The 576,716-nt window shown below is 40.0% G+C and overlaps 2 protein-coding genes, 1 non-coding gene and 1 pseudogene across 3 annotated transcripts; 1 reads left to right on the top strand and 3 right to left on the bottom strand.

Moving 5' to 3' along the window:
- Positions 1–57,552: 57,552 nt before the first annotated feature.
- Positions 57,553–94,480, bottom strand: Ddx1 (DEAD-box helicase 1). The gene is made up of 26 exons (XM_076833157.2): positions 94,389–94,480; positions 91,479–91,530; positions 91,151–91,214; positions 90,207–90,236; positions 89,387–89,483; positions 87,423–87,470; positions 83,313–83,396; positions 83,020–83,103; positions 82,416–82,492; positions 81,780–81,852; positions 79,357–79,433; positions 79,142–79,256; positions 78,273–78,411; positions 73,126–73,186; positions 69,353–69,451; positions 66,526–66,615; positions 65,853–66,041; positions 64,950–65,001; positions 63,239–63,385; positions 61,709–61,800; positions 60,015–60,087; positions 59,829–59,901; positions 59,702–59,744; positions 58,934–59,029; positions 58,517–58,637; positions 57,553–57,886 (listed from the first exon to the last, which is right to left on the bottom strand). Exons 1-26 carry the CDS (start codon positions 94,402–94,404, stop codon positions 57,756–57,758), a joined length of 2,223 nt encoding a protein of 740 aa, XP_076689272.2. The 5' UTR covers positions 94,405–94,480; the 3' UTR covers positions 57,553–57,755.
- Positions 94,481–114,261: 19,781 nt separating this feature from the next.
- Positions 114,262–438,673, top strand: Nbas (NBAS subunit of NRZ tethering complex). Its single transcript, XM_076833054.2, has 52 exons — positions 114,262–114,413; positions 116,562–116,613; positions 117,963–117,999; positions 120,803–120,880; positions 121,195–121,242; positions 124,739–124,782; positions 140,015–140,148; positions 143,032–143,165; positions 144,163–144,261; positions 177,563–177,701; positions 184,322–184,390; positions 190,236–190,364; positions 200,571–200,634; positions 202,713–202,906; positions 203,965–204,222; positions 205,183–205,308; positions 208,230–208,381; positions 209,238–209,378; positions 209,633–209,711; positions 213,467–213,571; positions 213,910–214,046; positions 236,861–236,944; positions 241,962–242,115; positions 246,770–246,955; positions 247,842–248,015; positions 254,644–254,777; positions 260,229–260,291; positions 262,029–262,151; positions 269,592–269,694; positions 273,148–273,377; positions 278,051–278,163; positions 288,431–288,544; positions 296,550–296,663; positions 299,539–299,696; positions 300,348–300,437; positions 320,008–320,175; positions 322,484–322,597; positions 322,912–323,029; positions 334,296–334,372; positions 334,753–334,890; positions 345,256–345,485; positions 349,084–349,194; positions 357,779–358,029; positions 358,882–359,216; positions 388,321–388,539; positions 392,370–392,572; positions 394,979–395,068; positions 403,706–403,901; positions 419,624–419,763; positions 423,785–423,929; positions 430,552–430,680; positions 438,288–438,673. Exons 1-52 carry the CDS (start codon positions 114,297–114,299, stop codon positions 438,549–438,551), a joined length of 7,104 nt encoding a protein of 2,367 aa, XP_076689169.2. The 5' UTR covers positions 114,262–114,296; the 3' UTR covers positions 438,552–438,673.
- Trnag-acc (transfer RNA glycine (anticodon ACC)) lies at positions 183,804–183,871 on the bottom strand. The gene has a single exon. It is a non-coding gene; the product is annotated as a tRNA-Gly (tRNA).
- Positions 293,011–293,108, bottom strand: LOC143380815 (U6 spliceosomal RNA; annotated as a pseudogene).
- Positions 438,674–576,716: the final 138,043 nt, after the last annotated feature.

Below are 576,716 nucleotides of genomic sequence, written 5' to 3'. Positions count from 1 at the left end.
CTGTTAGGGGTCCTGGAAGGCAGTGTTCCCTTTCCTAAAGAAGGAAGTGCATAGTGGGACCCAAGGACTAGCCCTGGAAGCAGAGAAAAAGGCTAGGAAAACTGTCAGGGCCACCTGCGCAGGAAGTCCTGGAGGATGGGAGGAGAAGGAGTTTCGGGAGCGCCTTACAATGGCAAGACAAGACGTTCTGCCTTTTGCTGCAGTGAGGGTGAGATGGGGCCATGGCTGGCCCAGAGGAGGCCTCTCCCAACTCACACTCTCCCCACCCCCAGGAGCGCTATACTGCAGCTGTACCCTGTGACGATCCACGTGGCAGTTGACTCAGGGATGAGAGCTATAAGTAAACTCGATGGATTTCTCTGCTCATCTAGAGTACGTGCTCCAGGTGGCAGAGAGTTGGCCAGAGCTGTTCATGCCTGGTCCTTCCTGAGCACAGAGAAGAGGGCCTGGGGCAAATTACATCCAGAAAGTATCGGTGGAGTGAGAGAATGTCCCCTCAGTACCCACAATAGTGACACACGCCCTGGCCCACCATGGCTGCCAGATGCCCCAAGGCAAAGAATTCTGCTTATACAGGCTGTATTTTCGTCAGGCAAGAAATAGTCCAGCATACCCACATCTGAATGCAGAATTGTCAAGAGAAAAGACCAGTGACTAAGAAATAAAGAGACAAAGCCAGGGGACCCTGGGCTCCCTGGGTTCAGTTTCTGGCACCCCCTCCTGGCACCCCAAGCTTGGGTCCCAGCAGAAGGACATACATCTCAGAAGGGCCACCAGTCCCAACCCTTCATTCTTGGGCTTGCTTTGATTTGAGCCAAAATACTGTTGAGGATCTATTTTTCTTCTCAAAAGAAGAATCAGAATAGTGTGTGAGAGAAGGAGGACAAGCTCATTTAAAATGAAAATACCTGAATAATTGTGAAGTGTCTCAATTAAAGTAACAAAGAGGCAATTGCAATTGATTTCTAGAAAGTCAGAGTTTATTGTTATCATTTTACTTTGAATTTGAGATTGAAAGCCTTCAAGAGGGAAGACTATAGTGACACAGCCTTTAAAGGATGGCTTCGTTTTTAAAGAAACAACTCGATCCTTTGCTCAGATCCTAAGAAATTCAATTAAATATTTGAAAATGTGTGTGTATATTTTTTTTCTTTTAAAAACCCAACCTCACATTGCCAAGAATATCATAGATTTTCAAAGCCAACACCTCAAAGGCCTCAAAGTACAAACTTCCAGCTCATTCTATAGTGCTCCTTGGGCTAAGGAGAATAAGAGCTTTGAATTCGACAGGCAGGATTCAAATCCAGCATCACCAATTGCACGGGGACCTGCCTTAGCCACACCTAACTGCTCTGTGTAAGATGCCATTGACGATCCCCAACTTGGAGTTAAGGAGAGGATTAAGGTATGTGTGCAAAACCCTCAGAAGAGTAATTGGGTGTGTCTCATGGGAAGACAGAACAGGGTAACCACTGTTGATGGCAGAGAGGTGTGCCCAGTGTGCTCAGGAATGACATTCACCTTCACTGGGCTTGGTCTTCTCTCCCATTCCTCGGGAGTGTGGTGTGCCCGTGCTCTCAGCCCTGGGCCTGACCCTTCTGCACACCACATCTGCTTTTCCTAAGTTAACCCGTGTTCAAGTTCCTCATGCAGGACATTTATTGTCCCTCCCCACTCTCTGCTTCTTCCTGCACTCACTGCCACCTGGTCTGAGCTCTCTGTTTCAAGATCCCCACCTGGAAGCCCATCATCCCCACCCAACCCATTCCCCTGTATTAGACCTTCTCCTGTATTCAAGACCTTCATCTCCCAGGTACCCCTGTGGCTCCAGGAAGAAATCCCAGCCCACTGATATGGACTCAGCCTTGATACTCCAACAGCTCACCCAATGGTAGCGTCATTCGATTTTCTGCAGAGGACATATTAGAAATCATAATTTGATGGGGATAGAGGAAAGAGTGTCACTAAAAGACTTGTCTTGAAGCATTGCCCACATTTTTATGATATGTTTACTTGAGGGGTTGGGGGAAAGATGGAGATTATGAAGAAGCTGGATTCCCCACCTGCATCCCTCCCACCATCGTCGACCCCTCTCTGCCCTAACCTCTAGAACCCTAGCCTCACCTCCAGACCCGTAGCCTTACTGTTCATCACTCCCCATCCAGAATGGCAGGAAAGAAAAGAACAATCTTTATCAAGCTGCAAGGAAAGAACGAAATGGTCTGCTTACCCCGCTGGATACTTCTGTGTCTGAGTGTCCAACAACTGTACTGTGCCCCAGTGCTACTGGACCACCTTTCCCAGGATTCTCCTCCCCTGATGCTGTAGCAGCATCTCCTCCACCAGACTCTTCACCTGGCCAGCAGCAGGTGAAGCTGTGTGGTAGTCACCTGCTGGTTACCTTGCCTTGCCCACCTTGGAGGCTGTGAGGGCCAGAGGAGGGACCCACTTCATTTCTTGTCAGTCTCCTGCCATCCCTCTTGGCCTTGCTGAGGGGAAACCCAACACCTTGCCTGGACAATTTTCAGCATCACCAATTACATAAAACACAATTCTTATCTTAAATGCTTGTTCTATATCACTTGCTGGGATCCTCTTACCTTAAAGATAACAGTGTAATGGTGAAGAAGGTGACTTCTGGGCTGGGGCTGGGGCTCAGTGGTAGAACGCTCGCCTAGCATGCATGAGGCACTGGGTTCGATCCTCAGCACCACATAAAAATTTAAAAAATAATAAAGATATGCTCGCCTATAACTAAAAAAAATTTTAAATATCAAAAAAAAAAAAAAAAAAGAAGGTGATTTCTGGAACCACACATCTGAGTTCAAATCCTGACTGCCCCAGGTCACTTGGTAGCTGTTGACCTTTGACCTTACCACTATTTCAGTTTCTCCATCTGTAAAATGGGAATAATATTAATATCTACCTCATAGGTGGTTGTGAGGCATAAATGACTATGAGTGGAACAGAATTTGCCACCTCGAAGGCCATTATTACTACCATCATCTTAGTCTGTCTTTAAAACACTGGTGGCCTGTGGTATGCACAGAGCAGGGGAGGGCACAAAAGTTCAATGACTTACTCAGGGCCACTGGCTGGACTCCATCCCAGGTCAGTTTCCTTCCAAACTACATTAAGCCAACTACACTTCTATTTCTTATCACTGGTCCTTTGGGAAAGTGTCTCTTTGGAAAGCTTCCCAGCCTCTTGTTTCATAAGGACCCTTCATCATTTTAATCAAGAATGGTAATATTCATCAACTTAGGCCTCTTTACACAGACTCCAAGAACTTGCAGAAGTGATAATTTTCCCCTCAACACTGAATCTCTTCCTGAACACAACTTCACTCTGGACTAATTTGGAATTTCAATTAATCGACAAGTATTTATTCAGAATTAGCCTCTGCCCCTCCTTGTGCTAAATGCTGTGAGAGAGACAGACATCTGTGGAACAATGAGAATCCACTGCACTTGAATTTGAAAACAAGCCTGTTCACTCTGCAATCTCCTCTTTGTTTAAAAAAGAAAAAAAAAAGGTGATAAGAAGAGCTATCTCAGTATTAGTTATTGCAATAGATTGGTGATTGGATGGTGTTTTCAAAAAGACCTTTCCGTCCAGGCATAGTGGTGCACACCTATAATTCCAGTGGCTCAGAGGCTGATGTAGGAGGATCGAAAGTTCAAAGCCAGCCTCAGCAACTTAGTGAGGCCCTAAGCAACTCCATGAGATCCTGTCTAAATAAAATACAAAAAAGGGCTGGAGATGTAGCCCAATGGTTAAGTGCCCCTGGATTCAAGACCTAGTACCAGAAAAAAAAAAAAAAAAAGATTTGTTCACGTCCTGATACTCAGATCCTGTGAAAGTGATCTTATTTGACAACAGAGGTTTTATTGAGGTAATTAAATTAAGGCTCTTGAGATGAGTCCATCACCTGGATTATCCAGGCAGTCTCTAAATCCAATAATCGATGTTCTTATAAAAAGACAGAAGAGGAGCCACAGATACAGGAGGAGGAGAAAGCCACGTGAAGACGAGGAACACCCGGGAGAGAGAACATTTTAATTTCAGACTTCTGGCCTCTAGGGCCATGAAAGAATAGACCTCTGTGGTTTAAAGACACCGAGTTTGTGATCATTTGTCGGGGCAGCCGGAGGAAGTGAGTACAGTCATCTAGTGATGGGTAAAAACTGCCCCAAATCCAGCAGCTTGAAGCTAGGTGCGGTTGCCATTTGACTGTCATGCAGAAGGGGAGTCCAGACACAGCACAGCGGGGTCTCTTCCCAGCTTCTCACCAGGCCAAAATCAAGGTCCAGCTGGCTGCAAACTCACCTGGAGCTCAGGGTCCACCGTAAGCTCACAGTGCACTTCCTCAGGGCTGAGACTCCAACAGCCGGGGCTCCACTCAGCTCCTCCAGACTTGCATTCCCTGCCACGGCATCTCCCCCATCCTCAAAGCCAGCAATGGCTCCGCTCCCTCAGGTCAAATCCCTCCCAGACCTCAGATCTCAAGTCCACCCTATTACTGACCTCCAGACCCAAATTTAAAGAGCTCATGGGATAAGTCAGTGCTACCCAGATAACTTCTGTTTTAGTTGGGTTTTGTATTATGGTAACCAAAATATCCAACAAGAACAACTTACAGGAAGAAAAGTTTATTTGGGGCTACAGTATCTCAGTCTCAATCCGTAGATGGCTAAACTCATTGCTCTAGGACCAAGGTGAGGTAGCCCATCATAGGGAAAGGGCCCAGCAGGAGACAGCTGCTCAGCTCATGGCAGGGTCAGGAAGCAGAGAGAGAGGAAGAGGCCTCACAGAGGATGCACCCTTCCCAGGCAGGACCCAGTGATGTACCTCCTTCAGCCACACTCGCCTGCCTACAGTTACCACCCAGGCTGTTCCAACCAGGCTGGACTGATTAGGTTACAGGCCTCACGATCTCCTCACTACACCCCTGAACATTCCTGCCTAACACAGAAGAGTTTGGGGGACCCCTCATATCCAAACCATAACAATCTCCCTTTCAACTGTGCCTTCTGATTTAACCTAAGCATGGGATTAAAATCCATCGTAGTCAGAGTCCCAGGACTCTGCAAGGCACAGACAGGTATTTGGGGCTATTTTAGGACTCTGCCTACCATAGAGAGTTATCAATAGAAAATGTGGGAATGGTTGTGAGATTGTCTTATGAGTAACAATGCTGAACAAATGTAAGAGACTATGATTTTCTCAAAATCCACTCTTATTTTAAATAAGAAGAATTTTAAAATATAGGGCATCCTCCATAAGAGATGTCATAGCCTAGGTAGAATGGGGTGGGGCAGAAATAGTGACCAAAATACAAAGATGGACTAGAATGATAATCAAAGTTAAGACCCAGTCCTGGTCTGACTATACCAACTCAACCCATCCTCGTGACACCCCCTAGACGGTGCTGCCCTAGTGCACTTGGGCTGCTATAACAAAATCCCTTAGACTGGATAAACAACAGAAATTGCTCATGGTCTGGAAGCTAGGAAGTTCAAGATCAAGGACCCGGAAGACTCAGTGTCTGATGAGGGCCCCATTCTGCCTAGATGGAACTTTCTATGTATCCTCACGTGGCAGAAGAGGCAAAAAGTTCTCTCAGGCCTTTTTTATAAGAGCACTAATCCCAAACAAGAGGGCAGATTCCAAAGGACCAAATCACTTGCCAAAGACCCCACCTCTTAATGCCATTATCTTAGGAATTAGGGTTCAGAATATGAATTTTGAAAGGACACTGACATGCGGTTCTTCCCATCCTGTAATAGGAAGACTGAATTCAGGGAAGGACCTAAGGAAATTGCCAAGAGCCGCACTCACCTAGCGAACTGCAGAGCTGAGAGTTAACCAAGCAGTCGAGCTCCAGAGTGTGTGTCAACTCCTAGCTGCACCTGCCTCTGGCAGAGGAAGAGTGAGTGACAGAGAAAACTGGGGGCGTTGGGGTGAGACAGACAAACAGGGACAGGAACTGAGCAGCTGAGGGACACAGGACAAAGTGATGAATGGAAGGTGTATACACACACACACACACACACACTGCGGTCAATCAGCTCTGCTGCCAGATGCACCTTCTGAAACCAACACTGGGTGCAGTCAGCTTCATTTCTGGGTCACAAACACATTCAGGAAGCACAAAACACAATGATCCTGTTGGGAATTGATAGTTATAGCCCCCCAGTGACTACAAACTATAATCCAAACTTCTAAGAACAAGAATTCTGTGGCAGATTGTATTGTTCAAAGTTGATTCTAGCAATACATTCCATCCCACATGTTCCTCTTAAGATGTGACTTTGGAACGTTCGTTCGTACTCTGTGACTGCCTGGCCAATGGAAACTGGCGGCTTCCGGGTGAGTCCTCCGGGTGCTTATTCTTGAAACCCAATCTCCAGTGAGAAAGTCCAGTCTGTCCCATTGAGAGGCCCCTAGAGAGAGGAAGCAACCATCAACCTCAAAATGCCAGCATGGAAGTGAACCCTTTTGAGGTGGATTCTCCTGCCCAGCCAAGCCACCAGTTGATGCCACATGTCACAGAAATCAGCTGACTCTGCTGAGACTGTCCAGAAAAGTAAAATTGGTAACTGTTGTCTTAAGACAAGTTTTGGGGTAGATTGCTATGCAGCAATGGATAACCTCAATAAGTACTTGTACCCAGAGGTCAGTTACTGTCATAAAATTCTAAAATGAATGACATTGGCTTTGGGACCAGGCAGCCTAAAGGACCTCAAAGAGAATGTTAGCAAAAGCCTTGAGGGACTTGAGAAGTCTACCAATGAGAGCATACAGAAAGTGCTGTAGGAGCTTGGAAACTGAGGCAGGCGGATCAAAAGTTCAAAGCCAGCCTCAGCAACAGATTGCAAGACCCTAAACAACTTAGTGAGGCCCTATCTTAAAATAAACTACATTTTTAAAAATGGACAAGGGGATGTGATTCAGTGGTTAAGGGTCTCTGGGTTCAATTCTTGGTATTCCCCCCCCGCCCCCCCAAAAATGTTATGAGAATCTTATAACATCCATGGAATGTTACAGGAATCTCAAAGTAAAGGGAATCTTTGTTTTATAGTGGCAGAAAGTTTGGCAACACTGTAGCCTAAAGTAACACCAAACAGAGGAAGGTACCTAGTAATCTTGATGATCTAGCTTAGAAGATTTCCAGGCACAATATTGAAAGTGCCACCTGACTTTTCTCACTAGCTATGATAAAATGCAAAAGGAGAAATGAGTTCAAGAAACCAGAACTTGCTAGATTGAAATATCAAAGTGTTCTTCATTCCCAAGTCTTCCCAGATGGCAAGCAATTCTCAAATTAAGAAAGAGACTTCAGGGGCTGGGGTTGTGGCTCACAGGTAGAGCGCTCACCTAGCATGCATGAGGCACTGGGTTCGATCCTCAGCACCACATAAAAATAAAATAAAATAAAGATATTGTGTTCACCTATATCTAAAAAATAAATATTTTTAAAAAGGAAGAAAGAGACTTCAGCCTAACATAAAATCTAGAATGGGACTATGAGGCTGACCCTTTGGGTAAGACCCCAGAAATCTAAAGCAGTGTCCGTTAGGACTGCCTGCATTGAGCACTACCCAGATTATCAATTTATGAGCAAAAATCAAGATTCATACTATTTCAGGTAAATAAGTTTGGTTGGTTATGCCACAGTTGATAGCCACCAGATGTGAACTTCAGGATTCTCTATTCTCTATCCAGTTCCTATTGACATGAGGATTTCTCTGATTTTGAAACCTGGGCTCTGACCAGGATCTTACCCAGTGGACAATCTCTGGTTGGCATCTGCAATAGGACAACTTCCATTAATTTTTGGTTTTTCTGAATCCCAGAGCCTGAACATTCCACAGAGAGACATGATCAGGATTGGGTCCCAAAGTTTCAGGAAAGATGCAACATGTGGGGGGCAGAAGGCGGGGCAGGGCAAGTCTAGCTGGGCTGAACTGAGGAGGGGATGCCTCCACCCAGAGGATTCTGCTGGATGTCCTCCACAGTCTCCTTCATCCTCCCTTCTTTCCTTTTTTGAATGTGTTCCAATGATTGATTGTGTGGACCATTTCTGAAGACAGTACTTAAAGTACTCCTCCTTCCCGTGGGATCAAGGAGCATGCCTACTTCTGTGAGATATCTGAGGATTGGTGCCTGCAAGAGCCTTTGCCCTCCTCCCACCTCCCCGTTGACTATGGAACAATCATGGACTGAGGTGCTGCCTCCAGGCTAGGTGCGGGGGAAGATGTGTAAATCAGAGGGCCATCTGTCTGGGCGAGGCAGGTAGGGACAACACAGCCACAGTAGGCTCCGTGGAGTCTCCACTGAAGAACACAGTTGGTCTTGAAAGGCAGAGAAAGGAGCAAGAAGACGTGAGAACACGGGAAAGGCTGCTGCTGCTGGACCCACACTGGAGAGCAGAGCTTCGGGAAGCCGTTGAGCCAGGTGACCTCTTCCTCCCACTGTCCTGCGAGCTGAGATCCCCGCTATAGGAAACTATTGCCCTTTTCCCTAGGCCACGCCTCTGGGCTTTCCTTCCAGCTGTTCTTTATGCCTGCAAACCTTTTCCCCTGGTTGCCTGGCCAACTCTCCTGTGGAATTCTTCTTATGGTAACCTCTAAGATACCATTCATTTTGTGCTTATCTTCTGAGATAGGCTGGATCCCTTCCCCCTGGTTTCATACTTAAGGAAACCAAGGATCAGATAACTTAAGGTCCCAGCCCCAGTGTCTACACTGAGAAATTCAGTATATGCATACTGAGCCATGTACATACAAAGCCCTAATCTAAGCTGAGAAACCCAAACCCATTGATTCTGCCTTCTGAAAAGGACTAATATTAAAATATAGTGTAAGCAGAAACAATTAAGACGTTAAACAAAAATTTCAAAATTTTTTTTGGACCCGAGGGGCTTTAATCGTGTCTGTAATGTTCTACATCTTTTTGAAACAGGAAGCAAATACTCAGATCTGATACATTAAGGTACCAGGCATATATTTCCCTGTTATTATTCTGTGTTCTTTATATAATGTATAAGAATCTTTATCACTTTTTTTGGCTATCAATTTATTTTAATAAATCCTAAGACACAGATGGAACATATTTTATATTCAAATTATTTCATTCAAAGATCACAATATACATAACAAAAGTGGTTTCTTACTTTTATACACTGATAAAATAACTTCAGGAAATGCAAATAAACACATATGTATTTTTTTGCCCCCCTGCCTCCATTCCAACATGCTATTTTCTTTTTCTCATCCTGGTTCACATGGAGACAATTTTTTTTTTTTTCCTGGTACTAGGAATTGAACACATGGGCGCTTAACCACTGAGCCACATCCTCAGTTCCTTTTTATATTTTATTTAGAGACAGGGTCTCACTAAGTTGTTTAGGGCCTCACCAAGTTGCTAAGGCTGGCTTTGAACTCATGATTCCCCTGCCTCAGCCTCCGGAGCCACCAGGACTAGAGGTATGCACCACTTCACCCAGCAAGACAGTATGTTTTATAAGTTCAATCACAGCATATGCTCCAATAATTCTATTGCATACACCTCTGTCATTAACAGTTTTAGTCTGAAGACTAAGGTCTGAATAGACTCCCATTATTATTTTTAATAACTACATTTCAACTTAGTAACCAGTCCTCCTGTTATAACTCATTTCAATCATTTCCAGCTTTTTGCTCTTTCTGGAAACATTTTCATAAATATCTTTATGGGTATAAGTCTTAAAATTTCTCTTAAAACATACATACTTATCAGGCACATGAAGTATATTTAATCACACACTCCTCCAGTTAATATTACACCAATTTTAATGAACAAGTGTATGTTTTACCTAACTCCACCCATATCTAACAGTCTTGTTTGTTTATTATTTAAGTAGGGGTTTCTTCCATCTTTCGTAGACTGATTTTCACTGTGTTGTCATAAAAGATTTTTCAGGAGGCCAATTACCCATGAGAAAATTAATCATCTTAAAACTGAAAGAAATTCAATATTTTGCTATTTCTACCATCTTGAATTCATTGGTTCCCAAAATGAGATGCTGCCACAGCCCATCCTGTGTGATGATGCAGCTGTCCATTTCTTCTTCCTCTTGGTGGGGAGCAGAGCACCAAGGCTGGGTCTGAGGGACAGAGGACAGCAAGCCAGCGGGGAGGCAGCCACAGGCATCGTCCCATCACCACAGTTTAGTCCCTCACTGCTCGGAAAGAATCTGCAGCAACCTTCTGTGGTATCTCAGAGAGAACAAAAATTAAAAGTAAAAATGTCCTTTTAATGGGCAGATATTTTATAAAACATTTCCTTTCTGGTACTAAAGGAATTTCAGGTCCATTATTCCCCTTGTGAGAACTTTTAAAAATGCACAAACTGGCTTTAAATCGTTTCATGATTTCTATGTATCCGACTGCTAATGAACTGAGCCTTGTTTTTAAAAAAGAAATCAAGAAAACTACCCCCTACTCTAAATTTCTCTGACTAAAGCTATTCAAGAAGGAAAGGATAGGAAGTCAGGACTACTGCAAGACTTGGCAAGGACCCTATGGTCTGTCTTGATCTCCTGGCATGGAGATGAGGCTCTTCTGGGAGAATGTGCCTGAGCACCGAGACCACAGGCCTGTGAGCTTGGGGTTCTGATTCAAGTACCCACTTGGGTCCCAGCCTGCTTGTGCTTGAAAGCAAATCATCCCCCTGCTCCGTGCTATAGTTTCTCCATGGTCCAAATGCTGTAAATATTCCTCTGTCTTCTTCCCCCGGGGATTTGAAGCTCAAGGTGACATAGTTAAAAAGTATTTTGTAACCACAAAGAGATGCATGCATCTACAGAATGTTGGTGATGATATCCCCATATTTTACCAAAAAAAAATTACTTGTTAGGTAGAACAAAAATTATTGAAAGAAGAAAATAATATTTTTGAAAAACTATACCCACTGAGAAGAAATTTCAAGAATAAGCCCTTGAGCTACATAGTCTTCCAAACACATTCCAGTTTGGGTACACTAATGCCAAGAGCCCTGGGATCTACGTTTACAGTCATAATTGCTCTTTATAGTGGAGTCCATTTTTGAGAAATAACCAAGTTGATACTTTAAACCACGATATGATAAAACTAATAGGTATCTCTCTTTTCTACTTTTTCCTCTTCCTCCATCATCTTCATTGCCTGAATTTCAGAACCTGGGGTACACTGCCCTAGCCAGGAGAACAAGAAGATGTAGGGAAGTGGTCCAAAGTGGAGCCAGTGCCAGAGAAGGCTATGTGAGACGCCCCACTGCCTGGGGCTGAAGTATCCAATCAGTTCAACAAGCACTTATTGAAGTTCTCCAGGAGATACCCAAGTATGATCAATAAGGACTCTTCCAAGAGCTCACGATCTGGTGGAAGACACAAGAAAAAAAAATAATTACATTAGACTACAATCATAAAGGTCCCTGAGGAAGATGCAGGTGATTCTTGTTGTAGGAAAATGGTATGGAGGATTAGTGGGAAACCACCAAGAGCTGGGCACGGTGGCGCACGCCTATAATCCCAGTGGGAGGTTGAGGCAGGAGGATGGCAAGTTCAAAGTCAATCTCACAAACTTAGCCAGACCTTGAGTAAAAAAGTGAAAAAGGACTGAGGATATGGCTCAGTGGTGAAGCACCTCTGATACCAAAACAAGAAAAGAAAACCACCAAGAAATGGTAAGATTTGAGCTGAACTCTAAACAATTAGGTAGCATTTACCCTCAAAACAAGAGACAGTGCAAGGGACATAGAGGGTATGTCCCAGAAGAGGGAACAGCATGAGCAAAGCCTGGCGCCTGCAGGTACAGGGAACGCTTGATGGGTGTGGAGGTGGGAGTGAAGGGTATGAAGGTCAGGAATGGCTATGCCATGCCACAGTGACAAAGACCAAAAGTCCCCCAAATCTCAGTGGCTCATGATACATAAATTAGGCTGTGACTCTCTGTGTTGTCTTCCTTCCAGGACCCTAGCTGGCTGATGGACAGTCACTGTCTAAAACTGCCTGCCCAATATGCTAGCCTCTACATAAGACTACTCAGCAGACACAGGACTGACCAGTGGTGACCACTGGACAGCACAGATATTAGGAACATTTCCAACACTGCAGAAAGTTCCATTGGCCAGCATGGTCCAGGATAGGGACCTGAACACTGTGGCCTGTGAGCCAAATCCAAACTGCCTCCTTTTTAAAATAAAATTTTATTGAAATGCAATCCTGCTTCTCCAATTGTGTATTACCTACCATTACCTTCCCACTGCCAACAGCAGAGCCGAGACTGACATGGAGATTATGCCGCTCACAAAGCTGAACATCTTTACAGGAAGCATTTGTTAACACCTGGTCTGAACCATAGCTCCAGTTGTATGGAAAGGGAAAAAGAGCTCCAGCCCACACATTGCTGCTGCTCACAATTCACCGGCCAATCCAGTTGTTTGCCCCAGCTGACCACCGGGGAGCCAGGAAGTGCAATATTTACCATTTGTCTAGAAGGAGGGGAAACTGGAAGCATTTGGCATGCTATCCAACCACAGGGGGACGTGGCTGGACATGGCTCGGCATGTTAAATTGGGTCTAGAGGGCCAGAAGTTTGAACTATAATATCCCAAGAGGGATGGGGCACTGTCGGAATTTTGAGATGAGAACACGATCTGTATTGGTCAGGGGGATACTGGGAAATGGACGAGAGTAACCAGTACCGGGTAAAGGGAGCCAGGAGAAAAGTGGAAGAAGGAATCCACAGAGGCCTAATGAGGGCTCCAGCAACTCTCCCCAGGGGTGGCCCATTTCGGAGGAAAGAGGACACTGCTCTAACCTGGTAGCAGCCCACGCCCACTCCCAGCAGCAGAGTAGGAAGGGCTGCGCCCCAGAGTTGTCCTGCACACTTTGGATTCTTACCCCTTACAACACACCAACAAGGGGGCAAAGTTTTGTCCCCACTTTCCACATGAGGATGTTGAGGTGCAGCAGGATAAATAACCTGCCCAAGGTTACACAGTGAGGGGACGAGCGAAAATCCAAAACCAGTGTCTGCTGCTCCAGGGTCCTGAGCCCCCGAGCCAAGTCCACCTACCACCATCCGCGGCAGTCAGCTCTGGTCGGCCCCCCTGAGCCCTCCGTCCAGCCTACTGACTGCAGAGGACGCCCGAATGTAAGGACCGTGTGCACTGCGGCTTTTCACTCTCCAAAACACATTAAGTGATTTTGCCTGGAAATGTTTTACAAGCCCCAATTACGCCTCCTGCATTCCCTCCCTGTACGGCCCGGGTCCCCAGCCAGGACTGTAAAAGAGCCTTTTCTTCCTTCTAAAACTCTTAACTCTCGGCCCCCACGAGGGCTGGTCCTCCCTGAGTCTGGGAACAGCAAGCTCCCGTCCTGGCCCACGGGAGTCTGTAGACCGACCGTCATGTCTCAGTCCTGCCCTCGCCCTTTTCATGAGGCTCTTTAATTAGGTTCAGAAACATGTTTATGACCCTGAGAAGCAGCCCGTGTTATATTAGGCAAGTTCAAAGCTCCATTTCTCCCAATAACTCTCAGAACATTCCAGTAAACTCAGAGGTCTGGCCCTCAGCCAGCTCTGAACAAAATCAGACTGTGGGCAAATATGGCCTCCAGCAGCCCCTGCCCTGGGCAGCTTTGGAATGAGGATGGGATTTGGGCTTGTCCAGACCTGGGGCTCCCTCCAGGGCCCTGCCTGTCCTGGCCAAATGACCTCGGGCACATTGCTTAACAGCACTGAGCCTTATTGGCGTTCTAGTTTTTAGAATAGAGAGTAAGAATGGGAAGGATAATGGCTGTGGAAATGATGAAGACTGAATGATACATAAATATTTGTTCTCCCAGAACTTTGAGAGATAAAGTGGAAAGCACCAGAAGCACCAGTCTAATGTCTAAAATAACTGAGGATGTCCCAACCTCAGTCTTTGAACTCGGAGAAGTTTGGTCAGTCAGTGTGGAATGAAAATTTTCTACCTGATGATATATTTTTCAGTTTCTTTTTGTCCCAATCTTCATAATTAGGGAAATAATAAGGAAAGAGAATATGAAAAAAAAATTCTTATGAGGGAATAGCTCATGATACCTGCAGCTCCACTCAGTCATATTTCCATGAAAAAGGTGTTTGCTGTTGACCACTGTAAGTGAAATTTTAAGAGTGTGTCCAAAAAGCAAGACTGAGTAAATTTTCTGTTTTCTTCTGTGTTTTAATGTTATGGTTTCTTCTTCTCTCCTCCTCCTCCTCCTCCTCGTTCTTCACGTATTTTTCCAATCCTGCTCCTTTGTTTTAGTTTTGGTTTTGGTAAAGATTATCTGATCATTATATCAATGAAATTGCCATTAAAGTAATTGTATATTTTCATTGATTTGGGAAACTCAGAATAAATGAAATTATCTTGTCATCTGGGGTGAGGGAACAATTTGAACTGGAAACGATCAGGGCTCCAGGAATTCTGAGAACTAAGTGATGCATAATGTTGGTGGCCTTTGCTCCTCCCCCTGGGGCCTGATGGGGCCCCGCTGAGGCTGACAGGTGAATGAATGGTAGCGATCCTTCTCCAGGAGGTTGCACTTCTGTTCTCTACCCTGGGAGACGCTGGCCCTCCCCTGCGGGGAGGGTGGCTTTAGTCACAGGGCCTTGCCCCTTCTAGGCTAGAAAGCTCTCCTGTGCCAGGCGCGCAGCAGCGGCACACACACCACAGTGCAGAATACTGTCACAAGACAGTAGATTTCAGACACAGGCTCACAAATCCTCACCTCTCAGAAAGGCGGGTCTGCTGCCTATTCCCATTTTACACATGACGGAGCTGAGAAAGAGCTGGCCCAGGACTTCACAGTGAGAGAGACACAAAACTAAAACTAGAACCCAGACCACCAACTCAAGCCCACGACCACTGGTGACAGCGCCTCACCCTCCTTCTCTAAGGCTTGGGTAAGGCTAAGTAGAACCATCTAGAAGCAGTGTCATGCTCTACCAGAGCAGACCCAAGGTCACATGCTGCTGCCCCCTCAGGTCCCCTGGACTTGTGTCCTCTGTACTTTCCTCAACAAGAGCTCCATTTTCCATTGCACCATGAGCCCCAAACCCTCCCAGAATGGCCAGCCCCTTGCTTTCCTTCCTACTCCCATCTTTGCCCTAGGAGGCTGCAGGTGCTGTGGAAGGGACACTGGAGAGAGAGCCCAGAGACCTAACTCCCTCTCAGCCACTCAAGTGGCATCCTGCACCACCGGAAAGCCTTCCCACTCCCCTGGGCTTCACGTCCCCACATGTTTAAAAGCAGATTCAACCCAGGTATCTCTGAAATCCTGTCTTCTTATCATGCTCAAAATTACCCAGCCAGGCTCCTTGGTCTAAGCCCAGAGGCCTTTCCTACAGCTTCATTACCACCTGCCCTGGAGGGACCCTGACAACTCTGCACACCAGGGAGGTTAGCAGGAGAAAGCCTAGCCTGGGTGCTGGGAGGTCTCTCTACCCATGTTGAAAATCCTGACTCTAAGGAGATTCAGTGATTTAAAACCACAGAGTTGAACTGGAATTCAGACATCATCTCTCCCAGTTAGCAGTCCTGTGGCCCTATGTACACAAATCGCATGTAAAGTGCAGCTACATGGGGTAGGAGTGTGTTGTGAATGTCATGCTTCTCAGCTGACTTAACATAAAATGCCTGCATACAGCTGAGTCTGTTGCTTGGCCCAAGTGGCAGCAGGACTGAAGCAGGGAACTCAGCCTCTCTGGGTCTTGGACAATGAGCAGGATGCACTGGAGAACATTCTGGAGCTTTCCTCTTGAACCTGCTGAGTTTCTGAGGCAAGCCCATGGAGTCTGTATTTCTCTTGGATCTTGGATCTCCTACCTCTTTTGTGTGTGCGTGTGTGTAGCAGCTTTGTTGAGATATGATTCACACACCATTCAATTACAATCCAGTGATCTTTAGTGTATTCAGAGTTGTGCACTCCCCACTATAGTCAATTTGGGGCCATTTTTATCATCCTAAAAAGAATCCCTGTACCTATTAGAAGTCATTCCCATCCTCCGCACCCCCCACCCGGCCCTAGATAAGCACTAACCCACTTTCCACCCCTCTACCTTTGCCTGTTCTGTACATTTCCTATCAAGGACATGGCACTCTATGTGGTCTTTGTGTCTGGCTTCTTTCACTGGGGCCTAATGGGCCAGGGCTCGCCCACGCTGCCTGCCGCAGGTGTCCCTGCCTCTCTGGGCACTTCCTGGCCCTGCTTCCCCAGCCTCACCCTGGCTGCTCTCAGCCTCTGGCCACTGGCTCACCTCTCTATGGGGCTTCTCAGCACCAGCGCACCCCCTCCGAAACGCTCCCCGCAATGAGCAGATGCACTGGGCCGCCTGCACAGGCAGCCAGGGGTGCACAGCCCCCTCCACCTATCACCTCCTGCCCCAGGAAATACATTGCTCAGTCCTTTCCACAATTTGAAAGGTTTTAAGACAAACTGACCCACTGTTGACAGCACTAATTCCTTTCTTCCTCTCCAATGCTCCTGTCTCTTCTCTTTTTTTTTTTTCCTAAAGGAATTTTCTTAGATGTGTGTGGGGTTTTCCTGCCTCCAGCTGTCACTTTGGTATGGGGATTGATGTTAAGTAGCACTTGCTGCCTCCAGCTCCAGTCCCCTGGTTTTATACACAGTGCCTCCTTCACTCTGGGGCGGGGGAGCCATCTTGATGTAAAGGCAGGCACTGAGGTGCCAGGATCCACTCCTCAGTGAGCAGCGGAGCGGGGACTGAGTCTGTGACCACCCGGTGTGGTTCTGAATTTCCTGCAGAGCCTTCAACATGACCCAGCATGCCTCAGATTCTTGCAACAGCCACAACAGCTCAGAGGGGGCCAGCCCAATGTTCTCCCTGACCTCTGCAAAACAAAGACCCCAAGAGGTAGCTTTGCTGGTGTAAATAAGTTCAGAGGGAGCTGTTTCAGAACCTGTTTCCTAACACATCGTAATGAAATAAACCCTTGATACGCTCATTATTTATCTCTGCACACCGTAGCTGGCTCTGAAGCCTTTGGTGGCTCCCCATGGCCTCCCCACTTCCAATTTTCTTCCATGTGACACAAAAGGCCCTTCAAGGTGAAAGGAACCACGTTCCCTGCCATTCCAATCGCTGCCTCCCACTTCTCCAGACCACAAGATGATGTGAAGCTAGTTATCAACTGAGATTCCGCGCATGGGCATCGCTGAAGTGTGAGGTGGGTTGGGAGGGACGCTGGATGGCCTGGCTCCTTAGCCACCAAGCGGAGGAGCGGAGGTTGGATCCTAGCACATCAGAGAGCCTCAGAGGGATTCCAGGTTAGTCAGCAAGTTGGCCAGGTCCACTGGTGAGATCTGAAACCTACGTTGGTACAGAAACCAGTGGAAAGACGCAGAGGAGGCCAACCAGCTGGAGACGCAGAGGTGGGAGGGCTGCTGGGCAATGGAGAGTGAGAAGTGACAGGAGAACCCGGCTGTGAGTGACAGAGGTGGCTCTCACGGACACTGCTCAAACTCCAGGGGACTCAGCCATGGGACGAGAAGTGGGACTTCCCCCAGAGTTCTCAGCAGGGAAATCAAGAGAGACAGGAATGCTGGGAAGGAGGGAGGTGGGCCCCAGAACTGGGCTTGGCAAGTTAAATAGCCCAAGGAGCTGGGAGGAGTCAGAGAGAGAGACTTCTAGGTGAGGGGAGGTTGGATTCCAAGACGGGTGTCCATTGTTACATTACAAATCATCTCAAAATTTTGTGACTCAGATCAGCGATAGTCATTTTCTTTTGCAGTTTCTGGGAGCTGGGACTTTGGGGGAGGTCTTGTACCTCCTTCTGGAGTGATGGTCAGAAGTGAGCTGCACTGTAGCTGTCTGGAGGCTCCAGAGGGGCCCCCTACAGTGTGCAAGCTGGGGCTGGCTATTGGCTGGGAGCCTCAGTTAGTCTCACCTGGGTCTCCACAGGAGCTGCTTGAGCATCCTCACAGCATGGTGGCCAGCCTTCCTCATCCAGAGGAAGAAATGAGCAGAGACTGAGACAAAGCTTCTGTGGCCTAGGCTCAGAGGTCACCTACCGTCACTTCCACCTCTTCTACTGATCAGATGGGGCCATCCCTGGTTTTGCTAGGAGAGGGAACGACCCAGAAACATAAACACCAAGAAGTAAGGCTCATTAGGGGTCGGCTTGGAGGCTAGCTCTCCAGATGCATTTATTAAGCCCTACTATGTCCTAGAAAGGGCCTTACTATGTTCATGGTCTAAAGCCCTGCAATGTTCTGGGAAAGGTGACCATTCTGAACTGATGGTGATTGGTTAAGAAACTATGTCATCCGTTACCTCATGAATCCTTCAATATCTCCAGCACCTAGAGCGGAGTCTGTGCAGAGTGGCAACGCAATGAAAAATGGTGACTATGTGACAATATTGTGAATCAGACTGCAGAGCCCAGGCCCCTCCACCTTCCAGCCCCTCTATTTGTAACGGATGAGACAATTAAGGCCCAGAACTTTTATTCTTTTCTTTCTTTCTTTTCTTTTTTTTTTTTTTTTTTTTGTACTGGGGATTGAACACAAGGGCACTCTATCACTCAACTCTACCCCTAGCCCTTCTTTATTTTGAAACAGGGCCTCACTAGATTGCTTGGGGTCTCAGTATACTGCTGATGCTGACCTCAAACTTGCAGTCCCCCTGCCTCAGTCTCTGGAGTCACTGGGATTACAGGCTTGTGCCACCCGGAACTGTTAAGCAGCTTGCTCGAGGTCGCACAAACTACAAGAGAATGAGCTGGAAGAATTCATGCCCTGGTATTTCTGTCTTCAAGACTAGAGTGATTGCTGCCCCTCCAGGGTTCTCTGAAGTAGATCACCAGGAATGGAGACCAGGGAGAGGCCTGAGCTGTCGGTGTACACCATCTCCAGCTCCCCCACGCTTTTCTTTTCCTAGGTACAACTCTCATCAGACAATTCCTGACTCTCATCCTTCAAGAACTTCCGGTTTCAGAGTCAGAGTCTTCTGTGAGGCCAGGGAGGAACTTTAGGGCTCTAGGGACTGCTCAAGTCCACGCTTTACTTAAGTCCTTCCTTTCCAGGGGGCACTGGAAATCCCCATTTCCTGTCGCATCTCTGGCAAAGTCCCCTGAGGGCCTTCTAGGTCACACTTGCAGCTGCTCCCACATGGCCCCCCAGCCTCCCTCCCATGTCCTTCCTCAGCTCAGCTCCTGGTCAATACGGAAGACCCTTCCTCATGGGGCAGTGAAGAGCAGCACAGGCAAGAGTCAACCACAGGGCTCGAGTGTCCTCTCTGCCACTGAGCTGTCACCTCCACAGATCACCTAACCTCTCCAAGCCTCTCCCAAGAAAATATCAGAATGGCCAACAAGTATGTGAGGGTGCTCGCTATCGGGGAAGTGGATGTCAAAACTACAATTTGATGTCATCTCACCTGCTAGTAGGTTGGATGTTACTAAAAAAAATAACAAATATTGGAGGCATCCAGGTGAGATTAGAACCCGGCACACTGTTGACAGGAATGTAAAATGGTACGTCAGCTATGGAAAACAGGTTCCACCAATATTAGAAATAGAACTACTACATGATCCAGCCACGTAATTGAAATCAGGGTTCCAGGGAGATGTCTACACTTCCACATTCGTCACAGCATTCTTCACAATAGCCAAGGCGTGGAAATAACCCAAATTCCCATCAATGGACTGCTGGATAGCAAAAATGTGCTAAACACATACAATGGACTATTATTCGCCTTAAAAATTTAAAAAATCCCAAAAGATGCAGCAACCTGGATGAACCTAGAAGATATGCCAAGTGAGATAAGCCAGTCACCGAGGAACAAATACTGAATTATTTCACTTATATGAAGCATCTAAAGTAGTCATACTTTAGAAAGAGAGAATACAATAGTGGCTGAGGGTTGGGGACAGGGAAAGTGTGGAATGGGTACAAAGTGTTTTGAATGGGCCCAAAGTTTCAGTTTCATACTGTACACTGTAAAGCTATCTAGAGGGCAAGTCTCGTGCCAAGGGATCTTATCGCAAGAACAAGGAAGGGGACAAGGAACCTTGGGCAAGTTTTGGACATATCACCTTGACTGTGGTGATTGTATCATGGGGGTTCACATCATCCAAACTCATTTGATTGAATACATTAAATATTAAGTTTGTATGTCAATTATACCTCAGTAGAGCTGTTTTCTTTAAATGGACTTATTAGAAGTAAAACACTGCAGCACTCATAATCATGGTCCCTATGAGTAGGGAGGGATCTGTCAGGGCCTGGGTGGGTTTAAAGATGAGAAGCCATAGGTGTCACAGGCCAGCTGTGGGAAGCCAGGTGCTGCTCTCCTCCCTCCCTGTCATTCAGGGTCTAGATCTGCCACGCTCAGCCCAGGGAAGCCAGCAGACCCTGTCTCCTCCAGGCCCTGGAGCTTCTCTGAGCCAAGGACATGCTGTAAGTCTGAACAAGGCTCCCTGAACCACCATATTTCTTTCCTTGAAGGGCTTTGCAGGCTCCAGAGTTGGCATTTGGCAAAGAGTCTTTGTGCCATTTGATTCTCTCAGTGGGCCCTCGTAAGTTCAGGACACCAATGTTTATTGAGTTGAATGGATGAGTGAGTGTGGACACCTTTAACACTAAGACAGTCCAGTGGGCTTGGCCAGGGCCAGTCAGGGCCCAGAGGGCTGTTGGTGGTCTGTAGTGTTGACTGAGGAGAGTCAGCTCCTCAGCTCTGTCTCCCTGCTCCTCCTTGACCCACCCTCCCCTCCCCACCCATCCCTGCCTCCCCTTCACTTCCACCCCCAGCTGTTACCTCCCCCCATCATCTGACCTTAAGAACAAACCTAGCCAGCAGAGCCCAGTCCTCAGGTCCCCAGGTAGATCTGCCACCAGCGACTCCCTGCACTCAGAGGACTGTTAAGAGTTGCTTTTACTTTTTTTAATGAAGCCTCACTTCTGCAAGCTTCTTCTAATGATACTACTCTGACCAAGTGAAAAATTCTTCTCTTTTTTTCTTGGGATGGAATTTGCACCTACCCCCACCAGACTCCAGTAAATGAATGCTGGGCATGCCTGCTTCTCCCAGCGAACCTTGGCTAATCCAAGGACAGTCATTAACTTGTTATTCTAAGTAATCCTCTGCTGAAAGCTAGAAGCCGCCTGTGGTGGAAGACAGCAGACTTTTCCAGCACAAAAATACTGGACTTGCTGGCTCGCATGAAGACAGACAGCTTCCCAGGGGGAGGGGGTGACGCAGAGATTCAGGCAAGGCCCATTCCCTCCCAGACAGCAGGCAAGAGCCATTTCAAATCCAGCAGTCTGAGCTGGCTTTGTGTGCGTCAGCAGCCTGTCACTCACCGACATTTCCATCTCCATTGTCAACACGGGTTCCCCACGTACCAAGTCAGATTAAGAGTGGAAGCAGCCACTACCTTGGGTTTCTGAAACACCCATCTTATCAAACACACTACCTAGGACCCTCGATGCACGCCCAGCACCCAGAGTCTCCAGGACATCTCCTTTGAGGCTTCCCTCCTGTGGCTGCATCCTGCCATTCCCTTCTCCAACCTACTCACCATTCCCAATCCCATTAGGCTCTTCAATACCAAAATGCGTTCACATGGCCTGCTCCCTTGGCCTGTGAGTCCTTCTCTACTCTCTGACAACAAATCCATACCAGATTTCAAAGCAACTCATACACCCCGCCAGGCGTCTCAGCTTCCCAACACCCCCTGTCCCTCCACTGAGCATGTTGGTTTGCGGGCATGAAGCCGAGTGCACACGAGAGCCGAGAACAAGCCCTGTAATGTATTGGACGTGACACCACCTTGTACTTCTAAAGTGACACAGACGGGTCTTAGCACGAGCAGACATTCTGGAAGGACCGGTCACTCTTTTCACTTGACTTTTAACACTTTTGTTCTTGAGAATGTTTCTAAGAACCTATTCTATGCCTCTTTACATTTAACCCATAAACCCCTGATTTTTTTTTTTTTTTTTTCTTTTCAGCGCTGGGCATCAAACCTCAGGTCTCACCCATGCAAAGGCAAGTGCTCTCCCACCCGGCTACACTCTCAAGCCTCCTCACAGATTCTCTTCATCTCCTGAACTTCAAGGGTCCCAACGGGCAGCCTTTGACAGACAAACATGCAAACAGCTGCTGCCTTGGAGGCCTGAGCCTGGGAGCTTCAGCTGTCTGTCCATCCGACCGTGATGATTTCCCTCTTTCAAATGGTTATGATTTCCCCCTTTCAAACATCAGAACAGCTTCCTGGAGGACGGGTGTTCTAGACTAAGGAAGGCTGGAGTCTCTGTGAGCCCTGGCGAAGGGGAAGAAAGCTCACACCAAGACACCAGACTTTTACATCCCAGCTCTCACCTGTGAAGTTCCGCTCCAAAAATATTTCAGAGAGGACTTTGGCAGACGTTTAAGACTTCTGCAAGCAAAGACACGTTCCTTCCAGGCTTGGAATTCTAAGTCTCCAATAATAAACATAGAAACAGGGAGCATTTGTCTCTTACTGCCCACTGCGTGCCCTAGCACCATTCGAGATGATCACATACACATTTTTAATTGAATGATTACAACCTCCCCACAGATTAAGCATTAAACCCCCACTTCACACGGGAAGAACTGGCACTTCCCTTCCTTTGGTGACCCTATAAATAAACAACACACAGGGCCTGGTAAAGGAAATGCTTGAGGTAATGGGAAATCATTTACCTAGAAAAGCACTAAGGTTAGGAGCACTTAGTAGTGGAATTCGTTGTCACCAGCTCAAGCATGACAATGCTCAGCCACCCCTGGCCCAGGAAGTGTAAATGCAGGAATGAATGGGTGGTTTTTCCCACGCCTCCCTTGCCTGCTCCAAGGGCTGAGGCTGCCCAGAGACAGGCTTTGACCTCCTTCTCTCCTCTCTGGGAGAGGTCACAGTATGACTGTACCTACAGGGTATCAGGAGAGGGGCAGGTGGAAGTCAAGCTTGGAAGGTCTAATAGATGATGTCTGAGCCCTAGCCATGTCTTTTGTGAGCTAACACTGCAGAGATCTGTGTGTGCTCTGTTTACCACAGAACCGCTAGCGTCTGGCCCACAGCAGCCACCCCTTGCCTATTTGTCATATAAATGAACAGACACATCCGACCAGAGCACTGCTTATAAGTTAAGCAGTCAGCTAACAAAGTTGGCATTTGAGCTCAGGGTCATCTGTTATGGTTTTTGAGAGGAGCTAACTCTCAGGGATACACAGTTACAGATGATGGAGAGATGCCTGAAGATTAGAGGGTGCGTCTCTCAGCCTTAAGGCAGCCCACAGTCCAGTGGCAAAACCACTACACAAGATGTGTGGAGATTCAGGCCCTGGTCCTGTCACCTCCAGGCCTGGCTGTGTGTAGCTAAGGAAGTCCTTTCTGGTGGTCTCACTTCACTTAGGCAGAATGGATTCTCAATGCCTGCCTACTCCCATACAGAGAGACACATAGGATAAGGTATGCAAAACTGCTTCATTCATGGTAAAGGTGAGTTAAATACCAATGGCTTCCATCCTCCCTGGGTTTCTATTTCCTCGTTTGTACGATGATGGTGCAGAGGGCACTGCCAACCGTTCCATGCCAGGATTTTGGTTTGATCAGCAGGGCTTTCACACTACAGGACCCTGGTGGGCAGGGGTGGGGCTCCATTCACCTCACCACCCTCATTGGAATGGCCAGTGCTCTGCATATGTACAACTAGACACAGCCATTATAGGTTAGGGCGGATCTGGGGGAGGCCATGAACTTAGCACTAAGGTGGGGGTGCTCAGAGAGGAGGTGTAGGTCTCCAGAGAGCAGGGCTGGTGAAGTCTGCTGGGCCCAGCAGATTGCCTGGAAAACAGCTGACAGAGCAGAGGACCAGAGGAAGACCAGCTTCCCTGCATCAGGAAACCACTTCCAGAGCCTGGACAAGCTTCTCCTCCCCAGACTCAGGACTTGGCTTGGTTTCCTTCCCACCCAGGGACCGGGTGGGGGATGTTGAGAAGGAGTGCTCCTTGCCCTGCTTCCTAACTCCTGGCTGCCCGCAGCCCTTACAGTATGCACCCGGGAGCTCCTGCAGTGTCCTCTGGCCTAAGGGCCTAGGGCAGAAGGCCCTGCAAGGTCATGAGACTTCCACCGTAGCCCTCAGTACCAAGCCTGGATGCCAGTGCTCCAGGGTGTGCCTCGGTACTGCCCACAATACAGAGCCATAACCCCTGGACTTAGCTGGAATAGCTGGGAAGGAAATTTCAGCCTTCCTCAAATCAACAAAGCACGTTCACAGTTAGAAATCCCCAGGTTGGCCTTGGGGCAGGATGGCTATATTTGCTCCTGTGTCTCTGGGCTCCTGCCGCCTGCTTTGTGGGAACCTGTGTCCAGAGGTGACTCATCACGCTTTTGGGAAAGCAGCCCGGTGCTTGACCTACCTGTCCTCCAGCTGTGCTTTCTGTCTGCCTGCCTGCTTCCCTGTCACCCCTGTGGGGATTCTACGGTTCCACATCACATCACCTCTGCTTGCCTTGGGTGGCGCCCTGCCACTCTGGCTGGGTCCCCCTTCAGGCGCAAGCCTCAGCTCTGGGCGGGTGCAGGGCGCTGCCCCTCCAGCCTCATGCCCACAGCCCGGGGCTGGCACCACATCAAGGTGGCGTTAAAGAGGCCCTGGAAGCCTCGCATGTGGCCCAGGGTCCGAGCCCTCATTAGGCGGTGGCGCTCTCACACACTCGGCCTTTAATGTGGTGCGACGGGATTTTTCAGGCTGCTTTTCAGAAGGAAAAAGTTAATAACGTGAAAGCTTTATTGCCTCTGCCGTCCCCCCTCTGAGACGTGCCCTTCGGTCGTGCCACGCCGGGGCTAGTTAAGGCCGGGGCCGGGATTTCCTCCTCCCCGGGAACGACGGTAATTACAGCGCGCAGGGCCGGGGCGGCCAAGTGGCAGCGCACGGGGTCGACCTCGGAGGCCGGAGGGAGCTAGGTGTGAGCCGGCGTGGCCGCTCGGCAAAGCAGAACCATATGGGGAATCCATTACCTGCTCTACAAAGGAGGCGGCCGCTAATAAACGTATTTACTGGGTTAAATAAATACGCCGAGGGCTGTTAAAAGCCTGGCCCTGTGACTTCAAGTCACCGACATTTTTCACTTGTCAGAAAGGGGCTTTTGGAAGCTTTCAGGCGGCCTGCCTTCCTGCCCGTGTTTACGCACCCACTGGGCCCCTCTGCGCCTCCCCAGCACCGACAAAGAAAGGGCCTTTGTTCGGCGGCGTGGAGACCTCCAGGTGGGCAGGGGGACACCGCGCGGCGTGTGCGGGCCTCGGCGGGATCCTGCGCAGCGGAGGCCCAGGGAACCCAGCTCTGCACAGCGCGGCGCGGTGCAGGGACCAGCTCCGCTCAGCGCTTCGCAGCCGCGTCGCCAGGACGTCTCCGGAGTGTCGTAGTTGTCATTGCTAGGTCCTTTTATATATATATATATATGTAATATTGTAAAATGCATGTCACACACAAGTTACCAGTTTAACCACTTTAAAGTGCACGATTTGGTGCATCATAATGCTGGGCGTCCATCGCTCTTCTCTGGTTGCAGATTTTCGTTACCCCCCCAGCGAACCCCTGTGCTCACTCTGCGGAGACTCTCTGTTCCTCTCTCCTCCGGCCTCTGGCAACCACTAATCAGACTTCTGTCTCTGGATTTGGCTACCCCAGACATTTCCTATACATGAAATCATAAGATAGGCAATGTCTTCTGTGTTCCACTTCCAACAAGGGTAATGTTTCAAGGGTCAATCATTTCACAGCAGGTATCAGTATTTCATTCTTTGTTAGGGCTAGGTAATATTTCAAAACGTGGATAGACACAATTTGTTACTCCATTCCTCCACTGGTGGACATTTGGGTCCTTTCCATCTTTTGGCTGTTGTGGAAAGTGCTGCCGTGAACATTCTTATACAGGTTTTTGTCTAAACACCTGTTTTCAGTTTGGGGGTGGGTTATGCCTAGGAGTGGAATCGCTAGGTCATACAGTAACTCCATGTTCAACTTATTGAACACCCACCAAACTGTTGGCTATGTCCTTCTGCTCTTGGGAGCAAGTCAAGAAACAGAAACATTTTCTCCTACAATATTATAAGCCTCCAGTGTAGAAGTGCTTCTCTTCCTCTTAGTGACAGATGAGGAAACCGATTTATGGTCATACCAAATACAAGCAGCAGGGATTTGAAACCTGGCCCTTCAGACCATGGAATTCATAGTGTGTACTCTTTCCATCACCCCCAGTGATTTGAGAATGTACAGGAAATGGTGCATTTCTAGGGCCCCCAAGAAGGTCTTGACAAGTTGTTAAATAACTTACCTAACTAATGCCACAGAGCAGGTGAGCATCCCAGGAGGCTCATACAAAAGGACACCCCAGAACACTGAAGACTTCTAGGAGAGGAAACACATGACTTGTCACATCTCATTCACATGGACAATGGTGTGAACATGGGCACTGTGCTGACACGTTTGTTCTTAACCAAACAGGATTATTTTCTCCAAAAGGGGAGGTTGTGACATTAAAATGTGTTTGCCGATTCTAGAATGTGATAGGTTACATTTTCAGACCCTTTCTATGGGAAATGTCTAATGAGAACTGTCACTAAATAAAGCAATAAGTTATCATTTCCCACTCTGCCTTTTTTTTTTCTTTCTTGTGTAGATTTTATTGTTACAACCCAGGTAATTCCTGTCAGCATATTTCATCCTAATTTTTGTTTTCTAATTGAATCCTTTACCTTCTTGTGTATCAGCCACTTCACTGCCCCCTATGCCTGCCTGTGCCTTCAGCTACATTTTTAACCTCCCGATCACCAGTCAGTTCCTGTGATCTGCAGATATGACCAAGATAGAAGAAGGAGCCCAGGTTTTAGCAGCGTAGGTTCTGGCTTGAAACCCAGCTGCAAGGCTAAGTATGTCAGTGGGATTAGGCAACATTCAGGGTCTACCTTAACCTACGTATCCTCACCTGTGATTATAAAGTAAGTCATGCAGGACTGTGATGATCATTTAATTAAATAATGTAGTTTCTAAAATCCCAACACCTACTGCAGTCCTCAGCTTGGGGCAAGTGGTCAACATCCCATGTGCCCCGTTCTCTGGTGGTGTGGGGTGGGGACACAATGAAAAAAAGAACAATACACTTTAAATTAAAATGATTCCAGGAAATGTGGAACATACTTCCCTGTATCTCAACCCTATTGTATGGTCCTACTACAACCCAAGCTGCAGAGAAAGACATTGAAACAACTCGTTGAGGAGATTTGGACAGATTGAGATGCCACAGAATTCAGTGAGCCCCCTCCCATGCTTAGGTCCGTGGGGCTGGGAGAGAAAACCTCCCACAGTCCAGGTCATTTGAGATGGAAACAGCTTTCTGGCTTCTAGCCACACTCTTGTACCCCTCTTGGTGGCATAAAACAAGTGAGTTTTCTGAGAAAAACAGCTCCCTTTAAAACAGAGAAAAGGGGGGAAAGTCGAAAAAGTGTTTTTAGATAATGAGCAGAAGTTTGCCATCAACTTGATGCATGTCAGATTCGCCAAAGATGAGTTATGCGCCGCAAACTCACTTCTTTCAAGTCCTGTTTATGGTTGGTTAAATAAGCAATGGGGTGATCTGTCACCTCAGCTCTCAGCCGGTGAGCGGAGAGAGCAACAAGCCAATCTGATGTGAAATGATTTGGACAGTAAGTAAATAAATCCCACCTCGATAAGCTGGACTCTGCTGCAGCTCTCCCACGGGCCCTAAACATTTTGATTAAGGAATGATGAGGATTTCCCAGGGAGAAGCTAGACTCATCTTCCCTGGAGGTCCCTGAAGATAGAACCACATCCCATTTGTTAGGGATAGTTTAGGTGGAAGAGGGTAAGTGAGTTAAAGGGTGAACCGGATGACCTTTATAGGTCTCTTCCACCAAGGAGGCTGGGGAATGTTATTGAAACAAAAAGTCAGCTTTGAAGCATGACTCGAGTATTGGACTCCCATGGAATTTCTGCTCAGTCAATGCATACATGATTAGAGGGAAACATGGAGGGATGAACGGAAGGAGTCTCAAGGTTGCTTTGCAGTTTTCAAAAACCTCATATATGATATGTCTACCACCCAAAAGGCAGATTACTGGAATAAGACTCTTACAAACACAAAATCACCATATTATTGGATAAGGAGAGTTTCTTCCTGTTTAAATATCTTGTGTTGTTGGTGGAAAAGTTTTAACTTTTCCATGATCCATGAGAGGTGGAAATGTTTTATTTATGCACAGACTTTTCTGGGTTTATTCGCATTTCTACTCACTAACCATTTGAAAACATTGCCCAAGAAGCCACTTCCTTTAAAATGGCCCCAGGTTACCAACGTACTTTATTTAGTGTTTCAAACTATTCCAAACTCTTTTCCATGTATCTCATTCAGAGCTGACAGCATCCCTTGGTACATGGCTATGATCATTTATGATCACTAGCAGACACACTGTCTGAATTTGAATCCTTGCTCTACACTTATCAATCTTATTGCCCTGGACAAGTATTTAACTGCTCTGTGCCTACGTTTCCTCATCTATGCTATGGGAATGATAATGACGTCTAACTCAGAGGGTTGTCCTGAAAAGTAAATGAGTCAAGCTACGTGGGAGGAGGTCTGGTGTTATTCTTGCAGCTCCACACAGATTTCAAAGGCTAATCAGGCAGATAAGGCTGCTCCTCTTTGGCAGATGAAGAGGCCAGAGATTCTTCTCTAAGGCACACAGCAAGGGGGCAGCCATGCTCAGACCAGAGCCAGAGACAATCATCTCCATCCCAGTGCAGGACTTTTCCAGTGTAATGAACACTCCAAACTCACGCTCAACTTCTACTTACTATGGCTTAATACTGAGTGACTAACTGTGGCCTAAGATTATTTATTACTGAAAATTCCAAGAGAATTTTGCGTGAAAATGAGAACTTCCGGTGTTTACAGGTCTGCCGAGGTGGTCCTCACTAGAACAAGACTGTTGCATTATCTACTCTTCCTTCTCTTCCTTTTGTTTGAATTTTGATTTTCTTTTTGCTTTCTTCCTTTCCTTCTTTCTTTCTTACTTTCTTTTCCATTAAAAGGATTTTTCACCAGGTGCAGTGATGCACACCTGTAATCCCAATAGCTGGCGAGGCCTAGGCAGGAGGATCGCAAGTTGGAGGCTAGTCTCAGCAATTTAGTGAGGCCCTAAGCAAGTTGGCCCTAAGAAACTTAATGATACCTTGTCTCAAAATAAAAAATAAAAAGAGTTTGGGACTTAGCTCCGTGATAAAGCACATTTGGGTTCAATTCCCACTACAGAAAAAAAAAAAATAATAATAATAATAATAAAAGGAATTTTTCTTACTTTTCTTTTTTAGAAAAATAACATTTATGTTTTCTTAGATTATAACAGAAACACATTTTATACTGTTGAAAATGTGGGAAATGGGTGAAAAATAAAAGAAGAAATTTTAAGAGATCCAAAACTCCATCACTCAAAGATAATTGTCATTTTGGCATATTTCTTTTGTGTCCCTCCTCTACGCGTGTGATAAACATTTGTATCCTTCTTTTATACAATTTGGATCTTGGTGTGGGGGTGGTTTGTGCAGCACACAGCATGATTTAATTTCTTACCTTTTAAGCAAGCACTCGGAGAGGACATTTTCTGGAACACAGATAAAACAGCAGAGGGCCAGGGGTAAAAGCAAGGGCCACTTGGGTTTGAGTCCTGGCTCTGACGCTTGTTAGCTGTGTGACCTTAAGAGAGTTTACTTAACCTTACTGTGTCTCTGTTTTCTCTTGGTGAGACAGAGACAGTAGCACACACCTGATAGGGTTAACAAGCTCTTAGAATTGAAGAAGTTAATTGTGTAAAACTCCTAGAATGGTGGTTGGCACAACAGTGTTCACTAGAAGTGTGTGTTCCTTAGTGTTGGCCAGTGGCACATGCAGGATTTGCTGCTTTTGTCCAGCCGGTCTTCCCTCGAGCTGCATTTCCTATAGAATTTTGAATTGCAAACAACAGATGCACAAGCCAATTTAAACAAACAAAAACTTAAAAGGACATGGAGTAGGATATCCAGTCTTCCAACAGAAATGAGTCTCAAATAGTAAGAACATTTTAGTAATGACAATAACCATTTCCCAAGTGGCAATATGTGCCAGACACTGGCCGCCTTGAGCACTCGGTCACAATTATTTAATTTGTTCTCAGAAGCCCCTACAAGATAGCTCTGAGGCTCTCCCACACAGAAGAAGACTGGGTCTCAGAGGGGCTAAATGATTTCCTAAAGTCCACTCAACTAAGGAAGAAATGAAACCAAAATTCCAACCCAGGTCTGAACTACTCTTTCTTGGTAGTAGAGTCTTTCCATCGCTCATTGATTCAGTGTCATGACATGCCAGACCAGGGATTTTTTTTTTTTTTCCACTATGCTTAGTTGTAGATGGACACAATCTCCTTATGTATTTATTTATATGTGGTGCTGAGAGCAAACCCCACGCCTCACACGTGCTAGGCAAGTGCCCCACCACTGAGCCCCAGCCCCAGCTCAGACCAGGGAATTTGTGGTGAGCACAGAAGCGTGATCCCTGTCAGCATGCTGCTTATAATGTACTTGAAAAGAAAGATGTTTGTCCATTTGTCACACAAACAAATGTGACATTTCATCTATAAAGAGGGCTCTGAAGGAGAGCTCTGTGGCGCTCTGTAGCATTCTGAGAACCCGAATGGGGGGACTGACCTTGACATGGAGGTCACAGATACACCCTTGAGGAAGTACTGCTTGAGCTGAGATAAGGGTGAGAGCCGTGATTCAGGAAGAGGAAGTAGCAAAGGGTCTATAGGAAAAAGAGGCACAGGGCTGTGGGAGGCAGACAGTTGCCAGGGATGTATGTGCAAGGGGAGGAGAAGAGGAGAGGGCTGGGGAGAGGGGAGGCCAGAGGCAGAAGAGGGAAGCTACGGAAGGATTTGAAGACAGTGATAGAGCCTTGATTTTCTCCTAAGGTTAAAGGAAACTGTTAAAAAATTTGAAAACAGCAGAATGTATCGGTTCACCCCAATAATCCCAGACCCTTGGATTGGGGAGTATGGAGGCTGAGGCAGGAGGTTGCAAGTTTTAGGTCAACACAAGCAACTTAGTGAGATCCTGTCACAAAATAAAATCTAAAAAAAAAAGGGGTTGGGAGGTTGATTGGGGGTGTAGCTCAGAAGCAGAGCCCTTGTCTAGCAAGCACAAGGCCCCGGGTTTGATCATCAGTATCCCTAAATAAATAAACAAGTAAACAAATAGAAATAAAAATTGACAACAGGGAGATGACAAGGTTAGATTTCATTTCAGAGATTACTCTGGCTTCAGTGGGGAGGCTACAATGAGGTGGGAGCAAAAGCAGGTACTTGTTCACCAACAAGGGGCTGCCACAGTGGCCTGGTAGAGAAGGACGAGAGCTTGGACCACCATATTGGTGGATAGGGAGAGAAGTGAACAGACTCAAGAGCACCTTGGGAGGTAAAAACCAGAGCTTACTAATGAGTTGGCTGTGAAAAGAGGAGAGGGAGGGGACAGGACAAATCCAGGACTTTAGATTGTTTTAAACTCAGAAATGGTCGTCCTGGTCACTGATGTGGTGAATACTGGGGGAACACCAGATTTGACAATGGTCATCATTTGAGTTTTGGGACATGTCGGGTTTGGGGTGCTGGAGAGGATGAGATGGCCAGTGCCCAGCACTTGCCTCCTCTTCCACCAACAAGAACCACAATGACTAACAGCTGCATTTTACGGTGAGTAGCACTAGAACCCAGCAAGAGATAAGATCCCTGCGAGGCTGGGACAGCAGCATAGAGAATGGAATAAAATGCAGGAGCGGGCTGGGGATGTGGCTCAAGCGGTAGTGCGCTCGCCTGGCATGCGTGTGGCCCGGGTTCGATCCTCAGCACCACATACAAACAAGGATGTTGTGTCCGCCGATAACTAAAAAATAAATATTAAAAAATTCTTTCTCTCTCTCTCTCCCCCTCTCTCACTCTCTCTTTAAAAAGAAAAAAAAAATGCAGGAGCGACATTAACTCTGCTTCCCCAGCTGAGGGGACTTCCCCAGGAGGGGAAAAGATGAACACGAGAGTCCCCATCGGCCCTGGTAACCCTGCCAACAGGAGAGAGAGAGCGAGAGGCTGGGAGCCCATCAGGGGACTTCCTGGAGTCTGCACATAGCTTTGCTCCAGAGAAGGAACTTGTATTGTCTCCCCTCAACCTCGGTTCGGAGGCTGCTGCAGCGTGGGATACACGTTGGGTGTCATTGACCCCACGCAGCTGGGCCTGAGGTGCCTAGTCAGCCAGAGCCACAGAGTCAGTCCACTCTTCCTCCGTAATCAGCCCCAGCCACCTCCGTGATCATCCTGAAATTCCTGTCCTAATTAACCAAAGGTGCCTCCCTGAGCCAAGTGGGCTGCTGAGTTGGGTCCCAGGCGCTGGTAGGTCCAGGCATGTGTTTTAAACTTTATGCCCCCTGCTGCTGTGGACAGTCCCTAGCCACCTGAGCTGCCATTGGCCCCAAAGGCATGTCACCACTGCTGAGGAATATATCCACCATTCCCCACATTCCCGGCACTACCACGTCCATTGCTAGAGTGGCCATATAGTGGATGCCCCACCCCTCTGCTGTGTGTACCACACCTGAGTCACTAGAATACTGCTCCCTCCAAAGTACCATTGGTGACAGAGGGTGTCTCCAACCCTGCCACCATACACTCTGCTCAAACCCATTTTTGACAGCTGAAGAAGCCTTAGGAGGTTTTACTCTGGTGCCCAGTTAGAGCCAAAGCCAATGTAGCTTACCAACTGCACTGACACCCAGGACAGGTCTTCAACAGAAAGCCATTTTCCACAATAGCCTCCTTCTAGAAGAGGTGGAGACCATTGAGTCACCAGATGTGCAAATCTCAAGGTAAGGTCACAAGAAATATGAAAAAACAAGGTGACATGATGCCTGCCAAGAAACACAATAACTGTGGCACATACCTCAAAGACAAAGACAAAATGCCTGACAAACAATTCAAATGGATGACTATTGGGAAACTCAATGAGATTCAAGATAGTACAGACAATTCAACAAAATTAGGAAAACAAGTCATGATATCAATGAGAAATTCAACAAATAGAGAGAGATCTTTAAAAAGAACCAAACAGAAACCAATAAGTCAAATAAAAAAATACAGTTGAAAGCCCTATGATAGACTAGATCAAGCAGAAGTAAGAATTTCAGAATTTGAAGGCAGGTCTTTTTAAATACCTAGTCATATGAAAAGCAGGAAGGAAAAGGGAAAGGAAAGGAAAGAAAAAGGATGAGAATGAAGACAGCCTTCAAGACATCGGGGACAGCACGAAAACGAACGATCACATTTTTAGAGTGAATGAAGGGAAAGAAAAGGGGAAAGACATAGAAAAACTGTTCAATAAAGTAATAGCTGAAATTTTCCCTGACCTTGGGAAATGCATGGACATCCAGGTACAGGAGGCCTATAGGACCCCAAATAGACATGACCAGAAGAGATCCTCACGATGGCCTAGTAATTGTAAGGGAAATGTACCAAGACCTAGTTAAGGATACCCCAAGTGATTAACCACAATCTTGACATAGTAGGAGCAAATGGCGTGACATATTTAACTCATATTCATTAAGAAAAAACTGCCACCCAAGAACACTACACCCAGAAAAGATATCCATTACATATATCCATTATATACCTTCCAAGGCACACAAAAACTGAGGGAACTCATCATCATCATACCAGACTTACCAAAGAGGCTTATGGAAGTCCTACTTACTTAATGTCTTTTTAAAATGAAAGTATAATATTATATATATATATATATATATATATATATATATATATATATATATATATATAAATATAAAAAAGTGAAAGAAAAATAACCACCATCAGGTAAACAGGTGAAAGTAGAAAGCCCACTAAGAGAGTACATTCCCAAAAAAGAAACAGAAAAAAATCATATCCTAGCAATATAGCAAAACACCAAAACACAAGGATGAACAAGAGAGGAAGAAAAAGGACTTCCAAAACAAACAGAAGTACATCCACAAAATGATAGGAATTTACCCACCTTTGAAGTCAGCAGACTAAATTTCCCAATTAAAAGATATAGAGAGGCTGAATGGATAGGAAAACAAGACCCAAGGATAGGCTGCCTACTAGAAACTCTCTTCACCAGTAAAGACACTGAAAATGCTGAAAGCTTGAGATGTCTTAAAAATACTCCCTTCAAAAAAAAAAGACATTAAATAGGTAGTAAGATATAGAGGTTCAGAGTTCACAAGCAACGTCTGGAATAGAATTGTTTGCATAAGCCTCCATCATCTGCGTATAAACTGTAGTGAACTTTCATCACCCTTTGGGGCTGTCCCACACCTGAACCTCCTCTCGTGTTTGCAAAGCACACCTTTCGTGGTAGAAGCTAAAAGACCTACAACAATTTCAATCTAGAGCCACGTTTCTCAGGACCTCTGTGATCCCATAAGCCTCTGTTTTGGCTTGGCACTGAGTTACTCCCCCTATCATGCAGGGACAAGTCCTTCTTCCATTTTGTAGCTAAGTAAACTGAGGCTCAAGGAGAAGAAAAAGAGAAGCTTTTATGTTGTTGGTTAAGGAGAACAAGCTGTTCTGTGACAAGCCACCCTACTGGCTCTATTGAGCCCTCACTCCTACTCTTGCCACCCACACAGGAGACCAGGAACCTTGCAGAGGTCCAGGACCCTCACTGCCCCTCATAGCCTCTGTTCATGCTTGCCCTCGGCAGGCAGAGCAATTACGTGGTAAATTTGGAATTATCTACCTAGGATGAGAAAGCAGAGTTTATTTTCTGGCTCTGAATAATCAAGATTGTTCATCCCCAAAGCTGTAAATATATTACCCAAAAATAGCAAAGAGTTGAAAGAAAACCAATTCATCAGCAGATTTAAAACAAAGTTCCCTTTTTACCCCATTAACAATAGGATTTCATCTTAATCTACATTTTGCTTCAGTATGAACTTTATTTCATTTTGCTTATCTAGATGAATGTAATAAAATGGACCCAGGTGAGGCACAGTTACTGATAATTGAGGCAAAACAGAAGCAATTTGGCCCTTGAGAGGTTTTGCTTGAATAGTATATCAGCATTGTCCAATAGCACTTTCTGTCTTGTAGAAAATGTTCCTAGGCTATAATTTAGTAGTTCTTAGCAACACGTGGCTATTGAGCCCTTGAAACGTGGCCAGCACAACCAAAGAATAGAATGTTCAGAGTTAATTAATGCAAATATAAGTTTAAATAGCCACAAGTTGTCTAGTAGCTACTGTACTGGACAGGACACAAGACATTTGTGACAGGTGGCCCTCTCTACTGTGACCACATCTTCTTTCCAAACAAGAAGCCCAAAGTTTATCTACACTTCCCCAAGCTAATGATGTGGAGCTTGCTTGGGGGAAGGGGACAGGGGACAGAATTAGCCCTTTCTCTGTGCTGTGGGTGGGTTTATTAATTGTCTACTTGATTGCTTTTGCAAAGGGTCTACCTCTCTGAACCCAGAACTAGGAGCTCTGAATTCGAAGCCATTTATTAGGCTTAAATTTATGTGGTGTGAAATCTGTTAGATCATTTGCTCATCAGTAGGTTGTCTAGAAAAAAGGCCCAGCTACAAAGGGTTTTCAGGTGAGGGTCAGCAGTGTAATCAGAAACAGACCAAGCCTGGCCTCCAGCAAAAGTGTGGGCTTTCAGTGAATTTTGAGTTTGAGAAGTGGACTTTTGAAGGCCTTACCATTGATAACATTTCCTCTCTTACTAAAAAGAAGAAAAGAAAGAAGAAAAGTAATTATTTTTCACTATTGTTCAGCTTAAAAACTGAAAGGTAGAAGCCCCTAGTCGTTCACATTTGAAAATATAGAGTACATGAGATTGCTAGGCTGAATGAGACCATCAAACCTAATAGACAGTTGTTGGGATGCGATGGGAAGGTTTGAATAAAATTTGGACTGAGTCGTGCAATAGAACTGGCCAGCCAACTGCAGCCATCAGAAGCACAGCTGATGTTTACTGCAGTTTACAAGAGAAGGTCATCGGTCTTAGTTTGGACATCACTTCATTCACTGGACAAATCATGGACCATGAAGGCCCTGAGCTGTTTCCAGGGAAACAAAGATGAAGAGGCAGCTGCTGGCCTTGGGGAATCACAGTTCCAGGGGAGCCCTGTGGGAACCTGCAGGTGCCATCCATGGAGAGCCATATTCTTCAAACTCATTTGATGGGTAAGGATCAGAGGAGGTGCATTTCAAAAAGCAGATTTCTAGGTCTTTTTCCCCAAATATTTTGATTTTGTGGGTTTGTGGTAGGGTTTGAGAATCTGTAATTTTATACAGTTTTCTTAGAAGATTCTTATTAAAAGGCAACTTGGGGAACTTTAACGTAATGAACGCATGATCTCTGCACCCAGATTGCCCCAAGGGGTCAGCAAGCCCTGACCCTTATGCACATCACTAAGCCCGGCTTGATCCAGCTCTCAGCTACTCTTGGGAGGCTTCTTGAACTACCTACCTTGCACCCAGATTACTGGAACCCCCCTCCCCTCTCCCCAGCCTCCATCTTCCTTCTGTAATCTGTGTGCAGAGTTGTTGTGTGACTTTCTAAAACATGAAGTTTTCTTGCTTAAAACCACTTGCATGTCACACTTCCTGAGAACCAAGGCCTCCCTGGCCTTTGGTGATGGATCTGGCCCTGCCCTCCCCCCAGCTCATGCCACCAACACACCAGCCCCAGGAGGGCTTTCTAGGTCTTGCCAGATCTGTCCACCTGCTTCTGCCAGAGTGAGCAGAGAGAAGGGGACCTATGACTTGAGATTACGGACAGCAAATGGTCCAGGAGGCGAGTGTAGGGTATGGGGACTGTCCCAGTGGGACACAATCTAGGAAATAAAGGAAATGTGAATCTCCAAGAGTGTAAATGTCAGGCTGCAGAGTTTGGTTGTTTTTGTGGAAATGGGGAAAATATCTGATTAAAAAGAGTTTCCCGGGGAGGAAGGGGGAATAGACAGCCCCAGAGAGTCCTCCTGGTTGTAGTCTGATTATTGTTGCAATGTTGCTTTGTCAGGGATGAGTTGAACCTGAAGCCTTCTACTCATTCATGGGGGACAAAAGGGAATCTCAGAGAGTCAAATGTCCTCCAATGCCCAGGTGCTACCCTTCACCCTGACTCCCACCTTCTTCCAGGTGTCACTGTCCATGGAGAAGGGAGTGGCATGCCTGGGCCTGGCCTGGGGCCACCGTCCGAGGCTCCTGGCCAAGCTGGCAAGACTGACTGAGGCACGTTTTCCTTCTGTCTGATCACTTAATGTGGAGTGTGAAAAGAGTTTGGTGCTGAAAACACAAACACTGTGGACATTCAGTGGAGCTGGAGGATGGACTGTCCTGAGAGAAAGGACAAGTCAAAGCCTCGAGGCCTGGCAAAGCTGCTTAGAGCCCCTGGGCAGCAGAGCAAAGTGACCAGCAGGGGTGTCTGGGGGAGGGGTCACGTGAGAAGCCATGTCACTTAAGCCAGCGCAAGACAGAGGGTAGGCGAGGGAGGCACAGATGGGGCAGCAGTGAGAAGATGAGCCCTCAGGCCTTCCTTGGTGACCGCAGCCAGGGGGCAGCCAGCATCAGCAACCACTACTGCCATAAAACCTCTCAAGTCAAGCCCCTGACCCCCCGTGGCAACTCCATTAATGCTAACCACCTGGCACCTGCCATTTGGTGGCCTGATGCTGGCCAGGCCTCCTCGGGCACCTTTCATGTGACATTCCTCCCTCCCTGACTTGTAAGGTTACTGCCTATGGTGCTGGGAGATGAGAAACAGGCCTCAGGGGTGAGGAGGGGTTGTGGGGATGCCCCAGGTTCCCTGCGGGCAAAACCAGCAGCTCCATTCCCACGGAATTCTGGTTTTCAGAGATTAGGGTGCAATTTCAGGAGGGGTTAGCTTCATAGAGGTCCCCGGGATTGATCTGTACAGTGGCCTCAATCGGAGTCAGAAAAGGTTGCCACATCTGGCTGCCAAATCTGTAGCCACAGGCCTGTCGTCAAAGGATCGGGCAAAAGGCCTCTGCCAGTACCATGCCTTGCAGAGGAACCAGGACCAGCACTGAGGGGCTGTGAGCTGTCAGGGCACTGTCCCCTTTGAGGATGCTCCTCACCTCTGCAGAACCTAGGTACAAAACCATTTGGTCCCCAGTCTCTCCAAATAGGTAGGGGGACTCAAAGTATGAAGCATTACTATCAAAGCTATTGCTACAGGAGAAACAGAATTGTTCAGCGGTTTATAGTAATTATAAGCATAAATCTCATAAAGCCAAATAACCTGTGGAGCGGGCAGAGAGAGGGCTGTGGAAGTCATGCAGAGCCAGGTTCAAGTCCTGCTGCTGGTCAAGATCTCAGCTTCACATGGAGCTCTGTAATTTCTCCAAGGTCTATCTTGCTAAGGGTTATGAAGTTCAAATGAAACAATGGTCATAAAAACATTTTGCAGAGGGGTCGGACTGGGGAGGGAACTAGCGTTTTCTATTGTCAACCACATGAGTTGTTTCACGAATATCTCTTTAACCTTCCCATGACAGCATGAGGCAATTATTTCCATCCCGGTATTACTAATGAAAAAGCTACTAGAGGTAGTTAAATGCCTGTCTCACCTCACACAGCCAGGAAGTAGCCCAAAGTCTTGAATCAGGATTCAGCGTACTCTCACATCATTTCCCAAACAGTGTGCAGTGTTGGATCCTGCAGGGACCCCAGTCTACAGAGGAATCCTAAGTGGGGGAGATGAGCCACAGGGCACCTGGGTTCCCAGGGTTGATGGCAGCACTCCCACAGGGCCCCAGGGAGGGACGGAGGGTGGTACAGGATGTCTGGGAGAACCTCTGAGCTCGCTGCTCATTTGGAACTGTTTTCCTTTGAGGGGTGATTTACCTTTCTCCCTGCTGGCTGTTTGATCTCTGGCCTGAGCACTGAGCGCTGAGTGAGCCCACCCCACTGGGCTCCCATGACCAGTCCATGGCTAGCTCAGCCTGACAGCCTGGACGTTGGGCTGGTTCTGACCTGCAACTGCACCGAGCAAGCACAAGAGGCAGAACTGGGAGGAGGAGGGACGTCCATCAGTGTTATTTCCAGGGAGGCAGGGTGGTGGGGCAGAAAGAATAAGAGCTTCTAGTCAGAGATACCACAGTTCCAATCCCAGGACCATAATTTATCAATTGCAAGACTCTGGGACATTTTGTGTAACTACTTCGAGCCTCCATTTTCTTATTTGCAGTACAGCCTCCCTTGAAAAGATTTTGGGGGCAATAAAGATGGATAATGAGTTTGGAGCCCTTGATTTAGAAAAGGCGTTCTATAAAAGTACCTACAAAGTTTGTTAATTCACCAGGAAAACAGGTCCAGCCACATCACCCCATCCTTAAATACCAACCTCTGCTCAAGTTTGCAGTGTTTCCAGGAAATGGGGTTGCAACCCAGGAATCCCACTGAGAACCATTTGCAGTGGTGAGGACAGAAGGCCAGGGGACTATAGGGACCGCCAAACTGGGAGCCAATAGCTGACTCTCCTTCAAACTCTGCCTCTCATTTGCTGTGCAAATTGACCATCTGAGCCTGACCAAGTGGCAGCAGGAAGGTGGACAGGAAGGGCAGAAGAGGACTGAGATAAAGCTCCACAGACCTCAGGCTGAAGAGAGGCTCCCCATCTGAAGCAGCCCCCCTGGTGAGAGTTCATTATCCCTATTTATTTAACACCTAAGTAAGTGATTAAAGGAACAGAGCTGGCCTGGTGGCGTGTGTCTGTTGTCCCAGCACTGGGAGACTGAGGCAGAAAGATTGCTTGAATCCAGTACTTCAAGGCCATCTAAAAAAAGAAAACTACAGAAGCAGAGACTTCACTGAGAAAAGCCAGAGAGTTGGCAGGGACACCCATGGAAATTGAGTATTTTTTAAAAGGGAAAAAAAGGCAAAGACATTCAGAACTGGCAAAGCAGAAACTACAAACCATACCAACGATCATCAGGCTACAGCACAGGGTGAGACCATGGGAACAGCCTGCCCAGCGGGTGAACAGAAGCCCCCTCACAGGGGGAGGCATCTGCTCCTACCTGCCGCCCCTTGGCTATGTACACTCATCCAGGATGCGACATGCATGAGAGCGTAGGTCGGTCCTGAAGGCAAGGCCCTGCTCATTCCTTCACAGCCCACGTGTGTCCAGACCCGAGTCTGCCCTTTGTTCCCTGGTGAACAGACTTCTGGGCCCAGAAAAGCCCTCCAGCCCTTGCAGGTCGAATGTTCCAGCTTTCTATGCTCAAGCATGAGTGGCTCATGTCTCTGCACCCATCTCCATGTGGTAAGTCCTTGGAGTTGATAAAGTGAAAAACACCCAGCCCCGCCCTCCAGCACTGGTAGGAGACACAAAGATGGTGCTTGGTAAGCGAACAGGTGACAGAATGAATGTGCAACTGAGCTGGCAGAGACAGAGCTCAAACGTGAAGAAAAAAGCTAGGGTGAGAAAGCACGAGGAGAGAGAGAGCATGAGAGCAGTGAACTCACATCCTATGTGATGACCTCAGACTCCAAGGACTGGATGGGAAGAGGAAGGCCACGGGGAGCCAGGACTGGCAGCCCTGATCTTTCTCCCTGCAGGAAGCTGCCAGGTGGAACTCTGCAGTAGAATGTGTCCTGCTACTCAAGGGCCACAAACAGCCAGCATCTCCCAGGGAAGATGAGGAGTTAGCCTAAAATTAAGATGGTCAGAAATTGGAGAGCAGCAGTAGCCAGCATTCTTCAAAAGTTGAAAATAAAACATTGGGGAATGGAATCAGAGCCATGGAGTCCCCGGTGTGCTAGGACCAGCAAGAGAATCTCAAACAGTTGAGTCACAGACTAGGGCTAAAGCCAGTTACTGTCCAAGAGCAGGAGAGCCTAATGGCAGGGAGATGTGGCCAAGCTTCTCCCAAGATTTGACAGCTGACCAAACTTGAAACCGCCCAAGGCTGCATTAGTAGAAGTCAAACATCCAGGTCTGGGAAGGTAGAAACTCTGCTTTGTTCCACAACAGCAGACCCTAGTTCAAGCCTGGGGCTGGTCTTGGGTTCCATCTTTTATCATTTTGAACATATTCAGAACAAAGTGACCAGGAGGATGAAGGCCTTGAAGAAGAGTTGAAGGGATGCCAGCTGTGTAGTTTCCTGGAGAAGCTCAGCAGGAAATATTTCAGAATGAATTCATGGGGTATTGAAAGACTCTTTGGCCTGGAGGAGCAGTGGGAAATGACAGGAATCCATAGCATGAGAACTGTCGCAGCTGTGGGATCACAGCCTTGCACAAGGTGAGCTGCTATCTTTGGAAACCTGCAAGCAGCATGAGTTCACGCGAGCTGGATTGCTGCAGAGGGTGTGCTGTGTGGGACAGACTGGTGTCCCTCTCTTTCTGCCTGCATCTTTGAGAACTCCCATTGGTGAAACCCCTAGGTTCCTACGAGTGATGTGCCTGTCCAAATGCAGAAATATATCAGCCGCCAGAGGCTCCCTTGTGACAATACAGACTGTGCACATTCATTAGACCAAGGTGTGGAGCCTCTGATTCCCACCAGAGGTGATGTCACTGTGGAAACAGGAGCATGGGGGCCCACACCTTTCCAGGTCACTGAGCTGTGCTGCAGCAGGAAAAAGTGTTTCCTGGCCCTGGTCTCCGCTCAAGGGTCCCCCACGGGGTATCCTGTCTCTGTTCTTCCAGGGCATCCTGTGGTGGTCCCTGGGGCCCCTGCAGCCACATGGGGGCTGCCTTGGCAGAGTGCTGGTGTTGGCCATAGAAAGAACAGCCCTGGGTCAGTTGCTGGCCTAGCCAACTATCACCTGGCATGCCGTCAGCACACAATAAGCTTATTTTTAATATTAGTTTTATTGAGATATAGCTCATATACAATAAAATTCATCTGTGTCAAGTGTACAGTTGAGAGGATTTTCCTGAATTCACAGATATGTGTGATCATCACTACTGTCAATTTTAGACAATTTCATCACAATGGTTCCTTTGAGTTTTTTTTTTAAGTTTGTTAGACTTTCATTTCATTCTTAAAACTTATTTTAGCCATTTTTGTGTGTACAATTTAGGGCATTGAGTATATTAACATGTTGTACAGGCATCTCAAGAGCACCATCCACCTCAAGATGGATCTTTTCAAGCAAAAACTCTTTTTTATCTTTCCAAGCAAAAACTCTTTAACCATTAGGTATAATCCCCATTCTCCTTCCTGTTCCTCTCCCCAGAAACTGGTAATCTCTATTCTACTTTCTTTTGGGGAGGGGGCTGGTACCAGGGATTGAACTCGGGGGCACTCAACCACTGAGCCACATTCCCCAGCCCTTTTTTTGTATTTTATTTAGAGACAGGGTGTCTCACTGAGTTGCTTTTGTTGAGGCTGGCTTTGAATTCACAATCCTCCTGCCTCAGCATCCCAAGCTGCTGGGATTACAGGCGTGCACCTCCACACCTGGCTCTATTCTACTTTCTGTGAGTTTGACTACTGTAGGGATCTCAGATAAATAGAGTCAGACAGTATTTGTCCTTTTGTAAATCTGGCTTATTTCACTTAGCACAGTGTCCTCAAGTTTCATCCATGTTTTAACATATGTTAGAATACCCTTCCTCCCATAGTTGAATAGTATTCCATTCTCCTTATAGAGCACAGTTTGTTTATCTGTTCATCTGCTGGTGGATATCTGGGTTGCTTCCACCTTTTGGCTGTTCTGAATAACGCTGTTATGCACACTGGAGTGCCAGCATCTGTTTGAGTCCTGCTTTCAGTGTGTTTAGTTATATACCCAGAAGTGGAATTGCTGGACACATGTAACCTTTAAAAAAGTAGCTACTGAGCAACTAAATGAGTAGATAGACTTTCTCTTATAAAAAGAGTCTAGGGCCAAATGCATGAAGGCCAAAGCCCAGGATGTGGAAATAATGCAAAGAAATTTTCAGTTGTGCCAGACCTCTGGTTTGAAAACTCCTCACCAGCCCCACCCTCCTACCATGACCTGGCTGAGGTCCACAATCCACATTCAAAATAAAGTTCAAAAAGGAGGTGAAGTGTCCTTGCTGACAGTTCAGAGTGTTAAGGGACCACCATTGTTCTTGACAAGGCAGACAAACTTTAGTTTTCCTGGCTCTTGTGACTTTGTGGAGTTCAAACAACTCATGATTTTCAACCTCACATCATGCACCAGTTTCCAGGAGAGAATCATCATTTATTCAACCAAAAATGATGTGTCAACAGCTTACAGTATGCCAGGTCTTCGCTGAAAAGGGTACCCTAGCAAATAACTCAGCTGAATCCAAGCAGGTGAGCCCCAACCACAAGCCAAGAGACTGAGGGGGACCTAGTGGGATGTTGGCAGGTAGCAGTAGTTAGCAAAAGAGCATAATCTCTGCCATCAGAAAAACCAGGGCTCAGATCACAAACTTGCCACTCACCAGCTGTGGTTGCTGGGTAAGTAATCTAGCGTTTTTTGAACCTTATCATCTTCACTAGGGACTTTCCATACCAATACCTTCCAGACCTACAAAGACTTACCCTGAGTGGACAGTCATCTGGAGATGACTCTTTTCTTCTTTAAATCCCCTTGGGATACCTTTTTCCTTCATCATCCTTCAGTCTCCAGTGAGGTTCCAGCTCTAAGGATGGCAGGAGAATGATGAAGGTCTGACCAATCATGCATCAAATCCCTCAGCCAGAATAACTGGTCACCACAGAGCATACGATCCAATGATTCCAGTTGCCATACTATATCCTGGGTCTGTGTACGAGCAGCTGTTTTTGCTGGTCTGAGACTAAGCTTGGGACTGGAACTGTCTTGGATCACGTGCTACCAAACCCAAAATCAACACGAAGAAGAGCGAGACAAGGAATGCAGGAAACCCAGTTCCCAGCCACCAGGTATACCGCTGATTCGGTCCCTTCTGAGGCACTCTAGGTAGGGTTACATGAGCTCGTCTATTTCCTTTTTCCTTAAGCCACATTGAGTTGAAAATTCTGCCACTGTAATCTAAAGGTCCCTAACTGGTGCATATGGATCTAAGTCTTTCATATTCTCTCCATGCCATCTTCATGTATGGGGAATCACTAAGGGTATTTGCAAGGAAATTTTAGTCATGGGTTGTGGCCATATCAACTAGTTCACACTCACTTGCTTAAATAAATCAGTATTCTCATCTCAAAAATATTGACGGCTGCTTACCCTGCAAGGCTCACCAATGTCACCTTATCTGGGAGTCCTCCCTGAACCTCTGGCTGGCCTAACTGGTCCACCAGCTGCTCTGGGTCCTCTGTACTTTTCCACTATCACATTTGTGGCTTGCACTTATACCCTTTTCTGCTGGCCTGTCACCTTCGTGTTAGGAGAAAGAGTGGGTATTATAAAGTATACATGACACCCAGTCCACAGCTTGGCCAATCAGGTTGATGAAGAATAAAATAGGTGACTAATAAATAAGTAAAGTTGGCAAGGAAAGTGCTCCTACATAGCAAAAGATCCCCTCCCATCAAATATTCGGAGTACATGCCACAGAGACTCCCCATTGTCTCCTTAATGTCCAACATTCTACTCTGGCTGAGACACTGAACCTCAGTATTCCAGACTCTTCTAAACCCCACAGAATCTAGCCTCCCTTGCAGAGATGTGGCCCCATATTCTGGTAAATGAGATGCCAATGTAAGTTGTTGCACCAGACTCCTGGGAAGACTCCCGACAGGGAGACAACCAGGTAGGGAGTTCCATCTTGGCCCCTTTTTCCCTCCTTTTTACTGTCCTTGATGCAAATTTGAGAGCTAGAATTTCAGAAGCAAGCTAAGATCATGCAGCATTTTTAAGAAAGAACACATGAGCTTGAGCTACGTATGGCAGAGCAGAAAGCTAGAAAGAACCTGGATTGCCGACGATAGAGGACCAACTTGATTGACTCCATGCTGTCTCCACAGTTTTTTAATATAAAACACACAATAAATTATTTGTGTTTGAGCTACCATTGAGTGCACTGCTATATGTAATTGAACCTAATCCTGACATATATAAACAAATTATTTAACCAATATTCATTGATAATGGTTGTTTCTTTTATGCTAATTAAAATAAAAATTTTAATTCTGTGTCCAACATCTTAAACAGCACACATGGGCCAGAGACTGTGGTAGCATTCATTAGGACACAGAGCCCCTTTACAACAGGTCAAAAAGCAAGTAACTGATTATCCACTTTCTCTAAATATTATCTAATTTTATGGCATGGGAATTAGAGATTGTTAAAGTAGAATCAAAACTCACATTATTTTTAATTCCAGCACCTTCCTGATAATTAAGCTCCTCAGTGGCAGGTGGGAGGGCTCTGAGGGATGAGTGGTTCCTCCTCATCTTCGTGCCATGGAGCCTGAGTGGGTCAAAAGGCCGAGAGAATGAGGAGGCTTTGCTCCTGCACAACAGCCCCTGGCCCTGAAATGAATGGCCGGCTTCTTTAACAGACTGCCCCCCTGCCCAGCTCACATTCCCCATGGTTGGTGAGGCAGAAAATTCACAAGAACAAAGCTCTTGCCCTAAAAAGATCTTCTTTTCAACTTAGGGTCAATTCCACATTTGAGGCTTCCAGAAGAGTCACCTTTAGATTAAGAAGAGGAAAGAAAGAAGCTGTTGCATTCAAGCCAGGGAGAACCACACACGAATGTGCAGAGCCCAAGACGGCAGCACCGCACACACACTCCTCATGGGAAACTCAAAAGTGGCCTCCTGAGAGGCAGGAGATCAGATCCTCTCCTTACCAGCCCGAGTCCTGGGGCAACCTCTAGGGGCCTCTTCTAGATCTTCTGAAAAATGGGCAAAAACTTACACTTGCCTCTCTCACAGAACCTTGTGAGACCAAGCAGGTGGCATTTGTGAAGGCCTGTCTCCTCCCCTGCCCCTGGGACAGGGGCCATGTCACTCCAGTCTACCTGGGATCACCTTCTCCTCCCAGCCTCTCAGGACATATCAAGATGCACTTGGTTTAATTAAAGCAAACATGCTTTACATTTTAACTCCTTATGAAATGTCAGAAAGCCAGACTCCACATGGAGTTCAGACCCTGAACCCTTTTCCTAATCTATCAGTTTAGAGACAAGAGGCCTCTTTAGGATCAGCTGTTCCCACTGAGGGGGCGCCCAGCCCTCCCCAAGAATGGTATCCAGTCTCCAGGTCCAGGATGGGGGACAGGGTGGACAGACACACAGTTTGCACCCAGGGGCCAGGTCAAAGTGATCGAGTTTCTCTGCAGCCAGAAACTCCATCACCCCTGGCTCCGGGGTAATAAACTCAATCTCAGGGCTTGAGCTATAACACGGTTCATTTCTGGGCCAAATCTCTGAAGCTGAAGGGTTTATTTTTAAGGACAAGCAGTTTGCTGTTTTCAGCTTTTCTCATCAGAAATAGTGCGATTCAGCTCGATCTGCATTGGAAGCATAATTTATCATCTCACACAGATGGTTGCTAAGGGTGGGGGGAGGTTTACTTTTCCTTTTAGTTCAGCAAACATTTCCGGAGCCCCCACGTGTGCCAGGCTCAGAGTGAAGCACTGGGATGTGCAGATGAGTGACAAGCTCCTAGTCCTTGAGCACTCAGTCTGGGTGGGCAGACAAAGTCACAACCAGAGTCTGGACATGAAACTGTCTATCCTACTTCGCAATCTTGGCTCTGCCATTTACTATTGAAGTCACCTGGGAAGGTTAACTCATTTCTTTCTAACTAAAGGTTTGCCAGCTTTATTAATCTCAAAACACCCATCTTTGGTTCTGCTGATTTTCTTCTACTTGTATCTATTCTCTGTTAACATCTACTCTAATCTTCCTATTTCCTTCCTTCTGGTTGCTTTGGGTTGTCTCTTTTTCCTCCCAGTTCCTTTAAGGTGGAAAGTTACCTTACTGACATCTTTTTTTCCTCTTTAATATAGTAACTCACAGCTATAAATTTCCCTCTAAGCACTGCTTTACCCACATCTCATAAAATATTCTGTTTCCATTTTGACTCACCTTGAAGTATTTTCTAATTTCCCTTGTCATTTCTTCTTTGACTCATTGGTTGCTCAGTAGTAGACTAATTTCCAAATATTTGTGAACTTTCCCACGCTTTTTCTGTTATTTATTTCTAATTTCACTGGAAATTAGCTGGAAAATATGTTGTACTTCATCAGATTTCAATCCTTTTAAATGTATTGAGTCTTGTTTTATGGATAAATATATGATCTATCCTGGGAATGTTCCATGTAAATTTGAGAAGGATGTTCATTGTGCAATAGTTGGATATTCTACAGATCAATGTTGGGTATAGTCAGTTTATAGTGTTGTTCAAGTCTCCTATTCTCTTTTCGATTTTGACTAGTTGTTTCAATACATTATTGAAAGTGGGGTCTTGAAGTCTACAATTCTTATTATTAATTGTTACCTCACCTCTTTGAGCTTCAGTTTTCTTAGAGGAAAATAATTCTTTTTGTCTTCCAGAAAAGATAAAAATGCAAAGCACCAAGAAACAGTCTGCCACAGGGCAGGTGTTGTTACTGTGTTTCAGAATGAAGTCACAGTGTAAGACAGTGCTGGTGAGGCAGATTCCCTCCCAGAGTAGCCAAGTGGTTCTGGGTTATGCCAAAGTTGCTTCAGTCTGAAAAACACAAACCCTTTTTAAAGAGAAAGTTTATACCTTGAGTCTATCTGCTTCTGCTGCCTAACTTTCAGGAATATGCAGTTAACTTTTTATCTTTTTCCTACCCCAAAACCAAAAATAGCTAACAAATCCCTTCATAGAGGTTTCCTATAACACTTATATCATCCATCTCTCTTTCCTTCCTTCCTTCTTCACTTCCTTTCTTCCAACTCACCCTCTCTAGGCCAGACCCTGCCCCATTTATCAATACTGAAACAAGGCTTGCCCTCAACACTCTACTCACTCCAGACTGACATCCAAGCAGGTAAATAAAACATAGGAATATAAACTCCAAATAAAAAAAGAACAAAGGTTTGGGGGTATGTGGAAGAAGGAGTGACCTGCCTGGTGGGGGGCAGAGAAGAGGAGGTCAAGTTAACAAAAACTGAAAAGAAGCCAGCTTGAGTTTCATAACCCTCCCTGCCCATTCTCTCAGGTGGGAGGGGCCCAGGGGAGGAAAAGGGGGAAAACAAGAGGATGTTACACAAAGTGAGTCATCCAGCTTCAAATAACTGAGAACTGCAAAGGCAGAAAGTTCTTGACTTGGAAGTTTGCCAACTTTAATGCTGCAAAAAATAACCGTGATGAATTCACATATTTCTGGGCAAGTGTCGGTCCCCATACCACTGAAATCTCAGCCGTAGCAAATTGAAGCTTTGGGCCCATATGCTCAAAATCATGCTCAGATTTTGGTCAAGTTTTTCCTGAATAAGCTGCAAGCTATATTTTCCCACTGAAAGTGATTCTGGTCTCCCATTCTGCCCTGGAAGAGACTATGGAATAACACTTCCTTCTCATGGTTAAAAGTCACTAGTACCTTTCTGTTTAGGGTCTCAGTCTCCTCTGAATTTTCCTTGTCGTTAGCTAAGTTGAAAGATTCTCCCCATCATATAAAAAAATAAGACAATTAGTAACATTTGTGGTATGCCCACTGTGCACAGCTAGCCAGGAAGCCCTTCACTTGAGTCCTTTGGATTCACCTGGAAAAGGGGAGGAATTAAAGAATCATGAGACTGTGTTTTTAATTGAAGAACTGCATTATAAAAGAAGACCAAGACAAATGTTCTGTAAGGTTTTCCTGGAGTCACAATAGCTGAGCAAGAAAGCCCATATTGTGGGGCCTGACAGACTCAACATGTGGGATGTGGACTTAACCTCTCCAGGCTAGAATACCTTACCTGCAGATAAGACAGCACTGGCTCTTACAGTGAGACAGAATATAAAATGTCTGGTTTGTGCTAGTGTTCCAAAGCTTAAAGTTCTCATGTCCCACAAAGATAGCACAGAAGTGACTTTGGTCCCTTAGGCCAGGCAGAACCCTAACAAACAAGGGAAGCAGCAGCACAAGAGTGATCAGGAGTTGTGGAGAAGGCCTGGATTCAAATTCTGGCCCCACCACCACTCCCTTGCCATGCGCTCTTTAGCAAATCACTACCCTCCCGGTACTTCCACTTCCTCATCTGTAAAACAAACTTTAAAATGACAGAACTTGCTTCTGGGATTGTAGTGAGGGGTCAGCTAGGACAGGCAACAGAACAAGACCTAATCCTCAATAGGGGGTGACAGATGTTATCAATTATTATTACACATGGAAGGGAGTGAGGAGACCAGGTTTGGTAAGAATTGAGGAATATGGGAAACAAGAATAGGAAGGCTGGGAACACATTTCAGAGGATCTTAAGTGCGCAAGTAGTTTGGATTTAATTAAGGCAATGAAGGCCTGTCACAGGTCCTTGAATGGGGGATGACACAAATTAGTGATAACTCCAAACTGGTAGAAGCTAAATGAGCTCCTGTTGTAGGTTTAAGCTATTCCAGAAGAAGCTGATCTTGAGTAGTGACTCAAGTATCCTGCTTTCACCCTCCAGATAATATTCTTTGAAGAAAAGCAGAAGGCAAAGGACAAAGAGATCATGTCTGGTCATTTTTCCAGTCAGGCATCTCTTAATCTACAACTCCATGAAGTCACTTGCTCAGAAAGGAGATTCTGGAAGACTGTCACTTGGAGTGTCCAATCATTTTGGATTTTCAAGTAAGTAGCCATGAGCTACTATCTGAAGTGACTGGGTCCATTGTTTGGGCGGTCTGTCTAGGCCCACACATCCTGTCCTCACCCCCACCCATGGGCAGGCAAGTTAGTGGGGTGGGGGCATTCCGCAGATCTCCAGCATGCTCTCAAAGGGCAAGCTGTAATTCCTAGGATCAGCTGTACAAGTGACAGGAAGACTGGTGGGTGTCAGTGATTTGTTAACATGATCCTCTACCTCATTTCATTCAAATCTGGTCTTTCAGAGACAGGCAGAATCAAAGGAAATGACTTGAGAAAAAGCATTCCAGATGTTAATGAGCATGGCAATTAGCATAAGTGCAATTTTCACATGTAGGGAGTTCTTTATAGAGAAGTCCCAATGCTGGGCCCAGGAGAAAGCTGGGGTGGTGGTCCAGTAAGTGCTTTGTGACAGGAGAAACCACAGGAGCACGAACCATGTGGGGCCAACTTGTGAAAAAAACCCTAATGTACATTTCTTGGCCTTCAGCATCCAGGAAAAAAAGACCAGAGACTCTGACAAATGTCAAGGGGAATAATTTCTTTGAATCTGTGATTTGTTTAGATAGGGAGAAAAAGAAAAAAAAAAATCAGGTAATCCTTAAGTGACCCCAAGTGGTAAAAATACACTAGGACATGTGGATAGTTCTTTGTGGGTATTCATGGTGTGACAATGGCGCCACCTGGTGCACTCCACTGGGAAATGACAAGCCTCAAATCTGAGAGTTGGTGTGGGCAGGCTCTCCACATTCGTGTTATCTTGCAGTAATGTATTCTCTTGATCCTGGGTTGTGAGCCAATAATAGTGGGAAAACATAAATAATTTATGCATAGAAGCACATGACAGTCTATTACTACAACCAACAGAACTAATATCAATATTTTAAGCGAACAGTATCTAACGATATGGTTACAATTCAAAGTCTCTAAATTGCTAGCCTCTAAAATATCTCAAACTTCCAGCCTATGAAACTGTAAGTTAGAAATTCTCACCCAAATATGTCTTAAGAATTCTCAGGAGTGAGTGCTCACTAAATCTGACTGCCCCCAATCCTGTCATTTTTCTGAACTTTAGACGACGGCTCAAGAAAGCCTTCTTGTCTTGCCAGTAATAACTTCCTGTGGTACCAGGTCCTATCCAGTTTCCACATCCTCTAAGCTATCTCTGTCTAAATGCAGAAAGAATTCAGCCCTTTATACTCAAGTCATCCTAGATACCTGGTGATTAACATTGTTCAGCCAACATTTGCAGGTATCCCTGGCATTAGTGTGGAAAGGGAAAAACTCAATTCATTAACAACATCATTGCTCTGATATTCAACTGACCCTGTCTCTAGAGATGCATCTCCTGGCTGCCTCAAAGTCCTACCCTGGCAGGCAACCACTGATCCTTTAATTCGGATTCAATTTAAGGAAATACATAGCTAAACAACCAGAGCCTTTTCATATGAATAGAATGAACTACTGAGCTGGGGACGAGGTATGAATTAAAATATTGGGTGGAAACTGATTTCCACAGCCTATCACTGACTATCCAAAGCAAAGGCAACGCTCTAAATTTTAAAGTGGCAAGGTCTAAAACAGAAGGAAAAAAATAGGGATTTAAGGTCAAATGGGTTTTAGAAAATTACAGCATCTTTAAAAGACTTGTCTAAATCTCCAAAGTAACTCTTTAGAACTAGAGAATTAAACTCATCTAGCAACAAGTTATTTTAAAATAATAATTTCTCAAAATGATATATATCAAGTGACATTTTTATCTAAGTTTCCCTCTAAAATAAACTCCACTGCATAATGCAAGGGGTCCAGCTTGAGTCTAAAATATATTTAACCTTAAGATGTATCAGCCTGATTTGCACTTCTCTAATTGCTAAGGATGTTAAACATTTTTTCACATATTTGTTGACTCCAGTCAGAAATGGCAGCTATTAAGAATATAAACAACAACAAGTGTTCACAAGGATGTGGGAGAAAAGGCACACTCATACATTGAGGGTGGGACTAAAAATTGATGCAACCAATATGGAAAGCAATATGGAGATTCCTTGGAAAACTGGGAATGGAACCACCATTTGACCCAGCTATCCTACTCCTCAGTTTATACCCAAAGGATTTAAAAACAGTGACACAGCCACATCAATGTTTATAGCAGCACAATTCACAATAGCTAAACTGTGGAACCAACCCAGATGCCCTTCAGGAGATGGATGGATAAAGAAACTGGTATATACACATAATGGAATATTACTCAGCATTAAAACAGAATAAAATCATGGCATCTGCGGGTAAATAGATGCAGTTGGAGAATATTATGCTAAGTGAAGCAAGCTGATCCCCAAAGACCAAAGGCCAAATGTTTTCTCTGATATGTGGATACTGATCCATAATGGGGGTGGGGGAGGCAAGGAGCATGGGAGGAATGGAGGAACTTTAGATAAAGCAAAGGGGAGGAAGGGGAAGGGAGGAAACATGGGGGTAGGAAAGATGGTGGAATGAGATGGACATCAATACCCTAAGTAACTGTATGAAGATTCTACTTTGTGAACAACCAGAGACATGAAAAACTGTGCTCTATATGTGTACTATGAATTGAAATGCATCCTGCTATCATGTATAACAAATTTTTAAATTTTTAAAAAATACACATCAGCCTGGGTATGCAGAGGACACACAATGACCTGAAAAAAGACCGAGAAATGTCTACAAACAGGTTCCATTTAAGGCAGTTGCTCTCAACCCTGGTAGCACATTGGCATCACCTGGGGAACTCAAGGTCTACTTGAGAGCTAAACAGGTAAAGCTGGAGAAGTGCAGACAATGGTATTTTTCTTTCAGGTACCTAAGTGATCCTAATGTGCAGCTGGGGTTAAGAATCACCAACCCAAGGAACAAAAACTGAGGTAAACATCCCTGGTACAAAGCCAGTGGACCAAGAAGAGATAGAACTCTAGTATAGCAAGTCCTCTCAGGTATCCTTTGGAATCCTCTTGGCCCAGTCTTAAAAGACTTCAGTGAGAACAAAAGCTGTAAGAGCCATTTCTCCCAGTGTTTCTCAAACTGTGGTTCACTGTCTCTCTTCTATGTACAATCATCTGAGGAGTTTGTTAAAATGCAGATTTCTAGGTCCCACCTTAGACCTAACAACATCTGCATGTGGTTGAGCTAAAGAGAGGTCAGTAACTATTGTTGGGATCAAATCCAGGCCTCCCTCACTACAAGTTCTTTCAAATTCCCCTCAGTACTTTTGACCAGAAAGAGTAGAATATCTGTCAGAAAAACCAGAGTAATAGATGACTTTAATGAAAGGTAATTATTTAAAGCAATAGAATGGAAAACAACAGCAAAAATTTCCCTCCACTCCTCCCTTTAAAGGAATCCTCTATCAATTACTTTGGAGCAGCAAAATAGTATCCCTCCCTTTCCTTCCTGTTCCACTACATTTTTTCCCTTCTAACAAATATTCCTTTTTCCCCCTAAATACAGTCACTTGGAAAAAATCCCTGGTACTACTTTAGAAACAATCAACAGGCAAAAGACTAGTGGAAGGCAGCCTGCCCCAAATTTTGTTTACATTTACCTGTACATTTCCCACATTTCACATCTCAAACTTCAACGAAGTGCATAGTTCCTTTTTAAGTTCCTTTTTAAGTTAGAATAAGGCAAGGAATATGATTAAATGGTTTTGCCCATTTAGAACTGGCTGGGAACCAACTCTTTTAATCTGGGCAGTTCTGAGTCATTATCACATGCATTTCTACCAAAAAAAAAAAAAAGAAAGAAAGAAATGGGGGAAAAAAAGAAAGATGGCTGCAACCTTGTTTAAAACAAGTCTGGGTTCTGGTTTGTAATGTAATACGATGGAGGGGGTACCCATACTGGAGGGCTGGGGGGAGTCACGTGGTAAGCAGTCCATGTAAGACGTGAGACGACTTCCATCTGACAGCACTAATTCACACACCATATGAATGCAACAAGTTACAATTCAATTTGTAAATTGTACAGAATTCTTCATATATTGTTAGTGTGAATGTCAATCAACACAACCCTTTCAGAAAGGAATTAGTATGGACTCTGAAAAATGTTGCTACCACTCTGACTGTTTAACAATACAATTTCTAGGATTCAAATTTAAAAAACAATCTGTAAGACAGAAGATATTCACTGAAATACTATGTGTAACACAGGAAAAAAGTAAGGAGTGTAAATACTATAAAATATGGATGAGTAGCTCTCTTCATTTTGTTGAATACTTAACATAATGCTGAATAATGCAAATTATTTTCACCATCTTCATAAAGAAACCAAAGCTTAGCTGGCCAACAACCTCACCTTCTGTCATACTGCTAGTGTGGATTAGAGCCAGATTCAAATGCAGGCTGAATATCCTAAAAATCCTTTTCAATTCACTTCAATGCTCATGACCACTAGGAGTGCAATGGGCAAAAAGCACAGCACCATCAATGGATCATGCAGCCATTGCGAGAAATACTTACTTTAAATGAAGATACAAAATTACATATGTAATATGATCTAAACCATATACCAAAACATTTACCCCAAACAGAAACAATCCAAAATGTTAGCAGTAACTACTTTCTCTGGTAGTGAAAATTAAATAAAAAGTAGGAAGGGCCAGGCACAGTGGCGCATGCCTATAATCCAAGCTACTTAAGAAAATGAAGCAGGAGGATCACAAGTTTGAGGCTAGCCTGGGGAACTTGGCAAGACCCCTGTCTCAAAATAAAAAATACACAGAGTTGGGGATGTAGCTCAGCGGTACAGCAACTCTGGTTCAATCCCAAGAATCCACCCCCCACACACACACACAAAATAATAATAATTAATAAAAAGTAGGGAGGGATGGGAATTACTCTAATCTGAAGTTTCCACATTTCTGTTTATAACAGGAAAAGGTATGTTAACTATAAGGTATAGAAAGGTTTTGGCAATGTTAAATCTAAGGCCATTAATTCGAATCCTTTAGAATATGTTTTCTTTTTTTATAGTTTTAGTTGTAGATGGACACAATGACTTTATTTATTTATATGTGGTGCTGAGGATTGAATCCAGAGCCTCACATGTGCTAGGCAAGCACTCTACCACTGAGTTACAACCCCAGCCCCTAGAATCTGTTTTCTTAAAGCAAAATCCCTAAGCTATAAAAGCAGTTGTCTTTCAATTAGTTTTTCTGTGCTCTCTCAAGGAAGGCTGTCTTCATAAGGAGCTCAAAGTGTCTTCCAGATTAGCAATACAGGGAAGAAGTAAATCTAAGTTAGAGCAGAACACATTAGAAATAGCCTTCCCATCATCACAAAAAAAGTCCCTAAACTTAAAGCCACTTTAGTCACTGTGAGAGTATAACTCTAGCAGTCAAAGCCTGAATGAAGAGCAAATGAAAGACTAGGTAGGTGAGCAGAAGGATTGTGCCAAGGTTCCCAAGGCTGTAGGCCATGTTAGCATATGTTGAAGATGGAGTGAGCCTCTGTGTTTCTGCCTAGAGAGGAGACAGACACCAAACTTGTGAGGTCATTTTTTTTTTTTAAGTTGTAGTTGGAAACAATACCTTTATTTTATTTATTTATTTTTATGTGGTGCTGAGGATTGAACCCAGTACCTCGACGTGCTAGGGGAGCGCACTACCGCTGAGCCACAACCCAGCCCCGACTGTGGGTACATTTATTAGTTTTTGCACTGTAGAAGGAACAAAGCTGAAGCTATGAGTTAGAAATAACACCACCTCAAAGTTAACATTAAACATTTTCCAGATTTTGAAGGCCTCTAATGCTCTGTATTAATTGGGGCTGAGGCTAAAGTTCTCTAACAGAGACCTAACATGCAGCAACTCGGATCAGACCAAATTATTGTAAAAGGCAGTCCAAGAGGGTGGGCAGCTCTCTTCCCCAAGGTCAGTCAGGTCCCTTCTGTCTTACTGCTCTCTCATCCCCCAAGTAGGACACTCTTCTAATAGTGGTAATTGGCTGACATCACTTAAGTTCCAGTGTGTAGGAGGAAGGAAAGGGCAGGTTGAGGGATGAGGCCTAGAAGTTGTACACATCACTTCAACTCATATACCATTGATCAGATCCTCAGAAAGGTATTCCCAACTAAAACCCAGGAAATTCCTATATTTAAAGGAAAAAGGGAGACAATCGACATCTCTCAGGCTCAGTGACCACATCTTAACCAGACTTGAACAATTATTTGCATCCTTAGCATCAATGCAGAGACCAGAAAGAATTAACATATGAAGCAGGACTAAGAGTAAAGAGAAGAATTCATGGTGACATGGGTGGAAAGAAAGAAGACAGGGCTCCATACAACCCCTCTTCTGATCTGATTACGTGTGGATTCCCTGTGTGAAAGTTGTACCCTGGGTGTTTCCAGCTGGACGGCAATCTGACAAAGGCAAACTCAACAACCTTCTTCATACCACCAGTTCTCTTAGAGCACTCCTCTCTGGATTGCCCATTCAGACTTGAGAATCATCTTCCAATGGTGGCATATGAAGATAAATGTTGAAACTAGGAAACCCAAATTCTGTTTCCAGTTCCAAAAAACAGACCATATAAATATGCATTTCTCTAAACCCAATTCTTGCACCAATAAAACAAGGAAATGAAAAGGATGATCAGAAAGATTCTTTCAGTTCTGATATTTAAGCAATGTGAACTTCAACCTTTTCTTTGTTGTTGTATGTCTGTTAAAAATCCATTTCTAAAGCAGTGATTAATGAGGTAAGCACTGCAAAGAGCTGTTCGTATATAGCTGTGAGATGTGTTATAGTAGTTCTAAGATATCTCCAAAGAAAGTGGTCCACAGATTAAGCGGTAGAATGGTATTCTCAAATCACTTCTCACAGGCTCTGAGCTCGATTTACCAGGTAATGATTTTCCCAATAGAGCCTTCATCTATTTATATATTGAGTTTCACTCAAGATTTTGCTTGAGTGAAAAAATAATTCAGTACTAAAAGATTCGAAAAACATCATATGAGAAATTACAACAGCCTGTGTTCTTGAGAAAACAGTAAGGCAAGAGTAGTAGCCTCCCCAAAACCCCAAAACCCCTTTATAAACTAAGACTAGGAATATAGCTCAGTGAGAGTGCTTGCCTAGCAGGCTGGGAGCGCAATCCCCAGTGATAATACACACTCAGCACAAAAGAACAATTCAAATGTATGTATTTAAATTTCTTTCCCTATGGCATTTTAGGCAAGAAACAAAGTTTAAGGAAGTAATTCCAAAAAACTGAGATTAATTTTAAGACATAGTAGAGGCTTAGTATATTAGTTTTCTTTTCCGGGGTACATATCATCTGGAAAAAAGGTTCTTAAAAGGAAGGTAATCCTTCAGATACATCTTCACAGACACCGAACTTCTTCTAACCCCCAGGATCCTCCAGGTTTCCAAACTAACTGGGCTGTCCTCCTTCCACCTTGGTATCACCCCATTTTCTTTCACATCACAACTCTCCTCCCGCTGAACTTGCACCCAGACAGCCTTAACCATCTGAAGATCATCTCCATCAGGACCACTCCCAGTGAAAGACCTTATTCTTAGGACATCTGCTAGTAGTTTCATATGATATTTGGCCAAATTCACATAACCATAAACTTAATGCATAAGCCTGCAGCATACTTTAAAAGGGGGGAGGGAATCAATATAACTTTAAAATAAGATGCAAACCTTCATGAAAATATAGTGGTCAAATTTATTGTCATTAGATTGCCATTTTATGAAGAATTCCTAAGACTAATGTTTCTTGACATGCAAGAGTTAGCATTAATAGCTTAAGTTACTATATATACTGCTACTTGGAAGCAGTACAACTGTTTTAGAGTTTTAAGACTACTGACTTAGTATTCAAATCTTATTCAGTGCACATGAAAATCAGAAGGTTCTGAACAGCTGGTTAGGAAGGTAGCCAAGATGCAGGAAAGATGTCTGTGCCTCCTTTTCAAGGGCAGCCAACTCTTGAACGGTAGGTGCCAAAATATCCACATGGCCTTTATAGTTTCCACCTGCATCACACACAGAAATCAGAAAGCAATGTAAACGCATGCTTGAAAGACTTGTTGGCAATACTTTGGCTCAATTCTATTGCTTCTATCACTAAAAATGTATTACTTGGCATGTTAACTCCAGAACATTCAGGTTTTAAAATGTCAAATCAATTATTTTGATATAAATAAAGGATTAGGCCTCACTAACAGCCACCGGATACCCTTGGCCTCCACTCCCTTGGTTTACAAACCACTTGGTTAGCCTGACTCAAGTTTTTAGCTACAAGCTAGTGAAGGGCATTCCATGCAAAGAGAATAGTAAAACTACTTAAGTTAAAGGCATCTGTTTCTTTGTGCAAAATCACATATTATACTGTTGTTTCCTATTAATTCCATAAAAAGTTCAAGTATTTTTATGACATTAACACTGTAAAAGAAATAGCTAGAGCTGCTGTTCCCCATTCACATATAGCCCACACAATAGAAAAATGCTGCAAGACAAGTGTAGACAAAGTGCTAAGGAGGGAATGATTAATATGCTGATAACCTACTCTTAACATAATGAGCTGAAATTATTCTCTTCATAAACTGAAGTTCAAAAAGGGATCACCCACATTAGAAAAGACTTTAGAGTAATTCAAAGCTTACCACCAGCAGCCCTCTTTTGACCATAGGTAACTTTTCCATCAAATTCATCCACTGGAACCTTGATATCCGGCTCAACCTGAGAAATGGTGCAGTTCAGGTGTTCTTCTATCTCAGAGAGAAGCTAAGAAGGAAGAGAAAATTAAAATATTTCCAAATAGAAACTTTACTCTTACAGACTTAAATTTTAACAGCATTAAATAAAACTGGGAAAGCTAAAATGCTTGCTATCAACGGAAATTAGACTTCTGAAGAGATGGGCTCATAATTATGATTTACCAACTACTACCAACACAACCAACCTCTCACTACTCTTCCTCATAACTGACAAATAAAAGCTGAGCTACAGCTTTTCTGGATAAATGTAGTCTATTTTACCAACTTTAGTAAGCTTTCTGTGAGTATCGTCCAAAACCTCACCTGCATCTCATTGTACCAAATGGTACAGCCACCATCTTCCTTGAGTCTCGTATTGTAACACCCTTTTCCACGATTGCTACATACATGGTACCAAACCTACAATAAAGAAAAAAACATGAATATATACAGACATAGAAACATGCTAAATATTTTACTCTAAACCTTTTTTTGAAAATTTTCTTATGGCACTAGAAAAATAGATTGTCTGCCATCCAATTACTAGTGCAATCCATTAATTAAATATACCTGAGTCTTTTGAGAAAAAAATTTTCCTAAATGAATGTAGTTAAATTCTCAGATAAAACAAGGGTGAAAAAATACTAGAGAATGCTGTATCAAGATTATTATCAAAAAAAGGTATATTTTCTCAAAGAAAACAATAAAGCTAATGTACAACTAGTGAATTTGAGCAGGAGATGTACATGGGAGTACCTTATAATTACAACTTTTCTATAAATTTGAAATTATATCAAAACAAAGTTACATAATTTCCCAAAGTGTTCTATGGCACCATGCCAGAGTGTTTACATACTTTTTGGTTAAAATAATTACATTAAGGCTACTAGGGAAAATCATATTTTGCATTTTTCTTATCTAACTCTCATCTTATTATTTGTCTATTCAGTGAATATAAAGATGCCATAAAAAGTTCATTTATATTCCATTTGCAAACTAAATCCATTCTAAATAGAAACCCAAACTGCTTTTATTTCCAACATCTGAAATCACAACTCACACATGAGGATAACAGAGCACTGAAGAGATTACCTTTTCTTTTTCTGTTGCCACCAGGGAAATGGCCAGACCCATCCTGAAAGATTTTTAAAGCGTTTTTTAGACTTTATTCCTAAAGCATAGGCACTTAAAAGGGGGGGCTTGGGGATTATAGCAGTACCTTTCAGCTCTGCCTACTCTGCCAATTCGGTGTACATAGTTTTGCTTTTCATCAGGCAGGGTGACATTTATAACTACAAATAAGAATAATTATTACCAATTGCCATTAATTTTAAAATTTTTCCAAAATATTAAATAACTTTAGATTTCATAAAATTTAAACTGTAGGCATAAAGTTTCTTTTTACCATAAGGAACACCATGGATATCAATTCCTCTAGCAGCTACATCTGTGCAAATCAAGAATCTCACGTCTCCTTTCTAAAGAGAATAGAGAGAAAAAAATAATCTGTAAATAAATACACTAAAAGATAAAAGCAAATACTATCCATTAAATAAGACCTCTACTAACTACATGTTAGGGAATAGAGGTTCAGATACTCGTAACGTACTGGAGCAAGTCTTGCAGTTTTTTGTAAAATGTACATACATAAGATTTGTCTTTACTTCTGTATTATAAATCTAGCTGGGCATGGTGGTACATGCCTATAATCCCAGCAACTGAGGAGGCTGAGGGAGGACAATGGCAAATTTGAGGCCAGACTCAGCAATGTAGTGAGGCCCTAAGCAACTCAGTGAGACCCCATCTCAAAAATAACAGTGCTCCTGGGTTCAGTCCCCAGTACAAAAAACTCAATTGATCCATCCAGAAAGAAGGGGAGGGAAAAGGAAAATACTGAGGAATGATACTAACTAAACAAATTATGGTAATAGCATGTGCATGTTCAAATATGTAACAATGAATCACACTACTATATATAATTATAATGCACCAATAAAAAAATAAAATAAATCCAGACTACTATATATATTATCTTAAAGTTTAACTTTTTGTGATAGGAGATGAAATCCTACAGAGAAGAAAATAGGGAGTGGGCCCCCAGAACTCACCAACAAAATACAAATTATCTGCTGAATGTCACTTATGCCTGGCAAAATCAAGAGATTTAGAGAGGGAAGCCAGGCATGGTGGTGCACACCTTTAATCCCAGCAGCTCAGGAGACTGGGGCAGAAGGATCACAGGTTCAAAGCCAGCTTCAGTAACATAACAAGGCCCTAAGCAACTTAGTGAGAACCCATCTCAAAATAAAAAATAAAAAGGACTGAGGATGTGCCTCAGTGGGTAAGCAATCCCTGGTACCAAAGGAAAACAAAAAGAAGAGATTTAGAGAAGGGAAGAAGAGTGGAGCGTACCGATACTTGGTCTAGCACAATCCCTAGGAGGGACAAGGGTGGCACACATGCTGAAATGAGGCCAGGCAACAGGTTTTAACACCCACGTCTAATCATGCTGGGCATGGAAATAAAACCCAACACTCCTAGGCCCAGTGCTTTCACCTTTTCTCACTACAGGAAAGTAATTACTGTACACAGGGATAACACACTGGTAAATGAAGAATGCTTGTAAGCAGTAATTACTGATTTTTCAATTCTAATGGCTAGAGCCCTGCCACAAGAGCTCTGTTGCCCATTTGCATGCTATAAGCACAACTGAAAACCCTAAACAATACCAAAACAAATATATTTAATTCTATAAAACTATACTGTAATACTTCAACTAATCTACAAATTATGTTCTCTACAAGTATTATTACTAACATTTTTAAAACAGGCTCATCACTTACCCAATGATACTTCTAAACATATCTTCCTGGAAGAATTTAATTAAAACTTTCTTAAATTGAAAATTCTTATTACAGTAGTATTATGCTGGCAGAGAACATGAAATTTATCAGATGTGTGTCAAAGATGACTAATCATCATGATAAAGATACATCAGACAAGAACTGCTTTAATAATATTAACTGGCACTGATTAAATCTAGAATCAGACCCCTCTTAAATATTAAGAAAATATAGATAACCACTAAACATGAATTACCTTAAATCGTTCCAGGTTTTGCTTTCTCTCATGAGGCTTTCTATCACCATGAAGACAAACACATGAGAACTGGTGTCCTTTTTTATCAGGTCCTGGTGAAAAACATACCATTTGACCTTGGAAAATATAGCCTAAGACTATGTTGACAAATCAATAAAATTCAGACTTCGATATTACCATGTAATTCTATGAAAATCTACACCCCAACTTGCCATAAACCACGAATAACACAATTTCTGTCACAGGCAAAATGCCATTAAATTTAAACTCCATGAAGCATTAAAATTGATTTGCTTTTAAGAACATTTTAAGCTACCCTTCCCAATCTGCAGGAGAAATAGACATATCTGTCCGGCTTCTAACCTTTCATCAACTCATCTTTACATTTCTGACACATTTCAATGTAAATTAGACTAAGTACACAGTTCAGTATGGGTACATTAACTACTTTAGTATTCACTTTAGTTTTTTCCTTTTGAGGTAAAACTCACACAAAGAAATATCCAAGTCTTACCTTTAACAGATTCTCAGCAAGATAGAAAATATCAACACCATGCTTCTCATGTTCATTCTCAACCTCTGCTCCCACCCTCCTGTGGGCAACCATTGCTCTAATTTTTCTTTCACAATGGATTCATTTTGACTATTCCCAAATTTCACATAAGTTGATTTATAAATACTCTTATGTAAGAATTCCTTCATTAATCATGATTCTGAAATCCAATCATACTGTGTCTACTAGTACTGCATTCCATTTTAATTGCTTTTAGTGTGTTTTCAGTTTCAGACGATTAAAACTGCTAAAACCATTCTTATACATAGTTTATTAATATGTATTTCCACCTGTCTTGGGTAAATGCTTAGAAGTAAATTGCTAGATCATAAGATAGCAATGTTTAATTTTACAAAAGACTGAAGGACTTTTTCAAATGTGGTTATACCATTAATATTCTCACAAACAATGTAAGAGTACTTCAGTTGCTCCCATTCCTTGCCAAAATTAAGTGTTAAACAGCATACAACCAAGTTTCATCCAATTTAATATTCTATTCTTTTTAGCAAAATATTTTAGTCCACCGATAGAGTTTTTACTCATGTATTTACATTTTTTCCACGATTGATCTTACTCTGTAATTTCTAGTCATCCTTTTTTTCATATTTCTCCTTTTCCTTTCTTAGTCTTGCTTGGAAGGTTTTATGCACATTCACCTTTTCCCAGTTTAGAAGATATACACTTTATTATTTTAGTGATTACACTTCAAATTTTAATAATAATCAGTCACTGTATACTCCTCTTGATACAAGGGCCTTAGGTGATTCAAGTTCCTTATAAAGAAGAGGTACCCATTTGGAAAATTCTCTGATTGTTCTTCCTAGGACTTATTATAGGGAAAAGTCCTGGAAAAACACAGATAAAATGTACCATCACTGTTCTAAGTTCTGTGCATGTGTTCTAGATTGCATGATCGAAACTACTAAGCTATTAAATGAGGAAATAAACACAAGTTATTTCAAGTGAGGAAATATTACCTCCTCCTTGTTGCATAAAATACTGCTCCAAATTATCACAGTCAATTTTGGTTCTACAGAAGATAATTGCTTGATCCATCTTGTGTTCCTTGATTGCTCGGACAGCATACTCCCCCTTCAGGATTTTAATAGCTTCAGACCACATCTCTTGAATATCATCACAACAAAAATATTAGAAGTGAAATAGTAAATCCATCCATTCATTTATTTTTGTTTAATACTTTTAATGATACTTTGTAGGGTACACAAACAGCCCTAATCATACCTTTTATGAGGAAACAAACGTACACCACACACATACACTCACACATTTACAGAAATATATGCTCACACCACAACTTTGTTCCTACCTTCCATGGAGAACTAGTCATAATATGCCCTGCATTAACTTCTCTAAATGCTTCATAAATGTTTATTCAATTATTTTAACCCTTCTTAAAGATGATGAATATGTTTTCTAAACCAACCTTAATAACACGAAGTTCATATTCACTCTTTGTAATAAAAACCATAACATCAAACATAGTTACTAATTTCTTAGATACCATTTTCCAAATTTCTTTTTCAGTGTGAAGTTGTGCTACATAGTTTTTACTCCTCAACTGTCTAATACAAGATTTTAATTAAATGGCCTCACTGGTCATCTCTAATTGTAGTATAAACTTTGCAAAATTTTTACAAGGAAAATACAGGAAAGAGTAAAAATTGGAATTTTATAAAATGTATTCCCAAATAATAGAATGATATCATGCTATATTAGTGGTATCACTGGTCCTCTCAAACAGGCAGGAATAACTGGGCATATATCATGCAAATTTGGAGTTGTACATAAAACTGAGCTCAGAGTAACTCTCTTTAATCACAATTTCAGATAATTCACCTTTACATGTTGCAAATCTAGAAGTGAACTCAAGTTAGAAGTCAATGCAGTCTGATGCCTGGCCATGATCCACTACAGACACTTAATGTCAGGTATGCATGGGTTTGAGATGTTCTTTAAGGTTTCAGTACCATCCATATACCCTGATGTGCTTTCATAAATTTTTGAAATATTATATGAAAAACTAAGTGTCTCAGCTCTGCATCAAGTTGAGATTTAATGTTAGGCTTTTTAGAAACTGATAATATTTAAAGGGTACAGAGTTTCACTTTGGGAATATGGAAAAGTTCTCAAGATGGATGGTGGTGATGGCTGTACAATATAAATGTGCTTAATGTCACTGAACCATGCACCCAAAATAGTTAAAATCGTAAATTTTATATAATGTATACTTTACCATAAAAAATAAATCAATTAATAAATAATCAAAATTAGATCATTCTTCTATCATAGTTGTAGCTAAAGATATCTTTATTACCCAGTATCCCAGATATGATATTTCTTCTGCAACTTCTGGGTCAATATAAAATCTATCTCCAGAGAACTCTGCTGGTTTTCTAAGATGGGTGGGAATCCTATAATCCAAATATGTGTGACTTAGATGCCAGGAGACTAATAGCCACATTCAGTGATTAATATTTCTCTAAGTTGACTAGTATTAGCTTTTTTCCCATTTCTTTATTAATATTGTTGCTTTAATTTTTAAACATCCTGTTCTAATTTTGTAGGTAACCTCACATCCTTCACAAGAATAGACAGGATATCAATTTGATAGCAAACCAATTCATTTTTAAAATCTTTTATCACATTTTATTGATTCTTTCAACTTACCTGGACTGTTAGCACCAGGTCTTGTATTATCTTTTGCATGTACATCATCAGTCTATCAAAAGCAAGGAATAAAAACAGAGATGGGAAATATTTAGAACAGGTTTGTTTTTTTTAAAGGGAGAACTGAACCGTATTTGTCTTTAGATTGTATCTCAGACATACATACATCTCTATACTGTGTAGGCAAAATTATTCTTCAGATTCAGAAAACACTTCATTAACTATAGGTCTAAGCCAATCAATTTTAAATGTAAGAATAAAAATGCAAATGTGTTTTTCAGATTCTTGTGCACTTGTAATAAGTATGTCCTTGTTATATCAAGATAAACACAATAACAGTAGAGAAAATGAAAAGATAGGCACATGAAATTGATTTTTAGGAAATCACACAAGAGGACATAATGAAGGTCCTATTAAAATTTTACAAAAATGGAAGTCATTACATATAACTGATAAAATTAGGTATGTGATCTTTTTTATAAAAATTTTATTAAAGAAGTGGATCACAAAAGTAATTTTTTTAAAAGGAAAGACCAAGGTCTTACCTCTTTTATTTTTTTTATTTTTTAGGTGTAGATGGACACAACACAATGCCTTTATTTTTTATGTGGTGCTTAGGATCGAACCCGGGTCCCGCCCGTGCTATGCGAGCGCTCTACCGCTGAGCCACAATCCCAGCCCACAAAAGTAATTTTATATACAGAGAAATATAAAGGATGACATTTATTACTTTATCATTTATTTAGTGCCTTTTCAAAGGCCTAAGCTTTACACTTAATGTCTTGGACTTCTCTTTTCTTTGGTACAAAATCTGATTGGCTTAAGCAGCACTAAAGAGTCCAAGGCTAACTAATTTATGAGTTGCTTTATTCTATACAAATACTAATATTATAAAGTACTTACTCTAATGTGGTTTTTTCCTAGCCTTTCCCAGAGTCTGTCAGTTTTGGGATTCACTGGGACAACAACATGGTGTACAGTATCTGGAACAGAATCTTCTCCTTTTAAATCAACCCATGTGGGAAAATGCATTATTTTCTCAGAGAGTTTCTTTACATCAAAAGAATGCAAAGTAGCAGAGCAAACAATCACCTAAGAATAAGAAAATACAAATTCCTCAAGGACTTAGAAAAACTAAGTAAGATAAAAAGTTTTTAAAAATCAAGAATCACAGGTTACTATTTATCCTACTCCCCCAAGAGCCTCTCCCTCTCAAATGCTTCTAAAGGGAACAGGATGAGAAAAATAAGAGCAATATTTTCTGAAATAATTTCTAAGGAGGCAACTGTTTTTCAATAGCTAAAGTTATTTCTCCTTAAAACAAGACACAGTACTAATAATCTGGAAAATAAACCCAAAATGCTCTGTAAGGTTTCTTGAACTTGTAATCTTCTGTAACATCTAAGAAATTTCCTCAGCTTTCTAAAAGCAGCTTTTAAGACTGTTACCTTTGTGTATACTATTTAGTCCAATAACAGAAAATGTTTTATAAATAGTTAATCAGAAAATATTAAAACAACATTTAATATTAACAGTTGACTACATGTATTTAAAAACTGTATTAGTCATTTCATACCTGAAGTCTTTTTCCATCTGAGGTAATCTGAGGAATCTGACTGTGCATTCTATTTATAAAATCAGAATAACCTTGAGAAAGAAGTCCATCCTGCAGGACAAGCAAAGAAAAACAAGTTTTAATCCACAGTGAAACCTTTCTTTTCTAAATCAAATTTAAAGGTAATAAAACCATATACATACATATCCCTTTATTTTTCAAGTGATTGTTTTTATTGTCTGCAGTACTGGCAATTGAATCCAGGGGTGCTCTACCACTGAGCTACACCCCCAGCACTATATATTCTGTCACAAGTTCTAAGTTGCTGAGGCTGGCTTCAAATGTGAAGTCCTTCTGCCTTAGCCTCTTGAGTCTCTAGAATGACAGGCATGCATCGTTGTACCTGGCTTATCTTTATTGGATATTTACAGACAATTCAAACATTCAACTTCAAGTTCTTCGTTACTTACACATGAAAATCTACAATAAACAATCCAAAACCATAGTCTAGTGTTTTAGAATGACTACAAGAGTTAATACCTTCTAACACATGTCCTTAAGACTATGACTTTTATATAAAAAATAAAAAAGCCAGGGCTAGGGGTATCACTTAGTGGTAGGAGCACTTGCCTGGCACACTCAGGGCACTGAGTTCAATTTCCAGCACTGCAAAAATAAAAATAAAAAGCAAAGCCCCAGTGTTAGAAAACTAGTTCAATCTATCCTAAAAATAATTTGGAAGAATGCCTCAAAAGCCTCAAATACATTTATGTTCTTCCAGATGGTCCACATTTTGTAACTATGACAAAGAAATAGTTGAAGTAAATAATAAATCTACCTACATAATTAGTAATGAAAGTGGTTTAATAAACCATGAAGTATTTTTTAAAAATATTTATTTTAGTTGTAGGTGTACACAATGACCTTTATCTTATTTTTATGTGGTGCTGAGGATCAAAACCAGAGCCTCATGTGTGCTAGGTGAGCGCTTTACCACAATCTCAGCCCCATGAAGTATTTTCATAATAGATCATTACACAGCCTTCAAATTTTTTTTTACAAATAATGACATGAAGTATGACATGAAATATTCATACAATTAAAAAAATTTTCCCAAATTCCTTAAATTTTGATTTCAACTATTGAAAATAATACAGTCATCACTCAGTATCCACAGGTGTTTGGCTAGGACCCTCATCAGATAACAAAATTCATGGATATGCTAGTCCCTTATATAAAATGGCATAGCATTTGCATAGAACCTATGCAATTCTCCCTGTACTTTAAACATTTCTAGATTACTTACAACAAACGTAATGTAAACGCCATGTACATAGTTATTATACCATACTACTTAGGAACATTGTCAAGAAAAAAGTCTATACCTATTCAGTATTTTCAAATATTTTCCACACAAAATTAGTTGAATTAATGGACACAGGATGTACAGATATGAAACGTCAACTGTATTTTTTTCTAATAGAATATTCTGAATTTTCTTTTTCTACATTATTTTATTGGTACATTACAGTTGTACATAATGATGGAATTATTGTTACTTATCATACATGCACCCAATATAAAAATATAATTGGGCCAATATCGTTCCCCAACACTTCCCCCTTTCCTCCCCACTTCCCACCCCTTGGTCTCTTTCCTCTATTGATCTCCCTTTGATTTTCATGAGATCCACCCCTACCTTCCTTTTTCTTTTACCTCTCTAGCTTCCATATATGAGAGAAAACATACAACCCTTGACTTCCTGAATTTAGTTTATTTCCCTTATCATAATGGTCTCTAGTTCTATCCATTTTCCTGCAAATAACACACTTTCATTCTTCTTTATGTCTGAATAAAACTCCATTGTGTTTATATACTATTTCATTTATGCATTCATCTGTTAATGGACACCTAGGTGGGTTCCATGGTTTGGCTATTATGAATTGTGCTGCTATAAACATGGGTATGCATATTTCACTGTAGTATGTTCACTCTAACTCTTTAGGATAAATACCACGGAGTGGTATAGCTGGGTTGCAAGGTGGTTTCATGACTAGTCTTTTGAGGAGCTTCCATATTGACTTGCATAAGTGGTTATACAAATTTACATTCCCACTTTATTGGTACATTACAGTTGTACATAATGATGGGATTATTGTTACTTATCGTACACACACTCAATATAAAAATATAATTGGGCCAATATCATATAAAAGTGTTCCTTTTTCCCCACAATCTCTCCAGCATTTATTATTGCTTGTATTCTAGATGACTACCATGCTGAATGGTGTGAGATAAAATCTCAGTGTAGTTTTGATTTGCATTTCCCTAACTGCTAATGATGTTGAACATTTTTTCATATATTTGCAAGCCATTTGTATTTCTTCTTTTGAGACGTGTCTATTCTATTTACTAATTGAGTTATTTGATTTCTTGGTGTAAAGGTTTTTGAGTTCTTTACATATTCTAGACATTAATAATCTGTCAGCAAAGTAGCTAGCAAAGATTATCTCCCATTCTGTATCTTTCTCCTCATATAACTATTTGTTTTCTTTGCTGTGTGGAAGCTTTTTAATATGCCATCCTACTTATTAACTCTTGGCATTATTTCCTAAGCTTTAGGCATCCTAACAAGAAAGTTGCCTGTGCCTATATGCTAGAGTGTTGAAGGTATCAACTGTACTTATATCAATATAAAGAGTGGATGAAAATAGGCCAAACTGTTAACAATTAGTATTGTCTCTAGTTAGTGAGCTCATGACTGAATTATATTTTTTCACTTTACATATTTTATCTAAAAAAAGCATAAGCAAAGTTCTTTCGAAAGCATGACTATATTTCAACATACAGCTTCATCCAGGACCAGGAATCTAACTTGAGATAAGTTCAGCTTTCCAGTTGACACCAAATCATCTAGTCTTCCTGGAGTGCCTACAACAATATCAACCTGCAAAATAGCAAAAGAAGCACCTAATGAGAACTGAAAAACTATTAGAATAACTTTAAAATGGCAACCAATAATTGTCTACTTACAACAAAAACATGTATATTGAAGTAGTCACAGTCAATTTATAAAAAAGGAGCTATAGATAACATTGTATAATAAAATTATATTTGGAAATTAACGTGAAGATTTTGTCAACTGATTGTGGACAACCTTAACTATAAAAGCCTGATATATAAAATTTGTATTTTCTAAGCATTAAAAAAATCAGATAAATTAACATATATTCTGAAATGAAACCAGTATTCAAGGGTCTGGGAGAGAGTCCTTACCTAGCATACATAAGGCTCAGGATTCAATCCCTAGTACTACCAAAACCACTACTAAAACAAAACAAAACAAAAAATCAGGAGTCAAGTCCCAGTTCTAACATACTCAGCTATATGACCTTAACTTCTACAGTATCTTTTAGTATCAACTTTCTTATTTTTTTTTAATTTTTTTTTTTTTTTTAGTTGTAGATGAACACACAGTATCTTTATTTATTTTTAGGTGGTGCTGAGGATCAAATCCAGTGCCTCACACATTCGAGGCAGGCACTTTAACACTAAGCCCCAGCCCCAGCCCCTCAATTTTCTTAGTTTTTAGTGGGGCAAATACCATCTGTTTTTGCAAGATGGTTGTGATAATTGAGAAGACACATAAAGCACTCGATGCTTAGTTTGCCAAGTGCTCCATAAACTTGGATATAATTAACAGTAATGGTAATCAGACTGTCCAAGAAAACACTAATAATTACTATTTCTCACTTGTTTAATGAATAGGCACTATACATTTAATGTCTTACAAGTTTCATTTCATGTGACCATTACATAAAATGAATTAATATTAATTTACATTTATTAAATATTAACATTTATTTTTTGCGGCACAGGAGATTGAGCATAGGAATGTCCTACAACTGAGCTACATCATTGGCCTTTTTTATATATTATTTTGAGACAGTTTTGTTATATTATTGAGGCTGGCCTTGAACTTACAATCCTCCTGCCTTAGCCTCCCAGTCACTGGGATTATAGGCATGCATCACTGCACCCAGCTATTATTCCTATTTTTAAATAAGGACACTGAAGTCTAGAATGCTTAAGTCAGACACATTTAGATTTCACAGCTAGTAGGTACCCATGCTGGGATTCAAACCTAAAGTTCAAAATTCAAATGACAGCCAGTTTGAATTTATCATAAAGATTTCCAAACATACACAAAAGAGAATAATACAGGGAACCTCCAGGACAGTACAAAGAATACTCTGCATTCTCCAACACTTGACTTAGAGTCAAATACAAAGGGACAGTGATAAGGATCATGGCTTCAGAGTGAAGCTCTATCTGTGAATTGTTCATTTTGGGACATGTTACTTAATATTTGGTATTAGCCCTCTTTCAGATAGGTAAAAATGGGGAAGAGTACCATCTCAGAGTGCTGTTGTGAGAACTAAATAAGAAAATGTTAGGCACTTAGCACAGTGCCTGGCTCATTTCTAAAAAACAGCCAATAAAGGTTAGTTTTGTTTTTTTTTTTTAATTTTTTTAGTTGTAAACGGACACGATACTTTTATTTTTATGTGGTGCTGAGGATCAAACCCAGTGCCTGTACCTCACACATGCTAAGCAAGCACACTACCACTAAGCTACAACCCCAGCCCCACAGTTAGGTATTTTTAAGTGTGTATGTGGATCTACTTGTGTGAACCAACAAATAAGGTTATCACATAAAATCATTTAATTTACTAGACAACTCAAAACTTATTTATGGATAGACATGAAAAATCATAAATACTTCTATTCTTTTTGATTTTCTCCAACCTAGAATAAAAACAGCTTTCTCCTAACCAAGTTATTCCTCCAGTCCCATTGCTTCGATATCTCACCCCTTGATAAACAGAGCACCATCCTGAAGGGACTTCAGCGATCTAGTATGAGGAACTTATATTCTCATGAAAAATGAAATGGATATTTATGAACCATTATTTCATTTATAATGATAATGAGAAGCCAGTTCAACTTTGAGAATGTTATCTGAAAATGTGAAAATAAAATCTGTTCAATGTATTAAGAACCTACCATGTGCCAAGCATAATGAGAGGTCTGTACCTAGCAATGAACAAAACAGCATTCGGGCACTGTGCGTAACATCTCCTTAGTACAGGACTGAACCATTCAGTTTCCACCCTCCTTGATTTAAGCAGGTAAAGTGGACCAGAAACAGATACAAACAACCACAGGTTTAAAAAAAAATGTCTGAAAGAAATATTTGACTTGTACAATAGCACTAATCACTCCATGTGGCCTCACCTGCACATGGTACACAATATATCAACTTTAAAAGTTACAAACTAAAATAATTCTACTTTGTAACTCCAAAACTGACTTGTACCCCAACATAGGACCCAAAAGAGGGATGGGGAAAAATAATATAGAAAATGTACAATGGAAGAAGAGCAGAAGGAGAACATATCAGATTCCCTAAGAAGTAGAATAAAATCAAATTCTGCCAAGAAAGCCAGGGAATAACTCTGCTTTTACTTTGCTATTGGCTTCAGTTAGTACCTAATTTCGAAATAAGTCTAATTAAAGCAGATCTAAGTCCCTCAAAGTTCTGCAGCTAGAAAATAGGAGATGAGAAATTTAGTTATCTTGTGAAAAAATTAGGTTTGGGTTAAAAGAAATTAAAACTAGGAATAAGCCTATTAAATCTGTATTACAAACCTCTAAAGTAAAATATAACACTAAATAAAAATATATCAAAGCAATACTATTCAGAATAGTACTAATAAGTATAAGAATATGTTTCCTTGCTCTTAATATACCATACCAGGTCAAATCTAAGTCTACTCAGTATCAAATTTAGTTTGACAGGGGCACCAGTGGAATTGGAGGGTAACATACCTGTCATGAAATAGTATCAGATGGTTTAAGTTACATTATTAAATATTTGGAAAGGAAAATTAGTAAGAAAAAAAGTTGTTTCAATATTATATGTGTGTGTATATATAAAATACTAACCTTCATAAAATTGACCAGCAGTTAAGAATTTTCCAAACTTCTTCCATACTACTAGGGATCATCACACAATCTTAGTTTTGTACTTCAAAATGACATGCCTGAGCACAGCCTTCCACATAGATGAACTCATTTCTCTCCTCAATGGAACCACTATAGACTGTCTTAACATTATTTATCCTTCCCAAGGGTCACTGGAAAACCTTCTACTCTTCTCTGCAATCTACCTTATTAGCATTTTTATCTTCAACTCCAGTTCTTTTTCCCCATTATCCCAAAAAAGAGTGACTCTTAATTAATAAGTTAGATGGAAATTGTCAGGTGTTCAAAGGGCAAATTAAAAAAAAAAAAGTATGTGGATTGTGAACGAAGGATTTAGAAGAGACTACTGACTGCTCTGTATACTTCTACCTGCAAGATGTCTTTGAACAAATACACTCTTATGACCTTGTACTAATTCCAACCTCATTTGATTTTTCCTGAAAACAAAAAATTGCCCTATATTGCCAAATGACAACACATAATGCTACTTTTTAAAAATTAGGATGGTTCAAGCTTCTGTAACCTGATTTCTATTGACCTTTTTCTCTCTATACATACATATGCACAACTCACCCCATTATCCAAAACAGAGAGCTGATCCCGTGCTGCAACACCTCCAATTATCAGAAGCTCCCTGAAATAAATATCAAAATGATAATGTAGAAAGAACATTAAAGTCTACTTTACACTGATTTGTACCTGTTTCTTTTTGGTGGGAATAGTCATTAAAAAAAGAATCTACTATAAAGTAAGTACAGATAAGGTCAGAAGCAAAGCACTTCCTTTCTGGTAGCCATACACAATGCTAAGGCACAGTAAAGCAACTGATGAGTATGTGTGAAAGCTCAGAACACAGAAAAACTGGTCCCCATCTCCATATCCTTCTACATTGGAGTGATTCAAGCTTCTCTAACGTGGTTTCTATGACCTTTTTGTATATATACACACATGTGCACTTCTTATATGTGGAAAATGTTTCTGAAAGAAGAGATAAAAACCCATTTTAAAAGCCTGCCGCTAGTAAGGATAACTACAGATCAAGCATGAAGTGAAAGAAGACTAACTTTTATAAAATAGTATTTTGTAGGCTGCAGTTGTAGCTCAGTGGTAAAGCTCTTGCCTAGCAGGTATGAGGCACTGGGTTCAATCCTCAGTACCACATAAAAATAAAAAATACATATATATTCTTTTGTGCTGTTTAAATTTTTCTCATTTCAACAAAAGGGCACATGCAAAAGACTAAATAAACATAAATCCCTCCTTCATACCATACACAAAAATTATCTCAGAATGGATCAGAGATCAAAAGTAGAACCTAAAATTATAAGATTCATAGAAAACACAAGAGCAAATTTTCATGACCTTGGTTTAGACAAACACTATCTTACATATAAACACCAAAACAGTGACAAAAAGAAAATAAATTAGACTTCAGAAAAATTAATAACTTTAAAGGATACTATCAAGAGAGGAAAATGAGGGCTGGGGATGTGGCTCAAGCGGTAGCACGCTCGCCTGGCATGCGTGCGGCCCGGGTTCGATCCTCAGCACCACATACAAACAAAGATGTTGTGTCCGCCAAAAACTGGAAAATAAATATTTTTAAAAAATTCTCTCTGACTATCTCTCTCTCTCTCTCTCTCACCTCTCTCTTTAAAAAAAAAAAAAAAAAAAAAAGAGAGGAAAATGACAACTCACAGAAAGGGAGACAATAGTTGCAAATCATGTATCTAACATACTGAATAAAATACCAAACTATATAAAGAACTCCTACAACAAAACAATATAAAGACAACCCAATTTAAAAATGGACAAGATTTGAAAATATATTTCTCTCAAAATATTCAAATGGGCAATAAACACATGAATAATGTGCAATATTATTAATTATAATGATAGAGCAAGTAAAAACCAAAGGAAGACAACATTTTTGCTCACTAGGATAAATACACTCAAAAACATAGACCCCATATGTTGTTGAAGATGTAGAGAAACTAGAACTCTCATTTATTGCTATTAGAACAAAAGTGGGACAGCCACTTTAGAATGCTGATTCCTAACCAAATGACCTAGCAATTCCACTCCTGACTATATATTCAGGGGAAATGAGAACATTTCCACACAAAAACTTGTGCATGAATGCTTATAGCATAGTAGCCCAAACCCAACAGTCAAGAACGGTCCAAATGCCTACCAACTAACGAATGGATAAACCAAAGTATGGATCTTCCACACCTTTGGAATAGATACTTTGATAGTATTTTCCGCAATAAAATGACGTACTGATACATGCTGCCACAGGGATGACCCCTGAGATATTATACTAAGTGAAAAAAGCCAGCCACAAAAGAACAGACAATTCCATGTATACAAAATGTCTAAAACAGGCAAGTCTACAAAGAGAGAAAACTGCCTTTGTCATTGTCTAGGGATGGGAGAGTTAGGGGAAAATGGGACTGACTGCCAATGGGAACACAGTGTCTCTTGAGGATGATGAAAATGGCCTAAAATTAGTTACAGGGGAGTGATTACAGTCAAGTCTGTGAATACAGTCAAAACTAAAAACAAACTTACATTTTAAAGGGTGAATTATAAATGTGAACTATATCTCAAAATAGCTAGTTAAAAAAAAATTATCATTTAATAAAGAGCAGACAAAATTACTTCCTGAGGCAGCCACGTAAGTTTCTTTTTCTTTACCACTGAATAAAATATCAAAATATATAAAGTCCTACAAATCAACAATATAAAGACAACCCAATTTAAAAATGGACAAGATTTGAACATATATTTCTTCAAAATATACAAATGGCCAATAAGCACATTCTGCACCTAATTTATTTATTTATTTGGTACCAGGGATTAAACCCAGAGGACTTAACCACTGAGCCTCACCTCCAACCGTTTTTTGTGGTTTTTTTTTTTTTTAATTTTCAGACAGGGTCTCACTAAGCTGCTTAGGGCCTAAGTAGCTGAGGTTGGCTACGAACTTGTGATCTTCCTGCCTCAGCCTCTGGAGCCACTGGATTACAGGCATGTGCCACCACACCCAGCTTCATTTGTGATTTTGAGACAGTGCCTTGCTGAGGGCCCCACTAAGATTCTTAGGCTGGCCTCGAACTTGTAATCCTCCTGCCTCAGCCTCCTAAGTTGCTGGTATTATTACAGGGGTGTACTACCATGCCCAGCTAACTATATAACTTTCAATCAGAAATATCTTCTTTTATTAATTTTATTGTTTTGAATACTCATTTTTAAAACACTGGAAAACACTAAGAAAACGAATGCTTCGGCAATGAGTTTTATAATCATATGACTAATTAAAAATTAATCAGCTTTATGTGGGCTAGGGGTATAGCTCAGGGGGACAGTGCTTGCTTAGCACACATGAGGCACTGGGTTCAATCCTCTGCACCACAAAAAACAAATAAAAGTATTGTGTCCATCTACAACTAAAAAGAAATTTTTTTTTTAAATCAGCTTTATGGATGCCCACCTTTATTTTAAACAAGATAGATCACAAAATCTACCATAAAGCAGAACAAGGGCTGGGGTTGTAGCTCAGTGGTAGAGCACTTGACTAGCATATGTGAGGCCCTGGGTTCAATCCTCAGCAGCACATATAAATAAATAAATAAATAAAAGTTAAAAAAAAGCATTGTAAAATAAATAATTTCTAACCCATCTTGCAACATTCGTTAAACACCATCACACCAGAGCCATTATGCTTCCTAAACCCAGCAATGCCCAAAAGCAGACTGGCTACCTAAAAATCACCTGGAAGCACTTTTTTCTTTTTAAAAAAAAAAAAAAAAAAAAAAAAAAAAGCTCTAATTCCTAGTCATTAGAAATTCTGATTCATTACTGCTAGGGGATGGAACCAATAAATTTGTATGTGAGCCCCCAAGTTCCTGTTTTCAACTATTATCCTAAAGCTATCATTTCCTGCCCCACGATACGTAAGTCCTCCTTCATAATCTGATATATTTATCTTATAAACTTCACAGAAGTTAAATACACACATACACAACAATGTATGCTTTTATGAATAGCACTGCAGAGTTGAATATAAAAGGACCACTGCCTTGAGGAGAGCAAAACTGAGGAACAGGAAAGTTTTTTACATTTAAAACAAGGAACATCGACACATGACAGCACATAGGAGGAAAGCGAGGCAGATATTGCCTGTCACACAGGAGCAGGGAGAGAGGACTGGGCTGGGACAATAGGAGGACTTCCTGGAAATATCAGGACCTCTGCTGGGTTTTAAAAGAAGGAAAAGGTTCATTTGTATTGAGTACCAAATGGGTAACCCACAAGTTTATCAACTTCACCAGTGAATTGTTTTTATTCTTCTTCCCTCCCAGCCTTTGTTCACAGGCATAATATCTTATACATAACAACAGCATAAAATCAAGTCAATTGGCATTTTATAGTCTTACAAAAATACTCGCAGGAAGAGGGCTCTTGAGTCTCATACCGAGCAGTCGCCCTGGCCGTGCGTGTGTTCCTCGGGTGGCTTTCCCTCACACACGCTCAAGCATTTACCAAACTCACTTTTTGTTTTCCCTCCACACTACCCCACAGCTCCACACTTAGTTCTCTGAAAGCACAGAGAACTAAGTTGTATCCTTAGTCCCTAGCCTAAGACTTCACACAAAGTAGATATCTGAATATTTCCCAAATGAGTAATAATTCTTAAACCAAAATTAGGAATTATTATTACAGATGTAATTTATCCCAATCAGTTTGCTTAACTCACCAATAAGTACACTATTAAATCCCAGCGGCTCAGGAGGCTGAGCAGGAGGATCTCAAGTTCAAAGCCAGCCCCAGCAATGGCAAGGCACTAAGCTACTCATTGAGACCCTGTCTCTAAATAAAATACAAAATAGGGCTGGGGATGTGGTTCAATGACCAAGTGCCCCTGAGTTCAATATCTGGTAACGCCCTCCACCCATTAAAAAAAAAAAAAAAAAATCCACTATTAAAATGTCAGAACCTTGTGATGTCAAAAAATTCAGTTTCTGGACTTCTGGTTGTACAATCCTGAGAAAGTACTAAAAACTGTTAAATTGTACACTTTTAAATGGTGAATTTTATGGTGTGGATTGTTTCGAGAAAAAATTAATTAAAAGAAAAATTAACAAAAAGCAAGTGTCAAATTAACATAGAGAGTAGTCTACTTATATGCTATGCCTTTCTTAAGATTAACAAAAAGCAAGTGTTAAATTAACATAGAGAGTAGTCTACTTATATGCTATGCCTTTCTTAGGAGTAAAGGGATTGCTACTAAGCGAGAAATTCCACGAGATCACTTAGCTTATGGCCTTCTTCCAATGGCAGAAAGAGCTCTGTGTCTGAATGCCCAACAGAAATGAGTCACCACCATGGGAAAGAAATTCAAAAAAATGCTAGAAACAGAGCAGTAACTTTCCATGCAGATGAAGAGATAAAATTAATCTAACACTGAATGAAATGCTCCCTTTAAAAAAGTTAATTTTCACTCTAACATTGTTTGATTAACCACAAAAAATCAAACCCATTACTTACCAAATGTATGAAGTTTTATATGCAAACATGTTACTGTATGTCAAAGTATACTTATATACTCACATGTATACTATGTATATATACCTCTTTTTATTCTACTTTACTCTTCTTCCAAAACACTTCAAACCTAAAGATAACAGGCAGTTGAGTATAAAAGGAAAATTTACCTTAATTTAGGATTATCAACATATTTCTTAAACTGCTTGACATTATTCAAAGTTTGTTCAGCTAATTCACGAGAGGGTTCAACGATGAGAGCTTTTGGAGCATTGGGGAGAAACTTTGTTTGTGTCACCTGCGCATTACCTTAGGAGAATAAAAAGTATTAGAACACTTTTAAATCATGCCTAAAAATACCATTATTTGTAAAACATGAGGATGAGCATTCCAGCATCAAAATTTTTAATCATAATTATCAAAAAGTATAGGTGAAAGTAAAACAAGATACGATAAGGCTAAAAGTCCTAAAATGAAATAAGGCTTCTTTAAATTAAACCTACTTACAATGATGGTAATTGATGTGTCTGTGAAATGACTTATTTGTTTTGTGATAAACTAGCTAGGGAATGTTCTTAATTTAAATAAATAAAACATATTATAATACAATGGGTAAAAGCATAAGCTTTGAAGCCAGTTTGTTTGGATTTGAATTTAGTTCTACTACTTATTTGCCCTGGCACCTTGGGCAAGTTACTTCAAGTCCCTATTCCTCAGGCTCTTTGTCCGTAAAATGGAAAGACTTCTACATTATAGAGTTGTTGTGAAGATCAAATAGCCCATGTAAAGCACTTAACATTCTACCATGCACAACCCACACATGTTAGCTGTCATTTACCACCATGACTGAGATGCCCTAAATGCCTAAACTGAAACTAGGATTTATGAATTAGGTTTTAAAATTGAATTTTACAGAGTAAATAGAAAAGAAAGAGTAAACAGAAAGAAAGGGATATGTGACTCACTATGAGAAACCCTACTTACTGGAGTTTTCACTAATGCCCCAATCTAGAAAATCTTACCCGCGCAGATGCAATACCTGTGTGCTGTGATTTGACAACGTAACTATCCGGTGCCTTGGAAAGAGCAACAAAACCATCTTTTGGTGGAAACTTAAATTCTTCTTCACCAAAGTTAAATTTTAGTTCAGCATTCTAGCATTGAATAAAGGACAAAATTTTAAAAATTAACCTAATACAAAATAATGACTATCAAGCACATTATAATTATACCAAAATTTTCCTAAATAATTACCTTCAAAACACAAGCAGGAAAGAGGGCTTGGTTTTTCATATGTGGTGGTACTTCAAATGCCAGACCAAGATCTTTCCCTTAAGAAAGAAAATTAAAAAACAAAAAAACAGAAAATGAAACAATGAGAAAAGAACTTCCACATATTCACACCATCAAATCTACAAATGTGTCTGCATTAATGCTTCCCCCCTGGAACCCCTGGATAAATTGTGCTGCCTCAGGCCTACCTCTTCGCTTTTCTCCTTTACTCCTAAACTGTCTCTTCCCTACCCCTACACATCAGACCATTGCCACTAGACATTCCTTAGCATACAAACATACTCCACATTAGAACACAAGCAGATCTCCCTCGAGCCCATTTCCACTTTACTTTATCTTCCTTTTTCCTTCTCTTTTTAGAAGTAAAACTTTCGGGTTTCCATTTTTTTTTTTTTTTTAGTATATTCACTTCCTTTTCTTCCATTTTCTATTGATCTGACTCCCAATCAGCTCAACCACTCCATCACCTATTTTCTTGCTCATCTAAAACAACTGTCAAGAGCATTGATGTGCCCCACTTGCCAAATCCAGCAGTTAATTCTCACTCCTCCTATCTTTCTAGACAAGACCCCTGAGCAGCACTGGACCCAACCCTGACTGCTCCCTCCTCCTTAAAACACTTTCTTCACCTGGACCCTAAGACCCTCATCTCCCTGATTCTGCTCCTCCTGGTTTTCCTCTCCTCACTCTCTGCTGGATTCTCCTTAGTATGCATACTTCTAGCCACAGGAACCCAGGCCTCAGATCTCTTCTGTTCTTTATCTCCCATTCCCTAGGTGATCTCAACCCACTCCTCATCCCCCAGTCTGTTTTCAACACGGAAGCAAGAACACTATTAAACTAAAGAAAGATGATGCCATTCCTATGCCTAAAACCATAGTAAAGTTCTCACTCAAAATAAAAAGCAAAGTTTGTATTATAGCCTCCCTCACTATTCTACCACCTCCTGCAAGCTCAGACACATGGGTCTCCTCATTCTTAGGTCCCTCATGCACACTCCACCTCAAGGTCTTCAGGTCTGCTTCCTCTACCTAAAATGCTCTTATAAGATTATCTGAAGAATGGCAGCTATTATGAATACAAACACCAAGTGTTGGCAAGGATGTGGGGAAAAAGACACACTTGTACATTGCGGGTAGAACTGCAAATTGGTGCAGCCAATATAAAAAGCAGCATGGAGAATCCTTAGAAAACTGGGAATAGAACCACCATTTGACCCAGCTATCCCACTCCTCAGTTTATACCCAAAGGACTTAAATACAGCATACTACAGTGACACAGCCATATCAATGTCTATAGTAGCACAATTCACAATAGCTAAACTGTGAAACCAACCTAGAGGCCCTACAGTAGATAAATGCATAAAGAAAATGTGGTGTGTGTGTATGTGTGTATATATATATATATATACACACATACATACATACACACACACACACACACACACACATACATACACCAATGGAATATTATTCAGCATTAAAAGAGAATAAAATCATGGCATCTGCAGGTAATGGATGGAACTAGAGAGTATAATTCTAAGTGAAGTTAGCCAATCCCCCCCCAAAAAAAAAAATACCAAGCGTTTTCTCTGATTTAAGGTTGCTGATACATAATGTCGTGGTGGTGGAAGGAGGACATGGAGGATTAGATGAACTCTAGATAGGGCAAAGGGGAAAAGGGAAAAGGGAAGGGAGAGGAAGGAAGGGGGGTATGGGGGTAGGAAAGATGGTGGAATGAGATGGACATTGTTACCCTAAGTACGTGTATAAAGACACAAATGCTGTGACTTTTCTTTCTGTACAACCAGAGATATGAAAAAATATGCTCTATGAATTGTAATGCATTCTGCTGTCATATATAACAAATTAAAACCTAAAAAATATGGGAAAAAAAGAATGAAATTATGCATTTTCAAGAAAATGAAAATAAAATTTATCTGCAGAGCCCATCATCCTACTCTGGCTTCTACTTATGTCACATTATCAGCAAAACCTTCTCTGACAATCCTGTAGAAAAGCACACATCTTCAGACTGCTACCATTGTCTACTTCTTTCCCCTATTTTATAGTCTCCCTTGTAGAATTGTTACCACCTAACTTAGCACTTACATCTCTGCTTCTACTCACTAACATGCAAGTTCCACTGACATAACCTTGTCTTTCTACTCCATTTTCTGCAGTTATCTCCAGCCCTTACCAGGGGACCTGACACATAGCACATGTTCAATAAATATTTGTTCAAATTAAAGACAGGGTGGAAGAGACAGAGAATTGAAAAACAGGGTAAGAAGATTAAGGCAAAAACAAAACAAAACAAAAAAAAAAAAAAAACCTCACAATATTGAATTATAACTTTTTGCTAATAAAATCCAGAGAGCTTACCATTTTTGGAGAATTTGACATGTCCTTTATCTATATCTAGGTAACATCCAATGGTGTCATGCATAGTGAATTCCTAGAAACCCAGAAAGTGAAGTGTTGTTAATAGAAAACAATATCTTAAATGACATTAAAAGTTCAAATATAGCTGTATCAAAAGCCTGTTAGTGTTTCAAAATAACCTCTACATGGTAACATAGGTATTAAAAAATGTCTATTAAAGAATTACACACATATAATGGCAGACTCACCTGACAGCCTTTTTAGAATCAACATATTTAGGTTCATTAACATTAAGATCACCCGAACAACTATATTTAGAATCATTGTAACTAAAACTAAGAAATGAGAACAATATAAGAGCCAAAGCCAAAACCAGAATGGGTAAAAAGAGGAAATTATGTAATATATTTTGGAGGGGTTAATAAATGGCATGAAAGAAAAATTATAATTACTATATATTTATCTAGTTTTATAATATATCTTCATTGAAATCCACATCTGAAATTTCTGTGGAAAATACATAGAAAATCCACTTGAGTTTGAGAATCATTTCTATACCCTCAGTTACAAATGATCAAGCATGCAACAAAACTCACTAATGCTATGTTTAAATCAATAACAGCATAGCTTACTTACCTCTCCATAATTATCAAACTGTTTGTTATGGGATTTCTTTCCTGTTCCACCAAAGCCAAATCCAAACTTGTCTGTACCTAGATTTAAAAAGTAGCTTAAGTATGTAGTAAGAGTAAGTAGGAAATTAAAAGCCCTGTTAAAGAAATAATCTTATATCTTCATTTCAACAAACCACAGGAAATTCTTCCCTCAAATTTCTGAATTTGGGGAACAACTGAAGCACTCTTAGCCTGTGGAGACCACTGGACATGACAGACATATGCACCACTCCATCCCACTTCGCTCTGGCCACTAAGAAATTCAGGCACAATTTTACAAGAATGTGGAGCATCTAAGCAGTACTGTGTGGATGTATTCATGCATTTTAACTTCACCCTGACTCCAATCATATTCTTAATCTTACTTCCCCTAATTTTGTACTGTTATATGAATTGTTTAGTTCAAATCTTTCTTGCAACAGAGTGAAGTACACATAAATTCTATTTCTAGGACTTTAAAATATAAACCTTTTATAGTTAAGTCTATTATTTTGTTTTCCCAAAATAACAAAATGTTAACAATCCATGAATAACTCAACCAATTCATTTACTTTAGGGACACTTACCTAGATCTAGGGAGGCCTGCATGGTAGACCACCCAACTCTGCACAACCCCTGGTCATGACAGGAGACTTCATAGTAATGTTTCCCTATAAAGGCAAAAAACTTTTTAGATTTATGTAAATCACATATATGACTCATGTACTACATAACAATAATGTGTATGTACCAAATGAAGAATTCAAAGTCATTTTTTATAATTAAAAATCTCAGATCCTTGATTTAAAGTAACTTTAGGGAAATTCATGCATTGATAGAGTTTCAAAGGGTTATACAAGTAAAAATGCCATTCGCATACCTTTCATTAATCCTTTAGTAGCTCTGCATCCATGCCATTCCTTCACTTCTCTACTTTGACAACAAAGACCATCTGACCCAATTGCTGGATTTGAGAAAAAAAACACAAAAACATCAGTACAAGCTTTATAAATCATGCATTGTGAAATAAATATCTTAACTTTGACTAATAATTCCTTCATTTATTACAATTTTCCAGAAAATTGAGACTTGCTGATTCCTGGGTGATAGCAGGACTTTCCCTAAAACTAACTGCCCTTACTCATCACCCAGATATCCTTGGCTATATTGAGGGCTAGATTCTACACTGTCATCTTTTACAAAGAGGAAAAGATTTCAGAGCAACACATCTAGAAAGGAATTGATAAGCCCTAATCTGACTTGCATCACCAGCAGATGTGTTTAGGCAACCATTCTCTACAGTCCTTTAAAGAAACTGGCACTCAAGCATAATGCAGTAGCCATCCATCATTTCTAGCCCTGATTTTATGCTGACATTAAACCTGAGTGGTCACTATATTAAAAGATAATGGACCCAGAAATCATAGTGGAAAAGTAGGAAATAGCATATAAACATGTATGTTACGCTAAAATATCTATCTAATAAAAGATAAGGCTCTATATTATATACCACAGTTGGTCACTGTGACATCCACATAGTAAGTGTTTACTGAAGTCAAGCAAAAATTTAGTTTTTGTCTATACTAGAAAGAAAATTAGCTTCTACTCTGGTTCTTGTCAGCAACTCATATTCAGTACATTTTTTTCTTTTTCTTTTTTTGTATTAGAGATTGAACCCAGGGAACTTAACCACTCACTGAGCCACAACCCCAAACCTTTTTATTTTTCTTTTTTAAATTTTGAGACAGGGCCTTGCTAAGTTGCTGAGGCTGGCTTTGAACTTGCAATCCTCCTGCCTCAGCCTCCCAGGCTGATGGGATTACAGGCATGCGTCACCATGCCCAGCTGCTGGAGAACAAATTTTTAAGAAACCACTTCATCAAATATCTTACTTCCCTTTTTCAAAAGATTAAATTATTCAAAGTACAAATTCTTACTCATGATATGATAATGAGTTATACAAAACTCTAAACTTTTTAAAATTCTTTTTTTAGTTGTCAATGGACCTTTATTTATTTATTTTTATGTGATGCTGAGACTCATACCCAGTGCCTCATACGTGCTAGGCAAGTGCTCTACCACTGAGCCACAACCCCAGCTCTTAAAATTCTTTATATAACATACAGATACAAAATTTTATATAAATGGTATGTGATAAAAATTAGCAGTTTTTGGTTTTGGGGGTGGGCTGTTTTGGCATGATTCCTCATCATGTCCATCTTACATTTCTTGCATCCTGCTTTTCATGGTCATCAACAGCAGATGAACACTCCCAACTCGAGATTCTGACTCATTCTTTGTAATGGTTGCACAATAGTCCTAATGTTTGATAACTGTTCTCCTAGCAATAGCATTTACTTTGTTGACAGGTTTTCAGTTTTCTTCCCATTACAAATAGTGATTCAACAAACAGCTTTATACGCTTTATACAGTTATGTTTGCATAACAGTACTTTTATTCTAATGAGAATAAAAGAATATATATCTTTAATTTTTGTAGGTAAGGCCATACTACTTTCCAGACACAATAATTCATAGGTTAGTCATCCTTTTGAATTTTATTTCCATTTCTCTATTACCTATACGTCTGATATTTGAATGTTTATTGACCATTTGAATGTTTTGCTTTGCTGTCTATTAATATCTTCTGCAGACTTCTTTTTTAACTTTTTATGGTTTTATTTATGACAGTAGAATGTATTTTGACATATTATACATATGTGAACTATAACTTTCCATTCTTTTGGTTGTATGGGATGTGGAGTTACATTGGTAGTGTATTCATATTATGAACATAGGAAAGTAATGTCAGATTCATTCTACTCTTTCCTATTCCCATTCCATCCATCCCCATTCCATCCCTTTATTCACATTTTCTTTATCCATTCATCTGTTGAAGGGCACCTAAATTGGTTCCATAACTTAGCTATTGTGAATTGAGCTAGTACAAATATTGATGTGGCCGTGTCACTGTGATATGCTGATTATAAGTCCTTTGGGTATAAACCAAGAAGTGGGATAACTGGGTCAAATGATGGTTCCATTCCAAGTTTTCTGAGGAATCACCATATTGCTTTCCAGAGTGGTGATACCAATTTGCAGTCCCACCAGCAATGTATGAGTGTGCCTTTTCCCCCACATCCTTGCCAACATTGTTACTTAAATTCTTGATGATTGCCATTCTGACTGGAGATGAAATCTCAGTGCTTAGTTTTAATTTACATTCCTCTAATTGCTAGAGATGTTGAACATTTTTTCATATATTTGTTGATTGCCTGTATTTCTTCTTCTGTGTCTTTTCAATTCCTTTGCCCACTTATTGATTGGGTTATTTACTGTTTTGGTGTTAAGTTTTTTGAGTTCTTTATATATCCTGCAAATTAATGCTCTACGTACAGGTGTCAAAGATTTTCTCCCATTCTATAGGCTCTCTCTTCACGTTCTTAATTGTTTCTGTAACAGTGAAAAAGCTTTGTAGTTTGATACCATCCCATTTATTGATTCTTGATTTTACTTCTTGCACTTTAGGAGTCTTTTTGAAGAATTCAGTTCCTCATGCGACATGATGGAGATTTGGACTCACTTTTTCTTATAGCGCAGGTCTAATGTGTAGGTTCTTGATCCATTTTGAGTTGAGTATTATGTAGCGTGAGAGATAGGGGTTTAATTTCATTTTACTACACATGGATTTCCAGTTTTCCTGCCACCATTTGTTGAAGAAGCTATCTTTTCTCCAATGTAGTTTATGGCACCTTTGCCTAGTATGAGATACTGTATTTCTGTGGGTTTGTCTCTGTATTTTCTATACTGAAGCACTGGTCTTCATGTCTGTTTTGGTGCCAATATCATGCTGTTTTTCTTACTGTAGCTCTGGTATTGTGATGCCTCCCGTTTCACTTTTCTTGCTGAGGATTGCTTTGGTTATTCTGGGCCTCATTTTTCCAATTAATTTCATAACTGCTTTTTCTATGTCTATGAAGAACATCATTGGAATTTTAATAGAAATTGCATTAAATCTGTAGAGTGCTTTTGGTAGTATGGACATTTTAACAATATTAAATCTGCCTACCCAAGAACATGGGAGATCCTTCCATCTTCTAAAGTCTTCTTCAATTTCCTTCTTGAGTATTCTATAGTTTTCATTGTAGAGGTCTTTCACCTCTTTTGTTAGACAGATTCCCAAATATTTTATTCAATTTCAGACTATTATGAATGGGATAGTTTTCCTAATTTCTCTTTCAGTTGATTCATTACTAATGTACAGGAACATAATTGATTTATGGGTGTTAATTTTATATCCCTCTGCAGATTTTTCTTATTGCTTGTGTCTTTCTTACCAAAATTGATAAAACTTTATCTGCTAGCTACATAATGAACCTTTATTAATTTATAATGATTCCTCATTTTTCATCAACATTCCATGTATTCTTATCTATTACTTGTCTACTATCTTTTTATGATATCTTCTTCACATTAAAAAAAAAAAACTATACAACTACACCTATGTTTTCTTTTATAATTTCTGAGATTCCTATTTGGGTTAATAATGTTTCACCAGTAAATTATGTATGTGATTTTCTACACTTATATATGATTACACACACACACACACACACACACACACACACACACAGAATTTAAATCTTAAATACATATGAAATTTATTTCTAATTCTGATATAAATTGAAGTCAATTTTATCTTGTTCCAGATGGATCATCAATTGTGCCAGCAGGCTTCACTGAATAAATCCTTTTTTCTCACTGAAATGAAACACTATTTTTTCCTTGCATATTAACTGAGATTTATTTCCATTACATTCTGCTGTCTAGTCCTATTTCAGTATTATACTGCTTAATTATAGTAACTGTTTTCCAATATCTGGTAAATTAGATCATTTATTAGACTTTTTCATAATTTTCTTAATAGTCCACATATTTTTCAGAAGAAAGTTTCTGAATTACAGAGGAGCAGGTAAAATCTGTCTACTTACCAAAAGCAGATCCTCTGTCATATGGATTCATTTGCCATTTGTTGAGCACTAAACCAATAACAATAAGAAAAGTTACCCAGAAATGTATGACATTAAAAATACTCTATAAAAAAAAAACAAAGCACATATTTTATATTTTACATGATATCTTAATTCCTCTAGATTCAATATGGTCACACACATTATTTAGAATATATATTTAAAGCTAGAGCTTTTTTGTTGAAAATCAAAACATGTCAAAGATAGTAATCACTGGCTTATCTAGGATTAAATTTTTATTTTCTTACTTGATTCAGTACACTTCTTATTAGGTGACTTTGACCTTTGTCCTCATTCCTACTTAGATGGTTGGTAAAATGAAGTTTAGGTAAATAAGCATACTGACTTCAATCATATTTATCAATAACTGGCCTGTATTTCAGAATCTAATAATTATTCTTCTATTATTATTAAAGGAAAAGCAAGACCTTTATCTTAATTCAATCATATTAAAAAGTTACACATTTTTTGTTTTTTTGTGATTGAAATTTTCCTTTTCTAAAATATTTTAATAGTCTATGAATAAAGAATTATAATAGCTAAGGAGAAGACTATTTTCTAGTCCAACTTTCTGCCCAAGGTAGAAATCCTTTCTAGATCATTTCTGATCAAAAGATATCCATCATGGGGCTAGGGTTGTAGTTTGGTGGTAGAGCGCTTGCCTTGCATGCATGAGGCACTTGGTTTATACTCAGCACCACATAAAATAAAAATAAAGATATTGTGTCCATCAAGAGCTTAAAAAAAAGATTTCCATCATTGGCTTAAATACTTGGAATAATGGAGAACTATCTTTCTGGAGGTTCTCTTCCCCATTGTTGGCTCAATTTAGGTATTGGGAAGTACTTAAGTTAAACAGAAATCATGCAGATTATTTTTAACTGGTCCTGGTCCTACTTTCTAGAATTATTTTCTCTGCAGATCTCCTCCACAAGTTGACAATTACCCTATTTCCTTTTGTACTTCTCCATGTTTCGATATCTTTTTAATTTCTCAGAGGACATGATTTTTTTCAAACCCTCACCATTCTAATTGTCCTGCTTTAGAAGAATTCTCTTTTATAATCATCTCACATAAAAGATGACATACAGTTATGACAAATTCTGAAACTATTTTATAATAAACCAATAGTCTAAATAGTTATACTCATTTTCTATTTCACAATTCAATTATAAATGAATTCTATGAACTATATAACATTGTTATTTTCAAACAAGCAAAAAGAAAATGTGATATGCCCATTCACTCTACTTAAGCTTGCTATTTTGTCACAATCCTATTTTGTAATATGACACAAATGACTTTGAAATATAAGTTTTGTTAAATTATAACAAAACCACAGATTAACTAAAATAAAACAGAATTTAAAAAGTGTTTAACAAAAGCAACATAATGTAAAATAAAAGTAAGATTGTTCATGGCACAGAAAGAATCATAAACTTACTAAAAGAACCAACTGAAATAGAACTGAAAAAAATTGACCATAAAATTTATACTTTACATTTTAACTCTCTGGGTTCCTTCCTTCCAACCTCAAAAAAAAAAAAAAGCACACTTCTTTTCCCACCATCATGGGTTTCTACTCTATATATTATCTGTAAAATCCTTCTTCAATATTTCCTTTGCAGAATGTTGTACCAATTTATCTTTAATATTAGACATAAAAAATTAAAAGGTTAAAAAGAAAAGACATGAAGATAACTAAATGTAATTTCCAAACTTCCAGTGTTCTTATTTTAGAAGGGACAATATTTCACTATGTGGGTTCTAAATGGCACTTAGCATCCCTGTTTTCCAGGGCACAAAATTCTAATATCACACTGCAGGTATTGGTAATAAAAAGGCATACCAAACCTCGAACTTCTAAATGTCAGAATGAGAATTAATGATTTACACAAAAGAAAACATCCATCTATAATAATTACCCGAAGCACCAGTTTTAATTGTTGTTTTTCCTTTTTTCCCTTCTTGTTGGTCTTTCAGAGTTTCATAAACTATCTGTATAACTGGAATACTGAAAGCCTATCAAAGAAACAAAGTTTTTTTTATTAGTGACAGGTATTAATAAGTTAATAATCAATATGAATGACAAAGGTTATACATACACATTGAATATTACATGCATTGGGTTGCTGCTCTAATTTCATTTGCCCAAACCCAAAACACCAGTAAGATAACAGGGAGTTACTGAATGAACAAAACAGAAGGCAGCTGATAACCCAAAACATAAACAGTAAGGCCCTTCAGAACAAACCTAAACTAAAAAGTATCATCTAGTCTGACAAATGGTTTCTCTAGAGGAGGCCAATTGTAGATCATTTCTTTATCACTAAGCCACTGCATTAAAATTCTGAAATGAGTATAAACACTAAACATACCACAATTCTTCTCAAGACAAGCTTAAATCTATATTCTTAAAGCCATACTCTTGTAGACGTTCAGTTTGTTGACAACAAAGACATTGCTCAATGGAAAGCCATCAATTGCTTACAGTTTGAAAATGGTTGTTTGGGGGTTTGTTTAATATTTTTTCAGTTGCTGATGGACCTTTTTTTACTTATTTAACTGAGAATCAAACCCAGTGCATCACACATGCTAGGCAAGCAGTCTACCACTGAGCAGTCTACCTCCCAGCCTTGGAGATGGTTGTTTTAGTAAATATTTCAAAATAACACTATGGTTCAAAGACACTTTAAAATTCAGCTCTTAATTAAAGTGAAATGTTAATTTAAATGTATTACTTACACCAGTTTTTCCACTTCCTGTTTCTGCAGCCTGAATTGGGGGAAAAAATTGATTTACAGTAAAACTGTCAATTACATAGATGAAATTAAAATGAAACCATGTAGAACTCTTTAACACTTAACTAGCTGCCTTTATTTTCACAGTACTTCAAGATTACCCAGACTTCCCCAGACAACTTTAACTATTGCTAATTCAATTCCTTAAGAATCTGTTCTTCCTTTCCTTTCCATTGCCACCAATCCAACTGAAGCCCTCATTGTTCTAATCTGATTATTATGACAATGTCCTAATAGTATCTAGCCCCACAGAGCAATACTACAATCTGTGTCCAAAGCAGGCTTCTCAAAAACCTAATTCTGACAATGTACCACACCTATTTAACACACTTTCCACTTTCAAAAAATGTCCAAATTCTTTAACAAGACACTGGAGCAAAAGTCCAAAAAATCTAACCCACAATATTATTTCCTATTTTACCAAGCTACATCTCCCACTCAGGAATATGTATTTTATGCTCCCATCTACCTGAACTACTCCAGGATCACATCCTCCCTTCTCCTACCTACTGTTTTTCTTGGAGCTTTTCTCTTCAATCTTCCCTTCCTCCAAACAGTCCCTTGTGATCCCTCAAGCCAAAGGATAAACTGACTTCCACCTGAACCCTGTAGTACTATGCATCTCCTAAGTAGGTGTCCCACTCTCTCACATGACATTTACTTCTGCACGTCTTCCTACCCTACTTGGTTTAAACCAAGAAAAATACAAATGTAATATTTTTTTTTCCTTGTGCCCCTACAGCTTCTACTCAATACTTTGATGGCATATGTATCATAAGTGTTGGTAAATAAATAAAATTAATTAATCATTCTTAAGCCTATGGAATTCTTAAATCGGGCTACACAAACAATACAAATACACCCCTTTACAATCATATTTAAACATACCATAAGTACATCACCTCCTCCTAGGATCAATGGGATGGATTCAGCTTGGATATCAGTTGGGAGGCTAAAAGAATCACAAGTGAAGAAATTTAGTTAAAAAAAAAAAGAAAATCACCTACCTAAGCTAACTAAATCATTTTATTGGTAAATGCGACCAATTTTTTCAGCTAGAAATATGCCCAAGTTAAAAAGGAAACATAATTGAAAGAATCACCAGAAAAATCATGTATCACTTTACAACTAGAATAAAAAAAAATTTGATATAGTCACTAAATGTTTAAATGATAAAACACCCTTGTTACCATGCATTTAGATTCTATGTACTTACAGCCAATCCATCTCTTCCACAGCTTGTGCAATCTCAGGCATAACACCCATCTCTGAAAATAAAAAGTAATTTTAAAATCCATACAACTAAACTTATCATAAATCATATTGCTCTTAAGATTCCTTTCACAGAACTGGGTAGACTTTAAAGCATGGCTTATTGATATCAGACCCACTAAGTATAGCAACTGCTGAGAAATGTCCAATGTCCAAGTTTTGGAGACACACTTGAGTTCAAATTCAAGCTTTTAGTTACTAGTAAGTGACCCTGAGCAAAGCCATAATCTGTTTTCTTCACACAAAATGAGGCTTATATGACTTACCTTGTAGGTATGAATACAGGAAGATTAGTGATAATAATGTAATGCATCTGACACATAGTACTCATAGTGCTGTTTACCTCCTAGAAGACTAGTGAAAAATCTGCCAGTCAGGGTTCTAAACCAGCATCTCAGTTGCTTCATTAAGTGATATGGCAGTTAGGTACCTTGCCTATTCCAATACCATTTGAATACCCTCAAGGATCTGAGAAAAATGAACAGCCCACATGTATTGGCAGCCATAATCAAAATTTTGGTTAACTGAAGAGGGAGCTGACAATGGTGGCAATTTCTGGGCAACTGGAAATGATCAGTTCTGATCTTAACTCTGCATATATTTAAATAATTCTACACCAAGGCAAGTCCAAAGTGAATAGATCAAGCTATTCCCAATTAAGTTTTCTCACTTCATCATTTCTTTAGTAAACTTTCTCAAGTTTAAAAGGAGTAGTCAGCTGGATTACTTCAATTTTCCTTCCATATGAGAAGGGATTTTTAAGTCTGAATTTATAAAAAGCACTTTTATTGCTATTATTACAAAAGTATACACTACTATAAAAGTGAATAAAAGTTAAACTTTACCAAGCCCAAGAAATTACAAAATTTAAAAATTTTGTAATTCTTGTCAGTTTGCGAAAAAGCATATAGCTAATCGTAATATATATATATATACATATATATAATCTTTTTTTTCATTTTCAAAAAGAAGGTTGTCATAACTTTAAATCTCCCCAGGAAAATCCAGATAGAGAAGCTAATTAAGCTCTAAAGGGAGGATCTTTCTAAGCATTACCCACTTTAGAATTCAGTTATATTCTCATTCTTAAAATACAAACTGCTTCAAAAAAGGAAGTGATGGTCTTAAATATGCCATATACACAAGCTAAAGCTGCTTGCAAAACAATAATACTGGAAAAAGCAACCACACAGTGCTTTCAGCAAATCCCAGACAATTTCTTGTCCCATTCTGGTCATAGCTCTGCATGTTTTCTTTGAGCACTTTTTAACATTTACAGGAAAAAAAGAATATTCATGTTATTTAATCCTACTTTTGCCTTTATTTCATCATTTCAGTCTCTTCTCCCAGTTCTCTGCCCCAACATTACTGAAATCTGTACATAACTTACAAAGACATGCATTTTATAAACAAAAAACTAGAACTTCTCTACAGATCTTGGCTCCAAAATTGTGTTAGGTAAGAATTAGGAAAAGAAAAACAGCAATCACCCTAAATAGATTTACCCAGGACTCTAATTAGATGTAATTTTGGTGATCTAAATTTCTCATATGACTAGAGATTTGGAATTCCTAATATTCTCACAGGAGAAAACTGAAAATTATACAATATGTGACATCTGATGTCATTTTAATGGGTTAAAACATTAAAAGTAGGCCTAACAATTTATTACTATATAAATTTATCATATTTAGTAAGCTTAAGGCTAATTATAGCTTTATAATACTGTAGTTGCATAAAAGGAGAATGATAAAGAAAGGGAGAAGCCCAGTCCAGTGGGTACAGGCCTGTCTGTAATCCCAACTACTCAGAAGGCCAAGAAAGGAGAATGTCAAATTTAAGGCCAGTCTGGGAAACTAAGCAAGCAGCTCTAAAAAATAAAAAAAATAAGGGGTTGGGGTTGTGGCTCAGCAGTAGAGCACTTGCTTAGCCTGTGCAAGGCCCTGGGTTCGATCCTCAGCACCACATATAAATAAATAAATAAAATAAAGGAATTGTGTCCAACTACAACTAAAAAATAAATCTTTTTTTTAAAATAAAATAAATACAAATAAAAAAGACTGAGTATATGGCTACGAAGTGGGGCACCCCTGGGTTCAATTTCCATTAACCCCCCCACCCCAACTACTGGGTTCAATAAGTCAAATCAAATCCTGTTTGTAATAATGGAGTATCATGGGCGAATAAATCAACAATTAATTTTCAAATTTTACGTTGGGCTAACTTAAACATGAGTGAAAATGCTTTCCCTCTGGCTTCGACATTTAATGTTAATATTGCTACAGTGTCCTTAACAACAAATAGAAGAGCAGGTTTATCCTTGCGTGGATTTTTTTTTTTTTTTTTTTTTAACTTTAAAAGGCCTGGAAACAACTGAATGGAGGCAAGATCGTCACTTGTCCCAATGACCCCTCCCCACGCCCTGTTGCTTCCAGGCCTGGCCAAAACCTGATAGGATGCGGGCAAAACCTGGGTCGCAAAGCGCCAGGGCCACGTCAAAGGGGCAGGAGCCTGGCCATCCGCTAGCAGCTGGCACATCGCCACCGCCTGGTTGCCGCCGCCCCGCGCAGACTGGCAGGAAAGCCGAGGTGACACCGATGGAAGAGAAAGAAGCTTGAGAAGGAGCAGGGGCAGTGCCGTCCCCGGCAGCACCTGGCGAGAAATGCCCTCCCAGAAGCTGGGCCGCGCGGACGGGCCTCTCGGCGGCCGCCACTGACCCCGCAGCGCAGGGCCCCAGGGCTGCAGCGGACTGCGCCCTGCAGTCCGCTGCAGCCCCTAAAGCTCCTCCCCAGCCGCCGCGGGGCCGAGGCGTGCAGCGAGCCGCCCACACCACCCCCAGCTTCCACCAACGCACCGGAGAAGGCCGCCATCTTCGCCTGTCCTCCGTGGCTCGGCTCACTCGTTCCCTCCCTCCCTACTGACACCGCGGGCGCGGCAGCGCGTGCTTCCGGCCCTTGGCCTTCGCGTTCCGAGTCCGGGCAGAGACTCGGCCCCGGGAGAACGGTTCCGACCGAGAAAAAGACACCCGGCTTGCCACTCACAACCCTGAGCCCCAGCGCAGGCCCAGCTCAGCTGGACGGTGCCTTCCCGAAGTAGCCAGGACCGGTCACTAGCCGTCCTGGTGGTTATCAATTCTTTAGAGCAGTCCGCTTGTCATCAGGATCACTTTTCCTCAGTCAAGGAAGCAGATGTTCGAGGATTAGGGTCAAACCATGGACCCGGGCTGATCTAACAGCAAAACTACCCTCCTGGCTGCCTCCCTCGTCCCCCCCCTCCCCCCCACCCCCACCACTACCCCAGTCTTCAGCTCACATCAAGACTAGTGAGTGCCTGGGACACACTAGATATTTGTTACGTATTTTTGACGGAAATAAGTAGAGATTTAGGTCTCCCTCCTTTTCTTTCAAACATGTTTGATGTAGCTTTGATAATTTCAGGCTTGACTTCCAGGCAATTTTGACTCCTTTCTCTTTGCAGAAAGATGGTACAAGTAAACGAATATTAATCCATCCCACCACCCACTCTGCCAGGTAGTAATAGAATCTTTAGATGCACACGCTGAGATTCAGGAAAGTTAGTAACTTGTCTAATACTACAGAGCTACTAAATGGCAACCTGGAATCTGGGCCATGTCTGCTGACTCCAGGGCCCATTCTGTACTCTGTATAGTCTGTCCCAGAGTGTCATGAAGAAAAGTGAAACCCTAAGTCCAGATATGATTAGAAATACAAGTCTGAGAGTCATACCCTCTGGATTTGAATTCTAGCTGTGCCAATTGCTAGCTGTGTAGTCTTGAACAAGTGTGAAATTTCTCTGGGCTTCTGGTTGCTCAACTCTAAAATAGGGATGAGCAATAATAGCATCTATCTCAGGATTGTTAGGAGGATTCAATAAAATATATAAAGCATCTAGAAGAGTGCATAGTACATGAAAACAATATAAAGTATTATCCCTATTATTATTATTTTTTTAAGAATTTACTTGAAGCTCCAAAAGCCAATGACAATACATTCAGGTCTGCAGTTTCACACTTCCAAGAGAGCACCACTCGCATTATATTCTATATTCTTGTTATGTTTTGTATAAATGATACTGAGAATTATACAACTTAGCAATTTCAAAAGGAAATCTGAAATCTGGTGTTTGTGTCTTTAACATTCACCCTAATCATATGAACGTATCGAAGATGCAAATAAATAGAAAAAGTTTCTCTAAAGAAAGTTTTGAAGTGCTGTTGGGCTTTTCCTTTCTCAAGGGAGAAAGCAATTTCCAGGGTCTACTCAGAGGAGCTTTGATCGCAAGAAGTTGAGATCTGAGATGGGAGGAGAGGAAAACACGCATAGAGAGAAAGCTGGCTTTTTTCTCCCAAGGGCTACACAAACCTGTGGGAAATGAACTTGAAGCTTCCCTCAAAGGGAATGTACATAAGAGAGCTGCCTAGAGAAGCTGAGTTGTTCAGCAGACAGACCCTCAAAGGACCCTGTTGTTTCTGTACCATCCAGCTGGAGGGGAGATACTACCTGTGTGAGAGCCACTTGGAGGACACCAGCAGGAGAATCTCCAAGGCAAACACAAAATATGCCCTTTGGGGGAAAGAATCAGCCTTGAATGTGACTGAACCAAGGAGGAGCAGAATCAAATCACACGGCACCAGCCAATGAAGATGGGAACCCCACTCACTAGACTATCTATCCCTCCCCAGGAATCAGAGACAACAGCTGATAGGAGAGGGGAGAGCAGAGAAGACTGACCTCCACTACAACACAGCTCTCAGACTTGGGATAGGCCAAGGTGGGGAGGAAGAAACCTTGGTTAAATTTGTGAATCTAGATCACTATACTGAACTCGAGACTGTAATTGTATTGAAAGCAATCATAGTTTTTCATTAGTTGAGAGTGACTGGAAAAGTTCTAGATGATGCCAGACACTTCATTTAGGTGAGCAGAAAAGGTAACTTACAGAAACTATTTCAATATAATAAATGGTATTTTCTGTTTGGGCCCTATGAAGTTCAGCCCATTTAATATATTGCTATAATAATTATAAATGTGTGTGTGTGTGTGTGTGTGTGTGTGTGTGTGTGTTTTATAGTATCGTCAAGAATGGGAATTGGAATGTAACTGGGATTAACTTCTCTTCTGGAAGGTAGGTAAGGCCAGGTAGAGAAATATCAGGCAATCCCTTCATGAAACCAAAAAATAAAGGTTGTGTGTGCCCCCCCCCACACACACACCAGTAACATGATTAGTGGGGTCTGTGTCCCCAGAGCAGGCTGATTAAATGGGGACCTACTACCACAGATTTCTTTAATCCCTGCCCTGGATCTTGAATACTGTCATGATGGAGTCTTCCATCAATAAGCTCATTCATCTCTGCTGCAGCTCTTGGTTGGTGAGTATCCTGCACCCACCCTCCTTAGAATAGCAGAATCCTCATCCTCCATGTCCAGAGGAGAAGTCACAGTTAGGTGGGAACATGGCTGCTAGAAGGTGGTGCCTAATGGCAGCTGGATAGGAAGAGATTGGACTGACTTTTAAAATTCCTAATTTGGGTTTGTCTCCAACATTTATTTCTTTAACCTCATGATAACCCCACATTTCATGTAATTGCATGTTTTGGATCCCACTGATCATGTTGTAGTGCAATTTTACTATAATAAGTATGCATCAGAGAGACTGTGTTATATATTACAAGTAAGCTGTGATATTCCCCACTGCAGAACAGATGGTTTTGCAAAGACAGCCTTTAAAAAAAAAAAAAAAGACCTTCAGATACCCATGATAGTGCATATAAGATGAGCCTTGTGAAAGATTCTAGATTGGTCACTCAAAAGCAACACACAGCCTACATCTTAGTCTATTTTTACTGCTATCACAGAATACCTGAGACTGGATACTTTATAAAGAACAAAAAAGAAGGTAGGAAGGAGCAAGATGAGGAGAAAACAATCATCTTTTCAGACTTCTTTGTAGTGAAAGACAGCCTTGAAAACTATTTCTTCCTAGAGGGATATAAATGCTGATGCCAGGTTGGTACTTCTAGGAACCCTCTGTACAAATGCAATGAGACATAAAAGTCAAAGCTGCAGGCTACTGTTACTGAAGCAAAATTGATGGAAACTGGCTTCTTAATGAAGATGGCAAACTAAGTGACCAGCCCATGTCTCTCTCTACACAGATCTCTTATGGCTCACCAATGCCTTTCTTAGTTAAGTTTCTTTAAATTTCCTCTTACCTGCAGCCCAACACACTCCTGAGAAGTACAGAAAAGAAATAAGATGAAGCATTCCTCATTACGGATGTTGTATAATGAATCTTTCAGAAAAAAAAATTCAAGTGGTCTATAATAGAGCAGTAAGTAATCTATTATGGCTATAGGGAGGGGACATTTGGCCTGGGTCCTAAAAGTACCATGAAACATGACCCTTGGGCAGGTGTAGTGGAGCATGCCTATAATTCTAGCTACTTGGGATGCTGGGGCAGGAGGACTGTAAGTTTGAGGACAGTCTGGGCAATTTAGGGAGAACCTGTCTCAAAATTAAAAAAAATAAGGAGGATTGGGTATATAACTCAGGGTTAGAATGCCCCTGGGTTTGATCCCCAATACTGAAAAAAAAATCCTTGAATATATAGTCATTTCTTCACAACTAACAATGAAGATGAAATGTGCTTTGTGCAGTGGAGGACATGACCCAGGCCAGGGAACAAAAACCAAAGTAGATTGGTGCTTTATCCCTTCATCAACACCAATTCTGTCCCCATTTCCTAGTCCCAGCTTTTCGGAATGGAAAAAGCTAGCTACCTAGTTCCTAAGGATTTTGCCACCAAGAGGAAAGAAACAGCAAGAGAGAGAAATTGTTTTAATATAAAAGAAGTCGAGTAGAAATACAATATCTTCATTGCATAACTCCCCTCAAGTCATGCTACAAACCCACTGATCTTTTCACAGAAGTAACAGCACTCTTCTCTTTCCTTAAATGCTGTCCATGAAGTTTGTCCCCAGACCCATGAGGTAGGAGAAAAAAGTTCTCAAGAATACTTGCTCTGGATTTTGAATGTGATGGTGCCTCTCATCAATAAGCCCTTTGCCCTCTGCTGTGGCTTTTAGGTGGTAGGTCTCCTGCAGCCACAGTCCTTATAGTGACACACACCAAATCCTCCATGTGCAACCTCCTGCTTACTTCCAGCCTCAGTACCTGCCCTCTCTTCCAAAAACATTACTTTCCAGGATGTCAAACTGCATAGCAATCCTTGCGTACATCAGAGTGCCTTTCGCTGCTTTGCATTTTCTTATGCTATTCTCCTCCCTGGAATAGCTTTCCCTCCAGTTTTGGTAATGTCTTGCTGTGTTACAGCTACCCACAATTTTGTGAATTAATACAACCACCAATTTATTTGCTCAAGACTCTATGGGTCAGCCATTTCGGTGGGATTAGCTGGATGGTTCATCTGTTCCACATGGCGTTCCAGGAGTTATTCACTCAGTTGCGTTCAGCTGGTGTCTCAGCTGGGTTGGAAAATCTGGGAAGACTCACTTCCATGGGTGTGCCCTAGCATTTCCCCAGGGGGCCTTGCTTCCTCTGTGTGGTCAGCCTGGACCTCCTCACAGAGGATCGGTACCAGGGAAGACAGACTTCCTACATGGCAGCTGGGTTCTACCAGGATGTGTTCCAAAAATAAGAAGCAGATGTGCACATCTCTTGTCAGTCTTGAAAGGGAGTACAGTGTCCCTTGTATCAAATTCTCTTGATCACAGAGCCCAAACTCATAGGGAGAAGAAATACACTCTACCTCTCAACACAATCAATGACAAAGAGTTTGCAGCCATTTATTATAAACTCACCTTCTATAACACATTGGGTATATTTACAACATATCACCCATAACACCTATCTCCTTGAAGAACTCCTAATTATCATTTGGATTCGGCTAAATGAGCACCTTACCACAAATCCTGCTATATGAATGTTTATTTCTCCTTTTCCTTAAAATTTGGAATCTTTGCTGTACATATAGCTGCCCAGAATAAAGATTCCCTCCTTCTTGGCCTCCTGGTAGCTAGATATGGCCTGTGTTCTGGCCAGTGGTGTGTGTGTGTGTGCGTGTGTGTGTGTGTGTGTGTGTGTGTGTGTGTGTATGTATATGTATATATATATATATGTAAACAGAAGTGTCAAAAGAGACTTCTGGGGATGTAGCTCAGTGGTAGAGTGCTTGCCTAGCATGTGTGAGGCACTGGGTTCGATTCTCAGCACCATATATAAATAAAATAAAATAAAAGCCTATCAACGACTAAAAATCTATTTAAAAGAGAGAGAGAGAGACTGACTGACTTCCGGGAAATGTCCCTAAGGGAGGTAGTACCTGTGATTTTAGATTTCTTTTTTTTTTTTTTTTTTTTGGTACTGGGGATTTAACCCAGGGGCACTTAACCACTGAGATGTATCCCTCAGTCCTGTTCTATTTTTGATTTGGAGACAGGGCCTCAGTAAGTTGCATAGGGCCTTGCTAAATTGCTGAAGCTGTCTTTGAACTTGCTATCCTCCTGCCTCAGCCTCCTGAGTCGCTAGGATCATAAGTATGTACCACCACACCTGGCATGACTTCAGATTTTTACATGAGATAATAAAGACTCTCTTCCTTTGGGGGTTTCTGAACCATACAGCTAAAGTGAATCCTATTTTAAATACCCCTGCTAGTTATCTGTTTCTATAAAACAAATTGTTCCAAAATCCAGTGACTTTAAAAATAAACATTATCAGTCACAGCTTCTGTGGAACAGAATTCAGGAGCAGTGTGGCTGAGCAGGTCCACTGAGAGACCCTCTTAGAGTGGCAGGCAAAGTTCTGGTGGGGAATGCAACCGTGCAAAGATATGGCTCAGACTGGAGGATCAGCTTTAAAAGGTAGGTCACTCACAAGACTGTGATGAAGTGAGTGGGAAACCTGTTTTCCACATGTCACATGCCACATCTTTGACTACTTCAGTGTTGTCAGGACTCATCTGCTGGCTCCTCGCCCTCACTTCCCCGCCAAAGCAAGGCAACTCCAAAGCAGAATGAGTGACATCTTTTATGGCATGGTACAGCCATCAAAGGCACACACTGTCACTTCTTCAGTCTCTTATTGATCACATAGGCCCATTCAACGAGGGAGGGGACTACACCCATAGCAGTGTGGATACCAGTTGATGAAAATCCTGGGGAACCATCTTGGAGGCAGGCTACCAGAGGCCCCTGCTTCCCTAACAGACCCCAGATTCTGTTCACGTAGCAAGCTGTAATGCAGGAACAAGCACGTTCATAAGCATCCCCTGGGATAAATCTTGCTGCTTCTAGACCAGCCGCTGTCATCACTATACTTGTCGGCTTCGCTTTCCCTGTTTTTCATAATTTCCCTGACTTAGTGTTGTGGACATGGAGAGGCTCCCGTTTAAATATCCTCCTTTCCCGTCTATATTTCCTGCAGCTTCTGAGCAGAGCAACAATCATTGAATTTTATGCTTTTGTCAAAATAAGTTGTCAGAAACGGGTCCAGATCTATTAGAATGCAACAGCCTTCCCGCTGCCCTGGCATTCACCTTATGGTGCAGGGACAGAGGGGGCCTGGCAAAGAGACATAAATCCAGAGATCTATAGCTCTGTATCCCCTGAAGAAGTGGCCATAAAGTCCTTCACTCCAGATATATGGAGGGAGGGTGACAAAGGGCGGCCTGGAGGAGTTTCAGAGGGGCTGTAAAACAGAAAAAAGAGATCTTACTAACTGTCAGTCTCATTATAAGCAAGCCAGGCAGGGACATGATTTATGGTTGGGTGCTGACTGGCCGGCAGGCATGACTGTGGCTCTCTCCCCCATCCCCGCCATCTTGAGTGCTCATCAGCCCCTGTGAGTGACGCTGATGGCTCCCGGGGAAGCGGTCCTGCACTGGGAGTCTGCGCAAGAGAACACCGTGTGGAGGTGGGAGGGTTTGAGAACAGTCTCTGTGCCTGGCACATGTTCTGAATACAGCAGCCCAGAATCTCTGAGGACCCCAGCTTCCTCTCTGTGGTAGAAAGCCACGTGGCCCCAGCTCACAGAGTTCAGGCTTGCTTTCTCTGCTTCCCACCAGTGACCTCATTCACTGTACCTTCTGCCTGTGACACTGATCATAGGGTTTCGTGTTAACAAGGCTTGAGAGTGTTTTACCAGCCGGAACAGGATAACTTGCTATATTTAAAAGGGAGGAGATAATTTTTAAAAAGGTCAAGAATTCTTCAAAATGCCTGGAGACAATAATTCTGGATATATAAACTGATACAGCCTGGTACCAGTGACATTATAATCATAAGGATGGGAATTTGCAAAGGCTGCTTCAAGTACAGCTTTGAACAGTGATGTTCCAGTCACGATAATTGTATTATAAATCACCCCCAAATGTTTCGACTTATGATATCCATTTTTTTTTATCTCACCAATCTGTGGGTGAGGGACCTGGGACAGGATGCAGCCGGAATGGCTTCTCTCTGTTCCACAACGCCCAGGAGCACCTCCACCACAAAATCAAGGCGAGGGGGTAGAATCCGAAGATTCAGTCATTCACAGTTGATGCACGTATCAGTGGGATCCTAGTTGGGGCTGTTTGATGCTGCAGCATCTCATGTGGCCTGGCCCCTTGCACAACATGGTGGTTGTGTCCTAAAGGTCAGCATCCCAAGGGCCTCGTGGTCTTTAATGACCACACTTCAGAACAAGCAGTGTCACTTCCTCCTCATTCTATTAGTTGAGACATTTACAAAGTTCAGCCTACTTTCAAGGATAGACCTCCTGTATTCTAGACATATTCTTTCTTACCTCCATGGTGGAGTAGCAATCCAATTTCCTCCTGCAGGGCGGGGTGGAGGGGGTGAACTAGCCCAGCCAATGTAGTAAGTCCCTTTTCTGACTTTTGGTTCAGAGGCATGAGGATCCCAAAATGACCAGGAGGCAGTCCTAACTTCCCGTTGGATAGAATTGCCGTCATATCTCCTGGGGGAAGTATTCCTCCCTTCTCAGACATCCAGAACGTAAAGTTAAGAGGAAAAAAGTGGTGACTCTGCTAATGGATTTCTAGAGGTGATACAGTGCCACTCCTATCCCTCCCATCCCTTGATTATTTGTCCTGTGAACCATGGTTATGGGAGAAACAGCACCATATATTAAACACTGACACAGAGCATATGGTTGTCTCTGCCGCGTGAGTATGTTCAGTCTGCTAACTTGAAAGCTGCCTCTGCCTGGGGAAGAAGTGGGAACATGGAGACCCAAGAGTGAGCAGGCACTGCGTGTTAGTGCCTGGGATACCTTTGCAGGATCCTTTACTTACGATTCACCTAACAGAACATATTAAGTGCCTCCTGTGTACCCTAGCCTGCAGCAGTGCTGAGGATATACAGACAGGAGTAAGCCATACTTTCTTTGCTTTCAAGATAATCAATGTTTTTCAAGTGAGATAAAATGCACCTGATGGAGGGGGCTGTGTGGAGCCTGGAGCTCCTTCCTCCATTTGCCATCTTCCATCCAAGGCTCCTCCACCTGGATCCTCTTTCAAGCAAAATGGCCTTTTCATGGCAACTCAGAAATCCAAGGGGGAGGAAACTGAAGCTGCTGGGCCTCCTTAAAGCCCGAGCTCAAAAGAGAAACCTTTCACTTAGGAGCCCAGCCAGGTTCCAGGGGAAGAGACGCAGGCTTCACCTGCTGTGCTTCTGGGCTGGAGCACTTGAAGTCCTTTGGTCTACACTCCCTTTTTCGTTACATGATTGCAAACTGACAGAATTCTAAACCTGCCCTCCTAGCACCCCACCCTACCTCTAGTTTTCATATGAGATATCTTGCCTAATACACGCCAAAGCACACAGGATATTTGTGATGTCCCAACTACTCGTTTGAAAGAAATTTCCAGCTCCACATTCAACGGTTTATACCACTGATCCTCAAAGGCAAGCAGGTCCCCATTATTCCAGGGAGTTCCTTCCACCAGATTCCTAGGTCTAGACCACAGGAAGTTTTGTCCCCTGAGTCTGAGGCCAGCTCAGGGATATGCATTTAAGCAAGTCCTCGAGGTGGTTCCGATACAGGAGTCCTCCCTGAACCACCTGTATAGAGCAAGGTTAGTCTAGAATATTGTTGTTTTAGGGCTCACCAATGGGGGCATGTTGATTTTGTGTTGATTTTATTCTTAGATGCCATTTTATTTCCTACCTCTTGGACCCTCAAAGGCAAAGCAGCATACTAATCTGGTAGAGACAGTTTTTTTTTTTTTTTTTCCAGTTGTAGATGGACAGCAGGCCTTTATTTCATTTGTTTATTTTTATGCAGTGCTAAGGATGGAACCCAGTGCCTCACATGTGCTAGGCAAGTGCTCTACCATTGAACCACAGCCCCAGCCCTGGTAGGGACAGATTTTAATCAGTAATCTATAGCATTAGGGAAGAGGGTCCAATGTAAACTGCACTCACCCTGGGTGAGGCGACCTATAGGGCTTGAGTAGAGCCAGAGAAGGAAAAATTATAAAGGTTGGTCAATGTAAACACTGATCAGACCAACTGCTTTCACCAGCTGAAAATCATCAAATTTAGCATTCCATTCTCCCAGGACCGGGTCCTGGCAATTGGATTTCAAAGCAATGACTTTAAGGATTTTCAGATAGAAACTCTGGAATTGTCAGAGAAACATGTACATCTCAAAAGGACAAAGCAAAGATCACAATTGTAAGCTTTTTTTTTTTTTTTGCGGTACTGGGGATTGAACCCAGGTCCTTATGCATGCAAGGCACACACTCTACCAACTGAGCTACATTCCTAGCCCAATAGTAAGCCATTCTTAATAAATGCTCTAAAAACGTGGGTGAAGTATTAGGAAAAAAATGGCATATTCTTCTGGTAGACTCTAGGTTTATCAAGCAGATGTTTGGAGGGTGAAGAGGACCACGTAGTCTGACACTAATCTGACTACTAACAGTTGGTCACAATTGATGTTTAAGTCTTTAAATCAGGAAAAGAATAGAGGTGGATAAAATCATTTGTGCTGAGTCTGTAGTTTTTTTTTTTTTTTTATGTTACTCTTTATTTGTTGCTTTTAGATACACATGACAGTAGGGTGTATTTTGACATATTATATGAAGTGCAACCCATTCCAATTTTGATCCAATTTCTGCAGTTGTACACGATGCGGAGTTATACTGGTCATGTAAATCCTATATGAGCATAGGAAAGTTACGACTTATTCATTCTACTGTCTTTCCTATTCTCATCCCTCTTCCTTCCCTTCATTCCCCTTTGTCTAATCCAATGGATTTCTACTCTTCCCCTTCCAACTCTCCCTTATTTTGGGTTAGTATTCACATATCAGAGAGAACATTTGGCCTTTGGTTTTGGGGGATTGGCCTATTTCACTTAGCATGATATTCTCCAGTTTCAACCATTTACCAGCAAATGCCATAATTTCATTCTTCTTTATGACTGAGTAATATTCCATCGTGTATACATACCACATTTTCTTTATCCATTCATCTATTGAAGGGCACCTAGTTTGGTTCCATAGCTTAGCTATTGTGAATTGAGCTGCCATAAACATTGATGTGGCTGTATTACTGTAGTATGCTGATTTTAAATCCTCTGGGTATAAACCAAGGAATGGGATAGCTAGGTCAAATGGTGGTTCCATTCCATGTTTTCTAAGGAATCTTCATACTGCTTTCCTGATTGGTTGCGCCAATTTGCAGTCCTACCAGCAATGTATGAGTGTGCCTTTTCCCCACATCCTCGCCAATATTTGTTACTTGTATTCTTGATAATTGCCCATTCTGACAGGAGTGAGATGGAATCTTAGTGTAGTTTGAGTCTGTAGTTTTTCTAGGCCAAGACTGAGACAGCCAAGAAGAAGAGCCTGGTGAAGGAGAGAATCTTGACAGAATCATGCTTTATTTTAGGTTCCCAAGTCCTAGTTTTAGTTTGGGAAACTAAGACACGGATAGATTAAATAATTCATGCAAGGCCATAGAACTAGTCCATCACAGAGCTGTGACTCAAACCTAGGTCCTTCTACTCCTTCCGCAGAGGTGGAAGGAACTGGAAGATCATACAGAATGACACTCTATAAATGTACACTGACTGGCTGGGGTTGTGGCTCAGTGGTAGAGAGCCTGCCTTGCACGCGTGAAGCCCTATTCGATCATAAGCACCATAAAGAAATAAGTAAAAATGAAGATATTGTGCCCGTCTACAACTAAATTTTTTTTAAAAAAATGTACACTGACTGTATTTGAGTTTTATTTCACAAGTTCAGTGTAAATCCTAGAGCAATTTTTAGAATATTAACAGATTTGGCTTTATACTACTTTCTTATATCACAATTTAAATTTCAGAGATTTTTGTCTCCCCGTAAATGTCTTTAAAATTTTTTTAAGTTAATTCCTTCAGGACTTAATTAGGTTGCGATGCTTCTTTTAAAAAATAATTTATTATAATAATTTAAACTTAAAACTATAGGAGTTTAACATGAGGTACATATTTTTTTAATAGAAATCTAAAATGGTAAGCATTTCAATAGGAAATAGTTTACTGCATGAAATCCCATGAAGGAGCTAAAACTAGTTTTACTGAGAGATTGAATAATTCTTTCCTTAATTTGTTTTCAATTCTTGGTGTTTAATTTGACTTTCCCACACTGCAGAAGGTGTCTGGTCTGATAATTTAATAACTTCTCCATTTCAGTTAGTACTTTACACAATCAAAGAGCATTATTAATTATTCCTCAGATTCACTGAGTCCTTGCTCTTTTGGCTAATATTTCCACTGTAGTTTTTTATTAGAGGAATCTAAAAAATAAACTAAAGGAAGGAGTTGACCATAACTTCACTACAACAGTAGGAAAAAAATTCAATTCATGAATGGTCTGCTAAGTGAGAGAAATCAGGGCAAAATAAATGATTTTAAAGATCACAGTTGGTCTTTGAAATTAATGAGGATTTATCTATAACAGCATCAATTTAGCCATGAATAAACCATGCAGGCATTACAAATTTATTCAGGACCTACCTTCAAGTTGGGTTTACAGAGATTTCCTGTCCATAAAGAATTATCATCTTTTGATTTTAGAGTTGCCCCTTGAACTTTTGAATGATTGGCATTATCTGTCACCCTCTAGGTACCCCCAAGTCTCTGGATATGACTGAGTCATTGTAATATGAGGCACTGTAATTTCACTGAACTTGCTCTCAGTTGGTGACACGTGACTCTCAGTCATTTATAAAATTCCCTACCAAATATTCTGGGGGAGCCCCAGCGGTGTCTGGTACATGTCAGCAAACAAGTACCAGTTCCTTTTGGACTCTGCCCATTGCTTCTCTTTGGAGCCATTGCTGATGTGCTGTCTGGTCTCAGCTGTCTGCGAGCCACAGAGCTATTTGCAGCAATGTCGAAGGCGGCCTTCCCTGCTTTTTGCTTCCCTCTGATAGGTTCAGAGTGTTTCTTTTCAGGCAATTTGTCAGATAAGACATCCTTATAAGCTCCCACAAACTATCAAGAGTGCTAACTGAAACACAAAAAGAAAACCACAACTTTAAAAATGAATTGATGAGGGGCTGGGGCAGTGGCAGAGCGCTTGCCTAGCATGTGTGAGGCACTGGGTTCAATCCTTAGCACTGCATACAAAAATAAGCAAATAAAATAAAGGTATGCTGTCCAACCACCACTACCAAAAAGTAAAAAATAAATGAATTAATTACATGGCAGCACCTGCCGGTAATTCCAGCTACTTGGAAGGCTGAGGAAGGAGGATCACAAGTTTGAAACCAGCCTCTGGGTTCAATCTCCAGTACCACAGAGGAAGGTGGGGGAGAGGGAGCACAAGAGGGAGGGGGAGGAAGACTGTAAGAAAGCTTTAGGGATATCTAGGGAACCAGATAGCCAGAGCTTTGATTTCAGGGCTGAAAACAGAGGCAGGATAGAATGGGGGAGACTGGGAACAAAGGTTGGGGCTGATAGAGAGGGGAATTGGATAGTTGTTCATGAGAGAAGTTCTACATGAAGTTAGACTCCATGACTACTTAAACACTGCATGAAGAAAGAAACCACCATAAGCCAAAGTAGACAGGAAAGCAATAGAGTCTCAAAGACTTCAGGTACTGGAAATATCAGGTAGTTCAAGTATTTCTAAAGTGTGAGTTAAAACAGAGAGAGTAACAAGATGACATGTATACTTCTTTTTTAAAAACAGAACTTTCAGAAATAAATGTTCATATACCTATACATTTGATATTAAATATGTTATGGAAAGATTAGATACAGACAAAGCTGAAAAGTGAACTGGGGGACTGGAAAAGAGATCTGAAGACATTAAACTGAACATCAAACAGAAAGACAAGGAGATATAGAGTGTGAGGGTGGCCGTGCCTCGTGGAGGAGAGAATAGTCTATCCTTATGTCTAAAGAGAATGGTGGGCAGGCAATACTTGAAGATGCACTGAGTGAAAATTTTCTGTAAGTGATTTTAAAAAAATGAAAAGAGCAGGGGAGAAATTACATTCCAAATTTCCAAAGTTAACTGTTTGTAAATGAACACTCACGTACCCATCACTGAGATTCTGTCATCAATATTTTAGGATATTTTAGTGTATATCTTTCCATTTATTTATTCCTCAGCCTATCCACTAATCCACTTTAATTTTTGGTGCACTTCAAAATATATTACAAATCATCTACCTTTTATTTTAAACAAAATAAAAGAAAAATCTACTCTTACTTTTAGTCCCTAGTTGATGAAATTACCAATGTACTTTTAGCATTGTTAAATTTAGCATATTTTTACTCACTTTTTGCTCTTCTTGCTGATTTTTGTGTCTGTCATTCCCCTGTTTGTTGTTGCATATAATTTGTGAGAGAGGAAGATGAAGGGAAAAATGACCTGTTGGAATATGTAGCAAATTAGAGAAAATGAGCAAGGGCTGGAGATCACTTCTTGGCTAAAACTAGGTGTGAACTTTATGATCTGTATTTTGGCTGCCAAGAGATATTATGGGACTCTTACAATATTTATGGAAGGATTGACTGGAATTCTCCAGGCTTTCTGGAGGAAATAGAATTTTTGAATTACTCTCAATATTATTTTATTATCATGATTAAAATTTATACTCTTCATAAAGATCTTGTGCACCATCCAATCAAGTACAAATGTATGACGTCTGTAACTGGTAGCATTCAAATGCCTCGATTCAATTTTATTATGCAATTTCAAATTTAAAATGGAAGCGACTTCATGTGATAAACTAATCTCTTTAGTCTTTCATAAGTAGAATCATAAAAGGGTTAAATGCTGAATCATTAATGGCTTTTAGCTTAAAGGGCCTTTTAGATGATAGGCGCTAAAAAGCTGAGCTCATATAAAATGAATCTTTCAGTTAATGATAGCTCTGCATGGAAGAATTAACAGGAGAAAAATGAGTCCTTTTGTGAGATATTGTTAAAAATTTTTCTGTCTGATTCTAAGTTAAAAAATATCTATGGCCATCAGCAAAGTGAATTAAGAATTATATTTTAGTTGAGTTGAGGGTACGTTTGATATGTGGTAAGAAAATTGTAAGAAATGGGAAAACTTTTTTATTTTTTTCTTCCTTTCATCAAAAGCGTATGAAAACATCAGATTGCTACTGTTTAAAATGGGTATGTCACTCTCAGTATCTTCTCTATTAATAATTTGAACATTAGACAACCAGTATGACCTTGGTTGGGTCATACTGATTCAGAACCTTGGGTTCCTAATTCATTCTCTCTCTCTCTCTCTCTCTCTCTCTCTATCCATATCTCTATATATATCTATCTATCTGTATACATATCTACATATTTATATATCTACATATCTATATCTATGGTGGATCAGATATAAGTCACGCCCCCAGCAATCCTCCCCAATCACGCCATCTGGGGACCAAGCGTGTAGCACGTGAGCCGCTGGGTTATGGACCAGATCCCAACAATCATAGAGATTGCAGAATACAAATTGAGGATTGTGAGCAGCTGTCTTATTTACCACCTAGAGAAATTGCACAATGAGGGAATGAAACCAACACGTTAAGAGAATTAGAGAAACTTCATTTGACAAAAACACGTCTGAGAGAAGCGACACCTGAGTGTTTCCATCTTCCCGGGCGAGGAATCCTGTTGTAGAAAGGAACAAAGATGAGCCATAAAATAGTACTTGGCATAGTGCTTGGAGCAGAAGCATAAAAGGGTTAAATGCTGAGGTGGCCGTCATGATGCAGTTAGGAAGATGACGACGCCTATCTCAGTGTTTATTTCCTTAAGCACTTTGCAGTTACCGTTCACACTGGCATTTGGGAAAACATAATCTTCCTTTTTAAAGTGACTTACTCCTGATTTAAAATGACTTCAAACCAGAGATGCGTTCTTAGTCCTTAGGGTAGCTATCAACAAAATACCTTAGATTGGGTAACTTACATACAACAGAACTTTACTGATGACAGTTCTTGAGGTGGGAAATCCAAGACCAAAGTACCAAATGGTTTGGTATCCTGCGGGGGCCCTGTTCCTCACAGATGGCACCTTCTCACTGCGTCCTCAAATGGTGGGGGGCAGGAACAAGCTCCCTCAGTCCCTTTGTGTAAGGACACTAGTTGCCTCCCCCAACTGCACTTTTTAATACTACCACACTGCAGATTTTTTTTTCCAACATGTACATTTTAGGGAGACACATTCAACCACAGCAGGACTTTCCACTAAAATAAGAGACTGATTAGATGACCGTCAAGATTGTATAAGTAAATTCTACCTATCACATATTGAGGTTTCCTGATGGAACAGGTTGGTAGTACCCACACGTGTAAGTACTTACTTCCTATTTCAACCCTCTAAGTGCTCCATCTGAATTATTTAATAACCTTTTGCTGCACAATTCTCTGCGATGTGCTACCTTATGAAGAAAGGAGCACAGACCCAAACCTGAAGAACTGTGTTTGAGTTTTGAGCTCTGCTGTGATCATAGACTTCTCTACGCTTCCATTTCTCTGTCTGTGAATGGGGAGGGATCCAAAGTTCAATTCCAAGTTTCTGTCTTTTCCTCTCAGCAGCTCCTGTGAGGAGGAAAGTCCTCTCTGCACACAATGAATACCATACAGATATTGTTATCTGTCAATTTGGAAGTAACACTGTCGTGATCCATATCCTACATACAGATTTGAAGTTAGGCAAATCTGCAAAACCCACTGTAGAAACATAAGAGAGGGATGGTTCTGATGCAGAACTCAAAGGAACATAAGCATAAAAAGTCTTGCACTTGATTCCTCGCCCGGGAAGATGGAGACACTCAGGTGTCGCTTCTCTCAGACGTGTTTTTGTCAAATGAAGTTTCTCTAATTCTCTTAACGTGTTGATTTCATTCCCTCATTGTGTAGGTTCTCTAGGTGGTAAATAAGACAGCTGCTCACAATCCTCAATTTGTATTCTGCAATCTCTATGATCGTTGGAATCTGGTCCATACCCCAGCGGCTCACGTGCTACACGCTTGGTCCCCAGATGGCGTGATTGGGGAGGGGGTGTGACTTACAAGAGTATATCTGGCCCACCACAGGTAGTTCCTTCTCTCTCTTCTTGGCAGCTGACGGCGGAGCTCTTCTTTCTCACACTGGCCTCACACGATTGTGTGTCTTGTTACTAAGCCACAGCCAGGCCACCAAGCAACTAAGGGTTGAGACCTCTGGAACTGCGAGCCCAAGTGCGCTTTTCTTCCTTATAAGTGTTGTTGTTTTTTTTTCCAGGTATTCTGTCTCACCAAGAAAAGATGATACAGTGATCCCCCAAATCAAGGATTCTTTTCCTCTCCTTTTATTATTAAAAGAAACCCCAGGTAAATATTCTAAATTCAGTGCTTGAAATAAGAGGAGTGGAGTCTTTTGTATCAAAGAGGCAGAGTCTGGGGACAGGTGGCCCCGCCAGAAGTCAATGACTTAAGAACTGTTGGAACAGTGTTCCAAATGAAGCAAAAATGTTGGGTAGACAAAAACAATAGCTGTTATTACAAAAGTGAGGGAGGCAAGGAGGATTAGAAGTCTCTCTATCCTTTTAAAATGCTCAATGTCTTATTAAACTAACCACTCTGTCGTTTCAGATTGGCGTGACCATTATCTCTCTGTACCTATGACGGATGCGTTATGCCTGTTCTCCTACCAGCTACTAGCATACTAGTCTAGTCTAGTCTCAAAAGTGTCCTGTTTGAGCAATTAACTACATAGTCACCATAAATAAGACCAGTTAGCAACTTGGCTTCAGATACTCAACCCGTTTTAAGTCAGCCTGTTGCTTTGACTCTTCTGAACTTTAATTACCTGCCTTTTCTTTTCCAATTCCAGGGTCTGATACCGACATTGGGTGCTTTTCTTGTGACCCATACATTCTTATCCCTGTCTCCTTTTGACTGGCCAACTCCTTCTCCCCGTTCCAGGAACTCTTTGGGATTTTTAGTGAAGGCTTAACCACCTGTCCATCTGCTCAGTGCATCTCTGGCACCAGAATGTTCCTTTTGGGAATTTCTACAGCTATATTTGTACACTCTCCAAAGAGTGGTTTTAGCCAGAGAAACTGTTTTCTTTATGACAGAAGCTCTCGGGGTTCAGCTAGGCATGCTCTTCTGTTTCCCCCTCTACTGTACAAATTGTGGCAAATAGGGTGAGGGTGGGAACAGAGAGCCGTAAATATGACGCTAAGAGGAAAAAAATTCGTAATGATGAATTTTCAGTCGTCTCATTCGTGTTCCAACTAAGAAGCATGCGTCCTTTGCCAGTTTGACCAGCTACCTCCTATCTGTTGCTGTGTGATTGGGCGAAAAGAATGGATGATGCAGAAAGCAATCCCAATATCTGTCAGACTAGATAAGGAAGGGTGAGGGGTAAAGGAAACTTCATGCACTGAAGAGGGTGGGGCTGCTGAGGCACTGTAAGACTGTAGCCACCACCCGCTGCCTTTTCCTGGGAATGGTGTTCCTGCTGCCGCCTCCTCTACAGCATGCAATGTGAGATGTGCTCTCTGCAGGTGTGCAGCTTGCTGAGTGAGGAAGGGAGAGGAGATGCTGATGTTTGCAATGAGAGGTTCGATGAAAAGACACAGCTGCTGTGAAAAATACTTGATTTGAAAAGCCTGGTGTGGTGGCATGGGCTTGTAGTCCATTACTGGGAGGGCTAAGGAAGGATTTCTTGACCCCAGCAATTTGAGGTCAGCCTGGGCAACATAGGGAGACCCCGTCTCTTTTTTACTTGGGGAAATTGTTCATTTATTAAAATAACATTTTTCTCCACAGTGCTCTGTGCTGGGCACTGTAATAGATGCTGAGGATATAGCAGGGATGTGTATTGGATGTGTGTATATATGTGTGTGTGTGTGTGTGTGTGTATATATATATATATATATATATATATAAAACAGATTCAATACACATCCCTGCTACATATATATGGAGCACTGTGCCATGGCAGAGCTTCCACTTTAAAGAATGGGGTTAGATAATACATAACCCTAATAAACTGCAGAGCACTTCAGATAATGCCAAGTGTTAAGGAGAAAAAAATAGAGCTGGCAAAGTAGGGGATCTGGACAGGTGGAGTTGGGAAGGGGATTACAAAATTAAAAATGAGCAGTCGGTGTAGACTTCAGAAAGAAGGTGACATTTGAACAAAAACTTGAGGGCAATGAGAGCCAGGCAAATAGCAGATAGTAAACCTCCAACCAGTGGGAGCAGCCTAGGAAGATTGTGTCTGGTGACTCTGAAACGGCAAAGTCGGTGAGCTTGAAGGTAGTGAGGGCAACAGATGAGGTATGAAACTAAGAAAAGCCAGGTAGATGACTTAGGGCTTTGAGGTCATTTTTCTTTGAGAGAAATGGGAGCCATTAGAGGCTTTCTGGTAGTGGATTTTAATTGCATCACTGCCTAATCTATCTTGATAGACTTTATACAATGTAATCCTCAAGAGATCTTGGGAAGTTGTGCTTGTTTTGAATGTGACAGTGCTGATACTTCCTGCACTGCATATTCGTTCAAATTAAAATAGGTTTTGCTTACAGTACAGGCGTTTCTACGTGGAGGTACTTGTTGAGTATACAAACGAGTCTGGTCCTCAGTTTGCTATTAAATCACTGATGGTTTTCACACCCTTTCTCAAGTTTTGTTCAGTCTGTCTGCTCTTTTTTCTTTGCTCATTCCATTTCTCCCTAATTGAAGTGCCTCTCTCAGACCACCTCCGCGGGATTCAAATTTACCTATAAAGACCCAGGGCGACCACCGCCTGCTCCAGGAAGTTCCTGCAAACCCTCTGACCCTCACTACTTTTCTTAAGCTTCTGATGCCTATCTTTAGCTCAACGTTTTGATTCAGGTAATTTTTGTTTTGGCGTTTACCCACTTAAAAACCGTGGGTTCCATCACCAGCAATTCGAAAGTACTTTTTTTCCAGAAGCTTTTTATTTTTTACTTTTTTTTTTTTTTCTTACAGAAGCTTTTCAGTTTTACAGGAAAGATTCAATGGCTTGGCCCTTCTCACGCAGAAATAACGAGGGGATCAGGACCCAAGTCCTACTCCAAACGCAATGGTCATTGTCATACCTAACAGCATTTTCTTTTGGTGGCTAGTTCATTTCACTTTCCTACCTCTTCATCCCGGAGAATTAAAAGCGGCCGCAGCCGGGGAAGCTTGTCCAGCGTGGGACGCCGTAGCGCCACTCCCTCGGCTGCTCAGTCCGGGGCGAACATGGCGGCCCCCGAGTCCGGGTTGGCTTTGAGTCCGGGCACTTCAGAGGGCGAGGAGGAGACGATCCTCTATGACTTGTTGGTCAACACCGAGTGGCCCCCCGAGACAGAAGTACAGGTGAGCCCGGCCCCTGTACAGCGGCGGCGGCCGGTGCAGCGCGGGCGCTTGGCAGGCAGAGCCACGTCGCCCGAGCCACGTAGCGGAGAGGTGCGGGTGGGCGGCGTGTGCGGTCCACCTGGCGCCCGCCGGGGTCTCGGATTCCTCCTGGGCTTGGACTCCGGGTATCTGTGCGGGACGGCGCGCGATGGCCGTGCACCTGATCTCTAGTCGCTGTCACTCTTCTTTTTCAAGAAGGGAGGTCGCGGAGAGGGGCTGGGGGTCCTCCTGTCCGGACTCTCGGGGGTCCCTTCCCGCGGCCTGGCGAGGCCGGATCTGGGCTGCCTTGTCTGCGGCAGGAGAGTTTCCCAGGTCGCTAGAGGCTCTATGTCTGGGGCCCCCGGGGGTCGCGGGATCTCGCCCTTTCCCCCCACGTGGGGTGAATCGCGCTAGTTTTTTTTTTTTTCTTTCAGTAAACAAGCATTTAGTAAAACCGTGTCCGTGTTTTGTATTCCGCGTCCTAGCGAGGAGCTGGGGACGCAGATGATAATACGCTCTCCTGGGACTTGCAGTCTAGAGGGGTGATAACCCGGTGAACTTTCCCCTAAGCTGGTGCTGTATGTTCTGCGTAGCGGTTTTCGTGCCATGCCAAGGCAGTGAGGAGAGCAGAGCAACTGACCTGGTTTGGGAGCCCTGCTAGGAAAGGAGCTCTATGTTGGTTGGTGGCTTATGAACTGGATCCTGGGGTTATCAGTTGTTTCCCAGGCAGGACCTCCCATGCATAGGGTGAAGATCCAGACTCGGGTTTATTCAGCACGTTTTGGGAGGAGGGGGACTGGGGATTGAACACAGGGGTGCTCTACCAAGGAGGTAAATTCTCAATCATTATTTTTATTTTGAAACATTCTTACCAAGTTGCTGAGGCTGTCCTCAAACTTGCAATCCTGCCTCAGCCTGAGTGGCAGGGATCATAGGCTTGTGCTACCGAACCTAACTCAACAGATACTTCAAGGATCTAACTGCCTATCAGTGTTGGAGCTTGCTGCTTCCTCCAAGTCTAACAGGATCATTAAGGAAAATGTAGTTCATATGAACTCGGTTTTACCATGTCTTTTCTGAGTGTTGCCTTATTGTACAGCTCACCTTCCTATAGAGAAAAGCTATACACTTTATAACAGTCTTACTGCAGTTTCTGCTTAATGCATTTTGTAGGGAGGAAAAATTCTGCAGATAGTTTTTCCGGTATGTTTCCATTTGTTCTGAATAACATAAGTACTTCGTAGGTTACACAGCTAGCCTAACAGGTAGGCTACCTTTTGCGTTCTACAGGCTGTTTCTACTCCTTAATACTGATGGTTAATTACGGTAATGTTCAGAATAATTATAAGTTGATTTAGAAAAATAAGCACAGCAGCAACTTGTATTGAAACTTTAGAAGCGCTTTGCTGCCTTTTTTTTTGGATTCTGTTGATGTCAGCAGCTGAACCAGTGGCTCTTAAAGGGCCACTGCATCAGATTGATCTGTCTCTGTGGGGCCAAATTGTGTCTTGAAGATCACCTGTGTTGAGTCAAATGTTTATATATTCTTAAAAAACATTATCTGCACTTAATGTTGTCTTCACATTTTCTTGACAGCCCTTCAGTGCATATTACTCACATATAATACCTGTTTAATGAGCATTCAGTAGTGTTCAGTTTATACTTACAGAATGGAATTCAATATAGCAGTTATGTCTGTTTTGTTAGTAGCATTGCCTTTATGGACATAGAGGAGATATTCAATGAATTTGCCTTAAGGGATGAGTTTACTAATCCATATGATCACTTTTCCTATAAGCAAACCTTATTTTAGGTTTCTGCGGCCCACCCACATCCTGAACCAGCAGCCACATTCTTTGCCCTTGATTTCTCTTGTCTTCAATTTGTGTTTTTATTTGGAAAGTTTGCAGCCTCAGTTCTTGTGCTCTTGTGCAAGATTCAGGTTGACATGTGCTTATTACTGCCAGGCTCACCCTTATTCCAACTGTACCCAGTCCTGATAATACTTTTCTGTCAATCTCTAGGTTTTGAATATTCTTAATTCTGAGCATTAGTTAAGTATAAGTTGACAAGTTGTACAGGTATTACTGTAACACTCTCAAATGTAAGAATTTGTTTTTCAAATTGTAGCCTAGAGGTAACCGAAAGCATGGAGCATCGTTTATCACAAAAGCAATCAGAGGTAAATATAGCTCATTTATTTTCCTATATGTAATAGTTAATTTCCCCCTATTTCATTTACAACTGCTATTTTAGAAAGCTTGGGTGTTTTAAAATGTCTTCTTTAGACTATTGATGTGGAAGATGATGGAAGTGACATACATGTTATGAGTTAATCTTTATGTGCAGATGCATATACATGTATTTCCACACTTATGTCTTTAATGCAGCGTAGGGTGAGGGTGTACCCTAGTTCTAACTATTGCGGATGTATTCTATAAGGAATGAAGAAATCCAACCTGGTGTGAGTCTTGGAGAGACTATGGATGTTGAAGGGGAAAAGGCTGGAAAACTACCTTAAAAATGATTCAGATATAACTGGTCAAAAATACCTGTTCATGCCACCCACTACTGACAGCCTTTACATGTGAGCTAATAAGAGTCTGAAAAAGAATCGAGTGCTATCCTTATTGAGTGGACTGTGAGACTTTCATTAAATAACAGTCCTTTTACCAGAGTAGTGGGGAGGTGCTTTTATTCCTTTGTTTTCAGCTGAGGAAATTTGCTTGTTTTTCTTAATGTGACCATTCTGCCTCCAAAGTCCATTTTTATTTTTGGGAGGTTTGGGCTCCTTATAAGAAGATTCAGTTTCAAAAGTGTTGAATGGTTGAAATTATAATTTTATCTTATACAATAAGCTGTAACATTGAATTTTCATTATCTCATATGCTTTGAAATTTTAGAAAACATGTACAATAGTAAAAATTTATTGTAGAAAATTTAGAAAATACAGGTAATCACAAATTAGAATATTTTTTTCTTTACAACTCAGAGATAATCTTAGCTTCAGACTTTTTTCTATTGATACACACATAGCTGCATACACATTCATACATGTATATACCACACATAGGTATTTTAAAAATCATATAAATCATGTAGTACTGTATTAGAACTTCCCCCGCCCCCCTCCGCCCCGGCTTCCTCATTTTAGTATTTCTTTGTAATAAAGAAAGTGTGAATTGGTGTCTTTGGTTTAATTTTTATACAAATAGTTTACTTGATTTTAAAGGTCAATTTCTATGACTTCTAGTCATGGTTTCATTGAAGCTTCTTAGATTTTATTTCTTACCACTTTTTTTTTGTTAGGTAGTATTTTGAAGTCTTGAATAATACACAAACTTGAATCATATTTGTTCCCATTAAATTCTATTAAAACTGTATATTAGGTTATTTTCATCTTAAGAATTATGTTCTCAATATTTTGTGATGACTCAGACTATAGTACCTTTTAGACTTGTCACCTGTAAACCTAATTTGAAAATGATTATTAAAGGACAACTAACTTATATTTGGCTTTTTTTATTCCAGATCATTTACTATTTTTACGCCAATACATCTGGTACAGGTGAGACTTCAGTTCTTCAGAGAAACAGTATGGACATCAAATACGTACATTATCTGATTTAAATTTTAATAAATAAACTCCAGATTATGACCTTAATGCTGACATTAAGGTGACCAACTTTAAAAAGTATACATTTCTAATATTTTGGCATAAATTGTGAGGATAGACTTGTAATTTTTGTTTCCTTAGTCATTAAGAATCTCATTACTTTTGCTTCATCTGTGTGTCCTCAGCATTATCTTGAACACACGGTGGATGTGTGGCTTGCATATCTTTAAAAAGTTACTGTTAGATCCACTCTCCCGTGTTAATATTCAGTTGCTATATATCAGATTGTTCTTGAGGTTTCAATTCTTGTGTACTCTTTAATTCTTCTGATGTAGTGTTAATTTTTAACTTAAAAAGGAATGAAGTAATCTCAAAGGATGTAATTCTACTTCTAGAAATATGTGGAACTTGTTTATAGAATTACTTATTACAGATTGCCTTTTCCTCATCTTGAAAGCTCCAGAGATAATATACTTGCATAAGAGACCTTTGCTCTTCTCTAGGACTTCCTCCAGGTTTTTTTTTTTTAAGCACTCTATGGATTGGGGTGTGTTCGTGCATGCGAGGGCACATCTATATGTATATATACAAGCAAATTTTTATAGGTTTTTTTTTAATTTGTTTCTTTGAGCATGTGGAGTATGATAGGGTAGAGATGAGGAGGAAGGAATAGTAGGTAAACGGGAGAATATGAAGGTATCCTGAACACCCTGGACAGAGTAGGCAGGAAATGTCTACTCACATTGCTGATTGCATTTTTTGAGGACTCAAAGTTCACTCTGATGCAATCCTTATGTGATTACCTTACCTTTAGATCAGCCATCAGTAGGTATCTGTCTCCTTTTCTCATGGAAAGTCCTTTTCCTTAAACTGGCCAATGTTTGAGTCAGCTTTTTTGCTGCTATGTCTAAAAGATGAGAACAACTAAAGAGGAAAAATTTAATTTGCGGCTCAGTTTCAGAGGTTTTAATCCATAGATAGCAGACTTCATTCTTCAGTGCCCAAGGTAAGGCAGGACATCATGGAGAAAAAATATGGCAGAGGAAAGTGCTCAGGACATGGTACCAGGAAGCAGAGTGACTAAACTGGGCTCACAAAATACATACCCTAAAGATAACCCCCCAGAGACCCATCACCTCCAGCCACACCTTACCTGCCTACAGTTACCAGCCAGTTAATGCAGTTAAGTGGATTAATGTACTGATGAGATTAGATTAAGGTTCTCATAATTTGATAATCTCTCAACTTTCTTGTATTCTTACACATGAGCTTTTGAGGGACACCTCATGTCTAAACCATACCAGCCATGTTGATCATAATATAGGTTGTGAATGCATTATGAAGTTTTTATCATCTTATTTTCAAAAAGATTATATTTTAATTAGTGCTCTTGAGCTTATGATCATTAAACCTGAAGGTTTGGGAGCTAATATTAAAAGTATAGTTTTCTTTAAAAATTTTTTCCATTTAATTTAAAAATATTAAAAATACTGAGAATTCTATACGATATAATAAACATGTTTGATTTGTATCTACATTTGAATTAAAGCAGTTGTTGCTATTCTGCCATATTTCAGATATTCCTTTTGCTCTATACAAGATGTCATATTTCAAGTCCTTACCTCATGTCTTTCCTTTTCCATCCCTCCAAGAGAAAATCATCCTGTGTAGATGGTGTTCATATTCACATTTCATGTATATTTCCTGTCTTTATATTAAAAATGAGCATAAATAACACCAAAAATATATTCTAGTCTAAAAATACGATTTTGTATTTTCTGATTCCCTTGTTTTTCCTGCAATTTTTTTAGTTCAACATTTTAATAACACAACAATCATTTTTCTCTAAAACTTATTGTTTCAGCAGAAATTTTCTATTGTATTGATTTCTTCGGGTATCCCTCATTTGTTTAATTCATTGGTTGTGGATAGTTTCTTCTGTGAATGGTTTTATAGTGAACTTATGCTTGGGGATTTCTGTATCATATGAGTATAGTGAAACTGTAGTCTGATCTTGCACTTAATGTAGACTTGAACTTTTATTAAACTTATTAAAATTTTTTGGTGATCAAGCCCAGGGCTTGCACATGCTAGGCAAGAGCTCTACCACGGAGTTCTAGCCCCAGCTTGGGGCTTTTGGTTTTTGATAGATTTCATACTTGTTTTCCACAGACTAGAGTTCCAGGCAGAAGAGAATCATTAGTTTCTGGGCCCTTATTCTTTCATTGTTGGAACATACACTTGAGCACTGTGCATCTCTCTTCTAACTCCTGTCCTCTCTGATCTAGTTGCTTGTTTCCTATTCTGTATAGCAAATCCTGTTTTGGGTTCTCATCTTTTTCCCTTGACCAGTTCTAGCTTTCAGGTATCTTTTCATTGTTACTACTTGGAAATTTATCTTTCTACAGTGAATTTAACTCTATCTTGGAATTTGTTTTTGTTGAGCCAGAATTTCTGGGTTGTCGCACAGAAAGGATTTGGCATAAACTCACTCACACACTCTGCTCTTTTATTGGTATTCTAGATATATTTTTCCTGGAAAGGGTGAGATCTGTATCTTTGAACACACACCATGTTTTCTGGAAATAGAGAAATATATATGTATAAAAAATATAGTCAAGTTTCAGGTATCAATTAGCAACTTTTGGTTTTGTGTTGATATTCTAATTTTATGTTCTAATGGAAAAAAATTCTAAAAACCTGTGTACTAATTATCTAGATTTGATTTTAAGTAACTGATGTGTTGTGGTTTCAGCCCTGCACCCTTCTTGCTCCCTGATGGACTGGTTCGATTGGTTAATAAACAGATAAACTGGCATTTGGTACTTGCAAGGTAAGATGTGTAAAATTTACGTGTTTTTATATCTGGATTAGCTCTCAAATTTCATTGTTGACATTAGTTTTAGGGTTCTATGCTTTCATTCTTGATTTTTATGATATATAAATTCTTTGTGACCTATGATCAGTATTATTTAAACATTAATTCAAGCTGTATGGAATAATTTTCTCTGCTTTTGTACCTAGGTACTCATTGTAAGGTCAAAAGATGAATAATTATAGGAAAAATAATTAATGATTTAAGTTAAAATAATTCCATCTGTGTTGAAGGCTGTGACAAATATTCATATTTTTTTTCTTTCATGAAAGCAATGGAAAGCTTTTGGCTGCTGTTCAAGATCAGTGTGTAGAGATAAGGTAATTGTTAATATTATTCATATGTAAAATTTTCCTTTGAGTAAAATTTTACTTGTGAAATAAGAGCTAAGATTTTGTCTTTTTAAGTGAGGAATATTCATAAGGACTTTACTATTAAGTCACTTAATTTTGTGAAGTATCGAATGCCAACTTATGAGTGGTGCTTTCTAAGTAGTTTACTCATATTTTGACTTCCCCAGGCCACTCTGTCTCCTGAGTTTTACATTCACAGTAAATGTCTCATTTTCTAGACTCTGGAAATCACCCTTGTTTGACTTACTGCTCTATCGGAGATGCTCAGGAAGGTGTCAGAGTGGGGACAGCTTTGTTCTGCTGGCACAAGCTGTAGATCGAATTTGGGTTTGTGAAAGACCAAGGTTACACATTACTTGACAATGAAAAAGAGTTCTTTAAGTTGGGTTTTCTTGGTATTTTATTTTAAAATATTACATTAATTGTAAAAGAATTACAACTAATTCAGAAAAACTAGTTCTTTGGGAAATTTGCAGCAGCAAATTAAATGTGTGGCAACTCTAAAACTGAGGGTTACTTTTTTTCCTAGGAAAGCCCTAATTCTTTCTTGGTTCTTGGAAAGAAAACAAAACTTTCAAGATGTTTAGGTCTAGATGCTAGTCAGGATTTTCCTGCTGCTTCATTAAGAAAAGTGATATTAATGATCATTCAGTTATCAGTTTTTTCTTTCTTTCATGTATTCAGGCAGAACTGGACTCTTCAAATTTAGGGGGTAGGGATAGAAAACAGAAGATCTGTCCCCACCTGGGCATTGGCTTCAACTGGGAAGGCTTTCTTATCCCTTCTAAAAACCATCAATAGTAATGGACAGTGATGACAGCCATTCAAAAATAAATTCTTTAACTTGATGCGACTTTATGGGCAGGTGTGTGCGAGCGGTGTTTGTACCAGGGATTGAATTCAAGTGTGCTTAGCCATTGAGCTATATCCTCAGCCCTTTGTTTATTTTGAGATGGGGTCTCACAAAGTTGCTGAGGGCCTCGATAAGTTGAGGCTGGCTTTGAACCTGGAATCCTCCTACCTTGGCTTCCCTGCCCAGTAGGATTGCAAGCGTGTGCCACCATGCCTGTGATTCCTTTTTTTGACAGCATCACTAAGCATCAAATCAGCACAGTGTTTGAATTTAAATTGTTCATAGGAATGGGCTAGCACCTCATATTCCATTCGTTGCAAGAATGTGTTTTTTAGAGAAATTTGCTTGCTCATAGTGACTCAAAAATAAGTAGGCCAGACTTATTTCCACTTTTCCATGAAAGGAAAACAATGAAATGATTTTAGGTGTTAGTCTGGGTGTGCATGTGTGTGGTCAAGATAGATAATAAGCTTGGGAAGGGACCATTTGACCAATGATCTCATGGATGAAAAGATAATTTGAAAATGTTTTGTAATGTATATTATGTCTTGAGACTTACATGGTGAAAAGTTAACTCCACTAGGAAGCCTTTGATAATATACCCTTTATTAGTCTCCTCATCCCATATATTGGTTAATCATCTATCCTTTAGGAACCTATGATAACTTTTTTCTATTTTTAATAAGATGCTAATAGTGGGCACAATCAGAAACGCTTTATGCATGTTTACTCATTTAATCTTGGTAGAATCCCCTGTGAGGCTGTAGTTATTGCTATTTTCCCTATTTTCTATAATAAAGTGGGCATGCTATAGTTGAATAACCTCCCCAAGGATTTGCAGTAGGCTTTGTTTCACTGTTTATGCTCTTAGCCACAAACCTATATTACGTTTCACTTATGTCATGCTTAGCCAAGAATGCTTGTATGTTTCTCCATTATTAGACTAGTGCTTTGCACTTCAGTGTGTTCCATTTACCAGGAACTAGGGACAGATGGGATTTGGAGTGTTTAGCTCCAGTTATGTGCTCCTTGCAGGAGACTCCTATGTTTTTCCCAGCTTGTATTTCAATATACATACCTAGGGATTAATAGTTTGGTGAATAAGCACGGGGTGTTTGCAAGTGGAATAGGGGAATTGGGCTGAGAAGGCATTATAGGGCATAGCCACCTATGCCTTGCATTGCTCAGTTGGCATTCATTTACTTTTGTTGACTAAATATAGGAGCATATAGACTGACTCTGCAGTAATTGGAAACTATCATAGAACACAACAGAACACATTAAAATAAAGAATGCTTACAGGAAAAAAGCATATAAATTCTCTCATCCCCAGGATTTGCTTAACTATTTTAGGTGAATAAGTTCTATTAAGGTTTAAAAAAAAAATTATATCTTCCTGTCTTTTCTTCCCCAGCAAAAATAGCAACTGTTAGTGATTATATTAAAGCTAGTAGAAAATACAGTTAAGTAGAAAGAACTACAAATTACCTACTCTATTAGCCAAAATTGTCTATTACTATTTGTTGTATATCCTTTGAACCTTTTCTATTTGTATTTGTTTAGTGGAATAATATTGTATATTTCTGTTTTATAGTGACTCATGAATTGCATCTGCAATCTGTAAACTTAATTTTCATTCTTGATATTAATTTTAAAAGGCTATTAAGAAATAAGTGATATGGAAAGATGTTGACATTTATGTAATTGCATAATATTTTGTGCATGTACATAGTAAAATTTAATCTTCTGGGTGTATTTTTATTTTATAAATTAGACTGCATTAATTTTCTCAACACTTGTATATATCTGTAGTTATTCCCAGAGATAACTTTGTAGAAGTGGAATTGGGTCAGATGCTAAAGATACGAAAGTTTCGAGTGATTTTTAGTAAATTTTCTAGATTTAGCCTTACTTCTGAACATATTTTATAATTATAGTACTCTATTTCAAGATCACAGACTTAAATGTCACTGGTTTAAATATGGTGACTTGTTTGGTCTATTCAATTTATTAAAATAAGACTTTCTTTCATGATCAAAATTTGTAGTACGAAAGAAAGTAGTGATTCTTAACTAGGATCAACCTGTGAAACTTTAAAAGGTATTGTTGGGTCCCATCCTATATATATGCATTCCCCCCGCCCCCCTTGGCTGTACAGATTGAACTTGGGGCCTGGAGTGTGCTGTACACTCTACTACAATCTATACTCCCAGCACTTTTTATTTTGAGTCAGGGTCTCAATTGTTCAGGCTGGTCTCAAATTTGCCATCGTCCTGCCTCATCCTCCTGTGTAGCTGGGATTATAAGTGTGCACCACCTTGCTCAGCCCTGATCTAATGAATCAGAACCTTTGGGAATGGGGGCTAGATTTTTCTATCATATTAAAAGAGCATGCTTAAACTCATTGTGCTATATCATTGTATTTGTGTTTCTGATTTCATAAGAAGGTTGGAAGAAAATACTGTGTCTAATGAAAGTGTTATGCCTCATATGAGACTGTCTCTATGAAAGGAGTGATTCAGTGTTGAATATAGATGTGTATAAGATCTAGTATTTTAGACCTACACAGTAGTATTTAAGGATAAAACTTGATCTTTGCACATTTTACAGATCAGCCAAAGATGACTTTACCTCCATTATTGGGAAATGCCAAGGTAAGAATTTACAAGATATAAAATGAAAATTTTAAATCTACAATTTGTAGATAATTATAACTATTGAAATAATTACAATTTTAATTGTTTATATGTCTTAAATATTTTGCTTTAAGATGTGTTTTAGAAGAATTTGAAATTTAAACTGTCACTAAACTGACTTAAAGTATTTAAGTGTAGCTTTTTATTTTGGATCACTGAAGAAACATGGCAAGAGTTGGTCAGATACAGACTAGTAAAAAGAAAAAAGTCTGACTTAATTTTTGCTGAATGTTTCTAAGAATGATTAACTGAATACAATTTATGTGCATGAAGTGTTTTATTGGGTACTTGACGTATGATTGTCAGCAAGAAGGTATAGTCCTCTGTGAAGCAATCAAGTATTTAACTAGGAACAAATGAATCTAGTAAGGAAATGGTTTACAGTGAGTTTTTAATGGGTGTGAGGTAAGTGAGAAAGTGATTTTTGGAAATCAATTTTAAGAAGTCAGTTCAAGTTAATAAAACCACTTTAGAAAGAGCAGTATGAGATTCCTCAGTTCAAGGAAAGAAACCATCATATTATCAATCTATTCCATTTCTTGGTATTTATCAAAGAATTAAAATCAGTATATTATAGTGATACATACTTTCCAACATTTATAGCCATCCAATTCATAATAACCAAGTTATAATTCATAATACCCAAGTTATGGAACCAGCCTAGGTGCCTGTTGATGGATAAATAAAATGAATAAAATTCCATCTTGTATGTATACAATATTTAACCATAAGAATGAAATTATGGCACTTGCAGGAAAATAGATGGAACGGGAGAACAGATTGCTAAGTGGAAAAAGCCTGACTCAAAGTCCAGGGTTGAATGTTTTCTCACAGGTGGGAGCTAGAGAAAAACAGAAAATAAAAGAGTCGGGGGTTGGGGGGAGGGTAGGTGGAGGAATCTCATGAAAATAGAAGGGAGAGCAGTAGAAGGAAGGAAGAGGGGAGGACACAAGGAAGTACTGGGGAACAAATCTACCAAATTATGCTAAGTCCATGCACGAATATACCAGTGAATCCTGCTTATATATGTAACTATAATGCATTAATTGAAATAGAGGAAGCAGACTAGGAGGAGGGAGAAGGAGGAGATAGGGAAGATACTGGGTAATGACATTGATCAAATTATGTGCATGTACAAATATGGCATAATGAAAATCCTATTATGTATAATTATAATGCATCAGTAAAAGTTTAAAAAATAAAGCCAACTTGCAAACACATGAGAATGAGAGGTCAGCAGAAGATGGAGATAGTGGTTTGGATTTTAGTTTGCAGAAGCAGTGCATGAAAAGGCAGAGAAAACATTACTAGGAAAATAATTGATTAGGTAAATGCATCCTTTACTACGTTTTAGAGGACCTGTGGTCCTTGTCAGATCTAGTGTCAGTTTAATAGTGCCATACCTGTAGGAATTGATAATCAGTCATCTTGTTCATGACAAACATGGTCTTACTGTTTGCCAGGCTATGTAGTATTTTACATGCATTTTCTCATTTACTTGAAAGAAAATAGTACGTATATTTTATGTTAAAACAATATTAGGATACGAAGAGTCTTTGACAGTGGAAGAATGAGGAGGGGGAAACATCAATGGTTTTGGAAGCTATACAGTGGTGCTAATAGAGGATTCCCCTACATGTGGGAATAGTGGTGTTAAGCTGTTGTCAAATGTACCACTGGTAGTGTAGGTCCTGTTTTCTTTTGTCCTTCTCAGCCACCTAGTGTGTTCAGGAAATTAAAGATCAAATATTAAAAAAAACCCCTGAATTCCCATAAACTGAAATTCTATTAGTATGTCAGTTATCATTCTAATGCAATTTCACATATATTGGTGGTTAAAGTAGTGTTTCTATGGAGTTATTTTTATACATAGTGTATGTTGTAACAGTAGCAAATGTAACACTTCCTACATATTTATATAAATGTGTATCTCCTCTCATAATCTGTGTTTTTTCTCCTCTATTCCCTGGATGGTCAGTAGTACCATTATCCTTAGGTTGCCCAAGCCAGAAAACTAGAAATTTTTTTTCTTCCTCCTCTGACACATAGTTCTATGTGCCAGGCACTGTCTTGGCTACTAAATGTGTAAATGGAGATTATGATATAGGTTCCTAGATTTGAGTTTAGTCTATCAGGGAAGAGAGAAGAGGACAAATACTTCATTGACATTGTACTAAGTGCTGCAGTGGAGAATTGGGCTTTACAGAGCCCTGGCATCTGGTGAATTAGTTCTCGTCTCCCATTTCTGCCCTTTATCAGTCCTGGTTCAGGTTCTTAACACCTTACTCGGTTTCTTGCAACACTTGGCTGGTGGGTTTCCTTCTCTGTGCCCTTCTCTTAATTCACACTCTACACTCCTTGACAAGGTGATTTTTTTTTTTTTTTTTTTCCCGCCCCTTCCCCTTGGGGGTTGCTGGGGGAGCAAATCCAGGGCTGTTTGCAAGCTAAGCAGGCCCTCTACCATTGAGCTCTTGGCCTCAAACTGATCATTTTAAAAGCAGGATTCTATCAGTTATTATGTTTGGCTGTACTACCTCCTATATATGTAACTTTGTCAAGTAACTTTACCTCTCTGGTGTGATTTGGAACTTAAATGTCCCCCAAAGTTACATAGTCGAGGTTTGGTCATCAGCCTTTTGGGAGGCGCTATTCCTTGAAGAGGTGGGTTCTAGTGGGAGGGAATTAGATCATTGGGGGTGTGCCTGAGTAGGGGATATTGGGTCCCTGGTCCCTTTATTTCGCTGCTTGGCTTTCATGAGGTGAGCGGCTTGGCTCTATCACCTACATGCTCCCCACTATGATGTTCTGCCTCACAAGAGGCCCAAAGTAACGGGGCCAAGTGACCATGGATGAAACCTCTGAAACCATGACTCTAAATCTTTTCTCATAAATTCTCATTATTTTGTCAGTGATGGAAAGCTGACATATTCTGTGAACCTGTCTTATCTGTAATGTTCACATAATTTTATGGATTGAATTGTGGAGAAAATAAAAGAATATGAAAATTCTCTCAATACGTGATGCATAAGTACTTAGGAGATACTAAACTACTGTTACTATGATTCTACCTAAAATATCAATTGTTTGATTTGGCTGTGGAATACAGTTCATATTTCCTAATTGAGGATGTAAGACCCTTCACAATCGGCCTGTCTTCTGTGAGTCCTCTGCCTTGTGTTCTATGTTGTAGAGTTCGCATGTCAAGTTTTCCATTCCCGTTGTGCTTTTTGTGCAAGGTGGTTCCTTGCACTATATATCGGCCCTGTATACGTTGGGTCAAGCATCAGCTCTTTTGGGAAGCCACCTTCACCATTTATACCTCTTGTTTCTCTGGTACTTGTTTGTGCTGGTATCTCAATTAACTTAGTCTTTAATTGTTGATTTGCTTGTCTGATTCTCAGACTGTTCTTTGAAGTCAGGGCTCCTGTCTTTCTTTTTTTTTTTTTTTTTTTTTTTTGGTACTGGAGGTTGAACTCGGGGCAGTTGATCACTGACCTCCCCAGCTCTATTTTCTGTTTTATTTGGAGACAGGGTCTTACTGAGTTACTTAGTACCTTGCTTTTGCTGAGGTTGGCCTTGAACTTGCAAATCTCCTACCTCAGCCCCTGGATTACAGGTGTGTGTCACTACGCCTGGCGCAGGGCTCCTGTCTTACTCAGGAACTTGGGATTTTTACTGACTAGAGCTGCCTGACAAATAATAGGCACATGAATTTTGACCTTATCCAGTAAGTACTTAGGAACTAGTCAATGACTTTTATTAATGTATGAACACAGTATATGTGCTTAGTTCTTGTTGATGAATTTTTGAAATACATGAGAATATATATTACGTGTTAATTATATGTACTATATACATCTTTATATTGAGTAATTGTCATGATATTCGTGTTTTTTATTAACATATACCAATGTGTATACATACCATGAATGGAACAGTAAGGGTAGTTGAGAAGCTCTGCTTGCATAGTATCCTTTTCAAAATAGCATGAAGAGAGGTAATGTTTATAAAAGTGAATGTTTAAAGAGCTCTAGAATCTCTAGAACTAAAAGAAATTCTAGAGCTCTAGAATCTCCTGAACTTCTACAGTTTCCTGAACTTCTATAGTTTCCTCACCAGTGCTTTTTAAAGTAGACCTTATTTGGCTTACATAATATATATGGTTTGTAAAGTCCCCAAAAGAATAATGTGGGGGAGTTTCAGTTGAATATTTTCCAGTGTGCCCCTTAGCTGGGTGTGAGCCTGGGAACTCTGAGGCAGGTCTCTGAGGAGCATGCTCAGAACGTTGGAAGATCTAGACACACACGGGGTTCCTTTTGAACTTTGGCTTTAGAAACCTCTTGGCCAGTAAGTAAACTGAGAAATTTACAAGTTAACATGAAAATAGAAAGCTTAACTGTTTTTCCATATAAATTATAATACTTGCTAAAAAATTTTTAGAGTACACAGTTAATGTGGCAGTATAGATGAGATAATGCTTTGAGAACTAATGTTTTATTTTGTGGGCTTCCAAATGTATGAAGTTTATGCCCTTAATGCTGCATTAATGGCTTCTTTCCATTTCATATAATGTGAGGTAATGATCATTTGCTTATTATCTGACTCATCTTTATGGGAATAACTCCCATATGCCAAATGATATTTCATGTGCGTGCCTGGAGAAAAGGAGCCAGATTGTTGTTAATGTATTTTTGAAACTACATACTGCAGAGTCTGCAAACTGAAATAGGAGCTATTTGGTTCCACTTTGATATTTTTCAATTATTCTTTTATAAAAGATAAGCCCTTTGAGAGAGGTCTTAAATATGCATTGCAACTGGTTTGGACTGTTTGCCATGCCATTTTAAGTCATTCACTCTTCTCTTTTCATCTTGAACAGTGACTTAAAAATCCATGTGGAATTATTTTTATTAAGCTGCTCTATTTTAATTAAGAGATTTTCCTCATATTTCTGACTTTGAAATGTAGCAAGCCAGAGTTTAACTGTGAGCAGCAGCTAGCCTACTGTAGGACAGTCGATGGCCTGCCAGCCCGCCAGTGGCTGGGGCACTTTGTCTGAGATCCACTGGTTGCCTCAGGCTTCCAGCAGTCTCATCAGTTTGCTGTTGGATGCCATGCAACATGATTTTCTATTTTGCCATGAAAAAGATTGGGAAGCATCTATTTGAAATGCTCATTTTGAAATGAAAAAATTTATTTCAAAAGTGATTTAGGAGCTTCAGATTATATAACTTATTTCCCCTTTTCGTAAATTTTTAGAGATTTTCTTACTGAAAAATACATATTAGTAGAAATTAAGGAGCAAAAGTAACCAAATATCAACATTTTCTGTTTTTGATTTTTCTATAGTATTCATTAATGTTTTGTAATTGGCTTTGTTAATGATAGGTTGCACTTTTTTTTTTGTACTGGGGATTGAACCCAGGTACACTTACCACTGAGCTTTTTAGTTTTCAGTTTTGAAACTGGGACTTAAGTTGCTAAGGCTGGCCTCAGACTTGTGATCCTCCTGCCTCAGCCTCCTGAGTTGCTAGTATTACAAGTGTGTACCACTGTGCCTGGCTTAATACTTTTCCAGACTGAAGTTTAAAGAAGACTTTCTGAAGTATCTTTCCCCCACCCATATTTTCTGCTGCAGTTTCCTAAATGTCGGGACATAGGTCTTCAAACTATTCAGGTAACACAAGAAGATGCCTATGAACGTGATCTCAAGTAGCAAGCAGCTCAGTGTTGTACTTGATTTCACAGGCATGGTGAATCCATCATCAGGCCTTAGGCAGATAATTGTGAAAAGCATAAGTAGCAGATTATTGCATCTCTGTTTGAAGGATATTGGTATGTAAATTGTTTGCTTGTAATGTGCTTTTCTGGTTTGATGTTATAATAGTGCTGGTCCCAAAATACTGGTTGGCAAGTATTCCTGTTTTATTTTCTGAAAGAATTTGTGTAGAATTGGAATTATTTCTTCCTCAAATGTTTGATGGAATTCACCAGAGAAACTTGGAGTTTTCTAATTAGGTTTCAAATTCTTAAAATTGGATATATTAAACTTTTCAGATCTTTAGTTTTTCATGGAATTTCTGTTTTAATTAGCTATACATGACAGTAGAATGCATTTATGCATGTTGGATATACATAGATGGGGTATAATTTATCATCTTTCTGATTGTACATGTTGTAGAATTACACTGGTCATAGTTATATGTATATATGTGTGTGTGTATGTGTGTGTAATGTCTGTTTTGTTTTTTTCATAAACCCTTCTCCACCTAATCTAAGGTAACCATTCTTAGTCCTCCCTTCCCCTATTGTGAATTAGCATCCACATATTAGAGAAAACATTTGGCTTTGGGACTTTTGGGGATTGGCTTATTTTGATTAGCATGATATTCTCCAACTCCATCCATTTTCCTGCAAATACCATAATTTTATTCTCTTTTAATGCTGAGTAATATTTCATTGTGTATACATACTAGTTTCTTTATCCACTCATCTATTGAAGGACATCTAGATTGGTTCCATATTTTAGCTATTGTGAATTGAGCTGCTGTAAACATTGATGAGGCTGCATCGCTATAGTATGCTGATTCTTAAATCCTTTGGGAATAAAATGAGGAGTGGGATAGCTGGGTCAAATGGTGGTTCCATTCAAAGTTTTCTGAGGAATCTCCATACTGCTTTCCAAATTGGTTGCACCAATTTGCAGTCCCACCAGCGATGTAAGAGTGCACCTTTTCCCCCCAGTATTCTTAATGATTGCCATTCTGACTGGAGTGAGAGGAAATCTCAATGTAGTTTTAATTTGCATTTCTCTAATTGCTAGAGATGTTGAACATTTTCTCATTACTTGTATTTCTTCTGTGAAGTCTGTACATTTATTTAGTAAATGTACATTTTAGACTATTGAGTTATTTGTTTTTTGGTGTTAAGTTTTTTGAGTTCTTTATGTACCCTAGATATTAATGCTTTATCTGAGGTATGTTGTAAAGAATTTCTACCAGTCTATGCTGAGGCTCTCTTCACATGGTTGTTCCTTTGCTGAGAAGTTTTTTGTTTTAATCTATTCCACTTACTGATTCTTGATTTTTTTTTTTTTTTTTTATTTCTTACACTTTAGGGGTGGTGTTAAGGAAGTCAGATCCCAGGCCGTTATGAAGATTTTGCCCTACTTTTTCTTCTGTTAGGCTAGTATCTCTGTAGTGCCTAAGTCTTTGATCCATTTTGAGTTTTGTGTGTGCGTATGGTGAGAGGTTTAATTTCATTTGCTCCATATGCATTTCCAGTTTTGCCAGCACCATTTGTTGAATAGGCTATCTTCTGTCTATAATATTCTTAAACTTTTACTATCTATAGCATATTTACTGTTTCTGATTTATAATTTTCTGTTTCGACAGGATGGAGATTTATCAGTGTATTAATATTAAGTAATAAAATTTTATTTCTCTTTGATTTTTATCTTTATTCTGGATTTAATTAGCTCTTATTTTTGTGGATGGAAGATGTCTTTTTTCATAGTAGAGATTGAACCCAGAGGCACCCTACCACTGAGCCATATCCCCAGCCCTTTTCGTTTTGAGACAAGGTCTTGCTAAATTGCTGAGGCTGGCTTTGAACTCCCAATCCTCCTGCTTTAGCCTCCCCAGTTGCTGGGATTATAGGTGTGCTCCATCATGCCTGGCTTGGAAGATGGAAGTTTAGACTAAATATTTTTTTATATTTAGCATTTAAGCATATTCTAATATATGCATCTGTTTCTGTTTGATAATTTCTGTTGTCAGAACATACACAACTTTGACTAATCTGGTATTGTGGTTTATGTCTTCATGAATGTTTATATAGTTTTTTTAAGAGATTTTTTAAAATATTAGTTCTCGGCGGACTCAATCTTTGTATGTGGTGCTGAGGATCGAACCTGGGCCGCACGCATGCCAGGCGAGCGCACTACCACTTGAGCCACATCCCCAGCCCCTGTTTATATATTAAATCTGGTTCTTGGCTATGGTGCAGTTATTGTGTATAGTGTCTTATAAGTTTGAGTTGGGTAATGGTGCTACTCCTTTCTCAATTCCTGAGGAAAGTGTAGAATTCTCTGTGTATAATGGTGTATTTATTTACACTTCAGTTCTGTGTGTATTTCGGAACCCTGATTTTGAGATGTGTGTGCATAGCAGATGGCTTTGTCATCTCTCTTCATCCTCTTAACTTCAGGCAGTGCAAGACTGCCATCACTATCTTACACACATTCACCAACTCTTGTGGGAGATCAGGTTCAAGACTAATTGCTGCTTTTGTTTGGTAACAAAAGCAGAACTTATAACAAATTTGAACAGTACACAAGTAGGAAAGAATGATTCTTTCAATCTGCAATCTTCATAAAAGCTTCCTATAATCCTTTCATATACATGGGCTGGCATTTACTCAGGTATAATGAGACATGGTGTAATGAGACATTGCTCCCCCATTTGCTACATGGGGGACATCTTATGGGGTGGTGACTTCTTAAAGAATTTCAGTCTGTTTCATGTGGACACAGTATTTGAGTATAAGAATGTGGATCACATTCATTTTCCTATTCCACTTCTCAATAGAAATTTAGGATAACAGTCTTCTTCCTCTTTATTTTACCTGTTTTTGTTCATCTCCCATCCTAACAATGCTGGAAAAGCCACTCTGTATGTGGGTATAGAATTTAAAATGTGATAGCTACTGCTGTAATCCTTTTCAAAGTTATACCTATTTATGAATCATGAAAAAGGTATGATTGAGGCCATGTCTTTTATCCATTTTCAACACTATATATTGCCTGTCTTTTAAATATGTGGGGGCGGTGTGTGTGTGTGCAGGGAGAATTAGGTCATATTCTTTTGGATTTAATAGGCTTTTTGTATTTGGTTTGTAGTATCTGTATAGCATGAATGTTATCCCTTTATCCATGTTGCGAATATTTTTGCCCAATTGAAGTCTCTTAAATTTCTTTTCCATAGAGAATTATTCTTTTAAGTGTTTGCCACTTTTTAAGAAAAATAAACTTGAGGGTTTATCATGTTTAGACCTTATTGTAGAATTGTACATTTTTTTCTCGTGTATCTTTTAGTGACTCTATTTTAAACATAAATAATTTAGCATCTGTCTTCCTATTCACATGAATTTGCACTTGCTCCTTTAGTTCCTGACTTAGAAATTAGGATGTATATGAAATTGTTCCTCAAACTCTTCATATTGCAGGTGAGGAGACTGAGGCCCCCATAATCTCCCCAAAGCCATACTCGACTTGTTTCTGGTAACACTGAGACTCAACCCCATTGTTCCCTATTTTTAAAGTTCTTGCCATTGCTTTTGCAGTGTGTACAAGTGAGCACTGGATTGAAATGTACCCCTTTAATCTTTGGGTGCCTATTGTGTACTACCAGAACAAGGCACTGGTGATAAAATTTCTGAACGAAGTTGATGCAGCTTCTCACAATTTTGAATTCCAAATGTTTAATTATTGCGATGAGAGCTGAGGGAAATGAAATCTTTGTAAAGGTGGAGAATAGTGGGGCATAAGAGGTTGCTTAGAGTCGTCAGAAGCTCTCCTAAGGATGTGAGATTTGAAAAAGCAGCCAGTGAAGGGTTCAGGGAAAGGATGCTCTAAGCAGAGAAAATAACATTAAAATAACATTAACAAAACTTGGAGTGGGGAGAGAGCTTGGCAGCTGGGCAGGTTTCAGGTACAGCAGTGGATGAAAATCTGGGCAGGTGTAAACGTTTTGACCTTGAAATGTCAGTTGTCAGGTTGCTGTTGTACTCTCAGACTTTTTGAATACTTCTCGGGTAACTCTGACATTTGTCTTGTAAAAATGTATACTGTTCATTCCTTTCCCAAACCACACAGATAGCTGGAAAAATCCAGCAATAGACTTTATTTTCACATGGTTCTGTAAAATCTTGTAATGAAAACACATCCTTATCTGGGTCAAAACACATGCCGAGTTTTCTGGAGTTACTGTTTATAACTAGAAGTAATAGTACAAACAAATCCCTTTTAGAAGGAACTTGTTTTAGACAGAAACAGAATGTACTACATATGTCTCTTTATCCCATCAAAATGAAATAAGAGGGAAAAATCTGTTCTCAGGTGAGACAATAGTAATAGAAAAATGTTTGCAGCATTTTCTCAGCACATAAATATATTTTAAGGCAAAGTCGTTGTCTTGCTGGTTTTTATGTAGCAGCTGTGCATATGTAGGTTTTTTGAGTTGTTCATCATTTTGTCTGCTTCCACATTTGACTCTTTAGCTATCTGAAGACATGGAACTGTTTTTCATCTTACTCTCATTGTGTTTACATAAACTCAGAACTTTTTTTAGTGTCTTCGTAGGACTGAATAAAGTTAGACTCTCCTGTGTTTAAGGACCTCTCAGATTTTTTAATATACTTTTTACTTATTGACAGTAAAAATGAACTCATTGATACTTGGCATACTTTGCTCATATATACAAAATACATTACTGAAGGCAAGGGGAGTCTGACTTCTACACAGTACCTCTTTCAGGTAGAGAACAGACCCCAGTTGGATAATGCATACTTAGTGTTCTTTAAGGCTAGTTGTGTAAACATAGTACGAGGTGATCAATACTATGAAAGATGTATGTACGGCATATTTGGTGTACTAGACGAGACCAATCAGCTTCAAAGTGTCAAGGAAGGAGGAGGTAACAGGTAAACTAGGCTTAGAAGGATGAGTAAGAATGGAGAGAAACAGGCCAGGTAAAGGCATCCATGTGTATGAAGGGCAGATGTGATATGTGCGGGTGGTGTTAGGGGTGTGAAACAGGACGTGGTATGGGATGAAACTATAAACGTATACGATAGGCCTTTCTGTAAGGGCCTTTCCTGTATAGTGAGGCATTGAGACTTGGTTTTGTTGGGAATGAAAAAGCCATCAGGGATTTTAAAGTAGCAGAAGGATTTGATTTGTTCATTTCTATTTTAAAATGTTCTTTGGGTAGTGGAGGAAGAGAAAAACTGAAGATGGGAAGACCAGTTAGGAAGCTATTTTATAAGAGTTAAAAAAAAAAATGATAAAAACTGACCTGTGATATTAGCAGATAATTACAGAGAAGGCCACAAACTTCTGAAAATTGTTTTTCCCTGTAGTTCCCATTGATCAGCCTCTCCCCATCCCTTCCTTCCCTCTTATCTCCCCAGCTTCTGATGATCTCCCGAAACTTGAAAGTAAAATGGAGGTTAACTTTTTAGATTTCACCTGAGTGAGATCATGCAGTTCTTGTCTCTGCTTGCTGTTTTTCACTTAACATAATCTCCATCCATTTTGTCACAAATGACAGGATTTTTTTTATGGCTGAATAGTTTTTAATGTACACATGCATTATGTTCATTCTTCACTTGTTTCCATTTAGATTGCTTCCATTTGTTGGCTGTTATGAATAATATTGCAATATACATGGAAGTGCGGATGTCTCTATCATACACTGATTTCATTTCCTGTGGACCTGTGGATATGTGTAGGTAGGAATAGGATTGCTGGATCATATGGTAGTTCTACTTTTAATTTACATACCCACCAACAGTGTGCAGAGTTCCCTTTTCTTTACATCATTGTCAGGAGGACACTATTTTGAGAAAAAGGAAAGTGTGTGGGTTTTTTTTTTTTTTAATCAAAGGAGAAGCACAGGGGACTCCTGTCCCAGAGGATGCAATTCTGCCATCAGGGAGAACAGAGGGTTTTTAAAGAAGCTATTCCAAGTCTGCATTCACAGTGTTCTCTGTAGGGGGATTGTGATTCATTGGTTAATTTGGGATAGGGAGAAGGAAAAAAAAAATGCCCATTTTAAGATAAGCCAAGATGGTGGAGCTCAAGGGCTACTATATTCAAAGCATAAAATGAATCATTGTCACAGAACTTGGAATCCTCCTGCCTCAGCCTCTCAAATCACTGGAATCGGAGGCATGTGCCACCTTCCTTGGCTATTTTTTTTCCTTGATTGCTCTGGTTAGGACTCATAGTACTATGTTGAAAAGTAGTGTTTCTAGGCATCCTTGTCTTATTCCACTTATTAGAAAGCTTTCAGCCTTTTACTACTCAGTGTAATGTTAGCTGTTGGCTTATTGTATATGACCTTTATCATATTGAGGCCATAGACCTAACTTGTTAACTGCTTTTATGAAAGGATGTTGAACTTCCTGTGTTTTCCCCCCCGCCCCTCAAAATCCCTTTGGTTATTTGGACCTTTTTTGTTTCCATACAAATTTTAGGATCCTCCCCCCCCCCCCCACTTTGTTTCTTTTGAGGTGATCATATGGTTTTTGTTCTTTGTTCTGTTGAGGTGGTATTGATTTATGTGGGTGGAACTATCCTTGTATCCCTGGGATGAATTCCAATTGATCATGGTTAATGTTTTTAATATGCTGTTGAATTTGGTTTGTTAGCATTTTTGTTGGATTTTTTTCAGCAAGGATACTGGTTTGTTGTTTCCTTTTGTGTACAGGTCTGGTTTTGATATCGGGGTAGTGCAGGCCTTGTAGAATCTGTTTGGAAAAATTTTCTTCAGTTTTTTTTTGGGGGGGCAATAATTTAAAGAGAATTCTTTAAATGTTTGGAACTCAGTGGTGAAGCCATTTATACTGGGCTTTTCTTTGGGAAGCTTTTTATTACTGATTCAGTCTCATTACTTATTAGTCTGTTCACATTTTCTGTTTCTTCATGACTCAATTTTGGGAAGGAATATGTGATGCCTTAATTCCAGGTTTTGTTTGAGTACTCTGTTGGTTTGCTGTCTGTTCATACTAGAGAGCTATCTAGGCACAACTTTGTACCAGTTCTGCAGTTGGTGTTTTGCTGAGCATGAACTGGGGGAATACCTAACAAGGGTACTCCATCACCTCAAGCCTCTGTGGGACTGTGGTAGACCCAGACACCTTATCTACAGCCACTGGGAAATCTCCCAACTCTGGGCAGAATCACTATGGAGAGGCTAGTCCCAGGCCCCTAAGCCACACCTATGGCTACCCAAACTGCCAAGCTGTTTCACACAGAGCCTGTAATCCACCAAGACCAGTCCAGCACTGGGTAGCCCAAGTCCTACACTGCTCGTTGCCTATCACCAGAGTCTTTTTATGGCTCAAGCTGGCTGCAGTTAGCCACAGGTAATCCTGGTTAGGTTAGGCTTATGATATACTGGGGCTATATATCTTCTGTGTCAGAACTGGGGCCCTTCAAAAGCTTTGTTCATGGGCACTGGCCTATTGGTGAGGACTGTTAAGATCTCTCCAGTGTTACGTTTCACCATCCTGGCACTGCATTTCAAGGCCAAGTTCTATGCTGATTGCCTTGTCCTACTGTCAGCGAATGAATGGCATTTTGCTCTACACTATGCTGTCCAAGGTGAGTAGTGATAGTGAAGGTAGTTCTTTGGCTCCAAGTCTAACTCTAAGCTGGCTTGTGCCTGAATCTTGGCCACAAGAATCTGCATGGTCTCAGGGGTGATCTAGGCCCATGCTATGGGTTGGCAGGGATGCAGGCTGAAACATGACCCATCCTACTAGGGTACAAGTCTCTCCTGGTGTTGAGCAGGTTTAGCAGCTCCTCTGCAAGCACTGGCCTTGAGGATAGCTATGGTGCCTGAAGGGGATGGGATGTGGAGATAGTCCCTTGGCTACCAAGGCTGATGCTACTGTTATACCTGAGTTTTACAGCTTCAGGGACTTGGGGGTGTGAGGGATTGGGTGTGCCAGGCACACTCCAAGGCTGGCAGTGATTCAGGCCAAAACTCAAGTCTGTCCCATTGGTGCAGTTCCCTGCCTGATGCCAGTACAGATCTGGAGGTTACACCTGTGAGCCCTGGTTTAGGTATATGGCCTTTGGGGTTTTCCTTGGCTTGGAGTCTCGAGCTCCAAGACTAAAGATCTGTGCTAGTTTTCATGATCTGCTTCCTAGTTGGTAGTCTTTTTTTTTTTTTTTCTGTTGCCCAAGGTTGGAGGAGGGGTAGCGGAGGCAGTTTACTTGCAGCCTGGCTAATGCAGTTCCAGTGGCTCAGTTTGTGGGTATTGACCTGGGGGGTAGAGTCATGGGTCTCTACTTGGCACTGGATTTCAAGTCTAAGGCCTGGACTTAATTCCTGCTTCTTTACCGAGTGGGAAGCATCTCTTTGAATGCTGCTTGGAGTTGGGACTGAGGGTGGTGTTGAGGCTTGTGCCTCTGTTCCTGGCTAGGTAGACACAATTTTATAGATGGAATTTTTTTTTTTCTTTAAAAGAACAGCTTCTTGGAGCCATTCTTTTGTCTGCAGAAATCTGTTTTCTTTGAGTAACTGGCTCAAAATATGCTGAAGAGGTTGGATTTGGGGTGGCCTATTTTTCTCTCCCACAGAAGCAGTCCTAAGGCCCTGGCCAAGAGGCAGCATGCCATAATGAGAAGTGCTCTGTGTGGGCAGGAAGGATGCTGAGGTTCTAGGTTTTTTCTGCCCTTGTCCCGTGGTGGTACCTTGAGTTGCTTGATTATTTTGGAATTCTAACAAGAGGGTGTTTATCCTACCTGTCTCTTCAGCTCTGAGTTTCTAATGAGGGGAAATGGAAGCCAGTGAAACACACAAACTTCAAACAAAACCTGGAGTTTAGAGTTTCATGACCTCTTTTTCCCCTCATTGCTAATATCCTTCCTATTTAAAAATTCAGAGAAAAAAATCCCAGTGTTGGATTATTGGATTACTTTAAGGTGTTGCGTATAAAAATCTTAGTTATATTATTGACTAAAAACTGTTCTGGTGCATTTTCTAAATGTGTGCATCTGTATGGAATTCCTTTTATTTTGTATTTTCTTGGCATCTGTGTTTGATATATTTAAAGGATCTGTTAAGCTTCTCAAATTTTGCTTTTAGAGGGGCCAAACTCATTGTACTAGAATTATTTTCTAGACTTTTGCTCTATTTTATTTGAGGCATATTTCTGAGCCTTTACCAGACACGAGAGTATGTTTAGCATTCATCAGGCCTCTGGTGTCAGAGGTTTTGCTTCTAAAATAAATGGGGCAGAATATTTGATTTACATTTTACTTGAAATGGATTTCTTAACTGTTTTCTATTGAATGAAATTTTAGAGATCCTTAGAAGATAGTTAACATTTTAGTCACTGCAACTATAGTATTCAACTATCATTATGACATTGTTAAAAGCACCTCTTTTCATTCTAGTTCCAAAAGATCCGAAACCCCAGTGGAGACGGGTAGCATGGAGTTATGATTGCACACTGCTGGCCTATGCTGAAAGCACAGGAACTGTGAGGGTATTTGATCTCATGGGAAGTGAACTATTTGTCATTTCCCCGGTATGTATATTCCTTCAACCTCTGACATTAGTTGTCTGTTGCTTTCTATGTATAGGTGACTGAATATATGTATAGGGGAAATACAAGTAAATGTAAGTCAGAAAAACCTATGAACTTGCTTGGCATGGTGGTTCATGCGTTTAATTTTAACAACTTGGGAGGCTGAGGCAGGTGGATTGCAAGTAGTGTCTCAAAAGATTGGAAGAAGAAAAAATGAAAATGGCTGGGATGTAGCTCCGTGATAGTGCCCTTAAGTTAATCCCCAGTACCTCCCTGCCCCCCCCCAAAAAAACCCCCACAAAACTAAGAACTTAAGATACCCCAAAACTTAGAAGTCTATCTATGTGGTATTCCTTATATTTATAAGGCACTATACAGATTAAAAACCACCTGGTAAGTACTAAATAGATTATTAAAAACAAGACTGTTGAGACCTAGGGATGTATGAAATAAAGGTGTTTTTTTGAGCCTCATTACACAGGCTACCCAGAGAAGGAAAAACTAAGTCTTGGAACCAGTTCCTACAACTTCCAGCAACAAGGCTAGATAGGAATTAGAAAATGTCTGCTGAACCTGGAGCTCTGTATTTTCATAAACTTTGGGGAGGGAAAGCACAATTCTTACATTGAACTTCTGTTGCCTCTAGAGGAGAGAGAAGCCTCTAGAGGAGAGAGAACAGTGAAGGAGGGGAAGCTTGGGTCAAGAGGTTAGTCCACAAGGAGAAGTAATAGTTGCTTCTGGATTGGTTGGAGTAACAGTCCAGAAACGGGGCCTGGTGGGCAGCCATGATGGGATTTAAGTCAAGGTTTCAACCTAGAATTGATTTTTGTCCACATCTGTTCATTGACTAACTTCCTTTACCTCTCCAACACCCTTCCATTCTCTGACCCTCCTAATTAATTTCAGGATATCTTAGTTTATTTTTTTATTTTTACTATAAGAGATTTAACCTTGGGGTGCTGTACTCCAGCCCTCTTCTTAGTTTTTGTTTTGAAGATAGCGTCTTACTAAGTTGCTGAGGTTGGCCTTGATCTTTTGATCCTTCTGCTTCATCCTCCTCTGTCACTGGGACTATAGGCATGCATCACAGCATCTGGCTATAATTCTTTTGTTGTGGTGCAGAATGTACCCTAGACTGGAACAATTAGAGTTTGTTACCTTTAATAAGGGATAGAAATTGAAAGAAGTGGATGGGGAAAAAATAATGGTTGGGGGGAGAAATAAACCACATGTATTTATTGGCTACTTTATATTAATGACTAAGTCTATTCTCATTTAATATTCAAAATTACCTTTTGAGTACATTGGGAAGATATTATTCCCATTTTACAGTTTAGAAAACCCAGTCTGGAAGTAAAATGACTTTCTCAGGGCAGCCCAGTTATTAATATCTTTTTTTAGTGACCTAGTGCTTTTCAGTTTATATCCTTCTTCCTCAAATGAAGGTACAGGGCAGGTAGAACAGTGGTTCTAACTCTGGCTAATCAACTGGGAGTTTTATAAGGAAAATAAAAACAAAACCAAAATGCACTACACGATTGCCCAGGCTCTACTGGGCATTTGTATCTAGTTGATCTGTGTAGGAGCTGAGGATTAATATTTGTAAGATTTTCAGCTTACTCTGAGAGGTGGAGCTGAGAACATTATTTTTAAAATCAAAAATAATGAATGGAAAAACTTGGAAAAAGTGCTTTGGCCTCTATTATGGAAATCCTTTGGAAACACATGAAGGAATCTAGATTACTAGTTTCTAGACTAGTCTATTAGGAATATAATACGAGGGGTGTGTGTGTGTGTGTGTGTGTGTGTGTGTGTGTAAACACAAACACACACCCACCCACAAATGTAATTTTTAAAATCTTATAGTAGCTATAATAAACAGGTAAAATTTCTTTGGTTTATTGAGCCATTATATTCAAAATACCATCTCAACATGTAATCATAAATGTGAGATATTTTCTTTCCTCTGTTTTAAATCATTGAAATTTTATGTATATATTCATAGTATCTCAATTAGAACTTGCATGTATCGGGTGTTCAATGAGTGGCTCTAGACCACGAGATACCATTTAGTGTTGGAGAAAAAACTTCCTCTACTCTCAAATCTTAGTAGTTGGGAGACTGTAAATTAAACTGACAAGACAGATTATCAGGAGAAATAATACACAAATGCCTGGACCTTCATAAAAAACTAAATTAAAGGAAGTAGACGTGGGGGCTTATATACTATCTTAATAAAGGTCTAGAAATTGGGAAAGTGCCTAGGAAATGTGAAACTAAATAATCCTCATCTTCCATTAGTTAATGAGGTCCGTTTCTGCGACATGTTTTGGTATGACTTGCAGTCCCTTCCTGGTGTAGAAGCACTTTTCTAAAGAGAAAATTTTGCCTTTTTAGGCAGTAAGGAGATGGCAGAGAACTTTGCTGCATCCCTTGGTTCTCAGTTGCCTTCTCAAAATGATTCTATACCTAAATAGCGTATTTTGTAGTGACATATTCTGATCAGCTCTAAGGGAATAAACTATTATGCATGCTTCCCAAGGTGCTCAGACCTTCATGTATTTAACAGTATAGCCTGGGAAGTAATTGGAGTTGGTTTTGTTTTTAGCCTAGGATACTGCTAGCAGTAGAAATTAACACTTGAAAGCTTATATTTAGAGTTTGGAGTCTGGTGGCTCTTCCTTCCTCCTGACCTTCTCACCCTTCCGCCTTTCTCCCTGTGAATAGAAATTTACTTAACTTGTGTGAACATCTCGGAGGCTGCTGAGGTTGGGAAAATTGGTCTAGATTAGGGTGTCAAAGCCAGTGTCTTGGATATCCTCCAGTTAAGCATGTATTAACTTTTATCTACTATCTCAGTAACTTAATTTCTGTCTTCTACAGGCATCTAGTTTTGTAGGTGATTTGAGCTATGCCATTGCTGGGTTGATATTTTTAGAATACAAAGCAAGTGCACAGTGGTCTGCAGAACTCCTGGTCATCAATTACCGAGGAGAACTTAGAAGTTACCTTGTGAGGTAAAAATGTACTTTGGGAAGTCATATTTGATAAAATGTTTATTTCTCTGGTTTAGTGTCAGATGTATTTTTTCTTTTAGCATGTTATGAAAAATTGCAAATACGATAGTTGAAAGAATGGTGTGTTGAACACACATTTCACATTGGATTCTATACTTAGGATTTTATATACTTGCTATAACACATTTTTGACCATCTGTCCCTCTGTCTCTAGCTATTAATCCTGCAGTGTATTTCAAAATAAGTTAGACATCAGCACTCAAATACTTTAGCATGCATTTCATTAATTAGAATTCCATATTTGCTTATAATTTTCTTTTCAGGTAAAAATGGCATACATTGTAAAGCACAAATCTTGGTTGTACCCACTGGTAAATTATGATAAATGTACATACTTGTGCTGTTCAAATCCTTCTCAAGATACAGGAAATTGCCATCATGCAAGAAAGTTCCCTTGTACCTTTCCCAATGTTACAGGGCTCGGGCCTTATAGTGAGGCAGCACAAAGACCCCCGCTTCAATCCCCCATTACTATGATCAAAGCAAAGATTTCATACATGTCACTGAGAGTAACAGGCATGAGATTACTGAAGAGATAAGAAAAAGGAGACATTCTCAAGAGTGGATCCTCTCAGAACAAAGGGACTGTGTGCCTCTCCAGCATTCCAATTTTACTGGAGATCCCAGAGAAGTTTCCATACAGTCCTGTCCAGGTGTACCTCTTGACTTTTGACGTGAGACTTTCAAGTCCCCACTATCAGGAAAACTCTAGGTCACTTTGGCCCATGCTGACTGGTTCTGATTGGATTCCTTTAAGTTGTAGATGGCCCATTACCTTTTATTTATTGTGGTGCTGAGGATCAAACCCACTGCCTCACATGTGCTAGGCAAGTGCTCTACCACTGAGCTACAACTCCAGCCCCCCGTCTTACAAATTGACATTTAATGATGTCCTTGTGGTTTAATGGTATTTATTTTTTATTTACCTTAAATTTAGTGTGGGAACAAATCAGAGCTACCAAGAAAGTCACAGTTTCAACTTCAGTACCTATTATCCTCATGGAATAAACGCTGCTGTTTACCACCCTGGTCATAGGTAAGCAACCATTTGCTCTGATATTTAGTGGAATATTGGGTGAATATGGAAATCTTGATTCAGTGAGAAATGGTCTATCCTGATCCTTTCTTTGGCTGCTTCATTCCACACTTTTGTGTATAGCTATGCTTAATATCTGTAATATTGTTGTAGTCATCTTCTGATATTTTATGCTCACCTCCCTGGTGAACTGAATTTCTCCAAGCCAGATAGGGCACTGGGAATATTCGTTAAGGAATTTCTTTCCTCTAGCCCTTTGGATTTTTTTTTTTGTAAGATGAGTATTATACCTAATTCTTGGCATTGAGAGAACTATTAAAATACTACATATAAAGTGCTTTCACACAGAAGGGCCGCAGTAGATGTTACTTCTCCTTCCCTTGCAGATTAGTGCTAGGTTGGCTGAATATAGGTTGCATAGTTCCTTCCAATAATTGCAACATATTCTTCAGGGATTCCACTTGTCCATTATTTGCCATCTACATTGAAGTTTACTAGGAACTTTTGGCATTTTCTCCTTCCAGTGATTTTTCCTTTAATTTTGAGAATGAAATTTACATATTTCATAAATTAGCCAAGGTAATTGTTTGATTCTCTAATTTGAAAGAGTGTCAAATTTTGAGTCAGGTGAACCTAACTTGAGTTTTGAATTTTGTGACTAATTTGTTTTTTGGTTAGTCTTTAAACTTTTTGACCCTCAGGATACTTAATTCTTTATCGATTGAACATGTGTGCAAGTTTTGTGTACCATTCAGTCATAGGTATCTTTTCATAATTTTATTTTTCTGCAAAAGAATACATACCCCTACCCCCATACTGAAATGCCGTTTGTGCTCTTCCTTAATGCCATCCTCAGTGTCCCAGAGATAACCACTATCAAATTTCGTGTATATCATCCTCTGCTTCTTTATCACTTATATAAAGTCAAACAGCAAAACTAGGAATAAGTGGAATCACTCAGAAGACATTGTAGGTTTTTCTTTGACTTGCTTTTTGATGTACTTAATCTTGTTCACGTATTTTTTAACTGAGAATATTTTATTTTCTGAATAATATGTAGCATTTATCCATTCTCCCATAGATGAAAATGTTTCCAGGTTTTTTTGATATAAACACAAGTATAGTGCTTAAAAAAAATCACTGTACACTTAGCACCTTCTGTGTAAGTTTCTGTAGGATATAGTATCTAGAAGTGGAATTGCTGACTTGTTGAGAAAGTACATCCTAAACCTATCTAGGTAAAGTTAAGTATTTTCCTTAGAACTTACAACGTTATACAGCCTCATCACCAGTCTGAAAGTTTCTATTTCATTCTCAATGATGATCTTGATGTTGGGAATGATGTCAGACTTCTAAATACTTGTTGATTTGTTAAGGATAAAAGAATCTTATCATGGTTTCAATTTGCATTTCTTTGGTTGCTCTTTGAGGTTGTACAACTTTGTTATTGGCCACTATTGTGATTTATAAAATGATTCATCATTTTTTTGTTAGGTAGTTGATGTTGACATTTTTGTGTGATCTGTATAGTAATTTTGGATCTGTTATATGCATGATCTCGAGATTAACTTTTTTACCATTTTTATTAGATTTACTTTAATATTTGAAATTATGTGCATATATCAAATAGTTTTAAATAGTTCTAAAAACTAACTAAATTGGTGTCCACTTTTAGTGGCATTCTTCTGGTTGCTTTCATGCATCTAAATAAAATGCTTCCATTGTTACTTTTTGATTTACAACTTTGCATTTTTTTCCCCTTGGAAGATGGATACTAAGCTTCTTATTCACTTTACCACATGCATGCACACTAATTCTTTGCTTGGTCTCTAATATTACAATTTGTAGGATGAGTATTATACTTAGATATTTGCAGGTGAGATAAGTTTATATGGCATTCCATGATTGCTTTTCAATGTTATTTTTCAGTAAACATTATTGATGTCTTATTGCTGTCAACTATTCCAGGTGCTTGGGATGTGTGTTCCTTATGAAACTAGCTAGGATAGCAGATAATGATGAACACACAGTATGTGAAAAGCTGATAAGTGCTATGGTAAGAAAATGATCAGAGATGCAGATTGGAAATGTGGACAGTAGGCTTAGGTGACAGTTTTAGGTGGGAGGTCTCTGTTCTCCTTGAAATTTATTTTCCCAAAGGCCTGTGAAAAGTGAGGATAGTTACTTGAATATCTGGGAGAAGAGGGTTTCATGCAGGGGAGGAGCAAATGTATAGGCCCCGAGTTGGGAGTGTGGTCTGCATTTTCTAGGAACAGCAAGGAAGTGAGTTTAGATGAAGCAGATTGGATAGAGTAATAAGTGGAGGTCAGAAGAGTAATGGTCATTGCTGAATCCTGCAGGGCTTTGCAGGCCACTCGGACATGTGTTCTTACTTTTTGCCTATGTTCTCCTTAGTTAATATTCTAGTTGCTCAAGCTTTTAAATGTACATACCACAGATTAACCCCTAAACTCACTCTGGGTGTAAGTCTCCCTTCAGTACATCACAACATTAGTGGTGTGAAATTTCACCTTCTTTTTTTTTTTTTTTTAAAGAGTCCTATTTTATTTTATTTTTTAGAGTGAGAGGAGAGAGAATTTTTAATATTTATTCTTTAGTTATTGGCGGATACAACATCTTTGTTATGTGGTGCTGAGAATCGAACCCGGGCTGCACGCATGCCAGGCGAGCGCGCCACCACTTGAGCCACATCCCCAGCCCAAATTTCACCTTCTTAAATTGGCATCTCAGAATTTTCTGATCTGCTCCCATTTAGATTTCTGCCTGCTGTATAGCGATTGTCTTGGAACTTTACCCTCATCCCAAGAATTTTTTGTTTTGTTTAAAAAAAAAAAAAAAAGATTCAGGAAAGTTTCTTTTTTCTTCCGGTTTATCTCACTATTTTGGTGAATCAACTTCCTATAACACCTCACGAAAAGGCACATGGGAGTATATTTTTTTAAGTCACAGATGCCTGAAAATGGCGTTATTCTATTTGCATGCTTAATTGATAGTTGGGCCAACAGAATTGTAGGATGGAAATGATCTTCCCTTACAATTTGAGAGGTATTGCTGTATTTTTTTTTTCTAGCTTCCAGTATTACTCTTAAATTTTTACATTCTGGAATGAAGCCCATTTTTATTTTTTTCCCTTTTTCTGGAAGGGAATCTTTAGATTTCTTCCCTCCTGTGTTCTGAAATTGGACCATGCTATGAGTTGGACTACGTTTTTAGTATCTACCACTCTGGCCCCTTAGTTTGGGTACTGGTAATCCCTACATTTTGTTAGAAATACCAGATTGCCATGAAGAATCAAACACATGCAAAGCAAACTTTACTTTTGCAGAAGGGTATGTTACTGAAGAGTCTGGCAAGAACCACACTTGGTACTCTGCCTGGGTTGTGGGTTTTTTTTTAAGGGATTTAGTACAAGGCGCACACTGTCAGCCATCCAGAAGTGACTCCTCATGTCACACTGTAGTACGAGAGCTGCTAGCTCTTCTGTAAATCAGAACTATAGTACCACAGGTGTAAGCAGAAAAGATGGTGATCATGGTGCACTTGCTGCCATCAGCACCTACAAAATAAATGGCCCATAGCTAGCCTCCTCATTCTTACAAATCAATGATGGTCATGGAGACTTTGCTGACACAGCACAGGAAAACCAGGCAACCCTCATAATCGCTTAAATGCAGCTGCTCCTCCTTTTCCACTCTCCTTATCCCACATGTGTGCATCTGGTTTGCCAAAACATCTCTCCCAAATCAAAGCTGAGAACCGGAGAAATTTAGTGTTTAGTTTTCTTGCCCTTAGTGGAAAGACCACTAGAAAGAGGATGGGTGTGGAGTGCCAGGTCGTCATATCCTCACACAGCCTACCTTGGAATTTAAGTGACAAACTTCTTCCTTGCTTAAGCTAGCAAAGCATTGACACAGGAGGGTGCAGAATCTATGCTAGAATCCAGATCTTCCAAGCCTCAACTCCATTCCCATACGGTACATACCTGCCAACTTTGGCTTTCTTTCTTTTTTCATCCCCCACGAGTAGCTACACTACTGAACACAAGTGCTCAGAGATGTGACTTTACCAGGGGAGGTGGTGTCATGGCCAAGTCAAAAGAGGTCTTTATTGCAGGCAGATGGATCTTCCTTCATGCTTGGGTTGCAGAGATCTTATCTACAGACTGGGATGCCACACATGTGTCAGACACTGTTTCATGGAGAAGTGTGTCAGATATCAGTTTTGGGCTTGGGGTGTAGCAGGGAAGTAGACTGCTTGCCAGTGTGTGAAGTTCTGGGTTCAATTCCTAATACTCTAAGCTTCAGTTCTATGCTTCTACAAGGGACACTGTCACAGGCCAATTTGTGGAAATTGAGAAATTCAGCTTCATGATATCCATTTCCTCTTGGTACTCAGGTTAGTTTTTCTTAATGCTCTGTCTTTCTACCTGTTTTTATCCTAACTGAGCACTGCATCTTGTTCTGATACGAGTTCTGGGTTACAGTCTATATGACTGGCTAATTTTAAAATTGGGGCTGGTAGAGGGAAGGGCTATAGTTAAAATGGGTGTGATTGACTCTTACATCTCAAAACTAAAGAATATATTCTAAAAATGGACCGCAGGACTTTTCTATTTCTTAAAACCTCCCTCCCCCTGCTTTTCTTTATACCTCTTGGTCTCATTTTATTTTTGTTCTTGTACCCTCTGATATTGCCACCCATCTTAGAGATCTTAACTTTGAATTGGAGATCACCCATAATGAGTTCTCCCTTGTTAGCAGTTTGGATAGCTGCCCCAGTAATACTCAGCATTTGGCAAATTCCTTTCCCACTTAGTGGAAGCTTGTCTTCTTTCCAGGTCTTGATTGAAACCAAGTCACAAGGCAAAGTGATGAATTGTGAACTCCAGAGGAGGAGTCTGAGCAGCAGCTTATAAAAATCATAACAGCCAAAATAAAAAAATCCACCCAAAAAGGTCACCTATGCAAGGTTAGAAAGATTTGTAGTTCCCAGATTCACTAAGAAACTATTGACTTTGACAGAGCTTTTTGTGAAAATTTTCAGGCGCTCCTATATTAAAAAAACAAACAACCTTTTATAATCTAGTTTTGCTTATTTTCTGAAGGACTAACAAATGTACATCTGAAGTAAAAATAAGAGCCATTGTCTTTTTTAAATGTCCATGTATGGCTGTGTTTTGGTTACTTTCCTGCCAGGTGTTTAAGGCTATTTGTCAAAATTGTCCTTTTTCCTACCTACTGTTAGCTGAGATTTGTCAGGGAGTAATCTTGGGAACCTGTGAGAAGCCAATTGGCTCCTTTAGCTTTTCCTCTACTAGTTGTGACATCTGCCGGGATGGGTCAGGGTCTTGCTGAGCACATGTGGCTTCCCTTAGTAAGAGCATCAGGGGCATTTCCCTCTCCAGTGACCCTTCTCTCTGCAGAATTCTGGTTGGCATTCTGTTCTCTAGGGTCCTCATGATCCTGCTGACAGGGAGGTTGGGTGGCTCAGTGGAGTTGCCGGGCCTTTAGAGGGGTCCTGTTGTTCCCTTGATCCTGGCTGACCTTAGAGGGCAAAGGCCAAAATGTTGGCTTTTTCCTTGGCCCTTTTACTTCTAACTTCGGTTTCCAGGTTTGGGCTTTAAACATCTAGGGGGTCAGCTTCACCAGTCTTCAAGTAGGAGTAATGAGTTTTAACTTTTTTTTTTTTTAGAGAATTTCTTTTTAATATTAGTTTTGGTGGACACAACATCTTTCGTTTTTTATGTGGTGCTGAGGATTGAACCCAGTGCCCTGCACATGCCAGGCGAGTGTTACCGCTTGAGCCACATCCCCAGCCCATGTGTTTTAACTTTAATGTCAATTAATTGGGGTCAGTATTCATACTAGAAGTCAGTGTTATATCCTGTCATAGATGAGACTGCTTATTGTCTCAAGTCAGGTTGTTCTATTAGAAGCTGTGCTTCTGCAAATACTAGCAGGCTGCAGTTATAAAGTTTTATAAGGAAATACACAATGAAATTAATAAGAGCAAAACACATTTTCAGCTTGGGTAATAGCTGTGAATCAAGAAACAGTGTGCTACTGAACCAAGAGCACACTCCTCTGCTGAGCTGTCAGCCCTTTGTAGAAACCGCAAGTCTCAAGCCTTGACCATATTTGTTGCTCCCAGACCACAATGATAATTTATTTTTCTTGACAGTAACCTATTTCTTTATGCTCACATATTCTTTGATAGTGTTTTATTATGTTGAAACAAAGTTTACTCTTGGTCAAGTTTTTTTTGGTTTTCTTTAAACCTAGCTATTAATATTTTCCTTCCTCATCATATATATTTATCACCACATAGCCAGCCCCTCACCAGGAGCTTCCTGTGCAGGAGGGGATAAGCCACCAGAGAAAAATGTTCTAAAGTAATTAGTGAAGAAATGAGACAAATTCAGAATTAGTTTCAAGGGAACTCCTGATAGGTTCCTCCAGTCCTGATAGGAGCTGGAACAGAAAAGTTATTAAACGACTTCAATTCTCAAAAATTTTTTTTATTCTACTTAGCTGTACATGTCAGCAGAATGCATTTCAATTCATTGTACAAAAATGCACTGCAACATCTCAATTCTCTGCATGAATGGTGTCTCTACACCATTTACAATCATACATGTACCTAGGGTAACAATGTCCGTTCATCTCATTCCACCAACTTTCCTATCCTTATAACCCCTTCTCATCCTCCCTTTTGACCAATCCAAAGTTCCTCCATTCTTCCGTTACCTAGTATTGTTGTGTTGATTTGCTTCTTGAAATTGAGAAGGATTTGTTTATATATGGGTGCTTCATTTTTTGGGTTACAGATACTTACGATATGTCTTGTTGATGTGTGGTTCTCTTAAGCAGTATAAAATCTTTTTCCAAAGTTTTTTAGTCATAGGTGGACACAATATCTTTGTCTATTGTGTACATGGTGCTAGGGAATGAACCTAGCGCATAGTAGGCAAGCACTCTATCATAGCCACCCAGCCCCCAAAATGTCCTTTCTTTTCTGATGGATTTTGACCTTAAATTCACTTTATCTGATATTGGGATAGAAACCCCTGTTTATGTGGCCCATGTGAGTGATGTTTTTTCCCCATCCTTTCACCTTCAGTGAGTGGATGTCATTTCCTATGAGATGAATCTCTTGAATGCAGCGTATTGTTAGATCATTCTTTTCTTTTTTTTTTTTTTTAATCCAGTGTGTCTTTTGAGTTTAGGGCATTAACATTAAAGGTTATTATTGAGACATTGTTTGTATTTCTGGTCATTACTGCTTATTTTATTTTTTTTTAAACTTGAGTTGGTTTCTCCTTTGATTGGAATTTCCTTTAGCATAGTTCCTGCCTTTGCTGACTTTCATTTCCTCCTAATGGAATATTTTTGCCAAGGATATTCTATAGTGTGGGCTTTCTTGTTGAAAATTCTTTTAATTTTTGTCTTATCATGGAAGGTTATTTTGTCATCAAACCTGAAGCTTAATTTTGCTTGGTATAAGATTCTTGGTTGGCATACATTTTCTTTCAGAGTTGGTAAGTGTTCCAGGATCTCCTAGCTTTGAAGGTCTGGGTTCAAAAGTCTGCTGAGATCTGAATTGGTTTCCCCCTATATGTAATCTTGTCGACTTTTAATCCTATCCTTATTCTGTATGCTAGGCATTCTCATTATAGTATACCTTGCTATGGATCTGTGGTAATTTGTACATTCGGTATCCTGTAGGCCTCTTGTATTTGATTTTTCAATTCCTCTTTTGGGGTGACGGGCAGGTGGCTCTCCATTTTTTTTTTTTTTTTTTTTTTTTTTTCTTTTAAGGAAGAGTTCAAAGGCAGGGACAGGGTTTCAGCAGGTGGAGTTTTTCATGGTGTCTGGTAGTCAACAGGTTGATTGGCATCTTGAAGCCATGCCTATCTCTGGGAGTCTGTGTGGCTAGGTGGCTGCAACAGGTTACCTCATCTCTGGTTCTGTGTGGAACCTGGAATAGATGAATAGAACTAACATGTATCTGTCCATTTTTAACCAGCAAGATTGCCACTGGAAGTTCCCAGGCAGCAGATTTTCCTATTCACTGGTTAAAATGATGGTCTGGTTCATACTGGCCATGGATAGCTGTCGACAGTTCACCCGATGTTTTTTTTTTTTTTTAAAGCCTAGCTATTAATATGTTCCTTTCTCAGTGCATGTAAACTTTTCTGAAATTTTAACCTTCTGTATTAAAATGTGCATGCATTCTGTGAGATGAGTTGTCTGTTATGAAGATTGAGGTAGAATGTCTGTTCTATAACTGGCCTGCTTTCATTTTCTTATTTGCTGTTGTTTACTTGTGTGAAACACATTATGCTAGATGTTGTGCACAATGTAAAGATGAATATCAGTCCTGACCTCAAGTTTTTATTCTTGGATAAAAAATAACATAAAATATGTGCATATTTGTTATATACGTGTAATATATATTGTCTAGTATACCCTATATTTCTTTCACATTCTTAAGTTAGAAAGTAAGGGCCTTAAAACTGCAGATGTGGTGGATTCAGATAAAGGAGAGATTACTTTTGTGAAGGATCAGAGAAGCTTGACTTGTGGCACTTGTATTTGCTTTGGAGGATGGATAGTCTGGACAGGATGGACATCCCAGATGAAGTGATAATAGGAAAAATGGCAAGAGGAAAGAAGTCATATCTGGGGAAATTTGAAGTGGTGTAGCATGGCTGGCAGTGTAGTTGGAGGTGTGTGGGAGAAGGGAGAGGATATGCACTACTTAGATATAGTCAAACTGCAAAATGAAGTGTGGTATCTGTTTATGGTTTGAATATGTTCCCTCTAAAATTCATATGTTGAAACTTACTGGTCAATGTGGTGGTATGCACCTGTATTCTCAGCTATGAGCTTGAAGCAGGAGGATCACAAGTTTAAGACCAGCCTGGGCAACTTAGGAAGGCTCTGTCTCAAAATCGGAAGGGTTGGGGGTATAACTGAGGTGGAACACTTGTCTCTCATGTGTAAGGCCCTGTTCAATCTCCAATATTACTAAAATGGAACAAAAAATGGGGAATTTAGGGAGTAATTATGTCCTATGACTCCTGAGAGTTGACGTAAGGCCCCTATCAGAGGCTTCACGCAGCCCTTGATCCTCTTGTTCTATCCTCTGCCATGTGAAGATATATCAGTCCTCTTCTCTGGAGAATACAGTAACAAGGTGCTATTCTGAAAGTAGACAACAGTCCTTACCAGAAAACCACACTTGCTGGCATGCTGGCGTGTTGGCATGTGTTAGCCTTTCTGGACTCCAGAACTGAGACAGAAAATTTGTTCTTTGTAAATTTCCCAGTCTTGGGTATTTTGTCAAAGCAGTATAAATGGACTTAGACATAACCCATAATTGCAATCTGAATGTCAGACATTGAAGGCAAGGAGTTTGTGTTGTATACGTCTGTAAAATTCGTGGCATCTAGTAAAGGAGCTCTATTTGTATGTTGACTAGTGCTCCCTTGGGGCACCTTAGATAACTTCTCTTTACTGAAGCAGTTACTGTTGTTGTTTAATTCTTATTTTTCTCTTCCCCTTTTATTTTTGTATTTTGTTTTCTGTTTTCTGTATTTCTTTTCCCTTGTCCCATAAAGAGAAGGATGTTGTGTTTTCTGTGGCTGTGAAAAAAAATACCTGAAATAAGTCGCCTTCAAGAATGAAGTTATTTTGGCTCAGTTCCAGAGGTTTATTGTGGTTGATTTCTTCTTGGCCTATGGAGGCACCATACATCATGCTGGATGTGTGTAGTTGAGGAAATTGCCCATTTCATGGTGGCTGGGAAGTGAAGAGAGGAAGGGGCAGGGTTCCCAAACCTCCCCTTAGTGCCTGTACTCAATGACCTAACTTCCTTCCAATAGAGTTCCTCTCTTGAAGCTTCCACCACCTTCCATTAGTGCCACAGGCTGATGACCAAGCCTGTTCCATATTCTTTGAGGGACGTTTAAGATCCAGATCTTACTGGCTATTTTAATGTATTTGTCATGTGCTGTTTTTCTTTAGTTTATTTCAGTGTCTTCTCCACTACATTGACTTATTGTCAAAGTGAATGAGTATTAGTCTTTCTAGTATTTTTTTCAGGAAGGCAATTACAGGTTTGTAGTTATTAGAGTACTTATTACATGATAATTCTAAGTCAGATTATATTTATTACTGTAAGACTCACACTTTTTGGACCAGGATCTAAGCAATTGAGGGTATTTTTTTTTGGGGGGGGTGGGTAGTCTATTTACATAAAATTTTTAGAAAATTAAATATATTCTCAAACCAAGGAGGAGATTGCTTATTCTGCAATCATATATAACTTTTGATGGCAGTCAGCTTGCAGATGGATGACCACATTGTTACTGAATGAAAATAGCTATAAAGCAAGGAATATGTATAAATGTCGGCTTGTAGGTGATAAACATCTTTTTTTTTAAATATTTTTTTACTGGTTGTTCAAAACATTACAAAGCTCATGGCATATCATCTTCCATACATTTGATTCAAATGGGTTATCAGCTCCCATTTTTACCCCAAATACAAGTTGCAGAATCACATCGGTTACACATCCACATTTTTACATAATACCATATTAATGACTGTTGTATTCTGCTACCTTTCCTATCCCCTGCTACCCCCCTCCCCTTCCCTCTCCTCTTCCCTCTCTACCCCATCTGCTGTGGTTTAATTCTCTCCCTTTTTTTCCCCTTTCCCCTCACAAACTCTTATATGTAGTTTTATGTAACAATGAGGGTCTCCTTCCATTTCCATACAGTTTCCCTTCTCTCTCCCTCTCTCCCACCCCACTCGTCTCTGTTAAATGTTAATCTTTTCCTCATGCTCTTCTTCCCTGTTCTGATCTTGGTTGCTCTTTATATCAAAGGAGACATTTGGCATTTGTTTTTTAAGGATTGGCTAGCTTCACTTAGCATTATCTGCTCTAATGCCATCCATTTCCCTGCAAAATCCATGATTTTGTCATTTTTTAGTGCTGCGTAATACTCCATTGTGTATAGATGCCACAGTTTTTTAATCCATTCATCTATTGAAGGGCATCTAGGTTGATTCCAAAGTCTAGCTATTGTGAATTGTGCTGCTATGATCATTGAAGTGGCAGTATCCCTATAGTATGCTCTTTTGAGGTCCTCAGGGAATAGACCGAGAAGGGCAATAGCTGGATCAAATGGTGGTTCCATTCCCAGCTTTCCTAGGTATCTCCATACTGCTTTCCATATTGGCCGCACCATTTTGCAGTCCCACCAGCAATGTACAAGTGTACCCTTTTCCCCACATCCTCGCCAGCACTTGTTGCTGTTTGACTTCCTAATGGCTGCCAATCTTACTGGAGTGAGATGGTATCTTAGGGTGGTTTTGATTTGCATTTCTCTGACTGCTAGAGATGGTGAGCATTTTTTCATATACTTATTGATTGACTGTATGTCTTCCTCTGAGAAGTGTCTGTTCAGGTCTTTGGCCCATTTGTTGATAGGGTTGTTTGTTATCTTATTTAATTTTTTAAGTTCTTTGTATATTCTGGATATTAGGGCTCTATCTGAAGTGTGAGGAGTAAAAATTTGTTCCCAGGATGTAGGTTCCCTGTTTACCTCTCTTATTGTTTCTCTTGCTGAGGAAAAAACTTTAGTTTCAGTAAGTCCCATTTGTTTATTCTTGTATTTAATTCTTGGGCTATGGGCGTCCTATTAAGGAATTTGGAGCCCGACCCGGTGATAAACATCTTGCTAGATTGTTTATATTTTCCATTATGTGGTCCTTTTTAAATGAACGGTGAAATATTCATCACATTTTTATTTCCAGTTTCTCTAGTATAAAGTTAACACGTGATATTTATCTACAAGGAGTTTATAAATGAGAAATATATCAGCCAGAGTGGAATTGGAATAAATTGGTAATATACAAATTCAGGGTTTTATGAAATTCATCGTTTTTCTTGCTGCGAGCATTGTTGAGGAAAAATTGAGTTGGGAAATTGGGTAATATGAAACAAAAATTAATTGAAGTATGGGATAAGCTTTGGGTATACTGACTGCTACCTGTATGTTCTGACTGAGGCTGAATGAATGTATCTTATGTCCTTAGGCATTTGGAGTATCTTATGCTCCAGTCCTGTTCTGTTCTCCACCCACTCGAACATTTTGAAACCATCTTTTCTCTTTCTCTGACGGTACTGGGGATCAAACCCAAGGGTGCTCTATCTCTGAGCTATATTGGTACCTCCTCTTACTTGTCATTTTGAGACAGGTTTTTGTCAAGTTGGCCATGCTGGCCATAAACTTGCCGTCCCCTTGCCTCAGTCTTCCATGTGGCTGGGATTTTAGGCATGTGCTGCCATGCCCAGTTTGAGACTATAGGCGTAAATCACCTTGCCTCAGTTTCCTGAGGAGTTGGTATTATTAGGTGTACCTTGCCACACCACACTCCTTTCTTGTTCTCATTGCTCTTTTTGAGATTATACTTGGATTCTGGCTGAGAAATCTCTTGCCTCCTTCACATTTTAGTACATGGTGGGTACTGTGCTTACTGCAGGAGATTCATAGATTGCCCATGCTTTCCAAGAGTTGGAGACTTTTATGGTCATGTATTCACAAAAAAGGACAGTTAACTCAAGTTTAAATAGACATTAAGTATAGATTTTTAAAGTATACTTAGTCTTCAATAGCATGTAACTTTTTAAAAAAAATTTGTGCCTAATGTTGCAGATTTTTATAAGCAAAGCCTTAATTTTTTTAAGCTTTGAATCTTCAACAGTTCTTCAATAACTACAGTTACTCTTTGAAGGTAACTAGGCCCTAATTTACATTTCAATAGTCAAAAGATAGCTCCTCCCAGAAAGTAGGCATATTCTTTTTTTAGAAGCCATTCATGACTCTTTGATACCAAATTTGTGTACAATTCGATGATTTTTATTGTATAGATTTGTGTAATATTATAATCAGTTTTGTCTGTTATCCATAAATACCTTTCATGTCTGAAGTTTGTGGATGTATGTCATGTCAACGAAGCTGTATTTGTCCCTTTTTCATAACTAAAACAAAATACCTGAAGCAGGCTTACTTCATAAAGAGAAGCTTATTCAGGCTTACAGTTCTGAAATCCAGCTTCTGAACATCATCTGTTCTTCTGGGCCGGCTCCTGAGGCAATGCAGAGTATCACATGGCAAGAGACAGGAAGCTTGCTTTTGAGTGTGTCCATCTGGTCTCTATCCCTCGTATAAAGCCATGAGGGTTCAATCATGAAGGCTTCACCATATGACCTAAACTAATCACTTCCCAAAGGTTTCACCTCTTAATATCATGTTTGGATTAAGTTTCTATTATCTTAATACCTCATAGTGGGCATCAAATTTTAACACATGGAGCCATGTCCAGACCACAGCATTGTTATAAATTAAATGTGTAAATCAAAGAAAAAGCTCTTTATGCTTCTATTGAATACTTTTATTTTTGTTAGACTGTATGAAAACATGAGTATATTTTCTTTGTGTAACTACCATGAATGACTAATTCATGTCAAGGTTGTACAAACGGAGAGTCCAAGCATTTCAATGACTTAATTTCTGTTCTACCAAGTATTGTTTTAGGCCAAACACAGATTCTGTAGGAAAAACTTGAAATAAAATTTACAGGGAATTAGAGGTTAGGGTGTCAGTTTGCCTTAAAGTACATTAGTCACACGGGTGAACTTCACTATTGAAGAGTGGTTAGTAATTACTTCTAAGCACACACTTATTAAGACTACTACTTTGCTTGAAAGGCTCAGGAGGTGGAGCAGGACATAGTCTTCAGAAGGCTGTTTAGGGAAGACTGGAAGATGTCTAAGTGGTTGCATGCTGAGTGTTGAAGGTCTGTCATTTACACATAGTGATTTAATATCATGTAGGTTTTCTCGTAAACAAAACCGTACACATTTAAAATGCAAGCTTTCTAATGTCTTTACTCTTGGGATAAAGTAGGTATTTGAAATAAATAGTTTAGCAGGGAGTCAAAAATACTTATTGTATGAAAGAGCTCTCATGTGACATCATGGTAACTTCAGTGACATAGAATGGAAACAATTTTGGAGTAGAATGGGTACCTACCTGGCAGTAGTCTTCAGAGTCATACTTGTCCTTAATACATCATCCTTACCCAGAGAAATGTGGGTTGGTCTTACACATGCTTAAATTTATTTTGTGGGGGAAGATAGTGTTGAGGATTCCCATCTTTGAAGATTTTCCCAAGTGCAGTTTCCTTCTATGAACTATAAGTTCCATCTAGACTTATGAGATTTTTGCACACTACTCAGTAGACATTCATAGCAGTTCTACTATGAAATTTTTGTTTTTAAAGTCAAATGTGTTCGAGACTCAAAATAGTGATATATGAAAATATTCCATATTGATAGAGGAACAATTGAGTATAAGTTACATTAGAACATTTTTCATAAATTCTAGCTAGATAAGATTAATAATTATATGAAGGATTGTCTTTGGAAAAGTCTTAGCCTTAATCACTGACTCTCATGCAGAGAGGGAGTGCATTTCACCATTGATAACGTAGACACTGCTGCCATTGGAGAGGTGAATGTGCAGCGTTGTATTTGGGAACTACGAATATCAGTAATTGAGTTGACCTTAAGAGTTTTTCATTTTGTGTCTGTTTCTTGTCCAACATGAGAAAGTCCTTCCTATAAGCTCAGATTGGTTATTTGAAGAGGAATGAGGAGATAACTTGTCCATAGAACTACATTGTCTTGGTAGGAATGAAAATCTTCAGATTTGATTTCAGGTCCTTGCTAATCTCTACAGTCTGACTTTTGATGACAGGGGCACTGGGTTCTCCAGAGGGAGGGAAGTGGACTATCTCCTGTGGTCTATTTTTATTCTTTATATGCTGGCTGACCATTCCAGAATATGCTAAAGGTCAGTAGACATGTAAGACTCAGAAGAATCTTGGTTCTTAGCAATTTTTAGCTGAATGTTTGCTAAATAGAACACAACTTTTTTTTCTTGATGGGGAATAAAAGAATTGTGATGGAGTGTTTTGATCATTTTCATTAGTTTGATCCTTTTTTGGCTAACATTTAAAAATATTAACTTGGAAATCACTTTGACACCTTGACTCCTATTCTGGGAGATTCCTTCATAGGATGGGCTAGTTCTTGTCATAGCCACATTTAAGTAAGCTTTTTGAAGACTATAAATTCTTAAAATCTGTTCAGGTGAATCTTTTTGGTTAACTTAAGATCAAATTCACTACATATCAAGGTTTTTTCTCAGATTTTTTGTTTTTGCTTTTTGTACTCTAAGAACTACTTCACAATCTCTGCAAAGATTTCTGGAAATGTAATCTGAAGAAATTAGCTTGGCTGGATTGAATTTCTTATGCTATGAATGATGCTGTCTACTGTGGTTTACATTGAATGGAAAGACGAAAGAAGACTATTGAGTAACCTTTATCTTATTTATCAGTTATCAATCTTAAAAAAAAAAAAAAATCAAGTGGGGAAAAAAAATTGTATGTGGAATAGAATGTGCCCTGGATTAAGAGACAGGGTCTTGAATTCTTTCTTGGTTGTATTGATAATTGTGGAACTGTTAAACCACAACACAAAAGACCACCAATTAAATTTAAATCAAATTAAAGCAAGCTTGTAACTCCGACCAGCTGGGATGTCCCTCTTCCGAAATCCGTGTAATAGAGGACGGTACTCCAGCTATCTAGGAGCGCAGTGTTATAACACAAAAATTTGCAAAAAAGTAGGTTGTCTTGAACTTAGATAACAGGATTTTGACATGCATAATACAAGGGCAGGTAGTAGGTTAATGGTCTAAATGGTTCAGCACTTAGGGAATAAATTTAGATTCCCAGCATCAGAAATTTTGAGGAGCCACTAAGGTTTCAGAGGGTGGTTATCGGGTCAGGGAAAACCAGGCATAGGTGAGTTCAGGGCATGGGTAGGCATTCCAAGCAATTTTAGAAATCGCAGTAGTTTATGGTAAAATAGAAATTAACTTTCATGACTTTGAGATGGCTCCCAATCTTAAAATAGAATTGGGCTGGGTTCATCAGAACCACAGTTACTCTTTCTTGGTATTGCACTGAGGACTGAGAAAAGGTGATGTTTTTGGCAAGCTTTGCAAGCACCAAGCATGTCCAGAGGAGGCTACAAGGTAGCATTTAACAGGAAAATCATGGTGGGAATTTGGTAGTAGGCATAGTAGGAGGAGCCATGGTCAGGGGTACCTACCTGGCCCACAGTAGTTAGTAGGCTTCAACAGAAAGTGGGCTTTGTTTCAGAGACGAGACTTAATTTTCCTGGGGGCATGACTTAAAAAAATTAAACTGATAATATTGGCTGAAAAGTGGGGTTTAGTTTTAGAAACTGGATAGTCATGCAAACCTTTAATCCTGGTTTAAATAAGTAGACTGTATAGAGGTGGTGAACAGGGTTTTGTAGTGGAGTTGTTTAAATGTATCCCAGGGTTTTAGATGAAATTAAGTCTTCTGATGATTGTTGGCATTAGCTATGGGTTGAGGGAAGGTGCTAGGCAAGGACTCCCAAGAAATTTAACGCATTCCTTAGTGCTTTCATTGACATTCTGTTTGTTAGGTCAGTGGTTCTTAACAGGGAATGGACAGCAGAATCACCTATTGATAAATTCGAAAAGAAAGCATAACTGGTCTCATTCCCAAAGGCTCAGTCCTAGAATTTTTTTTTTTTTTTTGTTAAAAGGCTCTCTAGGTGGGCTGGGGATGTGGCTCAAGTGGTAGCGCGCTCGCCTGGCATGCGTGCAGTCCGGGTTCGATCCTCAGCACCACTTACAAAGATGTTGTGTCTGCCGAAAACTAAAATATTAAATTCTTTATTTAAAAAAAAAAAAATGCTTTCTAGGTGATTCTTACTGCAGAAGGTCTGCCTTTGAAAGGCCTGTATGTGGCATTTCGCACTCCTGTCAGTTTGGAATCCCCATCCCTACCTTAGCAGCCAAGAAATCCCTCCATTTGAACTTCAAATTGTTCCATCAAATAGAAACATTATCCCGCTTAATGTTTCCCAAGGTGTGACAGGCATACACATGGTGGCTTTAGTATACTATGATAAATCTTAAATTTTCCTTTGTTTTGAAGAAAACTATTAGAGTAGTGCTTTGGTAAAACTAAATTGAAGTTTGATTTTTTTTTTTTTTAAATGAAGACAGGAAAAAATATTAACAGCTTTTGTATGTCAAATCATTTGAAAGGGTATGCTAGTGTCTGTAGTTTTGGTTATGTTTCTTGCCTTTTTACCTAATTATCCTTCTTTAGTATTCATTGCTAGTATATAGAAATATAACTGTATATATTGATCTTTAATCTCCCTCTACCTTGATGAACTTAGTAATTCTAGTGGAATCCTTCAGTCATAATTTTTTATGTTATAGGAACTTACTCAACTTATGCTTTTTAAACCACCTAAATGCACACATTTCTCACATTTGAATCCCAGAAGTCACTCCTGGGCTGTAGAGCTACAAAACACATGTTTACTTAGCATCTTTCTTGAATGGCTCATAAGTACCTCACCCTCATTACAATCGATCTTCATTTTTTTCTTCAGACCTGCTTTTCCTGTGTTTCCAAATCTCAATGTATTTACATGAAGCCCAAACCTGAGGTTTACTTTAGATAACTCTTAGCTTGTTCTTAACTTCTTTTAGCCTTGTTGATTTTTTTTTTTTCTCAAATCTGTTTCCTCAAATAGTGATAAAACATCAAAATCTCATACTGTCCCAGAAGGCTTTTCTAAGAGAAAAGTTTATAGCACCAAGTTCCTACATGAAAAATAGATACCAAATCTAATGTTACATCTCAAGTCTGTAGAGAAAGAACAAATACCAATATGAGTAGAAGATAGGAAATCAGAAATTGCACTGCTTTTTTTTAATACTCAAAGGACCAATAAAACAAAGAGCTGGTTCTTTGAAAAAGTAAATAAGATCGATTAAATCCTTAAGCAAACAGATCCAAATCGGCAAAATTAGAGATGGAAAAGATCACCAGATACACTACTAAAATCCAGAATCATTAGAAACAAGTTTGAAAAATTATACTCCAGTAAGCTACAAAATTTCAAAGATATTGATAGATTTCTGATATGACCTACTCAAATTGAACTATGAGGATATAGAAAACTTTACACTATCAAGTAATGAAATTGAAGCAGCAATTAAGTCTTGGAGCAAAGAAGTCTAGGACCAGATGGATTCTCAGCTGAGTTCTACCAGATCTTTAAAGAACTTCAAATTATTCCATCAAATAGAAAAGAAAGGAACTTTGCCAAATCATTCTGTGGAGCCAGTAGTAGTCTGATAACAGAACCAAAAAGACGTATCAAAGAAAATTTCAGAGCAATATCCCTGATCAGATGCAAAAATTCTTAATGTGTTTTTAGATGTTTATGAATATTTTAAGGACCAGGTGTGGTGACACATGCTTGTAATCCCAGTGTCTCCAGAGTCTGAGGCAGGAAGATTGCAAGTTCAAAGCCAGCCTTAGCAACTTAGTCCTTAAGCAACTTAGCAAGACCTGGCCAGTCTTCCCCCCCCCCAAAAAAAAAAAAAAAAAAAAACTGGAGATGGTAGCCTAGTGCCTTGTTTCCAGGTGCTTTCCTATGTCATCTCTTCTTCCATAATGTTCTGCCTCGCCTCGAGTCCCAAGCAGCAGAATTGGGTGTCTATGGAGTGAGAACTCTGAAACTTTGAACCCCTAAATACACTCGTCCTCTAAAACTGTTCTTGTCAGGCCTTTGCTCACAGCAATGAAAAAGCTGACTAGAACACACTGGAATGTCAATTTTAGGAGAGCAGGAACTTTATCTTATTTATGGCTCTGTTCTCTGTATACAGAAGAGGACCTGCTCAAACATTTTTTAGTCAATGAAAGTCTGACTTTGGACGAATTAAAATCTAAGAGCTTGGGGGAGAAACTTGAAGTTATAAAACAGATTTGTTCGAACTTTTCTTGGCTTAAATTAGTCTTAACCCACAACATTATAAACTTCATGAGGGCAGGGAAATGGTGGCTCTCTTATAGCATTATATTACCTTCTCGTGTTGGCACAGTACCTTGCAAAACTTAAACACTCCTTAACTTCAAGAAATCAATTATACATTGATCTAAGATTTTAACTGAAAATCGGAGCCTTTATTGTTCACCAGATGCTTATATGTGCTAAATCTCAGTCATCACAGTTCTGCGACATGGTATCACAACTGCTGTTGTGTTTGGAGAAACTGAAATTCCCAATGGCTTATGAAACTATGATGGTGTATTAGGGGGTAAACTCATGTCGTTGATTCCATGCCTAGGGAGCCTTTCTCTGAAAAGAGACACCTGTAGACTGTTAGCCCAGTCTGTTTCTAAGAATAAATTTTGCATTTTTTAGTCACTTGAAAAACAACACATATTTTATGACACATGAAAATTATACGAAATTCAAATCTCGGTACCCTTAAAGTTTTATAGGAACATAGCCACATTTTAAATGCTGTATGTTTTTATTTATACCATAAACGAATAGTTTTTAAAGAGGTGGGGTGGCCCACAAAGCTTGAAATATTTATGACCCATTTTTGAGAACTCATTTGCTGATCGCAAGTCTATGCCATCTCAGAATAAGTGATTTAGCTCTGCTTAGGTGGTGCAAAGAAAGGAGTAATGAGCTTTCATTTTTTTCCATACTTTTTGATTCTAAATTCTAAATTTTAAGAAATTGTTAGCCAGTCACTACTCATTTTAAGTGTACTGAATGCTCAATTATCAAGTTGCTAGGAAAATATTTTGTTTATTGAACTAAGGAGTCCAAAAAAAATTCCCTTTTTTTTAATAATTACTCATTTAATCAGCTTTCTATGATCATCTATAAGCACATATTGATTAAATAGTTAAATGCTTCATAATTTGACTCCTTAATGAAATGTCTTCTACAGCTCATAATATATTCAAGAGTACTATGAAGCAGCAGATCTCAAAGCATGGTGCTTGAAGATCACTGGGGATGCTATAGAAATTCAGAGGCTTTGATTCCACCCTCTGCTTACCCTGAATCAGGCTCTAGAGGAGTGGCCCAGAGGTTTATGTTAAGCCTGGTGATTCCAGAATGGCTACTTAAAGGGTCAGGGTTTTATTTTCTTATTCTTTAATAAATGTAAGTAGAATTTTAAAATGTCAAACTGGCTGGACTTTATGTAGTAAAGAATGCTTAGGATATATACTAAAATGAATTAGGAATATTTGCTTTTCCAAAAGAGAATGGCTTCTAGCTCTGAGATACTAGATAACATTTGAGCTCTTACTTTGACCAATCTGGTGTTTAAGCTTTTTTCTTTCCTTTGTGGTGGTGGGGATCTAACCCAGGGTCTCACACATGCCAGGCGAGTGCTGTATCACTGAGCCATAAACCAACCCCAAAATTTGGGGACCTGGAGTATGTTTTCCTTTCATTTTTTTTTCCCTATTGTATGACCTAAGCATGCTGGTCATTGGATAGAATATACAGAAATTATTTTGAACTTACTTCCTTGGTTTGAAGGAGTTTTAAGCCACTAGATGGCAGATTCTTTAAAGAGTTATTAAGTTGAAAAGTCTTAATAAATTATTCCTAACTTTTCTTGGAGTCAATTTTTAGTGTAACTTTCATTCCATTACTGTAACATGCTTACAGACTTGCATCCTGTCTGTACTTTTCTCAGCTTTGACCACCTATGTGTTACTGTCTCCTGTTCTTCTCTAGTCTCTTATTCTGGATCATTTAATTCAATTTTGTGTGCGTGCGTGCTTGTTCTCCATCAGGTTATTCTTGTTCCCTGATACCTATGTTTCTGCTTTGAGTTTTGGATTTGTAGAGTATCAGCACTAAAACGGATTTCATCTATCATTTGGTTCAGTTCCTTCATTTCTTGGATGGGAAATGTGAAGCCTAGAGAGGTTAAGCCAAGGACAAGGATTGTCTTATCTTTGTGTAGCTATATTTCTTTTCACATAGTGCCCAGATAAATGCTACTTGAGTGGAACATCAGTAATAAATGTTTTAAAGGATACAAAGATGAACTGGACACAGTCCCTCCCTCAAAATGGCTCCAAGTTTAGAGATGAGGATAAGTAGCTGTTATATCAAAAAAGACAGAACATAAATGCCCAGAAAATGAGCAAGATGTATGTGTTGCAAAGGACCTATCTGAACTTTCTGTTCTGTTCTCGCTGCTGCTTCATATAGACATAAATTAAAACAACTGCTAGAGAATCAAATTCTCTACACTAAAGTACATGATATGTGGGAATTAACAAAAGTGTTTCTTATACTCTCCGAACACACCATTTATTGCCTCAGCTCTTGTTCCTGTTCATGTTCTCTTGGCTTAGTGTTTCTTACTTCACCCTTTGTCTGGGAAATTGTTTAATGAGTGAACCCTTCACTAGTGCTTCCCAGTGAAGCCTTTCTTGACTTCTTCCGTGCAGTTAATATGCCTTGCAGGCTGTTTTTGTACATACTACAGAGGTTGCTGCAGAGGTCCTATGCAGCTGTGGTCAGTGGTTCCTAGTTAGTTCACCTATAATGAGCCAGGCTCATGTTCATTCCCGTGTGTGAGTATATGTCAAAGACTCTGCCACCTGAGCAGCATGCCACTTGAAACTGGTGAACTATGGAAGATGAGAGTTACATTGAAAACTGATTCCAAGGAGAATTAGAAATGATCTATTAGAGTATTTCTTCAATTTCTTCATGGCTTTGTACATAGTTGGTGTATAGTAACTACTAAGGGAGGGAAAGAAGTGTTTCAAGATTATAGTTAATTTTTTTTTCAAAGATATTGTAACTTGTTACCCCTCATTTCTAGACTTACAATATTTCTTGCTGTTTTCCACAGAATGTGAGGTTGAAGATTTTAGGGAAAGATAATTACTTTTTTTCCTGTTTTGTTTGTTTTCCGTAAATAGTTTTGTTACTTCCTACATATCATGTACTTTAGTATAGAGAATTTAATTGATACTCTAGAAATTGTTTTGTCTACATGATGATTAAGAATAGAAATAATTATACGAGCATGGTGGTGTATACTTATAATCCCAGCAACTCGGGAGGCTGAGGCAGGAGGATTGCAAGTTTAAACCAGCCTCAGTTACTTAGTGAGGCCCCATGTAATTTAGTAGGATGCTAACTCAAAATAAAAATAAGGGCTGGAGATATCACTTAGTGGTTAAGTGACCCTGGGTTCAATACCCTGTTATGCACCCCCCTCAAATTGCCTCAATCAATGTGATTCTGAAATTTAGCACTTTAATATTCAGTATAGTTCAAAATGTAATATATATTCTGGTGGAAGAACTTAATGCAGTAGCAAATAATATTCACAATATGAATTGCTTTCTTACTGTGTTTCTGCACTTAATTTCTACCGAAATCTATCACTTATTTCAGTAGTAAGCCAGAAAATGCTTAAGGTTTAACCATTAATGTATAAACAACCTCCAATGTCACAGCAAAATATATGCTAATTTCCTTTTTTTAGTATTTGACTAGACTTGTGGGTTGATACAGTGTTAAAGCCTACTTATTAAATTTTTGTCTTCTGGACATCATTAACTTCAGAAGTTTATGTACCTAATGTGAGACACAGCATTTCTAATTCTTTTGTGAAATTAAAAAAAATATACCTAAGTACCTACTACATAAAATTTACAAATCTTTTTTTACCTCAGATGTGTGTGCATCTAGGTGGATTCACACATGAAGATCTATAAATGAGAGATAACAGTACAATTTTCTGCTCCATTCCTTTGTCTTGGTCTTCTCTACAGGTAGCTATGATGATTTTGATGTGTGACCTTTCAATTAGTTACATTTGCCATCTTTACACTGTAAATGCAATCTAGTTGAGTTCATAAACACTGTTATTGTTCTAAACATCTTCATTCTCAATGCAAACTCATTAGTAGTATATTAAGAGTTGCATTATCTATCCCTAAACATTCTACAGGATAGTTGGTGTAGCTCTTTGTTAAGTTAATCTGTATTATTGTCCTTTGGATTTCTCCTTATTCTACGTTTTTCTTTTGAACTGATGGAAGATTTTATAAATTCTCCCTACTAACATGCTACTTCATATGTTATGGATAATTTCTCCTGAATATGACTTGTTACTTGTTATAGATTGAAGTCACAGCATTGAAAGGCTGATTAAAAGAGATCGCCATCTTTTCTCTCGCCAGGTTAATACGGTTAATTTTTAATACAGTCAGTTTCGAGGAGAATGTCTTAATAATGCAAGGGCAGGAAAATTTTTCTAGGTCAAGGTGCACAAAGGCTAGCTCAGCAAGGGAAAGACTGATCAGTGGGGACTGAGTTGACATTCTCTCAGGCGAATCTTGTTTGCCTAATTTCATTAAATTGGTTTGTTCAGTTCTGTAAAATATTCGGATAGGATTTTCTTTGAAACTGCTTGAGATTTCCATTAAGAGGAACTGTCAGCCTGAAGGTATCGACTGTCCAAAGGAGAAGGTGTTCTCTTGTGTCTTCACTCATGTTCTCATACATCTCTCACAAGCACTTTCTTGATGCTCTTACGGCATTCTTGGCTAAACATTTTCTGGTGCCCTCTTTAATGATGTGACTCTCGCCTCCTACCCCCGTTGCTGTGCTCCTTTCCTTTCCACCTCATGTGCTGAAACCTGGCGAGAGAAAAGATGGGGGTCTCTTCTAATCAGCCTTTCAATGCTGTGACCGAAATACCTGACAAGAACAACTTAGAAGAAGGCAAGTTTATTTGGGGCTCATAGTTCCAGAGGCCGCAGTTCAGATGGCCAACTCCATTGTTCTTGGCCCCAGATGAGGCAGCACATCATGGGGGAGGGGCCTAGCAAAGGAAAGCTACTCTGCTCATGGCAGGATCAGGAAATAGATGGGGGTAAAGGGCCATAGGGAAGATGCAGCCTTCCAGGCACAAACTCAGTGACTCACCTCTAGCCAGGTCCCCCTGTCCACAGTTAACACCTAGCCTTTTCAAACTGAGATGGACTGATTAGGTTATAGTTCTAATCCAGTCACATTCCTGCATTGAAACAGGCACTTTCGGGAGGGGGGAGGAACACTTCATATCCAAACCAAACCATGACAGTCTCTATAGTACCTTCACTCTGTGCTGCTGAAGGAGAAAGTTGGAGACTCAACTTTTGAGTCGCTTGTAAAACATCTATTGAGTATATTATGTTGGGCCCGAGACGCCTGTCTTCTCATTTCCATTGTCTGACTTGATGTAAATTGCATAGTTTTACCGATGGAACTTAATTCTTCACTGGTCACTGCGTTGTTGCCCTGGAAGCCTCTTATAAACACTGCGAACACGTTGGAGAACGTTTATTTGCTTGGCCAAGCATCACGGCTAGCCTGCTTTTATTAATCATTTGTAAGTTAGCTTTAGCCAACATTGTGAGTCTTGAAAACAAATGGATTAAATTGATGCCTTGAATTGAGGTTGATCTTCCATGGCATGTATAACTGAAGAAAATCCTTCAATAGACTGAAATGGGCTTATCACCTACCAATTGTCATCTATGCCACTTAATTCCATGCTTCCCCTGGCTCTTCTATCTTTGCCCTCTTAGTGAGCTTTGGAATGCAGAGCGTGTGTATTGCTCATCGCTCTCTTTTAGCTGCATTGCACACAATAGTTACTAGTTACTTGTTCTGTGGGTATGTGGAGTCATTTCAATGTCCTTCCCTTGAAACATGTGAACAGGCAAGCCTGCTTGCATATGTGCACATGTGCATTCTTCTAATGCATGTGGAATGCTGAACTGCTTGTGTCCCAAAGCTCCCCTCTCAGTGGGGAACAACACATGATTAGGGTTATCATTCTGCTTGCTTTTCTACTTATTCTTCAGTCTGGTATGGAGGAAAGGGTTTTGGATGTGAGTTGTCCCCCAAAAGGTCACGTGAGACAATGTAAGATAATTCAGAGGAAAAATGATTGGGTTGTGAGAATCTTAACCTAGTCGGTACATTTATCCCGTGATGGGGATTAACTGAGGGGTAACTGAAGTGGTAGAGTGTGGGTGGAGGAGGTGGGAACTAGGGCATAGTCTCTTTGTGTATATTTGTATGTGGGTGGAGTTTCTCTGCTTCTTGGTCACCATGATGTGAGCTGCTGCCCTCTGCCACACACTCTACCAAGATGTTCAGTCTCATCTTGAACCCGGAGAAAGGGAGCCAGCTTTTAATGGACTAAGACCTCTGAAACTATTGAGTCCTCAAACGTTTCTGCCCCTATACTTGTTCTGGTCAGATCCTGTAGTCATAGCAGTGAAAAAGGTGACTAAAATAAAAATAGTGGTGGCGAGGATGTGGGGAAAAGAGCACACTTGTACATTGCTGGTGGGACTGCAAATTGGTGCGCCCAATTTGGAAAGCAGTATGGAGATTCCTGGGAAAGCTGGGAATGGAACCACCAGTTTGATCCAGCTATCACACTTCTCGGACTATTCCCTGAGGACCTTAAAAGAGCGTACTATAGGGATACTGCCACATCAATGATCATAGCAGCACAATTCACAATAGCTAGACTGTGGAACCAACCTAGATGCCCTTCAATAGATGAATGGATTAAAAAAATGGCATTTATACACAATGGAGTATTAGTCTGCATTAAAAAATGACAAAATCATGGAATTCGCAGGGAAATGTATGGCATTAGAGCAGATTATGCTAAGTGAAGCTAGCCAGTCATTAAAAAACAAATGCCAAATGTCTTCTTTGATATAAAGAGAGCAACTAAGAACAGAGCAGGGAGGAAGAGCATGAGGAAAAGATTAACATTAAACAGAGACGAGTGGTGAGAGGGAAAGGGAGAGAGAAGGGAAATTGCATGGAAATGGAAGGAGAACCTCATTGTTACACAAAATTACATAAGAGGTTGTGAGGGGAAAGGGGGGTGGGAACAAGGGAGAGAATTGAACAACAGCAGATGGGGTAGAGAGGGAAGATGGGAGGGGAGGGGGGATAGTAGGAGATAGGAAAGGTAGCAGAATTGAACAGTCACTAATATGGCATTATATAAAAATATGGACGTGTAACTGATGTGATTCTGCAACTTGTATTTGGGGTAAAAATGGGAGTTCGTAACCCACTTGAATCAAATGTATGAAAGATGATATGTCATGAGCTTTAATGCCTTGAACAACCAATAAAAAAACAAAAATAGTGGGAAGCAGGTACTGAATCTCTTCTGTTCTCAGTGAGCTTATCTGTAGTAGCCAATTTAACCTATGCAGTCATTTGTCAAAATTCATGGAGAGGAAGTATCCTCCAGGACCAAGACCAGGAGATATGGGATCTGAATTTTTACCCCTCTAACTCCTTCAGTAGTCAGTCAATAAGAGTTTCATATTGTTATAAATACATAATTTCTATTATGTTAATTGTATTGAATACATTAAAATATTCAACATAGTATACATATTTTTAATATATGTTGCAATTGATCAGAGGGTACTTATTTTAGTTATCAAAGAAATGTTTTGTTATGGCCTTTTGGGGGGATTTGTTGAGTATTCTTAGTGGTGGGTTTTTTTTTTTTGGTACCAGGGATTGAACTTGGGGCACTGAACTGCATCCCCAGTCCTATTTTATAGACAGGGTCTCACTGCGTTGCTTAGTGCCTTGCCATTGCTGAGGCTGGCTTTGAATTTGCGATCCTCCTGTCTTGGCCTCCTGAGCCGCTGGGATTATAGGTGTGTGCCACCATGCCCATCCCTTAGTGTAATTTTTATTATAAGTTACTGGTTTTTAACGCTGTTTTATAAATCATATTTTTTCCTTTGAAAATACTATGATTAAATTGGAACTACAAATATTCAGTTACCCGTTTTCTATTCAGAGTTCATCCTAGTAACTAGACTTCTGGGAAAAATTTCTTTATGGAAAATTTGAAGCACATACAAATATAGAGTAGGATTCTTGTAGAGCTCTAGACTTACCATTGAATTTTCAGCAGCTCATGGCCTGTCTCATTTCATCTTCATCCCAGATATCCCTTCACCTGAACTATTTTGAAGTAAATCCTGGACAACATGTTTTATTTGTAAACACTTCAGTATTTCTACAAAATAAGGACTCTACCGAATGATACCATTACTATATTCGGAGAAAAATAATTGCCTACATCTTCAGATACCAGCCTGTGCTTGCCGAGATGACTGATCTTTCTGTTTTCCCTCTCTTCTGCTTTCTTGCTGTATGAGTTCTTAAGAAACCACATCATTGATTTTTGTATGTTTCTAACTTATAGATTTGTTGTGTCTTTTTAGTGTTTACGATATTTTTCTTCATCTGTTTTGTCTAAATTGGTAGTTAGGTTAGAGGGATAGTATAACTTTATCTGTACTACATAAAATTAGGGAAATAACTGTTGTAGCAGTCATCTATTTGAACAGAATGAGTGCTATGGCCAAGTAATACTTGCACTATTAGCTTGACTTTGGACCAAAATCTTTTGTCCTTGGCAACAGGTTAATTGTTTTTGTGCTAAGGATTTGCCTAGATTAGAAACAACCTAAACAGGTTGTTTCAAGCTGTCATCTCATAATTTGCTATTTTCCATTTGCTGGGGTAAAGTTGTAAGAGGTCTATATAATAAAACAATAGGAAAAAAGCTATAAGTGAAGGCTCAAGTTGTGTTTCTGTGATTAAAGTTCATTTAAATGACTTCATGGATTTTGAGTTTTGCAAAGCTTTCTGGTTAAACTCAACAGGATTTTATGTAGCTTAAAAATTTTTAGACTTAAAAGTACATGTTAGAGATTAGGTTTTTTTAATTAGAAATTAAATGATCAAGTGTGAGAAGAGCTGTTGGACTGAGTCTGATAGATCTTCTGTGTTTTGGGACTGGGAATGAAACAAGGTATATTTTAGTTTTCTGTGGCTGCTGTAATAAGTTATCAAAAACATCGTGTTTTTCTAATGTTTTGAACATAAAGGGATGCTGTACTTTGTCGAATGCTTTTTCTGCAAATATCGAGATCATCATATGGTTCTTTAAGTTTATTGATGTGGTGAATAACATTTATTGATTTCCGTATATTGGACCATCCTTGCATCCCAGGGATGAATCCTACTTGATCATGGTGCACAATTTCTTTGATGTGCCTTTGATTCCGATTCGCCAGAATTTTACTGAGGATTTTTGCATCTAGATTCATCAGAGATATTGGTCTGTAGTTTTCTTTCTTTGAGGTGTCTTTGTCTGGTTTCGGAATCAGGGTGATGTTGGCCTCATAGAATGAATTTGGAAGAGCTCCCTCTTTTTCTATTTCCTGAAATAACTTGAAAAGTATTGGTATTAATTGTTCTTTAAAGGTTTTGTAAAACTCCGCTGTATACCCATCTGGTCCTGGGCTATTCTTGGTTGATAGTCTTTTGATTGCTTCTTCTATTTCATCCATTGATATTGGTCTGTTCAAATTGTGTGTATCCTCCTGACTCAGTCTGGGCAAATCATATGACTTAAGAAATTTATCGATGTCTTCACTATCTTCTGTTTTATTGGAAATAGTGTTTCAAAATAATTTCTAATTGTCTTTATTTCTGTAGCATCTGTTGTGATATTGCCTTTTTCATCCCGTATGTTAGTAATTTGATTTCTCTCTTCTTCTCTTCGTTAGCATGGCTAAGGGTCTGTCAATCTTGTTTATTTTTTTGAAGAACCAACTTTTAGTTTTGTTAATTTTTTCAATAGTTTCTTTTGTTTCAATTTCGTTGATTTCCGCTCTGATTTTAATTATTTCTTGCCTTCTGCTACATTTGCTGTTTTGCTCTTCCTTTTCTAGGGCTTTGAGATGAAGTGTGAGCTCATTTGTTTTTTTCTTTTTGAGGAATGACCTCCAGGCGATGAATTTCCCTCTTAAAGCTGCTTTCATTGTGTCCCATAGATTTCGATATGTTGTGTCTGTATTTTCATTTATCTCTAAGAATTTTTTGATTTCCTCCTTTGTCTTCTGTAACCCATTGATCATTCAGTAACACATTGTTCATTTTTCCATGTGATGTAGGATTTTTCCTTCTTTTATCATTGATTTCCAGTTTCATTCCATTATGATCAGATAAAATGCATGGTATTATCTCCACCCCTTTATATTTACTGAGGGTTGCCCTATGGCATAATATATGGTCTATTTTTGAGAAGGATCCATGTGCTGCTGAGAAAAAAGTATATCCACTTGATGATGGTTGATATATTCTATATATCAGTTAAGTCTAGGTTATGGATTGTGATATTAAGTTTTATAGTTTCTTTATTCAACTTTTGTTTGGAGGATCTGTCCAATGGTGAGAGAGGTGTGTTGAAGTCACCCATAATTATTGTGTTGTGGTCTATTTGATTCTTGAACTTGAGGAGAATTTGTTTTATGAATGTTGCAGCACCATTGTTTGCATAAATATTGATAATTGTTACATCTTGTTGGTGAATGGTTCCTTTTAACAGTATATAATGTCCTTCATTATCCCTTTTGATTAACTTAGTCTTGAAGTCAATTTTATTCGATATGAGGATGGCCATCCCTGCTTGCTTACGAGGACCGTGTGCGTGGTATATTTTTTCCCAACCTTTCACCTTCAGCCTGTGTATGTCTTTTCCAATCAGATGTGTCTCCTGGAGGCAGCATATTGTTGGATTTGTTTTTTTTAATCCATGTTACCAGCCTATGTCGCTTTATTGGAGAGTTTAAGCCATTAACGTTTAGAGTTACTATTGATATATGGTTTGTACTTCCAGCCATGTTTGATTATTTACCTTTTTTTTTTAAATTTAGTTTGTTTCTCCATGATTAGCTTTTCCCCTGCCCTCTGTCTTTACCGAGGCACTCCCCACTGATGGTTATGGTTATTGTTTTTCATTTCTTCCTCTTGTAGTGTTTTGCCCAAGATGCTTTGCAATGCTGGTTTTCTGGCTGCAAATTCTTTTAACTTTTGTTTATCATGAAAGATTTTTATTTTGTTGTTGTACCTGAAGCTTAATTTTGCTGGATACAGAATTCTTGGTTGGCATCCATTGTCTTTCAGTGTTTCAAATACGTTGTTCCAGGATCTTCTTGCTTTCAGCATCTGTGATGAAAAATCCGTTGTTAACCTTATTGGTTTACCCCTGAATGTAATCTGCCTCCTTTCTCTTGTAGCTTTTAATATTTTCTTCTGTATATTGGATATCTTCATAACAATGTGTCTTGGCGTTGGTCTACTGTGATTTTGTGTGCTCGGTGTCCTGTATGCATCTACCATTTGTATATCCATTTCCTTTTTTATTTCTGGAAAGTTTTCTGTAATTATTTCATTCAGCAGGTTACTCATTCCCTTGGTTTGAATCTCTATACCTTCCTCTATCCCAATGACTTGTAAGTTTGGTTTTTTAAATGTTATCCCGTATCTCTTGGATGTTTTTCTCGTGATTTTTTTACCAGCCTTTCTGAGTTGGCTAGACTGTTTTCAAGATGATATATTTTGTCTTCATTATCTGATGTTCTGGCTTCTACTTGTTCCACTCTGTTAGTGATACTCTCATTTGAGTTTTTAATTTGGTTTATAGTTTCCTTCATGTCTAGAATTATTGTTTGATTTTTTTTTTATTATCTCTATCTCCTGGTAAAGATGCTTAACTTCTTTTATCTGTTTATGTAATTCATTTTCAATGTGTTCTTTCACTGTTTGAATTTGTTGTCTCGTATCCTCTTTAAGGTTCCATTGCATCTGTCTAAGGTATTTCTTGAGTTCTTTATATGACCATTTTTCTGATGACTCTAGGTCCTCCTGAATACTTAGGGTGTCCTTCATTGTTTGTACTCCTTTTCTTCCTTGCTTTTTCATGCTGCTCTTGTTACTTCTTGTTCTGTTTGACTGCTGAGTTACTGTTTACTCTTAAAAATTTGTTTGATGCTTCGGAGGAAAGATATTAGAAGGGAAGGGAAGTAGTCACTAAAGAGAATGAGAGTGAGCAGGTAGAATTCAAGGAAGGGGGAATAAGAAAACTGAAAAGAAAAGACAAAAGAAAAAAAAAGAAAATAAAAAAATGAATTAAAATTAAAAATAATAAAATAAAAAAATTAAAATAAAATTTAGAAAATGAAAATGAAAAGAAAAAAACCCAAATTTAAAAAAAAATTGATAAATGCAGTCTTAGAGTTTGATTAACTTCTCTTCCAGTAGGTGGAGCTGTGCCCACTGGGCTAAGCTTCTCCTCTCAGTAGGTGGGAACCAATCACTGTGCAGCAGCTCTTCCTCCCAGACTGAGCGGGTCTCCAATCCTGAGTGCCTAGGACCTTCTCTTGCGTTTCCTCAAGCCAGGCCCCGCTCACCTGTGATGCTCACCACAATACTGGCTACAGCCAGATCTGCTGCTCCTGGGATCCCCGTTTTCATGAATGCCTCAGCACACTTTCCCTGTCTGCCATTCCCTCAGACCCTAAGTTTGTAGAGCTTGGGGCTGAGAACCCCCAGCGAATTTTGCTTGCCCTCCGGTAGCCACGCCCCTGGTAGCTGGTGCAAGAGACCTCAGTTGTCAGCACTGGTGGGAGCGGTAGCTGGGAGTTCCGCGCCACTCCTGATTCCCTCAGTCTGACTATTGCGCTCATGGGAGAGCTGGGAGGGGCCCTTAAGGATTCCCCACTGTGTGGAGAGGGATGGCTAGGAGATTACACACCTGTCGCCACTCGTTTCAATGAAGTTGTCTCCTCCACCGCGTTTTGGTGACATCAGTTCTCTGCCATGGTGGTATCCCATGCAAATGGTGACAGTTCATTTCCTTGGCTGGGTGACTAATGCAACGGGTGGGTCCTGAGTGTCTCTCCCACGCCCCGTTTCAATCCTGTGGCCACTGCCTATGAAGGCTCGGTTGGCTTTTACCTCTGTCAATTAAGAAGGGCCGACCAGTTGTTTTGGCGGGGTCGTTAGTGCTGAGTCATGGCAGTTTGTCTGCAAGAAGCGGGTGAACAGGAGCTTGAACGCAGCCGATCGGGCTCGGTGTGTGTTCTGAGAGGCCCAGACTGTTCTCCCCAGATCCACGTCAGCTCAGCATTGCCTAGTGATCCTGAGCAAACAGCCTTTAGACAGTTTACGACTCCCTATGCCTGCGCAGCTGAAGAGGTCAGAGACTTGATCTCTCTGCGCCCGTCGCCATGTTGGATCCTTTGTCATTTCTTTTGGATGTGCTGAAGTTGTGCCCTCAGTGCATCACATATGTTGCTGTCATTTAATACATGTATCTATATGAAGCCACACAACTGTTAATGCTTGCCTCTGGCGAGGTGTGATGGAAGTTTATAAAATATTTACACATGCAGATATGAAGGTAAAGCTGGGATCAGGTGGAGTGCTGCTCTCTGATGGAGTAGCATACTTAAATAGTTATGCCATCAGGGCTGGGGGTATAGCTCAGTTGGCAGAGTGCTTGCCTTGCCTTGCGTGCACAAGGTCCTGGGTTCAATCCCCAGTGCAACAATAACAAAAAATTACACCAGCAATCTTTATTTACATGTCTCATTATCAGGTTCAAGACAATGCAAGCATTATTCTTTGTACTCATGAAACTTAAAGAACTAGAAGCAGCTATGCAGCTTTTCCGCAGTTTCAATGTACAATGTTCTTTGTGCAGTACTCAAGGAGGTCCATTGTTTAAAGTTACTATTAAGTGGGCAGGAGTATCAGAACTGGTGAAACATTGTGGTTGTCTTGCATGCGAATTCCTTTGTCCCTGGGAGCTGTGTGCATAAGATCAAGGCCTAAGCTGATAACTTTTACAGGGAGACTCCTCTGGCAGTTGGTTACTATAGCAGCTAGGCATCCTGTTGCCCGAGTACTGGGAACATTCCCAGGTAGTAGGCATGCCACAGCCATGAGGTCTCATTGTAGACTCCCAATCTCAGTTACTGCTCTGCCACTCTGTCATCACTCTATAAATGCTTACTGTTAGGACACAGGCAGTTTCTCCAATATGCCGTTGCCAGCCTTAAGACAGTTTTTCCCTTCATTTCTCAGGTACCATCTGATTTCAGGTGCTTGAATGTATAGGCTTTCCTTCTCAAGTGAAAGGGACATTCCAATTGTTTTTCTTTTCATTGTTTTATCTGAAATTTTCTAAACTTAATATATAATAATTTAGTTTCCTTTGCAGAAACTTTTTTGTACTTGGTATTTTTCTGTTATTTTGTTCATACTTGCAGTTCATCAATTCTATTTGTCTCATGTTTAGACTTCTTCTGGTTGGTGGATGTGAGACTGCGGACATGGGCCCAACAACAGCAGCTGGCTGTGGCCTTTCTGCATGGAGAGTTCTTTCAGGATCACCTTATTACAAGCAGGTCACTAATGGTGGAGATAGGGTTACTACGGTAAGCATTAGTTACAACCTTTTACTTTTCTAATTGTTCTTACACAAATAAACCCTTCTTATGATTTAATGGAATAAATATGTCTTAAATGAGGAAGGTTAATTAGTGATAATTCAATTTCAGTTCTTTTAGATATCAAGTTGAACAGAGTATATTGAATTTTTTCTGGTTTTATTTAGTAATATTTTCAGATATTAGAAAAATAACCTAAGAGTAGTCTCATTACTTGTATTTGCCTTTTTAGACATTAAAAATTATCAAGCACCTTTTATGTTATGGCAACTATGTAAAATGCTTTTGCATGTATTAGCTTACCTAAGTAACCCTTTGAAGGTTTGTTCATGAGGAAATTGTAGTTAAGTTGCCCTGGGCTACCTAGCTAGCAAGTGGTAAAATCAGAATAGAAACTTCAGAAGTTCACCAGTCCATTTTCTTAACTGCCACGCTGTGCTTCCTTTCAATATTGTTCCTTTTTCTATGAACTATTTGTTATTTATAATTAATTGGGCTTCTGTTTTGCGTCAGACACCCTTTGGGTTAGTTAGCTTTCTGTTGCTACAACAAAATACTGAGAGAAACAACTTATAGGGAGGAAAAACTTATTTTGGCTCAGTTTCAGAGGTTTACACGATGGTGGCTTGTCCCTGTTAGGGCAGTAAGTCATGATTGGAACACATGGTGAAGAGGCTACTCACCTCATGGCCCATGGAGAAGTGAGAGGAGAGGCCAGTGTCCCAATAGCCCCTTCAAGCATACACCCCCCAGACTTCCTTTCACTGGGTCCTACCTCCAAAAGGTTCCACTGCAATTAAGTAGCACCATCAGCTGGGGACCAAACCTTTAGTGGTCCTTTGGAAGACATTCAAGTTCTAGATGACAGTACTCTCATAGGCTATAGTACTAATAGGCTAGGCTGTATTCTGATGATTTAGACAATCCTGTCAAGAAGCAGACCTTGGAAGATGGAACGAACTACCTTACTCTTGGATAGGCGAACTAATATTATCAAAATGACCATACTACCAAAAGCACTATATAGATTGAATGCAATTCCAATTAAAATCCTAATGACATTCCTCATAGAAAAACAGAAAAAGCAGTCATGAAATTCATCTGGAAAAATAAAGACCCAGAATAGCTAAAGGAATCCTTAGCAAGAAGAGTGAAGCAGGTGACATCACTATACCAGATCTTAAACTATTCTACGGAGCAATAGTAATAAAAACAGCATGGTAGTGGCATAAAAACAGACTGGTAGAACAATTATACTGAATAGAGGACACAGAGACTAACCCACAAAATTATAACTATCTTATATTAGGCAAAGGCACCAAAAACATGCATTGGAGAGAAGATAGCCTCTTCAACAAATGGTGCTGGGAAAACTGGAAATGAAATTAAACCCCCTCTCGCCATGCACAAAACTCAAAATGGATCAATGAAGGACCTAGGAATAAAATCGGCAACTGCATCTAATAGAAAAAAAAGTAGGCCTTAATCTCCATGTGGAAGTAGGCCCCAACTTCCTTAAGACTCCTTTAGTGCAAGAATTAAAATCAAGATTCAATAAATGGGATGGATTCAAACTAAAAAGTTTCTCCTTAGCAAAAGAAACAATCTGTGAGGTAAATAGTCTACATCTTGGGAATAAATTTTAACCCCTCACACACTAGATACAGCACTAATCTTTAGGGTATATAAAGAACTCAAAAAGCTAAACACTAATAAAACAAGCCAGTCAATAAATGGGCCAAGGATCTGAACAGACACTTCTCAGAAGATGATATATATTCAACAAATAGATGAAAAAATGTTCATAATTACTAGCAACTAGAGAAATGCAAATCAAAACTTTACTAAGATTTCATGTCACTCTAGTCAGAATGGCAGCTATTATGTAGACGAGTGTTGGCGATAGTGTGGGGGAGGAAAGGTAAACTCGTACGCTGCTGGTGGGACTGCAAATTTGTGCAGCCAATATGAAAAGCAGTATGGACATTGCTTGGAAAATTGAGAATGGAACCACCATTTGACCCAGCTATTCTGCTCCTCAGTCTATACCCAAAGGACTTAAAAACAGCATGCTACAGTGACACAGCCACATCAATGTTTATAGCGGCACAATTCATAATACCTAAACTGTGGAACCAACCTAGAGGCCCTTCAGTAGATGAATAGATTAAAAAAAAGTGGCATTTATATACAATAGAATATTACTCAGCAATAAGAGAATAAAATCATGGCATTTGCATAATGTTAAGTGGAATTAGCCAATTCCAAAAAACTAAATGCCACATGTTTTCTCTGATACAAAGAGGGTGATTCATAGTGGGGCAGGGATGGGGGAGCACGGGAGGAATAGACGAACCCTAGATAGGTTTGTCTAGAGGTTATTGTTATAGCTCCTTTTGTCAGGGGAGAGGGGTGGGAAGGGAAGGGAAGGGACGGGGTTAGAAATGATGGTGGAATTAGACGGACATCATTATCCAAAGTACACGTATGAAGATTCAAATGGTGTGAATATACTTTGTATATAACCAGAGATATGAAAAATTGTGCTGTATATGAATAACATGAATTGTAATACATTCTATTGTCATACATAAATAATGAAAAGCAAACGAAAAATCCTAAAATTTCTGTGGCCTACCACGTGAAAATTTATTTCTTACTTGTGGCAAAGCCTGATGTTGATACTGTGGTTCTTCTGGACAACTTGTTCTAATGGGTGAAGAAAGGATTCTTGGAAGATAACCCCTTTTCTAGCTATAAAGGGATACCAGTAAGTACTTTCCTTTGTGTTCAGAAGGGCAAGAAGAACTAGGTGTATGGGAGAGTACTGATTGTGTTTACCTTCTTGAATACCCACCCTGTACTACTACGTATCTTGGGTATTTCTGTAGGCTGTATGAAAGCATTTACCATATTATTTGTTACATAGTGGGCAATTAGCTCTTTTTCAGATGAGGGAAGAAACTGAGAAATTTAAGGATGGCACAATATAAGTGAATGTGTTAGGCTGTTTGTTTCAATGGTGAGTGTATTGTTGTTTATCTTAAAATGTTATTGACTTTAATCTTACAAAACAATGACTTGGTATTGAAAAGTATTTTCGAAAAGAAATATTAGCAATTATATACTCTTTGATTAGTAACATTGTTTTAGCATTTGGTATATACTGAAATGTATGACTGGGATTTAATCCAACGAAGTTGTAATTGTTTTTTTAATTCATTGAACACAGAGTGTTGTTACACATGCTAGGCAAATGGTCTACCACTCAGCTACAAGTGTACCCTTTTAAATTTTTATTTTGAGGCACAATCTTGCTAAATTACTGAGGGTCTTATAAATGGTGAGACTGACCTTGAACTTTGGATTCTCCTGCCTCAGCCTCCTGAGTTATTGTGATTACGGGTGTGAAACGCCACATGTCACTAACCTTAATTTTTTTTTCAAAAAGTGATTATGACTTATGGGTTTATATGGCATCAGACCTTGAATCAGTTTAGATTTGGAGATCAACTTATTTTGTACTAGGCTTTGTGCTTTGACTTCCATTTATTAACCATCTACCTATTCTACCCATTTATGCTGTCTGCTGAACCCGGGGAGCAGAGCAGTGATAAGGAGCTGAAGACTCATGAGAGTCTAAGCACTGAAGATGGAAGAGGGGATAGGCCAGGTCTTGTGGCCCTGTTTAGCACTTCCCTCCCATATGAAATTATGTACACATCTAATTTATACTGATTATCCTATCAAATAAAAGTGAGGTAGGAGTCACTTATACATACTTCATACATAATTTCTTGTTTGTAGCTTATTGTGTTTATTTCTCTGAATTAACTCATATCCATCTAGTTTTGTATGTAAGATTTGTATAAGGGCAGATCTTGGAAAGAGGTTGAGGGATTTTTCCTCTCAAATCTGCCTAAAGCAAGTATGATGTTTTAAGCTTATTTTCCAGAGGTTCAATCAAAACATAATCTTTAGGAAAGTGTGTATAGAGAGGGAGATAATACACAGATGTGACAAAATGTATATAATTGGTCAACCCAGATGAAAGGGATACTGGTGCTTCATTGTACAATGCTGTAGCTATGAAATTTGACAAAATACAGGGGGGAAAAAGGTAAGTGTGGAGGATGCTAGGAGAGGTAAAGCAGGCGAAGTGTGAGTGTTTTCGTACAGCATAGTCAAGTGTACATTCCAGGAAAGGAGATGTCATTGAGTTCTGTTGCATGTTAGGAAACCATTTTTCTCCTGACTTGGAGTTGTGCTATCCCTGTGCTCCTTGCTGATGTATTAGAAGCTGCTCTGCTGTATATAGTCACTGCTCATCTCTGGCCTGAGGCTTTTGTATTGAAGTCTTAAAAGAAAATAGCTTTTGCACTGACAAAATAAGTTAGGAAAAATATTGAATCGCAAATTGAATGCCCTTCTGTATGATTAACTTCTTGAAATGTTGCAAGTGTATTTTAATTAGTGGCTTTAAAATGTGTCTTGCAGCTAAACTTAAAATGTTCTCCACAGGTGTCACCTACTTCTGAAAAACTTGAGGTTATTGTTATAGCTCCTTTTGTCAGGAGATGGGTATTGTTCTCATTGAACTGCCTGTTAATCTGTAAAGTTGCTGTTGTGCTGGGGTATATATTGATTGAAACATGCTGCGGGGCATGTATTCTAGGCTGCTAGGTTGTAAGAGAAACTATGAAAAATTCAACATATGCATTGACTAGTTTCCAAACTAACGTTAGTGTCACATATGTGAGATAGTTTTACTTACCTATCACTACTCCAAGTGTTAGGAATATAAAGATATTAGTATAACTGTCCACAAATAAGTACAATAAGCTATAAAAGATACCAGGTCAGATTTTAATAACTAGGACCAAGGAAAAGTGCAGGCTCTAAAGTCAGAGGCTGATATTGAATTCCTGCTCATCCCTTGCCATTTCAGGCTTTGGCCAGGATCCACAAGAGAAATGTATGTGAAAGTACTTGATAAACTCAGATGCTCTACAAGGTCAAATATTATTGCCTATTTTTTTAAGTTAAAAATCTCGAAGATAAATATATAAAAATTAAGACTTTTTGGATGATGCTGCTGCTTTTTCAATATACGTTGTTATAGTGGAAAGAATACAGGCTTTTTGGAATCTTTTTTACCAAAAAAAAAAAAAAAATCCTATTTTTCTGAAAAAATAGAAGCCTAAGAAGAGGTCTTCCATGAGATTTTACCATCTGCCTGGGGCCGTTCCATGAGATTTTACCATCTGCCTGGGGCTGTCATGGCAGGTGCTGTCCTTGCTCTAAGGCCAAGCCTTCCCTTTGTCCTCTAGATCTGCCTAGATAATTGAAGAATGTTCTCCTACACTAAGATTTTGCTGTCTCCTAGACTTACCAACTTATAAGATGCTTTTGTTCCTCCTGTAAGGCCCCCCTTGCCCTCCAGCCTCCGTCCCTTTTCTTTTCCTTAAAGTGTTCACATTTTGGCTCTGCTGGCTTCCAACTCTGTCCTTTCCATTTTCTCTCCAGTTCACTTAGATGGGAATTTAGCTCCATCTTTTAATTTAAAATATTGTTATTGATGTTATCAGTATTCTCCAATGTCTTGTCAGTTTTATTGGTATTCTTAAATTCCTAATAGTTGCTTATATAGAAAATCGGTAAGCTTATTCTATTTTCCTTTCCCTTTACTTTCTGCTGTTTTATTTGGATTATTTCTTCTTTGTCACAGTATATTCTATTTACACATACTTTGGACTCTCATTTCCACTTTAGTCTTAGATATGCATTTATGCATTTTAAAATGCTTGAAGTTAGTTTTTTCATTGAAGTTTTCCCAGTCATCTTTTGATTGAAGTTAGTCTAATTTATGCATAGACCTACAAAAGAATTGCTAGGTCACATGATAATTTTCTCTTTAACTTTGAGAAATATCAGACTATAGTACCTTGTGTTCCCACTAGTGATATATAATTGTTCCAAATTGTTGACATGCTCAATAACACTTATTTTTCAGCTTTTAAATTAGTTGTCTTTCTTGCTTTCGTAAGTATATTTCTTAAATCTAAACACAAATTAATCTTGTGGGTTTTTTTTTTGTGCTGGGGATTGAACCCAGGGCCTTATGCTTGGTAGGCAAACACTCTACCAACTGAGCTATATCTCCAGCCTCTTATATTGTTATTTTAAATATTGATTTCTAAATGATGAATTTTTCTCCAGTATTTTAAGAGTGTAGAATGAGTTTCTTAATGAATAAAATGTGTTGGAAAAATTTTGAAATTTTCTGTAGTGGTGCTAGGATAACCGGTAATCTGGGACAGCCTCAGTTAAGAGCTTGTGGTAGATTCTAATATTTATAAATTGTATTAGACTGTTTAAACCATTGGATGTTGGATATATTTTGTAAGATTTTACCAGTTGGTAGTTCCCCCGCCCCTTGAACTGAAAAGAATCTCACCAAGATTCTTGACACCTGTTGGGGATTTTCTTAACAATTTGTTTAAAAAACAAACAAAAAAAACTCGATTTGCTATACATTTGTTTTTATGAGTTTGTACAGTGACAAAATTTTCATTAATTTTTTTGTATGATGTGCATTTATTTTGTAGGTACCAAAGACATTAGGATTATTAAGGATGTTAAGTGTCAAGTTTTACAGTCGCCAGGGACAAGAACAGGTAATGCAAATTTGTTTAACCTTGTGCTTCTCATTTTCACCAGAGTACCCGTAAAGTTAAAAGTTGAGTGAACTTTGAATATTATAGATTCATCCGGGTGTATTCATAATTTTACTCTATGCAGATATATGCACTTAGTAAAAACTTAGGGTTATTAGTATGTCTCAATCTTAACTGGAAAAAAAACTTCAAAGAGAAATACAGAGAATGAGCCTAGTTTTCTTGGGTTCTGAAGACAGCCTAAAGAATTCTCCTAGAAGCATACATATATCTATGAATTTGTTTTTTCCCCCACCCCACTGGCAACACTACCTCATTTTATTATAGAATCAGGAAGAGACACCCCCACCCACCGCAGAGTTTGGACACTGATGCCATGGAGCATTTTACAAAAATAAAACCTTAATATACATATTGACTCACAAATACGTATGCAAGTCTGTGTCCCATTCTGCAAACTGCTATGTAAAATTTGAGAATGGTACCACTATTTCCATTGACTTTTGAATATATAGAGACATGAGTGACAGCATAAAATTCATTTGTATTTTGATTTTAAAACATTGTCTAAATTTGTAATATAAACATTTTCTTCAAATCTTTAAAATTAAAGATTCAAGGGAAACAAGATACTTCTAATTTCTGCTCATCAGAGAACAATAACTCTTGCAAAAAAAAAGCTGTGAAATTTAATGTAATAGATGTCCCTTAAGTGAATTGGTGATGCTACTGAATACAGATCTAACATCTTCTAATTATAATTTTTTTTATTATTAGTTGTTCAAATCGTAGCTCTTGACATATTTCATACATTTGATTCAAGTGGGTTATGAACTACCATTCCCCCCCCAATACAGATTGCATAATCACATGGGTTACACATCCACGTTTTTACATACTGCCATACTAGTGTCTGTTGTATTCTGCCTTTTCTATCCTCTATTATCCCCCTCCCCTCCCCTCCCATCTTCTCTCTCTACCCCATCTATTGTAATTCATTTCTCTCCCTTGTTTTTTTCCCCTTTCCCCTCTATTAGTCTTATGTAATTTTCTATAATGGACAAGGGTCTCCTTCCATTTCCATAGGATTTCCCTTCTCCCCCCTTTTCCCTCCCACCTCTCATCCCTGTTTAATGTTATGCTAAGTGAAGCTAGCCAATCCCTAAAAAAAACAAATGCCAAATGTCTCCTTTGATATAAGGAGAGCAACTAAGAGCAGAGCAGGGAGGAAGAGCATGAGAAGAAGATTAATATCTATTAATTTCTTAAAAAAAATCTTGTGGATTTTTAAAAATTCCTTTTCACAATAGATCATTTTTTTGGCTTCTTATAAAACTAAAAAAAAATATCCTCAAGTTTGAGATTACTGTTCCAAGAGATGAGAAGGAGCCACGTTGATGTAGGATTTCCGGTATCATTTATTTTACTGATTTGTTACTTGGAGAAGCATGGGTCCATGACAATTGAGTCGGACAGTTTCATTCTGAATATTAGTAGTATATATCGGAATTGCCTCCAGGGGATCTGGTTATATTTACTCTTGGTGTGACTCTCAAAAGAATCTTGACCTACATGGGAGAATCAAATAGCCTGATTTTTCTACTTCTTCAATTTATTTACTGAGCCAAGGGGAGAAATGTAATAAGCATTCTGTTTCAGCGTTTGTATTTTATATATTTTAAATTTTAGGTTCTAATTATTTCTCTGCCATTGACTTAAGCTAAATCGTGTAGCCTGGATAGATTTGTCATTCTGTCTGTAGTGATGAGCAAAAGCTCTCACTGTTCTTTGTGTCTAGAAAGTCACTTTTTTTCTTAGTCCTTTGCATATTTGAACTGTTTTCTAGTTAACATTCACTTATTTTGTGAGGACTTTTAATGTAATGAAGCTAATCTGGTACCCCATAATAAAATCCAGATTGTCTTCGATAATTTTTGGGATTTAAAAAAATTTATATGTATATTTAATTCTAATCAGTTATACAGGACAGCAGAATCCTTTAAAACATTATACTCAAATGGAGCAGAATTTTTCACTTTGTACATGAAGTAGACTCACACCATTTTGTAGTCATACATGTACCTGGGGTAGCTGTATCTATCTCATTCCACCATCTTTACTACCCCCATGCCCTGTATTTTTAATTATTTCATGAAGTTGTCTTTATTTTGTAGACAAAGAAACATAGGCAAGGCTAAATGACTTGGCTTTTGCCTTGAAGTTCATTTTTTCTAATTTACGGTGTTGCCTCTATTGGTCTTTTTATTACCATGAAAAGGAGCATTACTTTGCCTTTCTCCCTGGATCCTTTTCTCATTGTTTCTAGTATTATATAAATAATAACTTTATTTTTAATAAAATTAAATTTTTCATTTAAAAAATCTGTTGACTGTAATTAAGCAAGAATGTGGAATTTCAGTATTCATTTATTTCATCAGTCAGCAAGCACTTCCTCAGAGCTAGAGAATAGAAGGATGCACAAAAGGCCCCTCCTCAAGGAGCCCTTATGTGTAGTGAGAGACAGACTCAGACGAGGACAAGACCTGCCCTCACAAAGCATACAGTGCTATTGAAGAGCAGAAGGAGCATTCAACTCTGGAGGTGACACTTGTTCTAATGGTGAAGGGAGGAATAGTTCTCAGGCAGGAAGGGGAAGGCTTTGTAAAAGAAGTAGAGTTTGGGATACTCACTGGAACGCATCGGTTTGTTGGTATAGTGAATCCATAGGCACTTGTGTCTTGTTTTCCATGTTTATTTTATTTGGACTGATAGGTTTACTAATGTTTAGAACATGAGTTATTTGGGGGCTTGATATTCACGAAGCTCTTCTCTCTATCCTGTCTGGTATGTCATTCAAACTGTTTATTTATTGCCTTGGCATACCATTAGGCAGGAGTAAGTCTGTTCAATCTGTAAATGACCATCTTCCTTTGATCTCATTCAACTCCTTTGAACTCCAGCTTATGTAGTCTCAACCTGTGCTATTGGTTATTCGCTTGTGATAGAACTCGACTTTTTGGATTCTCTGTGATGGAACAAAAGGAAAGCAAACTATTAATTTCCTTGTATTTTCATCCTCACTTATGAATATACTGTACTGGCATCCTTAACTGAACTTTAAGACTTTTCAAATTTAACATTTTAAACCCAGTACTTCCCAGTAAACATCTGAATATTATGTATCTTATTTTGTACCTACAAGTTTCTAGCCTAGAAATACTTACAGCTCATATTTTTAGTGCAGCAATTTTAGAGCTTTTGAGGGCTCATAGTTAATTCTTAAGGTATTCTCTATCATGAACTCTTTCTGACCAGCATTTTCCACACAACCTCACAGGAAGCTGGCATTACTGGCATCATGATGTCTTTTTTATTGGTGAAGAAATTGAAGCTTTAAGACAAATGGCCTACTAAGTTCACTTAGGTAGATAGTAGCAGGGATGGGTTTGGTCTTAGGTCTGCTTGTGATCAGTGCTTTTTTTTTTTTAGTTGTAGATGGACACAATGCCTTTATTTTACTTTAATGTTCTGTTGAGGATCAAGCCCAGTGCCTTACACTTGCTAGGCAAGAGCTCTATTACTGAGCTACAACCCCAGCCCACAATCAGTGCTTTTTCTATAACCTCTCTGACTATTGTCTAAATATTTAATAGGGTAATTGAAGAAATAGAAACCAAGATTTATTGTTCTTAAAAGTAACCAAGACTATATATTACTTTTTTCGGGGGAAGGGACCCTAGGGATTAACCCAGATATGCTTAATCACTGAACCACATCCCCAGCCCTTTCTTAAAAAAAAAAATATTTTAATTAGGTATTCCCCAGCCCTTCTTCAAAACTTACTTTTAATTTTGAGATAGGGTCTCCGTAAGTTGATTAGGGCCTCATTTAACTGTTGGGCTGACTTTGAACTTGTGATCCTCCTGCCTCAGCTTGTGGGATTACAGGCGTGCGCCACCATGCCTGGCTATATATTTTTATTTCACGAAGAATGATCTATTTTACTACTCAAGTTTGGTAGTTATGTTTCTCTTCTACAATGTCGTCTTCTTGAGTATTAATGTATTTTTAAAAGGGATTTACTTTCCTATGCAGTAACTACATTGTAAATATTTAGTTCATTTTTCTACTTCTTAGCAAAACCAAGAAGTAAATAGAAAATTGCACAATATCAGAGGTCTCAGTCTCTCTCTCTCTCTCTCTCTCTCTCTCTCAAGGCATTAAGGGCAGTGGTTGTCATGTTAACAATAAATGATGGTGGCAGCTGTTGATCTATTTTTTGTATATCCATAATTATAGAACTAGTAGCTTTCAGGTTCTTTTAAATTGTGATTTAATGTACACAAAACTCATATGCCTTTAAATAATCAATGTCTGACTGGCATATAATCTTTTAAAGGATTTACTAATAATCAGATTATTTATATTATTTTATAGAAGATATTGGCTTAGACAATTGTTCTAAAGACTTTTGTCTTTCATACGTTTACATTTTCTTTTCATACTTTGACAGTGTGTTTTTTTCTGAGTTGTTAACCAGGCTTTTCAAATGATTTTTCTTTTAATTTTAAGGATATATTAAAAAAATTATTTTAATGAGACTTTAAAATCAGTTGGCTAAAATGTGTACTAAACTCAGTGGGCTTGAATTTGTTCACTGACTTCCCCGAGTATACAACAGTACTTGGCATGCAATATTTATTCTTGAATATGTAATATTTAATATGTAATTCTAGGATGTTAGCAGAGCTATAGTTATAAAATAACCTTTTATTGACTTGAGATTTCTTTAAAAATAGGTAGTAATTCAGAATGTTTGGAGTGTTTAACTAGAATTCAGTACTTTCATTTTAATATGGCATGTGTACCAAAAGGCATAGAAAACAGATCACTCCTTTTTAATTATTCCATGTAGATGATGGGCAGTTGAAGAGAGTGAAGCAGTTTAAATTCATTTTAGTACAGAGATTGGATATTTGACATTAAAAAAATCCCCTCTTAGAAAGGACAGCTAAATTTTAATACAATATTTGAGAGAAGGTATAGTTTCCTACTCTAAATATTACTGCCAGTCGTAGAAAGCTTTAATTAGTGTTTTAATTAAGAAAAAAATCAAATGGACATTTGAGCTAGTGGTATAATGTCAGGAAGCTAGAGGAAATTTCATTAAGCAAACATGTGGTTTAATGCCTTTTTTGGGAACAGCTTTATATTATTCACATACACTACAGTTAACTCATTTCAAGGATACAATTAGCTGATTTTTAATGTGTGCACAGAACTTTGTAACCATCTTTTTTTTTTTTTTTAAGAGTGAGAAGTTTTTGATATTTATTTTTTAGTTATCGGCGGACACAACATCTTTGTTTGTATGTGGTGCTGAGGATCGAACCCAGGCCGCACGCATGCCAGTCGAGCGCGCTACCACTTGAGCCACATCCCCAGCCCTGTAACCATCTTAATTAGTTTTATTCATTTTATAATTTTTATTACCCTGAAAATGACCCTCTATCCCTTAACCATCACTCCCATATGTGGGTCTGCATTTTAAGGAATTTATAATCTACTGAAAACCTGTAAGTTTTTGATAACTCATGATAATTTTTGGCTGAAGAAATATTTATAGGATATTTGCATATTTGGGTTTAGGGTTTTGTGTTGATTTTGCTGCTATAAAATAGACAAAAACTTGTTAAGTTCAGGGGATTGGCCGGAGCACAAGCATATGAAGTGGGTAGAACTCCCAGGACTAACAATCATTTATAACATGGCACCCCTGATGACTGTCAATGATTTGTTTGTGCCTGTTGACAAGTCCTTTGCTCTGACCTTATGACTTGTACAGGATGGAATCTTCAAGATGAGCCTTTCACCACAAGGAAGCCTCCTTGCAGCCACTCATTTCTCAGGGAAACTGAGCATCTGGGCCATCCCGTCTCTGAAGCAACAAGGAATGTGGCATCAAAATGAGCAGGTATGTTTCTTATGGGCAAGTACCATTATAGTACTTCAATTTGTTCAATTTTCTTTTTTATAGCACCCACATTAGTTTATCATTCCAAAACTGTCCTGTTTTTTAGTTAAATTATACTATCAGTTGATGTCAATAGAGTAGGACAAATTAATAATAGACAGCAGAAAGAAAAAATGTCCCTTGTATTTCCCTGAGACTATAAACTGAGCAGCACCTCTTCATTTAAAACAGATACAATAAGACAGAATGGTAGACTTGTGGAATCTAAATTAATTGAAGGTGAAGGGAAGCTAGGAGGGAGGAAAATCCTCCCTAAATCTGTGTATAAGGAAAAAAAATAGTTTTTTTTCCTCTTTTTTTTGTACCAGGTATTGAACCTTGGTGCTTAAACACTGAGCCACATCCCCAGCCCTTTTTACTTTTTAAGAGAAAGGGTATTGCTTAGGGCCTCTCTGATTTACTGAGGCTGGCTTTGAACTTGAGATTCTCCTGCCTCAGCCTTCTGGGTTGCTTAGAATAGATGTGCATACCACCGTGCCCAGCTGCATGCACTGATTTTAATGTGTGGTTCAATACACTCTGTATACCAGGTGTTGTCTATTAGTTGAACTGTTCTCCCCCACCACCCTTCACATTCTGAAAATACAGAATGAAAATGTTAAGATTTCAGCAAAAGTCAGTATGGTCAAGGATTTGGAAGGTAAAATTCGTAAAGGGTTACAAGTCTTTATACATATTGCTAATTTTAATCATACGCTTTGAGACTTGAAAGGAGTTCCCTTCTCTTAACTCAGAGATGAGTTGCCCTAACATAGACAAAGATGGAACATTTTCATTTTTATTGTCCTGAAATGACCAGTTTTAAGGATTAGATGGGTTTTGTTTTTTAGTAACGGGTTGAATTAGCACTTATAAATAATTTAAGTTCATAAGGGGAAGGTAGAGTTAGATCATAAACTTGAACTTGGTTTAAAACCCCGTGGTTTTAAAACATGCTTATAGCCATACATTGTGATCGAGGAGGCTTAAAGAAAAATCTTTCCTCAACTATCTGTAGTATGATATAAATCTCTTTCACTCTCTGGTTACTTTACATTTTATCATTTTAAGAATTCTTCTCTCATCTTGAATTTCCCACCATTTGCCCATGGACAGATCCATCTTTGGATAGTTTTATGATTCTAAAATTAGAGCATATTTCTTGAATGATCTGAATGGATCAATGTCAGAATTACTAATAATTTTTTTTTCAGAATAACAGAAAAAGAGGCTCTACATTTTTCTACTGTATTCTCAGATTAAAATTAAAAAAAAAATTTTAGTTGTATATGGACACAATATCTTTATTTTATGTGGTGCTGAGGATTGAACCCAGGGCCTTGCATGTGCTGGGTGAGTGCCCTACTGCTGAGCCACAACCCCAGCCCCCAACTTTTTTTCTTGTACACAGAGGATTTTTTTCCCCTCCTAGCTTCCCTTCACCTTCAATTAATTTAGATTCCACACTCCTACTGTTCTGTCTTACTGGATCTGTTTTAGATGAAGAGGTGCTGCTCAGCCTACGGTCTCGATAGCGAAATATAAGGCACATTCATTCTTTCTGCTTTGAAACTATAGCTGTTACCTTATTTCTTCCCTGTGGAGTGATCACCTGTCATACCTGCTTAACATCTTTAGCAAGATATGTCAGGCAGCAGAGCTTTCACCAGACTGTTGAACTGTCTGGAGATGGGATTATAGCTTAATTTGTATGACATATATTTCATGTTGTACTTCCTGAGGCTTGATATATGGAGTCTGTTTTCCATCTTTATTCAGAAAAAAAGACATTATTTAGGTAATTGACCCAAAAATATTGTGTATATTTCATGGTTTTCAATGTGTGGTGATAGAGTATAGAGTATTCAGCTTCCTTGGGAGGATCCTAATGTTCTTTTGATATTTGGGAAAGTTTTATTCTTGGGCAACATGTTTTTAAATGGTGAAAACCTTTGAATAATAAAGATGTTTTCCCCTCTGGGCTTTGTTTTCCTAAGTTATTTTCACTTACTTAATAAAAATATCGATCAGTTTCTGAAGCATTCTTAATATTTCATCTTCTGAATATCCTAGAACGTCATGTATACAGTATAAGAACTATTCATTGCATAATTGATTAGTGTGCTCTTTTGTTTACTGAGATTCTGGGGCCCCTTTATTGCCTGCAAAGAAAAATTGCATCTCATTGTGGTACTTATTGGCATACATTCAACTTTTTGACTTAGGCTTTTTTTGTCATTAATTGCCAATCAGTGTCATTATGATTCATTGCTTTTTAATGTTATTCGTTAGATTTTTATAGTGACTATGAAAGAAACTTAAAACATAGCTTAAAAACCTTGAAACTTGGGAAGGAATAAATGTAATTTTCCCCATGGTTTTAAAACATGCATTCAGATAAGTTACGGGAAACAAAAGGAGGGGATTTCAGAAATAGAAGAGGAGGTACACGGTAAGAGATGAGTTCAGGGTATGTTTGACTTCATCCTTGCGTCAGCGAGAATCTTTGTATAGAAATATGCTGAGCTTTTAGAAGGGGAACGCAGTAGGAAGTGCCATGGTTTGATTACTGAGCACATACCTTCTGTGCTTTTGATTCAGTTGCTCCCTGAACAGTGCTCACATAGAATATTTTTAAGTTGATCTGTCAGGAGGGATGCAACTTGATTCTCAAGCTAGTTGCGTCACTTATTAAAACTTAACAAATCGTTAGTGTTATTTGTCAGTTCTGATTTGGTTGATGTAGATTTTTTTTCCCTTAATGTCTGCATAAACTGGAAAAAGTAGCTTTTTTGGGGGGGGGGGTTGTCTCAGAACTAGAAACTGACTTGGTTGCCATTCTGCAGGCTATGATGCCCTTTGGGTAGGGAGCTTAGCTAGCTTAGCTAGTCTTGCTGGGATCGCCATCCCTGCTGTGCAGCATCACAGGCCAGGGGTGCCAAGCCTTCCCTTTTCAAGCAGCTGCTCAGCCTTGACAAAGGCTATCTGGATAGAACAGACCTGCCTCTGAGATCCCAGCCAGTTTTAGCCTCAACAGAAATTTAGGTCTAGAGTTGGGGATTGGGAAGGCATTTATTTATATTTATTTCTCTTAAATCCTGTGACTGGTAAAAATGCAAACTCCTCTGTTGACTTGTCATCCCTTCTAGTCTGATCGTCAAGTGCTGTACTCTTGGACCCTCCTCTCCCTGTCTGCTGCTTTTGTCTCAGCGTTTCCACTGTTTGATCATAGTTTTCTTTATTCCATCATTATCTCTGAGGTTTCATCCTCTTCACAGACACACTGGTTTCTTTGAGTACGTTTATCTCAGACCTTTATAGGTTGAAAGGATGAAGGTGCACATATGATTTTTTTTTTCTTTTGCAAAATTTACTCTGATAACATCATCTGTTACCTAATGAGCATTTGCTTTGTTCTGTTACGTAGCAAGCTAAGATTTGATTTCAACTTTCTGACTCTGTTCATGTGGGAAAATATATTGAAAAAGTGAGAGAAAAACTGAAGCCAGTGAATGCCAGCATGTCCAACACACATTTTTATCCCCACAGTATTAGGCGTGTCCTTACAGTTCAGGAACACTCTAGTATTTGAAAGATGAGATTTCTTTTTAATAGATTAAGAAAGCAGGAATTGTTTGATTCATTTTGGCATTGATTCTTATTTAATCTTTAAAAACAGATAAATCGTTTTTCTCAGTGAATATAATGCAGACCTTTTTTCAGCCCTCTTATATGTGCTCAGCTCTTAAGAAGTTAGTGTGTACCAGGTATTAGAATTAATAATTGAGAAAGTTTCTCACTGGCAAACACTTAGCTTTATAATAGATACGTAGAGACTTGTGACATAGTGGGGCCTGGGTTGGAGGTGGTCACTATTTTCCAGCAAGAGGAGTTTGTATAACTACTGAGTCTTCCACTTGTGTTCTAGGAAAATAAGTAATTGTTTTCTTTTTTTAAACTATTTTTTTAGTTGTAGGTAGACACAGTACCTTTATTTTCATGTAGTGCTGAGGATTGAACCCAGTGCCTCATGCATGCTAAGTGAGCGCTCTCTACTTTTTTGCTACAAGCCCAGGTCGGTAATTGTTTTCAATTGGGACTTCACTGTATGTGTGAATGAAATCTAGTGTGTTAAGTGTAATTTATAAATACTTTGTTTCTGTAGTCTTAATAACATAATTGTGAAATAAAAGTTGAACTGTTCAGCTGGACATAGTGGTGCACGCCCGTGATCCCAGCAGGTTGGGAGGCTGAGGCAGGAGGATCATGAGGTCGAAGCCAGTCTCGGCAACGGCGAGGCACTAAGCAACTCAGTAAGACCCTATCTCAGCTAGGGACGTAGCTCACTTGGTGTAGAATACCTGCCTTGCATACACAAGGCTCTGGGTTCAATCCCCAGCACTGTCCTGCCAAAACAAAAACATCCAGAATAAGGCTAGGGATGCAGCTGAGTGGTTGAGTGCCCCAGAGTTCAATCCCTGGTACCAAATTAAAAAGTTAAATTGTTCACTGAATTTCTACTAAGTTCTAGTGTAGGAAGTACACTAACCTTAAGGTATGCATAGTCTTGCAAGGGAAATTATAAATACAAGGTAAAATAACATGTTAATATCATGAAAATGTAAGCTTGGAGGGGAAAAAACCCCCAGAATTCACTGGTAGTGCTGGGAGAAAAATTCTTGGAAATTTTAGTAAGGCTTAGCTATTTACAGAGTAATTTTCATATTTTTGTTTATCTCATAGCATTCCTACTCATAAAAAGATGTTTTTATACCCATTTTAATAGATGGGAATGGTGCTAAAAGAGTAGCCTAAAATCACTATTAGAATCAAGATTCCATTTTGATTCAGGTTTCTGACTTCACTTCTTCCTTCCAGTGCATACTTAAACTAATTTTATCCCTTTTTAATGTTTTTATTCGTGCATTTTAGTTAAAATAGTGGGATTAATTTTGACATAATCATACATGCATGGAATACAATTCTGTTTCAGTCCCCAATACTCTATCCCCACCACTGGCCTTTCTTTTTATTTATTGCTTTAACTGGTGATTTAAGTTTTTGTTTAAGTTTTTTACGCTTAGATAAAATACTGATCTCCCCTCCTCCACCCATGGGCATATGAGTTAAAGGGAACACCAGGGAGAGTTATCACTTTGCAATATATATGAGCAACATCCTCTGCAGTCATGTGGTTTATTATGCAGAGGACTTAGACATGTGCAAGTGTAGAGTAATAAGTGAGAACTGTAATATTGTGGTTTACCAAATGTGTAGTGTCTCCTTTAAAGAGAAATGCAGGCTTTGAAAACTGACATAGCTGGAGTTTTCTCATTCCTCTTGCCATAATCAGGTGAGCTTGCATCAGCCAGGTTGAGCAGAGCTTTGCTTCTTTTAATGACTGCTCTAGGAAATCAGTGGTCAGATTATAAACTAATTAGTTTATAATAGATTATCTGATAATATAAATATAGTCAGCTTATAATTTTAGCTCAAATGTTGCCTCAGAAGAAACTAATGTGACTGCTGCCCTGTGCTACCCTTAGCCTCTTTTCCAAAATTCTGTATTCAGCTCATTTGGGGCTTTCTTCATGCAATTTGCCGCTTTATTAGTTTTTATAATAATCTTTGTGTGATTGAGTATTTTCTCTGTAAAACCTAATGATTAAAGATAGTTATGGAAGTGCCTATTCTGATTTACTTCTATTCAGTTTTGAGTTGATAAATGCTTCAGCTTTCATTGTCAATATGAAAATCCATCTGGCTAGAAATCTGTGAGTGTTAAATTTTGTTCACGTCTGGAATAGAATAAAATGGCTTAAATGATTTTCATTTCAAACATTTCCCGTATGTTATATTTATATCTTTGCATCTCATTTTTGGCCTTAATTTTCCTCTAATGTTTTATTTACTTGCCTGTTTGTATTTCTGTAGGTCTAGAAATGGGAATAGACAAATATATTTCCCATTTTATTTCTTTAAGCATAGTAGGTGTTAAACTAATTTTGTTAAAGTGGATGAGTCGATGAAGGATCAATGGGAAGATGACAGTTTATGTGATTCTTGATAGAATCCACAGCTATTTTCACAACTTTGCTAAACTATGAGCTCTTTGAGAATGGCCATTAAGTATTTCATGAAATGTATTTCATCCACAGAATTTTTTAGGCAAAGCATATTAAATACTAATAAATGTGGAATGAAAAATTCATTTGAAATGTTCCTTTCAGGAGTCTGATGGAAGGTAGAGACATTATTATATTTAGATTCCACTTGTAAAAATAAATCAATCTTTAGATGTGGAAAAAAAAGCATTGCTTTAGTCCTAGTAGCCTTTCTATATAAAACCTCTATCCACGTTCTTAGGACCTTCCCCTAGGCTACTGCTGCATTAAGTGATGGCAGCACGATTGTTTGTAGATATGCAGTAGCAAGAATATATTGGGGCAGAAGGGTGATTCCTTTCTTCACTATATGAATGTCACAACAGACAGGGTCATTTAATAATAAATGATTTTTTTCCTGATATCTAGAATTTGGAAAGACAGCTTTTACTTTTTGTTCTTAACCAGGCATTATAGGTAGAGATTCAGAAGGGTTGGAGTTGGTAAAACAGTTTTTATTTGTCACTGCTGACTTTTGTCAGTAGCAATTCCAGGATTTCATCTGTAGACCTTGTCAGCTGACCTACATTGGGCAACAGAAACTGAGGGAGTTGAATAAAGGTTATAGCTGAAACTCGGGTTATAGCTGAAACTCCTATAACAAAAAGTCAAGAGGTTCCTGAGTACAAAGCCGGCCATGTGCAACTAAGGGGGAGACCCTGTCTGTAAATATTTAAAAAAAAAAAAAAAAAAAAAAAAAGGCTGGGATGTGGCTCAGTGGTCAAGTGCCCTGGGGTTCAATCCCCCCACCCCAAGCACATTGATTTAATCAAAGTTTCACAGGGTCTTAGAGCCTTCAGAAACGAAGACCCAAGTGGTCTGTTATTAGTGCATTTTATTTATGTAATAGTGACATATTCATAAATGCTCATAACATAGTTTGCTCCATTTTAGTTCCCAGTATATTGTGTTTAGGTTTGACAAAGGATGGATAAGGGAGGGGCAGTATACACAGGTTATTTTGGTAATCAAAAGGCTCTGGAGGCATTAACATTTCATTCTCCCAGAGGTGGTCTCCAACTTTCTGGACCCAAACTGGCCTCCATTTTTGTGATCTGACCCAATTATCTACACTGACTGCCTATCTGTAATTTTTGCTTCATTCCCCCATCCAATTTTAGGGACACCTTACTATAAGGAAAAAGGGCAATGAAACACTCTTGCTGCTTCAAGCTGAGAGGGGGTGATGTAGGGTCAGGCAAACAGTTTGGAGTCCCCTTTTAGAAACTGGGTTGGTGGAGGGGTCCGTGGTAAAATTCTAGTTCCAAAAGAACAGGTTGTAAAGTCATCTGGGGGTGGGTCCTTCTGAGATAGGAACAAAAAGATATGAGATCAATATAGAATAAATGTTGCATCTGGAACATGTTAGTGAATATCATGCAGATGATAAAAATCAATAATCTCTCACTAGGAGGTGCAAGATCTGAGAAGTTGTCCCCATAACAAAGCTGGGGGAGGATAAGGTTATTTGGAAATGTAAATCTTTAACATAGCCGGAGTTGTTGGGAAAGTAAATACAACACTGAATTTTTAATATCAGATTTCCCATAAGATGTAGTTAAGCTACTTAATATTATCTGATTTTTGTAAAATGTTTTTATTGGTATGACCTCCTGTGTTTAGTAGAGATCCCTTTATTTCTGTTACTTAGGGCTAGATAATCATATTAGCAAACACTGATTAAGTCTACTTGTGTAGGAGGTTAGGAAGATCTCAGGCCTTAAACTGACTAAAAACTTCTGACCCTGGCAGTTTCTCTTGATAGTGATCAGGCACTCCTGCCTAAGAATCTTCTCTTCTGTAGTCTCCAATCTTATTTTTTGTGGGGTTAACACAAGTGTACATCTTAAGTTACATTATAAGAGCTATTTTTTTTTCTTTTGAATGCCAAGGATGGATTGTGCTTCGGTTATAACTGTTCTGCAAGATATTGAAGATCAAGCTGGTCATATTGACCTTGTTCCCATCTGTTAAGGGTCAACTGAGTTTCCTCAGTTGCTCTCTAAGGGCTTCCGGGGCCTTCTGTACTGATGCTTAGTGACTGGCGAGTTGCTTTTAGAGGTCATGGATACTTTCTCAAGTCTTGAATTTCTCATGGAAGTCCATTAGGTGCTTCTCTACCTCGAAGAGACACTTGGCAGAGATCTAGAGATGAACTTCTGCTTCATCTGCCAGACTCCTCTTCAAGTGGGGCCATGCTTCTCCCAGAGAGCCTTCCTGTTGTACAGCCAAGGAGCTCTGAGAGACTTAGCCAAGCTCTTTGCATATTCTTCTTCAATCTTCATCCTCTGTTGGACAAATTCAGACATTTCTTTCTACATTTGTTTGCCTTTCAGTTGCTTTTGGAGCATCAGTTCGAACCCAGCCATGGTGCCATTGCTTTGTGGTATTTTTCTTCTCAGCCCAGAAGTAGTCACAATGGCTCCTCTCCGTTGGCTTTAGCAGTTGCTGTTCAGGCATTGTCTGGGTGAGGGAATATAACGCAACTTATCTTCTCTGTGCGGTCAACTGTATTTTCAAGATTATATATTTAGTCTTCATTGCCTGACGTCTATCTTCTGGGTGGTCTCATTTGTTGGAGATGCTTTCCATTGAATTTTTAATTTAGTTTATTGATTCCTTCATTTCAAGGATTTCTTTTCAGGATCTCTTTATTGAAGTGATCTTTTGCTACCTGTATTTGCTATTATATCATCCTTTAAGTTGCAGAACAGTTTTACCAAGTACATTCTGAATTCCTTTTCTGACATTTCTTCTACTGTACTGTCAATGGATTCTATTATTGGAGCATCTTGGTTTGTTTGGAGAGCTTTATACCCTTGTTTTTTTGTTGTTTGTGTCTCTTCCCATTTATCTGTGTGCATCTGAGGCAGTACAGTTTCTACCCTGTAGACTTATAGTGTCCCTGAAGGTTTCTAGTATCTTGCCTTTGAGAGGGAGACCAATATTAACAGCACAGATCTGGGTTTCAGTTTCCATAGGCTCCACCACACTGCAGTCCCAAGATGACTCCTGGATCACAAACAATTGATAAACTCCCAATATTTTAATTTTGATGGACACAATAATTGTACATACTTATAGGGTACCGTGTGATACCTTGATACATGTGTGTAATAGATAATGATCAAATTGGGGCAATTGTGATATCCATCTCAAGGACCTTGAACATTTATCATTTCTTTATGTTGGGAATCTCCAAACTTTTTTTTGTTGTTCTTATAGTTGTAAACTATAGTAGACCTATTGGCAACTGTTTTCTAAGATTTAAGATTTCCAATAAACTGATTTTTTTTTTAACTAGTCTTTTCCATGCTGTTATAACTTTGGAGATGAAGTAAGGAACATTGAGCCAATAGTGTATTTGACTTAATGATGTTTTAGAGATTGACATGCCATTATATTCCCAAAGATGAGCTTAATACCATGTTGCCTTGATTTTAGAATATGAATGGATTAACTTTGAAGACTGCATGATTTTGTTCTTTTACTTAGTAAATTTTTAGTCACAAAAAGTTAGAATTAGTGGACAACATGGAAGTTGTCCAGTCAGGTCTTTGTGCTCTGAAGACCAAGACCTGGAGAGGTTGCTCAGTTTATATGGGGCTGAATTTGACCACCCAGGCTAATGTGGAGTTACAACAACATTGCTGTCTTCCTCCTGTTATATAGGGTGGGTGGGTATGTGTGTGGAGTGAATTCTTACTGTATTTTGCTTTCATTTGTGTTAATTGTACATTTGTTAACTTACTGTTCTTATGTATTCTATTTCATTTATAAAACTGAGTCACAATACCTGCCTGTGCCCACGTGAACTCTAAGAAAAATTGCTTTTCCAGACTACTGAGTGGAGGAAGATTTCAGTTAATTGTAACCAAGATCATAGAAAAGCATCATCTCTGTATTTGGTTATTTAAAATTTAATTCCATAACTGTTGATGATTTGCTCACAGTTTTCTTACATAGTTGACTGAAGAAGTCATGTGTATATTTTCATATTTAGCCAGGCTATGATGACGTTAATCCTAACTGGAGGCTCTTTACTGAGAAGAGAAAAAAAATAAAAGGTGAGTTGTAAGAAATGATTGTTAACACCTGAAGAGATAGCTCTTATTACATAAGGTATTCTTTAGATGGTAAAGTCTCTAGGTACTTTTGCTTCACCGCAGAAGAAACACCAGAAGTTCACAGCATTAGAACCAGGCAGTAGACTCAGTGCTCTGTTTGAGCCTCCCTAACGGCTGAGGCAGAGCCCAATGTCTGTGGCACAGGTCTCCTGCCAGAGCCAGCCCTGAAATGGCACACAGGTCAATGCTCAGAAGCACACATCTTTTCGCACACCTCTGGAAAAGACAGCTGTAGGAGGTCTACAACTGGTAAGCTGAAGAGTAATCTTTGTGGGTGGGAGGTCATTAGGATTAGGCTGGCAGGATTTTCTTCTTAATTTTTTGATATATCTCCAATTTTAAAATGTATTTTCAAAATGAGTGCATATTATTTTTATAAATAGGGAATAAATCAAGATGTATTTTTAAAGAAAAGTGCTGATTGTTACTTACTTGGTAAAAACAAACAAAAAAAATTGTTACCTTGAGTTTTTTTAATTTTTGGCTAAGGAATATATATATATTTTTTCTTGTGGTGCTGGGAATCAAATCCAGGACTAGACGCACATGAAACAAGTGCTCCACCACATGGCTTCCCCCACACCACCCCAGGATAATTTTTCTTTCTCAAACATCTCCAAATTTTTAAGTGTCCCTTACAGAATCGGTAATAGACACACCTTTTGAATCTACATTATTATAATATGTTTTTTCCCCACATTTAAAAAGCATTGCAAATATTGATTAATATTGTGTCAGCAATCCAGGCTTTGAATGATGTGTTTTGTTAAATCATCTAAAACACTCATTCAGAAATATTTGAGAAAAAATAATTTGTGAAAGTATAAGTTAGAATGTGATTTAAATGACCCACCCCTTCCTTCCTTCCTTCCTTTCTTGGAAAGAAGCCCCAGAAACATATTTTCTTTAAATTCTTTGTATGAATTGCCTTAGGCTTTAATTGGAAGAAAATAGTGTTAGGATTTTTTAAAATTAAAATGAGTTATTTTCATAGTGCTAAACTTCAGTTTAAAAATCTTTCTCCTTAGTTTGTTTTTAAATTTATGGCTTGTTACAGGTATTACCTTTAAACCATATCATATCTTTTGTGGGACAGCTAAGGTTAAAATAAAAAGCACAATGAATCTGATAAATATCACATTTCTTTTGACTGCCTCCGTTGGGTGGAAATTCTTCATTGGCTTTGAATGCTTTTTCCTTGATTAGTTAAATGTTTAAGAGGAAATCAGCAGTGGAAGCTATTGTATATCTGTCATAGTTTTAGAGGGCATACTTCTGTTCTTGTTATGAAAGTGGTAGACATGCATTTTCTAAAACCTTTTACAATCTTGGTATACAAGATTGTAATATATGCATTTTGTATTTATTTGCAAGATATATACAAGATTGTAATATATGCATTTTGTATTAATCTTGGTATACAAGATTGTAATATATGCGTTTTGTATTTATCTGCCTTTTAATTTATGTTGAAAATGGTGATGTATCTCTTTCCTGAGTATATGCTTAGGTTTTTTTATTTTAATAATATTGGTGATTGAATCCAAGAGTGCTGTCACTGAGCAGTATCTCCAGACACACACAAATTTATAAGTTTAAAAAAAAATTTTCTTATTTTGAGAAAGTTGTGCTAAGTTTCCCAGTCAGCCGTGAACTTGTAATCCTCTTGACTCAACCTCCTGAGTAGCTGCGATTACAAGTGCATTTAGGGGCCTGTCTATATTTTTTTGGTGAAGGATTTTAATTGACTTACCTCTATATCCCTAGAGCTTTGGACTTTGACTAATTGTTCGCACTTAGATATTTGTTAAATGAATTACTATACCACTGTCTACCTCCTACCTGAGTAAAAGTTTAATGACTTGATTATTTTTTCTCATTATTTAAGATACCTTTAGAGTCCACATAATATAGGTAGGTTTGAATTTAAAGTTATTATAGTAAATACATTGTACTTAAAAAACAAAACAAAACCACATTCACAGATTTATTTGCATTCATTTTCTTCTTCCTGTTAGATAAAGAGTCCTTTTACCCACTGATAGATGTCAGTTGGTGGGCCGATAGTGCAGTGATTTTGGCTCGATGCTCTGGTGCTCTAACTGTGTCTTCAGTGAAAACCTTAAAGAATTTACTGGGCAAGTCTTGTGAATGGTTTGAGCCATCACCTCAAGTCACTGCTGCCCATGATGGGGGATTTTTAAGTTTGGAGGTAAGACTTTCCTCTTTAAGAGTAAACGTGCATTTCACCAAAAATCTAAATATTGAGCTTAATTTTTGTTGTCCCATGATCTAATCTTGTATTTAAAAACAAAATCTGAGTAGCCTCAGATATAAGATACAATATTGAAGTTCAGTTAATAAAAAGAAATTGCATCATGATAGAAAACTTGTGGTCATTATGCCTTCTTCAAAGCCTTTCTTCACTGAAATGACAAATTTTTTTCTACATTAGTTATCTTAGAATGGGATAAACTATCATTTAGGTATTTAACTTGTTTCTTTGAAATGTGTTAACTTAAAATTTTTGGTTCTTTTAGTAAAACAAAACAAAACAAAAAAACAACCTTGTTTACCATGACAAAAGACTTGAAAATAGAGGATAGCTTTTGAGAGTTACATTTTGGTCATATAAAATTGTTATTTCAAGTCTTTTTACAGGAACAGTCTTCAGTGGCTATCATTTTAGTTCAGACTGGCAAATGTTTTTTGTTCCCAAGTTTGTTACTGAGTTTAAAGATGTTCTTTAAAGAGAATAGCTTAATATAAGCCAGCTCTGTTAAGCCTGAAATGAAGGTTATCTTTAATAACCAGGCTTTCAGATAGGGAACTTTGTTAAGCTGTTAGACTTTTTAAAAGGGGCAGGGAGAGAGCTTATTTTTGATAAAGCAAATAGATACCTTAATGTTCATTCTCTAAATAGATGTAAAATATTGTCATCTATTTTGTCCATAGCAAGTACAGGAATATCAAAAGTAAAAGCAATTCATTCTCAAGTTCTTTCTCTAAAATAATTAGGCATATATTTATAAGACTGTATTATGATCTGTCACTAAAATAGCCCTTGGTTTTGGAGATTTGGATCTGATAATGTCCATGTATGTTTCTTCAGAAATTGATGTATATGCTTGTTGTTGGAGTCCTTTGGGTTCCATTTTGAATCATAATAATGAATCAAGCCAGAGTAAAGTTGAAAATTTTGTTTTTCATTAATTCTGAAAGGTTGTTTAGTTCCTCAGTATTAATTTCATACTTTATTTTTCAATTCAGTGTGAGATTAAACTTGCCCCCAAACGATCTCGTTTGGAGATGAGGGCTGGAGAAGATGATGAGGGGGGAGAGGATTCTGACTCTGATCATGAAACATCGGCCAAGGCTCGCTACTTTGGGTACATAAAACAGGGTCTTTACTTGGTGACTGAAATGGAGCGATTTGCACCTCCGCGGAAACGCCCACGGACCATTACCAAGAACTACCGTCTTGTCAGTTTGCGCTCTACAACTCCAGAGGAGCTTTATCAGAGAAAGGTGAGAATATCCTTTTTCTACCAAAGGATGAAGGAATCAAACTCCACCCCCCCCCCCCGCCCCAGGAAAAAAAGGAAACTTTTCAATAAAGGAAGAAATTTAAAGATGGGGGTGTTAGATCATTGACAGTTTAGAATTATCAGTTTTATCTTATTTTTGGGTGCTGGGGATTGAACCCATGGGCACTTTACCACTGAGCCGTTTTTATATTGTATTTACAGACAGGGTCTCATGGAGTTGCTTAGTGCCTTCCTTAGTTGCTGAGGCTGGCTTTGAATTCTCAATCCTCCTGCCTTGGCCTCCCAAACCACTGGTGTTATAGGCATGCACCACTGAGCTCAGTGCCTTTTCATTTTGAGACAGGTCCTCATTAAGTTGCTGAGGCTAGCCTCAAATTTGTGATCTACTGCCTCAGCCTCTGGAGTTTATGGGATTACAAATGTGCTTCTAGCTCTCCCCTTATCCCCATTTTAGTGGGATAGAAGATGATGGTACAGAGGATGGTTAACAAATAGTCACTAGTGAACCAGCCAACTACTTGGTTTTTGGCTTACAAGCTAAAGAGATTGAGGGAAACAAGGCAGACCACTTCCCAGCCAGGGATTTTGATGGGAAGCCCACGTGACAGACCCTGCATACACACCTTGGAGTTATTTGTGCCATTTGTCAGTGCTGTGGCTGTATCCCTGGAGCAGGAATTGGGCTTTAGTATTCTGGTTCTGGTTTTGCCATTGTTTGATTCTATAAGCAAGTGCTCTTGATCATCTTTGTTAAAGTGTTGTAAGAATACTAAATTTATCTTGTCTAAATGTCAGTGAGCTTCCGGTGGCACAGTGCACAAAATGGCATGCCATGCTGTATTAGATCAATACGTTATTCTCATCCATTCTCTAATCATAGTGACCTGTGGATAGTTCTGCACTATTAATGTTCCCACCATTTCTCTTTCTTTGCTAAAAGATTGAAAGTGAAGAGTATGAGGAAGCCTTGTCTCTGGCTCACACCTACGGCCTGGATACTGATCTCGTGTATCAGAGGCAGTGGAGGAAGTCAGCAGTCAACATTGCTTCAATTCAGAATTATTTGGTATGTTAAAATATTTTGGTAATGTGGTAAATTCATGTTCATGGAATATTCTTCTGGTTATAGGTTTTATTTTAGGGTACTTTATGTTGCTGACTTTTCTATAGGTGATGAAGTGGAAAAATTCTCTCATCAGGATCTGTTGCCTCTGTAACTGAATTGTGATGGTAAAGATCTTTGAACAAAGACCTGATCTTTTCTTCACTGCATCAGCTACCTTTCTTCACTCACGTTAGTCAGGGTCTACTCAGGAACCACAGCAGAAGTTTCAATTAGGAGAATTTTTGTAGTCAACAGAGATTAACTGTAAAGGAGTGAAGAGAATTCCATGGAATACCCTTGGGCTGAAGGAACATGCCCATGGAGGGAATGCGCTTGGAAGAAAGGCCTCTTCCCCTAGGCTGGGATTTGGATACTGTTAGACAAGGATTGGTTGCAGCACACTGGATGGAAAAGTTCTCTGGGTTGTGTCGGGCTAGGGCTGCTCTCCAGTGACCCTGGTTGGCAGTTAGACCGCCAGCTTCGATATCCATCTCTATTTCCAGGGTGCCAGTGAGCTAAGGTTGTTTCAGAAAATTCCTGATACTAGAAGCCTCCTGCTTAGGATGCTCCCCTGCAGCTGCACACAGCTTGAAGTTGGTAGATAAAGAGGAGGCCTTAACCTGGGACTGGCCAGGAAAACTCCTACTCCTGTAAGGTGGGCTCAGTCTGGGAATCTTTCTGTTCCGCTTCCTGGGAGATTCACTGGGAAAAAATTGGTTCATGGGAGTGCCACTGATACTCGGTGGACAGTTGTAATGGCGGGAGGAAAGGTAGAGAAGGAGGTATCACTCTATTCCCCACCTCATCTCAGGCCTTGCTGACTGCCAAGAACCAGAACATAAGTTCTTGAAACTAGAGTTTTTCCTTTATTGTGGCCCTTTAGTACTCCTGTTGACAAAGCTTAATATACCGTGTCAAGCAGCAAATGAAAAATGCTATCACTGCACCTGCTTGAAGGGGAAGTTTTGAGTTGAGAGATAATAAATAGGTAACTGACATACCAAACTTACTAAATATTCCTCTTTTTACTTATATCCCACAACTATCTTTCCTTCTATAGGTTTCTCACATTAAAATTGTTATGTAGCCACAGTTAGCCTTAGCATGGGTTGCTGTAACACAAGTACCATAGACGTGGGTGGTTTAAAACAAAATTCATTTCTCAGTTCTGGAGGTTGAAAGTTCACGGGGAAAGTGATAGTTTAGTTCTTGGTGAGGCCCTTCTCTGATTTGTTGATGAATTCCTTCTTGCTATGTCCCTACATGGCCGAGAGCACATGAGAGAGGAAGCAAGCTCATGCCTAGTCTCTTACGTGGGCATCAATTATATTATGAGGGCCCTACTCTTATTGACCTAGTTACCCCTGAACGACCTTTGTAAATAATCACAGGGGGATTACTGATCCATATAGTCATATGTTCAGTATCTGAATTTGGAGTAATACATTCAACTCATAGCAAGCCTATATGTTTTGCTATGAGTTGAATGTATTACTCAAAATTCAGGAAGTAGTTGAAATCCTGACATTCTGATCTGACATTTAGATAGGAAAACCTCTTTGCCCTTAGGAAGACCCTAGGAAATGTTGGGCAAATTTAATGGTGATTGTTTTCCTTAGAAGTTTATTGTACTTTGAGTTATTAAAAATAAAAATATGATCTGAAAATGTTGGGAGGTGTTGATGCTTCAACCAAACAGGATCGTTAACTGTTAATACAAGTAATATCTCAGACAAGGGAGCATGAGAGCTGATGGAAAAATGAAGACAAAGTTGCTTACCATTTGCTTTAGCAAATTAGGACACCAAGTCTACCTTATCTTTTTTATGCCTTAGTCCAAGTGGACTCATGAATGCATGTACACCTACTTGCTTTCTTTTTGAAACATCATAAAGAACAGTTTGGGTCACTATAAAGGAGCTAAGATGATAAGAGACAACAGAAGTAAATTTTTAATTGGGGATGTATTTAATTTTAAATAGACAGTTAAGAGTAGAAATAATATACTGGTGACCATGGGGAGGTGCCCAAGTGTGGCTGTGGCTGTTGAGCTGATTGTCTTCCCAGAGACGAACCTTTTGCTTAAGTATACATGAGATCGAACTGTAGAAGCTTGGAGAAGGTAGTGATCATGGTACGTTCAGCAGGAGTAGAAGAAAGGCCTTGTATAGTAAAGATATTTTGTACAGGAATTTGGGAGTCTCAAAAGAGAAAGGCATTTGTAAGAGGACAAATGGTATTGGTATGAGCAACTTGGAACAAGCATGAGGACAGTGACCCAATCTAATTCACTGTCGTATCCTCATGTCCCATTCAGTAACCATTTCATGGGTAAATGAATTCACTCCGTTTGTTGGAGATGCTATTTGAGGTAGTGAACATGAAGAAATACAGGTGAAAAGATGTGTTGATTTGGGAGGATGTTGAAACCTTGTGGTGACTCAGGCTCTTCTCTTTAGGTAGTGAAAAACTGTTGTGGATTTTTAACTGTGGGGATTGCAGAGGCAGATGGTGTAAAAGAGGACTGGAGTAGGAGGGGAATGGTGTAGGAAACCCTGCTAGGAGCAGAGAACTCCTATAGTGTCCCAGATGTTGTATTTTGGTGGCTTAGACTGATGTGTAGGCTGCAGATATGAAAATAGAGCTTTTTGTCTCTTTGAGGCTCATTAGACGCAAAAGCAGTTGGAATCACATGCTCTTTATCCAGTTGGAATCAACATTAGAGAATGAACAGTTTGAGTTTCTTGAGCAGCTAGCTACCTATGGACCAGTTGTTAAATAATTATACCACTTCACATCGAGCTTTATAATTCTAGAAGGCAGTTGTCAGGTGCTATAAGATGCCATGCATTCTTTATCCTTGTTTTGTGTTTTCTACCTAGAGTAAAATAAAGAAGCGATCCTGGGTTCTCCATGAGTGTTTGGAGCGAGTGCCTGATAATGTGGATGCTGCAAAAGAACTGCTTCAGTATGGATTGAAAGGCACAGATCTGGAGGCTCTGCTAGCAATAGGGAAAGGAGCAGATAATGGCAGGTTGGTTACAGTAAAATCTGAATTCAAAACAAAGGTGACTTGGTGAAAACTTCTAAGCTGAGACACTGGGCCAGGTAAACTTGAAATTCTTCTATATCCAGGCAGTTGTCTTTGATCAATGCTTTCTTACATTAGGTCATGGCTAATGTTCCTATGTTAAGTGTTAGCATGTAATGGCTTGATTTGAGGAAATAGCCATTCTAGAAACATTTATTGAATGCTGGCCCTTGCTAGGCTGGGGCTTTTGGCACAAACCTAAGTTGGCTTCCTTGTCAGTTGAACAATCTTGGGAGTCTTAACTTCTCTTTCCTAACCTGTAGGATGATACCTCCTTTACAGAACTACTTTCACTGGTTAAATTATATATCTTGTGAAAGCACTTCTTGAACTTTGAAGCATCGTTCAAATGTCAATAATAATAGTAATAAAGTTACTTGACAGGGGTCATTGCTCATCAGACACTTGGGACTTCTTTCGAGATATAAATGATGATATATCTGAAGAGGGAATAATTTAAATGATACCATTTGTTAATCATTTTAAGATCATAAATGGAAGTGAGTCAATTTATAAACTCTAGGCAGCATTTTCTACATGGGCTGTTTTTCATTAGGTGAATATAATACTACATGTTTTCCTAAACAGTTTTCATTTTCTTGAACTTAGCATTTCTGTGCATATTAATCATTATTTTTCTATTTTATGGATATGAGTGGATCACCTGCATTACAATGGCAAAAATTAAAAAATTGTTTTTCTGTGGAAGTTAATAATTCAGCTAAAATAGTAAAAAATAGCTTTTAAGTTAAAAAAAAAACTGAAAAAGGATTCAAAATTTTTTTTTTTTATCTTGCAGATTTACATTACCTGGTGAAGTAGACATTGACAGTATCTCCTATGAGGATCTTTCACCACTGGATGAACAGCCTGCCAAGAATAAAAAGGAAAAAGAGCTCAAGAAGAGACGAGAACTACTTAAATTAGTGAACTTCTCAAAGTAATGATTCATTACTATTCATTCGGTAACCTCTGTAAAATAACTAATGATTTCAGTATATATTTTTTTACTTGTGATAATTATTTCAACAACTTAAATGTGTCTAATATTGTTTTACCCTTGTGCTTTATTTAGTACACTGTTCCAAGAGCTTTGGGTTCAGTGGAATATTATTCATTTTTGTTCTATTTTAACTCCTAGAGAAATGTACTTCTATGTAAATATAAATGGCCTAATATAGTTATTCAATACAGGTTGACGCTGGAACAAAAAGAACTTTGCCGTTGTAGACTGAAATTATTAACTTACCTGGATCGACTTGTAACATATGAGGTAAGGAATAATTTCAGTCCAATTATGTGAATTTGATCTGCCACTGATATTCTTGTCTTAAAACTGTTTATATGGGAAAAATTAATTTCTTACAGAAGCAAATTCTCTCATAACTTGTTTTGGTAAAAATTCAAGATTATGAAAGGCCAGAAGTTATTTTGTTAGGGAATATGAAAGGTATAGCCATTTCAGTGCATCTAAGTCTTGTAGATTTACAGTTCTTTTTTTATATTTTATATTTCTTATTTTATGTTAATGACACTTAGCTGTTCTCAGTACCAATTTTCAGTTTTTACTGAGTTTAAATAATTTTAAGATCAGTATTATGATTTGTTGGGTCGAATTTAGTTGGTTGATCCAAGTTATTAAAAATAGTATGTTTCGTATTCAAGTCTTCAGAGATGTAAGTACAGATGGCCCCATGTTGGGGATTTCAGTAGTACCCTGAACTATTAGAACAATTCAGAAACTCTTAAAGGTAAAAGTGGAAATTGGCCACATTTCAGTAAAAAGATAGTTTACATTGCTTTATTAAATGACCTTTATAGCTGAAGTTATTCAGGTTTTAAACTATTTCCAACTATCGAAGTTTGGCTTCACATGGAAGTTATTTCCTTAGTCTGTGACTTGCCTCCCTACTGTGTAGGCATATCGGTCATGACACTGACACAGTAGTAGGTGCTCAGTAAGTGTCATGTCTGCTAATATGGTGCCCATCCCAAGAATAACGGAAGCCTTTTTGTACTTGTGACTGTGTATAAATGAACCCAGAAGCACTTGATTCCCCCACCTTGCTAGTATAGTTAAAATGCTTTTAAACAGGACACTTAAGAGGGCTAATTTCATGGATATTACAAAACATTGGTAATGAGTATACCACTTAATGCAAACAAGTTATGAAGAATTCCTGAAAATTTTATATTTAAATACAATTAGTTTTACTGTCAGATGGTCATACTGCCCTAATTGTTTTACAACGTTTGAGTTCTGGAATATTTTGAGGTAATGTATTATAAGCACATTCCATACTATAGAAATCCAAGCATGTAAACTAAGGCTAAGTATATAAATATCTTTAAAAAATATGTAAAATGTTTAGCTGCATACTGTAGTGCATGCATACTTGTAATACAAGTGACTCAGTAGGCTGAGGCAGGGGGATCATAAGTTCCAAAGCCAGACTTAGCAAGTTGGAAAGATTCTGTTAGGAGGAAAAAAAAAAATGCCAGGGGTGTGACTCAGTGGGTAAGTCCCTGGGTTCAATCCCGGGTTATCCCCTTACTCCCCCCAAAAAGTTCAGAGCTTGACTATCCAGTTAATTTTCTTTCATCATCATCATCATCATCATCATCATCATCATCATCACCATTTGTGGTGCTTGGGATTGAACCCTGAGCTTCACATCTGCCAGGCAAGTGCTCTACCGTTCAGCTACACTCCCAGGCCTCTTTTGTTACTCTTTGGTTTTTGAATGGCTATTTCCCATGTGACAGTCCATTTAAAGTATTTAAGTCCCTGGTGTTTTTTTTTTTTTTTTTTTTTTTTTTTTTTTAAAAACCTAAGCTTTTGAAATGTAGATGACTTGGAATGAATTAAAATCTTCAGGTATAATGATTAACCTGTTAGTATAAGAGATAGGCTTTGCATTTTCATCATAGGACATGCTTTTTAAAAATGATATATGGATAAAAAAAATTCATCTAAATTTTACCTGTGTGCTTACTGTATGCCAGATATTGTGCTGTTTCTGGAGGTGGAGAGATGAATAAAGAATAGTTTTCTTATAGGCATTAAGTGATGATAAAGTTATGAAGAATTGATGAGGAAGCACACTAGGAAGACCCAGTGGGCAAGAAGACATCAAGAAATACCAGCACGTTTATTAAGGACTGTCAGCTGTTATCTCATGTACTTATTCAAGATTGTTTGTCAACAGTTTTTTGAGGCAGTTTCTACTATCCTCTGAATTTTATAGAAGCTTAGAGAAGGTTATCAGTTTGTCCAAATAACTAGGAAGCAAGAACTTTTCTGTTGAGCAGGCTATGCTAATAATCAGTGTTAGATAAAGGCATGTTGGCATGGAAGAAGATGACATGCTCTTGAGAACATTTGATGGTCAGCGTAGGATGTGGAGATTGGGGTGGCACAGAACAAAGGTGGGAAATATGGTTAGAATTGTTGACTTATTCTATTTAAGGAATCAAATTGAATTTTTCTTAGAGGTTCAGTGGGGAAGTGGAGTCTGGATGTGGGCAGCTCTTTCAAGAAGTGTTATTGAGAAAAAGACTGGGCCAGAGAAAATGGTGAAGGTGGTGGTGGCTAGGTATGTGTAAGGGTCGTTTTTTTTTTTTAATTCTTTTTTGAGGGAGAATTTTTAAATTATTTTTTAGTTTTTAGCGGACACAACATCTTTGTATGTGGTGCTGAGGATCGAACCCGGGCCTCACGCATGCCAGGCGAGCGCGCTACCGCTTGAGCTACATCCCCAGCCCCAATAAGGGTCGTTTTTGTAGTAGAAGGAAGAAGTAGTATTGGTTGCATGCTAATGGGAATGCACAGTGGAAGAGTGAAAGGGAATTTATTGAGTGGAAGAAAAAGGAATACTTAGTTAATAGTGGAAGAGAATGGGATTCTGAGCATCAGTGGAGTTTGGAGACTGTTTTAGGTATGAAAATAAATTTCTTTCTGCTGTAGTGGAAGGAAGGAAAATTCTATTGGTATAGATGCAGGCAGATTTGCAGCTTTGGTGGGTTGGAAAATTAGGGACCACCCATCTAATAGTCAATTAAGAAAAGCAAGGTTGTTAGCTGAGAGTAGGGGGCTGGGGAATAGAATGTCACAGTCGAGAGGATCAGAAAATGTGAAAAAGTTCTTAACAGTAGGAAACTTCTTAGGGAAATGTAGCAACGTTGAAGAACACTGAGTATCTATTTGAGTTTAGTCGTGTTGAGTTTTATTAGTTTTCTTTTTAGCTTTTTATTACAAACTACTTCAAACATGTCAGTAAACAGTACTATGAACTCTGATGTATTCATTCTCAGTTTCAGCTGTTTGCCAATCTTGTCTTTTATTTTCCACCTTTACACTCCTGCCTTTTCTTTCACTTTAAAGCAAATCACAGAAATTCTATCATTTTATCTGTACTTCAGTATGAATATCTAAATCATTAGGTCTTAAAAAAAAACCACAAGGCTGCTGTTACTTCTGACAAAATTAGTAGCAATTCTCATATATCTACTTCATATTCAATGTTCCTAGGTACCTCATAAATGTTTTTAAAAAATAAAGATGTTTTGTGAACAGTTGATTCACTTCTGTGCTGGATTTCAAACTACATGGAGGGAAGGGAAAGTACATCGTTCAGTGAGTTACCAGTGCCTATCACAGTACCACTAGCATATAGTAGACACTCTGAGCCTATTCATTCTGCATTTACAATTTACAATCTGCATGTAACATAGGTCACTCTTAAGAACTTTAGATTGATTTAATTATTATGTAGATGGGTGATGGGTGCTTATAATGTACAGACTGTATAACTCGCTTATTCTTAGCAGGTAGTTGGTTTTGGTTGTCCTACTGTAATTAAATTTTCACTATTTCACTTCTGGATTTGAAAAAATTACTGCATTTACAAATATGGCCGTTTTCAAAACAAAGACGAGGATACAGATATAGCACTTTATTTAACAGTTGACAGTTAAATTAATTAGTTCAGGCCTTATTTATTTAATTAGATGATTGTTTCCCTTCAGGAAATCCTGGGAGTGCCTCATGCGTCTGGACAGAGATATGATGCTGAGTTCTTTAAGAAGTTCAGAAGCCAAAATATTGTTCTCTCAGCAAGAACTTATGCTCGGGTAATTTTTTTTTTTTGGTAAATAATTGTGGCTATTAACACTCTGTAAATATTGAAGCTGTGCAGTTAATGTTGATGTGTGCATATACCATTACATTTTCTGTTCTGTTGTAATATGAATGAAGAGAACATAGCTACATTTAAAAAAATTTTCTTCAGAAATTTAAAAATCATTTTTGTACCATTAAATTGAGAAACATGATACAAGTTAGGGAAAATTCAGCAGTATTTCAAAGAACTTTCAGAATTGCATAAAAAAAATTTTTGAATGTCATAGAAAATCACTGCTTTATTTCTAAGATTCTCATGTTAGAAACTCACCTCTTTCCTTTTATACAGGAAAGCAATGTCCAAGCATTAGAAATTCTATTTACTTATCATGGCTCTGACCTTCTTCCTCATCGCCTTGCAATTCTCTCCAACTTTCCAGAAACAACTTCTCCACATGAATACTCTGTTTTGCTGCCTGAAGCTTGGTATGTGACTCTATAAACCGAATTTTACCTTCTCTCTAAATAACAATTTTTTGTTTCATGCTGAAGACCTTGAATTAAAAAAAAAAAAATGTAATCTATTTAAACCTTTTTTTCTGGTGATAAAAGTAAGTTCAACTTATTTTTAAATCTTGAAAGTATAACAGGACCACTTGAACTCAATACAAAATTTTAAAAGTCATGGTTTACTGCCATGTTCACAATATGTACTGTTTAAAAACAATTTTAGGATAACAATATCAATTTGAAATAGTTGTCTATTTTAGAAACTGAACCTGTAGTTCTAACAGTATTAGGGACCCAGGACTATCTGTATCCTGCTTTGCTCAACAACCTTGTCTCCGTTTGAAATTCCCAGAGACAAGGACAAATATGAAATACCATGTTACTACCAGACTAATGTTCCGTATTACAATTCAAGTCAGTTTATTTGATAATCGGATTTTGGCATGTGACAGACTGTAAGCCTATGTAGATATTACATTCTAATATTATCACCTCATGTTCTTCTGGAGGCCAGCATCTTGAGATTGAAGTGAGTAGTGTACAGTTTAGTGATGTTAGCTCCCGGTCAAATGGCACAAGGGACAAGAGGTGTTCAGAGCATACCTTGCTAGGTCAGTTCTGAATAGAGGTAGAAGGCAAATGGAGAGTAACAGGACATGTCCATTTGTGAGGTCTTTAACGTGTAGTCAGCTGGCTCACTAAATCAAATGCATGATTTATCTTTTCTGATTTTGAATTTATTTATCTTTAAAATGAGTCAACAGTTCTTGTCTGGCTTACTCTAGCATTCTTTTTAGTAATAGATGAATTGATACATACGAAATTTGCTTGTAAACTATAACACTCTGAAGGATTTTGATAGTTCTCATTGAAATCATTGTTATTAACTCTAGCTACTGGAAACTTACAATATTAAGGGATGTTGCATAAGTTGGGGATCATCTGGCTTCCCTTGCTCCCTTCATCAAATATAATATTTTTAGGCTTGGGTGTTGATCGGCATATGCAGAGTCATTTGGCACATCTTACTTATACCTGTTCTCGAGATAATTTTGTTTTTCCTGAGATTTATAGAGGCTTGGAACCATGTTAAAATCAACATAGGTATATCCTAGATTTTAATCTGTGCTTTAAAAGTTGTAGGTCACCAGGCTCTAAGAATGTTTAAAATTACTTATTTGCATTTTTCTTATTACTAAAAGGCAAATCTTTGTTCAGGTAAAAGTGAAGAAAAACATTGAGATACTTTGATAATTTTCAACTTTTAAATATGTATAGTGAATTGTAAATGTATTTTCTAAATGTGTTTATAAGTTAGAATGTAATTCTGTTCTCTACCTCTGCAAAATAAATTTGATTGGAGATGACTTATTTTTGCTGTAAATTTTTAGGAAAAAGGGCTACTATTCCTTAATGTTGTTTTAAAAGGTAATGTTGATGTGTGCATATACCATTACATTTTCTTTTTAGATGTAATGCACTTAATGTTACTGTTTTCTAGTGATTGCTTAAACTTATGATTTTAACCTGAAAGTTGGCTTGCAGAATAATTGCACAATGTCCAGTGCTGTATTACCTTTGAATGCCTTGGGGGTCCTTTATGTTAACTGGAGGACTAATTTAAATTACAATAAAGACTTCAGTTATATTTCAGCAGAGGGTAACTGGAAGATTAAGGTCCCCCCCTCTCCCCAACCCATACTGGGGATTGAAACCAGCGGTACTATACCATTGAGATACATCCCCAGCCTTTTTTCTCCCCACATTTTTAATGGGTATATTATAGTTGTCCATAATGATGGGATTTGTTGTTACATATTTGTATTTGCGCGCAATATAATATGTGGCCAGTATCACTCCCTGGTCTTGCCCCGTTCCTCCCTGCTTCCCATGCCCTGGTATTAAAGCTATTTTGCATCATTATTTTGGGATACGAGATTTAAAAAAAACTTCGAAGAGACTGATTGTATATAAGTTCTTGAGTTATATTTGTTTTTAACTACTGAGAAACATACAGATTGTTTTGGTTAATTTTTGTTTCTCCAGAAAGTCTTTCACAGTGTTAAGTGGCAAAGAACAATAGGTTTAATGGTAATATGTCTACTCTATTACAATTTAACTTACTAAATGCAAAACCATGCTTAGACTTCAGGCATAACTGCTTCTGTGTGATTTTTTTATAAATTATTCTTTTCCCTATATCCTTCTAATTCTTCATAGTACAAAAATTTTTACTTGGTTTTTCATTTTCTGTCCTTCTCCCTTTGGTTCCCCTTATAATGAACATCAACCTAATTCTAAAGACAGAGACCATCCTTCCTAATTTCTGGATACCCAGGGGCATGGGATGGTTCTTGGGTAGCAAGTACTTCACAGTGTTTACTGATGGGACAGGTAGGTCCTTGTGCCATTTAAGAAAGAGGCTAAAGGGTGTGCTGCGGATAATATGCCTGCTAACGTGGGAGAAGTCTTAACATAAGAGGTACTTATCGAGGTTCTACTGACCTGAAGGTGCAATTTCTGTTTAATCCACTGCCAAGTTCTTTTCTCCATTTAGAATCTTGCCCTAAGGGACATAAAGATCAATAATATATGTCTAGAGATTTTTTTTTGAGGATTCTTCTTTGGATACTTGTTATTCATTTTCTGAGTCATTTACAACTGTGAGGTCTGATGAACATAATGTTTGACACATTGGCACACAAATACTTTTCTACACATAACCACTCGCCATTTGCTGAGTACCTCACGTGGGCCTAGCACTGTGGGAGGGATTTCAAAATGAGTAAAACTGTTTCTAATCAGCATGAGTTATCAGGGATACTTTATAAATCAGTAGAAATTTCTTATCCACTGCCTTGAATGGCCGTTGAACTTTCTGTGTATACGCCCTGATTTTCTTGTGGAAGTCTGCATTACTCAGTGGTACCACTTAGGCTTCATCCCACTTTTTTTCCCTTCATTCCCTCCATTTACACTTTGCAATTATAATGTGGAATTGATTTGAAGTAAGTCATTACACTTTTAAGTGTATACCTGCCCAAATTCAGAGTGGCTATCAGGAAGATTGTGCACAGCCCCAGCTCTCTCCACTCCCACCACTCTGGTCTCTTGCTGCTTCCTAAATATGCCACATTTGCTTCTGCCAAGGGGTTTTTGATTTGGTATGACCTTCTCCCATATCCTCATGTCACTGGATCTCTTACTACATTCACCTCTCAAGGCCACCTCTTCAAAAAGGCCTTCACTGTTTTCTCTCAGCTTTCACTTCACCATCACATTTTCCCCATATTTTCTCTTCATATCATTTACACCTAACATGTTGTAGGGTTGTCTTTTCTACTTTATATGATTTTCCTTGGCTTTCTTTTGCTTAAAATTTTACCCTCACTTTAAATCCTTCTCTTTGATATCTTTTTGTTTTCTAACATACATTACTAATTTGGTTTGTTTTGCTTATTGTCTGTTTTCCTTTCTATAATGTCTCCTTCAGTAGGATAAGCATTTTTTTGTTCCCTAGTACTCTCAGAACAGCACCTGAAACTTTGCAGTTGTACAGTAAATAGTTGTGAATGAATGAATATAAAATCCATGAACATCTTTAGTCTCAGTGCCTGGTATGAAGTAATAACTCAGTAGGTTTTGAATGAATGAGTCACTTAAGACAAATTCAGTACACAGAATGGTAGATAGAATTCAAATTTTAGAGTTCAAGCTATATAAAAAATTTGGAAACCAGTAGTGGGTTATGTCAGCAATTGACCTGTTGTTCTGTTTGGAGATTCCATTGGCAAAACATGTACTTTGACATCTAACCAAAGTTTGATCAATTTTGATCTAAACTGTGTCGATACGATGGCTGGGAGATTTCTATGGTATGTGTTATTCTGTGTATTATAATGTCACTTTTTGTTTCTTGTGTATTTGACATTGAAATGTGACCAACTTTTGTAAAACCTTGAATAACATTTTTCATCATTAGTGAAAAGGTACCAATTCTTAATCATTGTTATAAAATGTTTACACTTTATATTTTAGTTTGCCCCTTTAAAGTAAAAAAGGTGATATTTCTTATTTTTTGTTAGTGCCCTCGATCATGGTAATAAAGATTATAAAAAGTGGAAAATCATAATTTTTTTTTGTGCTGATTGCACATTTCAGGTTAGGTTTTTGGTAGGCCCAAATCTTCATGTCAGATTAGGAGTCTTGTTAAGGAAGTTGGGGGCTTAAAGTGCAAGAAATAAAATCAATAAATGTGATTGAGTCAAACTGAAAAGCTTCTCGGCAAAGGAGATAATTATTGAGGTGAAGAGAGAGCCTAAAGTATGGGAGCAAATTTTTATCACAAGTGCATCAGAATGTTAATCTCCAGGATATATGAAGAACTCAATAAACCTAATACAAAAAAATAATAAATGGGCTAAGGAACTGAACAGACACTTCTCAGAAGATACACAAACGATCAACAAATATGTGGAAAAAGTGTTTAACATCTTCAGTGATTGGAGAAATGCAAATCAAAATTACACTAAGATTTCATCTCACACCAGTCAGAGTGGCCGTTAACAAGAACACAAGCAATAATAAGTATTGGAGAGGATGTGGGGAAAAGGTACATTGCTGGTGGGAATTGCAGATGGCTGCAACCACTTTGGAAAGTAGTGTGGAGATTCCTTAGAAAACTTGGAATGGAACCACCATTTGATTCAGCTACCCCACTCCTTGGTCTATTCCTAAAGAACTTAAAATTGGCATACTCTAGTGACATAGCCATATCAATGTTTATAGCTTTTTAGTTTATAGTTTTTTTTTTCATTTTAGCCTTCTTTTTGAGTGAAATCTTTCCAGTATGATGAATACAGTGGTTTTTTTTTTTTTTTTTTTTTTTTTAAATTGTATTTGTTTGTGGAAATAATGTAGCATAGTGGTAAGGGCACCTACTACCTGCCTAGAGTCATGATTTGGGGTTAGTTTCTCAACTGTACCACTGTCTTTTCATTGTAACATGGGTATGATTATAGCTCTTACTCCAGTGTTGTAAGAATGATTAAAGAATTAATACCAAGCACTGTTTGCAGTGGTTTATATAAAGTAAATGGTATTGAATTGTTAGCAGTTATTATAACACAGAATTTTGTACTAAAGTTTGGTCTCATATACTTATATAGTTTGTATATTTATTGTTTTAGACTTTTTATTGGAATGATTTTACATTTACAAAAGTTACTTTCATTCTATCTTTCCACTCCCCATATCCCCTCCCTTCCCCTCCTGTCACTTCCCTCTACCTAATCTAAGGTAACGCTATTCTTCCCTAGTACCCCCTCCTTATTGTGAATTAGCATCCACATACTAGAGGAAATATTTGGCCTTTGGTTTTGTTGGATTGTCTTATTCTCCAACTCCCAACCATTTACTGTATGTACATGACTGCATGACCAATGTGATTCTGCAACAATATACACTCAGAAAAATAAGAAATTATATCCCATCTATATATATCAGAGTACATAAATGCATTTTACTGTCATGTATAACTAATTAAAACAAATAAAACAATATATAAAACACATTGTTGTGGGAAAAATGGTACTCTTCACCTAGTTTCCCATTCCTTTAGTCATAACACATTGGTCAAATATAGACTACCACATATGGTCAGTTCTGCAATAATGTGGTGCATGCATTTCTAAATATTGCACTGTGTGGAATCATTCAGTAAAAACTACACGGAATATTAAGGAAATGGGGCTAGTGGCACTTTGTTAGCTTCTTAACTTTGTCCTAGTGCACAAAAATGTTAACATAGTTTTTACACACTTAATAGTTAAGAAATAAATGTGCAAATATGGACCTTTACCTTGAAAAACATGTGAAGGGCATCTTATTGTGGAAGTAGGTATCAGAAGAGTTGTGCTTTGTGAGTTGGAAAGTGGGAGCCAGGAGGGCGACAGAAATCTGATGGAAAGTTTTAACACAAGATGTGGATGGGATCACTTCACTGAGCTAGCTGGTGGATGTGGGGGAGTCTGATCTGGCTTGCTTTAGCTGGGTCCAGTGTTCATGGGATGCTTCCTGGGGATGCAGTTGTGCATGTGTAAACGTGAAATCTGTTACACTTAAGTTACCTAATGTATCAGTTTGTGGGAGCAAATTTCCATTTTAAAAACAGAAGAGATGAACTCACCAAAGGTTTATTGGAATTCACCAGTATTTTTTTTAGACTAATGTCTTTTTCTGTTTGAAAATGCACTCCAAGATACTACAACATTGTATATAGACTTTATTTTTTTTAAATTTTTTAATATTTATTTTTTAGTTGTAGTTGGACACAGCACCTTTATTTCACTTGGTTTATTTTTTTATGTGGTGCTGAGGATGGAACCCAGGGTCTCACACGTGCGAGGCAAGTGCTCTACCGCTGAGCCACAACCTCGGCCCGTAGACTTCATTTATTTTTAATGTGTGGAAATAAACTCTGTTGATCTATGTATGTTGATAGTACAATTCTTTGGTTCTTAGATATTTACTAGATAAGAATTATTACTCACTATGATATATTCCTGGATTATCTCCAGAACCAATAGGAAAAGACTGAATTGTATTTTGTGTATTTGGGATTATTGCAGAATTTATAGTGCAAGTGACAAACTTAAATGGAAATAGAATAGAGTTAAGAATAATTATATTCTTAACATCATCCCCAAAAACGTACTCTCGGAACTTTGCAATGTATTTGCTTATAAATAAACTTGTTAGATTATTTGGTGATTGAAAGATGAAAAATATGCTGTAACATCTAGATGGACTATAACTCAGTGAATTGTGAGTGTATTTTAGAAGTTTCCATTTTCCTTTATGAGTTATCTGTGGAGTCAGCACTAATTATTTTCTGTGCTTTAGTTCCATGGTAACTTATAAGATCATCAAAGCTAAAAATAGTGACAGTGTGAAAATTCTGTCAGCACTGGCTTAGGTCACATAGGATGCCATCCTAAGCTCATGTCGGAGTATACTAGTCCAGATATTCAGAAGCTGCTCTTTTCCTGGAACATAAAAACCACTTTTTCAGAACAACCTTGCAAAAACAGTATGGTACATTGCATGATAAGCCAGTTCCCTTTCACCTGCAGAACTAGGCCCTCATTGTGCTGTGCTGACTTGAACTGCATTTGTCTCTGGCATTTTCTTGTTAATCATAAATCATTCTTGCTTTGCTTGGGCCTTTGCCCCTTTTGCGCATTCTGTCCCACGTAATGCAACAGAAAATTCAGGGCCCCTGGGAAGTATCATTGGGTGTGAAGTTTTGCATAATTTTGTCCTTACTGATAGTTACTGTCACTCACCCAAAACTAAAACTTCTGGAGATCAGTATGGAGAATATTTTGTCTATACAGGTTGTCATATCTTGTGGCAGTTTTTTTTTGTAATGAGATGTGTATCTCCTAATAAAGTGCTGTGGATATAGTGCATGACTGTAATAATGGTTGATAATTATATTGTTGATTGACAAGGGTACAGATGTTTCCAATTCACTGGTTGAGATTGAGTTAGTACAGAGGATTTCCAAAAATTAAATACAAATCTCTTTATTCATGGTTTTATGTAGCCTAGTCCTGTTCATCAATACTTATTCCTTGAAAACTTTAAAAGCAATTTTTGAGTATTCTCACCCTAATTTTGTTTTTGAAATGAGGTATCACCTCAATTATAGGCTGAATAATGAAATAATTATAGAAGGATTAGACTATTGTATTCACTTCTTACTTTTTGGTTGTCAGTCTCAAGGGAAACATAAGAATTTCTCTTATAAAATTTAAGTCAAATTTGTTACCTAATAAAAATTTAATTCCCATTTGTATAGTTTGTTTTTGAGTTGCTATGATCAAAGAATAATGTGGCTTTGTATTTTGTTTTGGAGGTGATCATCGATAGAGTACACAGACCACTTTTTACAAAATGGCGTGTATCAGTTTTGGAATCCAAAAAAGGGAAAGACCTGCTTTATAGTCAACCTTCAGAACCAGGGACTGGGGCTAGTGGTTTGGGTAGTTGGTTTTCACAACTCCTGGCATGGTGACACTTTAGATTTTGACTAAATTAATTCTGTCTTATCAATTTAAAGGAAAAATGGACTTAGTTTCTGTCTCCTTTATCAGAAATTACACTAATCTATTAGAAAGTAATTTTTCTGGGGCTTGAAAGTGTGTTGATATTATTAAGTGTCTGGAACTCTGATGAAGGCCAAAGAAACGAAGGTATATTGATTAATTTGTTTTTCCCTTTTAGTCAAACATTTCAGGATTGAGTATAGAACATTTGCCTCTTTAGTTTACAGCCTCATTTCGTCTTTCACATGTAGCTCTTACAGCATATCCTGAAATATGCAGTAAAGGGATTATTTTGCTGTTGGGGCAAAACATTTGAAAGGCATTAGTAAAATATGTTCTGAAATGTAGAGTTATTTTAATACTTACCACATTCTGTTTAGTATGGATATAGTGCTTGTCAATGTTTTTTCTAACTTAATTTGTTTTTGAAGTTGTACATGGACATAATCTTTATTTTTATGTGGTGCTGAGGATCAAATCCAGTGCCATCCATATGTGAGGCAATTGCTCTACCCCTGAGCTACAGCCCCTGCCCTAGCCCTATCAAGTGTTTTTAATGTAGTTTAGTACAGTTTGAAGTTACTGCTTTCATTCAAAAAGTTATGAGGAGGCACTTCCCCGCAACTTTGGCCTCCCCCCCCCCCCCCGCCCCATTGATGTATTTCCTTTAAATCAGGCTGTTACCAGATGCAGCAATACTGAGTGATACAAATGATACTCTTCATGGAAATAAGATCTTCCTTTTATTCAGTTTTCTTCTAAACTTAAGTATCTTGACCAATAATTTTAGAACATATAACCTTTAAGTAAGCAACAACATATTCTGAATGGCTGAATTGCTGCAGCAACATAGTCCCCATAATTCTTTTTGATCAGTCTTTGCCATTAAAGATTTCATTAATATGTAATTACTTGTCTGTAACAGCAAGTATCTTTATCAGACTATGTTTAATTAACATACAAATAACCCTGGGAGACACTTTTTCCAATTTTTGATATTCGCAAGCTTGTTTAAGGATTGTAATAAGAAAAATGGTATTAAAAATTAAATTGCTGTTGTGTAGAAAAATATATGCAATATTTTAAGAAATGTTTTAACTCCATTTGTTCCCCTTTCATTTGATCCCAAAAGTTTGGATAATGTACATAAAACTATTAAAACACCCAGGGCATACATAAATATTGGAATTACTTGACATGTGTAGACATATATTTGAGGAGAATTGATAGTATGGTATCCTGGAACGAGCACTGGCTTGTAGTTAGAAATGTGGGCATGTGATTCGGTTCTGAGAGTTGCTGGCCACATACTTCCGTGAAATCTTTTTTATGATTCAAGTGTGATGTTCAATAAATATCAATGGTAGTTAAAATAGAGGATATTGTTAGGGCAGTAGCCGCAATATTTCTTTTGTAGATATTGATGGGAATATCATTTTATAGATTCCTTTTAGTTTTAGGTGTATTAAATAGGCTTGCAAAAAGATGGAATAAAAAGAACTGAAAAATGGGGAATGACTATGGTTTGAATGATGGTGCCATGTCCCAAATGCACATTGAAATGCAATCTCCAGTACAACAGCATGAGATGTGGCCTTTGGGAAGTGATTCAGTTGAGGGCTCTGCCCTCACGGATGGGATTTGTGCCCTGCTAGAAACTCGAGATTGAAGACAGTACCTTCTTGCCTTTCCTTCCCTTCCATAATATGAGGATGAAGTGTTTCTCCCTCTAGAGGACACAGCAGTAAGGGGCATCTTAAATGGAGACTGGCCCTTTCACGAGACACCAAGCCCACCTGCTTCTTAGACTTCTCAGAATCCAGAACTCTAAAAATAAATCTGTTGTTTGTAAATTACCCATTGCAAATATTGTCTTAGCAACTCTTAATAGATGAATTATTTCTTCCTGATGTCTTTGAGGGTTTGATTTTTTTTTTTTTTTTTTTAAATCTGGGTCAGTGCCCCTTTGCTGGCAAGAGATCTGACATTCCAGATTACTGATAAAACTATAGAATAAAGCCTTATTTTAAATAGTCAAGTGTTTTTTTTTTAAGTTTAACTTTCATTGAACTACAGATACAGGAAAATGTACAACTTGACACATCTTCACACAGTGAAGACAATTAAATGGTATTACCAGCATCCCTCTGTTTTCTGCTTTTGGTCACCTCATCCTAGAGAACTGCTATTCCATAACAATGTTAGTTTTCTCTGTTAAACACTAAAGTGGTTTTTGAAGACTGTTATACCTAAACTCTGAAAGCAAAGTCTACTCTTAAAGACCACTTTCAAATAATAGTACTTATAAAGTAAGACATTCCTAAAGGACTTAGCTTTCCTTCTGGCTTTTGAACTACTTATTGTCTGATGTGTGTGATGAATGCCACTATAAATTTTATTTTTGTTTTAATGATTAATTTTAAATTAAAAATGTATTTTATATTTACACATTTACCATTTCCAGTGCTCTTCATTTCCCTCCATTGCCTTGTGAAGTTCATGTTTTTCTGGTATTTCTTTCTGCATGAAAGGTTTTCTTTAACTTTGCTACAGGGCTGATCTGGTGAGCAATCATCTTTGTTTTTATGTCTGAAGAAGTCTGTATTTTGTCTGTTTTGAAAGATATGTTAAGTATAGACTAATATGCTGCCAATTTTAATATTAGTGCGTTGTAGTCATAAATAGTTGATTTTGACATATTTCATAAATGCACATACCACAGTTTGCTCCATTGAATCCCCATTACTTTGTCTTTGCTAGTTTTATTCTTTCAGAGCATCAGAAGGGTCACCCCATTGTCTCCTGGATCACATTGCTTTTGATGAAAGATCTGTTACTTTTATTCTCTCTCGTCTTATTTTATTTGTGTACTTCTAAGATTTTACTTATAATTGGTTTTGAGCCATTTTATTATGCTGTCTCTTAGTGTTGCTTTCTGCATGTTCTAATTTTTGGTTATGGAGTTCCTTGAATTTCTGGGGTTATACATTTCACCAAATTTAGGAAACTTATTTATACTATTTATTTTTTCCCTTCCCTCTCTTCTGTTTCCAATAATACATACCATCCCGCCTCCTCCAGACCCTAATTGTATGTGTGTTGGCTGCTTGATCTTATGTCACAGCTCAATTGTCCCAGTCATTCTTACCCTGTGTTTTATTTTGGGTAGTTTCTACATTAGTCTTTCTTTCAGTGTCTGCTGTTGATGGCTGTTTATAGCTGTTTGTGTATTTAATCTTAATATATTTTTCATTTCTGATGTTTTTGATTCCTGGTAGATCTGGATATATTTATTTTCTATGCTACTGCTTATGTCATTCATGGTGTTTCTTGATTTGTTTCAAAAAACAAATTTTCTTATGGTAATGGGCCATTATTTTGTCTGTCTTTGCATTCCTGGCAATTTTTTCAAAATAAATTAGGATAAATATATATTTATTATATATGAGAGCAAAATGCATTACAGTTAATATTACACATTTAGAGCACAATTTTTCATACCTCTGGTTGTATACCAAGTATTTTCATACCGTTCATGTCTTCATACATGTACTTAGGGTAATGATGTCCATCTCATTCAACTGTCTTTTCTATCCCCCTCCCACCCCTTTGCTCTTTCTAGAGTTTATTCCTCCCACGCTCCCCCTCCGAATTCCACTATGAATCGGTCTCCTTCTACCAGAGAAAACATTTGGCATTTGTTTTTGGGATTGGCTAACTTCACTTAGCATTATATTCTCCAACTCCATTCATTTACCTGCAAATGCTATGATTTTATTCTCTTTTTGGTGAGTAATATTCCATTGTATGTATACCACATTTTCTTTATCCATTTATCAATTGAAGGGCATCTAGGTTGGTTCCACAGTTTAGCTGTTGTGAATTGTGCTGCTATAATATTGATGTGGCTCTGTCCCTGTAGTATGCCGTTTTTAAGTCCTTTGGGTACAGGCGGTGGAATAGGATAGCTGGGTTCAAAAGGTGGTTAAATTCCCAGTTTTCCGAGGAATCTCAATGCTACTTTCCATATTGGCTGCACCAATTTGCAGTCCTACCAGCAATGTATGAGTGTGCCTTTCTCCCCACATCCTCACCAACGCTTACTGTTGTTTGTCTTCATAATAGCTGCCATTCTGACTGGAGTAGGTTTGATTTGCATTTCTCTAATTGCTAGCAAAGATGAACATTTTTTCATATATTTGTTGATTGATTGTATATCATCTTCTGGGAAATGTCTGTTCAGGTCCTTGGCCCATTTATTGATTGGACTATTTTTTTGGTGCTTAGCTTTTTGAGTTCTTTATATACCCTAGAGATTAGTACTCTGATGTGCAAATGGTAAAAATTTGTTCCCAAGCTGTGGTCTCTCTACTTAACCTCAGTGATTGTTTCTTTTGCTGAGGAGAAGCTTTTTAGTTTGTACATTCCTGGCAATTTTTGATTCATTGGCTGACATCGTGAATTTAATATGACTGGGGTGGGTGATACATGTGTATTGAGGCTTTCTTCTGGGGTACAGCTAAGTTGCTTGGACATGATCCTTTTGAGGCTTGCTTTTTAGGTTTGCTGTGTGGGAACAGAATAGCCTTCAGTCAAGGCTGAGGTGATGCTCCTCTACATACTGATACCCTGTAAATTATTATTTTTCCATTCTGACTGGTGGGAACTCAGGCTATTTCTGACTTTGTGTGAAAGCTACAGTTCCTTCTGTTCCTTTTGCTTGGTTCTTTACATATTCACAGGTGTGGGCTGATCAGAGCTTTTGAGTACATGACTTGCTCACAGACTTTGGAGGATCTTCAGAGTTTGCTTTCATAGTGCAGAATCTTTCTTCTATGCCCTGTTATCTATGGATTATTAGCTGCTTTGGCTTGCTGAGTTTCAAACCCTGTCTCCTCAACTCAGAAGGATTGCCTGGCTCTGTATGGATCTGCTCCCTGCTTTTTGTCCTGTGGTCTGTGGCCTCTGTTTGGGTGGTGATCTGGAGTTGGAGTATTGTAGAACTCACTTTCCCTTAGTTGTCATTACCCTGCACTGCCTGGTGTGTTGGTGTTTGATGTATTTGGGGTGGGTGTGTGTGTGTGTGTGTGTGTTTTTTCCAAGAGGTTTATTGGTGTTCTGTTGCTTCATGCTCTATTTTGGCTTAAAACAGAAGTTCTGTTTTAGTGTTTTAATTTAGCTTTTCTGAGCTGATATTTCTTTTGTTCATCTGTTTCCTTTAGCTTTGTTTTATCTAAAGGGTGAGTCTCTATCCCTGTTATGGAGCATACTTTATCCTTTTCCATAATGTGTTGACTGATGTAATCAAACTAGAAGTTTCACCAGCCACTTTTCTCTGTGTGCCTAAGTTTCACTTCTCTGTGCGCTCTGAATTTGGAACAGGTTAATGCTTTTCCTTAGTCTGAAAAATCTGCATTTCTACGCAGGTGAAAGAAGATCTTTTCTTGTGGATTACCTGGCACTTGTTTTTATTCCAGGGTCAATTTGCATACCACTTCGTGTACTGTTTCACTGATTTTGTGTTCTGGCAGTTGTAACATTCAGTCTATTTTGATACACAGAATTTTCTGTTGCTACTAACAACAAACTGGCAAAACTGCAGTGTATTGAGTAGAGATGTGCTGTTTTTGAATTGCCACCATCACAGGTTGTCAGCCACACGCATCTTGGAGGGTATACAGTATGTGTGAACTCTCATGGATCTTAATGGATGGGTTCTCAAAGAGATAAGCATACATATCTTTAGTTCTTTTTTGTACCTTTGTATTTCATTCTGCCTCTAAAAGTATTTTTCTTTGAACACTAATACCACTTTGTCTCCTACACTAACTTACATAGTAGTATTTATTTTCCTATTTTTGTTCCTTAAGTATAAGATCTGCATTTCTGTTAAACGTTTAACAGTTTAAAGGTGTGATGAGCAAATAAATGTTGTGTAATTTAAATTTACATAATACTATGAGTTCTATTTACTACTACTTTTTTTTTTTTTTGCTCCCATCTGTCTCCAGTCTCTGTGAACTTCATCAACAATAGGGATATGTTGGAAGTACTTGTACTGAAAGTACCTAGACCACTGTCTTTCTAGCCACGTTTGTGGGAATGACACCAAAACCTCACCCTCATTTCCTGGACCTTAATTTTTTCAAGGTGGCAGTCTACAGTACAGTTTGACTAAGACTCTGATAATTCATTAGTGAGGCTGTAAACGAACTCGTACAGCAACATCTCAGAGAAAACAAACTGTCTACTCTGCTTATTAACAGCTTAGGACATTCCATGTCTCAGTGCTCGTGTATGCTCATATACAGACCTTTCAGAGTACTGGGTTGTTGCTGATGGCCCGAGTGTAAGATAAGGGAGTCAATTCTAGAAATCTTAAATTTTAAATTAGAAAAGTTTGAAAAAACCTTAAATAGATTAACTCTTTAGCTGCAAGGAAAGCATATTGATCATGAACTATCAATAATCCTATGGCTTAGGGGCATTTTTTTTTTTTATTCTTCCATCTAGTCTTCAGTCTGTTCATTCTTTTGTTAAATATTTATAGTGAGGTTTTAATGAATGGTGGGTATTGCATCAAGGATACAAACAAAGCTTTGAAGGATCTTATAGTCTAGTAAAGGAGCAAGACACATAAATAATTATAATACAGTGTGATGACAGCATCCAAGAAACACATACAAGGTTAATAACATGAAAGGAAGTCTGGTAAGCATGTCCAGAACATTAGAAGTTTCGGATTTTTTTCTTCTAATGAACAGTATGTTTGATTGGCACAGTGAAAATGAATATTATGATAATGTATATCATGAGTCATATTACCTTTATATCCATTTAAATAGTGTTACAATGTTGTCATTATGTGCTTCTATTTTTGAGTATTTTGTATCCATGTTATTTTCTGTTGCCATTGTTTTCTGAAGTATCTATTTTTTATCATTGGAGAACTCTTTAAAAGTTAGAAGAGTGCAATGATTATTTTCTTAAGGAAACTAAGTTGGTTGAATCACTAAGGATCTCCTATGTCTTATATGTTGAGTATAAAGTACCCTTATTATACAAATAAAATAGCAGTGAGATAAATATTTTTGAAAGTGCTATATGTAATCCAGTGGTTTTAGCTATGTAGTGGTCTCTGTAAACTGACATTTATATGGACTGGTAAATTTGTGCAGCTTGATTTTAATTTTATCTTTCTAGTTCTTTTGAGACCACCTATTGTAGAATTAAGAGTATATCAGTAGATCTATTCCTACTGATCATTCTTGTAATCATTCAATAATGGTAATTTTTGAACTTATGTGGGTTACATATCTACAAATCTATAATTCTAGTATGTATCTTATGGAGTATTTGTAGTTGAGGTATTAAGTCTCAACCACAAATTAAACATTTATATAGACTAACATTTCATCGTTAATAAAACTACACACTTATTTGTATAAACCATGTAATAACTAATCACTAAATGTATAAATTAAACTTACATATAAGTTAAAATTGTCATTCACATATTATTACTATGTCTATAATATTACCAGGATTTGCGATGGTTGCAAACAGGTATTTACCAGAAAGCATATTTACTTTCAGTGGGGAGACAAAAATATAGGCTAGGAAATTGATGAAATAATAGTTAAGAACTCCAGGAAAATGGAGAATACCACCTTTGAATTATAAAACTACAAAAGAGTAAAATGCCACATAAGTTGTCCAGATGAAAGGAGTAAGAATGTAGAAAAAGAAAGTAATCTGAATGGTTGTAGAATCATCTGTAGGAAGCTGGAATTCTGTGGATGGCTTGAAAGAAAGATGGAATTAAAAGAAAAGGTGGAATACAGATAGGTAGGATGTCAGGATGATTCAGGATAGACTCTGGGATAGATTTCCTAGGCTCAAATTCTATCTGCATCTTATTAGCTGTGTGACTTTGGACAAGTAGTTTGGTGTTTCTGTGCCTACATTTACTGTAAAGAAAGATAATATTGTGTCTCAAGGCTTCTGAGTTTATACCTATAATTAATGATTTATATTTGTGTTCATTGTCATAAGTGCTATATAAATATTAGGCTGGACAAAGTTGGATAGCTTCATAGTGTGTAAAATGCTTATTCAGCATAGGTCTTAGAGGTGAGAATATGCATATATTTTAATAGGTTACAGTAAACACAGTCTTCCTATAACTTGTGGTCTGCATAGCTGTAATTCCATTTTTTGGTTATATGAATGAAAAGGATATAAAAATATTCTTCTCTAATCCTTTTGTTCAAATTCCATTAGCCATACAAACCCACATAGGGTCATGGTTAATGTACACTGATACAGTTCATGAATATTTTGGTACATTGCAGTAGTTCTGTAGTTGATAAATTTTAGATGTAATTTTTTTTTTTTTTTTTGGTCCTGGAAGTTTTTTTTTTTTCCCCTCAATAATCTTAAATAAGGGGCCTCACTATTATTCTCTCCATTGGTTCTGTGTTGGTCTGAGTAACAGGATAGGAAATGAAATTTACTGATCTCTTACATCCCTCCCTACTGGAAAATTGCCTCCCTGTATGACGATGGTCTTCATCAATCCTTAGTTGACTCTTAGATCTCAGATCTTTGAAAGGAACATAATCACATATAATGTGTATTCTCCCTCATTGAATGAAATAATAAATACCATAAATTAAAGTTGTAATTCAACACTTTTAAGTTAAGCCCCTGTTTTCCATTGGTTAAATATTACAAATGAGTGTCATTACAAAAATAAAACACACGTTTATGAATGTCTTACATGCCTTACACTAGATGCTAAATATAAGCATGAGTACATTGTTTGGGAGACTTTTCTTTGGTCATTGTAGCTTATTTATGTTTTTTGGTAGCTTATTGCTAAAGTGAAAGGCTGCTGAATGGGGTTTGAGTACATCTTTTTTTTTTTTTCCTCTAATAGTTTTGCTTATAATAAGCATGGGCATCCTTTTATATTTTGAGGACTTTCTGTGTCTCTTGTTCAAAATTAGAGTCATTGCTCTAAGATGAAGGTGGGAGTAATGGTGGATGGGGCCAGTTTTCATTTTAGTGACTTCTCATATGTTGTCCCTTGTTGTATTGACGTTAATCATCTTTTATAAAAAAAAAAATCTGTCAGTTATTTTACTGACTTTTTCTGGGAGATTCTGTGGCCACTACTCCCTGGAGTTTGTGCCTTTTCCTTAAACTTTAATGCTTTTTAAAACTAGTTCTGTCTCTCTCTCTCCGTGTGTGTGTGTGTGTGTGTGTGTGTGTGTTGCTGGGGATTGAACCCAGGGCCTTGTGTATGCTAGGCAAGTACTCTGCCAACTGAGCTATATCTCCTGCCCCCATACTTCAATCATGGTTAAAAACTTGTTTTTAAACTTGTTTTTGAGCATTTAGGAGGGAGACAATATCTTTTGGAAATTGCCATTTCTACCTCATAAATCAACTTATATTTTCTAATTACTGATAATATATTGGTGTCATTTTACTCAGGATTGGATCAGAGTTTATTGTAATTTTTAGATATTTGTGAAAATCACCATCTTTTGAAATTATTAATGTGTTATTTATCATAAAGTACATCTTGAGATGTTAACAGTCATGTGTGTCTTACTTGCTACTTATGAAAAGATACTTCTTTGTTGACATTGAATATTTAGTGTATGCTAAGTGGTATTTTAAGGTTTTTATATGTACTAATGTAACCTTTCCTATCCTGTTACTACTGCTATTTTAGTAGGAAATTAAGGCACAGGCTGGTTAAATAATTTCATCAAGCCATGCAGGGTAGAACCACAGTTCTGACATCAGGATTACATTATTAAGAGCATACTCTTAATTATTATGAATTAGAATCTGAGGAAATATTTGCTTTTGTCTTGTTTTTATTGGGGCAGATACTTTTATAGTATTTACTACATAGATGAGGCAGCTGTGTCCCAGAGATTAAGTTGGTAATGGGAAGCAGATTATCAAAATTATAGAGCATTGCTCCCCTCCTTCTCTCAATAATTGCTACTTCTGCTGTTTTGTAAGTTAATAAGTAATGAAACTGAACCTCATTGATGTAGAAGAACACCATGAAGGATGTCATTGGGCAGCTTTCTTCCATCTTGGCACTAGGGTAGATCAGCAGCTCTTTGGTTTTTCCATCGAGTTTCAGATTCGTTCAACTTGTCCAGCAACGGCAACTGTAGTGCAGTTACACACATAGGCCCAAATTATTGTTACTTTTTGTGTGCTGAATTTACCGGAACATTTTATTCTTTGTTAAATAATAGAAATATAACTCGATCTTAAAACTAATGTATAAAAGGTGGCAATTGTCTACTTAGTCTTTTGTTTCCAAAGCATAGGACAGAGCTTCTGGGAAGTTTATTTTTTGATAAATTTTCCTTCAAATAACATTTAGTGTGAGAAATCATTGGGAGGGTATTGTTGAATGTAACAGAACTTGTTACATTTCTCAGATAAATGTTACCTTCAAATGAAACCAACAGTTATTTTCAGAATAGAACAATGAGCAGCATTTCTAATATGAAGAATTCTAAAATTAAACAAAAGTAGCTATTGTAAAAAGATAATTTCAGTTTACTATGTAATTCTTTTTTGGGGGGGTGGGTGGGCATGATATAATTAAATTTTGGCACTAAGTAGAAAATAGAAGATTGAGATGAAACGAAGTATATGTATATGAAGTTTTGGGTGTTCTGGGAACTTTGGATTCATACTGTATGTTTTGCAAATAACCAAACTTTCTGTAGTTCTGTGAGAGTTGCAGTATGATTTCTAGGTTTATTTGGATTGGAATTGTCTAGTAATTGACTTATGTGATTTATATTTTAGGTCTGAACAGAATTAGTGAAAAGGTTTACTCTGAATTAAGCATTCTATCATTCTGTATGAAAGTATAACTAAAATTTGGGTATTTTTGCATATGCAATGTTAGAACCAATTATTTTGAAGTATGAAGAATGTTGAGTTTCAGAGAAATGTATATTAGTTTTTTTAGTTGTAGATGGACATAAGACTTATACTTTATTTTTATGTGCTGCCGAGGATTGAACCCACTGCCTCTTATGTGCTATGCAAGCACTCTACAACTGAGAGCCTGAAATGTATATTCTTAAGTTTCTTTTTTTAAAATTGAAGTACAATGAGGTATCCATCAGTATGGGCTTTACGTCTGTAATTTTGTAATCTAATATCTGAAACTGGATGTACTTCAAAATGTAAAATTTTTTGGATGCTTACCTGATAATTCTTGTGTTAAAAAAAAAAAAAAAAAAAATTTAAAATCTGCAGAACTTAGTGATCAAATACTTCAGTCTCAAGTGTTTTGGATAAGGGATACTCAACCTATAGAGCTTGCCCTTCCATCAGTTTGATAATGTCTTAGGAAAGCATCCTTATGATCATTCCTAAATCTATAGATTCCCTGCTATAGAAGCACACCTCCTTGGCATATCTGGTTCTTATGAACAAACTGTTCCCTTTCATTGTCATACTCCAGTCTTGATTGATGCTCATGATCAGTTTAAAAATTTTGTTGTCGATTATTTAAGTCAATCAACATGTATTGTTTTTAGAGTCTGTTGAAGAGCAGGCACTATTTTAGATACTAAGAATATAACAATTGACAATAAAAACAAAAATTTGCTCTTTAAGAATTTTTTTTCTGTCTCTGTAGTGGGGGGTACTGGGGATTGAACCCCTCAGGGGTTCTATTCCCCATCCCCCCCTTTTTTCTCACTCTTATTTATTTTTATGTGGTACTGAGGATCAAACTCGGGGCCTAACTTGTGCTGGGCGAGTGCTCTACTGCTGAGCCACAACCCGAGCCACCCCCATCCCTTTTTAATCTTTGAGACAGAATCTTGCTAAGTTTCCCAGCTGGTATTGAATTTGCAATTTTCCTGCCTCAGTCTCCTGAATCACTGGGTTATACAGACATGCCACATCATGCCTGGCTCTTGATTATTTCTTAAATTCTGTGATTTGAAGGAAAATAAAGAAGTTTTGATACTTTTTAAGCAAGCACTTTAGACTCTTAAAATTGGTTTCATGGAACCATTTGTTAGAAAATAGCACAATGTTTTCATTTTTATAACATTGATCATCAGATCTAAGATTAAGAGGAATGGGGTAGAAGTTAGTTTCATAAAAGTGTATTACATATCTTAGATTAAATGATCTTAATTACACATGTAAAGAGATATACACATGGTTGTATAAAATTGGGAAAAGGCTGCTGTGCTTAAATTTGAGTGGTTCCTACCATGTATAAAATAGGGGAGTGGTACTTGAGAGCTAGATTATAGCCCTTACATCCTTTTTAGAGGCAGGATAATATGCTACTGAAAAGTGTAAGCTTTGGATTCTAGCTATCTAGTGTGTTTGAAACAGACTGTCATTCGTTAGCTTCATGAGGATGGACAGTATTTCACTGTAGTATGAGGAAGTTAATGTCATCCACATTAGGTTGGCAGGACTGGACGAAGATAAGGATAAGTATTGTTGCTGGTTTTCACTGCAGACAAAATAATAGTAGCAGTTCTGTTAGCACATTAGACACAGGATAGTTGGTGCCGGTCCTTGAAAGTGCAGCAAAGTACTCACTGGGTCTACCTTTCACAGTTGGTCTCTGAGCAGAACTTGATTTTAATGTATTTTTGTAAATAGTTATTTTATCCATTTTTGTTCAGTGAAGATAGCGAAAGTTTTTTCTAGATTCCAAGTTTCAAATAAATATTATTTTCCTGAGGGTCCCCTACTATTACTAATCATCTTAGTAATAATAGATGTTCTATCTCATATGTACTTTATATAGAAAATAGAAATGTCAGTGTGTGACAGTTTTGTGAAATTCCTTTAGAAAACCTTTTGTTAGCTTAAGGAACCGTGTCTGCTTTAATTAGAAAAGGCATAATAGCTTGCTAGGTTCATTTCCCCCCTCACTCTCAATTCATTGCTCTAACATTATGTTGGAAGAGTGAGCATTGTCGTCATCATTATGTTCAAACGTGACCCTTTTTATTTTACATTTTAGTGGTTTGTGATAAAGTATTAATTATTGATGACATGAAAATAAAAAATTTTTATGTAGTGGCTGATGAAAATCTATCATTAGGTTATTCATCTAAATCATCTGACTCAGAAATATGAACTCAAGCTTTTAGAGTATGTCTGGTACATATTTGCTAGAAAGCATGGCCTTGCTGAAAAGCTGTGTTTTTATTAAACCATATAATAAACTTCTTATCTTACATGTCTACTGAGGAAGCTGGACTTTGTATAATTTGCTCCAGTAATAAAGCAAGAGTGATGCTATTAACGAGTGCTCACTGCACCTTCCCAGACTCATCCACTTCACAACTCTCCAGTTATTTCCTATTACTTTTCACTTGAAGATCAATTTCTTTATGAACATAATTTTCAGATGTTTATGAAGTGTTTCTTGTGCAAAGCTTATGCCATCACCTAATAGGAGAAAGTGCAATTCTTTTTTCTGAGGCTATGATAAATTTTAGGAAAATGCCCCTATTGTTACTCAAATAAGAGAAAATGTTTTATTGAGCTATGACGGTAAGGTAGTTGAAGTTTGTTTTTTAAAAGTTCTGTCTTTCCTCAGAAGAATTCAGTAGTTTTTACTGATTTGTGGGTGTTAAAAGTAAAAGGGACCTTAGCAATAATGGTGAAAACACCTTTCTTTGAAACTCTTGTGCTAAAAACTGCATAACTTGTTGAAGGATAATTTTTTTTTTCGATTTGTATCAAATTGCTCCACTACCCTACTGTTTATTTCCCATTTCCTTTTAAATTAGTCATCCCAAACAGTCAGAATTTCTTTGTCTCTTAGGTTTTCTTTTATGTCATCTTCTAGTGATGTTTAGAGAATAATTGGAGAATAATTTCTCCACTCTTGCTGCTGCCTGTCTGTGCTATTCAATATGATAGCCAGTAACCGTGTGTGGCTACTTAAGTTTAAGTGAATTAAAATTAAATAGAATTACTTAATTCTGTTTTTTAGTATCTGGAGCTGTATTTCAAGTGCCAATAGATATACTGTGTTGGATGACACAAGACCATTTCTATGATCACTGGGAGTTCAGTTGGGATAGCACTGATCTATATTGCAGGCTTTTGGGGTAGGGAACCTTTTATGTTGATATGAAGAGTATGCAGTACAAGCTCTTCAAGAATTTTAGAATGTATGAATGGACATGTATCTATACCATTCTTTTAATTATTTGCCATTTTTTTGTTCATAATTTTTCCTTTTCTTTTTGAAACTTAAAATCAAAGAGGAAGTAGTAGTATGGTATTTCCCACGTATATATTGCATACAATGTGTATCATATGCCACTTAAAATACTATAAATGGGGGGCTGGGGATGTGGCTCAAGCGGTAGCGCGCTCGCCTGGCATGCGTGCGGCCCGGGTTCGATCCTCAGCACCACATACAACGATGTTGTGTCCGCCGAAAACTAGAAAATAAATATTAAAAAAATTCTCTTTTTAAAAAAAAAACTATAAATGGAAATCTTGATGGTTAAGTTTACAGAGACACCTTTTGGTTTTATATTTCTTGAGAAGCTAGTCATATTCCTTATGAAGCTAGATGGTGTGTATTTTAAATACTGTGTGTATATGTGCTTTCTTATTTTTAAGTTTCAGTGGTGATTCCTTGATGATCGTTCCTTGGCATGAACATAAACACCGAGCTAAAGACTGGTGCGAAGAATTGGAGTGCAGGTCAGTATGAGCCCACACCAGGCGTCTGCATTTCTTTGTGGGATGGGTGAATAGATGGCCCTGTGAAAAAGTGATGTATGATCACTTCTTGATGGTGCGCCCTGATTTGGAGCATTTGAGTAAAGTTAAAGGGAAAGACAAAACCAAATCAACAGTTTGTTGTTTTTTGTTATGTTGAAACTTTTCAATGAGAAGATATTAAATGTTACAAAGGGATTGTGAAATGGTTTTATTACAACTCTTTAGCTGTTCTTCTAATTTTTCAGGTAAACATTTTTTCTCAGTTAAAGTGTATGTATATATACACACATACATACATGTACCTTTGGTTTTTCATTTAGTTTTAATATTTATTTTTATAAGATTGATCTTGGGGGAAAAAACCTCAGGATGTGGAGATATAAGTATTGCAGAAAGGGATGGGAGATATGATATGGGAGTGAAAGTCCATATGAGAAACATTTGAATTCCTTTATTCCCCACTCCCCAAAATTGGGCAAATAGTTCTTCATTGTCTCTCCTTCCATATTTTCCGTACGTGAGACCAGAGGACCTCTAGTTAGCTGGAAAGCCTCCAGATTCCTGGATACCAGGTACAGTATAGGTGGGAATGAAGATATGGGTTTCAAAATCCAGAAATTTATATATCTCCTGAATGCTGGAACTCTAAGTTTCCTTCCTACTCCCTCTTCTCAGATGTAGGAATAATCCCCAAGAAGTTTGGAGAATTCCTTTCTACAGAAGTGGAGTAGCCTCTGGAATAGGGCTCTAAATCTAAGGCATTGTCTCCAAAGGTTAGGGCATTATAAGGATATAGCAAATAAGCAGTTCTTGCCATACTCACAGAGCTTCCTGGACATCTAAAGATAGGCAGGCAGGTAGAACAAATTAACTGAGGAAAACACACAGAAAGTAGAACTGAAAGAAATGCACCATGTTGACAGAAGGAAACTTCAAAAATTATAATATTCCCTGGGAGATAAGATTATATTTATTAGATAAATAGTTGTATAAAATGGGAACAAAGGCTTAAAGAGAACTTGGGACATTAAACGAATGGTTGTTGGTATACAAAACTTAAAGAATTGGAAAATTAAATCCAGGAGATTTCGTAGATACTAGAATGAAAAGGAGTACAGAGCTAGAATATAAGAGAAGGATGCATTAAAAACAAACCTCTGTTAAAGTTACAGGCTTTTAAAAACAAATAGATAATAAAGTAGATAAAATTATAAGAAATAATTCAGTTCTATATTTAGAGTTGAAGGTTGTGTATATTCAGATTGAAATGCTTATTACATTGAAGCACAGCATTATAACCTTCAAGAATATCAGGGATACATTGTTCTAAAGAGACTACATGGAAGGAATTGGGGCTCAGAAGGACCTCAAACATCCAGAAAAATACAAGAAGCTTTAAGACAATTGGAATCCTTTTGAAACTTTTGAAGAATCTATCTTATATGGATTTCAATATCCAGTTAACTGCTTTCATATTTGATTGATTTTATGTATAGTTCATGAAATTTGTCACATATATACCTTGCTTCAGGAAACCATTCTAAGGTTTCTTTTATTAAAATTAGGGAGTGAAATGAGAAGAAAACACCACTGGATTCTAAACTGGACTTTAATATATACAAAAGCAAGGCCCTGGATGACATTGTGCCCAGTTGGGGGTAAAAGGGGATAAGGGGTGGCTTCAAGAATCAGGTCTTAGAGGGATGATATGTTGTAATGTAATTGAAATATCACTGCAAAATATTTTTTAAAATATTTTTGTTATAGGTGGACAAAACATCTTCATGTTGTGCTGAGGATTGAACTCGGTGCCTTACACTTGCTAGGCAAGCGCTCTACTACTGAGTCGCAACCCCAGCCCTCATTGCAAAATATTTTATATTTTAAAATTTGATCTTTTAGAAATTGGAAGAAAAAAGTAGCAGTGACTACATACAAGCAATCAAGAGTGGAGAGAGTACAGTGGGTGTTAAGTTCAGGAAAAAACAGAACAACAGTTTCTTGTGTATTCATGCCCCCACCCAAGAATTTATTATCAGTGGAATTTTTTGGATAAAATGGGAACATTTTATTTATTTACCATATTTAACTAGAATTCTTTATTTACTAATTGTAATGAAAAATTGAAAGGTAGAGAAATTAAAAAATGTGGAAGGTTGGTTTTCATGGTGAGGAAAGTGAGATGATGGTACTGCACAAATTCTCTCCAATTAAATAAGACTTTCCCCTCCCCTACCCAGCCTCCCAGCTTCTCTGAGATGATGCTTTTTATGGAGCAGCACTGGAAGCCCAGGACTGGACCCATTCATTGGGTTCTTCTCAGTTTTCCTTAGCCTGTATCTTGTGATTCTAACAAGTAGATGCCAAGAATGAAGGTATTTCTTCTTAGACCAACCACAGCACTTAAGTGGAAGAAACTCCAGAAACTATAAACATGTGAAGCCATGAAAAGATGATTTGGAAGATGATACAGATCTTGAGTAGTACAGGTCATTTTTCTGTTAATTAGTATCTGTCTTTGGTTAGGTCCAGGGATTCTGAAGGAAGAAAAGGGCTGTGTAGTCCCTGTCTTCACGAAGGTGTGCCCAAGGTGGAAGTGCAGAGTACTATGAAAGACATGGCGGGGCATTGTGGGCAATTCCAGGGGAAGCCTTAACCTTGGTGGAGGTCAGAGAGAATCCCTGTGGGGACTTGAAGAATTTGGAGAACAAGCAGGAATTAGCTCAGTGGAGATATGTTTGGCAGTGAGGAGGGAGTGCTGAAAGGCTAAAGGCAAGGCCCTCTTCAAGAACTGAAAATAAGAAATGTTCTTATTTTTTTTATCAGATTTCTGTTGTAAAAAGACTATTACCTGAGGATGTCACAGATTTAGTTTTCAGTTTTGTTGCATTTGAAATGCCAGAAAAATATTTAGGAACAAGCAGCAGGAAGATCTTAAAGCTTCTAAGTGACGTCTGGGTTGCAGGTAAAATATGGTAGTTGAATCGTCTGTGGTCATTTATATTTGTAGAGTTGCAGGGAGACCTGGAGAGAGTACACAGTAAGAAGAGAGCTGGGTTAAGCATTTGGAAGTGCTAATATTTAATGTTGGGTAAAGAGGATATTCTAGCAAAGGTGACCAAAAAGGAGCAGCCGAAAAGATGAAAGGAATCCTGATTGTATGGCTGCTGGAATGAAGGGGAAGCTGATTCCTGAAGGAGACAGCAGTTAAATCCTCTCAGATGGTGTTGACAGGGAAATGGGTAAGGACTGAAAAAAAAGCATCAAAGGAACTCTGAGTTGCTGGTGGCTATTTTTCCCTGCTGAAAAGGGGCAGATTTAAAAAACTGCTTGGAGGAGTGATGTGGCTTTGTGTGTGGGGGGAAAATCCCTGGAAGAATACTAATGAAAATAGGAGGCTAGTTAAGTAAAGGATCATTCCACGCGTGAGACTTAGTGTGGTGCCAGTTACAAGCACAGTGGCTTATCTTGGGTATGTGCCTAAGATGCCCAGGTACTTAGGTGCTTTGTGTCTAATCATGTGCCACACCTGATGGAACCCCCCCCCCCCCCAATAGTAACTATAAATAAACCAAGTAGCTATTTGGTTCATGCCAGGCAGTGTTGTCTATTTACTTAAATTACTTTGAGTTTTTACAACATTTTGCAGTAGTATTAGCCCCACATTTTAGAAGCAAAGGAATCCTAAGGTAGTATTAGCTAAGTAACTTGCCCAGGGTTTCACAGCTTTCAGTGAGGAATTGTGTTGTGTTGCGTGTTCTGTAGCACACTTATAAGCTCATTTCCTCAACTTTTTTATGGATTATATTTGATATTTTATTATTTTCCAGGTATTGGGGAAAAATATTTTCTCCAGTTTGTTAGTAATACAGTGCGCTTACAATAAAGTACCTTTAAAAATGAGAAGACAGATATCAGTGATATATGTTCTATGCACAAATGTTGATATAGCTCTGAGAAATCTGAAGGATTCCTCAGGAAGTTTTAATGTTATCTATAGAAGTATAGTAGTAAAAGAGAAAAGAGGTGGCAACATTGACCAAAATTATGTGGAACAGTTCTCAATAGTAATTTTGTCAGATGGCTTGTTGACTATTTGGAACAGGAGGAGAAAAACCTCCCAACTTCTGGTCTGTTTTGGGCATTGCTGAGCAGAATGCCATACACAGATTTAGCAAAACACTTTAATATTATGCTGTGCTTCACCTATTTTGTTTATTTTGATGTGTAAACTTTAAATTATGTGTTCTATAAGGACAAATGGTGCCAATATAAGCTCACTTCCTTAAAATCACAATAACCAACCACATGTGTTACCACCTCACTTTAGATGAATGAATGTCCCTAAAGGAACATGGTGTTTTCCTGGTCCATCTGGGGAGTCTAGTTACTTTTGTCTTGTCCCTTAACCATGGAAGGCAGTTGTCTTTGATCATCCTCATAAAAACTCCTTATAATTTGTGGTCCTCATGATGTTATCCCTGTGTGTTCCTTTAAGGTATTGTTCATTTTTCACTATTGTTCATTTGGTGGGGAATGTTACGGAGTAGTCTGTACTGGGCACACACCATGGTGCATTGCTACCATGCCAGGGCCTAGTAGAGGTATATTCCCAAACTAAATGAGGCGTTATTTTATGTTTATGAAAACAAGATTTTGTAATTCCAACTCAAATTGAAGTAGTCTGGGGAAATTTCCTAACCCAGGCCTGGCTGGCCAGCACAGGTGATTTTGATTTAACCAGTTTGCTTTCCAGGGTGATTTTATTAATACTTATGATTTGTGGCACAAGTGTTTTATGATTTTTAAAATTGGGAAAAACTGTACGAAAATAAATTCTCCCAAAGTGTCTCTTCCTGTAAGTATGCAAATACATAAGAAAAAACACATAAGGACCCATAATCCCTTTGTCACCTATTTCCCTCTTTCGCTCATAAAATTATATTTTTTTCTAGCATTCCAATGAGTTGTTAATTGTTCTTTTCGTGATTTGCAGAGTGGTTGTTGAGCCGAGTATCCAAGATGAAAGTGAATTTTTGTATGCCGCGCAGCCTGAGTTACTGAGGTTCAGGACAGCCCAGCTTACAGTTGAGAAGGCTATGGACTGGTATCAGAGCAGAGCAGAAGAGATAGAGCACCATGCCGGGCAGGTGAGGGGAGGACTGCTGCTGCCCAGTAATACTGCAGTGTTGCTGGGTCCTTAGGGCTCAGGGTATGCAATGGATGTGGATAGCAGGGTCAGGAATCATGGAGGTCATTTGCAAGGGATGGAATGAGTGATTCTTATTACTTTTGTTCATTTATTCTTTGCCTGAGAAGTTTTTGTGGCTTTTATTTTGGATTCTTACAGAGCAAATATGTGCAAGAAAAGTTCTAAATCTTTTATAATATAAGCTGCAAATCATTCTGTCCCTGTTTGTCTACGTATTAATTTACTGACATTAATATTAATGTCAGTAAATATTAATAATATTTTTTTCTTCATAGAGTGCTTGACCAGTTGCATTTTACAGTGAGGTAATATGGTTGATTGTGATCTTGCCTTTCAGGAACCCTGTTCAAAGCTGTTTCTACTATTTTCCTTAAAACTATACTCAATTTCTCTTAGGCTTATGGACCTTTATTGAGATCCATAACTACATCAGAGAGGAGGCATGATTCAGAGAGATGAGGATTATACTGAGCTTAAGTTGCTGAATATGAATATTGAGTCTTCCACTAACAGACTTCGTGATTTTGGTACCTTATTTGTACCACCTCAATTTTCTCTTGGCATTAGTTCTAGTTCAGAGTTCATGAGAACAAAGAAATATACTTGAGAACATTGAAAATTCTGCCAGTTGGCTGAACTTGATAGTGTAGTATCTGTAATCAGTCATTTTGGAAGCTGAGGCTGGAAGATTGTGAAAAACTGCTTCAAAATTACAAAAGGGGGGCTGCGGATGTAGCTCAGTGGTAGACTGCCTCTGGGTTCAATCTCCAGTACTTCAAAGGAACACTACCACTTGTGCCCCTTCCCTCACCCTAGTTCTGCTAATAATTAAGTGCTCTGTCAAGTCATAGTTGATTTCATCTTAAGAGCAGATTGGTAATTCAGAACAAAGAATGGTAAAAGGCACTTTAAAGGTCTCATTCAGGGTTTGGTCAGTAGCTAACATTTCCTTTCTCCCCACATCCTGGCTTTGGACCTCCACTCCCACCATCAGTCTTTAGTTTGACAGAAAGGTTGATTCTAGAGGTTCTGGCGAGCAATAGCATGTGGGAAGAAAGATGTAGATCCTTGTTTACATTTCTACTTTGTGTATCTGAGAAGGTCCAGTTTTCCACATGGTAGCCATCTTGAATTCCTGCTTCATCTATTTTAGCTTTATAGAAAAATAGTGTGCTACTGTGGAGTTCTATAGACCCTTACTCTTCCCACCAAATTTTCCTTATTGCTAACATCTTGCATTTTAGTGGTACATTTGTTACAATTGATAAACCATTCTGTAGTGAATGGATGAACTATGATAGTTCCAGAGAATGGAATATTACTAAAAACAAAAATAAATGAGTTCTCAAACCGTGAAAGACAGAGGAACCTTAAATGTATATTACTAAGTGAAAGAAGCCAATCTGAAATGGCTACCTAGAATATAATTCCACTCTGTTGCATTCTGTAAAATGTTGAATTATAGAATCAACAAAAAGATAAGTGGTTGCCACTGGTTAGAGGAGTAGGCAGAGCACAGAATTTTTAGGGCAGTGAAAGTACTCTTAATGATACTATGAAGGTAGATAAATGTCATTATGCAATTGTCTAAATCCATAGAATGTACAACACAAAATGTGAATCTAATGTTATCTGTGGCCTAAGATGGGATGAGGCATGTTGATAGTGGGGATAGTGTGTGTATAGGAAGTGAGGTGGGGCAGGAGATATATTGGAACTGCAAAGAAGTTGTCTCTCAAAACTAGAAGGGAAAGGTGTTTTCCCCCACAGCAATCCAGCTTTGGAGATAATCTACTAGTGACATATGCTCCTTCCCCCCAAAAAAACAATGAAGTGTTCTGTGTGCTAACAACATAGCTTAAAAAAGAAAGTAAAACTAAATTCTGCATTTTTATAAAACTTGATTTAAAAAAAATGGCATTTCAACATGTACAGTCCCTAGAAGGCCACTTACCAAAAATGCACACACTTCCCTTGGTGTCTCCAGCTCCTTCGCCTCTCTGGTCTGTTTTGGCATCTCCATTTTCTGCAGGTTTATTCCCATCCTTGCTGGCCTCAGCTTCTCCCTTCTCTCTCCCTCCTTTTGAGGGTCCTTTTTAGGCTTGGGCCCTGGCTTTGGAGGAGCAGGTTTAGCAGACAACTTTCAGATCTTGGCTTTATCTCCTTTAGCATTCCCTGCAGCCTTTCTCTTGGGCAGGATGGTGACGACAGCGGATGCAGGCGCTGGACGCCTGGACGCAGCTGTATGCAGCTGTGGTCCACCTGGGGTCATTCTTACCGCCTCTTCACTCTGCTCCTGTTTTTGTCTTTAATTTCTCCTCCTTTAAATGGGTTTTACTACCCCTACCCACTTTTAGGGCAGAATGTTCAGATCCTACCTCTTTTATAACTAGAAAAATAAGTTAAATTCATATTCTTTCTGGCTTTTTGTCTTAGCTTCTGGTTTCCATCACATCTCAGCCTAGAAATGGTCACTCTGCTCTTGGTAATCACTTTCTCAGTTTTTGCTTTCTTCTCTATCCAGTCTGAATCCTTCTACAATACTACTCAGGCTAACAGTCCAACTCTTAATATCCAGTTCCCTCTGTTTCTCATGGAAAATCTTGTCCTTTGACACCATTTACTACTTTCCTGAAATCTCTTCTTGGGTGTATGTGACAATATTCCACTGTTTTCTTTTCTCGTCTTAGCAATTTGTCTGCTCCTGAGGCTCACGTTCTTTGGCTTGTCCATTTTCACTATTTCTCAGATTGCTTCTCTAGTCACTAATTCTTGTCTACAAGTGTGGCCCATTCGGATCTTCTCACCTCACACCACTCTGATTTATGTGCTAACAGTTCCCAAGTAGAATGTCCAGCCATGTACATTTACTTCAGCTGCGGGTTTGGTTTACTTATTTTTGGATCTGTGTTGGGCCTCTGCACTGAGATAATCGACAAGCTCCTGAGCAGCAACACATTCAGTTCAAGGTTCTCGGTTTTGATGATCCCTTGTGCCCACCCTTTGACTTAAAGGAAAAACCCAAGCCATCATTGTTGACTCCTCTTCCTTACTCATGCTCCTCATCTGGTCTGACCAAACTTCATAGTTTGTTTACTAATATTGTTTTTCTCCTCTTGAATGACTTCAATTACACTGTCATGGTTTGGCTCCTTGTTATTTTTTTGCCCAGTACATAGAAAGTGTTCAACTAATACTTATCCCACATGAATGAGTGAAGTAGCTAGTGAATGGGTGTGTGAATCAGGATATCTGTCAGGATTCCTCCCATGTTGGCACCTGCAGTTCTCATGACTAGTCTCCCTGTTTTCAGTCCAGGCAATTTCAGTTCATCATCCTGATTAATTCGTCATTCAGTAAATACTATTCCAAAGTGTAAATCTGTTTGACAGGCCTCAGTGGAAAACCTTGGGTCATATTTTGTTTCAGGATAAACTGCAGATTCCTTAGTGTCACACTATCCTCTGATGTGGCACCTTCCTCTTTAGGACTCCAGCCCTCCTGCCCTTCACGTCACACCATTCTGTCTGGTGAAGCTAGATGACAGTGCGCTCTGCCTCCCTGCCTCCTGCGCTACTCTCCCTCCCTCTTGTGCTTCACCTCACTAAAACCCATTGGTTCTGCAGCGCCCATTTACAAGTTCCTCATCTGGGAAGCTGCACACCCTCAGGATGAGCTCAGTGCTCTTTGGATCCCCGTCAGTCACAGCACTTGCCTCACTCCTTCCAGCATTGACTGATTCGTTGTTTTTCCTTCCTAGACTGAGGAACCGTTGAAGGTAGAGGCCTCAACTTACTCAGCTTTGTGTTCTTAGTGCTTCTAATGATGTTAACTCACAGTAAGGCCTCAAAAAATAATTTAGTCTAGGAGCCAGAAACTTAGGGTAGTGTGAAAGATCATGGGCATAGGCCATGACAGATGTTTTTCCATGAGTCAGAGAATGTTAATCCATAAATTTTACCAAGGAATGGGACAAATGGCATTCTGTTGAGCCTCTAAAGGAAAATCATTCCTTGCTTTTTATCTGATGAAGCTTAAGTGAATTGAGTCAAATGTTTGTACCAGAGTTAGTTAATCAGCATATATTTATTGCCTTCTGTATGGGAGGCACTGTGGAAGGAAAGTGTCTGAACTGGAAGCTGTGGGGATAGTTGCTCTTCTTGGAAACAGAATTGTGTAGTAAAGTAAGAGTAATTTGGCTTTCTTACTATCTGTTAATTTTTTCCTTCTCCTTGTTAATATGTTATGAGAAACTTAAGATGGTTATCTTTCCTTTAATATCTTTAAAAAAATATTTTTAGATTTGAACATGAGTGCTTTATTTTTTATGTGGTACTGGGAAACCAACCCAGTGCCTCACACATGCTAGGTAGGCGCTCTACCACTGAGCCACAATCCCCGCCCCTCCCCACTCCTTTAATATCTTTATCCTCAGTATTTCTTGCTGGTTGAGTCTTTTAAGAACTCTGTTTTTATGGTAAAAAATATATTTTTAATGGAATTAAAAAAATGGTCATAAGAATTAGATTCTGTACTAAGTTTTTACTTTAGAATGTCTAAGCTTGGGAACTTACAGTTATTCTCAATTTTAGGTTGACTGTGCATTGTCACTTATTCGACTTGGAATGGAGCGGCATATTCCTGGTTTGCTAGTTCTGTGTGATAATTTGGTCACTCTGGAAACACTGGTTTATGAAGCTGGGTGTGACTTAACCCTAACCTTGAAAGAACTCCAGCAAATGAAAGACATTGAAAAACTAAGATTACTGATGAATGGCGTAAGTTTTATTTTAACATTTTTTAAGCATTCTCTGTACTTTGACTAATACAAGTCTTGAACCAAAAATGAAATGTTCTTCAAACTTGAAAACTGAGTACATAAAGGTTTCCTGATCTTTTTTTTCCCAAAATCAAACGTCATTGGTATGTTAATGAAGTGATGTGAAGCTGTGTTGACTGTTGTGCCTGGCTTGCCTTTTCTCTCTCTCCATTCCTCTATCATCTGTCCCCTCTTTTCCATCCTCCTCTTTCACTCCGACCCTTTTTTTTTTTTTTTGCTTTTTTTCCCCTGTAAGCAACCCAGTGAAACTTGGTTTGTTTTGTATGTGGGACTCCCCTTATGAGACTTAGGTAGATCTTTTGGGGTAATTAAAAGAAGTGATTGCATAATTTTAGGGATAATGAGTAAAATTATCAGTGTCATTTGAAGTTTTGTGAAGGTGGATATAAAGGAGCAAAATGAAAAGAGGAAAGGAATGGAGGGATTCTGGACTTTTCTAGATGTAGCTCCTTTCCAGACCTCTTTCTCTTCTTCCTCCTTCTGGTCTTGTGCCTTTTCCTCTTGGTCTAAAGTCTCCTCCTCTGCCTGTTCACATATTCTTCCTCTTCCCTCTTCTGGGTATCCTCTTTGCTCTTTAGGATCTCATGACTATGTAGTGGCATGAGCAGATGGGCCACAGTGGTATTGTTGCTGTACCCCTTCCCAGGTAGGTGACTCATTCTTTGATGCCTGTTGGTACACATGTAAGTGGTGACCTGCAGTGTCTGTTTTAGAAAGTATGGCACAGCCTCTGTTTAACATCATCTGACTACTGGTAAACTTTAGGACTCGTGTGGGATAATGCAATATTTAATGCTTATGTTTTTTTTTTAATGTTCTTTCAGTGTTCTGAGGACAAATATGTGACAAGTGCCTACCAATGGATGGTTCCGTTTCTCCATCGTTGTGAGAAACAGTCTCCTGGTGTAGCTAATGAGCTACTAAAAGAATATTTAGTAACTTTAGCTAAAGGGGATTTAAAATTTCCCCTGAAGATATTTCAGCATTCCAAACCAGATGTAAGTAGAAACTCTAACTTAAAATTCCCTGCATTTTTTAAATTTATAGAAATAGGTTTTTTAAAATGAATTTTTATAAAAGACTTTGCGGATAATTCTTTTTATACAGAAAATGGCTGCCTTTCTTTAAAAGTGTTTCAGTAGTGTAGTGTGAAAATTTTTCCAAAAGTTCAGAAAATTGTTTATTTTTATTTGTTTTAAAAGTTTGTGAACTATCTGCTATATGTTGGAAACTGTTAATACCAAGAAGATGAATAGTTGATAGGAATTCAATACCTATCATGTCTCAAGTGTTAAAATATTTAATTAATAATCCTATGAAATAGATACTTTTATTATCTTAATATAGAGGAAAGGAAAGTTGTGATCTAAAGTGATTTGGTACTAGCCCAGGGTTACACAGTAGGTAGAAGAACTTGCATTCAAATACAGTATTGTAACGCCACAACTGTTAACTTTTACATTGTATGATACCACTAATAGGAGATGGTTTCTGCCCTTGAGTACACTCAAATAGTTTATGAAAATCTTTATGCTCTTATATGGTATCTTGTAATTATTCTTAATTACTGTTATATCTACTTATAGAGTACTGTATAACTTTGAATTTCTAAAGGGTTCACATTGGCTGATGATAAAGTCATTTTATTAAGTACAGCATACCTTTACATTTAACAGTGTCTTAATTTAGCCATAGATCAAATATGCTATTTCTAGCGATAGTGCCTCCTTTTCTGTTGAGGGCCACTCAAGCAAGATGGCATGGTCACTTGAGTCCTGACTTTGTAGTAATTTTCAAAACATCATATTTAGGTTCAAGCAGAAAGCATTTCAGACTTTTTCCAATTTAAAATTCGCATTGAGACTATTTTCTTGCCCTATGCTTTGTTCATAAGTCCACTAAGATTTATGGTCATAGAGCAGTATAATAAAATTTTAAAGGAAAAAAATGCTACATTGTACGCTTTTGGTTTCTAAAAGGTTTGTCAGAAATATGTCCTTTGGTTACTTAAAATTTTCCATCTTCTCATAAGCAGTCTGCACTTAGTATTCTGGTTTTAAATGTGTGGTGGTTTACTGTGAGCTGAGGTGGGTTGCTTATGACAGCAGAATACCATGTGAGAAGCAGGATAGATTGAATATGAATGTTTTATGAGGAAGAAAGAAGCAACTTTAAATTCTTTCCAGTAATCTTGTTATACTTCTTCCTCACAGAATCTTGTAAATCCTTGGTTTGTAGTCAGCTTTTTGTTGTTTCTACTCGACAATTTAGCATGAACCTTTTGAATAAACCATACAGTCATTTGCCTTTGTTGAAACATGTGAACATCAAAGCAGAGAAGCTTCAGGGCCTGTGCTTCCAGTCTGCCTCTCCAGCCTTGTTTCTCTCCAGGAGAACATGAGACCGTTCACAGTGAACTTCTTGACTCTTCACTCTGTCAGGCTCAGTCTTGGCTTTCTGTATTTTATGGCATATTTCCTTTGTTTAGAATGGTGATTCCCCCTTTTCATTCACTTCACAAATAACTGCCTATCCTTCAAGTCCTGCTCTTTTAGATTATCTCTACTGTGAAATCTTCCTCGACTTCTCTGTGCTCTGACAGGTCTTTGTACTTGCTTCTATTATAGCCCTTATCATACTGTGTTGGGATTATTTGTTCATGTTTCTCTTTCTTTCCTTTATTCCTTCTCTGTATGTCATTCATCTCTTTATTACCAGGAAATAGCATGCTGCCTAGTAGTGAACAAGAGCTCCTTTCACTTTGGCAGAACAAATGTAGGAATGAAGGATTGAAACTTGGTTTCATTGGGGGTGCTTTAGATCACTTGTTTATATTTATTTACTTGACTAAGATTGTACTGGGAGTATTGTTTGTATTTCACTTAATTTTTTATGAAAAGAAGGTACTTGGATCTGCCATGAATGATGCACAGAGTATTTTAATAATTTAACAACAGCAATGGCTTCTGTATCAGACAGCTTAGATCAAGTATGCTGCATTAACAAATGATCTCTGTGTTAATACTGTGCAACAGCAAATACAATTTTTCTCACAACTGTCATATCTGCTACAGTTGGGCTTCTGCGTTCCATGTGTTATTTACTTGGCAAATGAGGCAGAAAAATATTTTCTATCCTATGGCCCAGGAAAACAATAGTAGACTCCCAGTGGCTTTTAAAACTTTTGTTGAAAAAGGGGGCTCAAGTTGCTTCCTCATTTTCCCCAGGCACAAGAAAGTCTGATGGCCAAGCCTGACACTAAAGGTCAGAGAAGAGCAATTCTTTCATGGGAAGAGGGAAGCTAATACTTAGGAGCCAGAGTCACAGTGATAAGGAAGGTCTTGAAACTCCTCTGCACCTGCCTAAATCCTTCTAAATCACCTCGTGTACCTCAAAGTTTATTCTACTTTATAACTTCTAAAACACTCTTCTGATTGTAAGCCATTGCTCTGCGACTGAATCTGTCATTGGAAAGTGAAACTTGAGGGGGGCAGTTTTGGGCATTAATGTCATGGGGACACAATCTCCTGCCTTCTCAGTGTTTTCTGTCTTCCAAACTGGTGACTTTTGAATGTGTCTGTACATCAGAACCATGTACACATTAAGAGTTTCTGTGCCTTTTCCAGATACAATGGAGTAGAATTTGGGGGGGTGGGGTCTTGGGTATACTTTTAATAATTTATCCAGTGATTTGGATGGAAAGCCAGGGCTGGGAACCACTGTTTCAAATGTCCTTTCTTTTAACCAATGGGAATTTACTTCTTAGCTTTGTTAAAATACCATCTTTTAAGTTTGTTTCTAATTACATAATTCAGTGGGCAATTTTAGTTTTAAAATTATATTTTCTAATTTAATATTTACTGTAGAATAAAACATAAAGATAGAAATAATGTTGTTTCTGACAGCATCATTGACTAAATGTTCTGAAAATTCTTTTACTCTAAATTATTTAAAATTAGTCATTAAATTATTAAAAATATGTTTACCTGTGGTGCTGAGCTTCAGAGAAAGTAAGGGGAATTCCTGCTGGCCAAAAGTGAAGCAGAAGGAAGTCGGAGAAACTCAGGAGAAGTTAGTGCTTGCGTGGGTGGGGGTGTGGTTTTCTGTTCTACTCCTTACCATGGCGTTGTCAGTGAAAGTGCAGAATAGAAAGCTTCATACCCATGGGCATGTGAAGACCACCAAGAGGTGTGACTGTGGTGGCATGTACTTTTCATTAAAGGGGTGGGGATGGGCAGCCCTCCTAACAGAGCAGTGTTAAGTCAAATCTGTTGTTATCTGTGATAAAACTGGACCTGGTTCTCTTGGTGATAGCAAAAGCAAAACTTCTTTGAGGGACTCATATTTGAACAGATGTGTAAGAATATTACAGATAAATCTTGAAGATGAATTTACAATTCGGTTTTACAAAACCCAAGGAAAATATCTATAGGCAAGATTGAGTGGGCAGAACCTTGCTCCCCTTCCACTCTGATAATAGATGATCAGATATAGGTTACGAAATACATATTTTCAGTCCTTAAGATATGAGGAAAGAAACAAAGACATGAGAAGGAATGGAGAAACTGAAAAAAATTAGCTGAGATTTGAAAATAAGCCATTTAGAACTTATAGAATTGAAATTGTAATAAAAGCAAAAATTTAAATGGAGGAATTCAAAGGAATTGAAGACAATTTAAGAAAGAATTGAAATTTGGAACACAATTTAAGAAATTATCTGCAATGTAGAACATAAAGTGAAAAGACATGGAGAATAGGCAGGGCAGGTCTGATGTAGGACTAGCAAGACTTCTAGGAAGAGAGTCTGATGGTCTGTCCATGTCCTAGTAGAGTGTTGTTTTAATTATAGAGAATTGGGAGTATTTATTTTTGGTACTTGGGATTGAACTCGGGGGCACTCATCAACTAAGCCACACCCTCAGCCCTATTTTGTATCTTATTTAGAAACACGGTCTCACTGAGTTGCTTAGTGCCACGCTTTTGTTGAGTCTGGCTTTGAACGCGAGATCTTCCTGCCTCAGCCTCCTGAGCCAATGGGAGTACAGGCATGTGCCTCAGTGCCTGGCTGGAGTATGTCTAATGTCTGATAAGGATAGTATTCCTTTGTAGTTTTTTTTTCCCAACTAATTTTTTAAGCTATTCTTGGATTTTTTTTTTTTCCATTTAAACTTTGGTATCAGCTTGTCTAATTTCCTGACAGCTTATTTGTATTTCCTTGTGATTATATTGAATCTATAAATTAACATAGGGAGATTACTATATTAATGTTCAATCACCCTCTTCAAAAGTAGGATATTTTATTCTATTTGTTTGCCTTTTTAAATGTTTCAGGAGTGGTTAAAATTTTTGATGTTTTGCATATTTTTTTGTTCAATTTATTCCTAAGTTTTTAATTTTCTGTCCCTCTTACAAAGTGAAGTTTTCTCTTCCCTCATTTCTTGTTTTTTTTTTTCACGTGTGAATATGAAAGCTCTTTATAGCTGCGTGTGAAGTTTGTATTCTTCCTCGCTGACTTCTTATATTGCTTGACTTTCTGCTGTTTTCCTTTTCTAGATGTAGCTTCTTTCCAGACCTCTTTCTCTTCTCCCTCCTTCTGTTCTTGTGCCTTTTCCTCTTGGTCTAAAGTCTCCTCGTCTGCCTGTTCACATATTCTTCTTCTTCCCTCTTCTGGGTATCCTCTTTGCTCTGGAGCCAATGGTCTGGATTTGAATCATGACTTTGCCACTTCCTAGCTTTACAAGCATGAGCAAATCATTTGATCTCTCGGCACTTTGGTTTTCCCTTAATGTACAATGGAAATAAGACTAGCAATAATCTTAGAGGGTTGTTATGAGGATTTATAAATTAATGCATGCAAGCACTTAGAAGTGGAAGCTGGCACAAAATAAGAAACCAAGAAAAGTTATTTTTGTTAATTTATAATAATACCCATTTTTATTCTCTTGTCCTTTTGTTACCAGTTAATCACTTTGTAACTCTGGGCAGTCCTTTGTCAGATATTAGTACCAACTTAATGACAATAAGTGTTTTCTTAATACCTGTGGACATGTATGTAAATCTTTTGACTCAGCTGCTTTAGAAAACTTTGTTTCCCTGGTAACCTTGAATTTTTTTTTTTTAAATTTGCATCCATTAATTTGAGTTTTTTTTAATTAAGCAATAGAAATTTATTTCCTATAGCTCTGGAGACTTAAAGTTCAAAATTGAGGTACTTGTAAGGTAGATTTCATTCTGAGCCCTATGCTCATGGCTTATAGTTGGCTACCATTGTCCTGTGGTTACCTGTCCTTTGTGCTTGCAAGAAAGAGGAAGAAAGGTGTGCACCCCTTGAGGGTTAGGGAGTCAACATTAGGGGGAAGTGGGGGACATACTTAAGTCCATAGTGCCCCCTATAGAGAGGTAATGAAAAATTGGGAGTAGTTAAACTATTGAAAACTCAGGCTGAACAACAGAAGGCCTCTTTGGCAGCTGTCAAAGAAAGTTCCATCTTCTGCAGTGGGGGTGGGAGAGCAGGGTAAGCTGAAGACCAGGGCCTGGGGGTGCAGCTCAGTGGTAGAATGTTATTAGCATGTAGGAGGGAGGCCCTGGGTTTAATCCCCAGTAGAAACAAATATTGACTTAAGTTTTCTAAGAAAATGCCTTTGTTAGGCAGCTCTTCCCATCACTTTCCCATCTGTTTTGTGTATATTGGTGAGTTTCTACTAAAATGCTGAAATGCAAGAGATCATTATTACAGAAATTATCCTAAACTTCCTTTTTGTTGAAAACAACTCTAAAGAAAGTAGTTTCAGTCTTTCATTTGGTTTCTGTGGTGGTAAAGTGTAAGTGCTCTGCATGTATTTATTTACTTAATTCTCTCAAGCTTTCATTGTAGTTTCTGTGTTGATAATGTCTTCCACATTTAATAGTTGATTTAGCCTTCACTACTTTCTTTTAGGAAGGTGTTGTTAATATTTGTTTTATAGAGGAGTAAAACAAGGATCAAATCGGTTATTTTTGTGTATCAGAAAATACTGCAAGAATGGAAATCTGTGGTTTGCAGGGAGAAATGATGTATTCTGTATAGAAGGTGGCCTGAAGTGGTCATTTTTCTGCATCAGAAATAGATTGTTATGTGGTTTGTGTACAACTACATTACAGTTGGACTTCTGAACAGAATGTCAGTACTGTGTAGTTAAATGAATAATGTATAATACATACTGAAAAAAAATAATAGATTCTAGCATTTTTAAATATTAGTTAAGGAATTTTATGTTTTTGTAATTGGAACCCAAAGAATTTGGCTCCAGGGTTAGAAATGTTATTTTTAATGAATTGCCTTTTCAGTTCACTGTGCTTTTCCTCTCTGCTTTATCTTGAAAGGGTCATAAATTGACAAGTCTGTTTTAAGCAGATGCAAAGCTTATGGGTTACAAATTATCTTTTCTAGCTGATTCTGTAATTAAAATGTGATTTCATTTAGAATTATTAAAGACCCCAAAGTCTTTAAGCTGAACAAAAATCAAGATTTGTTTCTGTGGCTGATTAATTGCACTATTTAATATTCTATTGGCAGTGGTACTGGGCTAGGGAGAAACAGACTATGAATCTATTGACATTTAGTATAAAATGCTTTATTTTTTCTAGCTGAAGCAAAAAATTATTCCTGATCAGGATCAGCTGATGGCAATATCGCTAGAGTGCATCTATAACTGTGAACGAAATGATCAACTCTCTCTTTGCTATGACATCTTAGAATGTCTGCCACAAAGGGGATATGGGTAAGACTCCACAGGCCAATCTTACTGTCCTTTGATTCTAACATTTAAAATGAAAATATTGCTTCCCCAAATATTCATCATAGAGAATTTTTGGAATGTGAAAGAAATACAAAGAGAAAAATAAAATCATCTGCAATCCTGTTGTATAGAGCTAAACTCATGTTCTTCTACCATTATATGGGAAGTTCTAGTACATTTTATACTACTATAATTACAACTAAGTTATATAATTTTGTTAAACTTGATAATTATCTGTTAAAAAATAAAAATGCCATCACCACAAAAAATTCTTTTTAGCTGGGTGTGATGTGGTGGCACATGCCTTTAATCCTAGTGGCTCAGGAGGCTACGGCAAAATAAAAAAACGGAGATGTGGCTCAGTGGTTGAGTGCCCCTAGGATCAATCTCTGGTATCCCCCACCCCCAAAATCTTTTCATTAGTGGATTGGTACTGATTGATTTTGTTTTCAGTTGTGTTTTAATTGTCATATTTATCTGCTAAAAGTGTATTTATTCTATGAATTGTTCTTGGTGCTTACCTGTGTTAGTCCTCAGGGGACCTGTACTAGTGATGGATGAATGTGTATAATTTTTAAGTACTTTTATGTTTAAATGGAATCTTCTGTATGTGCTTTTTGATTATTGAGTTGGATGCAAATTGTAAGTCACGTAACAGTCATTCCTTTAATCTTTTTTTAAAATCTACCGTATAATACAATTTTTACATCTGGAAAAGAATTCACGTTGCTTACAACACTTGAAAGAGCAGGAAGGGAAAGTCAGCAGGCCTGTTCTAAGCCTTTGTAACTTCAGTCATTTAACCTCTTGTCATTAATTTTCTTATTTGCAAGATAAGATACTTAAACAGGAAAGCTCCTTATCCATTTTCTCTTTCCTTGTCTGTTTCTTGTCTTTTCTAGAAAATATTTTTTATGAAAGTAGACACCTGTTTTGCAATTCACCATGAAATAATTATCATGTAGTCATTAATAGTACTGAAATCAGATGAAAAATCAATGGTAAAGCAATATACTAAAACATTATCCCAGCGACTATTTTTCTTTTATTTTTAAAGATGAAATTTACATTTATAAAGGCAAGGTCTGACTGCCATTTTCCTAGCCACCTTAGCCAGGCTGGCATCACTTATAGTCAAATAACCTGACATCGAATGTCTGTCTTCTGATGTGATGCAGCATGAAGAACCTGGTGTTTCAGTGCCCTGAGGAGTAATTGTGCTAGAATTGTTCACTCTGGATCTATCACTTTTCGGCCAAACTTCTATAGTTGAAACAGGAACTAGAAAGACAATTTAAATAGCCATGAAGAAAATAGTAAGGTCAATCTAGAATATGGAACTTTCTGCAAGTTAGTTGGTCTTTTCCCTAAAGAAAGTTGTTATTGAAAAGAAGTGAGGTGCTGTTGTAAAATACAGGAGTCCAGAGGGACACGATCCCCTCTTAATTTTTAAAAACGATGTAATGTATGAACACAGTTGAAACCAGGCAATTTAAGACTGATAGTAGACAACTGTTCATGGCCTCCTTTCTTCATCCTTAATACCTGCCTTCATAAAAGCATATAACTTTCATAATTTTTATTATCTTAATATTATGCTTGTTGTTAATATTGCAATTTTAGGTCATTCTTGGTATGCTTTTATGGAAATGCTTTCCTTTTTCTGTTTGTATTCCTATTTTTTTTGTCATTACAATTATGCAATTGGGCTGGGGATGTGGCTCAAATGGTAACACGCTCACCTGGCATGCGTGCGGCACTGGGTTCGATTCTCCACCACATAAAAATAAAAGATGTTCACTGAAAAACTGAAAAATAAATGTTAAAAAAATTCTCTTTTCTCTCAAAAAAACCCCCCCCCACAATTATGCAATATTGTTTATACAGAGTTAGGTGTTTTTGTTTCCTTTTGATTCAAGTTTGTTTTCCCTGGATTGGGTAATCTCCTATTCTTTGTCCTTTAATCTTTCTAATACCATGATCACACTCTTCCAGTAGGTAGAAGGCTAGACTGTGCAATTTAGGTGCACGATCTTTTTCCTGCAAGGTCTGAAGATATTGCTCTGGTCTCCTCCAGGTTTTTGAGAATCCCAGTGCTATTCTGAATCATAGTGCTTTACGTGTGGTTTTCTTCCTTTTTACAGGGTTTACTATCTTATCCTCGTCCTTAGTGTTCTGAAATACCTTAAAAATGTTTTCTTGCAAGTCTGCATTTATTGTGTTGTTCATTGACTAATCTACTCCATTCTGGAAGCTCATAACTTTCAGTCCTGTGGGGAATATATTTTTTTCCTTAACGAGTTTATTTGTACTTTTCTCCTAAAATTCCTGTTTTTCAAAAGTTAGATCTGTGAATTTTGTTATTTAACTGTAGCTCTCATTTAAGACCTTTTACTGCCCTTTTCATTGTGTTTCTCACCTTTGATCTGGGATATTTCTTTAGTTTTATTTTATAATTCAGTTTTTTGAATTTTAAAATTTGTTTTTACCTTTTTAACTTAAATTCTAAGAACTTGTTCATTTAAAAAAAAAAAAATCCCCATCTTGTTTCACAGATGCATGGATACATGTTCTTCTGCTGTCTTTGATCCTCACCTCAGTTTCTGGTTCTTCTTATTGTGTTTATGCCTTTACTCTTAGGAATGTTTTTCTGTTTTTATTCTTGATGAGTAATTTATAGTTAAAGCCCTAAACAGCTGATTGGAAGCCTTGTATTCGTAGAGAGCAGGCTTGTTTCTAGGTGAACCTTACCTTAACGTGGTCAGGAAGGGATATTTAAATGGGTGAGACCCTAAAATGCTAACAAGTGTGTTTTATCTTTTTTTAATCTTTTTTGTTTTATCTTTCATCTTTTAACTCAGAATAGTCCCTCTTTTCCGCCCTTTCCATCTACATGTCTTGTACTTTTTAGTACTGGGGTGTGCCTAATCCAGTTGTCTACAGTATGAAGTCCCTCTGTTCTTCCAGGTGTGGAAGAGTGTACTGCCTGTGTGAGATAAAAGGACTATAACTGGTGTGCACGAGTGTGCTTATGTTTTCAGAAATACCTGCTGCTTCCAGCCCTTGGCATTCCTTTTTCCGCATGTGTGCTGGCTTTCCATTCTTCTTGCAGTTGTTACTTCTCTGCTTAATGTCTATAGCCACCTAATTTGCATCTCCAGATTTTCTGTGCATCTCTTATCCACTGCTGTCTCCTTTCTCTCTCTGTTCCTTGTGTGTACACCCCCAGTTCCTTTTGCTGTTTCACTTACCGTCTTTTAAATGGAGTTTGGAAAGGAGTAGAGATAAATGTAGAGTTCCTTCTGTCATATTTAATTGGAAGGCCTTTTAGCTCTGTTTCTGCAGTTCTATGATCTGGGTTGCCAGTCTTGTCTCAGTTTTCATTTTTTTAGAGAAGTGATATATCTTACATTCTGCCTGTTAGGTTACATTGGTGATTTGTACATCTCGATCATTCCTTTCTCTTTGTCAAAGTTCTAAGTTTTCTGACCATTAAGAAAGGATCTCAGCATTTATCCTGTTAATGGTAAAGCTGGATGGAGGTCGAGTAGTACTGAGTACCTCCCTTCTTCAGTTGGGCTTGGGCATCTTTGTGTAGGGAACTTGGTATTACTTAGACCTATGCGAGTATGGCCAGTCTCTCCTTCACATCCTTGGTAAAGAATGGCAGTATATAGCAAGTATGCCTCTAACAGTCATGTCCTTCAGTAGGCAGCAAAAGGCAGGTAAAATGGATTGTATTATAGACATTTTGCAGCAAAGTGTTATTACCCACAGTTTAAAAACTTCAGTGTGAAGGATTTTAGAATTTGCTTCTATACAGGGCAACGTGATGCAGAGGCTACTCCCTAACCTGTTTTTCAGAGAGTAAGTCCTTGAAGGATTTCTGCTTCAATGAGCTGGGTGGGAAACTCGGTGGTTCTCAGCTTGATGCCTCCTGTCTTGGTCCTAAGTGAAGTAGACCAAATCATTGAAAAGAATAATCACTTATTCAATGTCAATTCATAAAGGAAGTACACTTTGTTCTTTGGTATCTATGACTATGCTACAGAATGATAATTTTAAAAAGATTATTGCAGAAGGTGTACATTAATGAAAGTTAGCTCTGACGAATGACTTTAGGTAGTCTATACCTGACTGCTCACTCTCGTTTGAAGCCTAAGAAGGCAGTGTAATCTCAGAAAGTTGCACCGAATAGTTGTCAAATAGAGTTACACCAGGGAGATCAATCATTTTAAAAATAATAAGGCTTTATGTTCAAGTTGGAACTTTTGCTGAAATTCAGGGCACTGTGGGAAGGCACTGAGAGTGTCAAGTTGGGACTCTCAACAGAGTTGTGAGGAGCACATACTGTCATGTAGGGTGAAAGTGTTTATAGCAATTGCTAGGTTTTTCTGCCAAATCCGTGTTCCCTTGATGTGTTGTGCCACGTTTCCTTTTCTCTACCAGCCACAATTTTATTGACTTGTGTGCCTTTTCCTAATAATATTTCTACTAGTTCCCACTCACTGGCTTCCACAGAAAGACTTGCTTTCCTGTCTTTACTGCCTGCCAGTGATTCTATCAAATGGTGGTTCTTCTCCCTGGTTCTTCACCACTGAGGTGGATGGGATTCCTGATGGGGTGGAATGATTTTGTGTGAGGGCTCCTCCTTGTATATGGAATGCTAATGAGGATATCTTAGGGAGGCCACAGATGTTGTCAGGCCTTGTTGAAAGCCAGTATGTGGAGCCTTGCTCCTTATCTGATGTATTAGGTTTTTGTTTTTTATTTAATTGTAGTTGTGTATGGGCAACATGCCTTTATTTGTATGCAGTTCTGAGGATGTAATCCAGTGCCTCATACATGCTAGATAAGTGCTCTGCCACTGAGCTAAGCCCCAGCCCCCTGATTTATAGTTCTTCTCCAATTAATTTAAATTCTATTCTTTCTTTTCTTTTCTTTTTTGCCTTGAGTCAGAACTAAACCAAAAATACCTTAGAAAGTAGTTACTCCTGTCTGGCTAATCTGTTACGGAGAATGTTGACCTACTCTTGTGTCTTTTTATTTATTTATTTTGTGGGGGCACAGGGCTTGTATTAGAAATTGAACTCAAGGTCTCTCAACACTGAGCCACATCCCCTACCCTATTTTGTATTTGGAGACAGAGTCTCCTGAATTGCTTAATACCTCGCTTTTTGCTGAGGCTGGCTTTGAACTCAGTCGGCCTGCCTTCTGTCTCAGCCTCCCGAGCTGCTGGGATTACAGGCATAATCTATAGACTCAAGAAAACTATTGAATGAATTTAGGAGTTAAGCCTGAACTTTTATTTGGACAGTATGTTACATATGAAACAGAAGAGAAGCATGCTCTTAGACCACTGAATTGGGTGGTATGCTTTATTAAAGACCCACTATTAAGACAATTTTAATTTTTGTTCTTTCACTTCTTTAGTCATAAGACAAAGATGACCACAACTCTTCATGACATGGTAGACCAACTGGAACAAATTCTCAGGTGAGAAAAATGAAGTCTTTTGGTTCTGTGCCAAGTAAGTGGGACTATTCAAGAAGTGTGACCCTAAGCCAGCCTTTTAGTCATTATTTCTCCTTTCACCTTGTATTTTTTTTTGTTTTTTTTTGGTTTTTTTTTTTGAGTGAATCTCCCCAGTGATGAATGTACAGCTGCCTTGTTACAGCAGAATGGAAGAATAGTAAGGAGGCATGGGATTATAGACTGATGAGCCTATATTCAAATCTAGACCTTTCTGCTCTGTGATCTTTGAACTTGTGGTTTCCTTATTTTTAGTTACTGAACTCGTGGAATTTGGGAATTAATACTATATGAAGCATTTAAAGTCCTTTAAACATAACAGGCACAAAAGAAATGATAATTTCTGGAGCAAGTATTGCATCTGACTTTTTTTGGGTACAATATATTTAATTAGATCAAATTGCTAGAACCTTCATATTACTTGAATAGTTTTCTTTACTGTTCTGAGGAAACATTGAGTTATTTGAGATTGGAACATTCTTAATTTGCCATTTAAGAAGTCAATATTGTTAGTGTTTATGTGTATGTAAAAATGTAACTTTAAAATATTTCAAATAAAATGTTAAGAATAACATTGTTCTTTCAATGTGTAATTATAGAAATTATAGATAATAACACCACTTTAGTAGTGGTAATATGTATGGTAAAATATAATTTGGAGTTCAGTAATTTTATTCACTCAAATTAAGGGTCTTTAGGGTAAACATTTTAAGCTGCACTTAAGGGAACAGAATGTTTTGTGTACCATGTATGAGTTAAATGAAGAATTAACTGTTCATTTTTCTCAGGACCTCCATTTATTATTAGCTTGATTCTTATTATTCTATGTTCTGAAAATTATACAGTTGTATTTCTTACAGAATGTTTAATAAATCAAGTACTTCCTATTACAAGTTGACTTTTCACTACTCCTTTTATCTGTTTGCCTAATGAAACCTAGAAAAGATATTTCACTGAGATACAATGAAATAGTCATAATTTATTTACTGCATGTTTGTGGCCCTTATGCTACCAGTACCTCAAGAAAACAGTAGTATCCTATAGGTCTCTGGATGATGCTTAGGTCTTATTTTTAATGTGTGTGTGGGTGTTTTTTTTTTGGCGGGGCGGGGGTGGTGGGTACTGGGATTGAACTCAGGGGCACTTATCCACTGAGCCACATTCCCAGCCCTATTTTATATTTTAGAGACAGGGTGTCACTGAGTTGCTAAGCGCCTCGCCATTGCTGAGGCTGGCTTTGTACTTGTCATCCTCCTGTCTCAGCCTCCCACGCTGCGTGTGACACTGTGCCTGGCCGTAGGTCTTATTTTAAAATAAATTTTTAGTCTTGTTGTCCCTCACAGCTACAAATCATAGAATTGTTAACAAACGAGTTAAAATTGGGCAATGAAATTATATATTTGGTTTGTTTTACTGATTTGTGTTATTATGGTAGAGGGAAATTGCTAAAATAATTTTGAAATAAAAATGCCCTTTTAAAAAAATATGCTTTAGTCCAGGTATATTCTAATGAAAGTCAGCGGGGAAAATAAGATTTGAAATATAATGAGCTTTGTTTTTCTTAAATTAAAATATAAAACTGGATCATATTGTGTGATGTGCTTTGTTTTTATACTAGAACTTAAGTATTTGTATGTTTAAGATTCTTAGAGTCCTTTTGTTTGGCAGCAAGATTTTAAATAATTCTTTTTTCACTTACAGTGTGTCAGAGCTTTTGGAAAAACATGGACTTGAGAAACCTATTTCATTTGTTAAGAACACTCAGTCTAGCTCTGAAGAGGCTCGCAAGCTGATGGTTAGATTGACAAGACACGCCGGTCGGAAGTGAGTCGTTAAAACTCATACACATATACAGTTTGATAAGGTTTGACATATATATGCTCATGAAACCATCAGTATTGTCAGGTTCATGAATATATTCATTCCCCTTAAGGGTTTGCTATTGCTTCTTCACGATCCATTCCTGCCAGCTTCTCTTCATCAAGTCCACATTCCCTTACAAGGTCAGATCTGCTTTCTGTCCCTTTACATGTTACTTTACATTTCCTAGAATTTTGTGTAAATGAATCATCTGTATTTTGTGGTGGTTATTTGACATCTTTTACTCAGCAGAATATTTTGATTCATTCAGCAGCCCATTCATTTTTATTTGCTGAGTAGTATTTCATTGCTTGGATTAATCTCACCTTATTTAACTATTCTATTAGTGGACATTTGGATGGTTCAAGTTTTGACTTTCACAAATATATCTGCTGTAGATTATAGATTTCAATTTCTCTTGAATAAATACATAAAGGTGAACTGGCAGAATCATGGTAGGTAGATGGTTAACTTGGGAGAGGGGGCCACCTGCCAAGCTGTTTACCAAAGTATTTGTATCGTTTTATTTTTTTAACCAGTCTTGTAGGAGAGTTCAGCTGTTCTACATCCTCATCAATACTTAGGATTGGTCAGTTTTGTTAAGCTCAGTTATTTTAATAGGTATGTGGTAGTATCTGATTTTGGTTTAGTTGCATGTCTTTAATAATGTTGGGGATCCTTTTATAGGCTTATTTGACAAGTCTCTCTTTTCAGGTTTTTTTCCTCCTCTGGTACTATATGTTGAATCCAGATGTGCTTTATCACTGAGTTAAATCCATAATCCTTTGTAAAAAAAAAAAAAAAAAAAAAAAAAAAAAAAATTATTTTGAGAAAGGGTCTTGCTAAGTTGTCTAGGGCCTTGCTATTGCTGAGGCTGGCTTTGAATTTGATTCTCCTGCCTCAGCCTCCTGAGCTGCTGGAATTACAGGTGTAATTCAGGAGGGGCTTATTTTTTTTTAAAATCGTGTCTTCGTTTTTTTTTTTTTTTTTTTTTAAATATATTCAGGATACATGCTCCTTGTTAGACATATGCTGTGTAATCTTTTCTCCCCTTGGGCCTTATCTTTCCATTCTCTTATTTGTCTTTTTAAAAGCATATTTTTAAAAATCAATTGGTGGTTCTTGAATATTGCTTTTGTTTTCATATCTAAAAAATATTTGCCACAGAGTTTTATATTTACATTTTATAGCAGAATCTTTAGTTGTATGTTTATTTTTAGGTTCATGATGCATTTTAAGAGTTTACTTTTATTGTTCAAAGTATGCATGACATTGGAATGAATTTTTGGTGCTAGGAGTCAAACCTAGGGCCTCATACACACTAGGCAAGGAGTCTACCATTGAGCCACGGTCCCAGCCCTCACATCTGAGTGTTAACCACACTACTTGTTGAAAATACTGTCATTTCTCTACCTACTTACCTTTGCAACTTTGTTGAAAGTCAGTTGTGCATATGTGTAAGGGTGATTTTTTTAAAGTCTTTATTCTGTCTACTAATTTTTCATTCTTCCAAAAGCACATTACACTGGTTATTATAGATCTATAATAAATCTTGACATTAGTTAATATTAGTCTCTCAACTTTTTTCTTTTTCAAATTTGTTTTGCTTTTTATAGGGCCTTTCCATTTACATATGAACTTTAAAATCGACATGTCAAGTGCTCTCATTTGGGATTTTGGTAGGGATTACATCAAATTTACATATTTTGGAGGCATTGCTATCCTAAATCCCTATTAAGTCTTCTATTCCATGAACACAGTATACCTCTCTATTTACTTGGGTCTTTAATGATTTTGTTGATTTTGATGCACAAATCTCATACTTTGTTAAATTGATTTCTAATATTATTTGTTGATTCTATTGTAAATGAAATTGCTTTCTTAATTTTAAATTGTCCATTCCTAGGATGTAATGAAATACAGTTGATTTTTGAAACATTGATCTTGTGTTTTTTAACTTTGTTGGACTGACTAGCTTATATAGTTTTTCTCTGCAGACTTCATAGTCCTGGATGCTAAAGTAGAAAGCTGCCATGTGCTTGGAAAGCTGAGAGTAGTCAGAATGGAGGGCATGTGGCTTATACAGTGTGTGCTAATCAGGATTGTTGTAAGCCACATCTCTCGTCTTTCCCAGTCATGACCTCCCTTCAATACATAACTTTGCCCCTTTTTACTGCTTAATGCAAATAAAATTCTATAGTATGTACTTTTATGTAGTCTCCCTGCATTATATTGGTGAGATTCATCTACATTGTTGGTATAACATTATTTGTTCATTCTCATTGTTGTAAAATATTTCATTTTGTGAATATAATACATTATTTATAAATTCTATGTTATGGACATTTTGATTATTTCTCAGTTTTACTTGTTCTTAATACTATTTCTATGAATAATTTTAATTTTTAAAAATTTGTTCTTTTTTAATTAAACATGGTAATAGAATATATTGACATATTTAAACAAATCTGAAGTATCTTATTCTAATAAAGATCCCAGTCTCTTGTTGTACATATGTGGAGATTGACTACGCTATGCTTACGTATGTACATGGGAAAGTTAAGTCAGATTTATTCCTGTCTTTCCTATACTTATGTCTTTGGATATATATGCATATGTGTTTTTCTTGAATACCATACCTACTTAGCATATAATTGCTGAGTTATAGAATATGCCTGAGACCAACTTTAGGAGATTCTGCCAAATATTTCACAATTATTGTGTATATTGCTGTAGCAGTATATAGTTATTTGATACTGAGTTTTTTTTTTCCCTTTCCTCCTTTTTTAAGCAAATACGATAGCATTTTACTGAAATCCTAATGTGTATTTCCCTAATGACGATGAAGTTGGGAACTTTATAATAGGATCAAAACATCACATTTCTAGCAGTAAATCTAAAATGAAATATATAAATCATATACACTGAAAATTACAAACACTGAGAACAATAATAGACATAAAAAATGGACAAATATACCTTATGTTCGTTGATTGGAAGATACAGTCGTGTAAATGTCAGTTCTGCCTAAGCTGATCTATTCTTTTCCTGCATTCCTATAAGGATTCTAGTATATGTACATATTAAATTAAGAGCTGCACAAGTATAAAATTTGTTCAGTGGAAATGTTATTTTCTGATGCTGATCAGAAAATATTTGTGTTACTCAATAATTTGGTGAATATATGACTTTTTCATGTTCTATTTCTGTTGCTTAAAACAGATTCTAACAGTTTATAGGTAATGAATCTTTTCAAACGAATGTGTGAATAAGTGTAAAAAGATAATGTTAAATTTGATAACTAGAACATTTTTATTTACACTAATTATGTTTCTATGTTAACTTCATTTGAAGTATAATAGTCATTCTAAGGAAGTTAGAAATTTTGCTGAGTTTCTCTTTGGAAATTTATTTAAAACCAGTTATAAGAGAGACAGGACAACTGAACTCATTAGTTAACATTTACATTTCTTAAATATTTATGAATTTTTTATTTACATTATTTTATGACTATTTTGTTATGAATTTTGACATACTTAGTGTCTGTATTATGCTTGATGTCAGGCTTCTGAAGAAAGACATGACACCTCTCTGGACTGGTTGGAGCTATGTCCAATTAAATTATTCTAACAGAATACTCATGAAGTCTGAGAATTAAAAGATTATCTTGTAAAAAAGTTGGCAACAGAGTTGAAAGGCATTTTGAAGTAGGTGGTATCCAAATGTTCAGTAATAAACTCTGAAGTTTTTTTTAATCTATTATACTAGATTTTTAGGCAGGGAAATAAGCAGAGAGGACCTGTGACCTTAGGGTGGAGATTCCAGATTGAAGATGGATGTGATGATCAGAGAGGTGTAAGCTGGAGGTAGGGAGTGGAGTGGGATCCCCAAGGATGCAGGTGAGGTTAGATTCTGAACCTGACCCTCAGGAGACTGTAAAGATGTGAAGAATGCTTGGGAAAAGCCTTCTCAAAAGCTAATGCTGAAGGGGCAGGCTCACAGGAAGTAGGATCAAATAATGAGAGCTTTTCAAAATCTTTTTTCTCTCTTGTTATTCGAATTTTGAGATACAGTTTAAAGATTAAAAGAAAAAACTCTGATGCTAACGAGTCAGTCTTATATATTTCCCTCTTTTAAGATCTAGTTCTACATCTTTTTAGGAAACCTGGTTTGACTACTCCAGGTGGAATGAATTGTTTTTCCTGGAGATTCCCTGGCTTTTCCCATGTGCCTCCCTTGCTGTTGTCCTCATTTCTCGAAATAGCATCCTGTGGTAATTAAAGTCTGTACTTTACATTCCCCTTTAGATCACTCATTCTCTAGCACGAACATGATCACCACCATACAGCTCAGATGGGAACTCGCGTATCAGCTGTCTGACTATTGAATGATTAAGATTTTGAATGATTCAACTCTTAAGATTTCTTAATGGTCGGAGGAATGCAACTCAGTGCTACCAGCACTTGCCTCGAAGACTGGGAGACTTGGGTTTGATCTCAAGTGCTGCAAAACAACCAACCAATCAATCAAGATGCAAAACAAAAATCCCACTTCTCTTTCCTTTAAGAGGGGGGAAAAAAATTCCTGTTCAAGTGGGGTGTGAGGTTCTGACTGCTCTAAAACCTTCTCTTTAACAGGAAAGCCTTGCTGTTGCTGCAAGATTGTCCTCACACTGAGTTCCTTACATAATGTTGAAGTGTCTGAAGTTAATTTTTACTCAGTGACCTGTTTACTAAGAATACGGCCCATTTTCAAAGTAGTATGCTTAAAATGAATTTTAATTATTTTGTTACGTTACCATGGCTTGGCCTTCATTACCTCCAGAATAGTCTTGTATATATCCTAAATGGTAGCAATGTCATCAAATCTGTTAAAACCGAGGTTTGACCATCTTGAATACAAGACTGTTTTTCCCTTAAAAATCCACCTCTGTTCCAAAGCTGAACTCATACTGTGTATGTGTGTGTTCAGGAATCTTGTTAATTTGCAAGCCTGTTTAGTTTCTTCAAGTTCTATTCTTCATTCTTATTTACTGAATGTTTTCTGAAGAAGGCCATTATAAATAATGTGTTATAATTTATTTTAATTAGAACTCTATTTACGACTAGCCATGTGTGAGGAAACATTAATACCATCTGTCCCGGTGCTGATGGCTTCTAGAACAACAGCTGGGCTGTGAGGACTTGAGTTCAGCTAGATGATGCCTAGGTCTGATTTTATTGAGCTGGTGGAAGCTGGGGCCCTCACTTCATCAAACCTTTTGCTGTGTCTCCGCTTGCATACCAAAGCTGAAAGAGTCCTCCATTCTTTGAGGCCAGAGGGTAGAGTTCAAGTACTAATATCAAACTAAAGAAAACATTTTATGGATTATTCTGAGAAATTCTTGCCAATGTTATATATTTTGTGTGTGTGTATGCTAAAAAATGGTTTTCTTATGTATTACATATGAAACGAGAGTAATTATTCATTTGTGTAATATAAAATGCCAAAGGCAAGTGAAGCATATTCTTATTAAAAGAAGCATATGCTTACTAAAACTTTTAGGAGAAGCTGGGCAAGGTAATGTGTGCCTTTTACTCCAAGAACTCAGGAAGTTGATGCAGGAGGATCACTTGAGCCCATGAGTTGCAGGACAGCCTAGAAAACATGACAAATTTTTTATAGACTAGATTTTTTACAGAAATTCACCTCAATGCATACTTTTCGTATAGAAATATTATATGTGTACTGTCAATCTGCTCTTTTTATCACAGCACTTGGAAATAGTAATGATTTTTAAAAAATGCATTATGACATAAAGCCAAAAATGATTAACAAAAAGATACATTATCTAGTTGGTATTTGACAAACACAAAACAGAATCTACCCTTTTCGAACATTGAGATTCAGGCCTGGGGTTGTGGTTCAGTGATAGTGTGCTTGCGTTGTGTGCATGGGGTACTGGGTTTGATCCTCAGCACCACATAAATAAAATAAAGGTATTGTGCCCATCTACAACTAAAAAAAAAAAAAAAAAAAAAAAAAAATTGAGATTCATTATGTAGAACTTGAAAACAAATTTTAGGTAAACATAAATGATGATTCCAAACAAATATATATTAATCTAAGATGAACTTTTGAGAATTAGTGTGTTCTTTCTACAAGGCAATATTAGTAATCATATGTAACTTAAACACATAAATGTATTTGTAACTTCATTTTCATTCATTGTTTGTTGAAAACTTATTACCAGAAAAATTGGAAGTCTCTTTGTATGTTCTAGTTTAAGTTCATCTTTATAACATAGATAAAAGGGAGCCTAGAACTCAGTATATTAAAAACTGAAGTTCATACGGGTAATTAAGCTTATAGGAGCATCTTGCATCAATGTTTGTGTTTCATCAGAATTATTATCCATTCCTTTTGAAACTGAGGTGGGCTTTGAGTTAGGAAAGTGAAATTCAGAAATATTAAATGACAGCTAATCTGTGACTGTAGATGAAAATGTTAGCAAAACCCTTTCCCCTGCTACAGGAGATCTTGATCATAAATTCCCTTCTCTGTACCTTTGGAAGAAAACATAAAATGGTTTTTAATCAACCGAATTACAAACGTCTCAGTGCTTGGGTATAATTGATCGAACTGGTAAATTACTTCTGGCATGGAAGAAGTGTAAATGACCCAGAAATTCCCTGTGGGACCTTTTCACTTGGGCCTTTCTTGAGTGTGGTCACTGGCATGTTTCTTAAGGGGCCTGGAACACTGTGTCTGTGGAATAGTTGCAGAGGGTCCTGGCTCTTGGGAACAGGAAGCTCCTTGCTGTGCCCACGGGGTGAACTCCTGTAACTGCTCCATGAGGCTTTTTTTACCTGAACTGTCACCTGAGAAGGTGACTCTGCAGTATTCTGTAAGTTGCTCTATGGAATGCTGTCCATACTGTCACTGAAGGAACAACTCAAATGGCCCTGCTGCGAGTCATGGTTCCCATCCTGTCTTCAAATCCAGTATCGCCTGTGGTTGCCCCATGTGTTTGAATGTTCAGTTGAAGACAGACCTCAGAGAGGAGGTGCACAGTGATGAAGATGAAGTTTGAAACGAATTCCTGTCTCCAAATGCTTTTTCTTCATCATAGCTGCTTTGTTTTTGTGCTTTATTTTACCTTAGAAACTCACAACTTGTCGATTTGCCATTTATTGTTTCTGCTGCTCGTTTCGTGTCTAAGCAGCCTATGACAGGGGCTGATTTGGCAGCAGCTCTAGCATTGAGGTACAGCTTCCCAGCTTTTCTTTCTGTCTTCATATGAGATCATTCCTAGTGATCATTTGGAATGGTGGTACTTGTTTGTTGTGTTCTTAACTTTTAACTAATAGAAGAGAGATCTTTCATGTTTTCGGTTTTCATCTTGTTTTTCCTCTGTTATTACAGGCAGCCTCCTGTGAGTGAGTCTCATTGGAGAACCTTGCTGCAAGACATGTTAACCATGCAGCAGAATGTGTACACGTGTCTGGATCCCGATGCTTGTTATGAGGTAACTACTCCTGTAAACTGCTGCCTTTTAATTTTTTACACTGTTGGTGACAAGGAAGATGACAATAAGCTGCACTGTGATACTGTTCAAATAGCTGATAATTGACTAGTACTTCCAGTTTAGTAGTTTTATACTCACTATTTTTCTATCTTTGCTTATTGCAACACCAAGTATTTAATGGGGTAATCATCAGCTAAAAACAAAATTGTACATGACTTCTCTTCGTGGTGGTTATTAAAACTTTATTTAGTGGCTGAGGGTGTAACTCTGGTATAGTGCATTCTTAGCTTGTGGGAGGCCCTTAATTCAGCCCTCAGCATGCAACAAGACTATAAAACCAAAAAAACATATTTAATGTGCCTTAGAAAACTCTTCCAGATGTGTCTTGTCTTCTTTTATCTTACTTGTTTTCCATATGTCTTTATCTCTTTATTGTTTATCCTGTCAGGGTATTCTTCTAAAACAAAATGTTCATGGTGCTCCCTTTCTTAAATGTGTTGCTTGATATCCATACAAATAACCAGATGAAAATGTTAGCATTGTAGTTGTTGTTTGCATGGCATGGAGAGCCACAGCAGCCTGCATTCTCCTGTCCGCTCCCACCTTGGTCACTCTCCACCATGAACTTATACTCCAGGAACTCCATCAAATCTGACATGAATCCACCTATCCACCACCATGCTGGTCCACATTTCTGTGACTTTATGTACTTTGCCAGAAATATATTCCTTTTTCATTTACTTGGAACATCCCGATGCATTTTTAGGACTCACTTCACTAATTATGTCCCCTAGGGATACCTTCCTTTGTCTTTTCATTATAACTTACCTCTGCTGTAGCTTTTCTTAAAATAGTTTTTGCTTACATATGTGTTCCTTTGATTTGGTCATGAATTTGGTCATGGTCCTAGTTAGGTGTTATCCCAACACATTCATCCTTACATACCCCGCAGTGTTATGTCTGGAATGTAAAAAATGATGCTTAAGAAATGGTTGTCACTTGGCTGGGAACATAATCCAGGGGGGACTTATTTATTATTTTTGAAGGTTTGTGTAATAACAATAAATTGCTGATGATCCAACTAACTCACTTTTAATGAGATTCAGCCTAAAAGAGGTTTCGCATTTGAAGTTTCTTGTTTAAATAAGTCATGTACAAAACCATATAGGGCATTCCCATAACAAAGCACAATCCATTTTATGGAATGAGAGTTGTAAAAATAGGTCTCTATTTTGTGAAATTGTTGTTTTTTAATTTAAGTAATTAAAACAAAAAAGCAGTAACAGACTGTTGAGAAAAGAATGATTTTATATTTGAAATTCAGGTTTTTAAATGCTTGACTGACTGTAAGGTTGATATTGTTGATTACAGTCTCACAGCACATACAATTGCCAGTAACTTCCCATTGTGTGTTGAAAACAAAACTTGAAATCAAATTTAGGAGAAAATAATCTGTATGCACTTGGAATCTAAAACTGACTTACTATGTCTGAAGTAGTATTTTTATATCACTGTGATGGTGTTTTGGTACCTTCCTGTTTCGGATTAGGATTCGATTGAAAAATTGGCCATCTGTATGTTACACTTCAACTAGCTCCTTTGTGCAGTAATCTCTCATAACAACCGGATTGATATATTACATTTTAAAATATTGTAGTACCTTTTTATTAGGCTTGACATCTTAATGATATCTATTTGAGTGTCTCTCTGTTGAGAAAACATTTGAAACATTATGAAGATTCTAGAAGACAGTTGTATAGATTTGATAAACTTAGAAGTTTTAAATATCATTTTTGTACCTTTAAACTATGCTATATTGTCTTACTGACTTTCAGTTATTAGATTTTGCTGTCCTTGGAAAGTAATTTGAAACCTCAGTGGTGTAACTTTGAAAATGTTACATAAAGATTTACTTATAGCCTTTAGAACAGAAATCCATACTGTTCATTTTAGCAAGACTTTAAGTTTTAGGATTAAATAATTTGAGTTTTTCAGCTTTTGCCTTGAGTCTTTATGGCTTGCTTGAATAAACCAGAGTTATAGAGAAACTGGTCCATGCTTGGAGGAAGCTGTTTTGGTCAGTCAGATGGAAGAAGCGACGAGGACTGTTCATTGATTTACTTTCTATATAATATCTGTTTTATAGAAGATACTTCTTAAACATTAGAGACTTTATTCTTAACAGACATCTCAATAAAGGCCTGGTCAAAAATGCTTTTCGTAAAGCGATAACAAGGGAAAACTATGAAAACTTGATCTTAATTATGAGGAGACTCTTCTCCATGAAATATATATATATACATTTTTTTTTCTTTTCTGTTTCTCTTCTATCTTCATCCAGCTGTGGAATGCTAGGGAAGAACATTCTTGGGGAAGTTCTTGTGCTAATTATAGATCACATTATTAGTTTTCCTTAAAAGTTAAAAATTTTTTTTTAGTTATACATGGGCACAATATCTGACTTTGTTTATTTTTATGTGGTGCTGAGAATCGAACCCAATGCCTCGCAAGTGCTCTGCCACTGAGCCACAACCCCAGCCCTATAGATCACATCATTAGTGTAGGCTTTAAAAGGATCACGTTAATACTTTATATAGTATGTATGTAAGCTCAATTAATTTATTACTTTTGTTAATTGATACTGTTAGTTGCCTCCTAGAATATAATGATATTTGCATGAACACTTTCTATCAGTGTCTTTTTATTGAAGTATTTTTTCGGGTGGTGGAGTTCCAAGGAGTGAACTCAGGGGTACTCAACCACTGAGCCACATCCCCAGCACTATTTTGTATTTTATTTAGAGACAGGGTCTGAGTTGCTTAGCACCTCACTTTTTGCTGAGGCTGGCTTTGAAGTCGTGATCCTCTGTCTTGGCTTCCTGAACTGCTGGCATTATAGGCGTGTGCCACTGCGTTCAGCTTGAAATATTTTTTTAATATGCAGGTTGAAAAAAATCTATGTGGTATATCATAATTTTAATGACTAGGTTAAATATAACACTTGTAGCTTGTCTGTTTAGTTTGCGAGACTGAATTCAGATGGTTTAACCAATTATAAGTTATGTATATCATATTCAAAGACTTCCTTTTAAAAATTGAAGTGATTATAGTTTAACAGAAGGGCCCTGGTTAAGGGTAGGGGAGTATATCTACTAGATGCTCTTTTTAATGAATATGAACTTTGAATGCTTCTAACACCTTAAAATTATATGCTTTTGTTTTGGTTCAGTGAAATTATTCTTTCATCTTTCTAAAAGGTGAATTTTTTTTATTCAAGTGAAATTAGCCGGTTTTGAAGGATATAATTTATTGTTATTTTGTACCTCTACAGTGTTACACAACCAGCGGATGTGGTTGAATGTGTTTTTTGTTTCATTTGGATTTCAGAGCCTTCATTTTGTTAAAAATGAGTCTGCCTTGTCTATCACTAATTCCTGTGTTTTTTCCTTCCCAGATATTTACAGAAAGCCTTCTGTGCTCCAGTCGCCTTGAGAACATCTACCTAGCTGGTCAAATGATGCACTGCAGTGCTTGGTCAGTAAATCCTGCAGCCAGTGTGGCCCAGAAAGGAAAAATCCAGTACAGGGTCAGTTACGAGAAAAGTGTTGACTTGGTTTTGGCTGCCAGCAGAGAGTACTTCAACTCATCCACCAATCTTAGCGACAGCTGCATGGATCTGGCCAGGTAGAACACCTGTTTTTTCATAAGAGAGGGGCAAGTCACAATGCATAAACTCCACCGTGACTTGATTCTTTATGTCTTTATAAAAGTACAGTTATTTATTGCTTCAGTAAAAAATGAAAACTAATGAATTATGAATATCTATTTACTTCATCTTGACCCAGTATCTCCAGCCTGTTTTTTGTTAGGTCATTTGTGCTGATTATAAGTCTATATTTTTCTTTTGTTGGAAGAGATTCATGTGATGGCATATAAATTAAAGTTCTGAAAATTCCTAGGATTTTGCACAGTATTTGATCTGTTTAGAGACAAGAGACCTGATTAGATGATAAAGTTCAAAAGTTCCTTCGAAGTAGAAATATCTAGAATATAAATTCAGTTCCTCTCTTGGCCTCTCTTATTAGTTTAATCCTCTTATTTAAATAGAAGAGTCTAAATTTTTAGTTACTCAAAATTGAACTGATTTTCCCTGAAAGAATTTATTCATGATTTGAAATTAGTTTTTACAGTTAATTTTGATGAAATTAAAAGACTAATAAATACTGATGAAAAAATATATCACTTTATGATAAAAGCTTCAAAAATATTTCTATTAGTCCATTTTTCATTATTAAAACGAAATAACCTGAGATTAAATATTTACAAAGATGAGGTGTTTATTTAGCTCATAGTTTTGGATGCTGAAAGTTTGAACCATAAAGGGTTTGTCTTTGGGCGGGGGGGGCCTTACTACATCACCACTTGGCAGATGGCATCACAAAGGCAAGGAGAGGTGGGAGAGGGAGGAACCCATGGGAAGCCAGATCAAGGGGACTGGGCCAGTCTTAGAACTTCTCACTAGTCCCCAATTCTTAAAGAAATATTACCACCACCATACTAGGGACTAAGCTCCCAACATCTGAACCCTTGAGGGACACTGAAACCATGACCAAACCATAACATTGATCTTACTTCTTCAATGCTGCAGGAGCTGAAAAGTGGCATCCTTTTTCCTGCCATCTGACCAATTTCCTGATGTTCTTACCACCACCTGTTTTCTCTGTTGTTGTATCTAGTCCTATTACTACTACGTACTTCTCATCTAATTCATATCTTGGAAGTCTGAGTCTGTTTTGTTTTTCTTTGATCTCCTTTTTTAGACTGTTCCATCTTGCTTAAAGCTAAATTGATTTTCATTCCTTTCTACAAACACATTTTAAAATTGCTTTTAGTTCAATTAGCAGTTTTTCTGAGGACTTGGCTTTCTCATGTCCTCCATGAGTATTTGTTTCTTTGGTCAAACAAAGGAACGCGAGAAAAGGTAGGCAAGTGCTCTACCACTGAGCCACAACCCCATCACGGCCAGTACATTCTTATCTAGTAGTCTTGTTAACTAGCTTTTTATTGAGAAAGCAGTAAATATCCAAACAATATAAGAAGGATATGAATGGGAACATTTTTCTCCTCATTCTGTTTCCTCTAAATTTTCCTCAGTTATTGTTAAAATTAGTTTCTTTATCTTTCAAAATATTTTATTGAACATCATCCTCTTTCTTAAATAACAAGTTTTTCCTATTCATACAGTCTGTTTTAGTCATCTCTTGCATCATTGTGACCAGAAGACCAGATAAGAATAATGTAGAGGAGAGGAAGTTTGTTTGGGACCTCAGTTTCAGAGGTCTTAGTCTGCAGATGGCCAGCTCTGTCGCTCTGGTCCCGGGAAGCAGGAGGGCATGGCAGAGGAAAGCAGATCAGATCATGCCCACAGGAAGCAGAGAGCTCTGCTCACCAGGGCCCACATATAGACCCACTGAATGCACGCCACAAGTGACCTGCCTTCTCTAGCCATATGCTATCTGCCTTTACTTAACACATAGTTAATCCATATCTGCTGAATTAAGGCTCTCAAAACCAAATTAGATTAAGGCTCTCAAACCAAATTTCACCTGTGAACTTTCTTGAGCTCTCTCTCATGAGCTTTTTTTGGAGGCACCTCATATCTAAACTATAACACATATCTTTTTTATGATCATTTCATACTCTTCATGTTTTACTTAAATATAAAACTTACATAACTTACCAAAATATTTAAAGCTTTTTCACTTTAATAACTAATAAACTTTAGTATACAAGTATTACAACATCACATATCCATAAAATATGTACATAAAATATTTGTGCATGAAATTTCAGGCTTTTATGATCAGTTAAAATGTTTAGTTACTTAGAAATGTTATTTATGAAAGCACCCAGTTTCTTCTAAAATGCTTATATAATGTTCTATTACTATATTTTTGCTATTATAATTATCATCATGGCTAAAGAGGTTAAGGACAGACAGGGAGAAAGACGGCAAAGCTCACAATGAACTAAAGACACGATTTGGGTATCATCCTACTTTATATACAAACAGAGATGAAAAATTGTGGTATGTATGTGTAATAAAGATAGTAATGCAAAAAAGTACAAGTATAAAGATGAATTGGCATGAACCTACTTTATATACAAAGATATGAAAAATTGCTCTATATGTATAATAAGAATTATAATGCATTCAGCTATTGTGTACTTAAAAAAAGAAATCAATTAAATAAATAAAATCCCTCCTTATTAAAAATAACAAACACCTTTTTATCTTTTTTATCACTTATGTTCTATCTTGAATGTTTTTTAGATATAAGTACATATAAGTTTATTGCAGTTAAAAATTTGTCTAAATTATGTCAGTAGAATGCATTTTTGACACATAAAGGGAGTATAACTTTTCATTCTTCTGATTGTACATTATTTTAAATTAAATTGGTTGGGTAATCATATATGCACATAGAATAATGTTAGGTTCATTCTCTTTCCTACCCCAAACCTCTTGCCTTCCCTTCACTCCCTTCTAATCCATAATAAGTCTGTTCTTCCCTAGCTCCACCCCCTTATTGTCAACTAGCATTTGCATATCAGATAAAACATTCAGACTTTGGTTCCTTGAGGTTGACTTATTTTGCTTAGCATGCTATTCTCCAGCTCTCTCCATTTACTGGCAAATGTCATAATTTCATTCTTCTTTAAGGCTAATATTCCATTGTGTATATATAACACATTTTCCATGCATTTCTTGAAGGGCACCTATGTTGGTTCCATAATTTAGATATTGTGAATTGAGCTGCTATAGACATTGATGTGGCTGTGTCAATATAATATGCTGGTTGTAAATCCTTTGGGAATAAACCAAGGAGTGGGATAACTGGATCTAATGGTGGTTGCATTCCAGTTTTTCTGAGGAATCTCCATACTTCTTTCCAGAGTGGTTGCACCAATTTGCAGTCCCACTAGCAGTGTATGAGGGTACCTTCCCCCCACATCCTTGCCAACGTTTATTGTTGTTTGTATTCTTGATGATTACCATTCTGAATGGAGTGACGTGATATCTTAGAGTACTTGTGATTAAAATTTCTCTTAATTGCTAGAGATGTTGAACATTTTTTTCAAATATTTGCTGATTGATTGTATTTCTTCTGTAAAGTGTCTTCTCAGTTTCTTAGCCCATTTATTGATTGGGTTTTTTTGGTGTAAGTTTGAGTTATTTTTTGATAGTTAGAATATTCCATTGTGTGACTTTTATAGGATTTATTAATTCCCAATTTGGTACGTTTTCTTTAAAACAGCAGTCTGTGGAAATTGTTTATAATACTACCTCTTGAGAAAGTATGGGCCTATCTGTAGTATAAACTTTCACATCTTAGAATTCCAGGATTCAGAGGAAATTACATTTGAAGTGTATATAAAAACTACAAAGAAATCAGACTTTCTATAGTGACTTGGGAGTATAAATGGGTGTTCAACTGATTTAAATCCTATAGGTTTGCAAGAACAAGCTAGGCCTGTTTGTATCACTCAGGCATATGGCGTCTAGATACTGGCACCTGGGTCTGTGGTTTCAGCAGTTATTGGTCCTTAGAGGCATGACCTCTGATTTGCCAACTCTGTATTCCTCTCTATATATCTTTAGAGAATAAGCTTGTTCATTAAATAAAAAATGAAATAATACACTTTCTCTGAACTTTGAAAGTCTGTTTAAAATATTCTGTATGCCAGGTGTGATGACATGAGCTTGTAGTTTCAGCTACTTAGGAGGCTGAGATGGGAGGGTTGCTTGAGCCTCAGGGTTCAAGACCGGCCTGGGCAAGAAAGTGAGATCCCTATTTCAAAAAAAATTAAAACAAAACAAAAAAAACCCCAAACTTGATAGGCTTAATGTGTTCTTAAATTACAAAGACAAGTAATTTGCTAATATGTCAGTATTATCAATTGATTGCTTCATTTTTTTTTAATCAGAAAAAGGTTTTGTGCAGTAAATATTTCTGTAGTTGCTTTTGGAAAACCACATTGAGACTGAATTGTTTTTTCTAAAAGGGAAATTAAAAATTATCTTAATTCTGTCTTTAAAAAACAGTCCTTTCTAATGTAATCATTACTTTTGTATTCATCAGTAAAATAGCACTAAATGGAATTAGAATGCTTTATGCCATGATACTTGCCTTTCTCATGGGCTTACTACAAGAATTATGAAAAATAACAAAGCATCTAGCTGAATAAATATCTGCAATGTCATAGATTCATGATAAATATGTCTGGTCTCATGTTAAATATAGAAAGATAATTTGGCAGAACATGCTTCTTTTTAAAAATCTAATTTCTCACAGGTGCTGCTTACAGCTGATAACAGATAAGCCTGCTGCCATTCAAGAGGAACTAGACCTTATCCAGGCCCTTGGATGTCTTGAAGAATTTGGGGTAAAGATTCTGCCTTTGCAAGGTGAGTTTTTTTCTTAGTATTGCATTGGTAGTAACTTATTTTGTGCCAATTTATTAGTGTCCCTTTTTAGTTTTTGAAACCACAAGTATCTTTGGCCGTTTAGTCCATTAGCAATAGATTCTACATATTCTCTTATTTTTCCAGTGAAATCTCAGTGGAAACCCAAACCAAAAAATAAATTCAACATTTTACCATAAATTTATTTTTTAACTCACATTTGCAGACTTTTAAAAAATATTAGTAATAGAGTAGTGAGGCTACCTATAAAAATAAAAGTTGAATTTGGGAATTATAGATGAATATTTCAGATTTACGTTAGTTTTTAGTATATAGCTTATTCTGAATTTTGTTTCATTTCATAGATTTGATTATTTCTTTTTATACTTGATGTAGAAAACTGTTTAAGTCAATTCTAAGTTTTGTGTAGAGTTTAGTTAATTAGTGTTATTTTTTCATAAAGCTGAAGTTCTGGTGCCTAAATGTAAAAGGCCTTAAAGTTCCACCTAAAGAGCTTCCTCACACAGACATGTGTTTCTTCTACTTTATGCTATGAGCAGAGTGCCCAGCTCACGATGACCTGGACCTTAGCTGACCTAAGCTGATAAGTGGAAGGTAGATTTTCAGTTGCTTCAAACCCTAGATACCAATGCCTTAAATGAAGAGGGTGTTTGGCTCTTAGGGGTGTGCTTGACTGGCTTCCCTGGCTGGCCATGTGTTCTTTTTTTTTAAAAAAAATTATTCATTCTAATTTGTATATGTGACAGCACAATGCAATTCATTTCATATTATACATAAGACAATTTTTCGAGTCACTGATTTACACAAAGTATTATCACACCATTCATACATGTACTTAGGGTGGTGATGTCTAACTCACTCCACCATCATTCCTACCCTCTTGCCCCTTCCCTTCCCCTCTCTCTCCGTTGCCCTGTCTAAAGTTCCTCCATTCCTCCCATGCTCACCCCCCTATTGCCATTACCAGTGAACCTCTTCATATCAAAGAAAACATTCGTCCTTTGGTTTTTGGGGACTGACTTACTTCACTGAACATTATATTCTCCATCTATTTACCTGCAAGTCCCTGTTTTTAATTCTGAAAATCGTTGGAATTGGGACTGGGAGGAGGTGTATAGTGGAGTTCCCTCCATCTGTGTGTTGGTATGTTTACACAATAGATGTCACCTTTGGATAATAAGACCTTGTTGTAAGTTCTTTGGTGTCTTTTGTCTTCTACAGTATTAGGTTGACTGGACCTCAAGGGATCTGAATCTCGAACAATCTTTCATATGGGCCTAAATTTCTGCTTCTCAGACAATAGGCTTCAAAGAATATTATTGTTACTTTTAGTATCTTTGGAAGTGTATTTGTATATAATTTTAAATATCCTGTAGCATCTTAAGTGTATGTAAGCTGATTATTAAATCGCTAGAAAATTATATTCAGTTGTAGCATTAAATAAGTTTTGAAGCTCAAAAATCTTTGAAAATTGTGAAGATTAATCAGTTACTGAAACAGCATTTTCTGTTTATTCTAAAATGTCTTAAATCATTAACTCCTTCACCCTTAAACATTTAATTTCAGTTTTCAGTTAGGGAAGAGTTTGGAGCACAATGAAACTTTCACTCTGCCTTTATCCCTTGTGCGGTTATACTGTAGCATCGCTCTGTGCGTGTGCACATGGTACTTCAGTAATTAAACAATATAGAGAAACTTTTTATACTTCCTCATATGCTATTGAACTTTAAAATGTTGAGCCCTGATTTTCTGTGGTAATCCAATAGCAATATTTTGGCTTGTAATATTTATCAGCTTTATTCGCTACTGAGTTTAAATATTTACAATCAAACCCAGTAACCTGTAGCTTCTGAAAAATCTCAAATCAATTTGAGAATTATTAGTCTGTAAACAAGTCTGGATGGCTCCTGGCAAAATGCCAGAGGGAGTGGTTTGTGAAGTTACACCAGGGAGCCATTAAGTGTGGAGATTCCTTATTGGTTAACTGCTGTATCGAGTTTATGTTAATTAGATAAGCTGTGTGGAATGTATAAATATCGCTCCTGTCCTACAATAAACGGCTCCTACTCCTGCTGTATCAATATACACAAGTTGTTCGTCACACCCTTGGTTATTTTGCCCAGCCAGCCGGGCTGCGGCAGAAAACTTAAATTTAAAATTTTCTTTTAGAACGTTTGTCAGAAAAGCCCATGAATCCCATAAGATGGAGACTGTTGGTACTAGCTAAATTATAATTAAAAAAACAGTGAAATAGCATGTAACAATAGTTCCATAAGTTTGAGTCCAAGAAGTATTTGCATGTGTACGTGCATGTATGTTCTTTTCCCTGTAATTTGGGTGTTTTGATTTTTGTATTTGTTTTATTTGAGTGTATTTGTTTTTTACTATTCAAGTGAGTGGTTCTTGGATATTTCAGTTCCCTGAGTTATTTCAGTCACAAGGGAAGTCAGTGTTTTACTCACAGCATTGTGATTCTGCTTAGCTGGTTCTGCCATTTTTCTTGGTAACTGTGAGCAAGTATCTTTATCTTAGTGTCTCCCCCTCCCATTATTTGCCAAAGGGAGATACTGATAAGAACTGCAAGAATTATTTAAAAGGAGTAAGTGGGGGCTGGGGTTGTGGCTCAATAGTAGAGCGCTCACCTAGCATGGGCGAGGCCCTGGGTTCAATCCTCAGCACCACACAGAAATAAATAACTACAACTAAAAAATTAAAAATAAATAAGTAAATAAAAGGAGTAAGTGGATACATTTCTAGGCCTAGGATGTGGTAAGGCTGTACAAATATCAGTTATCATTTTCATTATTTTGCTTTAAGGCATTTTATAAATGATCATAGAATTAGTGTGGTCTTACCTGCCTTCTTATTCTCCTTCCCATCTTTCTATTCATTCAGTTTGCCTTCCTGCCTTTGATTCTTCTCCTACCTCCAGCACTCAATTCCCTTTTCCTCCTTATTCCTTCTATTTTGTAAACATTAATTTATTAATGGCACATTGAAAATAAGAGTCACATCATAGTGTCACATGAGTTTAAATCTGGTTCAGCTGTTTTGATAAGGCCTGTGGCAACAATGTCTGAGCTTCACCTTTCTTGGATGAATGTAAAAATAGAACATTCCCTAAATAGTCCTAAAAGTTATATTCTAAAACACGGAGGAACCTTCCATTAGTGGATTCCACACTGGATAAGCATTTCTGTCAATGTTGGTAGTGATAACAGCAACAATTTATATTTATTGAGTGACTTTTATGTTCCAAGTACACTTACATATATCCAGTAAGTGTCAAAAAATACCCTATAAGATAGTGATGATTACTTCTCCAGTTTTCAAATAATAAAAATCAAGGCACAGAAAGATTAAGTAACTTGGATAGGGTCCAAGAAATAGAGCTAGAATTCAAATCCAGGTGGTATGGCTCAAGTACCTGCTTTTGCAAACAGTAGACACGATTTTATTGGTGAAGAGATGCAAAAGTAAAAGTTCCTTTGGGAAAGGGACGGACTTTTCTTCTATGTCATCATTGAATCCTGCATGTTTGTACCTTTCTGGCTGATAACAATTCAAATTTGAGCTCTAGCAATGTCACAAGTAAGTATATGTGTGTTGGCGTTTTCATATCATTCATGAGTGAATAATGATGGACATTTATTGTCCATTCCTCAAAGTGATGTGACTGCTAGGTAGGTAGCTGGTCAGTAAAATGCTTTTTACATTTGAGTCCTGTGTGTGTATGCTTACAGTAGTTTAATAAAAATATATATATATCTGTATGTGTAATATATATATATCTGTGTATGTGTAATATATATATATCTGTGTATGTGTAATATATATATCTGTGTATGTGTAATATATATATATCTGTGTATGTGTATGTGTAATATATATATATCTGTGTATGTGTATGTGTAATATATATATATCTGTGTGTGTGTGTGTAATATATATATATCTGTGTGTGTGTGTGTAATATATATATATCTGTGTGTGTGTGTGTGTAATCTATATATATCTGTGTGTGTGTGTGTGTGTAATCTATATATATCTGTGTGTGTGTGTGTGTGTAATCTATATATATCTGTGTGTGTGTGTGTGTAATCTATATATATCTGTGTGTGTGTATGTGTAATCTATATATATCTGTGTGTGTGTGTATGTGTAATCTATATATATCTGTGTGTGTGTGTATGTGTAATCTATATATATCTGTGTGTGTGTGTATGTGTAATCTATATATATCTGTGTGTGTGTGTGTATGTGTAATCTATATATATCTGTGTGTGTGTGTGTATGTGTAATCTATATATATCTGTGTGTGTGTGTGTGTGTGTGTAATCTATATATCTGTGTGTGTGTGTGTGTGTGTAATCTATATATATCTGTGTGTGTGTGTGTAATCTATATATATCTGTGTGTGTGTGTGTATGTGTAATCTATATATATCTGTGTGTGTGTGTGTATGTGTAATCTATATATATCTGTGTGTGTGTGTATGTGTAATCTATATATATCTGTGTGTGTGTGTGTATGTGTAATCTATATATATCTGTGTGTGTGTGTGTATGTGTAATCTATATATATCTGTGTGTGTGTGTGTATGTGTAATCTATATATATCTGTGTGTGTGTGTATGTGTAATCTATATATATCTGTGTGTGTGTGTATGTGTAATCTATATATATCTGTGTGTGTGTATGTGTAATCTATATATATCTGTGTGTGTGTGTATGTGTAATCTATATATATCTGTGTGTGTGTGTATGTGTAATCTATATATATCTGTGTGTGTGTGTATGTGTAATCTATATATATCTGTGTGTGTGTGTATGTGTAATGTATAGCCGTGTGTGTGTGTGTGATATATGTATAGCCGTGTGTGTGTGTGTGATATATGTATAGCTGTGTGTGTGATATATGTATAGCCGTGTGTGTGTGTGTGTGTGATATATGTATAGCCGTGTGTGTGTGTGTGATATATGTATAGCCGTGTGTGTGTGTGTGTGATATACGTATAGCCGTGTGTGTGTGTGTGTGATATACGTATAGCCGTGTGTGTGTGTGTGTGATATACGTATAGCCGTGTGTGTGTGTGTGTGATATACGTATAGCGCTGTGTGTGTGTGTGTGTGATATACGTATAGCGCTGTGTGTGTGTGTGTGTGATATACGTATAGCGCTGTGTGTGTGTGTGTGATATACGTATAGCGCTGTGTGTGTGTGTGTGTGATATACGTATAGCGCTGTGTGTGTGTGTGTGTGATATACGTATAGCGCTGTGTGTGTGTGTGTGTGATATACGTATAGCGCTGTGTGTGTGTGTGTGTGTGATATACGTATAGCGCTGTGTGTGTGTGTGTGTGTGATATACGTATAGCTGTGTGTGTGTGTGTGATATACGTATAGCTGTGTGTGTGTGTGTGATATACGTATAGCTGTGTGTGTGTGTGTGATATACGTATAGCTGTGTGTGTGTGTGTGATATACGTATAGCTGTGTGTGTGTGTGTGATATACGTATAGCTGTGTGTGTGTGTGTGTTATACGTATAGCTGTGTGTGTGTGTGTGTGTTATACGTATAGCTGTGTGTGTGTGTGTGTGTTATACCTATAGCTGTGTGTGTGTGTGTGTGTGTTATACCTATAGCTGTGTGTGTGTGTGTGTGTAAAATATACCTATAGCTGTGTGTGTGTGTGTGTAAAATATACCTATAGCTGTGTGTGTGTGTGTGTAATATATCTATAGCTGTGTGTGTGTGTGTGTGTAATATATCTATAGCTGTGTGTGTGTGTGTAATTATCTATAGCTGTGTGTGTGTGTGTAATTATCTATAGCTGTGTGTGTGTGTGTAATATATCTATAGCTGTGTGTGTGTGTGTAATATATCTATAGCTGTGTGTGTGTGTGTGTGTAATATATCTATAGCTGTGTGTGTGTGTGTGTGTAATATATCTATAGCTGTGTGTGTGTGTGTGTGTAATATATCTATAGCTGTGTGTGTGTGTGTGTGTAATATATCTATAGCTGTGTGTGTGTGTGTGTGTAATATATCTATAGCTGTGTGTGTGTGTGTGTGTAATATATCTATAGCTGTGTGTGTGTGTGTGTAATATATCTATAGCTGTGTGTGTGTGTGTGTGTAATATATCTATAGCTGTGTGTGTGTGTGTGTGTGTAATATATCTATAGCTGTGTGTGTGTGTGTAATATATCTATAGCTGTGTGTGTGTATATAGCTGTGTCTGTGTGCGTGTGTGTGCGTCTGCGTGTGTGCATGTGTGGGTGTGTATCTGTGTGTGTGCGCGTGTGTGGGTGTGTATCTGTGTGTGTGCGCGTGTGTGGGTGTGTATCTGTGTGTGTGCGCGTGTGTGGGTGTGTATCTGTGTGTGTGCGCGTGTGTGGGTGTGTATCTGTGTGTGGGTATGTATATCTGTGTCTGCGTGGGTGTGGGTGCTGAGAGCCATAGCCAAGTAGGAATGACACATGGCAATTTCCTTCCCAGTCCTTCCCAGTTGCTTAGAAGGAGGACTCTCCATTGTGGAAATGGGCTTGCCTTGGACCCAGGTCATTTGCAGTGACTTTGCATGAATGTTTGAGAAACGTAACCCTGCTCAAGGACCAGGGTGGATCCGGATTTAGGGTGGATCCTGCTGGGAATAGGGCGTATCCTGCTGCCTCAGGCGCCCGCTCCTTGAGTTCCCATTGAGTTCTCATGGGATTCAGAGAGTATTTGGTATGCAGAGCCCAGTGGAGTGTGGGGATTTTCCCAGAATGTGCATGTAGAGTGCCGGTGAGAGTTCAGGAATAGAGTTGCTGTTTGAATCTACAAGGCTTTTGTGGTGGCTCGATTATTTTGTGCCCAGCCTGACTGCGGCATGTGGGGGTGTGTGTCTGCGTGGGTGTGGGGGGTGTGTATATATCTCTGCGTGTGTGGGGGTGTGTGTATATATCTCTGCGTGTGTGTGGGTGTATATATCTGAGTGTGAGTCTCAGTGTCGGTGTCTGTGGGTAGGTGTGGGTGTGTGTCTCTGTGGGTGGGTGTGGGTGTGTGTCTCTGGGTGGGTGTGGGTGCGGGTGGGTATCTGTGTCACTGGGTATCTGTGTGTCTCTGTGTTGTTTCTGTGGGTGGGTATCTGTGTGTCTCTGTGGGTGGGTATCTGTGTGGGTTGTCTCTGTGTGTGGGGGTGGGTGGGGGGTATCTGTGTGTGGGTGATCTGTGTGTGGGTGGGGGTGTATGTGTGTCTGTGGGTGGGGGTGTGTGTCCGTGTGTGGGGGTGTCTGTGGGTGTGTGTGTACATGTGTGTATTTGTATGTGTGTATCTCTGTCTCTCTCTGTATATCTGTGTGTATATCTCTATTTATCTGTGTATATATGTATAGGTATTTTTTGAGATATATTTGTGCATCCACAGGAAAAGGTTATATATGAATATATTCTTTTCAGTATGTTGGCTTCATTTTGGAAGTTAGTTTACAAATGGAATCAAACACCCCTTCTTGGACAGATGATAATATCTAAGGCTTGTACTTAGTTAACTGAGAAATAGCATTTGAAATATAATCACATTCGAAGGTCAGCATTCATTGTAGTGTAGTTATTGTCCAGAGATTCAGAAAATGGATAAATAATGAAAAATGTAATTTGAGCATGGTAATTGCAGCCTATTAGAATCCTGATCTCCAAATTTATTTCATATGTTTGAAACACTAGTAGAATGCATTGCTTAGGGTAACAAGGAGACAACAAAACTTGACCCTTCATCAAAAGAAAGGTTCAAGGAAATGATTTTTTTTATTGTTTGCAACTTCAGTTTTCCACTTTTCTTCTAATTGCTAGGTAGAGGCTGGCCATAGTATCAAAGTGGCCTACTAAAGTTAAAGCTGGAGCTTCTCTAAGAACACACGAATGTGTCAAGTCCATAGATGCAGCCAATGAAGCCCCCCAAGTTTTACACATATAGAATGTCAATGTCTGTAGCGAGTGTTTTGAAAAGCAAATGGAAACATGTAAAAAGTTATGTTACTAATCTAGAAAAAAAACCTGTTAAAATAGTAGCGGGTAATTAGGACAAAAAACTCAAATTTTTTATACTTAAATTATATAAAAGTTTAGCACAGTCTAGCAAAAAAAAAGCATGTTTCAGTAAAAACTCAACATGTGCTAACAGGCTTGGTTCCTGCCCACAGTCCTGCCCACATTCCTGCCCACTGTGGCATTTCTGTGGTAGAGGGACAAAGTCAGAAGTGGAATTCCATGATAATCTGTACAGCTTTTGCTTAAAAGTGGCGTAGATCACTTCCACTGAGGTTCATTTCCTGAATAAGTCACAGGTGAAGTCTAAAGTTAGGAGTTTGGGATGTAGAATAATTGCAGTGGAGAGTTAGGAATAATTATCTACCAAAGCTATATTCAGATATAGACGCATAGATACTGACCACTAGGACTGCGAAAGAAGTTAGCTGAAATTTACACTTACCTTATGTTTTACAGTGGTCACAACAAGCTTATTACACCAGCATGGCGCACGCACGCACGCACACACACAGATATATTCATCTTTTTTCTTGTTTTTTGTTCTGGCAGTACTCGGGAACAAATCCAAGTCTCATACATGGTAGGCAAGCACTCTGTCACTGACTTATATCCCTAGCCTTTACATACATACATATGTATGTATTTATAGATATTTATATGTGTATCTGTACTTACACATATAAATGTATATATTTACATATGTATGTTTTGAGGTGAGAGTTTTGCTCAAGTGGAGAGGCTGGCTTCAAACTTGGTAATCTTGTGTCTCAACCTCTAGTGTCTGGGATTGTAGGCATGTGCCACAATACCCAGTGAAATATCTATCTTTAAAGAGCTTGAACTTGAAACACATGCCAAAGTATTTATGGATAAAAGAACATGATGTTTGCAACTTTTTTCAAATAGTTCAGAAGAATATAGGCGTGTGTTTATATTTGTGTGTGTGTATATATATGTGTGCATGTGTGTATTTTTTTCTGGGTGGATACGGCAGGGGAAGGAAGAAGGGAGTACATGCATGATTGTGTATATGTGTATGTGAACAGAGCAAGTTATTATAATTGGTTAATCCTGGCATAGAGTGTAGAGGAGTTCTTTGTACCATACTTGCAATTTTTCTGTAAGTTCAAAATTAAGTTATAATCAAAATACACAAAAATAAAAGGCCCATTTCAAAGAAAAAAACACTACTTTTTTTTTTTTTAATCTAACCAAGCTTTATGTGTCCTCCCACCCACTTAGAAGAACTTTTAAGAAATCGGGATATACAGGGAATAGCCATGAGTTTAGGAATGGATAATGATTGTAGTGTGGACAACATTTATGGAGTTGGGTTGACTTTATTCATATCCCATCACTTTTTTGGTGAGTTTCACCAAAGCTCTTAACCTTTTGGCACCTCACTTTTTTCCATTGAGAAAAATAATGGTAATGATTATATGGTTCTGCTAGGTAGGGTTAATATGCACAAAGCACCTACAGCAGTGCCAGGGGCATAGTTCTTATCTATTTCTTTTTAGATGGTGTTACATTTGTTATAGCTATTGGGGGTTGACCTCCTAGGCAGTGTGGGGCTCCTTAAAGGTTGACATCTGTACTCTAAATAAGCATTGTATATTTCTAGAGCACACTTTGTTCTCTTTAACACCAAAGTGTTTTTTTCTTTGTGTTCATTTCTTTATGGTATGAATTGGTTGGATCAGATGTGTTTCATTTTCCTAATGTCTATATTAAATGAGAGGATTTGGCTTAACCTTAGAATAGTATGTCCATTGAGGACTCCTGCCTTCTATACCAATGTGATGTGAACTTAGAAAATGGATATTTGGAATCTGGAATGGGTTTTGGGGAATTAGGTCAAGGTAAAGGGACTGGTATGATAGGAAGGATGTGAAGTCTTCAGAGACAAATACTGCCTATTTAAAAATTCTGTGTCCTGACATGATTCTTGAAAAGATGACATGATTTTCTGTCTTCAGAATGACAGGTCAGGGCCATGTTTTAGAAGTTTGGCTATAAGGAAAATATCCATGTTGAACATTAGTCATTTAGAACAATAATAATATTGTTTTATTAATATGTATTTTTACTTAATTTTTGCTGATCTGGAGACTAGCAGTGTTCATTTTGTTTGATTGCCTTTTATTAGGAATGTGATGACACCCTTTTGTGATGTCCCTAGTTGCAAGTCTTTAATACTTTTTTCTCTTGTAGTGCGATTGTGCTCAGATAGGATCAGCCTCATCAAGGAGTGTATTTCCCAGTCTCCCATGTGCTACAAACAATCTGCCAAGGTTCTAGGCCTTGCTGAGTTGCTGAGGGTTGCAGGTAAGTCTTTTGAATGCTAAATTCTAGAATAGGCTTCTGTGTCACACTTGACATCATCTTAGGTAAGCATCAGGATACATTCTTTTAGGTGTGAGTTTATCTTTTGAGTAAGAATTGGTGTATTCTAGAAAGATTGGCATACTATAGAGATGTGTATCTGCACTGAACTGCTAAAACCATCATCTGTCCTTTAAATGAAGAAAGGCTTATTCACGGTGCCACCGAGTGAGAGCTGGGTCAGAAGTCAGTATTACCATTTATAACCAGAACACATAAACATAGAGCCAGCCAGACTCATTAGTTCACTTCAGTGTCCAACCATAGTTTTATATTATTGTATCTGAAAAATTGGTCAGAAACTTGGATTTACTGTTAGTGTTCAGTCTGGCCATGAAAATCTTATTCCTGGATTTTCCATTTTTCCTTCAGTGTATTCTGAATAAACACAAACATTTCAAGAGTGTTACATAGAGAATAGTTTTTTATTAAGTGTCATGTATTAAGGAAAACTAAGATATTGTTCCACTTTCAGGATTATGTGTTAGTGTTACTAAAACACCATCGTGTTGCTTTACTATTAATAATCTTATGACTTACTGTTACAGCATTTCTTTTTTTAAAATAATCTTTTTAGACCAGGTTGGGTCTTACATTCTTTAAAAAAAAAAAAAAAAAAAAAAATCAGTGAAGCAGAGAGGTTTTCATGTATTTTATCTTATTTAATCTTATAAGTTTTCATAAATGATATCTTTTCCCCTTTTTCAAAGGAAATTAAGGATCACAGAAGTTAAATATCTTACTGTGCAAGGTTAAACAGCAGACTGTATTTGGAGGAAAGTCATTTTCGTTCTGTTTCATGTTTCCTTAAGTAGAGTGGTCTTCTTACTAGAGTCTTTTAAAACTTTTCTGTAGTTTTGACTGTTACAGATTTCTACAGGAATAGTTGTTAGCCATTTTGTTCCATTAAGAAAAAATGGTTTTAATTTGTACTAGTCTAATCATGTAATTTAAAACTCATGAATTGTTTGTTTCTGGAATCTTTAATATTTTTAGACTTTGACTTCAGGTAATGAAAATGTGGAAAGCAAAATTGCAAATAAGGAAGGGTTATGTTAAATAACAGAGCAGCTGATAGTCAAAGGGAGGGACATTAAGCTTCATATTTAGAAGGGAGCATAAAAGTATTTCAGATAGCTGGTACCTCATCAGGCCACCATTAGTTTTCTTTCTTCAGACTAACTATCCAAGTTATTTAATAGATTTCTAGTTTGAACACACTCCAGGTTGTTGTTACTAAGAATTTTCTTGTTTAAAAAATGTTTTTAAACATTCTTTTCTGGCCCATTTAGTTTCTGATATCAAAACCAGCTAACAACTTTGGACATCAAAATTATTGTTTGACCCATCTTCATATAAAAGTTTCTATTAACAACAATAAATTATCACTTTATAGTTTTATACTTACTATGGCCCTTGGAGTTATGAATCTCATTTTGGAAGTAAAGAAAAGCGAATAGAGAAGATAAATAATTTATTGAGGATTTTTACAGTTCAGTTTTACTTTAAACCTTTGCCCTTATTCTTTATTTTTTCCCTTTGTTACATTTTTTAATAGTACTCACTATACCCTATTGTACCTCATTTCATTCACTTAAGTTTTGCAGTTGTCTGGCTGTTCTTACAGAAATTATCAATTGCTATCAAGTTTCTTGATTTGAGATCAGACAATAATGCAGGAAAGAGCAAAGTGTTCAAGAGAGGAGGTTATAAATAAGAGAATAAGTAGCTCAGATCGATGGCCTGTTAGTCATGGTTTAACCAGAGAAGCAGAACCTGTAGGACTCTATTATTAGAAATTGACTTTTTGTACTATGAGGATTGGCTAATCAAGTGCAATCTCTCAGGAAGAGATCAGGAGCAGGGTGGAACTGTATGGACATAGGCTGAAATTGTTACCCACTGGTGGAGTTTCTCTCTTCCTGGGGAACCTCTGCATCTTAAAGGCCTTTCACTGACTTGGTCACCTATCAAGATCATGAGGGCTATAGACTTTTCACTTAAAGTCAGCTGATGATGGGGGCTTTAATTATTTTAGAAGCACCTCACCACACTGAGGTTAGTGTTCATAGTCTCGCCATGAAAATCTTATTCCTGGATTTTTCACTTTTGCTTCAGTGTATTCTGAATAAATACAAACATTTCAAGAGTGTTACATAGAGAATAGTTTTACTATTATCATTATTATTAAGTGTGATGTATTTATTACAGGAAAACTTACAGATATTGTTCCATTTCCAGGAATACGTCTTAGTGTTACTAAAACATCATTGTGTTGCTTTACTATTAATAATACTACTGAATGCTACACCATTTTTTTTTTTAAATAATCTTTTTAGAGCAGGTTGGGTCTTATATTCTTAAAAAAAATCATTGAAGCACAAATATTAGGACACATTCTAAAGGCATCTGTTCTCAAAGAGCTAAATTCTGTTAGAGGATGTTAATTACTAAGAGTAAACACAATAAATTGGTTGTAAGAGTGAAAAGTAAAGGAGAGTGTTGTTTTAAATGAGTCTTGTATTGTATAAGAAAAAAATTGTTGAGATTCCGAAAACCACACCCGAAGTGTGATGCCTTGGTACTGTGATTGGGGAACAGTGGGAAGCAGGATGCAGACAGGTTTTCTCTCAGGTCCTCTTATCAGATTAAAGGTGGATCAAGGAAAGATATATCCCAGAAAGAGATGAAAGGTCAGCAATCTTCCAGAGAGGCTTGGCTACTGGAGGGCTCCTGGCTGAGAGATTTCATTTGCATAATAACAGACTTCCTTCACCAAGGATTTTTCTCCCCTCAGTTTACTGTGGATTTCTTCCTGTCATTCTCACAGAATCTGTCTCCACCTCCCCCTACCAAGGAACTGCAAGCCCCTTTTTCTTGTAGTTCAGGATGCTATAAAAAGTTCCATCATCTGGTCCTTCTTTGAGTCTCATACTTGTGAGTCTTGTCATTACGTACACATGTAATGATTGATTTTTCTCCTGTTAATTTATCGTCAGTTTCTGACACTCAAATTATTGAACCTGCAGAGAGTAAAGGAAGTCTAAAATGTCCCTTGAGAAAGAGTTAGGGTAGGAAGTGAAATTCAATTTGGCTTCTAAGGAAGGTCTTGGGAAAATAATTTGAGATCTTTATATTAACATGAGCTGAATTTTCATACGTGTTCTTAGACTCTGAAAACTCACTATGGTAAGTAAAAGATTAGTACTATCTGTGAAACTAATATATTAGCTCTGCCTTAGTGTAAAAAAAGTATACATACATGCAGAAGTTATATAGTTATGAGTAATTCCCAGAATAATTATTTCTAGAATAATTAAAAGTAAAGGTTTATGTTCAAAATTAAATGGGTTAAGCATTCAGAAGGAAAACATGGAAGGTTCTTTTGAAGGTTTTGATACTAGTAGGAGTAGAAGTCTATAGCTGATTCTCAAACTCCCTTGGAGGGGTTTTAACAGCAATTAAGAGTATAGGGAGTCTCTGCTTTAGTCAAATAATGTAAACTCGGATAAGATTACTTTCTGCCTCTTTTCTAGCTCAATTCTCCGCCCCCCCCAAAATAACTTCTATGGCAAAGCTGATTCCTTCACTTCCTAATTCTTAGACATGAAACTTATGTGAACCATCCTCTTAAATGAAATCTCGATGGATTTATTTTTGAAATAATTTGAGTACATTAGTATATGTTGAAGACAAAAAGTATGCCATCCCAAAATATATCTGTAGACTGCCGGAGTATGCCACCCCAGAATATTCCTTTCTGGTGAAGGGTTACTTCATTCTAACTATTTTGGGAACATAATTATTTTGTGAGACATAAGAGAAGCTCTGAAAACAGATGTTACTCTTGTAAGAGAGCCTCCTCTATATGGGAAATCTCCATTTGCAAGGTGTCTCCCTCTGCACTAGGGAGAGATGGAGGACCCTGAATAGAGATTCTTCTATGCAGCGAAGGCACCAACTTTCCTTCTTTGCCCTGTTTCCTGGGCATCTCCCCATTACTGGCTTTGCCACATCCTACTTTGTTTCAGTGGATTATAGTATCTCAGAGCCACTTGTTTGATATTTATTTACTTCTCTTGGGTATACATATAATAAACTAGTGTGGGTTTTTCTTTTGGTAAGAAAAGTCCCTTCCAGCTAAGAATTATGAAAGAGAAAATAATTTTTCATTTTCTAGATGTACAAGTAGTTTCACTAGCCTGTGGAAAACAGTATTATCCTATATTAAATTTCCAAATGTAAATTAATTTATGTTTAAAATAAAAAAATTTCATTCTTTATTTTTATTTTTCATTGTTAACCTTTTATGAGGAAAAAAGGCCAAAAAAATTTTTTAAATGTAGTTAGTGTATTGGGTGTCATAGGAATTCTTTTTACACAAGTAAAGTAATAGAAGACTTTTTTTTTAAATAGTGTTTCACAAATTTGTCATCCTTGGTCAGGAGCTATGCTAATTTTATCTGTATTACTGCAATTTTAATGTATGTGCTGCTGATGCAAGCATAGGATTTACTTTAAAATAATAAAATATATTTTTCATTTCCATCCTTGAAATACATACATCTCTATTATTGGAATTAGTGTTTTCTATTAAAAAGTTTTTGATGCTTGTTAAGATGGAAAGGGAGACTGGTCTATTTTATCTATAATGACTGGTATGGGGACTACTGCAGTCAACTTTTGCCTGGAGGGGATAGATTGGGCTTGTTAAAAGATCAACTTTAGGCATAGTAGATTTGAATGAGCTTATCTCAGCAGACAATAAGTCATCAATGAGACAGCACTAAATTTGGAATGGTTCAGGGCTCCACCAAAAGAATTTCAGAGCAAAAGTTTTGTGAAGTGTTTGAAGAAGCAAGAGGACAAAAAAAAAAAGTGATTGGCTAAAGTGGAAAGCCCTAGTTAGAGGCTAATTGGCAGCTTCTGATGGGTTAAAGCCTTAGTGAGTACTTGATGGTTTCTGATTTGATAATTTGTTTTCTTTTTAAGCACTTTATACACAGATGTTTATTTCTTACACTTCCTTTAAATCAAGGAATATATTCTAAATCTTCTTAAAGATGAATTCAAAGTGAAATCTTTCCAGGATAGTTTCTGTAGTCACTAAACCCTTGGTTAATACTGGAGTTTACTGTTCAATGTATTAAAAAAAAAAAAAAAATGAAGTCAGGTTATTTACAAACCATCCTAGATTTCTAGCTGCTCTTCTATCACCAGTTCTATACTGATCTGCATTTTTTAAAAGTCCATATCACCATATCAAAGCAACTTTTAGGTATGAAATAGCTATACATTTAGCCTCAATAAAGTGTTATAATGAAATTTGTAATGAATGCTGGTGTTCTTCTCATTGTAGATTGCTGGGTTAATGTGCTTTGGGAGTACCCCATGAACTTATGAGGTTGGAGTTAAAAAATAAAAATTTTTCCAGTAACTGACTTTTTGGGCTGAAATAACTCTGTAATACCATAACATTCTATGTGGTCCTGTGCAACTCTAAGCCCTTCTGGTACTCCAATAACTGCCTGAGTTTCGGGGGAGATGTCTCAAACATGTTGGGCTATATATAGTTCAATAAACAATACAGTGAATATTCATAACCATATTCTTAAACTGTATGTGATGTGTTGTTCCACCATTGCCAACAAATTCTGACTTCAAAAGAGTGGAAAATACCCAGGAAGGCATCTATTTTTCTGTTCAGTGTTGGGAAGCCCAAAAAGAAAAACCGAGGCTGATCACTAATAGCACAGTTCATTTTGTGACCAGACAATGGAGAAGTGGAATTCTCTCATCAAATCAACTTCACAGTCTGGTAGAGGTGGGGAAGTTATCGATATAAGACAAAAGAAGCTTGGGGGGGGCAGGTGGGATGCTGGGCATTGGGTGGGTAGGGCTAAGAAAAGGGGGAATATTCATATTTTCTCTCAGGCATTCATGCATAGCTTGTTTGCTCTTTTTTCAGTTCTTTCTGGCCATCTTCATTGCTATCTGTGCTAAGGGATATGTCATTTAGCATGTAGATGGGATTAAAGTGAGATTTCTGGTCTAGTAGGAGTAATTAGGTGGCTACTTTGATTATCCTGAAATTTGATTATTATGAAGAACTTCTAATCTTAGTGCCCTGTTCTCAAAGATAAGTTGGGGTGAGGGAGAAGCAAGCCAGGCTCATGGATATTGTTCCATCTGTCTGTGTACAAGATCCCTGTGCTTTAAAGCATTTTCAAAAAATGGTGTTACATCATAAATTTAGTCTTTTTCCATTTCATCAATATTCTAAAACAAAATGATTTTTTAATATTTAGTTGGAGATGGACACAATATCTTTATTTTACTCATTTTTATGTGGTGCTGAGGATCCAACCCAAGACCTTGCACATGCTAGGTTCCACAACTAAGCCACAATCCCAGCACCACAAGAAGTGATTTTAATATTCTCTTTTGAACATTCAGTTCAGGAATTCTGTATTTAAGGGAGTCCTATGAGCGTAAACACAGAGACAATAGCCATTGCTAAAGTGGTAGAAACCTTGTTCTGCCTTTCCCGAACTCTGAAGCTGTTATACAGCAAAGCTTGCCATAGTGGTGTGTGCATATAATCTGAGCAACTCGGGAAGCTAGGAGAGGATTGCAAGTTTAAGTTCAGCTCTAGCAAATCAGGACCTATCTCAAAAAGGGCTAGGAATATAGCTCAGTGGTAGAGCATCCAGAGGTTCAATTGCCAGTACTGCAAAAAATAATAAAAAATAAAAGTGTAGCCAATACCTTATCAGGGCAATGGCTTTTGCAATATAACTAGATGTGTTGTCTGTAATTCTACAAAGTTTTATTGTTTCCATTGAGCTGGATTTCTTAATATCAAACCCAACTCCAAATACAACAGGGGAAAATTGGGGCACGAGGGATGAAAATTTACTAAAAGGAATCGTCAGTGGTATCCAGAGTGAGATTCTGGCTAAACTGATTTAGCAGGTGTTATGATTTAGACCCAGACTGTCCCCCCAAAGCTCCTGTGTTAGGAGTTGAAGCAGTGTTCAGAGGTGAAATGATTGCCTTGAGAGGGCTGTAGCCTCGTCAGTGGATTAATCCATTTGATGGATCAAAAATATGAATGGACTACTGGGTAGTAAATGTAGGCATGTGGGGTGTGGCTGGAGGAGGTGGGTCAATGGGGGTAAGTCTTTGGGGACTATGTCTGTCCCTGACCCTTATTACCTTGTTCCCGCTCTGCTTCTGATCTGCCATGAGCTGAGCAGCTTTTCTTTAACAGGTCCTTCCTCCATGATGTTTCTGTAATGGAGTTGGCTGACCATGGGCTGAAACCTCTCAAACCTGAGCCAAATTTTTAAATTTTTCCTTCCTCTAAATTGTTTTGTTATGTATTTTGGTCACAATGTCAAAATTCAGCAGGATTTTTACTAACTACAGTATGAAGGACAGGTATGGGGTGGGGCTTAGCAGTTTTTCAAGGAAACGGTCTTTGTCAGTACTCTGGACTACACTTATTTTCAAATTTCTAAATATTTGAATTTAAAAGATGAGAAATGTTATTAGTTTATTACCTTCATTTACCTAATCTACTATTCACTCTTTCTTGAACCCTTTTACAACCTGTTTTCTTTTGGAGCATGGATTTCTTCTCTTTCCCTAACCTGAGTAATACTAAGATTTCTCTGTAGGGCTAAAGACCACTCTGATTTTGGACTTCTTGGTGTGAATATTTTAAATAAACTGATGTTAATCATTGATCTCTTCAGAGACTGAGGGCTAATTAATTCCATGCACAATAAATAGATCAAAAGGTCAAATTGCTATAAACTTTTGTCTTCTAATCTTTTAAAATTGGTCTGATTTATGTTTTATTTTTGAATTAATTTGAGTGTTAATGTGCTCCTTTATCATTTGAGGCTGTCATAATCATTAAGTGTTTTGTATGTGCCTACAGGTGAAGATGCAGAAGAAAGGCGTGGACAGGTTCTAATTCTTTTAGTAGAGCAAGCCCTTCATTTCCATGACTACAAAGCAGCCAATATGCATTGTCAGGAGCTGATGGCTGCAGGTGAGTAGACAACTTTACCCTTTGCTCGCGTTCAATTTATGTAATGAATAATGGAAAAAGGTCTAGTTTGAAATCAATTGGCCTGATTGGTAAGCCAGGCACATTTTTGCTTGAGATACATTTTATTAGCATTGACAAGTGTATATGCTGTGTTTATATATTGATATTTTAATGGGCTTAGATGCTATATTTGAGATTTTGGTTGCTTTTAATTCATATTAAAAATATGCTCGTCTTTTTAAGAACAATTTTTTGTAAAACATTTTAGTCCCATCTTATGTCTTAAATAAAAGAATATCCACAGTTTGTGAATAGATAGTAAATATTCCTGTCCTTGAATTTGAAGGAAAACTGTTTTCAACCTAATTTTAAAAAATTGGGAAGCAGTTTGCAAACTTAGGATTTTCCATGTTGAAATTCAGATTCCTGTTTCTGGAAAGTAGGCAGATTTGTGGAAAAAGTTCTCATCTGAAGAACAGGTTCCCCAGTGGAAGGGGAAGTGATGACATCTCATCATGGGCTCTGTGCTAAACACTCTGTGCCTGTGCCTGAGCACTGTACATATCTATCCTTAAGAGTGAGTGGCTAGGGGACTCACAAATAATGGTGTTACATCATAAATTTAGTCTTGGACTGAACTCTTGGAAAAACTCAATACTACTGCAACTCACAAACCCTAACTCCACCTGACTCTGGTTTATAAATTACATTTTGGGTATTCTAGGTCCCTGGCATCTAATGCAGCCTCATAAACTATATATATAGCTATCTCACAGAAAGCATAGAGATGAATAAGAGCTTCTCCATTACTGTCTGAAAGTTCGCTATCAATTGTCTTTCAGATTAAAAGTCACTGATTTTAATTGTAATATTATTAAAGATATGAAACTTTCAAAAAAGAGTGGCTAAAACCCAGTGCGCCACTTCATGATAACTCTGGAGCTGTGCAGAGTTGTGTACTCTTGTTGCAGTCATCCAGAGCTCAGGATTGAGCCCAGGGCATCAGGAGTGCTAGGCAGGCACTGATTGTACACTTTTTGCATGTCTACTGTTAATGAAATAACTATTCTGACACCTGCTATAATGGTAAGGAAGCCCGTATTCAGGACTGATACTGCATTGCTCGCAAAGTTTCAGTACAGAAGAGACATCAGAAGTATCTTTAGATGCAACAAAGATAGGTGGACATTCCACCAGTGAGAAAATTGAGAGGTCAGGGGATGGAAGGCTACTAAGAAGAGACATCATAAGTGGAGGGATTTTTGCTAAACCAAAACTTCAATAAGATCCTTTCTGAAGTCGTCAAGGGAAAGCAATGAAAAATTTGATTAGATATGGAAGATGTAGGGATTCTGGTTTCTCTGACTTAGGAGGATTCTTTCTATAACTGAAATACTTAGGCCTAGCAACGGCTAACATTGAGGTCTACGAGCAAAGGGCTCAGAGGAGCCTGACTAAAAATTGGACCAGGAGAGAATCTTTGCATTTCATCTATGAAAATGTTTTAAAACTCTTGGAAAAACTCGGTACTACTGTAACTCACAAACCTCAACATTAGAAAATGGATTTCATAGCTTGGGGTTGTGGCTCAGTGGTAGAGCGCTTACCTAGCATGTGTGAGACTCTGGGTTCGATTCTCAGCACCACATAAGCAAATAAATAAATGTACATCAATAACTAAAGAGAAAACGGATTTCATTTTAAAAAGTCTTCTATAATAACCACTGGTTTTGCCAACATGAAGTTCAAAATGATTCTGATTTCCTCTACAGACATTATTGTTTTAATCCAAAATTAGAGGGTTTGGTAAGAATTCTCTTTTTTTTTTTTAATTTTTATTGTTGGTTGTTCAAAACATTACATAGTTCTTGATATATCATATTTCACACTTTGATTCAAGTGGGATATGAACTCCCATTTTTACCCCGTATATAGATTGCAGAATCACATCAGTTGCACATCCATTGATTTACATATTGCCATACTAGTGTCTGTTGTATTCTGCTGCCTTTCCTGTCCTCTACTAACCCCCCTCTCCTCTCCTCTTTTCTCTCTCCCCCCTCTACTGTAATTCATTTCTCCCCCTTATAATTTTCCCCCTTTCCCCTCACTTCCTCTTGTATGTAATTAAGGGTGGCTTAATTTTTACATTATGTATTTTGTATTTACAGAAATTAATCTGTACTGATACCTTTGTTCTTAGAAAAAAAGACTCTCAAACTGAAACTCCTTCAAATAAAAATGAAGTATATTTTTAGAATTCACAATGTAGCATTGTATATGAAAATGATGTGCTCTGGGAGTCAGGGGCACTGAGTCTCTTTCTGGTGCCGTCTTTGGATGTCTGTCTTCTGTAAAGTGAGTGATGTATGTGGGTGTCTATCTTAATGTCTCTTTTATCTAGTACTCTGTAGTCTCTGATGTGCTTTTAAATTTAAAAATATATTACTTAATCCTTTCAACAACCAGAGAAGAAGGCATGCTGTTGTCCCTTTGTAGTTGTAGACGAAGTGTCATTCCTGAGCTTTCCCAGGTAGTTGGGTGGAGTTTTACCCTGACTTCTGAATTCAGATACCTACCTTTTTATTGAACATCAAAGCACAGTAGACTATTTGTATTCATTTTGAGTTAACGTAAAATTGGAGTTCATCACGAGCACTAGTCTGGAATAACACGGAACTTTCTGGATGATAGTTCAGTATGATCTTTCTTTTCCAACTTAGATTCTTAAGCATTTCTGCATAATGATTACTAAAAACTACCATTTTGCTTTCATGCCACAAGACTTGAACAGGAATCCATTATATTCTTCATCAAAGTTTGAATTTGTTTTGTTTTTTCTTCTGGAAAAAATTTTTTCTTGTCAATTTTGCAGGCTATGCTAAGAGTTGGGATGTTTGTAGCCAGTTGGGACAATCGGAAGGTTACCAGGACTTGGCCACCCGGCGGGAGCTCATAGCTTTTGCTTTGACGCATTGCCCTCCTAGCAGCATTGAGCTGCTTTTGGCAGCTAGCAGCTCTCTACAGGCAGAAGTAAGTGTTCCAGATGAAATAAGTCCTGGCCTGCTTGAAGTACATTATTTTGAGGGTGTGGGTTTCAGATGTGTAATCATTTTTTCAGTAATATGAGAATTTTAATTGGTAGAAGACAAATAGATTATCATGTATAGGAAGAAGGATTTGAAATAGGATATAAAACAGTTTTGGTACTTTTATTATAGTAAGGAAGAAAGGGTACACAATGGACTTAAGAAAAATTGAAAGTAATATCAGGAAATAAATTATAAAATATAATGGGGAAAGTTAGTGTTAAAAATAAAGTGCTTGGGAAACGGCCATGTGAAGTACATCTGAAGCCATGTGAGGAAAGCATGTGGTGGCACCAGTCCCTTAGGAATCCTTTGAAATTTGGGGTGGTAGCGAGCTTTGGATGGACAACTTTGTTTCTTAGTATTCATAGGCTGCATCTTGTGAGGAGACTGGACTTCACATTTTCATCTCATTTATTGCATTGTATGCCAGATTTTGCACGGTTGATTCCTTCTCCTGAAACTTGCTTCCTTGTGAAGCTGTTCACCAAGTGAGCCTATTACTAATTCATTATGAAATAGCCCTTTCTTCATAGTGAAGAGAGGCAAGTTTAAAAACACAACTCTTTCATAACACAGCCTGTTCTTGTTTCAGATTCTTTATCAAAGAGTGAATTTCCAGATGGATCCTCAAGGAGGAGAAAATACCACCGCCTCACCATTGATTAGTAAAGCACTACATGAGGTAAGCCAAGCTGGGAGGGAGGAGAGAGTGGAGTCAAGTGAGGTCAGATGTATAACCTCAGGAATGGGGGGTTTGTGTCTTTGTGTGGTGACCACTTTTCAACTTGTGTGAGAAACGTTCATATAGAAAACTGTGCAAAACAAAAATGTCCTGCTCAACAAATTATCACCCATGAGACCCCCTACACAGTGAAGAAATAGTTCTGACTGGCCTGCCGCAGTACAACCACAGTCTCTCCCAGCTTCCTTCTAGCCCAGAGGGCACCACTATCCAGACAGCCAGATAAGCAAGTCTTTTTTTTTTTTTTTTAAATAACATTTAAGACCTACCCAATACATATATTCTATTAGTTTAATTTTTCTGTTTTTATACTTTATAGATAGATAAACCCAACATGAGATTCATTCAAGCTGTGTGTGTCTGTATGTATATATAAAAACTATTTGTTTTTTGATGTGTAAACATTAATTGCTGCATGTGTATATTATGGTGTATGCATTGTAATGTTGATTTATATTGGCTTATTTTTATCTTTGGCTACTAGAAATGCCTCTAGTGCCCATGGCCATACATTTCTCTTGGGCATATACCTAGCTCTGGAAGTGCACATTGTTTTACACACACACACACACACACACACACACACACCCCCACCCCCAAATAATTTAATTTTTATTAGCTAACAGCACTTTCAGCAGCAGAGTATAGGATTGGCAGTTATGCCCAACCTAGTACCTTAGTATTGTTCATCTTAGAAATTTTATCTATTCTCCTACGTATTTAGTGATAACTAGTTTTGATTTGAATTCATATTTTTCTGGTAAGATGGAGTTATTTCTGGAGAGATCTTTTTCAAGGTGCCTGTTCAGTTCTCTTTAGATTTTTATTCTTTTTCTTTTTCTAATTGACATTCTTATTTTTAAAGATCAAAAGGGTTTATTTTTTATTTTTTTAAATATTTAATTTTTAGTTTTAGGTGGACACAATATCTGTATTTTATTTTTATGTGGTGCTGAGGATCAAACCCAGTGCCTCACTTAATACTAGCCAAGCACTCTACCACTTGAGCCACAACCCCAGCTCTCAAGAGTTACATCAATGTAAAATTGTTCTGCATAACACATTTATCTTCTGTTCTTATATCTGATATTAATATACCGATACGCACTTTAAAGCACACTTACCCATTTTTTCTTGTATTCATTTTTTAACCTGCAAATGCCGTAATTTTATTCTCCTTTAATGCTGAGTAATATTCCATTGTGTATATATACCAGTTTCTATTCGCTTTTTTAAAATTTATTTGTTCTGTTATATATGACAGCAGAATGCATTTCAATTCATAGTACATATATTGAGCACAATTTTTCATGTCAGTGGTTGTACAAAAAATAGATCATACCATTGTGTCTTAATATATGGAATTGGGGGTACTGATGTCCATCTCATTCCACTATCTTTCCTATCTCCCTCTCCCCTCCCTTCCCCTCACTTTCCTTTTTATTGAGATTCTTGTGAATAACATTTATATGAACCAATTAAATATTTATAAATCTCCTGGTAGTCTATCCTGGGAGAAAAAGGAAGGCAAGTATACCCCCTGACACCTGTTTTCTGTTGATCAACATCTGCTCCATGGGATTTCAATTTTCATGACTGTTTGTAGTAACATGTAACTGGTGTTTTTTAGATTAAGGTATTTTAGTTTCTGACTTTGCAGCTGGATAAATTAAGAGGTGATGATCCTTGTTGTAGATTTTTTCTAACAAGATTCCATGAAATGGTAGTCTTCATTTCCATAGTATAAGATGTCAACCATTTCTCCAGAGCTGTGTTGGAAGGTATGCATTGTGATAAGTGCGATGCACCTAACGTTTTTTTTAATTGGCTGTATCCATCTTGACAAATCTATTAACAATATGTGTACCATGTGGTACTTCTAGTACTACGGTACAGAGCTTCAGTGTGCAATCTATGCAGTTAGAATGGAGAGATTTAGCTTTTTCCTACAGTAGAACATACATAATTTTCACACCTGTATTATATTAAAAATTGCATTTAGTGAGCATATATTGAAAATATATGTGTTCCCAGTTCAGTGTAAGTGATCTGAGGATCTCGGAGAAGTCTGTGATGACTTTTTGCCCACATAGAGATTGTGGTCCTCTTTCCTGCAGTGGTGACTCTAGGACAGCACTGACCAATAGAAGTTTCTTCAGTGAAGGAATGTTCTCTTCCTGCATGCCCAGTGTGCCCGCTACTACTCACATGTAGCTGTCGAGCACTTTAAATATGACTAGTACCTTTAAGGAATCAAATTCTAAATTTTATTTAATTTAAATTTACCCCCCCCCCCCCTTTGGTGCTGGGGGTCAGACACACTTTCGTGTATGCAAGGCAGGTACTCTGCCACTGAGCTATGCCCCCAACCCAGTTTATATTTAAGCAGCCACATGAGGTTGTTGGCTACTGTGTTGGTCATCACAACTCTGGAGGAGCTCACCTTCAGTAGAGGATTGGTTTGGTCACCTTCACTGCAGACAGTGGGGTTTTGGTTGTTCTCCCTTCAAATTGAAGCTGTAGCATTTTCCAAGTGTCTGCAGTGGTGTGGATACGTTTCATCCTTGGGTGTATTTAGACTTGTGGTTGCACTGATTAGGAATTAGTGTTACCTTTCTGGGTATAAGAACACATTCAATTCTATGGTGGTTTCTCCATGGGATTCAGAGGAGTTTTTATGATAGCTAGTGCTCACTGTGTTCTGTGAATTAGGTGTGAATTAAGAAGACTCTCTTTTAGGGTCCAATTGAATACCCGTGTTTTATGAAATTATGTTTTGTTTTTGGTACCAAGGATTAAACTAACCCAGGATGCTTAACCACTGAGCCACATCCCCAGCTTTCCCCCTGCAACTAATATTTTTAGTTGTAGATGGGCGCAATACCTTTATTTTATTTATTTATTTTTATGTAGTTCAAACCCATTGCCTCACACATTTGAGACGAGCACTCTAGCACTGAGCTGCAACCCCAGCCCCCTTTTAAATTTTTATTTAGAGATAGTCTCACTGAGTTTCTTAGGGCCTCACTGATTTGCTGAGCCAGACCTTAAACTCATGATCCTCCTGCCTCAGCCTCAGGAGCTGCTGGGATTACAGGCAAGTACCACTGCGCCCAGTATGAAATCTTCTTAATCCAAGATTTTGCATCTTTTGAACCTCTGCCACTTCTCACTTGTCAAGGCATGTCTGGCACTCTGAATGGCTCTCTGACATCATCTCTTGTCCTGTGTTTCAGACACTTCTATGTCCCAGTCATGGCAAAGTCATCACCATTCTGAGTGGGCTCTTTCATACCTCTGGTGGTATTATGAGTTTTCGGTCTGCCTGTACTACCGTTCTCATCTTGTGTTCTGAATCTTATTCCTTCAGCTTAAGTGATTTCTTTCTAATGTTGTCTTTGAGTCCTCTAATTGTTCCTTCCTCTATATTCTCTAAATATTGTCCCATCAGTTTGTTTGTACACTTACAGGTATGGTGCAAACTTGTATGGTCACTGAAAGTGTGTCATTTATCTTTGTACTCCTCCCAGAGTGTTTATTACCTAGTGAATGCCTGGTAAATGTTTGATAAAGCTCATTTGAAAACTAACCTTGTAATGATTAGTCTGTGGAAAATTAGTTAGGAAGTAGAGTTTAACATAAAAACACAAAGACTTTCTGAGTTAACTCTTCTGTATGTCCTTGGTGGCTCTTGAGGTTCTGTTGTTTTGGCCACTGTAAGGGATATGTCATTGCTCAGTATAGAATTGCTGAGTTTAGCTCCTTGAGCTTTTTCTGCATTCTCATTCTTCTTATAATCTGTGGAAAGCCTTTTATGACTTTTGGCTTTCCTGTTTCCTGCCTCTACAAAGCCTGGCTCCTTGGTGGCTTCTTTGGAGTAGGCCATGCTGTGTCACCACAAATGGGCACATACTGCTCCATTGAAACCTCATCCGTAAATGAAAGCCACCACCAGCCATCCTCTGCATGTTCCACTTAGTGAGAAAAAGAAATTCTTCCAAAATGATTTTTTGCTGTTTATTTTTTCCTTTTTAAAAGCTTCCTTGTCTTCCTTTGTGCTCTTTTGGCAAGTTGTAATGGATCCAGATCTCGTGAAGTGCTCACTTGAACCCTCAGTGAACACATTATGGTTTTGACTCATGAAGCACATTTCAGAATGTTATAGCTACTATTATTAGGTTAAAATACAGTGTTTAGCTGTAAGATGTGTGTGCTACACATTCACAGTACATATAGTAACCACAATAAATTGTGACTCATAAATGAGTGCTGACTTTATGTATAATCTGCATAATACTTAACACTTTCATTACTTGAGTTGTGAAAATGATTTTTATTTATATATCCAAGCAAAATAAAGATGTAATTGTTATGCAGTAGCATTTGCATTAGTACAAGTGGATCCCACAAATTTGAAGATAATGTTTTTGTCCCTGTGAACATAGTTGTTTATGAATAGAACAAAATGCAGACTTTGTGAATAACTACAAAACGATAGGTTTCCAGTTTTTTATTAATGTTGTTTATTATGCCATTTAAATGGAACAGTGTTCCACCACTTAAGTATATTAACATTTTGTTTAGTATTAGTTATAGCATTTAGCCAATGGTGTTTTCCCAAGATAAATTTAATTAGAGTTAGAAATGGTTTTTATATAGGGTTTCCATTAAAAAAAATCATTTTCATGTGGGTATACATAATGAGCATTTTAAGTGGCTACAGAGTTATATGATTGGACTAATGTTTAAATTTGAACATGGCCTAAGCCTATAGCTGTTTTGAATTTATAAAAAAAATTGTTTAGAAATATTGAAATAAAAGCAAAATAGCAGTTGTGTTTCAGATCATGGCTGGCATTTTGTGCATATTGAGAGATAGGAGTTTAATTTCATTTTTTGCATATGGATTTCCAGTTTTCCCAGCACTATCTGCGCTGGGAATGGAACTACCATTTGACCCAGCTAACCCACTCCTCAATCTATACCCAAAGGACTTAAAAACAGCATGCTACAGGGACACAGCTACATCAGTGTTTATAGCAGCACAATTTACAACAGGTAAACTGTGGAACCAACCTAGAAGCCCTTCAGTAGATGAATGGATAAAGAAAATGTGGTATATATACACAATGGACTATTATTCAGGATTAAGAGAATAAAAGAGATGAAGAGGGACACTACATACTGCTCAAGGGAACCATACACCAACAAGACATAACAATCATAAATATATATGTCCCAAACAATGGTGCAGCTATGTTCATCAAACAAACTCTTCTCAAGTTCAAGAGTCTAATAGACCACCATACAATAATCATGGGAGACTTCAACACACCTCTCTCACCACTGGACAGATCTTCCAAACAAAAGTTGAATAAGGAAACTATAGAACTCAATAACATAATTAATAACCTAGACTTAATTGACATATATAGAATATACCACCCAAGAACAAGCAGTTACACTTTTTTCTCAGCAGCACATGGATCCTTCTCAAAAATAGATCATATATTATGTCACAGGGCAACTCTTAGACAATATAAAGGAGTAGAGATAATACCATGCATCTTATCTGATCATAATGGAATGAAATTGAAAATCAACGATAAAAGAAGTAAGGAAAAATCATGCATCACTTGGAGAATGAACAATAGGTTACTGAATGATCAATGGGTTATAGAAGACATCAAGGAGGAAATTAAAAAATTCTTAGAGATAAATGAAAACACAGACACAACATATCGGAATCTATGGGACACATTGAAAGCAGTTCTAAGAGGAAACTTTATTGCTTGGAGTTAATTCCTTAAAAAAAGAAAAAAACCAACAAATAAATGATCTAATACTTGAACTCAAAATCCTAGAAAAAGAAGAGCAAAACAACAGCGAAAGAAGAAGACAAGAAATAATTAAAATCAGAGCTGAAATTAATGAAATCGAAACAAAAGAAACAATTGAAAAAATTGACAAAACTAAAAGTTGGTTCTTTGAAAAAATAAATAAAATCGACAGACCCTTAGCCACACTAATGAAGAGAAGAAGAGAGAGAACTCAAATTACTAGCATACGGGATGAAAAAGGCAATATCACAACAGACACTTCAGAAATACAGGAGATTATCAGAAATTATTTTGAATCCTTATACTCCAATAAAATAGAAGATAGTGAAGGCGTCGATAAATTTCTTAAGTCATATGATCTGCCCAGATTGAGTCAGGAGGATATTGACAACCTAAACAGACCAATATCAATTGAGGAAATAGAAGATACCATCAAAAGACTACCAACTAAGAAAAGCCCAGGACCGGATGGGTATACAGCAGAGTTTTACAAAACCTTTAAAGAGGAACTAATACCAATACTTTTTAAGCTATTTCAGGAAATAGAAAAGGAGTGAGAACTTCCAAATTCATTCTATGAGGCCAACATCACCCTGATTCCTAAACCAGACAAAGACACTTCAAAGAAAGAAAACTACAGACCAATATCTCTAATGAACCTAGATGCAAAAATCCTCAATAAACTTCTGGCGAACCGGATACAAAAACATATCAAAAAAATTGCGCACCATGATCAGGTAGGATTTATCCCTGGGGTGCAAGGTTGGTTCAATATACGGAAATCAATAAATGTTATTCACCACATCAATAGGCTTAAAAATAAGAACCATATGATCATCTCGATAGATGCGGAAAAAGCATCCGACAAAGTACAGCATCCCTTTGTTCAAAACTCTAGAAAAACTAGGGATAACAGGAACATACCTCAATGTTGTAAAAGCAATCTATGCTAAGCCTCAGGCTAGCATCATTCTGAATGGAGAAAAACTGAAGGCATTCCCTCTAAAATCTGGAACAAGACAGGGATGCCCTCTCTCACCACTTCTGTTTAACATAGTTCTCGAATCACTGGCCAGAGCAATTAGACAGACGAAAGAAATTAAAGGCGTAAAAATAGGAAAAGAAGAACTCAAATTATCACTATTTGCAGATGACATGATTCTATACCTAGCAGACCCAAAAGGGTCTACAAAGAAACTATTAGAGCTAATAAATGAATTCAGCAAAGTGGCAGGATATAAAATCAACACGCATAAATCAAAGGCATTCATGTATATCAGCGACAAATCCTCTGAAATGGAAATGAGGACAACCACCCCATTCACAATATCCTCAAAAAAAATAAAATACTTGGGAATCAACCTAACAAAAGAGGTGAAAGACTTATACAATGAAAACTACAGAACCCTAAAGAGAAATAGAAGAAGATCTTAGAAGATGGAAAAATATACCCTGTTCATGGATAGGTAGAACTAACATCATCAAAATGGCGATATTACCAAAAGTTCTCTATAGGTTTAATGCAATGCCAATCAAAATCCCAACGGCATTTCTTGTAGAAATAGAGAAAGCAATCATGAAATTCATATGGAAAAATAAAAGACCCAGAATAGCAAAAACAATGCTAAGCAGGAAGTGTGAATCAGGCGGTATAGCTATACCAGACTTCAAACTATACTACAGAGCAATAGTAACAAAAACAGCATGGTACTGGTACCAAAACAGGCGGGTGGACCAATGGTACAGAATAGAGGACACAGAAACCAATCCACAAAAATACAACTATCTTATATTTGATAAAGGGGCTAAAAGCATGCAATGGAAGAAGGATAGCATCTTCAACAAATGGTGTTGGGAAAACTGGAAATCCATATGCAACAAAATGAAACTGAATCCCTTTCTCTCGCCATGCACAAAAGTTAACTCAAAGTGGATCAAGGAACTTGATATCAAATCAGAGACATGGCGTCTGATAGAAGAAATAGTTGGCTATGATCTACATACTGTAAGGTCGGGCTCCAAATTCCTCAATAGGACACCCATAGCACAAGTGTTAATAACTAGAATCAACAAATGGGACTTACTCAAACTAAAAAGTTTTTTCTCAGCAAAAGAAACAATAAGAGAGGTAAATAGGGAGCCTACATCCTGGGAACAAATCTTTACTCCTCACACTTCAGACAGAGCCCTAATATCCAGAATATACAAAGAACTAAAAAAATTAGAAAATAACAAATAACCCAATCAACAAATGGGCCAAGGACCTGAACAGAAATTTCTCAGAGGAGGACATACAATCAATCAACAAGTATATGAAAAAATGCTCACCATCTCTAGCAGTCAGAGAAATGCAAATCAAAACCACCCTAAGATACCATTTCACTCCAGTAAGATTGGCAGCCATTAGGAAGTCAAACAACAAGTGCTGGCGAGGATGTGGGGAAAAGGGTACTCTTGTACATTGCTGGTGGGACTGCAAACTGGTGCGGCCAATTTGGAAAGCAGTATGGAGATTTCTTGGAAAGCTCGGAATGGAACCACCATTTGATCCAGCTATTCCCCTACTCGGTCTATTCCCTAAAGACCTAAAAAGAGCACACTATAGGGACACTGCTACATCCATGTTCATAGCAGCACAATTCACAATAGCAAGACTGTGGAACCAACCTAGATGCCCTTCAATAGACGAATGGATAAAAAAAAAATGTGGCATTTATGCACAATAGAGTATTACTCTGCATTAAGAAATGACAAAATCATAGAATTTGGAGGGAAATGGATGGCATTGGAGCAGATTATGCTAAGTGAAGCTAGCCAATCCCTTAAAAACAAATGCCAAATGTCTTCTTTGATGTAAGGAGAGTAACTAAAAACAGAGTAGGGATGAAGAGCATGAGAAGAAGATTAACATTAAACAGGGATGAGAGGTGGGAGGGAAAGGGAGAGAGAAGGAAAATTGCATGTAAATGGAAGGAGACCCTCAGGGGTATACAAAATTACATACAAGAGGAAGTGAGGGGAAAGGAGGAAAAATATAAGGGGGAGAAATGAATTACAGTAGAGGGGATAGAGAGAAGAGGGGAGGGGAGGGGGGAGGGGGGATAGTAGAGGATAGGAATGGCAGCAGAATACAACAGACTCCAGAATGGCAATATGTAAATCAATGGTTGTGCAACTGATGTGATTCTGCAATCTGTATATGGGGTAAAAATGGGAGTTCATATCCCACTTGAATCAAAGTGTGAAATATGATATATCAAGAACTCTGTAATGTTCTGAACAACCTACAATAAAAATTAATTTAAAAAAGAAAAAATCTAAGAAAAGCAGCTGTCAGAATCATAAGGGAAAGAAAACAAATCGCTATCTTTAGATATGTTTTTATGTTCACTAATGCATCAGTGTTCAAAGAATTAATTAATAAAACCAATGATGCCCACCAAAAAAAAAAAATAAAATTATGGCATTTGCAGTTAAATGGATTTAGCTGGAGAATATAATGCTAAGTGAAATTGGCTAATCCCAAAAAAAACAAATGCCGAATGATTTCTCTGATTTAAGGATGCTGATTCATAATATGCTGCAAGGGTTCGGGGGGGGGGGGGATGGGAGGATTAAATGAACTCAAGATAGGACAAAGGGGAAAAGGGGAGGAGGACATACGGGTAGGAAAGATGGTGGAATGTGATGGCCATCATCTCCCTCAGTATGTGTATGAAGACATGAAGGATGTGACTCTACATGTGTACAACCAGAGAGATGAAAAATTCTGCTCTATATGTGTAATATGAATTGTAATGCATTCTGCAGTCACATATAACGAATTAAAATTTTAAAAAAGATGAATTTATAACATTACCTTGTGCACATAAAGAAATCGACCTGAAAGAAATATATTTGTTTTCTCTTAAGTCTTATAACTCATTCTTTCTCAATGGGCATAAAATCCAGAATGTTGCTTGTCTTAAAACAACTAGATATGAACCATCTACCATCTATGATAAAGTGTTAACATAGTTAACTTTTGATAAGTCATACCGGGATATATGTGGTAACTTTGTGGTTTCTGTTTTTTAAAAAATACAAAATAACAGTATTAATATGAAAGTTACAGTTCTCTGATCTTTCTACTATCCCATGAATCGCATTAGTCAGAGGTAAACATTCTTAAGTTTAGATGTATCCTGTATTTTTCTTGAGTATAGGCAGATTTTACTTAACGCTTCTCCTGGCTCCTAGAGGGTTGTTATTTTTTTTTCAAGACTATAAGAACCATATATATTATTTTTCTGCAGCTTGCATTTTTGTATAGTGCTTTGTGTTCTGGAATCTGCTCTATTATTACATGTAGACCATTTATGTAATGGCTGCATGGGGTTCATTGGATGCACATACCATGATTAATTTACTCTTTCTTTGTTTTGGGACATTGAGACTATGTCAGTTTTTTGCCTTTTTAGACTGAAGTATTCTGGACATTTTATGCACACATTTTGCACACTAATTCTAGTAGTGTTGCCCTTATAAAATGGTAGAAATGAGCTCCTGGTATATGTAATTGCCTGTGATTTTTGTTAGCTTTTCCTCTGTATGTTTGTATAAGTGCTCCCTTTGTCTTTCCACTGTTATGAGCCAGCACATCACTGGAAGTATGGTAAGTCTTCATTAATTGTTATTTTGCTATTTTTTTTTCTTAAACAACAACGTCTGGTGTACATTCTCTGTGGGAGATTTTGGTTACAAAAATCATTTGTCCTCAGTTATCCAGTTGGTAATGCAGTAGGACACATTTCAGAATATTCATTTATGCATCTCAGTCAGCATGTAGATCTGCCCACAGGAGGGCACACTGTTCCTTGTTTTACTTCCAGGATGATGTGCTTAGTTAATTGAGACTTTTGTCCCCAGGAATTCAGGTGAGCATATGGTTTTGATTGGTTTGGCAATTCCACATTATGGATTTCCTCACAAAAGTTAAAATTGGCTGCTTCCTCTTTTAGCACTGTAGTTGGAATTACAAAACTTTCTTCCTTTTTGACTTTCCTTTCCTTCATAGGGCCCATACCATTTTTCTAATATTTGTTTCATGTTCTGTTTTAAAATAATTGTTTTAGCAAGATGGAGTACAGGTTTATTGTGTATTTGCTGTTTAAATCCATTTGTAGGTGACACTTTCCAAAAACAATATATTCAAGTTGCCTTTCTTGCTTACAGTGAAATCTGTGGGTGGTTCTCATTTCTGTTTACCTTTGAGGAAGTATCTTGATATTGCTTACTTCGGCTGGTCAGTATGTGCCACTCTGAGATATTTGTCCTGTACCGTTTTGGTGTATGCTTTCAGTGGCTGCATCTCCTGTCTCGTTCACCTATTCTGAGTCCTTCTTTCCTCACCATTTCACCAAAGAAACCTGTGTGAGTTGTCAGTGACCTCTTATGTCTGTGGGTCAAAACTTGATATTTGTTTTATTTGACCCATACTTCTTTCAGGGAATGGTTAACCCACTTGGCTTGTTTTTCTTGGGCCTCCCTGGCTCTTATTCCCATTGTCTTTGCTGGTTCTTCTTCATCTTCCAGCTTAATGTCAGATGCTCTGGTCTATCTTCTCACAATCTGTCCCCTGACTGTGCTCCTCCCCTAGAAGATGTCACCTGCTATCAAGACTTCAGATATCAGTTTTGTGCCCATGATGATGACTACCTACTCTTTAATTCTAGCCTGAGTTCCAGGCTTAAATGTACCACCACCAGCCTGACATCTCTTCTCCTTTCTTAAAGACAACCCAATTGCAGTATGTCAAAATTGTTATCATCTCCTCTTCTGTACCCATCTCTGCCCTTTAGCCCCTATTCCCTGGAATACTGGTGTTCTTTCTTCAGTTTTACCCATGTCTAGAAAGAACAAGTCTATCTTTACAGTTTTTCACAGCATAAATCTTCCTGGCATCCTTGATTCTTCTCTTTCCTCTGCACAAAGCATCTTGTCTCTAGGAAACCCTGTTGGCTCCACATTCACAGTGGACTGGGAGTTGGATTATATTGTGTACCCCACTACTACCACCCTGGTTTAAATGATCATGTCTCACCTCAAGTCTTAAAGTAGTGGCCTATTTTTCTTATGCTTTTCTTCCCACTGTACAATATTCTCTATTCAACAGGGGATCTAAAGTGTTTCTTCTAAAGTATCACAGAGCATGACATACCTTTTTCCCTAAAACCTTTTACTTGGAGTAAAAACTAAACTTTACAAATTTATGTATGTTTGTTTTGCAGTGATGGGGACTTGCACATGCTAGACTAGCACTTCTACTGAGTCACACCCCAGCCCCTTACTAAGTTTTTACAATTACCAGCAAAGACACCTATAATCTTTCTTCTCCACACCCTTTTCAACTTCATATCACCCCTCCCCATCTCCTAGCATACACATTCACTCTGCTGAGCTGACTGGCCATATGGGCCTTATGCCATTCTTTAAACATTGCCAGAAAACGTTGGCCTCTGGGTTCTTGAGCTTGCTACATTCTACCTGGAATGTTTTTCTCCCACCTATTTAGGTGACTTTGTCTTGCTTCTCTCAGGTCTCTGTTCACATGTCACCTCACTAAGATCTTGTTCTCCCTATGTACTGTAGAGTGCCTTCATGCCACTACTCCATTTCATTTTTCTCCTTATGGGATGTGCTTTTCTGACATACTTTATATTGATTTTTTTGCTTTTCTCTTCCTGGAATGTGAGTTATCTGTGACAACAATGGTGCTTTATTCAGTACTGTATTTCCAGCAGCTTAGAATTATTATTACAAATTGATGTCACAAATATTTGAAGAATGAGTGATGAGGAAGGTAAGATGTGGATGTGATAGGTGCAGATAAATTGCTTTATTACACAGGGAAGAATATTTGAATAGTGTTCAACTTGGTAAGTTCTCAGTTAATTTCTTCCTTAAGGTATTATTAAGTTCCTTGGATGCAGGGACCTTATCTTTATCATAACCGTGATACATTGCACAGGTCTTCAACACAGACATGAGAAAAGTATGTTCAGTAAACTTTGTTGGTACATGCAGAATTCAAAGACATGTATCAAAAGAGATTTTAAAGGGTTGGGGCTATAGCTCAGTGCCAGAGTACTTGCCTAGCACGTGTGCAGCACTGGGGTTGATCCTTAGCACCACATAAAAGTAAAAGCATGTTGTCCATCTAAAACTGAAAATAAATTTTTAAAAAAGTGATTTTAAATAAAAGATTGAGCATGGAAAAAGAAAATTATGTCTTACACCTCTAATTTTGAGTATGCCCAAGAGTGCTACGAAGCCAGGTGCAGTGGGGCTTGCCTATAATCCCAGCAGTTGGAGAGATGGAAGCAGGAAGATTGTGAGTTCAAAGCCAGCCTCAGCAAAAATTGAGGCACTTAACAACTCAGTGAGACCCTGTCTCTAAATAAAATACAAAATAGGGATGGAGATGTGGCTCAGTGGTTGAGTGCCCCTGAGTTCAATCCCAAGTAACCACTGCCCCCTCCTCCTGCCTCAAAAAAGAAAAAGCTAGGACATCCAAGTTCTGGCCCTTAAATCCCTTACAATAGTATATCTTTGATGAGTATGTCTGTTGGGGACTTGTGTATTATATATAAAAGCACTTTCATATGCATTCATTTTTCTGGGGAAAGGACTTACCTTCCTCAGAAATATGAAGGTGCTTATGGCTTTCAAAGGCAAAAGAGCTAAATTGTAGCTGTGCCTGCTCATGAGGCAGATAAGTTGAACCAGAGTCAGACTTTACATTTATTTACTCCATGGGGCATTTTTCTGTTGCTTTCTCTCACAGGTACTTTTAGATTTTCATTAATAAGGATTATTTTTTTAATATTTTGGATATCAGGAAGAAATTTTCTATAAATAAATTATAGATGCAGAGAATTGTTTTGGATTATGGATATGTTAGAAGAAAAGGGGCAGTGGTTGAGTCGCACCTCGATTTGTAATCCTTGCATAGTGTACATGTCCCCCCAGCTCAGTGTATAGGAGGCCAATGGATCTCTCTGAAATTAACCCTTGTATTATCAAACTATGGAGAAAGCAACTCCTTAACTAAAGATTCATTATAGTAGTTGACCAATAAGAACCATGTCTGACATGTGGAACTATCTTTGTACTTGTGAGCCCATTTGGTAATGGTATCTTTCATCATAGGATTTGAAAAATGTTATTAGTGCTTAGGAAGTTAACCTTTGATCTATGTAGCACACTTGACATTAATGAGATTTCATGTTAAATTATATGCTGGGTATGGATAATTTGGGTTTGGGGTTTAATCTAGTTTTGGTGTTACACACTGTAAATTAATTAGCAGTGTGCCACTATGACTATAAAAAGTGTCAGTAGTTTAATTTCAGGAGTAAATTTTGCCTAACATCTTTTTGCTCTCCCCATTATATGAAGTTGAAGGAGAAATATTTTCCTCATTAAGGACTCTGGTTACACTATGCTCTTGGTCAACCACCCCTAAAACAAATGCTTGTCCTGTGGGTCCAACACATGAATCTTTTATTTTACTTTCTCTTTTGTAATCCTTCTTAGGGGAAATACAGAAAATCTATTTATGTGAATTTCATTTATTTTCTGAAACAAATGTTTGCATTTGCTGTTTTAAATTTCCTATCTTGGTGTAGCTGCTCCATAATATGGAAAGAAGTAAATTTTAAGTTTCTTTTATGAAATAGAATAATTTTTTGTTTAATTTTTGGTACTGGCGATTGAACCCAGAGGCACTTACACTGAGCCACATCTCCAATGGTTTTTTTTTATATTTTAGAGACATGGTCTTGCTGAGTTGCTTAGGGTCTCCCTGAGTTGCTGAGGCTGTCTTTGAACCCATGATCCTCCTGTCTGTTTCCCAAGCCACTGGGATTATAGGTGCACCACCATGCCCAGAAAGAGTAATGGTTTTATGACTTTCATAAAAGTCATTTTTTATACCTTTGAATTTATTTGATTTTCCTCTGAAGTAAGTCATATTCTGCTTAAGTGCCATATTTCTTACCCTGTTTATATTTTTAATTCTATACTTGGATTAGTTGATGACATTTAAATCATTCACTACGCCCTCTCAATTAAGAAGATTCTGCAGATGAACAGGAATGGAAAATGTGACATGAAATCCTATTTGAATAAAATTTATCTACTCTAGGTACAACATATAATGCTTTTGGAAATGTATCTTTAAACATTTAAACAGCTCAATAAAACCAGACTTCTTAGATCTACCTCTAGCTCCAAATTACAGAGATTTTCACATTCTACAGATGTGATGATGAATAAATAGTGGCCCTACTCCTGATTGGCTCACTGTCTAGTCAGAAAGGAAAAAAAATTAATACGTTGTGAAAATACATTTAAAATGTGCATTTAATGTTACGAATGGATAGAAGGGTCCTACATTATCTTAAAAAGGTTTGACATAGAGCGAAAGTATCACATGCTAGGGAAAACTTGGAAGAACATCTCTGTGACCTTGAAGTAGGTGAACATTTTTTAAATAAGGTTTAAAAATAATCTTAGTTAAAAATGATGAATTACATTTAGAATTAAAAACTTTGGTTAATCACAAGACACCATTAATACAATGAAAAGGTAATGCCCATAGTAATAGAAAATATTCACAGTACATACAATTAATAAGAAATCTGTTTCCAGAACACACAAAACACTGATAAGTGAATAAGATGGAAAACCAATAGAGATCAGAGCAAATACTTAATAGAAATTACTCATCGCAGAGATTAAAATCACACACACAAAAAACATTATCAGAACTGATGTTGGCGTGGATATGGAGCCATCAGAACTCTGAGTTGCTGGTCAGAGTGTGAAGAAAATGTTTGGATCTACTTTTTAGATATGGACATATGCATACTGTGTGTATTGGCAGTTCCACTACGCATAGTACGTTCACCAAAAGGTAATTACCAGCAAGTTCAGAGAAACATTATTGGTATTAGCTTCAAATTAAGTACCCAAATGCCTATTGATAGAAGAAAAGATACATAAATTTTGGTATATTCATACCGGGTAATGTGATGTAACAATGGGCTGAACCCTTAACTATGTACATAAAAGTGAAAACACAAGAGTATATGATTCTACTTTTTTTTATATGAATGAATACAGGGAAAACATTTATGCTGTTGTCAATCTGGACAATTTTTTCTCAAAGTGGTATGTCTGGGAGGGAATGTAAGAAGCTCCTTGGATTCTGATGGTATTGTGTTTCTTGGCCTGAGGGCTCATTACATGAACGTGTTAAAATTGATCATACTATAAGCTTGTGTGTGCATACTTTTTTCCCATGGGGAGGGAATTCTGGGGATTGAACTCGGGCTTTGCACACACTAGGCAAGCACTCTATCAGTGAGCTGTGCATTGTCTTTGAATATGTCTTCTACTTCAAATGAGGTTTATTCAAAAGAATCCTTTTGCTTGGTTTAAAAAAGACAGGAAGAGAATATATGTTGGTTATAATTGTCTTTTTGTAATGGGGCTGTGAATAAATGTTCTTTTATCTATACCTTTTTGAACTTTTCAAATCGTTTTTAATGAGTTCGAATTAGTTTTATAACAAAGTAAAATGAGTTTAAGTGAATGCGAATATTGAGGGAGGGTGTGAAGGAGGAAGACGGGGGTTGGGGGGAGAAAAAAAGGAGAGGGAGAGAGAGATTACTGGTGTGTTGAAATCATGCAAAGAATGAGTGGCCTAAACATTGTGATACCAAATCTAGTTAAGGAAAGGGGAGGAGGCACTCTAGCCCTGTTGCCTCTAGGCAGCATATTCAGTTTATTTGATCTACAGTTGTGTCATGGTATCCTAATACGTACTTTGCAGTGTTATTATGAAACACAAGTTAGGATAGCAGTTGGAGGTAACATCCACTACATGTCTACATGGCATGAGAAACTCTATGGCTGGAGAAGTGGCCTCACTGGGGGAAAAAGCCTTTGGAGGTCCTGAAACTGGACCAGTTTTTTCTTCTACTGTGTTAATTCAGATCTGAGAGCCAGCTTTCCGCTGTATTATGATAAGAAATGAACTTGTATTGCTATCATCACAAATGATAAAGAAGTGAAGGAGAATTCCAGTAATGCCACTATTAAAGCAACTCCATTCTGTTTGTGTTACCTTCTAGTTTTTAAATTCAGTATACTTACAAAGGTCTTGGCACATAGCTGCCATTTCTTGAATGCTTGCTATCATTATTATTGTTGTCAAAGGGACATTTAGCTATTTTCCTATCTAGAGCTTTCTACCTTGCCTCTTCAGAAGTGTTTGAATAATGAACTTCTGTTTTTGCATCTGTCTTCTTTCTGTGCCTTGGAATGCTTGTGATTGAACTTGGCCTCCTCGGTTCCTTTCTATCACTAGAAAGGCTGTCTTCTAGTTCATTGAGGTTAAGCACACATATGATACTCTTTCCTGTTTCCTTCCCTTTATTTCCTGTCATTCAAATCTATAGTGTATTTTCATTTGCAACGTATCTCAGTTTGGATTAGCCACATTTCACACATGACTCGTGGCTACTGTGTTGGACAGCTCAGGTTAGAGGCAGTTCTGGATGTGTGTTCCACTGTTTAACACCACTACACTCACGTGATAATTTTGGTTAGCATCTGCAGATCCAGCTACTTGATAGTTACTTCAAGATAGACTTGCTAAGACAGCATTTTAAATAAATGGTGCTGGGAAAAATGGATATCCATATGTAGAAGAATGAATTTAAATCCCTATCATTCACCATGCATAAAAGTCAAATCAAAATGGATGAAACACTTAGATAACAGACAAGGAACCTTGCAACTGTTCAAAGAAAACATAGGGTCAACATTCTGATATAGGTACAGGCACTGGCTTCCTCAGCAAGATCCTTAAAGCTCAGGAAATAAAACCAAGAATCATTAAGTGAGATACCATTAGAAAGCTTCTGGACAGCAAAAGAAATGGTCATGAGAGTAAAGAGGAACCTACAGAATGGAGAAAATCTTTGACAGCTACTTCTCTGATGGAACTAATGTCCAGAATATATAAAGAACTCAAAAATCTCAATGCCGAAGGAAAAAAACATAGCCAATATGGAAAAGGAAAAAAGCAAATATTTATAAAGAACTAATCAAAAACTTTCCAAAAAGAAAAAAAAAAAACACAAATGGGCCAAGAAATATGAATGTTTAGCTTCTCTAGCAGTTAGTGTAGTTTTGATTTGCATTTCCCTAAGATTTCAACTTACTCCAGAAAGAATGGCAATTATCAAGAACATGAATAATAATAAATGCTGGTATGGATGGGGAAAAATATGTACAAATGCAAATTAGTACAGCTACTCTGTAAAGCAGTGTGAAAATTTCTCAAACAAGGAATGGAAACACCATATGACCAAGCTATTCCACTCCTCAGCCTTTCTTCAAAAGGTCTGAAATCAGCCATATAGCCAATTCAGTGTTTATAACAGTGCAATTCAGAACAGCCAAGCTATGGAATCAGTAGATGAATGGATTAAGAAATGCCCATGAGATGAATGGACTAAGAAAATGTGGTATATACACACAGTGGAGCTTTGCTCAGCCATAAAGAAGAATGAAATAATGATATTTGCTGGTAAATGGATTAAAATTTTAAAAAAATGCAAAGTGAAATAAGGCAGACTTAGAAAATCAAGGTTTGAATATTTTTCTCTCAGATGTGGAGGCTAGAGCAAGATAAAGGAAAGATGCTTGGGAAGGAGATAGGATACCATAAAGATACAGGAAAGATCAGTGGAATAGGAGAACTAGAGGGAGGATAAATAGACTGAATTTAACAAAATCATTTTATGTTCATATATACCAAAGGGAACTTCACTTTTATGTACGTAGGAGAAAGGAAGTTTAGTGGGGGGGAGAGCTTGAAATTAAAAAGCAAAAACAAAAATGTGCCTCAATGTGATAAATGTGACCACTCAAAGTGATCAGATGATACACATGAAAATAAATTTTAAAACCCATCATTGCTAGTAATGAGATAAATATATAACAAAACAATAGCATACATATTGTTCCTCCCTGAATCATTTTCAAAAGAAAATTCAGGGGGAAAAAACATCATGGTACATTAGTTTCAGAAATATTTATAAAGCAAATGACATATTCTTTAACTTTTACCAGTCTAATATCTAACAACTCATGTTTCTTTAACCACAGTATTTATTAACTAAATTATTCATTTGAACAATGCTACTGTGACCCCCAAGGAAAATAGAAGATTCTGGTTTCTACCTTTCGATGTTAAAGGACACTTTTTTTTTAGAGAGAATTTTTAATATTTTACAGTTTTCGGCGGACACAACATCTTTGTTTTTGTATGTGGTGCTGAGGATCGAACCCGTGCCGCACGCATGCCAGGCGAGTGCACTACCGCTTGAGACACATCCCCAGCCCAAGGACACTGTTTTTTCATCCAAATAAATGGATGATTGATAGTGTTTAGAAGGTTTATAATGTGGAACCTGTTAGTCTTTCAGCAGTCCACAAAAATTCTAATTTTCCATTTATTAGCTGGCAAAATTTCATAGGGAGAAAATGTCCATACATTTACAGGCTTTTAAACAAAAATTTGACATCTGGTTGCTATTTTTTCTTTAATGCAGGATGAAATGAGTGTTCCAGGCAGCAGCTCAGCTGACCTCTTACACTGGACTACTGCCACCACCATGAAAGTCCTTTCCAATACCACAACCACTACCAGAGCAGTACTGCAGGCTGTCAGTGATGGGCAGTGGTGGAAGAAGTCTTTAACTTACCTCCGGCCCCTGCAAGTAAGCAAGGCAGCCTTCATTTTCAAATGTGCTGTGTGGTTTGTCATTTGTTAGCACTACTCTTCATTTGTTTTCACTGTTACGTCTTAATGATTTATAAAATTTCTTCAGAAATCCAGGCTTCCTGTCAGGGCATGAGTAGTCTGTCTCATGGAGTGAAATACACTCCCATGGAGTACTTGCAAAGGACCCTGATACATTTGAGTAGGGTTTGGTTTACATCTTAGAATTAAAATTTAGTGAAACGAAAATGATTGCATCAGTGCTTGATTGCTTTGCTATATTTCTCCAAGCCAGTAGTTAGGGAAGAGTTAGGAGCCAGCTGATGGAGAAGGGTTGAAGTAAAGATCAGGATTAGCAGTAGAGCAACGGAGTTTATTTTGGGGGAAATCTTAACACATGGTTCACCTGTGTTCTCTGCATTATTACATTCCAGTTCTATAGTCTCACATTGGAAAACAAAGGGGAAAAACTTGCCTGTTTATCGGTTCATCCCAAACACACGTAGTTTCTCCTTCATTTATTTATTCATCCATCCATCCACAAACAGTTACCATTTTCTATGAGTCAAATACTGTGCTAAAGTTAGGAATAGAAAAGGATAACCCTTCAGTCTAATGCCCTTCCTCTGTGGAACTTATGTTTCAATGGGGGAGATGAAGAAAAATATTTTGAATAATGCCAGGGTGGCTATAAGTATACGAATGTAACTCATAAGCAAGGTAAGTGAATAAAGAGTCATGTCGAGGAATTAAAATTCTGATTTAGGGAGGGAAGTTTAGTTACTCAGGAAAGAATCAGGTTGAGCAGAAGTATGATTGAGCCAAGTAGAACAATTGCAGAACCCCTGCAGGGGGACTTATTTGATGTCTTTGTGGCAGGTGTAAATATAAAAGAGGCAGGTGTAATTTGAGGACTGTGAACAACTGGGAAAAGAGATTAGATAGGTGGTGTGGAGGCCCATCATTGAAAGCTTGTGTAGACTGTGATAATAAGTGTGTGGATTTTATGCTGGATAATATGGAAAACTTATGGAAAACTGAGGCAAAGCAGTTGTGTTCTCCAGCCTTACTTTTAATGAGCTCATGTAACTGCTGTGTGGAGAGCTGGCAGTCAGAAGCAGAGAGAGATTCTTGTTCAGTCCTCTGGGTGAGAGATGATGCTGGCGTAGACCGGAGTACCAGGAGGGTGGTGAGAGAGGACTTTGTGGGATATATTTTGTGGTCCTACAGATGGATCTGTGTGTGGGGGGCAAATGAAAAAGATATTGTTTACTGTGATTCTTTGTACTTGATTCTGGGGTAAATCTCTTATCCCTTCATGCATCACACTGGATTATGATTATTTTCCTTTCTCAACTGTTCGGTGTTTTGAAGGCTTATGTCCTAGGTCAGATCTTTAACCCAGATTGTAGTCTGAATTTTTATTAAACATCTGCTGTATTCTGACCACTGCCAGCAGCTTCATTGTTTCCCTCAATGGGACTTGGTAGGGGGTCTGGGTTCAGTAAACTTGGGAGGAATGTCTTCTACTTGGATCTTTCAGTAAGGAGCTTTAATGTTGATTTGAGGAGAGCAAAACCACCATAATCAACTATATTAGTAATAATAAAATACTTGCTAACAGGAATGTTGATGCTCCAGTCTTAAAGTGGTGGTCAAGAAGGAGTTGGGGTTAAGGAAAGAGGCACCTTCGTAAGTCTTACTCCTCCACCAAGGCAGAGTAGGTGGGGTCTGAGCTGGACCTGGAGGAAGGGTAGATTCTCACTAGGCAGCCAGGCTGTGGAAGAAAGGCACAGAGGCCTCTTTTATGCATTAAGCAGGGTGGTGTGATTGAGGTGAAGAGTTTGACTTTAATGTTAATTAGCATTTGATGATCTTGAATGTTCTACATAGTTCAGATTTTTGTGCTATTGCTCATTTGCCTTGCCACTGAAGGTTTTTTTGAGCAGGGAAGCACTGTGAACAAGATGATGTTTTATGATGGTTATTCTGATTGTAATATAGAAAACTTGCTGTGTTTATAGCACTTATTACTTCAGTGTTTCTGATTCATAGATGTCAAATTGACCAGGAAAATCAGGAGGCACTGAAGGTAGGGGTTGAAATGCTGCTTGTGGAACGTAGTTGTTATTACATTCTCTGCTGGTGTCTGTCACTCTGCTGCCCTCTCTTTTGGTCATAGAAAGCACACTGATGAATTTCTCCTGGAATTGTCCTTTTCTCCCTGCCATCTTGCTCCCTCCCTCTCTCTCCCCCCCTTCTTGGCTCTTTTTTTAACCTGCTGTTCTTCACTTTGTTCTGTTTAGGGGCAAGAATTTGGTGGTGCTTATCAAATTGGAACTGTAGCCAACGAAGATCTAGAAAAACAAGGGTGTCATCCCTTTTATGAATCGGTCATCTCTGATCCCTTTGTCAATGGGGTAAGGACAGTGAGCCTAAGAAAACAGATTTACTGTCAAGCTATTGAAGATGGTATAAAGAAAAACTAAAATTTTCCTGAAAATAAACTTCTTTGATTTTATTCTTCCTTATTCAGTGCTTTTATATGATTCATTCTGTATATGTTATGACCTATGAAATGAAAATCTATTTAAGATGTTAGATACAATAATATGCATTAGCGAGAAATTATTATTCAGGTCAGCAGAAGCCATAAACTCCTTCCCCTGTGATTTCTAAGAATGTGTAATTAGAAGAGACCCTATTAAATGGTGAAGTTGCTGCTTTTGTCTAGGCTGCAGTGACCTATGACACCTACCAGCATGTCCCAGCAGAAAGCTTTGCGGAAGTTCTGCTGAGAACTGGGAAACTGGCAGAGGCTGAAACTGAAGAAGTATTTCCAACTACAGAAGGTAAGAAAGGATGTTCTAGTTTCATTTATTTCAAACATTTACTGAGAACCTACTGTTTTCTGGATAACTTGTTCATACTGAGAATTTTAAAAAGATAAACAGGTATAATTCCTATCTTTAGGTTGCTGGTTATGTAAAATGATTCTCATCATGTATGGTATGCAGTGCTCAATATTTATTTCGGTTTGGCTTTTTATCCTTAATCAAATGTGCATCTATATTTGATAGTAAGCATTTTCTGCACGGTGGCATATCTTTCCACATAGAATTCTTGGAAAAGAATGAAATGTATGTAAATTTACCAAAGACAGTGTACTTTTTTTCCTCGTTAGCCTTCTTACTACCTTTTCTTGACTTTAGTCTTCCAGTTACCTCTCTCACTGCTCTGCCATCTTGGTGAGTACCTTAAAGGCCACTGGAGCACCATATTCCAGGCCATCAGTGAGGAAGGAAGAAAGGTGAGGAGGGAGAAATGTTTTTCTTGGAAGTCCTATTCAGTTTCTACCTCCGTGTTACTGGTCACCTCTAACTGCCAGTGAGCCTTGGCAGTGCCATCCAGTGCCCTCTGGGCTAACTAGCACACTACTATGTAAATTAAAATCAAGAAAACTTATTGTGGAACAGTTTGCTGTTTTCCTGAAAATCTGATACTACAATTATTTTGTTTGTTTGATCCAGGGGCATTTAACCACTGAGTCACATCCCCAGCTCTTTATATTTTTTTATTTTGAGACAGAGTCTTATCAAGTCCCTGAGGCTAACTTTGAGCTTGGTGATCCTCCTGCCCCAGCCTCGAGCTACTAGGATTAGATGTACAGGTGTACACCACCATGCCTAGCCTATAAGTTATTTTTAAATAATTATTTTCTTTAGTCAAAATTTGTATGCCCCTGGGAAGAGGAGTCACAAATACCACTTTCCCATAAACTATATGAATCCTTAGAATACTAGAGGTTTTTATAAACTATACAATTTTTCTTCATTTCTGAGAAATGTTTTTCTACCTTCTATCATTCTTTAATGAGGGTATATAACATAGTTTATCACATTTATTTTTCTCTAAAAGCTATTATTCATGATATGCTTCACAGTTGATATTGAGTATATATGAAGAGTATAGTATCATAACTCTTTATTCACATAATTATTCGTCATTACTTCTTGCTTTATGTTGTTGTATGAAGTCAGTGGCTCATGGTCTGAAAACAATTGATAACAGGTAGTTTGTAAAGATAGAATATGAAACCTTAACAAAATAATGGGTTGGATATGGGAATGTCATTTACTGATTGGCAAACATTCTGGCTATTGCCAGGGACCGAAGCAATAGCCAGTATGTCTGCATATTGCCCATATAATATTTTTATATATTATTTAGCTTGCTAATTGCTTATTGTGAATTCAAGTATCCCTTGTACAGAAGCGTGCCTCACAAAAAGGCAGACCTGTGAACCTGTAGACTTATGGTTAAAAGTCCAAAGAATGAATGCCTTCTTGGATTAGAAACTGATTCCCCTTCTCATTAAGCTTTCTGGCATTTTCCAGAGCTGTTTTTGGAGAAATGCTTAGAGTACTTAATTATAATACCCAGGCAGGCATACATTTCTGGTTATTGGTCCTCTTTCTATAGGGCCCTTAGAATACTTGGCTATATTTGTTATACTTGATCACTAATGATGCTTTAAAATGATCTTGAAATATGAAGTAGATAGCAAGGTTTCCATGAGGAGCTGTGTGGGGTAGACAAAATATAATTGATGTCAGGAGATTCCCCTTGTCTTCCTTTGCTGACAGTGAATTTGTTGCTTACTGAAGAAATGGTTCTAGGCCCTGTCCTAGGAACTTAGGATATAAAGTGGAGGAAGACATTGTCCCTGTTTTCAAAGGGCTTACAGTGGAGGTGGGGAGACAGATACATTTGTGTGTATTTGCTGTGACAGGCAGATGTGAGAGGCATTGGCACTATGGAGATCTGACAGCTGGAAGAGGTGGTGTAAGGTGTAGGTGATGTTTGGCTTGGGTTTGGAAGGTTGAATAGGAGTTAAGTAGATGAGAAAGCATAGAAATCAAGATGGGTAAGAGAGAAAGAGGATGTTTTACAAATGGGAAAATTTACTAAATAAGGAAGATAAAACAATGTGATTTTTCAGAGATTTTGAAATTATTCTAATACCTCGATAGAGTGGGCAAACAGCAAAGAAATGAGGTGAAAGTAGGCTGAGAAGAAATACAAAGCCTCAAATAGCAATCCGTTAAACATTCTGATGGAGCCCTCTGCTGGGAGCTATAGGGATTTCAAACAGAAAATTATTGTATTTCAGTTCCCTTATGCATTAAATGGCTTAACAATTCAGTTGTTCCGTTCTGTACCATGTTCTCTTATGATGTCTTGGCAGGGCCTAGTCTTATATATGTGTGCTTAGGTTAGTCCCGAATCTTCTTTGCTACAACTATGCAATTCAGTTAATCCAGATGTTATTTTACCTTTCTTTCAAGACCAATCTGCCTAATAGTTCCTCCTAGTTACACATTAGAATCACTTAGGCAATTTTTAAGAAATACTGAAACCTTGGGATCCATTGTAGATAATTTATTTAACAATCTGTAGAGTTGAGCCTACATAGCAAATATTTTTTAGAGTACCTCAGGCTGACCATTTGTGAAACCATAGTTTCACTTAAGTTATTGGATTCTCCCCACCCATAATATGTCCATTCTTCAAACATCTATCCTTTCTCTTTCCTGGCAGCATAGAGACACAGTGTCTTTCACATCTCTGGTCTCTTTGACCTGAGACTTAATCCCTGAGTACCATTTCTGCTTCTAACACTTCTGCCAGACGTGTGAGGATTTTCTATGTGATAGGTGCAAAGTAAATGTTTCTTCATAGTGAGGAGAATAAGTAGGGTGTATATTGTGGTGGCTCGGCCAGTGAACTGAGCATGTGCTCCTGGTTAATCTAAATGCAGGTATGTGTACTCCTCTTGGTCTGTGGGATTTTAAAGGGAGTACAGGAATTTTCTGTGTACTTCTGTTTTTTCAAGTTATCTTTTTTTTTGACAATCAGATTTTTATGTTCCTTTAGGGAAAAGAATCCAAGTCTGTTAATGAATTTTTCAGAATGTCAAGTATTAAATAGAAAAAAATATTTTCAGAATTAAGAAGATATATATATATACACACACACACACACCCCATTAATATGCTATGTATATTGAATATAGAGGTGATTTTAGTAATCATTTGTGGCCAGGTATAATAGCACATGCCTGCAATCCCAGTTATTCAAGAGACTGAGTGAGGAAGATCACAAATTTGTGGCCAGTGTCAGTAACTTAGCAAGACCCTGTCTCAAAAAATAAAAAAGGCTGGGGTTATAGCTTAGTGGTAGAGTGCCCTTGGGTTCAATCCCCAGTACTACCAAAAAATGAAAAAAATAATAATTATCTCCTTTATTTACATTTGGGTTTATTATTTAGAAAGCATTTTCATATATACTATCTTTTGATAACACTAATACATCTAGAACACACATATTTGGCTATTTTATAACATCAAATATTTGTCGGAAATGCAGTAGAATTGAAGAGTGATATATATATATATATATATATATATATATATATATATATATATATATATATATATATATATATATATAAATAAAATGCCCAAAGGTAGAATAGTGACTGAAGCTCCTGTGCCTCATTCTCCCTACAAGTCAGCCCATGTTTCGATTTTTCCCTACTGTAGGTTAATTTTCACTGTTCTAGACTTTAGGTAGTGTTTTATATAAAACAAAGATTTTTAAATTCACCTATGTTGCATCTATCAGTAGGTGTTTGCATATTTCATTTTTAATTAGAGTAGTATTTCATTGTAGATAAATGAGTTTATCTTTTATGTTAAGGATGCTGGGATTGTAGCAGCATAACTGTTATGAAAGCTGCTTTGCACTCTCTGGTACCACTGTTTTGTGAACATATCCTTTTATTTCTTTTAGGATGGAATTGCTTAGTCAAATATTGTGCATTTGTTTAGTTTACTAACTACTTTCTTTCTAGCTGTTGTGATTTTTCTGGGCTCTGGTTTTCTATTTGAGTTTTACTTGCCCAATATGGAGTGGATAGTGGCTTGCCCTCAGGTCAGAAGCTGTAAAAATGGAAAACTTACCAATGCCATTCATTCTTCCAAATGGCAACTACCTTAAATTTTCTGTCTGCTTTTGCTACCTCCCAGTGCTTTCTGACACCTGTTTTTTTTTTTTTTTTTTTTAATACTATAAAATATAAAAGTAAAAGTCTGTACTTTTCATTTGCAGGAGGGCTCTTTTAAACAGAGAACCTGGTCATGGAAGCATTTAAATAGTTACTGTTCTGGTCACTGTGGTTCCTCAGATGACTGTGGGTTAAACTCAGAGTTGTAGTTTTCTAGGAAGAGGAATAGAAAGCCCAGATGCCTTTTTTCCTAGGATTACTTCCAAGAAGTCAATTTATGAATGAAGCTGTGCCTGGTGCAAAGAATTCTGGACATATTCCAACTTGCTTGGGCAGTTAAAATAGATGTCAAGAGTCTATCGGGAAATGGACCCCAGGTATATTCAGGTGGAGAACTCTGCCAGCCAGCAGCAGGCTTGAAGTGAGAATTTAAAGAACACATGGCCATTTGGTAGTGACTGAAAATTACAGTTGTGTGTATTGCATGATTCAGTAATTCTGCTTTTAGGAATTGACCTTATGAATTTGTTCACACACATTAAAAATAAAAAGGACGTTTGTTCATGATAATAGCATAAGAATTGTCAATATCCTGGTAACTACTGCTAGGGAAAGATGCCAGTCTTATTTTGATATCTTGTTTCATGTTAGAACACAGAACTACTTTTCTAAGTTTGGTCAATTTACACAAGTTTCCAAGTTCGTGTTAAAAATTCAAGATAATGTTCTTTGAGGATTTTTTAAGCTAATTCATACGAAGTACCTATCTTGTGTCTGGTTCACCAGAGAAGATATTTCAAATTTATGGGTATTTTTGTTCTCTAATAATTTTGTTCTTGTTATATACAGCAAAGACATGAGCATAGGCAGAGCTTAGATACAGATTGATTTGCTTGGCACATAGTGTAGGGACAGTGGCAATTAAAAGCACAAATTGTTTGGCTCATATTAATGGAACCCTTAAATGACAAATAATAAAATTTACTTTTATTTTTTAGGGAGTGGGAAACTAGTGAAGAGTTTGGTTTTGTTTTAAGCTGGAGAATGACAGTTTTTGACGTTTTAAAATTAATATGGATCTGCTGTGTGAAAAGGGGATTGGAAAAAGACCATAGGTACTATATAGAGTTAGGTTGTGAGGTTGTTAAAGAGTCCAGTGTATAAACAATGAAAAGCTAACCTTGAGTCTGTGGGAGTGGAAATAGAAAGTATGTGTGCAAGTTCTCTGGAAGTGATTCAGCAGGATTTGTGCATGTTGGGAGCAGAGAAGAGGAAGAAGTCCAAGATGACTCTGGAATCTGAGCTTGGCTTACTGGGACAGCACAGTGCACTATTTCAAGAATTTGAAAGATATTGGGTAATGAATGATTAATCTGCGTCAGGCCTAGTGACACAAGCCTGTAATTCCAGCGACTCAGGACTGTGAGGCAGGAGTATCATCACATGTTTGAGTTCATCCTAGGCAATGTAGTGAGACCCTGTCACAAAATAAAAAAATGAAAAGGGCTGGGAATGTGGCTCCAGTGGCAGAGCACTGCTAAGTTCAATCCACAGTACCACACCAAAAAAATGATGAATTTGTGAAAAATTTGAGTAGCAGCCATGTCCAATAAATAGTTGGTAATGTTGGTCTTGTGAGATGGATTAAATATAGAAAGAAATTCTGAGAAAATAGACCAAGGTTCTGTAGAAGTTAAGAATGTAGCTGAGATCTGCAGGAGAGAAAACCTTAAGTGGGACTTGAGAGAGTGATAGAACAATGGAATACCTTCAGTGAGCACTTGTAGTGGGAGGGGAAAGGAAAAGAAGCATGGGGTGTGGGGAGCAAGAGGATCTAGCCACATACAGAGGACTACTTGAGCATAGGTGCAGGAGAATTAATATTTTGGAAGCCCAAGGAGCAGCTATCTAAGAGTGTCTAGTTCTCCAATGACATGTGAGAAAAGAGGAAGGTCACTGAGTTTGGCAACCTTTAGGAGCAATATCAATTGGATTTTGGGACAGAAGGACTTGGAAAAAGAATGAGTGTCATAGTAATGGATACAGTGGGCCAGATCATTCATTTATAAAGTTTAGCAGGTAAAGAAAGGAGACTGTTGCTGCAACCTCTCTGCCATAGCCGTTAATTCAGAAATCTTCAAGGGGTGATGGGGGATTGAGAAGACGATCACGTATATAGAGAAAGGTGGGACACTGTACTCTAATGGAGGAACAGAGACCCAGAGCTACCTCAGCACGTTTATTACATAGGTTTTATCATCAAAAGGTTATTTTTGGGAAAGTTTATGCAAAGCAGATAGACTGAGGGGCACAGCACTGGTGAGACATTAGGGTTATTTTTTTATGCTCAGAATTCTCCATCCCTAGGAGATGATATCTGAGTTCAAGGTCCCAACTGATAGAACTCTGTGCCTTTGCACAGTTTCCTCAGGCTGGGTGTCACCATAGCAACTGGGCAATCTTGACCTGTACTTTTACATGGGAAGTTCTTAGTGCAAACGCAGCCATGAGGCATAGTCGGAGATCATGATCCAGGTCACTGCTCTACTGAATTTGCTAGAGTGGCTAGTTTCCAAGGGAAGAATTATTTTTCTTTTATGCAGTCCTAAACATATATACTTATGTATTAAATATATATGTAACACACACGGAAAACTGCAACTTATTCCACGGACAATGTTTGAGGAGAAGCTAATTCACATAATTGTTGAGTGCTTTGTGAGAAGCTGCTAAGTAACAATAAATGTAATAATAATTACAAAATAACAATAAATGCAGTAACAGAACTGCATCAGTTAATCACGTGTTACTCTTTAAGCTTGCCATCTCTTCTGAGTGAAAGTAATCTTCCTGCTTAAATGTAGTTGTTGATTCATTAGTAATTATGATTTATATAAAATAGAAGTATTACCTTTGTTACCACTGTGATGATTGTTAATGGAATAACCTGTTACCATTTTCAGGGGCAAATCAGATGTGTCCTAAATAAAATTTTTGCTTTCTCGAGTCTTTTGTTTATGGAGGGAGCAAGGGAATCTACTGGGTGCTGTCTACATGCTAGAGAGCTGATGTGCACTTAGTGTTTCCCTCATTTAATCCTTATTTACATATGAGGCAAAAATGCCAAAACCCAATATCCAAGGTGCTCTGAAAACCAGTAGGGTCTTTGTAACTTGTGTGGCCTCAAAACTTGAACTAAATTGATGTGAGTCTATTCGTAGGCTTTGCCTATCCTACTTAGTATGAGTGTTCAAATATTTTAAAACAGAAATATTAATGTCTTTGATTACTGGCTTCTTCCAGATCACTTTGATGACATTGTCATATAATATACAATATGTGTATGACATAACCTTCTGATGTCCAAACATTCCAAATGCTGAAACTCAAATCTTAGGACGTTATAGTTCTGAAGATGTTTTTTCCTCCTGGTGATAGTTACAGATAGTTGGAGCTCTGGGAATTCAAGGTTAAAGGAATAATTCTGTAAAGTGGGCCCATTGTGCGAGCCGTTGACATAACTGTCTTTTAAAAAACAAATCTCCCACATCCTTACCTGCCTTAAGTCAATAGGATATGTTACATTTCTTAGCAAGTACCCTGTTATATGAAGGAGAAATGCAGACCCGAAATGATAAGCATACAAGTAATTCTTTAAAAGTGGGGTGGAGGGTACTTTTGTAACCTTTACACAGATTAGATCCCAGAACTCAAGGAGGTAGGGGTAATTTTCTCTAACCAAAGAAATCTATGAGAACAGATTCCAATTAGAACTGGTCAGTGTGGGCCAAAGTGACCTAGAGTTGTTATGCACACAGGGGACCTGAAATGCTGCTGTTGTACAGCTGGCAGCCAAGAGTCAAGAGGTTTCTGAGGGGGAATCTGTGAAAACTCGCCTGTAACCCCCCAGTAAAATATGAGGGCCAAAGAGGTCTGCCATACACTCTCCTGAGCATGTCCCCTTTTTCCGTCCTTTCTAATGAACTCATGCCTGCTACTTTGAGTCACATGCCTGAACTCTTTGTGGCATGATCATAAGAACAGTGAGAACTTCTCTGGCAATCTTGACTTCCTGGCAGACCTTTGCTCTGGAGCACTGGTATATCATTCTACCTGATTTTGTTGGCCAGAAATTCATTGTGTGTTCATAGGTTTTGTCTGAGTGGTTGTTCTAAAATGCTGGGGATTTTGTTTTTCTCCAGTTATGGGGGGAGACACAGGCATGGAAATGATTGTTAAGATGTAAGAGATTGATATTAAGATTCCCAAAATAGGAGGCATGGTATACTACACATGGGGAAACCTGGGTGGGTCAAAGGCAGAAGGAGCCGGGGGAAAGCATGCAGAAAGCCTCAATTGTGGTTTTCATGGAGGGAATGGGTTTAGCCTGGTAGACAAGCTTGGGCGAGTTCGATTGGGCAGTATTTCTGATTTCGGCATCTCTAAGCTTACAGGGGTAGTCTCTAGCTGGTTTAATGGTACTTACTCCAGGTGTTAGGACAGATTATTGCTGCCTGGAATATAAAACACTACCTAGAGGAGGGTTCAGAGTATGGGCCCTGAATTGGTTGATTTCCATGTCAAAACTGCTCACAGATGAGTTGTTTATTCTCTCTAGCAATTAGCCCTGAGAGGGCACTTCCTCCAGGATTACCTTCTCCAGGTCAAAGCATCATAAAATAGAAAAGTGAAAGGCATGATTCACACAGTGATGTGTATGACTTCTGTATGGGTGTTATTGACTGGGAACACACATTTATATCTTCACTGCTTGGTGACAGTGACCCTTTTAGGCAACTCTCTGAGGGTGATTTTTGTCAGGAGTTTGAGCTCCTGGAAATTTTCTTCCTGTCTTCCTTAGCTTGCTATAAATGTTGTATTCATTTATATATATTTAAGAATATTTCTGACCATTTTGTGAGAGTAGTTGTGATGTAGTGTAACTGTAAACTTGCTGGAATTTAGGTGTTTGGAGTCTTCCCTTAAAGAATAACTTCTGTAAACATTTATTCTGACTGTGTGTCGTCATTACTTCGTTGCTTTTGGGGGGGGGGTGTTGCTTTTGTTTTTCATTTAGTTGTTTTATTTTGAAATTTGTTGGTTCTCTAGCATATTTTTCAGACTATCCCTTGAGGGTGCTTTGGTTTTCAGAAACAGTCATATACACATTAAAATTTGTAGAAAGATTGAGTTGATGTGATAATAGAAAAGATGTGATGAATACATTGTCAGTAATGGAACTTAATTTCCCAGGTGGGTCTGAGATTGGGTCTAACCACAACTCTAAGAAGGTTCAGTAGGAGCTGGAGAGCAGCTGCCTGAAACAGGGACTCCTTTGAAGAGATGGTCCTAATTTGGATAAATGGGTTCAGATATACTTTTTGAAAACTGTCTGTTTTTATGCTTGAAGAAGGAAAATATCTAAATAATATTAAGATGGAAGTGGGAAAAAAAAAAACTAGGTGAAATAGGTTGAATAGTCCTGCTGTCAGACTCTTGAGAGAAGATTGTTTGAATGCTTTTGTTGCAATTGCTCTTTTTTTCATTTATCTTATGGGATACAGTAACAAAGTTATTGTTTGGTGACACTTTTTGTTTTTCCAAATAAAAATTCTATCAGTAAAAAGCGAGCTCAAGGATGAAGGGAGTGGCAGTGGTGGGGAAGGCTTGGCACACTGTATTGCCCGCTGATGTGAGAGTCATAACTAGGTGCTTTGGGAGAGAAATGAGTTGGGAACGTTTGGAAAGGGAAGGAAGGCAACCTGCTCCGCTCCATGCAGGTGTACCACCGTCCTGGGTACAGAGGGTTCCAGAGGGAGCAAAAGCCTTCAGTGAGTGCTTGGAGCCACCCTTCTTCGGATTTCACAAGTTTTTTCATTAATGTCCTCTTTCTGCTCCAGGAGTCAATCTAGGGAACTGCACTGCATTTCTTTGTCTCATCTCCCCAGTTGCCTTTGTTCTATGACAGCTTTTCAGTTTTGTTTTTCATGCCTTCAGTAGTCTCAAGGAAAACCAGCCAGGCATCCTGTAAGAATTTTGCCTCAATCTGTCTTTGTCTGATTTTCTTCTCATGATTCGACTGGAGTTATGGGTTTGGGAAAGAATTGCACAGACACAAAGCATATTCTTCTTACATAATCTAATTATTGTTTAAATCATCAAATTTTGTCTAGATTAACTTTAAGATCTAGACTAGCTTTAAGAATTCTAAAATGCTGTGCTCATATATTTTATAGGGCCACTGTTATTTTTTATGTAAATATTTCCAGTATTTTGAAATTTTGACCTATAGTTATTCCCAAATGATAAGCAGGTAGGGAAAGTCCACACCAACAAACTCGTAAGCAAAGCACAAGACTGGTGTTCTTTTTGTGGAGTGTGAACAGAAGTGTTGTTGGAAGGAACAAAATCATGTTATAGTAATCAAAAGATTTATCCTACATTTGTATTCCCAGAGCTGTTTGACTGCACTGTACTCATATCATAACCCTCCATAGTATCTGTCTTTAATGTACATGATCATACAGCATGGCCTGGGTCTTTACCGCCACACTTACTGGCATGTTTACACTTAGACTGCAACAGTCACCCTGACAGGATTTCCTGGTGTATAAGTGACCGATGGCATACTTGTTTCCAGTTAGGCAAGATTACTATTCAATGTTTCCCCCTCCCCCTCCCACTGGGGGTTAAACTCAGGGGCACTTGGCTACTGAGCCACATCCCCAGCCCTATTTTATTTAGAGACAGGGTCTCACTTGAGTTGCTTAGTGCCTCTTTTGCTGAGCTGGCTTTGAACTTGCAATCCTCCTGCCTCAGCCTCCCGAGCTGCTGGGATTACAAGTGTGCACTACTGTACCTGGCTATCTAATGGTTTTATGTCATCTGTTTAGATGATGCTGAATAGATTTTCATAAAAGGTCTTAAAGAGTCCTCCTAAACTAAGTGTCTGTTTGCAATCACTAGGGCTCAAACCATGACACTTAGTGACTGTGGATGTCTTATGGATCCTTAAGTTCAATCATGCATTTTTTTTTCTCTGCATTTAGTTCTTTTGCAGCTAGCAAGTGATGCTTTGCCAAATGATATGACCTTGGCTCTTGCATACCTCCTTGCCTTACCACAGGTAAGCCTGCCTTTTCCATTATAGAAGTACTTAAAAGTGAGTAAACAGAAAACCTGTACTGGGGATTTTTATCAGTAAAATTGTTTATAAATATGCCATTTCCTTCTGGTGTTTCTTGGGTGCTGAAAGGACCCTAATCAGTATCCAGACAGTGAATCCTACAATGTAGCTTAAGTGTTGATATTTAAATACACTTTTACATGCATGGGATCTGCTTCATAGTACCTTCTGAGTTTTCATATCATCACGATAGGTTGCCCAGCAGTTGGAGTTGGTGGGATAAGAACTTTATCAAAATCTAGGGCAGTGACTAGAAATGGAACAATTTAAATGATCTCTTTAATTTTCTTTCAACTGAGTTATATCTTGTCCCTTCCTAGGTGTTAGATGCTAACAGGTGCTTTGAAAAGCAGTCCCACTCGGCATTGTCTCTCCAGTTAGCAGCCTATTACTACAGCCTGCAGATCTATGCCCGACTGGCTCCATGTTTCAGGGACAAGTGCCATCCGCTGTACAGGGTGAGTCCTCATGTTTTCCATGTTACTGATGAGAAAGTTCAAGCATTCCTAGAATAGTCAAAACATGTTTTTTTCCCTTTGTATCCCAAATGCTTCCAAGTGGCAGACAGGACTTGCCTTTTCTGTTAGACACAGTTGCTTTTCCAGGTATCAGTAAGAGGTAGAGCTTCTGATATTTATTATGAATACCAATTCTTTTCCCTAACTTTTCTTTCATTTATTTTCTAAGTGCTTAATTAGGAGATGCTAAATGAAGAATTGGCTTTTTAATTCACTGTTTCAAAGGAAGATGGCTATCTAATAAAGTAGGCCATGTAATATTTTGAGCCATATTGTACTTTCATTTATTTTAAAGCCAGAGGTATGACAATAGTAATTGTATAGATAGAATGTTGAAACATTATTCCTCAAGATATATGTACCTTCTTTTGTAGATAGAAAAGTTTTAACAGATGCTTATGGGAAGTTATAGCCATCCAAGTTTCTTTGTATATACAAGTTTTAAAAGATCAGCATTAGGAAATGATCTACTTTCTTAAAATAATTGGATTATTTTAAGAAAATAAGTACTTAAAGAGTAGATAAGTAAACTTTCAAATCAACTAGACACACAGTCTACGATCCAAATTTTATTGAGGGAAGATTCTCCTTTCTTGACCTTAAGCAGACAATAACTTACCTGCCACAGTCATCCAGAACAAATCTAAGAACTCTTATTCCAAGTGTCTGAACATATTCCTTTTGAATCAGTTTTTATTTAAGAGAAGAGGGACAGCCGGTGTGCTACCCACCACAGGTTAGTCTCCCAAGGACACTGTCATCATTTGGTGTGCATAGTTCTTAGGCATAGTTTTATTATCATGATTGTGTTTGGCCAGGAAATAGGAATGTTTTCTTCTTTTACTCAGTTGATGTATGACTTTATTGGGGGAATTTAATTTTTTTTTTTAAAATAGCTGCTGCTACTTTGTTGAGTTACTTATTTCACTTGCAAACTTGTTCCCCCCCCCCCCAGAAGGTCAGGTTCTCAAAATATATCTGATTGAATTATCTCAGTGGAAACCATGTGCTGAAATGAGGTCTTTCTCTTTCATTCCAATTTATGTCATTTATATAAAGCTACTACTTTGTGCATGGTGCTTGCTGTACCTTTCTTGAATATAGAGAATTGAAAGAACACCAGTTAGCTAGATTGTTGATCTCCTAGAGCATCTTGTACTTGCCGCCCTCTCCTACTGGCTTGGTGTCTGACCTCGGTGAACTCGGTGACCTCGGCACTCACTGTCTGGGCATGTAAAGGAGTCATAGGAGCTGTGGATTAGAGCGGCAGCAAGAAGATATGCAAAAATTTCTAGAGAGACGTGTTAAGAGAGTGAGGAGAATTAGAGCCTCTCCATTTCTTTTCATCTCTCTGCCTCATGTCCTCACCCTAATTCAGTCTCATTTCTTTACCTAAAGTCATGTCTGCCTCTTACACATCACTCTTTGTTTTCCTGTCTTCAGGCATGTTGTACTCTCTGCCCAAAGTACTTTTCCCACCATGCCTTTGCTAAGCTAGTTGGTAGGTGCCTGACCAGTATAGCTTTCTTCAGTACTCCCAGGGTGAGGGGATTCCGTGTGCTTTGGCACTGCCTTATACTTGCCTCTGTCTTGGCACATGTATGCTAGTTTTTGAGTTTTTCCTTTTCATCTCACTGGATAATGAGCTATTTGAGGATAGCGTTTGTCTTTCTTTATTGGGTTTCCCAATGCATAGAGCAGGACCTGGAATATAAATAGAAATGTTTACTGGGTAGGTGACTGACAATTCATAGGTAATTCTACAGCACATACAAGATAATTGAATTTACATATTGTGTATTCATCAAATATTTATCTTGTGACTGCTGTGTGCCAGGAAGTGTTGTAGAAGAAGCAAGAGTGAACGAAGCATAGTGAGCCCTCCCTCTTTTAGGAATTACATTCTAAAGGCATAAATAGAAGAGGTGAATCAAATAGGTACTAAAACAAAAGCAAAGTGAGGTAGAAGAAGCTGGCATGTGCATGTGTGAAAAATACTATTTAAATAGGGTCCGGAAAGGCCTCAGTTGAGAAGATGACTTTGACTAAAGAAAAGGGGACATAAGCAATACTGTGCAGATACCTGAGGGAAGAACATTCCAGACAGGAACAAGCAGGACCAAAGGCACAGAAGTCACTTTTCTGTCATACGTACTATATTATTTCTTGTAAGGTATTTGAGTTGATGTTTAAATTTTACTATATAAAATTCAAGGCATAGAGGACTTGCCTGACCCTGGAGAAAAGTGATATACATGCAGACTGTGCTCAGCCTTTGTTAATGGCTATGTGGGGGCCCTTCTCTCTGGCCAAGAAAGATGTCAGAAAGGGCTGTGACAGCAACAGTTAGTGGGAGTTGCCAATGGACAGTACAAATAGAAAACTAACCCTGAAGAGGTACTTGGCTCTTTTAAGTTTTTTTTTTTTTTTCCACATTCATTCTGGTCTTTGATCCTTTGCGCAATCCCATTTTACAGAAAAGGAATCTTCTCTGGAGACGGTGGTTCAGAAAACTGTGGTGACTTCCCTGGGTGCTCTGGTGGAAAGCACTGTCCTGTCATTGAGAGCTCTGACTCCAGGCTTTCCCAGCCTGTTGCTTGGATGTACTGCCACTCTGCCTTTGTGGCAAAGGAGGCAGCGTCACTTTTTGTGGAGCTGAGTGATCTCTCTGGCATGCTAGTGTGTGGGTGATTTCCAGCAGGATATTTTCATGGGTAGTTCTCAGTCTGGAGGTAAAACCTCAGCTCCTGTAAGTGACAGATAAGATCCTCAGTGAACTGGCTGGCTCTGCCTTGCCCTTCCAGGTGCTTTCCTGATGCAACGTCTTTTGAAGCCTATGTTTAGCTGTTCAGAACTTTTATTTCTCTGAATTTAAATCCTTCTCTGTGCATGCATATACAACCTGTATTGCAAGCTACCCGCTTCTTCCGCACTGTATATGGATGAGTCAGTCCACAGGTGCTGCCTTCCCTGCCTCCACCACAGACACCGGCCTTTTCCCCCTCTTTGCTCTTTGCATGTGCCCCAGGCAAGTAGTTCTTTTGGGATATTATAATTGATGTACATCTTACCTTATTTGAGTGTAGGAATACCACTGCCCCCTGTGTCCCCAGGACACTGTAGTTAAAAAGTGACCATTAATTGGCAAGTGAATAACTTCAGGAATCATATCAACTGAGTGTGTCAGGAAGCTCTTTAAGCTTTCAGATTTGTGGTTTTGAGTCCTGAACCTCTAGGGTTGAAAGGAAGTACAGGTAGGTATAATAGCTGGATGTTTGAAGAACACAAGAGTTTTCTGTTGATTGCCTAATGCCTCATTATTTGAGTCTTTTCAGCATCTTCCTCTGTATAAAACTGCACTGCTGAGTTTGGAATTAAATATGACAAACTCCTGATGAATCATCTTGGAAATTGAAATCAAAGTGGTTTCAATTTGTTGCCTACGCATAATAACACCCAGTGGAGCTTAGCTTTCACTCAGTTGTCAGTTTAGCTTGTTTCTCATTCCACAGTTTTTTCACATTTTCTCTTTCCATCCCTGTCGTTATGTGCTGTGGGGATGCTAACTGAGGTTGATAGAATGTGCAGGAGTTCTGGTACAAGGCCTGAGCATCATGCAGGGCAGCAGCGTCCTGAGCCAGCCACAGAGGCCTTGGAACTTGGCAGCTTTGTGAGAGGATCATTGGGGCAGTGCGCCTCACGTGCATTTTTCTTTGTGGTTTTGTATGATTATGATTGGCAAATGGTCAGTAGGAAATCATTTTCTCTACTAACCTTTGCCCTAATTAACTTATTTTTATATTAAAGAAATGATACGCACGTGACCAAAATATGCAAGTGGTTAAAATGATACACAATAGTTAGTGTTTCTCTTTTGTATCTATCAAAAAACATTTTATGGCTATATATATTTATACAACTATTTTTAGGTGAATATGAGTAAACCTTGCATATTGTACTATACCTTGATCTTTTTTTCACTTATAGCTCACCTTTATAGTTATTATAAATGTATCTTCAGATACAGTCTTTCTAGCATTCTTTTAAGTCTTTAAGTTTTCAAAAGATGAAAATGGAAACAAATTTTTTAGTTTATAGGCTAGGGAAGCAAACACAGCAGTGATGAAATTCAAAGCTTTATGGTAGACTATTTCTAAAATGTGTTTTTTTAAGTTACTAATTGAAAATACTAACTAGAAAATTATCTCAAGCAAAATAACAGTCCTAAAGCAGAAATGTACCACCTGAATAAAACTTCCTGAAAAATATTACCAAGTCATTGAGCATTATGTTGTCACGAATATTTATGTATATTTTGTTTTTACAGCGCTTTGACCATATTCTTTAAATAAATTTTATTTAAAAGCCTGAACTGCATTGCCAGATTTTTTGGGGGTGGGGGAATAAACTAATCTAACTCTTCACACTTTACTTTTTAAATTCCTGATGGCTTTTATGCTATTAGTCTTTACTGTGAAGTTTTGCAATATCATTGTGAATACTGAATATTTCAAAGCTACCTATGCAGTCCTTCACAATCTTCTCGGGGGCTGAAACTTTCATACTTAGGAATCAGCATCTTATGAATCATGTCATTGTCTTGGGAGAGGACAAGAGGAACAGAAGTTTAAATGTATGCTATACACCCGAGACCTTTGAGTGACGGCCAGTATGAGGCCAAGTAGAACACTCGTGAAGACCTGGTCAGTTGGTGTGAAAGCAGTGACGGGAGGCCAAGGAGCCAGCTGCAAGACTACAGCTGTAGGTGCCTCAAGTGCAGACTAGGTATCTGGGGAAATAGGACCAGTTGTTCCTCTCTCACTGCTGGTTGCTGTGAGGGTTGAGTGAGAATCTTAGGGAATGCTTCAGAAGCTTGAGATGCTGTGCGCTTGGATAGTGTGTGGATGTGTGAGCTGAAGCACTGGGTTAAGAGGGGATTCTTGAATTATTTTAAGAAAAGTGGTGATACAAGCTCAGGGGGGAAATTTTTAGTAAAATTTGGATTGAATGTTTGAAGCAATCATAACCAGAGTCCTTGAGGAAGAGGTAGAAAGAGGTTGTGGCAATAATAAAATAACTGGCGGAGGTAGCTAGGACTTACTACATGCTTATCCACCCAGTCTAATTTCTTATGAGAACTCTAGAAGCGGAAAACTAGATGCTTAGGAGAGAAATGCGAGCAATCTAGGCCTTTGCTTCCGATTCTTTGATTCCCCTCATACCTAATTTTACTTTTCCTTAGAAGCCTTGGTGAGAAACTATCTTTTCTCCTTAGTATTATTTTACACTATAAATTGAAGTACCTGAAAAGCTTCCTATGCACTTAAAAAATACTTATTAATCCATAAATTGACAGCCATTGGAAGCCTGCTGTCAGAGAATTAAAGGAATAACCCTGTTCACCTCCATAAGATAATCTCAAAAGGAAGCATATCAGACAGGTAATTGAAAGTGCTTTTCTTGTTCATGATTCTAAAATAGTGTTCTTCTACTTAGAGAAGAACATAGATAGGTCTCTCAAACAGAGATGATATTAAGAGACAACTGTCTTAAGAGGTTCTTGGTAATAACCAAGGCTCAGTACATGTATAATTACCACTAGGACTGTTCCATTGAAATATTAGATTTTTGTTCTTAAATATTTCTTGGGCATAGTGAATAAATTTGTACAAAGTCTATGAAATAAAAATTACTCAGAGTAGCCAGACAGTTTCTACTTAAGTGAAGGAGAAGAGATTAAAGTTGTTAAAACTGTGGGAATCTTTTGGATATAATTTGTGGGTCTGAAAAATTATATTTTTCAACAAATCTGTTCTGAATATTAGTGGAGGAATAAATGAGAGAGCTGTAGAGCTTCCTCGTTTCCACACCTGGAGGGATTTACAAGGGTTTATTTTATCTTAATGATTGAATTCTTGTTACATTCATAGGATTTTAGTCTTAGGTGATCATTTGGTGAAGCTCGTTTTTTTCCATCTGAGGAAACTGAGCATCAGAAGATCGAGAGGGAATCAATTGCTCCCTCCTTGGAGTTCCCAGGACTCTTGGCTTGTGGTTCTGTAATGAGCTTGTATTCAGATGTCTTCTGTGAATTGCTTATGTGCACGTTGTTGACAATCAGTGGCTTGTAATTCCTTGAGAGTAAGCTCTGAGTTCAGTTTACTTTCATAGAATAGTGGGGAGCAGGGTCCTTCCTCCCAGCGAACCACAAGGAGGGTGTGTTTACTGATATTCTTTTATAGGCGAGGAAGCAGATAGGAAGTAATTTCAAATTGCCTCTATTCAGTGAGGGAGCTATATATGGGAATAGGAACTAGAACTACTGACTTAAAAGCCAGCTCAGGGGGCTGGGGTTATGGCTCAGCGGTGGAGCGCTTGCCTAGCATGTTCGAGGCCCTGGTTTCTATCCTCAGCACTACACAAAAGGTATGTGTCCAACTACAACTAAAAAATACTAAAAAGAAAAAAAGCCAGCTGAGTGTGCCCAACTTCACCATCTACCTGGTGCATGCACAACACTGTGTTCTGGAAAAGGTGAATTTATGAAGTACACATGGTCTCTGCTCTCCAGATGCTCTAATGTGATGTTAAGAGAAGGCAATGCAAATTATATAATAGAGGTACAATTAAAGAGTGCGTGTGTGTGTGTGTGTGTGTGTATGTGTGTGTGTTTTAAATGCCTCTTAGCAAGTTCCATCATTCTCTTCATTTTTTTGAAATTGCCTACATCTTGCCAGACTTGATTCCTATAATAAATATATAGGAGCATGTATATTATATGTTCTCACAACCCTGAAAGCTGTGTTATTACTGCCAGTTCATAGTTAAGTAACTTGCACAAGGTCACTTGTCTTCTAGCTTCTGCATGTCTGCTTATTTCACCATACCCTGATATCTTCTTTATTGGCAAAAGGAGATTTCATCTATCCTTCTTGTCACATATGAATGTGCAAGTTTTATGTGGAGACTCAAACTTTCTTTCTGGGTGAGAGCTGCATAAATATTAGTAGCAATAATTATGCTTATTATTGCTGAGCGCTGCCATTTTGTAGCTTTGCTCTCCTCTTTGCCTTGGAATTTGTATAATAAACTGTATGAGAATGTAAGGAGAATAGAAATAAGATGTCTTACTACTGAGTTGAAGTGCCAAGTGTGTGCACCACCCCCCTTATGATGGAATACAGAGCAGGTATGAATGGGCTAGCTGGCCCATGAGCCACATCCCTGTACCAGAAAACTACAGAGGAGACTGTGCCCATGATGGCTTCAGGGTGATACTCCAGAGGGTTCAGTCAACAGGTGGAAAGGGGAGGAGGAGTTTAATGTAGCCATAGTCTCCCTAAGAGCGGAGGCATTGGATCCCCTTTGCTTTATTTCCATTGCCGGAAATACTGTTATAGACAGTTGGTTCCCAAATAGCTAACTAATTGCAGTTAGATGTGGTTTATTCACTTCATCTTTCCTTCTGACTCTATCTGCCTACAAAGGCCTTAGCACATATTCTAGCCTTTTCTGGAATTAGTATTCCTGTTGACTATTTTACTACTGACACCTGAGTAATTAGCATTCATGTTAACCTCTTATAAGGAGAACTCTTAGACACTTGCCCAAGTCCCACACTTCTGTATTCCCATAGTACCCTGTGCTTACTTTGTTCTGATATTTGCAATTATTTGCTTGTTTCTTTTTTTTTCTTCCATATTTGTTTATGACCTTTGGGTACTTTGGTCCCATCCCTTTCCTTTTTAAAAAACAAAACAAAACCAAAACTTATTTCTTTTAATTAGGTAGGTATGACAGCAGAATTTATTTTGATTATTTGTACACAATTGGAGCAGCACCCTTTTCATTTCTCTGGTTGTACACAATGTAGCGTCGTACCATATGTGTCATCATACCTAGGATAATTATGTCCATCTCAGTACACCGTCTTTCCTGCCTCCATGCCCACTCCCTTCCCCTCCCTGCATTTTTCCTATGCTGCCGCTCCCCCCCCCCCCCGACCAATTATGGATCAGCATCCATTTATCAGAACACTCTGCCTTTGTTTTTGGGGGGAGGATTGGCTTACTTCACTTAGCATAATATTCTCCAACTTCGTCCATTTATTTGCAAATGCCATAATTTTATTCTCTTAATGCTGAGTAATATTTCATTGTGTGTGTGTGTGTGTGTGTATCAGTTTCTTTATCCATTCATCTATTGATGGGCTTCTGGATAGGTTCCACAGTTTAGCTATTGTGAATTCAGCTGCTATAAACATTGATGTGGCTGTGTTACTGTAGTAGCTGATTTTAAGTCTTTTGGGTATAGACCGAGGAGTGAAATAGTTGGGTCAAATGGTGGTTCCATTCCAAATTTTCTGAGGAATCTCCATACTGCTTTCCAGATTGGTTGCACCAATATTCAGTCCCACCACTGTTCTCCCACATCCTCACCAACATTTATTGTTATCTGTGTTCTTGTTAACTACCATTTTTGACTGGCATGAGATGAAGTCTTAGAGTAGTTTTGATTTACATTTCTCTAATTACTAGAGATGTTGAACATTTTTTTCATATATTTGTTGATCAAATGTATATCTTCTGAGAAGTGTCTGTTCAGCTTCTTAGCCCATCAATTGATTGGGTTGTTTGCTTTTTTGGTGTTAAGTTTTTTGAGTTCTTTTTATATCCTGGATATTAGTGCTCTGATGTGCATGTGACAAATATTTGCTCCCAAAATGTAGAGACTCTCTTCACCTCATTGTTTCTTTTGCTGAGAAGAAGCTTTTTTATTTTGAGTCCATTCCATTTATTCTTCATTTTATTTCTTGCATTTTAGAAGTCTTGTTAAGGAAGTCAGGGCCTAATCCGACATAATGAAGATTTGGGCCTATTTTTTCCTCTATTAGGCGCAGGGTCTCTGGTCTAATTCTTAGGTCCTTGATCCACTTTGATTTGAGTTTTGTGCATGGTGAGAGATAAGGGTTTATTTTCATTTTGCTGCATATTGATTGTTTCTTAATATACTATTTTTAGAGAAAAGGGGCTTATCACTTGGTACATAGAAGGTGCACAAAAATTATTAAATGAATGAAAGATGCTCCCATGTCTTACTGTGATAGGGTTAGTATTCAAATCAAGCTCTTTTCACGTGTTATTTTTGAAAGTATGACTCAGAGTATGCATAGAGGTAGACAAAATTTAAATATAATAAGCTTGATTTTTACACAAGTTTACCTGCTGGAATTCAATGTTTCTTTAATTGGTTTTTATCTATACTCCCAGATTATTCCTTAATAGGATCAAAAGAAAAACTGTTAGGCTAGGTTTGGTGATATAGACTCGACATTGACAAAACTCCTGTGTAGCTCAAAATAATGGTTTTCACACATTAGACATGCTGACAGCTTACTATAATTAGGAGTGCATTTCTGAGAACCAAAAGTAAATTCTAAGTTGTTTTTCCCTGATTTGCTCATGTTAAAATTGTACCCCATCTTCCCAGAAATCAAAGTGATTGAGTTAATGCTGTTCAATTATTATGCTCCTTGTTAAATAATTCTTGTATCATGACTCAGTTGCTATTGCTTCGTTGACACCCCAGACCAACTTCAATATAAATAAATGTGGCTATTTAATCACTTATTCTCCTTTTCTGTCAGCTATTGGATTCTGGGTTTTGTTCTATTTGAATAGTTTTATTATTAGAGAAACTAAGAATCATGGAACAATAATCCTATTGAGCCTCAAATCAAGCAGAGTCAAAATTGGTTGACTGCTTTCTTAGATGACTAGAAGAGATTCTGACTTTGGGAGCTGGGGTGGGTTCCCCCCCCACACACTTATCCCTGGAGAAAACACTCTTCTCCTTAGCTCTCCAGCCATTTATAATGGGATTATTGAACTGCAGTTTTCTTGTGGAGAACACTTGTGGTCCACAAAACTTTAGTCAGAGGCAATGATGATGAAAACTTCTTCTAGAGTGAATTATTATAAGTGACCAGTTGGTTAGAGCAAAAAGATGATGTAGGTTTATGGCAGTTGTAAAAGCAAGAAGGTACTTTGTAAGTTGAAAGAATAGGGCTGTGAGCCAGAAACATGTTCCTGGACTCTGTTCTTTGTCCTGTCTTTGTAGTCTTCAGAGTAGTTTAAGAACCACCTCTGCAGTCAGCTCCAGGGCATTTGTGAGCCTTGATTAAAAGGCCATAGTATGAAGGGCCAACCAGGCTGCCCAGTGGACTTCACTATCTTCTCTTTGTTACTTACTTGCTCATGCCTATGCAATTGTGTATAAAATATAATCTTTCCATGCCTTTCACAGGCCGATCCCAAAGAGCTAATCAAGACGGTCACCAGGCATGTGACTCGACATGGACACGAAGCCTGGCCTGAAGACCTTGTTTCACTGACTGAGCAGTTACACTACTACAATGAGCGCCTCCTGGACTTCACTCAGGCACGACTACTTCAGGGCCTTCGGAAGGGGGTGGATGTGCAGAGGTTCACTGCAGATGACCAGTATAAAAGGGAAACTATCCTTGGCTTGGCAGAGTAAGTGATACCTTTGTCTTATGAGGGATGAATTTAAAATGGAGCAAAAGTAAAATTCAGACTACTAGTTCCAGTTCCTTGAAGATTCACATTAATGGTTGATACTAGCAGGACTTTCTGCACTTTTTCCATTCATATGAGGAATGCATGTGTCTTCCCAAAAGATCAGTAAATGCAGACATCGTAAGCTACAGATTTAAATAGTAAGCAGTGGGATTATTATTTTTTTTTATAAAGTTTCCCATGACTTTAATAGTCCAATACCAAGACTATGACCAAATTAGTATTCCTGGTCAGGAATCTCACTTTCCAAAGTATATGCAAATTTAATTTCTCCAGTATGTTAATACGGGAGACAGTTGACTGACTAGCTAAGGAAGACCTCATGCCATAGGTTCGGATGCCTTTATCAGTTCTGGGCCTCTAAGAAAAGAGAAGCTGCCTGGTACAAGTTTTCTTTTGTCAGAGGCAAGGAGCAAAGAGCTGCCAGTTTTCCTTTTGTGCCTTACCCCTTTCAAGAGAAGAGCAAGGCCTTGGATGAGGTGACAGTACAGCTCAAGGGACAGTTGTAAGAGTTGCTTTCTAGGTATGGAATTCCCTTTGGTTTTAATACTGATGTCTGTTTTTTGTTTCAGGAGTTTAGATCAGATGAGAAGTATTTATATGTCAGGAGGTGGAAAAGTATGTTCACACATTATGGTTATTAAGACAGTTTGTTTTTAACATCACAACTTAAGTGCTTACTATGGGCAAGGCACTACATAAAGTGCTCTGTAAACTTTAGATATCTTATCATAGATAACCTCATGAGTTCAGATGTTGTTCCATATCTCATTGAGCTGGATGTTGCTTAGGAGTAGGAGGTAACTGGCTCTAGTTTCAGTTGATGGTACAGATTGCTAGTCTGACTTTACCCTGGATCAGTCACGTGTCAAAGCCTTTGCATCTTCACGACACCACATGCCTTCCTTACATCCTGTTGCATTCTCAAGGGGCAGTTGGTGTGCAATGCAGTCTTGGCTTCCAACCTTGAAACTAAGGCTAAATTTTGCCACATTTAGTGGTCATTCATCTCTCAGGGCAAATTCCTTCAAAATAAAAAATGATCTTGATTATGGTAATGGTATGTCAGTTTTCATGGTATCATTTAAATCCTTGAGAAAATGGAAAAATAGCCTTGATATTCTCTGATAATTTTATTATCAGACACTCCAGATTATCTTTAGAATAAGGCAGGGTGTGGAGAAATTTTTAAAAAATAGTGGGAACAATCCCCAGCCATTCTCAGTTAAGGGGAGAAATATAGAATATTTTTCTCTTCTCCTCTATCCTCCTGGAAGTTCATAATTTGAGAGTCATTTAATGTCCAATTTGAAAGTGACATAAGACATCTTATAGTTCAGTCTCCTTCCTTTTTGGAGGAGGAATTTGAGAATCAGAGAGCTTTAAGGAATTGCTTAGCGTCCTACAGCAGGAGAAGAGCCTGGGTTTCCTAATTCTAAATTCACTGAGCTTTTCCTTTGGTCATTTTGTAATCCTTAATGCTGTGTTCATGATTTCATAGGAGAGGATTATTATGCAGAATAAAAGTTCATAAGGTAAGGCTTTCCTTCTGTCATTAATTACATTTTGCTAGTGTTTAACCTGTATTTACTTTTTAAAGTATTCAATTAGCCTATGCTATTTGAAGTATATACCAAAGGACAAATACAAGCCTTTGATAAGTGTAGAATCTTCTGTACTTTGAGTTGCTTAGAAAAGTATACAGCAGTCTTTGGGTGGCTTGTTTAAGGTGGTGAAAGTTTCTAAGGCTTTCAGCCTTACCAGTTCTGATTTTAGAGATGGCATTTCAGTGTCTTGTATAGATTTATAAAACCCATTTCTTGTTTTGCTCCTCTTTCTTCACTTGTATTACAATGTGACCATTCTTTAGTTTCTTGCTTGTTGTGTATCTATTTCAGTTGTTTTTTGTAAGTCCTTCATTATACACATGTCTGCAATAATACCTTTTCAGGGGTCAGACAGGGTGGTTTTGAAGAGGATATGACACAATTTGTTCCCTTCCATCTTTATCAAGTGATAAAAAATACCGGTACTTAAACACAGTATGTCCCAATGCCAGGCAATGTGCCAGACCCCCATAATAGGAAAATAGACCCCCATTTTCTTGTACTTCTTTATATGCCTAGAATTGATAATGGTCCCTACTCGCAGCAGATTCTCATTCTATCATGTGAGACAGGTACTCAAAAAATAAGAAAAGATTTCAGTTGACAGTGACCTAATCCCTAGGTTGACAAATTTATCTAACCCTGGATCTCTTCTTTTATAGCCCATGAGCAAAGAAGGACTTTCATATTTTTAAAGGTTTGTGGAAAACAAAACAATAAAAAGGCTATGCGACAGGGACTATGGCAGTAAAGCTGAAATATTTACTATGTGGCTCTTTACAGAAAATGTTTACCAGCCCCTGGCTAATCAAACATATGTGTCATGGTTTACTTAGGGTGAATATGGTCTGAGCAGTTGTTAATAACAGAGATTTCATTTGTACTTCACTGATTTTGGCCACACCTTGCCAAACAAGAATTCCATCTTGCATTTCTGCTGGGAACTAGGGGTTTTGCAGTAGACCTTAATGTGGGCACCATGGACCATTTTCTTGTACTTCTTTATATGCCTAGAGAATCTCAACCCTGGTGATGTCATTCCTTGGTTTCAACCTTCCACTTACTTTCAGTTACCTATAGAATGAGATACATGTCCGAGAAGCTTCAGGAGCCCTTTCTGCTTCATTTCTCATAGTTCCATCTGTCTCTCCTTCCTGTTGACCACCTCTGCTTAGTTAATGCTTGTTTCAGCCTCCAGCTCAAGTTTGTTACTCTCCTATCCCTATTGTCAAAGCATTTAGTGGTCTTTAAAAAAAAAAAAAAAAAAAAAACTCTATCCCCATGGTATTTAACTACTAGTTCACATATCATCTAGTAGACTGAGTTCCTCAAGAAGTATCTTGTTTATTTTTATGTCCTAAATAACCAGCACAGTACCTGTCACAACAGAGAAAACGTGCTTATTGAGTAAGTAACTATGGCTTCTCGGAGAGATACCTCACTGTAGAGAGATACTATTTGCAGAGGCTCTAGAATCTGGATCAGAATTTTTTAACCTCAGCATTACTGACATTTTGACTGGATAATTCTTTCTTGCGGGGTGATCGTTAGGCCTGTCCTTTGTATTGTAGGGTGTTCAACAGCATCTCTAGCATCTGCCCACTAGGTGCCAATAGCATCCTTCCCATCCCCCATTTGTGACAATCAGAATATTTCTAGACATTGTTAAATCTTCCCTGGGTCACAGAATTACTCATAGTTGGGAACTACTGGTCTAGATTAATTCATGGTAAATTGCTGTGTACTCAGTCGAAAAGGAACAATCAAATTCCTTGGAAGTCGGTTTCTGAATTCTTATAAAATGGCTTTTATTAAGGGCTGTAGTGACTACCCTCACAGCTGGAGAGCAATCCCAATGAAAATTGTCTTTGCCGATTAAGGTAACGTGTTCCTTTTCTCTTTCCTGTGCATGGTGGACATTTCTAAAGGACTCTCGAAGAAAATGTCTACAACATTGCTCTTTCTCTGGCACAGCGGTATAGCATCTCCCGTTGGGAAGTTTTTATGACCCATTTGGAGTTCCTGTTCACAGACAGTGGGTAAGCATGAAGTTCATATGAATGTTTATGTCCATGCTTTTCTTTTCCGAGACTATTAGAAAAAGCGTACAACTTCAGGTTTACTTCTGAGCTATAATAGACTACTTTCCTAGTACTCTCCCCCTTTCACATTTTTGATATACACATTTTTGATATTAAGCAATAGCCTATTCATGTTTTTTAGTAATAAGAGCCTTGAGTTAGATACTTTACTGTTCATTTATATATTCATTCAGTTTCTGTTGAGACTCTTCACATTGTTAGTAGGTATACAGTGGTGATTCACAATGTTAGTAGGTATACAGTGGTGAGCAAAAGCAGGCATCCTGGTTGTCTTGGAACATAGGGTATACAGTGAGAGACAGACAACAATCAAGTAGTGACATAATCAAATGTGAAATTAAAACCAGGGCAGGTACTATATAAGAGAGCCCAGTTATGTGATTTGGCATAGTTAGGGAAGGCTTTCCTGTGGAAATGTTGGTTGAGTTGTGCTATGATCTGGCTATGGTTTGAGTGTCCCCAGGTGCTCATGTATTGAAATTTAATGCCCATTGTGTATAAATAAGAGAATGGGATCCTGCTATGGTGTTTAGAGGGTGGGACCTTCAAAAATATATCAGGATTAGATAAGATTGGATGGAGTCCCCATGGTTAAATCTGGTTGCCACATAAGAGAAAAGAGAGGGGCCTACGGATATAGATGCACATGTGTGCTGCCTGTGATGCTGTATGCAACCTATGAACTCTGCCAGCAAGACCAGCCATTGCTAGATGTGGACCCTTGAGACCTCAGATCTGTGAGCTAAGTAAACCTTTTCTTTATAAGGTAGCCTGCCTCAGGAATTTCATTATAGTAATGCAAAATAGACTATTACAAGCTAAGACCTAAATATTGAGTCAGAATTGATTACAAGGATAAAGGAATCATTTCCTAAGTAGACAATATAGTAAGTGCCAAGGCCCTTTGAGGAACATGATGAGTCTGAGAGCCTGGCAGAGGAACAGGGTAGGTGAAGTCCAGTGAGTTGGGATCCTGGCACGAAATGAGACAAGCCAGACGATGCAGCAAGAACATGGATGTGTCGGCAAGGGCTGTTGACTTCTTCGTAAGAATAGTAGGCTATTTAAGGATTTGGATGAAGGACGGGAAGATAGTATGACCAGATTTTCACTTTAAGATCACTTTCATGACTATGTTGAGAAAAGATCTGAAGGAAATCAGAATAGACATATACAGACTATTTATGGCACTATTATAGCAATAGTCTGCCCCACAGGTGACATAGACTGGAGTACGGTTTTAAAAGTGTAAGTGAAGCAAAGATGGGTTTGAGATATTTAAAAGGTAAAAGATGGAACTTAATATATTAATAAGAATAAATTAGATATAAAGGCAAATGAAAGGGGAGACATCAAGAATCATCCCAGCTGGGCATTGTGGTACACACATGTAATCCTGGCAATTCTGGAGGTGAGACGGAAGGATCATGTGTTGGAAGCCAAAACTGCTGACTTAGCAAAAACCTGTCTCAAAATAAAAAGAAATGGGATGTTGCTCATTGTCCCTATGTTCAATCCCCCCCCACTCACTCTCATCCCCAGCTTTTTACTTGGTCCACCTTTTGGGTGGTAGCATCATTCAGTGAGATGAAGCACTCTATGGAGGTCAAGCAGGGTGGAGAAGGGAAGAGAATGGGAGGTTATATGTACTGATACACCCCCGTCCCCCCAAAAAATGGCAGTCAGCTATTGGAACTTAGCGATTTGGAATTCAAAGGAGAAGGTGAGGCAGAGGAACTGGCTTGGGAGTTATGTGCGTGTCGCTGGTACAGAAGCTGTGTGTGTGTGCGCGTGCACTCTGGAGAGGAGTGTATGGTCAAAGAGGTAGGCTTGAAGCAACCGTGAGGGCCTTCATGGTAGCTGGTCGAGAGCTGCTAGAAAAAGGAATTAGGGGAGAGCAGTAGGATCGGAGCGGGAGAACAGGAATGGTGCTGAAGGGTATCGTGGCCAGAGCCTTTTAAGAAGCAGGGAGAACTGAGTGGGGTCAAATCCTGCTGAAGGGTCAAGAGATGCTTATGATGTTGCATCTTTAATTTTTATTAATCAGTGAAATTTTAAGTACTTCATTTTAAGTATTCATCAGGTTACTACATGGTGACACTGCTATCCATGATAAATACTGCCCTGGCCTCACTATTTTTGAGGCATAATAATATGTTCAAATAAATGTTTCTTCTGATGTGCGTATTGGCATTTAAAAAAATATCATGGCATTTTGTTAATTCTTTTTTTTTCTTTGTTACATAAAAGGATTCCATATCTGTAAAAACAGGAAGCTTCATTGGTCTCTGAATATATTATAAATTATCAGGCAGTCGAGTAATGTACAAGACTGTTCCTAGCATATCATTATACCTGATAGCAGTGTGATTATGCAGATGCACAGCAATTACAAACCAGGAAATCATTAGCTCCTCGCATCATTACTTGTGAGTGGCAAAGCACTTGATATTGATTTAGCAAGTGTGTTAGGTCCTCTGTGTTCTTTACTTAAAACCCTTTGCCTTACTATTCAAACTTTTTTTTTTTTCCTTCGTGGATTGGGAATTGAACCCAGGGCCTTGCACATTCTAGGCAAGCACTCTGTCACTGAGCTGTAATTCCAGGCCTTTTTAAAAATTTCATTGAGACAAGGTCTTGCCAAATTGCCTGTGAGGTTCTGGAACTTGTGGTCTTTTTGCCTCTGCTTCTTTTGTAACTGGGGCTACAAGTGTGCATCACCTCTTCCAGACAACTAGTTAATCAAACTTGGTAATCTGATTATTAGAAATCAGCCTTGTTAATACAAAAATATCCCATCATTAATTAGTTGAATTAATAGTAAATTAGTAAATAAAACTGTTCCTTTAAAAAAAAAATCACACCCTCCCCTTCATGGAGTTCATTCCCCTGTCATTGTACCTTCTCCCTCCTCTCTTGGTGGACTTGGAGGTGTGACCCCACAGCAGCTTCATAGCCTGGTGTGGTGAAATGTCCTCAGCCTATAGAGTATGAGCCCTCCAGTCGGATGGCTAGATCAGATCCCATTGATGTCATCCTATCTCTGTGTCCTTAGACCAGAACATTCACTTCCCTGAAGTTCATTTTCTTGACTTTAAGGAATAATAACAATGATTTAATGGTAAAATATTTAACCTACAGCAGGCAATGCATGATCAGTGCCTCACAAAGGGCAGTTATTCCCTGTATCTCTCCTATCAGAGTTCTCATAAACACCCATACTTGAGTTCCTGGTTTCTTTTCCCCCTTCTTATACTGTTTTAAGCAGTATACTGCTTTTCCATGGTCATGCCTGAGTCACTTGCAACTGCTGGACAGTCTCTCATGGCTGCTTAGTCCTGCTGGAGTATGTTCTGCCCTGAGGCTCGAGGTGGACTTGTCACTCACTGCACATTTAGTATCCATTTCACCCTGAGGCTGCACTACACATTGGTGGATCTTAGACAGCAGGAGCGCTCAGTGGGCATGTGACCTGATGGGTCAGCATGGGGTTTGGAATCAAATCAAGTTTTAAGATCCAGTGCTACTGGCCAGACCCACCAGCTGTGCAGCCTTTTGAGTGTTTCCTAATTCTCTTAAGTCACTGTTTTCTTAGTTATAGGGACTATTATTCTTACCCTGGAGGGTTGTGAAGATTGGAAGAAATCTGTGGAAATTGTGTAACTAGGTGATTCTTTGAGTACTATTCTGGTTATTGCTCTTACTGTAATTTTTGTTAATTTTGCTGACTCCATGAGTGTCTCTCAGTTTTGGACACAGGATCCTTTTAAAATACTGGAGTTACATGTCTGATATACTAGAACTATATCTATTAATGTTGTTGATGGTATTATTATTTAGTATCTTTGTATTCCAAGCACAATGTGCTGAGTCACATTCTTGTCCCCATGGAGCTTATAACCTAATAGGGACCCCTTCTTCTCCTCCCTGTCCCCTAAAATAGCCCAAAGGTAAATTGCAAGTTTAGTAAGTACCGTAAAAAGGGTTCCTCTTCACAGGGACCCTAGATGTGTTGTGCTATTTTTCATAGTGAATTTCATATTCTCTAGGGAGGATTCATTCATCTCAAATGCAGAGACGGGCAAGAACATGGTATCTCTGTGAGGAGATGGAACAAATTGTAGTGTATCTGCCTTTTTCTGAGTTGAAGCAGATGAGACCAAATTTATGACTTGGGGTTGTTATTGATCATTCAGTGAGGTCTGTGTCCAGGTTGCCAAGTTGTAAAGTATTCTGTATACCTCTTCCAGGTTCCTCTCCCTTGAAGACCCTGACACAATTGAGGAGGTGGTATCAGAGTGATTAGTATATGAAGGGGGGAGATTTAAAGCCATACCTATTTCCTAGAATTTAAGGTACCTCAGTTTATTAAAGGCTTGTTATAACTTTGAAAATTAAAACAAAAATCCAGGACCAGGAAAGATACATATTAGAGTAGGAAATGTTGCATGTAGATATTCAGATCATAGGCCTTTCAGGTTTTTTTAAATTGAGCCATAAATTTGGTTCTAATTTCTTTCTTTCTTTTTTTTTTTTTTTTGGTCAGGGCTGGGGATCAAACTCGGGGCCTTGCATATATATGCCAGGCAAACGCTCTGCTACTGAGCTCCATCTCCAGCCCTTGATTTTTCTTTTGAACTAAGGAGAGAGAACTTAACCAGAACTGTTGTTTGTACACACACACACACACACACAAATACACAAGGCCTTAAAAAATGAAGATACTAATTTCCATTGCTTTTAACTTGACCATTCATAGCAGAAAATGTTCTATAAAGGAACTCATGGAGTATCAGTGTGACAGAAACTTGTCTCTGAGATATTCATTGCTGATTCTTCCATCAACTCTCTGGGTGTTTTTTTTTTTTTTTTTTTTTTTTTTTTTTTTTTTTTTAAGTTGGTGACATTCATTTTGCCCACATTTTCCCTCTAGTAGTTATAGGTGCTGCTGCAAGCTGCATTGCAGCCCCAGTCTGCTGCGTTGGGGTCATCCTGAAGCATTCACACCCTACCCTTCTTGGGTTGATCCCCTTGCAAGTTAGCATGCTGGTCATTCCTGTTGATTTGTAGACCTCCATGCTTTGGAACTGACTAGTCTTTGGGGAAATGGCCATAAGTACTCTACTGAACTATCTCTCACATAAGCAATCTCATATGAAAATATTGGCTCTGTTGCTTTATTGAGAAAAACAGAGATCTGAATTTGGGAGACCCAACTTGGAATCAGTTTCCATCTCTTACTAGTTATGGGATTTTTATCTGTACTTTGGCTTACCTCAGAGAACAAGAATAACGAGGTCTTCTGCAGAGAGTTACTGTGAGGAGTAAATGAGGCAATGGGGGCAAAAGCACTGGCAGGTTATTGCTAAATTCCGTTTAAATCCCATCCCCCTTGCTCTCTTCAGCCTCGCCCTGCAGCCCTCTCCCATTCTCTTTCTTCCTCCTCCCTCTCACATTCTAAGTATCCCTTTCAGCTAATGGAATTGCATTATCATTCAGTCTTAGACTGAGTACAGAAAAATGTATTTAAATAAACTTGTTTTCTAACTTTCAATACTTGCTGATTTTGAGTCATATTTTGGGGCAATTGGCAACTTGAAGCCGTTACAGAACACCTTAATGGTGGGATTAGTACTAAAAGTTTATCCCTTATGCATCGAGTACAGCTAACACTAGCTTCTTCCTGTAGTTAATCTTTGAAAGTTAAATATGCACTGTATGTATAAGCTGCTTTATACTTAAACTTGGTTCAGGAAAATGCACTTAAACTGTTTTTAAGGGTAATCATTAATTTGATTAGTGAAAAGTCCATAGTGGTTTCATGGTATTTCTTCCTACTCTCTTGAATGTAAGTTCTTTGGAATTGTTTTCTAGGCAGAGATTTCATTTCTTGTTCCAAAGGGAAGATAACAGCTTCTTTCAATGGAAACTATTAAAACAGCTATTGATTACTGGCATCTATAAAAGATCTCAGCACATTGTAATTTACTGAAAAGGAAGGTTTGGGTATTTATCAAGTGTCAGTAAAGGTATTCCACTATCTGTCTTGACAAGATAATTAGGTAAAATTGCACATGAGGCAAACTGAATTGTAGGCACAGAAGAATAAGTGGGTGGGCACAGGAAAAAGTAATGTTGATTGAGAGAAACTAAATCCAAAATCGAGTCAAACACAGATGAACTAAATAGACTGTTATGATTTAGTCATTGTTTTCCATTTTGTGGATGAATCTGTCTTGAATTCTGTTTATCAGGGTGTTAGGAGTGAAGTGTGACAGCAGAGCCCTTCGAGATTATTGCAGCAGAGCTTTCTGTGCTATTTCTCAAGTGGTTATTAGTTTGGACACTTGACCTTCTCGAGTCAATGGCTGCTGTGTGATGTGTGGACAAACTTAGACTTTTGAGTCCAGACAGATCTGGATGCTTGGACTTAGGCAAGTCATGTAACCTATCTTGATTAGCAGTTTCTTTAACTATGAGTTGATAATGACCCAGTTTTAACTTGCTAGCCTAGCAGCCACCATAATAAAGGCAAATTTGTTTTTCTTCTCTGTTCTGCACCTTTTTCTGCTTGCAAGTGTTTGTCAATATGCATCATTTTAGCGGGGCTACATGGCTTATTATTTATCTCCTCATTGTCTTCAGACCTCATTTTGCAAGTTACTGTGAGTCACTTTCCTATACTACCATATGCAGTTTTTTTTTTTTTTTCCAGAGATGACATTGCACAATTAAGAGTAATGAGAGGGGTCAAGAGTATTTTCCAAACAGTCGCCGTTTCTGCTGTCCTGTTCCATGATCAGGCCTTGTGCTTTCTTGCTGTGGTACTTTGATTCATATTATTTCTGCTTCATTCCTTTCTACAATGTCAACTCAAGTACTTCTTTAAGTCTTCTGTTATCATTGATTTCTACTTCTGCAGTCATAGCTTTTAGTGATCTTTCTCTTATTTAGAATACAATTTTATGTCCTTTGTCAGCACTTACCACTGGTTTGCATTGTTGTTCAATGCCAAGTACGTATAACTAAACTCGATTTTCAGACCTGGAGGAGAGTTCTGTGCTATAAATCTTTATATCCTTCCCAGAGCACAGTGCTTTGGATATAGATGACACCTGTTTATAGAGGACATCCACTCATCTATTTGGCATTTGTAAGTCATGTTATTGAATGGTTCTTTTGTATCACACACTGGATCTTGGAACTGATAAACTAAAGTTAAACAAGATGTAATATGATCTATGCCATCATAGTATAATAGTTAAATATGTTATGGGTATCAGAATATTTAGCATATGTCAGTGACTCAGAAGAGGCAGTGAAGGAAAATTTTATAGATAGGGATATTTTTGCAAATATTTGAACTGTCTTAATGGAAAGCAACATTTATTTTGAAGTGAAAGTAAAAAGAAAAGTTTTTAAAATTATTTTTTGACTTTATAGATTGTCTCTTTTATCCCAAGAATTTTTATAGTCTCATAAAAGTTTTAAAACACAATTTATATTGTTCATGTACAAAAACCAAACACATATCCCCTTTGGCACTTTCTAAAAATGGTAATTCTAGTAAACAGGGTATCATATTTCAGAGAGGTTGCTTTAAAGTCATCTGAAATCTTTCTTGCCCAAGGTCTCATTGTTGCCCCCAGATACTTTTATTTCTGCCTGTGGGAATCTTGGAAACTGGACGTTTCTGTTAGTCTGTAGGGCTGCCTTAAGAATCCTTAAAATTGGAGCACTAAATATGTGTTTTCTCTAGGCCACTGTGGTGGCACTAAACCTGAGACTTTTATCCAGGGACAAACGTAGACCAAAGTGGACTCTTCCTTTCTGTCCAAAACACGGACCAAACAAACAAAAATGCTTGAATTTTTTTTACCCCAATAAGTTAACCTTAAATGGCTTTTATTATATTACGAAGACATTTATTTAGTATGAAAATATTAAGATACGTGTTTTGTTCAAGTAGTATTACTAAAGTTAATTCAAGAGAAAATACACTTATTTCTTCTTTGCCATTTTATTTGAACACAGTATAAAATTGGGAACTATAGAATATCAATTCAAGACTCTTAGATATAACACTTATGCCTGAAAGTTTGGACTTTTTCTTCCCCTTGCTGTTTCCTGAATTCTTAATAAGGTTGTAGTGTTTCTATACTGAAGTGCAGATTCAAATTTTTTTCTTGTGACATGGGTAAATGATTTACAGTGGAAGCTAACAGATCTTGGTTTGTATTCTAGCTGGGAAGCATTGAACAACCCTTCTGATGCAGGGACGCCCTCCTTCCCAGGGCTGCTGGGCCCGTAAGTGATATGAGGGCCATGCGGTGCAGTGGTCAGCATCCGATGTGTGTTGTTATCCTTTCTTAAGAGCTTCCTGGATCCTGGTGGCTGAAAGTCTTTGATTAGGCAAAAGGAAGGGATCTGAATGAAGTAGACTTTCCAGCTGAGTTTTAAAAAATTATGCTGTTGGATAAAGGAACCAAATCTCAACACTTTCTTTGGCTCTTAATTTCAGTTTGTCCACAGGAGAAATTGAAAAGCGGGCCCAAGCCCTTCATCTCCTCCAGACTTTGAAGACTGATCCTGAAGCCTTTCAGAAGCACATGGCCAAGTATATTTACCCCACTATTGGTGGCCTTGATCACGAAAGGCTGCTGTATTATTTCACTCTTCTGGAAAACTGTGGATGTGCAGACTTAGGTAGACATGCCATTAAGCCAGAAACCCACATTCGGCTGCTGAAGAAGTTTAAAGTTGTCGCATCAGGTAGGATGCTCACGTCGCCGCTCAAACTTGGTTTTTAAAATTAAATCTAGGGATTAATTTTTTGTACACAATTAGATTTATATACATAGAATATTGAAATTGATCAACTGTAGTTTTCTGTTTTTTCAATTCCTTCACTAACAACTGAGGGAATTAAATCAGAAAAAGTAAGAGGCCTTTTGAAAGTCATACAGTGAGTTCTGATAAACCTAATACTTGAACCCACAGCTTCAACTCCTGTTTCAGAAGTTTATCCCTGTTTCCATTGACTAAGACATTCAAGTTCACTCTAATGGAGCCTATTTAAAAATATGCATGAAACACTTGAAAAAGAGCCTTTGCATCTTTGATAAATTGTGGAAATCTTTAGAATAGGGTCCCTGTGCTCATAATTAAGAAATTAAACATGCTAATACTACTGTTAAATCTCTGTGATAAGTTGCATGGCATTTTCATGTCTATTTATTTGATATTCATAACAGCTTTGAGAATGTATTTCAGGTTTTTTTTTTTTCCCCACTTACAAAGGAATAAGGGCTAAGATCAATCCCTGTCTATAGGTAGCTGGTGAAATGCTAGATAAATAACAAACATAATGCAGTCTGGAGAAGACTTAGAACTTGTGGAAGCCTCGAGAGGTGAGAAGATATTGCCTTCCAGAGTGTACACATGAGAAAACTGAAGCACACAGAGTGGCCTGTCTAGGATTGCAGAGCTGATCAAGTTTCAGGCTGGGACCAGTTCTCAGATCTTCTGATCTTTAAATGAAATCAACTGTCTAGTGTAAATGGGAGATTGTTTCTGTGTGTTTATATCTGAGTGAACCACTTACCCACTTTCTTTTCTCATTAGGTCTTAATTACAAAAAATTGACAGATGAAAATAAGAATCCTCTTGATGCATTGGAGCCCGTTCTTTCAAGTCAAAATATCTTATCTATTTCCAAGCTTGCTCCCAAAATCCCTGCAAAGGAGGGACGGATGCTTTTGCCCAGCTCTCTGTACACTGTTTGGTTACAGAAGTTATTCTGGGCTGGAGACCCTCACCTCATCAAGCAAATCCCAGAGTCCTCCCCAGAGTGGCTTCATGCCTATGATATCTGCGTGAAATACTTTGACCGCCTCCACCCAGGTGACCTCATTGCTGTGGTGGATGCGATTACATTCTCTCCAAAGGCTGTGGCCAAGGTAACCAAAAGATAGAAAGTATGTTGAGTGGTTTAGAAGAAATGAAAATTGTTTTCACAGTCTGTAGATATGTTTTTATTTCCTTGAAGTAGAAAATGATTGCTTGTCTTTTGATTTTTTCCTTTCTTTTAGTTTTTATTCTTATTTTTATTTATTTATTTTGTTAAGCATGAGGTTTTAATTGGGATCATTTTTCTCTATTACAGATGTTTAGATAGTGAAAATCAGATTCAGCTGTTCTAACTTACTTTTTTTATACATATTATAGGTTTTGATGATATATCATTTTAAAATAACATTTTCAAGGGTAAAACTCCATTGTTAAGCCAAGAGTACCTTTATTCAGAACTCACACTAACAATTTGTCTGTATTAAATTGAGCCCTTAAAAAATTTCACATTGAAAATCACACAGCATATGGCTTGGAGATAGATACTGCCTGTCACATTTTCCAGTTTTCCATGCTCAGATCTGAACCCTTGGAGTTGATCTTAATAGCTGCTCTCAATCCCTCAGCAATGTGTATTTTCCCTCAGAAGAGGGAGTTCCTTCTCCCCTTCTCTCACTCACCCAGGTTTTATTGCTAGGAAAATATCCTTTCTCATTGCTTGGGCCCAGGGTGTTCTCTCTTCTGGAAAATCTCTCAGCCTCTACAAATTCCAGAGAAAGTTGTTGTCTCTGGAATGCCTTTTTAAAAACAAAATCTCCTTTTGCCCATCTTTGCTTTCTCCTTACCCCAAGTCAGCTTCATTATAGTTAATAATATCCTGGAAATCAGATAATTACAGAAAATAAAAACCATTCATTTGAAGGTTGGCATAGGAGTGGATCAAACATCTGTGGAGAAGGCTAGGTTTTACCTAACTAGATGCACAGTTGTGTATAGCCAAAGACTTTTTTTAAAAATTGTTGTAACCCAAGTAATTTAATTAACAACTTGGTTTCAATTTTATAAGCACTGCATTGAAAAGGAGACAACCATTTTTGTTACTTTCAAGGAAGAAAGTAAGAATTGTTTTAAAGGAAGATGCTATGGAATATCTGAAAAAAAAAAAATCATAAGTTTGGAGTCATGCAAATCTGGCTTTGAACTCTGAATCTGTCACATATCAGCTGTGTAGCGTGGCCTCAGGTCTTCTGCCTTTTCCAAGGCAGAGTCAGGGCTGAGTAATCTGTGAGGAAGATAACATTATTACTCTGACTTTATAGACAAAGCTAAGTTGGTAATGAGGAGCCACAAATTGAACTCGAGGGAGACTGACTTCCTCCATAACCTTTACGCCTCGTCATTGAACTGTGCCACCCCTCAAAAGTCATAGAACAAATCATTGGAGCCAGTCTAGAGACAGGTAGGGTGCGATGGTCAGAGAACCCCAAGCATTTCAGACCCAAAAGAACAGACTGTCCTGGGCTGTGTCCATAGCAAGACTGGGTCAAATGAGAGAGGCCATGCAGGAGCCTGGTAATATATGGGAACGAATAGATCCATGTGGTCAGTTTGTATCCTAGAAAAGTAACCGCAGAGCTGGGGCCTAAGCCCTGGCTGAAAGGCAGATAAGCAAGGAGACCAGCCGAGGCAATGGGGGAGTCCCCCCTCCTAAGGCAGTCTCTCAGCCCCACTTCAGGCTAAAGGAGGTTTTAAATATTTTATGTGGGTGTAGGACTGGTTAGCGAAGGCCATATGCTAATTTGAGCATGTATATGGAGGTATGTGTCTTGACAGTTTTAGACCTTCCAGTAGCAATTACTTATTAATGATTAAACTTAAGACTGTAGTACAGGGTTCACTTAGAGTTTTAGCTGTTATTTATGTTTTGAGTCTGATTTTAAGTTACAGCACATTTTCATCGATTCATCTAATCGTAATCTAGCACTTTAAGATGTCTACCAACCATCTGAAAATGGATGGCATAATCTTTTATTCCTATGTTTGTATTTTTCTGAGGAGAAAATGCCTGGCTGACTCTGTGAAGATGAAGTCAGTCAGTTTTTGTTGCTTCCTTTTAGCTCAGATGGTATATCCAAAGCATAGGTGTTTTTTGTAGCTGTTCTCAAGAGATGGTTTTCTATCATCATGTAGATATATAGAGAGTGTTTAGACTACTACATTTAGAAGTAATTTTTGTTAGTCTAGCTATAGTATTTGCTTTCATTTTATTAATCAGCAAGCTTTTAATTTTCTGATCAGAGAGGAAAAGTGTAAAATTTAGATAAATGTTTAAAGCCCACACTGCTGTCCTATTTATAGAGAATATAAAAATGAAACACAACCCACATATGTCAGAGGACACATTTGGAAGAGGAAATGCAGCTGGATTTGTCCAAATCTGCAAAACACCAGATGTTCTCACAGCTTGTACATGATGTTAAAAATGTAAAATAAGTGTGTACTATTCATACAGTGTTCAGTTTTCAAATGTGTACCCACATTTAATTGAGAACCAAATTTTCAGAACTAGTAAGCTTATTCTAGAGTACATTAGGAAAAAAAAAAAGCAGTAATCAATTGTTCAGATATTGGAAGTCGGGAATATCCCAAACTTTGAGTGCCCAGTCCAGGTAATTCAGCAGGATGGGCTCCCCACACTCCTGGTCACAGTCATTTAGTTAACACTCACATCAGCAGAATTCTTAGAAATTCTGGGGGCAGTACTCACAAAGCAAGATTAACGTCTTGTTGCAAGAGAATAATTTTCACGTCATTTGAGGTGATGAATGTGCAAAAGGGAAAAGGACACAAATGTTTAAAGTCTTTTGCTGCAAATCCAAATTGTTTTATGTGATCCGGTCAGGTTAGAGTTGCTCTCCTATTGCTTATCCAACTCGGCATTAAAGAAATGATATGGAAAGGACAGAGAGCAAGTTAGTAGGTGGTAAGTCTAAGAAGACAGAAGATGAAAGGCAGGTCTAAACAGCATTGCTTGGTTCAGACCTGATGTAGTTAGATATGGGAAACATCTGTGTAACCACTGCCCTGTGTTTTCTACTTACTCTTGGTTACTAATGTGGCCACATCCATAGGCAGGACATTACTCCTGTCACTTATGAAATCTATCAAGAAGTTTGCTGGAATTCTTTAAGTGCCCTTTGGTGTCAATGGGATTTTAAAAAGGCTTTCTAGTATCTTTCCCAGTGCTTTTTAACCAGGAATGGGATAGACATTTCCTGCTCCCCTTACCCCTGGTCCCTCAGGTGCCTCGCGTTCTAGCTCGCACCACTCACAAGTCACTGTGGTTGTAAACCACTGTTCCTGGTGGGAACATGTTGTCTCTCCTGAACTGGAGCATAAAAATAGCTGGAAACCTCGTATCTATCAATCCTCTGGCCTTCGGACACCAGTTCTATTGATAATGTCTGTCCTTCCTTGCTGCTTTCTTGTTTTCTCCCCTTATTCCTCCTTGTAGTCCCCACTTTGGGGTTCTGCCTCTGAAGCTATGAAAACAGTAGAAGGGCATCTTTCATATTATAGCTGTTCAAATTCTTGAAATAAGCAACTCTTTGTTCTTCTTTCCTATTATTCCAACAACTTGGCATAAAAAATTGGGGAGAGTAAAATTTGTTAAAAAAACAAAACAAAACAAAAACATGATTTGACCTAAAGTTTACTTCTCTCAAGGGGTTGCATTGTAACTTCAGTCTCTGCTATGCTAATATTGTCTTTTAACTAAGAATAGAAATGTCTTTCACCGTAATGATTAAGTGGTCTATATAAAAATGTTTAGATAGAGATAAAGTGTATTATCTAATTGCTTAGAATGATACATGACATGGGGATTGGGGAGGGTTTACTAGGGAACGAACCCAGGTCCTTGCATATGCTAGGCAAATGCTAAAACACTTAACTGCCCTTTTTTGTTTGTGGTATTGAGGATCAAACTCAGGGGTGCTTCACCATTGAACTACATACCCAACACTTCTCTTTTTTTTTAATATTAATTGTCAACAGACCTTTATTTTGTTTTATTTATTTTTATATGGCACTGAGAATTAAACCCAGTGCCTCACACATGCTAGGCAAGCACTCTATGAAGGAGCTACAACCCCAGCCCCTCATTTTGAGACAAATTGCCCACACTGTCATTGAACTTACAATTCTGCCTTCTGAGACCTGGGATTATAGGCATGCACCACCATACCTGGATTGACATATAATTTTCTGATGCATGAATCAAGCGTAGTTTATGTAGTTTCAGATTGAACATAAGAAGTTCAGGTTTAGTTAAGTTCCATACCTCAGTAGTTACCATCAGAGACATTAAGCAATGGAAAACATGCTTGAAAGAAACTTAAAATAAAATTTTAAAAAATCTATAGTAAAACAATTTTTAAAATGTTATAATTGAGACATTCTTCATGAGGTTGGAATGTTTTAAAAGACAAGAACTGAAGCATATTTAATCTTTACTGGGTATCTAATATGTTAGACATACTACAATAAAAAATCCTCACATTACTATAACAAATACCTTAGATATAGATTTATAAAGAGAGAAGGTTTATTTTGGCTCATAGTTTTGGACATTGCAATGCATGATCAACTGGACAGTGGTGACAGCTTATCACTCATGGCAGGTGGAACAACCTGTTCATCTCATGATCAGGGGGAAAAGAGTGGGGGAGAGAGCAGGGTCACTCTTCCCCTTCAAGGGCAGACCCTCAGTGACCCAAAGACCTCCTACTTGGCCCAGTCTCTTAAAATTTCTACCCCTGCAGCAGCACCAAGCCAGGGACCAGGCCTTTAAGCATATGGGCCTTTGAGAAACATTCAAGATCCAAACTATAGCATCATTTAATAAACATAATTTTGTAATTCCTAGTGAACGCTTCAGTTTTTCTCAGAAGCATTATTTTACTATGGTTAAGTTGGATAAAATCAGATTCAGACACACAGGAATTACTGAACTGTTTTTATTTTTCCTGGTGAGAAAGAGCAAGAGTAGTATTCACAAGGCCACCCAAAACGTTTCTTCTCAGAAAAATTCAAAATATGAGGAATTCCTACATCAGTGATACTAGTTCAAGGTTCAGAAACCAATATAATAGGGGTCATGAAATCACCAGGTGTCACCTGGGAGTGTCCCAAGTCAATAACCTGTTGATGAGTTGTCAATATAGAATATTACCTGCTCCACCAGGTCCTCTTTCCACCTCCAAAATACCAAAGGAAAAGACACAGAAGACTAGGTTACTTCTTGCTTTTTGGTTTGTTCTGTTCTGTGACTTTACCTTTGGAATCCATCGTCTTTCTCCTGCTTTGGCATTTTGAAACCATCAGTTTTGTCCCATATTACAGTGCCTTACAACCAGACCTGGGGCTTTATGGTGCTCTTTAATTCCAAGTTATCCTGTTTATTTTCTTCCTGGTCTTCTATCCTGTGCCATCTTCAGTGATGACCTGTTCATACTCCTTTAGCATTTTTTCAAGTTCTGGAAGTATTCAGACACTGGCCTTGCAGTTTTAAGAGTACAATCCTTTTTCATATCTGTGTCTTTGTCAGATTTCTTCTTCCAGAACTCTAGCTTCTCAAGTTCTGCTGCTCCTTTCTTAGGAATATTTCAGTCTCCAAATGAATCCATTTCTCTTATTTAGTTTTGATCCTGTTTCTGTAAGAACAATAATCACATACCAAGAGTTGTTTCCAGATGGGTTGGGAATCAGAAGTTCTCAAGACTAGAGACGCAGCTAAGATAGCAGCTCAGGTTTTCTTTGCCAGATGAAATCACAGTACTGCACAGGTATTGCTCCAGAGCCTCCCTTTTGTTCAGTTGCATTTACCTGCAGACATTGCTGAGTCATGTGGCTGTTACTGCACTAGCTAAGTAAGGGGCCCTAGAAAAAAAAGGACCACACTTTTGTCATCTCAGCCTCTTCCAAGGAGAGTTCCTGTTTGGCTGCATCATTTTCTAGGTCTGTGCAACCTTCGCCTCAGTATATCTTTACATATATCAATTCTCCAAGTTAATTTTTTCCCTTATCTTAAAATTAGTCCTTGAGGTGATTTATCTTGACTCTGTACTTCATCTCTCTCTTCTCTTCTTTTGAGATTAATTAGCTGGTTTTGAAAATAATTTATCTGTTTTCTTTTTCCTTTCTAAAGGCTAGGAAGTCCAAGGGTATGGTGTCAGCATTTGCTGAGATCTGGTGGGACCTCCTTGCTGAATCATAACATCGTGGATAATAATCATAATAATAATCATGTACCGAGAGTTGTGAAGGTGACACATGGGGAGACAGAGCTGAATTTAGAGATGTTTTTGAGGGCAAGGATGATGCCTTTTATCTTCAATTCCCTACTTCCTAGCATGGTATGAAGCTGGTACTCTTGAAGTAGTCATTTAATTAATTATTATCATAGATTCTCAAAACTTCTGAACTCAAGATACTTTAATAGTCTTAAAAATTACTGAGAACCCTAAGGAGCTCTGGTTTATAAATGTTCTATTTATCAGTATTTATCATATTAGAAGTTGAAAACAAAGTTTTAATATTAATTAATGTGACTAATAATAGACCCCTTATAGATTGATGTGAATAGTATATTTTAAAACTTTGTTTAGTTATTACAGTTATAAATAATAGTGCCTTGGGCCCCCACTTCTACTTTTTACTCTCTTGATCTCCCCCTTTTTTTTTTTTTACAAGATTTCTCCTTTTTATTCCTTTTTTCTCTCTAGCTTGTGCATGTGAGAGGAAAAAAAAATTGACCTTTGACTTTGAGTCTGGCTTGTTTCACTTAGCAGGATATTCTCTAGTTCTAACCATTTAGCAGCAAATGATAAAATTTCATTGTTCTTAATGTCTGAATAGAACTCTATTGTGTATGTATACCACATTTTGTTTAGCCATTCATCTATTGATGGGCACCTGGGCATATCTGAATGACAAATCACTGTCTCCAGAAACTACAAAAGACAGTGAAAAGGTAAAATGGTTTTATATTTGTACATCTGGCTTAATATAGCATAGTTCATATTTGTTTCTGTAATTTACCTGTTTTGGTTGATGCACATGAAGAAAATCCAGCTTTACACAGATACGAGATTGGTATTTTAATAGCCTATAATTTGGTATGTACTCTGATACTACACTGAAACTCAACAAGTGGTAGATTCTTAAACATTATAATGTGGAATCTAAAAAAAAAATTGAACCTTTTGTATCCTTTAACATTGAAACCATTAGTCTAGATTGCATTTTGAATCAATCTCTTACTCAGACATTATTTTGTAATAGAATTGCGTTAGGCATTTGGAAATAATTGGTTCACTGGTTTATGCAGATCACTCAAATGTTGATACATGGCATTATATAATATTCAAAAAAATGACATGCCTTAGTATGAGCACCGGTCTCATCAGATAAATCTGTTTGGGATATATAGTCAAGCCTACAGTAGTAAAAACACATTTTCCAATTTATGCTTGAAAGTTCAAATTTCATCATTGACAATGAATATAGTGCACTGGTTTCCTTGAAGTGACAGGTTTGCTTTGTTCACTTTGGAGAGAATCCTTCCATTTCTAAATTTTTTAAACGTCTGCAAATATCCAAGTTTAAATAATCATACTGTCGGTTGTTCTTTCAAGCAAAAATGGTGTTGTGTGTAAAAACAGCTACTTCAGCTCAGAACTCACATAATTTTAATTTTTCTTCTGCTACTTCAGTACATAATGAAGTACTCTATGTATAGATCTTATTTCACATAGAAGAAATCATTAATCATGATTTGTTCTTTTCTGGAACTTTCCGTCACAATGACAATAAAAAATACAGTGACTCATGGCATAGTTTAATTTGTGCTATATACTCACAGCTTCATCCACCTGTGCTTTTCTTCCCTCAGTACAAATGTCAACACAGTAGAAAGAGGTCAGTAATATCTTAGTGCTGTTATAAAATAAAGTTTAACTTGCAGATCCCTTGAGTCTTGGGATTCTTTTAGTTTGTGGATCACTCTTTGAGAACAAGTGTCACAGGTTATCATTTCCCAAAACCACAACCATCAATGAGTGTGACTATATGAAAGATCATTCCAACTTCCTAAATATTTATAATGTAATAAGAATATGTTCTGGCAAGTACATAAAAGGTAGTCTTAAAATTTCAATTTCTTAAAATAGATTAATTCCTAAGCAGCTTTCCAGAGGTAAGAAGTGTTATAAATAATTTGAAAATGTAAGATGGAATGCCTGCTGGATGCTTTATTGATACCACCTTTCAATTTTATGAACTGCACAGTACACAGCATTTTTTTCTATAAATTTTAGCCTTTAAGTTTTTAACTCCTCCCCCAACCTCTTCTATTAATCAAGATTAGTGGAGATCTGTATGAGAGGGCAAAGTGTAAGACAGGAAGAGGCTCACAGCAAGTGGGCAGCCCCGATGGGTGCTTTTTGATATTTCGTGGTCAGGATAGCAAATCGAGGAGAGGTGACTCTTTTCTGAGTTTGAGGGTGATGCTTACTCACAGCTCCTCCCCTCCCTCCCTCACTTCCACTCTTAGACTTAAGAAAGATAGAAACAAAAAATCAATGGTAAGTAAATAATATTTTGGGAAGAGGTGGAATGGAGATTGGCCTGCTCTGCAACCACTGGACCCTGCACGTTTACACTTAGTGGAACTGGGCAATGTGGAACTGCTCCAGAAAGTAACTGTCAGGAAGCCTAGAGTGACTGACTGGGTGGAGAGGGTACAGCCCCACACCACTTAGCTTTTAAGCCATTTCTCATTTTGTGCTGAAGAGTGTGGTGAAGGAAAAAGATGCCTTCTTTCCTTCCTTCTAGAGTTTTCTGCTGATTGGAGTGAAAAATTTTCTCCTCGTAGTGCAAGCATGAGAAGTAGGGAGTACCTTTTTGTTATAGTAAGTGTTTAAGCTTAATCATGAAACCATTTACCAGCCAGGGAGAAAGACAGCTGGGATCTGTGAGGACCTGGCCCTGCAGGTCCTATGTCGTCAACAAGTCCTCCGTACCTGTTAGTCTTTGGAGTGTCCTCCTGAGGTCAGTAGTGGACAGTTTAGCCTGTGCTTCCAGAAGCTCTATTTCCCATCTCACATTTTGCCCGACTGCACTGATCATTAAAACCCACCAGAAGTTATGCAATGAGCTTAATAAGTGAGAGCAGAAAATATGCTTCAGGTCAGCAACTTTAAAATGTCTCAAATTTCAATTCCTTTTATTAAATTCTCAGAGAAATTAACTTCCTAAGTATTAGATCCTCTTACCCTTTCAGCTAAAGTTCAATTAAATGAAAATCTGAAATCCATAAATTCACCAAAAGTGAAATTGATAGATTAATTTTCCTAGTGTCTGTTCCATCTTAGCCAGAGAGGTCTGGTTTAGGTGTCTGGGTGGAGTCAGTTTCTTTAAGCAGAATTTTCTGCTCCTCTTTGTTTTAATTTAATCCCACAACAGGTTTTCATCATTTTCAAAGATTCTCCAAGAATATTAGGAAAAGATGTATCACCATCAGCTCCTTATCTTTGCAGTTTGGAAAATAAAGCAGATTATCAGCCCTGAGATGGGAACTAAGCAAAATAAGGCTCCCAGAAAGGGTTCTTTGGATCCTTAGTCTATCCCAAACTCACGTGAGTGGAATGCTAGAGCGATTGAGAATCCTACTTCCTCAGACAGTTTTCCAGTCAGGCCCACATTTCTTTCAGGTGAAAACTGCCCTCAGTGAATGTCTCAACTGAAATCCAGATGCTTTTGACAGCTGTGTCCCTCATGGCCTAGAGAAGTCCACTACCTCTGCTTCATGCTCCTCTCTGACTTCTGTGCTTGTGCCATTTCCATGTTAGAAATATTTCCATCATATCTTTGGATTTTGATGGGAGAAGAGCAGCTGTTCTTCCTCTCAAGCTACAACCAGTCATTAGAATTAGATAGATGGAAATCAAAATTTCAGTGGGGTGTTAGTAGAATTAGAGGGGGGGCATGGTTGATTCTTGAGTCATCTGCCTGCTGTGTATAATCCCCTTCTGGATCTTCAGACAGCCTTGCCAAGCACACGGTCAGTTCTGCAGCACGTACACACTGTCAGAAGGGCTTCCTCCTTCTTGTTCATGGGTCCTAGAGGCAGCCTCTGGTTAATGCTGTCCAATAGAACTATAATGTGAGCCGTCTATGGAATTTGAAATTTTCTTGTAGCCACATTTAGGAAATGAAACAAAATAGGTGAAGTTATCCTAAGTATTATCATTTCACATGTAATCAATATAAAATGTTAAATATATTATATTCTTTTTAAAGAGTTAAGAGTCTAATGTGTATATAATACACGTATCAACTCAAGCTAGTTACTTTCAAATGTTCAGTAGCCACATGGGCATGTTGGACAGAGATGCTGCTCTAGAGCAGAAGCCTAGGCCTTACCCACAAATGTTTTTCCACTGGAGGGATAAGAGTAGAAGAGTGTGCTTCTCTTACAGTCAGGTAGATCTACAGAAAAGGGAGAGGGCTAGCTTCCTTTCATCTGTTTCTTGTCCCCATGTCATTTGTTTGATGTCTCCTCCTGAGAAGTGGGAGGTGAAGAATGAAGCAGTATTTGCCTTTTGGGGACTCACGAAACAAGCTTCCTGCTATATGGGTCAGGGTAGGAACTCCAAATAGGAGAAAATGGTTATTACCACACTACCCAATTGGGTGTCAAAGTAACAGTTGTAAAACTGTTATCTGTCTTCTACAGAAATCACAATATGTACTATGTCGTGTAATAATAAAAGCTACAATTTATTGCTGACTTATTATGTGCCAGGTACTGGCTCAATACTTTACCTTATCTCGAGTAAACATCACAGTGGCCCTATTACATATATATTAAAGTCTTCATTTTGAAATGAGTAAATTATTCAAGGTCAGAAGCAAGTTAGTAGCTGAGCCAGAATTCCACTTCTAGTCTTACTGCTCAAGTGTCAGGGGTCTTCAGCAAATGATAATCTTTTTCTTCCTTAGATAGGAGCCTACAGTTTTCTGAGGCAGCCTATAAATTTGTTGGAGATGTTTATGTGTTATTCTCTTACATGGAATCTACTTTCACCTCTTCTATTTGTTGTCCTTTGTGTAGCAACAAAGAAATAAGAGCTACATATGTCCTCCTTGATGTGACTGCCCTTTCAGCAATGCAGTAAAAATACCATGTTCCCTGCAAGCATTCTCATCCCCTTTTCTTTATTCTGCAAATAACCAGGATTACATGTGTTCCAATTCTAATCGCCTTCTCCTTGCTACTCTTTAATTGATTGATTCATTGGTGCCAGGGCTTGAACCCAGGGGCACTTAACCACTGGGCCACATCTTCAGTCCTTTTTTGTATTTTATTGTCTGATATTTCTTGCTGTGGGTTGCATATTAAACGGGTTTCATGGGGCTAGAGCAAGCTGTAGGTGAGGCTGCATTGCCTTCCAGAGGCCCTAAGTGAGAACTTACTTCTTTGCTTTTGCAGTGTATACAGGCCACACTTATGCCTTGGTCCCTCTCCTCTACCTTCAGTGCTAGCAACAACTTCACATTTCTCTCACCAAAGCCAGGAAAGGTTCTCCATTTTTAAAGGACTCAAAGATTATATTGGGGCTGCCCAATATATATATATCCCAGAATTTTCTCCCCTGTTACTTTTAATCGTACCCATAAAGTCACTTTGCCACATAAGGTACTATTTTCATTGATTACAAGTATTAATAACGAAGATATCTTTGGGGGCCATAATTGTGCTTCCCCATACTTCTCCAGGTAATTAGGTTTTTAAAATGTTATGGGTTTAATAAGACTTTCTAACAGATTATAGTTAAGACCAAAATAGAAAAATAGTAAAAATTATTGAATAATATTTGTCAAACCCGATATGTACTGCCATAAATAATAAATATTTTGTTTACTTATACATAAATGGATTTAAGTTTATTCAAAGTAAAACATTTTTACTTCCAATCCAAATAAACTACATATATTTCTATTTGTAAAGATTTGCATATATATCAAACCACCTTGATCTTTATGTGTAATTATTAGAGGATATATTACATTGGTGAAAGAAGATATTTTCATCTTCATATTTTTTTTAGTAGGAAAGATGTACACCTAATGCATGATTGTCTTAAAGTATGCACCTCTGAAGCTCCCATGCACAAGTAGTATGCTCATGGTTTAGTCTTTTCCCCACTATATGGTGATTATTGTTGCTACTTTATAATCTTACTGAACTCAGCTACGAAAATGGTATAAAATGTTTTTCCCCCAGGGTTTCACAGTTACTAAATGTTAAGTGATATATATTTTTTTAATCTTGAAATAAGTACTATGCCCATTGATAGCTGATTTTGATGTAGTTATTGTTTGTTTTGATTCTGAACTGAATAATTTTTATTCTGAACTGAATAATTTTTATTCATTCCATGTACTTTCAGGAAATATCTATTTGAGAACCTTTTCATTGCCATTATTCTAGGTGCTGTAAACAACTAAGGAATGCCAGGGCCCTTGCTTTTGAGAAGCTGCTAGTTTATTGAGGCATATGTATGCATGCATAGCAAATGAACTTTAATTCTTAAGGTTATTGAAGCTTTCTGTGTGTACAAAAGAGACAGTATTTATTGAATGTTCTCTATGTTCCAAGCTCATATTTGTTAATTGTGTTAACTAATACTGATGATTTTAAGGGTTTTGAGTATGTAGTGCATACACTTTCATCCACTCTCAGCTGGCTTGTGTTATTGTAGTTGTGAACATTGTCCTTTATTCCTGTACTTGAATATTTCTGCTTTTAAGAGACTACTGTCTTCTGTTTTCCAAGGTGAGAGTGTGGTTCAGTAAACACATTTATCTTGACAAAAATGCAAACAACCATGAGTTTAGGGGATAAGCATAGAAGAGCAAATCTAAAAAGGAATTTTTAAAAAGGAATTTTTGACGATCAAAGGAACAGAATAAATGGGAGTAAGTAGAATACATGAAGGATAGGGAATGCAGTCTGTAAAGCTTGATATAACATAATTTACTCTTAAATCATAAACAATTCTGAGCAAAAGAACTTTTTTTGCAAGACTGATAAAAGGAAAGACTTCTGTGACAGGTTTTGCATGGTGTCACTTATACTTGAGAAGGTGATTATTTTTCTTCCCCTTTTTCTATTTGATATGGGAGGTAAAGTTTGGGAAAGATAGTAATCTAAGAGAATATCAGGATTAAACTTGTCTGAAGAAGTATGTGAATGAGGTTGTTGCCATTTTTCTAAGATTATCCTCCACTTTTGTTCTCTTGCCAAATGCCTGTTTTTGTCCTTATTCAGATTTGTGTGTCCATTAAAATATATCTTATACTTTTGCCTTTTCAATCCAGACATTTATGGATTATGAAGTACAAATATTAGAGCTCCTTACCTAAATGATATGTTATGATTGTGATTTAAATCATTTGTGGGTCACAGTAAAAATTATAAGAAATATTTCTATTTTTTTATATTAATGTTGTTTCTGTTAGTTTTGTTTTTACTGAGTCCTATGCTAATCCTATGGAGAGACCTTAAAGAAAACTTGAGATATGATTCCTACTTTCATTAAGCATATTATCTAGAAATATAAAAACAAAACACAAAACAGGCAAACCCAAACAAGACACTGGATTTGAGAATTAAAATCCACTGAGCATTTGGTATTTGTAGCATCAAGGGAGGGTGATTATTAAGCAACTATTATCTCCATTCTGGAGGTCGGACTGCTGGAGGGACATTGACCAAAGTTAGCAATCAGGAAGTAGCCAATCCTTTTTAAATCCAGGTGTCCTTATTTCACAGTTGATGTTAATCATATGGTACAATTCTGCTTTAAGAACTGTGAACCAAAAAAAGGTCATTATTTCTTGAAATAATCATGTAGGTAAAGTCCAGAACATAGTTTCCATGCAAAGAAGCCCAAATAAGAGATGAGTAAGAAATCTGCATGTGGTGAGAGGAAACAAGAAGCTCATGCATACTTGTGGAAAGAGCAAATGAAGGACGAGGGGGTGGGAGTAGAAGGTAAGCACCTCAACATGTGCTGATGGTGGCATTCCCTGTCTCAGACTGGTGACAACTGTCCTGGATGATGCTGCTCCTGTTTTATGGACCAGAAAATTTAAGCTCAAAGAAATTAAGGGACTTTCACTAGGTCATCTCTGTAACTACTAGAGTATAAACATGAATCAGAGACGGTCATGTTCTAAAACCTTGTTGTAAATATGTTCATATAAATGTTCTCTGTTTAACAAATTCCCTTAGACTCTTATGTGTTCACTATTTTTTTTAAATAACCTGATGACTTTAAACTGATAGTAGGCTGTATGTTGTAGAGGCTAGCAGGGCAGCTGGAGAAGAGGAATCAAAAACACAGAACAGAAATGACACCTGGAAATGGTCCCACTGAAAAGCATTTGAAAGGACCAGTTTGCAGGACCTGGGGATCAGCCTCAGATCTCCCAGTACTGCGTAGATCTTACTTGTAATTACATGAACAATACAGAATGAAAGTTGCAGCTTTGTGTGGTGAGAGAGCAACAATTGCAAGTTCAGAAGGACAGTCACACTTTTCTTTCCTGAAGTGTACTTTATACATTAGAATCATCTGATGAATGATCAGTTCTTTTGAGCTACAAGGAACCCACACATACTGTCCAGTTAGTAGGATGTTTTTATTAAGAATAACAAAGTATGAACACTGAGGATGAGAGGAAGCCATCTCATTGAGCAAGGCTGCCCAGATGGCTGACGGGTTGTGGTATGCAGGCATGAACCTGCCCACTCTTCTTCCAACCATGACCACATTAACATCGCCCAAGAGACGATCCTTTTTGGTTGTGTGTTACTCCAGTGTAGAACCTGGCACGACAGCTCTTGTGGCTAGCCACGTCGCAGCACACTACTCAGTCTCCATGGCTGCCTTTCACAGCATCGGCTGAGGCATTTATGAATGATTTTTATTGCCAAGTAGGTGAACTATTTGTAACAAGCTCTTCTGATTGCTTCCTCAAAGGGAGTTTTGGGTATAGCATTCATTCTGAGTGTTGTGAACTATAGAAAAGGCTAAGAAGTGCTTCTCAAATGTCTGTCAGTGTCACCTTATGATAACAAGGAACTAATGTTGATGACAAGTCTATTGTCATCAACCAGACTTCACTGGAATAGTGGATTAGATTAACCACTTCCCTCCATCTCCCTCTTCCCATCCAGATACTGTAAGAGTAGGAAGAGAATATTACTTTGTGAATTGTCACACAAGCCCTGTGAAGTAAATAATCTTATCACCATTTTAACAGGAATAAAAAATAAGTCCCAAGAAAGTTAAATAACTGCTCCAGTGTTTTCTGAGCTAGGAGTGACAAAATCAGGATTCACATATAGGCCTGCTCCTGAAGTCTGGCTTTCCACTACCTCCCTTGCCTGAGAAATTTGGCTGTGTAAGCCCATCTGGGGTGACCGTGATTATTGGCCTAACAGGCAAGCTGAGAATTCATTCTGTTTGTGCTTGGAAAATTATTTCAAATTGACTAAGGTAATAATTTAGTAAGAGACTGAAAATTGGCCAAAAGACCATGTGTGCAGTGCAATCATAATTGATAATGCCTTCAGCTCCCAAGGAGGAGTCTGGCAGGCCACTGAGCCCCACTGGTGTATTTCTGCAGCCCTCATCGACTCTTCATTAACTGGCTGCAAGAAGGACTGCACCCCCTTCCCATGAAGCATGTGGGTTCTGAATTCATAGTGGGTGTAAATCTTGGGGAAGACAGAGGAATAAATAAATGATCTCGGAATAATGTGCAGCCAATATTAAAGCATATTTTAACATGAAAAAAAGCAGTGGGGGGGAAAAGGAGTCTGAAAATAACCTCTTTCCTGAAATGGTCTTCTCTTTCTGGCAGACTTCATAGTTCCACAGCTGTTTATTATTCAACTGTAAATCTGCAGTGATGTGGTCTTCCTTATCCCTCTATTCTGCATTCATCCTATAAGCTCCCCACTGCTGTTTAAGTACCCTTCAAACTTAGATTTATCTCCTAATTGCTATTTTATAAATATACTCTGCCCATGCAGTGAAGGAATTTATAATCAAAAGCTGTGCGCTCTCCTTTCATCTGAATGCCTACTGCTTTGTCAGGTATTGGTACCCATGGGAAGATCCTGTAGCATTTCAACCTAGGATACTAGTTGTTTCCCCTGCTTGACAGCAAAGGGGCGCTCTTTGGAGATGAAGGTGGTAAATAGTCAAAGATGGTCATCAGGAAGGTAGAAATGGTTCATGGCTGAGTCAGTGGGGCCAGGGATGTATCAGGAAAGGCCCTGTGGTAAAGGAGGTATTGCAGCTAAGTCTTCACCAATGAGAATGTGTGTCTTGAGCACCATAGTGGGAAAGAGTAGAAGGGGAGGGATAGTTCAGACAGATTTAGTATTGTTGATAAAAGGATGAAATAACATAGTTATTTCAGTTAACTACAAGTAATGTGGGATAAATGGAAGTGAAGGGGTGAGGCTAGAAGTGAGGAAGGGCCTGAAGGTGAAGACTCTTGTAGACCTGGCTGAAGGGTTAGACTTGTTCCTGGGAGTAGGTCAGCTGGACATCAGTTTTAAACCAAATAGTGATATTGTCAAACTTTTACTTTAGAAAGATCACTAGGTGATTGGATAAGGGAGTAGAACGTGCCATCCTGGAGACAGGGAAACCCCCCATGTGAAGGCTCCTGCAGTGTTTGACAGGACCAGGGGTGAAGGGCCAAGTGTTGGTGTCAGCACCAAGTGCGCTAGCTTTATGATCGTTATTGTAGTGCGTGTGTCTGTTTTCATAATGTGTTTATGTAAATATCCTTTGAAAAGTTCCATGTACTAGTTAGCCTTTTGTTTAGTCACCTATCAAAGCTCCTTTATCATATAACCACTGCATGTCCAGTTCACCTGGTCTGATGAGGGATTTTTTCATGCCACCTTTATGTGGGAGTGATTGATGCCATTTGGTCCCCAGGTAAGAAAAATTTTCATGGAGAGAGCAGAGCAAAGCAATTTTAAATCAACAAGGACCCAAGGAAATCTGGGTAGTTTCATCCTGTTGTAGCCTCTCAACATGGTGAATTAAACTGAATTTTGATAGATCTTGGATACATCACTAGTTCTTCTAGAAGCAGCACAGTAATGTAGAAACAGGTTGAGGACTTTCACCTTCCTTTTCTTGCCTAGTGAGTGTGAGACCCTAGGTTTGCTCTCCAGCACTGCCAAAATGTGGGGAGGGGAGGGATCTAGATTTTCATATCTATACTTGGTTTTGTAGAAATTTACTTAAGATGTACTTTGATCTTAATCATAATAGTTGTATATATCATGGGCATGCATGTGATAGGAGACCTTTAAATGGAAAATGTGAATGAATGCTTTTTTTTTTTCTTTTTGGTACTGGGAATTGAACCCAGGATATAGCACTGAGCTATATCCCCGGCCACTTTTTTTTTTTTTTTTTTTTGAGTTGGGGGTCTCATCAAATTATGGTGAGACTGGTCTCAAACTTGCGATCCTCTTGCCTCAGCCTCTGAGTCTCTGAAATTAGAGGAATGGACCATTGTGCCACGCTATGAATGCTTTCAAATTTTAAAACCTGTGTGTGCACAACAAAGATTGATAGTAGAATTCTTTGCTAATTGCAGCCACATTTCATCCCATTTCTAACATTCTTTGTGCCGCCTCAGTTAAGATAAAGGTGACCTTCAAACTGTTGAAGAATTTAGGCCTGTGTTAGCTTATGTCTTTGCTCAAAGAGAGGGTGCTTGCACTTGACGAAGGAATCCCTTTCTGTGGTTACTGTGTAAAGCAAAGGGCAAAGAAGAGTGGCCTCTGAGCCTCACATTGTTTATTTGTATTATATAAGTAATGGGTAATTGAGGCAAAAAAAGAATTGTTGATTTCTTGTTAAGTATATAAACAAATGTGATAAAATAGGCAGTTGTATTTTTGTATTTGAATTATACTCAGTTGTATAAAAGAAAACATTTTAACTTAATTTTCACCTGAAGTTGCATATTTAAAATGCTGTTTCATAATATTTTGTGTTTATAATTTTAAAATAATACTGATACACTGAACTAAGCACTGCAAATTAAAGGAATAGCTAAGCACTAGGCAGTCAGGCCTCACAGTCTGTGAGGAGAGTGAGCATAAATAAGCCACCTGCAATGTTTGCTGGTAGAGCACAGAGATGAGCTATTCAGTTATTAGCAAAAAGTGATTTCTTTCTGAAAAAAAAATCAGTTAAAGGGCTGGGGATGTGGCACAGGTGGTAATGCACTCGCCTAGCATGTGTGAGGCACTGGGTTCGATTCTCAGCACCACATAAAAACAAAATAATGATATTGTGTCCACCTAAAAATATTTTTTTAAAAAAATCAGTTAAAGATAGCCTAGATAATTTGGTCTCTTTTATAATTGCTTGTTTGCTGGCCCCTGTAAGTTATCCTGTCCTTGGAGCTGATATATAGGTGTGTTACAAACTGTGTGTTATAAATTGTTAGTTTAGAGCATTGTGATCAGCATTAAAAACAGCAAACAGAGGCCTGGGTTGTGACTCAGTGGTAGAGCACTTGCAGAGCATGCATGAGGCACTGGTTTTGATCCCAGCACCACATTAAAAAAAAAATACAGGAATATATGCAGAATATAATTTCCACTAATACCAAGGTCTCCCCCCCTCCCACCATGGATTGAGTCAGTCTGATGAGGACCCAGGAATTTAACATGCTTTTTTGATTTTGATACAGGTGTTCTACATAACACCTCAGGGAGATAGGTTTCCCAAGCAATGGACTAGAACCTTTTTTACTCATGTAATACCTAAGAGAATAACTTAAATCCCCTCCAACACACATGATATTTAATTTGAAACGATTACAAAGCAGAACATAACTTCCAGCCTGTTTTAACTATTGACCTTTAAAATTAAAACTTCCTCAGAAAAAACAAACTGTAAAGTAAAACTGTTCCATAGCCCTGTTTATATCTAGGGTAAGCTATGCATGACAGCAATTTGCTATTTATCTCTATCCCTTTAAAAAGTATAAAAATAAGTAGGTCTGTAGCGGTCAAAAAGGATACACCATTTCTTTTCCTCACTCTTTCTTTCCAAGGGAAGTAAGGCTGGAGCCTAGTTTTTTTTTTAAAAAAAAAAAAAAAGGGTAAAGATGGGTTCTATCTAGTACGAGGTACTGTAGAGTGAGGAACGATCATTATAAATCGAGCTCAACTTTGTTGGGATTGCTGGGGTGTGCTGAAGGGCACTGAGCTGAATTGGCTGGACCAGCCGTGCTTGCTAATTGGAGCTAATCCAGAGAGACAAACTTCTCTTCTGTACCTTCATGACAGAAGGTAAGTGAGCAAGTTGCAAGGTCTCTCCCTTCCACCAGGACTGGGAGGAGAATGAGCGCTATCTTCTGCATGTTTGTTTCAGAGACAGCTCCAGGTCCTCCCAGAGACAGTGCTGGGTGGTGGAAGGTTGACAACCCAAAGGGGAAGAGAAAGGACTTTAATAAGGAGCTTTCTAAAATAATTGCTCTTAAAGGCATTTAGGGGCCTGCTGGCCCATCACTGGTGCTGGCTGGAACAAACAGTAAATTCTGGCAACTTGGAGCTGCCTCAGCAGGCATTTTATCAAGGGGACCAAGGGCCATGCTAGAGTTTGGTCAGGTCTATAAGTGCAGGGATTTGAATGGAGTCATTTTGTACCAGGAGTTTTTGCAATCCTTATTTTCATATAATTGTATTGGTACAAGGTATTCATGCTTAAAAGTCTGTTTCTCTCTATCAGAAATAATTATATAAATAGAAATTAACATTTAAAAATTGTGATCATAGGGTTGCGTCATTGTATTGTTGCAGTGTGTATCAGAGCAACGTAGATGTTACATTTTTTGATAGTTATTTAAAAAATAAAATTAAGATTAAATGCACATCTTAATGAGATGAATAGGGATTTAAATGTTGCTTTTAATTGTTTTATGTGCCCTTGGATGACTTACTTATTGTCAGGTTGAGATTGTGTTCACTATGGGTTCTTTTTCTTTGATAGTTTATATTTTTGTAGGCATAATACTTAAAAACTTTGTTCACTTAGATAAGTGGTGGGGACTTTGTTGTCACAGGACCACTCAATTCTTTGAATGTCCTCCAAGTTATAGACTAAAAATTGTATAATGAACCATTTTTAAACATATTTTTTCAAATTTTACATGAACACAATATTTTTAATTTATTTTCATGTGTTGCTGAGGATGGAACCCAGTACCTCACATGTGCGAGGCAAGCACTGACACTGAGCCACAACCCCAGCCCGTATAGTGTACTATTATTGAAAATTATTTTCTGTGATTTATCAGCTGACAGTTCAATTAGATCCTTAATAAATTTTGTTGAAAGAAAAGATTTGGAAACTTTGTGACATGCAAAAAGAAATTTGTTATCCAGTCCTTGGAGTCCTATTATCTCTCAATATTTTGGATTGTTCTTTGTTAGATTGTTGGAGATTTATAGACACTGGGACAGCATATCAGAGTCATATTCAGGAATAGTGAGAGGCTGTCTTTCTAGTGTAGGTGGACAAAGGTCATTGATAGAAAGTGGGATTCACACTTTGACCTCTGGCATGTTCTCAAGAAGATTAGTTTTAGGAAAAAAATATTTAGAGAAGATAGCAGAGGAACAATTTTCTACATTTCTATGTGTGTACCTTTGGAAGGCCTTGTGTACTGGGACACATGGACCAGTTGGAGAAGCATTCGCCTAAAGACAATGTCTGTTTCTCCACCTGGCACCAGTGGTGGACTAGCCTTCCCTTGTATCTCCTACAGGACAGTCCCTTGCCCTAACACACACAAGTGCACCACCAAGAGCTGTTCTAGGAATCGTGTGGCAGAAAGACTTGGGGAGGAACAGTGTTTAGCCTTGGGGATCAAACTCCTGGGGTATTTTGATCTTTTTCAGAAACTGTCTCCTATTATCCCCAAACATACTGCTAGCTGCTGCTTTGCATTTGTTTCTCTACCCCAGGAGAATCCTTGAAGTCTTGAGCCACTGTTTTTGGCAAGAATATATTGTGTTCCTGAGGTATTTTGAAGCACAATAAAAGATTGAGAGTTGTGACCATAGGACATTCTCTTTTATGCAAGCCTTTAATTCCTCAAGATGTTCTCTCTGCCTCAGGTTTTTTCTTCCTCCCTTTTCCATGTGAGTTCTTGGTCCCCCTGCAAGTCCTGGTTCAGTTATCACCTCCTTTATGACACCTTTTTTTTTTTTTTGTCGCCTTAAACCAGATTTTTTTTCAATGTCCCCATATACTCTCCTAAATTTCTCATTTACATTTCATATTTCTTTTTGAAATTGCCTTTTTATATGTCTGTCACATTTTATAAATGTTCACTTTTTCTTTTTCTTTTTTTTTTTTTTTTTGGTATCGGGTTGAACTAGGGGGCACTCGACCACTGAACCACATCCTCAGCCCTATTTTGTATTTTATTTAGAGACAGGGTCTCAATGAGTCACTTAGCATTTGCTGAGACTGGCTTTGAACCTGCGATCCTCCTGTCTCAGCCTCCCGAGCCACTGGGATTACTTTTGGGTTGACTTTTCTGTTAGGATGTATGTTCTTTAAAGATAGAGATTATGTCTTAGTTTATCTTTGTATTCCTGATACCACTTCCAGCCTAGGACACACTGTGTTGAGCATGAAAAGGAGAAGGAAGAAATGGAGGGAAAGTGGGGCGAGTTAGTAAATGGGAACCTAAAAAGAATACCTGTCTTTCATTACTCAAAGAAATTGTTTTCAATCTCCCAACTTAGATGCTAAAAATATGTCAATAAGTTTTCTCTTGACTTTCCTAATATTTTATATAGTTGCTTTTAGCAGCATAAACTGAAGGTAAGCTCTGATTTTTCCACCTCACTCTATAGGTATCCGCTGGGTTTTCTTAAGTCACCTACCATTTTCTAAATGTTAGCTTTAGGTTCAAAGTCATGTTGTGTTTATTAACAACAAAAAGTCTACCTAGCGGACCTTATCAGTCTTAAGTGCCTGCAGATGATGGACATTGTCTTGGTGAATTCTGCATAGAGCCATTACCTAAAAACTGGTACATGTTCTTCAAAGATAGAGGCTATGTCTTAGTTTATCTTTGTATTCCTCATATCAATTATAGGCCTAGTACACACTCTTGAGCAGAGTGCCTTAGGAAGGCATGCAAGTGACTTGTCACCTGGGAAGGAGATGTCAGTGCAGATTCCCCAAAGAATTGAACTCATGAACTGGTTCTGGAAGGACAGGTAAGGGAGGCCTGAGAACAGATAAGATTTACTTTCTCAGGTAACTGAAGTTCTATATTTTTTTTTTTAGAAATTGGATCTTCTTAGTGTGTTTTAAATCTGGCTCTAATAGGCCATCTTCATGTAAAACTCTTCTTAATATACAGTTGCCCTCAGTGGCTTCTAAATCACATTCCCTAGTTAACCTAGCATTCACTTACAATTTATTCTCACCTTGTCTTCCCAACTATAGTTTTTTAGCATTATAAGCCAGAGGTTAGTAAACTGTGACCTGCAGGTTAAGTTTAGCCCATTGTCTTTTGTACAGCTCTTAGCTACAACTGGCTTTTATATCCTTTTAAAGGATGGCAAAACCCAAATAAACAAAAGAGTATGTAACAAAGACCCTCTGTGGCCTGTGAAGAAGCCTGCCTCAGGCCCCTTACTCTCCTGCCCTAGGTAAACTACAAAGTGCTCTTGTGACCTTCCTACTCCTGCAACTGTGCTTTGGCTGTTGTCTTTCTGAAACTCTTGGTTCACTGAGTTCAACACTCTGTTCAAAAGGTGTGTGTTATGTCTGAGCCACAGTCTACACTCTGGAAGTGCTTCTGTGGCAGGCCGTAAACAAATAGAAACCCAGGAGGTTAGTTATGAAGAAAAATATAAAGGAGGGTAAGGAGAAAAAGGTGGAGAGTGCCCTGGGTATTAGGGTTGCCAGGGAAGCCTCCCTGGTAAGATGGGGTTCATGTCAAGTCCTAAGGTGGAGCCTAGAAGAGCATTTCAAGTAGAGGACAATAAGTGCAGGGCTTCGAGGGACAGAGGGGGCCAGTGTCTTGGCCTTGAAGACGGGGTTTATTTTTAGTAAATTGGACAATAGTCAGTAGATCTGAGCAGTGGAGTGGCATTATCCCATCTGTGTTTTAAAATATCTTTGCTACTAGGTAATGCTGGAAGTAACAAACTGACCCAGTAATCACCGAGACCTAACACCACAAAATTCTCCTTCCATGTCCAGAGCCACTTGGGGTCCTCTTAGGCACCTCATGAAAAGAGGGGGCACTGGAAAATGGGTTGTGATTTCCCCAGCCCAGGGTGAACCATGACTTTCCTCTCACATTTCATGGGCCCATCTTGTCACATAGGGCCCATCTTTGTCACATAATGACATGGGGTTGAGAAGTAGAGGGTATAGGTGGAATGTGTCAGCTCTAACTTACCCTTTGGTCCACCAAGCATCCTTCCTGCCACAGAATACATGCCACCCTCTGCCAGGGCCCACTGGGTCATTATAGAACTCCAAGCCAACCTAATCCTGGGTAGGCTGTGCATCAGGTCCAGCTCTGATCCAATTTGTGGGTTAGATAGGCAAACCTATTGCTTTGCTTTTCTATACCGGGACACACAGTTTATATGGTGAAGCAGGCTCAGGTAACTCTGTCAAACACCTTGGAAGGGGAGGATGCAGGAGATTCTTGACAGTACTGTCTGCTCTGCAGCTGTGGGGATCCCTGTTGAGGCAGGTAATATTCATTCATTAGGTCTCTGTGGGGCTTTCCAGGAGCCTCACTGTTGACCTTTGCCCCGTGACTTCATGCTTACCTGCCAGGGAAGTCTCTTCTACTTTCTTCTGTAGCCACATGTGGAGTGATGCTACAGGCTTGAGCCCACTTTGAAAGCTGCCTGAAGAGTGTTGAAGGCCCAAATGTTGTTTCAAACAATCAGTCACCTTTAGTCCAGGCTTCTGGTTTCTTGAGCAGCACCACTATCTCAGAAATTTAGTAGAATTCTTACATATTTGATATCTTTTACCAACACATGTCCATAACCACATCTCCAGGCTCTTTTTATTTGCTTATTTGTTTTTGAGACATTTTTCTCAGATACTATGTATCTTTAGTGTATCACCCTATACATAGTCTCTCAATTTAAAAGGAGCTATCTTAAAGCTGTCAGGTGTCTGTGGAAGACCACATCATTAATTGAATCTCTGCCCTGAGTCATTTTGGACAATTCAAAAAAATTTACGAGATGTCACACCCTTGGTTTATCTTTCCCCTGAAGCACTTTAATCTCCAAAAGGTTTAACCTGGCATTTGTTATCTGTGGATTCTCAATCTAATCTTTTACTACTGGGGTCTAGATTTACTACTTTTTTTTTTTTAACCCCATAAGCCCTTGAATTTCTGCTATTTCACAGTTCCATTTCAGTCCTACACACAGTCTGAACAATGTCATTTCTTTCTTGTGATAGTTAACCACAGCATTCTGTAACATCCAACACACATTATCATTGTTCCATTTTCCAGTCTCTGGTGCCACAAGTTCCTTAGGGATCTGCACCTGACATTACCATGGGCAATAATTTTATTAAATAGTTCATTATAGCATAACAGATAACTATTTTTGCAACATCTAATCTGAAAACCAAAGCCACATATTGCCTTACCCTTAGTACATGGTGTATGTCAGAATAGGCTTAGGTATATGTAGTGTCTCAACAGTCAGAAGGTTAATATTTCTTTGTTTTCCTAGTTGAGTAAAAGACTGTAAAAGACCCTATGGCATAAAAATAACTTATGATCCAGGGTGGTGGAGGCTCTGCATTTGTTTTAGCTGCCGCTGGCCTCTGGGCCCTGCACGCTTCCCAGTTGCTGTGGTTGAGAAAGAAGGGAGAATGGATAGGGATCCTTGTGAATTTTTTGTTGCTTTGACTCAGAAATAGCACATGTCGCTTCCACTTAGATTTAATTAGCTGGAACATGGCTTAGCCTGACTGCAAGGACATTGACAAATACAGTGGAGTAGATGAGGTGCTTGTGTTCTCTGTCTTATTGGGAGGCACCTTGCAACCATTGCAGCACTCTGTGAAGGGTGATGGTGTCTGAGAACAGTGCTGAGAGGGGAAGTGCTGGAAATCTTAGAGTTTAGGTGTGTGTGTGGAGTGCTGGGGATCGAACCCAGGGCCTTCTGCATGTGAGGCAAGAACTCCAACTGAGCTGTATCCCCAGCCCAGAGTGTAGGTGTATTTTGAAGCTAGACCCCAGTAAGATTTGCTAATGTCATAGTTGACCCCAGCTATTCCACTTCCATTGTCTTGGCCCCAAATATTTGTAGTTTCTTGGTGATCGTGGCTCATGATTTTATCTCCATTTTCTGGGGGCCTGGGAAATAGATGGTCAATACCTCTTTATTGAGGGATGGAATAATTTAGCCGCTTATCTTAATTTCACAAAATCTACATTAATAACAATTATTACTGCAGAAAACAGCTTAAAACATCTTCATTTACTACATTATAGTAATAATGTATATGACTGACATGTTAATGCTATGGTTTTCAAAAAGAATGTTAAGAATAAAGTACTGCATGGCCACCAGGTATAAAAAAGAAATTGCTATTTCTTACTCTGAAACATTTCTTTAATCATTTCTTTTTTTTTCTGCTCCACTCATCATGGAACATTTTAAATAAAGTAAATCGGCTAGACATAAATTCAGTGTTAAAATTATAATTCTTAACCACACTCTGGAGTCTTTTAGCAGTGGACCTGTTTTTTATGAAGTGGTGAAAAACTTGAAGTCAGATGCCTAGTGAAAGAAGAGCTCTTCCATCTTTTTCATACTAGCATTCTGCTGCTTGGAGTTCCTGGCTATCTCACCAAAGTTAGGCTGTATTTATTTATATCAAGCATCAGGTTATTGAGTTATCTGGAAGGATCACTTAAAATAGGAAAAATGCCTTTTCTTATGCCTCTGTGATAATGAGGTCAGTTTTAACTCCTGAAAACAGTTACTTAGCCTTTCATGATCCATATCAAGCTTCATGACAGAAGTGTTAATGTGAGCTCCAGATTCCGCAGTGCTAAGGAGCCGGGCCCCAGGTGCAGGGGACAGAGTGGGTCATGCACATAGAGCAGATGACTTGCCAATGGATTTGCTGTAGGGGCTCATGAGTTGGAGTTGACCCTTTATGTTTGCAAAGTATTGAAACATGGCTAGGGATCGTCCATGCTAAGACGAGGGAAGCCAGCATTTTATTGAGACGACAGATGTGTAATGACAACTGGGAATGATAAGCCTGGCTGAGGCCTAGGTTGTGGCTTACAATTATAAGGCCAGAGGGTTGGCTTGGAGCTGGTTTGTGAAGATCCTTGTCTTCTATGCTGAGAAATTTGAGGAGATTTTTAAAAAGGTTCTTCTGAAAGAGAATTACATGACAATTTATTAGATGAAAAACCAACAAGAAGCTGGCCTGTATATTTTATCAGTTGGTCAAATTAAAATTCACCTTCCATTTATTGAGTACTTGCTATGAGGAAGGTTTTATAGTGATCGTTTTATGTATTATCTCATTTTTAAGAAATGACATCAGACAGTAGATGACATTTTTTCATATTTTGTAAATGAAGGCAACTAAGGCTCAAAGTGCTTCAGTCACGCTGGGAGTCAGTGCTAGGCACAGGCTTTGAGTTTAGTGTGCTTTCTGCTTGCCGTGCATTCATTCCAGGGTTGGTTGGCAATGGCAAGTTAAGCCTTGGACAGCAAAGATTGCATCTGGACCTAAGGGCTTAGGGACCCATTGTTTCTTCTGGAACCTAACTTCCTGTTCCTGTGAATCACCTGCCTTTCCTTACTGTCTTATCAATTTATTCTCTTCCACAGTGCATAATAGGGCAGGAAGAGTATTTGCAAACTGATATATTAAAATAATCATTGTCTAAATTTTATTTCTTGGGACAAACAAATATAATAGAAAGACTCACTGTACAATATTGATTCTTATTCAGCATTTAAGCAACATACTCTGGCAGAGCCTGCCTGGATGAACAGGTGACGAAGAGGCAACTGTGTGAGGGACAGTGGTAGTTAGCATCCTCTGGGTAACCATATGCTCTGGGTTCTAGTTTTTACTCTTTTCACGTAACTCTCCTGATCTTAGTCTCTCCATGCACATGGTGGAAGAAAGGGAGTCCCTTGAGCTAAACATACTTTCTAGTATCTTGTACTTCTAAACTACAGGGAGGAGTTCACTGTTTGTTGAGGGAAAGGGAGAAGAATGTAATTCATTCTTTCCAGCATTGGTGACTTCTGATTATTTTTATGCCATAGGTGCTTAGAGGCAGAAGTCTGAGAAGGGGGAGGCTATAGAACTTGTCATGAAGCTGCCTTTGCAGAGCAGGGGGAATAAAAAGTTACAATTTAATGGAAGTAGTACTTTCCTAAAGGTACCTTTTATGAATATTTATGTGGGATTAAGAAAATGTCAGCTTTCACTATTTGAAGCTAATGATTCTGTGTAGAGTGACTTGGAAGTAGCAGATAAGAAATGGAGGGTTAGTGGAGGTATACCTCCTAGTGTGGCCATTGATGACTTCTATTTAAGAATATTCCTACTTTTCAGAATAACCAGAGATGTACAGTGACTGATATTAAGAAATAATAGGGAAGCTGGGGGCACTGGTGCACACCTGAAATCTTAGCAACTCGGGAACTGAGGCAGGAGGATTGCAGGTTCAAGGCTGGCCTCAGCAACTTAGCAAGACCCTGTCTCAAAAATAAAATTCAAAGGCTGGGGATATAGCTCAGTGGTATAGTGGAAGAGCAGTACTGGTTGGGGAGGGGTGTGGAGAAATAATAGGGAAAATTGAGATTTTTGTCTTAGGAATTTTATCTTTTTTTTTTTTTTTTAATAAACACAAACACATCCTTTTAAGGATATACTAAAAATGGGCTTGAGTAGTTGACAGAAAGCCAGAATCCACAATTCAAAATAACACCAATCAGGGCTTCAGAGGGCACCAAGAATTGCTCAGAGGTATCTAGTTTCCCCATCAAAATGGGTAAAGTTTAGACTTTATATTCGTGAGGATAAGCTTAATATTTTTAATATTATTAGAAAAATATAACCCCTGCATTACCAAACACAGCCTGACACATGTCAGTGAATAAATGAATTGTTACAGAATACTTGGAAACTGGAGAAGAAAAAAATTGTTCATAATTCCAGTACCTTCATTGTCACTGTTTTTTTTTTGGTGTTTATTAATATACATATGTGTGTGTATATATGTATATATAAATATATATATGCACACATATATACACATGTACATGTATATGTATATTTATAGGCAAAAGAGTATATCTATTTTTATGTGTGCATATATTTTGTATTCAAAAAATATATCCTATACAGATATCATTTATATTTTAATGTACACTTGGTATAGAGTTTTTAATATTCTGATCTCTAAAGTTTAACATTTTATGATAAGCATTTTTCAAAATAGCTATCCTCTTTTTCTAATTTCAGTTTTAATGACTGCATAATATGCTAACCAGTAATTTGTCATAAACTAGTCACCATTTCTCTTGTCAATTAGATTGCTTTTGAAGTTTTCTTTTTAGAGACTTGTTCTAGTTAAAAATCTTCATGCTTATATTTCTTTTGAATTATTTCCTCATAATAAATGACTAGAACTAGAAATTTGGTTTGTAGAAATGACTCATTTTTGCTCTGTAATTGATAGTATGAATATTGATTTTTCTATCTCAGCATTGCCTAATTGATTATTATCATTTTGAAACTTATAGTTCTAATTTAATAGTACAAATGATACCTCACTGTTTTTGTTTTCTTCTACAAAAGAAAAACTTAGTGAAAATCCTATTCATTGGCTAAATTGTTAATATTAAAATTTTACTTTGATTTTCACTACCTTACTAATGCCTTATTGAATATGCCATATATTATAATAATCAAGATGGTTTGTCTCACTGTTGTTTAAGGCCTTTTTTTTTTTTTTCCAAAGCTATCTCTGGAAGCACGTGAAGAGATGACTAGAAAGGCCATTAAAATAGTCAAACATTTTATTGAGAAGCCAAGGAAAAGAAATGCAGAAGAAAACATTGAAGAAGCTAGTGATTCTAAGGTTACCTACGTGGATGCTTTGAATCATTTGGAGAAATCGCTTGCCCACCTGGAAACTCTCCACAATAGCTTCATTGTTTCTCTGAAGAATAGTGAACAGGTAAGGAAATGGAAACTTCCGTATTCTCACTCACAGCAGTAATATCAGGATATCCTTTTCTTTCTTTTAAAAGCTATGTTAGTAGTTGTGTCAGTCAACTTCCATTACTATAACAAGTGCCTGAGATCATCAGCTAATAAAGAGAAATGGTTTATTTTCACAGTTTTCAACTGTGATCAGTTGGTCCCATTGCTCTGGACCTATGTCTGCACATGATGGCTGCATTCACCTTGTGTTCAGGAAGCAAGAGAGAAAAGAGTGAGAGTTCCACTATTCCCTCCTAAGGCCTGTCCTCAGTGCCCCAAGGAACACTCACTGGGCCACACCTGTTAAAGTTCCACCAGCACCACCTGGGGGATGGAGTCTTTAACACATGGACCTTTGTAGAACACTTAAGATTCCAATTCCAAGGCAGGCAGAGTGGTTCATGCCAATTCCAGCAACTTGGGAGGCTGAGGCAGGAGGATCACAAGTTTGAGGTGAATCTCAGCAACTTAGCAAGACTATCTCAAAAAATAAAAAGGGAGGTGGATGAAGCTCAGTGGTAAAGTGCCTCTGGGTTCAATCCCTGGTAGCCCTGCTCAAAAAATAGATAAATAGATAGATAAATACAAAAAAGCCCAACTCTAGCAGTGGTTTTAATTGGGTTTTCAGACTTGCAGATACACTTGAAAATGGTTCTTAAGCCTTTATCCTTTAACCTCTTCAGTATCACTTAAGATTGTCAGTTCACTTTTCTTTTGGAAGGAATTTGGGCCACTTAATACAGATAATACCTGTATTATCAGGGAAAGAAGAGAATGGGAAGGTGGGAGAGGATTAGATAGCAGGCGTTGAGCGAGCCCTGGACCTGTGCCTTGGCAGAGGATGGTCCCCATAGTTCATAAGTGCTAAAGATGGTGCTCCTCAAGTTCTTCCAGCTGCTGGGTGTTGCTCTCCAACTGAATAATAATGGGGGTATTCCCCATAATTTTCAGAAAAAATATCAGAAATAGCCTCTAATGCCGCCTTCAACAGTTTTTTTAAACATGTATCCTCCTTATCCTGTATTAATGTTACATGTTTCCAGTATAACTGTGTTACTGATATGAATTTTATGGCTGGTAAAATTGTTTCTCCTCATTTCTTGTTGAGACTATGTCTTTAAATACCACCTGGAGCTCAGGAGCCCCTGCCCTTGCTGGGGTTTGAGGACCTGGGTGTTAGCACTGTTGCAGGGATGCCAGAAGCCCTCTGAGGTCTTCCGAGATTTGTTCTGTATTCTGTCAGGGGAGTTTAGATATCAATTTTTGTAACTGGAGAGTTGACAAATCAATAAGTAAATGATTTTCATGTAAATGAAAACATTGTTTAGATATATGAATAACATTCCAACCACCCTTCAGTTTTGTGGCAAAGGAACCTAGACAAGGCCACTGACCTCCTCTTTCATTTTTCCCAAATTCCACTTATTGACTTATTTCCTTGACTTGCAGAAAAAAAAAATTCATGACTAGAAAGGTCAGTTACTGGAAAGGAATTCAGATAATAAACAAATGGGTGCCTTCAAAATTTGTATGAGCCATATAAATGCAAACCCCTCATTAAAAAGATAACGGGAAGAAAGTTTGCAAAGTTTGATAGCAGTTTTATTTCATTTTGTATTTTTCAGTGCCTATTAACCTGTACAATGAATATATTAAATAATTATATGAATAATATAGAAGTCATTTTAGGGATCAAACTGGCTTTACTAAGTTTGATTTTATCCTGCTGATATTTATGTTACCACAATTCATAATTATATGAACTAGGGTAAACTTTGAATCTTGATTTACGTGAAAGTGATTTATACTTATTAGCATAAATTTCTAAGTACCTGTTTATTTTATTTTATTTTATTTTTTGGTGGGGGGAGCCATACCAGGGATTGAACTCGGAGGTGCTTAACCACTGATCTTCATTCCCAGCTTTTTTTGTATTTTTGTATTTTAGAAACAGTGTTTTCACTGAGTTGCTTAGTACCTTGTTAAGTTGCTGAGGCTGGCTTTGAACTTGAGATCCTCCTGCCTCAGCCTCCCAAGCCACTGGGATTACAGGTGTGCAGGCATGTGCCACCGTGCCCAGTCACTTGTTTACTTTTTTTAAAAAATATTTTTAGTTGTAGATGGATATGATATCTTTATTTAATTTTTCATGTGGTGTTGAGAATCGAACTCAGTGTCTCACAAGTTCTAGGAAAGCACTCTACCACTGAGCCACACCCCTAGCTCCAGGTATCCTCATGAAGGCTGGTGCAGTCTAATACCATTGTTTACTTTTAGATGGATAGCGTTAATACTCTTCTTGGAACAAGTGTTGTCCTTCAATGGCTAGAATCATCTGCATAGATTCAAGGGGAGTTATTAGCAAAAAATCTCTGCTCATTTCTTCTAGTTATGGTTGCAAGGTACCATGTCACTCCTTATAAATGTCATTCAGCCAAACCATGTGAAAATCATAAGAGGATACTCATGGTTACTGAACTGGACATTATTTAATTTTATTAAGACCCCTTTTATAACAAAAATTGGGAATAACCTCAACTCTGTACATTTATCCCCTTTAAATTCCGAGTTTGATTTTAACCTGCTTAGTTTTATGACCAATGAAGAACATTTTGTATCCTCATGAAGGCTGGTGCAGTCTAATAACATGAAAGGCTTTCATCCCATGGAGCTTCAGTTCCCTCTCCTCTTATATTAGTGATTGTTTTGCCTAACTGATGGGGACTGTTTTTTAAAAAATTTCAAACAATGGGGAGAATAGTAAAATGAAACCTCATGTGCCTGTCAGCTTCAAGAATTACCAAAACGTGATCACACATACCCCTACCTTCCCTCTGCTCACTCCTGTGGGAGTCATCTTTTTATTTTACTTGAAAGTGCTTCCATATCTATCTCTAGAACATCCAACTGAACATATCACTATAAACGATCAAAAGGTTAATCATAATTCTTCAATATCAAAAAATCCAACTAACATTCCCAGTTCATTACATGGTTGTTTTGAAAAATAAAGTATATTTTGGATCATCAGGGAAACTGAAGAACCTTGAAAGTGTTATTGTCACTCAGTAATCATATTTAAAATTCTGCAAAACAGTAGTTTGTATCTTAGTTCTTAAATTATTTGTTATAACATTAGTTCTTACAAATATGATAAAGGGAGGCAGGCAGTATGGCAAGAAGGGTGGATTAGTAGCCTTCTAGATTCAAAACCAATCTCCATTAATGCTAGCCATGTGACTTTGGGCATATTACTTAAAATCTTTGGTCTTTTTTCTTTTTGGTGACATGGGGCTAACTAAAACTACTTACAGGATTATTTTAAGTATTATGTTACATACCATATGTGCAACCAAATAATAGTTAAAATCTACTGAGTAAATATACAAAGTTGATATTCAACAAATTATAACTTGGCTGTTGTCATCATTATCATCATCATCATAATAGACAACACAGCTCCTGAGTCTTGCTTTATGCTGACGTTGTGTTAAAGGACTGACTTTATATCATCATTCTGTCAGTTGACATTCACCATGCCCTCTAGTCTTCAACCTTATTTCACAGATGCTGAAATTTCAGATCATAAAGACCCACTATTTAATAAATGTTAAAGCTCAATTCGAAATCAAGCCTGGGTGACCCTTGATCCTAAGCTTTTGATAACCAATTCATGGCCTTTGGAGTGCTGCAATGGTTGTAATTTATCTGGGTTTAGAATCTTCTAATTAGGTCTTACTACATGCATGTAGATACATTTAATTTCCATCTGATATTTAGGTGTTGATTTCTATGTCTTTCCAGGAAATACTGCAGAAATACAGTGACCTCTATGACCTATCCCGATCAGAAAAAGGGAAACTTCATGACCAAGCTGTGACTATGTGTTTGGATGGTCAGCCTCTCAGAATGATTCAGCAGCTGCTTGGGGTGGCGGTTGGTCCTCTAGACATCTCACCCAAGGATGTAGTACAATGTGCAATAAGGAAAATAATTTCTGTCTTGGGGTAAGCTTTAAAGAGAAAATACTAAAGAAAAACTAAGGTACTAGTTTACCAATAATGAGTGTTTACCTCATGGTTGTTATGAAGCTAAACTGTCCTCATGTATGTAGAAGCTTTAAATTTTCAAGTATTTTTCCAAAGTGAGAAATTAGTTTTAGAGTGCTCAAAGTCTTATTTCTTAAAAATCTTGAAAATAGAGAACTATGAATTGTTGTATCATTTGTATGATGTGTACATGTTAAGAAGCTAACTTCTAGTGGACCTTCTTTCCCTCCTCAGATTATTTTTTGTTTATTTAGAGATGGGAGTCTCATGTTGCCAAGTAGCTGGATTGCAGGCACACACCACCACACCCAACTTTTAAGTTATTTTTGAAGTAGGAGAAAGTCCAAAATGGCATCTGAGCATGTAGCTAAGAGCCAGACTGCCCTGTGGCTTCAGCAAGTATTATCAGATTTTGCCTTTTTTTTTTTTTTTTTGAGAGAGAAAATCTTTTTTTTGTTTGTAGATGGACACAACACAATGCCTTTATTTTTATGTGGTGCTGAGAATCTAACCCGGGTCCCACTCGTGCTGGGCGAGCACTCTACCGCTGAGCCACAATCACAGCCCCAGATTTTGCCTTTTCTGAAACCCCTTCTTTGTAGCAATGGGAAAATAGTTTCCAGAAGGTTCTTTTGAACTACATCAAGCAGCTGGTGTGTAGCTCAGTGGTAGAGCACTTGCCTACCATTCATGAAGTCCCCACTACTGAAAAAAAAAAAATACTTGAACATGTAAAGCAAAGTTAATCATACCCTGAAGAAACTAGATATCTGTTAAGGACATTATTTACCTACAGTTAATGGCATAAACTTGACAATTGAGAAATTCTTGCTTCATGTCAATATGCTGGTGCCTTGGTAGGCTTGTATCCAAGAGGATTAAAAAAGAGGGAAAAGTGAAGCTAAGAAAATAATGAGGTATCAAGTGCTTTCTGTGAATAATGCAATTAGGCTAAAAGATTTAGTTGTGTTTAATTTATTCTCTTTTTGAGCATTCTTTGTAATTCTGTATTGCTCTTGAGGAACTTTTTGATTAAATGCATGTCAGTTTTCTGCAGCTGAACTGAAATCAAATGAGCCTTTATCAGTTTAATTACCCCAGCCTCAAATAGTTTTCACCTTAGCGCTCTAAAGTATCTGGGAATTTCATACATAGGGGCAGACAAGAAATAGGATAGCATTTGTGTTTTTTTTTTTTTTTTTTTTTTTTTTTTTTTTAGAAATAACCAGTTAATGAAGCTTTGTACTGTTTTTTTGTTTTTGTCATTGGTTTTTTTTTTTTTTTTGGTCATGAGTTTTTTTGTCATTGGTTATAAGAATCACCCTCTCAAAAAAATGTTTATACAACTCAAGTTTGTTTGCTACTTTTGTACCTTTTGGGTTATAGTTACCCTTTTATTATTTTTTTAAATCAAGCTTTAAATGAAACTTACAAAAATAAACATTTTGAGAAATCAGTGTTTTGATGAATATAGTTTTTTCTTTAAAGTTGCACATTTTCATTAATAATTAAAATTATGATATCTAGTAGCTTTACAGTTACAAACACTTTACATAAATTATACTTCCTTTTCCGTCCCTGTACCCAGTTCTACCATTCAAGGTTTGGTCCTGATCTGATCAATATATACTTGGCTCACAGAGGACTTTCAATGAATGTGAATTAAATCTTTCAGAAGTGGAGGAAGGAGAGCTTGAGTTCAGCTGCCTCTTTTTCAAAGGAAAAGAAACTGCTGTTGATAACTTCCATAATATTTACCTTTCAGAAAGTAAAATTTGGTAGGCGCACAGTGATAAAAGCAGGAAAGTAACAGAATCCAGCAGTTGATTTAAGTCATAAACTTCAATTGTCCCAGAAACTCGGGCTAAACTTCCTTTTCCTCTGTTGCATTTTCAGAACTCTGGAGTTCCACACAGGCATATCTGGAGAATGGGCAGTGAGGATCATTAAACAGCAGAATATGTGTAAAGCACTTAGTGATGCCCAGTACCTAATAAACAACAAGTGTATATTGGTTGTTGTTGATTTTTTAAGAATGTTCAACTGGAATACTTAGAATTATTATTACATATTTAACACTTTAAATGGCTTGCATATTTCATGTTAAGTGAGTGTTTTCTCAGTGACAGAATGCAAATAGATTATGTTCTCTTGACAGTAAAACATGCTCCTTAAGAGCAGGAAATGTCCCATTTCCATACATTTAGCACCTGATATTGGATTTAGTACACATGCAGCACAAATGGCCGTGGGTGGTCAGTGCACTGTGCTGGACTCCTGCTGGGTTCATCTGAGTATGTAAATACCATATGTATTTCTGAGGCTTGAGTGACCCTCTTTTGACTCTGTTCTCTATTTTCACAGTGGTACCAGTGCTGACCTTGGTGGGCCAAGAGACCCCCTCCAGGTACTGGAAGGTGTCGTTGCAGCAGTCCACACCAGTGTAGACAAGGGGTAAGACTTGGATAGTTTGAGTATCTCTGCTGAATGGCTTTCCTGAGTTTGAGAATTACTTTTAGTGTCCATATTTCTAAAGCTTCCAAGACTAAGCAACAACTGTAGGTGTTTTAAAAGGAACAGAGCTGCTTCTGCAATATTAAGGAGGACTCTGCATCTGGAGAGCCAGGATCCTATCTCTGCTGGCCACATCTGTGCTTGTAGGACCTGCTTACCCTGGAGAGAAGTGTCTCTTCTTGCCTCCTGCACATGGAGGCCTGGAGAGGAAACTGCTCTGAGCTTCTTAAAAGAGAAGGATGCTCATCCACAACAGGTTAACTGTATTGGTGAAGTATAGAAGTTAGAGAGAGAGAGAGAGAGTGTGTGTGTGTATGTGTGTTTAGAAAAAATCTTTATACAACTCAAGTCTGCTTTGTTTGGAGACTCAGTTTACAGCTTTAGAATTTAGAAAAGTGTTCATCTCTAATGCCATTTTTAGAAAGCGTTTTTCATTCAGCTACAATAGTGTTGATAGGAATAATAGCAACTACCAATGAATAGCTATCGACTTCCTCAGAATTTACAACAGTCTGTCATATGACTAATGTCCTATGTGTCAACCTCATAAGGCCTCTCCCATTTTTTTTTAATAATGAAGTTTCTTTAAAGAGAAAAATTATTCTGTGTGTTGTTATGCTCTGTTTTAAGTCACGAGGAATTACATATGTGGATAAGAACTAACCTCTAACCCCAAGGAACTTGCAGGGGAGATGAGCTTTCTCAGCTGTAAGAACCATGTGGTAGAATGGTAGGTGCTATACAGAAAGCAGGGTCAAGGGAGAGGCTTATTCCACCTGGGCAAGTCAGGACAGATACACAGTGGGTGACCATTGAACTGTTTTCTGAAAAAAAAGTTTGTTAGAAAGGGACAGGCTGTGGATGATGGCATTCCAGGCTGAGGAAGCTACCTGCAGGACAGCAGGTGCAGCAGGTAGCAGAGCAGGCTGAGATATTGCCCAGGACACACTCGCCCAGCATCTAGCTGCTGCCATCCTAGTCCCAGCTCACAACGCCCCTGCGAGTACTGCCAGTAGCACAGCTTCTCTCAGGCAAGGCTGACTCTAGATCCTGGCCTCCCAAGAAGAGAGATCCAAGAGGTGCTGCAGTGGGACCTTTCCAGTGAGTCCCACTGGGGACAGCCAGGAAGATTAAAAGATAGTGTTTTGCATTCGGAATTTCCAGACCAGAGAATGCCATTGGGTCTTTTGAATACAGACTCTCTATTAAGTTCTAAAGAGGAAGACATTATGGAATGGAGAACAAGAGAGCAGAACAAGATCTTACTTTTTATTCCAGAAACAGAATAGCAAAGTTGTCTTTAAAAAACAAACTTCAGTGATTTTTTTTTTTCTTTTTTGCCTTTGGAAAGGAAAAAGAAAATAAAGTTGTGACTTTTATTCCTGGCAAGTATGTTTTGATTCTACAGTGCTAAACCTGATTCTACTTGCTTTTATTTCCCTTCCCACCAATATTCCTGGCAGAATCAAATAGAGAGGTTGGTCTCTGTATTTCAGGTAGTTCCAGACAGGATCTTTGGGTGACATGGGGACTCCAGTCTCTTTAACCCAGCACTTTAATATCACTAATGATTTTCTGATCCCAGCAGCCTAGTCTCTAGGAGGATGTGCCACGCTGGTGTGCCCCTTTCCCTGCCTCTAAACATGCCAGCTCTCCTTCAGTCCCGGCCTTGACATCTACTACCTTCCTCAATCTGTTTCAGTAGTAAAGAAGCTGCACATACTCAGCCATCACACAAGACAGGCTATTCACACACCATCCTGCAATATTCCTGGCAGGAAGCTGTGGAGGAGAGTAAGAATTAGAGTGCGAGAGTGTGTGTGTGTGTAGGAATACTACCAAGTTTTTGGTTTTGTGACTAAATTTTAGATAGTTGATGCCATCTGTCAGCATGGTTCTTGACTTTTTATATTGGTTTAGATGTCATTTGCTTTGTAGGTGCAGCTTCTACCTCACTCAGAAAACACTTTTTTTGTGTGCTACTTTTAAAATTACATAAAATCACTCAGACTAGCCCCCAGTGGAGTGTACAAATGACTATGTGTACCAGTTGTCTTTCCCTTCCAGTTTAACAGGGTTCACACCACTACACATGAAAGTATTCCAGGAGTTTGGAATGCCCCTCCCCCCACTTACTATAATATCTATAGTTAAAGATGTGATAAGGTAATTAATTATTCAGAGCCTCATGCATATTGAAGTTACTTTATGAATTTGCATGCTTCCCCCATTATTTTTGTATGCTTATAACATCCATGTTCTGAGAATATAATCCAGATATTTAGTTTGAGAATTAGTTTATTAGTTTGCTTAAAAAAATAAATCTTATTATTCAAATTCAATAGCTTAACATAATCATATTCTAAAATAATATATCTCTTAAACTTAGAAATTAATAAGCTACCACTGTCCTAAATTTTAAAAAACAAAAAATCCTTAATGATCACTTATTTCTCTATACCAACACCTTAGAAAGGTGCTATTCAGTAATTCAATCTTCAGAACAATCCTACCACACAGAAAGTATTATCTCCATTTTACAGATTAAGAAGAAATGGAGCTCAAGCTGGATGTGATGGTGCATGCCTGGAATCCCAGCTACTTGGGAAGCTAGGGCATGAGGATCGCAAGTTTGAGGCCAGCCTCTGCAACTTAGTGAGAACCTGTTTCAAAAGAGAAAGGGCTAGGGGTGCAGCTCAGTGGTAGAGTGCTCACCTAGCATGCCTGGTACTTGAACTGAATTCAATCCCTCCTCATACCACTGGAAAAGAAAAGGAAAAAAAAAATGTGAATCTTAGGGAGGTTTCCATGATCACACAGTAAGGACAGTCTATGACTCTCACCTTGACATTTCTCCAGGACATGAAAGAGCCAGCAGTGGAGAGTAAGGGGCTGCTTCTCGCACCTCACTCTGCACACAGCTTGCCTGCAGTGTCTTATTAACGTAGATTTGGATTGAGAAGTCTATAGGGGGCCTTAAACTTTCCCAAGTGACACCTAGTTCATGAACTAAACTTTCCGTAGAAGATCTTAGGGTAGTACTTCCCTCACCTGTCTCATCCCTTTGCCTTGCTTCTCTTTACTTTCACTTTATTTTTTTTCCTACTTCCTGTCTTCAAGCCTTTAAAGTTTTTTTTTAATTTGAGTGACCTACAAGTATGAACTGCATATTAGTGATTCTCAAAGGAAGTATGGGGTTAAATCTACTCAGATGATAAGATAATTAATAAAGGAATCCATCTGTGCAATATTCCAAGAAGAGATTTTCTTCAGAACTTTTTAATATTTTTGGTGCTTTTGTTTGCTAACATTGCTACTTAACTACAAAAACAGATGGACTATCTTAAAGCCTCATGTATTTTGAACAGGGTCAGATAATTCAGACTTGATTGAACTCTTTGCTATTACCTAGGAATTTCACATTATTTTTAAAATACAGAAAAGAAAAAGGGGAGAGCCCATTTGAGCAAATTGAGAATCATGTTCTTCAAGTACCTACAGTGTACATTGTGAGGTACAGAGCCCTCCTGAAAGCCATGGCCACTGACCTGGATGGTGGGACTACTGCACCACTGCAGTTCCTGGATCCTTTTAGGCCCTGTTGATGGCTCCTAGCAGCTGTGGCTACCTGTCACAGCAAGATGTAGCATGCTGCTTCTTAGCAAGTGAAGCCAAGGAAGATAGTTTGGATTTTGTATATTGGAAAGTAGACACAAAGATATTAGTATTTACCAAGAGTTAGGATTTAAGATTCTAATTGTGTGCATACCACAGTTGTTATTATTTTTTGAGCCTACCTGACTCTTTAATCTGTGGATATGTTACAGGAAAGAATGTTTGAAACTTTTTGCGTTAACTTTTATTTTAAGTATTCCTTACATGACAGTATATTTTGAAATATTATACGTACATTGAATAAGTATAGCTTCTTCCAATTAGGATCACATTGTTACGGTTATACATGATGTAGAATTACATTGGTCGTGTATTTATGAGGATAGGAAAGACAAGTCCAATTCATTCTAGGAATTTTTCTTTTAATTCAACTTAATTGGGACTTTTTAAAGTCACACTTCTTATATAACCACAGTACTATTAACATACATTTGTGTATTTGCAGATCCCTCTTATCCCTTGCTGGTTGCCCTTGATTTTTTCATGGTTGTTGATAAATAATAGACATTCACCTGGGAAGTGTCATCCCCACTCAACTCCATGCATAGAGAGGAAAGTATGCACAGTGTGTGGATCCATCCATTAACAGAGGCAAGGGGCCTAGAATATGAACATTTGACTCCCTCCCTCTGAGCTCATGTTTACTTGCATCCTCCTCTCCCCCTTCCCTCCCTCTCCCACTGTCATGCAGATCAGAGCTTGCAGACTTGTTTGCTGAGAGGCCAGGCAGTTATGGAAATGGAGTGAGATAAATCAGATTTTGGACAATGGAGACTAGGAGGAACTAGAAAGCTTCCAGAGGCATCCTCCAAGAGAGGCCTTGCCTTGGTCCCAGCCTTTTGTTGCCACGTGTTCCTATAATCCAGTTTTTAAAGAACTGGAGAATTCTGATTCATTTTGTGTGTGTGTGTGTGTGTGTGTGAGAGAGAGAGAGAGAGAGAAAACTTAATTTTGAAACTTTGGTAAATACTGGCAAGTCAGTCCCCAAATTTGTTTGCCAGTTTACCTTCAGTACAAAAGACTGGACAAAGTGGCCTTGTTTCTTGTCAGTTGTTCAAATTCTATGACACTTTTATTTTACAAGAAATCTCAAAGGTCTGTTTTCATGTTTGAATGCAGTCTTTCCTTTCTTCATTCTGCTTCATGATTTATAAAGTTATCCATATGCTTTTTGCCTCTTTTAATATACCTTAACTTTTAAGTTTTGCTTGTCTTTCTATGTATATGCCATGCAGGATTTGAAAACCCTTTTACCAATAATTAGTTTATTTGTATTCATTAAATCTATCTTTTGCCTTGTTTCAACAATTGCCTTTGATTGAATTCCCTTCTATTTGTGTGTGTACTTTGTGGGTGTTCTCCTGTGGCCAGTCATAACAGGAAGGCCAAGTGAGGACTCCACCCACCTGAGTTGTCACATTCTCTAAGTAATCATTTAGTTAACATTTGTGTTGTCACTGTTGCTACTGCACTTCTTTTCTGCTCAAAGTTACTTACTATGTATTCCAGGTGACTCGTTATCTTTTGGGCCAAATTTGTGATTTTGTATTTCCCCTATAAATTATTTGTTTAAATGGTATATTCATTTACCCTGCACATTAAAATGCCCACCCCTGTTCTTAATATAGGGGAAAAGAAACGATTTCTCATCTGTTTATAGTGACTCTGGAGATTTTCCCTTTACCTATTTATAATTTTATAGTAAAGTGTGTTATGTTTCAAAATATTCTTTTATTATTCCTAAACTCATTAAATCTTCTATTTGCTTTCATAAAAGCCTATAGAAATGGAATCACTTTCCTTGTTCTTATTCTGTTTTTTTTTTTTCATGATGAAAGTCATTACTTTTTACCAACCTATTTACCTTGAAAAATTTCAAAGTTGCAAGGAGAAAAATATCTACATACTCTTCCCCTAATTTACCAATTATTAACATTTCATCACAATTCTGTGTTTCTCTGTGTGCTGATCCATGAGAATCACTAAAACTTTTAAAAACTCAAATTGATATCAAAGCATATATTATTAACTATAATTTTTAGGAGTTAGTGTTTTGTTCAGGCTCTTCACAGTGTTTTCTAAAGAGCTGTTTTAGGAATGAGTTCTCATAATTTTGTTTTTGAACTATCTACCAAAAATTAGAATATGTGCCTCCAAAATATCAAATATTATTAACTACATTGTAAACGCTAATGTAATAAGAGTCTAACTCGATTTAATAACTTGGAAAATACTATAGCAATAGTCTTTATCTCATCAGTATCTGAATAATTTTAATCTCCTGCCACATTGTTCTGGAATATGGCCCAGTTTGGGTTCAGCAGCATTGTGTAGTAATTGATAAGGCAGTCAGATAGTACAAGTTCAAATATTAGCTTCACTACTTACTGTGTGACCTTGGAAAAGGTATTAAACCTCTGATTGTTCCCTCATCCACAAATTAGAGCTGATACAGTACACAGGAGAAAGACAGTTATGAGGAAGAGCTATAAGTCACAGCGAACCTCAAGCCTTCAGAAATTATTACTGTTTTTATTCTTATTCATTATATTCAGGTTTTGGGGTATTGTTATAGCTTCCATTTGGTCTTCATGACTCCCACTTCCTCCCATTCTCGTTTATCCCCTCTCCCACCTTCTTGGCACTTGGGCAGAAGGTCAAAACATTAGCTTCATACTATGTAGATCTAGCTTGAATTCATGGCCAAACATGGGCTTTAAACTCTTTTCCCCTTGAATTACATACACTTGGACCTCCACCAAAAAGGGTGAGTCTGCTTCATTCTGCATACTTCTCTAATTTTTAACACCACTTTGATGTTTCACTGCTCAGAAATACTCTCTCATTCCCTTTCCATACCAAGGAAGACCAGAGAACCTCAATAATAATGGCTGCCAGTAATCGAAGTCCTTAGTTTTATGCCAAACCTTGTATTACGTGCTTTACATTTGTATTTACTATTTGATGTTTCAGTTTAATTCTAAACAGCCCCATGAGAAAGGAATTGTTATCCATCTCTTTTGACAAATAAGGAAGTTGAGGCTCATAATTAATTGACTTTTTAGCCAAAGTAATCCTAACAGGAAATAGTAGACCTGGGAGCTAAATCTGGGCCCCACAGCTCCTGAGCCTGCACTTCCAGAGAGTGCAGCTGAGCTGCTTCTTCAGCCACTTGGTTACCTAGGTGAGAAACATCTATCACAATGCTAATTTACCACTTATGTGAGCTTTAATCTCCTCCTGAACTATTTTCATACCTTTTCATTTAAGTACCCCCTGCTTATCCCTTATGATCCTGTTCAGGTGCCACGCCACCTTGTCCAAAACAATTGTTCAAATTTGTTATATTAGTGATTTGGATAATAGTTACTTCTAAAGTCTTTCTGTTCCATTGTATCATTAGTTCTTACAAGGCAGAGACCATGTGATTTTTTAATATCTGTCATCAAGCACAAACTAGTACTTTGATGATGCTGATGATAATTATTATGGTGATTCTGACAAGGATGGTTTGCTATTAAGTGCTTCCTCTGTGCCCCAAGTTGTACTAGATGCTTGGTATATATTATCTTGATTTCCTAGGGATACTTGTATGCTTAACTCTAAGATGGAAATGATAACTTTCAAAATGATTCTTTGTCTAGAGTTGTTCAAAAAGGATGGGTTACAGTTAGATCCATCAGATTTTTTTTAAAAAGCGGTCTTTTTATTGTACCATACTGTTTGGTTACCTTATAAATAGCAGGTATCCAGGAATTATTGGTTCATTCTACGTTTTTCACACACCAGTTTTTCCTGTTTCTGATATTGTAAAGGTTATTCATTGGTAAAACTAAGAAATGAATTCATAAGTTTAGGACTATTTAAGCCATTTGTCTGCAATGTTTTGTAATTTCTTTTAATCCTAATACAAATGATGAATTCTGTTTTTATTAATTTAAATTGCCATAATGTAGCATTTGGCAACTGTATTATGGAGAAACTACTAAGAGGAATACTCAGTGACATTATAGTATTTTATTCTCAGAAGTTTTTAAAAAGCCTTGTAGTCTTGATAGGGTTGAAGATAGGTTAGTCTGCGACTCAGTTTAGGTGATTTATCGCCGAGATCTTCGTATAGATCTAGTTACAACAAAAACTGTATAATATATTATTGTAACATGGATCCCCAGGGCCTTGTGAGGAGTCTTCTATATGGATAACCTCTTAACAGTCATTGATAGTAATTCATTGACATCATCGTCAAAAGAAGCAATTCTGCTGGATAGAAAGTTGTACAATATGTCCCCTTCTCTAAATTCTTTTAGACTCTACAGTCCTATAAGAGCCAAGTGTTCATATTTTATTTTTAGGGTAGTGTAAAAATTGATATGCTAACCACATGCTGAAATTCTAATCTCAATGAAAAGTGGTACAAAGAGCATGGGCTTTGAGGTCACACTGCAGTATCTCCTACAGAGGTTTGTGGGCTGATTATATCACTTCCCTGAAGCCTGTTTTCTCATCTTTAAAATTAATTTATGATCCCTGCTTTGCATAGTTATTGCCAACTAGTAATAGAATATGTAAAATTGCTAGAATGGTACCTAGAATCATAGTTATGATTAATAGAATAAGCTTTCCTATACTTTAAATTCTAAAAAATAACTAGCTAAGGACTTATTGGTTAATGGCTATTTTTTAGTTAATACAACTCATTTTAAAATGACATTAATTTTACATAGCTTTTAAATGACTAACATGGTTTGCTGTAAGCCATTTAAAAACCTATATTTTTCCTCTCAAGAAAAAAAAAGTAACCAACAAAGAAGTCTTGAGGCCAGTGACCACATTCGATTACTGGAAGGGAAGAAAGCAGAACGACCTAAGTGGTTCTTTTCACCCCCCATTTGTGCCCTGCAGGGAGGAGCTAGTGTCACCTGAGGACCTGCTGGAGTGGTTGCGGCCTTTCTGTGCTGATGATACCCAGCCTGTGCGGCCCCGCGTCCATGTGCTGCAGATCCTGGGGCAGTCATTCCACCTGACGGAGGAGGATGGCAAGCTCCTTGTGCTCTTCAGAACAGAGGCCATTCTCAAAGCTGCATGGCCCCAGAGACAGGTAAAGGAGCATCTGACTGCTTTCCTTGTTGACAGTTACCAGAGGTCAATCTTGGTTACCTTAAGCTTCTCTCGAGGGAATAATCGGCTTGCTAATGATTGGTAAGCATTCCAATGGCTTAGTAATTGAGTATGTGCAATACAGTGTATTTTTATTTTTTATAGATTTGAATGTGCAACACATTCTTACCATTTTTTTCTTCAGAAGAGATAAGACTGTTCTTTTTTTGGGGGGGGGGAGTGGGGATGGGTACCAGGGAATGAACTCAGGGGCACTTAATCACTTAGCCACATCCCAGCCCTATTTTGTATTTTATTTAGAGACAGTCTTGGAGTTGCTCAGCTCCTTGTTGTTACTGAGGCTGGTTTTGAACTCGCGATCCTCCTACTTCAGACTCCGAGCCACTGGGATTACAGGCGGGCACCACTGCACCTGGCAGGACTATTCTTACTATTGACTAATTGACACTGTACCAGAAGAAATGCAGAGCTATATGGAAATATAGGATGTAATTGAGCTAATTCATTTCTTTTATGTTCTACCCTCTCTTTTGTACCTTGCTGGACATAAATGGAACGCACACAGATGGTCAGGGAAAGTTCCAGAGTGAAAGACTCACAACCCTGAAGCATGATATGGAGAAACTAGGAAAACTTTCCCTGACCATCACATATTAATTAAACCTTGAATTCTACATAGTTGAGCTTTAATTATTTTATAGATATTTTAAAGACGTTTTATCTCCGACTACCATGAAAATTCTGAAAACTCAGAGGATGTACTTAGATTTTTGAATCCCTGAAAATATTCTGTGCACGTACATCACAGAGCGTAATGTCTTGTTCTTTGAGTAAATGGTAATGCTAATTCCTAAGTCAAAGAAGTATGGTGACTGAAGAAGTTTGAATTCTAAATTGATGCATCCTAAGGACATAAGATCCAGAAGTCAGCAACTCCATCACGTATTTTAGCATGCAGATTAGACTACCAGGTCAGTGAAAGTTAGAAATCAAGACTTCCCAGGTAACCTCATCTGCAAAAGAGGTCTCTGGAAGTCTGGCTCCAACTCAGTTTACTTCCTAATTCTAAAGCATAGTTTATATTTATGTCTAAAGAACAATGACTTCCTTTCCTGGGTTGTTTCGGTACTGGCGATTGAATTCAGGTTCTTATATATGCTAAGCATATGCTGTACCACTAAACTATTCCACTGGCCTAAATTGTTTTTAATGAATCAAATATTAAGAACATCTTTGGATTCATATCTAAATATCTTAATTATTATCAACTTTTGTGAAATAACTAGGTAAATAATATTTACTTCTCAGAGAAATTGAGATTTTTAAAAAAGAGGACTTTATCAGATTCTCTAGTCTTCCCAAATTGCTGAAATGGATTAAAATGAAAAAGTCACAAATATATGAATAATGCTCTCTGAAGCACTATGACCTTCCCTACATATCTGGGCTCTTCGCCTTGCCTACAGTTACCTCAGAAGACCACTTGCAGCCTCTGGAGCAACGCTGGAGCACAAATGCTGGAGGCTGTAGAATATATTCCAAGTACAGGGCATGGTAGGATTAGCAGTGTGTTGGTTCTCAGCAAAACACTGCTATGGGTACACATAACATCCCTGAGGCAAACCTTAAATCAGACCATATTATTTTTGCCACACAGAACTTCCTGTTCTGACCCTTATCCTGAAGCAAAGCAACTTTAGTGCAATTATGTCCTTTCCTGTGATCAGCCTCCATTTTTCAAGTTCTCAACCTTGTCAGTTTCATCTTCTATGATTTCTGGAGTCTGTAAAGATGATTAATCTGGTTTCTCTACTTGGAGCTTCACTTCATTTAATGTCATATCTATATGCTAAAAATATTACAGAGCAGAGTGGAAGTTGGGAAAGGGGAAACATCCATCCTATCCTTCATGTTGAAATGTTAGAACATAATACTTTCATATTTGAACCCAGACTCTTTATAGCATTGCCAGTATTCCTTCTTTATCCTTTTCTCAATGTTCCACTTACTCAAACAAGTTAGAACTTTTATATGATTTCAATGATTTATAAGTTTTCAATGATTTATAAATTTTTCTGAGATTTTAATTCCTTTATTGCTTAACTTTTTCCCCAAATAGGACTTAAGACAACCAATCCTCTGTTAACAAAGTCCTTTTTCACACACTTTCCTAAATTGAGTTGACATTTTTGCTCTAAATATAAACTATTTTCCTCACTTGTGAAGCCCATTAGTAACTCTGCATTTCACAAATCTGTCCTCTTTATAGAAGCAAACTTTTAGGCCTTCTGAAAAATCTCTCTTGTAGAAGTCTTAGAATGACTAGTAAAAGTCCTCTCATGTTTCCCTCACCCTTTTTCTTCTTGTTTCACTACTTTCCTCTTATGTAAGAATAATTTCCTGCTCTTGGCAGCTAATGGTCTTGATTTCAAAATTATCTAGGAACCAGAATGAGAAGGCTCATTCTAGTTTCATTATGCTATTCATCCAGAGTCTTCTCAAAAAAAAAAAAAAAAAAAAAAAAATCACTGAGTGTCTCTTCCTCCTCCTTTAGAAAGTAAGTATAATTAAGTATCCTATGTCTGCAAGGCACTGATGAGTCAAATCTACTTTGGAGGACAAGTGAATTTGACATGGGTGTTTTTTTCCTATAATTGATAGAACTTCTTGTTTCTTAGCAAATGAATGCAGAAAAATTGTAGTTTCAGAATAGAAACACCAATACTTCTGGAATGTTGCAGAACAGTGCGTGATAGTTCAAATCATGTCTTCAATTACTGTTTTCAACAAATTATGCTACCTTTCATTGAAGCTGTAGAAGGATCAGGTTGTAATAGAGAGATACGTGTTTATCTTCCCCTCCCTTTGCCACTAGTCATATTATCCTGGGACTATTCTTGCACTATGTGCCTTTGCTATTTAGGGTGTGAAATGGAACCTTGAACTAGAGGACAGAGAAGTTGGTCTGCTCACTTCATCAGTCATTTTTCCCACACACATCAACTGTGCTCTTTATCTCTATATCCCCAATACTAGAGGATCCCAAAATGTCAACTGTATGAACTGCCATTTTCTCCACTTTTCCCCTATCACCTTCTTCATTCTTGAACATGCTTTCAGTTATTTTAAGGATGGACATTGGTTCTAACAGACTAAAGATAAGAATAGATAATGATATTGCAAGTTCAATAACCAAAAAAAAAGAAGAAATGTGGACTGCTACCTCCACTGTGGCTGGTAATCCTCTTAAACAGACTTTGCATACATCAAAAAGAGACTTAATATTTAATTATCTTCAAGGTGCCCAAAGTAGTGGCCCCACAAATCATCGTGTTGCTGGGAAACCAGCCAACTCCTGCAAAATTAAACAGTCTGTGGCTCCTGCTCTCACTGCTTCTCAGATAGATGGCAGTTTCTATTTTTCTAATGATTAGTGAACAGAATTAAAAATTCAGAGGTCCTCATTTTTTAATAGTTTGAGAGGCTTTAGTTTCTATTCCAGAAATGTACCCCAGTGTGGGGGTAGGAGGAGGAAGAAGAGGATGTGCTGGGAATGGGGAGGGAGTGGATGTATTGTGTTAATCCCCTTGGTACAGTTTATCTGAGTTTTTCAGCTTTTGTAATTTTCTGGTTAACTGGTGCATGAAAAATATGGGTCAAAATACTGATGTTGCTTAAAAACTTACATACTTCACCTCAAACTGCCCCCCCATTTTTATGTAGAAGAGAACATGTGGTTTTGAGTTTTGCCTTTTAAGATTGAGAATGTCTGAACTTGTGGTTGTAAGTGATCACCAGAAAGAATTCATTTCAGACAACGTCTAGCCTCATTACAAAGTCAAGTTTTTGTCTGCCTCAAACATAACAAGGATATAATAACCCTTCTGGCCAGAGACTAGTTTGGCATTCTTTGCCAGAACATTAACAAAATAAGCACTTCTCTCAGTTGAGGCTCAAAGAACATAGAAGAAGTTCAGTATGCAAAGCTCTATTTAGTACCTTAAAAGTAATTCACTGTTGCCTTAAATATCTTCATAGCTAAGAATCACAGACATGATTTACTTAACCAAATATAAAATAATATTTCATGATATGAATGAGTGTACACATGTATACTTTGTCTCTAATAGCTATGAACTCATGCAGCCCTGTAACTAGAAGAGAGTTCCAAAAGTTTCTCAGCTAGGTAATCATATTTTATAGAAAAGGATATGAATGTACAAAAAGCAGAAGTCACTTCCTCAGATTTTAGTTTAAATGTCACCTTTTCTACAATGACTACACAGCCTAAATTAACCATACCAGTCACAATCTATTTTATTGCCCTTAATTCTGTATAAATCACCATGTCTGCTAACTTCTTCCTATCTATCCTTCTATTTGTTATATGATGTCTTTCTTCTTCCACTAGAATACAAATTCTGTGAGAACAGGTATCTTAAAGATATTCAATAAACATTTGTTGAATAAATTAATATTAAATCTTTAAAAACTTGTCCAAGGTCACCTTTAAATGGCAAGGCCAGGACTCCTCACTTTCAGTGCATTGTTCTTACTGTTAATGATGAAAAATTAGACCACGCTTTATCCCCCTTGTATGAGATAATGGAAAATAATTTTTACAGAGTAACCTGATACATCTGCATATATTCTGTCTCAGTTTGCCATACTTTGCTGATGGTGATTTCTAACCAGCCAGTTGCTTCTCATGTCGTATGCAAGCAAGGCACAAGCAGGTTTGTCAGGATTCAACCAAAGGTCATGTCCCTTTCTTTGCAAGACAATTGAAGTTGAGAAAGTGTTCATATTCATTGGTCTTATAAATATTTGGCATTTTCTGTCTCAGTTTGCCATACTTTGCTGATGGTGATTTCTGACCAGCCAGTTGCTTCTCATGTCGTATGCAAGCAAGGCACAAGCAGGTTTGTCAGGATTCAACCAAAGGTCATGTCCCTTTCTTTGCAAGACAATTGAAGTTGAGAAAGTGTTCATATTCGTTGGTCTTATAAATATTTGGCAACATCAGGAGTCATTCTTTATGGACAAAGTTCTTTGAAGATTCGCCCTCTTGCCACTGGTATCATTGGGGGCAGAAGAGGGGACTACAGAATGTGTTCTGTGTGCACATTAATTTTAAAAACTGTCCTGCAGAATAGTTACCATCTTTGAGAAGAGGTCACGTGATTGATTTAAGTTGACACACCTTGTGAGTGGTAGACTGGAGCCCCAGCTCAGTTTCTGTCCAATCCCAAAGCCTGTGTTCTTGGTCCTATGCTACACTTCTTCCCATTTGCCAGGGAAATATATTCAGCACTACTATCTGGGTTTCATTGGATTACCTAGAGCTTCCTAAATGGACCTCATTGGTGTGGGCCTCCATACTACTAGAGAATGTTGATCTATTAACAAATAGTCAATACCCTAAAGTATTTAGGTGTCTAGATAGTCTAGGTCTGCCTAATACAGGATTCAGAGGTGGGCACCAAGCCTTTCTGTCTGGATATAGTGAGGGGAGACCAGTGGGAAGAGCTGCATGAACAACCTAGTTCAGCACAGTTGGCATCTGGTATAAAAGCAGGGGCCACCCTGAGGTGAGAGTAGAAAGGAGCACACAGACTGCTGGGAGCCTCTAGTGTCATGCTCAGGTTTCACTGTGATGACGCTAACGTAACATGGAAGCATGGTGCTGGAGAGGTGACATGAGCAGATTACTGTTCTGGGAGAAGCCAGCTGACCCCTGCATGAGCAGTGGACGGGAGGGATACCATTTGGAGGACTAAGGTTGTGGTGGTCAAGTTGCCTGAACTTGGCACTAGCTTTGAAGCTAAAAGAGGGTAGAAGGAGAGCTTGAATTATTAGCAGTGGACTTGGTCACTGTTTAGATGTGGGGGGATGAGCATAAAGTTTGATGTTGCTCTGAATTTTGCCTAAATTCCTAAGGAGAAAGTGGTGCTACTCAGCTTGGTAAAAAATACAGGAAATACCAGTTTTGGGGAGAAAGAAACTAAATTCAGGGAATTTAACTCTGCATAACATGTTCTGAAGGGGTGATGGGTAGAGAATTAGGAAGGCTCTTTTTGTCCCCTTCATATAAGCAGACTTTTTTTTTTTCTTAAGTATTTTTAGTTTTTGGCAGACACAACATTTTTCTTTGTATGTGGTGCTGAGGATCAAACCCCGGCCGCATGCATGCCAGGCGAGCGCACTACCACTTGAGCCACATCCTTAGGTTGGTGGAAGAGGCAATGTTGTCATGTAGCACTGTGACCAAGACCAAGACTGCAGAGAGGCTGTCACTCTAAAGCAGAGACAAGGTGGACACAATCACCCACTGCAAAGCCCACAGAGAGATCCCTGCCTCTGGGAGGATTCAGGGGAGCCAGGGCCAGTGTCAAGCTCCTTCCTATTTAGCAAGTGTGACACTTGCTAAATCAAGCTCCTTCCTAGGAAGTGGTCACTGTTAGCTAGGATAGGAAGGAGCTTGACACTGGCCCTGGCTCCCCTGCGTCCTCCCAGAGGCAGGGATCTCTCTGTGGGCTTTGCAGTGGGTGATTGTGTCCACCTTGCCTCTGCTTTAGGGTGACAGCCTCTCTGCAGTCTTGGTCTTGGTCACAGTGCTACATGACAACATTGCCTCTTCCACCGACCTAAGGATTAGGGAGAAAAACTGAAGGGAAAGGGAAAAGCACAGAGAAAACCAGTGTGTGCATGTTGGCAGTGGTGGGGGATATAGAGTAGCTGGGGATAACTGTTTTACTTTTAAATTTGTCATTTTGAAATAATTTTAGGTTTACCAAAAGAGTTGCATAAATTGTTCAGTGAATTTTGTATGCTTTTCACTCAGATTCACCGTATCTTCTCAACCACAATTAATATCAACACATATTATTATTTAATTTACAAATAGCTCATATATTGTCAGTTGTTCCACTAATTTCTTTTTCTGGTTCACATCCAAACCAGGTCACATATTGCATTATTTGTCATGTTTCCTTAGTTGCCTTTAATCTGGAATGATTCCTTGGTCTTGTTGATGTGATCTTTTTTGACCTTGACATTTTTAAAGTACTAGAAAGTTATTTTATAAAATGTCCCTCAATTTGATATGGCATGTATTCAAGTTTCACATTTTGGGTAAGAATACCACAGAAGTGATATGGCCTTCTCAGTGTATTATATCAGCAGATATATGGTGTTGATTTGTTTCATTACTGATGACGTTAATTCTGACCACCTGCCTGATGTAGTGCCAACCGTATTTCTTTATGAAATTATCATTTTCCCTTTTATAATTAATAAGTAACTTGAAATTATGTAAATATTCCAGTTTGCTTTGTACTTTTCCTCTATTAATTATACCATGAATTAATTATTGCCTGAGATAATTATTACTATAGGATTTTCCAAATGGTAAGGTTTTCTTATATTTCCCCCTTCATATCTGTTTATTCAGTTACTTATTTATAAATGTCAGTATGAGCTTAAGGATTCCCATTTTGTTCTGTGGTTCTAATCTGTTACTATCATTTATTCTTTGCTCAAATTATCCTGAATTTGACCATTGGCGATTCCTTTAAGTTTCTCCTTTTCACAAATGCCCATCATTTTTGAAGCACTTCTTTACTTCCTTCTCTTTTGCTTTCTGTGCCCAGTCCTGGGTTCAGTCATTGATTTCTGAAAGCTTTGGGTCCTTTATTGAAGAATGGTATCTAAAAGCAAGACTTGGTGCTAGATATGTTCAATGATAGTGTGCTGTTACAGTTTCTAGGTCCTCTAGGGGGACAGAATGGAAAGTAATAAATGTGTGCATCTGCACAAATATACCTGAATCTACATCTGGTCCTGTGTCTGTCTGTATACACGTTAAAAGTCAAGTTCATATCAAAACCACCAATTCCATTTCAATGCCAGAGTTCATTCTAGCCTTTCCAACTTTGCTTATTTGTAATTCCTCTCACTGTCAGAGACTTTAGTTTCATTGTCCATAATTTATTTATTTATTTGTTAATCCTGGAGATAAAGCAATTTTGAAATTCCCAGCCAACATTATTAGCTAGGATATACTGTTTTAATGAGTGTGCCTCCCCCCCACCTCTCTTCTCTCACCCACACACAGACATCGTTAGTGTGAATTTTCACTTATAGTTAGGTTTGTTTTCATTTGCTTGGTTTTCCCCTAATTGATTCTTATAAATTTTAATTACTTTTTAAAATATGGGAAACATGAACCTGGAATGTAAGTGATCATTATCTGGGATTTAGTGTATTTTTACTATTTAGTGTATTTTTACTATTTAGTGTATTTTACTTACAATATTTCAGAGATTGCATTTTCTTAGCCTGTAATTATGCTGAACATGTGGGATTTTGTGTAATTTCATTTTTGTACTCTTTGTTTTTGGAGAATGTATAAGATATACATATAACTCCTTGGCCAACATTTTTTTCTGCTACCCAGAGGTCTCTTCAGGTAAATTCTAACTATAATGAAAATCAGAGTCCAAATAAAAAATTCTGAAAGCTATAATGAAAATCTGTTTTCATTTAAGCTAAGAAGGTGCTACCTATATTGTTGTTTTCATATTTTTTAGGGCCTTCTGTGGCCTGAACATTAGACTTTGTGTGTATATCATGTTTAAACATTATAATTTTCTGACATAGATACTCTTATCATGCTATCCCATGGGAAACAGGCTAAGTATGGCTAAGAAATTTCTTCAATATCTCAAAAGTAATGTGGCAGAATTAGGTATGATAATGAATTAACAATACTAGTAGTGACCATAGTGGCTCAGTATTAACTCTGAGACACCTCTAAAGGTAGATTCCTGTTGGAAATCTGCATATATATTGTACTACTGTATTATATTATGTTATACATTATGATGCACTGTAATATCCACAAAGTAATATGATAAGGTGGTATTGCCTTATTTTTTTACTATGAAAGCATTGAGGCTCATAGAGATCTTTTTATGTTGTCAGTGTTCAGTGGTAGGACCAAACTTCAAATGCGAGTCTGAATGATGTGCTACAGTAAAAATGTTTCCAGCTCTGTGAAGTTTTCTAGTAATACTTCAAAAACTATAACTAAAGAAACAAAGCTTGGCCTTAAGAAATTAGTTTTAATAGCAGTTCTTTAAAGTAAATACAGGTATATTTATAGGGGCTCACATGGCAGTATGTTTATTTGTAAGACAAAAATCTTATTTTAACACACAATATTTTCTCCTATCATATGTTTCACTTCAAAGTGCTTCATAAAACATATTTAGCTATATGAAAATATGTATTATGTGTTGAAGTTATAATAGCATTTATGGGGAGTGATTATAGCATATTTTATTGTTTAATTTCTATGTTTAGAGTTGTAATAAAATAAGTGGGGTGCTATAAAAACTGGCTCAGAATCACAACTGTTGGCTCCTGCAGGGTGTTCATAGGTATTTATGTGCACACAGAGATGGGGGAAAAAAACCCATGGGAATCTCAGTTGCAGTTTCTTTTTGGGCTTTCCTGGACACAGGGGCACATTAGCAGCATCCTGGGAAGTCTTTTTTTTATAGCAGTGGTGAACCATTTATTCTCACGTGGTTCACAGATACCCTTGATTTCCTGCTGTGCCTTATGATTTGTAAAGCAGAGATGGACAGCTTTTGCTCACCCACCAGGACTAGAACCTAAGGAGGAAGAGTTCAGCCTCTTTATTTCTTGTCAGGACATCCTTTGACCATGGCAGACAGTCTCACCTCAGCATGGGCTGGGAAGGCTATTAGAAATTTCAGGCTGTCTCAAGCAGTACACAGTTAAACATTATATTTTATGAAACTCAATTCCTGTATCTACTAGTTATATAAAAATGGGAACTCTCCCCCCAAAAAAAATTCACTTTACTTTTAATGTTTAAAACTTCAATGACATTTTTTTACAATTTTATATTTTCTTTTAAATACATCCACAAATAACTCAGAAATGAAAAATTCATAATTTATGTTCTATTGACATTTTTCTGTGTAATAGTAATACATATTGTCATTAATGGTAATAACTAATAGTATTTATTGAGTGCTTTCTATGTGTCAGGCACTGGATTAAGTACTGCTGAGGCTGATTAAACAAGTTGCTTATCAACAGCTTATGATGGGTTTTGGTATCAAAGTTTCCTTTCCCAGAAATTTTATTTAAATCCAGTGAAGACAGCAGACTACATTGTATACCTGAAACCTTACCAAAGGAGTCACTTGAATAGATGGGTCCAGTGTTATGAGAGGTCAAATCTGTCACCTTTTCCTGCTTCTGTAGTCTGTTGAAGCAGGAGTATTTTGTTATATTTTGAAGCACTGTATACAAAAAGTTCTCAGTCAAATTTCATTCTGTTCATGAAAAGAATTGCATAGAATCAAGTATCATTAGGTAATCTCACAGAAGCCAGCTAATAGCTCACCAACTCTTACAAGATAATCACCATACAGTGATTAATATTGCTACTGCCAATAGTAGTCTTCTGAAGGTTTATGATTATTTTCTATTTATAAAGTACTTCTGTGTGCATTAATTCCTGTTTTATATTTGTAAATACCAGAAGGTTAAAAAAAAAAAAAGCCACTGTCAATTTCCGTAACAAGATGCAGATTTCAGGGGGGTTGCCTCAGTTTAAGATATTTGTGTTCACTTCTAGCAGCTACAGTGAAATTTAAGGTAATACTGTCTTTTACTGAGACTAGGTGACTTTGTTCTCTTTCAAGGACAGCAAGTCTGTGTCTGATAAGGAGACTGAAGCTACTTGACAAATTGACTTACAACAAAGGCTAAAGTCACCTAATTCAATGAGAAGAGAACCAACACTTTTTGAGAGACAAAAAGGAAAGAGATATTCTTATATTTGAGTCACATGAATTTTGCATTTTAAAGTTCCCTAGTATTCAGTTTAGTATCAGTATAGAGTAGTCACTAAATCCACAGGTACCCGTGAAATATTGGACATTTTCACCTCTAGGATTTTGTTTGGTATCACCAAGGCAAGGACAGGGACAGGGTATTAAAAGCATGTTACCTTCCTGTTCACCCATCTCTTTGCTAGTTATTTTATTCCCATAACTGACTTCTTACTCACAAACATCATTTAAGTCTGTGCTATCTTTATCCCCTCAGCGTCAAAAAGGTTGGAAATATCTCCAAAGTGAAGATTTTCTGTCGTACTTTGACTTCATCATTATTTTTTGAAAGCTGCATATTTAATTAAATTGACCTTTTGTCATTTGTTTTCCAGGCTCTTTGGTGAGCTATGCTGAAGCATTTGACAGCCACCTAAAGTTGGTTTTCCCTCCACATTAAAGCATGACCCATAGTCATTTCACACTGTAGCTGTTTGTAGACTAGTGTTCTCTGCATCACTATATTTTATGAACTATACTTAGATGCTTGGAGTACATATTTTATGTGGAACATATTATATCCTAGAACAGGGAAGCTATTATTCTTTCCTAGGTCTGTATCCAAGATGAACCAGTGCCTTGTTTTCAAGTATTTTGGGGAGTTTGATTTCCCATGATATGCATACTTACTGATCACATGCTCTCTTAAGTTCTGTGAGCCTCTGAGAACCATTGGATTTAACTTTGTGGTCTCAGGGCAGTTCTTCCTTCCCTATTTTTTTTTTTCCTAGATAACTTGTCAGTTTTATGACAGTGATTTCTTCAACCTAAGTTGTTTTTCTAACTGTTAATGAGCAACATTACTAGATATAGTGTGCAAATACATTGGGCCACAGCTATCTTCTAGAAAGCAAGTAGGATAGCATCATTATTTTTATGCAAAAATAAATGTGTATTAACCATTTGCTATGCTCCTTCTCTACTGGCCACTAGGATTTAATCATAGTTAAGATATTTAATATTTGGAGGCATATTTATTAAAATTAGAAAATACAGAAGTACCCCATATGTTTACTATTTTAACATTCTTCTTAAGGACCTAAGTCAATTCAATGAAAAATAGGATTGGTAACTTTTCATAAAAGCAAAATTGCCCTTGTTGAGTTGCATATTGTTCTAATTTCTAGAAAGTCCAAGGTAAATACTAAAAATGACTAGAATGAATAAAGAAATTATATTAAAAGTTCTAATACATAATAAAAGAATATGTATAACAACACACACACACACACACACACACACACACACACACACGAAGTTTGCTCTTAGAAGCCCTTGGGAACTTATAGTTCAGTAGGAGTCTATTAAATAAGCCTACTTACACTTAGTGTATCATTTTCATAAATAAATTTTAGAGTAAATATTGCTATTCAAAGGAAAATATATTAATACTTTCATTATGTAGAAAACTATGTTAAGGAATCTTCATTTAATACTCTTTTCTACAGAAAAGAATTTAACTGTGTTAAGATAGTTTTGGACTCATTCTCGATGGGATGATTACAAAAATCAAAAAGCTATTGGCAGACAGTTTTTCATGAATTTCTCACACTTTTGCAAGTCTGAGCCAGAGGAACTGTCTGTGTCCTAGTCTGACTTTTTAAGACCGTTTGTACAGCAGAGAGCCTCGGAAGGTAGAGGTGGTATCTCCCTGGAGGCATAAGGTCACCATGCTTGCTGTGTAGCGTCAGTCATTTTCCTCAGCTTGGCCTTCTGCAGAAACACAGCCCACTGTATGTGTCTGTGTCCCTATCTCTGCACCACTTGTGGGAATTGGAAAAGAGGCATAAGTAATGTTGATAGACTAGATACTCCTATTGCTATAATGACAGTCTTTACAGTGGCCTAGAAGTCTCTTGACCTATGGCAAATCATTTTGTTAGCTCAACGGAAGAATAAAGAATTCATAGTTGTCAAAAACTTTAAGTCAGACATCTCTTATTTGCTTTAAGCCAGGGAGGTAGGCCATCTCTCTTATGCTTTATGACCTGATAACAAACGGCTTTAGTTAAGATTTCAATGTGGAGGCAGGAAGTCAGAGCAAATGCTGGGAGGCCACCAGCGTGCAGTGCAGGGAATGATTATCAAGTATCCAGCACAATGCTTGATATGTTCCATGCTTTATCTCGTTAAGTTTTCCTGTGGTCATGTGAAAAGATTGTCCCCTTACCCTGACATGTTGTCTTTGAGAATCAAGACTCATATATACATGGAGTCACTAGTTAGTGAATAGTTGAGTAGAAATTCAAACATACCACCCCTCCTGCAGTCCATTTCTGAATGTATAGAATGAATCCCAGATAGAATGTACTGTATGAATTGTATTGAATGAGATAGAGTAAATATATTGAAAGTGCTGAATGAGGTCCAAAGAAGGGACTCTAGTAAAATCATGTAGCTAATCATTTCTACAGATGTACAGATGTAATATCAGTAAATCTGCCATGTGTAGCCTTTCTTTAAGTGACTTTCCTGTTGGCAACATTTTCTTTTTAAATTTTCTATATATTTCCAATAACCAAAAACTTATGGCACATCTATATGTATTTAATATCATTTATGCTAAATTATTTTATAAATTAAAAGTTCTTTTTTTTTGTAATTATGTCTGTTTATTCATTCATTGACTCAGTAAGTACCTGTTGTATAAGAGGCTTTGTTTTAAGTAATAGGGATAAAGCACTGAACAAAAAATGGTTTCTGCTTTCAAGGCACTAACATGCTTTTGCAGGAAGAAAACAGAGTAAATATATGTCATGTAGTTATAAATGGTGAGAAGCTGGGCCTAGGTCATTCTCCTCTAGGGAAGGCAGTCTAGCAAGGCCTTTGCTACTAGGGCAGTGTTTGAAAGAAACAGTGTTTGAGCGACTCTACTGGCTGAAGGAAGAATGTGCCAGGGGAAACAGCTCAAAGTCTCTGAGGTGGAAGCATGCCTGATGTTGTGCCAGGAATCTCAGCGAGGCCTATGGCTGGAGTCAGATCAGGTGCATGTCTTGAGTTTGAAATTAAAAAAAAAAAACACAAACTTCATAAATAGGTAAGATAATAGTACCAACCTCCCACTTGGAAGACTAGCTTCAGTAATTTAAAGCTTACCGAGTTCTCTAGTTTCAAGAGATCCTGGTCTGACTATAATTCTCTTTTAATTCTGTCACTTGCTGGCCCTGTTTCCAGGACAGTTGACCCCATTTCCTCCTCTGTAAAGTGAGCTTACTAATGCCTGTGCTGTCCTCCGCATAAAACTATTGGGAGGGACGAGTGACTTACTGTATTATGAAATTATTTTTTAAAATGGTGCATTGCTCTTGGGTGACTGTTCCACAGAAGAATGGCATGGGGCTTGAAGGCAGTTTGTGAAGTATCTGGCAGGTCACTGTGTGAGCCAGGCTTCCCATAGTGATTACCAACTGTTCATAGTACAATTAATGTTTGTGAAAAGTGGAGAATTTGTGGTGTGACATTTTGATATGACTTCTTGGGATCAGAGCCAGAATGGCCATTAAATTAAATGTTTTGGAAACATGCATTAGTGCAGACAATTTAGCAAATATACAGGTAACATCTATTCTCATTATCATTTCAAGGTATCATCTGAATGTGTACACAAATTATGAATTCACTGTGTGCTTAAATACAGAGGATCTGTGCGGAGAGGGCAAAAAAATGGGAAAACAGATTTGTCTTACTTTTATGCTTATGGCCATTTTAACTAGAAACAGCAAATATTTTTTTCCACAGAGGCACTAGAAGCATGATATGCTTTAGGCCTGCCTCAATATAAAAGAAAAATCATTCAGTTATTCAGTGAAAAAGAAAAAAAAATGAGTGTTGTATATTTGACAGAGACTTCTTTTGCATTAGAAATGGAGATGTGAATGAAGGATGTTTTTTCTTGGTTTTAATGTATAGCAAAAGCATATTCTGACAAAAACACCCTAGTAAAATCTCTAATTTGAAATTTACTAGACAACACATAGGCTTACAGTTTTCAAGTGAAAATTAGAAGTTAATTTTGAATATTTTAAACTTTAGAAACTTAATGTGGAGTATGGTGAAATAAAACATTTTCAAAGGAAACAATTCCATATTTTAACATGTTAAATGCCAGTGTACTAGTTATGTGGAAATCTACTTTGGATTTATTTGGGTAAATAAAGTTTAAAAAAAAACCTTCCTGAAATCTTGTAGTATAATTATTTGAAATTTTAAATATGATTTTAATATAATTATTTGAAATTAAGGCATAGAGCTTTTGAAGATTGGGTACTACTAGTCAGTTTTTCATTAGGATAATGAAATTCCTGAGGCAGGCTAACTTTATAAGGAAGAGAAGTTTATTTAGCTGATAGTTATGGAGGTTCAAAAGCATGACAGTGGCAGTGGTTCACTCTGACACGGGCCTTCTCAGTTGTGTCACATAGTGGGAGCCCGTGTGTGAGGGGAGATCACATCGTCAATGGAAGCTGAGAGAGACAAGGTCCTCCCAAGTCATACCCCCAGTGATCTTGGAACCATTAGGCCCCATCTCCCAGTGTTTCCTACTATCTAGCATCACTGCACAGACATCAGGCTCCCAACATATGAACAGACATTTGAGTGACAACACCCAAACCATAGTAGTTTGTTTTGTTTTTGGATGTTGTTGAATTTTCCCTAAGCACATTATAAAAATTTTCAAGTGTTTAATCAAAGTAATCAAATTTGAATTCTTCTATAAACCAGTTAAGTAGCTTTGCCATTAGTTTCAAGTGTGTATTTCTACTTCCAGGTAGACATAGCTGATGTTGAGAATGAAGAGAACCGGTACTCTCTATTCATGGAACTCTTGGCATCTAGTCAGCATGAGGTGGAATTTCAGCACTTGGTTTTGCTCTTGCAAGCCTGGCCACCTATGGAAAGTGAAAATAGGTAAGTATTGCAGTTAGCCTAATTAGAGGTCTTTGGTCTAGACTACATTTCTGAAAATGTAGCATCTCTAAAGAGCCAGTGAAAGAATATAAGTATGTTCCCCTTATTTGAGGGGTGTGCATTCCATGACCTACAGGGCTTCCTGAACCTTTGGACACCACTGAACTCTATGTGGTCCATGTTTTTCCTGTACATACATACACACACACACAAAGTTTAATGCTGTTTCCATCTTAACTAAGCACTCATCATGCACTGTGAGTTGCATCTTAAGTTCAACAATGAAATTAGCATGAATTTATTTTCCTTATTCAAAACTTCACAGTTAAAAGATACGTTCTTAACCATAGTTCTTACTGCCTCAGCACATGGGATTTTTTTCTCATGAAATTCAGAACTTTCCATTAGTCACTTAAAGAAGACACTGTGAACCTTCTGTTTGGCACATCCAGATTCCCAGAATCACTGCTCTTGAACTTTGGGGACATTATTAAGTGAAATCGGGATTGTTTGAACACAGGTACAGAGATACTTGGATGGTTGATCTATTAACAGAGATGTTAAATGGCTAATGGAAGAATATTATATACAACATGAATACACTGGATAAGTATGCAATTTAAAACTTATGAATTATATAATCTGGCATTTTCCATTTAGTATTTGTAGCTGACCATGAGTAACTGAAACCTTAGAAAGCAAAATTGGAAAAGGAAGGTGTGTGTGTGTAATCAATATTTGCCTTCTAAGGTCATTAGCATTGGTTTTGAAATACTGCAATGTCTTTCCATTTCTCCTTGCTCCTACACCCACTTTTTCTTACACATTTTCTTCAAAAGTTTCAGACTGTGCTGGATAAACATATCCAATTTATGATGTCAACACAATAACTTTGTTTCCAGTGTTTTGTTCCAGAGAATTTGTTGCCTATCTTTTGACACAGCATTGTAAGCTCCATGTGGGTTAAATGAATCATTCCCACTTGTTGGGGTTGCACACCATTATGTACAATTTACATAAGTTATCAGTCATTCACACAGACCTACAAAGGAAGGTGATGTTAGCTGATTTTGCAGGTAAAGGAATAGTAGCTCAGAACTTAAATAATATCAGGCATCACAGAGCTAATAAGTGGAGGAGACTCAGTTGTACCTAATATCTGGCTTCCTTTTCTGCTTATGTTTCTTCTGTTTCCTGCTGGGCTGACAGCTGCTGCTTTCATCGGCATGGGTTGCTTCTCCAGTCCCTGTGCTAGCAGCCACAAACCAACCGCCCCCCCCCCCCCCCCCCGCCTTTTTTGGAAGAAGTGGCCAGATTTCCTCTGATTGCACATGCTGGCTGTCAGGAGCCACAGTATCTCATTGGTGAGGCCCAGCCTGCTTGGATGCCGTTTGCTCCAGGTCTGAGTTTGTTCCCTAAGCTCTGCCCCAGGCCAATGCCCATCTCCATGTGTAAGAAGTTAAGGACGTCCTCCTGAAGATAACATCATTTTTGTAATCAGTTTAGAACTGAAAGAACATCTGAAGAAGACTCTTTATGTGAACCCAAAGATGAGACTATTAGGAATTTCTGAAGCAAACCAATGAGAGAAGTGTTCCTATTTTGGTTTGATTTTTAACCAAACGTTTTCAGAAAGAAAAAGGTGTTTCTCAGATCCTGTCATCTGTGGCTAGTGGCATGCTGGCTTGCAGCCTTCAAGAACAGGTTTCTACCTGTACTGTTTGAGCTCTGCGTTGTAGACTCTTCCAGCTCATCATGAAATCTCCAGTGCCTTTGTGACAGTGGATTCTCTTGGCAGAGCTGGGGGTATGTTAAAGAATAGGTCTTGAGTCCAGCTCTCTTTAGTGGGACCTGGAATCTGTTTCTGAACAAACTTCTGGTGAGCACTTAATGTGAAGCAGGCCCAGAGCCCACTGATTGGATTGTCAGTAATGCTTCAATCTTTAGAAAATTATTAGAGTTCATTTGTAGATTTCCTCATACCCTCATTTCTGAACTCTAAATGTGACATGACTATTAGATAAGTTAATTATCTGGTTTTTTGGTTTCTTTTACTTTTAGAACATTAAAATGACATTTAAAGTCATTCACTTGGCCAAGTCATTCACTTGGTTCATTTTATGTGAACTCAAAGCAACTTCACTTAAAACATGTATTGCATTTATAACATTTACAAGCATTTATATACAAGAACTATTAGTTTTATAATATATTGTTACTTTTGAAGTCTCCTGTGAAATAATTTTTAAACTGCTATCCTGTACATGACAGCTACTTTATTATATCATTACAATGAGGACAAAGCATTAAGCAACCTGTGTACCCCTTAAAAGTATTTTCCCTCCAATCAAATTTTGACTTTAGCACTTCTAAAATAGCCAAAAAAAGAAGGAAGATGGTGTAAGAATGACTGTATGTTGCAAGTCAATGCAATAAAGACTATAAGTTAAAGAATTTGCTTGATCTACATGACAGCTAGTTTACTAATATAAATTGAGTATCTCTTGGCTGAAATGCTTGGGACTAAAAGAATTTCAAATTTTTGAATATTTAAATATACATAATGTGAATTCATTTAGGTTTCATCTACACCCTACACAAAGTCTTAAAAACACCTATGCACAGTGTTTTTAATGTGCCTAGATTTTGATGGCAACCTGTCACATGAGATCAGGAATGGAATTTTCCACCTTCGTGCATCTTGTCCAATCTAAAAAAGTGCCATATTTTGGAGAGTATTTTGAATTGGGAGATTTTGGGTTAGGGCTGATCAGCCTGTATCAACTTTGGTTTGGGGTTTTAGTCCCTTACAGGAAAATACAGTGCTCAGGGAAAATATACCAGATTTGTACTTCTGGAAGATTCATAGTTTTTCACCCACTATATTACAACTAGCTGGTGAAAGTGTTTTGATCCTTTGTTGTCAAAGCCATATTGACCATGGGTCCATTGTCCTGGCAGATTAGCGTTCTTACTCTAAGAGGTAGTCCAGTAGAGAAAGGCCCCGGACCTCTGAGGAGGAGAGTGGTGGTATATCCTTTAGTTTAGCAAGACTCCTCAGCCCATCAGGAGCGCTCTCTGAGCTCTTTGTATCTTGAGGTAAGTAGTATTCTTTGTCCTCAGAGATTGTTAGTTTGAGCTGACACACCAATGCTGCCAAAGGCTAGTGTTGTAGGTCCCCTTATTACTATTGAACTTGAAACTGTTTTCAGCAGGCAAGGACTAGACTTCCTTCAAGGGAAGGCCCACGCCTGCTTGTTGAACATCTAGAACCTAGTGCTTTGCTAAGGAGACAACAGACTCTTAATAAATGATAAAGTACTTACCAACTCTAAACAGAGTCGGTACCCAGCTTCTGGCAATGTTTATATGAAACATGGAATAGTGGCAGCCAGAGAAGGAAAAGAAAAGGCAAACCATGTTCTAAATACAAGAAAGCAACATGAAGTACAAAGCACACCACATACTATCTGTTGCTCTTCAGTCAAGCTCCTGAGCTGACTCCATTGCAGTATAGTAACAACAGGATCAGCAGGAGCCAGGAGCAGCCTAGTGAATATTAAAGTGTGCTTGCTAGTAAGAGTAATGCCACAGTAACATACTTCATTCATTAAATAAAGAACTCTGCCAGGAAAACATTAAATTGCCTTTCACTAGAAAATAACAGGCCCAAAAGAGTTGGGCAACTTCCCCAGAACCATGCAGCTGGGTTAAGAGTATTAAATAACTTCTCAGAGTTACCCAGGAAATAAGTCAAGGGGGCTGGCTTCAAAGCTCAGGCCTTTCTACACCATCCTCTGTTCCCATGCTCCTGTGCTATTTGTTGATGCCACAGCAAGCTGTTTCCGCCTTCACACGCTGTCTTCTCTACAAGATCGCGTCGAAGGAACTTATCTAGTTTCTGATTGTAGTCTGCCATTAGCATTTTATTTCATAAAGTGGAATTTCTTTTCTGTTTTAAAGTCTCCTACCGCAATTTTGAGAGCTCTAATTTCCAGTGCTTTGACTCTTCCTCCATTAGAACCAGTATAACCAGTAATCCATGGATGAGACTAGCTACAGAAATGCTGACCAGATGTACAGTGGACAACAAGGAGGAGCTGGGGAATGAAGTTTTGAAGATCTGTCGCTCTTTATATGGCACCAAGCATATGCTGCCGGCAGAGGTGAGTAGGTGTTTCAAGTGGATTCCCCAAGGATCCTTTCTCTTATCAAAACTCTTTATTCTAAGCAACACCAGTGACTGTACCTGAGGAACATTTAGCTTGTGCCATTGCTGGTAGAAGCCCATAATTTGTAATGGATCTAATGAAGAAGAGCAATGCTAAAACGATGTTTAGGAGTGGTTTTATCTTCCTCAGAGCTCTGAAGCAGTATTCCTTTTGCAAGTCCCAGAGTGTAACCCAGTTCTAGTTCTAGTTCTCTCTGGATGCCCTTTATGTCTAACACAAGTTTGTGTTCTGAGGAGGTCACAGTAGCTCATGTGTTACCTGTTTGAACTGGGTCGGTTGTAAAGTGGTAATAAGCTCTAGCAATTTCCTTGACCGGTAACAAATAACCACTCTGAATTTTACATACCTCTTGACATAAAATTGAAACAAGATTTTATAACTATAATATTTATTCTATGACATGGTAAAAAAACTAGCCATTTTGACCTTTGTTCTCTATTTAATCTCATGATTTGACTCTCACAGACAATAAATATATATGTATAATATATATTATATGTACTAATATATTAGTCTATTGTAACATATTATTCATGTAACATAGTATGTATTATACATATAGTACATATTATATTAATGTATGTAAACATACTTAGATGTGTATATGTAAGCACTTAGTACATTATATTAATTGCAGCCTCCTTCCATGAATACTAACTCAGCAGCATATTTGAGCAATTTACATGTCTTAAATTTAAGCATTTAGATAATGGCATTAAATTGATTAATTGGTTTTAAGTTTCTACCACATAGGACATAAAGTTGAAAATAAAATTGTAGATAACATCCTCATTGTAATCACTCAAGGAAACTATTCTTATTATGAATGCACATTTAATGAATTGTTTTCCAAGTGAGAGAATGGATAAGCATTTTTTGATTGAATTTTAAAATATTTTATCCATTTAAGGAAGTCGTCCAACCAGCAGAATGACAAAATTATTCTGTGAAATATTTAAAATACCAACCTCAAAAACAGCATCCCCTTACCCCAGATGAGTATGATTTGGGCTTTGTACCATGACCCACTGATTCTAGCTGCTTACTGACTTGTGATACTCTTTGCTGTATTGTGAACACCTGTAAGATGGGACCTGTGACTGAATGTCTCTGTGTCCCCAGGGCAGGGTTCAGCCCTGCATAGAGTGGGGCTCAACACAGTTTATTATCTACACCAGGGCAAGAGTACGTGAATAATATGGGTTTCCCCTTCACTTTAATGTACGCTAAGATTAAGCATTGTCAGACCAGGACCAAATGCCAGAAGTGTCCCGCTGTCAGTTCTGCTGAGGGAAGAACATTATTTAGGATCTAGAGTTATTGTCTGACAAGCTATGGGTAATGGTCATAACCAATGTTTACTAGCACTCAAGAGTTTCACTTAAACATCTCTTTCAACCTTCAACACAGCCTGTAAGGGGGTCCTTATCTCCACTGATAGCTGATGGAACACAGACTCTGAGGTCAAGGGTCACTTCAACTTCCTCAGTTGTATATAGCTCTTCAGACCAAGTCTCTGTTGAATGCTCAAAAAAAAGACTATTTTCAGATAAGCCGTTGTTGCAACATTTGTGATACGTTGCAAGTGCATGTCTGCCCTTGTATAAGTGCGTATCTGCAGTTGTATAAGCTTTTATTGTTAGTTTTTTCTTGTCCATATACTTTTTTCAGTAATGGCTCATAAGAAGCTAGCATCTAAACTTATTAATGGTTGAGAGGTAAGATTATTAGGATCTCTCCCATTGCCTAGAAGAGTTTGTGTTTTTAAATATCTTTATTGGTTTGGTCTTACCATTAACTTTTCTAGGCAAAGAATATAAGCTAGCTGATGATGTGACTACTGAATCTTTGACCTTGACATCATCCACTGGCCAGGTAATTAAAGCTCAGTTGCAAATGTACATTATCTGTTAGCCACCTAGGAATAGGTAACAGATGTGCATGGGTGTCCATTGTAGTAGTAAATCTTGTTCATATGACATTTATATTTTAGGTAAATGTTCTTGGACATCAAAGAAAATAGGTCACAAGTTGTGTTTTTTTTTTTTTAACCAAAAAATAAGACTTAGTGGTTCAATGAGAAGTTAAATACCTGTGATGATTCGGTGCTTGATCTGCGTGTACAGCCAGGTTGAGGTACTTGGAAAAGTAGAATAATACATTATATCAGTGCTACTGATTGATCTCAGGATCTCCAGTCAGTGATTCCTACATGCTTTTTAGAGGTCACAATAGAAGCACAGCACCTAGAGCACGTTTTTCTACAGTCCTCCTCTCACCACTTCACAGAAAGGGCTCTCCTTGCTCTCCACAGAACTGGGCACGCCACACATGCAGAGCAAAAGGGGGCCTAGGGATGCACCAGGCTGCCCTGTTCACAGGGACCTCAGCACTACCTACAGTCTTCTCCACACCTTGTTTTCTGGTCTCAGAAAATCTCAGAGGGACTCTAGTTCTGTCTCTTCCATGGTGTTCCCAGGCTGTGAGGAGACTTGAACTGAGACCACCTGTGCACTGCTTCACACACAGCACTCACTACCATCCATAAGGCCTTAATTTTCTTGGGGTGGAAGAGGTAGTAGATTAAAACCCACCTCAGAGTAGATTATTGACTTCTGTGCTCCAGTTGAATGAAATGAAAGATAATTATTAAAGGAGTTCTGTTGCCTCGGTGACTTTTCTTCATTTTTTTGTGCTGCTTCAGTTTCTTTCTCTTAATTGGTCACATTTATAGATTTTTCTTCCCCTCATGTGCCTTGATTACAGAAAGTTTGCCAGTGGTATATACTGCTCTTGTCAATGGCTCAATGTGCTCACATATGAATTAAAAATGTTACTAAAGAAGCACTATTATTGCAAAGTGGAATTCTCTTGTTTATTTTACCACACCTGGAGGTCATGTAGCTTAATTTCAGAGTTTCATAATACTTTATATCACTATAGTAAATCATCATCATCCATGACTCATTTTTTAAAACCATAACCCTGGTTAATGGAATGTGTGTGCCCAGTTGTTTACTAGGGGGCTCTTAAAGTGGATTCACCCATTTTCTTCATTCCTATTTCCCATCCCATGAAAAGCTCTCATATTTATAGATTTGTTTTTCTCCATGACTCTTCAGAATGCCTTTTTGTGGTTCCCTGCTATTATGGCAGTAATGGTTTTCCTGATGGATAATACTACCAGCAAGATATAATCACTGTTCCTTGCAGGTCACATGTGTCCTACAATCTTGAAAGTTATAGATCTTTCTTAGCTTGTATCCATGGCAATATATGAAGCATTAAGAGTGGAGGATGTAAAGAATAAGAAATTGGCATGAATCAGGTTCTTGGCATTTGCACATCTAAAATTCCAAGTTCCAGCTATTTATGACTGACCCTGAAGGTCCATGATTTCACTGAGGCACAGCATGAATTAGAGTCACAGATGCTTACAGGCTGTTGCGTGGGAGTATGTCACCCAGCTAATGAGCAAACCCGGCTAACCCCCAGCTTCAGAATCTCAAGTATGATTGTTCTCCCTCATGGTTGAGCCACTTTGGATAATACCAGGAGCTTGATTTTTAGAATCTGATGACATTCAAGTTATTTAACCTTTCTGTACTCTGCTTGCCTCATCTGATTAGTGGGACTGACACAGTACCTACCTCAGAGGATTTGAGGAGAAAACTAAATGAAATGATGCATAAGTTGAGTTCAGTTCAGAGCAGCTGCATTCCCATGTGGAGACATAGACCAAGAGGCATCAGCAGTAGCCTAGTGGTCAAGCTCCAAAGCCAGTGTAATCTGAGAAGCTCTAGAGGACAGGAAACTAAGGCCTCTGGAATTCCCAACTGGCCCAGATGCAGTACATAATCACAAGTGTAATCACCTAGGCCTACAGAACCAGCAGGAGCAGGGGCTGCTGTAGAGGAACACAGCTCATTCCAGGTCTTGTTGGAGAGTAAGTACTACAAGCAACCTTGCGGCCCCAGAGCAATGATTAGTAGATATGACATACCCTCTGGGCCTGTGCAGTTGATCCTTGCACTTCTCGTACCGCATGCTCCCACTGCTGACTTAGTCTCTGGCTGTGCAATACCTTTTGATTCTAGATACCTGAGACCATCAGGGTTGTGTGAGGTAAAAAGGAATATTGGTGCACCAGTCTATCTTCTCTGATCACCATCAGGCCACAGGAACCATGTCCTAGTATATCACACTAGATCAAAGTCTTTGGGGAGAAGAAATGCCCAGGATTATGAACTGGCCCTGAGCCATGCCCACGTAATCCTCTTCATTCAAGCCTCTCTCTTGTGATGGTCTGTGTCATGATGTTCTAACAACTTGGAACTGTAAAGGTGTTGAATTAAGTGTTTTGTGGTTTTCTTGGCTGCTTTGGCCTTTCTTGCATTCCCCAAATCCCTTTGTAAATCTCAATAAATGCCCCATTTGCAGTGCCCCTGAAAATATACAACAAACATAGAAGACAGAAGTATTTGGCCAATAACTTTTAATTAAGAGATCAAGCATTCTCAGTGGCTCACATAAACTAAGTTCCTCCCTTCAAGGGTCCTTGCCTGGCTGTGTGCCAACTATGCATTATGCTTGTTCAGAAGAGCATACAGGTTATTTCATAAAATTTGTCATTAAAGCTAAGGTCAGTCAAGTGTTATGCTTAGTCTAAACATCATAACTTGCTGAGAAATGATTTTTTCTCATTACTAATAACTTATTGAGTAAGCAAATATGAGTGTTAGGCAAGAGGATTGTATACAAGTATTTTTAAGTATGGTATGTGCCAAACATGTTTGGAATATGAGAAGAAAAAATATTCTTGCCAACACCTGGCAGTTGTTCCATTCAATATGGTAGCCACTGGTGACTTGTGAACATTACAATTAAAACTTAAGGTGCTGGATTTCTAATTTTACTTATATGCACTAGTTTTATCTCTCTAATGTGGCTCATGGCTTATGGCTATGGTATTGGAGGGTGCTAATACATAATGGCTCCACCTTCCCAGAGAGGTCCCTGGACCGTATTCCTTCTGGGCTGTGCAGACAGTGAATGCTGCTGAAACCTGAGAAAAGGAGAACCAGGTCACAAGAAGCAAGTGGGACAAGGAAGTCAGGCCAGAGTCATATTTGGGAGTTTATGCTTCATCCTCCTAGATATTTTCTGCATCCCAGATGAAAAACATTCTGTTTGGCCCAGATGCTTGCAAGACTCCTCTGTGTGGTGTGTTCTGTAAGCACGCCTAGTGCTTTTCTGAATTAGAATCTGTGATGCTTGAAGTGTACATTTTACAAACAGCTATGCTGCTGTATTGACTGTTGTCACACCAGTTTGTAGAACACAGCCTTCTACTCTGAAATGTGAAGGCCTGGCCCCAATTCCTAGGAGAGACCTTCTGGGTAAAGGAGAGGAAGAAGGGAAAAAAAAAAAAAAGACCTACAGTGTGTGGAATTCCAGTGGAGAACTTTATTCTAACTGTTAACTGGAGCTTCTTTGTGTCATTTTATCTTCACTCTATTATAATGTAAAGGAATTGTGAAAACATACATTTGAATTTTTCTCTGATCTGCTACTGTTTGAGTAGCACAGGGGAAAGATCAGTCCCCAGAGGGTAGTGATCCTCCATTCTTTTCTTGAAACAGCCATGCTATAGTATGATGGGGCTGTGCTCATTGTCTGGTCGTTGGTCCAAGAGTTTGATTTTTTTATGTTACAGCTATCACCAGGGCACTGAAGGTAGCCAGCTCACCTGGACAAAACAGCTTGCAGATTTTTTAAAAATTCGTTTATATTTTGTTTTATACATTATACTTTTGTTACTTCATTGTAAAGAATTATCATTTGTTACCTTGTTTAAAACCTGTTTTCTCATGACGGGTCCAATAAAAAGCTGAGAATACAATTCAGACACACCTTCATAGGGCCACAGTTTTATTTTTATGCACCACAGATAGGATAATTTTCATGGAATGTCTTAGTTATACTAAAGATTCACTTTACCTCAACTTTAGAATTAGAAATCATTTAAATTTTTTTCTGATATTCTTTAAGTGTATGACAACTAGACATCATTAAGCACAACTAGATATCAGTAAGCACTGATCTCTCTCTCTCTCACACACACCAAAAAGTACAAAGTAGATATAAATGTCCCCATTCTACTTGGAAGGAAACTAACCTGAGTTTAGGAGAATAAATTATAGTACTAGATTCATATGATGAGTACCATGCAGCCATTAAAAGCTATGTTGTCCTGTGCTTTCTTAATTAATTTTATAGTTTAAAAGCTATGTTGTAGACAAATATAACAGATTGGAAGGATGATCACAGTTTACATGGAGTGAGTGAAGCAGATACCAACTCCGATATTCAGTATGGTCCTGTGTGTATTTTGTGCATGTTCTCCCTTACCTGCTCCCTCCCCCTCTCACTCCTTCCCTTCCCTACACCTCTCTTTCTCCCTCTCTTATAGCAAAAGGGTGGAAAGAGGCATCCAGAGTAGCAGAGGGCTAGGAAATAATCCATGAATCATGCTCACCTGTTCCTATGCTTCCAGGGCATAAAGGAGCTGAGCCTGCTTCTGCTGCGTCAGTCCCTCCTGCTCCCATCTCTGAAACTTCTCCTTGAGACCCAAGATGACAATCTGCATGCCATGGGCCTAGAGCAAATCTCAACTGTCAGCAAGGTATGCCCAGTTGAATTTACTATTTGTCTTTGTTTTGTAGAAATGAATTGGCACTTATAAACACTAACCACGGTTAACTTAAAATTACTTTACCTACAGTATTCTCTCACTAGAGAACTGTGTCTGTTCTGTTCAGTCCATTTGTATTTGTTTCACAAATGTTTACTGAGCCCCGCCTGTGAACCAGACTCTGGGTGCTGAGAATACAAAGACAAGTCAGAAAGCTGTTTTTGTAGAGAAGTGGTATATTAATCTCATGGACCAGCAGACCTTTCTTGACACTTGGAATTTGGGGGCAGGAAACTTCTAGCATCCAATGGATATTCCATCCCTGGGTATGTGTTTGGTTAGCTGCTAATGAAAGGTGAGTTTCCAGTAGTATTTACTGTCACCTTCTGAAATCTCAAACTCTTTTCCTCTGGCAACCTGAGCTGCCTCTGAAGCAGCCTTGTGGCTTGAAGATAGAGATCCTGAAGCTCAAGTCTTAGGATTCCTTCCTCAGACTTTGTTATCATGATTAAAGAAGCTTTCTCTTCCTTTTTAAAATTTACACTTTACAAGGGCTGGGGTTGTGGCTCAGTAGTAGAGCGCTTGTCTAGCAAGGTCCTGGGTTCGCTCCTCAGCACCACATAAAAATAAATTAATAAAGATATCATGTACAACTACAATTAAAAAATAAATATTATACAAAAATTTACACTTTACAATTAGATAGCTCAGGGTCATGTTTTAACAAGCTATGTTGTTTCTGAAACCCTTGTTTACAGAGATCACTTTCATTTGAACTGTGTGTGTACACATGCATACTTTGACACATATATAATTTCACTATGCATGGATATGTATATAATATATAACATATTTTATACACATTGAATCTTTTTATGTGTATAAAATATATTTTTAAACAAAAATGTGCCAGGATATCCTCTGAAGACCAGAGAGGGAAAGAGAAAGCTAGATCAGAGGTATGTTTGCCACCGAAGACAATAAAGAGATTGATAAAATTATACCATAGATATAAAATTTTATTAATGACAAAGGCTATAGAAAGTTATGTAAATGGTTATAGAAAGTAGAATATCGTTGTATTTGGAAACATTCCTTATGAACAAAATGAGAGAATTCCAGTGCCTTTAGTCACTAAGCTGTATTTTCAAAGTCAGCAAAGGTTTGGGAATGCCTCTATTGTCACTGATAATCAGTCCTGACTGAAGTAAGGAATAAGGGGCTGTCTGTTGGTAGCCCCATTTGCCTATCTGCACATAAGTTTGGAAATTCATATGAAATTGAGAATTATAGTGAGTTTATCATAGCCTGTTTTTTCTTTAAATGCAAGAAATCAAGAAGCAGAGCAAACTGAAGGACATCAGGCTGCATGTTTTCAGAGCCTTTCCCTCTCCCCACCAGCGCCCTGCCGGTCTCTGTCCAGGTACTCTCACTGGCCTCTTGGAGAGCAGGACAGTGGTGGAGTACACGTTGCCTTCCCATCCTTATCCTCTGTGGAGCTCTCCTGGTGCACTCCCGATTCCATAGGCCAGTGGATCCATTTTCATTTTAAAGATTCTTTTTCTCAAACTCATTTGGTCAGAACTAAAACTAGAACAGGATTCTAAACTGCTAGCTAACCTGCTTGCACAGCTCCCCTTCCCCCACACAGTGACTATCAAAATTAAAAACTAAATGGACCTCTATGGCACTTGAGCAGTTTTTACATGGCACTGGTAGACCTCACAATACTTTGATTTGAACTTCTATGCTGCATGGTGGGTGCTGAGACTTGTGGTTTTGAAACTAATCTGCAAACTGTGGCTATAGATTACCTGAAGTTGTCATAATAGCATAAAACCTCAGTACTCTTGGGACACAAAAATCAAAGTCACAGGTATAAATTGCTGAAAGATATCACTCACTACCATGGGACCCTTACTTTTAGGAATTCTATAATGAGACATAACTAATTTCTGTACACTAAGTTGAGTGTTCATGATAAACTAGCCCCTCTGTGCCCTTAAAATGTGTTTAACAAAAAAAGCTAAGTATCTTTAGACTTTTACATCCTCCAGAGAGCCGAACTTTTGCAGTGCTTCCCATTTTTTAAAATATCTTTCAACTTTTTATTTTAAGATAATTTTAAATTCCATTCAATGGGAAGAACTATTACAGTGAGGTCTCCTAACATTCCTCACCCAGTTTCCCCAATGGTAAAGTCTTGCATAGCTCTAATATAATTTTATGATCAGGATATTGATATTGATACTGTATCAACCTTCTTGGAATTTCACTGGTTTTGTCACATGTGAATTCATGTGTCTACCACTGTAGTCACAATTCAGAACATTCCTTCACAAGGATGCCTCAGACTGTCCTTCATAGCCTCAGCCACTTTCACCTGCCCTGCCTCCCAGATAGACCTTGGCAACTACTGATCTGTTCTTCATCTCTGTAATTTTGTCATTTCAAGAATGCTGTATAAATGAAATATGAAATTACTATAATTTGTCATTGCTCTCCCAACACCATTAAAGGGTCATGTTATACTTTTCTAAAAGAAGAGTTTCTGTGGGCATTTTTGCAGGACTCTTGGCTAGCTATTTTTAAATCATCTTTGGTATTGTAGTGAAAAACCTAAAACTTTTCTTTTTTAGTTTTTATTTTACTATGCACTATGTCCATTAGCAGGGGGATGGAGTTCATCAACAACTTTAGTTTCTCCCTTATTGGTTATTGACGGTAGCTCCTGTGGACATTAAAAGAAACAACATCTGGCAAAGGGACTCCTCTGATAGCAATTGGTCTAGTACAGTGCACAAGTGCAAAGACTCCCTCTCTTGTTCGCTGATAGTGTGTGTTATTTCGCTGTTCATTATCAGATGCTGACAGCTTTATAGGTGTTTGCAGTTACAAGGATGATGCTTAAGTGCTGATGCCAGAGGTTGTACTGGCTTTTCCTCCAATAGCAGGATTCATTTCTTCCTCTAAGCTTTTCTGAAATTGCAACACCTCTGGTGAAATTGCTCAACACCTCTGTTGTTGAGCTCGTAACCTTTTACAGATGACCAACAGTCTCTTTCCTGGGCCAGAAATGCAGAGTCCTTCTTAAAGGTGATATTGTCAGTGAATAGTTAAAACCCTGTGTAGTATCGACTGCTGGATTCCCTGCACCAGTCTCCGTAAGACTGAGAGTGCACCTTTAAGACCTTGTTCTCTCCAAGCTGAGTGCCCCTGCTGGAGTGTTCAAAACTCGCCTCTAGAATAGCCTCTCTTCAGGTGGAAGTCTCTCAGCTCATTCCATCAAAGTAAACTCCTCCAGTTTTGTAATAGTTTTGTGTACAGAAAATGTTCCAATTTCATAATTCCAAATGTGCAATGGCTTCTTCTTTCCGCTGCCGCCTCCTCTTTGGTGCTGCTCAATGTCTACCCCACCCCATGTCCAGGGTCGATCCTGGACTCCTGCCATGCCTAGTAATTCATGGAGTTAGAAAGGGAGTGTCACAGCACAATCATGAACACCTCATGCAAGGTCTCTCCCTGATGCCAATGATAATTCCCTCTTTCAAGTTTCATCACTTTGCCAGGCATCATGATAGAATCATTTCTATCTTAGTGATTCTTATTCACTTCATCTTCTTAATAATCCTATAAGAAGATATTATTTTAATTTCACAGATGAGAACTAAGAGGTCACAAAGCTAGTGAGCAGCCAGAGCTGAAATCCAAATCCCAGACCTTTCTTAACCATACGCTTCTACTGAACTGGGAGAGCTTGTTACATTGGAAAAGGAATCTAGAATCCAGGAATCACTAGAGAAATGGGACTGTGGAAAGCACCTTGAAGAATGTAAGACAGTGCTGAAAAAAACGGGAACAGGGTTGCCCAATGGTTTGCCCAGGCAGGCCTCCTTTGTCATCCTACTCCCTCACCCAGGCTCTGCTGAGCCACTCCAGGGGTTGGGTGACTGCCACCTTCTGGGAGTTCTGTGCTGTTTTGGGTAGAGCTCATTGCACCTCTTTATCTCAAGCATGTTGACTTTAGTCCTGCTCTGGGGAGATGCCCAGAATTAGCAAGATGCTTCCTCCAATGGCAGACCTTCATGTATTTCATGAATATGATTCCTCCCCCTCAGATCTTGCTGTGAAGGCATCAAGAACCTGCCACTATTATTTATGATGATGCCAGTGTCTAGGTTGGAGGAAGAACCTTAATACAATCAGAAAAGCATCTGTGAATTGACACATACAACCAAGAAACCTTCTTTTCTTTGATGCTGCTCCTCCTTTTCCCAATTTCCAGCTAGCATCTCCCTGACAGGACTCTCTTCCTCACTGGAATGCCCCCCTTGGGGCTGCCTTCTCCAGCCCAGCTATGGCTTACACATTTTCTTTTCTGCCTTGGTGTACTGTGACAGCAGGAAGATTGGGTTGGGGTCTTAACAACCTTTCCTGGAATCTGCTTAGTCATTTGGTGTTAACCCTAGCATCAGTTGGACTACTTCTAATTGTATCCACACCAAGCTGAGCAAAAGTGATCCAAGTGATGCAAACAACCAGGCAAGTTCTTTCCTATATGTTTCGCAGATACCTATTGGTCTCAGACTTACCTCTTTAATGACTGTTCTTTCTGCTCTTAGAGGCGGTTTTCTCAGGCATGTCTGTCATTTAAACAGGATCCTAGCAAAACCCATTACTTTCACCCACTATCATCCATCCTCACCTCTGCTCCCTCTTCTTGAAGAATGAAGCTCTGCATTCATTCTGCGCAGAGGTCTCGGTGGGTCTTTCCAGTGATAGGCAGCTAGCAAACTCCTTAGGTTAAGCATTTCAACCATAAACAGCACTGGTGGTTGGTTGATCTCCTTGGTGTGAACAGGTGTATCTAGCCCCTGCATGCCCAGCCTGGATCTGTGTGAAGTGAGCAATTAGTAGGGCATCATATCATCATCCCTGTGCTTAAAGGCATTGTCTTTTGCAGGGACTGCCATATGAAATAACACAATAAATAATAAATAAGGTAGCGAGGAGGTGGATACGTGCACAGGACTACCAAACCAGAGCTGTCAAGCCCAGCTTCAGGTTGTGGTCCCAGAGATGGTCAAGGTTGGATTTTCAAAGATTTTCTTCCTCTTGTGGTTAGAACATAAGCCAGGTGATGTGTCCTAAGTGGTTTCGGAAGAAGTGCACTATTAAATGTCATGCCAGGAGTGGAGCTGATGGCATGCTGAGAAAATAAAATCTGAATATTGTATTCAAATAAATACAAAAAATTATCTGCAGGCATTTTTTTATTCCAAGTATACACAAGGGTTTTATGCTTTTCTGCCATTGTAGTTGATATTTTTAATAACTTTTATTAAGTGATAGTATATGTAAAAATAAGACAAATATTCTTCCTTAAAGTAAACAGTGAAATAATAACAAATAATCTTCTTCAAAGTAATTGAAATGAGGCCCTGCATGCATTATGCTACTGGGATTTCGGTTTACCTCATTACTGTAATTACTCTTAGCTTGATGTGAATCCATAAAATCAAAGATTTTAATTCAGAGAAGGTTCATTACCTATTGTTGAAAGAGGAATTAAGCAGATAACATTTTAATGGCTTGGAAGACAGTAGTGCTTTGTGCTTTAATAGATTTCTTTCCCAAGACCTGCAAAGTTTCATTTATTAAAAACTAATTGCTGACACACAAAAACCCTAACATCTCTAACAGAGATGGCCAGCGATTCCTCGTCTTGTGATTTACAAATCCTTACCCCTTCAGAACAGCCTTCATTCCTGGTTGGTTTGACTGTAATAACTTCAGCTATTTACTGAGATGGAGCTCTGCCCCAGGCATTGTGCTAGGCACTTAAAAGTGCCTCTTATCTCTGAGCCTTACCATCAGTCTATTTTCTCATGTGGAGACTGGACCCAGAGAGATTGTCCTTAACAAGGCCACACAGCAGTTCAGCAAAGGAACCAGGATCAAAAGTCTGTCTTTTCACACTACCAAACTGTCTCTCACTCTAATTCAGGGTTTATTTGATCAGGGGAATTAAATCAACTAATCCTTCTGGACTTGTCTCGTACTTAAACTTCCAAACAGAGTCCAAAAATGACAGGCTGTGTTGTCTCCCTCCAGCCCTTAAAGCACCAGTTAATCCAACGTTAAGGACATGTGGTTTTCCACAGATCATATACCAAAGTCAACTCCTGATTAGTTTGAGTTAACCACTTAAAAGTCAGAAAAAATACATATGTATTTTTACATGTTAATGTACATGTTAGTATAACTGAAATATATATATATAATCAGTTCCTTTGAAGAATTACAACTTGTGCTTTAAAGTAACAGAAAAAGTCATAAAGCAATAGATTCTTTTCTGATAATATAAAAATGTGAAACTCCTATAAACAAAATGTAACCAAAACAGAATTGTATTTAACAGACTAAGGTATTCATTATGACTAAAACCTGGAGCTTGGCCAAAAGAAAATGTCATCATGAAAGTGTCATTGGAGCTGATGTGGGCTGGAGTGGAATGTTCCCTAGGTTGTAGAGAAGACACTGTGTATGGTGGGTGATAACTTGTCCTTGTACTTAAGTCTTGCAGCAATCAGTCTGCTCATCTTCAGGCCTTGCCTTCTGGGACAACAGATGCAGGAAGAGCACATTGTATATGGTTTTATAGTATAGTTGGCCTACACATTAGTTAATTGGTTTTGAAATGCCATATCATTTTTGAGGTTCCTACAGTCAAAATTAATTAAAACGGAAACATTAAGAAAAGCCTGTCACGAGGCTGTTTTGTGACACTAGTGTAAATGAGAATTTCTGATATGGGTAAGAAACTTCATTTCTTACAAAAATATGGACAATAATATAAAACAGAAAAATACAAACTAATTATCAAAGCTGTGGAAAACTACATGTAGATTAAGAAGATAAGACCAGGGAGAGAGCTAGTGTGGCCACAGAGCCTCTGAACACTTACTTAAAAAGTAGGTTGAAAAGGGCTTCTTAGAGCAAGAACAGTTTAAAACCCCCTATTGGATGTCCTGTTCATGTCATTGGGTTGCAAGATGGATTCTTGATGTGGTAGAGAAAAGGTCTTGTTCTGAAAAGATTATTTTCATGTAGATCTATACTCATTAAGAGAATTGGGTGAACAAATGTAGCCCTGATGGGAGTACACATGAGATGGTCAGCGTGGGTGTCCAGAGCACAGGCTTAACACCTAAATTCCTTATGTGTAAAACTGACAAGGAAAAGTGCCAGTTTCACGGGGTCGGATTGGGAGGACTCAGAGAGGTGATGTTTGTGCAATATTTAGCACAGCTTTTGGCACTCAGTATATGCTGATGTAGCAATGAGTCAAGCAGGGTTCTTGGTGTGTGGTAATGTCTCCTTAAGTTGAAAGGAAACCATGTCCATCATCCCCCCCTCTGTGACCTCCGAGATGTTCTGTCCTATGTGCATCTCTTGGAGCAGGTGCTGTTAAGCCCAGGCAAAGGTAGTATAACCGTGAAGGCAAAAGGAAGCGGAGTGGCCCAGTGGAGCGGGCAAGGCTCTGCGGGGAGAGGTTCCGCATGCCCACTCACATTCTGCTGTCGTCTTTTTTGAAGGTGAATGTCTCCAACTGTGACCAAGAGCTTCTTTCCCTGCTCCTGGACGCTGGACTGTTGGTGAAGTGTGTCTCCACTCCCTTCTATCCACACCTCATCCGCCACCTCCAGCAAGGGCACTGGGATGCGGAGGAGCAGGCTAAACACCTGTGGCAGGCCGGCCACGAAGCTGAAGCGGGCTCTCTCCTCCTGGCCGCCAGGGGGACTCATCCAGCCCTGAGAACTTTCAGCACAGCCCTTGGTGCCGGGCAGCACTGGATGTAACACGCCTTCCCTGGTCCTCCTCTGGGGACAGAGAACATCAGAGCTGAGCACTGTTCCCAGGGCAACATGAGCAACACCTGATTGTCTCAGTGATGTCAACAAATTTCAAATAAAGCTGTATATAAATGGTGACCAGCCTGCCATTTTAACCTTTTTTCTTTGTTCTGCTAAGTGATCAACATCGTCTCCTATTGACTGCCTCTTTTTTCCTTTTTTTTTTTTTTTTTGTAAGCTACCTTTTCCTGGGTAGAATGCCTTTAGCAAGGTATCTAAAACTGTGGTTCAGGAAGTTGACCATGGCGGTGGGTTGCATGAGAAAGGGAGCGAGGCTGAGGAGCGGCCACTGTTGGGATCAGGTGCCACGGATGGAGGAAGAATGGACATGGATTCAAGGCTGGTTGGTTCTGTGACCTTGGGCAAAGTGTTCTACCTCTCCGAACCTTTAGTCTGTCATGTGTAAGAATAGGGTTATTTATCCCACAAAGTTGTTGAGTTTCATGCGAGGTTGTGTGGGTGAGTTTCTGTCAGATAAACGGGGGGGCCCAAGAAGTGTGAGCTCTGCTGCCCCTAGCTGCTGTTACAAGGAATTTTGACTGAAAGGCCACGGCCAGAACAAGGTCAGCATGTGAGGAGGCTAGGACCTCCACGGTTTGTGAGCATCAACATGTTAGGATGACACATTTTCAGGTCCATGTAACCACAGAAGGGCTGCTTCCTCTATGTAGAATAAGGACCCTGAGGTATCACTTGCTGGCATTCGCTTCCCCTGCCAAAGTGTGCACTGGATGTCAGGGCTCTGGGTGGTCTGATGAATCTCACACCAATCCCAAGCCTCAGCAGTAGCCAAAGTGGCGGGTGGGAGAAGGGGCACCCACACCTGCACAGTGACTAGTGCCCACCTGAGGCATCCATCCAGACAAGGAACCATCGTCTCCTGCCCTTACCCTCAAGGAAATAATTTAGACGAAGGTTCAGACTAGGAAGATGAGGTGATATTATATAAGATAATCCTTTGTCATGAAGAATAATTTTAAATAAGTTTAGGCGATACGGGAGCTCCCCCTGATCAGTTTCCATATTGCTCTGTCAAAGCCACAGCCTGGATGTAACGGGGCTCTCTATGGGGCTCTGCCATCCCGCATGTCAGGGCAGCGGTCTCCACACCTCACCCCACAGGCTCCCACCTCCACCGTGCACACACCTGTCCAGCTTCACCCTCTGAGAATAACATCACTTTGCCTGGCATCTGCCTCACCATAGACTTCCACTCACTTCTCCTCTAGATGTAGCTGCAGAGTCCTCTGGCGAAGATCTGGCCACCTTGGAAGGAGATTGCACAGTGGCTCACTCACCACCTTCTGCTGCTTATCTAGCCCAGGGTTGAGTTCCTTGTTTAAACTTTGGCACCTTATAAGCCTCTGAACTACTTCAGAAGAAAGGGGACAACACATTTGTCCCAAACTAGGTAACATCTGTCCACACAGAAACAGGAGTCCAGAAATGCCACCTGAGCATGTTGGCAGCAGCTGTGCCAGCGGCACTGATCCAGGAAGTGGGATGAGCTTACTGGGGATGGGCTTTGTCCGGCCCCACAGCTATTAATTCAGGTGAACGAAAACATGCAGTTCCTTACAGGGAAGGCTGTTCTGACAGTCTATTTTTAAGACTCTTGCTTCCACTTGCAGTATTAAAGGTCTAGAAATTATTCAGTGCAATACACTGTTGATTAATAAACTGAGGCCCAGAGGGCCTAAGTGACTTGATCAGAGACGACTGAAGTAGAGGTGTCTAGTCACCAGCCACCTGCTCTGCAACCCGTAAAAGGAAGGGATTCCCTCAGAGAAACTGTGTTGCTTTGTCTGTTTCCTTGCCTTTCAGAGACCAAATTCTCCATGTTTGTTTAAGCAGTTTCTATGGGGAATAAAAGAACAAAAAGGGAGAAATTCCCTCCAGATTCATACCAATTGAGTAAACACTCCAGAACACAGAGTTGTGTTGGTATTTAGAATGTCAACCCTGATGAGGAAGTAAGATGATACCTTGTCTTTATTGTAAAAATGTCTCTATCAGTTATCCCAGATCTTTATCTTGGAAAACAAAGCAGTGCAAGAAAGAAGGACCGACCTCACCCTCCAGTTCTATAGTTTGACTTCCTGGGAAGCAGACCTGAGAGTGAGCTGGTGTAGAGAATGAGCCTTTGGCATCAGCCTAGGTGTAAACAGTGTGAGAACTTCTGGCAGGTCACTTGGATAAATAAGGCTCATCCATAAATAGGGCTGATAATGCCTTAGCAAATTTACTACTAATAAAAAAAAATTGCTCAAGGTCACAAAACTAGTAAGTAATGGGACCACGATATAAGCTTGGGATTGGTTCAGAAGCTAACCCTTGACCACAATCCAGTGGTAATAACTTCAGTTCTCACAGAGCATCTGGGTCCCTCTACTGAACCTGGATGAGTTTCTGGAGGATATTTGAATGACACTTTGATCTGTTTCCCACCCCTCCAATCTTTTCAAGAATTGGTGATAACACTGTGGCGGAGGGAGCCATGACATCCCCTTTGGCTCTTCCCAACTGTTTGCCAATGTCACGGTCTTCCTAAAGGTGGGGCACACTTATCTTCTCTGTTCCAGAGTTGTGGCACTGCAGTGCCCAGACACCCCTTGTGTTAGACTACCATGGACCCTCCATTCAGACCTGCCCTAGTATGCCAGACTCCCCAGACAGAAGGCAAGTGTACATGTGACTACTATAACATTCTCAGTAGTCAGTTACTCCATTGGCATCATTAACTTATTAAAATAAGAACAGGTCAAAGATTTCTAAAGTATTGATAGCCACTTTGAAGGTCTCCTGGACCAATAGTGACCGTGATTCCGATGACTTATTCAGAACCCCCCCATGCAGAACTTATAACCACAAGGTCTGAATCCTTGAGACCCTTGCCCCTACCCCCACCCTGATCAGTTAAACCAGAACTTCGGGTAGGACCCAAGTGATGGCCAGGTGGCCTTGCATCATTGGCACCTCCTCTCTTGTCAGCCATGTATCTGCCCACTTGGCCTTTCATTGAGGCAACAGGGTGGTGTAGCTGGCTTTGAAAAGAAGGGATACTATTTTTTAAAAGGTAGGAAAAGTCCCTGTTTAACCTGAAGCTAAATTTAGATCTTGCCTTGAGGTTGTTGCCTGCAGAGTTAGCTGGGTCTCCCGAGTCTGAAGGGTAGCAGCTCTGTGATGCCAGGTGTGTAAAGTTTCCCCCTTGCCTTTTACACTGGACCTTTTTGGAAAGAAAACTCATTATGATAAATGTAGCAGGAGAGCATTCAAATGCAAGCTCACCCTATTCTTTGGAGAGAGCTGCATTTTTCTCAAGTTAACTATAAACTCAGTGCTCCCTACTCTCATTTAGTGCCAACAGCTGGGGATTCAGTATCTCTTAATAACTGCAGCCTCATTGTAAATTGAAGATGGCTTCTACAGTGTGAAAATAGGAAGATAGACTTAGGAGTGTTCCAGAGCTTGAAAGGAAGAAAAGGAGGCTTCTTGTTTGAGTACCATATCATGAGTTTTCTCTCCGCCAGCAGTGGGAGATTCGAGAAGGAAGCCTGGCTTTCCCCTTGTTCCAGAGAACACAGAGCTCTTAGATTTGAGACAGACATTGCCGGCCTGAGAGCTAGAGCTTTGCATCCTGCTCACAGCAACAGACAGGAATTGTGCTCATCAAGCTATTGAGAGCAAAATGAAAAACAAATGCTGCTGTCCGACTCCTGGAGCATGAGTTTCTCTCCCCCAGTGACTGTCAGAATTCTGGAAAGCTGCCTGCAGGCTCAAGAGGCAAATTTCAGAAACCAGAGCCCTCAGTGGTCAGGTGGAGAGAGAAGCAAGAGGGCATGTGATTTGGAGAGCCCTGATGGGTTCTGAAGCCAGGGCCATTCTGATGCTTAACTAGAGAAGGGGAAGGGGCAGACTGGAGCTTCCACTCTGCTGGCAGTAATCCTAGCCTGCCAACCACTGTGTCAGGCAGGCTAAGGGTTACTGCTAACAGAGTGCCTCTGAGCAATGCAGTTAAGAGAAAGCACTGGACTGAAGGCAGGCGTGTGGGTTTGAAGCCAGCCTGGCTAATATATGACCTTGGGCAACTTGCTTCCTGACTCTCTGTTGCCTGCCACATCTCCCGCACTGTGAGGCCCAGATGGGTGGGAGAGCTTCCTCCTATGCCAGAGAGAGAAGAGGGTGAGGACATGTAGGGTGACGAGCAGCTTGAGAAGAGGGAAATTGGAAGAAAGTGGTTGCGGCATTGACCTTCACCATCCCACAAAGTACGCCAAGGAATAGATTCTAAAATTCTATAGTGACATCCTAACCACAAGGTCCTTGAGATCCTTGCCCCTACTCCAACTCTGATCCCTCTTTTGTTTTTTTTTTCTGTGGTCCTGGGGATTAAACCCACGTTTTTGTACACGCGAGGCAAGTGCTGTACCACTGAGTTATATCTCCAGCCCCCCAATCTCCCGCTTGTGCTCTGTGTGTCTTTACCTCAGCACCTGTTTTGTCAAGGAGTCCTGTTACAGTGAGCTGGCAGAGATCAGAGTTCTGTCTTTCCAGAATAGGACAGCCACTCCATTTGCAAACCAGGAGACTTGGGCAGACAGTAGACATCCCGATGCAGGAGAAGAGTTGCCAGGGTGGAGCAGGATGGACTTCTTCTGCCACTTCGAGGTCCCCCTTCCTGTGGCAGGGCTATAGTTTAGTGGCTCAGGCTCTGGCATGGACGCTGCCCTTCTGCTGGGACAGAAGTGCCCCATGACCTCAGCCAGCTTCTCCCCCAGGAAAAAGTGAACCCCTGTGAATACTTGAAGCCGTCTTCCATAGCACCAGTCTCAGGAGGCTCATACCAGGCTCAGCTCCCTTACCTACCTGAGTCCTACTGTTTACAGTCTACCTGTGCCCGGAGATGGAAAAAGACATCTTCCCACCATTTGGTTAACTCATTTGTAGCTCATTTATTATTACTCCTCTGCTTTAACCAGAGGTCATTTTGTACTTTGCTGGCACTAACAACGAAAATAATGTAAGGTACAACATATTTAACACCTGTATGTGTGCAAGTCTCATACGTTAATAATAGCCATGAGTCACTCCAGCAAGGAAAACAGATCTCATCCCCCTTTGTATATGAGAAAACCAACTTAGAGGGGTTTATAAACTTGCCAGGGTCTCCCCAGGAGGTAGAGTCAGGATTTGAATTCATGCCAGTCTGATTCCAAAGCCCAGCTCCTGCACTGCTGGCTCTATGCTCCTGGGGAATTCTGGCTTCATGTGCCCTGCTATGCACTTTGACATGGGGATTGACCACAGCCAGAGGTCACAACCAGCATCTCTCTGTGTAGAACAGAGAACCCAAAATGTATGCAGGATCTCATAGTTCACTGAGCTGTTTCATGTTAACTTCGTATTAAAGAGGAAGTTTGATCATCCTGACCTGGAGAAGGAGGTGTTCCCATTCAGGAGAAAGCTGCTAGGTCCAGGTGACCTCACACAGTTGGTGAGTGTGTGTCAGTTTAGTCTTTCCAAACTCTGCTTGGATAGGAGCTGGCCTACAAGGAAACCCCTTCAGGATGACAGTGGATGCCTTCTATGTCACGTTTGGGTTGGTGGCTACTTTAATGTAACTTGCAAACCCTTCACAATAATCCTATTGTAGATTACTTTATTTTATCACAATAATCCTATTGTAGATTATTTTGTAGAGCAAAGGTTACAAACAAAGGTTAACAAAGGTTAAGCAGTACCCCCAATCATGTAGCTAGGAATCAGCAGAAATGAGATCTGGATCTTATGGGTTTCCTACATCCTACCCCCTGTTGTATTTCCATGTTTCAAGCAGTGTGTGTGTGTGTGTGTGTGTTAAAGTGCATAATAACATTTAACACTTTAACCATTTCTAAGTGTACAGTTCAGTAGTTTTAAGTCCATTCACATTGTGGAATCCATCTTCAGACCATTCTCATGTTGTCAAACTAAAACTTTGTACCCACTAAGCAATTTCCCATTTTCACCTCCCTAGTCCCAAGCAACCACCATTTAACTCTGCCTCTGTGAACTTGGCTGCTCTTTAGACCCTCTATAAGTGGATCCATGCAGTATCTGCCTTGGTTACTTAGTGCACATAATGTCCTCAAGGTTTTAGAATATGTCATCATTTTCTTTCTTTTGAGGCCAAGTATCATTCCAGCACATGAAAGTACTACAGTGCCACTTTTTGAGCAATGGTCAGCATCAGCACCTTGTGGGTTACAATCTTCAGCTATTTCAGAACATAGACTTGTATGAGAAGCTCTGCAAAGGAAAGCATTCTGGCTCTGCATAGCATGTGCCCTAATGAAGCCATATTCAATCCACAAAGAGAGCTGAGCAGGTGAACTTGCAGGCCCCTAGCAGAGGGAGTTCCCACCTTGAATGGAACTCTGGGAACAAAGCCTATGGTCCGGCAGCACTCTTGACTGTCTCTTGAGGCTGATGACTGCTGTAAACCCTGGTCTTGAAGACTCACTGGAAAAGGTGGGCTCTAATCTGCAGACCAATTAAGTTAGGGTGCAAAAAGAAGGACTTAGAGAGGAGTGGGCAGGTGACAGTGTGGGTGGAAAACGAGCAACCCAGACCAGCCAGGAGCTAGCTAGCCCAGAGGGATCTTCCCTGTCCTTGAAGTGAGCCCAGGAGCAGGCTGTTGGCTTGGGACAGGGTTTGGGTGTTTCTTTCACTGAGAGAGGGGACTTCCATTCCTAGAAAAGCACTCAGAAACAAAATCAAAGGTTGCATGTTGAATTTTATCAAACATGTTTTCACCATGGGAAATCTTATTCATTTTCTGATTTGACAAATCTAGATTAATTAAATTTGTACCTCTCCTAACACTACCTTTGCATTTCTTGTATAATATCAAATTTTTGCATTTCTCAAATAAGGTTTAGACGACAGAGTGAATCATTTGTTCACTACATCACTGGATGCAGCCACCATATTCTATGTAACAGTTTTACATTTTTCCATAATTAATGAGGTTGGTTTGTTCACATACTTGGTCTCTTTATCAAGCTGATATTTTGCATTGGCTAAATCAAGCTTTATAACTTGAAATGCACTTTCTAATGCTTTAAATTAGCTACTCTAATATGAGTAGTCGGAATTATATCCTGAATCTAGAAAGTGTGAAAGAACTCATTCAAAACCACTGGACCCTCTCCTTTGCGGAGTGAATTCCTTGATGATTGTTCCATTGTTCTCATGGTGATTGGGTGGTTCACATTTTCTCTTTCTTCACTCTATTGTGGAAATCAGTATTTTATTTAAAAATTCTCTGTTTCTTGACATTGAAAACAAATAAAACTTTGCAAAGGTATTATTCTGTATCTTTGGTGGTATAGTTTATCATTTCAACTTTGAGCATTAGAACATTCTTTTTGATTAGACAAACTGAGTTTTGTCAGCAGCTTTTTGACAGTTGAAAAGTCACTTTTGATTTATTAATAGCATTGGTTGTCATAGACCCATTCGCATTCATTTCTAACAGCCCACAGTAGGTTTTGAAAAAGTTTTATTGATTAGTGGCCTCTATGGTGGGTATTTCCCGACGTTTCTGAGACCACCTCCTCACATGGCCTACAGCTGGGGAAGAGCCCACACCTACAGCCCTCAGTCTGCTACTTTGGAGAGGTTAATGAGATTCGGCCAGGATCCTCTGCCAGGGATAATGTGCTGAATTCTCAGGAGGCAGAGCTGAGTCACTCAGTAGGACCTTCCTTAATGTGGTCCATTCTAAAGTCTGTGACAGGGGACAGTACCCTTCCCTGGTTAGGATTATGAGTGTGACTTCCCCTCCTTTGTGATTCTTTGGTTATGATAGTGAGTGCCTGGGATGGGCTCCAGGTTAGTTAGACTCCTGGACAGTTCAGTTGCGCTGAACTCTGTGCACCACCTCATTTAAAGTTACAATAATTCTGTGAGGTGGGTGTTTTCAGTTCTCCATTTTCAGATGAGGAGGCTGAAGCACAGAGGTTAAATCACCAGCCTGCGAGTGACCGAGTTCCCTGAACCTCAGTCTCTCCTGCTTGTCAGAGGCCCTGATTCTCTGGCATTCCATGTAGGTCTAAGGCTGCCACAGGGTATGTTTAGGGATGGAGAAAGGTACCCATCTCTACCCGCAAGCCCAAGTCCTCCATAAGCTGGAGCCCCTTCCAAGCCTCTCCTGGACAGTGGAGGCCTTAGAGTCTGAGAAGCAGAGGGACAGAGGGTCCCCTGAGAGAAGGACATGGTGATGACCAAATACCAGGGCTTAGTGGGTTGAGAGGTAGGAGAAAGGTGGATGCCACTGGCCAGTGCCACCCGTGGAAGGGCCACAGGGGGTGATCTTACTCCCATAACCAACCACAGAAGAACAGGGTGCAGCAGCCTGAGGGGACACTATCAGACTCGGATGGACTGATTGGGTTATGGCTCTCACACGCCAATCATGAGTCTCTTACTCTTTACCAACTGGCTCTGCAGGGCTTGCAGAAGCAGCAAGAGAGGAGTCAGTGACCGGGGCGCCGCAGCTGATCTAAATCCTCTTGAGACAGCGTCAGGGAAGGAGGCAGTGAAGGCCCCGAGCAGGGGGCGTGGCAGGCTTGGACAGCAGGAAGGATTTCCTCCAGGTCTGATGCTGGCTGAGCGGCAGCCTGGTGTAGGACAGAGCAGACGAGGGGCTGTCTCAGCGCTGCCATTTCCTAGCTGTCTCTGCTGGCATTAAGAGACCTCTCACCTCGTGGCCTTTTTCAATTTTAGACTTGCTGGAAGGGAGAGAAAAGCAAGCCTTGGCCTTGTCATTCCTTCCAGGAACACCTGTGGGAGTTGCCATGGCAACGCCCTGCTCTTCCTGGCCCGGGCCTGTTAGCACTGGGCTGGCTGTTGACCATGGCCGGTGAGTTGTGGGGCCAGAAGACCTGTCAGAAGGGGCAACTGCTGCCTGCTTCAGGGCTCCTGTCTGGGTGGAGGCCTTGAGCTGGGTCACCCCAGGTTACGGGGATCAGTGCTATTGCTCAGGGCAGAGAGTGGGGGGCGTGAGGTCCAGACAGTTCCCCAGCTTCCTGTGGGCACTGTCCGCCCAAGCCCTGGGCAGGCAAAGTGCCTGGGGGTCAGCATTAACTTTGAGGAGGATTACTCCTATTCTGCTTTAAACACACTCTCCAGTTTAAGAAGCTCGTTCTTAACCTTGGATTCTCAAAACATGATCCTCGACTTACAGAGAAGCCAGAGGGAAGAGAGGGCCAGTGATGCCCCCTAACAAGCAGCAGGCTGTGGGTGCTGTAGAGGGCTCTGTGCCAGGCAGTGCCAGGGCCGGCTCTGTGTTTGTGAGGATCCTCCTTTGGAGAGTTGCAGATGAGGCTCCTCGTAAGGTGCCCTGTGGTTCTGCCCTCCACTCAGTGGGCGAGATGAATGAAGCAGAGTCACTGGGTGGCTCCTAGGGCATACCCTGGCACAGACTCACCACTCAGTCCTGGGGTTGGTGGCTGTGGGAGAGGTGGATGGGTGCAGCTTTGCCACAGCGGGTTACAAGAGGAGGGAGCTGCACAGGGAGGTTGCTTTCTGGGTTGGGCTCTAATTCTCTTGATGGGCCACTGGCCCCCTGGGTTTGTGTGCATGGGTCATGGGGACCTACAAATCCGTGAAATCACATGCAAAATTACTGGGTACATATGGTGGGGCCGGAGGTTGTGGAGACAGTGAGCATAAAGAAGGTGCCGGAAGCTTTCTCTGCACTTTAGTTAGCTTTGCGTCGCTGTGAGCAAAATATCTGACAAGAACAACTTAGAGGAGGAAGTTTATTTGGTTCACAGTTTCAGAGGTCGTAGTCCACAGATGGCTGACTCCATTGCTTGGGTCCTAGGTGACGCTGGACATCACAATGGCAGGGAGTGGTGAGTTGTGCTGCTTCATGGCAGCCAGGACGCAGAGAGAGGGGAAAGGGGCCGCAGGGAGTATGCACCCTTCCAGGCCTGCCCCCAGGGACCCCTTTCTCCAGCCTCATTCCACCTACCATCCAGTCAGCCTATCAGACTCGGATGGACTAATTGGGTTACGGCTCTCACACACCAATCATTTCACCTCCAAACATCCCTGCATTAACACAGGAGCTTTGGGGGGACACTTCATATCCAAACCATGAGTACTCAGGAAAGGTTAAGCAACACTGAGTCAGCACCTCTTGGGAGAGGATAAAAGTGCCTGGAATCAAGACATGAAGGCACCGTGTCTTACATTCACCACTCTGTGCCTAGCACAAGCCTGTGATGAGAAAGGCAGCAATAGTACTTGTGGACTTGAACTCGGTTGCTAGAACAGGCTCACTTTGGCTGTGGTCTGAAAGTTGGCATCCTTCCAAAATTTATACCTGCCCCTCCAGGTGATGTCTTAGGGGGCAGGGCCTTTGGGAGGTCACAAGGGTGGAGCCTCATGAATAGGATTAGTGCACTTGGAAGGGGAGCTTGCTCCCAGCTTCGCACATGAGGGCACAGCAAGAAGGCGTCCTCTGTGAGGAGCGGACCTTCCCCAGACGCTCAGCCTGCTGGTGCCTCCATCTCGGGCTTCCCTGCCTCCAGACCTATGAGCAATGAATCATATTGGGTACAAATCACCCAGTCTCAGCATTTTATTGTAGCAGCCTGAATGGACAAAGATGGCTTTTTCCATCTTTGATCATCCACACCGATGATCAGAGGAAAAGAGAAACAAACTTCGTGAAGCCAACCTGCACCTCTGTGTGGGGTGGCTGTCACCTGCCCTCAGGGAAAAGGTGCATCTCCCCACCTGCTTTTTGGATGGGGCCCCACAGAGCTACTGTTCCTGGTGGCAGTACAAACAATGACCTGTTCTCGGGCTCCCTGCCTCCCCGTGGAGCAGCCTTCTCTTCCCAGGCTGCGCAGTTCAGGAAACAAAAGAGCTCAGAAGGCAACATTTGGGGGGCCGGAAATTGTTGCTTTTTATGCCTGTCAAGCTTCCAGTGAGACTCAGAATAAAACCCACTGCTGTGAAAGAGACTGAAATAAAAGGGGCTTTTATTACCCTGGGTTCTGCCTCATTCAGACACTCACCTTTCCATTGTGAAACAAGAACGTCTGTGTGTCCTGGCAGGAAAGCAGCATTGAGCTGCCGTGGAATGCTCCTCACACACCATCTGGGCACCACAGCCATCCTGCAGGAGTGCTCACGCGGTGGGAAGGGACCAGGGAAACGGGTGACACTTTTCCAACAGGCAGTGCTATGCGCGAGCGCCAATTACTTCTGCAGGAAGAGGGAGAAGATTTACTATGTCTAGAAATACTGCCTGGTGAAAGGCAGCGTCCCAGACACAGCCCTGTTGGAAGTCGGTGGCTCTGCTTTTCAAAGCCCCTACTGGACACCATCTGTCCCCAAGTCTAAAGAGGGCTTCTAGTTGTTCACCAAGCCGTGATGCCAGTCCCTCTGGGAGGAGACGAGGCTAAGCTGGGAGAAGGAGGTGTCTTCCGGGCAAGTGTGGTGGCCTTGGAAATGGCCCCCAAGTTGAATTCCATGGCAAGCAGAATCTGTCCCACTTAAGTCCTCTACGCACTTCTTCCTGGCATGTTACACACCAGCACTTCTACAAATGAGTTCTCACTTCCTTGGGGGGAAAATGTTCTGCCCAGAGATGGAAGGGAAGTAGTGAGGATTTACCCAGTGCCTGCTGTGTGCCAGGCACCCTTTTAGGGACTTGACAGATGTATTTTTCTCTAGAACTCACATTCTGGGGTAACCATTCTAGAACTGTGTCCCTGGGTGCATGCTGGAGCCTAAGGACTGAGGTAGTAGGTGCAGGGGCAGCTGGAGGTCAGGGGTGGTTATTTAGCTCCTTTGTCCAGACAAGGCAGGGCCCAGCTCTTATCCACAATGGAGACAAAAGGCTTGCGGCCCAGGGCAGTTTCTCAACAAACCCTTGCTGAACTGAATCATATGAGTGAGCAGAAGGTGCACAGTAAACTCGAATAAAATGAAACCATGCTTCCTGACACCCAGAAGTGACATTTTTCCAGTTGGAGATCTGGCCAGAACCAAGAGGCCACACAGCTAAAAGTCACAGCAAAGATATAGTCCTCAAACCGCTAGTGTCTCTGCAGCCCTCCAAGAAGTGCCAAGAAGAACCAAGAAGAAAGCACCCCTGTCCTCTGGAGCGTCATTGTCCCCACAGGCCCCAGTGACCTCACTCCAAGGCCAGCAGTGAGCTGGGATTTAATGTAATGAAACTCATTTCTATCTGTCAACTTCTTTAATTAGGTGTGGAATTTCATCAGCTGTCTCTGGACCTAGAGACGACCCAATAGATCATTTTTCAAACCTGGAATAAGCCAAAGTGCAAATGTGCCAACTTCCAAGCAGACACTCTGGCCCAGCCTTTATGCTCTAAAATAGACATTACGACGGAGCAAGGAGTTTGCTGATCTGCACTGGGCGTGCCAGGGCTGGCGTGATTTGCTTCCCAGCACTTTATTTCTACCCAGGTTTCAGTGCCAGCATAGAATACTACAGTGTGCACCGAGTCCTACTAGCCTCAAGAGACTTTTATTTCCAAGCTCCTAAAATCTTAATGATAACACACATTAGAACAGCACTTTTGAGTTTAGAAAATGCTTTCATGGACATTATCTCATTTAATTTATTACTTACAACATCCCTGTAACTCAGAACTTCCGAGTAAAGAATTATCTTCAGTTTACATAGAAGGATGTCAGGCCTTAGAGAAGTGCATTCCCCAGGGGTGCGCAGAAGTTCACGTACATCCTTCTGTTCGGGTCTTCTCGCCCTTGGCCTTTCTATCAGGTGCCCGTGACATACAGCATGGAGCCCCATTTCAAGCCCATGCTCTGCAAGGGGCGACACCTTTCCGAACTCTTAACCTGGAGGGAACTGGTTCAACTGGATTCTAGAGCCAGGTAGGCAGAGGTTAATGCTCATGTTTTTAATAAATCTAGTGATGGAGCTCTGGAAGAAACTCACTGAGTGGTGAGTATCTCCATTGAACACAGAGGCAAAATCTGGCTCCCTGGGCAGCCTAATCATGGGACCTGGTGCCCCCTGCGGGATCCCACAGAGTACAGCGGCCACCTTCTAAGGAGCCTGCACCTCATCACAGGCCCTTCTGCCCCCTCTTCCTCTCATCTTGCCGGGCTCAGGCCTTCATCTGCTGCCAGCACATTTCTGAGGTGAGTTGGGAATGTCGCATCCTGGACAGTCCTGACTACAGTTTGGTGAGTCGCCACTGGAAGATTTTCGCCAGGAACTGACATCAGTATAACTGGGCTGGAGTTCCTGGATTTCTGTCTACCCCAATTTTGGAAATCCTTCTCCTCTTTTATTTCCTGCAGTGGCTCTGAAAACCCTGGTGGTGTCCCCCAAGCATCATGGCATGTGACCCGAGGGAGCCTAGAACCTCCCCTCCACCCACCTGTCCCCTGCTGTCCGCCCTCCTGTCTGCCTTGCTCCTGAGAAGACTTCCTGTTGGAGAACTTGGAGGCCCTGGGAGATGTGCCCTGCTCCCACTGAATGCCAGCCCTACCCCAAATGGCCTGCTGCCAAGAAGGAGCAGGGGACACTCAGACTCCAAGTGCCACTCGCCTTGCCCAGGGCCAGGCAGCCTGTCAGGGGAGGAGCCAGGCCTGAGTCCAGCCTCCCGGACTCTCTTTCCGTTATTCTGTCCCATTGTTCTTGTCTGGCACCACTGCAAGCCCTGAGCTCCCTCCCCCTTCCCCTTCAGCCACCCACCCCTCTGTGGGAGGAGGTGAACTCCATGTTCACTGTGTGGTCAACCCCCAGGGAGTCCTCCCAGCTCTCTGGGCAGTGAGCTTGGCTGGCTTTGCTCTGAGAGAGCCCCGGGACACCTCCAGCAAAGTCAGATGAGTGACAGAGTTGGGGCTTCTAGGGTTAAAGCCTGTGGGGGTTAACCGTGTGATGGCCCTAACGGAGAGCAGGCCCTGGGCAGGGCGGGAAGGCTTCCTGGAGCAGGTGAGGTGTGGAACAAACTCACTGCAACTTTCTGACACGGAGCTACCCACCCAAACAACCACCCCAGCCAGAAACCAAAACACCATCTGTGCTCAAGAAACTGGATTGCAGGAAGTAAAGATCTGGGTCGTTAATGGCTTCTTCTTTCTGAATGTGGAAGGATCAAGCAATGGATTCTCCCTTAGTCATTTTATCTGGTTTCTGTGAATTTAGATAAAGAAATAAATCTCTAAGCTGCGAATTTAGATAAAACAAGGAAATCTCCAATCTCTAGTCTGCAGGTTCTATTTTCTAAAAATCTTTATTTTCTATATATTTTCTGACTCCTTGTAATGAGGCCAGGATTTTAGGCTTCTTTGGATCTATTTGAAGCTGGAGTTGGGTGTGAGCCAGGGTTTTGGTCACTGATCCCCCATGGAACTGCAGGGCCTTGGCTTGAGTTTAAAGCCAGAGGCTCATTGGAGAGAGCCTCCAGCTGTGGTGCCAGGCTGAGGGCCGCCCTAGGCCGGTGCCATCTCCCCGGGCTGATTCTGTCTGGTGTTCAAGGCTGCGTTGAGTACCCTTGTCCAGGGAGTCACCAGCGATGATTGCTGCCCACCCTCACCTGAGCATGTCCCCATTCCTGGACTTCACACAGGTGCTGCCTGGGCCTGGATGGGCCTCCCCTTACTTCATATTTCTGTATCTTTCTCCAAAATTCAGGTCACGTCTTCCCTCTCCTGGAAGCTTGTGCAGACCCCCGAGTGTCTAGAGGGTGGGCTGGCTGCTCTCCCCACCCTGCTCCTGCTGCAGAGGCCCCAGGAGTCCCTTGGATGACCCTGTCTCCTTATCAGGTGGGACTTCTGGTGAAGGACTGCCCCGGGGACCCCGGCACTTGGGAACTGCAGGGAACTGCTGTGGGTCAGGGTTTACCAACAGAGCCGGTCATCCTGGCTGGCCAGGGGTGGAACATTCTGGTGAATATTCGGTTGTTTTCTGATCGTCTCATGTGGGAGTCTTTTCCCCCCAGTCTGGTTTCCAGTGGTGAAGGAGCATATCTGGGCGTATCACACCCATCCTGCTCCCCACACGGAATGGACGGAGGGGGGCACAAGGAGGGTCTCAGTTCTGCAGCTGGCTATTTGGAGTCTGAAAACACACATTTTGCCCCTATTTTCTTTATCTTTCTATTTTTTTAATTTTTTTTTCTCCACTTTTTTTTATTGGTGCAGTACAGTCATACATAAGGGTGGGATTTGTGGTGACGTATTCCTATGTGCACAGAATGTAACAGTGTGGTTTGGCCAAATCCTCCCAGCACCCCTCCCCCGCCTCCTCCCCTGGTCTCTTTCCTCTACTCGGCTGACCTCCCTTGGCCTTTCTCTACCCTCTTCCTCTTTAACTTCCACATATTCACTGTTTTTCGACATAGGTACTTAGCCTTTCTTCGGGCCTCAGTTAAAATCTGCCCGATTCTCCTGATCTGAGCCTGCTGTCTTATATTTAAACTCGACAGGAAACCAGGGGAATGATTTGTTTGCTCCTAATTCATTCATGAAGCCATGCGATAATTATGCCTCTCATCGTTCCTGGCAAACTGCGGGTTTTGCTCGCTGCCTAAATGGGAGGCCACAAGTCAAGGCCAGCCTGGAGCCGCCTTCGATGAGCAAAAAGGGGACGATTTCCTTCATATGTTTGGTCTGAGGAATCCATTAGCCACAGGCCAGGGCTGGAGTGGGTTTGTGATGAATGTCTTCTAGCTAGTCTTCTCTTAGCACCAGTTTCCTGAATAACAACCCACTGGGTCTGCTGGGGACAGGGGGCAGGACCTGCTGCACAGCCTCCTTTCCTGGAAATGTCCTCCTTTTCTGAATGTGCGCTGGGCCCACCTTGGCCTTCAGAGGCCGCGGGACACAGTCGGTTTTCCTGTGCAAGCAGTGGTCTCCAGATGCGGAGGACAGCTCCCGGGCCCAAAAGGCACACCTGGAGAGGAAGGCTACTGAGGGCATTGGTGGGGTCCCTTTGGGGCACAGGAAGATCTTGTACCCTAAAGGAGAGGGCATGCGGACAGCCAGCTTTGCTCCTGGTCAGCAGGAAGTAGGGGCTTTGTTTAACAGAGCCTCAGTCACTCTGCTGTGGGCCCAGGCCCGGGGTCCACTGTGCTTTTCTTCTCCACGCCCTTGTTTCGGGGATTTCTAACAATCCCAGTGATGCTTGCCTCCTTGCCGGGCCAGGCCCAAGGAGGGGGCCAGGCCTGTCCATCTGCCCTGCCGTCTGGCTCTGCCCCACCTCTGAGCAGCACTCCCCTGCTCCGTGGCCTGGATTCCCGCTGCCAGGGGTTCTGGTTTGCCAGGTGCTTGGGGCATTCTTCTCGGGGGGCTGGCAGCCTCCTTGCTCATGCCTTTCTCAAACCCCAGAAATGGGCGAGCGGGGAAAGGACAATGAAGGGTGACTGAAAGCAACAGGGAGCCTTATCTGACAGGTGCGCCCCTGGAAGATGGGGGCTTGGTATGTCAGAAGCCCCACCACAGTTACATCCCCTTAAGAAAAACCAATGTTTCCAGATTGTGTCACACCCCACCAGGTGTCCTGGGTCCTCCCTTATCACCAAACTGTCACAACCCCTTCAAAGGGTAACAAACTGATTAGGGGCAGGAAATTGAGGCAGAAACAGGGGGATTCAATTTCCTGAAATTCTCCAACTCTTTGAGCGCTGCAGGGCCCTCTCTCAGAGGTGGTCCATGTGAATCCTAAGCTGTCAGTCAAACGTCCAAAGGTGGACCTGGACAGAGCTCTCTGGAACTTCCCTGGGACCCCCCCCCCCCAAATAACTAGGGCAGGAGGGACACTTTGTCTGCTGCCTGTGGGGACTCACTCTCTTCCTTGAGAGAGACCCCTTTCCCTTCCCATCCTTCATAATAAGCCCATGCTGTTACTCTGAGAGACATGACTGAAATCTTTCTGGAGTAATTGCAAGAATCGGGGTGAAGAAGGAGCCTCTGTGGCTGCCTCAGCTTCATGGCAGCCAGGGCCCTGTGATACTTCCACCCTTCCATGTCTGGCTGGGCGGGTTAGAGTTCTATTTCGTGGTCTTTATAATGACCTGTACCAGGAGAACACACTCTGCAGCACATCTTCAGAGGTCTCTCCTGGCCTCAGAAGGATGCACGTCCCACTTTATTCTCAAATCAGATTTAATCCAAGATGACCTTGGAGCCTACTTGAAGTATGATCTATTTAGCTTCCGTGTTACATGTGACTTGTGTTCTGGGCATGGCTTTGAGCACCCCAGTGCCCTGGATCCTTACCACAACCCCATGAAGCAGGTACCAGGACCAGCCCATTGCACAGATGGGGGAAGGGAGCACAGTGGAGAGTCACACCAGACCCCCAGGCCCTGGGTTAGGGTGTTACCCAGGACTTTTGATGTCCTATGAGCAAGTGAACAATGAATAAACAAAAGAGCGGCCCCTCCAGCTTGGAAAGTCTCAAAGAAAGTGTTTGCTTTGTGGCTGGTTCTTAATCATGCTTCAGAATCCCCCAGAGGGCTTTAAAAACTCAGCTGGCTGGAGTCATGAAATTCATTTGGAAAAATAAGACTCAGAATAGCCAAAGCAATCCTCAGCAAGAAAAGTGAAGCAGAAGGCACCACAATACTGATCTTAAATTATACTACAGAGCTCTAGTAACAAAACATTGGCAGCAAAACAGATATGAAGACCAAACAGATATGAAGACACATGGAGACAAACCTATGTACATAGAGTATCTCATACTAGACAAAGGTGCCATAAACATACATTGGAGAAAAGACAGCCTCTTCAACAAATGGTGCTAGCAAAACTGGAAATCCATATGTAACAAAATGAAATTAAACCTCTATCTCTCACCCTGCACAGAACTCAAAGTCGATCAAGGACCTAGGCATTAGAACCGAGAATTTGCACCTAATAGAAAAAGAAGTAGGCCCAAATCTCCATCATGTCGGCTTAGGAACTGACTTCCGTAACAAGACTCCTAAAGTGCAAGAAGTAAAATCAAGAATCAATAAATGAGATGGAATCAAACTAAATAGCTTCTTCACAGCAAAGGAAACAATCAAGTACATGAAGTGAGAGAGCCTACAGAATGGGAAAAAAATCTTTGCCACCTGCACTTCAGATTGAGCATAATCTCCAGGATATATAAAGAACTCAAAAAACTTAACACCAGAACTAATAATAATAACAATTAACAAATCAAAAAATAGGCTAAGGAACTGAACAGACATTTCACAGAAGAAGAAATAAATATGGTCAAGAAATGAAAAAATGTTCAACATCTCTAGCAATTAGAGAAATGCAAATTAAAACTACAGTGAAATTTCATCTCACTCCAGTCAGAACGGCAATTATCAAGAATACAGGCAACAATAAATGTTAGCGAGGATGTGGGGACAAAGGTGCACTCATACATTGCTGGTGGGACTGCAAAATGGATGCAACCACTCTGGAAAGCAGTTTGGAGATTCCACAGAAAACTTGGAACAGAACTACCATTTGACCCAGTTTATCCCACTCCTCAGTTTATATCCCAAAGGACTTAAAATCAGCATACTAACAGAGCTGTGGCCACATTAATGTTTACAGCAGCGTAATTAACAATAGCTAAATTATAGAGCCAACCTATGTGCCCTTTCAAAAGATAAATGGATAAAAAAAAATGTGGTATATATACATATTGGAATATTACTCAACCATAAAGAAGAATGAAATTATGGAATTTTCCAGTAAATTGTATGGAGCTGGAGAATATCATGCCAAGTGAAATAAGCCAATCCCCAAAATCCAAAGGCCAAATGTTCTCTCTGATATGTGGATGCTGACTCAAAATAGGTGGGGAGGGAGGTGGGAGAAGGGAAAGTTCTCTGGATTGGACGGGGTCAGGGGGAGTGGAGGGAAGGGAGGGAGGATGGGAATGGGAAAGACAGTGGAATGAATCAGACATCACTTTCCTATGTTCATATATGAATATATGACCAGTGTAACTCCACAGCATGTAAAACCTCAAGAATGGGAAGGTATACTCCATTATGTCTGATATGTCAAAATACATTCTACTGTCAGATGTAACTAAAAAGAGCAAATTAAAAAAAAAAAAAATTCAGCTGGCTGAGCTCCTGCCTGGATTTCCTTATCCAGGAGGTCAAGCCAGAGAATTTTCATGTCTAAAGGTGGCCAGGGCCCAAGGCAATGATCAGGTGATGCAGGTCCCCATCCTGATCAGGAGCCCGGTACCCACTGGTCTGCAGAGGTGAGCCGGGGACTCTGGCTGGTCTGAATCTCAACTGGCCAAGACAATGGCTGAGTGTCGACCCGAGTGCCAGGTGCAAGGGCAGTTACACCATAGCAAAAACTTTCATTTGCAAATCACCTGGCACACAGTAGGCCTGTAAATGCCCCTGCCCACACAGAAGGTAACTGTGCATCAACATACACGTGGCCCTAGATATTCCTGGGTTCACTCAAATTGCATAATAAAAATCGCAGGTCTTAGAGGAAAGGAGGGCTAAAGGCAGGCCGCTCAAAGCCCAGGGTGCAGACAGTAGAAAGCAGTGTGGAAAAGGCCAGTGGAATATTTATATAGAACCTCACTGGTGCCTGTGCTCCGTGACACAGCCAACTATTCTTTGGCTTCTTAAACCCTGGGGTACGTACATCGCCTTTGAGATTAGGCTCTGGAGAGTGTTTAATGCAAATTAAAAATCTGATGGGGATGTAGCCTCCTTCACTGATCCAGTGCTTTAGTGCAGGGGACCATCTCTACCCACGGCCCCACTGGAGGGCCTGAGCAGGTGGACAGCTCAACTCTAGCAGCCTTAGAGCTGGCCACCTGGCGGTAGACACAGGCCCTATTTGCTGTGGCCTTGTCTTTGATTTTGACAAAGCTGCTCCCCCACCATCTTGAAACCCTCCTGTACTAAAAACATCTCATGACCAACACGAGACCCGGTGTTGACTCCCACGGGACAGTTTCTGAGTGGGCTCAGTAGATTTGAACCCAGATCCTGCCGGCTTCCAGGTCCATGCACCTTCTCCTTATTCTGCTGCCTTTTCAGAGGATGAGCATGCAAAGCAAAGCAAGGGATGTGTGCTACTGGACATGTCGGGCCCAAGTGGCCAGCGGTGTGGACACTCGCCGCATCATTCAGACGGCGCTGCTCAAGGCCAGGCTTGCGCTGCGGCCCCCGCCTGCCCTGCAGTACTTAATGGGTGCTTCACGCGGGGCGGTGCTCAGGGCAGGTTTGTGCATGGAATTATACTGGAGCCATAGTAATAAAAACAAGCCAGACGTAGAAGTTACTCCTCTAGGAAACATGCTATATTTTCTTTAATAGATTGGGGGGACCCTGGGGGTAGAGGACAATGACATTTTTGACACTTTGGTCTGTGACAGACATTCCTGGGGTGAATTCTGGAAACCGCCCTGGTGTATATCGCTCAGGAACCTCTGCCAAGGGTCCAGGCAGCAGGATCTGGGGGCAGGGGCTTCCAGGCCCCGCGTGTGGCCACACAATCCAGGCCCCGCGTGTGGCCTTGTGATACCACGTGTGCCTGTGTGTAGGGGGGAGCAATGGGTGATCTCAGGGGCCAGGCATGGGTGACATGCCACCTGACACAGGGTGACCAGTCACAAACCTAGGACAGCACCAGGCCCCCGGGGTGCAGCACTGATCCAAGGAGCCCTGCTGTCTCACCCTGGTTCCTAGGGGGTTTGTGCTGGGTCCGAGTTCCCTGCTCAGTTGATCCTTCAGTTAAGCCACACTGGCCTCTGGGTCAACACTTGAGTCCATCCATCCATGTCACATTCTCGGTGGCCCATGCAGCGTGAGGGCAGCAAGGGGGATGGCGCCAGAGTGGAAGCCCTGACAGAGCCAGCTGCGGAGTCTCCCCTCTGCGCAGGACCCATGGGATCCCCAGCCTCGTTCTCATTTCTAACAGGGAGACCCGAGTTGATTCCACAGGCGTGTTCTGGGCCTTAGGGGAGGCGCTCCAGAAGGGTGCTGAGCACACAGGGAGGCTTCCAGAAGCTTCTCCTCTGTGACCAGACACACCGGGAAGGCAGAAGCCAATCCTGTTCCTGTTTCCCAGTGCCCCATGGAGCAGGATGGCGGGACTGTGCGGGCGGGGTGGCTCCCTAGGCGGGGCTCCTGTTCAGAAACTCTGGGCGAGGATGGCAGGGGGAGACTTGGGTGTCCTCTTCTCAGCAGCTGGTCCTGGCAACAGCGGCCGAGTGCCCAAACGGTTCTTCTGGAGTCTCGAGGTTTTCCTTGCCTTGTCAGCGTGCTGGCCGCAGGTTCCCAGGACAGCAGGGCGCTCTTGAGACACCCTCTCCACCCAGGACAGAGATGGAGGGGGAGGCGACAGGACGCTGAGCCCCCCAGAGAGCCGGCGTTCCCGGCCAGGCCGGCGGGATGACTGACAGGAAGGCACGTCAGCAGCCGGCAGCTGTCTCCTCGCCACGGTGGCGGCCAGTGAAGCGTTCCCTCAAATATTTGCCTGTCAGCCTTGCAGAGCGAGCATTTTTAGCTCTTCAATAAATGGTCCCTTTGTGACAGCCGAGGCTTAGCACGCCTGACGTCATGAGCGGGAGCCTTATTTGGTTTTAATGGGGAAGCATTTCAGGCTGAGAAATGCACTTGGCTCTTCCAGGATGTGACATTCCATTTGCTGAGCTCAGCCCACACACCTGTGCCCCTAGACAAAGCCAAATGTCCCTGTCCCAGGTAGAGGGGGCTGGCTGCTCACTCTCTGCGGCTGTCATCGCCTGCTGCTGCTGTGCCCTGGGCTCCCTGAGTCTCTGTGTGCCAGTGATGTCCAGGGCCTGGCGGCTGAGGGTGGCCCCCGGCGGGCGTGCCTCTCAGCTTTTTCTGAATGTGACCATTGCTGAAGCGCGAGTCCTCCAACACGTGGCTGCAGATGAATGGGCACTCCATATTCAGTGATCGTACGTGATTCTGGATTTATTCTCTGACATGAATTTAGTGATTGTAAATGTCACCGGCTCACACTGTTTTTAAATATGTTCATGACTTCAGAGTCGATGTGAATTTGAATTTCAAGAGCTCATTACTTCTCTTTCCAGGAAGGGGAAGGATCCCATGCACACGTGGTACCATCTGCTGGGTGTGTCTGGTGCCCAGCATCAGTGATGTTGGGCTTGAACCCTTCCTGGGCATTCTCTGCCCCTTCCTTGGTGGGGACAGGCATATAACATGACAAACTGAATATACATTTTGAGTTCTAGTTTCCCTACTTTGCCCCTATTTGAAAAAAAAAATGGGTTTTATTTATAATCAACAACGATAACATTATAGATAAAAGATCTTGGTTTTATCTCAAAATTAGTGCAGGTGACCTAAAACCCACCTGCAGCCTCATTCCCAGATTCAGTGAGAGGGGCTAATTGACATTATTTAAAGTAGATCCACGCCATCTCAGGTCCTCAGAGTAGGGACTAGAAACAGATAAAGAGAAAAAGTGTCCCTGCCCTGCAGCAGCGGAGTGGGAAGAACTAGAACAAGGGACACTGCCCTTGGGCTGGTGCATCCTGGGTGAGACCTGGGCCCCACAGCCCTTGTCTTTAAAGGGCCAATTGCTACCTCTGTGGGTGGTCACCAGGATTAAATGAGCAGGCTCATGTATGAAGTCACTGAGCCCCAGGAGCCCCCCATAAACACAGGCTGAGACTGCACAGAGGAAGGCTCCGGCGAGAGGCTCTAGCCAACTGGGAACTGGAAGACCCGTAGAGGGAGGGGAGACCAAGGCAAAGAGACGTGGGGGAGATCTGATTCATCCAGAAAAACTCCAAGAGAGATAATATTTTCATCCAAAGACATATTTTGCTAAGAACTCAAAACCATTTTAGATGAGAAGATTCTACTTTCTCCAAACTTCAGGAACCTGCATTGGCTCCCGCTGTCGGCTCTGAATTCCTCAAAGCCCAGTGCCCTTCCTGACTTTTCCCTTCCAACCATGTCTCCCCCGGCCGATCTTCATCCTGAGGGTGTCCGGTGGGGTTACACATGATCCCAGCAGAGCCTTTAATTTTTAGAGTCTTTTGCGCTAACCTAAAATGTCGTTCCACCCTAGTTGCCTGACCACTGTGCAGGTCACAGCATGCACCTCTGCAAGTTTCAGGTGAGTTGAACACTGCCACCCCCGGCCTTCAGTTCCTGAATGACTGCAGTAACCATTGCCTGATCACCTGCAATACTGCAGACTCCCAGATAAGCAATGGTTTATTTCATACTCCCAGTGAGTCAGTGAGACAAGACGATTATTCTCATTTTGCAGATGAGAACACTGCGCATCCAGTGAGACTGAGTGACCTACCCATGCACCAACATCCAAGAAGTGAACAAGGATTTTGAGTTCCATCTTGACTTCTTTGTCACGGTGAGCTTGACCTGGTAACTGGGTTCCAAGAGCAAGTGTCCCCAAATGAGCGAAGCTGAAGTTGTGTCACCTTTTTGCCCCAGCCTCTGAAGTTACGTGACATCCCTTGCACTATGGTCACATATCTGCCCACCTTCCTGGGGAGGGAAAGTGGATCCCACTTCTCCGTGGGAAGAATGTCAAGGTCACTTAGAAGACAAGTGGGTGGGATGGACCCTGCCGCTGTGTCTGTCTTTGGAATATACCAGTCCTCCACTGCAGGGAGGGGTCTGCCTTGGTGATGTCAGGCTGCCTCGGGAGAGGGGTGCTGGGACAAAATGCAGCCAGACGCCATGATGCTTCCCTGGTGCCTTCTTTGCTCAGGTGGCGGCCTGTCAGAGAAGTAAGGGACTCTGGCTCAGGTTGTCAGGTATCTTTTCTCCTACGTTTTAGCTCCATGAAACAGGTCAACAAACTGGCAACAGGATCAGGCTGCAGGATTTTCTGGTTTCTAAAATACCATTGCTGCCTGATTCTTAAAGAATTTGAGGCTTTCCACCTGTGTGTATGCATGTGCACACACCCCCAAATCACAAACCAAAAACCAAATATGAAGGCAGAAAGTAAAAAACAAACAAACAAACAAACAAAAAAATCCCAGGAACTCACATTAAGATCACATGTAGTATCTTAGAGTGATACTTATAGTAACTGAACAGAGGGTTAAACTCTGAGCTTCCTGGAAGTCAAGGCGAAAAGGGTCAGGAATATTTGTGAATTTGGAAGTCTTAAATGTTCCTCACAATTTCCCATTATCTCTCAAAGCATTCTATGTAGCTCTCTGGAAGTTTTTAAAAAGCTTCCTATAGGTACTTTTCAAAGAAAAGATGATAATGGCCTGTGTTAGTGGCATTTAAGATGAAAAACTTGAATTGGACATGCCTGGTTGGGGGCATTGTGGGTCTGTGGCGGAAGCCTCCTGGTGGGAAGCAAAATATCCCTCATTGTCTTGCAGTTCCACCAGACTCTGGCACAAAATCCAGGCTGGGGCACTTGAGCAGAAACCTTTTCCATTTCCTGCCCTCCAAGAACAAACATGAAATCAGCAGAAAAATTAAGATGTGAAAAATAAGTTTGACATCTCAGTGGCACATGGGAGCAAACAAAAGCCTACCTTCCCTTTCTTTCCCTCTCAAGAAAAAGGTGGATTCCTGGAGCCGACTTCTTTGTCTCCCACTGAGCTCACTAATGTGTCTTAATTATCCTGCTCTTTATTCTTCACAGCGTCTAAATTCTCTTTATTATTTGATCGAGTCCATTTCAGCAACTGTGCAAAAGTGATACATTCTAAAGAAATTAGCCATGAAATGAGCGTCTCCTGGATATCGGTTATTGCCTTTCCCACCTCCACTTATTAATTTATTTTTTTGAGGACACGAAGGTCTGTGGGCTCATTTCCAGGGTCTGAAATGGAGAGGAGATCCAGGAGTCTCGGGGGGGTTGGCCGATGTATGACCCAGGTGTCCTTCCCTGTTCTTGGTCATTCTGCCAGGCTGCTCCTGAGGTGAAAAGAGGCACTGTGTGCAGAAAGAGAGCAGGTCTGGAGCAGGGCAAAATGCACAGGAATTCTAACCATTCTGTTTCCCTGAGTCAGACCTGATGACATCACCTCTCTTCTTAAAGTGCTCCACCAACCCCTTCTAAGCATCATAACCTATGTGGAACACCTGGGCCCCACTTACCTGGGCCTTCCTTGGACTCCTCCCTCCAGCCTCACAGAAACTTTTTTCCCCATCTAGGAGAGAAGCAGTGCACGCTGCTTCCCCACCCTCCACCAACGGCTTCTCACCCTCCCATCTCAGCCCCCATGAGCTCAACCACAAACGCCTTCTCCAGACCCAGATCAGGTTGGGTCTCTATCTGCTGCTGCTGCTGCTGCTGCAGGACCCAGCTGGACCAACGTTCTTGGCTCCTGTGGGTCACGGGGTGGGCTGTGGTCTGCTGGTGGAGACAGAGGCCAGGCCTGCGACTGGCTGGAGTCATGAGGGGAGGAAGACGGGAGGCCAGCTGTTTCCCAGCTGTGCACACATTTCTCCTCTAGGGCAGGAAAGTGCATTTCCCCGAGGAAGGAGCATGCTTTCATTCTGGAGAGAACTCTCTAGAGAGGCTATCCAGTTACACAAATGCGAAGTTAAGACTCTCCTTCTCCCTCTGTTGTTGGGGGAAAACTGAAGGTGTCATTAACCTGAATACAGGTGTCTTCTTGGAAAAGTTTTTCTGTTTAAGCTTGTAAACTGCAGGTTGTTGTTGACCAGAGCTATGTTCTAAGAAGCCTGGCATCTTTCCACCACTTGCAATGTTTAGTGGCTGGATGAGTACAGAATGGGCTAAGGTGCAATGGTTGCCTCATCTGCTGGGGGTGAGGGCTCTTATTTCCAGCAAATAATCAAAATTAGATAGGCAGGGATTTTCTCCAACTATTACTAAAGAGCCAGACAGAAACAACTTAGCTATATCACTAATATAAGTAATATGATTTTATTTCACACTTAGCTATATAAGATGTCTAGACCACATATCTTAGTCCGTTCAGGCTGCTATAATAAAATGCTGTAAACTGAGTGGCTTATAAAACAAATTATTTCTCACTGTTCTGGAGGCTGGGAAATCCAGGATCAAGTTGCTGTAGTCAGTGTTCAGGGAGGTCCTGTATTCTGGCTCAGAATTTCTTGATGTGAGCTCCCGGGTGGAAGGGTAAGCAGTGTCTCTGGGATTGCTTTAAGGAAGGTGCTCACCCCATTCACCACGGGGTTAGAAGACGCTGTCATCCACAGCGCCCTGGCAAGAGGTCTTGCCTGTGGGGGGAGGAGGCACTCCTGCGCTCTCAGGACCTCCTGCGTGTTTGGGATGCCTGTCACCTCTGCAGGCCTGCTGCAGAGCCAGAGAGGGTGGAGTAGAGCTCTCTCTAGCCCAGCCTGCCTCTGGAGCTGTGCTCTTGGGCCCTGGCCTGCTCTTACCTTCTCTGCAGAACCCCTGTGGGAGGGGCTTGTTGAAGTCTCTTAGGAAGAAGAGTTGCTTCCTCCTTAGAGTGAGACCAGCTATTCAGGGCCACAGTGCATCCTCAGGTCTGTTTCTCTTCCTCTCTGTCCAGCCTCCTTGCTCTCATCTCTGCTCAGCCTCCACCCTCCTGCTGCCCCACTTCCCACTCTTGTGTCATCTCTAAGGAAGGCTGGGAAAACCCTGTCTTGTTGATCACTGACCTTGAGCTCCCAGTGAAACCCCCAGCAGGTCCGCAAGAGGACCAACCGCCACCCGTGGGCCCCTCCAGCCCAGGACTGTCACAGGAGCACCCAGCTCGTCTGTCTGGTACCTGTCAGGTTTCAATAAGTGGTAGCAATTATTCTCAATTCCCAACTCCCTCTGCTTTGCCAGGAATAGATGAGCAGGATTTAGAGCAACTTAAATCATGCTTGGTAAAACCCAGGACTCACGTCACCGCTCCCAGACCACCTGAAGGAGCCAACCTAACGGTCCCCTCCTTAGCTTGAAAATGTCACCTTTAGAGCTGGATTGCATAAGAGCTCTCAACGGAGAAATCTTTTATGGTTTTGCTGACAACAGCTCTAAATTAGAGGGTGCAGCTGACTGGAATGAACTTAATTCTCCATACAAATGTGGGCTCTCAGAAAGAAATCGCTTTTTTTCAGGTCTAAAATCTATTTTATCTCCCCTAATTAGGAGAATATGTAAAGCAAGAAGGGGGAATGGCGTTCAATTTGCCATAAAAAGCAAACCCGGTAGTTTATAAGATCATACTTTCCAAACAAGCTCCGGCCCATTAGAGGAGATCATACATAATTCAGGACTCACTTGTTACCGCGTGTATCATGCAAATTCCCTCAAATTACATTCAGAAAAAAATGAGGTTCGTCTTCCAGCTTTAAATAGACTATTAGAAAAAGGGGTAGATAGAAAAGCCATGAAGAAGCAGATGATGTGAGTAGCTTTGGTGTGAAGAGGGGATGGAGCCTCAGTGCCAGGGCAGGACAAGGCCCTGCAGGCCACAGCTTGGTTACAGCGCCTCAGCTCCTGCCAGGGGGGAGGGTCCTCTTGTTCTGGGTGCTGTTTCGGAGACATCTGGATGTTGGCCTTCCGGGAGGCTCTGCCCTTGGACCTCACAGATCTGCGTGTGCCTGGGAGATACAGAGACAGTCTGTCGAGCTCCAAGAAGAATGCGGTAGCTGAGGCTCGGACTCAGGTGCTTCGTTGTCCTGGGTCTGAGGCTGAAGTCTGACGAGGGGCCTGTAGGCCTGAGTTATGGCCAGGCGTTTCACTTTCAGTTATGAAAGTAATGAATGCATGTATTTTTAAAATGTTTGTTGTTGTTGATGATGATGATGATGATGGGCACAATACCTTTATTTTATTTATTTATTTATATGTGGTGCTGAGACTCGAACCCAGTGCCCCACACATTCTAGGCGAGTGCTCCACCACTGAGCCCCAGCCCCAGCCCAGTACAGACATTTAAAAGTTTTATTCCATACATTTTTTTTTCAGTCCCAAATGGGATCACACTAGCCGTGCTGTTCCTTAACCTGATTGTTCTCCCTTTTCACACCCTTCAGTAGTTCCCATAACCACAGAAGCCAAGGACACGGCTCACAGTAGCATCAACCACCAGCACAGGTGTTCAGACCTGAGTTCCCCATTTCACCTCTCAAAGCTGGCAGGACACCTGTGTTAACACCTGGCCCAGAACAGTGATTGCCCCAGTGCTCTGCTGGGAGAGGGGCCCCCGTTTTCCACCCTGACAGCTCCACCTGGACAGCCTCTTCTCAGCTCTGAATATCCAGGAAGTTTCCAGCTCTTCAGACCATTCATTCCGCCTGCTGCTTCCTGCATGAACTTTCCCATTTCCCTTTCAATCCCACCATGCTCCATCCCTGGGACTCTCTGCCTCTCCTTGGAACTCATCCAGTGTCTGATGAGGACCCTTAAATTCCACTTCTTCTAGTCCTCCACGAGGCTGTGAACGTCCCCAGGGGGCAGCCGCCCGAGGACTCAAGCACGCGGTGGCTTTAACGTCTGTCCAGTCTGGAGGAGACGAGTTAAACGTGCCCCCCTCCCAAAACACAGGGCGCATCGTGCTTCTTTAGAAAAGGTAGTTGGCTTCTTGTTGTTGACTTGTTATTTCTTTACTTTTATTTATTCTTTGCACATTTTTTGTTGGTGTGTGTAATGGTGGGGTTTGTTGTTACACATCTGTTCACACATACAGTATTACAATAGAATTTGGCCATTATCATTCCCCAGTGTTTCCCCTTTCCTCCCCTCCTTTCCTCCACCCCCTGTCCTCTCCTCTACTGATCTCCTGGGATTTTCATGAGATCCCCCCAACAGCTTTCTCTTCCTTATTCCTCTCTGGCTTCCACATAGGACAAAGCATATAACCCTTGGCCTTCTGAGCTTGGCTTATTTTGCGTAACATAATGTTCTCAGGTTCCACTCATTTTCCTGCAAATAGCACGATTTCACTCTTCTTACTGGCTGAATCAGACTCCATGGTGTATATCTCCCACATCCTCTTTATCCGTTCATCTGTTGATGGACACCTGTGCTGCTTTCATAGAACCTGTTTCTTCTTATCCTGGATGTATTATATACTTCCTTATTGTAGATGACTTGGGAAATACAGCAAACTCTAAAGTACTTTATGAAAAATCTATAACCTTACTACTCAGAGGTGATCATGGCTACATTGGATAATTTCCTCTCAATACTTTTTGTGTGTGTGTGTGTGTGTGTGTGTGTATGTTTGTGTGTGTGTGTTGGTGTGTGTGTGTGTGTGTGTGTGTGTGTTGGTGTGTGTGTGTGTTGCTGGGGAATCAAACCCAAGGCCTTGCACATGCTGAGCAAGCACCCTGCTACTGAGCCACACTCCCAGCCTCCAGGAGCTACAATTATTAAATGTTCTACAGAGTTGCAGACTTTTTAAAAAGTAAGCTTTAGGTTTTTTTTTTACTTTAGAAAATTTTTAATTTGTTTTAATTAGTTATAACAACAGTAGAATGCATTTATACACTTTGATATCTTATGCATAAATGGGGTACAGTGTCTCATTTTTCTGGTTGTACATGTTGTAGAATCACATCAGTCATGCAGTCACATATGTACATAAGGTAATAAGGTCTGTTTCATTCTACTATCCTTCCTATCCCCGTATCTCCTCCCCTCCCTTCACTCCCCTCCATATAATCTAAAGTAACTCTGTTCTTCCCTAGCGTCCGCCCCCCCCATTAGCATCCACATATCAGAAAAAACATTCATTCAACTTTTGGTTTTTTGGGATTAGCTTATTTTGCTTAGCATGATATTCTCCAACTCCATCCATTTACCGCCTATAATTTCATTCTTCTTTAAAGCTGAGTAATATTCTATGGTGTGTGTGTGTGTGTGTGTGTGTGTGTGTGTTCTTGTTGATGATAATTTTCTTTATCCATTCATCTACTGAAGGACACCTAAGTGGGTTCCATAGTTTAGCTATTGTGAACTCAGCTGCTACAAATATTGATGTGGCTGTGTCACTATGGTAGGCTGGTTTTAAGTCTTTTGGGTATAAACTGAGGACTGGGTATTTCCATTCCCAGTTTTCTGAAGCGTCTCCATACTGCTTTCCATAGTGGTTGCACCAATTTGCAGTCTCACCAGCAATGTATGAATGTACCTTTCCCCCCACATCCTTGCCAACATTTATTATAACTTGTATTCCTAATAGTTGCCATTCTGATTGGAGTGAGATAAAATCCCAGTGTAGTTTTGATTTGCATTTCTCTAATTGCTAGAGGTATTGAACATTTTTTCATATATTTTTTGGTCAATTGTATTTCTTCTTCTATGAAGTGTCTGTTCATCTCCTTAGCCCATTTATTAATTGGGTTATTTGTTTCTTTGGTGTTAAGTTTTTTGAGTTCTTGATATATCCTAGAGGTTAATGTTCTATCTGAGGTGCATGTGGTAAAGATTTTCTCCCCATCTGTAGATTCTCTCTTCACATTATTGTTTCTTCACATTATTCTCGCTTCACATTATTGTTTCTTTTGCCAATAAGAAGTTTTTAGAGAAATTTTGTTTCCACAGAAAAATGCAGAAGAAGGAGGGGGTAATTCCGGAAGCTGCTGTCTCCAGTGCTCACAGCCTCCCCACCACCTCCCGGCCCAGTGAGACTTCTGTTATAATCAGTACTGGGTGGAGCAGGCCGTGCCCTGCCCTGAGTCCTTATAGAACAGCAGCAGTTTTCAGGCTTCACCTAACCCTGAGGGTTTCCATTCAGTAAAACAGTCCTTTTCCCTGAGTTAGTCCATTTTGCTTACAAGTGCCAAAGCAAAACGACTCCACGCTTTGTTTGTAGGAGTAAATAACCACCGCCAGCCCAGCACCATGAGACAAACTGATAAATGGATCAATCGTGCTGGTAAATAATGAGCACCTGTGAACGAATCAAATTAAATCAGAAGCGCATGGAGGCATTTTCCATAGCAGAAACACCAGGCCCATGAGCTTATCAACCAGATCATCAAGTGCAGCAACCCCCTCATCTGATCCCACAAGAGGAAGAACACCTGGGACTGGATACAACGGCTCTCACCAACCCGTCATCAGACCATCCAGTGAACGCATCCTGAGATTGACAGGAGGCAAACCCTGACTCTCTGTCCTTGGGCTTTGGCTTAGCCCCATCTCCCTGCTTGACCATGGCCTGCCTGCTGTCTGGACTTTGGCCTAGTTCTGCACTCTGATAGCTCTGGGCCCTGGACAAGCTTGTAATCTTATCTGCCACCTGCAGAACTCTCTGTGCAAACTCCTAAAACTCAGTGTCCACCTTAACCCTTTCTAACCCTTTCATCATGTATAAAGTGTGATGTGTGATCTGAGAGTTAATAGATACTAGTAATAAAAGAATCTGTGATTGCTGGCTTAGGATTACCAAGCAAACCACAAATGCTTGGTGAATCGCAACTGATGAAAGTGACATAGCTTGTGAATTTATTGTTATCCAAGAAATTCAGATGCTGTGGAAAGACAAGTGTATCTGGTCTATGTCAAGGGCAGAGTTAGCTCACAGCAGGTGCACCTCATCTCCCAAGGGCCACACTTTATGGCCCCCTCCAGGGGTTCTACATTCTAGGGGTTTTGACAATTGTGTAATTATAGGTATTGGCCACACAGGGTATTTTATTGTCCTAAAAATCCACTGCTCCCACCCCCCAAGTTCCATTTCACCTCTTCCTCTTACCTAACCCATGGAAACCACTAATCCTTTACCATCACCAGAGTTTGGCCTTTTCCAGAATGTCAGGAAGTTGGAATCATCCAATATGTGGTCTTTCTAGACTGGCTTCTTTCACTTAGTAATATATACGTAAAGCTCTTCCATGTCTATGGCCTGATTACTTGTTTCTTTTTAGTATTAACATCCCATTGTATAGACAATGGATACCACACCATATCCATGTACCTACTGATGAATATCTTGATTGTTTTCAAGTTATGGAAATTATGAATGCAGCTGCTACAATAAGCATCACATGAAGGTTTCCGGGTGGATGTAAGTTTTCAATTCACCTGGATAAATTCCAGGGCCACTGAGTTTTAGGAGGCTGCACAGAGAGGCCCTGCAGGTGGTCAGATCAGACTACAAGCTTGTTCAGGGCCCAGACTTTTTGATTTTAATATTCTTTGCTTCATAGTTACAAGTTAAAGAAAAAAGTTCACGCTTTCCATATGCAATGCTTTGTGCATTTCCAAAAACGTTCCTATATGTCTTCCTTGGACCGCACTGTGGGTGGGGGAGTGGAAAACCTGAGGAGTCTGCAGCTCAGAGACAGAAGCAGTGGACTCGAGTCATGGCGCCTGGAAGAAGCACGGGCAGAACTCAAGTCCAGCTCTTTGGACTCCAAATGCAGTGAGAACCTTTACTCAAAGTGGCTCCCAGGCACGGAGGGCACAGGAGGGAAAAAGCAATGTAGTGTAATTTTCCTTCCAGAGAATCTCAAAGTAAGAATTCAGATTTCAGCTTGATATGGGGCATGACGTGTAAGGAGACTGGAGAGGTCTTTAGAAACTACTTATTTGAAAAATTTAAAAATACATATACATTGAACACCTGAAGACATTTCCACTGCTCAGAGATGGTGTGTCAGATTCTGCACCAGAGCTGTGAATTCAGAGGTTAATTAGAGTCAGAATTCAGGAAGCCCATACTGCAATGTGGTGGAGTCCTTGTTTGAAAACTCCCTAGTATAAAAAAATTTTGAAGATACTCCCAATGTATGTAGGTTATCATTATGAATTATATGGATGAAATAATATAGTATAGATTTGCTCACTACCAAACACAGTAAAAATATGAAGTTTGAAAAGATGAGACAGCAAATAAATGCTCATGAATATTCTAGCGTTTTCTTCCTGTACTCCCATGACTTGTGGAGCTCACATACACTGTTACTGAAATTAAAGGTCCAGGCTGCTCATCCCTCGAAGGCCAGAGTTCAGGAGACGAGGGTTGGTAGGAAGAAGTCAGGTTTCTTCAAGTGCACGCAACCTTTATTTTTGCAGTGCTGAACCCAAGGCTACCCCCTACCACTGAGCTACACACCCTCAGCCCCTTTTATTTGATATTTTTGAGACAGCATCTTGCTAAGCTGCCCAGGCTTGTCTGGAACTTGCCATCCTCCTGCCTCAGCCTCCCAAATGGTTGGGATCACAGGTGTGCGCCCCTGGGCCTCCAGCCACACTGGCATTCTTGAGAAGAGGGGGGCTGCCACTCAGAACTTCATCTTGGGGAACTCAGGGGCTCCAAGGGCTTTACAGGGAGGAAAAGAGGTTCAGAGAGATGCTGGGCAGAAAGGCTACTTTGTCCTCTAGGGCATGTGTGCCCCCATGAGTTTTCTCCTCTGGTTGAAACACCACAATGGAGCTCAACCTCCTAGAGCCATAGCTCCTGTGTTTTCTTGGAACAGACATCGAGTTAAACCTCAGAGCAAGTGACATGCTCTGGGTTGGTACTGAAGACTAGACAGGGGTGTTACGATGGCCACTGGATGTCCTGGGTTCTGTAAATCTAAAGACAGAGCATGGTGGGCAAAGGGACGCTTGAAAAATAAAACAAGCTGAGGTTGTGGGGGGTGGGAGACTGAGGTCTTTGTCTTCTCGCACCGTGTGAGCCCCATTCTCCACTGCAGTGCTGCCCAGACAGTACAAGACGCGCGCACAGTGACCCTTGGAATTTGCTCCCGGAGCCCTCCTCTGAGCTACTCCAGCTGTCAGTTCAGAGCGAGAAGCTTGGAGCTTGAGTGATCAATAAACCCAACAAGGCCCCGTGCAACAGGCGGGTGTGAAGGAGGTAATTAAACAAACTTCCCATGCAAGCACCCTTGCCGGGATTACTTGAGATTTAAGTAATGAAGCCTCCCTGGGTGAGTTAGAAGAGAAATACAAATGAAGAAGCATTGTTGATGGTCCTGAGGCCTGAGCCTCCGCGGCAGGGGGATGCAGTGTGTACCAGTTGTGAAGTGGAGCAGAGGGGGGGCAGGCCCATTTTGGAGTGCCCTGGGCTCACCCAGCTGCTGTGTCCTGAGACACCCTCCCCCACCCACCCCCCACCCCACCTGTCCCTGTTTTCTGCAGGGGGCCTTTTGCATTATCCTCTTCCTGACTCCAAGACCCTCACTTTCTGCCCACCTTCCTCTTTCCTGGATTTGGCCAAGTCTCTGGGCGTCTTCCCTGCGAGCTCTTTCAGCTTTCCCAGAATGGAGCTTCCTGAAGCACAGCGTCCTCACACCCAGCTTTGCCCCAGTGGGGCCCTCCCCAGTGCCACCCTATGACTTCTCCAACTCTCTGTTCTCTTTTTCCTTATGCCTTTTGCTCCTAAAAGGGAGCCCCTGGTCCCATGTTCCCTAGAGCTTCCTGCCACAGAGCCCTTGCACATCCACTGACATCCCCCTTTCCATGTGCACTTTTTACTCCAGTTATACCTCCTCTCGGAGCACCTCCTGAGCCCCTCTGACTGGACAGAACACGTGCTCCTCTGAGAGCAATTAGGTATGAGTGCATCTCACCTTTTCTCAGCTTCCCAGCCTCTTGCACAGAAGACTGTGCCTGGATCCAGCCCTACGTGCCAGGGCCTCGTGCCTGTGGCTCTAAGGAGAGGGAAGGAGCTCGGTGCATGGCCTGAGCCTGGGGAGCTTCGGATGCTTCAGGTTTGGCGAAGTGTGAGGGTCCATCTGTTCTACTCCGTGGACTGCTCCAGGTGATCTGGGGGAGCCTCCTGCCATCAACTGCACTCCTAATCCTGAGCAAAAGTAGAATATTTCCATCTAAAGAGGATAACTGAAGACAGTATCTATTTCAGTTCAATTTAGTTCAGGTTTTGATCAAATAGGTTGAGAAGACTCAGTTTGCTGAGGTTTTCTGTTTTGGAATTGAGGATACAGGATTGAGAACTTGGATTTCCTAAGGAATCCCCTTAGGTTTTCCCCAGGGAAGCTGCTGGAGAGAATAAAGAACTTTCTAATACACTTTCCTAAGAAAAATGGGGAATTACTCAAGCTTAGCTCATGTCAAATAGATCCACCTATGAGTAGAGAGACTTCAGCTGAACGGGGATCTGCAATTGTAAAGGTGAATATGAAGTCTTAGGAGCCCCACAATCCTTTGTGACGTATCTGAACATTGTCATGTGCACATCTGGAGAGTTTGAGGCTCCAGTGGTAAGGGTGCTGGCCGCAGCCTCAGCACGTGATTTCAGGGTGGTCCCAGGGGCACATCTTGGAGCCCCTGGATCCCCTGCTGGCCTCTGGTTGCCCTTCAGCACCACCTTTACAATCACCCTTGTCTGATAATCCAGCCATTGCACTTTAAAGAGCAAGCAGCCTGGAAAGGTTAGATAAAAGGATGGGTGTGGGTGATTAAAAGAAAAAATACAAGTCCCCGGGTGAGACAGCAGAGATGTCGATTTAGGTCTTAAAAGAAGAACAGCCTTAATATCGAGGCATCCTTGCTGGGCCCAGGTAACCTAGATACCAGCTCTCAATGAAAATATAGATCTGTTTCCAAGCTGGGCCTTGGTAGCTCTCAAATCACAGCTTCTTGGATTTATTGTAGGTCATTAACTGCTGTGCTGCGACACAGGGAAGAAGTGAGAAGATCAAAGTAACAGCGAGGGCCTTTGCGAAGGCATTTGGCCAGTCTTTGTGCTGGGAGTTGTGCGGTTAAATCATTATCACCTGTTAATTCCTGGTGTAACTTTGGGGAGGAAAATTATTATCTAAGAGGCAGGGAGTTTTCAATTAATTCTTTAGAGACAATCCCATTTTTACTGGTTTCCAGTCAGATGCATTTCTTAGGGAAATTAGAATTAGGGTGGGAAAGGGCCCTAAGTCTGGACCTGATACGTAACTTGCAGTCCAGTGCAAAACCAAAATGCCCTGGGCTCCAAAATTAGTGAAGTTTCAAGATGGTGAAATTGCAGAGCATTAAAGCTAGTACAGAACACCTCTAGGCATGGGCATGTGACAGCAGGAGTCATAAGCCTGTGAGCGGACCCTGTCCCAGTGGCATTCTGAGACTTCAGAGGGAGAGCCGTGCAGGTGGAAAAATCAAAAGGCTATTTTCCAAGCTGGACGAACTTGTGATCCATGCCCAGTTTTGCAGTATACTGATTATTTGACCTTTGACCGTATTATGGTTTGGATCTGGAATGTTCCCCCCAAATCTCATGTGTTGAAGGCTTGATCCCCAATGCAGCAATGGTCAAAGGGGCAACTTTTGGAGAGTGACTAGATTAGGAGGGCTTGGGCCTCATCAGTGGGTTAAGCAATCCATGGATAGCTGAATGGACAGATGAGAGGTGGTGTAAATGGTAGGCCAGGACGGCTTGGTCAGAGGAAGTAGGTCATAGGGGGCCTGTCCTTGGGCACTGTGTCTCATCCCTGGCTCACCCCACCCCTCTGCTTCCTGGCTGCTATGAGCTGATTCTTCTGCCACACTCCTCATCATGTTCTGCCTCACCCCAGGTCCAAAGCCCTGGGGCCAGCAGAGTATAGATCTAAGGCCCTGAATCTGTGCAAATCTTTCCTCCTCTAAGTTGCTCTCCTCAGGTATTGTGGTCACAGTGACAAAAAGCTGACAAACCCAGACAGGTAAGGAGGGAGCCTCTCTTTCCTCATTTTGAACTAGAGCTAACAATGCTCATCCTAGAGCGATGTTATGGAGATGAAATAAAATCTGCAAAGTGCCCAATGCGTAAAATCCAGATGTGTGGTACCTAGGAAGAACTCAGCAAAGCACACCAGGTTGCCCTGCCGTATCCTCTCACCTACGTCAGTACCTAGGGGCTGACCTCCAAATGTGGCACCTGCATTTCTAGACTGGTGCCAGATAGACCGATTACCAATACACGTTGTCATCTGTTTGGCTGGGAGAATTCAGTGTATCAGTAACCCAGCTCCCTCACCCCTCTTCCCCTCTCTCTCCTCCTCCTCCTCTCCTTCCTCCTTCTCTTTCCTCCTTACCTCCTGTTAGAGACAGAACATAAGCACCTCAAGTTTTCCTTAGAGCAGAACATCTTAGATGTTGAGAGCCACAGCGGAAGGGGCCCCAGCAAACTTTCAGACTGCCAGCTGATGATTGGCTCACAGCGGCCCCAGCAACATCTAGCTGATTGGCTCCTCTGCGGGGATGCTCATTGGGCTGTTTCCCTGCCCTTTCAGGCCACGGAGCTGCTCATTGGGGGACTTTTTTGGCTCCGCCCACGCGACCCAGCCAATCGGCCTCAAGAGCAGAAGGATTGTGGGAGGTGGAGAGGCTGGTGGTTGGGGAAGTGGCTTGTGGGAAGCCGGTGGTGGCAGTTGGGCTCTGAGGGTTTTTCCTGAGGAGCTGTTTTGTTTGGCGTGTGTGGTTCTAAAAATAAAGATAGCTTCTTTTGACAAGTGGCTATTGAATTGTGCCCAGCCAGACTGCGGCATTTGGTGGCCAGTACGGGGATCGAACCCGCGACCTTGGCGTTATCAGCACCACAGTTATCATGCTGTGGGCCTCCTCGTGTTCTGATGAAGCCAGTGACCCCTACTCAGAAGTCATTGCACAATGCACAAAATGAAATATGTAGCATTACAAAGGCAAAACACAATTAAATCATGTCTTAGCATATTGGCACATTATATGAAGCGTCTTAAATCCTAATTTATGATCTAGTGCTATCTGTGCTTTCTACTAATGATTTTTTTTGTAGTACTGTATATTGAGCTCAAGTGTGCTCTACTGATGAGCTACATCTCCACCCCTTTCTTTAAATTTTTTTTTTTTTTTTTTTTTTTTTTTGAGACAGGGCCTCACTGAATTTCCTAGGCTGGCCTTGAGCTCGTGATCCTCCTGCCTCAGTCTAGGTTGCTGGGATCTCAGGCATGAACCACCATGCCCAGCTGTACTAATGAATTGAAAATAACAAGATCCGGTGTGGGGGACTTTCGTAGCAGTGGCCATTGTAACATGACATAGAGATCTGCATGTCAAATCCCAGGACTAGTAGTACCAGTCTAGTTTCTTGTTTACTGTCATAATTGAAGGAAGAGCTAAATTTCAACTGGAGATGAATGGAAGAGAAGGTGTGGTTTTCTTCCCATTCCTCTGTGGCTGTGCCATCCTCCCCTCTGACCCTTCTTGGAAGTGCCCCTCCTAGAGCTGGAGCATCTCATGAAGGCTCCTCTGTTCTCCACCTTTACTAACCAAGCAAAGAGTCACTGTCTTTCCACGTCTCTCCTCCCCAGCAGAATCAAGAGCTGGTGACAGGGCCACCCCACCACTGCCACATGATGACACTCCAGTATTATTCTTGATTACAGCAGCAGCCTCAGCCTTTAGCTGCAAAAGGGACCCAGTATGTTGGTTAAGCTATACTGAGAGAGAAGAGATGGATCATTCTTTTTCTTTGGGACATCAAGCCAGGCCACTGTCCCAGAACGGCATCCTACTAAACACCAAAATCGCCCAAGAGGAAAACCCAGCTCTCAGGCTGGTGGACATGTGGGCTGACTTGCCATCGACAGATAATTGTATCCTGTCCCCATGTGGCTTGAACTCAAGACAGAAGATGAATTACATATTGGGAAAAATTATTGGCTGAGTGAAAAATAGATGCTCTTGGTCCAAAAAAAAAAAAAAAAAAAAGAATAAAAGAGGTGAAGGGAAACTGCGAATAGGCCATCAGAGAATGATGACAAAAGGTGTCCTATCAGGAGGAAAAGGTCACATACAGAAAGAACACTTTGTCCCAGAGGTACCGTCTTTGGAAACAACAGACAAGCCCAGGGCCGCCCCACGAGTGAGCAGGCGAAGAGGGAACTCCGGCTGGTCTGTTCTACCTGCCTGCCGGAGCCTCCCTCTCTGCCCTTCCTGGGTGCACAGCTGCTCATTTCATCCGTTCACTCTGAATGCTCATGGGACACAGCATGCCGAAGGGGACCAGCCGGGGCCCTGCCCTTGAAGAGGGCAAGGGAAGGAGACGATGTGGGTTCGATTCCCAGTTCCTTCACTCCATGTCTGGGACTTGACATGAGCCCCACACCTTGCAGGGCCTCACGCTCCTTAGCTGACAAACAAGGAGCAGGCAGCCATACTGAAGTGTCACAGGAGGATTGACTTGTCCTTTCTCACATACCTGGAATGGAAAGAGCACAGGTTTTGGAGTAGGACAGGCAACGGGATGCTACTCCATCTCTCTGAACATCAGTTTCTTTGGCTATAAACTGGGAATATTTATACCCACACTGCAGATTGTTATGGAGAAGGTTTAATCTGGCATCCTGGTGTGAAGTGTCAGTTGTTACAGTAGCTGCTAAGCTGCCTTGATCTCCCTAATGTCACCGTGTGTACAGATCAGGGTCAGGAAGGTCGGCCTGCCAACAGCCTGCCTTCCCACACTCCCCAGCTTTAAGGAGGCACGTGTGCCAACAGGGCCCTGCATTAGTTTTAAACACTTTTGGTCCTCAGAAGCCACAGAGGCAGTTGGGCCCACCCACCTGCATAGCTGACATGCAGACTGCCCTCTAGTTCCTGCTGATGACCCAACTCGCTTCCTCACCTGTAAAGGAGGAGAAATGCCGACTTTGCTGGACGTGCGGGTGGACGGTTTATGTTGGTGGAGCACTGGGGACCAGGAGGTTTCAACCCTGCAGCTCTCAGGGCCTGTGGGCAGCTTGCCATTTATGAACAAGGTTTCCTTTTGCTCGACCCTTCTCACAGCCAATGCACTTACATCCAGGGTGGCCGCCACTCTGCCAGTTCATACAGAGGTGGATTCCCATCATTCATATCATTTTTATAACCAGCAGTAAGGTAAGAGCACATGAACGAACCAACTCTGAGCAGTTTGAGTGACAACTCTGGTGCTAGTTACAGGTTACTTATCCCAGGCTTAAGGTCTTAAGGTCTTCTGTGAGATAGGGATAATAACAGGCTATGCCCAGAGGATTATTGTGGACAACAAGGGAGATAAGGCACAGAAATTCTTCAACAGTCACTTGCAATCAGTGCTTCATCCATTTATGCTCATCACATTCCTATGATCTCTGAGATTTTTGTGAATAGCCCTGGAGAACCCAACCACAGAGTGTAGCATTATTGTCATGAAATGGTGTGGGATGGTTCTAGATCCTGGCTGCCCTGCCTTCCACCGACAGTGTGGTGGGTACTCTCTGTGGCTCTAAAGTGTCACTCACTGAACTCAGTGGCACTTCTGACCTCAGCAGCCAGCTGAATCCTCTTTTGCCTTTGGCATAAAGGGCAAGACAGGCATGAATCTAACTAAGCAGGTTCCCCAACTTGTGTTCCCTTTGGGTCTATCTCCTGGATCAGTGGGGGAGATCCCCAGGAGCACCCCCACTCTGTTGCCTGCACCCCAGGAGTCTGAGCAGGTGACTTTGGGGAAGGTGATTCTTGGTTGCTCCCCACACCCTCCTTACAGCACTGCCAGGGTAAGTAGCAAACCCTTCAAGGATGGGGTCACGGGAACAGAGGACACAGGGAGGCTGGGGAATGTCCACCCCATGAAGCTCTCCATGGTTAACTGTGAATCAAACACCACCTAATAATACAGTATCACTCTGTAGATAATTCGCATATAACACTCACTATGCCCGGCACTGCTTGAACTCTTTTACAAAGATTAACTCAATTAATCCTTGGCCATTTTATGAGATTGATACTTTGATCATCTCCTTTTACAGTTGAGAAACAAGAGAGATCAAATAATGTGTCCCAGGCTCACCAGTGGGTCCGTGGTGAGCTGGGATTTGTTAGCTATTTTAAAGAAAAAGGTGAGTGCACTTCACCTCTGCCCTCAGTAGCAGCCTCTTCCCACCACACCCTAGGAAGCAGCAAGAGGAGTACCCTTGTCCCCAGGGATGGGGATTTGCTGCAGGAGCCCCACAGGACCTCAGCTCAGATCTCTTGACCACATTTCTGCCCTGCACTGCTGAGTTCCCCTCCTTCAGCCATACGGTGGGCTGATGGCCTTATCTGCCACACAGGTTTGGGGTGAGGTTGACCTAACAGGACTGAGGAAGTGTTTCCTGGGCAGAGATGCCCTGCACATGGGGTGTGCTGTGTTTCTAGGGTGGGTAGAGTCTCTGTGCCAAGTTCTCTGGCCTCACAACCTCTCTGCTTTAGTTATTTGTGCTGCTTGACACACTATACCCGAACATGGCAGCTGAGACAGTAGGTTATTACTGCTCATGATTCTCGTGGGTCAGGAATCAGGGCAGTGTGGCTCATCGCTGTCCCATGTGACGTCTGTGGGACTGGGACACTCAGCTTCTTTGCTTGGCTGGTCAGGATGCTGTGTGTCCCTAGTGTCACATGGCCACTCCACGTGGCTCTTCAAGTAGTTTCCCCAGGAGGGCAGCCAGACTTTGTGCTTCCAAATCACTCAGCTCTTCCTGAGCCCCAGGCCTGGAAGGGTAGAGGTTTGGTTCTGCTGCATTCTACTGGTGAGGCCAAGTCACAGAGCAGCTCTGATCCAATGTGGAAGGATAAGGGGCTCAACAAGGGTGTGACTGTGGGGCAGTGGCTCATGGGACCATCTGTGGAGCCAGCCCTTCTCACTTCCTTTAGCGAGGACGAGGGTCCGGGACAATCCTGCATGCCTGTGTCTGAACCTATGTGGAAACTTTCCCAGGAGATTCTACACGGAACTTCCTTGACAAACTCACGCCAGCCACCGTGGCCCCTGAATTCCCGATTAATGACTGACACAGGCAAGAGCCAGCGGTAATGGAAGACATGATGATCACTAGCGCCTGGAGCCGTGAAGCCTTGTCCAGGCTGCTCTGGTCAATGACAGAGGCGGAATGGGCTTTCTGAGAGCCAGAGTACAAGGGCAGAGAATGACTAGGGAGAGTCAATAACAAATTGTTTCTGTTTCCTTGTTAATAAAGCCTGTTCCTGATAAACCAGCGGAGGATTTGATAACAGAGCTGTGCTGAGTGCTTCTCTGTGTTACAGCTGCCTGGATCATGGGAACAGAGGACCCAGGGAGGGCAACCAGCCAATGCGAACCTCAGGAGGCCTGTGCCCTGTGTCTTCTGGAGGGGGCACTGGGAGGGGTCTCTAGGGCAGAGTGATGTGAGAAATAGAAAGTCCTGTGGCCCATTTTCAGAATATAGTATTTAGACTTAATTGGGATCCAGCTGTAGCCATTTTAGGTCCAGCCCTTTTCTTTGCCTGCTCTGATTTGAGCCAATTGGGTAGATTTAACCCCCAGCTCCTCCCATCAGAGCAGGGGCCCATGCTGCACGGGGATAAAAAAGGTGGACTGCCCGCCCAGGTGGGCCTGCCCGCCTGCCTTTGCTCAGAAGCGCAGCCTCCTGCGGACGGACGTCTGCCTTGCCTAGCTACTGCCGAGTGCGTGTTGATTCCTTCCAGCATGCCTGCATTTCCAACATTGGGCCTGTGACCAGCCACAGGGCCGGGAGCCCTGCACTGCCAGTGTCCTAGTGAGTATTTCCCAGACCACGGTCCTGGGGCCACCCCCAGCTCCAGAGGGTCCAAGGTGTTTCCACAAACAAACTGGGGGAGGGGCCGCCCCCACAAACAGTAAGTTTAGGAAAGTGCACATCGTAGGCTTTTCTTCTCGCCAGCTCATGGTGCCACCTGCCAGGCCCATTTTGCCCGTCGTGTAGCCTGCCAATCACTGAAGTGACGAGTCTTGCCAACCAGAAAGTTTGCTTGTGAAACGGCCAAGGAGAACTGGGAGAGCAAGTCTCCAATCTGCCTTCTGGAGGGCAGGGTGTGGGGTGCTTATGGGTAAAGAGGCAGGGTGTCTGAGGCTGGGGAACGGTGACCGGAGCTAGGGAGAGGGCAGCCGTCAGAGGCCGCGCCTGCCGACGGGACCTCAGCTCCTCATAGGATGCGAGTTCAGAAGACGGCAGCATTGGCATGCTCTCAGGGTGGAGTTCTGACCCTCTGATATCAAAAGGTCACCCATAGGACATAGGTACAGGCCAAGGAAAAGGCGTAGAGGCTTCAACTAGTTTGGTCCAGATACAAGCGCCTCCAGATTTCTGAAAAACAACATGGGCAACTGTTAACCTCGGGACCCACGTGTCAGAGGTGTTACCTGGAGCAAAGCTGGTGGGAGTCTAATACTCCATTGCTTAGCTACAGGACCCTTTTAAAACTGGTAATAAAACAAGAGACTAAAAACAGGTGAAGCAAATAAGTCTAGAGGGCGTTTTCAGGCTTTCCCTCCATTTCATCAGCATGCCCAAGGCTCTGGGAGGGCCTGCAGGTAGGAAACAAGTCTAACTCGGAGCACATGCAAGTATTTCCTAGATCAGGACCAGGATTCTGAGGAGCAGGCTTGGCAAGGGCTTCCTTACAAGATCCAGGAGGCCAGGTTCAGCCATCAGCCCCAGAGGGGAAGAGCAGGGTCCTAAGTAGGAGCTAAGGCAGGGGCCAGCAGAAGGCGGGTCAGGAATGGGTGTGTGTGATGGAGTGGGAGTCGGGAAGATTGCTCAAACTGACCTGGAGTCCCCATGGCTGGCTTATCTGTCGACCCGTGGCCAGCCTGTTCCCCGTGCAGAGCTGTGGGGAAGCTTTGTTGCTCCCGGTCGGCCTGGCACTGGGGTTGGGGAGCTCTTCAACCCCTAATGCTGACCTCCAACCCTGTGGCCCCTTCTGGGCGGGCAGCTAGTCCTTGCAGTGTACCGTGTGGGGTCCGAGGTGATGGCCAGGGGGACTTGCTGCACTGTGTCTACTTTATGGAGCATCACCTTGAGCACCGCGTCTGTTAGAGACAGATGGCAAACAGACGTGAGTGGTGGGCAGGGAGGAGGCTCTAGACTGAGCCTGCTGTGCTGACCCCCCTGTGTTCTCCTTGGAAGGGCAATTTGCCTGAGGCTGCTCCGGTCCTGCCTGGCCTGTCAATAGGAGAACTACGCCTTGGCAAACAGCCTGGTACCTACCTGCAGGAGAGATGCATCCTGGAAGGGCTCCTCCCTGCTGGTGAGAAGAACACGAGTTGTCCCAAAGGAGGGACTCTTGGGATCTTTACACAGACCAGATTCCAGGACTCAGAGCGACAGGATAATTAGAAGCAAAGCCTCCAAATCACAAAGTCTGTAAGAACAAGTTCCAATTAGTACTGGTTAGTTCAGACCAAGGTGACTCAGAGTGGCCTTAGATGTTTAACATGGCATCATAGCAGAATCTCCCCTCCATGGGGTAAGTCCCTGCATGGTGGATGCTTAAAAGTCTTGCTGCTAGTGAAAAGTCAAGAAGTGGACCTGGGCAGGACTTTCTGGAAACTTCCTTGAGACACCCAACGACATAGGAGTTCAGGAGCAGCACACTATCCCTCTTCTCTCTGAGAGGATCCACTCTACCTTTCTCCCTTCTAAGTGTTCCCTTTTCTAATACCTGCTAATATTCTCACCTATGGAGTGCCCCTGGAATCTAGTAAATTACTCTAAGCTGTCCCCTGAAATTCTTCATGTGATCACAAGAAGACAATGACGATACTACCCCCACAGTAGCTTCAGTTCCACAGATGGCCTTGCTCTGCAATGTTAGCTGTGTATAGAAAGAGGAAAAAAACAAAGAACAAACAGGAGAAAATGATTATAAGACTTTTCCAAAACACTTCTGCCAGAATAAATAAGTTTTACATGTATATTTAACATGATTCTTCTTCTTGTCTAAAGAAACTGTGTGTGTATTACTTACTTCTTATGAAATGAAGTAAGTAAGCTGGTTTAGTTTTTAATCCTCAAAAGAAACTGATTACATGACCAGTGTGACTCTATAGCCTGTACAACCAGAAGAAGTTATACTCCCTTACGTAAGATGTGTCAAAATGCATTCTACTGTCGTGTGTAACTAATTAGAACAAATTTAAAAAAAATTCTGAGACTTTTCATCTGTAAATGTTAATCATTTTACTGCTTCACTTCTGCTGATTCAAATTAAAACTGGAGTGTGAAAACACCCTCCACTGAATTGCTGCACACATGAAGGTGTCCTTTCCCTACTGCCACCACCAGTGCCCTTGCTGGGTGGGTACTCCCTCCTCCCCACCAAGTCCTACTTTGAAGCCCTAACCCCAATGTGACTATGCTTAGATACAGGACTTCTAAGGAGATACATAAGGCTAAGTGAGGTCATATGGGTGGGGCCCTAATCCAGTAGGGCTGGTTCCTTTATCAGAAGAGAAAGAGACACCAGCAAAGTCTCTCCCTCTGCCTCTCTGTTTTAAGTACCCAGGAGAACTGAGTTGGCCATACACATGCTCCTCTTTGCAATGCTCTGTGACTACGATCCTCTAAGTCTCTGGTCCTGGGATCTGGCTTGTTTTCTGCGGGTATGTCATGTTGTATGGAGCAGAAGTTATTGCATTTGCTTTTAAACCATCATAAATGACAGAAGATCAGCTATGGGTTGTATAGTAGTTAAGTGCGGATTGTGACTTGGTTAAAAATAGCTTTGGCCCAGGTGGTTATTGTCTGGGTCATTCACCGAGGCCCTGGGTTGATATTTCTATTAATAATTACTATGAATATGTTTTGCACAGTTATTTTATTCCTGAGGAAATGCTGGATACTCTTACATATCTAATTTTACTTAATTAAGTGTAATCAGATCTTCCCACACAATTCCATTCATGAAGCAGATGGGCCTGAATAATCAAACCTAAGCCTTAGATCCAATAGCTCTGTATTTTAGCATCCAACTTTCTAGTTAAGTGTTCCCAGGTTCAATGTATTTTTTTTTTTCAGGGATGAAAACCATTTTTCTAAGTCATGTGGTGGCAGAACTGGATTTGATACCGTGTTTCTGATTCTGGAATGAGATGAGGCATTTATCCGTTAGGAACCCATTGACTGGCCATGTCCTATGTTCCTGGCACTGAACAAGACACTGGGAATAGAGACCATGGAGACAGACCTGACCTGAGGAGGAGTAGACATTTTAAAAACTGCATATTATGGTTTGGATCTGGACTGTCCCCCAAATCTCACTGGTTGAAGGCTTGGTCCCGTGTAGCAGTGCTCAGAGGCGGGACCCTTGATCAGGAGGGCTCTGACCTCAGCAGTAGGTCACTCCATTACTTCACAGCCGATGGCACTCCTGTGAGGCGATGGCAACTTTTTGAAGTGGGCCTTTTGGGAGGAGTGATCCGTGGAAGCTCGTCCTACAAGGCTGGACCTTGTCCCTGGCCCCTTCCTTGCTGTCCCTCGGCATCGTAGCTGCTGTGACGTGAGCAGCCTTCCCCTGCCGTGCTCTCCTGCCATGATGTCTGCTTCCCCTGAGGCCCCGAGCGACGGACATGAGCTGGCTGCCCATGAACGGAACCCTCTGAAGCTGTGAGGCAAAACAGATCCTCCTCTCAGTTGTTTATCTCAGGTGTTTTGTCCCCAGTGATGGAAAGATGACTACGCTCTTGGATTTTTTTTTTTTTTTTTTTTTTTTACTTAGTAGTTGACATGGATAAATGAAAACAATTAGTTTGGCTCTGCTTACCTTCTGGACACTTCAAGTTTGTGTAAGTGAAACTGAGGGAAAACCTGATGTGTGGGTCGGTTTTTTGTTGCGATGACAAATTACCAAAGAAAAACAAGTTAGAGCAGGAAAGATTTATTCTGGTGCACGGTTTCAGAGGTTTCAGTCCATGGTCGGCTGTCTCCTTTGCTTTAGGGCTAGGGTGAGGCAGGACACCATGACAAAAGGGTGTGTGGTAGAGCAAAGTCGCTCACCTCATGGCAGGCAGCGGAGAGAGAGATGCTGGGGACAAGGTACACCCTTCCAGGACACACACCCTGTCACCTACTTCCTCCAACTAGGTCTCTCCTCATAAGTGTCCGTCACCTCTCAATAATGCCATTAGCTATAAGCCAATCAGTGGATTAGTCCATCGATGAGGTCAGAGCCCTTGTGACCTAATCGCTTCCAAGAGTCCCCCCTCTGAACAGTGCTGCACTGGGGGCCAAGGAGCTTCTGGAGGTCACTCCAGATCCAACCTCAGACCCTCTAGACTTAACGAGCTTCACTTGCTTTCACTTACTTGCTTCTGGTTGACTTTACAAATCACCCATTTTAGCCCGGCACAGTGGTGCATGTCTGTAATCCCAGCGACTCGGGAAGCTGAGGCAAGAGGATTGCAAGTTCAAAGCCAGCCTCAGCAAAAGCAGGTGCTAAGCAACTCAGACTCTGTCTCTAAAGAAAAAAATACACGTAGGGTTGGGGATATGGCTCAGTGGTTGAGTGCCCTTAAGTTCAATCCCCAGTCCATCCTCCCCCCCCAACCCCCAAAACACCCATTTTAGAAGTCCTATAGCTAAGCAATATAGCATTAGGTCCCACTAGCTTTGCTGTAGGTAATGCCTCTGTGGGGCATGTAAGTTGTTTTTAGGGATCTGGGGGCCATTTCTGTCTACTTCAAACTGGGTGAAACCACCATCTGTTCACTTGGTCCTACACAAGGCCAGTGGGTGAACTTTTTGTCAGTACAGGGCCCCCTGCTCAGAGTATGCTGACACCACCATCCTCTGCACATGTGCCCTGTGAAGAGCCATGACATTTGGTTGTGCATGTGCAGGCCACCAAACTGCTCTTCTAGCCTCCCATCACATCACCCCATGCTCCAAACCACCCCACTTCTCTACCCCATTAGTGTCCCTAAGCCCTACCTGGGGTAGGAGCTTGAGACTGGCCCTCCTCTCTCCTTGCCTGGATATCTCATGAATACACCCTTTGTCTGTTGCCAAACTCATCACTTCAATCGTGTGAATACCACTCAGAGGGCAAAACAGGACACATTTGGTGACAAAAGTATTTTCAGGTCTAGTCCTCTAAAGACAGCCACTTCTAACCCTCCTATCTATTTCTTCAGGCGTTTTCCACCACACTTCTAAATAATATGTTTATGATCCTATTTGTTTTTATTGTTAACTATCACACAAATGCAGAAAACTACATAAAGCAAACAAAGATTGTAGTGAACTGCATGTAGGAGGGACACGCTACCCAGCCCCTGCCCGGCGCTGCTAGAGAAGTAGATGGGGCAGCTCAGGAACTACTTCACGACCACTAATTGTAGCTGCTGTTGATGTTTTAATTCCATGTACTGACTATGAACTCAAGGAATATAATGCACTTTTCTAAGAACTGTAATTCTGTGAAATTCTAGCACCTCTTTTATTGACAGGCACTAAAGACTATAATAAACAGAGAGGACCCCATTTTATAAAAGTAGAGGTTTTTAGTCGACTATAGAAATATACACATGACCTTTCTAATGCATTTTTAATAGCCTCTGTTTCTGGACATTAGCCAACGTTTGCATCTTTAGTGGTAACAGATTTGCTATGCAGGTCAATTCCTCCCTTAAGAATGCTGCTAAAGATTTGACCTTAACCCCTACTGGTTCCTTTATTTCCTTGTTCCAGTGAATTGATTCCCTAGTTTGTGAGTTCTGGAATCCATGGTGCAGTATTTACCACATTTTAATTGGTTGGATTGCCTTGGTCAGCATTGTATGATACCCTAACCTCACTTGGCTGCTTAGATGTTAAGACCTACAAAGCCCTTCTCAGACACTGCTTGGAGAGATGGCTGTCTCTTCTGTGCTCATTGCTAATTGGCTGCATTGTCAGCCCAACAGGCTGTCAGCAATCAACTGCAAATTCCCCAAGTACAAATTCCACTCCTTTCCTTTTAATAGCTTCTGTGGTAAGCAGTGATATCTTGGTGTTTTGACCCATCCAGGCTTCCTGCCTCTGTGGCCACCTTCCCTCCCTCTATAGGGTTGCTCCCAGCTTGGCCATCCAGTCTTTCTTGGACCAGGTAAATGTAGAGATTAGAAGGACATAAGTAACTCTACCTATTTTCTTGGGTTCAAATATCAAGTCCTCTTGGTGGAGTCAATAAAGAAAAGCCAGATAATGTAGTAGGAAGAAGACAAGCTTTTGGGTGGGACAAACTTGCATGTGTATACTATATCCAATCTTCCAGAGGAGTGATCTTAGATTAATCACTTACCTTCTTCAAGCTTCAGAGCGCTCAAAAAGTAGGGACAATAATACTCGCATTGTTAAGTGGTCAAAAGAATGAATTGAGGTAAATAAAAAATACCCAGCACATGGTTTACATAAAATTAAACATGGACTTACCATTGGACCCCAATTGCACTCTTTGGAAAATACTCAAGAAAATGAAAACATATGTCTACACAAAAGTTTATACATGAATATTGACATCAGTTTTAATTAAGAGTGGCACAAGTGGAAGCTTGCCAGGAGTCCATTAACAGGTGAATGCATACATGAATTATGGTTAGATGGACTCTGACTAATGACAGTTCAACTTAATGAATTTCTGAATTTATGATGGTGCAAAACAATATGCATTTGGAAGAAACCATACTTTGAATTCTGACCTTTTCCTGGGATCGCCATACCTTACTCTCTGGTGATGCTGGGAGGTGCCAGGGAGCCACAGCTCCCAGTTGACCATGCAGTCACAAAGATGACCAGCCGAGACTCAGCCAGGCTCTGTGCTGCTCACCTATGTTTGGTAGGTTAGGTGAATTCCATGCATTTTTGACTTCCTCCATTTTCAATTTACTTACCAGTAAGTTGGGCCATCTGTGTATTCATACCATGGAATTCTACTCAGCAATACAGAAAATTAACAGTTGACACATGCATCAACCTGGGTGACTCAAACTTGTGCTGAAGGAAAAACCAGACCCAAAAGGCTGCACAAATTCTGATTCCATAGAAATTCTAGAAAAGAAACATGTAAAGAAGAGATCAGGAGTGACCTGATGCTAGGGGTGAGGTGGATTGACTGGGAAGGGGCATGGGGGGGACCTTTGAGTAACAGAAATGTTTGCAAATCTTTACTGTAGTGGTAGTTTCATGGGAATACAAAATGGTCAAAATTCACAACTCACTGTACACTCAAATTGTGTTCACTTCATTGTATGTAAATGACACCTTAATAGAGTCAACTTTAAGAAATGCCTGGTACAATGCCTAGCAAGTTGTTAGTGCTCAATAAATTTTGCTTGCCATCTCTTAGGCTGGTGCTCAGCAGGGATGGCGTTCCTTGGCCCCTGCCTTGTGTGGTTGAATGAACTCCAAGTCTTGTGAGCAGACACACCTGATTTTGTAACGTACCTGTGTTCTCTGACCTTCTAGTACCCTCCAGCCAGCTTTCCGCTTTCAATATTTCAGTCAACCCAGACTACCATAACAAAATACTGCAGACTCATGACTTGAACCACAGACATTTATTTCTCACAGTTGTGGAGACTGGAAATGCATGATTGAGTGGCCAGTGTGGTCAGGTTCTGGAGAGGATGCTCTTTCTGGCTTGCAGACAGCTCTCTTCTCACTGGGCCATCACATGACATTTTCATGGCTTAAAGGGCCACTGGTCCTATGGGATTGACATCCCACCTCATCTAGCCTTAGTCACCTCCTAAATACCTGTCACATCAGAGGTTGAGCTTACCACATGAAGTTTGTGGGGGACACAATTCAGCCCTTAGTTCATCCTATCCAACCACAATGGCCCTTCTGTGTACAGGTGGAAATTGGAAGTGTTGATGTCATTATCTTCTATAAGAGCTTTGGGGTGGAGGGGGTTGTGTACACACATCAGCTCCCCGAGTCTGGGGCGGGTGGTCCTGTGGGCATGCTTCCATTCCATTGCTCAGAGCGTCCCTACTGGTGACTGGCTCATGTCCCTGCCCTACCCTCCCCATGCTCCTCTTACCTGCCAAACACATCATTTCACTTGAATTTTTGTCTCAGGGTCTGATTCTGAGAGAACCTAGGCTAAGACAGTGACCGCTTTTGCTCAGGAACTGGAATTCAAGGTCTCCTGGGGAAAAGGTCCAACAAACGTACATCAGCGAGTACAAGAAGGGATTCCATCTGAGGGACCAGGGAGCGCTCTGGGAGGAGGTGGGAAGTGAACTGGACTTGAAGGGTGTGCACGACTTTGACAGATAATTTATGGAACCCAAAAAGGAGAGAGAGAAGTGGAGAAAGAGGAGGAGGAGGAGAAGGGGGAAGGGGAGATGGTGAACATGCTGGGCATGGAGAGTGGAGTGAGACCCAGCCCCTCTCCTCAAGGTCACCAAATATATGAGGACTGAGGTGAGTACCAGGTAAATCACTGGCCTGCGCCTCTGTGATTCCACTTGTCATCTCCTGGGTGCAGTGTGTCCCAGTGTCTAGTGTCCTGAGGGAGCCCTCAGTGAGGAATTCCCTCATGCCAAAACTGCTGTGAGAGGAAAAACCGAGCCGTTGGAATACTGTCCACGGGCACAGTTCCAGAACTCAGGGCAGCGTCCACAGTCTTGTTTTAATGGCTTTGGCTAAATTCGTGTTCATGGCCTGATTTAGAGTTTGCAGTGTTAATATTTTGTGCATTGAGCCAATTCTCTGGTGATTTTAATATTTCATTTATCGACTGATTTAACTTTTAATAGTATCCAAAGCTATCTCATTAGATTACAGTGCCGAAAGAGTGCCGCTGTAATAGCTATCCCGTTGTTCGAGTAAATTCAATTTGGACAGATGTAGCCCAAGGCGAAAGGGAATCGTAATCTCTGAAATATTTTGTCATCCTATATTCCAAACAAGTCTCAGCTTCTCTGTGCATGACTTGGACGTGACAGACAAATCTCCCGAGATCTTGGAGGACCCACCAAGAGGTGTGTGTGCACATGGCTGATGGGCACTGCCAGGCTCACTGTTCCTGGGTGCTGAGTCCCTGCTACCCCTGTTTGGAGGTTTGTAGAGGAGTGTATTTCTCCTGATTAATTTCTGAATCCCTAAATACAAGGTAGGGACTTACCAAATATTTGAATAGAACTGGACCTGAAATTCTGTTCCCTGGCATCTGGAGAGTTCTGTCCTTGGTCCTGAATTGTTAACTGTTTTGAACCATAACCTGGATGGCTCCATAGAGGGTATTCTCGGAACCCCTAATGGTAGTAGGCTAGGAAGGACTGTAAAAACATTTGGTGGTAGCATCAGCATCAAAAAGATTTCCTGTGCTATGAAATCCTTAATCTAATAAAAATGTACCAGATGGATCCTCTTTCACCCTTTGAACCCAGAAGGCAAAGCCTGTCACCCCCGTCTGCATCTGCAGAGCCTAGGAGGGCGCTGGGTATGAATCATAGGGAGAGTAGAGGTCCTTGAATGAATTCATAATTGCAAGTCCCACATTCTGCCCCAAAGCCTGATTCTCACAAGTACCCAGAGGAAGAGATGGGAAAGGTAGGACTTAGCATGAAAGAAAAATATTTATAATCATTAGTTAATGGTCAGATCAATAATAATGAACTTACGCAGTCTGTGGAAAAGCAAACTTTTCTTTTTGCCATCAGATGGAAGTTTGCTGTGCAGACCACAGGAGTGGTGGCAGTTCTGTTGTGGCGAGACCCTATTTGTTCCTCTGCCTCTGTCCTGGGACCTGTGCCAGGCTTCCTGTGTTAGGCACTTGAATGAATACCTCAGGTACAAAAGTATAGCCTCTCTGGGGACATAAAGACATCAGCTTGATTGTTCATTTAATCTAAAAGTATTTACTGACAAGCCTCTCTGTCCCACACATCTTTTTTTTTTTTTTTAAAGAGAAGAGAGAGAATTTTTTTTTAATATTTATTTTTCAGTTTTCAGTGGACACAACATCTTTGTTTTATTTTATGTGGTGCTGAGGATCGAACCCAGTGCCCCGCGCATGCCAGGCGAGTGCGTTACCGCTTGAGCCACATCCCCAGCCCTGTCCCACACACCTTGATGCAGAGGTACCTACGACAGTGTCCGTCCCCAGAAAGCCTACAGCAGAGCATGGCAGGGCGAGAGGGCCAATGCAGGAAGTGAAGGCCCTTATAAAAAACCCAGGACAGCACAGGACAAACAGTGCATGCCTGATGTATGCTTTTTGAATGAGCAGACTTAAGTTCTTAGGCCTTCATACGTGTAAGAGTCACCTCCCAGAGAGTCTGGGGGTCTGGGGTGAGGGTCTGAGAATCTGGAAAAGAAGAGGACTCACAGGCAGGTACCAGGAGGACTGGGAGCGCAGAGGGAGGTGGAGGGTGTGCTGGTGTGGGGACCAGCGTGTGTGAGCTCCATTTGGTTTCTCGCTGCTGATCTGGATGTTGTGCTGACTGGTCATCGGGCAGACCGATCCTCCCTCCCCAGGTCCTCCCTCCCTTCCTCTTCTCCCTTCCTCTGATTCTCCTTCTGTAGCCCTCCAGGAGTTACATACCCTGAGGGTAGGATCCCTTCCCCAGAGAGCCTGACTGAATTTTGGTGTAAGCCCCACAGATGAACTGGCTGGACCGAGGGCAAGATGAGGGGGTCCCGGGAAGGCACACTGGAGCTTCTTGCTGCATTGTTCTTTGCTCTTTCCTAGAGTCCCGAGTCAGTCTGATGTGAAGACACAGGTTGGTTGTCTGGGCAGGGTGGGAAGAGCTATCCTCAGGTAGGGTCAACTCATAATCAAACCAACTTATGCTCAAACGCTGGAGTCAGCCTGTGGCCGGAGCAGTGGACGGTGATTACAAGCCCCTTGACCTCCTGAAGTACTCGCAGCTCCTCTCCCCATTGAATCCTGCAGGTCGACACCGTGCGGCTACACAGCGGATCTGCCCCACAGAGACCCACTGTCGTGGAGGGCAGCTGAAGACGGCAGACGTAGCTGCACTGCCAGGTGGAGACTGGCTGGCACCGTCCAGCACCCACCACATTCTAAATGCAACCTTTGTTAAATGAATATGTGAGTAGGACTTGTCGCCGGCATTTCCCCAAACACCGTGAAACTGGGATGGGGGCCACTGGCCCAGGGGGACGGACAGTCTGCAGCCCATGGAGGGTATCTCGACGGCAGGATACTGCCCCCGACTTCTTGTAAGACTCCCAGGCACTCAGTTCATAGCTTGCTGTCCTTGGTGCTCACTCCTCTCTTCCCAGCTGTGACCTTGAGTCTTCTCTCACAGTTCTGGGCTTCCACCTCTCATCACATTGGACCTTTTGGCTGGACACGTAGGGCCCTCCTCTCTCAAAACTGTCCTACCTAACAAGAGGGACAGACACATGCTACTGATCATGCAGGCTGGGGGAAGGAGAATTAACCTCCAACTTAGAGAAAGCATTGCACAAGGCATGCTTGAACTGGGCTTGAAGGTGGGAGGTCACTTTACCTTGTAAAGGCACAAGACACACGTGGCTGCACAACTATGGAGACACCTCCCCTCTAAGGGCGGGGAGCTGTCTCCAAGATCTCCACCCTCAGCAGTGGAGATGGGCTCTGCACCCCTCAGGTTAGTCGATGAGGTGAAGGTTCACTCTTTCCGAACCCAATTCCACTTCACTCTGGAAAATGTCCCTACAAGGGCTTTGCCTCTTCCAGGAGGGCAAGGTCTCTCCTTTGTTCTAAGCCCAATCTGATCAGATTCTGAATGACTCTTAGGATGGGTAAATAAATCTGTGATTCTCCACTCAGGAGGTGGCTGCAGTCACTCTTGCTTTAAGACTCAGTTACACTCCAAGGAAACCAGACCTGTCCCTGCCCGGGCTGCAACGTCAGACATGATGAAAATTCTGAATTTTTTTACTACATGTATATTTATTCTGATTTAAATATGTATTACTAATTTACATATATATTAGTGTACTAAATTTATATATGCATTATTATATCTTAATACACATGAAACTTATATGTTTTATCTTATATACACAAAAACAGAAAATGTAATGGTTTGAGATAAAGATGACATAGATAATGTCCTAAAATGGCCTGTACAATAAAAATCCTACTTTGCTGTCACTTCTTTTCAGCCACTGAAATTTTAATAATATGTTCCAGTAAGTATGAAGATCAAATAGGCTTCATTATTTGTGAAATTTTAACAGTTGATGATACTGCAAGATATTGAAGTTCTAAGTTTAGTTTTCTTAAAAAAAAAAATACTGTTTTAATGGCTGTCAGAGTTGAAAAGGAGTCCCTTCAAAGAGGAGTCGATCCCAGTGGAAGTTGGGCATTGGTGGCTATGTTTACTAAATCACGATTCTCATTTTTCAATGTCATCCACCAATTATGCAAAGGTTTTTGTTGAAATTGGGCTAGTAAATTTCCATCTTCTGGATGTCAGGCAGTTATTCTTGCAAACTAATTGGAAGATATTTCATTTTTACATCTTTAAACAAATGGGTCCAAAACCCATTGAAACTTTATTTGGAAGATTTTTAAGCATTCTGGAGACTTCTTTTTGTGTGTCACATGAACACTATTATAGTCCATACACCAACTATGTTGGCAAAAACACCACCCAGTGATGGAAATGTTTTAAAAATGCTCTTCAACACCTGAATTTCTTTAGAAAAGCAGTTACTTTCTCACTCGTTACCTTGAAGGGTCAGAATAAATGCGTTTATTTTTTTTTAAACAATATCTAGTAGCAGCACACTGCTGAGAGCTATTTGTCATCACAGAGAAGGTCACCAGATTTGATACCCTGTCTCCTTGTAAAGGAAGAATGTGTAACCCACGTTCAAGTTCAACAACTCTTTTGAGTACATTGTGCATTCCAAAAGAAGTTCATTGTCAGACCCCATATCCTTATCATGTCTGGTGAAAGTCCTGCTATTCAAATTTCCTTTTCTGCCTATATATAATCACATCAATGGCACCATGTGACACTTTGTCCACTTCTTATATTTCTTTGTTGCGATAACCTGCCTATAAATGACACTGTGAATGAATTGCATGCATGATGTTACCTCTGTAACCTCACTCCAGAGTGTTTTGTAAATTCTAGAGGTTATATTTCCAAGGTGTTCTGCTAAAACACAATACTACAGAATGTTATTGAAGCTGTATCTTCTCCAATATGACTTCCTGTTCACTGCTCACATAAAAATAGTTCTTCACATGTAACATTCTGGATGGTTACTACATCAGGGTCCTCAGAATGTGCACTGCACAAATGTCAGAGGCACTCATCGTAGAGACTGCAGTGTGACTGAAGCCTTCTGAATGGCACAATCTACACAGCCATACGGCACTGGAATAAAACAGCCTACTCCATCAAATGGGACATGTTGGAAACATCTGCATTTTAATCTCAAACGTTGATAACTGCATGATGCACCCCAATATTCTCCTGTTTCCCCACACAAAAAGTTTTGTATGTCTTCCAAATGTATTTCTGACAAAGAATGCATTTTAATTTACTCTGTATTGCAATATCATAGCAATGTGTAAGTTTAACCATGTTACTGAGGCAGAAAGAATGAGATCTCTAACCTTATACTCGGGATGCTTGGCACTCTTAAAGCCCAGTGTATGTATATTAAGGTATAATGACTATCTTTACAGTAGTAGCTGTAAATTCAAATTTCAAATAGAATTTTTACAGAACAATGTTTTCTCCTGGCTGATTTCTCATGTGATATGATTAGAAAGTCATCACTGTACGATGTCATTATACTTCCTTATAGTGTGCAAAGGAACCCATGCTTAGATCAACCTTTCCATTTCTTGTTGCTTGTAACTGCATTAGGATTAGCTTTACCTGGCTGTTTCTTTGAAGAAACTTCTAAAACCCTGTCAATTTAAAAAATAAAACATTAACCCCATCTATGCATGATGTATCAAAGTGAATAACTGCATTCTACTGCCATGTATAGCTAGTTAAAATAAATAAAAAAAAAAACTAGATAAATCTTGCCTTACCTGGATATACACAAGCAGCTGTAGGTAGCAATATAATGTAGGGTACAATGAAATTAGTGGTCCAGCCGTCTTCTTGGAGAACTAGCAGGATTTCCTGCTTTTCCAAAGGATTCCATGTACCCTGGACACATGGCCATGACATGTGGGGTGGGGGTCAGAGTCATTCTGAGAGAGATAGTACAGTGTAAATTCTTTCATATTTTTAAGGTAAATAAATATAGAGTTTTATATTTTCTTTTCAGCGTCATGGGTTGGCTGTCCATTTCAGATATCAGTGAGAATAAAGAACTTCTTCCCCTTTGCTCTGGCTGGTACCTACAATTTTTAAAGATAAAGGTAAATTTCTCTCTTCAGAAAAATTACTGCATTCATTGTAGGAATATGGAAAATATGGAAATGTGTATGAATGTGAAGCCATCTGTAATCGTATCTCAGAAATTATCACCTAACATCTTGGTATATCTCTCTCCAAGCTTTTGTTGTTGTTTAATTTCCTTTTTCTTGTTAGATCCTAATGGTCATTCTTGTTAGTTGGGTTTATCCTGACAAACTCATACATGCATGGGAATCGATTTCAGTTCATGAGCCCCTCTTTTTCTCCAAGCTCTTTTTGGACATTTGAAATATATAGTTAAGATCATACTGTTTGCAGGTGCCCACCTGTAATCCCAGGGACTCGGGAAGCTGAGGCAGGAGGATCATAAGTTCAAGGCCAGGCTCAACGGAGGGAGACAGTGTCTCAACGTTAAAAATAAAGAAGGGCTGGGGATGTTTCTCAGTGGTAGAATGACCCTGGCTTTGATGCCCCGTACCACACCTACACAGAAAAGTCACACTGCCCATAAAACACTACTCAGTTTTTCGTTTAATAAAAAGTTTCAGTAACTCTCTCTAATATCTTGGTAATATTTTGCTAGTGTAGAAAATGAGCCTGAGCTTTGTGGTCAGCTAGACATGGGTGTGAATCCTGGCTTTTCCTATGAATCAGTGGGCACCTTTGGACAAGGGACCTGAGCCCACTGAGTCCCAGCTCACTCTGCTATGAGGTAAGAGGGACAATACCTCACTTCAGCAATTGTCGGGTGACGTACGTAGAAAGCACCTAATGTGTTAGATGTCCATTCGACGGTTGTTATGATGCAGCAGAAGTCCGTAAACCCTGATGTCAGGGGCAGATCTCGCTTGCTGCCTGCCTTCCTCAATAAAGATTTTTTGGCACACACCATCACTCGTGTCTTTATGTACTGTCTACGGCAGCCCTCATACAAAAACAGGTGAGTGGTGGCCACTCAGATCCTCTGGTTCACACAGCCTAAAGTCCTTGCTGCCTGGCTGCAGGGGACCGAATGTTTGCATCCACCTCAAATTCCTGGGTTGCCTGGAACCCGCAAGGTGATGGCGCTGGGAGGGGGTGCGGTCATGCGCATGGAGCTCTGGTGAAAGGGATTCCCGCCCTCCTGAAAGGGGCCCAGAGAGCGCCCTTGTTCTCTCTTCTGCCTGTGAGGACACCATGAGAAGACCGCTGCCTGCAACCCAGAAGAGGCCTCCCCAGAGCCCGGCCACGCTGGCTGCCTGATCTGGGTCTCCAGCCTCCGGAGCTGTGAGAGGTACCTAGTTTTAGTTGTTCATTTGCCACCCAACCTGTGACGTTTTGTTATGGCAGCCCCAGTGGGTTGAGACATTGGCTTTTTCCAGAAAAAGCTTGCGGACCCCTGTCATATATTATTATCATTAATCCCTGTCATGAATATTATCATCATTTATTCTTAAGGACTTTATAAGCTTGTTCAGAACATCTTGAAGCCTCGTCAGTGGCCTGGGCTCTGTGTCCTGATCCACCTGCAGGTGCCTGACCAGCAGGGGTCCTGCTCAGTTTTTAGCTGCCCTGTCCAGCATCTGCCCTTCACAAGGGCACTCTCACAGCCCCGCCCCCACAGCCATCAGCCAGGGGCTGGCAGGAGCTACTATATGACTGTGCCATCCTCCTCCCCCACCCGGGGGTGTGTCCACTTACCTTGGCTCTGAGTGGCCAGGGGACTGCACTGCAGTCACGCCTGGCACCCTGCTTCCTTCTCCCCCGGCTCACCCACTCCGGCTGGTGTTCTCCTGCACCCACAGCTTGCTTCAGTCCTCGCCTCCTTCTGTCCATATTGTCTCCTTTGTTTCACTTTGATAACTCTGCTGGTTTCCACTGTGCTAGGACAGTTTCAGGGGACACCATGCAGGTCACAGACAAGTTTTACTGAGGGCAAAGTGGCCAGTCACTTGTAGGAACCAGAACACCAACTCGCAGATGGAGGCAGCCCTTTCCTTCCGGCTCTGCTCCTGCTCCTGGGGTCCCAGGCACCTGGTGGCAGGAGAAAACCTTTGAACCCAAATGCTGGAGGCTGCATAGAAGGGCTGGGGGTGGTCTGCGAAGGGCCACCAGGGCCCGAGGAGGAAGGGCTCAGCTATTTCTGAGCCGCCAGAAACACCAAGGTCTTGCTGTGTTTCCTCATTTTTTATTTATTTTGCAGAGAGCTCTTCTTCGCTCACAGAATGGCTTCCTTGAGGGCCACTAATGATGGCATTGTGGGCCCCAGAGGCTGGGTCTGGGTTCGGCTGTGGCCCTGCTTCACAGCAGGAAGGGCAGTTAAATACCCAATTTGTCCTTGTCATGATTTGACCCAGCTGGGAAATGGGGAGGCAATCCTGTGTGTTGTCTGTGGCCAGCTGGTCCTGCAAAGGCAAAGTAATGAACGCGGGGCTGGGGAAACACTTGGGTTAAGGGCACTGGTCAGGTGCGTGTGATGTTTTTTGCACTGTTGTTTGTTTTAAACCTCAGCTCATGGGCCAGGCAGGGCTGACGTGGTGGGCTGACCTGGTGTTGACAGGCCTTTGACATCCTGGCCTCATGCGGAAGTCTAGACCCAGAAACCAAGAGGCGGGAGATGGCTGTTCCCTGGGGAGCAAACCGGCTCCTGGGCCAGGCTGGCTCTGGGACCAGGGAATTCATACGGTCATTTGCTACTCTTCTTCCAGGACAGGTAAGAGAAACCTCAGGCCAGGTTCAAAGACACCTGAGCTCTCTCTGCCCACTGAAGGCTGTGGGGCTGGAGAACAGCTGTGCGGAGGAAAGACGACCCCTGACTCCATTGAGAAAAGTTTTCAGGGGGCATGGGTTAGGAAAGATGGTGGAACGAGAAGGACATCATTACCCTAGGTATATGTATGCTTGCACAAATGGTGTGCTGGAATCTGCTCAACATTTGTTAAGGGCTATGCACTACATCGTAACATGGTGGGTGTGTCACATGGTGAGGCAGAGCAAGCAAGCTAGCTTGGGTATCTTTTCCTCTTATAAAGCCACTGATACCATCCTGGAGGCTCAGCCTCATGACCTCATCCAATCCTAGTTACCCCCACAGGCCCCACCTCCACATATCATTAACATGAATCTGGGGAGTAAGTTGCTTGTTTTCTTGATAACTGCCCTTCTGACTGAAGTAAGGTGAAACTTGGATGACATTCAGCCACAGAAGGCATGAAACGCTCTTATTTAATAAAACTGAGCAGTGTCACTTCTTACACGTGTTTTATGGAGGTTAAGAGTGGACAGCTATCCACCAGCTGTCTCCATTGGTTACCCAAGGGGGATGGTGTGTGGCAAAGGCTGTAGAGATTATTGTGAGTGCACGTGTTCGTATTTCCTAAAATTATGGGACACAAGTTACATGTATAATTTTTATAAGAAATTTAATAAAAAGATTAAATACTATGAAAAGGAAATCATGGTTTCCTCCTTAGAGTTTGCCCACACCGACCAGAGCCTCATCTCCCTATGCAGGGAAACTTCCTGGAACCTGGAGTCTGGACTGAGAGACGCTCCCCCACCCCAACCCCCCGGCCCGCTTGCTCTGTCTCTCTGGTTCAGGTCTGAGGAACCACTGCAGAGGGGATGAGGAGCCTTCAGAAGTGCCAGCACGTGGGGGTCAGTTGCCCTCCTGAGGGAGGCTTGGTACCATCCTGCAGCCCATCAGGCCTCATCTTCTGAGCTCAGTTGTTGACTCCCAGGCTCCAGCTTCAAGCCAGGGTCTTGGCTTAGCTTCCATCACCACCGTCCTGAGCCATGTGGGCTTTTAATAAGAAAATTGATTTGGCCCCAGGCTTAATCCCTTAGGTGTATTTTTTTCTAGGACAGCAAGTTCATAGCTCTGCAATGCCTGATTTAGATGTTTTGAAAATGTACTCTTTGACAAGTCTTAATTAAAGAGAATTGCACCTAGATGGGAACACTCTACCATTTCCATAACAAACACTATTATTTCCAGGAGTGATAAATTTTTTTGTTCTATTGATGTCTTTTATGGTGATGTCATAAAAAGCAGATTATGACTTCTCGTTATGAGGCAGATGGAGAAGAAGATGCATTTTGATTACCACAGAGAGGAATATGTTCTTTTCAAACGATCCCTTAATAGCCAGTGAGGGCTGGGCTGGACCTGAATGTGAGGTCCAAGCAAATGACCTTTTCCTGGGTCTCACTTTATGACAGCTCCCTTTGTATGTTTTAAAACGAGATTCATCAAATGCGAAACTGATTTTCTTAGATTGGCCAGAAATGAAGGTTCCAGAGATTATACATCTTTCTGAAAATTTTAGTAACAATTAGCAAAACTCATTTACTGAGTGTCTTAATTTAGTAACAAGAAACTAGGCTTAATTTTTAAAAAATCCATTATAATTAAATAGCACATTTATAAAGTGTGTTGAGAATCATTCACTCAAATACAGATTTCATATCATAAGAGCTATACATTCTTTACTGTTACAAATTGGGAAAGGATCATCTTTTGCTATACTTAAAAACAAAAAGCCAGCCCTGTTTTCTCCCATATGAGCACTTCCCCCATGTCTTTCATTATTTTTTAAAATGCCATATTAAATGACTTCATATTTCTTAAGCTTTGATTGTAACATAAGCTACTTAACCAGATTTTAATGTTGAACATTTACTTTTTTCAACTTTTTAAAATGTATGTAAATAACACTGAAATAAATTTGTGTAACTTCCTTAGAGAAAACCTTTGTCTGTGTTGCTAATTAACTTTCCCAGAATCAGCACAGGAAGCAACTTTCCTGGGTCAAAGTATTTAAAAAACGAACTTCTAAGAAATTTGTATCAATTTGTACTTCGTGTATGAACAAAGTATATGTCAAATGTACCTGTCAGCGTTTGCTGGGCAGAAGTGCGGCAGGCAGCAGCGCCTTGTTTCAGTTCCATGCCGTTGATTTGTGAGCAGAGGCTGAGACTGCTGGGCCCGAGGCCTCTCAGGGAGGCCTTGGACGCCTCAGCTGTCAGAGACAGGCTCCTTGCTGAGTTTGAGTAGCTCTCAGCCCCAGGAGCATTTTGGAATAATTCCATTTAAATTCTGAGCTTTGGTAAAAATACACTGCTATGCTTATGGAATTAGTTTTGCTTCTTCCTCCACGGTTGGAATTACTAGCACAGACCTACCAGATCTAAAAGGGGATTAGACCTCCTGTGATTTCAATTTGACTTAAGAAATAATCGTGTCATATGCAAATCCGTGAAACCCAAAGTAGACACTTCTTCCTCCTTTTTTATTTTTTTATTTTTTTATTTTTTATTTTAAAGCTGACTTCATAGAGAGTCAATTACCCTGAGCAGATTATGTTTTTAGTTTGGACTAATTATCCATGAATTGGACATATTGGAGGAACCTCTCTGATGGGTCCATGGAAGGTAGAATCAAGCCAGGGAGGGAAGCACATTACTGCAGGAAAAGGGAACTTCAAAGACAGGCTGAAAAGCCAGAAGGGAAACAGAGGCTTGTAACATATTTGCAGAATGAAACTGGGTGGGGAGGCAAAAGAGCAGAAGCAATTAATTCATTTCTGTGGGAATTAATTCATGAGTCTTTACCCTGAACTCTCCCGTCCCTTTCTTTGTTGCAGGACCAATGCTCCTTGTGCTCTGCACAACTAGTTAATTAGAACACGAGTTGTCTTCCTTTGCCAAGGGTGCATAATTTATCATGTCAGGCCCCTGAAACCATCTTTGGTAACTTTTTTTGAAATGTATGCAGATTACTTGTTGCTAGCTCCTGTGGAAAGTGATGAAAACGCACTTTCTTAAAAACCAGGGGTAGGTGGGCATTTTACGGACAGACAGTTGAAACAGAGAAGCAGTGTTATGTTTCTGATTTTCTGGGCTCAAGTTCACACAGTGCGACTGTGATCAGGGCCTGGGTTTCCCCATTTGCGGTTACCTGCCTTGGGGTGAGGGTGCTTGAATTAGGTGGTTGCTGAGGGAGCCCTCCCGGCCCTGTCCCAGAGCAGCCCAGGATGATTCTCCTCACTGAGTCCCTATTTCTTCAAGGCCAGAGCTGTGTTTCCCAGCAGACAGCTTGCACCCAGGCTCAGGACATCAAAAAAAGGAAGGGAGCTCTATTTTCATGGACTGATCCCATGGACTTTGCAACCATGGAAGTCCCGCAAAAGGCTGATTTGACTTCGTTGTGGTTTAAGTTTGGTTTGTGCTACAGTTTGGAGGTCCCATATTCTTTTCACAGCTGAGAGCCTTTACAGGACCCAGTGGATCCTTCGTTAGCCTGAGGATTCCATGCAAGTTGAGACTGCTAATAGGAATCTAGCAGCGAAGGCCACCTGAGGCAGGGGTGTGAAAACCATTTGAAATGTCTTTTATCCATGCTACAGGGTTTCCAAATGAAGACCTCTTGCTTCCAAATCAGGACGGGGATTTTCTCAGTATAAAGTAATGTAAATAGGCATCTGGTGTCATCAGTGGGAGCTCCCTCACCAGAGGGATCGCACAGCCTCAGGCAGGTTCTCTGGGGCTGGAAACACAGATGAGGCCATCTTTTCCTGTTTTAGTTGCTTTTCTATTTGGAGCAACATTTCAAAAATGTCTTGTTAATTTTCAGCCGTGGGATTTGGGGATAAATGTGAAGAGGAGTTCTCCTCATTTTTTTTTTTTTTTTTTCCCATTTGTGGGAATCTGTTGACCATCCTGCAGCTATTTTATTGGAAGTCTCTAGCCTCTGGGGAGTATCAAAATATTAATGCTGGAATGAGCTTGCCACAGTCTATCACGGTTCCAAGTGCATGTCTTGCATCAAGGTTATTTAATATTTTCCATTAATGAAAGCCAAAGCTGTGCCGATGTCACGGTTTGGGTCTTCATTGTCCCTGGAGCCTCCTGGGTTGAAGACTTGGTCTCCAGCTGGTGGTGTGATTAGGCCGTGGTGGAAACCCTAGGAGGCGGAGCCCCACGGAGGAAGTCAGGTCAGTAGGAATGTGCCCTTGACGGGTTTACTGGGCCCCAGCCCCCTCCCCTCTCCCTCACCATGGTGCTCTACCTTGGAAAAGTCCCAAAGCAACGGAGCCGAGCAGCCATGGACTGAACCCTCTGAAACCAAGAGCCAAAATAAATCTTTCCTCCTTCTAAATTGATTTTCCCAGGTATTTTGTCACAGTGGCCGCTGACTAGCACAGCTGGGGAAATCTTTATGGAGCCAAATGGATCACTCCCCGAGGAGGGAGCTACCTGGATCTCACAAGTGTGCCTCCTGGCGGGGAGTCCTTCTCAGTTACATAACTGAGTCCGGTTCTCACCTGAGCCGACTGCAGGAGATGCACACACCGAGGAAATGGCAGGGCCCAGAAGAGGGAAGGTGACCGCCGGGCTGAGCTGCCAATATCTGATCCTGGGTCACAGGCAGGACTCTTGGCTGGCAGGGTATTTATTTAATAATCTCCACTCAATTTCTAACCTTTTAAAAGGCAGTGATTTCACATTAAAAAAAAAATTAACTTTCAGCTTCATTTGAGAAAGAATTCCTGACAACCCTTAGCTGGCCTTTCCCATGGCCACGGCTTCAGGGCTGCTGGGGCGGCTCTCAGTGTGGCTGGGATCTGGGCTCTGGGTGTCTTGCTCCCTGCGTCCTTCCTGCTGAGCTAATCCCAGGCCTGTCCTGTGGCTCTGCAAGCAAGGCCCTGGTCCTGCACCAGTGTTGTGGGCACCAGTCCAGGCAAGTCCTTTTCCCTTCCTAAACCTGATTTTTCTGTTTGTAAAATGAGGAGCTGGATACAACAGGGTCCCGAATCTCGGATTTCATGACTCGGGGATGATTAGACATTTAAAAATACTTACTTTGGATATACATTAAAGTGCAATTGTATGGTTTGTCTTCCGTTGTAGTTTGGATCTGTAATGTACCCCAAAGCTCTCATGCCTTGAGGGCTTGGTCCCTAATGCAGCATCCAGAGCTGGGGCTTTGGGAAGTGACTGCATCACAGGACTCCAGCCTCAGGATTGGGTTAATCAGTTCATGGATTCATAGCTGAATGGACTATTGGGAGGTGGTGGGAACTGCAGGATCCTAACTGAATGGAGAGAGCCCTTGGGTTACGCCCCTGGGGACTGTATCTTGCCCTGGCTCCTTCCTTTCTCTTTCTCTCTCTCTGCTTCACTGTGAGCTGAACAGCTTTCCTCCAGCTTCTCCTTCTGCCATGATGGTCAGCTTCCCTCAGGCCAAAGCAATGGAGAGAGCCAACCATGGATCGAAACCTCTGAAACCTTGAGCCAGAATAAATCTGTCCTCCCTTCAGATGGTCTCTCAGATACTCAGCTACAGTGAGAGGAAGCCAACACGTTTTCTTTGAAGAATTCTAAAATCCATGTATTATTTACAAAGTCGTTTGTAATTTGACGCAGCGGGACCAAGACTCCCAGGAGCCTGGAGGATTCTAGGGAGAAGAGAGGGCTAGTTCTGCTGTGGGGTGAGTTGACGGGGCCATTCATGGCTGCTGGGAAGCCAGCAGAGGGCAGAAGGGGGCAGGGTCATACTGTGCCCTTCAAGGACACAACACAAGTGACCTGAAGACCTCCCCGTAGGTCAGGCCCACCTCTTCATGGCTCTGTCACCTCCTAAGAGCAGCAACGGGGAGGGAGTCTCTAACCCACGGGGGTGGGAGGGACACTTCGGGTCCGATCCATAGCCATTCGCTCTCTGGTCTCAGGAAGCTTTCGCTGAGCGAGAAGATCCAGCATGCACTCCTGGAGAGGAGATGAGAGTCTTTGCCTCCTTTATCCCACTTTGAGGGCCATTCATTTTGATGTCTGGGTCTTTGTTGAGAAACAGGGAGAAATGATTTAAAAACAAATTTGGAAAAACACAAAGCTGAGGGTAAAGTGTGCCCCTGTCAGGCTGATTTTTCTGAGCATGTTTCTCTTTCTCCTCTGACCCCGGTGTGTGGCCCTTGTCATAAGCTGCCTGGTGAGAACTTCCATTTTTTATTTTTTAAAAATTTGTTCTTATTAATTTCACATGTAGTAGAATGCATTTTGACATATTACACATATATGGAGTCTAACTCATCACTCTTCTGGTTGTACATAATGTAGAATTATATTTGTCATGTAATCGTATAGGCACATTGGATAGTAATGTCCAGTTCATTCAATTGTCTTTCCTATTCCCATTCCCTCTCCCTTCCCTTTGTCTATCTAATCCAAAGAACTTTTTTCTTCCCTAACTCCCACCTCCTTCATTGTGAATTAGCATCTGCATATCAGAGAAAACATTCAGCCTTTGGTTTGGGGGGGATGGTTCATTTCACTTAGCATGATAGTCTCCAGTTCGATCCATTTACTGGCAAATGCCATAATTTCATTCTTATTTAAGGCTTAGTAATATTCCATTGTGTATGTATACTACATTTTCTTTATCCATTTATCTGTTGAAGGGCATCTAGGTTGGTTCCATAGCTTAGCTATTGTGAAATAAGCTGATATAAACATTGATGTGACTGTGTCACTGTAGTAGGCTTATTTTAAGTCCTTTGGTATAAACCAAAGAGTGGGATTACTGGGTCAAATGTGGTTCCATTCCAAGTTTTCTGAGGAATCTCCATACTGCTTTCCAGAGTGGCTGCACCAAGTTGCAGTCTCACAAGCAATATATGATGAGTGTGCCTTTTCCCCATATCCATCCTTGCCAACTTTTTATTGTTACTTGTATTCTTGATAATTGACATTCTGACTGGAATGAGGTGAAATCTCAGTGTAGGTTTTGAAAGAACGATCAAGGCTTGCCGTTGGAGAAAATGCCCGTTTATTGAGGCAGCTCTGCATATTTATAGAGCCGGGGATAGTCTGATGGTTGAAACAGTTTGACAGTTTAAGGGTTTTGGCAGCTGGCATGGGATGCTTTCTGATTGGTGGGTAAGGATCATGTGAGTCAGTAGGACTCACCATTGGACGGCGATGGGGAAGTTCTGATTGGTGGGTAAGGATCATGTGAGTTAGCAGGGCTCACCATTGCACTGCTCTTCTTGGGGAATGGAGAGGTTAGTCTTTGGAGCTGGGGTGACTCCCAACAGTTTTAATTTGTATTTCTCTAATTGCTAGAGATGTGGAACATTTTTTTTTCTCTTTTTAGGCTAATTCCATTTCATTTATTGATTCTTGATTTTACTTCTTAAGCTTTAGAAGTCTTGTTGAGGAATTTAGTTCCTAAGACAACATGATGGAGATTTGGGCCTACTGTTTCTTCTAGTTGGCACAGGGTCTCTGATCTAATGCATATGCCTTGATCCACTTTGAGTTGAGTTTTATGCAGGGTGAGGAGACGGGTTTAATTTCATTTTGTCACACATAGATTTCCAGTTTTCCCAGACTGTTGAAGAATCTATCTTTTCTTCAATGTATGTTTATGGCGCCTTTGTCTAGAATGAGATAACTGTATTTATGTGCTCTGTGTCTTCATGTCTGTTTTGGTGCCAATATCATGCTATGTTACCCTATAGCTCTGTAGTATAATTTAAGATCTAATATTGTGATGCCTCCTACTTCACTTTTCTTTCTAAGGATTGTATTGGCTATTCTGGGTCTTTTGTTTTTCCAAATTAATTTTATGACAGCTTTTTCTTTTTCTATGAGGAATGTCATTGGGATTTCAATAGGAATTGCACTAAATCTGCATAATGCTTTTGGTAGTTTTGACAATGTTAATTCTGCTTATCCAAGAGCATGGGAAATCTTTTCATTTTCTAAGGTCTTCTTCAATTCCTTTCTTAAGTGTTCTGTAATTTTCATTGTAGAGGTTTTTTGCCTCTTTTGTTAGATTGATTCCCAAATGTTTTAATTTTTTTGAGGCTATTGTGAATGGGGTAGTTTTCCTAATTTCCCTTTGAGTAGATTCATCACTGATGTATAGGAACACAATTGATTTGTGGGTGTTGATTTTATATCCTACTACTTTGCTGAATTTACTTGTGGAATTTTTGGGGTCTTCTATATATATAGAATCATGTTGTAGGCAAATAGAAATAGTTTGAGTTCTTCTTTTCCTATTTGTATCTCTTTAATTTCTTTTCTTTTCTTTTTTTTTTTTTTGTCTAATTCTCTGGCTAGAGTTTAAAGGATGATGTTGAATAAAAGTGATGAAAGAGGGCTTTTTTTTCTTGTTCCAGTTTTTGGAGGGAATGGTTTTAATTTTTCTCTATTTAGAATAATGTTGGCTTTGGGTTTAGCATATATAGCTTTTACAATGGTGAGGTATGTTCCTACTATGCCTAGTTTTCCTAGTATTTCAAACATTAAGTCATGTTGTATTTTTCTGCATCTGTTGAGATAATCATATAATTCTTGTCTTTAAGTTTATTTAAGTGTCTTTAAGTTGAGATGAATTATGTTTATTGATTTCCTTATATTGAGCCAAGCTTGCATCCCTGGGATAAATCTTATTTGATTTTGGTGCACTGTCTTTTTAATATGTTTTTGTATGTGATCTGCCAGAATTTTATTGAGAACTTTTTCATCTATATTCATTCAGGGATATTGGTCTGAAGTCTTCTTTCCTTGATGTACCTTTGTCTAGTTTTGGTATCAGGGTGATACTAGCTTCATAGAATGAGTTTGGAAGGGTCCCCTCCTTTTCTATTTCATGGAATTATTTGAGGAATATTGATGTTAATTCTTCTTTGAAGGTCTTGCAAAACTCAGCTGAGAATCTGTCTGATCCTGGACTTTTCTTAGTTGGTAGGCTTTTTCATGTGTCTTTTATTTCATTACTTGAAATTGATCTGTTTAAATAATGTATGTCCTCCTGATTTAGTTTGGGTAGGTCATATGTCTTTAAAGATTTGCTGATGTCTTCAAGAATTTATATTTTATTGGAGTATAAATTTTCAAAATAGTTTATGATTATCATATGTATTTCAATAGTGTCTGACATGATATTTCCTCTTTCCTCATGAACTTTAGTAATTTGCATTTTCTCTCTCTTTATCAGCATGGCTGAGGGTTTATCATTTTTATGTTTTTTTTTCAAAGAACCATCTTTTTTGTTTTGTCAGTTTTTTGAATTGTTTCAATTTCATTGATTTGAGCTCTGATTTTAATTATTTCCTGTTTTCTACTGCTTTTGGGGTTGATTCATTCTTTTTCTAGGATTTTGAGATATAATATTAAGTTATATGTTTGCCTATTTTCTATTCTCTTAATAAATGAACTCAACTTTCTTCTTGGATCTGCCTTCATAGTGTCCCAGAGATTTTGATATGTTGTGTCACTATTCTCTATTTAAAAATACTTCTGAGTATTTTTAAAAATTTTATACCTGATTTCTTCAGCTATCCATTGGTCATTCAATAGTGTATTATTTAGCCTCCAGGTGTTAGAGTAGCTTCTATTTTTAATTTTATCATTGATTTCTAATTTCATTCCATTATGACTGATAGAATTTAAGGTATTATCTCTATTTTTTGTATTTTCTAAGAGTTTCTTTGTGACATAAGATATGATCTATTTTAGAGAAAATGATCCATGTGCTTTTTAGAAGAAAGTGCATTCAATCGTTGATGGATAAAATACTCTGTATATGTCTCTTAAGTCTGTTATTGATTGTATTATTTACTTCTATAGTTTTTTTGTTTAGTTTTGTTTGGAGGATCTATCCAGTGGTTAGAGAGGTGTTTTAAAGTTGCCTAGTATCATTGTGTTGTGGTCTATTCGATTTTTGAAATTGAGAAGGATTTGTTTGATGCATATAGATGCTCCATTGTTTGGGGCATAAATAGTTATAATTGTTATACCTTATTAATGTATAATTCCTTTAAGCAATATGAAATGTTCTTTTTTGGTCCCTTATGATTAACTTTGGATGGAAATCCACTTTATCTGATAGATCTTAAATTTGGTCTTTTCATGTTATCCAATAATTCTTGAAAGTTCTGTTCATGGTCTCTTAACAACTTCTCTCCATGGTCGACTTTATTTTCAAGATTATATATTTTTTTCTTTATTGCCTGAAACTCTGTCTTCCAAGTATTCTAGTCTTTTGGTGATGCTTTCCACTGAATTTTTACTTTGGCCTATTGATTCCTTCATTTTGAGGATTTCTGCTGATTTCTTTTCAAAATCTGTATATCATTACTGAAATTTCACCTTCTGAATCTTATCTCTGATTTCACTCCTTACATTGTCCTTTACCTCATGGATCAGTTTAACTAGGTACATTCTAAACTCCTTCTCTGACATTTCTTCCACTATGGTGTCAGTGGATTCTATTATTGGAGCATCTTCATTTGTTTGAGGTGCTTTGCTTCCTTGTTTTTTCATGTTGTTTGTGTGTCTTTCCATCTAGCAGAGTGGATCTGAGCATCAGTTTCTACCCTGTAGACTTAGAGTGTCCCTGAGGGTTTGCAGTACCTCACATTTAATGGGGAGACAAATAATAACAGCAACCCATTAAAAGAATATACAGCCTTAAACCAAGTAGCCCCTAATGCGACATCTACAGTCTTGTTGAAGTAAACAGTAATGATGTGTCCAGTTGTTGCTATAATAAAAACAGTAAGTTAGAAAAAGGGTTACAATTTTAAATGGTGGACAAAGAAAGAACAGAAGTGGTATAGGATGTAATGTTTATGAGGAAGGAGGAGAGAAGTTAGAAGTAAAAGAACATAGGAAGAGTCTAAGAGGGAAGAATAGAGGTTGGCTGTTAGCAGGAGAAAAGAGACGTAGAGAACCAAGGGAAACAGATAAGTGAGGGAAAAAATATGTAAAGTAAAAATTTTAAAAATATTAAAAATGGAAGGAAAAAAGTAAAAAATAAAAGAGTACAAAACAAAACTAAAATACACTATTCAGTCATTCCAGTCCTCAATAAACTGATATTTGAAAAATAATTGGTTTAAAAATGGTGGAAATGTGACAGAAAAAAGAAAAAGAAAAAAAAATCTCCATTGAAAATTGAATAATTGTTTTTGTTAGAATTCAAGAGTTTCTCAGCTTCCCCTCTCAGCAGTTAGGTGGGATTGTCTGGAGTATGGTACTTGTTCCACCTCAGGGTCAGGTTGCTGGAGTAGGAGGGTTAATACTGGGGGTGGAACTTGGAGGCAGGTGTAGGCTTAGGTGTGCTCCATTCTATTTGCTGAATGCCAGTTGGTCTGGGGATTTTAAGTCAGTGCACCTCCAGGGCCCAGCAATTGTCCATCCATGCTGGAAGACTGTACCCCAGGAATCTTCTTTTGATTCTACTCATGTGGTGTAGGAGCTTTTCTTAGCCCACTATGTCACTTGCAGACCCCATGATTCCTGGTCTCTGATTCAGTCTCCAAACTCAATCTCTTCTGCCTCCTCCCTTTCAGATTCCTGGTCAGGAGCTTCTCTCCCAGCCTGTCCTCCAAGCTGCCAGATTGGAAGGAATGGGGAAGCCAAGTGGGTTTCCGCAACTAGTGCTCCCATGTGTAAACCTCTTTCCTCGCTTGATTTTCTCCTGGTCACTTAGGCAAACTCTGTGTCATGCTGTGTGGGTTTGCCTGGCTTGTTTTTTGAGCCAGATTTGGGTCTGCCAGAAATCAGCTCCCCTAGCTGCAGGCCGCAACCTGCTACTGCAAGATGGTTCCCTCCGCTGTCTTCTGCATACCTCCAGGAGAGATGGTGGCTTCTTTCCCATACAAGGATATTATGCAGAGCAGCTTACTATTTATTTGGGCAATGACTCTGATCTCTAAATTCTCTGTATTCTGACGTGCTTCAGTCCTCCCAAGAATGGGGGTTCTTAATTCCCTATTGCTTAACTGTGTTCACAGAGGGAGCTTTTTGATTTGTGCCTCCAGCCATGGCTGCGGCTGTGAGGCAGAGGACCTTTTCCTTGTTTGATTATATTTGATCTCCTGAGTCCCCAATCTGTTTCAAGTGTCCAGTCTTGAATTGCAGTAACGTTCCCCCGATTTCTTGTTTATTCACCACCTTGCTGAAAAGCTGTCTGTCTGCTGTGATTGGTTTCATGCCACGGAGCAGCCAGGGAAGAGACCTCACTATTCCGCCATAATCCCCTCATCTCAGGATTTTCCCTATCTGCGTATTCCTCTCTCCAACTCTGGTGCAGCCTACTTCACCATTGAGCCATGGGGGCTCTGGACAGTGAGGGTTTAGTCACTATTTGTGGGGTGAGTGATGAGGGATAACTGAAGAAAGCAGAGCTGAAGGCCTAGCAAGCGCCGTTTACGCCGTTGGAGCCCAGCCCTCTCCATGATTTATTCAGCTTCTCACATTGAGCCCCTCTTGCCAGCAGCAGAGCTGGTGAACCGTCCCACCCTCAGGCACACAGGCCAGGGAGGTCTTGCCGGGCTGATGGGGATTTAATTGTCAAGATTGTCTTTTCCTTGTGTTTCAGAGGCTAAGCAATGGATGAGTTCTCTGGGAACATTTCCCATTTTCTTTCCTAGGTGTACTGGAGGGATGAGCTGGGCTGGTCACTTTATCTTCCTTATCTGCAATACTACAGCCAAACATGTGACCAGTTAGGGATGAAGGGCAGGCTGAGGAGGGAGAAAGCACATTATGTCTATTTAACTTCTTGAACTACTTCTTACTGGGCAAAAGCAAGATAGAGTTTATGTTAGACACCCTGGCTATTTCTGACTCTGCCTTGCTAGGAATAAACTACTTGAATGGTGAATCAATTGCCTAACTGTTTTACATCATTTCTATGATCATAAAACCAAAAGCAACTATTCACACTTAACATGTACTATTTACTATGCTGGATGGGTTATGTAAGTTTTCTTATTTGGTCTGATCAGCAAACCGATGCTCTGCATTTTTGCCTCTATGGATGTTAAAGCTGAGGCTCTGAGACATTAAGCCAGTTCTGCCAGAGGCAGAGCTGAGAATGACATGCTGATCTTCTGCCCTGAAGCCAACACCCTCCTCCCTCAGTGATCCTCTGCTTTGTGAGAATGAGGTGGTCAGTCCACAGTAGGTCAGTCATGGCCAAAGTCTTCCTAGTCAAATCTTCCCTCCCCTAGACAGACCCATGTTAATTTGGAAAGACCATGATTTTGTTCTGATGGATGAAAATGATTTGATGAGTCTGTGTTCTGTGGGTAAAAGCAGGCTCTACCTGCATCAGACATCTGTTCTCCCTTCACAGCATCATTCTGAGACTGAATAAAAATGCAGAGGGCACACAATTTTAGCTCATCACAATTTTTACTTTTAGAACACTTTTGCAAATGGTGCTGAAGGAGGTACAGATTCCAGGTAGAATAGACTAGGATATTTTGTTTCTTCCAAACAAACCTGGAGATGGAAAAAAAAAAAAAAAAGAAAGAAATCTCAATTTTAAAGGTATTAAAAGGTGACTTCTGGGTATTCAGCCACCAACTTTGAGCACTCTGGTGAGTACAGGGCCAGATGCTGGGAAGGCAAAGAGAAAAAGAAGGCAGGCCCTGCTCCACAGGCAGATGACTTAGGAAGCTCGGTTGCAGGAATCAGAAACCCACCTGGGATAGCTCACGTATACTGAGGCCTGGAAAGAAGGCACAGTCCAGCCAGGCCCAGGGAGTGTGATCAAACATCCCCAAGAAGAGGCTCACGAGCAATCTGAGTGGACATGTCCCTGAGCATACCATCTCAGGTAAATCTCTCTTGGAGATATTCATTTGGAGTGCCCAGAAGTAATTTTGGGAGACTTCATGTGAAGGATAAAGTGTCAACCATTGTGTAGATTGTCATGCTAGTCACAATGCATGTCACAGTTCATATGTCCTTGTTGCAACCTATAGGCCCCCTGAGATGAGGGGATGTTTGGGTTCACGAGGAAAATGGTTTTTGCTTTGCTTGGGCCAGAGATAACTGAGCCAGGGATCATGGATAGGGATGTGATAAGACCACCAAGACACAGATAATTCAGGGGATGAAGTCAGCCACCATTGCCTGATGGTCCTTTCTACCTAGAAGATACAGGATGGCTTTGGCTCTTTGACAGCCCTCCCATCAAAGGCCAGGTTTATGTCTCAATCATCTGAATCTAGGTGGGCTTTGTGACCAACAAAATAGCATGGAAGTGCCTCTATGGACCCTAAGGAATTGGGAGCTCATACTTCTTGCCTGTTAGAACTCTCTTTCCAAGATCTCCAGCCACCAAGCAACATCTGAGTACCCTGACTGTCATGCTGGAAGGCCACATGCAGGCTGTTCAATCCCACAGTCCAGCTGAAAGCAACTTAGCAGTCATGGGAGTGAAGCCATCTGGTCCTGCCAACCAGCCCGGCCCCAGCTGACTTCCATGGAGTGATGTCAGTCAATGGCATGTAGAGTGGAAGACTTACCTGCTGAGCTTTGCCCAAGTTCTTGGCCCATGAACTAATGAGATGTGATGGAGTGGTTTCATTTTTTAAAAAGCCACTGAGTTTTGGAGGGATTTGTTTTACAGCATAACTAAGAACAATCATCCTTCAGTTCTTTTATTTTTATTTTTTGCTGTGCTGGGGATGGAACTCAAGCCTTGCACATTCCTAGATCTGCACTCTAACACTAGGCTACCACCCCAGTCCTCAGTCCTCCTTGACCCAAACTGGGGAGGCTTGGAATTCTTATTGGTTATACAAGAGAAATGTTTCTGGAGAGGGTCACAGGGTGTAACTGGCACATGAAGGCATGTGGCTGAGGCTGTGGCTCTAAGGTGGAAGTTTGATGGTCTTACTCTTATGAGCTCAGATCAAATATGTTATCTCTAGGTGCTTGTGAGCCCCTGGCTTACAGAGACACGATTGACTGTCATGGTTATGGAGGAGAAATGGCCATGCTCTTCCTGCCAAATGCCTTCTTGGTCTACCATCCTGGAGAAGACAGCCCTTTTCTTGCCTTGGACATTCCCACCATGTTTGAGGTATGATGAGACTTGCTTCTGGAACAGAGGGCCTAGTTCATGGGATGAGATTGGAACTGGTTCTCTTTGACCTCTGTGTCTTCTATGAACTTCCAGGGTTGGACTGAGCTTTTCCATTTTTTATTCTGTATCCAAGTTAAATAGTTGTAAGAAAAAATGTACGGATTTGCTAGTACAACAGCTGTGAAAATCATATGAAATAAGTTTGAACTCCTGTATAAGTATCTATTGGTTACTTACTCTGTGACTGGCCCTTGGCACTAGGAACTAAGTAACAGTCCCACCTTGAAAGAGCTTCCTTCCTGTTAGGGGATTACATGCAAGAGAATTGCAAGACTCGGTGGGGAGTGCATGTGCAGGGCCATGCCAGGGGCTGCAGAAGGCCATGGAGGAAAGGGGCACCTGTCAGGGACCTCTTAGGAATGGGTCAATCTCTTTAACAATGACAAGGACTTCAGAAACTGAGCATGTCATAATTTATGATGTTATTTCAGAGGGCACAGCCGTGGTGATGAGGTGAATTCAGGTGGGGTATTGAGCAGGGTGGGAGTTCTATATCCTTGGGAATGTGTGTGGAGTCGAGGCTTGAAGGTGGCTCTGAGAGATCCCCACCAGATGCTTCAGAATCAGTGGTGGCTTCTGCTTGTCACTTAGGGGCCTGAAAGTAACAGTGAGGGTGGTGGGGAATAGATGTCTTTATTGAGTGTTTAGTGCATACTTTTGTATTATCTCCTTTACATTCCCAAATATTTATGAGAGAGGAAATATTTTCCTTCTTATAGATGAGCAAATTAGGCTTATAGTAGTTAGAAGTTTTGATCACGGCTACCCAGCTAGGTAGTGGGGAAGATAGGTTTCCTTCCTTCCTTCCTTCCTTCCTTCCTTCCTTCCTTCCTTCCTTCCTTCCTTCCTTCCTTCCTTCCTGTATAGGGATTGGACCCAGGGGCACTTTACCACTGAGCTACACCCCCAGGCCTTGTTAATTTTTATTTTGAGACAGGATCTCATTAAGTTGCCTAGGCTGGCCTTGAACTTGCCATTCTCCTGCCTTAGCCTCCTGAGAGGCTGGTATTGCAGGTGTGGGTCACTGCACCCGGCTCAGATAGGTTTCTTATTTTATCCTGATCTGGTTCTAAATTTTACATTTCCTCTCTTCATAAGAACCAAACTTGGTCAGAGTTAAAACTCAGATTAATCTGGTACTTTGTCATTTTAGAGAGTTTTATGGACATATAATCCAGGATTTGGAGGGGATTCTGAGGTCACCTAATTAGTCCAGCAATAATTAAAAACTCCACAGTATTTTTCCTACTTGAAAGGGTATTAGAAATGCGACAGAGATGATCTTCACTCCCATTTAGTTTGCTGTTTTTCAGAGCTTGATCATCAAAACAGATTGCAGAACATGCGGCTTTTCGCTCCTGGTAGGAGGTATATGTTCCCAGTCTCCTGCTACCTTCAGCAGGATTGAAATTCATTGGGATCCCAAACCCTGTATTCTCTTTGATCTTGATTTTGTTATATGGTCAGGAAGACCAGAAGGAAATATACCCACATGTTAAAAATCATCATCTTAGCATTATGAAATAACTACTGATGTCTGTAACACACACATATATTTTAGAATAAAAAGATGAAAGATCTTTGTTTGGAAATACTGTGTCTGGCAGCCTGCATCTCAGATTTAGAGTCTTCAAGTCCTGTGTTAACCCAGGAGGTCCAGGGATACGGTCCTTTTCACCAGAAGAGAGTGGATGAAGTTGACAGAGATCAAAGCCCTCCCTCTGTGCAATGCACACACACCAGGCTTGAAATGTATTTGCGAGTGCTCAGCGGAAGTGTTATTTTCATCACCCTATCTCTTGGAGATGTTGAAAAAGATTAAAGAGACAAAGTCCCTAAGTTTCTTTGAACTTTCTAGAAGAAAGAACAGAGGTAGGACAAAGTGTTATTTATTTCCAGCAGTAAGAGAAGGTGTTCCTGTGAGACACGGGTCGCGCTGGCCTTGTGGAAATTCCCCCTATTGTTTGGATTAGTAATACTGGGCTGTCCCCCTGGGCCAATTCTCACACCACCAATAGAGGGACACTGCACATCTGACCTTATATAATGTTCTCAGTCCATTTGTGCTAGGGCCGTGGGATGGGTTGCTGAGAGACCAAGGAGAACAGCGGGAGATGGGATGTGAGATGCAGGATCATACAGAAATACAGAGAAAGTCCAGGGACACGGACTGGACAGTGTATGTCAGCTCCATGAAGTGCCTCTGGCACCTCATGGGAAAGTAGCCCCCCATCCCTCATGATGCTCTGTCCAAGGGCAGCCACCCAGGGTATGCCGATCTGCGCCAGTTACCACAGGGAGAGGGGTTTATTAGCTACAGAAGCAGCGAGTCATTGCTTTGCTTATTTCCTTTGTTTCCTTCATTACCAGTCTCCCAAGGAACAGCTGTCCTGGTGTGTGGCAAGAAAGTATTTTCTACAGATAACACTAACATGCCTTAATTCCAGCTCACCTGGGAGTCAGCCAAGGTCCTTCAGGACAGTGTGCATCTGGTCATTCAGGCCCAGATGTGCTCTCATGGTTCCTTAAACTCTCTAGATTTTTGAGAACAGAGAGGGTCACTGGGGACATGGTGTTTTCCTGCCCCCCCTCCTTTTCTGTAAGCATGAAACACCTTGTTACTCTCCCATTTAAAACTCCTTCAGGGGTTCCAATGGCCAGCAGGATAAATTCAATTCTGCATTAAGGAATACACCCTCTATGGAAGTGCTCTGTTCTGAGCATTCTCAGCAAGTCCAGGGGTGTTTCAGGACCTGTGCATGTGCTTGGCTCTAGGTCCAAAATACCTTTTCTCCTCTGGTGAACCTTGAAAACTCCCATGCAACCTCCAAAACTATGGCCTAGAAACTTCTATGAAATCTTCCTGGGTCTCTTTTCCTCTTCAGAATGAATCACATATTTCAGTATCACATGTATGGTGATACCGACCACATAACGTAATATTTCCACTATTATGTGAAACACAAGGGGCTTCATGTGCTTGCTTTCTGTTCCCAACTGAGCCATGAACTCTGACAGAAGGGATGGAATCGTTTTTATCACGGTGTTCCCAGCAAATGATTGACAAATCCGCATTAAGGAAGTTGTTCAATTCAACTGCTGAATTGCATTGGGAGCAACATCAGGATCCTAGCAGTGGAGCCTTGAGATGCTGAAGAGAGAAGAAACTTAATGAAAAAGAAAGAAAGAAGAAAAGAAAGAAAGAGGAAGAGGAAGAAAGAAAGAATGCGAAATTTCTCTGTGTAATTTACAATTTGGTCATGTACCGTAAATAGGATGGTTTGGTTTCATTTGTTTGTTTGAATTATGATACAGTAATCCTAGGCATGCCTGTTAAAAGCTATGAGCCACGGTGAAATAGTACTCCATTCCTCCATGATCAGAGATTGAGAAGAACAGAAGTTGCAGGCGAGATGTCCAAAGGTACAACGGCATGCACAATCATCGGCCTTGTCCATCAGTACTGATGCACAGTCAGAGATGTTGCACAAGCCTCCTTTATAATGAGGCATTTTGAAGAAAGGCCATCTGTGAGACTGCTCTACTGTGAACTTGACCAAAGTGACACAGGTATCTGAAAACCTCATGCTGCAGCGAAGTGGAAAGGCCTCTGATTGGGAGGTGACTTCAGATGGGACCATGGTCCACTGCAAGACCAAGAATTAGCCTCTGAAGTTATTGGAATGCAATTCGTGTTTCTGTCACCAGGCTTCATCCTTCCTTTGGGGTAAATTTTATGCCAAGTTTCAGTCCGAGACTGGTTCTGGGAGAGACATTTTCATAAAAATTTTATAGAGATTGATCTCCCTCATGGTCTCTAAATTTCAACCAAATTAGTGTGGCTACAGTGACACATTATCAGGGGAAGGGGAACTTGGCTGGCTCTGTTCCCCTTGATCTGAGACAGTCTGGGTTCTGTGCTGCTGAACAGACTCATGCTTTTGATGTTTCCAGTGGCCTGTGACTAGACTCCAGGGAGAGAACAAATGCTCTCATCTTTACAACTCTTGCTCTCCCTGTGGACTGGGGTGTAGGGGCTCCACCAGCTCTCAGCGCCAAGGGCCATGTGTCTGACAGAGGCAGTTATTCGATTTTTAGAACAGAGGTGCTAATTATGAAGAGGGCTGACTTTTTAAAGTCTCTGTGCCCCAGAAGAACTGGGTAGAGACAGATTTGAAATTCTCAATCTTTCAATATTTCTCTATATTTAAAAAAATACATGTTTAAAATACCTCCTTTAATACTGTGATTGCTTCCATGTGGATCAGTATTCATTTTTGAGCTCTTTGAGCTCTTGTGTGGGCCTATTTCTAAACCAATGCCAAATTGTTTTGATTATTATAACTTTATATTTTTAAGATCTAGTGCTCCCCATTATTCACAATAGATTTCCCCCTCATTTTCCATGATTTTTCAAGTGTTTTTAATAAACCATAAAATCATTATGACTAGTCCTAAAAATGTCCTACTGAAATTGTGACTAATACTTGCAAATTATTTGGAGGAGATAAGCACAAGGTTATTAACAGAAGCACTGTGTATAAGAAAAAAAAAATAATCAAAGCCTGAAGGCCCATGAATAAGAGGATACATTAAAACACATAAAATGCATCCATGGGAAAGAATCCTTTGGTGTTATCTGTGTTAAAATGGAGAATTCTCCCCTGCATGATATTAGGGAAAAAAAGAAAGTTACAGAGGAAGACAATGCTATATGTATGTATCTGTATGTGTGTGTGTGTGTGTAATATGAAAGACTGTTTTGCTTAGTAGTACATATCTAAGTAGCAAAGTAAAAAGAAATGCATGGAAGCCAGGTGTGGTGGCACATGCCTGTAATCCCAGCAGCTCTGGAGGCTGAGGCAGGAGGATTGCAAGCTCAAAGCCAACTTTAGCAAAAGCAAGATGCTAAGCAACTCAGTGAGACCCTGTCTCTAAATAAAATACAAAATAGGACTGGAGATGTGGCTCAGTGGTCAATTACCCTGAGTTCAATCCCACATGCCCCGCCCCCCCCCAAAAAAAGAAATGCATGGAAATGATGGGTGCAAGTCCAAGATGGAGGTTGCTTGCAGCTGGCTGGGGAGAGGACACAGTTGAGGAGCGGGTGCAGGTGCCTCCATCTCTGCTGGGGTTGGTTTGCTTCCTAAGGCCGAGGCAGGAGAATTTGCTGTACTATTCTTTTGCTCTCTTGTATGTCTTAGATGTTGATAATTGTTTTTTAATTAAAAAGGTCTACTGAGTACATAAGCCATACATAAAATGGGATAATATTCTCAGGTGAGGAACATTAATCTCGTCATATTTTCAACTCTCTAGGACTCCTTGTCGGGTGGTATATTTATCATTCTCTTTACCACATTACGTTGAGACTATTTGAATACTTATAGAAATATATATTATAAAACAATAAACACCTAGGAATAGGAAAACATTTACCTGAGTATTTAAAGAGAAACTCCTTCACTATTGGAGGAATTGCAGAGTTAAATGGATTGGACTGGATAAAAAAATCTTTAAAATCTTCAATGTTATCAAATCATAAAAAATTCAAATGACAAATGATAAACATTTGCCATTTATGGCAAAAGATTCATTCATACTATTTGTAGTCATTGATAATATATAAAATGTTCACACCAGCCAATAAGAAACCTCAAACACTACACTCAGCACTGAGCACAAGATCTGAGCAGAAAATTCACTGAAGAATCCATATAAATGGCCAATAAGAGAACTAGCCAGCTTAGCCTTCTTAAACTCAATGAAGACAATTAGGTGAGTATTTTTTTTTTAATCTGATAAATAAGCAAAGATTATAGGTAATATAAAAATATTGGGGAGAGCCTCAAGGCACCTGCTCTCACACTATGACCAGATGGGGTTTCATCTGGTAAAACTTTTGGAAAGGAATGAGAAAATATCTCTAGAGTCTTAAAAACAAATAACAATTTAAAGCGATGTCACTTCTAGAGAGCCAGGCTGAGCAAGTAGGCAGAAAATTCAAGCAGCTACAGGTGGATAGCCACCCTCATTTACATGTTTATTTACTCCACAAACTCCTCAGGGGTAACGATCTGATCAATACCGTTCCCTCTCTCCTTGATGATGTTTCCTTCGCATCTCCCATGTGCTAAGTCCTCACCTCTAACCAATAACAATGGGTGGAGACGTGTTGTCTTCACCTTCAGAAGCCCAAGGATGAGAGATGGTCATTTGCTGTTTGGGGGAAAAATGAGTCCCCTGGATCTTTTAGGAGAAATGGGGTCCGTTCTCCAATGCCTCCTGAAGTCCTGCGTGTTTTCATTTCTACTTGGAGTTTTCTCATAATGTGCTGTGGTTTAAAGCAGAGTTTCCAGCCTGGGCACTACTGGTGTTAGGGGCTGAGGGTTTTGTTGTGAGGCTGTCTTGTGCCCTATAGGACATGTGGCAGTGTCCCTGATCTCTACAAATTCAATGCCAGTAGAAGACAAATTGCTACCAGACTTTCTAAATGTCCTCTGAGATAGGAGGAAGTTGTTTCCTGTTGAGAATTATGGGTTTCAGGAGTTAGTTTTACTAGGAGGGAAGGTCTCCCATGCCTCTGGGTGGGGACACAGACCCTTCTCCGTGCTGGAGTGGCTCTGCTACAGGTGGGATGGGGATATGTTGCAATGGCTCACTTAGAAAATGCCACGGGCCACACCCATTTTGCCACAGACCCACGGTGCGTTCTTGGGTTGTCATTTTCCCCTCTGGGCCTCGGTTTTTCCATCTTGCAAAATGAAAAATTTGCTCTTGGATCCATGGATTTTATGGAGCATACTGGAGATTAAGGGGCCTGGCAGGAGGATAGTCCTCTTTTTCAAAGAAGCTTCACTTTATTCTGATTGACATTTATCCTTTCAAATAAGCGTGTGGTCGAGGGCATGCCTTGCCAAATGTTCTCAATGTCTGTCTGTGATGGTCGTGTGGGACGCTCACCGGGAGACACCCTGACATAGAGGGGTGGAGATTTCCCTGGAAGGGAATTGGTGTCCCAGGGGAGAGCAGAGAGCCACAGGGCGGGACACTTGATGGACCTTTGGCCTGGCCAAGAATAAAGGGCCTGGGGGCCTTGGGGTACTTCCACTCTGGTGCGCCACCCGCTGATGCTACAGGGGCACGGAGCCAGCAGCACCAAGTTACTTTGATTTTTACTGGAAACAGCTGCAAGCCCAGCAGCAGGGGCAGCCGCTCTGGAGTCTTGTGGCCTCACTGTGGATATATTTGAGTTTAGCTTTTGTTACAAAGGGACTAGGCTGAATTCTGTGTACTCTGAGGAGCTTTGGCCCATCCTCAAGGCCAGAATTATAATTATACTTTTTTTCTTTTCCTAATTGAATGCCTTCTTCTTGACTAATTGCTCTGCCCAAGACTTCTAGAACTATGCTGAATAGAAGTGGCAAGAAAGAACATCCTTGCCTTTTTCCTGATCTTAGAGGAAAAGATTTCATTTTTCATTAATATGATATTAACTCTGGGATTTTTATAAATGACTTTTATTTATTTGCTTATTTTTAACATTTTTATTGAAGTAGCATTTTTATATGAATCATATAAGTTTAAGGAGTACAACTTTATGTTTTAATGTATATCTATATGTGGTAAAATGATCACCACATTCCAGTCAATTGACATATCATATATAACCTTTATTGTGCCGAGGTAACTTCATTTAAACCTAGCTTACTGGGAAATTTTATTTTGAAGGGTATTGAATTTTTTCAAATGCTTTTCCTGCAGCATTATCTTCTAGAATTGTAAGATAAATATCACAATTTTGGATATTTGTTCTTCATCCTTTTAATATGCTTTATTACACTATTTAATTTGCTTATGTTAAACTATCCTTGCATTCCAGGAACAAATTCCACTTGGTTAATATGTATCATCTTTTGATGTGCTGTTGAATTTGGTTTGTAGTATTTTATTGAGAATTTTTGCATCTATGTTCATCAGAGATATTGGTCTATACTCTTTTTTGTTGTTTGGTTATTGTTGTTTGTTTCTTGTAGCATCTTTGTCTGGCTTTGGTAATAATGGTTTCATAAAATGAGTTTGGAAAGTGTTCCTGCTTCAGGTTTTTGGAAGAGTGTAAAGATTGATGTCAATTCTTTAAATATTGATAGAGTTGATCAGTGAGACCATCTGGTCCTCGACTTTTCTTTGTTGGGTGGCTTTTGGTTACTGATTGAACCTCATCATTCTTTATTGTTCTGTTCATGTTTTCTCTTTATTATTTCATGCTTGGTAGGTTGTATGTTTTTAGGAATTTATTCGCCTCTTCTAGGTTATCTAATTTGTCAGCATAATATTGTTCTTAGTAGTCCTATGATCCTTTTAATTTCTAATCAGTTGTAATTTGTCCTCATTCATTTCTGATTTTATTTGAGTCTTTTTTGTTGTTGTTGTTAATCTAGTTGAGGGTTGGTCAACTTTATCTTTTCAGAAAAACAACTCTTATCATCAAGAGTCAAGTTTTGTTGATTTTTTTCCCCCTGTTGTTTTTTATTCTCTATTTCAATGATTTATTCTTGAATCTTTATTATATCCTTCACTGTGTGAGTCTGTGAAAGACTTCAAGACCCCAACTTCAGTAAGGGATAGAACAATCAGGCAGAGAAACAATAAGGAAGTAGAAGACTTAAACAACACTGTAGGCCAAATGGACTTAACAGACACACAGAACATTCTACTTCATTCTTTCATCCATGTTCCTATTTTCCCCTTTAGCTGCTTTGAAGAGATAGAACACATAAAATGTGGGTTTACACTTTGTAATTTAGGTATTAGTCTGCTAGAGCTGCTATAACAAAATACTGTGACAGAATAGTCCAAATAATAGAAATTTATTTTCTCACAATTCTGAAGGGTAAAAATCAAGATATCAGGTTTGTTTTTTCTGCAACTCTCTCTTCAGACACAGGTGGTCACCTTTTCACTGTGTCCTCACCTTATCTTTTCTCTAGTTGTGAGTCCTCCTCATGCTTTTCTCCTCTTTTAAGGACATCAGTGATATTGGAGCAGGATCCCACTCACTTTTAAGATCTTATTTAACCTTGATTACTTCCTTAAAGGCCTTGTCTCCTAATACAGTCACATTCTGGGGTACCCTGAAGATTTGGATCTCAACATGTTCATTTTGGGGAGATACTATTGAGCATTATAACTTATATATTAAAAAATAGATAGTGAAAGACACAAAGATGAGAAAGACATTCTCTTTATCCTCTGGGAACTTGCAAGCTTTATAGAGACCCATAAAGAAAGAGGGGGCAGTGAGTGATTTTGGAGCTCAGAGGAGGTGTAGGCCACATGGGCTATGGCGGTTAAGGAAGGCTTCCAGGATGAGACAGTGTGTTGGGGAAAGGTGCACATGCACTTCTAGAAATTCAAAGAGAAGGTCTTATCTTAAAATTAAAGAAAGAATTGTGAGGAATCAGTTCTCCATCTCATGCAATTCTGTAAACATCTCCTGAACATCTGTTCTTTGCAGTCACTGAGCCAAAGGATGAGAATGCAAAGACTTGCCCTTGAGTTGCCTGCCCTCCAGGAGAGAGGTGGTATTAGAGTACGTCCAGGATTGATAAGCATTAGACACACAGGGAAGTTTGTAGCACAGACCATTTGTAGCTTGCAGTTGGCTCATGGGGAACAGCTGTGTTCCCAACAAGCCACAAGCCAAGCCTTAATGTATTGTGTAGGGCTCCACAGTAAGTATAGGGCTGCTGAGTACTTGTGGCCTCAGCTCCACTCCCAGTCTTCCGGAAGCTGTCCTATCCTAGCCACAGCCCTTTTCTTGGCTGCAACATTTCTACAGAACACTTAGCTTCTTTCTGCTGTTCAGCTTACAGATTGTTCAGATTTTTAAGGCCCACATGGCAGGACCTTGTTATTTTATGTTTTACTGTTTGCAAAGTTCCACCTGCATGAGTGACACCCTTTGTAAGCCATAAATGTTAATCAGAATTGAGGTTTCAGCAACAACAGATTTTGACCTGACAATGTCTAAATCCTGACAACATTTGGAACCAGGAAGCAAACCCATTGTCCTCCACACTCTCCATAATTTCCATTAATTGCTCTAATATGCTGGCTCCTCTTTTTGATTATGTGCCCTTTAGAAAAAAATCACTGATACATTAATTATAGCTTTCATCTGGAGGGTTGAGTATTCCTAAACATTTGTTTGGATTTTATGCCAAACTGGGGATAATTGCATATAAAAGGATCATGCTGGGTTAGATACTGAGATGGGTTTTTCAAATCTCCTTCTTCCAGTATAAATAGCCCAATTGGCAGCTCAGGCATCTCATCACTCTGTGCAGCTTGACCGAGTCCATTTTCTGTGCAGCGATAACACAGGATAATAGATGATACTCTGAGAGGTAACCTTCAAGCTCGATGGCTAAGACATACTTTCTGATCCAAAGTTGTGGCAGGTGAGAGCGTAAAGCCCAAGTGTTGGAGAAATGCTGAGGAATGCCAGCAGCAGGGGCGGGCCACACATCGTCACTCTTGAACAATGAATCCCAGAGAGACCTGACCTGTCAAAGCAGGATGATGGGAACGTTGCCTGCCACTGTGGGTGCCCAGCTGAATTCCAGCAGATGCGAGTGGTTGGGGTGGCTCTCCTTCCCACGCCTGCAAGCTGCTTCCTGGGGTCAAGCTGTAACCTTGGAGGGGCTGATGGTTACTGTCCAGCCTTGTGCTGGACTTTTGGCTTTCTTCCTCTTTCTGGCCCTACTGACCTGCAGGTTCTATGAAGTAACACTTTTCTCTAAGGGATGTCCTCTTTCCCTGTGAAGCCGTAGAGGGAGATCAGAAATGGAGAATTTTGGCGATGTATTCAAGGAGGAATTTGGCAAATAAAAGGTTCCCATAAGATGGTTCCCTGGTATCATCACCACCCACAGAGCTGGAAGGGAGGACTCTGGGCTTCATGCAGAGCAGGTTGTTTGGGATGTTTCTTCTGCTAGATGAGTTTCTCTCAGGAGCAGATCTCAGTACCCAACTGATATATGGAGCACAGGACTGGGGAACAGAAACTGTAGGTTCATCCTCAACCACCTTGACCCAAGCGACCTTGGGGATGTCAGCCCAAATAGGCTTCGTCTCCACCAACACATAATAGCATTTTAATGTGATCACATATCTTAATGCAAATGACAGCTACTATTTAAAACTATCATTTATTGAATACTTACTATATGCCAAGTATTAGTTTAAGCGATTTACATGCATGGTTTTATTTAATTCTTGTGACTGCTTTGAAATTGATGATTATGAGGATCAAAGAAAGTAGCTGGCCTAAACCCACCAAGTTAATAAGAAAACCTGAGCCTGAGATGGAGTTTGGGCTCCAAAGCTTTGCTCTTTCCCCCACTCCCGGATGCCTCTCAGTCAGCATCTTAGACCTACTGAATTCAAATGTGCATGAGAGTAAGTGCGTGAGTATATGTGAGTGTGTTTTGCACACATCTGTAAACGTATGCACATATGGAAAAGACTTGTGTTTTACGCAGCAGAGTGAGTTGTCTGTGTCTGTTCCCAAATCTCCTGGAACAGTTTTATTGTCTTACCTTGAGCCCTGGACCGTGCTTTTCAAACTCTTGGGAAACAGTACTTATGGCTTTTCTTTTTTATTTGTATTTTTTGTATAAATGAAAGCATTGAGAGTTTTTTACACTTGTAATAGGATAATTGAGCCCATTTACTGTCATTAATTATGGGGCTGATTTCTTACACTTGTGAGACTCCTCCATTGTGTTTGACAGTTGTACTGTTTTGATTATTAGCAAGTCAGGGGAATATGGCTTGGGACTCCCTTATCTCTCTTGTCTCCAAGGCTGTGTGCAGCATTATCTCATTTAATCCTCCCAGTCAACTCTGAGGTGAGGATTATGATAATTTCCTCAATTTCACACCTGAAAACACTGAGACTCAGAGAGGTTACAGTGTTAATCTCTAGCCACCCATGAAGAAGTTCCTGATCTGGGACCCCCCACTTGAAGTCCCTCCCTCCTCTTGCTGCTGTAGCAGGCTGGGTGAGTGCCCTCTCCTGCCTCTCAGCCCTGCCAGCTCTGCAGACCCCTGGGCACTGGAGGGATGCCACTGGCCCCGTGTGAGCTCAGCTTGTTGCTGATAATGGCCAGGATCAGGGCCCAGCAGGCCCATGTTTGGCCCCCCTTGATTCAATAAAACATGGTCTTCCTCCAGACGGCACAAGCACAGTCCTCGGATTCATTAAACCAAAGGCTCCCTGCGCCGCCCCACTAAGAGGAGAGTTCATTTACATGCTGGTGGTACTGACGCTGCGCTACAAGGGGACAAGGGGACACTCGGTGGGAGAGCTGCCGCTGACCCGGAGGAGGACAGAAGTTTTTGACACAAATCCCTGCTCTAGGTCTCACCCTAGGCCCTTTCAAAACAGGCTTACCAATTTCATTTTGATGCTTGTGGGCGTAGTCATCCACTTTTACAGACAATGGAATGGAGACCCAATGACATTAAGTGACTCTTAATGTCACTCGGTTGGTGATGGCAGAGCTGAGTTGACTAGGAAATTGTTTCATATATTAAACGATCAGACTTCAGACTTCTATGTGGAGTTTTTTTTTTTCTTTTTTCTTTTTGCACACCACCACCATCCTTTCCATCAGTATTAGTTCACAATTAAAAACACATACGGGGCTGGGTTGTGGCTCAGTGTAGAGCGCTTGCCTAGCATGCGTTAGGTACTGGGTTTGATCCCCAGAACCACATAAAAAACTTAAATAACCAAAATAAAGGTATTGTGAATACATACAACTAAAAATATAAATATAAAAAAATACATACTTTCCTGTGAACTGACTCCAGTTTCCAGAAAGCTCTACTTCTGCTGAGCTGGACTCTCTCCTTTTATCCTACCTGAGGCCCCCCGAGCTTCACAGAATATGTGGGTAGCCGAGTCCTCTCTTCCTCAGGGCAGCGTCTCAGCTTCCCACTCTGTTCTCTGCAGGGCAGGATCCAGGCTCCTCTCTGTCCTGGTTGCCTCCTCTGGCTGCGCTTCTGCACGTGTAGGTGTCTTGGGAACTGGAAGTTCAACATCCCAGGTGGGTTCCAATCAGGTCAGGGCCCAGGAAGGGCTCTGCAGGTTGTGTTGGACCCTGGGCTTTTGGTGAGGCAGGCTCTGGAGAGGAAATGTCCATCTATTGCACATGGGTCCATATCCAGGTGGGGCCCTCTGCTGTGCCTGGGGCCATCTTCCTCTGCTGATAAGCTCCCTGGGAACCAGCCAGCCACTTCTGTCTCCTCCTCTTGTGCCCCGCCCTTCACCTCCCAGCCTCATCCTCAACAAACAGCATTTGCTGAACCTCAGTTATGTTTAAGGCTTGGGACCCTGAGGGTAGGAGAGCCAGTAAGATGTTGCCCTAACAATAACTATTTGTGGAGTACTTTCAGGCTTACAAATTGTCTCCACATATATCATCTCACAGCAGTCCTATCAGTCTTAACCCAATCTGGTGACAAACTTTGCAAGGGCTAGGACTCAGAAAAATAGGGAGATGCTCAAAACAGGGGCCAAACTGATAGCTTTTGAGACATGGAGGTTCAGACTCCAGTGGGAAGCCAGAAAGTTGCTCAGACAGATAGACTGGAAGCAGATGCTAAGCTGGTGTTTGAAGCAAAGACTTGGGGACAGGAATTTTAAAGAGTAGGAACCAGAGGTTCAGAGAGGAACCTAAGGGATGTGGCTGCCACTCAGGACAGATGCTGGCCTTCAAGGCCTGCTTTTGTGTGTCCCCTGGCTTGTGGTACAAGTCCCCAGAGTCAGCCGGGGGTGGCATGGAAAATGATTTGATTTATGGATAAGGAAATGTGGAGATTCCAGAACTGAAATTAAATATTGGCCTTCTGACCCTGTCACCTCAGTCCCTTTCCATCACCACGTGCCGTTTCTGCCTCAAGGGCTCTGTCTTTCCTCCCATTTTACAATTTCCCAGAGCAGAATAATCTGGGTGTGCTTTATGTGCTCTGAATTGTCAAGCTGGGCTTGAGAGTCAGGAGCTGGAACTCTGTGTCCTTGTGTGGTTTAGCCCATGAAAATGTCCACAGCTGCCAGACCAGTGGCAGTAATAGAATTTTTAGTTCAAGATAGCCCCCCCAAATTTTTTTTAAAAATTTGTGGATTATTTTTGTTGTTAGATAATAAATTCCAGGGTTTCCCAACCTTTGCATTGTTGACACTTTGGGCTGGACGGTGAGTGAGAGTAAGAGCTGAGCACAGAGAGGCTACTGCAGACCTGGAACTCTTGTAAATACCAAGTAGAACTCTTGCCAGGAGCGCGTTGGAGGCCAGTGCTCAGGGCACTGGTGATCTCTGTGACTGGCAATTGTGTAGGTTGGTTTGAGGACGTCACTCCCCACCTGGCCACAAAAATCTTCCTGGAAGCTGGCCATTTTGCTTTTTATTTTGAAGTGAAGGGTAAAGAAGCATAGGAAAGCTAGGAGGCCCCCAAATGACCCCCGGCTCCTTCTTTATAACCAGACCCTGAAATGGCCCAAACTCTGCAGGAGGAAAGGAAACTGGACTCCTCCTTCATTCACCGGAGGATCCAGGCCTGGACACAGTTTTGTTTTAGGAGTTCAGACTAAGTCAGCTTGGGGTTTATCTACCTTTCAGAACCCATGTTACTTTTCAGGAAATTAGCAGGTGAAGTATTTCAAACTTTAAAGAGTCTTACGAACTTCCACCTCTCTCATTTTGTGGGTAAACTGAGGCTCAGAAGAGGACTTGTTCAGGTCACATTGTGATTTAGTGGTAGAGGTAAATATTGCCTTTATTTCGCCTTTACTAATTCAGATTTCAGCAGATTGTTTATTGGAATGTAAAAACCTGCCGAAATCTGAACTGGTAAAGGTAAAATAAAGGCAATATTTAGTATGAAACAATAAGTCTAAAAGATTAATACCTGCTGCATAGAGAGCAAGGTAGGAGTAAACTCAGTCCTAGGTTTTGGCCCTAGCTCTATCTATTGCTAAGTCACTATGTGATGTGAGCAAGTCCCTTTCCTTAGTCTGAATTAAACTCCTGAAACAAGACTGTGGCCATTTCTGCAGCAGTGTGATGGCTGGGAGCAGTGGCTTGGGCCACAGACAGCCCAATTAGTAGCCACGGTACTGGGAATATGGAGGGAAAAGACTCAGCGTAGCTCCGAGGGTCCACCCCAGTCTCCTGTCATCTTTACAGCCTGTGGCCAGTTATCATAATCTCTGCCTACAGGAGGAGAACTGAGACCTGACCCCTGAGAGTCATCTAGGAACAAGGAGGTAGCTGCCTTGTCAGAGTATGCCCACGTATGCAGCTAAAGGTGCAGCCCTCATGGAGCCCAGGTCTGCAGGCCAACCTGGAGTGTCTGTCACACTGCCACCATCACTTTTGTGAAACCCTCCTCATGCATGCTGGCCTGTAGCCTGGCGCTGGGGTGTGACCCATGCTGTCCTGTGGGACTATCATTCTCAGCCAGAGCTCTGCAGTCCTGATCCTCAATCCTGATTTCCTTTCCTGGTCTGAGCTGAGTCATCCTTATCCTAGTTCTGTGCTTTGCTGTAGGATTGCTAATGTATCTGGTGGTGGGCTTCTGCCCAAGTCCTGGCTGGGGATTACAGGACATGCATTAAATGGACCCTACTCCCTTTCAAAATCAGGAAAATTTTTACTTTTGAACCACTGTGGGTTATGGATAAAGGAATATGGACTTATAGTAGAGATTCAGTCTGATTAAAAAAAGGGAAGTGATTTAAAAAAAACACAAATATAAAAAAATGTAGTGGGAATTAGATGGAGGAGGACTGCTTCCTGTTTAAGGGTGTATGTCGGGATGATTGTAGGTTAAGGCTACTGGGCTGAAATGGAAAGCAAGTCTTAGACACCCCAAGTGATGGAAGAAACTTAGGGTGTTTGGATAATTGACAGGTGACACTACTGAGACCCAGAGAGGAGAAGAAACTTACCTGAGGCCACACACTTAGCTAGAATTGCAGCTGGGCTAAAACCTGGGTCCTGAGTTCCCAGGTAAGGTTTCTAGGGTACCCAGCCATGTAGCCAGGCTGGGACGGGCTATCTGGGCTGCCAAGAGCGGACCCCTGCAGCTGGTGCATGAGAGCTTGACACATGGACAGAGGCAAGTTCCAGCTTTTGGCTGCCAATCCTCTGTAGGCTCTCTAGGCACCTGCTGGCTGTTGCTGTCACTGGCTGGTTTACAAGGCCCCCTGGAAACTCCCTGAGGTCAGCAGCTGAAGGCACAGGTGCGTGGCCAGCCTGTGGTCCTCACTGCTGGGAGGCAGCGGGCACTTGTCTCCATCGTGTGACAACAGCCCTGAAGGAGCTCATGGACCTGTCAGGCCCTCCTTCTGGCTGCTCCCCCCTCCTCCAGTGGAGATTTCTGTGCTGTTTCAGAAGAAAGTGGCCTTGAGCTTCCTGGTTAGATGAACAGGACTGTGGTGCTGATATCTCAAGCCCCCTACAGCCCAGCAAACCCCTCCTGACCTTGTCAGAGCTCAGAGGGACCGTGCCTTGGCAGTGGAACACCGGCTGAGCAGGGGGGACCTTCCTGCTGTAGGAGATGGAGCAGGAGCAGCAGGCAAGACCCAGAAGAGAGAGTGACAAAGGAACAGAGGCAGCCTGAGCAGAAGGTGGCATGCGAGAGGCCTGGCAGTGGTGGCCTTGCAGGTGGCTGAAGTGTGGCGGTGGAGAGTCTGGCAGCAGGTGACATCTGAGCTTTTGGCAGGAGACAACTGGCTTCAGGGAGCTGTGGGTGCAGGCGGCCAGCTGCAGCTGCAGGTTTGGAGTCCTGGATGGAACTGTTTGAGGCAGCACGCCAGCTTCCAAGGGACACCCAGCCACACTGAGTAGGTCACAGTTCCTTTTACACAGCCCCACCCCCTTCACCTGGTGGCTCCTTCCCCTGCCAGCAGAATCTCCACACTGGCCACTGCTCTTCCTGCCCGGAGAGTCCACTTTGCTGTCACTTCTTTAGGACACCTCCCATCCTGGTGCCTGCCCCTGGCCAGCGGGTTGCAACCTCTTTCACCCACCCTCCTCTCCACCACACATTCACCACTGCCCCTTTACTCCCCTGCGACTAGGGTCAGTATCTTGTCCGACTGAATCCTAATGTGCAGGACAGTACCTATGCGGGGTGGCTCTTGGTACATGTTACATGAAGGGATCCAGGTGGGCAGGGAACCAGGACTGGGCGAGCTACTTGTAGGGAGGGTCATCTGGGAATAAGGAGGTAGCTGCCTTGTCAGAACCAGGTGCTGCCACCTGGTCACTGGGTGGTGGCATCTGTTTTTTTGAGGCAGGTCACCTTCATTCTGACCTGGGTGGGATCAGGAGTTAGAGCTTTGTTTAGGATTAAGACTGCAGGTAGTACTCATCTGGGGAGAGGAGGGAGCCAGTGGCACACCAGGTAGTGTGTGGGGCCACCCCACTTCCTGGTGCAAGAGACACTGCCACCATGTAGCTCTTTTGTCCCTGGAGAGAAGGCCTTGGGACGGGGGCTGGGCTTGTGAAGAAAGTGGATGTGCTTTGAGGTGGACGGGAGGATAGATGGGGCTATCTCAGACTGGGCCTGGCAGTGTCCCCTGATCAAGGGATGTCCAGGGCAGGGAAAGAGAGTCAGGCTGGGTAGACTGGAAACCAAACTGCATCTAGCACCTTGCTGGGCCCTCCTGCCTCCTCAGCCCTCCCCTCCCCAGTGCGGGGTCATTCATTTGCTCTAGGACCAGTCTTGCACCAGTAGTGCTTGGGGCTTTTTAGGAGGGTAGCAAGGACGTGTCCATCTTTCTCACTGCTGCATCCCCACAGCTAAGTGGAGTCCCTGGTACACAGAAGATTCTAGTAGCCATTTGCTGAAGGCAAACTCTGAGAATCCCGACTCAGTTGTTGACAGCATAGTTGAGCCAGGCACCATGCTGAGCCCCTGATACAGATTTTTAGATTTAGACTTCACAAAATGCTTTAATGTTGATATCCCTGTTTTCCAGTTGGGGCACCCAGGGCAAAGAAGTTAGGTAACTTGTCACAGTGAGTAAGAGGCAGAGGTGGATGGCAACCCAGGCTGGCCTGCTGACAGAACATGTGTTCTGTCCTTTGGCCAAGACAGCCTCACCCGCTGCTCATCTGCCCAGCACCTGCCCAGCACCTGCCCAGCACCTGCCCAGCACTCTGCGTCTTTGCAAGAGGCTTAGGACTGCACCATCTTTCCTCCCTCCCTCTCTTTTGTTTATAATATCCAGGCAAAAACCAAGTCATCTTCCTCTCAAGCCTTTTCAGCCCATTGCGGAACCCTGGGCGGGGGGCGGGGGGCTCTGACTGCTTCACTGCTAGACCCTGAGCCTCCCTCCTTCCATCTCTCCTGCTTATCAGATTCAGCTTCAGAGAGTACCTCGCTGCCCAGAAACCAAGACTGCAATCTCCCTGGCTGTCTGCCCGCTAGCAGGACCTTCTAACAGGACCCCAGCCTTCTCTTGGTGCCCCCTGCTCATGTCACCTGACCAGGGTGGTGAACATGGCCCTTTTTGGAGCGCTTGTTTGTGACTCTGTGTCTTTTTCTCTCCATCTCCACACTGCCTTTGGACCTGACTCTTTAAGGTCCAGCAGCTGCCTTGGTGAACCTTCACGGATGCCCCAACTGGAGAGCTGGTTATTTGTTAAATCCATGCCCCTTCACCAGACTTCACATCCCTGTCCGTATGGAGTTGGCTAGAAACTCCCCACTTTTTATCCTTGCCTGGAACTGACTCAGACTCTCTTCTTCTGTACAACCAATTAAATGTGAACTAAAAATAAAACCACTCAGTATTAAAGTGGCAAAAAACAAAATAAATATAATAAAAATAGAATGGCTTCCCATTTCCACACAGTAGCAGCCGCTTCTGGTGATTCCAGAAGGGAAGATTTCTTTCTATACCCCTTCAAGTCATCCTCATTATGATTGCTGCAGGAGCCAATAAAGGAATGTCTGAAGTTTGTGTTTGTTGGGTAAGTGATAATCCTTCCAAATTCTTTAATTATGTGTGTACTCTGGTTAAAAGAGATTTCATGGAATTAGACATATGACGTGAGATTTAAAAGTTTTTTTTTTAAACTTTTAAAATTTATGTGAATTGCAATAAGATATTTCAGTGAAGATGGTTTTTGGCTCATTCAAATTAAGCCTTGAGAACTAAAATAAACATTAGCTGTGAAAATATTCTGAATTCAGTTTCCACCCCAGGATGCAGAGAGCTGGAGAGAGTATTGCTACCACCTTGCAATGAGAAAAAGTTGGACAAATTTCAAACACATGACAGTTTTTGAAATCATCAGAGATTGTACTGGTAGCAAGGAGTGGAAAATCTAAGGAGAGACGGTGTCTGTGGGAGAAGGTGTGTCCTAGTGTTCACCTGAGCTGGACACACAGCATAGAGAGTGCTCATCTAGTAGAGCTAAATGGGGAAGGCTGAGTGTGGGCTTTGGAGACAAATGGATACCCTGGGGCTGCTCAAGTTGGGGGACACACACCTTCCTGAAGCCTTTTTTCTACAAACCCTAGGGGCCCCGTCTTCCTTCTGAGGCCACCCACATAAAAGGTCTGAATGCAGAGCTATGGAGGGGAGCAGCAGTGATGGGGGAAGGTGAGAAATTCTGCCCCATCCCACCCCCATGTCCACTGCAGGTAGGCATCCCTGATCTGCAGGGCTGTGGCCTTGTCTGATGTTGATGGCACTGGTGGCTACTCCCAGCAGAGGCCTAATCTGGAAGAGGGATGGAGGAGTCTGATGGTTTGGGGAGGGTCTTTGTCAGTACACATGACTCAGCAGGCATACATCTGTCCCCTGCTCTATGTGCTGGGAGAGGCTGGGAGCAGTGCCACCCCGGTAGCAAGGAGCACGCCCAGCACCCAGATCTTGGTTTCTAATGCCCCTCTCCAATAAAAGCAACCTGGGCTCCTTAGAGAAATGGCTGATTCTAGGTCTGGGGCAGGTGGAAAGAAGAAGCTACTGTAAAAAAATATGTAGGTGATGTGAAAGAAGACAAATCTTCCTTAGATAAGAATTTTGATTAATAAATGTAAAATAAATAAGGGAAATTGTTAAAACAACACAATTATGGATAGCTGCAGTCATGGACAACTAATAGATTCTAAAATGAGTGGGCAAAATTTTAAGGGGAAGCAGGATATTATCATAGGTCCCAAATAACTCCCCTCAAATTTACTAATTCCCATGGTGGATTTTAACAGTGTATGGGGAAGGAAAACCAGACACAAGGCTGATGTCACCTGTATAATTCAGATTGGTGTCATGTGCTCTCAGTAAGTAATAGTTCATCTTACCTTGTTGTATCCTTCCCCCTGAAATCCCTAACGGTCTAATTATGAGACAACATTGCACAGATCCAAATTGAGGAATATTCTACAGAATCCCTGGTCACCTTGCTGCTGTGTCCTTTGGGGAAGAGGAATGCTCTTTGTATAGCCGCGTTCACCCATGCCACGGTGGGGTAACTAAATACTAAATGCCTCCCATTAGGCTCACTTTCCAACACTGTTCTTATTGGCCATTAAATTTCCAACACATGAATTTTTACACAATGCTTTCAAACCATTGAGCTGGGTGAAAGGTATATGGAAAACTCTGAGCTACCTTTGCAAATTTCTGTAAATCCGGAAGTATTTTCAAATAAAAATTTATAAAAAAATCAAAAGTGCAATAAAAAAAGAGTGGAAATGGATAAAGAATTTGGCCAACAGGCCAGGGATATTTCTGGAGCAGAGCTCAAGCTTCAGAACCAGGAAACAAGGGTCCAAACCTTTCACCCCTAGCCCTCGTTTTCTTCTCTGAGGCATGTCACCTCAATGCCTGCAAGCCTCAGTTTGCTCATCTATAAGCGTGAATGCTAAATGCCTTCCATAGCACCACCAGGGAGATTAGATTGAAGTGCTGGATTAGATTCAAGTGTTAGCTTCAAAGGTGAGAGGTCAAGGTGATAGCATGTATGCAGGTCATGCAGTTACTTGAAATTTGCTAACAGTATTTCTTAAAAGTTCTTAACACACATACACACACACACACAACTGTGTTTACTAGAATCATTTCACAATATATGTATCAAAGCATCACATTGTACACCTTATACACGATTTTATTTGTCATTTATACCTCAACAAAGCTGGAAAACTCTGAATGTCTTTGGTGACTCGGTGAAATGGGGTCTACCAAGATGGGGGCTTGGAAATGGAGAATCCAGGGTTTGCTGGAGGTGCCATGAAATGTCTCTGAGCATCAGTGTCCTCTGTAAGTGAATTAAAATGACATATTTCCTAGTCCTGGAATGAGAATTAGCCAAGGTAATGACAGTGAAAGGTACAGGGCAAGAGCCAGCCTTGGAGTGGACCTGGCAGAAACCTCTTAGCATGGACTGACAAACTCGAGGATCTTTGTGTGAAACCCATTGATGTTGGACTTTGGGCCCTTGTGGCTAAAGTTGGGAAAGGCATTTTTGAATTGAATGGGGAAGGCAATTCTACATGCTTTCAGAAAACCAAACAAAATGCATCTGGGCCACTGGACCGTGCCCCAGACAGCGAGCTGCTGGTGGGTTGGAAAGCCATGGCCCACCAGTACGCAGAGGATGGTTCCCTCTGTGCTCCTCAGCATTCTGTTCAGACCTCAGCATTAGCCCTCTCACGCTATTCTGGAATACTTTATTCTCTCTCCTGTTACCCTGTTGGACTGTGAGCTCAGTGTCGTGTGTATTGTATTTTTAGCTCACAACACAGTGCCCTATGTAGCAATGGTGGTCAATTAGAACTCCCTAGATTGATTTGTCTAATTTGAGTGCTTCAGGAACTTTAGAAAGTACATGATTGAGATTCTGATATTTATTTTCAGAGACCATATTTAGAAATTGATCAGTCTGCTAATTGGGCAGAATGGGCTCTTTCCTTTTGAAATCCGATTCGGATACACTGTCCCTTAGGGGTCTCCTATTAGCATATGACATTTCATTGCTGTGCGCCAGCCTTTCCCCAATTATGTTCTGGTGCTAGCAAATGCCTTTATGTTTCATTTCCAACAGAAGGCTAAATGCTCAAAGCATTGTCTTTATATGGGATGCATCGTGTTGTCCTCTAGTGAAAAATAATTGCCTTGAACAGAAGCATGAAAGATAGGGGAAATCCATTTGTTTATAGTTACTTACACTTTGGAAGAGGCCACAGTTATCTCACCAAGCCCTCAGACGAGCCTGTGAGGTAGGCAGGGCCTAGACTAACACCCCCATTGAGTCCTATGTAAGCAAAATGACTTGCTGACCTTTGAATCAGGACACCACCTAAGGGTCCAACTCCGAGGTTCTCCACATGTTCCCTGGCCTCCCTGGAAAAGAACTCTGCCACTCTGGTTATTTTGTGCAATCTTAATTCTGTAGTCTGCTGAGCCCCTTGTTAGTATGCTTTGCTGCAGATTGCATTTATTTTTCTATCTTATGAAAAACCTCATTAATACAGTTTTGCTGCTCATTCTTCTGTATATGCAATGTCAATAGGCTTGGATATAGCTGAAATAATTGGACTGTGGGGGTTCTGAGCTGGGAGTTTATTGTTAAGTCAGCTGTCACCAATTCTTCATCAATGTGAGGGAGCTCAGCCATGCAAAGAAATTTTCCTCCCCCACCCCATACCTGCAAATCATGCAGCATCAGCATATTAACAGGTAGTCTCACAGAATGCTAATTTTGTCATTTGGAATCTAAACAATTAGAAGCCCAACTGGGGAACTGACTGAATTTTATGGAGTAGAAAAAGGAAAGTTTTCTCTTTCTCAACTCATTTTTTTTATTTTTTAAAAAGTTCAAAAACCTTAATTTCCTTGTCTAATGAACTTCCTTCATCGGTTTATTCATTTATCCATCCAGTTGATCAACATTCATTGCCCCGTACCAGGCACCTGCCACATGCTTGAGAAAAGAGAGGTTAACAGAATTTCTTCCCAAATGGTCAGGTTTGCAGATAATGACAGACAAAGACATTGCACTGTGGGGACTTCTTACAATCACAGGGAGTCCTGGGGGTCCAGCAGTGTGGGAGGGTGGGAGGTCAGAAGTTGACCTCCAGCTGAGATAATTGAGCTGAGTGCTGAAGGGCTGGCAGGACAGTAGAGGGCCACCAGGCCCTGGCAGAGTCAGATGTAGAAGCCAGGTTTTCTAGTTCCTGGGGAATTTTTAAACCTCCATGCCTCCATGGGCTCCCTGGCAAAGGAATCCTGATGTGAGCAGTGGGTAGGTGGTGGGATGGGGCTTCTGGGATTGGTCACAGTATGAACACAGGTGCAGGATCTGCCATCACCTGATGATTTGGAGACACATCATGCTGTTTAAAATTGCTGAGGCTTAGGGGTCAGAGCAAGGGGTGAAGAAGAAGAGTTAGGTGGAGGCTGGAGTCAGGAGAGCTGTCCTGAGCCAGAAGGTGGGACCTTAGCCTGGAGGTCATGGTGGCGGGGCATGGAAGGGCTTTTACAGAGTGCGAAGTGTTCAAATTGAATTTTTAAAAATCTGTTTTATTTGTTTTAATTAGTTATACATGACAGTGAATGCACTTATGCACTTTGATATATCACACATAGATGGGATATAATTTCTCACTGTTCAAATTGGATTTTTAAAAGGTTCCTGCAGGCAGCAGTACAGCTGGGGGAAAGGGGAGGGAAAAGATGCCTCTCATGAAAGACAGAGCAGCCCAGGGCAGTGAGGATAACGTAAATCCAGCAACCACAGCAGGTAGAGGCAGCAGGACCAGGAGCTGAACCAGATGTGCAGGGGCCAAGGTCACAGCATGGTTTCTGCTGCCCACAGACTGGCCTTGCACAATGCATTTCTTTCCTGTGAGGGCCAACTCCTGCCTGAGAGTTGAGCCTGGTGATCCCACTGTCCTTCCACACAGATTACCGAGATGACCCAGTGATAAGGCGAGGAAGGGTGACCTGCGAAGGGCAAAGTGCTGTCAAATAGGATTTGCTATTATTGTTTAAATCAGGGGTGAGCCAACGAGGGCTCAGGGACTGAACGTGGCCTGCTGCCTGCTTTTATAAATCAAGTTCTGTGGGACTGCGGCCATGCTCCTTGGTTCATGGTGCCTTTATGCTACAATGGCAGAGCTGAGTCATGGCATCAGAAACCAAGGGGCCCTCCGAGTCTGAAATACTTCCTATCCAGCCTGTGACTGAAGTTTTCTTTCTGGTTTAAATTGTGGATTACAGTCTTGCCAAGTTTAATGATTAATGGACATGGGGAGGTTCGAGAATGCCTTCCATTATGACTTGACTGCTGTGGTGCAAGGGACCAGGGTTCTTCGGGTGTCTGGCTTCCCGGGACCCTGAGTGGAGCGGTTTCTCTTAAGGAAAGGTCCACACCAAGCTCTTTTCTTGCAGAGAAGAGGCAGGGAATTGGCTAGTTGCAGTCCGGGTCATCCCTCAGAAGAAATGCAGACACGAGACCATTGCCAAGGGCTTCCCGTGAATCCCTACGTTAAAATATTTGCGTTCTTTCCTTCTCCCTTCTTTCCCGGTGGTAATCTTAGCCTGATTGTTGATCATTTCAATCATTTCCCAATTTCCTGGAGTAATTTGGTTTCCCTACTTCCTTCTCTCAGCAATTTTCTTTCTTCTGTTCCAATTAACAACCTGTGCAATAATAAGTAGAAACCAAACTGAATTATGGTCATTATTGCTCCAGTGCTCAATTCCAGCCAGCAGTGACTCCGTCACTTCTTTGGTTCCAACCCCTTGGCATTTCCTGGCTCCGAGGAGGGCAATGACACATTTACAGACAGGAAGGGACTGGGGGAGAGGCCACCTGCCTCCCAGGTTCGCCTTCTTGCTTGTCATTCCCTTTCTGACAAAAGAAACCAATTTGGACTAAGTTTTTATGTGAGGCCTCCAGCAATTCTTGGCTCCAGAAATATCAGGGGGATTTAGAAGCGGCATGTGCTATTAAATATTGTCTATGTTTAAAGCAAATAGTGAAACATGTGAAGCACAAACGCAAACCACCTTCATTTCTCACTTCACTTTCCACTTGCTTAAATAAAGCCGGTTCCAAAGCCGGATTTGGACTTGCGCTCTCAGACCTGATCACGGCCCCACCATCCCAGGCCTTGTTTCAGTTTGTTCTTGGAGAAAAAAAGACAAAGCAAAACAAAACAGAAAAACCCAGAACATTGGTGCTGGCAGAGCCCTCGGAAGCGAGATGGCCATGTCCTGTTGTGCAGATGGTGCGGTGGCCCAGATGTGGAACCACCATTTGACCCAGCTATCCCATTCCTTAGTTTATATCCAAAGAACTTAAAATCAGCATATTACAGTGATGCAGCCACATCAATATTTACAGCAGCTCAATTCACAATAGCTAAACTATGGAACCAGCCTAGAAGCCCTTCAATAGATGAATGGATAAAGAAACTGTGGTATATATACACAATGGAATATTACTCAGCATTAAAAGAGAATAAAATTATGGCATTTGCAGGTAAATGGATGGAGCTGGAGAATATTATGCTAAGTGAAATAAGCCAATCCCCCCAAAACAAAGGCTAAATGTTTTCTCTGATATGTGGATGTTGATCTATAATGGGGGAGGACAAGGGAAGGGAAGAGTGGGGGAACTTTAGATTGGGTGGAGGGGAATGAGGGGAGCGGAAGGGGGATGGGAGTGGGAAAGACGGTGGAATGAGATGGACATCATTTTCCTAAGTACATATATGATTGCATGAATAGTGTGACTCTACATCGTGTACAACCAGAGAAATGAAAAGTTGTGCTCCATTTGTGTTCAATGAAATGAAATATATTCTGCTGTCATGTGTAACTAACTAGAAATAAAAAAGAAAGAAAGAAGGAAAAGATAAAGAAATGCCTCTCTGTTCTCACCCAGGCCTGCAGCCCCATCAGGTGTGGGCCAGTGGTTTCAGACATGGTGAGATCTGCTTTCTGCTCAGGAAACATGAGGTGGCTCAGGGGGCCTCAGAGTGAGACGGGAAGACTGGAGTAAGGGTTTGGCCTTATGCAAATGGGAGCTTTCACTGAAGGACTGTGCTTAGGGGCTGACACAATCAAACTTCTGCAAATGTGATCTGCCCATTACAGACAGGTAGCTTAGATTGAGAGGGTTAAGCCTGGGAGGAAATCACGGGCTTAATGATTAGACAGAAGGGAATGAAAACAAACCAATGAGAGAAACGGACTTGGAGACGGGAGTTTTGCACTGGGTGGACTGCCTGGTGAGGCGGGGACAACCTCCACCATCAGACAGATCAGGCCAGGTGGGATGGGACCTTCAGATCAACTGTCACAGAGTAACCCAGGGGCAGATGCAAGCCCTGGGGTTTCTCAGTAACAAGCGGAGCCTGATGGGCCATGAGCAGCCGCCGAGAAGACTGTCTCCAGGGCCAAAGGCAACAGTGGGGCTCCTGAAAGCCAAGGCCTCCGACTTGGAGAACCAGCATGAGAGGCTGGTCCAAGGGGCCCACTGGTTCAGGACAGCTGGTCACGCTGAGGTTGGATGCTGACCTCCAGATCTGCTTCCTGAGTCTAGCAGCACACATTCACCAGCAGCCGTGCTTTCCTGGGTTTGCCCGACTTCCTGAGGCTCTTCTCCCGTGATCTCCTCCCCCAGGGCCCTGCAGGTTTGTCTCCTGGGGTTTGGGTTGTCATGCACAGTCAAGTCCTTACGCAGTGACCACGACTCGGGGAAGATGTGCCGAGCAAGCTTGAGACCTTGTGGTCGTCAGACATCCTGAGCTGGTGGTGAATTCGGGCCTGCTGACCTAGGGAAGGTCACTGTAACTTCTTTGAGCCTCAGCTTTTCTACTTTCAGCAATACTCACCTTCATGGACTGTGGCGAGGATCAAATGAGATAAAGTTTGTGTCTGACACGCGGTAGGGACACCATCCGTGCTGGCAATGCGTCTGATTATGTAGTTGGGGAAAGGCAGGCGAAACCACTGAAGCCTCTTTTGGTATTAGGATCCTCTCCTTGCAGGTGCTCCAAGCTCCAGGACCTTGTGAAGGCCTTGGGCAGGGGCAGTTGTGGGGCAGCACCAGGGATAGGCACCAGGCTATTGACCCGCCTGAACCCATTCTTGGCATGGTCCCCTCTCTCTGTGAACCTGTATTCTCTCTGGAGACAGAGTTGATGGATCACCATCTTGAAGATGTATCACTCACCTCACCACCTGCATGACCTGTTACAAGATTTATACTGTCACTTAATTTGTTTCTCATTAAGTCAGACACCTCTTCACCCTTAGCCGAGCTTGTGGGAGGGGTGAGAGGGAAGGAGCCTCCAGGCTGCCCTTTCTGAGCTCTCCCAGCCCTCAGGGGCTACAGGAAGAGTGCTTGGCCGCAGGGATTGGGGTATGTGGCCAGGCCACAGCTCAGGGGTGGAGCCCCTGGATGTGGAAGCTGCAAAGGGAGCTCAGCTCTCTGGGCTTCAGTAGATTTGTTTAAAGTCACAGCTTCTCCTTGTTAGCCTCCCCTGAAATGTGTCTCTGAAAGATCCTGCCTTGTGTGCAAAGTATTGAGCGGTGGTGCACACCCTCCTGTGGGCTCCTGCGACAGGACTCAGCAATCAGCCTTTGAATTTCCAGGAGCCCTTAATCTTCTTTGGCCCACACAGAGCCACAGATTAGCCTGTGAAAAATTGCACGTAACTGTTTCTTTAAATCCTCCCCTGATTTATTTCTACGGGAATCCTGGATCATACGGTGTTTCTGAGCTGAAGGCACTGGAGAGGTTGTCAGCCCAGGAAGCCAGGGCCTGGCTCCCAGTGTTCCCCTCTGTTCAGTGTCAACTGCAGTGGCACCAGCAGCACTCTGACTGACACTTACACATTATCTGCTTTAATCCTCAATACAGCCTCCTGGGGCTGGTATCCTCATTTCCATTTTACAGATTAGGAAGTTTCAAAAGCAGATGAGTCACTTTTCCTAAGACACCTGGCTATCAGAGTCAGGCTCTGTACGCAAATTGAGGTCTTCTGTTCCCACGATTCCCAGTCTCACAAGAGCAGAGTCACTGCACCGATATTCACTCCTAGTGTCTCCTTGGGAGTCAGGACTATATCAGGAGGTGAAGCAGAGTGGGGTTTGCCACGAGGCTAACAAAGAGGATGTCTCAGGGCCCTCCCCCCAGGTTCAGATGGTCCTATTTTTAGTGAAATTTGCCATGTAAGCTACCCATCTGGGGTTAAAACTACTGTCTCTTTCCTACTCTGACTTCCCCTTGGGCTTCTTGTTGGGTCAGGTGGCATGGAGTGACTGGGTGCTTTCTGGAATCAGCCAAAGGACACTTGATTGGAGATGTACATGTTTGGGCTCAGTGGAATATATTCAGTGGTCTCAGTCACTTTCAGGAATAGTTCAGTGACGGCTCCTTGTCCTGAGAAAGGAAGGGCCTCTTCCATCTGTTCTCCTACCATTCACTGGCTCAACTGGAATTGGGACCCAAGGAAGCAGGCCAGAGGTCATGAGGCATTCTGGAGCATCCTGTGGCACCCGGCATCACATGACCCTGGGAGTTGGTGGACGTGAGGTGTAAAAGGAGCAGTCACGGCTAGTCGGTGTGGACTTCTTTCAGTGATGAGATGTGCAAGACTGAGACACTGGTTCTCATCTAATGGTCAAGGGGAGTTCCCGTCCTGCTGAGCACACACCAACCACATGTGCATGCCACTATAAACCCACCACACTTTCATCATCGGATGGGAATCATGTGACAGGAAGCTGACAGAGACTGGGCCACAGCCTCAGGGAGGGCCATTGGTACAACAGTCCAACAATTAGCAAGCATGTCTGTGTATAAAGCCGCATGTTTTATGCATCCCAACTATTGTTACTAAAAAGCAAGCTCTAATCAATCATGCTAGAGGAGAGACTGAATGAATTTTTCATTGTTTCCTTATAGAGGTATAGCAGATCATCACCATGAGAGTAGAGGATCAAAGTATATACATCCATGAAATGCAGAAAAAAAAGATTATGAAGGTATAACAAGAAAATCATTAGAACAAAAGAACTATATCATGTTCTAGATTTTGTAGCATTTACTGTGTATTTCTGCTTTTGACATTTTGTCATTTATAAAAATTTTATTTTTGATTCCAAATAATTATTCATTAACTCAACTTTAATTTCTTATTTTAGAAAGTCTTTAATTTCTTATTTTATTTGTTTTAATAGAAGATTCCTCAAGCAATAAACTTTCGGATTTCAGAGAAACTGCCACCACCCCTGGCCAGAGAGACATTTTATAATCTATAGAATTCTCCGAAAGTGTAGGCAGGGGTGGTTGTGAACCTTGCAGGTGGAGGCAGGATGGGGATGGGATGGGGAGACACAGAGAAGAATAAGATTTTCCCTCCACTCCCACCGGGGTTTGAAATGGGGATATGATCTACCCTGCTTTGACCTCATGAGGGAACTTGCATACAACTTGAGCAGGAATCCAGGAATTTCAATGGTATCAGAGGAAGGAAAAAAATGACCACTTAGCTCAGAGAAGAATAAAAAATGAAGCTCCATTTTGCATTATAAGAATCCTATGAGTATCTTAATGAGCACAAAAGAATATTGATGTTTCTGTCCCTTTGGTGTTCTTCTTCCTCCCACCTCACCCCTGAGCCTGCCTGTATCCTTAGCCTTAGTCAAATCCTGCATCTTCTAGAACCTTCCCTGTGTGCCCAGCCTCCAGGGACCTTCCCAGGTATTCCAGTGGTCTTTCCTCCCAGGTCTCTCCTTGAACACTCAAGGAGTGAACTGGTGGCCACTCTCTGAACCACGTTCTACATCTACAGAATCAGGACGAATCCCACTCATGTAAGCCCCACCCAGTCTACCTGAAGAGCTTCCGGGGTTCCAAGGTTGCCACAGAAGAGAAGCATTTTGTAAGCTGTAATTTATAAGCTATAGTGACAAAGGTCGCTCTGTGCTGATTCACTGTACTCATGTCAAATCCTCCCGTTATGCCTTGAGGGGGTCAGTGTCCGTTCCTTGCATAGAAAAGCTACTCAATCAGGATTTGGGGATGATAAAGTAGAATGTAACTCAATTTCTGGAGTCAGGCCTGGGCTGCAATTTTATAGTGTCATAATATCTGTATGACCTTGAGGATTTGCTTAATCTTGCAGGGCTTCTGTCTTCATTATAACATGGGAAAGAAAAATAAAAATGCTAGAGAATAATTGAGGGAATTCATGAGGTCATGATGATAAAGTGCTGTATTTCATCACATAATTGTCACCACAGCATTGACATATATTCACAAATACTTGCATCCTACTCTTACAGCAAAAAAAAAAAAAAAACAGTTTAGTAATAAATGATTTTTTAGTGAAATTGGCATAGATTTCTTTTTAAAGAAAAGTTTCATATTATGATTACACCCCACTTTTTTTTTTTTTTGCAAAAAAAAGTTTGGCATAGGATCTGTAATGATTATTGTAGTGAAATATGGTATACCTCCTAAGCGTGTTACCTCGCAAATGTTTTTTTGCTCTTGCAATTACTTGGGAAACCTTATAAAAAATACCTAGCATTTATTTCATACTAGTGACCCATCCAGGTACCTCAGTAGGAGTCAAGGTCATTGGTAATCAAGAAAATACCAATTGAAACACCAATAAAATATCATTTAAAAATACAACAATGTAATTTTCCCCTGGTATTTTAGATTTGTTTGATAAGTTTACAGGTGGTCATTTTTAGTAGCATGATTAAATTATTTATCAGTTTTGTGCCTTATGGTGGTGCTGGGCAGATGGTGATTGTTTATCTGTGCAAACAAGATGTGCATTCTTCCACAGTTCTTGTTCTCAAAATGGAGTAACTCATGGCAAACTGTTGCCTTATGAAATGGAGTAACTCAGGGTCAGGCACAGTCTGAGAACTGCTGTAGGGACATTGTGGAGCAACTTCGCCCAGCACAGTTTGCTCTCTGCACGCAATAATTCTGTCTTCAGATTCGTTCTTTTCTCTTGCATTTTACTACAAGCACTCAGGAGGGACCAAGCTGCTCATCCAACGCTTTGCCTAGAAATCTCCTCAGCTCAATGTGTTTTTTCACCCCTCCCCAGTTCTACCCTCCTCATGACACCTGAGTGGGAACACAATTCAGCCAGGTTCTTTGCCTCTTGGTAACCAGGATTGCTTTTTTTGTTGTCTAATGTCCAGTTGCACATTTCTCATTTCCACCTGCAGCCTCATCAGTATGGTCTTGAACATCCCCTTCATCCAAACATGCATCTCAAAATTCCTTCAGCTTCTGCCCATCACCCAGTTCCAAGTTTGCTTCTGGGTTTTCAGGTATTTGTTACAGCAGCGCCCCACTTCCCGGTCCTGATTTCTGTCTTAGTCATATGCATTCTGTCTGTAACAAGGCTCAAGTCCAGGAGAAGCGTAAGGACCAAGTACTAGTACCAGTTTAACCAGGGGGCTTTAGAGTGTGCTCAGGAAACCACTGGATTCTTCCTCCACAGCTCCAGCAGATCTGCACCGTGGAGTCAACTCTGCCTTCTCTCCTTCCCTGGAGGATCACTCAAGACTCCTTCTGCAGCCCCTGCTCATTCAGGTGTACACCTAGATTCTTCCAGCCGGGGTCTCTTGGGCATTTGGCAGGATCTAGGATAACCCCCTCATCAGGCCCCATCTTGTCACACATTTTGCCATGAGGCTTTCTACACTCCTGCTCCTCTTCCTCCTCCTCCTCCTCCTCCTCCTCCTCCTCCTCCTCCCTCTTTTTCTTTTAAACAATTCTTCATTGCCCTTTTTTTCTTTTCTATGATGAAGGGGATCAAACCGGAGGCTTGAACATGTTAGGTGAGCGCTCTACTGCTGTGCTGCACCACCAGCCGTCATTAGTTATACTTTAAAAAATGTTTTTATTAGTGCATTATAATTAAATATGTTCATTTTGGCATATTCATATATGGACACGACATAGTTTGCTCCAATTCAGCCTCACTACTTCTCCTTCCCCCAGTGCTCCCTTTCCTCTACTCTGGGTCTTCCTTCTATTTATTTTCATCTGTTTTTTCCGTGGGTGCATCAAAGTTATACATAGGAGTGGGACCCATTGTCGTATGATCCTAATGCACGTAGGATAATTTGGTTGATTTTATACCCTAGTTCTTTCCCTTTCCTTCTGCTTCTCCTTCACCCCCCCCCATCTCCTACCTCTCCTCTACTGATCCCCTTTCCACTTTCATGAGGTCCTCCATTTTAATTTCCTTTTTCTTCTCTGGCTTCCACATATGAGGGGAAATAGTTGACCCTTGACTTTCCGAGTCTGGCTTGTTTCATTTAACGTGATCTCTAGTTCCATCCCTTTTCCTGCAAATGTCATAATTTTATTCTTCTTTATGGCTGAGTGAACCTCCGTTGTGTATATGTACCACATTTCCTTTATTCCCTCATCAGTTGGTGGGCATCTGGGTGGGCATCTGTGCAGCAGCCTCTCTTCTGGCAATGGTGCTGTCCAAGCAACTAGTTGGCCACAGGCTTTTCAGATTTCCAAGGCATAAGAGTTTTCCAGGCATGAGTACAAACATCTAAGACAAGCTTTCCTAGTATTCTTGAAGTTCCCTTCACCAGGCTGGATTTGAGAAAGGGAGGTAGGACTAGACATCAACAGCCTCCCCCAAATGCTCTAGTTTCTTCTTTCACCCAACCTCAGGTGTAGAGTGGAGGTGGGTGCTTGGCTAAGGGTCTCTGTCTCACTCTGGACTGTGGGAGTAGTGGACACTCATTGCCACAGAGTGTCCCCAAAACTATCACAAGAAGAATGGCATGTGGCATCCACTGAGAATTTAGGCAGCTTGACTGACTCCATCACAGATTGTGGAAATGTCAATTATGGTCCTTAAATCTTCCTCTTTAGAAATAGAATCCTGGGGCTCAGAGAACACTGAGCAACCTATCCACACACAGCTACTTAGTGGCGAGGCTGGCTGTTAATTCCAGTGAGAACTTGTTGCTGGTAACCCTTGTCGCTTCCAATCTCATGCCAACTATCATAAATTGTAAACATGAGATTCTTAATACCTTGACTTCTGGTGGTTGGTTTATAACCATAGAATCTATTATACACAAGAAAACACTTAGAGATTTTATACTCTCTGCATATTTGTAATCAAATGATTGAGTGGAGGCTTAATGGCAGATCTGAGACTCAAAACTGGGGTTCTGAGGCAGTGTCAGAGACCGAGGAGAAGACGTGTTCTGTAGCATGTGTCAGACTCAGTGATGGCCAAACCCCTGCCAGTCATTCTCCTGCAAACAAAGTGCCAACTCTTTATGTTGGAGCATTGCTGTGGCCCACAGAATTTTAACTCCTGGCCGCCTTCCATCCCCTGCTTCCTTCCACTCTCCCCTGACCACCATGAGCTTCATCCTGACCTTGCAGCTGCTCCAGAGCACATCCTGCTTCTTTGCTCCTAAGACCTTTGGTGGGATTCTTTGGGAAAAGGGTCTGCTTAAAAATACCAACTTCTCGCTTTCCCAGAAGGTGATTGTCTGCAGACAAGAGACAGCTGCTTAAATTAATTAAGAGCAGAAACAGCAGAGCGATAAGTTTCCTCCCTGGTGAGCAGTGGAGTCTTTGAGCCTAGATTTTTTTTCTCCCCATGATAAGAAGGTTGCTTTTCAGAAGACTAAATTACTAACATTTTTTTGAAGAGTGGATCCCTTTGAGCAGCATCTTTCTTGAGTTCTCAGGTCTCATTTGAGAGAACACTGCAAATCTTAGACGGGGGAGCCCGAGTAGAAAGCACATAGCATCTCCGGTACCTTCCCTGTCCTCTTCTCCTGAGCACCAAGGTCACCTTGGGAAGGGCACCAGCCAAAGTCCCCCAGGTCACAGTGACAGAGCTGGACTGGAAGACAGGTCCACACTGCCCATGTCCTCTCTGTCCTTCAGTGTGGTTTTGGTGAAGTCACTAACCCTCTGTCTTCTTCATCTCCTCTTCATAGAACTGAAGGTGGAAACCTGGTAGGTACACATCACAGAGTTTATTCAGCCACAAAGAAAACTGAAATTGTGATTTGCAGGAAGACGGATAGAACTTGAGAACACTATATTAAGCAACATAAGCCAAACTCAGAAGGCTAAGGGACATATGATTCTCTCATATGGAAGCTAGAGAGGAAAACAGAAAAGAGAGGTGGTGGGGGAGGAGATCTCATGAAAATCCAAGGGAGATTATAGATCAGAGGAAAGGGACCGAGAGGAAGAGGGAAATACTGGGGAATGATATTGACTAAATTCTATTGTATCCACGTATGACCATGTCACAACAAATCCCACCATCGTGCACAACTCTAACGAATGAATAAAAATATGAAAAAACCCTCGAGGTGGAAATAGATATGGATGATCCTCTTGCACTCAGTGTGGCCTTCACCGTACGTGGCTGCCACGGACATGAGGCTGCTCCCTGCATCCTCCTCTCTTTCTGACCCTGTTTCCCCCGTCCCACTCCACTCTGCTCTATCCCCTGATGAGAACTCGCTGGACACACAAGAAAGCTAAAGCAGAATGGTTTGCCCAGGCAAGAACGCCCTTCTCACATACTTCTTACCACAACACACGCCGGAGTGGACTTCCAAGGTCCAGTAAAGGATTTCTTCAGATTCCTTTATCTCTCCCAAGAGTTCGCTGAAATCACTCTAGTTTGACTTCTGCATTTTACCTCATTTCCCCCTTTCTTATCCCAAGGTTCCTCTTTTTCTTTTGTAACTAACAAGCTCCCTCTCTGAAGTAAGGATAATGATGCCGAACAGCCTGAAGGCACAGTCTGTACCCATGACCGTTTATGGCTCCTTTTGGTGTATGATTTACAATGCAATTATAGTTCTAAGGGTGGGCACACCTTTGGGAAAAGGCGCTTTGTTTAGAATTTGTAGCTGGACACTCCTAATGGGACCTTCTTTCTCAGGCCAGTCTGACATCCTTGTTCTTAGTGAGGCCTCCACAGGCTTTAAAAACAATATTTTAAATCAACCATCCTTTATTATGAATCCTTTTGGAGTGAAATAAATATCAGCAAGCATTCAGTTCTCTTTGGGCAAATGTTTTCTGAATGCATGCTTGGGACCAGGCTCTGGGCCTGTAGATATGCACCAGACCAAGTGTCTTTCAGAAACCTCAGACTAATAAGGGAATCAATCCACTCCAAGTGTCAGGCATTATTCTAGGTGCAGAGGGGTTAGTGGTAAACAAGATGACCTCCTTGCTGTTATGCCTGTTACATTCTAGGAGAGGGGTGGTGGGGAGAGGAAAGAGCTCACCAATACTGATCAATTATAAGAAAAGGGGGTGGGCATCAGATGACAATAAGTGCTCCGAAACATCCCTAGGACCCCGAGTAACGTGGTAGCAGTCGTTAGGGAAAGACCTGTCTTTTGCTGGAATGTCAAGGAGTGAGGGTGTCAATACCTGAAGGAGGGGTGTTCCAGGTGGGAGAGACTGCAAAGGCCCTAAATAGATGGAGCTTGTCGGCTTAGAAGGCAGGATGATGTCAGAGGACCACAGCTATAGTATGCAGGTCCTCACTGACCAGAGTGTGCAATTTGGGTTTTCTGCAATGGAGTTAAACTACTCAAACGTTTTAAGCAGGAGGATGACACAATCTGATTTATGTTTTTTTTTTTTTTAAATTCCCTAGCTTTGTTCACCTTTATTTTTGCTTTACAAAATGAACCAGAGCTTTCTAAACATTTCAGAACAATAGTTCTCATTTTAGTTCATGTGTCAGAATCACCTGGAAGCAAATTCAGAACACACAGACAGGGACTCAAGGAAGGACAGCAAGGTCTGGGCCTCTCTTATTTTGTTTCCCACCAACTTTTCTGCATTCTGTTCATACCAAAATTTAAAAATCACTGGGTCAGAAAGCAATGCAATTATCTGTTATTTAAAGGTTGGATAAAATGCACCTGTGAGCATCTCCATTTCTGATGAGTTTCCCAATGACAGTGTTTCAATTATTTTCTAGACTCTTCTGCAGCAATTGATCTATTCAACACAACCCAAAAGCAAATGCATTCATGAATATCAATGCAAAAATTCTAAATGTCAGTCAATAATTTTCGATAATGTATACAAAGAATGATATGATTTGTGAGGATGAGGCAGAGTTGCTTTTCAATAAATAAATTTCAACATCAATGAACTATGTAAACATTTTTCATTATATTGTCAAACTGAAGGAGAAAACCTGTGTGGTCATAATGACAAATGCTGAAAAGACATTTGATAAAATTCATCAGCAATACTTATTGATAACTCAAAAAACTTGAATTAAAAATCAGGAACTGAGCTGGGTGTGGTGGCACACACATGTAACCCCAGTAGCTTGGGTGGCTAAGGCTGGAGGATTTTGAGTTCAAAGCCAGCCTCAGAAAAAGTGAGAAAAAGTTGCTAAGCAACTCAGTGAAACCCTGTCTCTAAATAAAATACAAAATAGGGCTGGGGAAGTAGCTCAGTGGTTGAGTATCCCTGAGTTCAATCTCCGGTAACTCCCCCCACCACCTGCCCCCTTATCAGGAACTGTATGGGAAGCTTCCCAGGGTTAGGGAGCTTTTAGTAAATGCAAAAACACAATATCACAAAATAACTGTTAAAAACTATATTTTAGCTTATGATATATTTTATATTTGAAAACTCAAATGACTACTGAAACTACTATAATTATTTGGAGACCACATTAAGGTGGCTGGATATAGGAGCTATCTACAAAAATTAATGACCTTCTTTTGATCAGGGAAAAATTTATTCACAATGCTGAAAAAATCACAAGTACTTAAAAATAAATAAAACCAGGGAGGCAGGAAATCTACAGCCAGCCCTCTGTACCCATGAACTCTGCCCCCATGAATGCAGCTAACCACAGTCTGAAAATGTTTGGGAAAAATGGCCTCTGTACCGAATATCTACAGACTTTTCCCCATCATTCTCCCCCAAACAATAATATAGCAACCATTTAGATGGCATTTACATAGAGTTAGGCATTATAAGTCATCAAGAGATGAGTTAAAGCATATGAGAAGATGTACACAGATTATTTGCAAAGACCAGGCCATTTTATACAGGGAGCTAGAGCATCACAGACTCCTGGGGCCAGTATCCACAGATTCCGAAGGATACCTGCATGTGAAGGAAATGGGAGCAACATTATTTAAAATCACAAAACCAGTCGGAATAAAAAATGTCTGTTTTTCATGGGTGTATAGAGTAAGAAGTTCTACAAGTGGAAGACTTCCTATCACAAACTAATTGGTTGATCTAAGTTAATATTAAATTTTAATGCCATTCCTATTAGAATCCTCCATTTTTTGGGGGAAGGGATTGAAAACATGATCATAAGGTTTATGGGGAAGGGTAAAAGCCTGGGAGGAAATATCCAGAAAGAGCAGGGAGTGGAGAGTTGCCTTACTAATTGTCATCACACCTCAAAGCCACTGTAATCAGGCCGACAGGAAGCTCCTTTGTGGATGCACAAATAGGCTAACGGGTTACAAGACAGAGAAGTCACAAAGAGAGCCCAACATGTGAGACTCTGCCTTTTCAGAAATGATGCTGGGACAACCAGCTACTCTTCTGAAAGAACACAAAGGACAGCTGCTTGAGCCACCTTTTTTCTGAATCGTACATAAAGACATAGTCCAGACTAACTGAAGTGTCACGGGTTTTTACCTTAGCTCTGGAAAACACCTGGACGACTACCTAGACAATATACATGCACATTGGGGATATCCCCTGAACCAAAACCACACTTTCAAATGCCATCTAAGAATGTGAGGGCATATTTGAATATAAAGAAATTAAAATTTTGAATACTGCGTATAAAAGCCTCACAAATAATGTCAATTGCCAAAAGTAATGCTTTGATAATATTAGGGACAATTAACAAAGTTTGAATATTTTAATTCTCCAAAGTTCTCTCACAAGTTAACAAAAAGATGAGTAATCATTAAGAAGATGAACAAGGTGAATAAATTTCAACCTAGGGAAAAGCAAGTATCTGTTGCAAGTAAACATATTGAATGGTGCTTAAATTAACTATCAGTTAAGGAAATGGAAATTAAAGTAACAATGGGACATAATTTTATACCTATTGACTTAAAAAATTTAAAGGGAAACACGAAACTGGTAGAAGACCAGATGAAGGCATGGTCATGCTTCTGGTTTCAGTTAGGGGAGAGGGGAAAAGCTGTGACTTTTCATAAAGCTATGAGCACGTCTACAAAAATGCAAATGACATATATTCTTTGTTCAAGCAGCCCTGCTTCTGTGATCTCTCTCACAGACAGAAAAGTTCCAAGATACAAGGATTTATGAATAATGATGATTCATGTGGCAGTACTTATTGAGAAAAACAAAACAAAATTTAAGAAAACTAGAAACAAGGTGAATACCCATTAATAGGGAAATAACTGAATAAATTATGGCCGTACACATAACATGGAATACTATGTAGACATTAAAAATGAATGATCTATTCAGTTGAGTTGAGGGACCTCCCACTATTGTTGAGTGAGAAAGGCAAGATGTAGGAAACTACATATAACAGGGCTCCATTTTTATAAATCAAACTGACCAAAATGTCTTCTATGTGCAATAGGCAAGCGTATATATATATTTATAGAATATATATACAAATATATTCTCTCTATATATATTCTAAATGTGTGTGTGTGCATAATAATGTGGTGTAGACCTAGAGAAACACAGCTTAGCAAAATGGCCCACAGTTTGGGGAGTGTGAAGTTGTTATAGATGAGGGGAAAGATAGGAAGCCAAACAAACAAGGGATAGAAAAAAGACAAATAGAAAAGGATCACACACACACACACACACACACACACACACATCACACTATGTGTGTATGTGTGTGTATATATGTAGAGATATATATGTTTTAATCTCATTCACAGAAAATTGTGTGCCTGTCTGTGAGTACAAATGATTAAATGAAAAGACTTCTAAAAACCAAACATTCTGAAAATATTAAAACAGCCACATCCCCAGCACTTTTTATCTTTTATTTTGAGACAGGGTCTTGCTAAGCTGCTTAGGGCCTCCCTAAGTTGCTGATGTTGGTCTCAAACTTTCGATCCTCCTGCCTCAGCCTCCTGAAGTGCTGGATTACAGGTGTGTGCCACTGGGCCAGGCTCACTGTGTTCTTGTGTCCCTCCTGTCCTCAGGGACAGCCCACAGGGCCTCTGTGCCCCCTGGGATCTTGCTCCACCCATGACCTCTCCTTATTTTCATCCTCCCTCACTCCTTCCCCGCATTCTGAAGCCAGCTGCTGGCCCTCGGGCTCCCGAGTCCCGGTGCCTCCCTGCCCGCCTGCTCAGCGGCACTCTTCCTGAAGGAGGGCTTGGGCAGTCGCTCCCATCCTCCCGCACACGGCCCTTTGCAATGTGATTTTCTTGCCCACAGGGCGCTGGACCTGCTCCAGGCAATCTCAATACTTCCACGACTCTCAGTTCAAGTTTTGGCCTTCATTCTCTTCAGCCACTGTGAGGACACTTAAAACTGCAGACCCTTTCTCCCTGTGGGAACTCCCCTTCTTTGGGGACGTAGAGTGAGAACTTGGGAGTTCAACAGACGGAGGTCACCTTCCAGTTCTGTGGAGGGGCTGCTCTCTCACAGCTTAGTCTCTGAGTTTGATCACCTTATCTGTAAAATGGGACAATAACGCTAGACTATCCAGGGTGTGACTCAGTCCAGACATTGGTAGAACTTCTCTGGTGTTTGGTAGAGTCCACAGTTCTGGAGACTGGAAGTCTGAGACCAACGCAGTGTGGCTCTGGCGAGGCACCCCTTCTGGTGCAGACTGCAGACCCCTCACGTTCTCACGTCGGGGAAGGAGGTCTAGCAGCCTCTCTGGCCTCTTCTTGTAGGGGCTCCCGTTCTCATGAGCCAATCCACCCCTGAGACCCACCTCCAGACACCATCATGCCGGGGATGAGTTTTCAGTGAGTTGACTTTTGAGAGGGACACAAACATTCACTCCCTAACAAGTAGCCACAAGGTAAAGTAAGATGACGAGTTTGCTTTGCTGGGCAGAGAGACCCTCATGCCACATCACTGCCTCATCAACCCGCCTGGACTTCCATGTCCCCCGCAACTCTGATTATCCGCCTCTGACGACTGTGGCTGCCTCTTCTCTACCTGGCATCTCAGAGAGAGGTGCCCATGGGACCGATAATAGGATATGAGAGCAATTCTCTGACCTTTTAACAACGATCAGGCGACGCGAATACACGACATCTGATGACTAGGCCTTGAATGCTCGTCTAATTATTTTTAGAACCACAAAAACATTTCCACCATTTTAACATCAGACCCCAATTCACCATCCTTCCCAACAATTTCTAATGATTTTGCAACAATGTCTATATCAGGGCTCTGATTGTAGAGAACCCATGTAATCTATTGCCAATTTGACTATTTACTCATTATGCATTCAGAATGAATGTAAATTGTCTTATGTTCCTTGAAAAGAATTAGACATGGCTTGATACATTAATGAAATCATTATCATTTCATTGAACTTCGTGTTTTGAACTGGACCATTCTGTGGCTTATTGAAATGCAGAATGAGCATTCCGTATGTGCATAATCACGGTAGATGGATAAACTTACAGCACTCAGAGGCTGCAGTTTTTGCATGAATTACCTTTGTGCATGTGCATGAAATTCTGTGCAAAAATGGCTAAAAGTTAGGTGGGTTTCAATAAAGAGGAAACAAATCTTTTACTTCAGGAAGAGAGTTTTTACCTGGATCTCAGAAACTAACGGTTGGCTTATTTGAATGTGTATAGAAATTACTATGTGTAGAAATAATTTTGAAACTTGCATCTATAAGAAAAAAAGGTAGAAATACTTTTTCATAGCAATTCATGTTGTTGTTAATTGATTAAATCTATTTTGGGGGGAGGGACCAAGGATTGAACTCAAGGCCTTCGACCACTGAGCCACATCTCAGACCTATTTTGTATTTTATTTAGAGACAGGGTCTCACTGAGTTGCTTAGCATCTTGCTTTTTCTGAGGCTGGCTTTGAACCTATGATCCTCCTGCCTCAGCCTTCTGACCAGCTGGGATTACAGGTGTGCCCTACCACACCCGGCTTGATTAATTCTTTTAAAATTTTTATTAGTTCATTTTAATTATTATTATTTTATTAGTTCATTTTAATTCCTGATGGGTTTCATGTGACATATTGGTACATGCATATAACATATTTTGATTGTATTCACCCCTGCCTGTTCCCCTCCCTGTCTCCCTAATCCCCCTTCTCTTCTCTAACATTTAGCAATTAATTATCTAATAGTATCAATTAATTATTGATTAAGAAAGGAACCCTAAAAGTGGAACTCAATCCTTTTATTGATATGCCCAGGTAAAATGCTTAGACCCCCACCATACCAAAACTATTGGATGATTTTTCAAAAACATTCTTAAATCAATAGCAACAACAATAATAAAAACATGCCAAAAATTTGGGGAATAGTAAAGCTTGTCGTTTAATGATTTGAAAGGACCCAAGAGGAAGCCAACTTTATTGGCCGGCTGTCAGTGTCTCCTGGTTGCGTCAGCCTAGTCACCTGTGGGAAGGCAGAGTACCATCAAGGTGAAGTCGCGGACTCCGCCCTCGGGCAGTGGGCTTGACCCTTTCTCGGCCACTCTCCATCTTGGTGTAACCCTGTCAGCTCGTCACCCTCGTGGAGCCACATTTTATTTTCATCTGCAAAACAAGGATGATCGAAGCTCCTGCTCTGCCAGTTTCACAGGGTTGTCATGAGTATCGCACAAGATGGTGGCTGTGGAAATTTCTTGTAAAATTGTGATCTACCACTGAACACTGGAGATGGTGTTATTTTGGGGAAATGGGGCCGAGCTGGAGCAGGGCTCAAAGGTGGTCCTCTCTGAGGAGCAGCGTGACTGACCACTGGGACTTCAAGCTGCTTTGTCTTGTCAGGCCAGTTGGACACCCTGAGACCTGCAGGATTGAGGGGATTCCCTGCTGCTCCCCCGTTTCCCTCTGAAGGCAGCTCAGGTGGGATCCTTCCAGAAGCTCATGTGGAGCAGCACTTCCCTGGATCAGAAGATCCCCACGTCAAGGACACGTTGTACTTGATTTTTATGCTGGGGACGGGTGAACACATGGCTTCCCATTGCAGAGTCTAAGTCTGTGCTTCTTAGGGTAATGATTAATTCCTCGTTGGGCTGGTTGTTGTTGCAACACTTCACGGTTTATCAGTCATTTATGGTTCTTCCGGTGTCCTGCCTGGTTCAAGCCATCTGAGCAAAGGACACTGGCCCACTAAGAAGAGGACTGTCTCCTCTCCTCCCGAGCTACTTGTTCCTATTCCAAAGGTAAAATGAGGACATAAAGGGCCTTTTTATCATCCCAGAGACTATTACTTACCTTCCAGGTTAGAGACCACTCCCACTTATCCATGAGGGGATTTGTTTATGCTGCAAGGTAATGATTTATTGTCCGGCTATCATTTTTCTCCCTCTCTCCCTCCCTCTTTCTTTCTCTTTCTCCAGAAGAGAGGGCGAGGTGTGCCAGCAGTTCCTAAAGAAGCTCTGAGTTTGTAATTTGGGGGGTTATGGTCTTCTGGTACAAGTTTCTACGCATGCAGGGAGATGCATATTATACTTTTAAATATTTATTTTTTTTTAGAAGTAGTTGGACACAATACCTTTATTTTGTTTATTGATTTTTTTATGTGGTGCTGAGGATGGAAGCCAGGGCCTCGTACTTGCTAGGTTGCTCTACTACTGAGCCACAACCCCAGCCCCTATACATATTATATTTTTATATATCTCTCTGATACACACAGTAGCAAGCTAAGGCCACCTTACTTGGTTGCAGGTATGGTGACATCTTACACATAGAACTTCATATTGGGCCCTAGAAAATTGATATTCTTAGTAGTTAAAATTTAGAAATCATTGGCTGAGATTTTTTTTTTTTTTTTTTTTTTAGCAGTCTTTAGAAAGAAGCAGGTAAATCTTTTCCATTGGTTATTCGCTACTCTGTTTTAGTCAGTTTCCCATCGTTATATAATAAAACCCCTGACACAGCTACCTATGAAATAAAAGAGGTTTATTCTGGCTCAGGTTCTAGAGGTTCAAGTCCAAGACGAAGTGGCCACGTGTGTTTGGGCCTGTAGTGAGGACAGCGTGGCATGGCAGGAGCGTGAATTAGAACCAACTGTCACATTTCCAGCCACAAAGCAGAGACAACTGCATGAGGGGCTGGCCAGGCCACAGCAATCCTTTCACTGCATGCCCCCCAGTAACTAAGCCCCTCCCACCTCGCGCCACTCTGGACGTTCCAGGGCACTTCCACATACCTTCCCCCTGGGGATCCAGCCTTTGCATTCAGGTCTTTGGGAGACACTCTGCCGCACCATAGCATAAGCCCAGGGGTTATCTCAAAGTCTAAGATGCACTCCTTCTTTTTCAGCCTATAAGTCTGTGTCATCTCCAATGTAGAATGTCTGCAAATAAATTGCCATATGTGTTTGGGATGGCCAGACACTGGTAAGAGAGACAGTGCTCATCTTTCTTCTTTATATCCTCAAGTCTTTATGAAGCAAGGGCAAGAATTTTACTCGCTGACATTTATGATGTTTTCAATTACCAAAGGAGACGCTAAATGGCGATTTAACTTTCCCATAGTTATCGGGTGCTTTGAGGAGAGCATTGGGCTTAGAATTCAGTTGGACTTAGAGGACGCTGGTTATGCTCTTGGGCATTTAAATGTACTAGATGCCTAAGTTCCTCCAGGAGGAGTGAATGGACCTAGGAGGGGCACTTAGAGAGTTTATGCCAACTCGAGTTGGCACCCGGGAACCTTGGGAAAGGATTGGAGGTGTATCAAGATTTCCCTAGTGAATAATCCTCACAAGGAATGAATCCTTAGTAGAATCCTGCAGCACAGATCAGTGGTAACTCTGTCCTCCAAGGAGACCAAACGGAGGGAATTCCCTATAAAGGAAAGGAAGTAGGAGATGATGGGCCCCATAGAGATTCTTGAATGGCAATAACTATTTGAAAGTGCTACTGCTGAGTGCCCTTTATGAGTGCGATCACCTCTGCTGATTGTCTTTGCTGTTGGGAGTTACCCTTTAGAGCCAAAATTGCTGGAAGGCATTACCATGGCTAATAGAGAAATTGTCAGTGGGAATCAATGTTGGAACCCCTGTTGATAGGAGACATCTTACTAAGCTGGAGGGACCAAATAATGTCATGTTAAACTATTATATTGGGGGTACATTATTTTGTAAATCTTCTTGAAAGTTCTATAAATTGGGTAAGGGAGCTTAAAAAGTAACCCGAGGAAAGTCATGCCGTGTCATATATTGTGGATCTGGGAGTTGAACTTCGATTAAAACTAAAGCCCAAGCTCTATCTCATTTTCCACATGCTTCAAATGGTCTTCAACCTTTACTGTCATTCTAGAGAGAGTCATGCTTGATATCTGGACTTGGATAAGATAATTTCTTTGTTTATAATGTACTCTCCCTGAAGAGAATCATAATTTCCCATCAGACACCCATGAGATTAGAAGCTCAGAAACTCTGGTTTATTAACAGAAGTTCTTTACATTAAGTTAACCTACAGATTCTTGGCAAAAATGTAGTTGACAGAGAAAAAAAATTAACAAGGAAAATGACTATAATATGAAAAATATCCCCAACTTCTTCAAACAAACAACATAAATTTAAAAACTAGGATGGCAAAGATGACAAATTATAAGATATGCTTGAATTTGAAAATCATGAATAAATGAAACAAATATTAAAAGAGAAAATGAAAACCATTGATAGAATTGGCTTCCTACCTGTCAAACAGCATGGGACTGAAAGTTTCTCAGCATCCGCTCTGGCTTCTAAGTAGAATTTCCCATTATGTGGGAAAAAGATCATGGCGGCCCTCAGAGCCTGGCCTTAGATAATTGGCTCACCTCATGCATCCTGATAATTTAGTTTTAAAATTAGTTGAAATTCTATGAAGATGAAAATCAGCACATGTATTGGAAACACCCTTGGAAGAAAGCAAATCGAAATGATAAATGGTCCTCTATCCTTGCTTGGCATCTTGTCCAAGATCCCCCTGGGGCGGCTGAGAATTCCTGACTGGCTTAATGTCTACTTTAATGATGACAAAGAAGGACTGAACAGTGTTTAATGATGTTTTAAGTAGATCCTAAATGGAGGCTTATGACCAACCAACATCAAGGAGTGGAGAAAATACAAATGAATGTCAGAAACGGGAACAGTCACCACAACCTCCTCCCACAATGGCGAGAATTAGTAAAACTCAGAAAGCTCCTGAGATCAGTGTGCCTGTGCATGCCTGAAAGGATCTGGTGGCCTGTCCCAAGCACTGCTGTTTGTGGATGTGCATAGCCAGGTGGCACATTCATACCTCTGAAGTTGAAGAGTAGGTGCTTGCAGCGCTGGAAAGACTTTAAAAGATTGCATTTTAAACTAGAATAGCATTATATTGAGGCAGTTTATATTTTACAGGAACCTAGAAAGAAGAACAAAGAATTGGCTTTAGCCCTTATCACCAAACAAATCATCATTCACCTTATTATGAAAATACTTCCTATTCTATTCTATATTGATTTTATTTTTTAAAGGAGAGTCATAATTATATCATGTATAGAATGTCTATTCTTTTCTGTTACCTTTGTCTTATAACAGTGTCCTTAAATTATCTGCATAATTATGTATTTTGATGGTTTTGTAATAACACCATGGATGTACTCAAGTAGGTATGGTAAACCATATTTTCTCTAGATTTTTTTTTCAATTTTTTCACTCATTAAAATAATATGTAAAAAAAAAGTGCTGTAAAGAACATCTTTGTAAATAACTTATTTCCTTGCTTCCAAAGGATTCTTTTGGATAAATTTGCAAAGGTGGAATTTCTGGATCAAAGAAATAAGTTCTTGATACATGTTGATAATTTGCTTCACAAAAGGACTATGTCATTTTGTCTGTTATAACACATGCTCATTTGAACTGTTTTCTTAGTTTTTAACTCTGCTATTTTAATTAAAAAGTGCATGTTTGTTTCATGTACATTTATCGGGTTGCTGTTAAAATGAAATATTTTCCCTTGTTCATTATCAAATATGTTTCTTGGCATTATTTGCTTTTCTCCTGTTGTTTGCTTATTCATCTTGAATTAATTTCAAACTGGTCTTGCTGCCGGGTTACGCATTCCCTCTCCTGTCCTCCCTATATTGTGGTAATTGTTCCTAAAATCAACACTCATTGCATTTCTCCTGTATCGACTCTCTCTAAGGCTCTCTGTGTCTGATGGCAGTAGGGGTAATTCCTTGCCCTCTGCATAAATCCTTGGCAGCATGGTCCCAGCTACCACACACCCTGGAGCTACAGCCCTACTCAGGAAATTGGGATTGAACAGTCTTTTGAGACTAGCTAGGATCAGGCTAGTAGGTGGGCAGTGGAGATTTCTTTGAGAATCTAGATGAAGGAAATACCATGTCTCTGTGCCATGTCTTGCCTTCACTTTCCTAATGGATAGCAGAGCAGAGTGGAGCCCTCTGTCCTGAGTTAGACCTCCTTGGGCTTCAAGCTCACGGTTGCCACTCATTTGGCCACGACTGAAGCAGTCATTTCACGTTCTCTGCAATAATGCCCGCCTCTCCGAGTTGCAGAGAGGACTAAGTGAAATGATGTATGCTAGGTTGTCAGTAAAGGCACAGTTCTAAATAAATGCTCCTGCCCCTTTAAAGCAGGGGCATATAAAACAGGCAGACACCCAGAAGCAAAGAATAGAATGTTGGTTGCCAGGGGCTAAGGGCAGGTGAGAGAGGGCTACTGACAGGTCTAAAATTTCAGTTAGGCAAGACACATAGATTCTAGAGGTCTGCTGTACAATATTGTGCACACTCAGAAATCTGTAAAGAGGGCAGATCTCATATTAAGCATGCTTACTGAGAGAAAGTGAAATATGAAAAATTAGTTCTCAGGGGTTTACTTTTATAAGCACAAGAAACTTAGACTTACCAAAGTTCATAGCATGAATTTGTTTCATACATGAGTAAAATGTTGTCGGATTACCGCCAGGCAGTTTTCCCAACTTTTCCTGGACAATTCAGGAAAATTAATAAGACAACGAAATTAATAAGATAATTAATTTATAGAATAAAAGTAATACAACAACTTCCCACTGTCTTATTAATACCATTTCACTACTGAAAATAGAGACTTCATATTGTAACAAAAGCTGATACTTGTCACTCACTGTTTGATCCCTAAAAACACTTTCTAAACTGATAAAAATAACTGTGTTTCCTCACTCATATTTTGCCAAGTAACACATTACCAGATGCCAGTTTTGAGGAAGCTACCAAGTATTTTTGTTTAAAATGTTGAAACAAATATAAAAGATCAAGGACAATCTTATGATAAAATATTTTTAAAAAGATGATTTGTGAACAAAAGCTTTTCCTTATATCCAAGCAAAGTTTATTTAAAAAAAAAACTCTTAAAAATGATCAATTGTTTACATATAACATTTTCAGGTCTAGAAACCACTTATTTTGAAAACTTGGCATCAAATCAGAAAACACAAATAAAAAGGAGGACAAAAGCCAATGCTGTGCTAAATGAACTGAAGAGCAAAGAAACTGTTTTATATGTTGAAGGAGACCAAGTTTATTAGTGACCTGGGGCCAGGAATCCAATTTGTGAAAACTCGAGACTGTGCATATGAATCCTTGGCTCTAAAACATACTTTAAAATGTTACAGATTCCAATGACCTAAAAATGATTTTAAGAATGTCCCAATTTTTTTATGGTATTTAAAAAATAGATGTCTGGAAACGACTGGAAATTTCTCAAGTTGATTTATTTTTCACGAGTCACAAGAGGAAAGCTGATTTTCTGATACTGTGTCCTGCATTTATGGTTCAGGAGCAGGAGAGAATTCTAATTAAAACTAATCCAGTCACGAACTTGAAATATCAGGTGCTTTAATGCGATTTGCTTTCTCACAGCCAAGACTATCTGGCCATAAATATTTGGGCCCTGGTTGGTTAGAATCTAATTCAAAGAAGTGACAAAGTGGTAACAGCCTCTGGGAAGCTGGGGTCTGGGCTCTGTCAAAAGAGCTTGGAGCGTGGGCCTGGGGAGGGAGCTGGGGGCCTGCTCATTCCTGGGGTCCACACAAGCGGCCCACCTAGAGCCTGTGGATAGTGGCACAAGTCCCCAACCCTCACCTCTGCCTGGCTCTTCCTCATGGCAGAATGAATTCCTCATTTTGCAGAATGAATTCCTCATTTTGCACAGTGTCTTCTCTGTCCTGGGATGAGAGGTTGGGAACAGCAGGAAGTCGTTAGGTCTGTTTGCTGCTGTATTCATATTACCTAGAACCACCTGGGCACCCGTGGTAGGAAAGCTTGCCGGGGGTACTGGTTGAAAGCATGAGTGAGTAAATGGAGATAATGTGCAGTAATACAGACAGCTCCCAGGACTTCCTGGTGGATCTAGGCTTCCTTTGATCATTCAAAAGGTGCTGAATACAGAGCAAACTTCTTCTACCTAGACTGTTCTTCCTCCTTCCCTTTAACAACGTTTGCATCTTAAAAGCCCAGTTTAAATGCTCCAACTCCAAATGCCTGGCTTGACCTGGCTCTCGGGAAATTGATTTTTCCTCACTCTGAACAGCTTGAGCATTTAAAAAATTCTTTATACTGTGTTAGGCTATATATATATATATATATATATATATATATATATATATATATGACACAAAATATGCATGTAAAAGTATGAAACACGCACACATACAAGGAACAAACTATAACATGATTTAACTTTGTGTTATGTAGTAGTACTATATTACATATTATAGTCAAACTACTGTAATATATTTGTAATGTAGCTCTGTAGTTTTCCCTTGACTCTGAAATCCATGAGGATAAGAATCCAGATGTGCTTAATATCTTCCATCATATATAGAAGACACTCTCTAAATGATTTTGGAATAAGCAGCCCAATTATCATAGTACACAGATGAAAATTTTGGAAGAATCCAGAAGAAAAGTGGGGCTAGTGGATGGCTGAAAGGCAAAGAGACCATTAATCCAGCTTCCAGCAACCTCGAGCAGTGTGCCATGAAGCCTCTTTTATTTCAACAACTTTGAGTCAGGGCTTTTTCCTCCCCACTGACACCCAGGTGCAGTCCTGGAACCAGGCTCAGTGTGCCCAGCGTCTGTACCCATTGTTTGTCTGATGCTTCCTTCCGTCTCTCGTAATTACCACCGTCTATAACCTGGTGAGAGGAATTCGTGCCTGGCCAGGCCCTTTGAAGGTTAAGTGAGAGCCTGAAAGTCAAGAGCCCAGGTGTGCACCAGGGCACACATTCAGCTGCAGAGGCCCCGGTCACTTCTCAGTGCCAAGGAGCCGCTCGAATGCCTCACACACTCCTTGTCTTCAAGGAGCATTTTCATCCAGGAGGAAATTAGAAATGCAGCTTATTTATCACCCGTCACCACTGTTTATTTAATATTTGTCACCAGCTTCCTTACAATTTCTTTGTGACATTCATTATTGTCATATTACCTGAGAGCAGCTGAGCCCAAAGGAGGCAGGCAGGACATAAACCTTGGAAAAGAATCAGCTTGGGTTTAGCCTCACAGCCGCAGCCGCTGAGGGCCAGGTTCTCAGGCGCAACGACCAAGTCTTCTTCCACGGCTGCGTCCCTGCGCTCAGGACTGGGAGCTGGCAAAAGGATGGGTTTAAAGAAGGGGAGCAGACTGGTCCAGAGTTCCCCAGGAGCACATCATTCCCAGTGCTGGCTTTTTTTGTTTTTCCAGGTAAGATATAGACAACCCTGAGCCAGCTGAACAGCTCTTCAGGACAGAAATCCCACACTGATGAGCTGTTAAGAAAGGTTTCATCCCAGCCCAATTTAAGCCACCACGAGCTTGCCTTATGCTGGCCCCAGCCCTGATATTTGTTACTCGTAAGGATATTCCTCTTCTTTTTCTTCTTCTTTTTTTTTTTTTGTAAAATACATTCTTTAATGTCATAAAGTAATAGAAACGTGAGTCCTCACTCAGTTCTTCAAGCAAGAAGTCATGCAGAAGCGCGGCCTCCTGGCAGTAGCTACAATAAAAGCAACGAACACGTACCATTTGCAATCCGCAGTTCACACCTTTCTTATTTGTCCTTTGCCTCATCATCTGGTGACGCTCTATGCATTATTAGTCTTGTTTCACAGATGAGGAATTTATGGCTCAAGGAATGTAAGGCATTGGGGTGGGGTGCCCAAGGGCAGTAAACGCTGGGAGTGAGATATGGACTTAGCCTTCTGGCTGCCACCCAGGGATTTAATGAAGAGATAAAAGAGATTTTTATCGCTACATCAACTCAAGCGGTCCTCAAATTTGCTCACGTGGCCATTACCAGGTGAGTGTGTAAATGGATTCCTTGGAGGTGTTTCAGAGTAGTTGGCTAGCTTACACTGCCAGCTCCTGGGCGATTGTATGTACAAGGCTGGTTTGCAAGCCTTCTCCGTGGAGAGTTGAAAGGTGCACCGGAGCAGAGCCCTGAACAAATGGGTGTTCACTCCTCCTTCTTCTGAGTTTGCCACAGATGGCTGGTGGAGCCCCGGAGGTTAAGTGACCCAGAGATAGCTACAGAGATAGCCGTAGTGGCTGCTGAGAAGCTTCGGTCATCGGGCCCATCTTTCTGTCCCTAGAGCCAAGAGGAGAGAGCAGGGCTCGTTCAGCACCTGAGTTGTGTGTGCTTGCTTGAACACTAAATAGGGCTGATCGCCTGTGTGCTGTGAACCTCCTGAAAGATGAGCAGATTTGGAGAAACTCAGCCTGCTCTTAGGAGATGCCACCATTGGGTCCCTTTTCCTCACCGTCCTGCTATGAATGAAGGTGTACTCCACAGAGATGTGAGGGTGAAATTTTAACTGAATAAAAACCAGGAAGTTCTCCAGATGGTTTCCATAGCAACTGCAGTGCCTCTGTGTGTGTGTGTGTGTGTATTTGTGTGTGTGTTTGTGTGTGTGTGTGTGTGTGTGTGGTGTATGTATGCACACAAAACGCATTTAATGTATACATTAGGGGAAAAAAAGCAGCTCCCCTTAGCATGCAAGTCTGAAACGCAGAACTGGGAAGAGAGGGGAATTGGAATCCCCTGGAGCAGCCGATGCTGGATTTACTGCTTCCCTTGATGTGTATATTTTCTCCATAACATTGCAGTAACAAACTGCATTCATTTGCTACTTCCTTTTCCTTGTCCTCATAGACAAAGTGACACCTCACCCAAGGACACTGAGGACACAGCCACTGATTTATAAGAGGCTGAGTCTTATAGCAGGTCTCCACGGTGCTGGCACTTGCTCCTGGAGCTTGCTCAGCCAACCAGTCCCTGGGAGCAGTGGGACCCGGGGCTCTGTGGGCAGAAGACCGGGTTAGGTCCCAGCTTTGACTTACTGCCTCCACGACTTGGGTGCATTACAATTAGATCTTCTTCTTTTTTTTTTTTTTTTGTTTATGATTTTAAAAAATCTGTCAGAGGAAGGATAGAGCTTCTATCCAATGTGGTGTTTGTTGTGTTTGGGAGAAAGAAGAAAGGGAAGGGCTTGGTGCTTCTTTTCCATCCCTGGGGCCTGAAGGAAAGCAGGAAATCAATAGGTCGACTCTCACTCTCGGGTCAGAGGCCCTGCGGATGCAGAGAGCTGGTGAAGAAGAGATCATGACTGGAGGCGAAGCTGTCCCCAGGGGAGGAAATGGAGGGGAAGGAGGAGAAAGTCCAGAGCGAGTTCGGTCGCCCCCTGGTTTAGCCACGCCAGCTCATCTTGTGTGATCACCTTTTTGTAACTGTGACCCAAATACCTGATGAGAACAACTTAGAAGAGGACAGATTTGCTTTAGTTCATGGTTTCAGAGGTCTCAGTCCCTGGTTGACTGACTCCACTGTTTTGGCCTGAGGTGATATGGAACATCATGGTGGAGGGGGGATGGCAGAGGTAAGCTCATGGTAGCAGAGAGAAGGGAGAGAGAGGAGGAAGAGGAGGAAGAGGGAGAAGGTACAATTGGTCAATTATACCTCAAAAACAAAGATATAGTTTCCTGGGGTGCACCCCCCATGACCTTCCTCCAACAGTGTCCCACCTGCCTACCGTTTCCACCACCTCCCAATAGTCCATTTAGCTCTCAATGGATTGATTCATCCACTAATGAGACCAGAGCCCTCATGATCCAATCACCTTCCCCAAACTCTACTTCTGGACATTTCTCCCTTGAGGACCAAGCCTTCAACACGTGAGCTTTTGGTGACCGTTCCAGATCATAACATCTCTCATGACCCCAAGACTAAAACTCATGGAGGATGAGAGTAGAAAGTGGTTTTCAGCGGCTGGGGATGGGGAGCAATGGAGAGATGTTGGTCAAAGGGCACAAACTTCCAGTTGAAAGATGGATCAGTTCTGGGGATCTAATGCACAGCATGTGGTGACAGTTAGTGGTACTGTATTATTTACATGATAAATGTTCCCAAATTAACCACAGCAAGAAAGGTGTGTGAGGTGATGGGTATGTTAGCTAACTTGACCATGGTGACCACCGTACGTAATATACCTAATTATTGCATTGTGCACCTGAGGTTTGTACAATTTTATTGGTCAATTATACCTCAAAAATTCTGGTCAGTGCTGGGCAAATGTTGAACTGAACTTAATTTGAAGTAATTAATTTGGTAGAAGATCAACTTCATGGGCTAGACTAGAAAGAAACGCAATTCAAAAAATTATCTGGCTCCACATTATTTTCATAAACAAAACCACGAAACTGCTATTATAGGGTCATAAACTTGGACTTTGCAAATTCAAGTACAGACTAGTTTCCCCCCTTGTTTTGGTTTAAATCAGTGATATTGATTTTCCTGTTGTTTGGACAAGAATCTTTCTGAAACTGCCCATGTGTCTCTGCTGGGCTTCTTGGGATGGAGAAGAGGGTTCTTTACTGTGCACACAGCTCTGCTGGAGAGAATATTGAGGGGTGGGGCAGCTCTTTTTTTCCGAGTCCTTGAAACACTTTGTACTTGGTTTATCTGGGGAATAGTTCTCATAAGATCAACATCTGATTTCCTGCCCTTTGGAAGGCAGAAGGACCTCTGGGGTCCCCAACAGACGGCTCCTTCCCACAATATTAAATTCATCCCTAAGAAGACAAGGTCTTGAATACTGTTCCCAGCACCTCAGGGTACATGTCATTGCAAAGAAACAACAGTACTTCCCAACAGCTCCGAGCAGTTATGTTGGAAGCATTTCCTCCTAGGCTGTGACTTGTGCAGGTAGACAAGGCTGGAGCAGATGTCCCCTGATTTAGTGGGGGGGGGTTGACCATGGAGAACAGCCCATTGCTGAGAGCAGCCTGGGTTGGAGACAGCCCGGGTTGAATCTGGACTCCACTGCTCACTGTCTGTATGACCCTGGATATGTGATGTCACACCTTCTGGGCCTCTATTTCCTCATCTGTAAATTGGAATCAGAAATATAGTCAGCTAAGAGAGCCTGCAGGAGGCAAGAAGCTGATACATAAGAAATTTCTCAAAGATGTTTGCACATGGCATGAACATACATGTCAGGAACTCTTGTCACTGCAACTTCCTTGATGAATCTAGCCATCAGAGAAAGGCCATGGGGGCTCTTCTGTCTTTTCTGGATCAGATGCAGAAGGCAATTCTTGGAGATCTACAGTGTGCCAAGCACTGTGACTTACACACATTGTACACATTACTTCCCTTCAACAGAGAAGGACAACAGAGAAGGTCACCTTCTGGACAGGCCTGGTAAGGACTTGGAAGGGACGGCTTATGATAATGCTGTGTGCATTTGCAGTGGGTGGGAGGCCATGTGGGATGTGGATGGGTTAGAGTCATGGGGCTTTGGACTTCCAGACTGGGCATAGATGGTGAGAGGGAAGTTCCATGGGGGGACACAGCTCAGCCCTGAGCCTCTGAGGAACATCAGAATGGCAGGTAACGATAGGTCCAGGCTGTGACAAGTCACGCTGAGGTGTGTTTGCAAATGCAACCTGGGTGAGGTCAGGCATGGATCCCATCATGCAAGGTGTTGGGTGGGGTGGGGTTGGGGAGCCTCTTTAGCACCATGCTGTAGGAGCCCAGCAGTGATGGGGCGGGTGGTTCTGGTCCAGCCTAAGAACACATGCAACAGCCCTCAGCAGGATGACAGCTCCAAATCCAGTTGCTTCTCTGAATCTCATGGGAACCTGTGACAATGCAGGTTCCTCTGCTCCCACGTGACCCACTTAGTTAGACTCTGCAGGGTGGGAATGGGAACCATATATTGTGGACAAACTGACCAGTTGATAGTTGTTTAGTGATGAAGTTCTGGGCTCCACAGATGGGGTTTGGTCATCTCTGGTGCTGCCCCTTGAGAGGAGCCAGGTATTAAGCAGCTCACTTGGGGAAGTTGCCTGATGCTAATGGGAATCCCAGGCTCTTAGGGCTGGAGGGTCCTCAGCCATGCAGAAGGCTGGCTAAGAGAAAAGGAAGAAAGCTGGGGCCTCCTTCCCTGCACAGCCTAAATCCCCGCTGGGACAGGTGGCTGGTTAAGGTTGGGAAGATAAGATAGGACAAGGAGAAGCCATTGTGAGGACTTTGGGAGCTGGAGGGTCTGGCAGGTAGAATCCCAGAGTGGAGGAAAATGGCAGAGCGGCCACTCCCAGGCTGTGGCTCTTGAGAAGCCTTGTTAGGAGAGCACTGAGGAGCCACACCCAGGCCTCATCCAGGTAGAGAAGCTGGAATCCCACATGTTCTGACCTCCAGCCTCACCAAACTCTGCCCTGGCACCTGCAGGACGGACTCTTTGATCTCTGAGCCACTTCAGGCTGCAGAGGCCTGCTGGGCTTTGAGTGTGTTAGAGAAATTCAGCAGGACCGAACTTGGGCAAGACTGGGAATAACCCTTCCACCACGTTTCAACAGCCACAGCCTCCGCTTTCCTTAATGGATTGTGTTTGTTTATGGGAATCAGTTTTCAGTGCAAGGCAAGAAGTTCAATTAAACTTGTACTTATTCAGGACACTTTGTGAACCCGTCCCTGTGTCTGGTGCTGGACCTGGACAAATTCTCAGTTCTCAGTGAGCTCAGTGCAGGGAAAGAAAAACACAGGTTTTACTTCTGTACTTCTACCCTCTGAAGCAGTGGATGATCACAGCTGCTGTTTAATTCACTGAAATGGCTTGCATCAAATTTTATATTATATTATGTCTTTAATAAATATGATTATTTGTTTTGATTTAAAAGATGTTCAGGAATATATTACATGATATCAAGCTAATGGAAAGACAGATTTAAGAGAGTTTGAATTGGATTTAGTTTTATTTCTGGCAGTGAGTTTTTAATAAACGTGCTTTGTAAGGAATAAACAGAGCATATAGCTTGGATGTTTTTAGACAATTGTGAATTAGAAGAGTCTGCCACTATGTTGAAAGGCCAAATTTTGATATACAAAATTATTTTGACCAATTAGAAGAAGGTGGATAAAATTGCATGAAATGGTTTTGGTTAGGGTTCAGTAATGTTCTAGTACTTTCTTTAAATGTCCAGTAAAAGCAGAATGGCCAGAGATTGCATTAGAAAAGAGCAAGGTCAGGAGAACAGGAGAACAGGAATGAAATACCAGACAAAAGCCAAGGCAGCAGATTCTGCTCTTTGGCTTCCTGCCGATGTCCTAAACTGGAATAATTTGCTTGTGATGTAGCAGAAATGAAAAAGATAAATGAGACAGGTGTGAGCTAAAATATAGGCCTACAGTATCCCAAATTGTGACCTGAACAATTTTATCTCTCTTAGGGTCAGTTTTCTCCTGTGTGAAATGGGGAGACTGGTGCATTCTTTTGGGATTATTGTGAATGAGGATCCAAGAAGATGCTAGATGTAAACTAGCCTGCACAAGACGTCGCAGGTGATGTTGGATTCAGCAAATGGTCACTTGCTTTAGAGGTTCCCGTCCTTGAGATAACCAAGGAGAGCTCAGGGGGAACTCAGAAATCAGGAAGAGATTCTCACAAACATTATAAAATTATCCTTTTTGAGACTGGATGAACAGTTGTTTGGTTTACTCAGAAATAGAATTTAGAGACACAGAAACGGAAGCAGTTAATTGCTGGACACTGGCAGCTGTGTTCTCTGGTGAAAGGGAAAGAAATGGCTCTGAGATGTCTGGGCCTGCACTGGTGTTTATCTGGAATGGTGCTTTGTCCCAGTTTTCATTCCCCCTTCCTCACCCTGCAGAAGCCAGTAGCCTCACAAGGCCGTCCGATCAGTTCGGAATCAATGATTGTCTGGTGGTAGATGGTCCCTTGTCAACGGCAAATTGATAACCTCAAGGCCTTTGCAGACCCTCACTCATGGATGATGGGTTGGGGATGTTGGTGTGGAATGTGCATAGTGTCTGGGGATCCTGGAGCTGTTTCGAGCAAAGAAAATAACCTGGTTTCAGGGCTGACTCCATGTGAGCCTGGATACTGTTCCTGCTGGGGCTGCCCTGGACCATTTCCCCAAAGTAAAGAAATCCCATTTGCCTTTTTGAAGCTCTATGGGTCTAATACAAGGTAGCCACATACTTAGAGCATCCAAACAGGACACTTTTGAAATGAGGGCACCATTAGAAATTGTGCTGGATGACAGGCATACCTCAGACTGTCCTGGACAAAGCAGGATGTTTGGTCACCTGGTCTGTTACCTGGCCAGGTGACAGCGCTGCCTGGAATCATTTTCATCACTTGTAAGGAATACTCAGCCGAACACCCATACTGAATCAGTGATATCCTTTAGCTGTAATTAAGAGGTTAATTCCCTGAAGACTGTATTATGAAAAAGACCCAGTAGAACTTGTGAAGGATAATATAAATACTCCATTGGCATAATGACTTACAGTTTATAGAGTATTTTCACAAGTATTATATCACCCATCTGAACCTCCTCACCAAACTTTGAAATTCCAAACTGCAAACCTGCTGTTCCTAAAAATGTAACCTGGCCCACACTGAGTTCTGTGACGTCCTGGTGGGCCAGCCTTACCGGCTCTTCTCCAGGGAGCTTTCTTGATTTGACCACCCCACTCAGAAAAAACTATCTTTCTTCAGTAGCCTCACAGCATGATGCATGTGCACACCCTCCTTAATCCCCCAGGATAGGGCTAGAATTAATTCCGTGCTGTGTCCTGAAAGCGGAAACAGGAGAAACTTGGAGAATGTTTATTGAATGCATAAATCTGGATTGAACACTGCTTCTCAAACTTTAATATTCATCCCAACCACCTGGAGATTTGCTAAAAGGAAGATTCTCATATAGCAGGACTGGGTAGGGCTGAGATTCTGCATGTCCACTAAGTACCCTGGTGAAGGGCCTCGACCACACCAAGTAGCAAGATTCTCTAAGCACAAGTACCCAAACATGGCTGAATGGCTGGAATCACCTAGGGAGGTTTTAAATGGCATCACATCTGGACCACACCTGCAGAATTTCAGATTTGATGGGTAAGGGTACACCTGGGCAGCAGCAGTTTTAAAACTTTCTAGGCCTTTAAAAAATCCAGCAAAATTTGAGAACAATGATGGTGTGGGCAAATTTGCCATGGATGTCTAACTTTCAAATGAAAAGAGTAAGAAGAGTACGAATGGTATTTTATATTTTGGGGGTTGACAAAAGACTTTAAGGTTTTTCCATTAGTTGCTTACAACCTACAGAAGGATGGTGCCCCTGCTTCCAGATAAATGGACTCCCTGAGGTAATCCTTATAGAGCTGAGACATGAATTCAGTAGGTTGTTGGATTTTTAAAGAATTATTTCAATTTATTTATTACCCCAAGGAGAAAAAGATCAGGGTGTGGATCAGAAGATCTAGGTTCTAGTCCCAGTCCTGACCACTGAGTTGGGTGTAGCCGGATTCTGGAGTCTCTTTTCCTCCTGTGCACACCTGCCCCCAATGGACATCTGTCCTCTTGTCAAGCTCTGGACCATGGACAGATGAGCGTGCTCTGTGCTCTGCCTTCCCCTCTTCTTTAGCTGTCAAATTCCTACTTACCCTCCACAACCAGGCTCAGCTGCCCCTGTTCCCCTTCTGGGTCCCCACCTCTGTAGTTGTGACCAGCATGTATTTCTTCATATGCTTCTTCCAAGCTGTGAGCAATCCAGTTTCAGGAACTGTCTTATCTTCCTGCTATCCACACTGTCGGATCCACTATAAGAGGTGCTTGGTATGTATGCTGAATTAAAAAGGATGACAAAATGACTTTATCTGCTTTAAAGAGATTTTTTTTAAGACTATAAGGACCTGAAAGATGAAAGCAAATTGTGGAAAATTAAAAGTGTGATACTCAATGTAAGATTCAGATATTAATATTGCTATTTACTACAGTCATGTACCACACTTTGGTAATCGACAGGCCATGGTACCCATATTGCCTCGCATCATCGGGACCATCCTAGTTTGTACAGGTAGGTTCTATGATGCTCACATAACAAGGAAACAGCTTAACGATGGATTTTCAGGACATATCTGAGTTGCTAAGTGACGTGCAACTGTAATTTGATTTTAGACTTCATCCAAGATACTAAACTGTTTATGTGCTTTGTTTCTGCCGTTTTCAACTGAGCAGAAGTGTCCATGCTATTTTAATAATTTAAGGATGATAATATAATGAGAAATAGGCTCATTTCCAATTAATTAGAAGATGAGGAATAAAAGAGAAAAAAAAAGAGAGTTAAAAGTTACCTATAATTTCGTGACCCAAAGATAAATGGGTCTATTTCTCTTTGGATCTGTTTCTTTCTGGTCTGTTTAATGAACGCAGTATTTTAAACGCAGAATCATGATAATGTTGTTTGTGTACCATTTAAATCCTTTTTTTTTTTCCACTTCAAATTATAGCACCTCGTTCCCATGTGTTATCACTGCTTTTGCAAGCATCCTTTTTGGTGGCTGGGTAATATTGTTTCAAAGGTGTGCCCCACAGCTGGGAAGCGTGTCACTGACTGCTGGACACATAGGAGGACTCAGTTCTCTCCTTGGTGAAGGACGCCGCAAGGATGATTTCTGTGAAAGTCTTCTCTTCCTGAATGTGGGATGGTTTCCTTGTTGATGTCACCATCAATGTCTTCTGAGGAGTAAGCCCCCAAGCTTATGCTCTTCCTCCTGTCACCAGCAATGACCTCTTCCTGAACTGAGCACTATGACATTTAAAATGGTGGCAAAGTCTGCAGATGAGAAATGCTCTTTCATATGAATTTGCATTTCTTTGGCGACTAGGGAGCTCGAATAAGTATCAAAGGTTATGTGGCTTAGAGGTTCTTCTGGATTTTCCAAGGATTTTCTTTGAGATCAATCTCCTGAGTGACTGTTGCATGGTTCTCCCTACTGTCGGATTCTAGGTTTCTATAATCCAGCAATGTCTTCTTTAGGAAACATCCCGTGAGCCTGATTACTCTTAAAACATGGAAGATATTGTCTACTCTTCCCATGGATGCTCAAAAAAATATTTCCTACCCCATATACATTTAAATTGTTTCCTTTTGAAAAGAATGTTGTAATTAATTTGGCATAGAACCATTCAGTGCAAGGTTGGAATCTCGTTACGCATAATTTTATGATCTGTTTGTTTCTAAGATACAAACAGATACGTGGTGGTGTGCAATGATTTCCAGGGATGCCGAGTGTTCTGTTGACCTGATGTGCCATGTTGTACCTTTACGCTCTTATTCCTGGACAATGAAACAGGCTCAGATTTTATTTTATTATTTTGGTGCTCATGGTTGGATTCCATTATTGAGATTACTTTCTTAAAACAAACTCTCAGAAATGAGGTTACTGGATCAAATAGGCCAAAACATTTATGTGACATGCCTAATATTTTTATTTGAATCAAGAGGGACTTATCATTAAATCATCTTGAGGAGCATTGCCTCCTGAGGATAGAGCTGCCCCCTTTACAGGTGTCTGTGTCCTGACATTCTGGCTAGATAGGGTCACGTACCCTGCTATGCCCTTATTTAAAAGGTGATTCTGTGGATGAGCAGCTGCAGTTAGTTACTCCTATGAAGGACAGTCCCTTCTTAAACACTGCACAAACCTCACTGAACCCACCATGTTTGTATGAGGGGGACAAAATCTTCAGAGCAACAGCAGAGAAGTCTGAACAAGCATTTTGTCACCTGGACTGACCTGCTGCATTCTATTTTTTAATTGGTTCTTTTCAGTTATACATGACAGGAGAATCTATTCTGATATATTTATACAAGCACGGAGCATATCTTATTCTAATTAGGACCCCAGTCTGGTGGATGTAAATGGTGCTGAGATTCACTGTGATATAGTCATTTATGTACACAGGAAGGTTATGTCTGATTCATTTCGCCATCTTTCCCATTCCCATCCCCACTCCCTGACCTGGTGCATTCTAACGGGAATCAAGACTGGAAGGGGTTGGAGAGAGGGAGGGGACAGGAGGCTGGGAAGGCCCTTCAGCCCCCATCAACATTTGGACTCTGAGTAAGATTACAGCTTCTTAAGCCCTGCTTAGAAAACACAGCGTGGGAAAAAGTACCAAAAAACCCTGAGACTTTTCTTATGGTTGGGTATTTGGGTGAACTGCAGTTTTTAATTCTAGTTATGAAAGAAAATCTCAGTGTTGAGATTCTGGATAGGGGAGCTTTACCTCCTTCCGTGGTTTCCTCTGCTTTACAGGTTTTTGTAATTAGCCCATCTTACTTCACTATCAGGGAAGAACGTGGTGCCAAAGCTCTGAGGACTTCTGGGAACTGGTGATTGCTCATTTTGTTTGATGTTTTAACCAGACATTTTACCTCAGTAAGTTTATTTCCACGTTCTTATTTATCTGGATAGTAGACTTCATGGTACCTTCCAATTCTACAGCCTGTGCTTCCATGATACATGTGTACGTTTTTCATAAAAGGAGTATATTTTGTTGTCAAGTCATGCCACGTCGGTGTAATGAAACACTTAGCAAGTGTCACTCAATCTAGTGGCAGCATAGCACGTAAAGAAAAACAAATTTTAATAAAAGAAGAAAATATAGTGTTTTCTGAAATGCAGCAAGATAAGTCAAGAATACTATTTTGAAACTATAAGATCTGATTACTTGAAATCAATGCATTAATGGTCTTAAAGAATTTCAAGTGCTTATAAGGTAATCACAAAATCATTACGCGTCAAGTCAGTTTGTTCTAAATAGTCAAAGTATTCCTTTGTAAAATTTCGTTTAGTTTAAAAGGCATGTGCTCTCTTAATGAATGTAAAATTTTCATGGGCTAACATTATTTTTTAAAATCGGAACTTGCTGGGATTAAAGAAGTGATGATCATCTGCACTCGTATCTTCTTTCTATCTATATTTATAGGGCATTTGGAGCATTGACTGGCCAGTCAAGGAAATAAACTAATGACTTTCTTAAAGTCTTTTCTGTGTTTATGTGTTTCAACATTTAGAATAAAAATAGCTAGAGGGCACCTGAAGCTGATTAAGTTCTGTGCTGTGGAATGTGAGGACTCCTGTATTGATCGAGTGATGGCATTTCTAGACACATTTTATTTGTGGGTAAATTGAAGATTCTTACTTTGCTGAGTCATTTCGCTTGGACTTTCCCTGTGATAGGATAGCCACCTCTTACCGATTGCTCTGGAGGAAGGATCCGTGATTTTCGGTGCACCGAAATTGTCTCTTTTCAGGTCAAGGAAACATCCTGGAAGCTGGAAGCTATGGTGTATCTTCTGCAAATGAAGCAGGTTATTGTCAATTTCTTCAAGTGTGCATAAAAATTCGTATATAAGAAAGGTGTTGATGTAAAAAGTGTTGATGTAAAATTCTTTAAAAAAAAAATCAAGAGATGATGAGAACTGAAAGCATTTGGAACGTGTTATGTATAAAACCTCCTTTTCTTCCCATTAGTTGAAGGGAACAAACCACAAACCAGAGTTTGCACAGTGTGTCCTTAGGGGAGGAGGTCTCAATGCCTTAGATTAATTCTTTTTAACCACACTGTAGTTGGTAGTGTTCGATGTATTCTCTCTGAACTGTAGTGAATTTAATGGGCCATTCTGTATGTTGGCAGGAGATGTTAGTATGGGGATTATAATGAAGCTTCCAATCCATATCTTTTTAGTTAGAGAGTTGAAAATAGCTTTTTTCCCCCCAATTATGCTGCCCCAAGATGTACCTGTGAGGATTTAAACCCTTGAAAATGAGCAATTTTATTCTGCTCTGGGATACTTGTAGGAGGACTCCAGCAAAAATACACACACTCAAAACAGAGTAGTAATAAAGTGATTAACATCCACGATTTGCATGTGAATTCTACCCAAATGTATCATGTATAAAAGGATCTTTAGTTATTTCAACCACCTGGGTGACTCTGTCTCTAGATCCACCCAGAGAATGCCGCAGGCCAGTGTGTGGTTCATGTCAGAGACTGGTTTGAGGTCTTCAGTAGACTTGGGGTTTCTAAGTATGCCCTTGGGACATAATGTGTGTATGAGATGTAAATACATATATGTAAACATGCCAATTTTTACACATTGTTTCATAATTAATAATTTTAACTGCATTTGAGGGTATTTTTGTTTTGTTTTAAAGTAGTCTCAACGTTGAGACTCAGAAGTTCAAAACAGAACCTGTTTATACAATCTTTATCTGTGGAAGAAGCAGCGGTGGGGTTGGGCACCCACATGTTTCTAGACATGCAAGTCACAGACCCACAGTTCCATCCCAGGTGCTCTGAGGTCGGGGTGGGGGAGGCTCCCGTGGGCCACCGACTTCTGAGCTGAAGCCAGGAGCTGCATGTGCTCGGGGCGCCCGGGGGGCTCAGAGCGCAGCCACCTGTCCGCGTTCCCCGCTCCTCCCCAGGGTCTGGCCCCCTCCCAGCCTGTCCTTGTGCTGCTTCCGTGTCACGGG

This window comes from Callospermophilus lateralis, chromosome 14 (genome assembly GCF_048772815.1).
Source record: "Callospermophilus lateralis isolate mCalLat2 chromosome 14, mCalLat2.hap1, whole genome shotgun sequence".
Classification (NCBI taxonomy): domain Eukaryota; kingdom Metazoa; phylum Chordata; class Mammalia; order Rodentia; family Sciuridae; genus Callospermophilus; species Callospermophilus lateralis.
This window is presented reverse-complemented; position numbering and strand designations above follow the sequence as displayed.

Coding starts and splice junctions, on each gene's coding strand:
- Ddx1 (XM_076833157.2), bottom strand. Junction 66,616..69,352: donor TCCTGGTCCTGGATGAAGCT/GTATGTTGAAAT, acceptor CTTGTCCTGCAG/GATGGACTTCTTTCTCAAGG. Junction 59,745..59,828: donor AGAGTAGGCAGAGCTGAAAG/GTACTGCTATAA, acceptor AAAATCTTTCAG/GATGGGTCTGGCCATTTCCC.
- Nbas (XM_076833054.2), top strand. CDS start 114,297: ATGGCGGCCCCCGAGTCCGGGTTGGCTTTGAGTCCGGGCACTTCAGAG. Junction 296,664..299,538: donor TCAGGAGCTGATGGCTGCAG/GTGAGTAGACAA, acceptor TCAATTTTGCAG/GCTATGCTAAGAGTTGGGAT. Junction 334,373..334,752: donor ACCTCCTTGCCTTACCACAG/GTAAGCCTGCCT, acceptor GTCCCTTCCTAG/GTGTTAGATGCTAACAGGTG.